Below are 576,716 nucleotides of genomic sequence, written 5' to 3' on the forward strand. Positions count from 1 at the left end.
TTAAACAATGTTATGACAGGTAAGATAGTGTGGTTTTGATTACTCTTTTCCTACATAGAATTTTCTACTGATACCTGACATTTCTTCTCTTCAACAAGGAGAAAGGCTTTGGAACTAGACTGTGTGGAAGACAAGAGGTGGAGAATAATATAGATGAGAAGATAGTAATCATTTGCCAACTTGAGTAATTAATCATTTTATTTTTATTTTAGCTTAAAATTTCCAAGTATATACCAGAGTTGGATAGAAAATTTGTGATGCTAGTTTTAATCAATTGAAAGTTCTTAAGAGCAGAAACTAAAATTTACAGGAGGAGGTAGATATTCTACCTCAAGATTGTAAAACCAGATATTGCCCAAGAGTTTTCAGCCTGCATATACATTTCATAGCCTCCATGATCACATAGCTAATTCCTAGAAATAAATCTCTCTCTCTCTCTGTCTTCCTCTCTCTATATATATAAAATAAAATGTGTATATATATATATATATATATATATGCATCTGCACACACACACATATATGCATCTGCACACACACATATATGTATATGCATACATATACATGTATATACATATATACTAGCTCTGGAGAACCTGACATTGTTACCACAGTTGCTTCATCTAATCTCCCTATAAGTTTTTGTTTGTTTGTTTTTGCTGAGGCATTTAAACAAATCACCACTGATATCTCCTAATTTTATCACCATAATTAAGTATACATCTCTTAAAAATGTGATTTTTTTTTTACTTAATCACAATACTATTTTTATATTTATCAAAATTAAAAATAATTTCTTGGTGTCTTTAACAGTCAGTCCATTCAAATTCAAATTTCCCTAGCTGTCTTTAAGATGACTATTTTAGAGTTGGCTTATTCAAATCTTTATCCAGACAAAGGCCAAGTATTTATTTCATTTAATTGAACTATAGAATACCTGTATTCTAACTGTGTTTAACTTTCTCATGATATTATTTTAATTGCTCTCCTATCTGTATTTTCTAATAAATCTTAATTTGGACCTAACAACTTTATATTTTGCTTCCATATATTTTTGTGATAATATTTCATTGGCAATGATAAAAATGGCTTGACAGTTTCTTAAAACACAGCACATGTACCTCCCATATGACCTGACAACTTGACTCCTAGGCATTTTCATAAAAGAAAAAAGCATAATTCCTAAGCCCTGTACACAGGTGTTCATAGCAGCTTTCTTTGTAATAGATGTAAACGTCCCAAATGTCCATCAACAGATAAATGATTACATATATTCTTGTGTATATATACAATGGGAATTCTAGGAAATAAAATGAAATGAGCTATTGATAAAACAACATAGATGAGACTCTAAATAGTTATGTTGAATGAAGGAAGCCATAGAAAAATGAGCATACACTAATACCAATTATATAAAATTCTAGAAAATAGAAATCAATCTGCAATAACAGATCAGTTGTTGCCTGGAGACAGGGGTCTGGAAGGGTGAGAAAGTTGTATTAAAAAAAGGGCCTGATAAAATTTTTGGTGAAGATAAATATTCTCACTACATCTACTATGGTGGTGGAATCTTGTATACATAAACCTCAAAACTTATCAGATGTACACTTTAAATGTGAACAAGTTGTAAGTTAATTATAACCAATAAAGCTGTTAAAAATAAAAACAGTTGGGTGAAGCTTAAAGAATGCCTGTAAGGAAATTTATAACCCTAAATGCATGTAATGCTTTTAAAGTGTTGGAAAAATCAATGATCTATGCATCTATATTAAAATGTTGGAGAAAACAACAAACAAACTCTAACCAAAATAAAGGAAAAGTAAAATGATGATGGGATTGGAAACCAATGAAAAAGAACAAAAAGAGGAGAATAAGTAACCATACTCAATAGCTGGTATTTTGCAAAGATTAATAAGACTCATAAACCCTAACAATCCTGACAAAGAAAAGTGTGAGGGGAGCAAAAATTGACTAATATAAGGTATGAGAAAGGGACATCACTTCAGATTTTGCAAACATTAAAAATTTTAAAAAATCGTCATGATCAATTTTACAGCAATAGATTCATGAATTTAGTTTATTTTTTCTTTATAGGAATTTGTCCTTTGTTAATCACAACCAGAATATTTACTGAACAATTACATTGTGCCATTCACTGTGCTGAGAATGGGAGATGCACAGATTAGAAGAGACTATTTCTGTTCTTAAGTTGCTTAATGTAGATTTCAGTAATAGCTAGTCATTCTAACTAAAAGTTTTTTATGCTCAGGACTCCTAATATCAAACTAGTTTGTCAAGGATCTTCCCACCCCATACACAGTTGGAGAATTCACTACTTTTATTTCCACTTTCCAAATTAGATAAAAAGGAGGACTCCTCAATGAATTTAGTTTACATGGACTCAAAAGATAATGGAAAATAGGAAACCTCTCTATACAAAGGAAGGACATTGAATCTGATATATTTTCCTCTTCTTTTTCCTTAAAGAAAACCCTAGATTAAGATTGGAGAATTTCTCTAAATTTTTAAGAAAGAAATAATGCCAATCTTACACAAATTCTTCCAGAGAATAAAAAAGCATGTCTACTCTCAAACCTATTTTCTAAGACCAGCATAACCTTGATACCAAAACTTGACAGAAATATTACAAAAAAGGGAAAGTTATGGACATATCTCTTTTATAATCATAAATGCAAAAATCCAAAACACAATCAAGTAAGTGGGGATAAAATGACAGTTTAGCATTGAAAAACTTTCGATACAATTAACAATATTAAGTGAAAGAAGTGGAAAAATGAGATTTTCTTCATAGATACAAAACAATCATTTGATTATATTCAACACATTATAAAACAAAAATTAAAAACTCTTTTTGATGCTCAATTCATGAATCATTAAAAGGAGGCAAATTAGAACCATAATGAGACAACACTACACATCTATTCAAATGAAAAATATATATTAAATATATAAAATTACAAAATGAAGACTTGTAATAAAAATGAGTCTAACAACAACAACAAAAAAAAAATATATATATATATATATATATAATACATTAAAAATACAGTTCCAAGTGCTAACGAGGAGGCAAAGCAATTGGAACTTTCCTTCATTGCTGGTGGGAACACAAAATGGTACAGTCACTCTCTTTGTCACTTTCATATTAAATTATATATACACTTACCATATAACCGAACAATTTCACTGCTTGGTTTTTGCCCTGGAAAAATGACATCTTTTATTCACATGAATGTTCATAGTGGCTCTATTCATAATTGACCAGAATTGGAGACAGCCCATTGTCCATGAACAGATAAACAAGTTATGCATAGCCATAAAATTTAATACTACTAAGTAAGAATAAACTACTGATATTCACAATATAGCTGAATTTCAAATGCATTACACTGAAAGAAAGAAACCATTCTTAAAAAGTTAAATGCTGTATGATTCCATTTACATGACATTCTAGAAAATGCAAAACTATAGGAAACAAGAACAGATTAGTTGTTGCCAGGTTTGGGGATGGGAGAAAGTGCTGACTACAAACAAGACAGCATAATAAAGAATTTTCTGATTCTGTATTCTGACTGTGGTGGTTGTTATACAAAGGTACACAAATGCTAAAATCCGTGGAAACATACACTAAAATATGTAAATTGTATGGTATGTATATAAAAATTAATACCAATCATAAATAATAAACTGCATATAGAAAATTAAAGAATCTTCTGTAATCTAGTAAAGGACAAAAAAGAAAAACAGGGGGCTTCCCTTGTGGTGCAGTGGTTGAGAATCTACCTGCTAATGCAGGGGACACGGGTTCGAGCCCTGGTCTGGGAAGATACCACATGCCACGGAGCAACTACGCCTGTGAGCCACAACTACTGAACCTGTGCGTCTGGAGCCTGTGCTCCACAAGAGAGACTGCGATAGTGAGAGGCCCGCACACCGCGATGAAGAGTGGCCCCCACTTGCCACAACTAGAGAAAGCCCTCACACAGAAACGAAGACCCAACACAGCAAAAATAAATAAATTAATTAATAAACTCCTACCCCCAACATCTTCTTTAAAAAAAAATAAAAACATGATATTTAATTAAGAATTAATGAAAACCTACCCTGCCAATAAGAGAAGAGGATCTTCTGGTACTACTTCCGTAAAACATTGTCCTAACAAGTCTAACAAGTATAAATATTGGAAATGAAATAAAACTCTTATTTTTGCAGATGACATGACTGTATATATAGAAAATCCAAGGAAATACTGAAAAAAATTGTACCTCTTAAATATTAATATACCTTGTATGTTTAATAAAATGTTGAAAGAAAGAGAGGGAGAGAGATAAAAGAAACAAATTTAAAGCAGTACCTTGCAGAGAGATCTGAAATAGGCTAAACTATAATATTATGTAACAAGGAAATTCCAATCTTGAGTAAATGAAATTCATATCTGGATATCCACCCAGGATGAAGCATGAAGTTAGAAGGAACAGGAAGTTTCTCCTTGAGGGAAAATGCAGTGATGAAAGATTGTAATCTTATTTATCACATCATAGCTTATTTCCAAATCTATTTTATTAAAGTTAAAATCCTAGGCTTCCCTGGTGGTGCAGTGGTTGAGAGTCCGCCTGCCGATGCAGGGGACGCGGGTTAGTGCCCTGGTCCAGGAGGATCCCACATGCCGCGGAGCGGCTGGGCCCGTGGCCGCTGAGCCTGCGCGTCCGGAGCCTGTGCTCCGCAACGGGAGAGGCCACAACAGTGAGAGGCCCGCGTACCACACACACACACACACAAAGCTAAAATCCTATGTGAAATGAACAAAACTTTGAGTGGACTAGAGAAAAATTTTCACTTAACAATAGTCTCTAGAAATAGTGGGCTACCATGTGATAGTTAGAGCTAAGAACAATATTCTTGTTGATATTGGACAGAACTGAAAGTTTGTTCAAGTCAGAGACTGCTTTTATAAAAAGGCTTCTCTCTAAAACTCGGAGCTTAAAAGACAGAATGTAAGAAATAAGACAAAAATCATTAAGGTAAATAAAGAATAGTATGAATAGATTTAGCTAGGATTATTTGACAGAGCTTAGTAAAATATATTTACATTATGATTTTTTAATTCTTCAAATTTAGCTATATGTTTCACCTTCTTTGCAGTTAAATCATAACACTATGAAAGACATGTGTTAATAGATGGAATATCAGCTTATTCTTGATGTTCTTATTGAAAAAATCTTACTTTTATTCACAATACTTTTTGACCATCTAATATGAGCCTGAAAACATTTGATAGCATAAAAATCACTTAATGGATTAACATGTGGAATCACACAAACATACAATATTTTTATAATAAAATGATATCTAAATAAATACATTTGTATATAGTCAAAGAAAACGTATTCTAAATTACACTTTATCCCATTTCTTTCTTTCATAAATCAAAGGTTTGAGATCTTGAGTCCTTTAACACAGGGGGTAGAAAACTATGACCCATGGACCAAATCTGACCTGCTACTGATTGCACAGCCCACAAACTAAGAATAGTTTTTACATTTTTAAATGGTCGGGGAAAAAAATTTAAAAAATGAATATATTCCATGACTTGTGAAAAATATACAAAATTCAAATTCCATTGCCTATAAATAAAGTTTTTTTGGAACCAAACAATACACATTTCTTTCTATGTTGTTATGGCTTCTTTCATGCTGCTCAGCAGAGTGGAGTAGTTGAGACAGAGACTAAATGGCCTGCAGTTCTGAAAGTATTTACTATCTGACCCTTTACAGAAAAAGTTTCCTGACCTGGGTTTTACAACAGTATGTGGCAGAGGAAATGCCATTTCTTGTCTAGGCATATTCTTCTGACAAGGACTGATGCAGCAGAGAGACTCAAATATTATGAGTGCCCTATTACATATTTCTGCTCTTCTACCTTAAATAAAAGTGTGACAAGCCTATCCTGAGGTTCTTCCTAGTGGTTTTAAACACAATCTCCTATGCAGAAAAACTGACAATATCAGGAGGATAATTCTTTTACTGCATTTTAAATGTGTTTGGGGTCAATGCACATTTTGCAGGCAGAATGGAATTCTCATGGCTCTAATAATTTTTGCAAACTTATTTCAGGGCTGTGCTAATTGACAAATTTAAATCATAGTTTGCAGCCACAACACATTTTGTTTTATGCAAGCATATCTCTTGTCTTCCCAGCAGCCTTTATTTAGAGATCCATGATTCCCCTATTCCATGCAAATGATCATTGATTGTTAGGCCAAATGGAGTCAGTGTGTTGGAAACATACACCAGAAAATTTTTTTTTTTTTCTCTAAGACCTTAAGTTCTGAGAAGACTAAAAGGTTGTCCATGTACCAATACTCCCCATAAATACATGCTAAGCTGTGTCAGTAGGAGAGAATGAGCCCCATACTCAGAGAGAAGTGCTCGGAGCAGGAAAATAAAGGGTGAAAAACTAAAAGAGTTGTTTAAATGCCTTTTAGTTTTTGAGAAGTGCTTGGAATAGGCAAATATCTGGATGTCTAAGTGATATGAACCCAATTAATTATTTTTTTCTTAATCTAACCTTGTTGCAATTCAGATTTTTGATTTTTATAAACAATATATTCTTGCTAAAAAAAAGACTAAATTTGAATTAACTTCCTTAGGACTTTTCCCCTCTCACAATTTTCTGGATTGAAAAAAATATACTCTTTAAAGTATTTTTAAACAAAAAAACTCCTCCCATCTATTTCTCAAAACTGTTTCCTTAAAATTTAGTTAAAGCCTCCTCAGCCTCTAATAAAATGAACAGCCAGAGGAAGAACTAGATTTAGTTAACCATCAGCTAGTTTCTATGCTAAACAGTTTTATACAAGTTTATCATATGGCACTAATAGCAGTACATCAAAGGGGGAAAACATGTAATTAAATTAGTACAAAAATATGAAAATGTATGTAATTGCCTTATAAGATGAATTAGTGGTTTCTTTAAATCTATCCCTACCTCACACATGGTTTCCCCAAATGACAGACATATTCACACTGATACTATTACTGTGTCCATCATATAAATGCTACACTAAATGTAAATGCACAAACAAATATGATCATTTGGCTCTAAGAGAGCCTTGGCTAAATACCAGGAAGTAGCCTGTATAGTGAAGAATTAAACTTACCTGAAGAGAGGTCTGGTCTTTGCTGCAGCTACTGGGAGGTGATCTCTAGGCTCTTGGAATATCATGTCAAATAGAATTATCTTTGACTGGGGCCTTTGGCCACCAGACAGACTAACAGTGTAATTTATGATGGATGTATTGATAATTTATTTGGGTCATGCAGTATCAGTTTTACCTCCAGAAGGGAATGGAAAAAAAAAGTATCATTCCCAACCACAGGAAAGGGCTGGTGACTAAAGGTCAGTCAAGCAGGTAGTATGTGAATGAGCTCCCCGTCAAATTCTGGAAACCAAATGCTCAGGTGAGCTTCCTTGATTGGCAATACTCCATGTGTATTATTAGACATGAATTGTAGAAAAGTAATGCTGTCTTAATTCCACAGAAGAGGACTGAAGCTCTGCATTTGATATTTCTCCTAATATTTTCAACATGTGCTTCTTCTCCTAGCTGATTTTAATCTGTACCCTTTCAACGTAATAAATTGTAACTGTAAATAGAATAGAAAAAAAAAAAAACACCTGTTTCCCTAGACTCAAAATTTATTTTAATAATGAATATAGTTCACATATAAAGTTCTTCCTTTATTTCTGTCATTTCTAATATAATGAAAATATATTTCAACTAGTTTCAAAAAAAATTAAATATTGTTGTGGGCCTCTAGTCAAAAAACCAATGTGAACACATTTAGAAAAATAGACCAGAATGTCTCAGTGGTTTGCCCTGAGGAGCAATTCTTGGCCACGGGGGATGTGAGACATAGGATAAAAGCCCAAGAGTTGCAAGGCATGCTCAGTAAAACCATACAAATATGAGTATGTGCCTATAACAGATGAAAGAAGGACAATCGCCAACCTTCTGGGATATGGGATTTCAGATCCAAGGGTATGATTTCAAAGCTCATGTGGAATGAAGACTGCCCCAACTGAAAGCAATCCACCTGACTAAAAAGAAGAAGAAAGAAACAGGGCAGAATGCAATTGAAGCCCCCAATTTGGGATTTCTAGGATGAGGAGACAAATCTAGGGAGACCTTCAAGATGGAGGAGGAGTAAGACGGGGAGATCCCTTCCTCCCCACAAATACATCAAAAACACATCTACATGTGGAAAACTCCTATAGAACACCTACTGAACACTGGCAGAAGTCCCAAAAGGCAAGAAAATCCCCCACCTAACTGGGTAGGGCAAAAGAAAAAAGAAAAAAAAAACAAAGACAAAAGAATAAGGACAGGGCCTGTACCTCTGGGAGGGAGCTGTGAAGGAGGAAAAGTTTCCACACACTAGGAAGCCCCTTCACTGGTAGAAATGAGTGGGGGGCAGGGGCGGGGGAAGCTTCAGAGTCACAGAGGACAGCACAGCAACTGGGGTGCAGAGGGAAAAGTGAAGAGATTCCCGCACAGAGGATTGGTGCTGACCAACACTCACCAGCCAGAGAGGCTTGTCTGCTCACCTGATGGGGTGGATGGGGGATGGGAGCTGAGGCTCAGGCTTCAGAGGTCTGAGCCCAGGGAGAGGACTGGGGTTGGCTGTGTGAACACAGCTTGAGGGGACTAGTGTGTCACAGTTAGCTGGGAAAGAGTCAGGGAAAATAACTGGACCTGCCTAAGAAGCAAGAGACTATTGTTTTGGAGTGCACGAGGAGAGGAGATTCCTTCCCCATCTGTCCACAGAAGGCAGAGCACCACCTAATGAGCTCCAGTGATAGGTGTGAGCTGCAGCTATCAGCTCGGACCCCAGAGACAGGCATGAAACATTAACACTGCTGCTGCAGGCACCAAGAATCCTGTGTGCAAGCACAGGTCACTATCCACACCCTCCCGGGAGCCTGTGCAGCCTGCCACTGCCAGGGTCCTGTGATCCAGGAACAAATTCCCCGGGACAACACATGGCACGTCTCAGGCTGTTGCAATGTCATGCTGGCCTCTGCCGCTGCAGGCTCGCCCTGCATTCCAAATATAACTACCGTACCCTGCTCCCTCCCAAGCCTGAGTGAGCCAGAACCCCTAATCAGTCACCCTGTCCGGGTTGGAACAGATGCCTGAGGGTGACCTACATGCAGAGGTGGGGCCAAAACCAAAGCTGAACCCCAGGAGCTGTGCGAACAAAGAAGAGAAAGGGAAATTTCGCCATGTAGCCTCAGGAGCAACAGATTTAATCACCACAACCAACTTGATGTACCTTGCATCTGTGGAATACCTAAACAGAAAATGAATCAAACCAAAACTGAGTCAGTGGACTTTGAGAGGAACTGTAGACTTGGGGTTTGCTGTCTGTGACTGACTTGTTTCTGATTTTTATTATTATCTTAGTATAATTTTTAGCACTTATCATTGGTGGATTTGTTTATTGGTTTGGTTGCTCTCTTCTTTTTTTTATTATTATTATTTTATTTTACTAATGGATTTAATTTATTTTTTTATTATTCTTTCTTTTTTTCTCACTTTTCTTCTGAGCTGTGTGGCTGACAGGGTATTCACGCTCCAGCCTGGTGTCAGGCCTGAACCTCTGAGGTGGGAGAGGCAACTTCAGGACATTGGACCACCAGAGACGTCCTGGCCCTATGTAAAAATCAGTTGGCGAGAGCTCTCCCAGAGATCTCTGTCTCAGCACTAAGAGCCAGCTCCACCCAGCAGGCAGCAAGCTCCAGTGCTGGACACCACATGCCAAACAACTAGCAAGACAGGAACACAACCTTATCCATTAGCAGAGAGGCTGCCTAAAATCAAAATAAGTTCACAGACACCGCAAAACACACCACCAAATGCAGCCTGCCCACCAGAAAGACAAGATGCAGCCCCACCCACCAGTACACAGGCACCAGTTCCCTCCACCAGGAAGCTGACACAAGCCAATAAAACAACTTTACCCACTGGGGGCAGACACACACACAAAAAAGGAACTATGAACCCGCAGTCTGAGAAAAGGAGACCCCAAACAGAGTAAGTTAAACAAAATGAGAAAACAGAGAAATATGCAGCAGATGAAGGAGCAAGATAAAAACCCACCAGACCAAATAAATGAAGAGGAAAGAGGCAGCTGACTGGAAAAAGAATTCAGAGTAATGAGTGTAAACGTGATCCAAAATCTTGGAAATAGAATGGAGAAAATACAAGAAACGTTTAACAAGGACCTAGAAGAACTAAAGAGCAAACAAACAATCATGAACAATGCAATAAATGAAATTAAAAATTCTCTAGAAGTAATCAATAGCAGAATAATGGAGGCAGAAGAATGGATAAGTGACCTGGAAGGTAAAATAGTAGAAATAACTACCACAGAGCAGAATAAAGAAAAAACAATGTAAAGAATTGAGGACAGTCTCAGAGACCTCTGGGACAACATTAAACACACGAACATTCGAATTATAGGGGTCCCAGAAGAAGAAGAGAGGCACTGAGAAAATATTTGAAGAGATTATAGTTGAAAACTTCCCTAACATGGGAAAGGAAATAGTCAATCAAGTTCAGGAAGCACAGAGAGTCCCATACAGGATAAATCCAAGGAGAAACACGCCAAGACACATATTAATCAAACTATCAAAAATTAAATACAAAGAAAATATATTAAAAGTAGCAAGGGAAAAGCAACAAATAACATATAACGGAATACCCATAAGGTTAACAGCTGATCTTCCAGCAGAAAATCTGCAAGCCAGAAGAGTGTGGCAGGGCCCATTTAAAGGGATGAAAGGGAAAAACCTACAACCAAGATTACCCACCAAGGATCTCGTTCAGATTCAACGGAGAAATTAAAACCTTTACAACAAGCAAAAGTTAAGAGAATTCACCACCACCAAACCAGCTTTACAACAAATGCCAAAGGAATATCTCTAGGCAGGAGACACAAGAGAAGGAAAATATCCACAAAAAAGTCCCTGAAATAATTAAGAAAATGGTAATAGGTACGTACATATAGATAATTACCCGAAATGTAAATGGATTAAATGCTCCAACGAAAAGACATAAACTGACTGAATGGATACAAAAATAAGACCCATATATATGCTATCTACAAGAGACCCACTTCAAAACTAGGGACACATACAGACTGAAAGTGAAGGGTTGGAAAAATTATTCCATGCAAATTCAAATCAAAAGGAAGCTGGAGTAGCAATTCTCATATCAGATAAAATAGACTTTAAAATAAAGATTACTACAGGAGACATAGAGGATATTGCATAATGATCAAGGGATCAATCCAAGAAGAAGATAGAACAATTGTAAATATTTATGCACCCAACATAGGTGCACCTCAATACATAAGGCAAATGTTAACAGCCATAAAAGGGGAAATCAACAGTAACACAATAATAGTAGGGGATTTTAACAGCACACTTTTACCAATGGACAGATCATCCAAAATGAAAATAATTAAGGAAACCAAAGCATTAAATGACACATTAAACAACATGGAGTTAACTGATATTTATAGGACATTCCATCCAAAACCAACAGAATACACATTTTTCTCTAGTGCTCATGGAACATTCTCCAGGATAGTCATATCTTGGGTCACAAATCAAGCCCTAGTCAAGTTAAGAAAACTGAAATGATATTAAGTATCTTTTCTGACCACAATGCTATGAGAATAGATATCAATTACAGGAAAACAATTGTAAAAAATACAAAACATGGAGGCTAAACCATACGCTGCTAAATAACCCAGATATCACTGAAGAAATCAAAGAGGAAATCAAAAAATACCTAGAAAGAAATGAAAATGAAAACAGGAGGACCCAATACCTATGGGATGCAGCAAAAGCAGTTCTAAGAGGGAAGTTTATAGCAATGCAATTCTACCTGGAGAAACAAGAAACATCTCAAATAAACAACCTAACCTTATACCTAAAGCAATTAGGGAAAGAAGAACAAAACAACGCAAAGTTAGCAGAAGGAAAGAAATCATAAAGATCAGGTCAGAGATAAATGAAAAAGAAAAGAAGGAAACAATAGCAAAGATCAATTAAACTAAAAGCTGGTTCTTTGAGAAGATAAAATTGATAAACCATTAGCCTGACTAATCAAGAAAAAAAGAGAGAAGACTAAAATCAACAGAATTAGAAATGAAAAAGGAGAAGTAAGAACTGACACTGAAAATTAGAAAGACACATGAGAGATTACTACAAGCAACTATAGGCCAAGAAAATGGACAACCAGGAAGAAATGGACAAATTCTTAGAATAGTACAACCTCCCAAGACTGAACAGAAAGAAATAGAAAATATAAACAGACAAATCACAAGCACTGAAATAAAAACTGTGATTAAAAATCTTCCACCAGAAGAAAGCAAAGGACTAGATGGCTTCACAGGCGAATTCTATCAAACATTTAGAGAAGAGCTAACACCTATCCTCCCAAAACTCTTCCAAAATATAGCAGAGTGAAGAACACTTCCAAACTCATTCTACAAGGCCACCATCACCCTGATACCAAAACCAGACAAAGATGTCACAAAAATAGAAAAGTACAGACCAATATCACTGATGAACATAGATGCAAATATCTTCAACAAAATACTAGCAAACAGAATCCATAAGCATATTAAAAGTATCATACACCATGATCAAGTGGGGTTTATTCCAGGAATGCAAGGATTCTTCAATATACGCAAATCAATCAATGTGATACACCATATTAACAAATTGAAGGATAAAAACCCTATGATCATCTCAATAGATGTAAAAAAAGCTTTCCACAAAATTCAACACCCATTTATGATTAAAAACTCTCCAGAAAGTAGGCATAAAGGGAACTTACCTCAACATAATAAAGGCCATATATGACAAACTCACAGACAACGTCATTTTCAATGGTGAAAAACTGAAACCATTTCCTCTAAAACCAGGAGTAAGACAAGGTTGCCCACTCTCACCTCTATTATTCAACATAGTTTTGGAAGTTTTAGCCCCAGCAATCAAAAAAAAAAAAAAAAAAAAAAAAAAAAAAGAAAGAAAAAAGATAAAAAGAAATGAAAGGAATCCAAATTGGAAAAGAAGAAGTAAAACGGTCACTGTTTGCAGATGACATGTCACTATACATAGAGAATCCTAAAATGTTACCAGAAAACTACTAGAGCTAATCAATGAATTTGGTAAAGTAGCAGGTTACAAAATTAATGCAGACATCTCTTTCATTCCTATACACTAATGATGAAAAATCTGAAAGAGAAATTAAGGAAACACTCCTGTTTACCATTGCAACAAAAATAATAAAATACCTAGGAATAAACCTACCTAAGGAGACAAAAGACCTGTATGCAGAAAACTTTAAGACACTGATGAAAGAAATTAAAGATGATACAAACAGATGGAGAGGTATACCATGTTCTTGGATTGGAAGAATCAACATTGTGAAAATAACTAAGCTACACAAAGCAATCTACAGATTCAGTGCAATCCCTACCAAGCTACCAATTGCAGTTTTCACAGAACTGGAACAAAAATTTTCACAATTTGTATGGAAACACAAAAGACCCTGAATAGCCAAAGAAATCTTGAGAAAGAAAAACAGAGCTGGAGGAATCAGGCTCCCTGACTTCAGACTACACTACAAAGCTACAGTAAGTAAGACAGTATGGTACTGACACAAAAACAGAAATATAGATCAATGGAACAGGATAGAAAGCCCAGAGATTAACCCACGCATATATGGTCACCTTATCTTTGATAAAGGAGGCAAGCATATACAATGGAGAAAATGTCTTTTCTTCAATAAGTGATGCTGGGAAAACTGGACAGCTACATTTAAAACAATGAAATTAGTACACTTCCTAACACCATACAGACAAAAAACCCTCAAAATGGATTAAACACCCAAAATTAAGGGCAGACTCTATAAAATTCTTAGAGGAAAACATAGACAGAGCACTCTATGATATAAATCACAGTAAGATCCTCTTGACCCACCTCCTAGAGAAATGGAAATAAAATAAAAAATAAACAAATGGGACCTAATGAAACTTCAAAGCTTTTGCACAGCGAAGGAAACCATAAACAAGATGAAAAGGCAACCCTCAGATTGGGAGAATATATTTACAAATGAAGCAACTGACAAACGATTAATCTCCAAATATACAAGCAGCTCATGCAGCTCAATATCAAAAAAACAAACAACCCAATCCAAAAATGGACAGAAGACGTAAATAGACATTTCTCCAAGAAGATATACAGATTGCCAACAAGCACTTGAAAGGATGCTCAACATCACTAATCATTAGAGAAATGCAGTATCATTAGAGAAATAAGGTATCACCTCACAGCGTTCAGAATGGCCATCATCAAAAAATCTAGAAACAATAAATGCTGGAGAGAGTGTGGAGAAAAGGGAGCCCTCTTGCACTGTTGGTGGGTATGTAAATTAATACAGCCACTATGGAGAACAGTATGGAGGTTCCTCAAGAAACAAAAAAACCCTACCATTCAACCCAGCAATCCCACTACTGGGCACATACCCTAGAAAACCATAATTTAAAAAGTTTCATGTACCACAGTGTTCATTGCAGCACTATTTACAATAGCCACGACCTGGAAGCAACCTATATGTCCATCGACAGTTGAGTGGATATAGAAGATGTGGCACATATATACAATGTAATATTATTCAGCCATAAATGGAAAGTAAACTGAATTATTTGTAGGTGAGTTAGATAGACCTAGAGTCTGTCATACAGAGTGAAGTCAGTCAGAAAGAGAAAAGCAAATACCGTATGCTAACACATATATATGGAATCAAAAAAAAAAAAAAGATTCTGAGGAACCTAGAGGCAGGATAGGAATAAAGATACAGTCATAGAAAATGGACTTGAGGACATGGGGAGGGGGAAGGGTAAGCTGGGATGAAGTGAGAGAGCAGTATTGACATATATACAGTACCAAATTTAAAATAGATAGCTATTTGAAGCAGCTGCATAGCACAGGGAGATTGGGTGCTTTGTGACCACCTAGAGGGCTTGGATAGGGAGTGTGGGAGGGAGATGCAAGAGGGAAGTGATATGGGGATATATGTATTCATATAGCTGATTCACTTTGCTATACAGCAGAAACTAACACAACTTTGTAAAGCAATTATACTCCAATAAAGATGTTAAAAAAAATTAGACCAATCCAAGGTGTAGCATTGGTTTAGAGAAGTGGCAATTCTTTTACCTTTATTTTGTTACTTATTTCTATTGTGTATTGTTTTCTAATCTGAAAGAGGGCTTAAAGACCATGTTTCATTGATTAGCATTTAGAGAATATGTAACATACAAAAGGCATCATAATGCCATGTCAGCAACCTGGTTTTGTAAGTTCTATCACTTGTGAAGGAAATTTATTTGGACTTTAGAAAGTAAACATGGCTAGTTTACTGGTGAATCAAATTAAGAATATTGAAGACCTTGAGAATAAAAGTTTGAGCTAATTTGACAATTTGGTATATTCATATTCAGTAATGACCTACTCATTTTGATAGTTTATGAGAACTCATGCTTCTTATAGAAAACATAATAAGAAGGCTTGAATTTGTCACTTTATTTAGCATACTAATAATCTCTATTTCACTGACACTTGTTTGTAAAAAAGAAATAACCACTGCTACAGATGATTAATCAAGGTCAATTTTATTATATATACTTGAGAATTTGTCTTCTAGGAAGATAAATAATTATAGGCAAAATTGGAAACGCATTTCCTTTGCATATAGACATTTTTTTATAAAATACAATAACACAATATTTCTTATAGTTTAAATCTTCAGAAAGCTTTAATTATATACAGTATGGAATAAAAGTATAATAATTTGAATATATGAAATAGTTTAGTGGCTAAATCCCTGTAAAATTCTGTGATCAATTTTCAAATCACTTCTCAGACCAACTGGTATTAAAACACAGAATAAATTGCTTGGAAAGTTGATTTAACTAAAATACACACACACACACACACACACACACACACACACAATGATTAAAGATGACAATTTAGGTGATACAAGCGAACTTATTTAACACTTCATGAACTACACAGTCTCTGTTCCCAAGGCTCCAGGGAACTGCAAAATAGTGTAGAAGACAGGAAGTTTGTACAGGATAAAGAATAAAGAACAAGGAAGAGAAAAATAGAAAATATATGACTGACTGGGGCTATGTAGCCAACCTTGTTCGGGGTGAGAAGGTACAAGGAAATAAATATAGAGTCCAGAATTGACTTGGCTTTTGGGGATTAGTTGACTGAATAGACTTTTTTCTGGTCAACCAAAGCATTTATAGGGACAGAAATTTATCTAAGCTTCAGTTTGCTGATGTGACACCCCCAGCAGGAGCAGCTCCACTTTGAGCCTAAGTTATTTCAACAGTCCCCACTCTGGATCATCCTCTTGACCATTCAAGAGGCTTGATATGTTGGTCTTAGAGTGACTCTCTGTTACCATTGTCTCTTCAGGTCTCAGTGTAGTGTTTACAAAAGACCATGTCAAGCTCATATTCTTGGGAGTTGGTTAACTTCTTCTGTTCTTTTTTGTTGATCCAGTCAGAAACATACCATCTGTTGGCTGGTTGGTCAATGGTTGCCCATGTGGATTTAAAACTTTTTTAGAACAAACTATATTAAGGAGACAATAATTATTAGAAACATAATAATGCCCATGGTTTGGTGAGCACTCCTGAGCCAACATCCCCATGACTCAAACCAGCTAAGATTTCCTGTAACTGTATCTCTACTTTCCAAGAAGTGTTTATCGAGCTATCCTGGGGCATTGGAAATCAGGGAGAAGTGAGTGATGAGCAGAAAGAACTACAGCACCACCAGTGTCATAGCAAATCCAACAGTCAATTGGAGGTTGGATGCCCTTCCTTTGCAATGGCTCGAGATATGTGAAACTTGATATTGTTTTCTCAGACCTGGGCAAGGAAAATATGGAAAAAAGAATCATAAAGACTTTCATGGTATAAGAATTAGGAAAAAGATGGTCAGAAAGGGACATAAGAATGGAAAGAAGTGTTCTAGATCAAACATCTTGGGAAGAAGCGGCCACCTTGACATCAGCTACTTTTCCTCCTAGTCAATTTGACTTTGAGGTTTCTGGAGTTTATACAAGACCTGATGTCAAGTGGAGTTTTCTTCAGTTTTGAAATATGCACCCAAGGTTTGATACTTTGTAATTTGACAGTAATGTCAGTGGTCAAGTGTTTAGTAGAGTCTTTTCTACAAATCTCACTTTTGCATCAGAGGAAAACAATAACAGTCCTTAAATTACAGAAGACTTTAAAAATGCCCATTGCTAAAGATCTGATGAGAGTTTATTATAATGGAATTGACAAAGAGATTTGGTTATTTCTTTAATATACAACATCTTAAGATAATAACTGAAATTATGACTGATAATCTTATCCCAGGACATATCAGAATTTTAGGAATTTTATAAAATTTTCAGCACATTTATGTTAATAAAATACACCATATAACCTGAGAAGGCTAAGCATCTATTCTTATAGGACATCTTCCTATGTAATTTAATGTATCAAGTAAGCCTAATTAGTTTAATATTTCTCTTTTCGTATGGAGAGAAAACAAAACTTCTCAAATGTTCCAGGAACCCTCTGAAAAATCCCAAAGTTATTTCAAGGTCCAAAGATTTTATTTAGAATTTAAATTTGGGGAGTTTTCTCAAAAATATTCATTTAACCAAAGTGACAATTAAAGACTTCAAAGGTAAATCCAGAAAAGTATATAGTTGCAAGAAAAATACTTAGCTCTTTAATAATAATAAGACTGGGCTTTCTTAAGTAATCAAAGACCTGATAAAGACAACATGAAGCACAGTAAATTATTTTGTTAAAACACAAAATCTTTGCTTACCAGGCAGATTACTTAAAAGATAAACAAGCATACTTTGTTTATAATTTCTTATTAAGAGCAGGCCAATAATATTAGAAAGTTTTTTCTTTTTTTTTGTGGTACGCGGGCCTCTCACTGCTGTGGCCTCTCCCGTTGCGGAGCACAGGTTCCAAACGCGCAGGCTCAGCGGCCACGGCTCACGGGTCCAGCCGCTCCGCTGCATATGGGATCTTCCTGGACCGGGGCACGAACCCGTGTCCCCTCCATCGGCAGGCGGACTCTCAACCACTGCACCACCAGGGAAGCCCAAAAGTTTTTTCTTTTAACAGAGAGAAAACCAATTCTAATTTTGCACCAGTGTACTTTTCATATTAAAATTTATGTTAAAAATACTCTTAAATATGAGTCCATTTTGATATTTGCCAGCTTGACCACACATAAAATTCCTTTCCCAAGATTTCTTTCACACAAAACTTCTAAACCTTTTTACATTTATTCAGATTTTGTTCAAGATTTTTCCTCTTTCTCATTCTGGAACAACTAATAATTATACTTTAGGACAAAATTACTTTCTTTTTTCTCTTACCGCCCCCTCTATAATAACACGTCCCCCATACATTTTCTTATCCAAAAAACACATTCTATTTTCTTACCTTTCATACACAACTGTTTCTTTCACCCTTATTATTTCTAAATAGTTTCAGTGGATTATAATTATTGACCCTTAGAGTCCTTATTTCCTAATGAAAACTAAGAAGTAAGAAATTGTGGAATGTCCATTACAGTAGCATTCTGTGGAGTGACAAATTTATAAATACATTTTATAATTTCTAGAGGTATATTCTTCCCTATAGTGAAGAAAACATATTTACCTATAGACCCAAATATCTTTAGTTCTTCTGTACAAGGAAGCCAAATGTAGAAAAAACTATGTTCAGTAATTAATGTTTCAGTATTTTATCTTATTTGGAAATCATCAAGATATTCAATGAATATCTATCATTTAACTTATCTCAGTATAACTTTAATGTTTCAAGCTAACAAAAAGATTTTGTAAACTATTTTCAAGGAGACATACCACAAAGCATAATTATTGTTGAAAATTTAACTTATAAACTTTTAACTTTCATCTGTTGAATTTACTTATTTTAGAAATTATGCTTAGATTACTCATGAAAGTTTCATGAGTCGTTAAATGGCTAACCATCATCTTATTTTTTTTGTTGACAAATTCTGTCATAGTGATAACATGAGCCTATTTGACTTTTAGTAAACTTACGTAGGATAAATGCCATATGTCTGAATTATATTTGATATTGATAACTGTAAAAACATGTCTGTTTTAATGAAGGCAGCAAACTTAAACTAATTTATTTTCCCCCCAAAATTACCCTATATTATGTGAACCTGAAAAAAAGTTTGGGTTACTTTCTACATTTCTGAGAGTATACTTGATTTATATAAATGCTTAAATTTCTTTAAGCCAATTAAATAGGACTTTTTACAGATTAATTTTGGTAATACCATTCAAAGGTAGAAAAAAACACATACTTAATAGCATAAATACACAGACGTACACAAACATACAGACAGATGCAGAGATCTTATAGCTTTCCTTTTAAAATTTTAGCCATGTGGTGGGTGCAATAATATGAAACTCACTTACAAAAGAACAATTGGATCCAAATTGTGTTTCTGGCAGATGGAATAAATTAAGGTTACCTTCTCAGATGGCTTAAACTTCCTACTATTTGTGGAGGGAAGTTTAAGATTTCTCATTTGACTAATTTCCTCATGGTGTCCCCTCTCCACTCTTTTTTCCTTTTGATAAGAATTATCTCCCTGAAGTTTGCATTTCAAAGAGATCATCTCCAATTCCTAGAGTAGACTTAGTAGAACATTGACATCTCCTAGGCACAGAGAAAGAATGCAAGTTCCCCCCAGAAAGACTCTTGTGTCCTAAGTCCAGAATTTTTATAATATGTACAAGTCTTTTGAGATAAATAGGAGAGATTTTGAGATTGGCAAGAAGAACAGACAGGCTTTCTCTGTTCTTGAATAAACTCAATTTGTAAGACAAGTTGTCTATACTGTCCTCAATTTGTAGGACAGTTTTTTTTTTTAATTCTCCCTAAAATTGTTGCATCCAAAATGATATGAAGGGAATGACCCACCCATCCAACTACATTATCTTCAATTTACTTCTTTAGATCAGAGAAAAGGACTTTATTTAAGATAGAAGTCAAAAGATTTTTAGATTCTAGATTTAGAGTCCTTTGTCTTTGGAATGTTTTTCTTTCCCTCTATGTACATAGTTTTATTTAGCCAAGGGGAGAAACCTTAAAAACAAAACAAAACAAAACAAAACAAAAAAGTTCCTTTTGGGCTCTGAATATCAGCTTTCAATTTGGGCAAATGATCATAGAGCTACTTAAAAAAAAAAATCATTTAAAATATCTTAGCTTTCAGCCAGGACAAACAGTAAATCTTCCTGTCAGTATTGAAGAACCCCATGACGCAAAAGATACCCCCAAATAGGGTGCAAATATACTCCCCTCCCAAAATTCATAACCACTCCCAAAGATTGTCAAAAGAAAGAAAGACTTAGACAATTTCCCTGAGAGCTGGCACTCATTGATAGGACCCTAGCTGCAAATGGAGCACAACACACATTTTTGTCTAACCTTATCTAGCCACAAATGGGATGCAACCCACATTTCTCTCAGCCATACTTTTGGGCCTCCAATTGGACAGTAGTGCTGTCTGCATACACAAGAACTGACAATCCGCATGCTTCAGGCAGGAAGAAAGCAACGCTGAGTTCTCAAGACACAAAAGGACAAGACAAACAAGAAGACAATAGCTGTCCCTGGGAGACAAAAAGATCAGCAACCAGTAAGCAGCAACATAAACTTTTACTTCCTCTGTTGACTGAGCATTGCAAAGATCCAGGAGAGCTGACTCTGAGAAGAATTCTCATCTTTGGCTGGAGTCTGCCAGTTTTCCTAGGATTCCATCTGCAGGCTTCAGAGCAAGTGGTGTTTAGAGAGTGTAGCTCTGGCATCTACCAACATTTTCCATTAATTTTTTTTTTTCGTAGTTGTTCAAGGAATATTTTATTTACAGCGTATTTGTTATTTTTGTAATTCAAAAGGCCCAGATTAAAACTGTACACTAACTTAAGAAAGACGGTCTTTCATCTGGATTTTGTGCCCATCCACTTTCTATTAGAGAGATCATAAGTGCTCGATGAGGTATATCAAATGGCAAACTTTCTTCATTAGTGTCAGGTCGATGTCCTTGTGACACACTATACATAATCTGCAAAGGATTGGTGACTTCTTCAAAAGGCTGTTTTCTAGATAAGACTTCCCATGTGATAACTGCATAGCTCTGTATATATCATGCTTGATATAGTAGCCCTTGATTTTTGTCCAGGTTCATAGTTTTCAGGTGGCATATAAATAATTGTCCCTCCTTCTGGTGCAGATTTACTACTTCGTGATTGTGAGAGGGACATCATGCGCCATTTTGATAAGCCAAGATCTGCAATCTTAACGTGAAATTCATTATCCAATAAGATATTCTGAGTCTTCAGGTCATGATGAAGTAGAGGAGGATTCATATTGTGCAGGTAATTTACACCTAGTGCAATTTCATGCAGAATACGAAATCTTAATGGCCAAGGAACATCAGGATATTCATTTTTCCTCATATCCTATGTAGGAGCTCATTTAATGACCCATTTGGCATGTATTCAGTAACTATTCCCCAAAATTCAGGCTCATTGCAAACTCCCAAAATTGGAAGACTGTAACTAAATCTAGCTTTGTGTAAAATTTCGGCTTCTCTTAAGACATCATTTCTTTCACTATTCATAAGGCGTTGGGAGATTGCTGGGGAAGGTCCTCTCATGGGCAGAAGTCAGGTTACAGAGAATAATTCACCAATCACTGTCGAGCAGCGGGGTGTGAATGTGCAGGTGTTTCACGGCCACCCGAACGCGCCAGTCTGCGTGGCGGGCAGAAGACACGGTGCCGGACGCGCCGCGGCTCAGGTAGCGCAAGTCGGCGAGCTTGTGGTACGGGATGGTGGGCAGGACGCTGCAGATGGCCTCCTCGTTCATGGTAGCGGGTGGTGCGGGCCTCCATTAATTTTAATTTTAGTTTTCCCTCGGCTGTTTAAGGGACCTGGCAGCAGTTTACCAGAGAATCCCTCAGAGCCCCGTCAACCTTAGGGACGGGACCCTCCTTTGAGGGTGGATATGGGGACATTCCAGCTGGTGTGAAAGGATTTGACAAAACCTTTGAAAACAATCTTTTCCAGTGTCCTGGTTGATGGCAAATGAGACAACTGATATGTGGACGAGTATTTTGATGATGGACTCCCTGGGAGGGTGGAACCAGGGAGGCTCATGTGTTGTCTTAAGTTTCTGGCTTTGGAGGCATTGCAGTTGTAAAGCCAATAACTTGGTGGACTTTTTACTAGTCTGTGGTCTCTTCAGAGTAGAAAGGCAATTCAGATACAGGATAAGCAGATGAGAGTAAAGTAAAGGAGGACAAAGGGGAGTAGTAAGAGTCAGTCTTAGAGTCTTTTGCTTTAGGTACCTCTTGTGTCTTTAATTTTTCATTAGCCTTTTGCAATGAATCTTTCAATAAAACTATATTGGAACCTCGAAGACTTTTGGAGTATTCTGCATACCAATTAAAATAAATATCCTATTCTGTTTGTTTGATTTGGGAACCCTTGCTTTCAAGTGTATGTCTTAAATGGATGATCTTGTCTTATTAGAACATTCCCCATAATGGCCATTGTAATTCTAGTTTCTCTCACTAAGATTTTGCTATTTGTGTAGATATCTACAGCTTCCAGGACCAAGTTGTTAGACATAAAATAAACAGGTGTGTCAAAAGGTGGTGGACTTAATTCTCTGAAACCTGAGGATTCCATTTTTTTAAGCTAAGCCTTGTGTGTTGCAGAACAAAATTAATACCAAAGAGGAATATGCCTCCAGGTTAATGGTTTTGTGGTATTTTAGTGTACCTCATTGCATGAAAACTTTCTTGAGATTGGCAGGTGACCTAGTGTCAACCTAACACATGCTATAACCAACTTATTCTAACCTAGGAGTCTTAGAGTTAGGTAGCAAGCAATCTAACAGCCTTAAGTGCTCAACTCATACCCACAAATTTTTTGGCTTTGGCTTCTGAGATTCCCATTAGCAATAGATCTATTAATCCTTTTAGGAGAAGATTTCTTTATAGTGGCAGACACCTAATGGTTTTTAGTAGTCCCATTTATGCCTGCTTAGATTTTGATGTGCCATTGATCAAAACAGTATGAATTTCTTGTCTTAATTTAGTTTCCTAAATCACCCAGGAGTTTATGCTATAGATTTATATCCAGGCTTTGTGAGTCCCTCTAATGGCCATCACTGATTGTGAACTTCAATATAACTAGCCCAGGACCTTTGGGGACCCGAGAACATTTCCGTGAATATATATATATATTTAAGTAAAGGTTTCTTGGATTGGAAAGCTGCATGCAAAGGAGTGGAGCTCAGATCTGAGAGTGACTTATTCACAGCCCTCGGTAATGAGAAGAGGGAACCCAAAGGATTAGCAGGTGCATTGCCTGCCCATCTTTTTGTCCTCCAGGTCATAGCAGCCAGCTTTGGTGATTCCTCATCACCAAAAACTGTTAAAAATGATTAAAGAGGACAGTTTAGGTGGTACAAACAAACTTTATTTAGCACTTCAAGAAGCAGATAATTTCAGTTTTCAAGGGTCCAGAGAAATGCAAAAAGGGGCAGAAAGCAGAAAGCTTTTACTGGGTAGAGAGTGAAAAAAAAGGAAGATAAAGAGAAAATATCTGATTGGCTAAGGCCATGTAGTCAACCTTGTTTGGGGTGAGAAGGAAGAAGAAAATAAGTGTAGAGCCCAGAGCTGGCTCCAGGTTTAGGGACTGGCTGACTGGATAGACTGTGTTTCTGGTCAAGCGAAACATTTACAAGGACAGAAATTTATCTAAGTTTCAGTTTGCTGATGTGGCACCCCCGGCAGGAGCAGCTCCATCTTGGGCCTAGGAAGTAATTTCAACAAATATGAACACACATGTGCTCACATAGCCTGCTTTTGAAAGAGCAATAAAAGAGTAAGTGAAGAGTTGTGTGTTAATTATAGTCAGTAAGAAATATTTTTTTTTATATTACATGGATCAGGCTATATATCAGGAAAATATAGAAAACCAAAGATTTGCTTTCTATGTATAAAGTTAGGAAAATCAATTCAATATTTTTAGTTAAAATATGACAATATGATCTGAAAACATGTAACCTACATATTGCATGACAGGGATAATCAAAATCATATGACAAGCAGATATAGAGCAAGGCTCAAAACAGAATTTGAAATAGCATATATATATATATATATATATATATATATATATATGTAAGAGAAACAGGGAAATAAGGCACAGTGAAAACTGACAGCTGATTTTTTTTTCCTGGTAACACAATATACGACAGTTAAAATCAGATTTTTCTTTTCAATCTCAGTTTTGGCTAATGCCCCAAAAGTCAAGGACAATTTAATAAATTCAAAGTACCCTCGGATTCTAAACTAAAGTGGTGTTCCACCTACTAAAGGCATATTTAGTGGTGAAATGGGTTCTGCTGCCTCTGGTCTGCATATGAACTGAAAGTTGAAAAATCCATCTGGGAGAGAGGATTTCGGATTCCTGGCTTCAGTACTCTTTTTGGAATGGAGAAAGTTGTTTCTCCCTTTTCTTAAAAAAATGTAGGAAAGTTTTAAGACATCACTTGACAGCTTGCTATGTGTTTCCTGAAGTTCAAGAGACACTGAGATACTATTTGACTCCTGCCTGGAGAAGTCTTAGTATGAAAGTTGTATATGGGGGTTGTTATTTTCTGGCAATGTAGGGAAGAAAAATAGCATGGGGAAGTTATGTCTGCATTCTATAACAAGTATATTTCTTATGAACCATAGAGAATTGAGCAAGAGAATTTCTCTAGGATCAGTCTAAGGGAGATCTAAACGACTGCCTAGAGGTTTAAAGAAGGAGAGATTTCTGGAAGTCTGAGGGCTGAGGAGAGAGCAGAACGTTGCCAGCCACAGGGAGCATTGTAATGTCAGGGAAAATGCAATTCTATCAGAAGTTGAAAAGCACAGCTACAACATTTGCTGTGAAGAGGGTACAACCACCAAAAGACATCTCCTGTCATTCAGATAAGAACTGTTTAGCCTCTTATTGTTCCTCCGTCTCCCTATCCCCATGTTTCAACCCAGAGGGGCCCAAAATAGCAAATGTAGAATAGGATAGGAAAATATGGAAAGAAGGAAAAAGAAACAACTTTTCCCACATGTAAGCTTTCTGACCCGAAGCAGCACTGAATTGGAATTAGGAAGAAACTTTAAACTGAATTTTAAAATAAAGTTCTAATATTAGAAAAAAAGGATTATTTAATAAGTTACTAAAATGAAATTTTACTTGTGATTGACATGAGCTAGAAAAGCAATGATACCTGATCAAAATTTTATTTAAGAGCCCAAGAGAAAAACGTCTAGAACATGGTTTTAACAGATCTTTAAAAAGTAAAAATAAAATTACTCATGCTTAACTATGCCCCACTTATTCAATATGATTAAAAATGTAGTACCCAGGGTGTCACAGTGAGACCCTAGGGACATTCTGGGTATGACACTGAAGAAAGGGGACAATTAGAAGAGCAATCCATGTAAATTGACAACACGTTATGTGAATTCCCATATTTTGAATAGAAATAGTCTTTAATATGAGTTCAAGTTTTATCTCACTCATGACAAGAAACAAGCTAAACATGCTAATACTTGCTGACTCCTTTGACTATCTAGTTATTCATTTCCTGTAGTCTTCTTCTCTCACTGGTGTATGAAGCCACTTGAATATTACCAAAGAGTGTCCTACTCTCTCATCCCCCACTGCTATCCATATGCCTTCTAATATTCTCCCAAAGTATATATTTTTTTCTGATTCATTTACTAACTCTCCTTCCTTTCTTCTTCATGACCTTTTCTTATGACCCCCCATCTTACTTTATAAATGTGGGTATGAGTTAGTTTCTTCTTTTCACTCTTTAAATGATCTTAGTAATATAGTAATCACTTCAACTCCATATACAATGGGCTATCATTCTGGGAAAGATTACAGATAGATAGATAGATGATAGATAGATAGATAGATAGATGCAATAGATAGGCTAATGAACCTCTGAATCTTTTTGACAACTTCATTATAAATAATATTTCTTTTATGGAGACTAACCTGAGCATACTTGAAACAGAGAGATAATTTCTACTGCTAAATTAAAAGATGTTGGAGAGTTTCTCCATCTCATTAATTTATTAAAATGTATTATTGATTACTTTCTCTGTGCCAAATACTGCACTAGGCATAGGGGCTACATGTATGATGCATTAAATGTATAAAACCCATTTATTAATGGTGTTATAGGACGAAAAGGAGACCCAAATAATCTCCATAAAACAACTAAACACACACACACTGCACCATAGTGATAACGGCTATAAATGAAACATCATGGTGCTATGGACAGGATACCCAGAAGACCCAGGAGAGTCTCCTTTGAGGAAGGATAGTTTCTCTTGAAACCTGAAGTATATAAAAGAGTTAGACAGGTCAATAGAAATAGGAACTTTCCAGGAGAATTTATTGTCTGTGTGAAATCACTTAGAGAAAAGAACCAGAAGCTTTAGAAAAATTATGAGGAAATTATTATGGACGAAGCAAGTGTAGAAGGGGTGGAGAAAGTAACACAAGATGATGGGAGATAAAAATGTAAGAAAGGGTCACATCATTAAGGATTTTGTAGGTCAAGATAAAGATTCTGAAATTTATGCTGAGCGCAGTGGATGACAACCATTGAAGGGTGCTGAGTGAAATGATCAATCAATGTCACATTTACTGATTTTAATTCAATAGTATCTCTCAGAGTTGTTCTATATTCTCACTTCCCGTGGCCACTACTTCCATAGTTCTAATAAATCCACTAATCCCAGAACTTATTACTTCTCACCTGAACTATTATGGGAGACTTTTAAAAGACCTCTCAAATTTAGATTCCTGTTAAATTACAACTTTGATCATCTCTATTTCCTATTCAGTGACCCTTTATTAGCTAAAGGATATTTTACCCTATTCCTTAGCTTAGCATTCAAAGCTCTCTGTTTTTGTCTCCTCTCTTATTTTGCATCACAACTTAGTTAGCAATCAACTTGAACTCCTGCACATTTGCTGTACATTCTTGCAACTTTTGCTTCCCGTTCTTTTCCTCAAGCAGTTTCCTGTGCCCTTACTCTATTCTTCTTCGTTATTGGGTCAAATTCTCTCTATGCACAAAAGTGTAACCCTAATACCTCTTCTAGTGTACATAAAATTTTCTTTGACCCACTCAAGCCAGATGCTGTGTCCTTCCCTCTCCTTGTGTTACAACTTAATCAATTAATCAGACAAATATACATACAGAGCTGTCATATGTAAAGCCTTCTGCTAGGCATCCCTTTTTTTTTTAAGTAGAATAAATATGACAAGTTTTCTGGCACTGAGAAACAGAACTTTTCACCCAACTGAAATGTGTATCATGCAATGCAATTTGATAACCTCTGCACTAGAATTTTATACTATCAACATGAGTTCACAAAGCAAACACTAAGTACTTCCTAGAGGGGTCAGAAATGGCTTTACAAAGAAGGTATGCCTAGGCTTTGAAGAAGACAAGAGATTTTAGAACAAATAGGGTCCAGGGCATTCCAGAGAGGAGGAATGTCTGTTTATGCCTTAGCACTTGTGGGATATATACACCCAGACAGTGGAAGCTGGGTCTATCTCTTTATATATTCAGTTTCCCAGGGTTCTGCCTTGCGCAGAGTAAACAGTAATATCTTTCCTGTCCAACTCCTTCAACTATAGGCAATGAAGACTGGAAAGCTCACAGAGCCTTCCCTGCCATGACCTATTATATATCCTTAGGCAATTCTCGCCATAATGGTTCAAAACAAGGTTCATCACTGTCCTCATACAACCACCCCAAACACACGCCTTCCCCAAACAGACAAGATATTGGGGGAAACACTTCCTCTACTCCTGATATTTTTCTCATGAGCAGGGCCACTCATTAACATTGAAGTTCTGACCCCTGTCTGTCACCTCCTTTACTTACTTCATAGGAGGAGTAATTTACTAAAGCTCAGTTTGGGAAAAGAAGTGAGGCAAGTATAACTTTGCCCTTTCATCTCTTCTTTTTCTTGGGAGCTTAGCTAAGCACTGGAAAGGTTAATTCTTCTCTGTTCCTACATATCAGGGGAAGACAAGTGATTGATGCTACAGCAGTCCTAGAAAGCTGCCTGTGAGTGGATGAGAAAGTCTATCTGATTCTGTAATTCTATATTAAGAAGGATATTTATTTCTTTCTCATTTCCTTTCTTCCTTCCTTCCTTCCTTCCTCCCTTCCTTCCTTCCTTCCTTTTTTCTTTCTTTTTTTCACTGATGTAAGCAATATGCTCCAAAGGCAAAAAAAGTTTTTTAACGATTCCTAAACCCTCACTAATACATACAGTGATTGTTTTCATTGAAATAAATAACCATTTCCGTGTGCCAAATTTTAGTCAGATAATATCCCCTAGCCCCAGCAGCAGAAAGTTCCAGCCTTTTCCCCAGTGGCATGCTGTTGTGATCCCAGAATGCCTATGGATAATGCATTGTGGGTCATGACAATAGTGCTATTCAATAAATATTTAAGTGAATGTCTCCTGGCTGTAGGCTATATTTATGATAATTTTATAAAATCAATATTCTTATAGATATTGTCTTATTGTGTGTGTAAACAGAAGATGCCAGGAAACAATTTCTTTTGTGATCTTGCTCTATTAATTTTAGTGTTTATGTTTAAAATTAACTAAGTATCAATGCCTAGCTAAACACAATTTAATGATGAACAATTTCACTAAATTTGTATTTAATGTAAAGAATATGTACATAATTTAATGTTACCACAATACCTATATTTTCATGTAAAATGTAATAATTTTTAAATTTTTAAAGTTGTTACAAAACAATTAATGTTAAATTCCTCTGAATTATTCACACAGTGCCATTGACATTAGTGAAATGTCTCTATTTCAGATGTAGAAATAGTGTGAGGAATTGTTGCATTTTTGAAGAAAAGTATCTGATGAAAATGTATTCCTTTTTATTAGTTGAGATGAACATTTTACATTTTATGTTGTGCTCCTGTCACAAACAAGATTCCAACCTGTGTGATTCTGAGACAGAAATTCTAGAACTGTACCCTACCACATCTTCAACAAAATCAGTTCTGCTTAACACTAAATTTAACTTTTCTTAAGTTAAATTAAAAAAATCAATTCTAATACATCTTGAGAATTTAAACTGTGCAAAATTAAAACATGATAAATGTTTCTAAAGTCTCATAAACAGTCCAACTTCTTTGGTGTAATAAAAGTTAATCATTTTAAATTTATCTTTTCTCTTTTATCTTTTTATAAATTTTCTACACATGTAGATAATACATATGTACCTGGTATTATTTACTTAAAGATATCCCCATGTTAATATATTTATATAGGCACTTGAGAAAATCATGTATTTTCTGTCACTTTTTTTTTTTTTTTTTTTGCCGTACGCGGGCCTCTCACCGCTGTGGCCTCTCCCTTTGCGGAGCACAGGCTCCGGACGCGCAGGCCCAGAGGCCATGGCCCAGCCGCTCCGCGGCATGCGGGATCCTCCTGGACCAGGGCACGAATCCGTGTCTCCCGCATCGGCAGGCAGACTCTCAACCGCTGCGCCACCAGGGAAGCCCTCTGTCACTTTTTTTAATAATAAAAATAGGTACAAATTCTTTCTGGAGATTGAAACTACTTGTCTAATTCTCCTAAAATGTCAAATTTAACTTTCAAAAATCTTGATTAAAAAAATTTAAATTATAAAACAAAAGAAAAAAAGTTAAAGCAAAAAAGAAAGAAGGAAAATAATCAGTCATTAATTTCACTGAAATGTAATACATTCCTATATTTAAAATCAGGATCAGTGACATCTCTGTGTTTGAAACATAAGGAATAATAAATAAGTGATTCAGTTTTGTTCAGATATGTGGACACTGTATATACAGCTACTTCTTTTCTCCTGACTCGAAAGTCATTTAGCCCAATTTTGATCACTCCTGAGCTGTGAGACAGGAATGGCAAGAAGAAAACATTGGGGAAAGTGGCATACGTTATGTCTATATCAGGAACACCAGCTAAGCCAGTAAATGGGGGAAAATTATATTTTCCAACGGATTCAAAATCCTTCACACTTTATCCAGATGTAGAACTAGAAAAAAATTTAAAAATCCAATTAGTCATAGTCATTTCAAATTATATTTCTTTTCTCTAACATTTTGGCATTTCTTCTTAATTTCTTGTCATTTGGAGTTTAATTAGTAAACTCATATTAGTTTTAAAACATTGAATAATATTTTTTTCTAGACATAAAAGTTTTTTGGAAAACAGGTGTCAGTATAACCTCCACATTATTTTGATCCGTTCATTTTCACTCTCTTGGACTCCTTTTGTAGGTACAAAGTAATTCAATTTTATTTGGTAAATCACTGGAAAGACTGTTTCAGAATTAATAAATATGTCTTACTAATATTAAGATAAATCATGTCTATTACTTTTTTTCACAAGGTGTGGCAATTTGACATAGAAAGAATTAGATTAGACAAAAATGTGTGCTCGTGGTTTTAATTTGTTTTATTTTACAAATGTACCTAATAAGAAACAAAACAAAACACAATATATATACTCTATAATAGACTGGCACATTGGTTTTGTGGTTTTTTTATTCTCCACAGTTTTTCAGAAAAACAAAAGGAAATTTGTAGGTTATACTAAGATTTGCAATGTAATCCTTTATAAAATACAGTTATTTGAAGACTACATGATAATATAGTTATTCTAAGACTACATGATTAAAAAATAAGTATGCTTACTTCAAGGAAATGACACTAATTTTAATTCAGGAGAAATAGAAATATGTTTGAGATCACTTTGCAAAGACTGTCTAACCACCTTCCAAATGATTGTGTTGTACTTGGGTTACTTTTCATAATGCATTATTTTCTTTGTAGACCAGAGAGTAATAATGCAATTTCCCTCTAGTAGACATATTTCTTCCAAAATTGTTTTTGTATCTACTAAAGGAATTTCACTGAATATTAAGGATATATTTATTTGTATATATATAAAACAAATGATATTTTTGAAACTCATTGTTACATTTGGACCTTTTGAAAATAAATGTAAAAAAACCAAGAAGTAATGTCAAATGTCCAGAAGTCAATAGTTAATGAATACTTGGTTCTAAAGACACAATAATAAGAGGTTTCAGATACTATATAATTCAGAAAACTTACTCTTAACCATTTATTTCTCAAGGCCAGGCATTCTTTGGCACCAGTATATATTTTGTAATTCAGTATTTATATTTAAGTACATGAAATGGTAAAGAAGACGTTGCCTATTATATAATTGGAAGTGGGATGGATGGGGCAAGAAAATTCATCTGTTTGTACGTAACTATAAAGTACCAAACAGAAAATACTTTCCCTCAGCCAGTCAACCAACTCATTTCATTCTCACATCAGCTTTATACATGAAGCTATTATTTATTATCATCATCATCATCATCATCATCATCTGTAATTTATGAATGAGAAAACAGATGAACAGTTTGCTGGGTAATTTGTTGTGGGTCACTAAGTACCTCCCAGGACTGAGACATGAATCCAGACTGTCTGAATCTATTGTCTATGGCCTTGACCATTACATTACATTGACTGTGAAGTTTCACTGAAAAACATTGAGCAGTTTGACAATAATCAAGTTTTAACTGAAGCATTTTTTTTAAGGAAACACATTCTAATCAAATACTAAAAATAAGACTTTGACATTTAATACTTGAATATGTTATAAATCATGTCAGAGGGAGACCAAAAATTGTTTTAAGGTCATTTATCATTTCTGAGAACAGTTTCCTTTCAATTGCTTTACTTATAAATCTTTTTTTTTCAAATCTATATAAAATTTTTCATGTGTTACTTATACAATATATTGTATTTTAAGTGAAATATGCAGACACGAGAATGTGACTGCAAACAAGGGGTTAAGAAAGAATCTTAAATGTGGTATGAATATATATATGGATATTTTCATAGTTTGAATATCTTGAAACATATCAAATTATACTGTCTGTCTAACCTTTGTTAAAGACGTTGAGGTCATATAAATTATACTTTCATTATCTGTAAATGTAGCTTCAGTTATCTATGCATTTATTTAGGGTTTCTAACTAGGACCAACAGCCTCCCAGTTTACCCGAGACCCTCCTAATTTTAGCACTGAAAGACCTATTACCCAGTAACCTCTAATTCAGACAAATCAGGATAGTTGGTTATCCTTTTTGTTTGATAAAATTATAAAATAGAATTTGGAAAAAAATAATGTAGAACTCCAGTAGCTTTCCCATTTAAATCAAATATTACCTCTATATCAACCTCTATATCAACAATCACTTTGACTTTAATACGTGGAAAGATTCTAATTGTACACATGCTGCAACCATTGGTTTTCTTCAATAATTGCCCATTATGAGAACATTACATTTCAGGCTCTACATCAGGTTATTGGGGATGAAAATAAGTATATATATTGAATCCTCTACTCAGGAGAGAAAGATAAGAAAAATGCTCAACTAGATTGTTATGACACAAAACACAAGCCTTACATACAATGTTATAGAAGTTCACACACACAAAAAAATGATGATATTCAGAGTCACGTTAAGGACCACACAAAGAGAGTGGATTCCTAGGTGACCAATGGACATAAAATAGAATGTAGCCACTGGAAATGTAACCAGATGGAGAAAATTGTACTTCCTAAAGAGCAGTATAAATGTAAGCCACTTTAACAATGGAAAGGGGAAAAGTGAACAGGATAATAAACCAAAGGAATATTTCTGGGTAATAAAAATATGAATACTAAATATTAACATTTACCAAGTTCTTATTTTTGCCAGGGACTGTATTATGTACTTCACCTGAAAAGTCCCATTTTATCTCCACAATACCACTCTGGGCCTATTTTATTTCCTTACGAGAACCTGTGGAGGCATAGAATCAAATGACCTAATCTTTTAATTTACATCAAAATTTGCTATACATAAAGACAGAATTTGTGAACAAGAATTATTTTAATCTTTCAATATATCATTAAGTTTAAAAGGCAGCTATTATGTATTCATGTCAACATACTATGTAAAGTAACTAATTTTAAGTACTATCAAATTTAATTAGAAGACTTCTTATACCTAAACATATTTTTAGACATATCAAACAGTTAAAAATAATTTCTGCCATGAAGAATCTTCATAGAATCCCAGACATATATGTATGACATAAATTTACTGCAATACACAGCCCAAAGCGTGTGTGCCTAGAAGAAAAAAGACAGATATGATGTACTGCAAAGCTCTACCCAAATTCTCTATGTCTAGATGTATGTATACATAGGACCTGAGAGGAGGAAATTGGCCACACTTATCCACAAACTCAGTTTAAATTTTCAGGAAGCATACAGCATGAACATTGAAAAATAAAAATAATTCTTAATTTTCACTTGGCTTAAACACAGAACACTGAGATAAGAGAAAAAAGTTTACCATTATTAATTGAATTAAATTCACGACCTAAGCTGTTTCATATTTATTGCTGGTGATTCAAATTCGAAAAGAACATCAAGAGCAATAGGCAAAATCCTCTGGGTGATACCTGAGAGCTGCAACTATTCTAGAGAGAGGGAGAAAGAGGGAGGGAGAGAGAGTGAGAGAGAGAGGGATCATGTTAGAAACTTTAGATTAAGACAAGGAACATTAAAAGCAAGCATGTAAATAGGAAACCAGCATTTAATCTTTCAAATATAAATTATTTTAATTATTATTTCTCAAATTGGTAAATTATCTTTTAAGAGTTAATTAGATATAGTAACATGAAAATCACTCTACATACCCAAAATTACCATACAAATTTATGTGTATTGCAGTCTAGTATCTATTCATTTAGTATTTATTCCCTTTAAAAATGATATCACTCTCTTTTAAAAAGCATAAATTGGAGAGAAAATCTGGTCCAAAGTGTGAATGGACCTTTTCTCCTAAGGGCTTGCTATCTAATTAGTCAACAGAACTGCCTAATGATGATTACCATTACCATGCAGACATAAAGTCATGAAAGTACAAACAAGGTTTGAGGCACACTTTGCCGATTAACTCATGTAAAGTAATAAAAACACCTTTCTATGCAATGGCTAAAGCATGACTCTAATGAGGACATCACAAAGAAAATCTTCCAGATCCTTCTCCCTAAAGGACAGATTTTGAATTCAACAGTATAGAATATTATGACCTTAACCTCCCCTTTAAAGATAAATAACACTGTTAAATGGAAATTTAATGATAAGAACTGTGTAAGAGAAGGTTTTAGCCCAAAGCCCAGTGGACACTCAGCCCCAAGTTATAAACAAATTAATTTACCATAAGATTTTGTCAGATTTCTCCTGCACACACACATACATACTATAAACACACAATCACCTATACTCTGTAGATGGTAAAATACATTAAAAAAAAAGCAACAATACTGCCAAGGTTTTCACTATACGTACACTCTGAAATATTCTATTTGTATACAATGTAATACTTAATAACCAATATTTCCCATAAAAAGAAATCCTTTCCATGAGACTTCTTAACTCCAAGACTTCTGAGCTTCTCTAGTCTCAGTTTAGAGAGTATCTCCTGACAGCGAACTCCTGGAACTGCCCAATCCAAATTAAAAAAATTGGGAGTACTTCTTATCATAATAAGTAAGTGTAATTGTTTTTACACTTACCACACTATGAAATTATTTAAACTTTTTCAAAATTTTTTTCTTCCACTAGATTATAACCTTCATGAGAGAGGAGTGTTTGCCTAATATTTTTATTACTGTATTTCCAACATCTACAGGAATCCTTGGAACAAAATAGGATCTATTTTGGTGAATGAATGAAAACATGGTAACCACTTTTGTATTTGGGGTAGAGTGGGGCAGGGAATAGCAAAACAATATTAAAAGTTAAAAGAGCAATATATACATATGTATAATGATGTATATATATTATAATGTATATATTGGAACATATTATATGTAAAGGTATACTATATATATATATATATATATATATATATATATATATATATATATATAATTTTTTCCAGAATTGGTTAAGACACTATAGTTTTCTTTTTTTTTTTAAGGAACATCACATCCTCTTGTATTTTGAAAAGAATAAGTTCTATACAGTTAAAATAATAGTGTTTCAAAAATAAATTTGAAAGATTAAAATATTTTTCAGTTAAAAATACTTTTCTTACACCAAATATCATTCAAGTAAAAAATATATGGTAAAAGTCTGTAAGGCTGCCACATATAGTTGGGCAAGTTGTACATTACACAACATATAAAAAGGTACCGTTCATACCATTTTTCCAGGAACTAGGTAAGATGATCTGTAAATGCAAAAATAAAGAGCTTAGGGTTTGACAGAGGGACATTTTAGTCATGTAACTTTATTAACAATATAATTTCTAAATGGAGATGATAAGTTCAAAGCACTTGGTATAGAGTTTGTTACGTCAATTCAATTTATGTTTGTATTTAACATGTAGTATTGAATCAGTATCTACTTGACATATATTAATTTTGTCAATTTCTACTACTTTCAGTTCCAAGCAATAATTAGGTATGATATGATCTAAAATATACATTTAAAAAATACTAGGTTTGCAACTCACAGTGTATTTTTTAAAATGTAACTAGCAAAATTAAGCTGTGATTTTACCAATATCATTGCTTAGGAAGAGAGTAATGTAGGTAAAGTGGCAGAGCCCCTGAATTACAGTCAAGTATTCCCATAAGTCTTTCAAACCTTCAATAATTGAATCTTCCACTGTAAGTGTTTGGTATCAATTATATAAATTATTAATAAAAATTCAAAATTTTAGGTTACTTTCAATAAAAAGTTAAAATGTACTTCAATAAGTAACAATTGTTTAGTGTACTAAGGTATATAAGTACACAACATGTAAATTGGTATTGGAATAAGATCTGGGTTATTTCTATTTACCTTCCACTCTCCTCTCCCACTCTTGAACTCATAATAATTTTTTAAATATTTAAATAGTGAGTGATTAATTAACTTTTTAAATATTTAAATAGTGAGTATTCTCATTGACTGAAAAAAGTTGCCAAATATTTGTGCCTGTTGTGTTTATTGATGAATCACTAACACTTAGAACTATGCCTGGACACTCAATAAATATTTTCTGAATGAATGAATATCATTATGTAGGTTTACAGGACCCATGTTAAAAACAAATTACCTTTTAAAGTTGCAAAATTTCCAGCTTCAAATGAAAATAATCACACAAACATGATGAAAACAAGTTAAACAAATTAAATTTAGACATAATGGCTTGATGATGAGTGTGAACTTGGATCTGATCACATATTCTGGATCAGAACCATCCAATCTGAAACATCAATTTAAAGCACAACAAACAACCTGGTTAAACTTACTGAATTGTCAGAGCAAAGTGGAAAATTTTAATAGTCCTAAAAACCATGTAGTGTAACAGGTAGACTCTGCAAAAGTTAAGGTAGTTATTTTGTAATATTTAGTTGCAAATGTCACAGCTATTGAGCTAATTCTCAGGGCCCTCATTAAACCTGCTTCAAAACAAATAATGAATATTCCAGTCCTGGGACAGAAAAAGCAATATCACTGAAGAGGCACTTCTTCATTTTAGAATTAGAAATATGTTTGGAAAATGTAAATCATCCAGAGTAGCACAAATTCAAAACAATTTTCTACAAATAGACAAATTTTGATTATGTCTATTCACCTAATCTTTTCTAGTTTGTCAAATACAAGATAAATTAAAAAATCCAGGGCTTCCCTGGTGACACAGTGGTTGAGAGTCCGCCTGCCGTTGCAGGGGACACGGGTTCGTGCCCTGGTCAGGGAAGATCCCACATGCCGCGGAGTGGCTGGGCCCATGAGCCATGGCCACTGAGCCTGCACGTCCGGAGCCTGTGCTCCGCAACAGGAGAGACCACAACAGTGAGATGCCTGCATACTGCCAAAAAAAAAAAAAAAAAAAAAAAGTCCATTTAGCTTTGACAAACTAAAAGGACCCATATGAATGAAAAAAAAATCTTTAAAAATATACCAGGGACTTCATAACAAATAATAGCATTGAGTACAATTAATGTACTGGAATAAGCTGAACCAATAAGAGATGTTTCATACAGACACACTGTGCCTTCTCATGCAATATCTAGTCATGATTGTGGCACTTGACCCTGGAAATACATAAGCATTAAGCTAGATATTAAAAATGCATCTGCTGAACATTTTAATTGCATTAGGAGAGATCCACTGAATTCCAAATATTTTTGATCAGATTTTTAAAGAAATTGGCCAGTGAATACTAAATATTAATGTTTTATACTGACTGACATTGCTAGTTATTATGTGAGAAATGTTCTGGGTATTCTAAATTTATAAGAACTGCAAGTTTTTCTTGATGAATTCTTCAAGCTACGAGGAACTATGCATGATTGACAGTGGATTTGCAGATTAGCAGATCTCTCTAATATATTATACCTTTTTTGACAATGACCACATCTCAAATGGGATCCTGCTTCTAGCTGACATCATTACTAGACACTAAGATCCTCTTAGTGATATGGAACAACACCCTTGTCTTAATCAGAGCAAAATCTAGTCAAATAATCTTGTGGTTCTGGTTTTTAAAATAGTTCTATTGTTCTCACAGACACATATTTGTACATTGATGTAAATTTAAATGATTCTATTTTGTTACCTTGAATTGAATAATATGGTTTGTTTTAGTTAAGCATAGTTTGAAACACTGCTTAACATTAAGGTTGGTTGCAAGTAAAAGAAACACTCAAAATAACTGTGGTTTGAGAAAAATAAAACTATCTCTTCCTGACAATAGAAGTCTACAGGTAGAAGGTCTAGGGCTGCAAGGGCTCTTGTCTGTGGTCTTAATGATTCCTTAATATGAAGAGATTAGAGAAAAGAAAGAACTAGAATGATAACATTTGTCTTAGGAAAATGAGTAGCATGAATGTTTTTAAGTGAAAGAGTAAAGAAATAATGGGTTGAAATTTGGATATGATGTGGTGAAGCTATAGATGTAAAGAATTTAAAATTTGTATCTGGGTGTTGGAAGACTGTTTTTAAAAGAAATGTAATATTTGAGAGTCATCTGTTTATCCTTTGTAGTTTTGTTTGCTTTGTTTTGCTTTTCAGATAATTGATTCAATTTTGTCTTGCATTATATATCTAGGTAGTCACTGTAAATTTATTATAAAAATATAAGTGGCAGAAAAGTCTTAACAGTAGGACACCCATGAGAATAACCAAGATGATTTTGTCCTGGATTATGTATCATGTAATTTTTACATAGTAGTGCATATAAAAATCATGTTATTAAGAGTGGGGTATGGAAGGGAAAAAATGCTCAATATTGGTAATTAAAATATTGGTTGACACTGGGAATAGAGTTGTTGACATTATCACAATTTACCTGGCAGATTAAGCCATGGGAATGAACAGTTTTATGCAAAAAGAGGGTGTAGAGTAAGAAGCTGAAATCACAAGGAGAGAACCATTTAAGTAAAAGACACAGTAATTAATGAGAAGAACATTAACCATGTAGCCAGTAAGATAGGAAGAAGACTCTGATGTCATAAAAACAAAATTAAGGGTTTATAAAAGAAGTAGGGAAATAGTATTGGCAAACCTGAAACAAAGACCTGATGTGTTACATAGGATCATGGAAAGGGAGTGCCAAGTTCTTCCCTCTGGACCCTTGCAACCTCTACTGAAGTACTGATTTATGTTGAATTTCCGAGTACTCAAAAGAGAATAAAGGAGAGATCAGACAAAGGAAAGGAGAATGAGCAAGAGTGGATTGTGTGGACCTGCAGCCTCTGTTTGTTCCCTAGTCTATGCTCCTTTCTATAAAGACCAGCTGTTGGCCACAAAGAGACGTGTGCCCAATTCTGTACCTGCCTGTGAGAGTCCGGACCTTCAAAGATCATCTTCCCCATGGGGCTGAGACATCAGTATTCCCTTCTTTGATCAGCTGGCTATCACTCCTGAACACACATATCTTTTTTTTTAATGTGTTACCCAGTTTTCCTCCACATAAGAAAAATATTGAGGTTGCTTTTCTTTTATGAAAGGTGAGAAAAAATGACATTTCTTAACTATACTTTGTTCAGTAATTTCAAATAGAACAAAGGTTTAAAAAGTAATTAAAGGGATTAGAAGTTCACTGGTTTCCTAAATGAATGAAGATTTAACACATGGTTTGTAAAGAAACCAGATTGCAATGCTTTGGGGAGTAAATTTTATTACTGTAAGTTACCTAACAAATGTGGAGTTTCGGAAGACATTAGGTACCAAAGGAAGGAAAAAATAGTACATTGACTTAAACAACAAGTAAAACTGAGGAGTATTATTTATTATTGAGATGATAAATAGAGGGAAAGAAAAGGCTATACTGGGAGAGATTGAAAAAAGAGAAGGGAACACTACTAGAGTATTTTCTGTGAAGTAAGATGTGGAGTTGCTCTAATATAGTAAGGAAGACAGACTATGTGGCTATAAAGAAATAGTTACCATGAAGAGGTTTTTCAATCCTTAATTTCTCCTTTGATCCCTAACTATATCTTCTACGTTTTACAGAATGCACATAGTCAGGTAATCTGGATAGCTGACAGCCACGAATTACTCATATGTTGCTCCTTTCTAATGTATAAGTTTTGTTATTAAATTGTACACCCAAATGGAAATAATTCTGGTACTTAGTTCATTCTCTTCTCTTTTTAAATGTCAGACAAAAGAAAAATGTTGTTGTTGCTATTCTGCAAATATCTAGAACAGCGAAAAAATCAGCCAGATTTACCCTGAGTCCAATGAATAAAATGTGATCTCACCTCAAACCCTAATTTGTTTTATTTTAAAAAAGATATTAACTTTCAAATTTGTTCTTTGCTTCTCTTTAACAAAAATCTCTATTAGGCCTGACATACAAAGCACCACAAACTGGGTGGCTTAAAAATGATAATTTTATTATCTTTTAGTTATGGAGGCTAGCTGCCCAGAATCAAAGTGTTAGCATGGCCATGCTTCTTCCTAAAACTCTAGGTGAGGAAACTTCCTTGCCTCTTCCAGCTTCTGATAGTTTAGATGTCCCTTGGTTTATGGCAGCATCACTTAAATCTCTGCCTCCATTTTCAGATGGCCATCTTCCCTCCCCGTATGTGTCTATCTTTCCATGGCTCTCTATCTTTCCATGGCTTTCTCTTTCTTGTGTCTCTGTTTTCTCTTCTCACAAGGCCACCAGTCATATTGGACTGGGACTTACCCTAATTACATATGACATCATCTTTACTTGATTATCTGCAAAGACCCTATTTCCAAGTAATGTCACATTCCCAGGAACTGAGGGTTAGGACTTCAACATATCTTTTTGGGAGACACAATTTAAACTATAACATCTATAACAAAATATCCAAGACTTACAATTTTGCAACTTATACTCCTTCCTTCTATTTCTAAAACGTCCTTAAACTACATATCCCATCGCTTTTGGAGTGAGGCACAGCTAGGCAACTGAGTGAGCCTCAGCTAGTTCAGTGGAATGATAGTCAAAGAGCTAAATACCAATCCCAGCCCTGGCTGTGGAGATTTTAGAGGTCTGAATATGTGGCTTCCACACAAGGGATTCCACTTGGGTTACTGAGTCACATTTAGGGGAGAGCTTCCATAAATCTCAACACTGGAATTTGCACACATAAGAAACAAACTTTTATTGTTAAGCAGATGATATGCAGAGAGACTACCTTAACTAATATGTACATATATATTAAGAAAACGTTCTATTTTCAAATGTTATTATTGAATCCTTTAATATTATGTCTAAAAATAAAGGACAAAAATATATAATGTGTGTAAAAACCTCTTAATCCACAATGTAATGTTTGTGTTATATTCATACAGTTCAATTTCTCTCAAGATTTAGTATACACTATCGATCTCATTGGACAATATTTTTAAGATGAAAAGACTCATGATTAATGATTATACCCCAATTATTTTCAATGCAGTATTAAAGTGACCAAATTTACAGATTTCTTAAGATGAATGATATTTAAATATCCAAAAAGCAAAAGCATTACAAGACATTGTTTCTGACAATGGTCAATTATCACTCTACATCTTATTAGTTAGGAACTCTTATGTATATATGTGTTGTAGAAACATGTTTAGACCAGTGTACCTGTATTCACTTGTTCATTCATTTATGCATTCACACAATGATTTGGTGCCTATGTTTAATATTCTCTGCCTGGAGTTAGGTGTAGCATAGTGAAGCAAATAGACAGGTTTCAGCTTGCACTGAGTTTACAGAAGATGAGAGTGACAGGAAATAATAAATGATGATACAGTTGTATAATTACACACTGCCAAAGTATTATGGATGAAATGCAGAGGCAGATATAAAAACATAGAGTAAGGAATGTGATCTAGCCTGCATTGAGCTGAGAATGTGTCCATAAGAAAGTGATATTTTTCACTGAGCATCTAATGCTGAAAAAGAATTAACTGAACCAAGAGGTGACAGGTGGAAAGTGGTTTATGCAGAGGAAATAGGTAGTCCAAAAAAATAGCAGGATTAATTCTAGGAGCATAGAGATTTGGTGAAAAATGTGTGAAATGAGACTGAAGAAAAGTAGGACCAGAAGTGGCAGGAAGCTGCAGACCATGTTAGGGATTTTCTCTATACTAAAAAGGATAAATAATGTAGTCATATTTGCAATTTGAAAATATAATTCCACCTGCAATTTGAAGAGGGAAATATTGATCCAGGAAAATAATTTGGGAAATTACACTGTAATACTACTACTACACTGTAGTATTTCAGGTTAGAAATGTTTGTATCTTAGACTAAGGGGTTTGGAAAATGACAGAAGTAAATAACTTGAGAAACATTTAGGATGTGCAGTATGCATACCGTATGATATAGACATACAAAAACATTTCACTATTTCCTATACTATATATTGCCTTTCCTTAGAACGCTACTCCTGCTTGTTGCATATCTATGCCTGTGCAAACTTTTACACATGTATTGGGAGAGCAAGGAATGATACAGATGAGAGATAAGAAAAAACTTGCCAATGACAAAAGTTTTTTGCCAATGACTAAACCTCTGTGTCACAACCATATTATTTGGTGGATATTCAGTCAATTCAATGTTAAACTCCCAATAAATGCTATATCTCCTCTGTCAGTATGCATTCTCTTCCCTTCCTCTCTCCATATTTGAAATGCAAAGTCTAGATCAACCTTCTCTGGTGGAGGAAGGACCATTTGTGCGCATTGCTGTCTTCTCTATGCCTTCAATTAAGTTGTCCTTCACTCTGCCCGGTCACTGAAATCCCAAGACTGTATGCTGAGGTGAAGTCTGTTCTACTATTGGGGAAGTAGAACACTTGCTGTCAGTAGTCTTAGGTTATCCCAGATCTATCGAGGCCTTTTCCCTCCCTACACCCTCTGAGGTTTGGATTGCAAATAGGAAGCCAGAATGCTTATTCTTAAGCATTTTTGCTTCTACATATCAGTTGCCCATCTCTCCCCCAACTCACACCTATCCTCAGTATCTCAATAATCTTTCCTATTTTTTGTGAGAAGGGACTTTCCCTGCATCATACCATGCATTTCTATATTATACATCAATGCTGCAAAAGGCTTTATCGGAATAAAGTTTATACTTTTTTCCTCCAAGAATACTTTATTCTCCCCAAGCCTTATTCTTGGTATGTAAATAAAAACTTTTGGTACTCAAAGGTCTTTGCTTATTTCTGTAAAATCTGGATTTCAACATTAACATTTTGACATACACACAAACTAAATTCTAATTTGAAAGTCAAAGTTGAGCAAAGACCTATTTGTTCCTGATTTTATCTGCCCCATATGGTATGTAATCACTCAAAGCTAGGAAAAGTGGGAGTCTATTATAGAGTTAGAATTATGTGTAATAAAAAAAGGAAACCTATTTAGTATCTTGGCATTCACATCTGGTTGTATCTTTTTCCCTTTAAGAATATCTTTATCTTTCTTCACAAAATGGTATCTGGGTACTTAGTGAAGTTTAGATATCTTCAGGTAAACTGGGAGGAAATCCATGGTCCATACAGAGAACTTAAGTGCTTACTTATTTAAATGTACCCTTTTAACCTTCTAGATCTAATCACTGCTCATGAGTCAATGAATATGTGGTTAATCCATTGTATCTTCCTTTTATTTTTTTTTTCATCAAGCAGGCACCAATGATCTTGCACCTTGCCATTATACATGAGCATGATATCTTGATGTTCTTACTTCGTTCCAAGCTTGATTCTGACCCACTCTATTCTCAGCACTTCAATATACAATATACACACTAGTGTGTATACAATATACACACTAGTCTGGGAATTTTGGCATTGATGGGTGGTTGCAAAAGTACCATGATTAAAGTGAAAATAAAATTCCAGGAAAGACATAAAGGGACACATAGAAAATATTTTCTCAATCTAAATATATGGTTAAAGTAATTCTAATAATTAGAACATTCTAAATGTAGTATCAAACACCTTTAGATGCTATTAACTTATAAAATATTACATATAATTATAGATTTTCCTCAGGTAAAGGAATTTGAAAAAGTTAAATCCTATCAATTAAAAAAATATATTCCATTAACTTATATTAGATACACTTAGTAAAAGAAATAATCATCTTGGGTATATATGTGTAGAGGAAATAGTATCAGAAAGAAAAATCCTATTGTACCCAAGAGAAAAACATTGACAAGTTTCCTGGTTTAGTGAAAGTAAACTGCACACACACACACACACACACACACACACACACACACACAGCCGTTCATACGCACAAAGTAAATCACAAGCATTAATTTTATTTATTTAGTTTTTTTTGCTTTTTTTTTTTTTTTTTTTTGCGGTACTCAGGCCTCTCACTGTTGTGGCCTCTCCCGTTGTGGAGCACAGGCTCCAGACGTACAGGCTCAGCGGCCATGGCTCAGCTCTAATACATTTAAAATAAATAACTATAATACATGACAATTATATTGGCATATCCATTACATTAGGCTTTCTAAAACATAATGCCCTGATTCAGGGAAAAGAATAATCTAAATATGTCTAAGAAGTGTTTTAGGGAGGAAAATCTACCATTTTAGAGCAATATTTCATACATAAATACCTTAGATATGTGAATATATATGTGTGTGTATATATATATATAAACATAAGGACATAAAGGGCATTGGGAAAGAAAATCTTAATAGTACAGTGAAGAAACAATACTCACAAGAGTGAACTTTTGCATCATGGAAAATTATATACCACTTGGTAACATTTGTTATATTGTATAAATGTTAACCCTTTGAGTTATAAATTACTATTGAATAAATAGTTCTGAAACTGAAATTTATTACTAACATTTTTTTTTAATATTCAAGTTAATACAGACTCAATGGGCCCAATAAATCTTAATGTTACTTCTAAAGTGAGTTGTTTCTCCTCCCTACAACTACCAGCTACACTATCCTCCTTAGTATAAACACTCAGTATAAAGCTTAAGCCTTTTTATTCCTTCAACAGAGTCAAGTGAAAGAAGCAAGTGAATTACATCGTAAAAGACAGTTATGGAGCACTAATGTTCAGAGAGAACAGTGGGTGTGAACGTCATGTAGCTTTCCAACTGCTAAAAAGAATCTTGATAAAGTGGACCCCAGCTGTGTTATTCCAGATGTCGGTGTTCACTTAATGACCATTAGAACAGGCAACAAAGCAATTAATGGATCTATCTATTGAAAGAAAAACTGTCAGATAAATCAAATTTTAAATATTGTGTTTGCTAGGTGATATAAATAAAAATAGGATAAAAGGCAATTTCTCAATTAATATAAATCTTATGTAAACATTTTTAATACAAACTTTCCTCTAGCATAATTTATATGAAATTTCATAAATTATAACCCTATGAAAGCAAGATCTTAAAGCAGGAAGGGCTATTAATGACAACTACCATATATCTTCCTAAATCTAGAATTCTATCTACAATTACACAAAACAGGTAACTATTTAGCCTCCACTTGGATAATTCTAAAACCCAAAATTCACACTTAATAAAAAAAATTCCTTATTAAACAGTACTGAGTTTTATTTATTTTTTAAATTAAAAAAAATTTTATTGGAGTAAAGTTGCTTTACAATGTTGTGTTAGTTTCTGCTATACAGCAAAGTGAATCATTTATACGTATACATATATCCCCTCTTTATGGATTTCTTTCCCATTTAGGTCACTACAGAGCACTGAGTAGCGTACCCCGTGCTTTACAGTAGATTCTCATTAGTTATCTATTTTATACATAGTAGTGTATATATGTCAATCCCAATCTCCCAGATCATCCCACCGCCCCTGCCCTCCTTGATATCCATAAGTTTGTTCTCTACATCTGTGTCTTTCTTTCTCCTTTGCAAATAAGTTCATTTTTACCATTTTTCTAGATTCCACATATAAGTGATATTATACGATATTTGTTTTTCTCTTTCTGACTTACTTCACTCCGTATTGTTTTTTAATAAGTTCTTGTTATTAATGACTTGAGGTGTGCACTCTTTAAACACTTCCACAAAAATTTAACTTACTCTTTGAGGCAGGGCAAAATTCACATTGATTTTTATATGGCAGGATTTAGATATTTAGTGCAAGCATGTGTTTGGGGGAGATGACATCAGAGCTTTCTCTTTTTCATCTGTTTGCTAATTCAATATTTTCAGTGTATTTAAAGTATTCCTTTTATGAAATGATTATAGAAATCATGCTCATAAATCTTAATGTCCATATACTTCTGTTTGTAAGTTTATTTCCAGAATGCAAAGCTAATTTATTTTGACTATTTACACTCATAATTCTATGTACTTTTGTCCATTATATTTAATAATTAAGACTGGATTGAAGGATAATATCAATATTTTACCATGACCTGAAACCTTCACATTGAGTTTAGTTTTGACCTCACTTATTAAAGAGCAGCTAACAATCCTCTCTCTTAAATGACAAAGTTAATAGGATCTATATCTCCTACCTTGAACAATTTTTGTCTCATTAGATCATCACTATTTTAAGGGTTGATACATATCTAATTGATAGAAAGAATTAAATGATATAAAAGGAACTAAATGATTAAATTATTATTCAATTTAAATTAATTTTTCTTTCTAATTTCAGTTTTGAATCTTAAACTTGCTTTCTCTATAGATATAGGTTATAGATATTTAGATTATATAGATGTGTATTTATATATTTAGTGTAACAATACAGTTTAAGGTTGGAAATATAAGAGCAATATATTGAATTAACAGATCAGATTAAGCACTCTGTCTACCTTTGGTCCTACCAAGAATAGGAAGGAATGTATGTGTGTAGCCAATTCATTAATTGGTCCTACCAAGAATAGGAAGGAATGTATGTGTGTAGCCAATTCATTAATTGGTCATGAAATTTGGGTGATAGGTACATGAAACCTTAGTTTTGTATCTACTTTAATCAGAAGAAAAGCAGAGGAAAATAAGTTAAGGAACAATTTAATGAGTTAGAAAGACAGTTTGAGAAAATTAGGGTAATTTGGCACTTTATCCCTAACAGTTTAGTTGTGAATGAAGCATCCATAATTTACGCCTTTCTCTAATTGATGTTCAAGCAGAAGGGAATAAAATATATGTGAAAACAAATACAGCACAGTGCTGAAGAAAAACTCAAAATTTCAGAACAGTTGAATGTAAATGTAAAATGAATGCAAAAAAAAAAAAGCCTGAAAAAGTCCAATTATTCCATTGTGGAAGAATATTACATCGCAGAGCATAAATAAGAAAGTAAAAAATATTTTAAAGGAAATAAAATAGATTATCAGCTGTGAAAATAAAAATGTGTGTGTGTGTGTGTGTGTGTGTGTGTGTGTATAAATATATGAACTTGTTTTATCATCAACCGCACTGCATGGTAAAAACAGAGTAACAAGAACTTAAGTCAACATTGTTTTAAAGTTAGACCATCATTAGCATAGGATGGTAAATGGCAACTATATAGTTTCAACCCAACAATGGTAGTAAAGCCTGAATGAGATAGTGAGCCTTGGGGAAAGGCAAATTTAGGGGGAAAACAACAACAACAACAAAAACAAACAAACCAAGGAGACTGAGTGTTGCTGAGATTTTCTCACTTGGGGCAACAGTTAATTGAGTCATCAATTTAATTATTCTGCCCCATTTATTGTTGCTCTAACATGCCAAACATATGCTCCAGAGCCATTTCACTTTTTCTCTGTGCCAATGACTATTGTCCTGGTAACTGCAAGACTCCCTTTCACCCTCCCATTGCTTTATTCATGCCTCCTCTCAAATGTCATTTTATCAGAGAGAATTTCTCTAACCATATTATCAAAAATAATTGTTGTAGCTCCCTCAGAATTCTCTAGTTCTCCATTTTTTTACATGATAATTAAAACCCCATGCCATTATTTACTTATTTATTTTCTTGTTTGTCTTCTCCACTAGGATGTAAGCGCCACTGAAGCATCTAGAACAGGGTTTGACACTAGTATGAAACAAGAAACATTATTAATTATTTAATGTCTTGGAAAAGCAAGAGCTGAGACACCCCACCAATGCTTCTTTGGGAAATGATGGTCACTTGCTAATGTGCAAAAGCAGAAAATCATACAAGAAAAATATATTACTTATATCTTCTCTAAATGCTAAAGGAAGAATATGAACAAAAATGACATATGAAATTCAATAACAAATGCTTTCCACTGGATTTAACATTGTGTCTCTAAATATAATTCTTATAAAGTAAATAAACAAAATAAATTCAATTCTGTTTGTATTTTTATCAAAGGAAATCTCATTTTCAAAAAGCCTACATCTTGTCTTTAACATACTCAGATGATATTTCAGCAATTTAACCACAAATTATGAATAACACAAATTAAATATCCTTTATATATTATGATCTTAAATAAATACAAGAATTCAATAAAGTGACATCTTTGGTGACATCTTGAGGCACTGAGTAAAATATTTATTGTGAGAAGGATTTTCTAAGTGCAAATAACTACTTTCTCTGTAGGTTCCTTTTTTGATATATATTTCCCATTACTTAATGATAAACTCTTATTGGTTTAACATACTATATTTGAAATCTTTTCCATTACCCAGTGGTTGCCACTTGCTTCCTGATGATAGACCTTGGGGATGGTACCAATCAGTGACATCTTTAGACTTCCCCTAGTATGAGAAAGTGACATTCGTATGAGGCTTCACAATCAGGCCACTGCCTTCCCTGGGTGATTCTATATGGTCTGGTCATGTAAACAGAATATAGGGCTGCTTCATTAAAAATTGATAATATTTTTAATGGTAAATGGAACTTTGAATATTCCTCACAATCACTCTCAAGACTCACTCTGTTAGCTATGATCAGTGAATGAAAAATTTGATAATGTAAATCTCGTCACACTTCACCATTAATCAATGTAATAATCTGAAATTGCTATCAAAGAACTTACTGTTGAAGTACATGGTTATATTTCAAAGTCAACTTCAAAAAGTCCTATTTTTTTCCTTTCCAATTTATGGACATCAATGCATTATTTTAATATTTAAACATCAGTAATGTTTTCTACCTATAATATCTTATTTTCATAACATTTATTAACTAAGAGTTCCATAATTTGCATACTAATAGTGCATTTATCATAAACCATTTCAATTTAGAGACAGGATATAGAAAGACAGAGATCAATGTATATTGAGTTGGGGCCGCCCTGGTGGCTCAGTGGTTAAGAATCTGCCTGCCAATGTAGGGAACACAGGTTCGAGCCCTGGTCCGAGAGGATCCCACATGCCACAGAGCAACTAAGACTGTGTGCCACACCTACTGATCCTGCGTTCTAGAGCCCACGATCCACAACTACTGAGCCCGCCTGCCACAGCTACTGAAGCCCATGCGCCTAGAGCCCACGCTCCACAACAAGAGAAGCCACTGCAATAAGAAGCCCGTGCACCGCAACAAAAAGTAGCCCCACTCACCGCAACTAGAGAAAGCCCACGCACAGCAACAAAGACCCAAAGCAGCTATAAATAAGTAAATAAATAAATATTTTATATATATATATATATATAAACTTCTATATGCTGGCCCCTATGATGAAAGATATAATTAATTTATTTTCCTCAAAACCTTTTGAGGGCTTCCCTGGTGGCGCAGTGGTTGACAGTCTGCCTGCCGATGCAGGGCACACGGGTTCGTGCCCCGGTCCGGGAGGATCCCACATGCCGCGGAGCGGCTGGGCCCGTGAGCCATGGCCGCTGGGCCTGCGCGTCCGGAGCCTGTGCTCCGCAACGGGAGAGGCCACAACGGTGAGAGGCCTGCGTACCGCAAAAAAAAAAAAAAAAACAAAACCTTTTGAAACATTATTTCCTCTGTTTTATGGATTAGCAAACAAAGTCTCTGAGAAGTTTTGAAAATATTTCAAGTTAACACAGTTAATTACCAGAGCTAGAATTCAAAGCCAAGTTGTAGGGCCAAGAGTAAGCCTTACCTGTATCATTTTAAAATTTTGGTAGATTTTGATAATGCTCCTCTCATTTAGTTAAGTTTGAAGACTCATCAATATAATTCTCCTCTTGATGCCTCTCCTTTCATTTTTATTGTTTCAGTTTCTTCTTTCTGTACTTTCTACACAATTATTTCTTTCAATTCTATTATTTTTTTCTATATATTATTTCTAAAGAATCTCAAATCATAGATACCACAGTTTTATAAAAATGTACAAGTATTTTTTTTCATTATGCACATTAAAAATGTCATTTTTGACTTACATACCATTTCTATTTCTTTATGAATTCTTTTTCTTTTAGATAATATTGAGGTAGATCCCTGTCTAAGAAAAGGAGTAGAGAGCAGATGACAATAAATGTTTTATTCAGTTAATTTTCAAGAATCCGTGGGTATTTACAATCATGTTTTACTCAGAACTAACTCTCTGAAGTTAAATCATAGAATAAAATGGACTACTAAGACTTCAGTGCTAGAAAAATTGAAACTGCATTCAGGAAGTTCAAATTGCAGGCTAAATGCAGAATACTAAATGAGCAGAAGATAAGAAAATTGAGTTAATCTTTAGAGTAATTGGAGATAGACTGGAGGAAGACTAAAATTTAGAGATTATCCAGATGAAATTTCTGGGCTGTATGTCAATTGACAACATACATTGATAATGCAGGTTAAAATATGCAAATTTACTTGGGATATGGTATTGTTGGTTATAAACATTTTACATCAATGTTTGCAGGAAGGGATCAGTGTGGTATGGTACTTACAGAAGATCTAGATCAATAATTCTGAAAATGCTGAAAAGTAATAAAAAATTTGTATGGTTTACATCATTGTTTTGATCTTTAGGTTAATAATCTAGAAAAGAACAATAACGACCTCTCCTGTTTTTCAAAATTATTTCTCCCCACAATATTCATTACACCAAGCTCTTTCCTGACCCAGGGTCTTTGCACATAACATTTCTTTTTTCTTCTTGCTTTTCTCATGGCTTGCTTCTCCTCATCCATCAGGATTCTGCTTTGCTATCAGTCTGCAGAGTCCTGATTTCCTCTTGAGAATCAAAACAATTTATAAAGCGAGATAACATATAGCAAAGTGCTTTAAAAAAATACAAACCTAGCACTGTAATTTATACCCATTTACTAAATGCCAATTCTGATGTTAAATTCCTAAATTAAATTAAGATAACACCTCTATATGAAAGCAAGTATTAATACTACCCAGCTTATTTCTGAAACTTATTATGGAATGATCCTTGGCTATATTATCGAGTTTTCTGATGGAGAAAAAAATATCCCTGATGATGTATTTCTTTCTTTGGTCCTTGCAATTTTCCAATCTAATCAAGCTAACTTTTAAAAAAATCTTCAGTGTTTCATTATTTCACTACTTAAACCCTTCACTAATTTTCCAATTTAGGTACAATTTTAAAAAAGAACTCTGTGGCTTCCCTGGTGACGCAGAGGCTAAGAATCTGCCTGCCAATGCAGGGGATACAGGTTCGGGCCCTGGTCCAGGAAGATCCCACATGCCACGGAACAACTAAGCCCGTGTGCCACAAATTCTGAAGCCCGCACACCACAACTACTGAAGTCTGTGCACCTACAGCCCGGACTCTGCAACAAGAGAAGCCACGCAATGAGAAGCCCGTGTGCCGTAACAAGGCGTAGCCCCCACTCGACGTAACTGGAGAAAGCTTGCGCGCAGCAATGAAGAACAAACACAGCCAAAAATAAATAAATAAATTAAAAAAACAAAAACAAACAAACAAAAAACTCCATACTGTGAATTATAGGATAACGTCATCTCAGCCTTCTCTACCTTACATGTTCAATAAGAGTGACTTTTATATTCCTCCAATGTCCCATGCTCTTTGCTAAGTGGCTTTCAGCTGCTATTCTCTTCCTGGTTTTCTCTTTCTCCTGCTCTTGTGTTGATTGGGTTTTCCACTTTTTCATTTTATCTTTCTTCTGATCTCTTCATCCATTTTATATATATATAATATATATATATATATATACACACACATACATACACACACATATGTATATTTCTATCATTCAGATGGGTTCTAAGGTCAACTTTATAGGAACACTTCCCTAAGGATTCTACATAAAATAGAGAACTGTCTGTGCAATGTCTTTTGCTATTTTACCCTCTTGATCACTTCATAACACTTACCAAAATGTTTGGGTTTGTTTTTTGTTTGTTTAGTTGTTTATAGCTTTTGTCTCCAAATAAAGTGTAAGTTCTGTGTGGACAGCGAGAAGCCCCCTTCACTATGCATGTTATAGGCACATAACTAGTGCTCAATAAATATTTGTTCCCTGACTGAATAGATTCCAACAGTTTGATGACACTAAATCCAATAGTTAATCATTTCTATCTAACAGCCTAAATTATTATTAGGAAGTTAGATATTTCAGTATTGGACAGTCTTTGTCTACCTGAATGGCAGATTAGTCAAATCACTTATTTTATTGAAGATCATGAGTAGATCTTTCCTTATTGATAAATTCATTTTCTTAACTCTAATTCTCCTGGACCTTCTGACATCATTGAAACCAGCTGCCAACATCATCTTAAAATTTCCTTCTCCACTGTCTTCTCTTGGAATACCCTATTGAAAGGGGACGTAGTAGAGGTTGTATGTGTCAATGACACCCCCAAAAATGTCACAATCTCAGTAGCAATAATAAAACAATGACAATTAAAGTATTACAGCTGTGCAGAATTCAGTATCTTCTGTGAATTGACTCCATTTAAAGTTTTGAAACTTTTTTTAATATCTAGCAAGTGATATCTACCCCATAAGCTGACCTAATCTCTGTCAAAAAGAAATAAATGTCAAATTATTTGTTTCTACTTTCATGTTGTTGGCTATATTGTTCTTTATGATTTGATTCCCTTTCAAACTTTGTGTGTTCATGCACCTATAAATTTACATATACACACATATGTATACAAATGTGTCTGAATAGAAAATAATAAATTCATACTGTGATAACTGCTTTACTCTATGGCTTTATTGAAGAACAATACTCCCAGCAAAGGAAAAGAGGCTTTCAAATGTATTATGAAACACAATCTTTTGTAAAGGAAGTAGACAATATTAGAAGTTACGTTCCATATGAAAATTAAAATTTTACAATTCTCGATTACCTATAAAATTCTCTTGTTAATCAAAGAAATAGACTCAGCAGTGGCTGATTAGAGTCTGTAGTACTTTGTGATTATTAATTTGGTTTCTCCATGCTTTATATTTGCATGTTTGGGAAACAGGCATGTGAAATAATTATGAAAAATAAGCTGCAAAATCTGTATGTACATTATAAGAATTAGAAAACTATACGAAATATCATATGTTGTGAGTTAGTCATAATTTAAAATCTTTGTGTGTGTGTGTGTTTTCTACCAAAATGGGTCCCTATTTCCTTCATATCACAGGACTAAGGACACAGCCAATTCTCAATACTAATTGATTGATTTATTAAAATCTCCTGTGGTTTCAATTAGCTCTGCATGGCTAGACATTTTTGTGAGTCAGAAATCCATAGTCTGGGTTTTCAATGCTTATATGGAAGTATAGATTTGTAGCAGTAGGTCCAAAATGATGAATGAATCTTCTAGTAAGCTTGTTCTATTGGATGTAAGTGTCAATCTTAGATTCTCCAGTCAGTAATCTAGAAAGTCAGAAAATTTGAAGTCTATCCTGTGATATAAATTGTTGTAGTAGTCTATTATATTCACAAAAACAGCATTAGTAAATGAAGAAATATTCAATTGTTGAAAGTTTGTTTCTTCAAAGCAAATTAAATTTTTAATTTTTTTAGGAAATATAGCTAACATTCCTATGCAAGACCAGCAGTTTGACTAGCAAACACACTTGACTAAATTTTTACTACAAATAAAAACACGATGATGCCTTTTAATACATCATATCTGGTGGTTAATATACATAAATTCTATGTTTCCTCAGTAAAATTGTTTCACTCACACTATTAGGAATTCATGTATTGCACCAGAATTCCCCTTAATTCATCACAGTCCAATGCCTATAATATTTTTGTAATCTCTAAATCACTTTATTCATTAACTTCTCACCATCTTTCCCACTCATGTGAGAGTAAAATTAACTTAAGTGATTTGTCAACTGAAACAAGTATTTTTTAGTACATTTTTCCTACTTGATTTTAGATTATAACATTTATACAGACATTTATGATACTGGCTATTACAATAAAATTATGTAAAAAAGAAAAAAGATTTTCAATTGCTGTCATTCACTTGCAAAACCCCTAGGTCACCGAGAAAAGCAATGTTGTGATTAATCAGGAATCCATATATTGTGAATACTCAAGTGTACAGTAAGTTCTATTTTTTACAAAATATTTGTGAATGTTACAAGACCAAATTATTGAAAGTTTTATTTCCAAAATTCTGTCTACACCAAGATGGTTTATTAAATTCACACATAATTTCAAAATAAATATAGATAGGTACAATTACCTAAGCACCAGCAAAGTTCTAGTTGGTTGGCAGGTTTTATTTTCTTTGATCCACACAAAAATCTAACGAAGTAGCCCTCCCTTAACATCCATTTTGCAGATGAGGAAGCTGAGACTCAAAGAAGTTAAGAGTGTTGCTCAAAGCCATACAGCTAATAAGTAGCAGAGAAGCCTTTGGATCATAATTTGATTTCAAAGCCTGTGAAGTTTCCAATCTGCAATATTGCTTCTTAATCAAAATGCAAACAGGAGGAATAGTGCACATAAACCTTTGCAAGTATTTAATAAAACTGTAATAAATTTCTTGCTAGATATTCTATTTTCTCAATCAATAATATACTTATGCTCCCATGGCATACTGCATATGTCTGTATTATGCTATTAATATTATTATTTATTATATTATTATTATTTTGTTATTAATTATTGTAATACTTAATGGTTTAGAATCATTCTCTTACAATTCTATCTCTTTATTAGGCTATATGTATTTGTATTTGTATTTTCATTACCTGCCACTGTACTGCCATTTTAACAGTGCTCAATAAGCATTTATCAATGGATGAAATAACAGAAAGATAGATCAATGGAACAGGATAGAAAGCCCAGAGTTAAACCCATGCACATATGGACACCTTATCTTTGATAAAGGTGGCAGGAATGTACAGTGGAGAAAGGACAGCCTCTTCAATAAGTGGTGCTGGGAGAACTGGAAACATACATGTAAAAGTATGAGATTAGATCACTCCCTAACACCATACACAAAAATAAGCTCAAAATGGATTAAAGACCTAAATGTGAGGCCAGAAACTATCAAACTCTTAGAAGACAACATAGGCAGAACACTCTATGACATAAATCACAGCAAGATCCTTTCTGACCCACCTCCTAGAGTAATGGAAATAAAAACAAAAATAAACAAATGGGACCTAATGAAACTTCAAAGCTTTTGCACAGCAAAGGAAACCATAAACAAGACCAAAAGACAACCCTCAGAATGGGAGAAAATATTTGCAAATGAAGCAACTGACAAAGGATTAATCTCCAAAATTTACAAGCAGCTCATGCAGCTCAATAACAAAAAAACAAACAACTCAATCCAAAAATGGGCAGAAGACCTAAATAGACATTTCCCCAAAGAAGATATACAGACTGCCAACAAACACATGAAAGAATGCTCAACATCACTAATCATTAGAGAAATGCAAATCAAAACTACAATGAGATATCATCTCACACCAGTCAGAATGGCCATCATCAAAAAATCTAGAAACAATAAATGCTGGAGAGGGTGTGGAGAAAAGGGAACACTCTTGCACTGCTGGTGGGAATGTGAATTGGTTCAGCCACTATGGAGAACAGTATGGAGGTTCCTTAAAAACCTACAAATAGAACTACCATATGATCCAGCAATCCCACTACTGGGCATATACCCTGAGAAAACCAAAATTCAAAAAGAGTCATGTACCAAAATGTTCATTGCAGCTCTATTTACAATAGCCCGGAGATGGAAACAACCTAAGTGCCCATCATCGGATGAATGGATAAAGAAGAAGTGGCACATATATACAATGGAATATTACTCAGCCATAAAAAGAAACGAAATTCAGCTATTTGTAATGAGGTGGATGGACCTAGAGTCTGTCATACAGAGTGAAGTAAGTCAGAAAGAAAAAGACAAATACCGTATGCTAACACATATATATGGAATAAGAAAAAAAAATGTCATGAAGTACCTAGGGGTAAGACAGGAATAAAGACGCAGACCTACTGGAGAACAGAATTGAGGATATGGGGAGGGGGAAGGGTGAGCTGTGACAGGGCGAGAGAGAGTCATGGACATATACACACTAACAAACGTAGTAAGGTAGATAGCTAGTGGGAAGCAGCCGCATGGCACAGGGATATTGGCTCGGTGCTTTGTGACAGCCTGGAGGGGTGGGATAGGCAGGGTGGGAGGGAGGAAGACGCAAGAGGGAAGACATATGGGAGCATATGTATATGTATAACTGATTCACTTTGTTATAAAGCAGAAACTAACACACCATTGTAAAGCAATTATACCCCAATAAAGATGTTAAAAAAAAAACTTTCAACTTTTTTTAAATTAAACTTCCTTTTCCTTTAGAATCTAAATCATAAACTCATCAGAAACCATCCCTCAAAAGGGTATGGTGCAATATTAATATGTGTTAGTCCTATGCCCTTAGGATAAACTTAATCATATACACAATAACCTATGTGTAGTAACATTGGGTAACGTGGTGAAAGGGATTAAAAAATATAGAAAAGGATCCATTCACTCAGCAATAATCCATATTTTGTTCTGCCAACATGCCTGTAATTTTCTAAATTACGTTCAACCTGAGAGTATGATAGTAGTTTTAAAAAAAATTTTAACAGTAGAAACTCTTCAGATATCTAAACTCATGCAGAACCCTATTTATAAAACAGATAAAAGCAAGATTATCTTTATTCAAACTGGAGAGCCCACCCTAGGCTGTGACTGCTTGTGCTGCCCCTAATATTTCTAGCAATCCCTAAAGAATGATAAAGAATTTTGAGTATCTCTTGGGTCAAATTTTTAAAACCTGGGGAAAAGCATGGTTATTTACTAAATCTTGATGAAATACAAATTATTTTATCCGGTTGAAACTGCCCATTAATACCTGAGGATGACCTTAGTTATGTGAGCATCCAACATCAATGAACAAGACCAGAAAAAATGGAGGAAGAGATTATCTTTGGGCAGCAAAAATAGGATTAGACATTATAAAACAGAATCTAGAAGAAAAAAAAAGGACTGTGAGCTTTTAGAAAACTCTATGTCCTAGAAATGCAAGACGTTCCCAGAACTCCTGGTGCACACTTCTATCCTCTCTTATCTCCTTTATTGCCATAGCATCCTAATGTCTCTTTTCCCTACTTTGCTTTCTTCTGTTTATTCTAAACATGGCTGCCAGGGTGTTCTTAGGAAATAAAAGCCAGATGCCATCACACCAATGCTCCACATCTTCCAATGGCTTCCCATCTCTTTCAGAATAAAAACGAACCTTCCTGGACTGGCCTGTAGGATCCTACAAGCAACCTGGTGCTTGCTGCCTCCATGAGCTCATCTCCAACTTGGTTCCCCTTTGCTGACTCAGCTCCAGGTTGTATGGTCCCTCAAATATTCCAAATGTACTGTATCTCAGGGCTCTGGCTTTTCTATTCCCTTTGCCTAGGGTACTGTCCAATGTACATGAACAACATATGCTTTCACTTCCTTCTGGACACTGCTGAAGTGTTCACCTTCCAGTGGGGTTTGGCCTTTCAGACTACTTAAATTTCAACCCCCCTCACTTTAAAACTTTCTACCTCCCGTGTGTGATACTATCTTCATAGATGTCTTCATCATCTGATATACTTATTTACTTGTTGAATTTTAATTTATATCCCTCACTTCAAAAATTTAAGTTAAGTGGCGGCACGGATTTTAGTTTACATTTTTATTTTAATTGTCACATCCCTATCACTTTGAATAGGGCCTGGCACATAGTAGATGCTCAATTAAAATATATATATATATATATATATATATGTTTGTAAATGAAGCAATGCATGGGTGGATGATTTTTTTGTTTCTAATGTAACTATAGTTTATAAATTTAAATGTAAAGACTTTTAAAATAAATTTTAATAATTACAATGAAAATTTGTCTAAATATATTGCACATTGCCCTGCCTCTTTCTTAAAATGAATATGCAGAATATATGCTGAAATAGTTTAGTATTTTAGAATCATTTAGTAATATGGCTGATATTCCAGAAACCACTCTTTTTTTTTTTTTTTATTGCGGTACATGGGCCTCTCACTGTTGTGGCCTCTCCCGTTGTGGAGCACAGGCTCTGGACGCGCAGGCTCAGCGGCTATGGCTCATGGGCACAGCCGCTCCGTGACATGTGGGATCCTCCCAGACCGGGGCACTAACCCGTGTCCCCTGCATCTCTCCCCTATTGAGAGGTGGACTCTCAACCACTGCACCACCAGGGGAGCCCCAGAAACCACTCTTATAATTCTATTTGCTCTTACATAAAATAACTCCAGACACAATTTTATAGTACCTTTGTTTAAATATGTTTTTTTCTCTCTCCTTCACTAGTGCTATTTTTTCCCCATTCCCCAAATTTGTCATTATTATTAATTCAAAAAGTGTATATTAATTTCCCATGCCATGATTGGCACTGTGTTAGGTACTGTGAATTCAATATTAAATAAGATATGTTCTCTGCCCTCTAGAACCATTCTAGCCTAGTAAAATAATCTCTATTTTTCCATAAATTATTGTCTCAAAGGAGACATTATTTTTGTTTTCAAGTCTAGACACACACACACACACACACACACACACACACACAGACAAATACACACTAGTATTAAAAAGTTCACCTTTGAGAATGCTAGAAATTTCTCTTTTATTAGAGCAGAGCAAATGTATAGATAATTATGAACCTCCAAACTCTGAATCACACAATTCATGAAAGGATATTGAGAATACCAACCCATAATGAGTGTATCCTTTTTTAAAATGTATTCTTGTACATAACAGGAGAAAGTATATATAGCTCTGGAAAAGTGTCTGAGATAGATAATAAAAGAAAATACCTGTGACAAGTAAAGTTTTAAATTTATTTTTCTTATATTAAGTCTTTTATAATGCCTACCTAATAAGATTTTTATAAGGATTAAATGAAAAAGTTGTCTGGCATTTAATAAAATGTTACAAAATTACAGTTCTTATCTTAGTTTCCCAGATCATTATTTAAGAAGAAAATAATGATAACATTAAAAATTCTATATTTTTATCAATTTGAGAAAATATTCAATATTTAATCTGAGTCTATCTAGAATGAATAGATTTAAAGAATCTAGTATAATCTACAATTGTATCTTTTGTTTTCTCACTGTCATCTTTATAATTTTGTCCTAAAAGTATACACAAAAACTTAATTAGACTCTATGTAGTAGTATGATTTCCAGATTTATCTAACCTAATATTTTTCAGACTTTACAGTATGCCTATATTCAACACATGTCAAATTTCCCCCATTCTATAAGAAAGTGAGATTTTCCATCTTTCATGATGGCTAACAACCAGTGTAGCATAGGAAGAGAGAGGTCCCTGTAGACACAGGAGATAGGTTCTAGGGCAGGGATCCCTTGGCTAGCTCCCTACAAGGTTGACAAGTAATGTTCTTTTGGACTGGGGACCAAAAGACATCTTGATTGGTAGTAAGAGTCATGAAAATATACCAAATACTTAGTGTTATGATATTCAAATTAGAAACTTATTTACTCGTAGTTAATGTTCAGAAGGAATCTGATTTCTCAGAATAAACTTCTTGAATCTCTTTGAATACGTAATTTACTTGAAATAAAGTCACAGTATTATTTCTAAAACAGAGTTTGTATAAAATGTTGTTCTCAGCTGTTACACGTTCACATGTTACTCCTGGGAAAAGGAGCATTTGTAAACTATGTGTAATTTATGTTGTATACCTACTCAAAACTGTGATAAGGCATATGGAATCTCAGTTTCTTAAGCCATGCTTTTTTGACCCTAGATTTTTAAAAGATCTGGTAATAATGCAGATGAAAGCAAATATAAAAGTTTGGCAGATGTGTCTCCAGATAGAAAGAGAGACTGAAGTATAGACACCTGACATAAGAAAATCTTTTACAGTTTTCAAAAACCCACGTCCAAATGAGACATGAGACAATAAAATATCATCCACAAAGTTCATTCAGGGTTGGCTTAAAAGAAGAGGGAATTTTCAGGTCTCCTAACCAGGAAAAAAAATAATTGCAACTGTGTTGAAACTAATATTTAATTTTTTTGTTATTTTATTCATTTTTACATGGACATGATAAAGTCTATAACTTTCAAGTCTGTATTGTATACACTATAATCTTACTATTTTATTTTGTTCTTAATGGTTAAAACTTCAGAGGTCACTCAGATTACCTCACAATGATAATGGAAAATTTAAATAAAACATGCAAAATAATGAAATTACTTTATACTATGTAAATAACATTTTTGGAAATATAAAGTATTAGTTAAGCAGTTTTCTCTTTAAAAGATTTCAGTTTTATACAAATGAGTATTATGATATCCCCAAATGTTTTTTACAGTAGAAAACATTCTTGAAAAATAATTACATGTATTAAATATTTCTATTTCTATATTAAATATACCTATCTTTACCTATATATTTATATTTATATAGTTATAGAAATATTTCCATAAAAGAAGTAGGCTTTCTTTAATCATATCATATTGCCCTGAGCAGTGCAATTAACCAGAGGACCTAGTTCAAATGTCAAAATAGTGAATTTTCACTTTTGATATTCTGCACACAATTTTGGGAATAAAAAGATACTTAAATGAAACCTGGGTCATCATTAATATGAATGCATCCTTTTAGTGCCATTTTGAATTCCTACATTCAAGCAATTAACTCAGAAATTTATGTATGAGAAGTTCTCAAGTATATACATTTATTACCTGATTCAAATCAAAAGGTCAAATAAGCCAAAGAGGTAGAGTGGATTAAAATGGTCCCTGAGGATCAATTAACACCTACGAATGTTTAGTAAGCAGTCAATTGCTACTGAACTAAACTATACACACGGTAATGAAGATTAATAGACTTTGAACAGGTTATGTTTATTTGCTTTAAGAAGTAGAAGTTCTTGATATTATACATTGATATTATACATGAGCTCACTTAATATTAGTGCTATATGGTATTGTTTCATTCATTTTCAGAAAGAAAGTGTCATTAAAGAACTACCTTAATTTCCACATCCACAACCATTCATTTTAAATAATATTTTCTAGTAATGTACATAGAAATGTTTCACTAAAATAGAACAAAGATGAACAAAAAAAATCAAAAATATAGGAGACTTTGAGGCCTGAACATTCTAATTGGATAATACTTAGCCATTCAAATGCTTTTGTTGAGTATTATTATGTAGAGGCAACTTACTAGACATTGTAGAAGTACTGTCAAGATTTAGGAGGATCACAATTTACTTTACCTGGGGTAAACACACATCTAATTGAGTGTGTTTAGAAAATGATTGGTAAAAGAGAAAATTTTCCACCAAGAAAATGCTTGGATCCACATCCAATTTTGTTTATTGGTTAAATGCTTGAGTTGTAGGAACTTTCAGTTCCTACAGTTTCATATTTAACATTCATGTTGAATTTAATTATGTGAAGAGTTTTATCTATGTGTATAGTAGTAAATGTTTGAGCATCCTCTGGATTTTCAGGATCCTGATTAATCTTTTTTGATAAGATTTTGTCAGGAAACTATGGCAATTAGGGTCATTTGAAAGACCCTAATTGACTGAAATGACAGTTCAATTTAATTAAACAGGATTAGAAAAATTGAATTGATTTTGTCTTTAAAGGAAAGTGTAATGTGATTGTTAGAATACTTAAAAAGTGAAATTTATTATGTCTATGCCCTGTTCCTTATAATCTTGGTTATCTTAAATCATAATTTAATCGACTCAGAAGTAGATTACAAATTATAACTGGCTAAAATATCATCCTTTGTTAGCTGTTACAGCCAGCTGCAAGGAACCTAATTCTTCCATATTTGCTACTACTTGGCATTAGACCTAATGTGCTGTAAGTGCTAAGTTAAATTTTTTTAGTTTGAGTAGTGGATAAATAAATGAATGAGTGCATATCTGACAAGGCATATTTTTTTCAAGGAGCTTTCTAACAATATGTAAATGTTAGTCATGCTATCTTAGTAAATTATTTTTTCTTTTCCTTCCTTCTTCCTTCTCTCTCTCTCTCTTTCTCCTTCATTTTCCTTCCTTCCCTCCTTCCTTCCTTTATTACTTCATCTTTCCTTTCTTCCTTCCTTCCATCTCAATAATAGAATATAACACTAAAATTAAAAAAATATATATATAATCAATATATAATCACCATCTGTTAAAAATGACAATATTTTAATTCATGTTCCTTTATACTAAAACTCAATATTACATTTCTTTTGGGTCATAGAAGTTACTGACCTTTGAACAGATAACTTTTAAACTGTATGATAATAATATCAGAATTGCAAAGTAAAAGGGAATACAAAATGGAATTTTAGAATAACAACAAAAATGAATTTTATATTACAGTTTTTAAAGTTATAGGTACTAATTAAGGAAGAAACTATAGATATAACAGACATATCACTTATGCTATATTATATTATATTTATAAAATATAAATATATTTGTATTATACATTTTATATTACTTAAGTTAAATTACATCAATTTAGAAAATCCATGAAGCCTCAATTTCTACAAAAGTCAGTTAATTATATACACTTCATATTTCTATATTACCTCTGATGGAAAGTTTTCTCTGCCCTGCTTGTGATGTGTAATTTCATACACTGTTTTCTTCCCTAAGGGAAATACTTACTTGATTCAGTTCTTGGATAAAAATGATCTGTCACCATTGTTTGCTTTAAAGGGCTTTTTACTTTTTTTTATTTAAACACTGAATACTGAAAGAAAAAATCAAGGCACAGGGGATTGCAGTCCAGCTGTTGTGGCATAAATCAATATTTAAAATGCACAATAGTGATTTTTCTTCCTCTAAAGTAGGGATTTTGTGTGCTTAATTTCTTGTTTTATTAAAATGTCCAACTTTGTCTAGGAAGGACTGAAAATTTAGCTTCAGTTTCTGTTTAAATTTACTGCTCAACAATGGGGTAACAGAACAGGAATATAACTGCACTTTAATATTTGATTTCTGTCTTTCCGTGCCCTGTTGGGGGTTGCTGAAGCTTTGGATTTCATAAATTTCTGTGAATTTCATTTCATTAAACAACCATATTCCTTGTTGAGTTAAGGAAACTACTATTTCTTTGACCCCAGTTTAGCTTTAGCAAAGGTGCCTGGGTTCTATTTTAATTGCTCATTAAAGGAAAAGCTGAAAAATTTCTAAGTAGTCATAGCTAGAAAGGGATCATAATCCTCATCATTCTAAATATAAGGAAAAACACATCTTTCCTTCTTCAAACAAGAGATTTTTGCAGAATAGTAGCCTTTGGATATACTCATTTATTGCCTAAATTCTTCCATACATTTTATATCATGATTTATGTACCAGAAGGTTATGCCTTGAAATTTCATTTTATTTTATTACACTTCTTGGTTTACAGAACAGCTTTCATTCTAAGGCGACGCACCAAATACACTGATTTTGCAAAACTCGTCCCCTGCGCTAAGATGCCCATCTTCAGATTTCTACTGCGTGCCTCTGGCCCCCAGGGTGAAGCACTGCCTGAGTGCATTAATGGCAGAATCACAATGTAATTGTCAGAATGGTGGCATCATCACACTTTGACGCCAACATCCTCCTTTCTTTCTTCTCACTACGGAGAAACTAAGGCTAAAGGTTAAAGGATGTGGCTTATTAAATAATTCAAGCCATTAACCTGCAACCTGAAAACCGATGGCAGCCTGTTAAGTTTACGCTGCCATGATTCATGTTTGGTGTCTACTGATGCTAAAGCATATTGCCTGTTTGCTTTACTTTTATTGCTACGTAGTAATGTAGTGAGGAAAGAGAATGAACAAAGGTGACAGGACCCACGCAAGGGGACAATAAGAGCAGCAGACACACTTGCATAAAGAAGATTGAAGCCTTCCCTCCCTCCCTCCATCTCTCCGTATAGGCCCCAGTGCACATCTGCGTCACTGACGCTGGAGGAGGAGGCGCTGAGGCAGAGAGAAAATTGTACTGTGAGGACCTTGACAGCTTTACCGGCGCGGGCTTTTCTTTTTGCCTTCCTATATTTTCTGGAATAGATTTTTTTTTTTCTCTTTTACAAACTGACTAGATAAAACCACCCCTTCTCGCCTTGCAGAAGGCATTTGACTTTCTCAGAGGTACCCGCAAGCTCTCAGAGCATCCTCCGAGAGACCAGTGACAGGAGCGCAGGTGCAACGAGAAGGCGGAGGGGAGGGGGGTGCGCTTCTTCGCGACTTGGGGATCTTTCTTTCTGCGCTCCCCAGGCACTGAACTCTAAGCTGCAAGGATAGGGGAGCCGACAGCTTCTCCACTGAGGCTCTGCCACCGGTGCTTGCCAGGGAGGTGTATTCAGCTGTCGCTGCCTCCGAAGCTTCGGAGCGCGCAGACCTCTCTCCCTCGCCCATCTCCAGCATCAGGGTCGTCCCTCCCCGCGCGGTAACCACGGGGACCCCGCAAGGAGATCGGGAATTCTCAGCCCTCTGCATCCAGCTCCTTCCTCTGCTCCCGGCCGTTGAGCTCACCACGCGCGGGTCCTGCGGACCTGACCGCCGCTGAGCCGCGCGGCTCTGCTGTCCGCGCTCCGCTCGTCGCCTGGCAGGGCGCGCAGCCGCCTGGTCCCGTCTGTTGCCAGGGTGCAGAGGGCGCCTCCCTCCCCCTCCTCCAACCCCAGGCTCCGTTGGCCTCCCTCACCCGCTGACCCGTCTACTCCTGCATCCGCTGAATCCCCTTTGCCTTCCTTGCGTCAAGCATGTCAGGCTCTGGGCGAAAAGATTTTGATGTGAAGCACATCCTGCGACTCCGCTGGAAACTCTTCAGCCACCCGTCGCAGTCCCCCGGCGCTCCGGCCGGGGGCAGCTGCCTGCAAGAAGACAGCAGCAGCAGCTTCGAGCACTGGGGACCCAGCCAGAGCCGCCTGCTCAAAAGCCAAGAGAAGGGCAGCGTGAGCACTTTCTGGAAGAAGCCTTCCTCTTCTTCCTCCTCTTCTTCTTCTGCCTCCCCGTCCTCTTCCTCCTCTTCCTTCGACCCACTGAATGGCACCCTGCTGCCAGTGGCCACGAGGCTGCAGCAAGGGGCGCCCGGGCAGGGCACCCACCAGCCGGCCAGGACTCTCTTCTACGTGGAGTCCCTAGAAGAGGAGGAGGTGCCAGGCATGGACTTTCCTGGACCACACGAAAAAGGGCTTGTCTTGCAAGAGCTCAAAGTGGAACCGGCCAACTCGAGCCAGGCAACAGGTGAAGGATGTGGACACAGGTACAGTAAGTCCCCATGGGACATCCAAGCATTCCTCAATTTCCACTCGTTTCCCCCGACCCTGTGCACTCTGGGTAGTTACTAAGTCTAAAACGTTTCAAGTTGAAAATTTTGGTTAAGAGATGCCAACCCGGTTTTTATTACTCAAATTGCAACCTCATTAAAAGTTTCCTCCTTAGTTTCTATTGGCTCATGCATATTGCTTTTCTTTCCCCAAGTTTTCGGAGCTTAATCACATATTGAATATATATGCATTTTGATAACTCTCCATGTAGAGTGGTTCTCATATTTCTGAGGTTGTAGTATTCTTCTGTCATCTTCTGTCATTAAATTACATACATCAGTCTCCCAGTTATTTGATATGAGGAGGAACTTCCTTTAAACACCATTCAAATGCATCTCATATACTGGCCTAGAAACTGACTTGTCAGGTTACCTAGGATCCCTGTGGCTTGAATCTATATTCCAGGAGTAATGAGGTGGACAGTAGGCCACCAGACAGCAAGATTATCTTCTCTCTTTTTTTCCCCATGAAGGACAGTGTTACTATTCTCTATCCTAACTTCCCTTTTTATCCTACTTCATGAACACCTTTGCTTTGTTTAAAGTCTTAGAATTAAACTCTTGCTAATGCCCTTTTCACTTTTCTGTCCTGATTCATTGTCTCGGTATGGAACTGTGTATTCTTAGTGAGCAGGTCAACATTTATTTCTTGTTTATATCTAATATTACACTTCTTTGAGCACAGTTCTTCTACTTTCAAGACTTATAGAAAACATTCGCACACATAACCTCCTTCTGAGTTTGACATTTTCAAAGAATTGATTCATTCTACACTAGATCATTACTACTTTTGGCGTATAGTGATGATACGAAAAGATTTGCATTTAAATTCATATATCAGAATATATTATTGAAGAAGAAATACAGGAGAGATATAGGAAAATAATAATGAAATTTTAATAAAATTTACCTTTCAGTAAAAATAAAAATTAGAAACAGAAGCAATGTTTTAAACTTTTGCTTGATTGAATCAACTTTTTATAAAGTTAAGTCACAAAAAGAACACATAAAACAAAATAATACCATAGGTGGTCTCCAATTATGTTGACAAATGTGAAGTTAAAGATACAAAAATTATACTTAAAAAATTTCAATTATATGGATTATGTGGATTTGAATTTTAAGAGCCTTGAACATAATCTAATATGTGATGACAATATGTAACATTATGATTTTAAAGACAAAGAAATTTAATTTGCAATTTTCGAGTATGAGAAAGTTTTTTCAATATATAGGCGATTAAATATAAATTTATCGATTATTCAATCAATTAAGATAATTTACCAAAATGATTATAATTTGGGGTACTATTAATACTACGAAGTTATTTGATTTATGTATTCACTAGTGACCTATAGTTTTAGATCGTTTTTAAAAATAAAATATGTTGGGCTTTACCTCCTTTAGTTGAGGAAATGTAATTTTTTAGTTTTAGGAAATCATTCATAAACATTTAGCAATTCACCTTATATATTTAAAAGAAAACCAGTTAGGTTAAAGATTTACTAATTACTATTTTATTGAAATTGATATTTTTGTGTCTCAGACAGTTCAGGGAATAAATAGATTTGTTTTTCAGTCTTGAGTCTTTTTTTTTCAGTTTCAGTTTTAGTTTCAGTTTTGAGTCTTTTTCTTTCAGTTTTGAGTCTTCAAATCAGCTCAAATATCTGATTTCTGGGAATATTAATGTTTAATAATGTTTAATAATTAAAAAATTTTTCTTTATAAAACTACAGTTTTAAGTAAATAAGGCATACTTGGCATGAGTAATTTCAGAAGACTTTCATGTAAATTGGACAATTTGGAAATAGAAAATATAATAAATTTAAAAATAAAACTAATAACTAATAACCTCAGTTAGGGATGAAATATCCATCAGATTTAACTTCCAATCCCTTACTTTTGAATATACATCAGTGTTTATACACACAAAGGGTTGTAAATGGAAAGAATTCTGAAAATAAGCCAAGTGCCACCCCAAGTCATATTTACTTTTGGAATGAGGGTTTCCAATGAGGGCTTGCATGTGTAAAATATTGAAAATCAGGTCTAATTTTATTTTAAAATTCTTATTCATGCTTAAATCCTTTAGTTAAATTTTAATTTCTCACTGGACAAATCAGTCAACACTGATAGTATTCTCACGGACTTTATATGTTCCTAAACATTCATAGACTACTGGTTCTGTGCTCATGATTGATTGACAACATGCTACTAAACTAAGCAATAAGCTATTATCAATATATATTATTATAATACGCAGTAAGAATAATGTTCATTTCCCAGAAAGAACAGCATTTCCAAGGTTAAGTATGGAATGGAAAACAATATGTAAAATAATTCAGTAATGTGGATTTACTTTGGTTTCTATCATAATCCATGCAGGAAATCTACATATCGTTCATAATGACCAATGAACACATGAAGTATATAAACCTGCATGATCATTTTGATTACTTGGGTCATTACTGTATCACCGTTCTGTGATATCACATTTGATATTTAACATTTTGTTCCATCAATTCTGACCATTATGCTAAATTAATCTTCACATATAAAAAAGAATTGGCTCTTTTTCTCTTCCTTCATTTTCTGATCTTCTCTTTATTCATTTGGTCTCATACTAGTTAAGAACATTGTTTTAGATAAGCATAAGTAGCTCAGTTGGTTTTATTTGTTGTTCAAACAGCAGATGGAAGTTGCTCAGCAGAAAGCTGCTCTTAATCTCAGAATTCTGGAAAGGTCAAATTATCATGGAGTTGAAACATAAAGGTAGCAATAAGACAGTAGTAAACTGAATTACTGCTGAAACCCAGCCTTTATCTTATCCCACTCCACCAGACACACATAAACAAATCTCAGTATTCTACTACCTTAACCATGACATCATTAAGAATCCTAACTCTTACAGTAATAGGCTCTTGCCCTATGCTATTAATCATCTATTTTTTCTACTTTACTGTCTGAATGTAATTTTTAGAGTATATCATTTCCTAGCCATTCAGATCACTATATATTTTTGATATGCATATTTTTTGTCCAAAATTCTATATGTAGTAAACTAAGAAACCAAAGAGAAATATTTCTATTCTTGCAGTTTATAGTGATGTGAGTAGGAGAAAAGATGTCGTGTTTAACTACTTGCTTTTTTAGTTTTCTCAGTTCTCACAGAGTGCAGGCATCTATTTCCATGGTTTCAGTTACCACCCATAAACTGTATTTCAGAGCTGCATCTCAAAACCTAGACTCTGCCTCCCCACACCCACAACCCCCTCTCCCCCCACTTCCCCCATGAACTCAGGTCTCACACATCCACTTGACCTTTCTGGTAGATATCACAGATACAATATAAATACAGCACACATAAAATTGAGCTCATAATCTCCCTTCTCTCTTGCTCAATTTTCTTCTTCTCTATCTCAGAGAATAGCTCGCCATACATTAGGTTGTACGAGCCAGAAATCCAGGATCATATTTACCAGAATTCTCTTTCCCCTGATTTTCAATATTCCACCAAGCCCTGTCACTTTTCCTTCAAAAATGTCCTCCCCTGTGTCTGCCTCACATCTCTCCATATCCATTGTCCACACCTAATTTTAAAATACTGTCATCTTTCAACTCAACTTCTGCAACTGCCATCTGCATCCTCTTTCCTCATTGATTTTGCCACCTGTAATCCTTTCTCCACACCAGAGTCAATGAAAATTTATAAGATAAAAATCTAAAGTTTTTCCCCATATCCTGGCTCTCCTTTTATTTTTCAAAGCATTTCCACCACTCTGACCACACTCTATCTCCTGGTCAGTTAGGCCCTGAAAGAGCTGACTCTTGTCTGCCATCCAGGCCCTTCACTCATCACAACCCCACCATTCTCCCCTGTCTTCCACAGGCAACATTCTTCTTTACCATTTTTCTCTGCCTTTAGGCCTCACAAAATTAATTCCTTTCCTTATTACATAGTGGTTCTCCTTCCCTCAATCCACCCTTTTCTGTATTCATTCTTATTCATTACTGAGATGTTGTGAATAAAAGTTCTGTACCTTTCTTAAAGAAGTGTTCATTGATCCCCCAGGAAAAATCATTTAAAATTTTTTAAATTTATTTTATCCCCTTATTTTATGTTCTTAGAGTAAGTGTTCTCTGTCTTCAATTTCTTATTGTAGCCATATATTAATATCCATGTTTCCTTTTCTGTTTGTCTTTAACTACAATTGCCCAGTGGACAAGATGTTTCTGTTTTGCTCATTATTTTATCCCTATCATAGAGCATGTAGTTACTCAATAAATATCACTGAGTGAATACATATTTGTCATAATCATAATGGGTGACATTGATTAAGAGCTTGCTGTCTTCCAGATATCAAGCTGAATATTTATATTGTGGAATTTAATATTCAGAACAGCCCTATGATTCTGGTACAATTATGGATCCCTTTGTTAAAATGATTACATAATCATTTTATGATTATGAGAAAACTGAGATATAGACAGGTAATTAAGTTGCCCCAAACCACAGGATTGTAAGTAGTACAGCTAGATTTTTAATCCTTGCACTCTGACTCCTGACACCATATTCCAGGTGATTTTGCCAACTCTTCTTTACCTCTGTTTAAACAAACAAAACAGAAGAAAAGAGGCTCCAACCAAGATTATGCTGAGGCAGTTCTCTTGTTCCTCTGGTGGAAATTATGCTTGTGTCTGAATGTTTAAATACATTCTTTAAAATGATAGTGATGGACAATGCCTGAGAAGGATCAGTCAAGGAGGACTTGGCCCAAGTTAAAAAACATTCAGTTATTTCCTGAATTATGGTTCATTCAGTGTATTTTACTTTTTAATTAAACAAAAGTATGAGGAAATAACCTAGATAGGGAAAAATTATTTAAATTTGGAATCCAAAAGAGAGCATCATGATAGAAACTCTCCTTCTGAAGTTCAGAACAATTGATAAAGAGAAGTGTCACAGACAGAGAGCATATACCATTAGAATCACATGGTCGTATTTGTTTAGAATAAAAAGAAAGCAGCCTTGCTTCAGTCAAAAGAAAAAAGAAAAATTTAAAAAATGGCAAAGGGCTATTTCTTCAGGAAAGTAGTTCTCAAACTATTCTTCTATGGACACTAAATTAAAATAATATTCATATTTTCCCTATGACCTCAATTTCTTAGTGAAAAAGTGTATAGAGTGATTTTACTCAATTTTACATCTTCCTTACTAATTTATTCTAGGCTTGGGTATTATATAGCCTATTAGCATTTAAGTCAGAACTAGCAAAAGACAATAGCTTGTTTGGTGAAAGTTTTTTTTTTTTTTACTTAATTTAGGATGGGTTTACCAATATTATATATTGTTTGCAAAGAGGTCCACAATTTCCAGGTGCCCTCCCGTCTGAGCAAATTTGCTTCAGGCAAACTAAGAAGATCATAAAAGAAAAGGTAATAAGATCACTAGGTTGGATTTTCAGGTACACAAAACTCCACAGCTATCTGAGAGAAAGATGTGAGTATATTGGGTTAGCCAAGAAGTTCATTCTAGTTTTTCTGTAACATCTTGTGGAAAAACCTAAACAGACCCTTTGGCCAACCCAATAAATGCAAGATGAAATAAATAGAACTCTTAATTATAACAAACAATAAAACCTCTACACTAATTGAAGAACCATATTCTGGCTTTCTTTGATAAATTGCTAATGAATACTTTGTAAACTATATCATTAACCACTTTAAGGTACTACTTTAAATAATTTAAAAATAATAAAGAAATCCTCCCTATCCAAAATTTGGTTAATACAGAATATACTATTGATCAGATATTTATTTCATTAGTTTATTTTTCCTAAGTCTCAAAAGATAATTTGTGTATCTGGAGGATGATATGCTTCTAACAAGTACATGTTAATTCAAATTTCATTGTTTTTGACCAAGAGCTCTTATAGAATTTACAGAAAACTTAGACCTGCAGGGTATTTTAGAGTTATGTCAAGTTTCTGAACATGAAAATGACAACATTTTAAACAGAGTCTTATAGTAATGAGTCTCTTTTGATTTATTTTAACATCCAAAATAACTGTAGGTATTTTTGTAGTAGCTGTAAAATCAAATGCTCTGGAATTTACATATTAGATTAGACCAGATAATAATTAATTTACCTTTCTGCATTTAAGATAAGGTTATTCAAAACTTTGAAGAAAACATCCTATATAGACACAGATAATCTGAGCAGAATTAAATATTTCAAAATCTTATAAGTCAAGTATAGATTAAAAAAAGAAGGGCTTCCCTGGTGGCACAGTGGGTGAGAGTCCGCCTGTTGTTGCAGGGGACATGGGTTTGTTGCCCGGTCCGGGAAGATCACACATGCCACAGAGCGGCTAGGCCCGTGAGCCATGGCTGCTGAGCCTGCACGTGCGGAGCCTGTGCTCCACAACGGGAGAGGTCACAACAGTGAGAGGCCCGCATACAGCAAAAAAAAAGAAAAGAAAAGAAAAGAAAATCTATTGAACAATATAGGTTTGATGCTAACTACCTTTGCTGACTTTTCTGGCCAGGACTTGAAAACAGATTGATCTAAGTACTTATAAAAGCATAACAAAGTTTAACTTGACCAGAGAAAATGTGTACTATGATTTTAGTATCCCAGGAAAATGTCATTTTGAATGGTAAGCAAATGAGACAGATCATTTTGGCTGAAGATCATGTCACAGAAATGGTACTTAAAAGTAATCTGAGGGTCATCAATAATAGTAAAGAGTGGAATCAGTTGATGTTAATTCTAAATTCAGCTTTTCCCATCGCCTAGGCAGCCTTAGTCCAACTCTGATAATTTCTCATAGAAAATCATTCAGTTTATTTTCCTATCATACTTGTTTGTGACACTGTATCTTGGTAGATCATTTGGACTCCTTTTTTCTTACTGATATTGCTAGATGTTTACCCATGTAAATCAGCATTTTCATCTTGACTGAAATATGACAGAAAAACTTTAAAAATGGGATCAGAAAATTGCGAGAGTTTATACTACAAAGGAAGGGAGAATACAATACAACTATTTTATAGTTCTTCAAGAGGTGAATGCCAAAATCTATTTGTATCTACAATAAAGTATGTGATTTGGTTTGGTTTATTTCTTTAGTAGATTCTGATTATACTGAGCTTGGCCCACCAGAGCAACACCCAGCTCTACTCACCACCAATCCCTCCAATTAGGAAGCTTGCACAAGCCTCTTAGATAGCTTCATCCACCAGAGGCCAGACAGAAGAAGCAAGAAAAACTACAATCCTGCAGCCTGTGGAATGAAAACCACATTCACAGAACGATAGGTAAAATGAAAAGGCAAAGAACTATGTACCAGATGAAGGAACAAGATAAACCCCAAAAAAGCAATTAAATGAATTGGAGATAGGCAACCATCCAGAAAAAGAATTCAGAATAATGCTAGTGAAGATGATCCAGGACCTCAGAGAAAGAATGGAGACAAAGATCAAGAAGATGCAAGAAATGTTTAACAAAGATCTAGAAGAATTACAGAACAAAAAAACTGAGATGAACAATACAGTAACTGCAAAGAAAAATACACTAGAAGCAATCAATAGCAGAAAAACTGAGGCAGAAGGATGGATAACTGACCTGGAAAACAAAAAGGTGGAATTCACTGCTGCAGAACAGAATAAAGAAAAAAGAATGAAAACAAAGGAAGACAGCTTAAGAGACCACTGGGACAACATTAAACACAACACCATTCACCTTATAGGGGTCCCAGAAGGAGAAGAGAGAGAGAAAGGACCTGAGAAAATATTTGAAGAGATTATAGTCAAAAACTTCCCTAACATGGGAAAGGAAATTGCTACCTAAGTCCAGGAAGTGCAGAGAGTCCCAGGCAGGATAAACCCAAGGATAAAAATGCTGAGACACATAGTAATCAAACTGACAAAAATTAAAGAAAAAGAAAAATTATTAAAAGCAAGAAGGGAAAAATGACAAATAACATACAAGGTAACTCCCATAAGGTTAACAGCTGATTTCTCAGCAGAAACTCTACAAGCCAGAAGGGAGTGACATGATATATTTAAAGTGATGAAAGGGAAGAAACTGTAACCAAGATTACTCTACCCAGCAAGTATCTCATTCAGATTAGGTGGAGAAATCAAAAGCTTTACAGACCAGCAAAAGCTAAGAGAATTCAGCACCACCAAACCAGCTCTACAACAAAGACGAAAGGAACTTCTCTAAGTGGAAAACACAAGAGAAGAAAAGGACCTACAAAAACAAACACAAAATAATATAAGAAAATGGTAATCGGAACATACATATTGATAATCACCTTAAATGTGAATGGATTAAATGCTCCAACCAAAAGACCCAGGCTCATTGAATGGATACAAAAATAAGACCCATATATATGCTGTCTACAAGAAACCCACTTCAGACCTAGGGACACATACAGACTGAAAGTGAGGGGATGGAAAAAGTTATTCCATGCAAATTCAAATCAAAAGAAAGCTGGAGTAACAATTCTCATATCAGATAAAATAGACCTTAAAATAAAGATTATTACAGGAGACAAAGAGGACAAGGATTCTTCAATATATACAATCAATGTGATACACCATATTAACAAACTGAAGGATAAAAACCATATGATAGTTTCAATAGATGCAGAAAAAGCTTTAGACAAAATTCTACATCATTTTTGATGAAAACTCTCCAGAAAGTGGGCATAGAGGGAACCTACCTCAACATAATAAAGGCCATATACAACAAACCCACAGCAAACATCATTCTCAATGGTGAAAAACTGAAACTATTTCCTCTAAGATCAGGAACAAGACAAGGATGTCCACTCTTGCCACTCTTATTCAACATGGTTCTGGAAGTCCTAGCCACTGCAATCAGAGAAGAAAAAGAAAGAAAATGAATACAAATTGGAAAAGAAGAAGTAAAACTGTCACTGTTTGCAGATGACATGATACTATACAGAGAGAGTCCTAACGATGCCACCAGAAAATTACTAGAGCTAATCAATGAATTTGGTAAAGTTGCAGGATACAAAACTAATGCACAGAAATCTCTTGCATTCCTATACACTAACAATGAAAGATCAGAAGGAAAAATTAGTTAAACAATCCCATTCACCATTGCAACACAAAGAATAAAATACCTAGGAATAAACCTACCTAAGGAGGTAAAAGGCCTGTACTCAGAAAACTATAAAACACTGATGAAAGAAATCAAAGATGACGCAAACAAATGGAGAGATATAGCATGGTCTTGCATTGGAAAAGTCAATATTGTGAAAATGACTATACTAGCCAAAGCAGTTTACAGATTTAACGCAATCCCTATCAAATTACCAATGGCATTTTTTGCAGAACTAGAACAAAAAAATCTTAAAATTTGTATGGAGACACAAAAGACCCCAGAAAGCCAAACAATCTTGATGGAAAAAAAAACGGAGCTGGAGGAATCAGACCCCCTGACTTTAGACTACAGTACAAAGCTACAGTAATCAAGACAATATGGTACTGGCACAAAAACAGAAATATAGATCAATGGAACTGGATAGAAAGCCCAGAGATAAATCCATGCACGTATGGTCAACTAATATATGACAAAAGAGGCAAGGATATACATTGGAGAAAAGACAGTCTTTTCAATAAGTGGTGCTGGGAAAACTGGACAGCTACCTGTAAAAGAATGAAATTAGAACACTCCCTAACACCATACACAAAAATAAACTCAAATAGATTAAAGACCTAAAGGTATGACCGCGCACTATAAAACTCTTCGAGGAAAACACAGGAAGAACAGCCTTTGACATAAATCACAGCAAGGTCTTTTTTTGATCCACCTCCTAGAGTAATGGAAATAAAAATAAACAAATGGGACCTATAGAAACTTAAAAGCTTTTGCACAACAAAGGGAACTATAAACAAGATAAAAAGACAACACTCAGAGTGGGAGAAAATATTTGCAAATGAATCAACAGACAAAGGGTTAATCTCCAAAATATATAAACCACTCATGCAGCTCAATATTAAAACAACAAGCAACCCGATCAAAAAATGGGCTGAAGACCTAAATAGACATTTCTCCAGAGAAGATATACAGATGGCCAAGAGGCACATGAAAAGATGCTCAACATCACTAATATTAGAGAAATGCAAATCAAAACTACAATGAGGTATCATCTCATACCAGTTAGAATGGGCATCATCAGAAAATGTACAAACAACAAATGCTGGAGATGGTGTGGAGAAAAGGGAACCCTCTTGCACTGTTGGTGGGAATGTAAATTGATACAGCCACTATGGAGAACAGTATGGGCGTTCCTTAAGAAACTAGAAATAGAATTACTATATGACCCAGCAATCTCGCTACTGGACATATACCCAGAGAAAACCATAATTCAAAAAGACACATGCCCCCCAATGTTCACTGCAGCACTATTTACAATAGCCAGGTCATGGAGGCATCTAAATTCCCATCAACAGACGAATGGATAAAGAAGGTGTAGTATATATATTCAATGGAATATTTTTCAGCCATAAAAAGAAACGAAATTAGGTCATTTGTAGAGATATGTATGGACCTAGAGACTGTCATGCATAGTGGAGTAAGTCAGAAAGAGAAAAACAAATATCGTATACTAACTCATATATGTGGAATCTAGAAAAATGGTACAGATGAACAAGTTTGCAGCAGAAATATAGACACAGAGGTAGAGGAAAAATATATGGACACCGAGGGGGGAAGTGGGGGGAGGGGTGGTGGTGATGGGATGAATTGGGAGATTGGGATGGACATATATACACTCATATGTATAAAATAGATAACTGATAAGAACCTGCTGTATAAGAAATAAAAATAAATTAAAAATGAAATAATGGCAGAAAGATTTCAAATTTTATGAAAAGTATAAACCCATAGATTCAATAATCTTAATGAATTCTAAACACAAGAAACATGAAAACTACCATAAGTCACATTTTAATCAAATTCTCAACGATAAATAGAACGATAAATAGAAAAAATATCAGAGTTTCCAGAGAAAACACATGTTATGCAGAGAGGGATAAAAATAAGAATAATGGATCATTTTTCATTGAAAAAGATGCAAGTGATAGGTGGAACAACATCTTTTTAGCACTATAAAAAAACCCTGCCCATATGAAGTCCTTTATATACCCAAAATGTTTTTCAAAGTGAGAGTGATATTACAAACTTTTTCTGGCATAGAATAGTTGCAACAATTCGTCAGCAGGAGACATGCTCTATAAGAAATTTTAAAGTCCTTCAGGCACAAGGAAAATGACACCAGTTGTCAGAAAGGAATGAAAACCACCTGAAATGGTAACTACATGTGTAAACATTTAAGGTTATTCTTGATTATATAAATCTGGAACATTTGGAAGGCAAATGGTGGTTAAACAAACAAACAAAAAACACTATAATTTGAGGTTTTTATCACATGCATAAGATATACGCATGACTCCTACAGCATTAAGACTCAAGGGAAGAAATGAAAGCATTGTTTTTCAAGGTTCTTATACTAAATGTGAAGTGGTATATCATTTGAAGGTAGTCTCAGAAGTATGTTAGAAATCCTAAAGCAACCACTAAATTAACAAAACAATGATAAGTAGCTAGTAATACAACAAAAATTAAATGCTGTCATAAAAAATATTCAATTAATCTAAAAAAAAAGAAAACAGGAGCAAAGATGGGACAAATAGAAAACGCACAGCACAATTATAATCTGAAACCTTACTATATCAAGAATTATATTAAAGTAGCAGCTCTATACATCCATAATTTAAAGACAAAGATTATCAACTTGTATAAAAAGCCAGACCCAAGTGTATTTTGCTTACAATAAATACTTTAAATATTTAAAAAATGATTAAAAAGAAAAAGATGGAAAAGATACATAGCATGCTAAGACTAAACAAAAGAAAGCTGAATGGATGTATCAATATTAGATAAAGTATATCTCAGAGAAAAGAATATAAATCTGATAAAGAGAGCCTATAAAAAACCTAGAGCCAACATCATAATGTTGAAAGATTAAATGTGTTTCCTCTAAGATCTGGAACAAAATAAGGATGTCTTCTCTCACCACTTTTGTTCAACGTGGTATTGGAGATGCCAGTCAGTTCAATAGAAGAAAAAAAAAGAAATAAAAGGCATCTATATTGGAAAGGAAAAAGAAAATTTTTCATTTGTACAGGAATTGATCATCTATATAGAAATAAACAATATGGTTTTTGTTTGCAGACAGAATTGTTTATTAGAAAAAAATTATGGAATCTATAAAAAAGAGTTTTTCACAATGCAGGATATAGAATCAATATACAATATTCAATTGTATTTTTATATACCATCAAGGAACAATTAGTAATTGAAATTACAAAAATAATGTATTCATAGTAACATCAATAAAGTATGAAATACTTATGAATACCTATGACAAAAGATGTGAAAAACTCATAAGCTCAAAACAATAAAATCAGGCTGATAGTAATTAAAGACCTAAATAATGGAAAGATATATTATGTTCATGGGTCAGAAAACTTACTATTATTGAGATGTCAGTTCTTCCCAAATTGATCTATTGATAGTACACATCCCCCAAGAAAATATATGTATGCTTTTTTTTTGTACAAATTGACAGGCTTATTCTAAAATCCATTAAAAAATTCAAAGGAACTAGAAAGAGACAAAACAACTTTGAGAAAAGCTAAGAAATTTGAGTACTAACATTTACTGATTCCAGATGTATTATGAAGCTACTTTAATCAAAATAGTGTGCTATCAAGGTCACAATATATAGATTAATGGGAAATAGATAAAACATTTTTACAATAGCCATATTGAGTAATACTTTATGCCATAAAAAAGGAATAAACAACTGGTCATTGAATACTTATGACTGAATGAAAAAATATGTTATGATGAGTCAAAGAAACTCAACTGTATGGTATATTTCTTTTTAACATTTAAGTACTATAAGTCAGATAAACATCCATTTTGTTGATTATTCATATTTTGAATAGAAATTTGCTTCTAATTTGCCTTGAATCATGTATTGAAGTAACACATCTCTTGAATTTGATACATGGTTCAAGGAATCATCTATTGATATTTGCCTTGCAGAACATGATAATGAAATATTCACATTAAGTTTTTTGCTGTCTTCTTCTTAGCAGCAGATGAGAAGCCTGAATAATTTTTGTTTGTTTGTTTGTTTGCGGTACGCGGGCCTCTCACTGTTGTGGCCTCTCCTGTTGCGGAGCACAGGCTCCGGACGCGTAGGCTCAGCGGCCATGGCTCACGGGCCTAGCCGCTCCACGGCATGTGGGATCCTCCCTGACCGGGGCACGAATTCGCGTCCCCTGCATCGGCAGGCAGACTCTCAACTACTGCGCCACCAGGGAAGCCCAGAGAAACATGAATAGTTTTATACAAGCGTTTCTGCAAAGAAAGCTCAGAAGTTCTTGCTGTGTGGCCACAAGGACTTTTATCTTGAGACAGTGGGAACCATCTCCATTGTTAATACTAGAGGAACAGCAGTACAATTCACAGCTTTACCTTAAGGACACAGAAAGGAAATGCTATGCTGTTCTCATCTCTGATTCTTCTTTGTATTTTACCAGATGGTTTGGAAGCACCACTAAACATATTCTCCCACAGAGAAAAGAGAGCTCATTCTTCACTTTATTTCTTGTCCTAACATATATAAAATATTTACCTGTAATTATTCTCCTTAATAATGGCCTGTGACTTTTAAATATATTTCTTATTAGAAGAATACTTTTTCAATTGTAAAATTAAATATGTATTATTAAAGAGCCTATCAAAGAGCACAACTTAAAATTATTTCTTTTTTTTAAATTGAAGTGTAGTTGATTTACAATGTTGTGTCAACTTCTGCTCTACAGCAAAGTGATTCACTTATACACACACACATGCACACACACACACACATATATATATATTCTTTTTTATATTCTTTTCACTATGATTTATCACAGGATATTGAATATAGTTCCCTGTGTTATAGAGTAGGACCTTGTTGTTTATCCATTCTATATATAATAGTTTGCATGTGCTAACCCCAAACTCCCACTCAATCCCTCCCCTACCCATCTCCCCCTTGGCAACCACAAGTTGTTCTCTATGTCTGTGAGTCTGTTTCTGTTTCATAGATAGTTTCATTTGTGTCATATTTTAGATTCCACATATAAGTGGTATCATATGATATTTGTCTTTCTCTTTCTGACTTACTTCACTTAGTATGATAATCTCTACTTACATCCCATGCTGCTGCAAGTGGCATTATTTCATTCTTTTTTATGGCTGAGTAATATTCCATTGTATATATCTACCACACCTTTATCAATTCCTCTCTCAATGGACATCTAGGTTGTTTCCATATCTTGGCTATTGTGAATGATGGTGCTATGAACATAGGGGTGCATGTATCTTTTTGAATTATAAGTTTGTCTGGATATAAGCCCAATAGTGTGATTGCTGGATCATATGGTGGCTCTATTTTTAGTTTTGTGGGGAACCTCCATACTGTTTTCCATAGTGGCTACACCAAGTTATATTCCCACCAACAGTGTACAAGTGTTCCCTTTTCTCCACTCCCTCTCCAGCATTTGTTATTTGTATATTTTTAATCATAACCATTCTGACTGGCGTGAGGTGATACATCATTGTAATTTTGATTTGCATTTCTCTAATAATTACTGATGTTAAGCATATTTTCACATGTCTTTTGGCCATCTGTATTTCTTTTTTTGGAGAAATGTCTATTTAGATCTTCTACCCATTATTCAATTGCACTATTTTTTTTTGTTGTTGAGTTGTGTGTTTGTATATTTTGGAAATTAAGCCCTTGTCAGTTACATGGTTTGCAAATATTTTCTCCCAGTCTGTAGGTTGTCTTTTTGTTTCTTTTATGGTTTCCTTTGCTGTGCAAACACTTGTAATTTTGATTAAGTCCCATTTGTTTATTTTTGTTTTTATTTCTATTGCCTTAGGACACTGACCTAATAAAACATTAGTACAATTTCAGAGAATATTTTGCCCATGATCTCTTCTGTGTTCTCTTCCATGTTTTCTTTTATGGTGTCGTGTCTTATGTTTAAGTCTTTAAGCTATTTCAAGTTTATTTTTGTGTATAGTGTGAGGGTGTGTTCGAACTTCATTGATTTACATGTGGCTGTGTAACTTTTCTGACACCACTTGATGAAGAGACTATCTTTTTACCATTGTATATTCTTGCCTTCTTTTTCAAAGATTAATTGACCACAGATGTGTGGGCTTATTTCTGGGCTTTCTATTCTGTACCATTGATTCATATGTCTGTTTTTGTGCCAATACCTTACCATATAGATTACTGTAGCTTTGTAGTAATGTCGGAAGTCTAGGAGGTTATGCCTTCTGCTTTGTTCTTTTTCCTCAGGCTTGCTTTGGCAATTCTGGGTCTTTTATTGTTCCATGTAAATTTTAGGATTATTTGTTCTAGTTCTGTGAAAAATGTCATGGGTAGTTTAAAATTATTTCTGAATGTAATTTTTTCTTTCTTAAAATTGACACATCTGTTTGAAATCTTCTCTAAAGTTGAAGACTCACTTGTATCTGTTCTTACTCCTATATTTTCACATTATTTTATTTGCCTTATACCAAATTTTCTCCAAGTATGGTAAACATTTGGATTCTTATTCATGAATGAACTCCAGAAAAAATTTTGGCCTTTATAATGCTACACACTGAAAATATGTATGATCTATAAATACTGATAATTTTGTACAGCACGTATTTCTCTAAATTAATATTGTTTGCCTTATTCTAATATGTTGACACCCACAGTTTCATGTTACAGTGGGAAGAAAACTGAATATGGCATTTGAAAACTTAAGTTCTAGAGTAAACTATAGGAAAATGTCACCATTGTCACTTAAATTGCTGCTTATCTCAGTTTTTCATTGGAATATGATTAGAGAGGGCAAGAAATACATTATATCTAAAGTCATCTAGCCTCTCTTCCATAAGACAACAGACTCAGCTTGACCCCTAGCAGCAGTGTCAATTAGGTTGCCCTTAAGATATAAATTAATCTCTATTTTGAACACTTAAGGTATATACTCTGAGCCAAATGTACCTTAAGAAGAAACTAAATAGTCTCTCACTCAATGAAGACTATTTTGAATTAGTTATTCTTTTCCAGATGATATGCCAGCTTCTTGATATACAAAGATGTATAGAAAACTCCTTTTTTCCACAGAGTAAAAACTAGTAATAAAAAATTAACAGATAAGTAATTATAGAAATTTAACTAGTGCTATACTAAATATATATATTGAAAAGGATTTTTAAAGGTACAGAAAAAGAAAGCTTCAAAAGGGTTTTAATATAAGTTCAGACCAGCATCAGTGTGTACAATTGTTAATTAGAAGAAAAAATATCAAGTAAATTAGCATGACTATGCCTGAGTAGACTGGTCAGGTGATCTGACCAGAGCTATAGACCATGACCAGACAGCCAGAATTCTTCTAGATTATATTAAAAACTTTGGATTTAACTTATGGTGACTTTGAAGCAATGAATCTAGCTGACAAGATTCAAACTTTAGAAAATTTTTCTGTTACAGTATGTAAGATGGATTAGAGAAAAGGTGGATGAAACTAAAAATAGATAGCCATCTTAAAAGGCTAAAACAGTAGTTCTACTGAAGAACTATTACTAAGAAAAGGGGCAGAAGGAAAAGAAAGTACATGGAAAATAAAATGTCACAATTGTCCATTAATTGAAGTTTTAATTGTAAAAGAGAGAGAGGCAAGAAGATTCCTACAATTCTGGGTGGGCAAATGAATGGATTTTTTTGTTGTTGTTCTACAAAGTGGACAATGCAGGAAACTAGAGGGAAGAAAATAATTTTTGTTTTGAACAATCTGAGTCCAATAAGTAGCTGACATAAATATTTTAATTATTTTTTAGTCCTTTTGGAAGAGTTGTAGTGAGGTAAAGGAACTATAGGAATTAAAATTTAGAAAATTCTAGTTGAAGAATATGTTGGGACTTCAGATGTCACATGAAGCATAGACCTGGATAGTGACAACATGAAATATGTGGCCATGAGAATAATTTAGTAATTTGGATGAAGATGCGGAATTCAAGGCAGGAGCTACATTGCTTGATGAATCATCTATGGAAGACTGAATATGTCCAGGAATAAAGTTAGATTTGAGGGATCTCAATGTTATCAATGAATAGAGGGCATAAGAAAATCAGTATGAGGTATACTAATGGAAACAACTCACTTGAGTCTATATATATCAATAAATCATTTTTGGTGAAACATTAATATTGTAATTGTTTAATTTATTGATAAATTTATGGGTATATACATTACATGTAAAATTTAGATATAAACTTTAATTTATAGATAAATTAACTAATTTATATATTTACATATAAATGTATATGTAATATGTATATAACTTAATATATATAATATATTATATAATATATTATATAATATAATTATATGATATAATATATTAACATAATATAATATATAATATGTATATAAATTAACTAATTTATACATTTATATACATATATACATATATATACATTTATACATTTATATATAAATTAGTACATTTATATAAAAATATATATGGCCATATATAATATACAATAAAATTTATAAATGGTCATATATAAATGGACAAATACTAAAATGTTTCTTTTTTAATTTATTAATTTAAGGTGGTAAATAACTTCTCCAAAGAGTAAATTGTAAAAAAACTAAAATAACTTGTCCAACAATGCTTCTGAAATACCCAACACATTATTTCATTTGAGAGAAAAGCTATTGGAACCAAAGAGATAATACCAAATGCTTGGGCTTCCAGGACTTTAAAACTACTTCAAAAGTTTTTCAGTATTCACACAGATGCCTATAATTTTCTAGGCTAAATTCAATGAATAAAAATTCTATGTTGAGTTTTTAATGAATAAAAATAATTCCTACATTCTTTAGAAAAACGAAGTTATGAGCAGCTTTATATTTCACAAAGCTTTATCCAATATTCTACGAGGTGGGAGAATTGCATTGGTCTAGGAATCAGCACAAAGAGACGAGTACCAGAGTGAGCTGATGCAATATCAACAACCTATACACATAACGATGTCAAAGTAATACAATCACTTCTGAAAAATCAATAATTGCCACAATCTCAAGAAGCATCCTTATTAATATTTCTTATTGACTAAAATTATCTCACAGTATGATGTTAAATATAACTCCTCTTTTTTAATATTATATTTTATTTAAAAGTGCAGATACATTTAATTTAGTGTATGAAAGTAAATTGGCAATTATTTTGGACTTTGCTTTCTTTTTTTTTTTTAACATCTTTATTGGGGTATAATTGCTTTACAATGGTGTGTTAGTTTCTGCTTTATAACAAAGTGAATCAGTTATACATAAACATATGTTCCCATATGTCTTCCCTCTTGCGTCTCCCTCCCTCCCACCCTCCTTATCCCACCCCTCCAGGCTGTCACAAAGCACCGAGCCAATATCCCTGTGCCATGCGGCTGCTTCCCACTAGCTATCTACCTTACTACATTTGTTAGTGTGTATATGTCCATGACTCTCTCTCGCCCTGTCACAGCTCACCCTTTCCCCTCCCCATAACCTCAAGTCCGTTCTCTAGTAGGTCTGCATCTTTATTCCTGCCTTACCCCTAGGTTCTTCATGACATTTTTTTTCTTAAATTCCATATATATGTGTTAGCATACAGTATTTGTCTTTTTCTTTCTGACTTACTTCACTCTGTATGACAGACTCTAGGTCTATCCACCTCATTACAAATAGCTCAATTTCGTTTCTTTTTATGGCTGAGTAATATTCCATTGTATATATGTGCCACTTCTTCTTTATCCATTCATCCGATGATGGGCACTTAGGTTGTTTCCATCTCCGGGCTATTGTAAATAGAGCTGCAATGAACATTTTGGTACATGACTATTTTTGAATTTTGGTTTTCTCAGGGTATATGCCCAGTAGTGGGATTGCTGGATCATATGGTAGTTCTATTTGTAGTTTTTTAAGGAACCTCCAAACTGTTCTCCATAGTGGCTGAACCAATTCACATTCCCACCAGCAGTGCAAGAGTGTTCCCTTTTCTCCACACCCTCTCCAGCATTTATTGTTTCTAGATTTTTTGATGATGGCCATTCTGACTGGTGTGAGATGATATCTCATTGTAGTTTTGATTTGCATTTCTCTAATGATTAGTGATGTTGAGCATTCTTTCATGTGTTTGTTGGCAGTCTGTATATCTTCTTTGGGGAAATGTCTATTTAGGTCTTCTGCCCATTTTTGGATTGGGTTGTTTGTTTTTTTGTTATTGAGCTGCATGAGCTGCTTGTAAATTTTGGAGATTAATCCTTTGTCAGTTGCTTCATTTGCAAATATTTTCTCCCATTCTGAGGGTTGTCTTTTGGTCTTGTTTATGGTTTCCTTTGCTGTGCAAAAGCTTTTAACTTTCACTACATCCCATTTGTTTATTTTTGTTTTTATTTCCATTACTCTAGGAGGTGGGTCAGAAAGGATCTTGCTGTGATTTATGCCATAGAGTGTTCTGCCTATGTTTTCCTCTAAGAGTTTGATCATTTCTGGCCTTACATTTAGGTCTTTAATCCATTTTGAGCTTACTTTTGTGTATGATGTTAGAGAGTGATCTAATCTCATACTTTTACATGTACCTGTCCAGTTTTCCCAGCACCACTTATTGAAGAGGCTGTCCTTTTTCCACTGTACATTCCTGCCACCTTTATCAAAGATAAGGTGTCCATATGTGCGTGGGTTTATCTCTGGGCTTTCTATCGTGTTCCATTGATCTATCTTTCTGTTTTTGTGCCAGTACCATACTGTCTTGATTACTGTAGCTTTGTAGTATAGTCTGAAGTCAGGGAGCCTGTTTCCTCCAGCTCCTTTTTTCGTTCTCAAGATTGCTTTGGCTATTCGGGGTCTTTTGTGTTTCCGTACAAATTGCGAAATTTTTTATTCTAGTTCTGTGAAAAATGCCAGTGGTAGTTTGATAGGGATTGCATTGAATCTATAGATTGCTTTGGGTAGTAGAGTCATTTTCACAATGTTGATTCTTCCAATCCAAGAACATGGTATATCTCTCCATCTATCTGTATCATCTTTAATTTCTTTCATCAGCATCTTATAATTTTCTGCATACAGGTCTTTTGTCTCCTTAGGTAGGTTTATTCCTAGATATTTTATTCTTTTTGTTGCAATGGTAAATGGGAGTGTTTTCTTGATTTCACTTTCAGATTTTTCATCATTAGTATATAGGAATGCCAGAGATTTCTGTGCATTAATTTTGTATCCTGCCACTTTACCAAATTCATTGATTAGCTCTAGTAGTTTTCTGGTAGCATCTTTAGGATTCTCTATGTGTAGGACCATGTCATCTGCAAACAGTGACAGCTTTACTTCTTCTTTTCCGATTTGGATTCCTTTTGTTTCCTTTTCTTCTCTGATTGCTGTGGCTAAAACTTCCAAAACTATGTTGAATAAGAGTGGTGACAGTGGGAAACCTTGTGTTTTTCCTGATTTTAGTGGAAATGCTTTCAGTTTTTCACCATTGAGGATAATGTTGGCTGTGGGCTTGTCATATATGACCTTTATTATGTTGAGGAAAGTTCCCTCTATGCCTACTTTCTGCAGGGTTTTTATCACAAATGGATGTTGAATTTTGTCAAAAGCTTTCTCAGCATCTATTGAGATGATCATATGGTTTTTCTCCTTCAATTTGTTAATATGGTTTATCACATTGATAGATTTGCATATATTGAAGAATCCTTGCATTTCTGGAATAATCCCACTTGATCATGATGTATGATCCTTTTAATGTGCTGTTGGATTCTGTTTGCTAGTATTTTGTTGAGGATTTTTGCATCTATGTTCATCAGTGATATTGGCTTGTAGTTTTCTTTCTTTGTGACATCCTTGTCTGGTTTTGGTATCAAGGTGATGGTGGCCTCGTAGAAGGAATTTGGGAGTGTTCCTTCCTCTGCTATATTTTGGAAGAGTTTGAGAAGGATAGGTGTTAGCTCTTCTCTAAATGTTTGATAGAATTCGCCTGTGAAGCCATCTGGTCCTGGGCTTTTGTTTGTTGGAAGATTTTTAATCACAGTTTCAATTTCAGTGCTTGTGATTGGTCTGTTCATATTTTCTATTTATTCCTGATTCAGTCTTGGCAGGTTGTGAATTTCTAAGAATTTGTCCATTTCTTCCAGATTGTCCATTTTATTGACATAGAGTTGCTTGTAGTAATCTCTCATGATTTTTTTTATTTCTGCAGTGTCAGTTGTTACCTCTCCTTTTTCATTTCTAATTCTATTGATTTGGGTCTTCTCCCTTTTTTTCTTGATGAGTCTGGCTAGTGGTTTATCTATTTTGTTTATCTTCTCAAAGAACCAGATTTTAGTTTTATTGATCTTTGCTATTGTTTCATTCATTTATTTTTCATTTATTTCTGATCTGATTTTTATGATTTCTTTCCTTCTGCTAGCTTTGGGTTTTTTTTTTTTTCTTCTTTCTCTAATTGCTTGAGGTGCAAGGTTAGGTTGTTTATTCGAGATGTTTCCTGCTTCCTAAGGTGGGCTTGTATTGCTATAAACTTCCCCCTTAGAACTGCTTTTGCTGCATCCCATAGGTTTTGGGTCGTTGTGTCTCCATTGTCATTTGTTTCTAGGTATTTTTTTACTTCATCTTTGATTTCTTCAGTGATCACTTCATTATTAAGTAGTGTATTGTTTAGCCTCCATGTGTTTGTATTTTTTACAGATCTTTTCCTGTAATTGATATCTACTCTCATGGCTTTGTGGTCAGAAAAGATACTTGATACAATTTCAATTTTCTTAAATTTACCAAGGCTTGATTTGTGACCCAAGATATGATCTATCCTGGAGAATGTTCCATGAGCACTTGAGAAAAATGTGTATTCTGTTGTTTTGGGATGGAGTGTCCTATAAATATCAATTAAGTCCATCGTGTTTAATGTATCATTTAAAGCTTGTGTTTCCTTATTTATTTTCACTTTGGATGATCTGTCCATGGGTGAAAGTGGGGTGTTTAAGTCTGGACTTTTCTTTTTTTAGATAGAGAAACTTTGACAGTTAAAAATTTAGAAGGAAGGAAGGATGCTGCACCTGAAAATACAATTCCTTGAAATTATAATTATGGAAACTTTATGATGAAATAGGTTAATCTTTTTCAAATAACAAATATATCTGAAGTAGAAATTATATCGTAATTCTCAAGTCACTATTAAACAAGTAAATGGCTTAAGTTTATATACTTGTGATATACAGGTTAGAAATAATCAGAAATATTTTAGTGCTGGTGGGAATATAATTTGCTGTATTTTTTGGTGGGGTAGAGAGCAATGGGACAAAATTTTTAGTGACAAAAACATAAAAGCCTTTTTTTCAGTAATACAAATTTTGAGAATATATCCTTCAGAAATAAAAGAACTAGAAGTTAAGGAAGACTCATATCCCATACTTGCTCATTGATAGAAAAATGACAAGAAATCATTTTGTATCCTTCATGTAAAATATACCATATAAAATATATCATGTAAATATATGTCAAAATATGTCATGTAAAATATATAGAATTTGAAAAAGAATGAATAAATTTAGAATGTCTTGGAAAACACTAGTATTTGGTGCATAGAGCAATTTGTAAAAATTTGTGTGAGATGTGTGTAAAAATAACGTGTGAGATATGATCAAATTATATTAAACCTAAAAACAAAACATCCCCACATGCATGTTTATATGTGTAAATGCCTTTGTAAGACAGAATAGCATGGTAAGTTAAATACCACATTTTTACATTTGTTTCCTGAAGATTATAAGATTCTTTTCTATGTTCTTGATGTGATACATTGAACTTGATTACAGTTATATTTTTAAATTAATAAGCTAAGAAAGGTTGCAAAAAATTTAATTTATTAAATATTTACTTTAAGAATAATGCATATTATTATTGCATATTATAATGCATATTATAATATACATATTATTATTACCCAAGCAGTTAAAACTATAGATATATATGTAGCTAATAAATAAGGACATTAAAATATTCTAAGATACCAAAACACTCACCAAGGGATTATTTTTTTCTTATTCATTGTATTTAGTTTTCATTATACTATCAGGGTGGTGCTGGCCTCATAAAATGAATTTGGGTGTGTTCTCTCCCCTTTATTTTTTGATGGTTTCTTTATCTTTGTTGAATTTCTCATTTTCTTCATACACTGCTTTACTAATTTAGTTTAGTTGTCTATTTATATGCTGTTATAGTTTACTGAACTCCTTTTAAAATAATTATTCTGATTTCTTTGTCAGACAGTTCAAAGATCTCCATTTCTTTAAGGCCAGTTATTGAAACTTTATTAGTTTCCTTTGGTGGTGTCACGTTTATCTGATTCTTTGTGCTCCTTGTATCTTTGTGTTGGCATCTTCATTTGAGTAAATGATCTCCTCTTTCAGACTTTACACATTCCCTTTGGCAGAGAAAGACCATCACTAGTCCAACCAGCTTGGGCACTGGACCAATCAGCTGGTATTACTTGCAGACAGGCAGGGCTTACTATCAAGGATCTTAGTTGGGCAAGACCACTGCCAATGCTCTGAGGTTGAGAGTGAGGGGTCCCCAGCAGAGCTCCAAAATTGGGTTAGCCTAGTGGTTGGGCTCTGCATTCAAGTGGAGCTGCTGGGAGGCCTCCTGGTTTGTTGGGGCTGCTGACTGTACTCTGTGGTCAAGTGGGATCACTAGCTGGAGTCTGTAGTCACCTCTGGGTGGGTGAGGTTGCAAGTTATGTTCACTGACAGATGAGGCTACTAATTAGACTCTGCAATTACATAAGTCTGCAGGCTGGGATCCATAATTGCTCCTGATGAGGTGGCGGTGCCACTGGCTATGCCCTAAAATTGGGCAGGTCCACAGGCCGGGCTTGAAGATTGGGTAGGCCACTGGCTATGCTCCTCTGTTGTGTGAGGTCACCGTCTGGGCTCTCTCTTTGGCTAGGGCCTCCAGCTACTTGATGCAATTTTGTGGGATTGCAGACTGTGTCCCATGATGCGGCAGGGTCACTGTCTGTGTTCTGGGCTCCTGGTTGTGTGTGGCCGCAGTCTGTGTTTTATGATTTAGTGGGGCCACTAGCTGGCTCCCTTCTTGGGCAAGGCCACTGTCTGTGTTCAACAATTGAACGGGGCCATAGGCTGGGCAGTGTTGCTGGGTGGGTTGTAGGCTAGGTGGCACTGTTGGCTGGGCTCTGAGGCTGCCCAGAGTCACTGTTCAAGCTCCCTGTCTATGCTCAAGAGTTGGACTTCTGGCTTGTTTCCCTGCCCAAGCAGGTCTGTAGGGTGCCTGGATTCTCTGGCCAGGCTTCTTGATGGGGTGGGACTAGAGCCTATGTTCAGTAGTTGGTGGGACTGCAAATTTGTTCTTCTACCCTGGTGGGCTATGGGATGCTTTAGCAATTAGGTAGAGCTTTGAGCTTGTTTACCTGTCCAGTGGGGTCATAAAATGGCTTTAAGGCCAGTATAGCCTGTTGGCTGGGGACTCAAATCTGCCAGAAAATGGCTTTAAGGCCAGTATAGCCTGTTGGCTGGGGCCTCAAATCTGCCAACTGAGCTCCCTGACCAGTGGGGCCACTGACTCATCTCTGAAGATGGGCAGATCCATTGGCTGGATCCTTGTTTGGGAACTGCTGTAAGCAGGAACTCAGTCAGCCAAGATCTGATCACTGGTTGCTGGTAGACCTGCCCCCTTCTCTATCTGATCCCCAGTGGTTGAACCCGCAGATTTCCCCTTGTGACCCTTGGGAAGGCAGATGTGGATATCTACCTTGGCCTTCCTTTTCCCACTGGAGAATCCATAATCCCAGGAGGGCCTTCCTGGTGAGCTGCTATGCCAGCCTGAGGGAGAGAGATGGTATCAAAGTGAAACTACTCATTACCCATCTAATGAGGTCCGTCTCAGTCCTTGTGATTCAGGAAGACGCATCAGCCTTACCCCCAGTTTCTGGGATTTTCACAATGGTGTTTTTCTATGGAAAGTTGATAGTTGGTCTTCTTGTTATGGGGACTAAAGTTGGGAACAACATATGTCACCATCTTGATGAGCTCACTCTCCAACTTTTCAAATATTATCAAAATTTGCTTAGATTTCTTTTCTAAAATAATGGAAAGAGAATTAAGTGTGCCTACTCATAAACTATAACAATTTCAACTATTTAATATTATATATAAGTATAACATTAAAAGAGTATTATCTAAATTTCAGGTGAAATTTTCTATTTTAAAATGACAACACTTTCAAATCATACAAGCCAAATTTATGGAGTCTAGATTATTAGAATTAAAAAATAGCTGGCTACCCTAAGTCTGTGTCTTCCTGAGTTGCATGAGGTTTCCACGTCTGCCTTATCCACCTCACATGCGTATTTATTGAGGAAATCACAGCCGAGCATCTAAAAGCACTTGGAGACTAACACATTACTTACATCATGGCGATTGAGCTAGCAATGTCGGTAGTGGTGTCCATAATACCAGAGTTAATGAAACTAGATTGAAAATACTTACAGTGTGTCACTTTTTCCCATGAGACAGAGCTTTGTCTAGGCTTTAATATTGTCATATGTAATTTGCTAGAGAATGTTTATATAGAACTTCATTAGTAAAGCATGTAACCTTGCACTAAATATTATATAATAACCTGACAATGTTGTCCACAATGATTCATTGGCTATTATTTTTTTAAAAAGAAAGAAGAAAAAGAGAGAAGGAAGGAAGGGAGGAAGGGAGGAAAAGAAAAACAACCCAAACAGCACACAAATAATAGTCCCTCTTTAATTCTCTGAATGTTTCTCCAAGTTTTTGAAATATATTATCAGGACAATGCTTCAGTCTTTCTCTTTCAGAGAAGCAACATGTTTGCAAGTCTAACTCTGGCTGTCTTTCAAAATGTCATCTTGTCCTGAAGCTAGTAATAACAACTAGTGTATTCTCATTTAGCTAATTGTTGCTTTAATAATTTGAATTGCAACTGATTCTCTTTATCCCACTTCCTTGAGAAGAGACTCTACCCTGGTAAGTCTACTCTGCTAATCACATCTCTCTCCTACCTGGAATGTGAGGTCAAGTTATATTACACAAAGCAAGGAAATTTTCTTCTGATTTGAAGTTTTGCTTCTGTTGTTTTGTTTTTGCTTTCAAGTCTATTCTCATAGCAATTGCTTTTCAGGGCCCATATTTGGAAATATAAACCCTTGTTTCTATTTGTTAAATAGAAACCCTTACCAATTCCCCAAATGGAGTTGTTCTGAGGTCTTTTTGAATTTTCTCCTAAGGACACTGGTAGAAAGTTCTCAAAATTCCCATAATGTATGATAATTACACTAGAACTGAATCACCGTATTGGGAGTGTCTTTAAAGTTCCCACCTTGGGATTACAGAAGAGTATCCCTTCCCCCCTCCTCAATAAAAAGCATGGCATTGGAATCAGGGACATTTTGTATACAGCATTAAGAAAAATAACCATTTAAAATATTCCTGATAGAGCCAACTTCATGGCATGCATTCTGCCCAGTCTCACAAGGCTGTGCCTAGAAGGATCCCATGGTTGGTTTAATGCTCTGCTGTCTCTCTCTTGAAACTCTTAATAATTTTGCGTGAGGGACCCTACACTTTCATTTTGCATCGAGTCGCACAATTATGTCATTAGTTCTTGATAATCCTGAGAATGCAAGTAGAACAAGTCCTTCTCTTTCTTGGGTCCTACATACCTTTAACTTTCCACTGGACAAATCTGCCAATCACTGTAAAACTTTTTATTTTAAGATTATTGCAATAAGCTTTTTCAAAAAGAGTCCCAAAGTCCCAGGACCTTACCAAATTTCACTTAGATCCTATCACTGATACCACTGATTATGTTGAGTAGATCAATGACTGAAGCAATACTTATTATTTGGAAGAAAAATTAGGTTTTTAATCACTCTTTGAACTGCCCATATCAATGCTATATCAGGGTCAGTGAAACAGAAGCTTGAAAAGCAAGATATCTAGGCCTAGACATAAAGAGGAGACTATTTTTAGTAGCAGTGGGGATTAGGTAGAGGGCATGGTCCTTGAGATTTATTCGACTCTTTTCCCACATCTCTTATCATTAATTCTCTTGGCTGGGTCAGAATTCAAGGGAGATAAACACAGATATAATTCCTTACTTGGTTTATTTGGAGCAGTATGAGAGGAAACCAAGTAGGCAGGTAGAAAAAAGTTGGCAGTTGTGGGTTTGCAATGGAGAAAGCAGAGGAAGGAGTAATAGGGCTCAAAAGGATGTCCTCAACTTACCTGCCCAACTAAGGAAGCCACTCAAGTTTCTATGTAAAAATGGCAATTCTCTAGTGATTTCCCAGATAAGTCAAAGTACACTTGGAGTAAAATGGCCCCTTCTGCTTTAGACAGATAACTGTAATGTAGTGTCTTACAACTTAATTCTAAACCTTTCTAAGCACAATCTACTCAAAAGTTTTCTGACATGAAAGAATGGGAATTTTCTATTTTAGTTTACATGAGTCTAATAATTGTACCAGGTGAACTTTTGCCTTTTTTCCAAACAGCTCCATTTTCCCAAATTCAATCCAGTCAGCAATAATTAATATATTCTTACATTAAAAAATTTTAGAGGAATGCATTATATTTCTTTTACATAAATCTTAGAGAAGTTTCTAGATGCTCTTTGGCAACCTTTCAGCCTCCTGTAAGAGGGCTCATTTCCACAAAATATCTTGCTTAAAGAATCCAATTTTCTCACATTAAAAAGAACCATGGGTAATTTAAAATAAAATTAGTTCTCATGACTGGTACAATTGAATATAGCCTTTTACCATGTTTTAGTAAAATATATAATTCCATAATCAGATATGAATGTTAGACACAAATAATGTCACAAGAGAAATTCTGTTTATTTAGTTAATTAATCAAGCATATTAAATAACTTTATACATATAAATATGATCTTGATAAAATGTATATGTCAGTTTGCAGTATGAACTGCAGTTCTGATTGTCACTTAGCTTTTATAACTTAGCCTTCATGCTCCACTCTTTGATCGCCCAAGTGTGATCCTTCCATTTGTGGCAAAGCTCTTTGTGTATGATATAATTGGTTCAAAATTCCATGAGAAAACAAATACTTTGTCAAAATCAGACTAATGTCAAGTACAAACTTCAATTTGGAAATTAAAAAATTATTTTAAAATCTACTAAACTAAATAATACCTTCCTACACACACTTTCTGTGTCAAAATATTTTTCTTACAATGAGGCAGATATTTTGGGAGAAAAAATTAGAAAAATAGGATATTGCTGCTCTATTTGGGGGGATACAACTATAGTGCTTAGGGATACCTAGATTCTACTCCCCCCGTTTCATTATCTATCTGAAGGTAAGAGCCTTTGGTTATCAAATCGACTTAGGACTTCAGAGCCAGTCTACTTCACTTGGTCTTTGGAGATATGATGGCAGAGGATGTGTTCAGTCTTGTGGATGAGCCTCTCTGAGGCTGACAGACATAATTTATTTACTCCATCACAATTATGGGATCAGAAGTGTCCTCTATTAGTCCCTACCTCTTTCCCTTCTTTCATCTCTCCCTCGCTGCCTACTCTCTGTTGACTCTCTGTCTGTATTTCTTCCTCTCTATTTCCCCAATCTTATTTTCAACTCATCTAAGATATTCAATTCTAGATAATGATAAAATTCTTTAAAAGAAGTATCATATAGTTTATTTTCATTTTATTCTATTATGCGGCTTTCTTGGAGTCATATGCAACTTGATACAACTTTCTTAAGAAGTTCCTATGAGGAAAAATATTTATAGTGTTGTCCTATAAGGGGATTTTCCTAATTTTATCCAATGGCACTGAAAAATAAAATCATATTTCATGATTTCAAAATTATATTTAAAATGTATTAATGTATTTTGGGTATAAATCTCATAACTATTGTTCTACAGTATAGAACTTCTGTAATGATTAAACGGATGCACAGTCCAATACTACGGATGTACAGTCCAATACTATAGACGCTATCTACATGTGATAACTGAGCACTTAAAATGTGGTTAGTCTAACTGAAAAACTGATTTAAAAAACTGATTAAAGTTATTTAATTTGAATTATTCTAAATATAAATGTAAACAATCACATATAGCTAGTTGCTACCATATTGGACTAGTGCCGTCTTATAATGAACAATATGAGCAACTTCTCTATATTTTTAGTGTGCTACAATACCATGGTGGAATTAAGAAAGGGATAATTCAGCACATAAAAATAAAGTTGTGATTGTAAAGTTTTGTATTTATAATCCATTGGATGCTTTACATTCCACAAGTCATTATTTTAATTACTAATACTACTTTTCATTAATTAAAACTAAAATTATATAAGCTGTATGGTACAAAATATAAACAAAATTACTCATTATTTTATGAAATACATGCTTACAGTTTTGACTATTATGCATAAATAAAGATAAGAATAGGGCTTCCCTGGTTGCACAGTGGTTGAGAGTCTGCCTGCTGATGCAGGGGATGAGGGTTCAAGCACCGGTCTGGGAGGATCCCACATGACGTGGGGCGGCTGGGCCCGTGAGCCATGGTCGCTGAGCCTGCGCCATCTGGGGCCTGTGCTCTGCAGCGGGAGAGGCCACAGCAGTGAGAGGCCCGCGTACCACAAAAAAATAAATAAATAAAATAAAGATAAGAATGGTTACTATTTCATCTTAAATAGGAAGTAAGGTTTTAGGCAAATATATGGTGGGTAAGCAAAGATTCTAAATACAGGAAACAATCTGAACTAAGTCATATAGGTAGAATTAAGTATAGAAGTAATAAATGATAGTTGATCAGAAAAATAATAGATTTGGACTGAAGAATAAATTAGAAAGTTGCATTCATTTTTGATTTGTTTTTATTTCTTTGTAACCAGTTACCACAAAATTAGTGGCTTGAAACAACAAATAATTATCTCTATTTCCATGAATGAGGAGTGGGGGTATGACTTAGTTGTATCCTCTGTTGAGCCTCATAAGCCTGAAATCAAAGTGCCAGCTGGGATTCATTCTCATCCAAAGGTTTGACTGGGGAAGACTGTTCCCAGGCTCACTCGGGTTATTGTCACAATTCTTTTTGTTGTGGCTGTATGACTGAGGGTCCTGGCTTCTTATTGGCTGTCAGCTGGAAGCTGCCCTCAGGTTCTCAAGGACACCCACTGTTCCCTACCACACTGCCTTCTCCATAGGCAGTTCACACATTGGCTATTAGCTTCTTCAAGGCCAGAAGAAAAGTTTATCTCTGCAGACTCATGCAATGGAGTCTCATATAATGTAAATTAAGATAGTTGCATCCTATCACCTAAGCCACATACTGGTTAAAAGTAAATCACAGATTCCACCTGCACTGAAGGGAAAGAGGTTATATTAGGATATGAGATCTCATTAAGGACCACCTTAGGTTGAGTCAAGTATAAAAAGCTATTTGGGATTTAGTTGTGGAGTGTATAGATTTACCATTTGAACATCATACGTTTTTGAGTAGATATACATTTAAAAGAAGTGCTTTGAAGGCTGAAGTTGCAGTGTACAATGGAGAGGGACTCAAGTCATTTAGATAAAGTCTTCATTTAATTGAGGAAATAAAATCAGAGGTTTTGTTTGTTTGTTTGTTTTGCTTTGTTTTGTTTTGATAGAACTAAAGTCAAAGGATCAATCTTTTAAAACACCTTGCATTACTCTAGACAGTTATCAGGTAGTAAAGCCCTATATTTGAGTGACAACTTCTGTAGTATAAAAAAGCCAATGCAGTAATTAAGGAAACTAAGGAGAATTAAGTGTGCTGATTCCATCTTCCCTAGAAGTGTGATCAGGAGCACAGGTGTCAGGCATGTCAACCATGCATCTGTAACTGGAGAGAGAAAAGTAAATTTAACAAAGAAAACAGGAGTAACAAAGAAAATGAGGGCTTCCCTGGTGGCGCAGTGGTTGAGAGTCTGCCTGCCAATGCATGGGACACGGGTTCGTGCCCCAGTCAGGGAAGATCCCACATGCCGCGGCATGGCTGGGCCCGTGAGCCATGGCTGCTGAGCCTGCGTGTCCGGAGACTGTGCTCCGCAACGGGAGAGGCTACAACAGTGAGAGGCCTGCATACCGCAAAAAAAAAAAAAAAAAAAAAAAAGAAAATGAGAAGGAATGTATTCCCTGAGGTAATAGGTGAAAATACCTATGATACAATATCCTTCAAGATTAAAATTTTTTTTTAAAGAGGGAATTTTATCAGTAGTTCCAAGTGTCTAAAAGTAAGAAACAGAATAGTGATTACCTAGATCTGGGGGTTTGAGGAGAATGGGGAATGATTGCTAATGGGTACAGGGTTTCTTTTGAGGGTGATAAAAATTTTCAAAACCTGAATATGGTGATATTTGAACAACTTTGAATACAAAGAAAAACATTTATTTGTACTCTTTAAGTAGGTAAATTGTATGATATGTGATTTATATCTTAAACTATTATGTAAAAATTAAGAAACTATTTTTAATGAAAGATAATTGTTATTTGTAAAATCTTCTCATGTATAGATATTTTGAATATTCCTGAAATTTTAGGTATAAGGATGTTTGGACACAATGAAAGAATATATTGAAGCCTAGAATATATAATTACAAGTTTTTCAGTATAATAGTCAATTTATAGTAGTAGATGGAATAGGAGATAAAATTGTATTGATCCTGTATGTCCAATTGACAAGAACATCTGTTTAAAACTACATAGGACAAAACCAAGGAAAGACTGTAAAGCCATATTAAAATCAATAATAAAAAGTACTGTAGGCCAGGCCTGGGTATGTCCCACATGCACACATTCTGGGAAGGTGCCCCCTTAGCAGCCATTTTGCCTTATGGACTCCTCTGTAGAGGAGGTTTTTCTACCTGAGTGGTGGATGTAGAACTTGGCAGTTGTATTGCCAACATTTTCTTTGGCAGGTAGCAGGACAGAGAGTAGCAACCGCCCAAAGAAAGCATCATAATTTCAACCATGCAATTGTTGTTTGAGTTAATGGGCTGGTACCAAAACCTGGTCCCAGAAAATAAGCACAACTATGTGCAGTAGGACCACAAGAGAATTTGTAAATATTTTCTCTGTAGTTTTTGACCTGTGGAATTGTGCACAAATACTCTTTCTGATCTTGCTGTAGGTGGAAGAGGAGATATAATTTCAGATATCAATAAATTTTTGAAAGATAATAAGTGGATGGAGGAGTAGCAGTAAACTCAATGAACAAGTGAAACACCTGCTCTAAGAGCCTGCAGATGGGAATACTAAAGAGAATTGAGTGTTTGATGAGTAGAACTCAGGACAGGCTCAGGATTTGGAGGTGCCAGAAAGATACAGCTAGATTTCTTTTTCTTCCCAGACAGAAGACTTTTCTCTAGAGAAAATGATTTTCAGGGAAGTAATCTATAAGTCCATGTGAGAAAAATTTATGATGAGAAGCCACAAAAATAGTATGAGTCCTCATTTTATGAAAGTTGGTTGTAAGAGATTTTTTTGCAATACTTACAGAGTTCACTTGTAGAAGTGTCATGTAGAATTAGGTAAGGCCATATTTGTTTGGCCTTCTCTCAAAATCAGTGGTCCTCTGAAGCAACTGGTCCTATGGGCAAAATTTTTTTAAAAATTAAAAATTCAGGTTCTAACAAAAATAATTGATGTACTCATGGAGCAGATTGAATAATTAGGATCTGAAAACAAGATAAAGGAATCCTAAGGAAATGTGAAATTATACAGTTAAAAGAAGAGAAGAGTTGCTTATATCTACAACATTGATGATTTAAATCTTTGCTGCCCAGTTTAAACAATTGGAAGTTTGTGAAGTGGGTGGAGCTCTTTTGATAGTAGAAGATGCTCAGTCTGGACAGATGACCATTTTGTAAGAAAACAACATACGGACTCTGAAAATATTAAAGCTCTTGTGGATTTTTTTTAATGAATGAAAGAAAAGGAACTTAAGAATCTGATCATAATGAGTGATTGAAAAGAGGGAAGCAAGAACAAGGAGAAAGAAAATGAATGGGTGAGAAAAAATAAAGAAAGAGTATAGAAAGGAAGATAAGAGGAAGAAAGAGAAAAAGAAAGGGCTTGTGGTGGAGAAATAAGAAAGATAAGTTGCTTACAAAATATGCACATAAGCTGAACTTATGAATGAAGATGCAGCCGATCTCAGAATCACAAAAAATCATGAAGTGGAGGAGAGTGAAGATGAAGCAGATAGTGGAAGAAGCAGCCACCAGGATAGTTGGGAAAAAATGAATATAGATCTTGTAGTCATGATTAAAGAAGATCAACAAGCCAATATAGAAAGTCATGTAAGCACAGAAGTAAAAGTTGGAACAGAGAGCAAGATATAAAGCCCAAGGATAAAGAAAAGAAGAGATCTGATGATTTTTAAAAAAAAGAAAAGAAAAGAAAACTAAATTAAAAATGTGCATTTGGGATTCAATGAGTTGAAGGAAAGTGATACTAAGAATGAGGTCAATGGGACTAGTGACGACATTAAATCTGAAGGTGACGCTCAATCCAGTGAAAACTAATATGGTAAGAACTCAGACCAAACAGAGGATTATTGTTTGAAGATTTTTAGAATACTACTGAAAGTGGCATAAAGTGAAGAATGACATTAAAATGAGATGAAAGAAAGCTATAGTGGAATAGAAAAAGTATAAAGCTCAGTTAATTCTTTTTAGTTAGCAATTAATTCAGGACTGATGACACCTACCAGATTTCAGAAAATGTGTTAATAGCATATATGCCACTGATATCATTGGTCTTGTGTCAAATATTTTTTTTAGGTTTTTAAAGAAATATTACCTAAATATGTGGCTTGCTCTGTCTTTAATTGCAAGTTTTCTTTCTTGAACTTTGAAAGGAGAATTAAACATTAGTATTCATGTGAGTAAGATTAAGTGGGATTCCATTTTTACAACTCTTCTATTCTTAACCTTTGGCTTTCTGTTATCAAGAAAAAAAGTAACTTTATATTGAATTCAATTGGTTTCACTAGTGGTGGAAGAAACCACATGGCCTATATTTTCCAATTTTTATATTTTTAAAATTTTGAATTGGAAGTAAGATATATTTGTACTAGTCAGTGTTCTTGCTCATATGCCCTGTTATAATTAGACATTACCAAAAATTATAACTCAATCACATATGGTCTGTAATAAAAATAGGTATAATATGTCAAATGCTCACCATATGCCAGACACTATACCAAGAATTTTATATGTTTCGTTTTATTTGATCCTCAACTAACCTCTATGGGAATGGATAATATTGTTATTTTCATTTTTCAGATGAGAAAATAGAGGGACAGCTATATCACAAAGCCTAATATTGGCACAGATAAGATTATAAATCATATATTCACATTAGTATATATATATATTTGTATAACTATTTAACTTAACAAACTTTTGCTTTCTACTTTATTATAACACAAGAGAATTTATATATCCAATCAATAATAACCTTTTGAATTTTGGCTTATTGAGAAAATAGCCCCAGTCACAATTTGGTGAGTGAAGAATGAATAATCTATCTCCTTTAAATGCATCAGCAGTCTGAGCAATACATATTTCTATGAAAAAAAGGAAAAGGGACCATCTGGGAAAGCTATTGAACTTACTGTATTTCTAAATTTCCCTCTCTAAGTAGGTCTTTCTATACTTGCTTATACTCGTTGACCAGGTAGTATGTAGCCACATGAGTAGCTCTTAGAGATTCTGAATTCTTTATGAATTATAGCAAGTATTGAATCTTACAGGACCTAACTGAAAACAGAATCAAAAGATCTGGGTTCCAATTCTGTCTTTATCATTCTATATAATTTAAATTAATCAGGATCAGGATGGCAGAGTAGAAAGACCCAGAGCTCATTGTCTCCAACAGTAAAACCAAAATTACAACTACATATAGAAACACTCTCTTTGAGAAAGACCTAAAGACTACCACAATAGCTCCTCTGCAACTAAGTATATAAAGAAAAAAATATTCCATCAAGGTGGAATGGAGGGAGAGAGACATGACCTAGTCAGGACCTACACCTCTGGAGGGCAAACCAAAAATGGAAAGGTATATCACAAACTCCAAGGTCCTTGCAAAAGGGGCAAGGAGTTTGAGTCCTACATTAGGCACCCCAGCCCTGGATGTTGGCACAAAGTGGTTGAACCCCATTAATGGATTTAAAAACCAACAGGGCACAAGACCAGAAGAGCTGAAGGATTGTAGGAAACCAAGATTCCACTGTTAAAGGGCACATACACAAACTTACTCCCTTTGAGTTCCAGAGCAGAGGTAGCAAATTAAAATACTCCAGGCCCTTTAGCCAGGCTGCCAAGACTGCCCCAACACACCACCTCAAGCCAGTGCCAGGCTCTGGCCTCAGACTCCCACTTGACCAAGGTGGCAACACTTGGCAAGCCCCAGGAGAAGCCAGGGTGGGATTTGACTACAGATCCATCCACCAAGGCAGTGGACCTCAGTCTATCCTGGGAGAAGCTGTGAGCTGCACCAGGCTGTGGCACCAGCCAGCCTTGCCAAGGCAGTGGCCCCTGGTCCACCCTGGCAAAAGCCCCAACCCAGGCCAACTTTGACTCCAGTCCTCCTGTCACAGCCACTAGGCACAGACGGCCTGATTTGCTTATACAAAAGGACACACTTTCAAGACCGGGAGAAGTAACTGTTTTGCCTAACTCATAGAGACCAACACAGAAAGTAAAACAACATAATATGACAGAGAAATATGGTCCAAATTAAAGAACAAGATGAAACCTCAGGGAAAAAACTAATCAAATGGAGATAAATAATTTATCCTATAAAGAATTCAAAGTAACAGTCATAAAATTCTCACTGAACTTGGGAAAAGAAGAGGAATAAAATGTGAACCTCAACAAAGAACTAGAAAGTATACAAAAGAAATAGAGCTGAAGAATACAATGACTGAAATGAAGAATATACTCACTACAAGGATTCAATAGCAGATTAGGTGATACAGAAGAGTGCATAAGTGACCTGAAAGACAGAATAGTGGAAATCACCCTATCAGAACAGCAAAACAAAAAGAATATTAAAATATGAAGATAGTTATCATAAGATAATACTATGAACATCAACAAATTGGACAACCTGGAAGAAATGGGTAAATTCCTAGAAACATATAATCTTCCAAGACTGAATCAAGAATAAATGGAAAATCTGAACATAATAATTACTGGTAATGAAATTGAATCAATAACAAAAAAAAGTCCCAACAAATAAAAGCCCAAGACCATAAGGCTTCACAGGGGAAGTCTATCAAATATATTTTTTTAAATAGTTATTATCTATTCTTCTCAAACGATTCCAAGAATTTAAAGAAAAGGGACTGCTTCCAAACTCATTCTACAAGGCCAGCATTACTGTGATGCCAAAACCAGGCAAAGACAACACACACAAATATGATTACAGGCCAATATCACTAATGAGCATAAATGCAAAAATCCTCAACAAAATACTAACAAACTGAATTCAATAATAAATTAAAGGGATCATATATCATGATGAAGTGGGATATATTCCAAGGATGCAAGAATGGTTCAATATCCACAAATCAATCAATATGATACACCAGATTAACAAAACAAAGTATAAAAAAATCACATGATCATATCAATAGATGCAGAAAAACATTTGACAAAATTCATCATTTATTTGTGATAACAATTCCCAACAAAGTGGGTATGGAGGGAACATACCTAAAAAATAATAAGGTCATTTATTTTTAAAAATAAGGACAAACCCACAGCTAACATCATACTTGATGGTGAATAACTGAAAGCTTTTCTTCTAAGATCAGGAATAAGAAAAGGATGACTGCTCTCACCACTTCTATTCAACATAGTATTGGAAATCCTAGAAAAAAGTAATAAGACAAGAAAAAGAAATAAAATGAATCCAAATTAAAAAGCAAGAAGTAAAACAGTCACTATTTATAGATGACATGATACTATATATAGAAAACCCTAAAGACTACATCAAAAAACTTTTACAACTAATGAGTAAAGTTGTGGGATACAAAATTAATATACAGAAATTTGTTGTGTTTCTAAATACTAATAATGAATTATCAGAGAAATCAAGAAAAAAGTCCCATTTACAATTATAACAAAAAGAATAAAATATCCAGCATAAGTTTGACCAAGGAAGAGAAAGAGTATGCTCTTAAATCTATAACACATTCATGAAAGAAACTGAAGATGACACATAAAATGGAAAGATATACTGTGCTCATGGGGAGGATGAATAATATTTTTAAAATGTCTATATACTACCCAAAGCAATCTACAGATTCAGTGAAATTCCTATTAAAATACACATGGCATTTTTCATAGCACCAGAACAAATAATCCTCAAATATGTATGGAACCACAAAAGACCCTGAATAGCCAAAGCAATCTTGAGAAAAAAAGAACAAAGCTGAAGGTATCATGCTCTCTGACTTCAAATTATATTACAAAGCTATGGTAATCAGAATGGTATGGTACCTACACAAAAACAGATACACAGATCAGTGGAGCAGAATGGTGATCTCAGAGATAAACCCATGCACATACAGTCAATTAATCTACAACAAAGGAGAAAAGACTATAAAATGGGGGAAAAACCGCCTCTTCAACAAGTGCTATTGGGAAACTGGATAAGCTACATGTAAAAAATAAAACTAGACCATTTTCTCACACTATATACAAAAATAAACTCAAAGTGGATTAAAAACTTAAACGTAAGACCTGAAGCCATAAAAGTTGTAAAAAAAAAAATAGGCAGTATACTCTTTGATATTAGCAATATTTTTTGAATGTTTCTTCAGGCAAAGGCAACAAAAGCAAAAATAAATAAATGGGACCAAATCAAACTAGAAACCTTTTTCATAGCCAAGGAAACTATCAACAAAACAAAACAGCAGACTATTGAATATGAGAGGATATTTGCAAATTATATCTCCAATAAGGGGTTAATATCCAAAATATATGAAGAACTCCTACAACTCAATATCAATACCAAATAAATAAATAAACAAAAAATTCAGTTAAAAATGGGCAGGAGGAGATGAAAGACATTTTCCCAAATAAGATAAATAGATGGCCAACAGGCACATGAAACAAAGTTCAACATCACTAATCATCAGGGAAATGCAAATCGAAACAACAATGAGCTATCACCTCATACCTGTCAGAATGACTATCACCAAAAAGACAAGGAATAACAAGTGTTGGCAAGGATGTGAAGAAAAGGGAACCCTTGTAAACTTTTGAAAGAATGTAAATTGGTACAGCCAGTATGGAAAATAGTATTGAGGTTCTTCAAAAAATTAAAAATAAAAGTATCAGATGGTTCAGCAATTCCACTCTTGGATATTTATCTAAAGAAAATGAAAACACAAATTTGAAAAGGTATGTGAACCTCAATATTCATTGCAGAATCATTAGCAATAACTAAGATATGGAAGCTACCTAAGTGTCTATCAACAAGTGAATGGATAAGGAAGATGTGGTATATATATACACACAGGTATGTATGTGTGTGTGTGTGTGTGTGTGTGTGTGTGTGTGTGTGTGTGTGTGTGTGTGTGTGTGTATATATATATATATATATATATAAAAATTACTCAGCCATAAAAAGGAATTAAATTTTGTCATTTGTGAAAACATGAATAGACCTAGAGAAGATTATGCTAAGTTAAATAAGACAGGCAGAAAAAGACAAATGTTGTATATTTTCACATCTATGTAAAATCTAAAAAACAAAATAAATGAACAAATATAACAAAACAGAAATAGACTCACAGATACAGAGAACAAACTAGTGTTTGGCAGAGGGGAGGTGGTGAGAGGATGGACAAAATAGATGAAGGGAATTAAGAGGTGCAAACTATCAGTTATAAAATAAGTATGCCTCAGAGATGTAAAGTACAGCACATAAAATATTGTCAATAATATTATAATAATTTTGTATGGTACGTAATCTATAAAAATATCAAGTTGCCATGGTATACACCTAAAACTCATATAATATTGTAAGTCAACTCTACTTCAATTTAAAAATCCCAGAAATTTATGTTTCAGAAATCATGAGCTGAATCTGTAAATGTTAAATTTATGTGAACAATTTAGCATAATTGATAGAGCTATACACTTAGATTTTATATATGTATAAAATATATATTATAATGTACATTATATATGATTTTATATATTTTTATTCACTATATTTTATGAAGAATAAATAAAATGCAAATTTAACTTAGAACTGCTTTATCCAAGGAGGTCAAGCTATTTTAATAACCAGGAGGTATGTATTTTATGTCTTTGCCAATAAGATCAAAGTCAAATTGGACGGGTTGGTAGAGCAGTTAGCCAACATTATTTAAGTTTTATATTTCTCTTATAAACTTTTTCTCAGATATGTTTTCTTGTCTTAAAATGCTGTGTGTTCTGTGGAGAACTTCTGGTGATACATTAAAAATAACAAAGCAATAACAAAAAGAAAACTACTGACAATAACAACAGCAAAACCACTGTCACTTAAGTAGAGCATCCAGAATTAGTATTAGAATGTGAGCATAGCTAAAATTCAAGAAGCAATTCTGGCCAAAAAGTTCAGGACAAACCAGGGTGTAATAGCAGCAGGCAGGCAGAATTAAGGAGATAGACTAAAGTATTGCCATGAACCAGTGATTCTTTTGTACTTTCCATTTTCTCCCTTTTTGAGCAGGAATGTATATAACTGCTCTCCTATGCTTGTCCCACTATTAAATGCAGGGAACATTTGTGGCAGATATTTTGTCTCTACTTGCACAGATCCACAGATGAAAAGGAATACTGCAGTAGTAGTTGTACTTAATGGACTACACACTGGAGTCTCATCTACACATGAACTTAATTTAAATGACGGTATTTTGGGACTTTGAAGTGACAGTATAACAGGATGAGACTCTGGGGAATTTGGGGAGAGGAGTAAATGTATTTTGAATTGGAAGGGACATGAGTCATGGGGGTCAAAAGAGGGCTGTTACAGATAGACCTTAGAACATGGCCATTGATGTCCACACCCTGTATAATATCCTTTGCTTGAGTGTGAATGAGGCATGTGACTTTCTTCTAACAGAATACCTCAAAGATGATGGTATTTTACTCCCATGATTAAGTTACTTTATACTTCAAAGGAAATAAGATGATAGTTCTTGATCTAGATCTGACTATATCCACAGCATACACAAAACTCTCAAGGGCTTCCCTGATACCATTAATGCAAGCAAATATGTTTTTAGGCAGGAAGCAAAAAGCACTGAATTTGAAAGAAGAAAAGTGATAAATTAGAGTTAACCAAAACTTAAAATATCTGCTAATCAAAAGACACTATTAAGAAATGAAAATATAAGCCACAGAATGGAAAAATTATTTGTTAAAGGACTATTTTGGTTAATAGAAATGTTCTCTATTTCATATTGGGATATGAGTTATACTATATATAACTGTCAAAAGAAAAATAATCTACAAGTGGGAAATATATTAATTAAGACATGCAACTCAGAAGTAAGAAGATAGACATATTTGACTAAATGAAATATACATTTTAGTAGTCAAAAATATCTCATCAACATATTTAACTAAATGAAATATACAACATTTTAGTGGCCAAAAATATCCCATCAAAAGGCAATTGAAAACATTGATCTGTAAAAATCATTTGAAATGATAATTGTAGAAAAACAGGCATGTAGTATACAGGCATATAATAATAATAGGCAAATTAAAATGGTGTTCAAGTAAGAATTTTGCTCAAACCTAGTAGCAATTTAGGAAAACAAAAAGAAATCTCATTCACACCCTGGCAAAAAACTTAAAAGAGCTGTCACACAGATTAGGATTGGAACTTTGAAAAAAGTAACAAAAGGATTACTCTTTAATATTTTTGGCAGAATCATGAAGTGTTATATCATTGGGGGAATATTCTGAAGACAGCTATAAATATTAAAAATACAGATATTTTTTAAATGAGCGCTTCTCAGTCTTGGCACAGTTGATGTTCTGGCCAGACCTTTGTAGGAGAATGTGTCCTGTGCACTGTAGGATATTTACAGCATCCCTGGCCTGCACCCACCCTCCTCAGTGTGACAACTTAAATTGTCTCTGGATGTTGTTCAAGGTCCTCTGAAGGACAAAAATGCCTCTGATTAGAACCACAGTTTTAAGTTAACCTCTCAAAAGATTTTTGTTGCGTTGTTATAGTAGCAATTTTGATAAAGAATATGAAAGACCATCAAAAGCATAAATAGCCTGGTGACACTGTGGAATATTACAAGGCCACAGATATAATGAGTTAGCAATATACTGGTTGATTAGAGGGACTTCCATAAGGTACTATTGAGTAGGAAGAAAGAAAGGGAAACAACCTAGAAAAAAAGGTTGTTCCAAAATATAAAGAGTATTTATGATTTTCAAAGGATTCTATTTGTACGTTTGAATTAAACTTGTGTCACTATGCACATAATAAAATAAATAAATAAAATGGTTGAACATTAAAAAACTAAATTTTAACATGGTTGTGACTGGCCAATATATCAGTCTGTCAGCATATTTATAAAAATATGAGCAGATGTTCTAGTGAGAAGAGGAGATACAACAAAGTAAAGAAGTAATATTAGTCTCTAGGTTTATGTGGAAGATACAGAATGACTTTGTTTTAACAATGTATTATAAACGATTTAATTTTAAAACCCTTTCATCCAATTATCATACCTCTTTCTGCATTTATGATTTCCTTTTGAGAAGTAAAAATGATTCTGTGGTCACTTAATTGTTGCAGTCTTGGAGCACTTGCCAAGTATTGATGGGTGTTTGAAATAAGAGTCAAGCTGTGTTGGCACACTCCTCAGATTCATTCCCTGGTCCAATCGGACAGCTCTCAGACTAGCAGACACACAAAGGCAGTCTGAGACCCATGCCAACATGTGTCCTTTCAGACTATGCCAGACTTTGACAAGGCTGCATGTTGAGTAATGAACAGCCTACCATATTAGTGGCAGTATCTTGGTACCTGTCCACAAATCCCTTTTTTCACCTACTGAACCAGAGATAGAATGATGAGCTATCAAGAATTATGGAATACACCATCACGTCCTGCTGTGTACGTGCACTGGAGATCTGCTATGGAACCATTCTAAAAACATTCTAAAAGAGTGAAATAAAGTAACCATATAGGGTATAAATTAAGAGTTCAATATCCTGAGTTCAAATCCCAGTTCTAACACTTACCTAGAGGTGCAACCATGGACATATTACTTAGCTTCTCTAAGCCTTTTTTCTTCTCTAAACCATTTGTAAAATGAGAAATAATATTACCTACCCCGTTGTGTTGTTATAAAGAGTTAATAATATTCTTAAAGCAGTTAGAACAGCACTTATATAATAATTATATAAATGGTTGCTATTACTATTATTCCGTTGTTGAAAATATTGACACTATAAGGTATGTAAGTCATCATAAAATGTATTTCTCTGTTCTTACTGTGCTGATGAAACTAAAATAAGAGATTTTGTGCTGATCCTTGATTAGGTGGGACATTAACAAAGTGAAGTAATTTTTTAGACATGATGAAGTAAGAGTGAAATAGCACAGGTTACACAGACAACAGAAGAGTTAGAAAGCTATGGTCTTGGGACTTTACTGAGTATCTAACATAGCATATATGAAATGGACCGTAAACATCAGTGCACCTGGGAGTCTTTGAACAATAGACATTGTTAAGCTCCACCCATTCTGGGAGATTTTGATTCAGTGAATGTGGTATGGGTTCTGGTTATAGGAATAGTTAAGAAGCTTATAAGTGGTTATTAAAGTCAACTGGCATGGATACCACAGATACAGAACAGATTTAGCGAAGTGATTGACCCTGCCTTGCCCTAGGTCTACATTCTACGAAGCCTTGGAGAGCCTATATCAACTGTAATATGTATGGCATGGTTAATAACTGCCAAGTTTGTATTTCTATCATATGCTCATGAGCATTCTGTCTTTAATTATTTGGGTTGAATATCATAAAACTGTTCCATTTCCCTGCTGGCCATCAAACTGTGCATCTTGTCAAGTGGAAGAGCTGACAACTTGATGCTAATGAGAAAACCAATGTGCATATTTTGAGATAGGTCATTTTAGAGAATTGATTGTTTAAATTGATTCATTTCCACATAAATGTGTTTCCTGAGTTTGATATTTAATGAAGTATGTTATTTTGTATACATATGTATTTATTTTTATTTTTGGTGAAATCATTCCTGTTGAAATGCATTTATAATTTCAAAAAGCACATTTGTACCAATACACTGAATAGAGTGGTGAACTTAAAAGAACCGTAGAACTGGCAGTGATCTTGATAAGCTGGACTCACATTCTCATTTTATAAATGAGAAGGCAAGGAGGCTAAGGCTCTCAAATATTAATTGACCTTTACATGGTCTCAGATCTCATTAGTGGCTTTCCAAGTTCTAGAAGACTATTTGTCTGACTGCAAAGCCAATATCCTTCACTAAGCTTTCTGGCTTTCAAATCTGAGTTTGTATTTTTGTTTTTGTTGTCACATTTTTATTAATATTTGGGGAGAAGATTTGGAAGTTATACAGATGAAACTTTTCTATGATTAAATTTGTTATTAAAAATTTAATGGGGTATTTAAATAACTCTTCAAACGTCATTAATTTGCTAATCCCAAACACTTTTTTGTCTATGAATGAGGAGCCTATTTAATATAACCTTTTAAATATAAGCAGATGAAATTGAATCCTTTCCTCACTGTGAATGTGGTAGCAATAAGATTGTTGGCTGGTGCTTAAGTGGTCTAAAAATCTTCTGTGATACTTTTTTCTCCTTTACCCAGATTGAGTTAATTCACTTCACTAGAGCATGCTCGGCAAACATACAGAGCTGAGCTGTGCCAGCTCTGTAAATCTTTCCCATCTCAGTTTAGACCAGGCAGAGCAGATGCAGACTCTGCTAGGTAAAGAATGGCCCCCTAGAAGGGCACCTGTAAAGAACGGATTAATAGAATCTTTTCCAGTACAGGATTTTTAAAAGAATAATAAATATGGGCTAAATTCTGCTTGACCTTTTATTTAATGAGAGGAAAGTCTTTGAAAAAAACACACAAAACCTATCAAGGTAAATATCACAGAAAGGGCACTGAACATGTGCAGAGGTTTTGCATGGCTTCTATTTCATTGGATACAATACTATTTTCCCTTAACATTTGATGCTTATAATGTAGTTCCTAATATTTTTAGCTTAATATAATTTTTAATTATTGAATTTATTTTAGAGCAGTTTAAGTTTTATAGGAAAATTGAGCATGAAGTACAGAGACTTCCCATAAACTTCCCTCTGCCTACCCACCCCCCATTTTCCCTATTATTAACAGTTTGCATCAGTGAGAAACATTTGATACAACAGATGAACAAACGTTGATACATTATTTTTAACAGAATTCCATTGTTTACATTAGGATACACTCTTTTTCTTCTTTGGTTCTATGGATTTTGCCAAATGGATAAAGTTATACACATACCCCATTCTAATACTATACAAAATATTTTCACTACCCTGAAAATTCCCTGTCTTCCACATAGTTATTTCCACGAGTAAACCATTAAAAATTAATTTTTTTAGTCTCTGTAGTTTTCACTTTTTCAGAATGTCATAAGCTGGAATCTTACAATGTGTAGCCTTTTCAGATTGGTTTCATTCACCTAGTAATGTGCATTTAAAGTTCTTCCATACTTTCCTGTAACTTGATAGTTGTTTTTTCTAATTGCTGAACAATATTTTATTTTATGGATGTACATGCCACTGTTTGTTTATCCATTCAACTATTGAAGGGCATCTTGGTTGCTTCTATTTTTTGGAAATTATGAATAAAGTTTCTATAAATATTTATGTGCAGGATATTGTGTGCGCATAAGTTTTCAGTACATTTGGTTAAAGACCTAGGAGCACAATTGTTGTATTACATGGTAAGAATATGGTTAGCTTTTTAAAAAACTGCTGCACAATTTTGTACTCCAACCAACAATGAATGATGGTACCTGTTTCTCCACATCTCCACCAGTATTTTGTGTTGTCAGTATTTTGGATTTTGGCATTTCTAATAGGTGTGCAGTGATATATCATTATTATTTTAATATGCAATTTCTTAATGACATGTTATTGACATCTCTTTCTATGTTTGTTTGACATATGTATATACATATATATATATATATATTTTTAGGGAGGTGTCGGTTCAAAGCTTTAGCCTCCTTTTTTTTTTTCTGATTTTTGTATTTTGAGTGTTCTTGTATATTTTGAATACTGTTCTTCTATTAGCTATGTATTTTGCAAAATTTTCTCCCAGTCTGTGACTTGTCTTTTCATTCCCTTAAGAGAAAATTTTGCAGAGCAGAAGTGTTTAATTTTAATGAAGTTCAACTTATGAATTTTTTCTTTCATGGATCAGGCTTTTTGTGTTAGTCTAAAAAATCCTTGTCAATCCTGAGGTCACATAGATTTTCTTCTCTGTTATCTTCTTAAAGTTTTATAGTTTCATATTTCACTTTAGGTGTATGGTCCATTTTGGTTATTTTTTGTAGAAGTATAAGGTCAATATCTAAATACACTTTTTTTTTTTTGTATGTGGCAAGTTGTTCCAGCATCACTTTTTGAAAAGGCTATTTATTCTGTCTCTAGTGGATTGCCTTTGCCCCTCGTGAAAGACTGATTGACTATATTCATGTGGGTCTATTTCTGACTCTATTATGTTTCATTGATCTATGTGCCTATTCTTTCACTAATATCACACTATCGTGACTACTGTAGCTTTATAACCTGTCTTGAAGTAGGTAGTGTCAGTCCTCTGATTTTGCTCTTCTTTAATATTACATTGGCTATTCTGGGTCTTTTGACTTTCTTTATAAACTTTAGAGTTTGTTCGCCAATTTCCACAAAGTAACTTGCTGAGATTTTTGGTTGGGATTGCATTGATTCTATAGATCAATTTGGGAAGAACTGACATTTTAACAATATTGCATCTTCCTATCTATGAATATAGACTATCTCTGCCTTTATTTAGAGCTTTGATTTCTTTCATCAGGTTTTATAGTTTTCCTCATATAGACCTCATATACATTTTGTTAGATTTTTACCTAAGCATTTTTTGATGCTAATGTAAATGGTGTTGTGCTTTAAACTTCAGATTCCAATTGTTCATTGCTGGTATACAAGAAATCCATTGACCAGTGAGAACATCTGGACATTGTGCTTTCTGTTTTGGAATGTTATTTATTTGATTCAATATCTTTAAAGTTTATTCAGATTATCTGCTTCTCCTTGCATGAGTTTTGATAGATTGTGTCTTTCAACAAATTGATTCATTTCATCTGTTACCAAATTTGTGAGCATATAGTTGTTCATAATATTCCTTAATTAAATGTTCATGGATTCAGTAGCAATAGTCCCTCTTTTATTTTCGATATTAGTAATTTTTGTCTTCTCTCTTTTTTTCTTGGTTAGTCCGAGTAGGGGTTTATCAATCTTTTCAAAGAATCAGATTTTGATTTCTTAGATATTCTCTATTTTTTTCTTCATTTCAGTTATATTGATTTCTGTTCTGATTTTTATTATCTTTCTTCTTTTGCTTACTTTGGAATGAATTTGCTCTTATTTCCTAGTTTCTGAGGGCAGAAGCATAGATTATTAATTTTAGATCTCTTCTAATATATGCTTTGAATGCTATTAATTTCACTGTACTGTTTTTGATGCATCCCACATACATTGATAGGTTGTGGTTTCATTTTCATTTATTTTAAACTATTTTAAAATTTCTCTTGAAACCTTTTATTGATCTACATATTATTGAGAAGTCTCAAAGTCTGCAAATATTTTGGAATTTTCCAGGTGTCCTTCTGTTATTGATTTCTAGTTTAATTCCACTGCGGTCTGAGAGCATACTTTATATGATGTCTGTACTTTCAAATGTATTAAGGTGAGTTTTATGGCCCAGAATGTCATGTACCTTGGTGAATGTACCATGTGAGCTTGAGAAGAAGGTGTATTCTGCTGTTGTTTGATGAAGTATTCTATAAATGTCAATTAGACCCAGTTGACTGATTGTCCCGTTTAGTTCAGCCACATTCTTACTGATTTTCTGCCTCCTGTATGTGTCCACTACTGATAGAGGAGTGTTGAACTCTCCAAATGTAATAGTAGATTTATCTAGTTCTCTCTGCAATCCTATCAGTTTTGCCTCACATATTTTGACACTCTGTTATTAGGCACATAGATATTAAGGAATGTTATGTCTTCTTGAAAAATTGATCCTTTTACCTTTATGTCATGCATCTTTTTATAATTCTTATTGCTCTGAAGTCAGCTCTGCCTGAAAGTAATATAGCTATTCCCATTTTCTTTTGAAGAATGGTAGTCTAGCATATATTTCTCTGTCTTTATATTTAAAGTGGGTTTCTTCTAGACAACATATAGATGAGTCTTTTTCTTTTTACTGCTCTGAGATTCTCTGTCTTTTAATTGTTTTATTTAGACTATTCACATTTAAAGCGATTATTAATAGTTGCTATTATATCTCCTATACTTTAACTGTTTTCTATGTGTTGTCTTTGTTCTTTGTTTCTTTTTTATCTCCCACTCTTTCTACTTTCTTTGGTTTTGAGAAATTTATATGATTCAATATTCTTTCCTCTCTTAGCATATCAGTTACGCTTTTTTTAAGTGCTTAGTGATTGCCTTTGAGTTTTAAATATATGAGTAATACGAATCCCCTTCTAAATAACACTACAGATTTATAGGTACCTTATAAGAGTACCTTATAAAAGTACCTTATAACAGAGTATCTTGAATTCCTCTCTCCATTTGCTTTTCATATGACTATCGTTTATTTCAATTATCCACAAGCTATAACCACCAAATACATCATTGCTATTGTTTTGAACAAATTGTTAAATTAAGAAAAGAAAATTTTATATATTACCTTTGTTTATTCTGTCCCCAATATTCTTCCTTTCTTTATGTAGATCCAAGTTTCTGACCTATATAGTTTTCCTTCTCTTTGAATAACTTCTTTAACCTTTCTTACAAGGTAAGCCTATTTGTGGTAAAGTCTATTTTTCTTGTCTGAGAGGGTCTTTATTTTTCCTTCAGGTTTGAGGAGTAATTTCACTCTAAACAGAATATTAGTTTGGTGTTTTCTTGCTTTTTTTCTTTCAACACTTTAAATATTTACTCCACTCTTCTTGCTTGCATAGAGGAAATATTTCAGAAGATAAGTTTGATGTAATTCTCATCTTGCTCCTCTATAGGCATGGTGTTTCCCTCTTCCCCCTGGATTATTTCAAGATTTTCTCTTTGCCTTTGATTTTCTTCAGTGTAAATATAATACATCTAAATAATTTTTGGTATTTATCCTGTTTAGTGTTATCTGAGAATTCTGGATCTGCAGTTTGGTGTCTCTCATTAGTTTTGGAAAATTCTCAGCCACTATTATTACCTCAATTATTTTCTCTGTTTCTTTTTTCCATTCTTCTCCTTCTGGTATGTCCATTACACATAAGACTACACTTTTTGCAATTGGCCTACAGTTCTTGGATATTCTGTTTCATAGTTGTTGTTTTTTTCTCTTTGCATTTTAATTTTGGAAGTTTTTATTGACATATCTTCAAACTCACTGATTATTTTCTCAACTGTGTGTGGTCTACTGATGAGCTCATCAAAGTCATTCATTTCTGTTAGAGTGTTTTTGAATTCTAGCATTTCCTTTTGTTTCTTAGAGTTTCTACATCTTTGCTAATATTTCTATCTGTTTTTGCATGTTGTCTACTTTTCCTATTAGAGCCTTTAACATGCTATATTTAACATATTAATTTTCCCATTACAGTCCTTAGCAAAGTTATTTCAAATTCCCAATTTGAAAATTTCAAAATATATGCCATATCTGAGTCTGGTTCCGATGCTTGATCTGTTTCTTCAGACTATATATTTTACTCCTTTAGCAAGCCTTGCAATTTTTTTGTTGAAAGCCATACATGATGTATCAGGCAAAAAGAACCTGAGGCTTTATGGTTGTCTGGCTAGAAGTTAGACTTTGTTTATGTTTTGCTAAAGCTGTGATGTCAGAGGCTAAACTTTGCTCTGGTCTTCTTATTTGTGCCCCCTGTGTTTTATCTGGTTATCCCTAAACACTCTTTAAAAAGCACTGGAGTCTTTCAGTTCTTTTAGTATAATTCCCTTGTATTATACAGGAGAATTATTGATGTGGTGGTAGAGGTGGGTTTGTGGAAGCACTGTATAGTGTCCTATGATTAGGTCACAGTCCTTTTTTTAAAACTTTTTATTTTATATTGGAGTATAGCCAATTAACAATGTTGTGATAATTTCAGGTGCACAGCAGAGCAACTCAGTTATACATATACATGTATACTTTCTCCCCCAAACTCCCCTCCTATCCAGGCTGCCACATAACATTAAGCAGAGATCCCTGTGCTATACAGCAGATCCTTGTTTGTTACCCATTTTAAATATAGCAGTGTGTACATGTCACTCCCAAACTCCCTAACTATCCGTTTCCCCCACACTTTCCCCCTGGTAACCATAAGTTCGTTCTCTAAGTCTGTGAGTCTGTTTCTGTTTTGTAAATAAGTTCATTTGTATCATTTCTTTTTAGGTTCCACATATAAGGGATATCATACAATATTTCTCTTTCTCTGTCTGACTTACTTCACTAAGTATGACAATCTCTAGGTCCATCCATGTTGCTACAAATGGCATTATTTCATTCTTTTTAATGGCTGAGCAATATTCCATTGTATATATGTACCATATCTTCTTTATCCATTCCTCTGTCACAGAACATTTAGGTTGCTTCCATGTCTTGGCTATTGTAAACAGTGGGAATATTTCCAGAGAAAAACATAGCCCAAAAGGATACATGCACCCCAATGGTCAATCTTTTAGTGAGCCTGGGTTGGCTGTTTCCTTTCTCTCAGATGGATTAAGTTTTGATAAAATTCCAATAGGTTACATTCTGGTATGACAGTGTAATAGATCCCTTGAGGTTAGGTGTTATTAAAAAGAACAGAGAACCCTGAGGGTATTTCAAAAGAATTTCATCTTTTTCCCTTTTCCTACTGGAAATAAGAAAGGATTTTTCTCAGATCTTCACATTAAGACTCTGGTAGAAGGCCCCTGGAATTAAAACTCACAAAAACATGAACCTCCCTCCCCTAAAACTGGGCCTCTGGAACATTTAACTCTTGGACTAACTTCCTCATAGTTTAAACTGAATTTTAGTTATTTTTATGGGAAGAAAAAAACTGATATTATTAAAAATTAATCTATTCAACTATTTACATAAATTTATTATCAAACATTTACATCAAAATTTACATTAAGCTATAACTATTTAGTTATTTCATAGGTGAGCAAGTGCATCTTCTTTATTTCTACTCACAAAATAGGCACATTTTTATACACTACAGCATATGCACACCCACTGTATGTAATAACTTTAAAAGCAATATTGGAAGTTGCTTGTAAGTGAGGTGACATTTGTGAAACTTAAACTGGGGTCCAAAACTCAGATATATATCCCTGTATAAAAGATAAAATATTTAAAAACAATTAGCAACATCCAATACAATGTACCTTGCTCTAGAAGACCTTAAAGTTCTTAATAAAATCATCATAATTTAATGATTTTATGTCAATGTAAAGAAAATGAAAAATAATGTTACTTTCATTTATACTTTTGATGAATCTAATGGTCAAAACTTTAGTGAAGAACATATGGTTTACCATGACCAAAGAAAACTTTGAAAATTAACAGCATATTCTGCTGAAGGTATAACTCTGTGACAGATATAGTTTGTCAATACAAAGCACATACAAAAGTTATTTATACTTTATGTGTTGTATTAACTTTAGAAAAATTGATACTCATTTATGTTACTCTTAAAACAAATTCTAATGTTAATCAAAATAATGTTAACTAGAGCTTCCCTGGTGGCGCAGTGGTTGAGAGTCTGCCTGCCGATGCAGGGGATGCGGGTTCGTGCCCCAGTTCGGGAAGATCCCACACGCCGCAGAGCGGCTGCGCCCGTGAGCCATGGCCGCTGGGCCTGTGCGTCCAGAGCCTGTGCTCCACAACGGGAGAGGCCACAGCAGTGAGAGGCCCGCGTACCGCAAAAAAAAAAAAAAAAAAAAAAAAAAATCCTCCAGGGTTGGGACACATAGTTTTTAAAAATAAATAAATTAATAATAATAATAATAATGTTAACTAAATAAATACTTAGAAACACATATTATTCTCATAAATAATAACTAACAAAGTATCAATGACAATATTTAAAATAAGTAAAACAAGCCAGAGAGAGAAAGGCAAACACTGCATGGTACCATTTAAATGCAGAATCTAAGAAAAAAAGTCAAACTCACAGAAACAGAGAGTAGAAAAGTGGTTGCCAGGGGTTAGAGGGTGGGAGAAATAGGGAGGGGTAAAGATACAAACTTTCAGCTGTAAGATGAATAAGGTCTGAGGATCTAATTTAAAATATGATGACTATAGTTGATAGCACTATATTACAATAATTGAAATTTGATAATAAAGTAGAACTTAAATGTTCTTACCAAAAAAAGAGATAAATATGTGGAATTTTTACTAACTAGATTTGGGGAATCCTTTCACAGTGTATACCTATATCAAATCACCACAATGTACAACTTAAATATGTTACAATTTTATTTGCTAATTATATCTTAATAAAGCTGAAAAATATTAAAAAGAGAAAAAAGAAATAACATGTTAAAGCCATGTGAAATAAAATAAATTTGTATCTATATAAAAAATTAAATTAAAATTAATTTTAAATTACCTTGGTTTTCATATGACAATTGGGTATCTTCACATATACCCAATTAACCTTAGGGAAACAAACCCAAGCATTTTTATTTACACTAAAAATAGTCTTTGGAGTTAACAGAGTAATTAAAGTGTCTCCCACTTCCCCAAAAAGGTCAATGGAGAGTGTTGATCAATGTGTCTGAGATGGTCTGAATATTCAAGAGGATTTGTATATTTGGAATAGTCACTATCAAGCTTGTCAGTCAGTATTTCTGGAGTTTTCTTTCTTACCAGATGTCTTGGTGTGGCAATTGTAGCTTTCTATTTCTTCTATACCACGTTTTAGTTTTGGAAAAAATTTTGCTCCACTTGTTGGTAGAACCATTACCTGAGGACAGCAATGGTTATGGCAGAGGTAATGATGAAGGATGGTGGGTCTCAGTGACTCCTATGGCCATAGATTCCATGCTCCTTGAAAAGTACCACTGTTTGCATATTTCAGCAACCAGAGCCTCCCCCAAAACATTTGTGCAGGACTCTGTCATTCCTATTGCTTGCACTAGCACTGTCCCTCCTTTTCAATCCTGTAAAAAGGAGTTCCATTTGAATGACTTGCCCATGTTGGACCACAGCCTGAGCAGCAGGTGGTCTGAATGGCAGTTTATCCCAAACAGTGTTTAAGTCCCTGGGTAACCACTTGGTGGCTGTGTGACATTGAGCAAGTCTGTCACCTTAAAGTCATAATATTCTACCAAAAAAATAGAGAGTAAGTTAAAATAAACATAATGTAGGAATGGGAAAAAATGATACCTACCTCACAGGGTGTTTTGAAAATCTAATGAGATAATTCTATTACTTCAGTGTATTACAGTGTATTCAGTGTATTACAATATTACATTGTATTATTACAATGTTATAATAGAATAACATTGAAAAGAGGACACTTTTTACATATTACTTATTTCTTTCTAAAGTATAATATGAAAATGCTTAGGTATTACCAGGTTTGATTAGTGTATTTTTTTTTTTTTGCGGTACGCAGGCCTCTCACTGTTGTGGCCTCTCCCGTTGCAGAGCACAGGCTCCGGACGCGCAGGCTCACGGGCCCAGCCACTCCGCCATCATATGCCATGCAAATTATTCATTATAATTCCAGCCCTGACAGGGACAAGGACTCCTTTGCAGCTGAGTTGTGAGGCCTATCTCTAATGACAAAGAGAAGCAAATAAAACCTGCCCAGCATTATCAGGCTCTAGAATAAATTTTTCTCACTACCCAGGAAGGATTAGGAATCTGAGGCCAAAATCGAGGTAGTACATTAAGTTTCTTTTTCCCAAACCTATTTTTTTTTCCCAAACCTATTTTTAATGTAGCTCTAAAGAGGAATTTTGCTCATTTCCCTAATTTACTAAGTCATTAACCTGGAGTTAAATTATTCATCAAAATGTTTTTGATAATGCTTCTATATTGTTTTATACTATTTACACCCTAAATGTCTTATTTAAGTCTATATCCTCATGCTTCACACAACTGTCATGGAGAGGGTGTCCAATAAAGGCTTGCTAATCTTGCTTCATAAAGATCTTTTTAAAAAATAAATCTCTCATTTCCAGATGATTTAGACTGACTAAATTGGTAATTTTACCCTTACTTAATATGCTTCTAAAACATGCTTAAATTTTCTACCACCTCTTGAGAACACAAAGCTTGAGTATAAATTCACAGAACAGACAGTAAAAAGCACAGCTGGTAAACCACAATGCAAATTTGCAAACCCTTGTGTTGCTTGATTTAGTTCAGTTAATTACTGTTTATTTTGAATAATTATGCTATAGTCTGTAGTTTAAAAAACATTTTTGTCTGAGTAAATTGATAGAAATATTTATCAATGTCTCTAGTTAATGCTTTAATTTCCCCCGGATAATCACTGTGGAATGCAAAATTTATCACACTGGTCTTCATAATAGGAGCTGATATATGCTTAGCCTTCTCTTTTAAATATTTTTTGCTTTATCTTGGTTTTGATGAAGTGATGAATGTTAGTGGTAAACCTGGGAATTCAGACTACCATCTGTTTGATCCACCTGCTAAACCCTTACGTCAACTGATGCTTAGATGCCATTGAATAAAACAAAGGCATTGCTTCTGGCATTAATGTAAATCTAAAAAATGTTCTGGTTATAATGGGTTTACATTACTTGCCTTTGCACAGTTTATTTCCCCCCAAACACATAGATTTAAAGAATAAAATCCAAGGGAAAATGTTATGGTCTCTAAAACCTTCCACTGTTCTTAAAGTTTTATTTTAAACAGTAGTTGCTGCTGGAAAGTGTATTTGTTTCCCAGTGTTAATGAACAATAACTTAAATAAAAGATGTCTGCTTTCTTGTTACTGACTGTGGTAGAAATAGGCAAGCACCTCAGCATTCAGCCTTTCATTCTTAATCAGATACTTCCTACCTCTTCCCAATCTATTATTCTCTCCTTAATATGGTTCAAGGTGTAGGGAAGGTTGGCTAGCATGCCATAGTCTAGTGAGATTTGACTACAAAGCTGGTGCTGGCAATGGTCATCTCTTACAAGCAAAGTGCTTGGTCTGAAAAACCCAAGGACGTGAAATCCTGCATAAAAGTACCAACAAATTTTAATAACTTGAGTGGTATTTAATTTGTCCTGGACTTATAGTCAATAAACAGCATTAGAGTATCAAGTCAACATCATTTGATCATGACTTAGGTGTTTGCCAAAATCACCCTCTCCATCCTTTTAAACCTTGATTCATTTTTCTAAAATGTAATTTTCCTAACTGTAATTAAATAACAGCTGTGCTTTAGTTTTTACATAATATCTATATTGTAGAACATAAATCTCTTACAGGTAAGAAACATGAAGTCATAGGAAAGCCTGTCTCAGATTTTTAGTACTTTTGAAACAATATTAAATAAGCTAATGACAATTTTAAAGAAATATCAAAAGTGCAGCAATAAAGAAGATTGTAATCAATGCTTATTTTCTCCTTACTTTTCCTAATTTGCTTCCTTGTTCCCTCATAACATATTTGTGTTAAGGGAGTATTTCTACTTTAGAATGAAGAGCTGATATAGTGAGAATTGATGCTAGGCCAGGAATTGACAATTGAGCCGGTGAGCAGACAGTGCCCCAAGACAATTTGTGATGTGTTTTAGAACAAAAGAAGCAAACAGGGTCAACAGCTTTCATTTATTTTGGGCCAACTGTCTTTGAGAATAAAAATTATGAACTATTTTGCCCTATCCCCTTTGCATATAGGCACACACAGGAAATTTTTCAGAGATTCAGACATCAATGACAACATAGATTTGATAATTTGTGGTTAAAATTCAAAGGGATATAAACCAGAATCAGGAAACCAGCAAATTTATTCAAAATAGTTAAAATCTGGAAGTAATCCAACAAGGGAATAAATATTTTTTAAAAAATTTAGGATATATTTATGCAATGGAATACTACTGAGCTATTAAAAAAAGGTGAATCTCAATAAATTTCTGAGCACAGGAAGCTGGTTACAAAGAGTATGTACTTTATGTGAAATCCTATGTGAAATCCTATGACAGGCCAAAGTTATCCATGGTGATAAAAATTAGATGTCTTGGCCTGATCAAAATGTTTGATGGGGATTTGACTGCTCAGAGTTATAATGAAACTTTCCTGAATGAGAGAAATAAAATGTAATTAAGATGGGATCGTGCTTTCATACATGTATATGTTGGTGAAAACTAGACAAACTGTATACTTCATATGTGTGCATTTTGTAGTACTGAAATTACATCTAAAAATTAATTAAAAGAAAATAGATAATCAGGGGACTTGAAGAGCTGAAAGCTCCAGGTAACAATGTCAAGGAGACCATGCATGGGAGTCAGTTTCTCTCACCCTGCTTTAGACTTAAGTCTAGGATAGTGGCACAAGTCTGTTGTGCACTAGCATTGGCAGGTGACCAGGTTATTTATTATATTTCTTCATTTCTTCCAGATATCTCATCAACACAGTATTAGGCACTACATATACAATGGTGGGCAATGGTCACTAACCTTGTAAGCTTACAGTTAAGAGAATATTAACCGAACAACTGAAAATATGAAACAAGACAGTCATGGCAAGGACTCTCACAACAGATGTGTGGACAAAGTCTGAGCATCAGCTTCTGAATGACAAGTTATAACACCCCCGTACATATTGACATGAAACACACTATAGCATTCCTATGTATTTAATGTTCATCTAGCAAATTTTGGGTGCCAACTGACCAAAATAAATATTGCTGCTTTGTTCATTCTCTTTGCATGCTGATTAACTAGTTCTCATAAATAACTGTTGCTTTGTTCAGTATGTACTCATGTCCCTTAGTCTTCTACCTAGAGCTTGATAGTCAATCAGTTCTCAGGATAGGTATTTTTATAACCTGAGATTATCAAATTAATATTTCGATGGATATTTTCCTGAAGAAAACAACATTTCATAGTATTGATGTTCTGGTAGATTTTTTTTTTATTAAGAATTATTTCTTTTTCTTTTTTTAAATTTATTTATTTATGGCTGTGTTGGGTCTTCGTTTCTGTGTGAGGGCTTTCTCTAGTTGTGGCAAGTGGGAGCCACTCTTCATCTCAGTGCTCGGGTCTCTCACTATCGTGGCCTCTCTTGTTGCGGAGCACAGGTTCCAGACGTGCAGGCTCAGTAATTGTGGCTCACGGGCCTAGTTGCTCCGCGGCACGTGGGATCTTCCCAGACCAGGGCTCGAACCCGTGTCCCCTGCATTGGCAGGCAGATTCTCAACCATTGCGCCACCAGGGAAGCCCAATGTTCTGGTAGTTTTGAGTTAACCCTGCTGAGTTTAAGAATTACTCAGACTCTAGGTAGAAAAAGAAACCATAGAGTTACATAAGCCCACCTATAAATAAAATCTAAGCCAAAACACAATATTTTCAAAATTTATTCTCCAAGGCAGAACATCTCACATACAAGAAAGCAAGGCATTCATACAAAACAGGCAATTGTGAGGTAGCTTTCCAGGCTGTGTTACTAGCAACAGAGAAGTGAATATTTTCATATTCTTTTTTTTCCAAAATTAAGTATATTAAAAAATATCTCAATAGTTGTCCTCTTTCTTATTTTGGATTTTTTTTGGAGTGAAAAGATGAGGTTACATTTTTTAAAATAAGGAATTTTACAAAGCCCCAATCCTATTTTACTTACATTGAAGTTTCTGATTAAGTATGCTATTAAGTGGATGGAATATCATCATGCTTGTTAGGTTGTGATTTTGTTTTCTTTTCCTTTCACACTTATATTTTCTTTTTTAATTAAATTTTTATCAATGGATACATTTTTAATGACAAAATGGCAAGGGGAAATGAGAGTATGAGTGAAAGTGACAATATAAACATTACTGTACATAACAGTTCATTAGTTATAAAGATCAAATCAGAAATCATTTCATGATGCCAGTGAAGTGTTACTAAATACATTACATGTTTAAATCCATAAAAGCTATGACTGTGGCTTTAAAAAAGACTGTATCCTTCTTAGATTTAAAAACTGTGCACTTATTATTAATGCTGTCTGTGGAGTGGCTGCTTCAAAAAATAAAACCTTGATTCTTAGAAAAATATAATATTGGAATAAAGAAGACACTTGTATCTCTCAAGAGCTTTAGGTATCCCACTGACAAAAGTCTACATAAAGAAAAGTAACCAGAGATGGACCTGGATGCTTAGAGTTTTAGGTGAAGGCTTGGAATGAATGATGAATTACAACTGAGTTGTCTTCGGAGGCAACTGAATTGCCATTAAGAAAGATTAGAATCTGTGGCCTAATTTAACAGTACTAAGTATCTCCAGGAAGCAACCATGATGTGATTGGGAAAGCTAAAATGAAAAAGGAGTTTTAGAAGAGAAAATAAAATTCTTTATTAAGGTAAAAAGATCAAGGACAACATCACATACCTTTGAACAGAAGAAAAAATTGATAACTGAGAATGTACATTCATTTAATTTTTTTCAAATTCATTTTATTTTTTAAGTTATTTTTTCTTTCTAGTAAACTTTGTGCTTGTATAACTAGATTATAATTCTGTTATGCAAATGTGAATGGGGATGAAATTACTGAACTAATAAGAATAGTATGGTTTTCACAAATGCATGTTCAAAACATTAAAAAAATAAACTAAACAAATAAAAGTAACTATAAGACAGGCATGGATAGATGCTATATTCACTTACTCATCAATTAATTTACTTATACTCAATTTAATGAGTATTTTTATGTTGCGCTGATTTAAGTGAACTAATTCAGTTTTACTTAAACAGAATAGGGAAAAAGTTATCTTACACTGAGAAGTTTTGATCTAGATTTCTATTTCAATATCTTCATGCACCCTAAATAATTAATTTATGGTTCATGGAATACAAATATATTTAGAAAGCACGCCATTTACTTTTACATCTAAATGATTCAAATGGTTTATATTGATAAATTTTGGTGAATAAATCTCAAATTTAAATTGTTCATTTGTACCTCAAAATTTCTCATCAGTTCAAGATAGTTTTATATGGATATGGATTTTCTGCTTCTCATATTTATTATATTTAAAAGAACACAAGATTTATACTTCTGGCTGTGTCACAGACAACAATTAGATACTCCTGCTGAGAATTTTAAAAAGTGGATTAAAAATAAATAAACACACAAACAAAAACAGCAGGCAGCAAGGATTTGGGGATGCAAAATCTTGATATACAGAGAAGGGAATTGGGATAAACCCCGTATTTGCAGCTACTTTTACCTTCAAAACCTTTGCCAATTCACAGGGCAGGTTATGGACGCTATGCAAAAAGCCATGTAATATATATTTCCAAAAATGAACCAACTTTAAAAAAAAATAGCCAACTTTTTCAAAAAAGAAAACTTGAACTGGCCACTTTACAAAAGCAGGCACCAAAATGGGTACCATTACAATGCAAATTAAAAACACAGTGAAATGGAAGTAAGTACCAATCAGAAGGGCTAAGCTTTTTAAAAAGAAAAGAATATTCAATATCTACTCTTTTCAAAGAATCAGTACAATTACTGGTGTGAGTGTAAATTTGTCAACTGGAATTGAAAAGTGTTTGGCAATATAATGCTAAAAATGAACACACATATTTTATGAACCACTAATTTCACTCCTAAATATGCACACCTTCCATGTATAAACCCAAACATATGTAAACATATTTACAAATGTGAATATTACATTATTTGTAATAACTCAAACTGGAAACAACCAAATATCCATCAACAATACAGTGTATAAAATGTGGCATATTCATACATTGGACTATTTTATTTTTTTAGTGAATACTACTTATTTTAATTGGAGTAAGATGCACATTAAATTTTACATTGGACTATTTTAAAGCAATAAAAATTGACCTACTGCAACATACCATAGTGTGAATCTCACAGACATAACTTTGAGAAAAATCCAAACACAAAATAGCAGATATTGTACAACGACATCATTAAAATTCAAAGAAAACATGGGTTTATTTAATTTGCAAAAATTCTATTTTTATCAGTTAAAGTTGTACAATGATAGGTAAATTACTTTCCCTGACATGCTTTTTCTTCTACAAAAAATGGAGAGATAATAATGTCTATCTCATTACTTTCTCACAGAAAGTGACATGATGTGTGTAGAGTACCTAGTACAGTTTGTGACATATAGTAAATAAATGTCAATAAAAGCTTTTTCCCAACTCTTTCACTTGAACCTGCTCAGAACCAGCCCATTTCCCAGGTATCTTGTATTTTAGAATAGAAACTTTAGAGGTATCTTTATTCAGTTCCCTTTTTCTGTCTTTCATACTAAATTAGTCATTAATCCCTTTTATCCCTCAAATATGTCTCCCCTTTTTTCTTCTTTTCTCCATTGCATCTATTTTAAGTACACTTTCACAATAGTATCATAATTCATTTCCCTGTCTTTAACCTCTTTCCTGCTAATGTGCACCCTTCACAAAATTCTCTGAATTAAACTTCTAAAAAACGTATTGTCACTTTCTCACAGAGCTTTCTGTCTCCCATTGCTTATACCATAAAGAATAAAATTAGTGCTGAGTATAATGCGCTCCCAACTCTGGCCCTCATCTAACTTTTACATCTTCTAGTACACTTAGATATTTCAGTCACCACCATTCTAACTGTGACACCTCTGGAAAAATTCTTGTAGTTAATTATCTGTCTATATTTTATTCATAGAACCTGTAATACTTTTTATCCTTTTGATTTCATATCGTAGTTTTTGAAATTCTATATTTTTCTTCAAGACTACAGTCAAATTTTATCGTTTACATATAGATTTTCTGTCTTCTCAATCTAAGTTAACAGTCTATTTTTTTTGTGTGCTTGTAACAGTTTGTTTAGTATATTTATTGCAATAATCACTTTCTGCCATTCTGCCCTGTATTTGTTTCTGTAAACTGTGTACTTTTGTTTTTATCACTCAAGCATATGTCCATGAAGATCAAGCAGCATGTGTAATTCATTGTTTTATTTCTCCATATTCAAGAACAGGACCTAACGCCCAACTTGTTCCTCCCCCCACCCTAATGATTGAACTGAATTTAAGGTATGTGCATGGGAGAGAGAGGAGAGCCTGTTTCAGAGGAAACAGAAAAATGCAAGTTAGATTTTTTTTTTCTTTTTTAAAGGGAAATACAAAAATAAGTTGTTTTTAATAACTCTTTTAATAGTTTGTGTTACTCAATATTGGTACAAAATTAGTTATTAAAATATATTGAAGAATAACATATCAAAATATGTTATGTCTAGGATGCTTATTTTTAGCAAAAATATTTTTATTAAATTCAAATTTTAAGTACTGGCTTCAAATATGGAAAAGCCTCTGTTAGATAATGCCTTCTAAATTTGGGAGATAAAAGATATTAAGGGTTTTTTTTGTTTGTTTTGTTTTTACAGTTTAGCTACCATCACAGAAAAGATCTCTTTATTTAGAATATAGCTACATCAGGATATTTCTCACAATTACTAGAGAAGTGTGAGAAATAATGTAAACATTCTTCAGCACTGTTCCTTACCTTTCTCACAAGTTCCCATAGAGCAAGTGTATTGATTTTGTTTTTATGTCTCCTGGTTAATGGGATAATATGTAGCCTTAAAAGAGTGATACTAAATATACTACATTAAAAAGAAACATAAATCATATTTCATTATGGCTTCATTAACTTTGAATTCCACTGCTGACTGAGCAAACATATTTTCTGTGCATCAAAATTTTTGCTACTTACTGGGAATTTGGATTGCAGTATGAACTGAATTGAATTCAATGCCCTATGCAGCTGCAAAGAAAGTAGAGATCAATGATAAATAATATAAAATCTGTGTCTGAAATGTTGGAAATATTTGTCATATTTAAGAATAAAAATGTAGCTTAACAGAATTTGACAAATCAAAATAACTCTCGATAAAACCAAAACTAAAAAAAAATACCTTTATTTACATTCTTTAAGTTAGGATTTTTATTTTGGAATCCACAAAAACACAGATGTAGATTTTCTTAGCAATTTACCTCCATCTCTGAAATGTTAGTAGAACTGGCAGATAATTAATAATGTTGCCAAGGGCAGATAGAATCATAAATCACAGGTGGAAAGGACCCTTAAAAATCAGTGATATATCCCCTAATCTAGTCCAAGAAACTCTTTAACAATATCTTTATCAGGTGCCTCATTGCTGTACATTTAAATGTTGTCAGTGTTGGAATTTCTTCCATTTATTGAGTTAAATTTGATTCATGGAGTGTCTGCATAAAATACTTGCCTTTTAAAGGAAATGTCTATGTGTTCTTTCCAGTGACTGTCAAGTATCTGCTGCACTGGTTTTTCCCAAAGTAAACAGTAATGGCTAATTCTACATAGAAAGAACTCTAGGCTAATGCTAATATTTTATAACCAAAAGTAAAACCTGATGAGCTGAAGGCAACTATCAATAAAGGATGTAACCATCTGTTATTCATTTTCATTTGCTAAATAAGGACAGAAGTCTTCAGATGCTCATCTTGTGAGATTCTGATTTTAGGAGCATGGTATTACTAATTAAATAAATGCTATAAAATTTCTACATGACATAGTTATACAATATTAATAAAAACTTCTTAAGTCCAAGATTCTTACATGAGAAAATATCTTAATGATTATTTTATAGAACACCCTAACACACCATGCCACACATCTATTTTTAAAGAAATCTGTGACCTAGACATGTCTAATATCTTTCCCAATAACATGTTATATTCCTACTAAACTTGAGAATATAACGAACCTCCTTATATTAACCAGCATTGATTTCCATTTAAAATTCTATTCTAAGTATAATGTTAGACAAAGATTTATTTATCTGCTATCACTAGTTATGGAAAATACAAGATTCCTTTTCCTAGGGATAATAATTATTACCACAAAACTAGTTAATGCATATAAAAACACTTTCAAAATGGTAAAATGCCACAAAGATGTTGATGATAATATGTTGAAGATTATTATGAAATTGCTCTCATAAAAAAAGCTATGTTTAGGGCTTGATATTTATCAACTACCAGGTTAATGTTTGTCTTTTGTCATGATTAAATATTTTTATAATGTTCCATAGGCTGGAGAAATAGAAGTTTGTATCACCAACTAAATAAACTCAGAAGAAAAAATAAATTAGTAATTCAAATCAGTGTAGTAACTGGCCTGGTTAATATTTATTTTAACTAAGCCTTAGAATACAAGTCATGACACATAAAAGGGGAATCAATCAATCACCATTGTCCTTTAGGGAATTTCTGAAGTGCACTGCATTTCAGTTTCTATGCTCTTTATAAAGAAAAGATTAAGAGTTTAAAAAAAAAAAAAAGCCAAAGCTCACTTGCTTTAGCTGAACATATCAGAACCTCAACTTTCATTTTAATATTTTATAATCTTAAACCTTATGAAATTTTAACTCTCTAGATAAAAGTTTAATACAGAGGTAGAGGCTGGCTTCTGAAGAAGAATTTTATAGAAAGGTTTCATTTTTTTATATATATAAATTTACTTATTTATTTATTTATTTTTGGCTGCATTGGGTCTTTGTTGCTGTGTGCGGCCTTTCTCTAGCTGTGGCGAGCGGGGACTACTCTTCATTGCAGTGTGCGGGCTTCTCATTGTGGTGGCTTCTCTTGTTGCAGAGCACGGGCTCTAGGCACATGGGCTTCATTAGTTGTGGCACGTGGGCTCGGTAGTTGTGGCTTGCAGGCTCTAGAGCGCAGATTCAGTAGTTGTGGCCCACAGGTTTTGTTGCTCTGTGGCATGTGGGATCTTCCCGGACCAGGGCTCAAACCCATGTCCCCTGCCCTGGTAGGCAGATTCTTAACCACTGTGCCACCAGGGAAGCCCTGGAAAGGTTTCTTAAGAAAGAAGAAGGCTCCAGAATCATGTGTGAATATTTCATGTAATGCAAGTCAGTTTGCATCAAAAGGTTTCCTTTTGATGACATACAGAGCATCAAAAATTGATTTTCAAACTTTAGATGGATTCTGTTACTAATACTAAAGTGATAAAATTACAATTTTTAATAATTTCACCTGATCCATCCATTTAAATGATCAATTAAAGGAAGCAGTATACTCACAGTAAAGAGTTAAGGCAGGAAATGATCATCTACAGTTTTATTTTATATTTCACAGTCTGAAAAAGTATTTGTTAAACTGTCACTCTCAAAAAAATTATCTATTAGTCTGCTTTATTCTTAATTTTTTTCTCCCATTTTGATATTTTGCAGTTTTAGACACTTTGATTTGTTGTATTAATGTTGTATCAGAAGACAACAGGTAAAATAATTTTGTTTTGTTCTGGGGTTAGCCAGAACAGATTTGAACAATACTAAATTTGTATTTCTAACTCTGTATTTTGGGAAAACATAATTTATCTTGGCCTCATTTTCCTTATATATAAAAATACCTTCTTTTCTCACTTTGAAGTTTGTTATGAAGTTAACATGAGATAATATACTGTATATAAAAGCACATTGTAAATCATAATATCCCATGTAAATAAACTATTAAAAGTTTACAGACCTTAAATTAGTGCCATTGGTGTGTAATAAATTACAAATGCTTATGTTGATGGCAATGATGATGACACTCCAGCAGATGGTGAGAGCACAAGTGGAGAAGCTGCAGTTCATTTGTGTGCTGATTTAGGAACTCATTAAGGTTTTCATTAGTAATTCAGACCAAGGTCAAGTAGTGATTGCTAGAAGAACTTTGAAATCTGATAAACTGTTGCCTAAGTATTTCAAAATGTAGATAGAGGAATTTTAAAAAGGAAAAATGTAGCTTTTTCAAGAACTAATAATATTTCTTCAACTTAGTTTTTTTTTTTTTGAAGGAAACAACATTTTTGTTTTTATTTGTTTGTTTGTTTGTTTTATTTTTTTGCCATGCTGCACGGCTTGTGGGATCTTAGTTCCCTGACCAGGGATTGAACCCAGGCCCCCTGCATTGGGAGTGTGGAGTCTTAACCACTGGACCACCAAGGAAGTCCCTTCAACTTAGATTTAGAGACAAAAAGACATAAAAGAATGGAGTTCAGTTATAGATAGGAGAGTTGGTTTTGTCACTTAGCTCTACAACAGATCCTCATCTAAACTATTGAATATTTTGGCCTCTATTTTCCATATCTATAAACTGGGTTTTAGTATTCCCCCACTGGAAGAAAATATTACAGAAAATATAAAATTAAATAATGAGTACTTCCTAAACTATAAATTGCTAATCAAACGTTTATTAGTATTACCAAAGATATTGCATTCAATAAAACATGTCCAAGTGGTAACAAATGAATTTCTATTTAAGAGAAAGTATTTACCCCAATAATATAGACCAATTTTAAAATGAAAGTAGATAAAATGATTTTTATAGCCTTACCTTTACACATAGATTTATTTTGTCAGTGTTTTCCCCCTTTTAAATACCATCCTTAGGTTTCAAAATCTTTCTAGTTGGTTGCCTTGCCATATAAAATTGATGTAATAATATCCACCTATAGTTATTTAATAACTTCCTTGCTTACCAAAGAATGTGAATTGAAGCAATCTTTTATCATTCAAATATACTTAAAGATAAATCTAGAGATAATCACAAAATTAAAACTGAACCTTAAATTGTATTCTGAAATATACACAGAATTTAGGTAATTATTCATTCTAAGTAACAACATTTGCGATAGGAGGATAATCATACATCATGAAGTTCTGAGTTTTTGAAGTGCCTATTTCTTGTCAGGCCAGTCAGCCTTACTGAAACTCTAGGGAGTATATATTTTTCTAAATTCCTGGAAAATGTAATTGTGCAGTAGTCTCATTTTTCTTTTCCTAAGGTCTTCCTCGAGACAGTGTGCCAAATTGCAGAGCGATGTATGCCAGTGATAAAAGAGCTGAAGTCTCCCCGCAAAAAGGAATGAAAACTTGTCTAAGACTCTGAAGAGATCTCATCAAAAATTTATCTGAGCACTTCCATTATGACCTTGTGGGGGGAGCTCTAGTCCAGAGATACAAAGGGCCATGTCTAAGGTTTTAAAACTGGTTACTGGAACCACCAAGACTGGCTCCCAGCTTCACATGAGGTGTTTTTCCATGCTCCTTTTGAATATTGTTCTGCTTCTGCCTGGAAATCTAGAAGCAGCCGTAGAAGAAGTAGGATATATTTATAAAACCCATGGGAGATGAAACCTTACATTTTGAAGATAAGAATTTAATTTTGTTTCTAATATATTTCAATTCATATATTTAGCTTTGTTTTTTTATTTTCTTTTTCTTTTGCTGTACGCGGGCCTCTCACTGCTGTGACCTCTCCCGTTGTGGAGCACAGGCTCCGGACGTGCAGGCTCAGCGGCCATGGCCCACGGGCCCAGCCATTCCGCGGCATGTGAGATCTTCCCGGACCGGGGCATGAACCCGCGTCCCCCACGTCAGCAGGTGGACTCTCAACCACTGCGTCACCAGGGAAGCCCTTTAGCTTTGTTTTTAAAGCAGTGTGTCCAGAATTTATTTTGCTAAATTGAAATCACTAAAACATGACATGCAGACTACTGCCTAGAGGTAAGAAGAATTTTCCTTTTCAATAGATCAGATTTTTATGTTTAATGAATGAATTCTCTGTATTATTATTCAGAAACAATGAATGGTGAAATAATCTGTCTCTAAAGAACATGGCCTTCATAAACTCTACTACATGGAGCCAAATTAATTCCTGTATGATTTTATATACATTAGATATATATAATATATATACTATACTATATATATACTATATATTATATATATTAATTTCCTTTTTAAGCTAATTTATGTAATATGGATATTTGTGCACAATGAACTAATCTCTAGATTGGAATATAATCTTCATTTTCTAAGTTAATCAAACCTTTGTCATCATTGTTTTCTTCTTTTAAAATCAAACTGGTCAATCTAAGTTTTTTATTATTTTTTCTTATGTTTTATATCTATGATACTGCGTTTTTTGAAAAGATTTACTGTTGCACAAACATCTCAGATCCTGAGCTATTCCTGTTTTCTGCACTGGTCAGTCCACATAGATACTCTTGTGTACATGTTTAGATGGTTTGGTTGCAAGCTCCATAAGAAGATAAGCATTTACTGACTGAACTATTCATAATCTCTAACACAGGATAACTATTCGTTGAATGAGTTTATTAAAAGCAGTCAATGTAACCTAAGTTTGTAACTATGAAGGGAAAACCTAATGTTAATAATCTGTAGAAAAACAAATGCCTTAATACATTGGATGAGAGAAGATAAAGATAATCAAGAATTGTTGCTTCAATGCTTGCTGTGGTAAGCTAGAAAAACATGGGCTGTGAAGACAGATGAACCTGGATCCAAGTCTAGAAACTGTCACTCTATACCTGTGGGATCTTAGTGTGTGATTTATTTTCTCTGAGAGGCATGTTCTTTGTTTGTAAAATGGGGACAATTTTCCTTACTTTCCAAAAGTTGCATGAGGATTAAATGTAATAATTAATGTAAAACATCTCTCAAAGTCTGCCACTGTGTCCTCCTGACTATGTTTCCCACCTTATTCTTTGTGACCTTTTCTCTCACACTCAAGCTCCCAGTGACAAAAACAAGAAATATTTTCAGTCCTTTGTATGTCTTTTCATTGGCTGTCTCCTCTGTCTAGAATCTTCCAGTCTGCTGGCTTGTTGGCCAAATCAAATCTTTCTATAGCAAGCTTGCTCTGCTACCAAAAAGAGATTCAACATAGGTCCCCTCTTCATCTTAAACAAAGAGAGCAGAAAAAGTACAAAAGGACAGCTTAACTAGAAAATATTTCCTTAAAGAGGTCAGTTGAAGGTTTGATTGAACGAAAGAAAGCTTTACTGGGATGAGGCAGTTTTCAGAGAAAGGGTTTAAATTTGATTAAAAGTTTTGACAAAACTAGTATAGGAAAATCTCTCTGCTAATCTGGAAACTAAACATCAGCTCTTGTCCTTATGAATGAGTGCAGGTAGAGCAGCACCACCTGACTTGATAGAACTAACATGAAGCATTTTATTTTGCCAAATAAGGAGATATGTTATGGGCTGTCCAATTGTCATTTAGAGAAAATATTTTCTTTAACCCAGATCTGTATTTATAAGAGCAAATCCAAAGATATTTCAAACATTTAAACATATATTGTGCTCAGTTACCTTTAGAAGTCTAAAGGGGATTTCTTGTGTTCTGTTTTTTGGTTTTTAACTTTTTAATGGAGTTCAAGTCATTATATTTCTTAATTAGCTCTTTTCCCCACTCTATTGCTTGCCAAGTATAAGACAGTCATGTATGTACACCCCCACTTCTTGCAATTTATCTAACAGATGGTAAATATTCCACAAATGTGTCATCAATTAAATGTGGTTTTACTTTTAGAACACAATAAGAAAAAAACACTGTTTTTAGAGTATATTTGCTAAAGGTTAAGAGAATGCTTGCAATTGAGGAATTGTAACTGACAAAACTAAGGATTTGAAAATAGATAAAGCATAAAAGGGCATTTGTGTGTTTGTTTTATTAGATTTATTTTGCTCCTGATTGCAATATATTTGATTTAATGATTTTAGAAAGTAATCCAAGTTTTCTTGTGGAAAGATCACCTTAGAGAAAGAACTCCCAGACTTTTAGATGATAGATTGAGGAATCAAGGTTTCATTCTTTGAGTTGTGTATTGACTTTGAGATTGTAGTTAAAATAGCAATTTGTGCTCTGTGTGTGTAAAAATCATCAAAATGATTTCAAATATGAATTGCTGTACATAACACTCATGAGAGTTAAGTGTTGCTGTTTCTTTTTTATACCAACAAAACCTTCTGGTCTCAGAAGGTTATATGACTTCCCCAAGGTTCCTCAATGAGTCATAATCAAGACTGGAAACAGAGCCCAGGAGGCCAGTTCAGTTCTGTGACTCCTGTATCCTGACTATTTGAAAATTGACAAATTGACTATGCTGTCAAGAGGCTCAGAGATTTAGTAACATTTCTTTCTAAATTATTAGAAAGGTAAAATGTCTACATTAGAGATAAAGTGTCTACTCTTCCTTTAATCCTCAAATAAGATTCCAGATTGAGAATTAAGTGAAGTTTTATAATTTTTAAAATAATACCAACAATCTCATTTAAATTAGTGTATTGAAGGGACTTAGATTTTTTTCCATGCAGACCAATCCAAAGATGATGTATTTATACATTTGGAAATGTGAATGCTATTTGTTAAAAAGGAAAATATTGTAGCTTACACCTAGTCATATATCTTGCTACCAGGTATTTAAAAATAAATTTATATATATATAATTATTTAAATTGATAGACAAATTCACAATAAAAAACATAAATCTAGATTTTACATATATATTTATATATTTACAAAGATCTAGATTTATGTTTTTTTATTGTGAATTTGTCTATTTATTCAATATAAATAATTTAATTTAATTCAACTAATATTTATTTCAGACCTACTATTATATCATATATATATATATATATTTTTTTTTTTTTCAGTACACGGGCCTCTCACTGCTGTGGCCTCTCCCGTTGTGGAGCACAGGCTCCGGACACACAGGCTCAGAGGCCATGGCTCACGGGCCCAGCTGCTCCGCGGCATGTAGGATCTTCCCAGACCGGGGCATGAACCCGTGTCCTCTGCCTCGGCAGGTGGACTCTCAACCACTGCACCACCAGGGAAGTCCTATTATAACATTTTTATTTTAAAAAATTAAAGAAGGTAAAGAGGCAGGAAGTGACCAACATGATGGTAGTATTCTAGACAAACTGATAAGAAGCCTCTCCAGAACATTTCATCTGAGCAGAGATCTAAATGCAATGAGGGAATGAATGAACCATCTCAACAACTGAGGTAGTTGTACTGTAGGGCAGAGAAAAGCAAGTGAAATGCTTTTAGGAGGGAGCAAATGTGGAATGTCCTAGGAATATAAACAGACTCCAAAATACCAATGAGTAACTGAGCCTTGGGGAAAAGTTGTAAGAGGAGAAATAAGTGGGGAAGAAGAGAGTATGCTACATAGAGATTTATGGGTCATAGTAAGGAATTAGAATTTAGTTCTGAGTATAATGGGAAGCTGCTGTAGAGTGTTGCACAGATGATGTCAGGGACTTACTTTTTATAGATTGCTGCTGCTATAAGACAAGTGCGTATATGAGGGTGAGTAAGAATTGCAGAAAGATACCAACTAGCAAGCAGTTGCAGAAGTGCAGGTGAGAGATGATGGATCAGGGCGGAATTGGTAGAGGCACTGAGAAACTCATTGTATTTTAAAACTTTTGCTTTTAGGAAGATGGAGTAGACAGACTCTTCCCAATTCCTCTGGCTAAGTAAATGATATATATAAGTAAAAAATAAATATAAGTAAAAGAGATATAGTTATGGATATCTTGGGATTTTCATTTACTTAGCCAGAGAAATGGGGAAGATATATACATATATATATATATACACACACACACACACACATACACACATGACATACATAAGAAGATAGAACGTATAGAGAAGAAGTCATACTGTTTAGGTACCCAAGGAATGACAGAGTGGTGAGTTCTTCTGGTTTTATTTTCATCTTATATAACCCAGTTTGAATTATGGAGAAGTCAGCAACCTGGAAATACCAATAGAAAGAGAAAAAAGTCCTAAGAAAATCTGCTGTTTAGGCAAATACTAGGAATGGGAAGTCTAAAATGATAGAAGGTTTTAGACAGTAATCTTTTAGATAACATATTATCTACTTCAGCAAGATACAAGAGGAAAAAAAACAAACAAACTACAACCTCATCCTCACTCCCACCAGCATATGCTGACTAGGGAACCCAGACATCCACCCTGGCCAGGGCATAAGGAGGGCCCACTGTAGTGACCTCAGAGAAGGTTCAACATGGAAATAATGAGGCAGTGCTCCCTGCACTCATCAGAGCAGTGTCAGAGAAGACGTGCTGAAGCACAAGATTTAAATAACATCCAGAGTCTGGTGTTTTATCCTCACGTGGCAATAAAAAGGCCCTCTTCCCAACCCCTCTCTCCAACTGCATCAGTAGAGACCATGTGGGGGCCCTGGATTTCTAGCCCTACTAACTGGTAACAAGACAATTCTCCTCCCTACTAAGATGGTGTTAGAGGAGGGGAGGAGTACTAGTGAGGAGAGGAGTACTAGTAGACTCAGGGTTTTCACCACCACTCATTATCACCAAGGCCACTTCTCCACAGTGTCAGTGGAAGCCAAGTGGGAAGCAGTAATAATGTGTTTCTACCCCTCCCAGTCAGGGTGATGTCAGTAGAGACCTAATGGGGAGCCTGACCTCCCACTTGACCCCTACACAGTAGTAACTGAGAGCATTTTGTAGCCCCAACCCACAGAAGCTAAGTAGAGAACTTAGACTTAAATATCAACACATAAATAATGAGGCTGTGCCCCACTTCACTATCAGAGCAGTGCCAGAAAAGACATGCTAAAGCACAAGATTTAAATAAGACCCGTAGTACTATAATAGAAAATCCAAAATGTCCAGTTACAATTGACAATCTATAATTATACTCCAATCAGGAGGATCCAAATAGAATGTAAAAAGGCAACAACAAAGGCCAACACTGAGATGACTCAGGGGTTAAGTTATTTCCCAAGGATTTTAAAGCAGCCAACATAAAAAATATTTCAAGGAGCATTATAATCATGCTGGATACAAGTAAAAAATAGAAAGCTTCAGCAAATTCACAGAAGATATAATGAAGAACCAGGTTGAAATTACAGAACTAAAGAAATATAATGATTAAAATAAAACTCAGTTGATGACTTCCATAACAGAATGAAGAGGAAGTCAGAAGAAAGAATTTTTTAACTTGATGATAGATTCATAGAAATTCTTCAAACTAAACAATGAGAAAAAAGACTGAAAAAAAAAGAAAAGAAAAGAACATAGCTTCAGAGACATGTGAACTACAACAAAATATCAATTATTTGTGTCATTAGAGTTCCATAAAGAAAGGAAAAGAGGGTGAGACTTAAATGTATTCACAGAAATAACGGCTGAAAACTCCCTAAATCTGACAGACAAAACAAAACAAAAAATGACAATACCAAATGTAAACTCACAGACTGGAGATGAATGAACCTAAAACAGAATAAACCCCCCCCCAAATCCATATCACATCATAATGAAATTTTGAAAACTAAAGACAAATAAAAAATTTTGGAAACTGAGAAAAACAAAGCATTTCCTATAAGGGAAAAATAATTTGAATGACTGTGAATTGCTCATCAAAAATCATGGAGGTCAGAAGGAAGTGGTGCAGTATTTTTTAAGTGCTGAAAGAAAAGAACTGTCAACCAAGGATTCTATATTGAGTGAAAATATTCTTCCAAAATAAAGAGAAAACCAAGGCATTCTCAGATAAAGGAAAGGGAATTAGTCACCAGTAGACCCAGAGAAGTCAAATGAATTAGACACTCTAAAATAAAACTAAAAGGGGTTCTTTAAACATGTGAGAAATGATAAAAGAAGAAACTTTGAATATGAGGAAGAAAAAAAGAGAGCAAAAAGAGTAAAATTATTGGTAAATACAACAGGCATTCTTTTGACTCTTGAGTTTTCTAATTATGTTTGATGGTTAAGGCAAAAATTATAACACTGTCCAATGTGTGTAGTAAATGCAGGAGGGTAAAGGAATATGAAGTGATGTTTTGACACTTTAATCCAACTGATAAAATGTTGCCACATATAGAATTTAAGTTATGTATATATAATGGAACATTTGGGCAACCGCTAAAAAAAAGTATACAAAGAGATACTATAAAAACACTAATTAAAAATAAAAATAAAAATTTTTAAATTGTTTAAGAAACCCAAACAAAAGCAGTAAAAAACAAAACAAAACAAAAAATCAGAGAGAAAAACATAAAAAATAAATAAAATGACAACTAAAAACTTTCACTTATAGATAGCTGTTATTAAAAAGATGAAAAATAAAACAAACTAAATATGGGATAAAATCTTTATTAACAACATATCTGCCAAAAGATTCATATCTAGAATATTTAAATAACTTCAAAACTCAATCATAAAAATACTCAAACAATCCAATTAGAAAACATGCAAAGAAATGAAGTAATATTTAACATAATATACTAATGGCAATCACATGAAAATATGTTCAACCTCACTATCCATTAGAGAAATAGAAATTAAGACCATAATGAGATATCACTACACATTATTAAAACAACCCACATTAACAAAAAAAGATAGTATTAAATAAACTAGCAAGGATGTAGAGAAACTTGATCTCTCCTACACTGCAGTTGGGAATGTAAAATCATACAACGACTACAGAAATTAATTTGGAAGTTTCACTAAAAAACAAAACAAACAGAAACAACAAAATCCAGTATAACACAAAAATTTTACTCTTGGGCATTTATTGAAGACAAATGAATATGCATTGCCACACAAAAATCTATACAAGATTTTTCATAGCTGGGTTGTTTGTAATAGCTCAAAACTGAGAAGAATCCAAATACCTTTCAACAGATTAATGGTTATGCAAAGTGTGGAACATCCACACCATGGACTACTATTCAGTAAAAAAGAAGAAACTATTGACATATGCACAATTTGGATGGATCTCAAGGGCATAAAAATGAAAAAAAAAGTCACTGCATGATTAAATTTATCTAACATCCTCAAAAATAGCATAATTATAAAGATGGAAAACACATTAGTGTTTGTCATGGGTTAGTTATGGAGGGGAGGGGGAGAAAGGCAGGTGTGACTATAAATAGGTAGCACAAGGAAATTTTCTGTAATAAAATGGAGGTACAGTGAAATTAAACTCACATGACAGTTCTTAGAATGATCACATTAAATATATAAAATGTATGTTCAAAATATCTAAAGAAATAAAATGGGATTGTTAATACAATGAATGAGTCCATCAAAAAAGATCAAACATGTTGACAAAAAACAAAATAGAATTATAAGAAGTGAAGAAAATAGTAAATGAATTTAGAAAACCCAATTACTGCATTAAATAGCATTTAGTAATGAAGAGAAAACTCATGAACTGGAAATAGTTATAAATCTATTACATGGATCATAGCACGGGAAGACAGATGATATTAAAGAAACACTAAAGAAAAGTTAAGATAATGAGAAAGGAGGGATAAGTTCTAACTTTATATTGAATTGACATATCAGAGAGAATAAGGGGATGATACAAAGATTTACATGTAAAGAATTATTTAGAAATAATAAAAGACACATTCTTAGCTTTTAGACACTAAATTACAAATAATATACATAAAAAGAAACCCAAACAAAGCATAGTTATACGGCAGAACACCAAAGACAGAGAAAATCCAAATTTATACAACAGAATTGCAACAGTGATACTGAATTCTCAAAAACAACAGTAAAATCCAAAACACTGTGGAGTTACATCTTCAAAGTGCTTGTTGGATAGAAAAATAAATACATCTAGGGGTATATCCAGTGATACTATCTTTCAATAAAGATGATAAAAATAAAGCCCTTTTTACAAATTTCCTATATCCACCTAGATGCAGCTTGTATATTCACAGTCAGTTCAGTACATTATTCCCAGATAAAGTAAAAATTATAAAACAAAATAAATGGCAACTATAACTATTTTAGAAACATGACTAGTATTTCCGAATGTAAGAACTTTGTAATCACTGGAATTATTCAATACATTGATATTCATTGTTGAAACATTTATGCTTTGAAGCATTATTAAATGATATTTTATTGCATAATTGCTAAAGCAGTAACATTATAAAATTAACTATTTCATGAACCTTTCTTTTTGACATATTTTTTCTCTGTGCTCTAATCTACAGACTATAAATGGTCCTAGTTAATGTATTAGACACATTTATTCCTTTAGCATTATCCATCATTTAATTCCATACCAGACTTGATAAAGTTCTTATCACCTCACTTGATTCCCCTAAAATGATGATTTAACATCAGAGTTTTTGCCCTTCCTTCACTAAACTCAGGTTGCTCATGAGCTCCTGCTTTCTAGATTCCCAAAACTGTACCAACCTCCTTTTCCTAATTTTATAAACCTCTCATTTGATTTAGAGGGAAACAGTGGCTAGGCCTCAGTCTCCAAATCTTCATAAACAGACCTGCTTGTAAACAAAGGACTATTCTCTTAATATTTACCAAGACTGATTCTCTTTAATGACTTATTGATAAAGTGATTTTTTTCTTTGTATAATGTATAATCTTAACTCAAATTACTATCACCAACAAATGTTATTTTACTTAGTTACTATGCTATTTTAAGGAAATATACCTATACATTATTTTTCTGGTAAAGATGACTGCAAAATTTTACTCTCATATGTTCCTGTTTCTGACAAGGGAACTTTTTTCTGTCCTGCTCCTGATCCCATACAAGCAGAGATGCATAGAAATGCAGTTTCCATGACAACTCTTCCACAAACTTAAGGCAAACCCATATCATAGTATCTGCCAAGTCCCTGTTTAACAGACAGATGGAGATCCTAGGTTCATACCATTCATTTTTTTCTGACTCTCCTGGTCTGAAGAATCCGTTTTAGCACAGAGAACAGAGATTTTTTTCTTTTTAAACTCAAAGTCAGTAGTAGCTTGCTTTCTCTATTCAACATTCTTTAGCTTCTTATGTGTGAAAGATTTTGTAATAAAGCATTTGTTTAAATGTTCAATAAGATAGCAACAATAACTCATTTAGAATCCATGTATATTCATGACAGAACATGTATATTCATTACTGACAGAACAGTAAAATTATGCATGATTTAAAAATTAACAATACATAAGTTCTAGAAAGTTTTCTAAAACAAGTTGCATATATTATTGGAGCACTTGAGGTGATTCTTAATTCTTAAATAACTAAAGCACTGTTATTTTTTGCCTGTCTTTTAAGGAAGTGCTATGGTTCTCAAAAATGCCCTAGGATGTATCTGAGTAAGGAGAAAATGAATGAGAGCAGAATTTCATCCCCAAAACATTTCTCTGTGTCATATAGATTATTTTAGGATGATTATTTTTAAAAGACAGTAAACATAAGAAAAGCTCTGAAAATCAAGTAGAAGTTATTCTTTTGTAAAAGAAATTTACATTTATAATGGAAATCTTCATTTCTAAGCACGTCTCCCTTGCTGTATCAGGAAGATGAGGATGATTAAATCTCTAGAAACTCTTATCAAAGGAAAAGGCAGCAGGCTTATATCTGCATAACAACCATCCCCTTTTTTGTGCTTTGCCTGATAACCTCCCATAACTTCCCCTCCTCCCCCATTATCTTTTGTCTTTAACTGGAGATGGTATTTAAGGTGAGAGCTTGGGCCATTTCAGGGAGTTACTCAGCTTTCCTGGGTCTCTCTCATGAGTACAGGAAATATATATGATATTAAACTTCTGTTTTTCTCCCGTTAATCAGTCTTTTATTTTAGGGGGCTTTCAGCCACAAAACCTAGAAGGGTAGAGAAAAAATTATTTTCCTCCCCTATAAAAGTATACCTGAGCATTTGATATTTAGTCTGTATTAGGACTTAATGGTTGGGTTTTAATTAAGCAACATTCATTAGTGGTTTAAGGGCAGCCCCTATATGGGGTTTAAGAGTGACTTTTCCCTCATCACTTACCTAAAGTGAGTAAAACTTTTTCTTCCAACACAGGTCAGTGGAAAACAGAGTGACTCAAGGAACACAAAAAAATATGTAAACAATTAGTTCAAAAGGAAAATATTTGAGGAAAATGAAGATAATTAAAATATAGTGAAGTATGCATTTTAATACGTATCAGGATACAAAATTACATTTGTAGATTCAGATTGAGAAGTACTAATAGAAAGCAACTTCACTGAACTCCAGAGGTAGTATCTATGCTCAAAAACTAAAAGCTACAAAAGATAATTAAGGAAATTAAAGGTTCTCATGGCATTTAATGATCATAAAAAAGAAATACTAGTTATCTGAAAAAAAATCTAAAATTTAAATTATATTTGAAAAATGATACATTTTACTCAGTGTTTTTTTAGTGGAATTCACCTCAACATAGATTATTTTTATGTGCATATTTGATGCATATTCAAATGCATATAAACAATATTTAAGAACTATTTTTAAATTCATTTAATCTTTTGAAGAATTTTTGAAAATTATGTTTTTAAAATGAAAAACACACTCAACTATTTAATGGTCATGGAGCTTTAAGATTTTTTAAAATTAAAGCTATATATAAGAACAAGGTATTGAAATTTCACAGGGCAATGTTATATAAGTTATTTGACCCAGAAACATACAATTTTGCATGGCATTATACTTGTTTCATTTCTATGAAATTGGAGCCCACTATCCTTATTTCTTTAACTTCCTCTGTCGTTGTATTTTCTACCATTTTTTACTGAAATAAGATATAATAAAATGTTATCAGATTCTATTAGTTAATACTTAAGCACATTGGATTCAATCTTTTTTCCTTTGGTAGTGAAGTAATCACTTATCCTACTCATGGTTTCACACTTTAGAAATCTTGTATATTTTGCAAGTCATTATGGTAATTACTACTTTCTCCCATCCATCCCTTTCTTACCTTCTTGCCCCACTCTGCCACTCCATAATCATAGCATCTATTAGTATGCTACATCCTATGCTTAGCACTAGACATGTGATTCATTGACAAATGTTTACAATAAACCTTTAGGTAAGCATACATAGCTACACTTTATAGACTGTGATATTGAATTTCACATGGGTTAAATTGATTTTCCCAAAGTGTATATTATATGTTAGTGGTATAATAAGGATTCTAGCCTGGTCTTTCATATTCTAAATCTTGTCCTCTTCCTCTCTATCCCATATCTTTCTGTCCTTTGAAATTCTGTGATACTTTTGACTCTTCTAGATTCACTTAACATTTTCCATCTTATTGTTGTCATTCATATTTATTTGTGTTTCACTAACACATTCTAGATGGTACAGGAGAACATTCATATTTATTTATTTTTATTTTTTTCATTGCCTAGGGTCATACCTTTCCTGTATTATAGTGTACTAAGACTCTAGAAAAACTGAAGAATATATAGCTTCTAAGTAAATAGTCTTGTATTCTTTCCTCTCTGGGAGGATGTGGGTGGTGGTTAGGTATCTGCTATTCAGAGCAGCCAGTTCATATCTAGCTCAGGATCCTGATTGATCATCCACCATCAATTTGCAAAAAGTACAGAGGACTACAACCTTTCTGTAGCTGATATTCAGGAACCAGTATGTTCGGTGTCATTTATTGTTTAACAGTGTCTTAGACCATGCCTAAGGGAAAGAGAAAAAAGTATTTTTTTCTAGGCACTTTGGTTATATATGAATTAACTTCTGCAACTAATTTTGAGTAACAGACAACCCCCAAATACCAGTTCTTTTCATACTTTTTTTTTTTCTCATCCAGAGACGCAGGCACCTGGTAAAACTGGTTCTGTCTGGGATGTAGGTTAGGTTCAGGTCAACTCCATGTGTCTTCAGGTTCTGGATTCCAAGCTTAAAGAGCACATTCTACCTGACTTGCAATGTACTCCTGGTTGGAGGGCAACAGCTTAGGGGAACTGGATCATATTTATAATGCTTCTTAAAGCTCTTTGCATAGAATTTCAACACTGTCACTTGTGCTTTCATTCTATAAGCAAAATAAATTTACTGGATAAACCCAACATCTAAAATTTCAAGTACTGGGCTTTATTCCATCAAATTGGAGTATAAAGTAGAGAGTCAACATTTGCTGATTAATAATATATTTCACTATGGTCTGATTTTTTGGTTACAGAAAGTCACTATTTATATCCCTTTCTTCTGCACACAACATATATTCAGCCCTCCCCAAGGAAGACACCCTGAAATTCTCATCCCAACATGGTGTCAGGATCAAAACATAAGATCTCATGATAGTATCCAGATCAGTCCAGATTTGAGTCATCAGCAGCCCTCTTCTCTTACACACATTCAAACATAAAACATATAATAGTGACAGAAAGACAAAATAATGGCAGTAAACACTCCCATTCAAAAAAGGGCAGGAATGGGTGATTCACACCATTGTTTATCATGGCAATCCTAAAATACTGTTCATCAAATATTGCAAGGACCCCCACCCAAGATGGCAGAGTTCCATGATTAGGCCCATTATTGCTCCCAGGAAGTTGTTCCTTCAACTATGATTCTTGAAACCAGGTGGGACCCTGTGGGGCTGCTGGGCACAGAAGCCTTTCTGTGTCCGCAGTTTCTTGTTTGTAGGGAATAGACAACACCCTCCATGACCTTCCCTGGGTTCCAAAGGGCAGATTTGAATAGTTTCTAATCAGGGAAGGGAGGGGATGCAGAGACTACCTGAGGCCACATTAATGGAACCACAGAAACTCATCAGGAGACCACCTGAGGCCACAGTAAAGGAGTGCACACCCTGATCCTTATCAGCAATCCTGCCCTTGAACCATTGTAAAACTCCTCACCAAATCCCCAGAGTTGGGACACACAGTTCTTGAGGCACTAGCCTGCTGTGTCCCCCTTTGCCTGGCAAAACTATAAAGCTATTCTTTTCTACTTTACCTAAAACTCTGTCTCAGATTTGATTCAGCACCAGTGCACAGAGGCCAAATTTTCAGCATCATCTTTGGCCATCTTTAATTATAGAACTGAGAAATATGCATTTCTTTTCACCTGAATAGAGTACTCAGACTGCTTCCTTCTCATAAAATGTTAAGAAACATTTTACATTTTGAATTGTCATTGTCTCCTTTAATTCAGATTTCCTCCCAAAAGGGAAAAAAAGAAAAGTAAATAATCCAATCCAGTCAGTTCCCTGTGCTCATAATCATACCATTTTTTTTCAAGAACTGTATTTCTATTTATAAGCTCAATCACAAGTACTTTGAGGTTATCAATCTTCCATGGACCTCATCCTTGTCCCTTGTTATTGAATTATTTGGTCCAACTGAAAGGATTTGCTGGACCCATTAATCCAATCAGGATTCTTAACAAATATCTTATGATGGTTTATGACTCAAAGTATATCTGAATTTTACCTTTGACTGGTAAGATGGGCAATGGTTTCCTTTCATATCAGTCCAAATCCTGTATTCTTTCCTTCCCTTTTCACAAATTTCACTGGGATAATTTGTTTTTCTGACCTCACCTACTCTTTTTAGTACCTTATCCAATGCAGTTAATAAAACACAAGTCCTTCTAGTAACTTTCTTCTAGGAATTTCTTTGGCCAGAGACATAAATTCATTAAGTATATGTTCTGCCTCTCAAATATATTCTTGGTCAGTAGGTTTACCAATTGTTTCACCACTATTATAACAGGTCACTATTCCAATCTCTATAAAAAGATTCCTCACTGTCTGCCACCTGACTCCAAAACCAATCCCAAATACTTTATCTTTAATCAGCTGTTGCAGTGATAAAGCTATTTAACAACATAAAAAACTTTTTATGTTGTGCACTTTGAAAATGTTCCCTCTTAGGTAACATTAAGGGGCCTTTGAGAGAGTAGTAACTGTCATGGTAGAATTGCAATATTGCTTTTTAGTATAGTTTCCCCCCTTTCTGCTCTATGAAATGCAATCACTTCAGACTGCTACAGTAGAGAACTTATATTTGTATTCATATCTTGCCTTGGTTTTGTAACTGCAAAGTTCTATCCTGAAGAAATGTGGGCTTTGTTGGGAGCCATGGAGGAAAAGAAAAGAGCAACATTTACTTTGAACTGATTCTAAGAGGGATTTATGCTCCATCATTCTCCTTAGGCTTTTTTTTTTTTTTTTTTTTTTTCGCTGAAGCAGTCCCTGTATCTCTGTGCCTTCTTACTTTGTCTCTGTTTTTCCAGATCGGATTTCAGTCATATAATGTTTGTAAATGAGAAGTAATTTTGTTTTTTATTTTACCTTTTAAAAACATTATATTTTTATAAATAGTCAAAATGCTACAGTAGTCTTTTTAAATGTAAACAAGGATCCTATGCCACGTGGTTCTCTTTCTCCATTTAATCTTTCATATTCACTCTTGTATTTGAGAATATTCTTTCATTACAATCACTCTAAGCTACCAGTTTTATTCACATTATGAGGTACTTGATACATGCACAACCAACAGCATGAACTCAATAATGATTGTTATTTAGATCTCTTTTATTTAGATAACACATTTCACAATATTGACAAATCTAGTCCAAGTACATGATTTTCCAACAACGCCACATTCTAATTCTCCCATATCTTTATGTTTCCTTTTTAAATTTGTAGTTTACTTCCTTCTTTTTAATAACTAATCCCTCAATGCACAACTCACATGGTGTTTCATTCTCATCATTTGTGCTCTCTCTCTTTCTCTCTCTCTCTCTGTCTCTCTCTGTCTCTGTCTCTCTCTCTCTCTCTCACACACACACACACACACACACACACACACACACTCTAAGTTCTTAAATGATAGCAACTCTTTTAAAATCATCTTTAAATTTCTATCAACTGCACAATTCTTGGGCTGTATTAGGTGCCTTATATATATGTGTTGTATTATTTTTACCCATGGAAAAAAAGGCACTCAACCTGGCTAAGTGACTTATTCAATATGATAGTCAACAATCAGCAATAGTAGGATAAGAATCCAAATACACTAACTCTCAATTTAATGTTCCTTTAAATGTAATATACATGAATAACTATAGTACATATTATATAAATTAGAACATTGTAAACTCTGTATTTCTGGATCCCTAAAACTGAATTTCTGAAAAAAAATGCCCTACCTTTTAAAACTTAGCTATATGTAGTACAATTTTATTGTTCAAATAGTCATGTCTAGAAACAATCTATACAATTCTGTCAACTTTACATCATCCAAGGAGGTTTTTTGTTGTTGTTGTTTTAGTTTCAGTTATACATGTATCTCATAACATGTTCAAACAATAATGATTTGTGGCTATCTTAAATTATGTGTAAATTCTTTTTGTGACTATCAAATATTCATTTATCTAGATTGTTTATTTATTTCTGATCCTGTTGTGCTTTAACAGAGGAGTTCTTTTAACATAAAAATAACAGCCAAAAGGATATCCTTTTTCCTCTAACTTCAGGATGTTCCTGCAGTGAGCAGGTCCTTTTTGGATGACTTCAAGAGGAAGGTCAATGTGAGGAGACTTCGCTGACTTTCTCTCTTTGCTGAACTTCCAAAATGTTTTACCTGAGTCAGTGCTTTTGAGACTGATGCTTTATTAGCTTTAGAGCTTCTGCTGAGAATGTTCTGTCTCTGTTATTTTAATATACCTGGCAGTCTGTGGGTAGCATGAAGACGATCAGAGACAGTTTACATATGTAAGGCATTTAAGCACTCTAAAATACTTTTGATTAAAAAAAGTCTTTAAAATGGTTTGGGAAGTTCACATGTTTATAATGGGGTTGTTGATCTGAATTCAATGGCATCTTTCCAGTCCATGTTTTCTTAACTTATACATATACAGGAGTTGGCTGTTCAGATATAGTGTGAGTAACTTTCTCAAGATACATAATCATTTACTCCAGAGCCTACTACTTAAATATCCCATGCATGTTCTTTTCCAGATGTTCTGTTCAGTAGTAAGATCATTAAAAAATAAGAAACAAAAGAAGACTAAAGTCCACTACACAGCATGTACTAGAATTCTTAAAGATAAGAAATAAATGATATATCAACTTGAGCATATATATTGATGCATAAAATAATTCCACCTCACAATAAACTAAAGAAGGTAACCACTTAGAGTCATGATACATGCTTTGAATAAGTAAATAGTGGTCTATATCCTCATTAGCACATCATACTCATAGATTATATTTAAAATATCAATGAAAACATCCTTGTTTACCATTGTATAATATTCTGGGCATTGTTTAGGAAAATAGTCAAAAGATCTTGACTATGATTTATGTGAGCGGCAGCTTAAATAGTGGAGATATGGAAACTTTGGTGCCACCTGGCCTGGTTAGTTTCCTGCAGGGTCACATGAAATTCAGGTGTATGCAAATATCAAATGCTACATTAGAATATGTAGCTTTCTTCATGGGACTGTCGTGAGGTTTATAAATAAAATATTGTAAGGGTCTGGCCAATATTAGGAACTTATAAACTATTACCTACTATAATATTATCCCTGTGATTGTCCTTTAGACTAGAGGTTTTCACACTGTAATATACATACTTTTAGGGGCACACAAAGACTCTTTCAGAACTAAAAGGGTTAGACTATGGTTAAGGAAATCAACTTGCATATCCTCAACTTTTATAAGCACCCCTTCCTAAACTCTATCCTTATAAGAGAACTGGAACAGCCAATGGTGTAAATCCCTGTCTGAGATGATATGTCCCAATTCAGCTGTGAGGCAGAGAAAAGAGGCAACTTCAGTCATTTGTTCTATTCAGCTCTTCATCTGATTGGATAATGCTTACCCACGATGGCGAGATAAATTTACTTTTCTTCATCTAACAGTTCAAATGCTAATCCCATCCAGAAACACCCTCACAACACTTAGAAATAATGCCTAATCTTGGCACTCGATGGTCAGTCAAGTTTAAACAAACAAACAAACAAATTAAATATTTTGAAAGATTTCAACAATGTCTAAAGAGTTAGGTCATGTATTCTTTGCAACTAATTAAACTTATGAAAAACATTTTTGATTATCAAAATAAAAATGTGTGGCAGGTTAACTCCAAAGGGAAAATATGTACTTTTATAATGGTGGCATCTGGTAATCACATTCTAAGCAGTTATCAAAAACTTACTGTAACAAAGAACAGACAATGTGACATATTGTGGTATCTTATTGAGACAAGGCAACACCTATACTTGCCACAAATGTTTAACTTTTAGACCTAAATTTCCATTTACTGGCAACATAAAGGGTACATAAATAAGTTGGACAACACTATGAGAAAGCAATTAAACAGTCATATTGTGAGTTTTTCTATGGAGAATTGTCCTGGTTGCTTCAACAAAGTTAATGTCATGAAAAGAAAAAAAAGAAAGAAAGAAATTTTGAAAGATATAAAGTAGCTCTAGGTTAAATGTTTGCAAACAAACACAACAAATGCAATCTGTGGACTTGACTGGATCCTAGATTAAAATAATAACACAGTAAAAGATATTTAGGGTAATTAAGGAAATATGAATATAAACTAAAATGATGTTATGGAATTATTGCTAATTTTCTAGGTCATGACATGGTATTAAATTTGTTACAGAATGCCTTTATTCTTATGAAATTCATAATTATTTTGGGGTGAAGTGTATTGATGTCCTCGATACACTATCAAATGTTTCGGGGAATTACAAGTGTGTGTGTGTGTGTGTGTGTGTGTGTGTGTGCGTGCGCACTGAGGGTGAGGGCACACAGCACATGTGTATAGGAGAGCTGTAGAGTGATAGCCTATGTGAAAGAATTTTAACAATAAATCTGATGAAGGGTATATGAGTATAGCTTTTCAACTTTTTGATAGGCTTGATAGATCTGATAGGTTTGACCATTTCCTAAATAAAAAGGTGGCTAAAATGTTATATGTAACCCTTCTAACATTCTAAAGGTATAGTGAACAAAGATATGTAAACAAAAATCATTGATGAGCACTCTTTAAACAAAGGAACCCTTTAAGAAGATGTAGATGTATTATCCATATGGAAAACATAATCCAAGCTTCAACATAAATAAACCATCATGTAGTTCTGGGCTTTGTGATGTACTTTTATTCAGTATAGATTTTATCTTACTTGAGAACTCAATACAGTTACAGTTTGCCAGATTGCTTGCTTTGTAAACTATGCATCAAGGAAAGCATGAAAGTAAAGCATAAAAAGGCTTAAGCTTCAACATATGCTCAGAGAATAACTTCACATCTGTCCACTTCAGATGGTACCATATAAAATAACTAGATCTGTGTTTTTCTAAATTCATCTAACCTCACTGTCAAGTCTGCTAATTTGCATACATAAAAATGAAGGATTTTTGCTTCTATTCTATTCTATTCTTCTATTTGCTGTATTATACCTTAAAATCAGGTAAATACTAATTTTAAGATAAATATAAATAATAACTATCTTATAGTTTTTATATGAATTTTTTCATAATATGTCTGCTTTTCCATGATATTTTATTAGAGATAAATTCCTTTTCTTTTTTTTTTTTTTTGTGTGTGTGGGCCTCTCACTGTTGTGGCCTCTCCCTTTGCGGAGCACAGGCTCCGGACGCGCAGGCTCAGCAGCCATGGCTCACGGGTCCAGCCGCTCCGCGGCATGTGGGATCTTCCCGGACTAGGGCATGAGCCCATGTCCCCTGCATTGGCAGGCGGACTCTCAACCACTGCGCCACCAAGGAAGCCCCCTTTCATTTTTTTAACTTGAGTAATATTGGGGGTGCAATAAAGACAATGACACAGAATATTTTGATGTGTTCTGTGTATGAAGCTACATTTTTGACCCCATCCCAATAAGCAGGTGTCATTAGTCATAGTGGTGACAAGAAAAAAAAAAAAAAAAAATATATATATATATATATATATATATATATATATATATATATATATATATGAATAAGATCAATAGAACAGAATAGAGGCCCCCAAAATAAACCTACATAAATATAGTCAGCTGATCTTTGAGAAAGCAGCAAAGACAGTCCAATGGGAAAAAGATAATATTTCAACAAATGATGCTGGAACAACTAGACAACCACATGGCAAAAAATCAATCAAGACACAACCTTACCTTTCATGAAAATTAACTCAGATTGGATCACAAACCTAAATGTAAAATGCAAAACTATAAAACTCCTAGAAGAAAACATAGGAGAAAAATCTAGGTGACCTTTGGTATGGAGATGACTTTTTAGATACAACACTATAGGCATGGCCTTAAAAGAAAGAATTGATAAGCTGGACTTCATTAAAACCAAACATTCCTGTTCTGCTTATGATACTGCCAAGAAAATGAAAAGACAAGCCACACGTTGGAAGTATATACTTGCAAATGACATATCCAGTAAAGGACTATTATCTAAAATATATAGAGAACTTTTAAAACTCAATAGTAAGGAAACAAACAACACGAGCTTAAAAAAAAAAAAAGGGCCAAAGATACCTTAACAGATATCTTAACAGATACCTCACCAAAGAGAATACACAGATGGCAAATAAGCCTATGAAAAGATGCTCTACAACACATGTCATCATAGAAATGCAAATTTCCCCAGGGCACAGCAAGAGGCATAAGACCCAGGAGCTAGGACTTTCTGTGAAGGAGGCCTATTAGCTAATCATCATGATTGCAGCCTGAGAGGCAGGCTTCTAATTAAACATGCATCTAAAGGCTGACTGTAATTCTTTCCAGAGACATCTGGGGCATTCTTCTTCTCCTGTGCTCCAGAACATGAGTGCCTTCTGGAGGGGAGCATTACAGGTGGCTGGTACCTTGGTTTTTATAACTGGTGTTGCAGTTTTTGAAGCTGCCACCCAGATGATACCATTGATTACCTGACTCTTGTGGTGTGGAAGGCTTACATTCCTGGGTCCCATAGCACAGCAGCAATCAGGGAGACCATTCTTGGTAGGCTGCCACCAACAGGGCACTGTCCAGACAGAAGACTGAGGTACACTCCCAGTCTTCCTGTAAAGGAAGCCTCTTGCCTTATTCTGGAGCTACAGACTAAGGGATAGGCTTCAGGTTCGGCACACATTGAGTGGACTATGAAGCTGTTCTCAAAAAGGTAGGCTGTAGACACCATCTTGGGACTCCATCCCTCTGTCTTGTTCCAGCTTGCCAGTATCTCCCATACAAGAGCTTATACACTTGTTTGGAGCTTTCATTTTTATGATTACCACACAGGGAACACTACCAGATTGCCTGGAGGGGTGGTGGTATGCCTGTAGTCCCAAGGGTCAGTATATATTTGCATACAATTTCTTGAATTTTATTTTATTTATTTATTTTTATACAACAGGTTCTTATTAGTTATCTATTTTATACATACTGGTGTATATATGTCAATCCCAATCTCCCAATTCATCCCACCATCATCACTCCCCACCCCTGACTTTCCCCCCTTGGTGTCCATACATCTGTTCTCTGCATCTGTGTCTCTATTTCTGCCTTGCAAACAGGTTCATCTGTACCATTTTTCTAGATTCCACATATATGCATTAATATATGATATTTGCATACTTTTAAAAGCTACTGCCTGAGGGTCTGGCTTCCAAACAGTTTGAATTTAGGTGCTGAGATACTCCCACGAGTGACACTGACTAGTCTTGGCACATCCTCAATTATTGGGAATCTGCCAAAAGTATAATAGGTTGCTTGGAAAGCAAAAATATTTGAGAGATACCAGAGAGTTGGGGCAGGGTTGGACTACAAGTTTTATCTCTTACACAAGGCCACTCCTTCAAGACTGGGAGAGGTGGTTGTTTTATCTACTGTATAGATAAATCAACACAGAGAGTCAAGCAAAATAAAAAAAAACAAACAAACAGAGGAATACATTACAAATGAAAGAACAAAGTAAAACCTTAGAGAAAAACCTTAATGAAATGGAGAGATGTAATTTACCTGATAAAGAGTCCAAAGTAATGGTCATAATCATGCTCATCAAGCTGGGATGAACACAGTGAGAACTTTAACAAATAATAGAAAATATAAGAAAGTACCAAATAAACATCACAAAGCTGAAGAATTTAATAACTGAACTGAAAAAAATACATGAGAGGGGTTCAAAAATGTACTAGGTGAAGCAAGGAAAGGATTCATCAATTCAAAGGCAAGGCAGTGGAACTCACCCTATCAGAGCAGCAAAAAGAAAAATGAATGAAAAAAAGTGAAAGAAAGCTTAAGGGGCACATAAGACAACATCAAATGAAGTAACATTTATTTATAGGGATTGCAGAAGGAGAAGAGAGAGAAAAGGGGGAAGAAATACTGTTTGAAGTAATGGCTGAAAATGTCTTTAACCTGGGGAAAGAAACAGACACCCAGATACAGAAAGCCCAGAGAGTGGCAAATAAGATGAACACAAAGCAACTCACACTAAGATACATTGTAATTAAAATGTCAAAATTTAAAGACAAGGAGCAACAAGAGAAAAACAAGTTGTTATGGACAAGGGAACTATCAGCATATGACTATCAGCAGATTTTCCAGCAGGAAATTTGCAGGCCTGAAAGGAGTGGCACAATATGGTCAAAGTGCTGAAAGCAAAAAATTCAAACCAAGAATATTCTACCTGGCAAAGTTATCACTTAGAATTGAAGAAGAGTTTAAAGAGGTTTCCAGACAAAGAAAAGCTAAAAGAGTTCATCACCACTAAACTAGCCTTATAAAGAAATGTTAAAGGGATTTCTTTAAGCTGAAAAGAAAGGGTGCTAATTAGAAACAAGAAAACATGAGAGAATACATCTCACTGGAAAGGTAAATATATAGTAAAAGTATTGGATTAATCAGTTATAAAGCTAGTATGAATGTTAAAAGACAAAAGTTAGTAAAAATAACCGTGATTGCAATATTTAGTTAAGGGACACACAAGTGAAGTGTGACATCAAAAATAAAATGTGAAGGGGGAAGAGTAGAAGTGTTAAACTTTAGAATATGATCGCTTAAGTTATCAACTTAAAATACACTCTTATAGATATAAGTTGTTATATATAAACCTCACTGAAATCAAAAAGCAAAAACCTATAGTAAATATATGAAAGATAAAGGATTCTAATTGAAGAACTACAAAACAGCCAAAAAACAATTAACAAAATGGAACAAGTACATACCTATCATAATTTAAATGTAAATGAGCTAAGTCTCCAATCAAAAGACACAGAGTAGCTGAATGGATTAAAAAAAAAAAGACATCTATCTGCTGCCTACAAAAGATTCACTTTAGATGTAGGGATACATGCCAGCTACAAGTGAAAAAATGGAAAAAGGATATTCCATGCAAATGAAAAGCAAAAGAAAGCTGGAGTAGCTATACTTACATCTGACAAAATAGACTTTAAGACAAAGACTGTAATATGAGACAAAGATGGGTTTTACATAAATAAAAATAGGCCAATCCAAGGAGAGGATGTAACATTGTAATTATTTATGCACCCAACATAGGACCACTTAATTATATAAAGCAAATGCTAACAAATGTAAAGGGAGAAATAGACAGAAATACAGTATTAGTAGGGGATTTTAATACCCCATCTACATCAATGGATAGAGCATCTAGACAGAAAAATCAAAAAGGACACATTGGCCTTAAATATCAATTAGATCAAATGAACTTAAGAGATATATACAGAATAATACAAACAAAAGAATACACATTCCTGTCCTCAAATGCACATGCAACATTTTTGAGGCTAGACCATGTTAGGCCACAAAACAAGTCACAATGAATTTAAGAGGACAGAAATTATATCAAGCATCTTTTTTGACCACAATGGTATAAAACTAGAAATTAATTACATGAAGTAAACTGGAAAATTCACAAATACTGGAGATTAAACCACATGCTATGAAACAACCAATGGGTCAAAGAAGAAATCAAAAGAGAAATTAAAAATTACATCAAAACAAATGAAAATGGAAATGTAACATAGCAAAATTTGTGGGATGCAGCAAAATCAGTTATAAGAGGGAAGTTCATAGCCAAAATATCTACCTCAACAAACAAGAAAAGTCTCAAATAAATAACCTAACTTTACACCTCGAGGAACAAAAAAAGAATGCACAAAGCCCAAAATTAGTAGAAGGAAGGAAATAGCAAAGATTAGAGGAGAAATGAATGAAAAAGAGATTAAAAAGACAATAGAGAAGATCAATGAAATTAAGTGATTGTTTTTGAAAAGATAAACAAAATTAATAAGACTTTAGTTATACTCACCAAGAAAAAAAAAAGAGTGAGGTCTCAAATAATAAAATTAGAAATAAAAAAGGAGATCTTACAATTGTACCCACAGAAATTAAAAGGATCATAAATGACTACTCTGAACAATTACACACCAAAAAATTGGACAAGCTAGAAGAAATGGATAAATTCCTAGAAACATACAACCTACCAAGATTAAATCATGATGAAATAGAAAATATCAACAGAATGATTACTAGTAAGGAGATTGAATCAGTAGTCAAAAACTTCCAACAAATAAAAGGCCAGGACCAGACAGATTCACTGATAAATTCTACCAAACATTCAAGGAAGAATTAATACCAATCCTTTTCAAACTCTTCCAAGAAAATAGGGAAGGTACCTTCAGAACTCATTTTATGTTGCCAAAATTATCCTGATATGAAAACCAGACAAAGATGCCAAAAGAAAAGAAAATTACAGGCCAATATCTCTAATAAATAAATATGCAAAAATCCTCAATAAAATATTACCAAGCAGAATGCAAAAATACATCAAAAGAATAATACACCATGATCAAGTGGAATTTATTCCAGGGATACCAGGCTGGTTCAACATCCACAATTTTGTCAATGTGATACACCACATTAACAAATTGAACAGCAAAAATTATATGATCATCTTGATAGGTACAGAAAAAGCATTTGATAAAATTTAAAATCTATTTGGGATAAAAACCCTCAACAAAGTGCATATAGAGAAAATGTACCTCAAATTAATATAAGCCATATATGATAAACCCACTGCTAACATTATACTCAATGTGAAAAACTGAAAGCCTTTCCTCTAAGATCAGTAACAAAAAAAGAATGGCCACTTGCCACTTCTATTCAAAATAATATTAGAATTCCTAGTCAGAGCAGTTAGGCAACAAATAGAAACAAAAGGAATCTAAACTGGAAAGGGAGAAGTAAAACTGTCACTATTTGCAGGTGAAATGATATATTATATAGAAAATCCTTAAGACTCCAGTGAAAACTGCTATAACTAATAAATAAATTCAGTAGAGTTGCAGAATACAAAATCAATACACAGAGATATGTTACAAGAACAAAGTAAAAGAAGATAAATTAATAAAAATATTCATTTAAAATTGCATCTAAAATAATAAAATATCTAGAAATAAATTTAACCAAAGTGGTGAAAGATCTGTGTATCAAAACCTACAAGACATTAGTGAAAGAAATTGAAGCAGACATAATTAAATGGAAAGATATTTGGTTTTCATGGATTGGAAGAATGAATACTGTTAAAGTGTTCATACTACCTAAAGCAATATATAGATTCAATACAATTCCTATCAAACTTCTGTCACATTTTTCAAAGAAATAGAACAAAAAATCCTAAAATTTGTTTGGAACCACACATACACACAAAATAGCCAAAACAATCTTAAGAAAGAAGAACAAAGCTGGAGGCATCACATTCCCTGGTTTCAAGCTATATTACAAAACTATAATAATTAAAACAGTGTGGCATTGACACTGAACACATTGATCAAAAAAACAGAACCCTTCCCCACCAAAACACACCTATATGGTCAATTCACTTATGACAAAGAGGCTAATGAAGAAAACTCAGTCTCTTCAATAAATGATGTTGGGAAAACTAGGCAGTCACATGCAAAAGAATGAAACTTGACCACTGTCTTTTACCACAGACAAAAATTAACTCAAAATGGGCTAAAAACTTGATCATAAACCTGAAAACATAAAACTCCTAGAGGAAAACCAAGGAAAGAAGATCCTTGACATTGGTGTTGGTAATGATTTTTTTTTAATATGACACCAAAAGCACAAACAATAAAACCAAAAATAAATAAGTGAAACTACATTATACTAAAAAGCTTCTGCACAGCAAAGAAAACTATCAACAAAATAAAAAAGCTACCTACCAAGTGGGAGAAAATATTTGCATATCACTTATTGGATAAGGGGTTCATATCCAAAATATATAAAGAGCTCATACAACTCAACAGCAAAAAAAAATATATTAAAAAGTGGGCAGGAGATCTGAATAGAGATTGTCCCAAAAAAGACATGGCCAATAGGTACATGAAAAGATTCTCAACATCACTAATCAGCAAGAAATACAATTCAAAACCACAGTGAGATACCACCTCACACCTGTGAGAATAGCTGGTATCAAAGAGACAAGAAATAATGTGTCAGTGAGGATGCAGAGAAAGGGAATACCTAGTACACTGTTGGCAGAAATATAAATTGGTTGCAGCCTCTGTGAAAAAAGAGTATGGAGGTTCTTAAAAAGTTACATATAGAACTACCACATGATCCAGCTATTCCACTTTTGGAAATTTAACTGAAGAAAATAAAAACACTAACTTGAAAAGATATATGCACCCCTATGTTTGTTGCTGCATTATTTACAATAGCCAAGATATGAAACTACACGTGTCCATGGAAGGATGAGTAGATAAAGAAGTGGTATATATATACATATATATATATATATATATATATATATATATATATATATATATACATACATATAAAACGGAATATTATTCGCCCACACAAAAAGAATGAAATCTTGCTATTTACAGCAACATGTGTGGATCTTGATGGTATTATGTTAAGTGAAATAAGTCAGAGAAAGACAAATACCATATGATCTCTCTTATATTTGGAATCTAAAAATTAAACAAAAACAGAAACAAAACCAAGCCCATACATACAGAGAACAGATTCGTGGTTGCCAGAGACAGGGTGTAGGGGGTGGGAGAAGTGGTGAAGGGTGTATAAAAAGAAAAAAATAGAGAATAAATGGAAATTAAAACAGTAAGATACCACTACACATCTATTAGAATGGTCGAAAATAGGAACATTGACAACACCACATGCTGTTGGGAATATGGAGCATCAGGAACTCTGATTCATTGTTGATAGGCGTGAAAGATGATACAGTCACTTTGGAAAACAGTTGGCAGTTTCTTACAAAACTAAACATATTCTTAGATATGATCCAGCAATTATGCTACTTGGTATTTACCCAAAGGATTTCAAAATGGATGCCTGCTCAAAAAACTGCACACAGATGTTTATAGCAGTTTTATTCATAATTGCCAAAACTTGGAAGCAACTAAGAATTCTTAGGAGGTGATGTTATTCAGTAGGTGAATAGATAAACTGTGGTACATCCAGACAATGGAATATTATTCAGTATTAAAAAGAAATGAGCTTTCAAGCCAATAAGAGACCTGGAGGATACTTAAGTGCATATTACTAAGTGAAAGAAGCCAATATGAAAAGGCTATGTACTTATATGATTCCAAATATATGACATCCTGAAAAAGACCAAACTATGGAAAGAGTAAAAAGATCAGTGGTTGCCAGGAACTGGGGAGAGGAAGGAATGAATAGGCAGAGCACAGAGGTGTTTTTTAGGTCAGTGAAACTACTCTGCATGTTACTGTAGTGGCAGATATATGTCATTATGCATTTATCCAAACACACAGAATGTACACCAGCAAGAGTGAACCCTAATGTAAAGGATGGAATTTGAGTGATGATGATGTATCAATGTAGATTTATCAGTTGTAACAAATGTACCACTCTTGGTGGGGGATGTTGATAATGGAGGAGACTATGTATGTATGGGGGCAGGGGTATACAGGAAATCTTTGTACCTTCAGTTCAATTTTGCTGTGAACCTAAAACTGTTGTAAAAACAAAGTCAATTAATATACATACATAGATAGATGCACAGATAGATAGAGATGATAGATAGGTAGATAGATGATAGAGAAATAGATGATAGATATAGATGATAGACAGATATAGATGATAGACAGTAGATAGATAGGTAGATAGATGATAGATAGATAAATAGATGGTATATACATGATAGATAAATAGGTGATAGATAGGTAGATAGATATAGATGACAGTAGATATGTAGACAGATGATAGATAAATAGATGATAGATAGATAGATAGATGATAGAGATAGAGAGAGATGAATCACCTTAATCCATTATCATGATAAAACAATAACAAAATATACAAATAAATGCTTTTAACTAATAGTCTGTTGATGTATCAATAACATCATTTTAGTATATATATATATATAATATATATATATATATATATATATATATATATATATATATATATATATATATATATACTCCCATTTAATGCATTCAGCAGACTTGTGTCTTGTGTTGAGTGCCATTTTGTAACTTGATTACTTCTGCACTAGAATCCAGAGATAAAAGGTACAGTTCCTGCTCTCCAGGTAGTCTCAGGATAGAGTGGAAAGAGTTAAGTTAGCCAAAGATGAGAACACAGGTAAGTATGATAAATACATCCATGGTTCTACACACTAAGAAAAATGCTTAATCTTTAATTTAAGGGCAAGGCAAGGGGGATCACAAAAAAAGCAGAGTGGTTATGTGAGTTTTGAAGGACTAAAGTGAAAACACTGAAGTAGAGGAAGAAGGGCAGAAAAAACTAGTGTTCCTTTAAGCCACCTCAGCTAGTGAAGCATTCTGGAGAAGTCACACCATTTTGCATATTGGTGCCATTACAGTTATTTGTCTTATACCTTAGTTTAGCTACTGATGGTGCTGAGAAATAATTTGTTTTCCTTAAACAGATCTTTTTCTCCATTTAAATTATTAAAGAATTTTAATATTCAATAGACAGTATAATATAATAGTTGAAGGCAGGAGGTCAAATTGCCCAGATTCACTCCAGCATCATATAAAAACTGTTTATCTTTGGGCAAGTTATTTATCTCTCTGTCTCAATTCCATCATTTGTAAAACAGAAGTAATAATAGCACCTTCTTCTGAAAATAGTTGTGAAATTTAAAAACATAATATTTGTAAAATATTTAGCACATCATCTAACATGGAGTTAGTAGTCAATGTATTAGTTTATTATTGTTCTTTCACCAAATCCAATGCCCCTCCACTAGTCCCTGCTCCTTGAACATAACAGTACCTGTTACTTCACTGAGATAAGTGAAGCCAGCAGGTAAGGAAATTCTCTTCTTATGTCCTAGGTGCTAAATGCCTGAGTTTGGATCCTTCTTTAACTCTCAATGGCATCCTCAATTCTGTGAACCTCTTTCCTCCAGGGTTCTGGATACCATGTCTTCCTTTGTGTTCCTGTCTCCAACCTTACTCCATTTTTTTCTTTTTAGATTTTCAACATGTTCCTTTCCTACTGGTTCTATTCTATGGACTTTTAAACACCTCTTGTTTCTTCTGTCTCAAAACACTAAAACGAATAACCTTCCCTGGATTTGATGCTTCTCTCTGGCTAGCCCTCAGGGCATTTCTTCATGGTTTAAGTTAAGCAGGAATTTTTCATTCTCAAATATCATTTTATGGAATCGGACTTCAGGTCATCACATTCCATTGAAAAATTGCCTTTAATCTATTAATGACATAAAACATTCTAGTGAATATTTTATTTTCAAGTGTTCCATCAAATTTATAGCATTTAACCAACTGTTATCTTCATTTTTTTATTGTTTGAAATTCTCTCATCCGTTTGCTTTAGTGGCACCAATCTCTTCTGTTTCTCTCCTGTCTTTCTGGCTTCAATGCTTTCTCATCCTTTTATTATTGGTAACCCCAAAGTCCTTCCTTTTTTTTCACTTTACAATATATCCTGACATGACCATATTCTAACTATTCATTTCAACTCCTAACTGTGTACTACTGAGTCTTAAGTATCTATTTTTCTATTCAGACCTCCCTTTAAATCATCAGAAACTTTATTCTGTTTGAATTACCTATATGTACCTCCAACTCCACAATTCAACAACTGAACTAAGTATATTTTTCCAATCTGCTTCTTTTTCCTTTCTTCCAGTTTCATGAAATGGCACAGTCATCCCACAAGTCACCTAAGCTCTAAACTTCAAAATCACTTGAAAATACTCTGTCACTCTCTAAAACTTGACACCAATCCCCATGGAGTTCACTTCTCCATCTGCTTAGATGAAGTCTTCATTACTTTTGGTTTGTACTGCTGCAGCAGCTACTTAATTAGTCTTGAGAAATAGGACATGTCGCAGTCTCTACAACCCCACCGTCTGAGTTCAACTCTTGCCTCTTCCACTTTATAGCTGTGTGACATTGGCAATTTATTTATCTCCTATTCCTCAACCTCTGAATTTATAAAGTGGGGATAGTCATAACATCTATACCCTGGGGTTATTGTGATAATTATATTAACATGTGCAAACATGACATAAAGTAAATGCTGTATCAGGGTTAGTTGCTATGTTAGCTCCCCATAAAATGTTTACTCATAGCTTTCAAGACAAATTTTAAACGTTTAAAAAACTTTGCACATAAATAACTTTATGATTTCAGCCCCATCTTTAATTTATTACAGTTATCTCTTGCCCCTACCCAGAAAGCACTCTGAGATTCAGCCACAATGTTATACTTCAGCCTTACATAATGTTGTTTTTTATTTCCATACCTTTAATCCTGTTTACTTTGCTTTTTTAACATTAGGATTTAGTAGTCATAGGGGTGTGTGTGTGTGTGTGTGTGTGTGTGTGTGTTGTCATAGATGGCTAGAGTAATTTCAGAGGACTGTAAGAGATTTTTCTGGGGTGAAGTTGTACAGCACTTTTAGAAGACAGAGAAGTGTCAGTACTGACCTGCATTTTTTAGGGTGCTCTTACTTGTATAAAGGTCAGTGCATTTCCTTAGAAAATTTCTGAGTTCTGAAACTAATATCTTCATCAAAACATGCAAGAAATCATTTAACATTTCTGTACCATATTTTTATTCATCTCTAAAATTAAAGCATTTAACACTTAAGGGTCTACCAAACAGGGGTGACATAAAAGTGAAATGATGCCATGTATGAGATAGTGTTTTTTCAAGGAATAAAAATATTTTCAAGAAGATTATGGTAATATTATATTTCAATTCTATAATAAATATATAATATATGTATATGTATGTATGTGTATGTATATATCCTACTGCTTCCAGTTCAATGATGAATTCAGATCATGTTTGTGAATCACTTCTTATTAGTGTAATTAGTATAAATTACTTTAAACTAAATTTTTAAAAATATTTTTTGTTTTTCTTAATTTTTTATGAGTAATTCAGTATGTATTATAATCCTATGTATATTGCTCTAAAATTGTTTAAAATACTGTGAAACAACAATACATACTTCTAGAAACTACTCCAAATAAAGGGGAAAATAAGCTAAAATGTCATGTTTACCAGCATATTGTTTCCCATGAAAATGAATGTTTTGACTATCTGTTCATTTTCTTTAGCTCTTCTATATTTTAGCCCTGCAAGCTAACTGAAAATTTATAAATACCCAACATTATCATTATCATTATTCATACTACATTTTTGTATGTCTTCATAATGTTTTAAACACACTGTTTTTTATAAAGTTTCCATAGTAATTGGAATAACATTTTGAATCGTAGAGATTCTCATTATAAATGCATGAATGATGCTATAAAAAGTATGAAAAACACCTAGACTTTACTTTACATTTCCTTCTCTGACTTTACTTTACATTTTCTTCTCTTTCACTAGCTTTCCATTTGACAGAACCAGCGATGATTTTCTTAGCTGTCATTCTCAGAATATAACATTTCTATACTTTTCCTCTTAACCTTTTTTTTTTTTTTTTTTTTTTTTTTTTTGCGGTACGCAGGCCTCTCACTGTTGTGGCCTCTCCCGTTGTGGAGCACAGGCTCCGGACACACAGGCTCAGTGGCCACGGCTCACGGGCCCAGCCGCTCCGCGGCATGTGGGATCTTCCCAGAGTGGGGCACGAACCCGTGTCCCCTGCATCGGTAGGCGGAATCTCAACCACTGCGCCACCAGGGAAGCCCTCCTCTTAACCCTTTATCATCTAATAAATGTTATTAGAATTCTTATTAGGACTGCACCAGAGTATTCTGACATTCTTCAAACAAAAAACAATGAATATTAGGACTTCCCTGGTGGCGCAGTGGTTAAGAATCTGCCTGCCAATGCAGGGAACACAGGTTCGATCCCTGGTCCGCGAAGATCCCACATGTTGCAGAGCAACTAAGCCTGTGCACCACAACTACTGACCTTGCACTCTAGAGCCTGTAGGCTACAACTAATGAGCCAACGTGCTACAACTACTGAAGCCTGTGTGCCTAGAGCCCATGCTCCCCAAGAAAGACAAACCACAGAAATGAGAAGCCTGCACACCACAAGGAAGAGTAGCCCCTGCTCACCACAACTAGAGAAAGCCCGTGTGCAGTAACGAAGACCCAACACAGCCAAAAATAAATAAATAAATAAATTTATTTTAAAAAAAGACAATGAATATTACAGCAACATACAATGATCGATTTTTTATAAAGTTGCTCATTCATTTTAACTTCAGTATTCACTCTCCTTTTTCCTCATAGAGTTTTTTTAATTAACTTTGATTATTATGAAACTGGATTATATCTTATTATTTAAACAGAAAATTAATATTAACACTAGAAATATCAATCCTTTTCAGCTCATTTTTTGTCTCAGTTCTTCAGGATAAAATCATTAATTTTTCTCATTCAAACATATGGATTCACATAAGCATCTGAAAAATGGAGGCATATTTTATTATTTGATATTCTTTACCAATACTTTTTATTAGCATTTTACTTTTGGAATATATATCCCTAGAGACAACCTAATATTTAATATATTTTCTCTCCTCAAATTTGATTTCTAGCTCTCCATATATTAGCCACCAAGTAAATGCAAGCTATTATGCAGAGAATTGTTTTGTTGCAGTTATAAACCTTAGGTTATATACCATAAACTAATTGTAAATCACAGCTTTTGGTGTCTATAACAAGTAGAGATAAAATGGCTTGTTTTATTAAATCTGGAATTTACCACATGCAGAAGCCTATATTTTACAGGTATGGAATCTATTTTATATTTATAGTTCAAACTTCATTATAGGCATCTGTGATATAGCAAGCTTCTACCCTACTAGTGCAAAATTAATACATCCTAGAAATTTGTTATTTACCAGTTTTCAAATATTTTATAATATTATAATGCAAATATGATACTGAATTCCTATAGGAAACTATGTAACATGATTCATTTTGTACACCAATTTGGAAGAAAACCCAAATTATTAGAGATGAGAAAACAGTTATAAGCTTTTCAAATGCAGAGAGCAATGCTTCAAATCGGTGAGGTAACTTCCATTCTGATAAAATAAAGATAAGAATACTGCGCTATTGTTACACTACCATCTGGCCCTTCCCCCAAGTTACCAACAAGGAAAACCTTGTGGTGGGAGACCAAAGCTTTATTATGCCCCAGACTAATTAAAAGACTTGTGAGAAACCCCTCTACAGTCAAGCAGAGTAACAATCTAACGTGTAATCACAAGTGGCATTTTTGATGGGTTCTCCAACTTCCTTTCTTCTCTTTTTGTCAAAAAATATTTTTAAAATGTTTAGAATTCTTTTCAGTGTTGTACATTGAAGTGGTATTTTGTCTTTAAGGATGTTTTTGACTATTTATATTTATTCTTCATTTACTTACAAATTAATAGGACACCAGAATTTGGTGTTCTTGATCTTCATTTCCTAATATTTTTAAGTGTTATGTTTCCATATCTAGTCTAAGAATCATCATAGAAGTGAATTATAAACAATATACCAGAATTTACGTGCAAATAATATTTAAATGAGGAATAAAAAGGCAAATGGTAAGTTGTCATATGTCAAAAATATAAAAAGTATGGTATAGAGAGGAGTTTTTAAAATCTCTAGGAGTTTCTAGCACAATCACAGGTTTCATAATACCTACTACCATACAAATTATATCTTTGTGCCTACATTCCTCCTTCCAAAGGCCACCAAACCAGCCCTCTGAAATGACATTCCTGGAATTTATGGGCAGGAGAATGTTCTTAAGCAAAATCTGCCTTGAGAACCAACAAACTTAAATTTCTGTCAATAAATTAAAGTAGAAATCCATCAATATGTTAATAAAATGGAGAGTGAAAGATGTAGGTAACTACAAGTTCAAGACTCCACTTTAAAAGGTAGATATTAGAGGGTGAAAATAGCTAAGAGAATATGAACTTAAAGCAATAAACATGGAAAATAATGAAAATACAAACTGTTGGGAAAGAAGACAAATGCTAAACAGAAACAAACCTTTTGCTCCTAAATGGCAAAGGAAAATGTGGGGAATTATACAAAATAGGACAACTAAACACAAAATAAAACAAAATGTGGAAGGCTTCATAACCATTAAATTTTTCTGGAAAAATGGGCTATTTATGAAATTTTCAAGTTTAATAGAATTTTTAAAATATAATTCTAGACCCAGTATTAATAAATTCATAGTGACTCTACCACTATTACACATAGTATATGATTATTGAGAACAAATATTTGCTCTCTACATTTGGAAGAATATAGACAGCCTTCAAAGAACGCTATAGACAATTTGAATAATAAAAAGTAACAAAATTTAATTAAATTTTGCCTGAATAGAGTAACAAATATTTGAAGGGGAAAGTGAGTTCTAAGCCTGAACTTTTTCAAGAGCTGGATTATCTTACCTAAAAAGATTTATGCAACATTATTTATCTGGTCTTCTCTTTCAAGTGGGGATCTGCACTTGTAAAAATAATAATCAGAACAGTAACATTTACAGCAAAACTCTCAAGATAGGGCTTGACCCATCTCTTGGAACCACCAGCCAATGTTAATGACTGATGGCAGAAACCTAACTCCTCGTTTCCTCTTTTTTTTTTTTTTTCCTTCTTCACTGTCAGAAAAGATGCTTTTCAAGATGGAAAAGGTAGAAAAGCCATTGGCTAGAGCAAATAAAATATCAGCAAGGAAGGAAAGTGTATAAATACTCAAAATATGTTTAGTATCTGGTCTAGACATTTTATACTAAAATTCTAAGCCTTCAAATGAGGTTGTCTCCGTATTTTTTGAAGCATATTAACAATCAGGAAAGAATCCATAAGGCTAAAGAAAAACAAGTATGCTGCTTTCCAAAAGGGAGGAAAATGTTTTCAGACTATATTACAATAAGCTTGACATTAAGATGGAAAAATGGAATAAAGAATTTTAAGGTTTTGTGAACTCTAAGAATCAGTGGTCATTATTCATGATTTGCTAGATTAATTTGAACAACCAAATAAATGTGATAGAGCATGTATCTTTATTTCATGAAGATATTTTATTTTTCCACAGAGATAAAGTAAAACAATAAGTGCATATGAAAGAATATTTGTTATTAGTTGAATAATTTTATAAAAAACTGTTGAAGAAGAGAATGATAGGAGGTTTTAAACTGTTCTTTCCTTGGGTTTGATTATTCAATAGTTTTATCTATTAGTCTGCCAAAGTTTAGAAATCACACTCATCAAGTTTGTGTAATTGCAAACTGGAAAATATTGCAAAATTTTATGTGACATAATCCAAAAGAATGCTGGCAGGCTGTATTGATCAAGGGGATGTTTAGTAAACATGTAAACTCTGCACTGGCTCCAAAAATAAATGAATGAAAAATACATGAGTGGTGTCTTCGTAGGGCTGTATGTTGTGCATAATTCAGGGTTTCAGTTGACAGTGGCAGTCCTGCCCTCTTTTTTTACTGTCATTATCCAGATTTAGTTGTGGGCCTATGACTTTAGTATGAAAAATAGACAAACATTAATTCATTCTATGAGGACTACAGTTAAAGATGGTATAGCCAAGATAACAATTAATCAATTAGTACTTATCTATTAATGGAAAAACAAAGAAAAACATGACCTCAAAGTGTATTGCCTAGTTCAATGCTATCGTTGAGATATGTCATATGCAAAGCTAAGAAAAATCATTTGACTCTCAATAGAAAAGAATTTTCACAAATCACCTATATTTTCACTGCATGTAAGCATCATCTAAGATACCATTTCTACTAGTTTAATAAAAAAAAGATAAATTATTTGGCACTCCAAACACATTTTGACTTAAAAGATTTATACAAAATTAACTTTTAAGTTAAGCTATATTCTAGGTAACATTTGACTTATTTGTACTTTCTATGCATATAGAAAATGATAGCCTAAAATAAATGTTTTGGTTTAATTTTACACTAAATTGTTCAATTAAATCATCAGTATAGAGTGACGGAAACAAAAATGAACTCTATTTTCCAATTATCCCTCCCCATTTTCTTCAATGAGTACATCAAATTTGAAAAAATAGAAATAACTCTAGGATTAGAAAACTTGTTGATTTTACATTCATATGCTGTATATTTCAGCTGGATACTACAGGAAAATAAGATAGTCTTAATTTTTTGGAAGGAAATAAATAGGACATGGAAAATTAACAAAAAGTGAAGAATTTTTAAAAATTTTATTTATTTCCAAAATGAATTTCAAATATTTTGGTTCATAAATATTTTAAGAGCCTAGAAATTAATGATATTACAAGGTCTACAATTGGGTTAATTTCTGTCTTTAACTTTGAATTTTTCTGCATGCTTAGCATAAATAATCTGTAAGTCTTCATTTTCTTTTGTAAGGACTGCTTTGCAACTCTGTGTCTGTAATTCCATTACGAGGATTTCAGTTGTACTTTTGTTTTCACATTATGGCATGCAGACTAGCCAGTGAAGGGGTTACGGCAGAATATCTTTTGACACTCAGACTCATAGACACATTGCTGAAAAAATTACAAATTAATGAATATTTAAGACACATTGTTTAGTTTTCATACCTGTTGCTGAAAGGACTATAAATTAATAATATAAATATTATGATTAAGAGAAGTATTTAAAAGGGAAACATAAAAAGAATAATTTAGAAATTTTGAGAAACAAGCTTTTAACATTAGAAATTACCTATTTTTTTTTTTTTGTCAATGAAGATGTCTCTGGGAAGTCAGTGAAAAAAATAATAGAGACAGTGAAAGGAAAAGTTTGACTGGAACTCACCATTGGGCATTTGCCTGAAGGAGTTCATTTTATTTATTTGTTTATTTGGTGCATACAATCCAAAATATTGCCAGATTCCATGGTGATGTCTCCATCCTTATCTTAATGGATCTATCAAAATATTTAATGAACTTCATCTTATCAAACTTTCTTTCTTTGGCCCTTTGAGACACCAATATCTCACAGTTGTTTTTGTTTGTTTTGTTTCTGTCTTTAACTTTTCTCTGGCAAGTTCTTCTTAGCTTCATTTGCTGGTTCTTCTCAGGACTCCGTTCTTGGACATTTTACCTTTGCTACATGTGTTCTCTATCTATGTGATCTGCCCCAGTGGCATGGTTTTAAATACTGTCAATAAAAATTATGGTACCCAAGTATATTACTCAAACTCTTAACTCCCCCAGAACTCAACAATGTATATCCAATAGCCTAATTGACATTGCCACTTGGCTATATTCTGACACTGAACTCTTGTTTATATTCATTTCTCCTGTCTTTTTTTCAACTAGGTATGGTTCAAAATCATTCCACAAGTTGCTAAGGTCAAAAACCTTTAAATAATCCTGTATTTCTTTTTTTACCCTCATACTTCACATCCAATCTAACCACATACTCTCTCAGTAGTACCTTTGGAAAATATCCCAAACACTTATCTTCTTTGATACCACCCAAATTCAAACTGCTATTCTTACTTGTAGTGGTCTCTTGTAACAGGCTTCTAATTGGTCACCTTGATTCCACCTTTGTCCAAGGAATCTCTTCTATACATAGCAGCTAGTGAACTTTCTAAAGCATGGACTTGTAATAGCTTTCCATCTTACCAAAAATCTTACTAGGCCTACAGAACTTATGGAATCAAGATTCTTGCTATCTTTCTGATTTCATCTCCCACAACAATCTCCCTTGTTCTTCCACTCCAGCTACACAGGCTTCCTTGTTATTTCTAAACCATCAAGCATTCTCCTGACTCATTTTTTTCTCTTCTGGGCAACCACTCTTCCCAGATATATACATATTCTGCTTACTCTCTTCCTTAAGTTACTCTTAAATCATCAGTTTACCAGAAAATGGTAACTTTCTTTCTCTTTTCCAGCTTTATTCTTCTACTTGATATTTTTCCCAACTTGGCTTGTCTTCCTTTCATCTCAAAGGTAAGCAACATGAGAACAGGAACTTTACTTCTTTTGTTTACTGCTGTAAATACATAAAATCACATAATGTGCATTTTCTGAATAAATAAATGAGTATCTGAAAAAATAAACAGCAACAAAATATGCATATTGATTTCACATTACAGATGAGAAAATTGAAGTTCAGATGAAGAGAGGTTTAATAGATGACAATTACATTGTAGTAAGATGCAGCAACCCTGTCTCACCTTAGTTACTCTTCTCCAATGCTGCCTCACTACTCAAGAGCTAGAGGCAGCCCATAGCCAAGTTGTTGGAAGGTAGTAGAATTTCGGTCATTATTTCAGTATTGTGAGCCCTTCATCTCCTGCCTTTCTATCACAAAAGCCACTTTCTTAAGTCAAAGGAAAATAATTCAGGTTCCCCCAATATTTCATCTAACTTCTGAGCTTTTAAATGTGCTCTTCTTGTTGAGAAGCCTATCACATCACTTCCTTACCCTTTACTTATGCAACTCTTAGTGATTTCTTAAAACACGATTTATGAATTTTCTCTTCCATGAACACTTGATTGATATTCCCTAATCCTCACCCCCAGAGACTGAATCAAATTAAATTCCACACTTCTGATGTCATGGCACATTGTATATTTGTCATTAAAAGCACTGTTGCCTTGGATTATTTGTCTTCCCACCAACTTCTTAATGGTAGAAGCTGTATCTTGCATATATTTTTTAATGTTTTTATTTTCAGTATCTAAAATTTCACATGCTTATGGAATAAATAGATAGGATTTTTCAAAATCCTGAAAATAGGGTTATTTTAAGAAAGACAGTGAATGTTATCTCAGTTTTTTTAGATAAAGCATCATATAATCATGAAAATTAACGACAAATTAAAAATCTAAGAGAGTGAATGAAGTACATTGTACTGTGAGAGTGATTGTTATAACATTGATCCACTTTTGAGGCTGCTTTCTATTGTAGGTATACATTTTTTTAAATCAATAAGAACTAATTAATTTGATTACATCAAAATGGCAGACATACTAATGAAAAATTAAATTTCTATCTCTTTTGGCATATATATTTAGTGCAATTCAAATACTTGATAGAGTTTTTTCTTCAAGTCACTAAAACGATAAATAATCAATCGTTATTATCAACATCTGTGTAAGAGAAAAGAGGAAAGTAGTGTGAGGAGAATAATTGTCAATGTAAATGAGAGCCATACAATTATGGGTGAGAGAACTCTGGAAGATACTGGGGAGGTATTAGGATAAATGATCAATTTTTCTGTCCTCAGTAGATTTTTAATGTATATGGTTATGTACATGCTTATTTGAGTGAATAGCCAGCTGTGCACATGAGTGTACCCAAATATGGGAGCCATATCATCAGACACAGAAAATATACACATATTTATATGTCCACAAAAATTACAAAAATCTTTAAGACGTTGTAAATATAGGACCCTAGGTGTGAAAGCTAACTATGAGACACAAGTGCATGTTCTCAAGTGAATTAAACATCTTGACGTTTCTCATAACCTTTATTCCTAAAAGGATGAGGATTCCCTCTATGAGTCAAAGAAGCCCCAAAATATTTACTTTTGAATAAACATTCAAAATGAAACCTATGAAACAATCATGACTACCTGCCTTTCAATGCAATAAATTGAGAATATGATTAAGCTGTGTAATAGGCACTTCAGAAAATGATACCTAAAATAAATACTTCTGAAGACTTTGAAGTTGGAAAATTTAAAGCTAGAACTCTTACAAGAAGAGTACACCATGATACTCAGGAAAACAGAATAACAAAGCCCCCATATCAGAATAAACCAATATCTATTAATGCCACACTACATTCATTTTCAACATGGAGTCATAAACATCATACATTTTATATGTCATCTGACACTTCAGAAAATGATACTCTAAAATAAATACTTCTGAAGATTTTGAAGTTGGAAATGTGACAAGAAATACAAGAATTAGACATCATGCCTCATTAAAAAAATTTTATGGTTCCTTAACATTTTGTTTTAATGAGTGAAGAAAGTTGCAACTTGTATAGGGATAGGTTTTAAATGTAACTAGTAATGTAAACATTAAAAACTGTACCATTAAAAATATGTTTCAACACCTCCTAAGAAAGCATCACACTTTTCTCAATGAGTCTGAAACTATCTGATTTTTCTTCAAAAAGAAAACTTACCTTTGTTGTTGAGGCTGTTTTTTTCAACATCAGATTTCTTACCTAGTCTGTAGTTAGGAGTCAGGTGGCACAAAAATATGTATCTTAGCTTATGTAAAATATTCTCTCCCTGAGAGAAACATGTGGAACTAAGACCATCAGAGGGACCAGGATGTTTATTCCTGCCAACTCCTGCTCAGAGCTTGAGCATGCACTCTCTGAGTGGAAATCTACACTTGCTTGTTTTATTCAACTTTATTCAAATGAATAAAATTCAAATTTTATTTATTTTTCCATCTTTCACACTGTCTTTTCTCTTATTCAGCTCATTATTTGAATTGCCACATGTTCAGAGTATAAGCTTTCTTTTTCATAGCTAGAAATACATTCTTATAGTTTATAAGCAGCTGAATAAACTAATAAGATGTTGCACTATATACAATAATAAAAATAAAATTTTTAAGGGAAGCAAAGATCTCTTCACTGTCCTCGTGATGAGTGGATACATCTGTATCTGTGTTTTTTTTCTTGTTCTGTGTTCTAATAAATGATTATGATCTGTAAATATTATTTTTTAAAATTACTTTAATGTGTAAAGTTAGGAAGTACTAGACAAGTTGAGATTCTTTGCTATTTAATGGCTCATCAACAAAGTTTAAATAAATTACAGGCAAAAGTCGATCCCATATCCACACTCCTAGATGAATTATAAAAAGATGCAAGTGCCTATTTTTGGTATTTCCCTTCATATTACTCAAAAATACATCAACTTAAGTCCCATCATCATCTATTCTAGGTTATACTGTTTTTAAAGTAGATATTTCCCATATATATGTCAGAAACTCAGAATGTAGGATTCACTTAAATAATGTGTACTTACATAGATATATATGTGCCTCTGTGTGTGATTTCCAGGAAAAGTTATTTTTTGAGCAGAATAGTATTAGAAGAAACATAATGAAGTCTAACTTCTATAAGTTTATTGTGAATCTTAGAAGTAGATATTTTTCAAATCTAATGCACATGCTTATTTACCACAATATGACAAGTTTCAAATATATTTTTTCCCATTCTAATTAATATCAGGGTTTGTTGATAGATGCTTATATTATTTATAGATTAAATTATCATCAGCAACACCTGTGAAATCTGAGAAAACACTGGATTCTTAATTGCAATCAGGTAATTTTCCTAAAACTACATTTTAACAATAGTGTCATAGCTCTTATGCTTATCATTCATAATGGTATCAATTTTTATTAACCATAATCAAATATGGTAATGTATTCTGATTTAAAAGTAATAAGAAGAGGAATTTGGGCATATGTAAGATTAACTTGGAAATATCTTATGATTGTTCAGATCATTCTAATTAAGAAAATAAATACAATTTATCTTCAATCACTTCTTATAGTTCTAAATTTCATGATTATAAAAGATATTTTCTTCTAACAAATCTTTTAAGAGAATAATTTATTATTTTCCATTCAGATTTTCTGTCAGAATTTCTTATTTTTCTTCTAATAAGAAATATGATGATTCAAATTATTGCAGAATCCTATAATATGAGACTTTTATACAATAAACTGTGAAATTTGGCAACATATTATAAATATTAACATGTGACTACATGTCAACTTTATTATATTTGCAGAAAAATTTGTAATTTAAGCTACTTTATTTAATAATTACTGTTCTTTTGTTATAAACATAAATGTATATCAAAATAAAAAAAGGGTACAAATTATGCTTTAAAAAATTTAAGTATGGTGACCCTTTCATGGAACACCTATTATTTTTCTTTAAAATAAATGTATAATTTTATAAGAAACACTAAATTGTAATTAACACATTCTAGGCCTAAACAGCCAGGATCTTCTAAAACCCAAGTGATACACTATTTGAAACTAGATATTTATGCATTTTGAGTTCACACTATTAAGCTATAAAAGTATCAAATTAGTAAATAATAACTATAGTTTATTACTGGTTATTAATCTAATTATTAATGTAAATAATTAATGAAACATAGAATAAGAAACATTTCTTAGGCATGGAATCTAGATTTTTCATATCTAAATTATTTGAAAATAATTTTTTGCTCTAATTACATTTTAAATATGAGCTTGTCAGTGTCTCAACTCTAACAAACTGTAAGAAAGCAAAATTTTCCCTGGTATGTAGTGTAAAAGAAATGGGGTTTTGTGTAGGATACATCAAAAATAATTAACATCCTCTAGAGTATTGCTATAGAAATAGTACAATCATTTTCCAAAATACTGCCATTTAGATTATCTCTTAGTAAAAACTAATACTGTAAACTTAAAATTCAATTTAATAAAATAAATATTAAGTGGAATGAAATAAATTAATTGAAACAGAAGTTCCTACATATACATTATTCAATTAAAATGTTGCCAGTAAAAATATTGATTTATTCAAAATATTAAGCACAAGCTACATATTGTTTTCTTTGAATAACTAATTGCTCAGTGTACTATGATGAGTAAAAGACAAACCTTGACTCTCAAAGTTGAAAAAGTCAGATCTAAAACAACTAAGTAAAATAAAATGTTACATGGTATTATTTATATCAATAAATTGAGAATATGAAGTAGAACCATGTAAATGGAACAACAGAAAGTGAATGCAAAAACAAAACTCAAAGTATTTTGCAGTTTCTGTTTTCTACACTTATGGCTCTTGAGCTACACGCACTGCAGAATGGGCAACAGATCCAGGACTCAGAATCCACTCATTGTCACAGAGTTTTCAGATATTTAGGATGGTTTTAAAATGAAAGTTGAAAGAGTTAAATTCTGAATGGCTCAGGTTCATCCACAGAATAAATACAGAAGCAAACTAAAAATTTTCATGATTTGAACCCTGCTTATCTCTCAGAACTTACCATTTGCTTCTGTTTCCCATCAGTTAATTACAATTTCTCCTGCAGAATTTCATGGTATTAATACTTCCTTACTCCTGCTTATGGGTATTCCTTTCCCTGAAATAGCCCATCTTCCCATCCCTTCTATCATATACATTTGCATATCTTTTGAGCCTTAGTTCAAGGCTAATCATTTTCTTGAAGACTCTCCTGAATCTCCAAAACATTGTAGACTATGTCTTAGGTGTTTCCCCTAGATTATGTACAAACATCTAATATTGAACTTCAGTTATTTTGTTCACACATTTTAAGAAAATATAAGTTTTCATATGTTTAACACTGATCTAATTCTGGTATAAATGATGTTAAATCAAAGCTGACTCTCAAATGTTATGTTATTATAGCAAACTATTCTGTTTTTCTAACTTTTAATGTAAACAATATGTTTGTCTTAATATCTAACGGCTGATAGTTTTATAGAGATGTGAGGTTTCACAATTAGAATTACATTTGAGATCGGAAATTATCCACACTAATTTTTACATTGCCACAGAATTTTAATATAGAAAATTCAGTGGAGACCAATAAGTCTTGATAATTCACAAGAGTGAGTGGAAGAAGCCACTAAGAAAGTTATTACATGTGGATGTAATTGATTTAATTTGATTTAATGTTTAACCTTGGAGAATACTAATGCATAAATAAATTTTTATTTAGTCAGGTTAATACTGCGTTTAAAGTATAATGAAAGAAATGGACATCTTGTAGATACATAATGCTTGAAGGAATATTTATGCCTGTTAAGTAACTGAAAAAAAATTTATTATAGCCATAAAATCAAAGATGTTTTAGGAATACGTGATAAAAAATAATTTATTCTAATGTACTTAAATTTAATCCTTATCCATGTTACCAGTTTTCCATTTTTGTTCTCATAAATTTTCTTCAAATAAGATAAATGCCCACAAAATATTACAAATATGTTTATTTTACTTCATGTTAACTGACACATTGAATTCATCAATACATTTAAAATATTTATTTTATAACTAGTACCCATAGAAAATGTTTTATTGAGAAATTTAAAAAATGCACACTTTTTTGTTATGACCAATGATTAATTCATTTTAACCAAGAAAATTACATTTAATCATTGAGGAAATATTTATCAATAAAATATCTGATACTGAAATTGTGACATCCTTCTCTTCAGACGTTTCACATACCCCTTCTCCCTCTATCTTATTTCTTGGCCCATATCCACACCCCAATACTATGAATATATTTGTTTAGTGTCTGTTGCCTTCACCACACTGTAAGTTCTAAGAATGTATGTTCTTCTATAACCACAGAACATTTTAATGTAATTTGAATAAATAAAAATTGATTAAATGACTGATAAGATTTTTTTAATGAACAATAATAATTTCATACTCTGCTGTGTCTTAAATGAGGTGGAGAGAAGTGGATAACGTGTGTTTAGATTAGTATACCAGGTATTTAGCCCAATGTCCTGAAGTCTGTAAGAACTCCAGAAATGTTTGAATTAACCCAACCTGAAGAATGTCACAAGTTTGCTCTACTTAATCAGGGGACACTGACCCTAACTACATTCATTAGTTTCAATGAATACCTTTATTGCTTTACCTTTTAATACTTCTATATTTGTAACTCTCCTCTGGAGATAGTGACTTTAGTCAATCTCTCCATCTACATCTGTTTCTTGAGGTAGACGCTTTCTTGTCCCTTATCTCACCCTAAATAAGCCCTCATTGCCTGCTGTTGTTGGGGAAAGGGACTCTTTCCCTCCCTAGGTCAATTATTTTCCTGGAGGCTGAGCTGAATATGTGCAAGTAATTCTAAAAAAAGAATAATTCTATTGAAGGTTTGTAGTAGTGAATCTAAACAATATATATGGAATGAGAAGGTTTGATTTAGTTGTTTTTGTTTTAACTTACACTTTATGAGTATATGAACCTTAATGCCAAAGAATCAGGTTTTCAACCCGTTCAAGTTTAATAGGCCGGATAACAGCGTCTCAAGTGAGTGCCCTCTCCTTTCTTCTTCTTCTTCCCTTTTCTCACAACGACCCCACAAAGGACCCTCTGTCTTTTCAAAAACGTTTTTTTCTCCTGAAGTCCCAATCCATGTTGTTTTCTTGTCCCCTTATCCTCCTTTCAAAATTTAGCAAGTGCAAGTCTCTTCCTGTATCTTACCATTATTATTGCCTTTATTGTCACTTATGAGTAAAGATATTCCTCTCCTGCTTTCTCTGCTTCTGAGAAGAGAAGAACTGAAGATTTCTTTCTTTGATTGAAGTACAGGGGGAATCGGAATCCCTATTTAGGGAGGGCGGGTTAGGTTTATTACTATTGTTTTTTGTCTTCCTTCTTCTGTCCCTAAGTCTGTTATTTCTTTATATAACTGAAGACAAAAGGAGAAAAAGGATAACTATATTCTGAATTTGACAGTCACCCTATGTTTTCTGCCTCACTTCCAGTTTTGAACAAAAATCTTCTGCTGCCTTTAGCCAGCACAAATGCATTATTCATAATGGGAAAACTGAGATTCTATTGTTTAAAAAGAGGAGTAAAGATTCTAGAAAAAATGCTGAAGGTAGATCTTGGTGACTGGAGGTCAGGGAGTTAAAAGGATGTGTCTGGAAGAAGTGAGAATGTTCAGTATATTAAAGATTAAAAAAAAAATTCAAGTGAGACCATTCTCAAAGATTAAAAAATGTCTATAAGTGGATAGGTTAAATCTTGTCTTAAAGGTTAGATTGTGAAGTTCCATCTTTTATGTATTTACTTTTTAATATAATGCAACTTGTTTGCTTACTAAAAGTCCAACTATGTTAAAGTCTTTAAAACTTCTCCCCTTTGTAAAATAAATTTGGATTTATTAAATTAATTCTCTAGAGAAGAGATTGAAACTACCACATGATCCTCAATGGTTTTGCATATTAATGTTTTGTTTGGGCTGCTCAAAGTGGTAATGAGCATACACATAGAATAGTAGTGCCTTATTCACCCACCGATGACAGATAATATTGTCCAGTCATATAAGCATTACTTGAACGTCATCCACCTGAAGACGATAGTCAAGCTAAGGGAATAATAAAGTTGATAGGCTTTCCAAGCTTTCTCTTTTCCAACAAGAGGAGAAACAGACTCTATGTATCATAATGGTGGAATTTTGGTATCTACCTGGACTGGTGAAAATAAGCACAGCTGCCAATCAAAGTTAAAATTAAATCATCAGGGAGGAATAAAGCATAACTTTACAATAAAGAAACACTTCCTCAGCCAGCTGGTCCTGGTTGATATCAAGAGTAATGCCATGTTTTTGGTATTTACCTTTGATTTTATGTAACTTTACCTCTGTGATCTTTCTCCCCAAACTGATAATCCTAGTCTATCCATGAGAAAATAATCAAATTCCAATATATGGCATCTTACAAAATACTTGAGGAGCACTCCTCAAAACTGTCAAGCTATCCAAAACAAGGAAAGTCTGAAACACTGTCAACCAGAAGTAGCCTAAAAAGAAGCATTGACTAAATGTGATGGGGTATCATGGATAGGATCCTGGAGCAGAAGAAGAACATTAGTAAAAAACTAAGTATATCTGAATAAAGTATGGACTTATTGGTATAATGTATTACTACTGGTTCATTGATTGTAACTAATAAACCAAAATATTGAGAGATTAACAAAAGGGAAAACTGGGTGTGGGATATATGGGAACTATTAAAATTATCTTCATAACTTTTTTTTTCCTGTCAGTCATAGAATGTTTGATTTTAAACTTGCTGTTCTAACATTCAAATATAACACATGTTTCAAAGAAAGAACAGCTAACACACATCTGTCACAATTCTTTTTTTTTTTTAGCACAGGGAACTATACTCAATATTATATATTAATCTATAATGGAAAATAATATATATATATATATATATATAACTGAATCACTAGAACAAAAACAAACAAAAAACAGCAAAAATTTATGTCTTTGAATACATTTTCTGTATTATGTTAGATGTTAAAATTTCTTTCTTAAGTTATGGTATTCTCAAAGACAGCAATTCAGTCCTTCTGCTTTGAAAACAGAACCATTAATGTTCTGAAATTGATTAAAAACAATGCATAGAAATGATCTTCCTCTTTTGTGCTTTCAGTCTTGATGAAGATTTCCCAAATCCTAAATTGTTGATATTGTTTTATCAATTTTTTAAGTAATTTTTTTTTCTTTAAATTTAACTCATCAAGACACTATGAGTACCTTTCTTTAGGTCTTCCAGTTACAGTCATTAGTGCCTGAGTAATTAATGTGTAATCCTTTTATTTCCCAATTTTCTAATATATTAGTAAATACTGGCATATATTTATGGATTTCTATTATTTCTTACTAACATATGTCAATACTATGTTGATTTCATAGTATTGAGAGACTATTCTGATACCAATAAAGCAATACCCCTTTAATTATTATTCTTTTGTATAAATTTCCTTGCTACTCTCAGGTATTTTTTCATATAAAATGTAAAATATTTTAATCAAATTATAATAAGCAAAACATTTGTTTTTAATCACTAAAACATATAATTTGTTTAAATTTTACATATGATTAATAGTAGACTAATAAACTTTTATCTAAATATTTTAAAAATATGTTAATTTTAATAAATTTAACTTTAGTAAAACAATCTCTGTACTTTTTATTACTGCTCATGCAAAGTCTCTAATTCTCAAATTCTCTTTAGAATTTGTACTTCTAAAATAAACCAAATCGGGCTTCCCTGGTGGTGCAGTGGTTGAGAGTCCACCTGCCGATGCAGGGGACACGGGTTTGTGCCCCGGTCTGGGAAGATCCCACATGTCACGGAGCGGCTGGGCCCGTGAGCCATGGCCATTGAGCCTGCGCGTCCAGAGCCTCTGCTCTGCAACGGAAGAGACCACAACAGTGAGAGGCCCACATACCGCAAAAAAAATTTTTTAAATAATAAAATAAAATTGACCAAATCATTTTGGTTATTTATTTTGGAAATAAATATTTACTTTGCCCTAAGTCTGTTTAGGAACCATCTAATTTAAATTTATATACATATGTAGATATAGATATAGAGAGTATTCGTTTATTTTGCACTATCTGGAGAATAGACACATACATTTTTTAATAATATAGACATTAACAATTTTATTTGCCATGTCTGAAAAAAAATGAGCTCAGTTGAATTTCTAGCTTCAGTTACCTAGTAAATTTGTATGTAGAATATTTCTCTGGATTTATTTTCTCAAAAACATTGAAAATATACATAGGACACCATATGATATATTGATTTAGTAATTAATTTTATGACTTCTTAAGGAAGAGATATTGCAGATACATTAAGGCATAGATATGCCTCTTAATTTCAAAGCCTTTTGCAATCACATTATCATTCTAAAAACCTGCATAACAGGAAATTATTTTCTAAGTAAGACATTACATTAACTGTCCTTTCTTCCCACTTGAAAATATTTGGAATATGTATTGATGCAAAAGTAATGAAATAAAATGTATTTGCAGCAATTTTAATTATAAATGTAAGTATCAAAGTGATTATCAAATTTAGTGTTTCTTAGTTAACAGTATTTTTAGCTAATATACTAACTTTGATTTTGTTTACCCCAGCATATCATTTTATTTCATATAATAAAATTATTTGAGAAATGAAAAGTGGAAAACAATTATAACATTTGAATAGAGACATTATCACTATGATTTTTTTTTCTTTAAGAACAATTGGATAGTTTTGAATATGCCTTGTAACATCTTGGTGCACATAGAAATGTTATGCTGAAATAGATAGATAATATTAAAGTTATTAATTACATTAAATCACCAGAAAAGAGAATAATAAAACAAAGAAAACATGAACTTGACAAGAAGGTTGAAAAGCTAAAAACTAGTAATTTTAATATCCTCAAATGAGGACACAATTACATACAGTCAAGATGTAACCCTCTAAAAGCTTTTCTATGACCAAAGAGAGGTCCAGGACAAAACTTAAAGCAACATAATTTTGGATGTCTACCATTTCATGGGTTAGTCAAAAGTTTTCATGTTACCATTTGTCTGTGAGTCTTTATTTTCTGGTCCTACATTTTCCTATCTGTCAGCTCTACACAGTAATAGTTTCACCATTCCTGTACTTTGGCTATCATTGGGTAATAAATTTCTATTTAGAATAATGGTTTAAAACTTATAACATACACCACATATTGGCCATTATTCGACCTTAAAGGTGGATCCCAGGTCAAAGTTATAATAAGTATATATGAACTAGTATCCATGTATAAAAGCTATTGAATATTATTTAATACCTAAAAATGGGTTTTCCCAAATGCATGTATTGACCTTCAGGTTTTGTAGGATTTTACCTCCATTATATCTCCTCAGTCCATGTCCTTTCTCTTAACACTCTCTGTATTAAATCTTATCTAGTTCAGGTCTGCATAACTTTTCCCCTTGATTACTACAATAGTCTCCCTGTCTGCAATCCCCCCTCTTTCTAATCTATATATACAATTATCTCACTCCCCAGATTTTAAATGGCTAATTACTTGAAATAGCTCTTTTCAAAATGTTCTGTGGTGCTCAAGTTTCATGAAATATTAATATGGCTTAAACTTTGTGCCACTCTCCTTCTTGAAAAATAAACAAATATAACAGAAATTAAATATTATCTCAAAGATAAATGTATTTGGGAGAATAGAGCTAAAAAAAATAAGCTCATTTTATTTCTTTTCATATCCTTTCTTATTTTTAAGTGTAATATGAATCTCTAAATGGAGGCAGTGAATGCAGCATTGTCTTCAAATTGATCACCTTTATTTTGATCTCATGATAAAGTATTTCATGAAACACATCTCATTAGATGCAGCTTAAAAGATAGTTTCTAATCTCTTTAATATGTCATTTGAAAGATTTTCAACCTCTACTCTCAACATACTTCCATGGACATCTAAGTGCACTGGATCGCTTCCTTCTATCTGAACATAGCATCCACTTTTCTCTGACTCTTTCATTTTTTCCCCTTGAAATTTTATTAGTCCCCTTATTCATCAAAAAATGCTCTTATCATGCTTCCAGGCAAAGCTTACATATTACTTGATTGTCATAAAATGTTTCCAGTACTATGTATAAAACATTTTATTAGAATTTTGGTGTTGATAATTGCTATTTCTCTTTGAGTTTATTTTCACATATATTTTCTATTTGTGATTTTTTTCTCTCTTGAATTGAATAAAAATATGTTTTGTCTATTTTTCTTTTTTATTGTTCTTTTTAAGAAGTGCTTTGAAAATTGGTTATCATTCCTTTGTATGTTATACAAGTTAAATAATTCCTTTGTATGTTATACAAGTTAAATAATTTCTCCAAGTGTGTGGCTAGTACTTAAATATGTTTATGGAATTTTCCCTCATAAAGATCATTAAAATATTTCTGTTGTTCTTTTCCCTTTAAGACATCTGGAACTCATGGCTTGCTTAAGAATGCAACCCCTCAAACCATATAAAAGTTAATATATAAGTACATATATAGAAGTCCTCCACTAATTTTTCTTGTTAATAGTTTTGCTTTTCATGCTTAGCATTTTAACGTATCTGAATTTTATGACATCAGGTAGTGACCTGAGTTATTTTATTTTGTTTTATTTTTTAATTTTTCAATACTTTTTTAAAATTAAAAAAAAATTATTGAAGTATAGTTTATTTACAATATTACATTAGTTTCAGATGTATAGCATAGTAATCAGTATTTTTACAGATTATACTCCATTAAAAGATATAAATCATGTACTATACAATATACTGAGTTATTTTTAATGTAAAGCAAGTTGTTCCAAGATTATTTGTTGAATAATCTGAACTTTTGTCACTGATTTGATGTGGCTACTTGGGATTTATTTTATATTTATCCTTCTTGGGGTTCATTGAGATAATTTGGATCTCTAGATTAAGTATTTGTCAAATTTGGGAACATTTTAACCACTGTTTCTTTAATTAGTTTCTCTGTCTCATTCTCTCTCACATTGTCTTCTGAGATTCCAATTTCAGTAAGGTAGATTACTTGATATTTTCCTACATGTTATTGAGCTCTCTTTAATTTTTCAAAATTATTTTCCTTTCTGATTGTCACTGATGCTTTCTTTTGCCAACTCCAATCACCTGCCTCACTTATTTTAGATATTGTGCTTTTTATTTCTAGAATTTTTTTTTCTGTTAGATTACATTTCTCAAATCTCTTCATGCATTGAGATTATAATTTACTTTAATTCCCTAAACATATTATAATAGCTTATTTAAAGCCATTCTCTCCTATTCAAACATCTGGGTCACTTTATAGCCCTTTTCTACTGACTGCTTTTTTTCATGACTTCTTGGCATATTTTTCTTCTTTGCATATTTACAAATATTTAAATGTATGATGGACATTGTATTTGTATAACAAGGAGTATACATTATGTTGCCTTCTTTTAAAGAGTGTTCTGTCAATCAGTTATTTTACTGGTAGCCTGTCTTTATATCATTGGGTGTAGAGTATCTCTTACTCTATTGTGGTTCTTACTCCTAAGATGTGATCTTTCTGGTGCCTCAGAGGAATGCCAGGTACTACAATCAATCCTGCTCTGGTTGAACCAAAACTCCAGTGGCAGTGCTCCCAGTCCTATGTGACCACAAGAATCTCTGCTCTTAGCCCTGAGACAGCCATTCTCTGCTAGGCCTCCTGAAGTCTCACCCTGCTCATGTGCAGCCCAAATTTGAGCCAAGGGTCTATAGAGAATCATCCCACATACTTCTCAACGCAACACTTCCCACCTAAACCTCTGGATTAAGCCCTCCTTTCCAGTGCCCTAGCCCATAAATTTTACTGTTTTACTAGCCCAAACTCCAGTTTATATCCCCTCAGCTTAATGGGGCCAAAGTGCTTAAGCTCCACCTTAAACTTCACAGTTGAAAAATTACCTTTAGGTAGAGAGCTAGAGCACAGTTCATCTTGTATGTTTTCCTTCCAAAAGAGATTGCAGTCCAGCACTGTCTGTTCTCCACATCTGAAAATTGTTACTTTGAGCATTTGGTCTGATTTTATACCTGTTTAAGAGGTCAAGTCTGATAACATCTCCTTTGCCCTGACTACAGACTGTCACTGATTTGAACAGCCAACTTATTATGATTGGGTTCACTTGTATACATAACTCCATCATTTTCTTTCTATTCTAGCTTCTTGTCTGACTATGCCTGGGACTATTTTAATTACTTTACTCTCACAGCATTTTATATATATATATTGGTGTATGTATCACTTTATTCTTTTTCAAAATTACTTTGGCTAACTTCAGATGAACTGGAAAATCAGCTTAACTCTATAATAAAGTATGGTGGCATACTGAAATTGACATCAGTATACTATTAAACTTTTTATTCAGGAAAATGGTGTAATTCTCTTTATATTCAGTTATTCTCATAATTGTGTGTGTTGTATGTGTGTGTATTTAAATATACATTTTTATATTTTTTAAGTAGGCTAATTCCTAATTATTTTATATATTTGTAGTATTTTAAGACCATATTAAATATATTTTATTTTATCTTAAGAATTTAATTTTTGGATGTTTTGAATTGTCCATAACGTTGTCTAGACCAGGAACATTTGTTGGAAATAGTTTTGGAGAAAATATCTCTATACCTACTATGTAAATTGGTTTTCTAGGATTAGCATTATCAAATTATATCATCCTTGAAAATTGTTATTTTCATCCAAGTTATCAGATATATTTACCTAGAGTTGGTTAAAATTTTAATTTATGAGTATTTTGATTTTCTGTGATTCTGCTGTTATTTCTGGCTTGTTATTTCTCTCAGATAGCACACGCCTTTCCTTTGTTGCTGACTTTAACTGTATTTTCAGATGTTTTTAAAACTTAAGTATAAAGCATGCTCTAGTTTTCTGGTAGATATTAATTAAACAAATTTAATGAGTAGTACATTTTATCAAATAGTTTTTGTTTTCAGGATCTACTTAGGTGGTTTTGTGATACGTTTGTTTTAAAATCTACCAATGTGATCTGTTACATATACGGACTTCCTAATGATTAAACATTCATGCAATCTTGTTATAATCCAAACTTAGCATGATATATTCTTTTCCAAATACAAAGTTGCATAAATGAGATTTAGCTTATACTTGCCTTCTCTTGTTCTGCCCTTTGTAGTTGGAATCCAATTATATTAAACTCAAAATGAAATACAAGGTTTTCCATGTTTGTTTTTCCTGAAAGAGAAAAATTTGTATAACGTTTGACCTCTATGGTCCTTAAATGGTTGCAGAATTCATAAGTTAAATTACCTAGGATTGGTATGTTCATATAAGGTAAATATTTAAGAAAATTTTTTCTTTTATTCAATTATTTTTTGATTAATTGGGTGTTCTTTTAAGTAATACTTCCTGCATACTAATTTCTTAGATTATTAGCCATTTCTATTAAACTTTAAAATTTATCTGAATTATTTTGTAACTTTCTCCAAAATAAATGGCTAAACAAATGATTAAATGTGCCTCTTCCCACTGGTCTTCATGTAACATTTATTCTTTTTTCTCTTTTATGTTTTCTATTTCTATCTTCTCTGATAACATATTTTTTTTCTTCACCACACTTGCCAATTGTTTTTCTGTTTTTATCCATCTTATTAAGATACTGGCTTCTATTTTTTATTGATTTTTTTTTTTTTTTTTTTTGCACTATGCGGGCCTCTCACTGTTGTGACCTCCTGTTGCGGAGCACAGGCTCCAGATGTGCAGGCTTAGCAGCCATGGCTCACGGACCCAGCCGCCCCGCGGCATGTGGAATCCACCTGGACAGGGGTGCAAACCTGTGTCCCCTGCATCAGCAAGCAGACTCTCAACAACTATGCCACCAGGGAAGCCCTACTGATTTTTAAAATTTGTTTCTGTAAGCTGTTTTTATCTTTACTGATTATTTTTTTTCAATTTTATTTTGTTTTATTTTCTCATTCTTTTTCCAATTATTTAATATTAGAACTTAAAATTTGTTAATATTGCAATTATCATTATCTTATTTTTAATAAATATATGCAAGACTACATTTACCTCAAATTTTAAAGGTACATTTACATTTACCTTTAAAATGTATGAGATTTTAAATTCCATATATAAGCATTCTAAATGCAATTTACTTGTATTTATTTTTAAATAATTTTTACTGTCATCTTTGATTTCTTCTTAGTTCAATAATTATTTAAACTATACATTTAAATTTTTTAGGGGATGAACATTTTAGCTATATTTTCTTCTTAATTTCTAGTGTTTTCACACTGTGATAAGAGAATGTGTTTAGTGTCATTTATTTGTTATGTAATACAAAGCAGTTCTTAATGAAATTGTAAACTTGAGTGAGAAGACATAATTTTGGTTGGCTCAAAGTTCTTTATATATTTATTAAATCAATCTCACTAAATATATGATGCAACTTGTCTATATATTCTTTTTTCTTCTTATTTTATTAGTTTTGGGAGAAATATTTTTAAACATCCCACTTTGTGGTCTTAATGTTTTTAAAATTCTAGAAATTTTGGTGTTATCTGTTTTAAATTATTTTAGCTGCTTTCATGTTTATGATTTTCCTGGAGAGATTGTTTTTATTCCTCTTTTTCTTCATTAATGGTTCTTGCCATAAATTCTGTGCGTCTGATAGTAGAGATACTAGCATCTCTTTATTTTGTTACTATTTGCCTCATAAATGCTTTTCCATTTCTGTAACTTCAACTTTTTAATGTCCTTTTGCTTTACATGTATCTCAGTAACTACATTAATCAACAATTGGCATAGCCATGTGTTTGTGTATGTGTAGATATTGGTCTAGGTATAGATGTAGGTTAAGTTTTGGGTGTAGTTGCAAGTGCATGTCTAGTTCTATTTTTAGGTCTATGTCTATACCCATATTTGTTCTAATTTACTCTGTTGAATATAATATTTTTAATTATTCTTGATGTTCTATTTTGTGTTTTTTATTTACCATGACTTTTGTAATTAACAATAAAAATTTTCCTTCCTTCTGTTGAATGGATCAAATTCCTTTGTTTTTTTTTTTTTTTTGGTGTGGAATGGGAGAAGGCTAAGTTCTTTACTTGTTAGGAAGCTATATATATCTATTCTAGTGATTTTAGATTTAATTTTAGCATTTCACCACATATCTTTAACTTTTTATATCATTGTATGCATTTATAATTTTTTATATTTTCTACCAAGATATGATAACAATATTTGCGTAATTTCATTTTTATTGCCCAAATTCAATTTCTAAGTCTTCCAAGGGATTTTATGTGCTATTATTTATTGTAAAAGGTATACTATTATTTAATAATTATTTATGTTGTCACAATTTATCTTTTTTTTTTTTTTTTTTTTTTTGCGGTACGCGGGCCTCTCACTGTTGTGGCCTCTCCCGTTGCGGAGCACAGGCTCCGGACGCGCAGGCTCAGCGGCCATGGCTCACGGGCCCAGCCGCTCCACGGCATGTGGGATCTTCTCAGACCGGGGCACGAACCCGTGTCCCCTGCATTGGCAGGCAGACTCTCAACCACTGCGCCACCAGGGAAGCCCCAATTTATCATTTTTACTGGTATTTTGATGATCATTTTGTATAATCTTTTGTAATCTAGGTTATTTAAGCTTCTACTTGAGTACATCCTAGAGAAATTCTTTCAGAATGGGTCTCTCATATAGTTTTTGAAAGCTTTCATGTCTAACTCCTTGTATAAGATACTTTAGTTCTCTTTGTAGTAGTTTTCAAACCTATAAGATGGGAATAAAACAGTTGTAGATCAAATATGTAGATCACTTTAAAAAATACCTGGTACATTATACATGCTTAATATAGGTTAGCTGTTATTATCATTACTATTTTAAGATTTTAATGATTATTACAAATATAGTCAGAGCCTGATAACTGGAGGAAAATTTTGTTTGGAAACATTTACCATTTAGAAAAAGAAAAAATATATATTCTGGGCTGAAATATTTTCAATGGATTTTATATTTTAGGAATAATTTTTCCTAAAACCTGAATATTTAAAGCATACTGAATTACCACTAAAGATTTAACTGTTATTTAAACATAAATTTCTTTTTTCTAGAAGAAGTTTCACTTTGGAATTTTATACCATCATAAATAACATTGATCAATACGATTATATTTAGCTTAGTTATATATGCATTTTGATGTTTGATAAGGGCCAAAACAGAATTTGTTTCCAATCATTAATGATAACGTGTGAATATCTTCAATGTGATCAATGTCCTACCAAACCTGTGACATACCTAACCATTGTATCTTCACAATGTCCTTACAAGGAAAGTGAAAGAAGGTGAATTCTGTAGCTGGTAAATGACCTAGGTTATTGATCCTAACTTCTTGTGTCTCCCCATCTGTTCCATATACATCTTATCTTCTGAATACCAATTTTGTCAGAGTTATTTACCTCGTGGTGTAAGCCAAAGCTTTGTTGCTGAAGGTTTTGAGTCCTTAATGCTCCTGTATTGAATGGGTTGTCACAATTCTCCACTGATCTTTATTCCTGGATATGAGATTGCTAAGTGGCACCTCAGTCAGTCTCCTTGTTTCCAGAAATAGTTCTCGTTAGCCACATTTTACAAGCAACCCAGTTTTTCCTTAATAACTGGGACTAACCATCCTGACCAATAGAGTAACCTCTTGCCTTTTGATTCAGTGGCATTAGAAGCCTTAATTGGTCAGGGGAAAATTTACATTTGAAAATAAGATTTCCAAACTTTTATTGTCCAAAGTTTTAATAATTGTAAGCAAAAATTCCACGTATTATTAGCGTAATAAATGCAGCGACCACACATGTCAAGCTCATCCATAAAACAGATCTATGATTTTACCTTTCCTGGCCATAGGCTCCTCCTCATGAGGTCTGTGGCACATATAGACTGAGACAATCATCAATGATCCCTGCCTTCTGATAACTATACTCTTGTATATCATCCTCCCCTTGAGTATGGAAATGACTTATGACTTGATTCTAACCAATACAATATAGCAAAGATTATGCATTAACACGCCAGTATTTATGTTATGTTATATAAGATGTCATCTTCCAATTCAAATTTAGAATTCTTCTGTGGTGACTTGATGAAGAAAGCAGCCATAGTGAGGAGGCCCATGTGGGAAAGAACTGAAATGACCTATAAAACTTGTGGGTGGCCTTTAAGAGTTGATGGTGTTCTCTAAGACTTGAGGACCTGGGAGATGAGGGCATCATCCAGATGAAATTTACCAAGAAGCCACAGTTCTACAAACACATGGAAGTGAATTTTGGCAACACCCTGAGTGGACTTGAATGCAGATTCTTCCCTAGTTGAGCCTTGAGACAATAAGGCAGCCTAACCAACACCTTGACTGCAATTTTCTAAGACCCTGATCAGAGGACCCAAGCCATATCTTGACTCTTGATATGTGGGAATTGGATTGTTTAAAGCTTATACATTTGTGGTTGTTACTAGCAAAAGAAAATTAATATAAGTTCCTAGGTACTAGTTGAGGTAGAAGTGATAAAACAGTAGAAATAGTTACCAGGGAGTGTGAGCCACATGTGTATGCAATTTCCTTCTGAAACTACTGAGGCCCATTCTCATATATACCATTTCTATATAATAATAGAATGTTAATAAACACACCACCTATTATGATTTTGTAAATCATAATGGGCTAGTAAGATCATAGTTGTCTCCTAGTCAGCATTCAGTCTCTTCTATGACCCAATAGTAAACCAAGTGATGATTCTCAAATAGAGAATGTTTCTTGAAAGAAGAATTATGTTTTTGCTCACAAAGTATTTCTGGGCTATAATTCTCTGATTGTGCTGGCCACAGGCTCCCTGTAGTATTCCTATCAGCCACAGACACTTCTACCACTATTGGATCTTCTGAGTAATATGATTCTCAGAGCAGAACAGCTTGTTCAACAGCTTGAACCAGCAGCAGACCTCTCTCTTGCCCTGGGTTTCAGCCAAAGCTGGTAAACTTGTGAGATTATTAGCAAATTCATGGGTAAAGAGCACTTAAATTTTGTGTTATCTCTCCAACAAAAGGGAAAATCAAACTTTGTGCCTTTTTCTTAGTGACAGGTGGTACAAGGTAAATTATTTAAGGTCTTTCACTTTAAAGGTAATTTCTTAACATGCTCCAACTACTGTACCCCCGTAGAATTTCATCAATGTGACATACCCCTTAAATTTTGCAGGATTTTTCTCCTATCCTCTGGCAAGAAAGACATCTAGCACACTTACTATTATCTACCCACCCGATCCAATGACCATAATATCACAGATGTTGTGGAAATATGCAATGTTTTATGGGATATCAAGGTGATCAAAGTTCTTACAAACTAAAGGGAAGAGAATTGTCATTTGTCTGTGGTAAGACATTGAGGTGATGTTGATGCTTCTGTTAGGAGAAGGTAAACAAGTTCCGCTTTCCCTAATAATGTTCATTGAGAAAAAATGTTATGCCATATTGATAGCTGCATACTAAGTGTCAGGAGCTTTGTTGGTTCTCCTTCTGTAAAAATATCACACCTGGAATGTCAGGTACAATTATCATCATTACCTGATTGTGTTGGTGGTCATCTAGTTATTATTCAAGATCCATCTGGAATTTGTACCTATCAAATGAATTAATTAATTTGGAATATAATAGAATCTTTATTCTTTCATATTTTAAGTTTTTAATATGGCATTAATATCTGCAAATTCTTTCTCAATACAGTACAGCCTTAGCTTTACTAAAATGGCAGGTGTGTGATGGTAGTCCAGTTGACACATTCTTCCTTATAGACCTGACTTTGTGGGTCAGGAAACCAGTAGGAAATTTGTGAATTGGGACAGTTTCTGAATACAGCTTTTTCAACTATTCTTTCTGGGACTGAGGAAAAAACTGCAGGTTGAATCCATCAGCCCATTAAACACACCAGGATATGGACTTTGGCAAGTACACAATTTATTATCTGGTTTTCAGAGGCTTCCTTTCTTTCTCGTGGATATGGTAGTTTTTAAGTGTTGTGAGGTGCTTGCTTAAATTCAGGGAGAACATTTAAAAACTACTTAAATATTTTGATATTTTTCATTTTCTAGTGTCTAGGGCCTAATGTCTGGGGAAAACATGGATAAAAATTTCCATTTCAGATTTGTAGCAGTTTTTCAGAGTCATTTCTAAAAAAACAGTCTTATAATCTGTGAAAAAGCTCTGAATGTGAAATAACTTAAATAAAGTAACTTCAGGAGAGAGCATAAAAATCCCACCATGATGATTAAACTCAAATTGCTCACAAAAGAAATCACTCTTTCTGATTAAATAGACCAAATAATAACTTAGTGGACTATCTAATTCACACCTTATAATAAACTTGTTTCTTCCAGAGATGTTTTTAGGTAACTAAAATCTACTGATCACTCCTCCATTCCCATGATCATAATAGGGACCAGCAAATTTTTTGTATAAAGGGCAAGATAGTAAACATTTTTTTGGCTCCAGGAGGCAAAATACTTGACTTTGTTGTGGTGGCAAGAAAGTAGCCATAGACATACATAATCTAACAGGTGTGGCTGTGTTCCAATAAAACCTTACTTACCAAAACAAGTGGCAAGCTTGATTGGACAACTGTCAGTGGTATATGACAATAGAACCATATTGTCTTGGATTCTTAGGTACCATCATCTAGTACACTATTGCCATTGACTTCAAAGAGCTCAATTTTTGTCATCAGAACCTATAGTTTACTTACCAGAGAATTTTAAAAGTATGCTATTTGTCTCCTTGTCAGTAAATTTCTTGATGGTGAAAAGAATGTTCCCTAGGCCATCCAATAGTTATGGTTAAACAGGTTGGCCATGATAGATGGGCTGTATCATTCCATATAAGCATTTATATGAAATGATATAAATAATATGGAAAGATATATTCATAAGCAATTTTCTTTCTTCTACAATATGACTGGGAAATGTTGGCATTACAGATTCTAGGATTTCTATTAATTCAGACTTCCATTAGCCCATAACAGATGTTACAGCCACTCCTTTGAATCCTCTGAAACCACATAAATTCATTTTACCCAGGTCAACCTTAATCTGATACCTTCTGAATCTTTTGCTACTGTTTTATTTCCCAGTACCTGTCTATAAAAATTAGCACATTATTGTAATATTTTTGGTGTGTGGTATATCTTCTCAAAGCAGAACTTGCATTATTTAATCATTAATATGTCAATTTCCAACTGAATTTCATATTAGAAGCACTTTCAGAATTTTATAGCATTTCATACTGCATGAATCTTTCTCTCTAAGTTGCCTTTCTTCCTAGATTTTCCCTTTTTTTTGTGTTGAGGATTTTCAGGATCTAAATGTGGTTTATTTGTCAACCATTATCATCAAGACCTCAAACACAATTTTTCTTATTCTGAATTTAATGTTTTTTAAAATATTTTACTTTTGTCATTTCAAACATTTTAAAAATACTTTTAATTTAAAATAGATATATGTATGAATTAGGCATTTAAAATTTTAACAGAAAAACCACAAATGTATTATTTGTTTTGTTTATATTTTATATATCTATTTATTATTTAAAGTAGGTATACTTTTTCAAGCAACATGTTGCACTGTACTGATATGCATCTAGTTCATAAAAGTTCTCTTTTTATTTCACAAATACTATTGGTTACATTTCCACATTTAGTAATTTTTTTGGAAATTGACTTAAGAGTTTAAGTGACAAAGCAAATTTAAATGTATGTTTTATTTATTTCCACAAACCATAATATGAGAAACTTTATTAATTGTAATTCTGTTTTACAGGCAAATTAATTGAGATTCAGAATTCACTGATGGATGGAGTCTTGAATATATATACTTTTCCCTTGGCTCATAATTTATTTCTCTTTTTTTATTGTTCTGTCTTACCAATGTGTGTGTGTGTGTGTGTGTGTGTGTGTGTGTGTGTGTGTGTGTGTGTTTCAATACTTCTGATAAAAAGCCTTACTTAAAATTCCAGTTACCTTATAAAAGAAAATTGTACCCAGAAGCAACATTAATAACTATATTCATTTTTCTTGTTTCTAAATAGTAGCATATGGTTCTTGAACTTTATCCATTATGTTTCCTGCATCTGAGCCTCTCTTTTGAGGATAATTGGAAGATTTGAAAATTAGTGTGTTTAAAATAACCAGACATTTATTTTGAACACTAGTTTATTCTTTCATACCAATATATGATGATGATGTTTCATTCTCTAGTGTTATAATAATACAAAGTTGATTTTTAAAATTAATTAATTTATTTAAATGTTTTCCCTTTTCTTTTCTTTCTTTCTTTCTTTCTTTTTTTTTAAATAATAAAACATTAACTGTGAGTGGAGGACTTTTGAGATTAAATACATATGTAGTATTGTATTTTATTTTCTGAGAATTTTTGGTCAGTTTTTGATCTTTGATATTGTTTGTAATAATGAATTTATGGTTTTAAAATTGAAATAAATGTGCTTCATATAAAATACTTAAGCAATGTGCAAAAGGAGGAAAATAACAAATTTTTAAATTTTCACTAAGAAATATTTTTAAAAGTTAAAATAAATATTTCCCTAATGAAAACATAATATAAAGTGATACACATTTTCTGCAGTGTATACTAAATTTGGAGGGCTAAAACAGTTTTTTTTTTTCACTTAAATAAAAGCATCTTTCACTACTTTCAGGTCTTGCCCAAGAACTATGCATAGGTAATTATTTCATTTGATATTGTAGAAATGTTTTTAAAATTATTCTCTCAAAACAAAAACTAACTCATCTCTCAAGAGAAACAAAACATTTCTTGCAAATATATCTTGCCATTTTAGTTCTACTCTTAGTCACTGACATTAAAGAAATAATAATAATGCTGGGATCTAGTCTTAGCGTCCCTTGATTGAAATAAATGTATCAAAATATCTGTTTAAAGTATTTTTAAAGTATTTACTGCAGTATATTTAGTTTACTCTTTAGTATTTTCACAATGTACATAAATGCACTGTGAGAGAATGCCTGAGAGTATCTATTCTGGTTATAGTAATTATGTATGCTTTTTTTCTTCTGAGCTCTGGAAGCTATTCAAAATTCAACAATAGCAAATCACAAACATTTACCAACTACCTTTTGTGTGCCAGGCACTCTGTTAGGTTTTGAGATATAAATTCCTTTACTAAAAATATATTCTTGTGTTCTGTGAAAAAAATTAAATTAAATTAAATAACTAATTTATTCCACAAATAGTTATTGGACTCCTAAAATATTCTGTATGCCAGAGATACATTTAAATCATACTAGGGAGTTAACATATCAGGGTAAACCACAACCCTCCAAGCTATGAAGAGTAAAAGACATATTTCTGAAAGAAGTGATATTTAAACTGATCTCTGAAGGAGTAAAGTTGTTCAAGGGAATGTCAATGTGTTGTGAAAGTTTCAGGTAAAGAAAAAATATGTATGTGAAAGTGTAGAGGAAAGAAGTGTGATATATTGTAGGATGTGGAATTAATTGGTATGCCTAGAATTAAAGATTGAGTTGAAGGGTATTAAAAGTTGAAGAAAGTATCAGATTAGATAGGAACTTATAACACATGATATGTTATTTGAACCAGGGAGGCAGTGAAGCCTGGGGGCTGGTTGGCAATGTGTAGAATTTATGATGTAATAGCTTTGGATTGGCACATAGATAGGCATCTTAAAGTGAAAACAGATGGGTAACTTGGGGGGTTTTAGGTTTTTTAAAGTTAATTCACAGTCTAATCTTCCAGAAGTAACTATGTCCTAGTCCACGAGCTGTTATTTCTGCCCAATCCCAATATTGTTTACCACAAAAATAGGAAAATATGCTTTGTTTCAGGTTGTTTGGAGCAGGGAAAGTAAATGATGTTTAGGCCAGAATTGTTTAGCACAGGGATAGGAATGCATGTTGGTCACTTCTCTGCAGTTAAAAAATGAAAATGCAAGCTAAATAAAGCCACAAGAAAAGACACTAATGCCTTGGCAAAAGCAGTTTCTTTAGATGGGTGGTTGGAGAAGTAAAACTGCAATGGATTGAGGAGCATTCGGGGTCAGGGATTAAGATGAGTTCAGACAATACCTTCAAGACATATGGTTGTGAAAAGAAGTAGAGAGGAATAGCTATGGCTTTAGTAATTCATGAGGTTTTTAACTGAAAGGACCACAAACTGTAAAGAAGTAAAAAGGCAATTTATTTGGGATCTTAGAATTGCAAATCGAGAATCACAGATTCTGGAGGGAACCAGAATAATGTACCACCACGGAGCACATCACCTGGGGGCAGTATTCCAACCACAAATAAAGACATAGCCAGGTAGAGCATAGGGAAAGGAGGTGTCAAAGGTGAAATTAAATCATGGGTCTGTTTTATTTGAGTAACCTAGAAGACGTCCTTGTTGGAATACAAAAGGCTTATCATAAGAATATGTTTTGCTGTTACATAGTGAGGTAAAGGTAGGTGTTTCGAAGCTGAAGCCAATGTTTCCAGGTAATTGCAGGGTCACTTGAAACAAATATTTCTAGAGAATTGTTGCAAGGGTGGGGGATGGGTGTGTTTCTGGTTCTATTGATCAAACAAGGAAAGGAGGCTGTGTATTTGAGTAAATTAACAGGGTATGCTGGGAGAGCAGATGAATTCTGAATAAGCCATAGTGGAGGTATGCCAGCAAGATTGAAGGCAGCCAAGGATCCCAGTATTCAGTGAGTGATCTTGGGTACTGATGGGGTATCCAACCATCTGTTAGATTTCCTCCAGTGACTAGGCTTCAGGAAATGCAGAAAAAGGCATTATTTTTCCCAGGTATATGGGGTCTGGATGGATACTAAGAGAGATAATAATAACATAACTCTAGTGAAAGAACTATCCTAAGGAAATTCAACCATTTTAATATAAAGGGGAGTAATGATGGCTCCTGCCCTTCGTTAGTGAAATAATTCCAAGCTGAGCAGATCAATTAAATGGCCAAGAATTGGAGCCAGGGACTTATTCACAGCAGAGTTAAGGCAATATCAATGGTTTTCATAGAATTACCACCAAAAGTGGATACCCACTGTATGTCGTAGGGCAAGGAGCGTCAATAAACCCGTAGCTACAAGGAGGAGTCCCCAAACTTCAATTATCCAGTCTCTTATAGGTAAAATCAAAGGGCTAAAAGACCAGAGTCACTTCCTCTAAACTTTCGTTCCAGGCATAAATCCATTCACAAAAATTTTCACTCTTTGAAAATTTTGTCTATGAAAAAGAGTATAAGAAGGAGAGTGGCAAGTTGATGTATCATCAGTTATTATATAATGAAGAAGATATAGCAGTCCATGATGACAGCAATTAGAACAAAGGTTATGAGAGAGATTTAATCAGTGGGGATCATGCAGAGTACTGGCCTGGTCCAGAGTCTTGGAAGAGCTGTCTGCATCAGGTGCCATCTGCTTCACTTCTTGCTCAAATTCAGCTTTAAGTCTCTAGCTGTTTCAGAGGCCCACTCAGGTAGGGAAGCCTTTATTTTAATGGGAAATGTCTAAGATGCAATTCTTTTATGTTTAACAGCACAGAGGTTCATTGAAAGTACCTGATAAGGTCTCTTCCATCTGGGCTGTAAGTAGTCCTTTACAAGATATAGTTTACAATACACATAGTCCCCCAGTTGTAAATTGTGGTGTTTTATACGAAGGTCTCCTGGGACCCCACTGTGGAAAGATTTTTCAGCCAAGTGCTCATTTTTCTTTACAGCCTTAATGAGACTTTAAAAATAAAGTAAAGATCTCCATTGACTAAAAGGAGCTCATTTAACCCTCAGTCAAAAATCATGGGTTTCTAGTAATTTTTTTAAAGGTGACAGTTTGTTTTCCAAAATGTGTAGATCTTAAACTTAATAGAACTATGAGTAGCAATTTAGGCCAAGAATGACTGAAAGACTCAGAGAGTTTTGCTAATTGAGTTTTGATAATGACATTGGTTCTTTCCACTAGACCAGAAGATTGAGGCTGATAGGCACAGTGGAAATATTGTAGAATAGGCCAGATTTCACAAACAGCATTTGAAATTTGTCCAGTGAAATGGATACCTTTAACATTATGTAACTCCAAGGGAATTCCCCAAGTAGGGATAATCCTTTCCAACCATATTTTGGTCACTGCAAGGGCAGTGGCTCATCTTCAAGGAAAGGATTCTGGGAATACATGCAAACCATCATCAGAACATATTTGTATCCTTGAAAGGAAGACAGCTGGATAAAATCCAGTTTCCAGATAGCAAAGGGACCTGGAAGCCAAGGAAAGTGGCCTTGAGGAGCATGAATAAGCTTTCCTGGGTTATACTTAGGTCAGATCTGACAACTCTGACATATTTTGGCTGTTACTGTGGGAGAAGGTTTCTAAAAGTATTGTTTTCCCCAGCTATCATTTTATCAGTACCCTCAATATGGTTTCTTGAGTGACTGCAGAAAGAGCAGAATGGCTCTTTTGTCCCTATGAAAACCTAATATCTTACCTTGGTTTGAACAATTGGAGCTTATCCCTTGAGACTTTATGTCTATTGTGTGCTAGTAAGTGAGGAGGTATAGGCTATCCCTGAGGCATAACAAAAGTTTATCAATATATTGGAGTAAAGTAGAGCTGTGGGCAAAATTTACATTGGCCAAGTCTTGTTTCAATATCTGTGAAAAATAAGTGGGACTTTCCATGTAGCCCTGAGGCATAAAGTAAAGTGACATCCTACTCCCATAAAGGCAAACAAGCAAATACAGATTATATGGATGTATAGAAATGCTGAAGAAAGTACTACATAAATGTTTGACTGTAAAGGACTATGTGTTTCGAGGGATTAACTTGAAAATGGTATGATGGTTGGGGACCACAGGGAGAGGTGGTATTGTTTATGTTTATGTTTATACCATATTGTTTATGGTTCAAAAATCTTGAACAAAATTCCAAACTCGATCATGAAGCTTGTGTATGGGAAGGACTGATGTGTTACAGGGACTGGGTCATGGAATTATGAGGCCCTTTTGGAGGTGTGCCTTGGCAACAGGACAAATTTCTTCTAGGGCCTCAGGTCTGAGAAGTGAGGCAAAGGTTTATTAGGATCCACCTGGATCTTAATTGGTGGGGCTGAATAAATGTGTCCTATGTCATTTGAAAAGGTGAACCATAAGTTAGGAGGAACTGAATCTAGGAAATCCTTGTGATTGGGAATTGACAAGACAGCAGCTAGGATGAGGATCTCAATATTAGGACTAGATTTAGAAGTAGACCTGGAGGGGTCAAGGACTTGTAAGTGTATTTCCCCTTTTGGGGAAAAGGAAATAGTAGCTTGTAATATTTGCAGGAGGTCTCAGCCCAAAAAGTACAGAAAGAAAAAGAAGAAACTGGTGAGTTCCCTGAAAAGACCCTATCTCAGAAAGCAAAGGAGCTTTTCTTACCTTCATATCTGTGTTGGAAACTCCCACCATTTTTACCTTTTCTATACTCTGAGGAAGGGGGGTCTTGAAGCTGGTGGGGTTCAAGACAGACAAAGTTACTCCTGTGTCTACAAGAACAGTAATAGCATTGGGTCCTATAAAAAAAGTCCTATTCTCCCCATGGTGTTAGTGGGAGTATTGGTAAGACCCCAATACTTTCCTCAGAGCATCCCTATTCATGAGTATGTATGAAAGGGAGACACTTTTCGGTGTTTCAGTGTCAGACACTTTTCAGATATCCTAAAAAGGGTCAGAACAAGGGGCTTTGGGCTGATGATAAGGCCTTCTTTTTAACTTTGGTTAATTCCTCTTCCTGGCAGCTTATAATAGTGGCAGGGACTTGGATCCCAGAAGGGGCCCTTGAGAATTTCAGTCTTTCCATTTGCTGCAGCTGTAAATCAATATTAGTGGTCTTAAGTTTTTCTGTACATTTGATTGTTATAGATAGCTGATTACCCAGATCAGGAGAGGCCATTGTTTTCCAATTTAATTGTGCCCATTTCATCAGCAATCCAAATTTCTCATCTAATCCCCCAGCAAAGATTGAATTAAAGAGGATTTGAGCATTGTTTTCTCTAGCAAATAGCAGAGTTTTCCCAGAGTACTATCTCTAGGCATGAGTGATAAGCACGAACAGTTTCCTCAGGTGTTTGTGTAGAGTCTGAATTTTTCCTCAGTCAATGGGACGAGAAAAGCCCAAGGAATTTCTTCATGAAGGGCTCAAGCTAACTAAGAAGCTTGTCTTACTGCACTGATGTTCTTTCTATGGATATCATCTAAAGGGTGAAACCAGGCAGCAGTAGTTTGCCAGTGTCTGGCTTGGTTTTCTCTGATTAAAATGCTCAGTAGGTGATACAAGTCAGAGAATCCTGGATCATAGGTTTGTATCACAAGGTTAAGTCCTTCTGAAAAGCAGAAGGGGTCCTCAGTGGCCTTGGGAAATTCCTTAACTATGGCCCATAATTCTGCAGGAGATCAAGGCCTATATTCTACCAGATAGCCGGTACCATCAGGGTTCTAAGTAGTGAAAAAGGGAAAGGTTTTTCCGGAAACTATAAAGTAGGGAGATTTTGGAGGAGGAAGAGGAGAATAAGAAAGATAAAATGGCATTGGGAATTCCCTGGTGGTCCAGTGGCTAAGACTCTGTGTTTCCACTGCAGGGGGCACAGGTTTGATCCCTGGTTGGTGAACTAAGTTCACGCATGCCGAATGGCACGGTCAAAAGAAAAAGGATAAAAGAAACATAAAATGGTAGCTTAGCAAGTTCTGGGTAAGTAGGGGCCCAAGGAGAAGGAAGGGAGGAAGTGGCCTCTTGACCCATTCCCATGGTGTCTAGATGAGAGCATAGATCGTTATTTGCAGTAATAAGCTTAGAAACAGTATCCTGAAGTGAAGCAGTTTTATGTATTTAACTTATTTTTTTCTCATCTTTATTGGAGTATAATTGCTTTACAATGTTGTGTTACTTTCTGCTGTACAACAAAGTGAATCAGCTATATGTATACGTATATCCCCATATCTCCTCCCTCTTGAGCCTCCCTCCCACCCTCCCTATGCCACCCCTCTAGGTGGTCACAAAGCACAGAGCTGATCTCCCTGTGCAATGCAGCAGCTTCACACAAGCCATCCATTTGACATTTGGTACTGTATATATGTCAGTGCTACTCTCTCACATCATTCAAGCTTCCCCTTCCCACCCTGTGCCCTCAAGTCTGTTCTCTACATCTGTGTCTTTATTCCTGCCTGGCCACTAGGTTCATCAGTACCATTTTTTTTTTAGATTCCATATATATGCGTTAGCATATGGTATATGTTTTTCTCTTTCTGACTTACTTCACAATGTATGACAGACTCTAGGTCCAACCACCTCACTATAAATAACTCAACTGTGTTACTCTTTATGGCTGAGTAATATTCCATGTATATATGTGCCACCTCTTCTTTATTCATTCATCAGTCAATGGACATTTAGGTTGCTTCCATGTCCTGGCTATTGTAAATAGTGCTGCAATGAACATTGTGGTACATGTATCTTTTTGAATTACGGTGTTCTCAGGGTATATGCCCAGTAGTGGGATTGCTCAGTCATATGGTAGCTCTGTTTTTACTTTTTTAAGGAACCTCCATACTGTTCTCCATAGTGGCATTCCCACCAACAGTGCAGGAGTGTTCCCTTTTCTCCAAACACTCTCCAGCATTTACTGTTTCTAGATTTTTTCATGATGGCCATTTTAACTGGTGTGAGCTGATACCTCATTGTGGTTTTGATTTGCATATCTCTAATGATTAATGATGTTGAGCATCTTTTCATGGGTTTGTTGGCAATCTGTATGTCTTCTTTGGTGAAATGTCTGTTTAGGTCTTCCACCCATTTTTAGATTCAGTTGTTTCCTTTTTTGATATTGAGCTGCATGACCTGCTTGTATATTTTGGAGATTAATCCTTTGTCAGTTGCTTCATTTGCAAATATTTTCTCCCATTGTCTTTTCATCTTGTTTATGTTTTCCTTTGCTGTGCAAAAGCTTTTGTTTCATTTGATTATTTTTATTTCCATTACTCTAGGAGGTAGGTCAAAAAAGATCTTTCTGTGATTTATGTCAAAGAGTGTTCTGCCTATATTTTTCTGTGAGAGATTTACAGTGTCTGTCCTTATATTTACATCTTCAATGCATTTTGAGCATTTTGAGCTTACTTTTGTGTGTGGTGTTAGGAAGTGTTCTAATTTCATTCTTTTACATGTAGTTGTCCAGTTTTCCCAGCACCACTTATTGAAGAGGCTGTCTTTTCGCCACTGTATATTCTTGCCTCCTTTGTCAAAGATAAGGTACCCATATGTGCATCAGTTTATCTCTGGACTTTCTACCCTGTTCCACTGATCTGTATTTCTGTTTTTGTGCCAGTACCATACTACCTTGATTACTGTAGCTTTGTAGTATAGTCTGAAGTCAGGGAGCCTGATTCCTGAGCTCCAATTTTCTTTCTCAAGATTGTTTTGTCTACTTGGGGTCTTTTGTGTTTCCATACAAATTGTGAAATTTTTTGTTCTAGTTCTGTGAAAAATGCCATTGGTTGTTTGATAGGGATTGCAATGAATCTGTAGATTGCTTTGGGTAGTATAGTTATTTTCACAATGTTGATTCTTCCAATCCAAGAACATGGCACATCTCTCCATCTATTTCTATCATCTTCAATGTCTCATAGTTTTCTGTATACAGGCATTTTGCCTCCTTAAGTAGGTTTATTCTTATGTATTTTATTCTTTTTGTTGCAGTGATACATGGGAATGTTTCCTTAATTTCTCTTTCAGATTTTTCATCATTAGTGTATAGGAATGCAAGAGATTTCTGTGCATTGATTTTGTAACTTGCTACTTTACCAAATTCATTGATTAGCCCTAATAGTTTTCTGGTGACATCTTCAGGATTTTCTATGTACAGTATCATGTCATCTGCAAACAGTAACAGTTTAACTTCTTTTCCAATTTATATTCCTGTTATTTCTTTTTCTTCCCTGAGTGCCACTGCTAAAAATTCCAAAACTATGTTGAATAGTAGAGGTGAGAGTGGGCACCCTTGTCTTCTTCCTGATCATAGAGGAAATGCTTTCAGTTTTTCACCATTGAGAATGATGTTGGCTATGTTTTGTTATATATGGCTTTTATTATTTTGAAATAACTTCCTTCTATGCCCACTTTCTGGAGAGTTTTTTATCATAAATGTGTGTTGAATTTTGTCAAAATTTTTTTCTGCATCTATTGAAATGATCACATGATTTTTATCCTTCAATTTGTTAATATGGTGGATCACATTGATTGATTTGCTCTACTGAAGAATCCTTGCATTACTGAGATAAACCCCACTTGATCATGGTGTATGATCCTTTTAATGTGCTCTTGGATTCTGTTTGCTTGTATTTTGTTGAGGATTTTTGCATCTATGTTCATCAGTGATATTGGCCTGTAATTTTCTTTTTGTGACATCTTTTTCTGGTTTTGGTATCAGTGTGATGGTGGCCTCATAGAATGAGTTTGAGAATGTTCCTCCCTCTGCTATATTTTGGAAGAGTTTGAGAGCGATAGGTGTTAGCTCTTCTGTAAGTGTTTGATAGAATTCACCTGTGATGCTATCTGACCCTGGGCTTTTGTTTGTTGGAGGATTTTTAATCACAGTTTCAATTTCAGTGTTTGTGGTTGGTCTGTTCATATTTTCTATTGTGTCCTGGTTCAGTCTTGGAAGGTTGTACTTTTCTAAGAATTTGTCCATTTCCTCCAGGTTGTCCATTTAATTGGCATATAGTTTCTTGTAGTAGTCTCTCATGATCCTTTGTATTTCTGCAGTGTCCATTGTTACTTCTCCTTTTTCATGTCTAATTCTGTAGATTTGAGTATTCTTCCTTATTTTCTTGATAAATCTTGAAAATGGTTTTTCAATTTTCTTTATCTTCTAAAGAACGAGCTTTCAATTTTATTAATCTTTGCTATTGTTTTCTTCATTTGTTTTTCATTTATTTCTGGTCTGATCTTTATGATTTCTTTCTTTCTGCTAATTTTTTTAAATTCTTCTTTCTCTAATTGCTTTAAGTGTAAAGTTAGGCTGTTTATTTGAGATTTTTCTTGTTTTTTGAGGTAGTGTTGTATTGCTATAAACTTCCCTCTTAGAACTGCTTTTGCTGCAGCCCATAGATTTTGGGTCACTGTGTTTTCATTGTCACTTATTTCTAGGTATTTTTTGATTTCCTCTTTGATTTCTTCAGGGATCTCTTGGTTGTTTAGTAGCACCTTGTTTAGCCTCCATGTGTTTGTATTTTTGACAATTTTTTTTTCCTGTAATTGATATGTAGTTTCATAGCATTGTGGTCAGAAAAAATTCTTGATACCATTTCAGTTTTCTTGAACTTACCAAAACTTGATTTGTGATCCAAGATGTGATTTATTTTGGAGAATGTTCCGTGGGCACTAGAGAGAAAAGTGTATTCTGTTGTTTTTGCATGGAATGTCCTATAAATGTCGATTAAGTTCATCTGTTCTAATGTTTAATTTAAAGCTTTTGTTTCTTTATATATTTTCAGTTTGGAGACCTGTCCTTTGGTAGAAATGGGGTGTTAAAATTCCCCACTATTTTTGTGTTACTGTCGATTTCCACTTTTATGGCTGTTGGCATTTGCTTTATGTATTGAGGTACTCCTATGTTGGGTGCCTAGTTATTTATAATTGTTATATATTCTTCTTGGATTGATCCCTTGATTGTTATGTAGTGTCCTTCCTTGTCTTTTGTAATAGTCTTTATTTTAAAGTCTATTTTGTCTTATATGAGTATTGCTACTCCAGCTTTCTTTTGGTTTCCATTTGCTTGGAATATCTTTTTCCATCCCCTCACTTTCAGTCTATATGTGTTCCTAAGTCTGATGTGGGTTTCTTGAAAACAGCATATATCTGGGTCTTGTTTCTGTGTCAACCAGTCTGTGTCTTTTGGTTGGAGCATTTACATTTAGGGTAATTATTGGCATGTATGTCGCTATTAACATTTTCTTAATTATTTTGGGTTTGTTTTTGTAGATCTTTTACTTCTCTTGTGCTTCCTGCCTAGAGAAATTCCCTTATCATTTGTTGTAAAGCTGATTTGGTGGTGTTGAATTCTCTTAACTTTTGCTTGTGTGTAAAGCTTTTGATTTCTCCATCAAATCTGAATGAGATCCTTGCTGGGTACAGTAATCTTCGGTGTGGATTTTTCCCTTTCATCACTTTAAATATATGCTGCCATTCTCTTCTGTCCTGTAGTGTTTCAGCTGAAATATGAGCTCTTAACCTTATAGGGATACCCTTGTATGTTATTTGTTGCTTTTCCCTTGCTGCTTTTAATATTTTTTCTTTGTGTTTAATTTTTGTTAGTTTGATTAATATGTGTCTCTGTGTGTTTCTCCTTGGGATGCCTATAATTTGATTGTTGGTGCACTTATGTTGTCCCAGAGGTCTTTGAGACAGTCCTCCCTTCTTTTCATTCTTTTTTCTTTATTCTGCTATGCAGCAGTTATTTCCACCATTCTATTGTCCAGCTCACTTATCCGTTCTTCTGTATCGTTATTCTGCTATTGATTCCTTCTAGACTAGTTTTAATTTCAGTTGTTATGTTGTTCATTACTGTTTTTCTGTTCTTCTAGTTCCTCATTAAACATTTCTTGTACTTTCTCTATTCTATTTTCAAGATTTTGGATCACCTTTACTATCATTACTCTGAAATCTTTCAAGCAGTTTGCCTATTTCCTCTTCATTTATTTGGTCTTGTGCATTTTTTTCTTGCTCTTTTGCCTGCAAGATATTTCTCTGTCTACTCATTTTGACTTATGTACAGTATTTTAGTTCTTTTTTTCCCTAGGCTGCAGAGTCATAGCTCCTCTTGCTTTTGTTTTCTGCCCCTGGTGGTGCAGTTTATCCAATGTTTTGTGTAGGCTTCCTGATTGGAGGAACTGGTTTCTGCATTCTGATGGGTGGAGCTGAGTCATTTCCTTCTGATGAGCAGGGCCATGTCACGTTGTGTGTTTTGGGGTGTCTGTGATCTTAGTATGACTTTATGCCCTCTGTGTCTTCATGGGTGGGTTTGTGTTCCTGTCTTGTTTGTTGTTTGGTGTGAGGCGTCCAGCACTGGGGGTTGCAGGCAGTTGGGTGGAACTGGGTCTTAGATTCAAGTAGAAACTCTGTGAGAGCTCTTGGTGATTAATCTTCCCTGGGGCCAGGAATTCTCTAGTGGTACAGTGTCCTGGACTCTGCGCTCCCACTCCAGAGCCTCAGGTCCCACTTCTTGTCAAGGAACCAAGGCCCTGCAAGTTGCTCATCCTGGCAATAAAGGAAATTAAAAAAAAAAAAAAAAACTAATGAAACCGCAGACAAATGGTAAAAATAAAATCAAACACACAAAAACAGAAACAGGGAAACACACACACACAAAAAACAAAAACAAAAGCAAATGAAACAAAAAGCAAGAGAACAACAGATAAACAAAAGAACCCAAGAACGAAATCAAAGAATTAAAAAGAAAACTAACAAAAACCCAAAACCCATAAAAACAAACCAAAGTAGAGTGCCAGCTGAAGAATGAAGCAAAGAAACAAAACAGATTGACAAAAATGATAGAAAAAAGAAAAAGGAGAAAGGGAAAAAAAGACAGAACAACATAAAAGGAAAGTAGAAATATAAATATAAATGAATAAATATATAAATATATAAATATATATATATATATATACTAAAGAAGGAAAAAAAAAGACAAACAAAACCCCAGAGAAATGGTAAAGACAATATCAAACAAACAAGGACTTCCCTGGTGACGCAGTGGTTAAGTATCCTCCTGCCAATTCAGGGGACACATGTTTGAGCCCTGGTCTGGGAAGATCCCACATGTCTCAGAGCAATTAAGCCCATGCACCACAGCTACTGAGCCTGTGCTCTAGAGCCCATGAGCCACAACTACTGAGCCCTCATGCCACAACAACTGAAGCCTGCATGCCTAGAGCATGCGCTCTGCAACAAGGGAAACCACCCTAATGAGAAGCACACCACAATGAAGAGTAGCCCCCACTTGCCACAACTAGAGAGCTTGCATGCAGCAATGAAGACCCAATACAATGAAAAATAAATAAATAAACTTGATTTGAAAAGAAAAATCAATCAAACAAAAAAAGAAACAAGGAAACATGCACATACAAAAGAAACAAAAACAGAACCAAATAAAACAAAAAGCAAGAGAACAACCAGACAAACAGAAGAACCCAAAAGTGAAATCAGACAACTAGAATCAGAACTAAGAAAAACAGAAAACCTAAAAACAAACCAAAGCAGTGTGCCAACTGAAGAATAAAGCAAGGAAACAGAACAAACTGATAAAAATGACTAAAATAAAATGGGAAAAGACACAGAGCAACAGAAAAGTAAAGTAGAAATAGAAATATTAAAAATTAAAAATATATTAAAGAAAAAGAAGAAGAAAAAAGATAAAGGAAAATAACACAGAACAACAGAAAAGCAAAGTAAAAATATAAATTAAAAAATAAATACGTTATAAAACATGAAGATCCCAAAAGACTAAATAAAAGAAAAACTACTAAAACAACAAAAACAACAAACAAAAAATGCCAGAACCAAAAACAGAATGAGACAAAACATAATCAAATTAATAGTAATAATTATGTTTCCCTGGGTTCTCAGCTGTAAGAGTTCTTGCACATGCCATGAGCCACAGCCCACCTCCACCTTGGCAAGAGGCCCTCTTCTGCCTCTGGGCTGGTCTCTGGACCTGCTGAGGGCCCTGTGGGCCCCACTCAGAGTCCAATCATGCCCAATTCCTGCCTGTGCTTGTCCCCAAAGTCCACAGCTGCCAGACCTAGACCATTTTCATTTGTAGGAACATTCATTGTCTACTCAGATATTCCATAGATGCAGAGTCTACCTAACTGATCATGGGGATTTAATCCATAGCTTGTACAGCTGATGTAAAGATTTTTGATCTTCTTCCTTAGTCACACCATTCCTGAGGTTCAGCTTTGGTTTTATCCCCACCTCTGTGTGTGGTCTACCCATAGGAGTCTTTTCCTGAGGCTGACTTGGAGCTCTTGGGTCTGCCCCAGTGAGGACAGGACACAGAGGTGGTATGACTACTTGGATCGCTGGAGCCCCGGTGGTGCCAAATGCAGTGAAGCAATTGTAGATTCACAGACCTTTTGGGTTTCATGAGTTCATTGGGAGACTTCAGTATTCCAATTGTAATAGGTTTCCCACTCTATTTGTTTAGTTTCAGACCTTTAGCCTCTAATTATGCACACACACAGAAAAGACCAATTTTTGAATTTCAAATGTTCCCTATTGTAGCCAGTTCAATTTTGTGTCATCTCTGTTATACCGTTGCCATTTACCTAGGTAAGCACAAGAGGCAGCCCCATACTTTTTGTACCTGTACCCAGCAGGAGTCCCAGATAGGAGATAATCCTCCCTCATAACAGTCTTAGACTGTAAACGTCCCATTATAGTGCACTCACTAAAAGAGAGCAATCCCTCATGTGATCGATCAAATAAAAGACACCAAGGATAATGATCTAAACCTCAACCAAGGAAGGAGGTTCTGGACCAAGGGGACTTATGACCCAGGTCCAGAGCAGCAAAGGATGTGACAGAGCACAAAGGACTCACACAGGTACCTTGCTCAGATCTACATCAGCTTCAGAGATGGGGGGAAGAGCATTTTGCATCCCACTTCTGACACCAAAAATGTCAGCTGAAATGACCGCAAACTATAAAAAGGCAAAGAGGTAGTTTATATGGGGGTCTTAGAATTGCAATTCAAGGATCAAAGTTTCTGGAGAAAATCAGAATGGTGTCCCATCAGAAGAAAATGGGCAAGGGTTTTTAATAGGAAAAAGTGGGAAGTTAATGCAGGCTTACACAAGTTGTTCACCAAGAATTTGGATTGGAGGGAAAATCTTTCTTTACATATGATTGATTTATGGAATGCATCTCATTTGTTACTAGGGAAAGTTATGTTTTGTTAGGCTAGACAAAGTCTAGTTCTCAGCAATTACTTATCAGCTTTAATTTACAGGGTTCAGCAGAAGCCTCACATGAGCAGCAAATGTGCAGGCTCTCAGGTCACATCTCAGTCATCCTGACATATTTCTTTTCACAAGGTCAAGAAAAATTTTTCTTCGTTTTACTGCTTTACATATCTTAGGTTGGGGAAATCTTTAGTATCTTTAAATTCTGATGGGAAGAAGTCATATTGGACTTTTAAAACTGTCTTTATTAAAACTAGAAGCTTTATATTGTTGGGTCACAATAAGGATAAAAGTTACAATGTCAGGGCTTCCTGGGTGATGCAGTGGTTGAGAGTCCACCTGCCAATGCAGGGGACACAGGTTTGTGCCCCGGTCTGGGAAGATCCCACATGCCATGGAGCAGCTGGGCCCATGAGTCATGGTTGCTGAGCCTGCATGTCTGGAGCCTGTGCTCCACAACGGGAGAGGCCACAATGGTGAAAGGCCCGCATACCGCAAAAAAAAAAAAAAAAAAAAAAAAGTTACAATGTGAGACCGAAACATCTGAGAGACTCTCATATTGGAAAGAGACTATAAAGTTTATTTAAGCTGAAGAAATAAAAGTTAGACAATAACAGAAATAATCCAATGTCAGGTTCTTTCTTAATACTTATAGGAAACATTATAAAGATATGATCTCTATTTCCTAAAATTTTAAACATTTGTTAAAATAATAAGCCTAGATATATGATGAGTCTTAATTACACAATGAACTTTAACTTTAAAATCATACACATCCTGAAACATCTTTTTAGATCCTGAACAAAAGTTCAAGAGCAACAAACCCTACTCAGTTCTGAGATCAGGAAATTATTTATAAGGAAACATGTAAGCACTGTGACAGTGACTTTATAAGGAGAAAATAGAGACAAACCAACAAAACTATTACCCTGGCAGATTAACTAACTTTCAAGAGAAGTGAATCGTTTTCATATATAATATGAAGAAACAAAACATGAGAAATTTTAGGTACAAAATCTAGGCATGAGCATGAACTCTAAAAAGAATTATTTTTGAGGCTAGTTTCCAGCTCTCTGTTCTTTTAAGACTTATTCTCAAATTATTTTCAAATTCTTCAGAAAAAGACCATGTCTATGTCATAATCAAGATTTGTTAATGTACCTAGATTATGTAAAAGAAGGCTATCTTGACAGCAATTAGCTTTTTGACTTTGAATAAATCCTGTCAAATTCTATGCCCTGTTTCATCTGATGTCTTGGTCTCACCAAGCTCTAAAATTGAAAGTGAAAGATATTCTATTTTTCACTATTTGCTCTAATATTGCACCCATCATAACTTGAGTGACTTGAAAATAAAGTATACTAAATTTTTTTCCCAATAAAATTTCCCAAGCTACAACATTCTTAATAAGGTATTTGGTTACTAATATTTTGCCTATGATTTTTATAAATATATTTAGGAGACACAATGGCCATTAATTTTCCTTCCTTGTAACATCCTTTTTAGGTTTTGTATCAATGTTATATTTGCCTCATTAAAAGAATTGGGAGAATGATCACTTTTTCTGTTCTCTGGTGGAAGTCTTTTTATTTTCTTTTTAGTTTTTCATTGACTTTACTGTGGTGTGTAGTTTTCTTTGTTTTATCATGGGGTGTATAGTGAATCTTGAATCTGTGTCTTGATGTCTTTAACACATTTTCAAAAACTCTTGGCCATTATTTCTTCAGATGGCCTTTGCCCCATCATGTCTCTCCCCTTCTTTTTAGACTACAATTGCATGAATCTTATAATTTCTTACCATGTTTCATTTGTTTTCCAAACTATTGTTTTTTATCTTTTTATCTCAATATTTTAGTTTAAATGTTTTCTACTTATTTTTCAAATCACTATGTTCTTCATTTGCATTCAATCTACCAGCTCAGTGCATTTACCAAAATCATTAATTCAATTTCCTTATTTATTTCCATTTTATCTTTATAGAGACTAATATGCTGTGAAATCCTCCAGCTTGTCATATATATTAAAACATATTAATGACAATTATTTTTACACCTACTGAATAACCAACTATGGATCCATCCATTTAAAGATATCTGAAGCACCTGGGACCATGTTTCTAATATCTGTTTTTCTCCCTATGTCTTCTTTCTCTATAGGCCTGCTATTTTTTTCTTTAATGTCAAGTATTTATATATATATATGAATGAAATAATAGAGTCTGGATGAAGTTAACTCTTTCTAAAGAGGGTTTATTTTGACTGCTGGCATTTACATTAGATCAATTTAATGCAATTAGAGATCTCATTGATTTAAATCTAGGTTTCACCCTTTGTATTATCTTGTCTATTTCCACTTTCCCTGATCTCTAAGATATAGTTCTTCAGGGAGTTCAGTTGAAAGCCCATTTTTATACCACAGTCCCCTGTCTTTGCTGGTCCTTAAATTCAAATTTTTATCTTTCAAACTCTGTTTAACTTCTCAACTTCACCTAAACTATTTTCTGCTTGTCTAGCATGTTTAGGAATAAGCAAATACCACTAGGGGAAAAGTGGCACAAAATAGCGGCCTTACTTGAACTTTCCTTCTTTATGTCCCCTCATTTGCCCTCAAGTTCTGGCTATATTTGAGGCCTATAATTCCAATATCCATTCCTCCCCCAAGCCCCATGGTACCACCAGAAGTTCTTCTTAGTTGCCACATTATTAGCTTCTGAGCTTCTCAGAATATGCTGCTTACAGTTGGTAGAAACCTTGAGGAGGAAAGAAAAAGCTGTGTAGAATTTTGAGCTGACTTCCATGAGTTTAGCTTATTTCTGGGATCTTGTTCTTTCAGGTCCTTAGTAACTATAAGTATATTCCAATAGTTATTTTGATATTATATGTAATTTTTTCTGGTGTCCTTGGTGAGGGGTTTAGTCAGCAGTATGTTATTGCATTGTAATTGGAAGCAAAATTCTCCATGTTACTACTTATCTTGAAATAAGTCATTTACTTCATTATTATTGTTATGTACTTAATAAATTTTCATTTGTAAGTTGTTTTAAGGATTTATTATCAGAGCACTTGATTGGGTCTGCTGAGCCTATCATGCATTTAAGTATATTGAGAGTCTTCTTGATATGAAATATGGTATCTTAAAGTCTTCATTGTGAAACAGTCTATGATATTAATATATGTAGTAGCCAAACTTAAGTATCATGGACATTGTGAAATCCTAAAGTATTTTACATATATATACATATGTATGTATATATATATATATATATATATGATTAAGTATATATTAATACTGAGCTAATACATTCTGTATGTTTTTGTTTAATCAGTTGGATATAGAATGTGAAACAACTTACTTTAAAATTTTTGTCAATCTTTTTTACAAACCATGTTTTATAATTCCTCACAATGAAAATTGCCTACTTCTGTAAGGCAACATTTACTACAACCTCACAAGAATAGTAATTTAGAATAATATAATTAGATGGTCTACCTCAATGTCAAATTGATTAAATTAACATTTTATTAGTAATAAATTTTAGAATAGGCATGTTTGTAATTTACCATTTCTGTGATGTTTTTCAAGTTTACTAATTTACTGTCTTAATAAATACAAATAACTTATCTTTTAAATCTCTTTAGGATGAGAAAAAAATTACAATTCATTTACTGCTTCTTAGAACAAATCATTTAACACCGAATGCATTTTTCTGATATATTAATAATGAACATAAGGAGAGATGTATTGATTTTTCCTATAAAATTCTAAAATTCTGTATATAGTTCTGGACAGTTGGTGGCACTTTCTAAACCTCTTCTTTTTGTGTATGGTTTTCAGGCTCTCAGCAACTAGCCATTCTCTGACACCTCAAAGTGATGTGGACTCCAGTAGCTCTGAAGAATTCTATCAGGCTGTGCATCATGCTGAGCAAACCTTCAGAAAAATGGAAAGTTACTTGAAACAACAGCAACTCTGTGATGTTATCCTGATTGTTGGGAACCGAAAGATACCTGCACATAGGTATAGTAATCTGTCTTTTTTGGAAATATGCATTCATATGTTTAGAATGATTGTCTGTTATGTAGATTGCAAAATATTCTGCAACTAGAAAATTAAGAATCCACATTTCTAAGAAAGCTTGGGTATTTTTCTTTTACTCTTGTTTATTTCCTTTTGTGGAGAGTTATAATGCCATTTTAAGTCATCTTTTTAAGAAGTAAAGCAAATATAAATAATTCAAAAATAAAAGTTCTAATAAGGGTTGAAAAATACTTCATTTTATTGATTCACAATCATACTAATTGGAAATCAATTTTAACTTAGGAGGATGTACCTAAAGTCTGAAATGAGATATGCTTTTCTGTCAAAATTGAAAGGAAGGCAGGTTATCTTGGGCATACATTATTTATTTCAAACAGGAAAGTCAACCTATTTCATAGTGACATCTTTATTTTACATTGATTAAAAATTCTTTAATTTGTGACATACTAATATTATTCATAAGGCCCAATATATTTAAAGGTTAATATACTTTCAAACATCCCTTATGTATTTATGATTGATAATTCTAAGATACATGAACTAGATATCTGATTATTTTGTATCATATTGATATGATATCAGTTTACTTCTGAAACTTCATTAAGCTTGATGTTGATTTTTTATTCAGCTTTTCTATTTAATTTTTGAAATTTTAGGTAAAAAAATTTTAATTTAATTTTTTGATACTTATTATTTTAAATAGTTGAACATATGGGCAAATTACCTTAGACTACCTTGTTGTATGCCATTTAATAAATTGTATAACAAATGTTTTCAATGTACCCATTTCCCCTATATTTTTTAAATTAAATTATATTATCTAGATAATATATATGGACCTAAATGTGGATTCTAGAAAATAAGGATTCCAGAAAAATAAGGCTATATTTTTATTACGATAGCAATGTTAAAATGTGGACATTAACTTTAAAGCAATACACTAGAAATGCATAGGAAAGAACATTTGACATTAACTAACTCATGTAAGTCATATGGGGTTCAATCTGTCAGCTAACTATGGCAAAAATTCTAATGATATAATATTTGCACTTATTTTTCAAGCACTTTTGTGAAATTGCATTATCATTAGCAAGAGAGCAGTTACATTGTCATTATTATGGAGACATTCAATATTGTAATATATATGGCAAATATGCAAATTATTCTGAGCTATCATCAAAATAGCATCTAGATAAAAATTCTATAGTAAGAGATATTTTAATTTGAGAATGTAGTTAAGTTTATTTCATTTAAATTGCACATTAGTTAAATAATTATATTTTATTTAACTTATATATAATTATATATTTGTTTAAGAAGATAGAGGGACTCAACTCAAAAGTATGTTAACACATCAAATGCTTATTAATTTTTTTTTAAAGAACAAAACTTTATATAATTTGTATAATCTTATTTTATTGGCTTTATTGGTAATAACTTAGTATTTCTCATTTGAATTCCCCCATATTAATTATATTCTACATTGTTTATTACTCTTATCTAGATTGTTAATATTATTTTGTAAATAATGTATTTAATTATGCATTTATTTTGCAATAACCCATATGACTAAGACATAAATTTGTTTCTTGGTTTAGATTACTCTAAAATACCTGAGCAATGTATTATTTATATACATATTATTCTAAACATTTAAATATTTTGTATATTTAGCAGATATTAAATTAAATATCATCAATTAAATATTAATTATGTTTTTCTTAATATAAGAAAAATTGTACTCTCCACTAAATTTATTTAAATAAGGATTCATATTTTCTTACCCCATGGTTTAAAACTTAAGTACTATCTTTTTAACAAGTAAATTACATACTTATATTTCTAAGTTAAACATATTTTAACAAATATGTGAGAAAATATTTATGGGACACCTGAAAAAAGCAAGCACTGTTTTCAATAATTGGAAATATGTTGCACCTCCTTATTTATACTTTTGCAAAATGAAATAACTGTAATTAATGCAAAATTAGATCTTTGTTTTAAACAAATAATCATCTTAGTAATAGTAATGAATGGATTTTTAAGTCATGCTGTTACATTTTGATTAACACAGTTGAGTATCGTCCTTGGGCAAAATATATATGATGTTGCACTCATTAGCAGTGAAAAATATAGGACTGTTAAAATAAGTTCAAATAATGAAAAAAGAAATAATTTGCATTAAGATCTCCTGCTCTTCCAGTAAATACACTGCAAGCTAATGTCATAAACAGTCATTCATAAAGATCATGTATATTTATTTTCATATTAATTATCTTGTCATTTGAAACTCTCAAATCAATTCTTATTTAATTTAACAGATTATGACCATTAAAGGGCTCTCCATAAAACCTTTAGTTTATGTGATGACTATATTGTATATATATTTTTAACGTGATGTAGGTCACAACTATCAATTTATTTATGAAATGCCATTTCTGTATAGGTACCTTAAGTTATTATTAGGCATATTTTTAAGTAGGTTAATTCTGAAAGGCTAACAATACTTAAGATGACACATTAATACATTTTCACCATGAAAAATAATGAAACTTTTGATTTTATCTGTGTTTCAGTTTCTCAGAGAAATTCGAAAATAAATATAGACTTCTCATAAATGGCCCAGAATAACTGATTAGCAATAAGTGAACCAAAACACTTGAATATAAAACCGTGAATACTAAATACAGGAATTTTGATAGGTAGGCTGCCTGTAATAAAGGATGTCAGATGCTGAAAATTAGACTGGCAAGATCAATATTAATAATTTGGACAGTCAAATCTTCAATAGTAAAAAATTAAGGAGTTTTCATGGCTTACTCTCTCATAATGCACAGATATATAATGAAACATGGTTAAGCTATTGAAAGTTTTTTCTCCCTTTAGCCATTATTAAGAGTAAGTGCAGTGGATAGAAATAAATGACAAAATCTCAAATAGCTAACATCCTCTGAGTTGGAAATAATGTTACTTATAATTTTATGTGCATAGAAACAGTGTAGAAGCATATACAACCTACAGTCAATAAAGTTTTTTTTTTTCCTGGGAGCAGTGTTGCTGGGCAGGATAAAAGAGGTGTTGGAATTATTTTTAATGTATAAACATATAAAGTCTTTGAACTTCTTATTATGAACATTTCATGATCAAATAAATACTTAATGAAAATTAAAATGATATGTGATGGGGACAAAACAGATTTTCTCTTTAGACCAAAATACTGGGCATTTCAGGAGGCATCATATTCCGTTTTCATTTTTGTGCATGTTTGACAATGAATTTAATTATTTCAAAATACATTTATTATTTTAATGTTCTTTACTGAGCACAAGTATCAAGGAAATAGGTGAGGCTAAAAGTGGGAATTGATGTATTTAGAAACATATTTAATAGAGTAAAAAGAAATTACTTTAGAAGTAACTTAGATGTTAATACTCAGGAGTAGGAAAGTAGTAGTGTTTCTCTCTACTGGTGGAAAGTTTATTTATAGATATTCTTTGATGGGAGAGGAATAATTCATTTTTCCATTATATTAAATCCAACATCCACCTAAATCTCTCAATCAGCTTCGTAGTTTATAACAGTTCTGTACAAGCTTCAGGAAAAAAAAAAAAAAACATGTCCCAGTGCCTGTTGGTTTCAGTAACTCCAGGCAACTCCCACAGCTCCAGGCATCACCCATGGCACTAGGCTCTAGAAGGGCTCCTATGGACACAGGATGCCAATCTGCCATTCACCCCAGATTACAAGGGGGTTCCTTGAACCTAGGCTTCTGGCTGGGCCCAACCAAACCAACTACTAGAGACCCAGGGTTTGATCCATTCTAGTGTCAGGCCAGGCCCCATATCTCCACTTTCTCAGTTCACCCCAGTTCCAGACCTGCCCCTGTGGACACAAAGTCTTGGTTGGTTCCCATGGATCCAGACTCTCTGCTTTCTCAGCACCAGACTTGCTTTGTCAGAACAAACCCTCAGACTGGCCCCCAAGTTCCCAGTTTACAGGCTGACTCTGGTGGTCTCTGCTCCAGGCTTACCCTAGTGCTAAGCCAGCCACAAGAATAATCTAATACTGTAATGTGGTTGTGTGTTAATCACTTTAGTACAGAGGTTAGAGGACAAAAGTGTTAAAAATAAAAATAGTAATTTGTTAATGGATACACAGTATAGCAATAGGTAAATTGTGACATCAAAACAAAATACTGGGAGGAGTGGAAGTAAAAGGTTAAAGTTTTTGTATGCAATTGAAATTGTTATCAGCATAAAATAGATTTATTTTTTTATAGGATGTTTTATGTAAGTCTCATGGTAACCACAAAAGGAAAAAAGAGGGGAATGAAAGCATAACACTATAGAAAATTATCTGCTCCCAAAGAAAGATAGCAAAACTGGAAGAAAGGAACAAGGGACCTGCAAAACAGCCAGAAAACAATAAGATGACATCACAAGTCCTTACCTATCGATAACTACTCTAAATGTAATTGGAATAAATTCTTCAATCAAAAGACATAGCGTTGGCTGAACAGCTTAAAAAATAAGACCCAACTACATTCTGCCTACAAGAGACTCACTTCGGCTTTAAGGACGCACATCATGTCAAAGTGGAGGGATGGAAAAAGTTATTCCAAGCAAATGGAAACAAAAAGAGAGCAGGGGTAACTATAGTTATCTCAGAAAAAGTAAACTTTAAGTCAAAAATGGTAACAAGAGACAAACATGGTCATTATATAATATAAAACAATCAATCCATCAATAGGATATAACAATCATAAAAATATTGCTGTAATCATTTCACTATATATATGTATCAAATTCACATGTTATGTGTTAATAATATCTCAATAAAACTGGGCTGGGGAGGAGAAAAGAGAATCTGAAATATTTTGCTTTGCTTTTTTCCCCATCAATTCGACATCATTTTAATATCCTCTTTATACCCACTATGAATATTCAGCAGTCATGAAGCATCTTTCCTTGCATTAATTAAAATAAATGTTTATAAAGCGTATTGTAGCATTGGTCTATGCTCTATTGGTGATGCAAGAGGATTATAAAGCATGATAATTTTCCTCATGAAGCTTCCAATTATCTTGAGGAGGAAAAAAGAACCCATATGACAATTATGGAAATTATTATACTGTAAGTAACTATAACTGAAATTTATAGTTTTGATTCCAAGTGCAAGAGATAATCAAACAAGGAAACAAATAATATATGACAGAGTATTATGAAAATATTTTTAGAGAAATTGTGTTTGAGTTCAACCTAGTGAAAAAGAACAAGTATACTATTTTAGATAGTAAGAATTGTATGGGAAAGAGAGAAATAAAGAATTTTTGGCTGTGGAAATTATAAGGTACCAGCTTAGTGAAAGTGGAGCAATTTGTATTGTAAATACTAGGAAATTAAGCCATAAAAGTAGGACAAAAGTGGTTATGATAGATAGTGGTTGAAATCCCATAGAGAAGTTTGTATTTGAAATGATGTGTATAATTAAAAGTTCATGTAGGTTCTTGGAGAGAGGAGTAACATAATCAATTCAATAGTAATAATAAAAATAATAATAATTAATAATACTAGTTAACACTCACTATGTTGACTATGTGCCAAGCCATGTCTGAAGTGTTTTGTGTATATTGATCCATTTTGCCCTGAAAAGGAATAAAATTGTTTTCCCCACTTTTTTCTTATAGAATACAATATGGAGAAATTAAGACATTCACCCAAATTATACATTTAATAAGTGGTGGAAATAAATTCAAACCCAGGCAGTCTGGCTACAGAAGTAATGCATTAACAACTATGATAGACTGCTTGTCATAATTTACAAAGACAGCTCTGAAAAATGGTACAGCTTTAAAATGTACAAAAGATGGGCACAGCAAAAACTAGTTAATGATCTAAGAAGCTGTTATAGTTAACCCAGGCATGAAATGAGAGCTATATAAACATAGAAAAAGAGATGAACTGAGAAATATTTTGAACAGTGACATAAATCAGGATCCCTGGACATAGAGCTGGAGACCAGAGTTCAGGTATGCAGGATTTATTTAAAGAGTGTTTTCAGAAGAAGAGCAGGATAGGGCAGAGGAAGGAGCAAATCAAGGATGTGGTCTCAGCAGCAGCTTTGTTTTATCTTGAACTCCTGAGATGCTCTGGAGCAAGACTTGTTTCAGAGTTAGTCATACCCTGAGGAAAAGGGACAGTATTTTATACCTTGGTTCTATTAGTCATCATCATTGGGCCCACCCACAGGTTGAGAGTAGGGGGAGGTTGTGGAAGTTGGGGGATGAGATAAGAGGATCAGGAAGCACATGAAGTGAGCTCTTGTTGGAGCAAGTACAATTCTACAGAGAAGGGGCAACAGGGAGCAGTTAGGTGCCAACATCACTGGTGCTGGGGGCATTGGTGTGCCTCATAAAAGGGGTCTGGCCACCAAAACCACAAAGTCCAATAGAAAAGGAAAGATGGATTTTTTGTCATATTTGATTATAGGCAACAAAGCAGAAGACATAAGTGATGACAATATCTCCTGTGAAAATTCAATATGTTGGTGATGCATCAATTAGAATCAGGAAGTAAAAATAAAAGAGACCTCACAGGGAAGACTTTGAGTTTAGTTGAGGGTATACTGGTATGCTCCTGAGCTATCTGGTCAGCAGTTTCTATGAGCATTTGAGATAAGATGTTAGATTAAAACCACCATAAAATTATAATTAAGACCATGCTCAAAGATGATTCTGATAGTGAGTGTTAAGGCAAAAATTTAGAGGCTGAGAAAAAAACCTGGAGGCAATGAAAGGGTCAATAAGTAAGACTGTGAGAGTCAACGAATCCGAGGAGAGCCTGGGTATAAGAAAGTCTGCACTGCCTTAGCTAAAATGGGATTTAAAGAAGGTGTGGGGGGGCTTCCCTGGTGGTGCAGTGGTTGAGGGTCCGCCTGCCAATGCAGAGGACATGGGTTCGTGCCCCTGGGCTCCACAATGGGAGAGGCACAGCGGTGATGAAGCCCGCGCACCGCTAAAAAAAAAAAAAAAGAAGGTGTGGGAAGCCCACAGGGTCAAACTCCACAACAAACTGGAGTAGGACTTAGAAAAGTTTAATAACTTTGAAAGGAAATAAATTTGTAGTGACTTTAATAAGATATTTTTCCAGAGAGGTTGCACGCATTCACTTATGCAGTTTTCACTCCTGCTTCTCTTGCATTAATAGAAGTTATATATAGGTACCTATAAAGATATTACTTTCTGTTATGCATTACATCCCTCTTTTAACATCTAATTCAAATGTTGTGTCACCAAATCTAAAAGCAGTATAAACTCTTCTGTACTTCTCTTATTGAGTTAGCAGTATTTTGTATTTTATAGCCGATGGAGAAGATTTCATGTAATTATTTAAGATTGAATTCTATAGGTCTCATAATACTTTCCTCTACATGGATGTAACCTGGTTCTAAATAAAGCCCTTATATGATTAAAATTAAACTGGTTAACTTTATGTCAATATATTATTTCTTATGCTCTAGAAAAGATACATGTGTATGTATATATATATATATATATATATCTGGTTTATGATAGTTTACTTTCATATCATACAATGTTATATTTAGTTCTTTTGATAAAACTGATTTGACATTGATTTATCTAGTCAGTATGTAATAAATATTTAAAGATACCTGTATCAATTATTTTGTCAAACTTTGAGAATATAAAGAGTTAACATGTTTAGGTACTAATTGTCCATTTAAATGTGTAGCAAACAAGTAATTTTAAATATTTCTAACATGTTACCACCCTAGGCATTAATAGTTAAAATCATGAATCCCATTCTTAAATTCATGAAGTATATACTGAGGGTTTTTTTTTTCCAGTTAAAAAAGGATTGTCTCTCTTTGCTGAAGTTAACATTGAGCATGCCCTCTACTTATGTAGAAATAAAATATATAGCAGATAAAATTGCAGAATAAAATATAAAAATATTGACTTGAAAATTACGAAAACCATGCCTTGTATTGATCTTTCCTCCTCTTCTTTGCCTTACATTTTTCTTAGAAAGAAAAGTGCATCCAAAGTTTACTATTAAGTTGTTTAGCTTACAGATGTAAGCATCGCATTATTTCTTTTAATGTGTCTCTGTTATTTGAACATTTCCTTAAATTCTGGAACAGAAGATGGTCTAAGCTCATCTTATACTTCCTCAGTTACAGATCTGTGGTTTGTTCTTTTTCCAAGGAACCTTAAATATACATACACATGTACATACATATGCATATGCACAAAAAACACAAGTATTTCTATTTTAAAAAATATTATGAATCATAAACTTATACTGATACTTCTAATTTGAATCCACTTTAAATAGAAAGAAGTTTCAGGATTAATTCAAACAACTGTTTAAAACACACCTCTTAACTACAGTTCAGTTCTGTTTTTTTTTTTTTTTTTACAATTCTCTATGTATTTAGAATAAGAACATATTGTCAAGTATTTCACTCATTCATTTTAAAGCATATTTCCACCTAGGATTTTAAAGTATATAAAAATCTTCATTGTCATTGAAATAACAATAAATCATAGAAAATTGAAATATGTACACTTTTTTAAAGCTATCAAATAGCTGTGGCATAAAAAATAAAAATAACTAAAAACTAGAGTAATGTTCCCTTCTTAGATTCTACTTTTTTGGGGGGCAGGGGTGGGCACAATGTCCATTTCACAACTGAAATTTACAACACATGGGAGATAGGCAGAAGAGTGTAATCCATGGTCAAGAGAAAAATCAGTCAATGAAAATCAACCTGGAAACAAGGCCATTAAAGCAACTATGAAAAATAATTTAAAATTTCTATAGAAAAAGATGAATATAATAAATAAAGCAAGGGAAAATTAAGAGAGATTTGGAAAAATTCAACTCACTAGAAATCATCTGCAATAAAACACAGAGTAAAAGAAAAATTGAGTATAAATTGAACTCACTCTACAACCTGTAAGGCGCTCTCAATTATTGAAATACATATGTATTTAGTGTCCAAGAAAGAGTTAGAGAGTGAATTGGATGAAAAAATGAGGAATTATTGGCAGATAATTTTCTAATTTGATGAAAAAATCCATCCACCTCTCCAGGAAGCTCAGAAAATGGTAAGAAGAGTAAATACTAAGTAACCACATTTATGTAACTTAAGGCGTAATAGTCTAACTGCTAAAATCCTAAAATAAAGAGAAAAAAATAAAATAATTAGAGATAAAGGACATAGTAAATCAGGGAAAGAATTATAAGAATGAAAACTGATTTCTATTAGAAACAATGGAGTCTTGACCATAATAGAATATTAGTTTTCTAGTTCCAAAAGAAAAAAGTTATCTCAATCTAAAATTCTCTATCAAGTGAAACTAACTTTATATTATCAATGTAGCTAAATAAAGACATTTTCAGGTAAATGAAAGCTGGGAGAGTTTATTGCCATCAGACCTGCACTACAAAAAATACTAAAGACGTTTCTTCCTCTTGAAGGGTATTGATACTAGATTGATGCCTGCTTCTATAGAAATAAATAAAGAGCCTCATAAATGGTGAAGAAAGGGGTATATATAAAATAATTTTTTACTTTCACATGTATATTCTTCATTAAAAAGATTCTTGACTGAGCAAGAAGGAGTAAAAGAAATTATGCTGCTGTAAGGTTCTTACAGTGTTCACAAAGTAGGATAATTTTACTTGATGGTAGACTGTTACTAGTTAAAAAATTAATGTTGTAATCTCTAGACAGAATTAGCAAGCTTCAGTGCAGGGGCCACATCTGGCATGCAGGTAGGTTTTGTAGGGACCATGAGCTAAAATTCCTTTTCACATTTTCCATTGACTGAATTTTCTTAAAAGGAAAACGTGATAGAGAGGATATGTATGACTTTTAATACCTAAAATACTTAATATCTGGCTCTTTATAGAAAAAATTCTGGTCCCTACGTAAGAGCAACCACCTTAAAAAATACAAACATACATGTAAGAAAAAGAGGTAGTTAAAATATAAATGAATGAGATGAAATAAAGACAATAAAACCAAAAGAATAAATGGAGCAGATAAAAAATATATAAATGAGTAGAATGATAGAATTAAACCTAAACATAATTTTATTAATAATAAACATTTAAAAATTTCAGAACATGGATCAAATGGGCTAATTCTTGAGAAATGTGAAATGTAAAAATTGATGAAGAAAAAGAGTATATAAACAAGCCTTTTGGCTTATTCAAAAATTGAAATTGGATTGATATGTCACCTTTTCCCAAAATAGCCCAACTAAGATTTTCTTCAAGTAAGCTCTAGAACATCTTGAAGGAAAAATTATTTACTTTCTTCTGTAAGTTGTTACACAAAATTATAAAGAGTTTAAGCTGCCAGCTCATTTTATGAGACTAGTATAATCTTGATTAAAGAGGCAACTAAGAAAATACAAGAAAAGAAAATAGCAGGTTCATTTCTCTTATGATTTAAATAGAAAAATCCTAAAAATAATTTTGATTCAGAAGAAAGGCATTTTATGAATTTTAGCATCCACATGTTTTAATCTGTTTAGCAAAGCTAAAAATTAAAGGAGTCTTCCTGACTTGGTAAAGCTTATACACCAATACTTTCAGCAAGCATACTGCTGAAAGGAGACCCTAGATGTGACTCGTTTAGGGTAGAGAATAACACAAACTTTTTCCCCTGGCACAGCTGCCATTTAACATAACACTGAGGTCCTGGATGAAGTTTAAAGAAAAGCAAAAGAAAAGGAGTTATAGAGAATTAACAGGAATTGGTCAAAATGAGATTGTTTGCAGATGATATAATAATCTACCTAGAGGACAAAGCAGTTGAATCAAAAGGACTAATAAGATAATTCAGTACATGTGCTAGATAAAAGATGGATACATGAAAGTTCCAGCTAATGAATTCTAAACCAACAAAAATCAACAAGAATTTTTTAGAATTTTTTAAAAAATTACTGTACATAATACCAACAAAATTCTAAAGTAAATAAGAATCAAAAAAGAATAAACAAGACAATTTTAGAACAAAAAGTTAAAATTTGAATAAAAAGCAGACAAGATATTCTGAATATGTGGAGAGATAGTTTATATTTTTGTATTGGATGACTTTATATAATAAATATACCAACTATCCTCAATTAAATCAGAAATTCAGTGTATTTTTAATTAAAATTCCACTTAATTTATTTGAAGAGCTTACTGTAAATTTTATATGAAGAATAAAACTCCACTAATAATTAAATGAAAAAAATAAAAAGGGAGGATTTGTTTAATTGGTTATAGACTATTTAGAATCATAGTATTACAAAAGTATTGTACTGGCACAAGAATAGGCAAATAAGCAAAAAAAGAAAAAAGTCAGTGACAGATCACTGTACATTCAGGACACAAATTTGCAATATAGTTGGCTCTATTAATTCACTGGGACAAATCAAATTCTTTAGTAGTTTCATGAAATATGGATGAGTATGTAGAGAGAAATAAAATTGGAATCCTATGCAAAAGGATGAAAGATCTAGATGTGAAAGAAAAAAATGTATTAAAAATTATAGAAGAAAATGTAAGACAATGCTCTGTGACCAAAAGTTGGAGCAGAATTTCCTAAATCAGATTTTAAAAGTACAATTCATAAGGCGATAAACAGATAGATGGATAGAGGATACATATACACATAATGGATGATAGATAGATAGGCAGCTAGATAGATAGATAGATAGATGATAGATAGATTGATTGATAGACAGATAGATAGATAGATAGAGTCCTCTGCACTGCATTCTTGTTGACACTTACATTCGTGGCCTAAATTAGATCCTGTGACTCTTTCAGGCTTGTTCTGAGCTCAGTCTCCGACTATTTTGCTGCCATGTTTACAAGTGATGTTTGCGAAGCCAAGCAAGAGGAGATCAAGATGGAAGGCATAGACCCAAATGCTCTCTGGGACCTTGTTCAATTTGCATATACAGGTACAGTAAAAGAATTATAGCTTCATGTTAATGTCTTGTGAATGTTAGAATTTGAACACAGGTTTTAAAGCTTAAAAAAAAACTGTTGAGCATGTATCTTTCATTTCTTTTAGTTGAGAAAAATCAGACTACCTTTTCATTTATCACTGAAATCATCAATGTCCATATGTATACATATGCTCTACACTCTTCCACAAAGAATTTAAACTGGTTTATAATAATAGTCAATGGAATGAGCTTGGGAGAGGAGAAGAGAGGTTATTAATTATTAACTATGAATTTGTTTATGGTCAAACTTAGAGCATTAAGAAAGAAAATTTTCATTTTCTTTCTTTAAGGAAATGATGGGTTCAAATAACTATTTTTTTTCTTGTAATGTGTTTATTTCAATATTAAATCCTTCACAAAATGGACTTGGCAAACTTAGTTAAAAAGGAAAATGAAGATAACTAGAGTTGTGAAAATGGCTATTTTGGAAGCTTTTTCTCCTGATCTACTATGATCTTCTTTCTATTGGTCTTTGCACCATATTAGCACAAATTAGCACAAATAATTTTGCCAATTTAGCAAACATTTGTTGAATGTTGCTCAATGTGCAAGTATTAGCTGTATCTCTGGAGAACAAACTAGTGAATAAACCATGTCTGCCCTCCAGAAGCTCACAGTCCAAGTGGAGAAAACAGTTAGACAAGGGATAAATATGATAGAATACGAAATGTTAAGAGGGAGTTAGAGGGCATAAAACCTGCTATTCAGAGCATTATTATGGCTCACATTCATTTAAAACATTTTAATAACTTTCCAGATTAATAACAGAAGGGGACATATTATACTAAAATCTTGTGACAGAAGCAAAGGCAAATAGTATGGATTGAAGTAATATTTTTTAGAAGTGGTATATAGTTCATTTTGCCTGAAATGAGGAAAGAAAGAGAAGCTAGAGCCTGATTACCAAACTAGCAGAACGCTAATTTAAGGAGATGTGTTTTTGCAGCATTTCTGGTTATGGGGAAACGAGAGATGTCATTGTGAAGATCAGCCACTAGAACCAAAATTTGTGGAACTAGTGTTTATCTGTCCTCTTGGAGGATTTAGCTTCTCACAGAGAGGAGTTTGTTACACTAATGTTACACTTAGTAAATGAAACCTCTTTGGAAAGAAAAATGCACATGTTCTGGATGCTTGAATCACAAAGCAGCAATGTAATGGAAAGACTTAGACATTTTCCAGCCTCAGTAATTTTTAAATTATAGTTTGTCAAAGCAAATATTGTATGGACAAAGTTAAACAGGTAAGCAAGTTTTTCTTCAAGTCTGTTGCAATAGGGGAGAGAGACCAGAACTCAGTCTTTACCTAATAATGCTGAAACAAAGGTGGGGGGGCGGGATTTTTAAGTGCTGGGGTAAAAGAGAGAACACAGGCCATTGCTGATTGGCTTTACTTAAAGGAAAAGTAAACTTTGTCCCATCTTTTTGAAAGAAGGTAGTTTTACAAATTGAAGCAAAGTGCCCACTTAAATTATGCTCCCAACCACCCCCTCCAAAAAAAACCCTGAGAGATAAGAGTGCTATTTCCCTTGAGGCTGGCATTTCAAACAGATGGCTTCCAGGTCCTTGATGAAAACATTCCTGGGTTGTAAAACTGGCAAGAGGCCAGTTTTTTGTTTTTGTTTTTTAATTTTTTTAAATAATTTACATCTCAAAGAGGTAGAGAAAGGTTTATAATTACAAGTTTTCTAAAGTAAATGCTCTAAGAAAAGGGAGATCAAAGGCCTATAGTCAGGAAGTAGACTGTCTAAATTTTAGTAAAGCTGAGGGGACTTTAAGACCACCTTGTTCAATTTCAATTTGCATGCAACCTGAAATAATAGTATAAAAGATCATTGGCCTCCCAGGCAAGAGAGAGAAAACATAACCACATTACTGTTTCCTGGAAAGAGAAGAATCACAAAGCTAACACTTTAGGAATCCTTCTAGCAACATAAAAGCACAGATCCAACACTTACAGCCTCCATGGCCTGGCAGCCTTGCATTTCTCAAGTGCAAAACTAGGTCAAAAGACACTTATCATCGCGTAGCAAAAAGTTGGAAGGTGTTTCAAAGCTCCCTGCTGAATGTAATGACCCAGATTTTTCTCTGCTTTGTAGAGGGCAGACCAGATACAAAGCTGCTGTTAAGTTACCACTGCCACTCTGGTCTTTGCTCCCATAACCATTCCTCCCTGGTAGTTGATAAATTTCCAATTGTTAGTTTATAGAAATGTGCTTGATGAGCAAATCATTTACATCTTAATATGGGGGGGGCTAGCCACAATATAAAGTATGTACCTTGTCTTTTGCTATATGCAATGTAAGAAATTATAACAATAGAAGAGATCAAGTGAGCAATGGTATAGCAAGGAAAAAATAGGAAGTATCTCTATGTGTCTATTTAGCTCACCTGCTAGCTGATCTCTAAGCTTTCCTTTGTAGAAAGCTAAAAATAAATGCATCACAGAAAAGGGAAAGAATGAATGAACAGTGAGTTCCTTAAAGGGTCATCCAGTTGGGAATATTTTCTTGAATTCTGAAGTTTGAGAGGCCTTGGAGAAACTAAGGAGGCTTAACTATGTCAAGAATTGACAGTTAACTACTAGCTGTAGAAGTATTGCACCCGTAGAGATGGGTAAGAGACTTTGAAATGATTTAAACAGATAAAATTTTCCATGAGATCTGGAAAGTCTTTTAGGTTTGAAAGAATCATATGTAACTAATTTTTATCTCAGAAATTAAAGAAAATAATGAATGGGTAAAGTAGCTTGGAATAACTTGCTAACAGAGGTAAGCTTCAATGATTATAGAGTTTAATAATCTTTGATTTGAAGAAAGAGGAAGCATTCTTTAAAGACTTCATAAGGTAAAATTTGTACATGTAAGATGTGGGAGACATTCTCTCTATTTCCCTTTCTTTTTTCCTACTCCATCAAATTAGAATGAGAAAGGATGGGACCAGGGGCCTTGCTGAGCTTCAATAAGAACCAAAGCAAATATTTAGAAATTTTTTTTTCTGGTAATTGGGAAGAATGACCTGGGTAAAAAGGGATGACTGCTGGGTAATAGCTCAAACAAAATTAGATTTTTTTCTAAAGGAAAATATATATAATAATAAACAGGTTAATACTAGCAACATGTAAGGTAGAATAAAGAAAACCAACAAGGTCTTTGTGTTGACAACATTAAAGAAAACATTCTTGACAGTATGGAGTTTAAAGATACAATTATAAAAATGATGACTAATTATCACAGTATCAAAACTACTTAAAATAAAAGTACTATAAGGTCAATTTTTTCACACACTATAATAGCTCAGGAATGAAAAGGAAATGAACATTTCCACTGGTGTTAGAAAGAATTGTATGTCTAACAGGAGAGTTCATATCGCTTTTCTAAATTCTTTAACTTTAATTTCTTCTTTTTAAAACTTTCCATTGGGCTTTCTTTATAGTTTATTTATTAGGAAATCTGAGTGAGATCTTAGGCATTTATATGAACAAAGGACTATTTAGCAACTGTGTATGTTATAAAATAGTGTCCTTTTACCATTGGTGTCTTAAATTTAAAGTTTGAATACTTAGTTTTAATCCAGAGAATATGTAATTATAAGATAGTATATCAGTCTTTCAAAATCAAACCATAATTTAATTAAAAAATATGTGAGCACTTGTTGGGGGTTACACTAGGGATTACAAAATAAAATATAAATTGAAACAGATTAAAATGACATAAACCTTTAAACAAATTTGGTAATGAATAGACTTATTGGAGTGAAATGGCTCTTTACTTTTGTTTTCAAAACTGGTAAGATCTATGTATCAATATCCACTTAATGGCATTCTCAACTGTATAGAGTCAAACATACTTAAAAACAGCTTTTTAAACATTTTCCTACATGCAACAGTGTTTCAATTCTGTAATTGTACTCATCTAGAATAAAGATCTGGAGTATTATTTGTTTAATCTACAATAAAGCCTGTGGATTGGGATAATGAAGTCAAGGTTGTTCTGGAATTATTCTACAGAACATCTTCAGAAGGATGGAATCAGAGAAGAAAAGAAAAAAATATGTTTACATTTTCTCATCATTCAACTTCCAAATTACTTAAAATGTTAGAGATGTATAGAACTTTAGAAATTCTATCCTGAGCATTATAAATGTTACAAATGAACATTTTTTCTATGGCTAAGTATGTGACACAAAGCAGAGGCACCAAAACTACTTTTTATTGAGAATTACATATTTGCTATCTCAGATAAGTATTGACAAAATCATCATAGCATAAATCAGAACTTTGTTGGTCTCCTTTGAATTAATATGAAGGGACAGATTTTTTTTTCAATGTTTAAGAGACTCTGAAGTTCTTGATGCAACCCATTCAGTGAGCTAAAGTAACCTGACAAAGATCAGTAGTAAGATCTATTACTATTACTAGAGTAATCTATTACTAGAGTAAAATGTCAGAGCACAAATTGAATGGTATTATCTCTACTGAATCAATGTCCTTTTGTAGAGTATTAGTTACAATGGAGTTCCTTGGAGTGGCTTATGACTATCTTGCCCTCATAACACTTTGGGTAGCTTAAATCGACTCCCCTATTGCTAGATAGTGGCTCACTGCAGATTTGATTCATACTTCCTCCCAGTCTAGTGCTTCTAGTGGTTCTCTGCAGGAGCCAGTGATACCTGACAACCTCAGCACATGAATGCCTGATAGTTCTTGCTGCGTGATTACACTGAATGCCTCTCAAGTTTTACTGCATGCCCACTATGTGCCGGGCCCTATGATGGGCTCTGGAAGACAATATGCTGAATTATACACATTCTCTTCCTTTAAGGGACTTTCCAATACAGGGTTTCAAATAATTAATTTTTGCTATCTTCTCTTGGTATAAACATCCTTTTAGATATACACAGCCTAGTGTTTCCTCATTAGAGAATGTCGTAAAGCCAATTTTGAAGGCTACTATATTGATTGTGTGAATATCAATTCTAGCCAAAACTTGATGATCACATTGTGAAAATGAAACAGGAAGTTTAATATATTTGAAAAGGATGCTCTGGGATTCACTGTATTTTAAAGTTGCTTCAGGCTGATAGAAATTTCCTTCCAGTTTATCTCTTACATAGTCCCTATTATCCTGACATACTTAAAAATACACTGTGTTCACTGATGCATAAGGAAATAGAGTTTGAACAAAGATGGAAGATGGGATTGCAGGGTTAGTAGCAAAGTGTCAGGTCCTGTAGGGAACTGATAAGGACAAGGTTTAAATAAAAGAGGCTGTCCATCTAGCAGTGGTATTAAAAAGAGGGGTAGAAAATTAAACTGCCAAGTGGCAAAAAAATCATACTGAAGAGTTAACATCTTTAAAAAAAAAAAAGGTTTATGTGTCACTGAAGTAAATTAAAGTCTTAGTACATGCTAAGGAATGGTAAAATACTTTCTACTTACTGCCAAACATTTGAACAAAATAAATACACACACACGTGGAGCTGAGATATTTAATGTTCTCCTTTAGTATTGAAAATTATACATCGATATGTTCTGCCTGGACTGAATACTCTAAATTCCCTCATAATTTTTATTGTAATTAAAAGTAAATTATTGTTTTATTTTTATTACTGGTTTAATTCAAGTGGCATGAATATGCAAGCACATTAGCAGAATATTAGTTTTAAACTTAGGGCTTTTACTAGTTGAGAAAATTCTGTTCTCCATTTAAGAAATTGAGCCTTTAAAGATTGGTTTTACATATTACTGTTATCAAATAATTAAAAAATATTGACTTAATAATTTTCACAGGATGTTGAAATAACCTATATTAATGAACAAGAAAAAAATAAAAATAATAAAACAAAATAAAATAACTCAGTTGTATATTGCCATTATTTTACCAGGGAACCTTGTGTGTATGTGTGTGTGTGTGTGTGTGTGTGTGTGTGTGCATGCACAACACTGAATAATATAAAATTAATTGAGGGAATATTATTTTGTAAAATAATTTAAAATGATGTATATTTTGTGAATATTGTGTAATTTTTGTTGTTATTATTGAACTGCAGTTTTGCTTTTTGCTATGGGATTCCATAGACAGACTGATAAATGAAATAGCTGTGTGAAACTTAATAATTAGTCAATTATTAGTTAATGTTGAATTTAACATTGGAAATATCTGAGAGCTTCTTTGGCCAGAAGTAATTCAACTAGAATTCATCATGATGTAGGCAGCCCTATGTTCATTCTGATTGTTGGGCATTTATTCTAATCAGTGCTACTATTTGTTACTTCTCATTAAGAATTTTGATTATAGCCCTTGGCCTCCCCCTTTTTACAGTTTGGGATATTAGTTAAATTACTTAGCTTTATGAAGTCTTAAAATAACTCAACTATAAGAAAGGGAAAATAATAATGGCTGAGAGGACTCTTTTAAGGAGTAAATGAACTAATAAAATTAAATGGGTTTAGCATAATACTTAGCATATTGTAAGCACTCAATTATAATGATTATTCATGACAGGTATTTTTATAAGTCTTTTCAAGTCCTTTGTATAATCTGTTATAAAAACTGAATATAAAGACTGAGAACTGGGGAGGGAATAATCACTTTGTTCAACAAACATAACTTTTGAATCCAATTTATTATATTCTTCAGTATTACAATATGATTTCACATTCATATGTATGATTCATGTACATTTTTAGTGGTACATGTTTTGTTTAAACCACCGACTTATAATTTTGCTACCTTATATGTTTGAGGTGCATTTTTATCATGTATTACTTTTATTATTTTGTCTTATCTTATCTCAGCTGATCCACACAGCAACATTCTGAGATGGATAGTTAAATCTTATTGTCAGATACAGAAATGAAAACACACTAACACAGAGGTCAGCAAAGTAACATAGATGTGAAACCACAGTCTAGTTTTCCCAGTGACATATCAAGGTTCTTTCTACTAGCTGTAAAGTTACTCAACATTTTGTCCAATTAATATGAAAGGGAATGCTGCTTATATGTACTTATGCTATGCCACACTGTGTGACAAATTTGGCCTTACATTGACCTAGTATCAACTGTCATCAAATATAATTTTTCTTTATAATTAATTTCCTTTTACATAAAATCCTGTATAATCTGAGGAAATTATGTAGATGTTACCTAAATGGAGAATTGTTTGTGATTGTTTATAGCATTATTTAAAAAGTCCTCAGTCTTGGACATTCACAATTTCAGAATTTTGCAATTTTGTTTTATTATTTTAATCTAAATAAGAAGTTATAAAAAGAAAACACTACACATGTTTAACATTTGTATTTTAGCACGTTTCACACACATCTCAGTTATGCCTCACAATATTCAGCTTTATCTTGCAATTAGGAAAACTGAAGCACCAAATTCATATGTTTCTAAGTAATATGTACCTTTTAAAATACTCCTTTAGTTGAATTTTAACTACTTCTCAATACTTTTCATTTAAAATTTGATAGAGCTGATACTTTTTGTAGATTGTATCTAAATTCAACTAAACACAACTAAAAACAATAAAGAAACAAAAACAAGGAAACAAAACAACCTCAGTCACTACACCCCTCTTAAGATTTCCATAAATTATCCTTTGCCTGGTTTGCCATCTTTAGTGAGGAGTTACTTCCTCTTCATGTTTGAGAAAAGAATTTATAATGAGAACCCCAAACATTTTAATTTTAAATGTTTTCTCTCCCTCAGATAAAAGATGATAAGGGCTACCCAACAAGGAAAGCAAGTTTCAGCCAGAAGTAGATTTCATGCTCAAGATATCTTAAAGGAATATCCTATCCCTGACCCTTTAGACTGTGTGCTTGAAGATGCTTAGGCAACATTGTAGCTATGACTGCACTCCCCTCATATTCCTCAACCAGAGAAAACACTCTACTCAAATGGCATTCATGCCAGTCTGATGTCTGATGCATGTTTCCCACCCCGTCTTTTCTTCTTTGGAGAAATGTTTATAAGTAGGTAGAGAAGGGGATAATGCAGAATAAAAAAATCAATAAAGAAAATCTAGACTAGTAATGGAAATTCACTCCTGTGAGAAGAATTGTAAAAGTCACTTAACATGTATTTAATATATAACATTTTTATTCCTGATACATTCATGTCTACAAAATGTACCAATACTTTGAAATATATGTCATTAATTATTGTCAAGAGTTTTCCTGGGTTATGTAGTCTACTTTATGACAAATGGGCATTTTTTATATAATATGATGTGTTTTAAATTTTTTGACAGATTATTTTATTTATCAAATTAAGTTACAGACCTGAAGTACAAACTTCATTCTACATATTTGTTTAATTTAAATTTGCCATTTTACAAAATGGCTTCAAAATAAAATACATAAGTGAGGCCATCTGTATGTCTTCTTTGGAGAAATGTCTATTTAGATCTTCCACCCATTATCTGACTGGGTTGTTTGTTTTTTTCATATTGAGCTGCAGAAGCTGTTTGTATATTTTAGATTAATCCCCTGTTGGTTGCTTTGTTTGCAAAGATTTTCTCCTGTTGTGAAGGTTGTCTTTTGTTTGTTTATGGTTTCCTTTGCTGTGCAAAAGCTTTTAAGTTTAATTAGATCCCATTTGTTTATTTTTGTTTTATTTTCATTACTGTATGAGGTAGATCATAAAAGATCTTGCTTTGATTTATGTCAAAGAGTGTTCTGCCTATGTTTTCCTCTAAGAGTTTTATGGTGTCTGGCCTTACATTTAGGCCTTTAACCCATTTTGAGTTTATTTTTGTGTATGGTGTTAGGGAGTGTTCTAATCTCATTCTTTTACATGTAGCTGTCCAGTTTTCCCAGCACCACTTATTGAAGAGACTGTCTTTTTTTTTTTTTAACTTTTTATTTTATATTGGAGTATAGTTGATTAACAATGCTGTGATAGTTTCAGGTGTATAGCAAAGTGATTTAGTTATACATAGACATTTATCTATTCTTTTTCAAATTCCTTTTCCATTTAGGTTGTTACATAATATTGCACAGAGTTCCCTGTGCTATACAGTAGGTCCTTGTTTATTATCCATTTTAAATATAGCAGTGTGTACATGTCAACCCCAAACTCCCTAACTATCCCATTCCCTCACCTTTCCCCCCGGTTACCATAAGTTCATTCTCTAAGTCTGTGAGTCTGTTTCTGCTTTGTAAATAAGTGCATTTGTATCATTTATTTTTAGATTCTGCATATAAGCGATATCTTATGATATTTATCTTTCTCTGTCTGACTTACTTCATTCGGTATGACAGTCTCTAAGTCCATCCATGTTGCTGCAAATGGCATTATTTCTTTCTTTTTAATGGCTGAATAATATTCTATTGTATAAATGTACCACAACTTCTTTATCCATTCCTCTGTTGATGGACATTTAGGTTGCTTCCATGTCTTGGCTATTGTAAACAGTACTGCAATAAGCATTGGGGTGCATTTATCCTTTCAGACCATGATTTTCTCTGAATATATGTCCAGGAGTGGGATTGCAGGATCATATGGTAGCTCTTTTTTTTAGTTTTTTAAGGAACCTCCATACTGTTCTCCAGAGTGGCTGTACCAGTTTACATTCCCACCAACAGTATAGAAGGGTTCCCTTCTCTGCACACCCTCTCCAGCATTTATTGTTTGTGGATTTTCTGATGATAGCCATTTTGCTGGTGTGAGATGATATCTCATTGTAGTTTTGATTTGCATTTCTCTAATAATTAGTAAGGTTGAACAACTTTTCTTGTGCCTCTTGGCAATCTGTATGTCTTCTTAGGAGAAATGTCTATTTAGGTATTCTACTCATTTTTTGATTGGGTTGTTTGTTTTGATCATATTAAGCTGCATGTGCTGCTTGTAAATTTTGGAGACTACTCCCTTGTTGGTCACATCAGTTGCAAATACTTTCTCCCAATCTGCGGGTTGTCTTTTTGTTTTGTTTATGGTTTCCTTTGCTGTGCAAAAGCTTGTGAGTTTCATTAGGTCTCATTTGTTTATTTTTGTTTTTATTTTCATTACTTTAGGAGGTGGGTCAAAAAGGATCTTGCTGTGCTTTGTGGCAAAGAGTGTTCTGCCTATGTTTTCCTCTAAGAGTTTTATAGTGTCTGGTCTTACATTTAGGTCTTTAATCCATTTTGAGTTTATTTTTGTGTGTGGTCTTAGGGAGTGCTGTAATTTCATTCTTTTACATGTAGCTGTCCAGTTTTCTCAACACCACTTACTGAAGAGACTATCTTTTCTCCATTGTATATTCTTGCCTCCTTTGTCTTAGATTAGTTGACCACAGGTGCATGGGTTTATCTCTGGGCTTTCTATCCTGCTTCATTTATCTATATTTCTGTTTTCGTTCCAGTACCATACTGTCTTAATTACTGTAGCTTTGTAGTATAGTCTGAAGTTAGGGAGGCTGATTCCTCCAGCATCATTTTTCTTTCTTAAGGTTCCTTTGGCTATTTGTTGTTTCCTGTGTTTCCATACAAATTGTGAAATTTTTTGTTCTAATTCTATGAAAAATGCATTGGTAATTTCATAGGGATTACACTGAATCTGTAGATTGCATTGGGTAGTATAGTCATTTTGACAATATTGATTCTTCCAATCCAAGAACATGGTATATCTTTCCATTTGTTTGTGTAGTCTTTGATTTCTTTCATTAGTACCTTATAGTTTTCTGAGTACAGTGCTTTTGCCTGCTTAGGTAGGTTTATTCCTAGGTATTTTATTCTTTTTGTTGCAATGGTAAATGGGATTGTTTCTTTAATTTCTCTCTCTGATCTTTCATTGTTAGTGTATAGAAATGCAGAAGATTTCTGTGCATTAATTTTGTCTCCTGCAACTTTACCAAATTCATCGATTAGCTCTAGTAGTTTTCTGGTGGCATCTTTTAGGATTTTCTATGTATAGTATCATGTCATCTGCAAACAGTGACAATTTAATTTCTTCTTTTCCAATTTGGATTCCTTTTATTTATTTTTATTCTCTGATTGCTGTAGTAGGACTTCCAAAACTATGTTGAATAAAAATGGAGAGAGTGGGCATCCTTGTCTTGTTCCTAATCTTAGAGGAAATGCTTTCAGCTTTTCACTGTTGAGTATGATGCTAGCTATAAGTTTGTTATATATGACCTTTGTTATGTTGAGGTATGTTCCCTCTATGTCCGCTTTCTAGAGAGTTATTTTCATAAATCTGTGTTGAATTTTGTCAAAAGCTTTTTCTGCATATATTAAGATGATCATATGGTTTTTATTCTTCAATTTGTTGATGTGGTGTATCACACTGATTGATTTCTGGATATTGAAAAATCCTTGCATCCCTGGGATAAATCCCACTTGATCATGGTGTATGATCTTTTTGATGTATTATTGAGTTCAGATTGCTAGTGTTTTGTTGAAGATTTTTGCATCTATGCTCATCAGTTGTTATTGGCCTGTAATTTTCTTTTTTGTGGTATCTTTGTCCGGTTTTGGTATCAGGGTAATGGGGCCTCATAAAATGAGTTTGGGAGTTTTCCTTCCTCTGCAATTTTTTGGATCAGTTTCAGAATGATGGGTGTTAGCTTTTCTCTAAATGTTTGATAAAATTCCCCTGTGCAGCCATCTGGTCCTGGACTTTTGTTTCTTGGAAGATTTTTATTCACAATTTCAATTTCATTACTTGTGATTTGTCTGTTCATACTTTCAGTTTCTTCCTGGTTCAGTCTTGGGAGATTGTATCTCTCTAAGAATTTGTCCATTTCTTCCAGGTTGTCCATTTTGTTGGCATACAGTTTCTTGTAGTAGTCTCTTATGATCCTTTGTATTTGTATGGTGTAAGTTGTAACTTCTCCTTTTTCATTTCTAATTTTATTGCTTTGAGTCCTCTCCCTTTTTTTTCTTGATGAGTCTGGCTAAAAATTTATCAATTTTGTTTATCCTTCCGAAGAATCAGGTTTTAGTTTCATTGATCTTTGCTATTGTTTTCTTTGTCTCTATTTCATATATTTTCTGCTCTGATCTTTATGATTTCTTTCCTTCCACTAACTTTCGGTTTTATTTGTTCTTCTTTCTCTAGTTGTTTTAGGTGTAAGGTTAGGTTGTTTATTTGAAATTTTTTTTTTCCCAAGGTAAGATTTTATTGCTATAAACTTCCCTCTTAGAACTGTTTTGCTGCATCCCATAGGTTTTGGATCATTGTGCTTTCATTATCATTTGTCTCTAGGTAATTTTTGATTTACTCTTTGATTTCTTCAGTGATCCATTGCTTGCTTAGTAGCATATTGTTTCACCTCCATGTGTTTGTGTTTTTTACAGTTCTTTACTTGTAGTTTATTTCTAATCTCACAGAAAAGATTAAATTTAATTAAAAGATTAAATTTATTAAATTTATGGAGTCTTGCTTTTTGGCCCAGCTTTTGGTCGCTCCTGCAGAATGTTCCGTGTGCACTTGAGAAGAATGTGTACATTGCTGCTTTTGGATGGCATGCTCTATAAATATCAATTAAGTCCATCTGCACTAATTTAAGGCCTGTTTTTCCTTATTGATTTTCTCTCTGGATGATTTGTCCTTTGAAGAAAATGGGTTGTTAAAGTTCCCCACTATTATTGTGTTATTGTCGATTTCTCCCTTTATGGCTGTTAGTATTTGCCTTATATTACTGAGGTGCTCCTATGATGGGTGCATATATATTTCCAATTATTATATCTTCTTCATGGATTGATCCCTTGATCATTTTGCAGTATCCTTCTTTGTCACTTATAAGAGTCTTTATTTTAATGTCTATTTTGTCTGATATGAGCATTGCTACTCCAGCTTTCTTTTGATTTCTATTTGCATGGAATATCTTTTCTGATCCTCTCACTTTCAGTCTGTTTGTGTCCCTAGGTCTGAAGTGGGTCTCCTGTAGACAGGATATACAGTGTCTTGTTTTTGTATCCATTCAGCCAATCTATGTCTATTGGTTGGAACATTTAATCTATTTATCAGTAAATTTAAGGTAATTATCAATATGTACATTCTTATCGACTTTTTCTTAATAGTTTTGTTTTTGTTTCTATAGGTCTTTTTTCTTCCCTTCTTCTTTTGTTCTCTTCTCTTGTGGTTTGATGACAATCTTTAGTGTTTGTGTTTGGGTTGCTTTTTCTTTTTTTGTGTGTGTATCTATTGTAGATTTTTGGTTTGCTGGTCTGGCAAGGTTTTGATATAGCAATCTATTTAAGTACAAGTTTGTTTTAAGTTTCTGGTCTCTTTCCCACCTAGAGAAGTTTCTTAAGCATTTGTTGAAAACCTGGTCTTGTGGTGCTGAATTCTTAGCTTTTGCTTGTCTGTAAAGCTCTTGATTTCTCTATCAAATCTGAATGAATGCCTTGCTGGGTAGAGTATTCTTGGTTGTAGGTTCTTCTCTTTCATCCCTTGCAATATATCATGCCAATCCCTTCTGTTCTGCAGATTTGCTGCTGAGAAATCAACTGATAACTTTATGGGAGTTCCCTTGCATGTTATTTGTTGTTTTCCCTTGGTGCTTTAAATTATTTTTCTTTGTCTTTAAATTTTGTCAGTTTGATTACTATGTGTCTCAGCATGTTCCTCCTTGGGTTTATCCTACCTGGGACTCTCTGCACTTCCTGGACTAGTGGGGCTAAGTTGACTGCTTCTTTTCCCATGTTAGGGAAGTTTTCAGCTATTATCTTTTCAAATATTTTCTCAGGTGCTTTCTCTCTCTTCTCCTTCACGGACCCCTGTAATGTGACTGTTGGTGGGTTTAATGTTGTCCAAAAATACTGTCTTCATTTCTTTTCATTCCTTTTTTCTTTATTTTGTTCCATGGTGGTGATTTCCACCATTCACTCTTTAACATTACTCACCTGTTCTTCTGCCTCAGTTATTCCACTATTGATTCCTTCTAGTGTATTTTTCATTTCAGTTATCAAGGGTTCATTTCAGCTTGCTTTTTCTTTAGTTCTTCTAGGTTTTGTTAAACATTTCTTTCATCTTCTCGAACTCCATTATTTATCTGACAACCTAGATCATCTTCACTAACATTATTCTGAATTCTTTTTCTGGAATGTTGCCTATCTCCACTTCACTTAGGTGTTTTTCTGGGGTTTTATCTTGTTCCTTCACCTGGGGCATAATCCTCTGCCATTTCATTTTGTCTAACTTTCTGTGATTGTGGTTTTCATTCTGTAGACTGCAGGACTTTGGTTCTTCATGCGGCTTCTGTCTACCCTCTGGTGGATGAGGCTATCTAAGAGGCTTGTGCATGCTTCCTGATGGGAGGGACTGGTGGTGGGCAGGTCAGTCCTCAGTAAAACTTTTATCCACTTGTCTGCTGATGGGTGGTGCCATGTTCTCTCCTTGCTGGTTGTTTGGCCTGAGGGGACCTAGCACTGGAGTCTACAGTCTGTTTGGTGGGGCTAATGGCAGTCTCTGGGAAGGCTCACACCAATAAGTACTTCCCAGAACTGCTGCTGCCAATGTCTTTGTACCCTCAGTGAGCCACAGCAGCCTCTCACCTCTGCAGGAGACCCTCCAATACTAGCAGGTAGGTCTGGCCCAGTCTCTTATGGGGTCACCGCTTTTTTCCCCTGGGTCCTGGTATGCACAAGACTTGTGTGTACCTCCCAAAGGCATAATTTCTGTTTCTCTCAGTCCTGTGGAGGTCCTGCAATCAAGTCTGCTGACCTTCAAAGCCAGATTCTCTGGGGATGCCTCCTCCCATTGCTGGACCCACAGGCTGGGAAGCCTGATGTGGGGCTCAGAACTTTCACTCCAGTGAGAGAACTTCTGTCATACGGTATGTCCCCTACATACGAATGGGTTCTGTTCTGAGACCGTGTCCATAAGTTCAATTTATTCATACATCCAGCAAAGTTAGCCTAGGTACCCAACTAACAATTTGCTATATAGTACTGTACTATAATAGGTTTATAATACTTTTCACACAAATAATGCATAAAAAACAAATACAAAAATAAAGAAAACATTTTTAATCTTATAGTACAGTACCTTGAAAAGTACAGTAGTACAGTACAACAACTGGCATACAGGTGCTGGCATCGAGTGAACAGGCAAGAAGAGTTATTGACTGAAGGAGGGAGAGGAGCCGGGAGATGGTAGAGCTGAAGGATCATAAGCAATAGGAAATGGAGGGCAAGCTGCAATTTCACTCATGCCTTACACTGATGGCATAGGTTCTGGTTCTTTGCTGGATTCAATTCTATCTACCCTCTTGAAAAAACAATCCAGTGATGTCTGGGAAGTAGCTCTTTTTTTTCTTGTCATAGATGACATGGTAGCACTGGACTGCATTCTAAATGTCTGCTGCAACCTTTGTGTTCCATTCTACATTCGGGTCCCGTGCCTCAAAAACTAACAGTACCTCCTCAAATAAAGAAAATTCCCTTGCCATTTCCTGTATTGTGAATCTCTTCCATTCTTCAGTTACTTCTTCTTCCTCTGTCTCTCTTCATCCTTTCTCTGGGCCTCCAATTCCTGGCTCTTCTTATCAGTACCAGCTACATCACTGCTGCTTTTATGCTTGCTTCTGGACATCCTGGCCTTGAAATAAAGATACTGCACTACTGTATTCTATGAAGTACTGTGCAACAAAGTACACAAAAGCACAACCACTTGCAGAGGATGCATGAACATGACAATGTAATCCAGACGTGTGAACTAACTTATGTGACTGGACATGTTAATGAACGTTTGCATCTTTGAAAGTTTGCCCCCTGAACGTTCATATATAGGATACTTACTCTACGATTGCTTTCCAGTTTGTGGGCCATCCACCTGGCATATTGTGATTGTGCCCCTCCTACCATCTCATTTTGGCTTCTCGTTTGTCTTTGGATGTAGGATATCTTTTTTGTTGGGTTCCAAGGTTTTTTGTCAATGGTTGTTCAGCAGTTAGTTGTGATTATGGTGTTCTCATAAGAAGGGGTGGGTGCACGTCCTTCTACTCCGCCATCTTAAGCTAATTCAAGAGACTGTATTTTCTCCATTGTATATTCTTGCCTCCTTTGTTATGGATTAGGTGACCATAGGTGCGTGGGTTTCTCTCTAGACTTTCTATCCTGTTCCATTGATCTATATTTCTGTTTTAGTGCCAGTACCATAGTGTTTTGATTACTGTAGCCTTGTAGTATAATCTGAAGTCAGGGAGCCTGATTCCTCCAGCTCCATTTTTTTTTCTCAAGATTACTTTTACTATTCAGGGTCTTTTCCATTTCTATACAAATTGTAAAATTTTTTGCTCTAATTCTGTGAAAAAGGGCATTGGTAATTTGATAAGGATTGCATTGAATCTGTAGATTTCTTTGGGTAGTATAGTCATTTTCATAAGGAAAACATACAGATGGCTAAAAAGAAGATGAAAAGATGCTCAACATCACTAATTATTAGAGAAATGCAAATCAAAGTACAATGAGATATCACCTCACACCGGTGAGAATGGCCATCATCAAAAATCTACAAATGATAAATGCTGGAGAAGGTGTGGAGAAAAGGGAACCCTCCTACATTGTTGGTGGGAATGTAACTTGGCATAACCACTATAGAGAACTCTATGGAGGTTCCTTAAAAAGCTAAAAATAAAACTATTATATGACCCAGCAATCCCACTCCTAGGCATATACCCAGAGAAAAGTATAATTCAAAAAGATACATGTGCCCAAATGTTCATTGCAACATTATTTACAATAGCCAGGACTTGGAAGCAACCTAAGTGTCCATCAGCAGAGGAATGGATAAAAAAAATGTGGTACATATATACAATGGAATATTACTCAACCATAAAAAAGAATAAAATAATGCCATTTGCAGCAGCATCTATGAACCTCTACATTGTCATATTGGGTGAAGTAAGTCACACAAAGACAAATATCATATGATATCACTTATATGTGGAATCTAAAAATGGGTAGAAATGAAGTTATTTACAAAACAGAAGTAGAGTCACAGATGTATAAAACAAACTTAAGGTTACCAGGGAATTATAGGGGGAGGGATAAATTGGGAGATTGGGATTGGCATATACATACTACTATATATAAAACAGATAACTAATTAGGACCTACAGTATAGCAAAAGGAACTCTACTCAATACTCTGTAATGACCAATACATGAAAAGAATGTAAAAAAGAGTGGATGTATGTATATGGATAACTGATTCACTTTGTTGTACACCTGAAACTAACACAACATGTTAAATCAACTGTACTTCAACAAAAATTAAAAAAAAATACATAAGTGGGGGAAATTAACATGTTAGTAATATATGGTAATGCTTTGGGAAAGGATTTCATGCTTATTTGAGAATCAACTGTGTACTTGCTGAGGAACACTTTGTAGCTTTGCACTTCTCATTCATTGGGCTAAGAAATATTGATTATGAATATGGATTGTTAGATGTGATGATTTAAAGAAAAACATGAATGCTTATAGTCAGAAAATGAAAATAGTAATATCTGAAACTGATCTATACTGATAACAAAAAGGGAATTACATAATAACATATTAAGCATATTTTGAGAGCCAAGATAGAACTCCAAAGAAAATTGTATGTTAAACAAACAAACAGAAACAATCTGGCAACTCAGAAGCCCGGGAGTGCAGAGGAAGTGAGTAGGATGGGCTCATGCACAGACAGGATGATAGAACTCCCAATCTGGGCAGATGGTCAGAGAATAAAATATCAAAACTGCAGACTTTTTAATTTCCACTACACAGCCATCCATGTGAGTGCTTAAAATATTTACTCACCCAAGATGAAGCAACTTTGTAGTTAACTTCAATTCAACCTTGTTGTTTGAGAACATACTGTAGCAACTTGTAAGTACTGTTGCTGCAAAATCTGTCTAATGAGAAGTTATATTCTCTTATATGTATCCCTTTCAATCTCCCCTCTATTTTCTTGATTGAAGTAGAGCAATAAAGGAAGAAAACAATCCAAAAGTCATTTACAGAAGCCACAGGATTATAACTTTCATCACAGTTTCATTCCTAAGTATCCATGGAGCATAAGACTTTGAAGTTCAAATACAAAAGACCTTAAAACAAAAGGCAATCAAACTCAAATATGCAACACCAAGGTATAATTTGCATCCTAACTGTTTTTTATTTTTGTATTCATAGAAATTATATATCAATCTTTTGTTTTAGCTTCTCAGTCACCAAGGCAAAGAAAGAAGCCTAACAGTTATGCTATAAAATAGAAACTAATATTTTCTCAAGTTAAGCACAGTTTACTGATATTAACATTTGAGAGGAATATTTTTGAGTATTTGAATACTTGTAAGACACAATGATGTACTTCAGACATCCTCACTAATGTACCAAAAGTAGATATAATAATGAACCACAGAGCTCTTTCTTCTGTTGGCTGGTTCAAGTTCAAAAGATAATGTCCAAAAACATATTATTAATAATTTCATGTATTAAACAATAGAATAATAAAATCCTTGGATCAAACTCTTTTGGGTTCAGCGTACATTTAATTTGAAGAGATTGTTATCTATGCTGAACTCAAGAGTACATGCTCCATGTAAAGTTGTTCTAAAGTATTAAATTCTGTAGTGGCCAAATGAACATATTTGTGATTGGTCTGATATACAGGTTGCCAAATTATGTTACCTAGAGTAGATGTTTTGATAACTTGTATAACTATGAGTTGATTCTTTTTGACTTTTTTTTCTCATAACCAAAATTTGCTTGAGTATTGAGTGACAGTCTGCTTTAGATTAAACTCTATAGCAAGTACTGGAAGTGGGAAAAAATTCTATGTAGTTGATTAGGGACGGAATTACAAACTATGATACACTGAAAATAAGGGGTGACACTCTATCTTTAAAGTCAAGGAATTTAAACACCTGTGCATGGATGTGGGTCAAGGGAATATTCAGAAAAAGTCAAGATTTTTACTCAGCAAGCAATTCCTTGTTCTTCCAAATGATGGATATGTAAGGACAGTAGATTTAAAACAATTTAAGTAAATGAGAACTATTGACATTTTTGGTTCTGGTCTGACTCCCAGTGGACTTTCCTAAAGAAAATGAGGTACAGATATAATGGGAAAATGATGATCGTTGCTTTCACAACTACTTTCTTACTGACCCACAGATATTTCCTTAACTTTTCTGACAATGAGCCCAAGAACTCTGAGGTATGCTTAGTACTCAAAAAGCATAATCATTGCTTTTCTTGTGGCTAGAATGCATGTAAGACATTGCTTATTAATTAATAAGCTCTAAGATTATAGAATTTCCCAAGTATATATTATTTTTTTCTAAAATTGGTTTGCTATAATTTTCACATGACAATCAGGATTTCCCTACAGATGAGAGTGAGAGAGAAAAGAGAGAGACAGACAGAGAGAGAGAGAGGGAGTATACCAAAGTGCCAGTAATGTGGTGCATATTAGATTAAGGAATAATTTGATAGCAGCAAAAGTCTAAATTACAGTAAAAGTCAATTTCTTTTGGTAATTGTTAGAAAGATATGTAAATCTATTAAATTTAATAAAATGATGTAAACCAAAATTTCCTTAACTCTCCTGCCTTTTGTGAAGCACTGAAAAAACCCTAGGAATGTATTTATATAAATAAATTATTGAGGAAATAAATAAATTCCAAATCATTTATGTAATTAATCTGCTCTCAAAGAGAGCATAACTCCCTGCTCCTTAAGTGTGGCTGTTCATAGGGCCTTCCTTCCAGAGAGCATGGTATGGGAAAGTGGGTGAAAGAGTTATGTTATAGTCAGAAACCTGACAAAAAATACTTTTACCAAGTAATCAAAATTGACATAAACAGTGATGTCATGTTGATAATTTGCACCCTTGATATGATGTGATGAGACCAAAAGCCCTTATTCCCAGTGTAATCATAATTAGACAAATCCCAGTTGGGGGCAGTCTACAAAATACTTAACTAATACTTTCAAAACTGTCAAAGTCGTTAAAAACAAGAAAAGTCTGAGAAAATGTCACAGCCAAGTGTTGCCTAAGGAGATATAATGATTAAATGAAATGTTGTATTCTACATGGGATCTTGGAACAGAAAAAAGAATAATAGGTAAAAAAGTAAGGGTATATGAGTAAAGTTTGAACTTTGGTTAATAATAATATAACAATGTTGGTTCATTAATTTAACATGTGGATCATACGTTGTTAACTAGGAAAAACAGGTATGTGCTATATGAAAAATCTCTCGGCTATCTTTGCAGGTTTTCTGTAAATCTAAAGTATTTTATTTCAATCTTTTTATGTGCATATATATAAAACGTGTATAAATAAATAATATTTTATAAAATTTTGATCGTATTACCTATGTTTTATCTTTTTTAATACACTGTGAACATTTTTCAACTTGAGTCAGTATTCTTTGAAAACATTTTTTTTCATAGAAAGGCATTTTATTTTAAATATAGCAGTGTGTACTTGTCAATATAATATACTAATATTTTAATAGTGATTATACTAGGTGGTGACATTATAGGTAATTTAATTTCTCTTTTATACTTGTACCTAGTACTAAGCTAAGTGCTAGGGATTTAGAGTTGATCAAAACTTAATACCTGCTCTCCAAGTGCTCATGGTAAGAAGCAGTGTAGTAAGATACAGGTTTTGAAGCTAGCTTTAGATTTGAGTTCTATGCTATCATTTACCAGCTCTTTAATTCTACAAGGGTCTCATTTTCTGTAAAATGGAGATTTTACACATTTAATATCATTTCAATAAACTCAATGTCAACAAATAAATAAATAAAATATTTTAAGAAAAAGTTTATTTTTAAACCCCTACAAATTACTAAAATATCATTTTTTTACTTTGTTTTAATTCTAATGTATCATATTATTTCTCTTTATTTCCATTAAAGATAGAGATAGATATATAGGTAGACACATAAATATATAGAGAGAGTATTTAATTTACTTTATGGGTTTTATGGGCAGTTCTTGCACTTATCTGGTAAAATGCATTATCTTTTCAATATAACTGAATTTATACATAAAATATGGTTATACAGCATAGTTTTTAATAGAATACAACTTATCTATTAAAACATGAACAGCACAGATTTATATTCCTCTATAATCTTTGTGATTTTCTTCCAATTATATTTTACATATTTTCATTCTAATATAGTGTAAATTTAACTATATTCTCTTGTAGGAAATCAGAGTTTGAGTCCACTGATACATGTTTGGAATGCTCAGTAGCTTTGTCATTTACTTAAGGTGAGACTGCAGATAATGTAGCACACATTAGAGGTCCCATATTCAAAAGTCAGTCTCTTCTTATTCCCCCAGTTAACTTAAGGGAGAGTGACTCATTTCTATCAATGTAATTTGTGTAAGGTCAAAATCAGTTATTGGGGTTTTACCCCATTGCTAATTATTGGGTTAAGGCATGGTCATGTCATAAATATTTTTGCCAAGGCAACATAAAGAAAGAGTTCTGGGGAACTTTTAGTAAAGATTTCTTCACTGATGCAACAGAAATGTATCAATGCATTAAGGAATACTCTCTCTTCTGATGGGTGTTTTCCTGTCTGAATTTGAAGCTTGCAACTATGGCAACCATGAGGGAAACAGTAAGGCTCTTGAAAGGATGGCTGTTTCCTAAAGATGTGTTGAGCCCTTCAATTAATCAGTTCTGGGGACAACCAGCCTCATCCTCTGGACTTGTCAAGAAACATTATAAATATTTTCTTATTATTTTAGAAAAATTTCTCAGGGTTTTCTTTTACTATACTTATAGCTCCTTAGTTATCTAAAATGTCATTGGATATTTTAAAGCCAATTTTCAATGTCACCTAAAGTAAAATCATAGATTTTCCCTCTCAGTAAGTCTAAAGCCATTTGTGAACATTAATGCCTTGAAAGTTAACTTTGAGTGGATGTATAGAATTACTTTTTTTTTTCCATTAACAGTAGTCATATATTTTTTTAGGATTATTTTAAGTCAAATACTTCACAGATTTTTGCCTTTTTACCATCTAAATCTGCCAGAGAAATAACCAGGTTATAGTTACAAAGAATATATCATGCATGAGGTAGCTCAATTTGTGTGTATTCAAGCTCAACACTAACTAATATTCCATTTGTGCCTTCTGATTTTCTACAAATGGATCCTTTCATTGGATATATTCCAAGTTGAAAAAAATAGCACAAACAATGCTCATATCCTCCAAATTCACATCCAAAATTACCACTAAGTAACTTTTAAAAATTAGCCTATAGATAACCTGTGAAAATTTAGTTTTTCTCTCTCTCTCTCTCTCTCTTTTTTTTTTTTAACAGGAAAGGATGGTGAGATGCCCTGCTGACATTTTACCTAAATTATTATAAAGTACAATATTAGATCCAGTATTTGAATTTGGACTGAATAATTATTTGTTCTTATATATCCTATAGCTTATTTCACTGCATAATATATATGAATCATAATATCTATGAGCCATTGCATAATATCTATGAATCACTTTGATTGGGAAAGTAAATATACTAACATGCACACACACACACACACACACACACACACCATTTTACATGTTAGGTTTACACTTATAAGATTATTTTTAAAATACTTCGGTCAAGTATTTTAAATTGGTAATAGTATATATGAAGTTTCCATGACTATAATAATGTGTCCTGTACATTGTAAGCTTAAGACAAATTGTACACATAACCACAATTTCTCTAAATTATAATATTCTATCTTTGTGATTTTGTTAGTAAAGTTTGAATTAAAGCCCTCAGAAAATATTTACAGGCACTAGTCAATTCAAATCATCTTTGTTAACATTTGAGTATTTTTTAAAAGCTTCATTGATGAATATTTACATTCGATGAGCTATACATATATAAGATATACAATTTGATGTTTTGACATGTTTATACATACATAAAATCATTACCATAGTCAGGATAATTAATATATCTGTCATCTCTTTTTATGATTCATCTTGTTGCCTCGCCTCACCCCTAACCCATGCTCAGGTACTGATGATCTGATTTATGTCACTCACAATAGATAAGTTTGGCTGTTTAAAAATTTTAATTAAATTGGATGGTAGCGTTATCTTCATCTGATTTCTTATATTCAGCATAATTTTACACTCAGCATAAGTAACCATGATGTTGCACATATCAATAGTTCTTTCTAATTTATTCCAGTAAATGGATAGGCTACAAGTTTTTCATCCATTCACTTGCTGATGAATGTCTGGGTTGTTTTCAGGGTTTTGGTCATTACAAAATAAATCTGCTATAAGCATTCATGTAGAAGGATTTATATTGACACATTCTTTTATTTCTCTTGGGTAAATACTTAGGAGTGAAATGGCTGAGTCATTTGAAAGATGAAATTGTAAAAATGTTTTCCAAAATGGTTATACCATTTCACATTTCCACCAGCTGTTCTAATGTATATGTAGTGGTATATCATTGTGCTTTTTATCTTGCATTCTCCTAAACAGTAATGTTGTTGAGCACTTTACATTCATGTATCTTCTTTTGTGGAATGTCTGTTTAGATCACTTGCCCATTAAATTTTTTTTTATTACTGAGTTTGAGTGTTCTTTATGTATTTTGGATACAAGTACTTTATCAGATATATGATTTTGCACACATTTTTTCCCATTCATGGTTCATCTTTTTGTTCCTTTACTATTGTCACTTGTAGTGATTTTTATAAAGTCCAATTTACCATGTTTTCTTGTGGATTATGCTTTTTGATGTTTAACTAAGAAATCATTAACTAACTTAAAGTCACAGTATTTCTCCCATGTTTTCTTAGAGAAGATATGTAGTTTTAAGTTTTAAATTTAGGACTATGATCAATTTTGAGTAAATTTTATATATTTTGTGGGGTACAGATTAAAACACAAGTTTTTGTACATGCCTACCTGCTTGTACCCATTATTCAAAGACTATCCTTTCTCAGTTGAATTTTTTTGAGCCTTTGAAAATCTTTCTAGAATCTATTCTTTTCCATTGATCTATTGTCTATACTTAGACCAATAGCAATCAATTTTAATTACCATATCTTTGTAAAAAGTCTTAAAATCTGGTAGTGACATTACTCCCACTTTGTTCTTTCTCAAAATTGTTTTGGTTTTTCTAGGTCATTGCATTTACATAGGAACTTTAGATCAGTTTTGCAATTTCTACAAAAAGTCTGCTGGGATTTTAAATATGATTATAATAAATCTATAGATTAATTTGGGGTCAGTTGAAATCTTAGCAATGTTGTATCTTCCAACACATGGGCACAGTATATCTCAAACATCACCCACCACCCCAACTATTCTAATTAGAATGCTGTGTTGAGACATCCCCAAGACTAACCCTCCAGGTTGGATGATTCATGAGAGGGTGGCTCACAAGTCTCAGCATACAGACAAACCAATGGCTCTGATTTGTTATATCAAAAGGGTTCAAAGAATAATGAGGAAAGGGAAATGGTACACAGGGCATAGTCCTTGGGAAACCAGGAGCAAACTTCCAAGGTCAGCATTCCAAGTGGAATAGCACAGGAGGCATTTAATTTCCTTTGCAAAGAGTTATGACGAAACCTGTCAGTTGCTGCCAACAGGGAGATTCATTAGAGACTTGGAGTCCCAGGTTTTTGTTGAGGGCTAATCACATAGGCAACCTCTGCTTAGTATATACCAAAATTCAAGACTCCCAGAAGGAAAGCAGTTGTTAAGCATAAACCATAATGCTTACACAAACAGTTTAGGCACAGTGAGCCATTTATATTACTTAATGGTGGGAACCCTCTTGAAATCTAAGTTTTCAGGCACTAGTCAAGGGCAAATCTTGCAAGTAGGACTTTTCAAGGAGAGCAGTTCAGGCTTGCTGTGTTAATTCTTTTCTGAACAGATGTTATTGAGAATAACTAATCAATTAAAATTAAAGAAAATCACTCTCCCACTGTTCTGAAATCACAACAAAAATAGAATCTATAAAAACCATGCCAACTGAAACCATATCCTTTTTAAGCTGATTTTCATATAATCTATGCTAAAAAGCATACAAATATCTTCTTGATAATCTTACTGAAAACTTTTAGGTAAAATTCCTCCAAAGGTCTTAAATCATGACATTTTAAATATATATATATATATATATATATATGTATATAATTATTATGCTTATAATCAATTGTAAATAATAACAGATTTTATAGTATTCATGTTAGCTCCTCTATATTTTATATTTTTTTATTTTTATAAGTATAGGTATACATTTTGTAAATCAGCTAAAGTTTATATAAAATATAGGTTTCCATAATTTGTAGAATACTTTATTTTGATGTTTACTATAATATTTATAAACTTTAACATATATATCTATAATTGCACTAATATAATTAGTCTTAAAATCATTTAAACTGGTATGAATCCTTCAACTGCAGATGAAGATTTTGTTTGACATTATTATTGAATGAAAAAGTTATTGATAATGTGAAACATAAACACCTTAGATAATTTTATTACTATTGGCAAATGTCTCCTCTGTCAAATTGATCATGATACTCAATGTTCTACTAGTTGATATCTGAACAGGGTCCTTGTGCATTTTTTAGAATCTTGAAAGTTTAATAACTTTTATTATTGATAGTGTCTCTCTTTTATACCAAACTAAACTTTAGATAGCTAATTTAATTGGAAATTTATATGTAATAAAAAGAGTTTTAATTTCCTTTCAATTTATTGCATCCACTTTACCTTTCTTTTTTCTTCATCACATCCCTTGTGATACTTTGAAATATGCATTAGATTCCTTGCTCTCTTATTCTTTCAATGAAACTCATAAATAAAACATAATGCTCTTCATCTGTTAAACATGTTAAGTTATGGGTAAAATGTCATGTTTGAAAGCAAAGTTGTCCCTCACCCAACAGATTACTTATTAAGTATAAATGGAAGAGTTTCTTTAAAATGAAGATATCTGGCAGACAGTATTTTAAACAAGGTACCAAATTTAACACCATCAACAGTGGGATATACTGACATTATGGACCTCTCTATATATAAGCACTGAAAAGGGTACAACATCACCTGTACAGTCTTCCTGCCAAAAAGTTTTCAGTTAAATCTAATCATGGGGAAAAAATATGACTAACCTAAATTGAGGAATTCTACAAAGCATTTAGTCTGAACCCTTCAGTAATGTAAATGTGAATGACAAAATAGTTGGGAAACTGTTCTAGATTAAAGAAAACTAAAGGGACATAACAAGTTAATGTAATGAGACTTAATTAGATTCTGAATTTAAAAATAAAATCTTTAAAGCATCTTATTTGAACATTTGGGGAAATTTGCATTATAGCAAATACTATTGTATCAATTTCGTGAGTGTAAAGAATTACATTCATGAGTGGCTATGTAGGAGAAAGCTCTGTTCTTAGAGACACATTGAAGTATTCAGGGGTGAAATACAGGTTGATTAGAAGTACCATCAAATTATTCAGCAACTACAGTATAAACACACACACATATAGATAAATATAGCAAAATGTTAACACTTGGTGAAGTTAAGTGAGAGGTTTTTAACTGCTTATTGTATTATTCTTGCAAATTATTGTAAGTTTTAAAAAATCCAGAACAAAAACTTTGGTGTGGGAAAAAATAAAGGCATTCTGTTTATGAGACTTTTCTTAATAAATATTCTGTCCTTGAAAGTTGAATTTTTGAAAGTAGACAACTTCTCTTACATGTCATAAAAATAAATGCTAATGATGGAAAAAGGAGATATCTAAGAAAAAATTACAGTAGCATCACAAAGTTAGAAAATATATTTCAGCTGGCAAGAATATCCTTCTAATTTAGATGACAACATATTAATAATAAAGGTTAATCAATTATTTTTCCCTATGGTTTTGCACTTGAGTTTCAAACTTAGACACTTGGGATTGCATTCAAGTACATACACAAGTATAAACTTGAGTTTATTTTGGGAGTATTATTAGTTTAAACATTGCATATTGCTGTTTGAAGCTCATAGCACTGGGCATGGATTCAGAGCTCAGGCTCCTTGCTCCCGTGTAGCCTCTATCCACGAGGGTTTTTTTCTGTCTTCAGTTAGCTGGTAGAAGAGCAAGAGTAGGGATGAAGCACACTCACATCATAAATGCCTCAGTGTGGTAGCAACACACATCCACTGACATGTGTCATGGCAGTATGTGGCCTGACCCTGTGTTCAGGAAAAATGAGTGGAGATATTTCTAGTGAAGAGTAGCCATCTGTGTCACAAAAATTAAGATGAAATCAACCATTTCTGAGAATGTATGACCTAGAAAACCTCACCCAATAGTGATAGAAAATCTGAATGGAACTATACCTATTAAAGATGTGTTGAATTGCTAAATGAAATATAACCTAAATAGTTCAGCCTAGAAGTTTTCACAGATGAGATTTATAAACAGTCCAGGAATAGCTCCATTATTTAATAAGTTATTCCAATAGTTAGAAAAAAGGGGAAACGCTAAAGAGCTTAATTTTTGAAGTTAACTGACCAAAAAGAAAGAAAAAATATAGGAAATTATAATCATAGGCACAATGAGTTAAATACAATATTAGCAACATACAACACAGGTATTTATAGATACATATACATATGTTCATTATCCATACATAGGTATTTCATATTCTTATACACATATATTGTCAGAAAATGTTAGTGCATCTTTGCTCTCCTAAGCTTGTAGTCATGTGTTGTGAAATATTTCTATTTTTTTTCTTTCCTAATCCACAACCAAAGGAACAACCATAATTCCTGTTCAATAGGATACAGATATTTTAGTTGAAGCTGCATTTGTATGTACTACATGATTCTGAACATTACACAAACTAAGAAATGCAAGATGTTGAAAACAATTGCTGGCTTTTCATGAGTTATATTTATTTGGATTATCAATTTAGGTTCAGATCATTTCTAGAAGACTGGACTAATGTTTTGAGTAATAGAATGGTACATGTTATTTCATGTTTTGAACAGTTTCATAATTCTTTTCACTTAATGTTTAGGTTGCTTGGAATTAAAGGAAGAAACCATTGAAAACCTTCTTGCTGCAGCTTCTCTTCTTCAGCTTCCTCAAGTAGTAGAAGTGTGCTGCCATTTCCTCATGAAGCTCTTGCATCCATCTAACTGTTTAGGAATCCGAGCATTTGCAGATGCTCAAGGATGTATTGAATTAATGAAAGTGGCCCACAGCTACACAATGGTAAGGAAATTTAATTTTTAAATAAAAGAGATATAGCTGTTTTGTCAGAGGTTAAAATAATTACTGTTGTTGTGTTAAAAATCTTTTTAAAGTTTAAAATTAGTTTTGCATCTTTGGCACATTTTTATCATGGGGCACAATGTACCATATAATATTTAATAATCTCAAAGTAAAAAATGACATCACACAATGGACTTTATTATTGTTATAGTTTTATTTACATTTTATAGGCAATATAGATATAGATATTGATACTCGGGATGTTAAATAGTGCTTAAAAGATTTTTTTCTTAATTGCTCCTGGCATATCTATCTTTTTGCATCCACTTCCACAGCTGCCCTATTTTTTCCCTTTTCTTTCTAGTTAAGAGCTAGAAGTTTATGCCACAAAAGTTTTTCTTTTGAATTTTTCTAACAACCTCTCTGCCATGGACTGAGTTCTATCAACCAAAATTCAATGTTGAAGTCCTACTGCAAATGTGATGTTATTTGGAGATGGGGACTTTGGGGGTAATTAGGTTTAGGTGAAGTCATCATGGTTGGCCCCTCATGATGAGATTAGTGCCCTTATAAGAGGAGACACTGGAGAGTCTGCTTCCTTTCTTCCACTACCATGTGAGGACACAGTGAGAAGATAGCCATCTGCCAGTTAAGAATAGAGCCTTCACCAGGGAACCCAATCAGCCTATACCTTAAATGTTGTACTTCTCAGCCTTCAGCACTATGAGAAATAAACTCCTGTTGTCTAAGCCACCCAGTCTATGGTATTTTGTAATGGCACTCCAGATATTTAATACACTTTTTATCATAGCATGATATGTTAGGTATGGATTTGCCTGTATGATTTGTGGAGAAAAAAATCATATCTATACTGTATATTTAAAGTATTTATTGTTATAGTGAATATTGGATTTCAGAACTCCTGGGAACTAGTATACTAAGGGAAAATATTTAGATATATAGATCAACTGATCTATTTTTTTTTAAAATTTGACTTTCTGTACTATTTTCATAAAGAGTTTAAACTGATTGAATATCAGTCAGTTAATAGTCCTAAAATACTATAAGCCTATTTCGTATTTTTCTCTTTAATTTTTTGCTATATATACAAACTATGTATATGTGTAGGTATTTTAACAGCTTTATAAGAGATATTAAAAGTCATTTGAATTTTAGACTTTAAGTATGTGTACTTCGTAGTGTGTTTCTTTTAATGTTATCTCCATTATAGAATTGAGTAATCAGTTACAACAATTTCACACCCATCATTTCATACCCTAGATATAATCATTCTAAAATTATTTAATACAGTACCTAGAATGTAGCAATCTCTATATAAAATGTTAGCCATTTTTGCTATTGTTATTATTATTAACATTATTAATGATTTGATTTTTATTATTGAAACAACCAATTGTAAAGTATAGAAATTTCTCTTTTCACCTCAAGGGAAGAATTTATATGAAATAAATCTCATTAAGCTTTATAGTTGCTATTTATTTAAAAGTTCTTATTTTGAGCTTTAACACCTTTTCAAATTACTAAAGACAGTCAGCCATTTAAAAGTCTTCTCATTGTTATTCTTAGACAGAATCTCAATATTATTTTAATTTTCTTCTTTAATCTGTTAAGCAGATTAGTAAATTAAATGAAAATGTAGAAATAAAAGGAAGGAGATACATGCTTTGTAATTCTATTTTCAAATTCTTTTTTCAAAATATTCCATGACAGGGTACAGTACTACTATTGAAATTATATGAACCGTATAAAATCAATGTAAACAAATACTTCATCAACCAAAATATCAAAGTCTAACTGCAGTCATTTAATTATGCACATTTCATTACTCTTAGGAGTTCCTGGCTTAGCTAAGCCAAAGAACAATATGCCTCCATATCCAGAGGGATAGTGGTTCCTTCTGGTCTAGTTTGAAATTATTAATTTAGTAATAAAAATGTTTTTCTTGCAGCTGCTTGGACTGATCTGCAATTTATCACACAATAGTAACAATATATTTTTAAACACATTAAAATTTATATTCTGTAGTAAAATATGTGTAAAACAGAAACATATAAGAGTTCTAGCTAAGACACTCAACATTCTAAATAACTATTTTAATTTATTTTTGAGACTATGAATTGATCACATGTTGTGTCATGTCTGTTGAAATTAAAAAGATTTCAAATTCTTTTGGAAACATGAAGCTCCAGTGTTCTCCCAATGTTCCTGGGTTACTATTTTAATGAAAAAAATTTACTGACCAGTTGTCTTCCTAGATCGTTATTTTCTCTCAGTTCTAACACTTTACAGTGAGTGTTTGTATCTGGTATTATAATTTCTCACCACATATTTGCTTCTGATCTGTGTTTAATCCTGCATATCTCCTCATCTAATCTACTTAATTTGTGCTTTTTGAACAAATTTATTATGTTATTTTTTTCTTCTTCTTAACTACTTCAGTAACAAATCATCTCAGATTTCCTACTACCTCTGGTACTGAATTAATTTATTTATTGCATCTAAATATGCATTCTTTGCTTATTTCATAAGTAACATTCTTTTCTAATTTTCAATTTCCTTGTCAAAATATTTTAGATATGAACTTGATCTTCAACATCCAGATCTTAACTTGCTGTCTGTATGTCTTTGCTTTTTATATGTTTTGCTATGTTTCCTTTGGAAATTTCACTTATTTATTTGGCTTCAGCTATTGATTTTGTGTGATGATTCCAAAATTGATTCAGGGAAGGTGACCCTGCTTGGCAGTGGTTCATGTGCAAAATACTGGAAAATTCTGATTGCAAGCTCAATATTAGGCAGAAGTGTGAAATATATTCTAAAACATTAATTTAAACTTTGGCTGTGTGAATATACAGATAGCAACAAAATAATTGAAGGAAATAGTTCTCTATTAGACAGAGTTCATTATGAGACCTGTTCTTAGTTCTGGACATCACATTTTAAAAATATTAGAGAGTGACAAACAGAAATAGATGAGAATAACAAGAATAATAAACATTTTATAACCATGTCATATGAAGAAAAGTTGAAACAAATTTGGTTCATGTGGCTGAATAATATGAAAATAGGTATGAAATAATATGAAAATAGGCATGAAAATAGGTATCTTCATGTATGTGATAGAATGAGCTTTCATTTAAAACAGTAGTGTTTAAGTGCTTTTTCATTCTGTTTTTCATTTTAGTAGTACAAACTTCTACTTCAGTCTTCTGATTTTTCTTTCTATGCTGGTTTATCTATTTCTACTGATCATCAGCCTTACTTCCTTCCAAGGTCAGCTTTACCTTTAAAGGAGACTCCTGGATCTTCATTTTTTAAGAAATCCTCTCTCCATACAGTTCTGGGTTAGAGTTTGCCATAAGAGGCATTCAGGTAAGGTATAGAAGGTGGAAGAGAAAATGCCATTATTTCTCCACACGCAGATTCAGGCAGATATGTGGACAACGGAAACTTGAAGTAACTTCTAAGTGAGCCCTTAAAAGCAATTGGCTTCACTGCTGTAGACTGAGACAGTTGATGGAAGACTGTAGACAGTTGATGGAAGGTTCTTGAGGAACTCAGTGCCTTTGCATAGTACTTTTCAGAACGTTTCACATTGAACTGAAGGTTGAGATCATTAGCAGAAAGTTCCCTGACCTTCACTTCCACGGCCCTTTCAAAGACCATTTAGGTCTCAAATTCCCTATCCAAAATCTGTCTTACTTAGAACACAGAGTGGCTTGCTTTCCTAGTTCAACAATGTCTTAAACACATACCCACAAATAGCAGGTTTAAACTCCATATTTTGATAGGCATGTTTCTGCATACCTAACTTCTGAACAACTATCTGGGCATTTTTTCTAAAAATGCATTGAATTAATTTCACCTCTTCTAAATATGTGCTGTAAATTCCCTTGTACTTTACTCACAATAGTTCGCTTCTCTGGAATCTCTGGTATCTAATTCTAAATAACCCCTCAGTTTCCAGGTAAGTTCATCCATGCGTAAGAAATATTTAAAAACTTTTCATGACATTCTCTCCTTCATTTAAATTCTTAGTTTTCCTTTCCTTAGGATTATATGATGTCACCATAAATTTTCTTATGCAATTATCTTTTATGTCTTTATGGCTGGTCTTCCCAACTATATTGCAACTTTTGTGACAGAGAACAATTCTTTCCACTGAGATTCATTTTGTCCCAACAAATTATCAGCACCTGTAAATTATCAGCACCTATCAGAAATTAATATATTAATTAATTTCTTCAGTTCTCATAGATATTTAGAATTGTGATTCTCAGTACTCCTGAATTCAGTCATTCAATGAGACTACCCATGGTCTTTTTCTAACTTTCTTTCCAATCATATTTCCTATCATTGTTTTCCCTGTTCACACAATTCCAGCCACACTGATCTTCTTGCTGTTTTGTGACTATAACAAGCATAATATCACCAGATAACCTTTGTGCTGTTCTTTCTTCCTTCTGCTGGAAACACTCTTCTACCAAATATTTATATCCTTTCTCTGCCTCATTCAGCTTTCTGCTCAAACGTCACTTCCACAAAGATCTCATATCTGAATATTCTACTGAAAGTGACCTGGCCTTCAAAACTCTCTATTTCCTCATATCTTATATCTTGTAGAGTACTTATATCTTGTAGAGTACTTCCTTATATCTTGTAGAGTACTTTAATTTCCACCTTTATATCATATATTTGTTGTTAAGTGTTGTTATTACCTACTTCCACCATTAATGTGGTAGCATTTGTTTAACTTTCTATAACCTGGAAACCTAGACAGATGTCTGTACATAGCATTCATTGTTGAAGGGGGTAGTGATTGCTGATTGCTATGTACCAGGAGCTGTAGAAGGTGGCCTGGGGATACAATGGTGACCAAAATAGGCATAAGTTGCCCTTACAGTCAAGATGAATATGTTGGAGCAAAGAAATTATAACCATGAATGATAATTATATGTATGGTAAATACTACAAAGGAAAATTATAGGATGCTATAGGAGAGTGAAACAGGGAAAGCCTCTTTAAATATGTGATGCAAAAACTGAGTTGTAAAAGATGAAGCAGATATTAGTCAAATGAAGACTTAAAGAATATTCATGACATAGGTAAGTGCATGTACCAATGATCTGAGGTGGGAAGGTGCTTTGTTCTGTTTAAGGAAATTCAAGTGTGATGGGATGGTGGGAAAGGCAAAGAAGAGGTGGAGACAATGAGCTTGAGATTTTGGCAGAACAAAATTTTGTAGGGTTAAGGAGACTTTGTTATATATTTGTGTTTTTATTTTAAAATAATGGTATAACATTGAAAGTTTTTGAGCAAGTATAAGCCAAGATTTAATTTTGACTAATCACCAGATTAGCATTAGAAGAAATCAAGAAGAAAGAATAAGAATAATGTTAGTACTTCATTAGAGGTCTACATGGATATTTACACACACGTACTGGGTGAGTGAGAAAGAAAAAGAGAAAATGAGGTAGCTTTAGCTTCTGCCATTTGGTTTGATGTCAATGCTTAGCACTACTGGTGCTGGTGATGCACAAGTTAAGTATATAGTATATATCAGGCATTGCTCTACATGTTAAACAAACTTTTGAAATTTAATCCTTTCACAACTCCTGCAAGGTATGTTATATCCATTCTAAAAATGGCAAAGCTAAGGCTTAGGAAGTTAAATAATCTACTCAGGAGTAATAGATTGAACATGCTAGAATGGGGATTTAAGCCTGATACTATCTTACCACAAATTTCAAGCTCTATCTAATATGCTAATAAATTTACATTTTATCCAGTATATCAAATTAGATTTCTGATATCCAGGATATTTCAAAACATGGATTACTTGAGACAAGTGGACACTATAAACCTGAAACATAGATGAGACCAAAGAATTCCGTGAATATTTTGCTCCTCAGTTTTTTCATTCCCCTGTTCACTTCACCTTCACTTTCTGCTCAGTGCTACCAGCATGACTTGGAACATTCCACAGTGTTTGTGCTAGAGGCAGAAGCAGTGGCAATAAGACTAATTAGAGTTTGCTATGTTCAATCAGTAGCTTTGAAAAGTAGGCATTTCGGAGCTGGAGAATACAGCCTTCCAGACTCAGGATAAGAGCAGTGACCCTTCCAGAGTCCAGACTCTAAAATCTCCTGTACATGGCTTACTTGTCTTTCATAGCCCTTAAAGCAATGCCAGAGAAAATGGACAAACTTTATTTATGTGGTTTCTGTTTATGGTTTTGAAATACCTGACATTTCTCATGGTTTCTAGCCAGCAGCATGGTTTTTAAAAAATCTTTACCAATAACCCTTCTAATAAGCCATAAATTAGAGTTTGCTCTGGTAGAACAAATGAAATTTAAATGTCTTTGCTTTTCTACATCGTCAAAATAAAGTTCACTTCATCCATATTTTACTCAGGACTACTATGTGATATATTAGTACTAAAAATTGCTTTGAATATTCATTTTTTCCTTTCATTCATTTCTTTGTGTTAGTCCTTTGAGTATCTCATATACATACATGGTGTGAGTAATGATTTTAAGTCAGTATATAAATGTGTCACATTGAAAATTAGCCAAATTTGATTTTCAGAATTTCTTTGTAAATTGATAAGAAATGAAGGTTCTGGGTGAGTACAATGAGTGGCTCGGAGGACAACTACCACCAATACTTAATCCTCACAAGCAGTAAGGAAGTATGTGGAGGCCTGCGTAGAAAGGAATTTCCTCTTGTCCTATTTTTGTGTATGATTTTCTTTACTTGTTTTGCTGCTAAATTAGACTGACAACTCTGCAAAGACAGTTTTCATTTGTGTTCTAACTCACAAATGGTAAAATTGTGAGTTTTTTTCTGAATTGGTAAAATTCTAGTCTATTGTCTAAGATTGGAAGTTGATTTGAGTGGAGGAGTTTTTAAAAATTGGCAATTTAAAAATTGCCTTTAAATTGTTTAGTGTTGTACACAAAGAGGATATTCAGATTACACCAGATAAACTGATAGAGATGTATAATAAATAGTGATATTATAACAAGTAATTATTCACTCATGTAATTGCAGTTTGACTATATAGAACTTTGTAATTGTTAGGATTCTAGAAAATAACCACAATGAAATGTGCATTTATGACAGTTTTGAAGACTAATTAAGCATAATCACAGAGGATCCTATGAAAATTATAAGCTTTTTAAGGGATCATTTTAGGCACAGTCCATTTCTTCTATTCAGATGCTCTTCAAATATGTTTCCATTTTAGGCTTTCATATTCAAATCAAAGACAGTCTATTTTAAGAAATGTATCCTTCTGCTTTGTTGTTGTTGATAATGGTGAAGAAGATAATATTCATCTACTTGAAAAACATTCCATTCGTTGTAAGAATTCTTTCATTTTCATACTTTAATTTTATTTTTATTTCTTCTACTGAGCTACTTCTAAAACACAAAGATTCAGCACACAGTTGTATTATAAAGTCACACCACACACACACATGTACACAAAATCTACTATTAAAATTATTAAAAAGTATTAGTTATTTTTTATTGTAGCAGATTTAAATTTTTATAGAGTTACTATATGTCTTGAATTGATTCTGCAGCAACAATATAACCAACAAAATTCCAAGAAGGAACAATAGTGTTAAAAAATATCCTATAAACCCACATCTAAAGGATTTTCATAGTAACTCATAAGTGTTCCTTAGCATTTATTTCAATCATTTAATGTAAAGAATTTCCTTCTGTGATAAATAATATTTCTACTTCGCCACCAGGGAAGTCCCAATATTTCTACTTTATTAAAATAGTTCAAAAAGGGCTTCCTAGGTGATGTCAGAAGAAGGAAAAGCCAGAAATTTTTGGCTACAGTGTCTTTTCATTTTGCAAATCACAGTTCTTCAACAATGAAATCAATAATTTGCTTTTGTTCTGATTTTTTAAACGCCTGTGAAAAAGTCTGATTTTGTATGTATATGAAAGTGTCACTTTATTACAAAAATTTGCACATCATGAACTAATCTTATAAAGTATTTATACTTATTTGCTGAGGTAATGAATCACATAACATGGAACTAATTTTTTTTTATGTTTCCCTTTTCAATTTTTCTCTCAGTGTCATTTCTGTTAAGGACTATACTTGTGCTTAAAGATCTTTAATAGTATTTTTTTAAAAGAGGAATAAAAGGAAGAGGGATCGATTACTGTTCACAAGAAATATGCTAAAATCAATCCTTGCCTAAAGGGAAGCCCAGTTTGCCCTTTGTACACAGGGCTGTATAGAGATGCGGCAGATCATTTCCTTAAAAAAAAAATATTTTCAGAAATGTATTGTACAACTAAACACAATTCAAGGGAAAAATAACTTCTAATAGAGTATCAGATGTTCCTCCCAGATCCCAAGTTACTCTAATGTATTAAATTTTCTGCACAGAGCTAGACTGCATGTTCCATAAGTTCCACAAACTTCATCTTACTTGTTCACTGTTATACTCTTAGTTCTTAGGATAGCACCTTACTCATTGTAGACACATGATAAATGATATTTGAAAGAAAGAGTAAATGAATAGTTTTACACATTAATAATTTGAAATACTGTCAAAAATTTACCAACTTAAATGAAATTTTTTGAATATTAATAATTTAAAGTGATGTATATTATCTCTATTCTGTGATAATTAAAAATATTTATATGGTGCCTAAACTTACTTTTCATACCTCTTTATTAAAATGTATGTACAAATAAATAAATACATACAGGATGTACCATGATCTTTAGAGTTCATTAGCTTTTTTTATCAGCTATTTCAAAACTGTTTAACAGGTAACATTATTCCACCTACTGTGTATGTATATTTTTAAATTAAGTTTTCCCTGGACCTATTTCATATTCAAGGTCTATATTTAATATTTTTAGTATTTCTAATAAAAGCTATTCATATTTAAATTTCATTTTCATTGAAGGTCACTATGCTATCCAGGAATAAATATTAAACCTGGTGGTTTAACAGAAAAGGCACATACTACAAAGAATTAATAGTGGGCCAAATGTATCCTATTGTTGTATATGATTTCAGATTATATAAAATAATACATCATCATTAAAAATTTCTGGATAATAGCACATTATTGACCGGAGATGTATTAATACTTCTTTTGTTACCCAAACGTTATTGACCGGAGACGTATCAATATGTTTTTAGAGAGTGATACAATTAACATCACCTTGTGAAGTTGTTAGAGCTTAAAATTGATCAAGCGTTCATTATACAACTAATGATTGTCATTATCATTCACATTTTGCTTCGTTAGGTTTTTGTTCCAATCTTATGTGTATTATAAATGTAAGATTTTCAAAAATGACGCATTGTGAAATTTTGAGTGAAGAAGAATTTTTCAGTGAATTTTATGCAGATACTCTCTCTGATTGTCCAAGCAACATATATACTAGTGTCTCAGAAGATGATAGTTCTTCAGAATATAGTTCTGATTCAGACGATGTTAATATTAGACCAACAAAAAGACAAAAATACTTAGTGATTGATTCTGATAGGGAAAGTGAAAATGAAACTCACGGTGCTGGAGAATGTTCTTTTGCTTCTATGGAAGAGTGGATTCAAGACAACATTTCACAAAAATTAGAAGACTGTACAGGTGTGTCAGGTGTAACTATTGAATGTAATGACCCACAAAGTATTAGTGAAATAACAGAATTAATTTTTTTGGCTGACCAAAATAAAAATCGCCAGCCACAGGCATTAGTTTCTTGAAAAATCCCCTGGTCAATAATGATACTGTAAGCAGAAATTGGCAAAGGTTTGATAAACGAAATTCAGATCCTGATCTAAGTAAATTCAATAAATGGTATACTTAGGTGGTGGGCTTTATTACAATAAGTATTTATAATTATTCTTATTGTATTTTTTTATATAAGACAATCTTTACTTGAACAACATAAAAAATATATTTTAGTTTTGTTAGAGCTATATAATTTATAATTAGTAAAAGACTTTCTGGAAAACAATGAAGATTAACATATTTTAAACAAAATGGACTATTTCATCAATAATAAATCTAAGTAGATTTATTTAAGACTGATATTATTCAAGCCAGATATACTACTCTAAGCATTTGTTAAAGAAAATTTTCATGTTAATTGGTTCTACAGTTAAAAGAACATGAAGAGATTTGCAAATATATGGATAGAGATGGAATTCGGTTTCTTCTCCAGTTCTATTTGAAAGGAGAATAACCTAATTATCAATTTATTAAATAGTGTTTCTATTGTTACTTCTGGTATATGGATAAGAATAAATAAAGATAACTAAGTGATGAAGAGACAGGATAACAGGAAATGTAGAAAAAGTACATTCTTTTCAAAAAAAATGTATTGCAGTTGAACTAGAAGAAAATTGATGAAGTTAAAATTAGAGTTTATTATATGTAGTCACTGATTAAGACATATATGCATACATTTACATATACAAGTAGACATATTTATCAGCATTGACTGCATATATTAATCAGAAGAAAGACTGTATTTTAAGTAGCAAACTCTGTAATAACCCTAGTTTATGTGGTTTCAAAAATTGACATTTTCCACGTATGTATACTTGTATTATGTTCATCATTATCATATTAACTTTTATATCGTAAAAATTTACAAGTTTGACACAGAACTAGAAAAAGCATAAAGAAAATATAGAAAACATTTAGGATATCATCTTCATTAGTTAGGTTTGCCTTGTCATATGCGCTAACAGATGTCATTTGAGGATGCAATAATGTACTTTCTTTTTCTTTGGACTAAGAATGTGGCAAGTTGTATATTCTTAGCTTTTCAGAAAGATTATAGCAAAAGATGTCATTAAATATAAAAAATTTGAAAATTGCAAGTGTTGTCAAAGACTCTAAAGCTTGGTTCGTAGGTGGCCAACGATGTGGTATACATTTGAACAGCTTGCTTCAATAGGTGAAAAGCCTTTAGTGATTTGTGATGGTTTAGTTGTCGGTAGATTGAAACATCACTTGGCATAGGAAAGAATATTATTTTACTAGAGCATTTAGAATAAAATATGGACAGTTTGATGAACTCACTTGAAATCCATCATAGTAAATGGACACATTTTTATTTTACTTTTAAAATCATAAAATGCTCTGCCTTATTTCATTTCAAGAAGGCAGAAATATGAGTAATGTATTCCAGCTTAGTACAAATAAAACTTGGCAATAACCATAACTTAAGCTAAACAACACCAAAATCTGTAAGCTTCCAATAGTAAATTCATCCTTTGGGGGCCAAGGCCATAGAGATGGGAATCAATGAAGCTTCAGGCTCCAGGCCAAAATAAAAGAAATTTTCTGAAAGATCAACAGATGAAAAACTTACTAACTCCAAGATTCAGTTTGGGTGAACAGTATAATATAGGTTAACCATCAACTCTTCATTCAATGGTATTCCTCTATATCAAAGATTAGTAGAAAATAGATGTATCCTATTGGCCAAAAAACCAAAAACCGCTATAGTAATCTAGAGTTCCCTTTATTTACTTTAAAAAGCCAATATAACATATCAGAATTAGATTATGAAACACACATAATTCTCTGCAAATATTAGTTTCTGTTGTTTTAACTCAAAGCTACGACTAAGATTTTGTAACAATAAGATATTATATATATTATATTCTTAACATTAACCATTGTAACCTAAAATTTTAATTAATAATGTCTTACAATGCGTGACATTCCTTGAAGTTTATTTTTTAAACTATTTGTGAAAGGATAGATTGAGATGTCAGAAACAAAGTGGTCAAATTCTTGGCACGGACACTGTGGAAGTAACTCCAACCAGGTGGATAAACTAGATATTTTCTCAAGCCCTTCTTTAAAACATGACCTGAAAGTCTAGGCTTCTTTAATTTTGGCCAACAATCCCACACTTTTAACTAGCTTCAAAATTTTCTGTGATCACTTGATAGCTGACAATTGAGACATTTGAGAGTTTCAATACCTCTAGGGCAAAAAAAGAAGGTAAAGTACAGGAAAAAATTGCATTGAAAATTATAAGACTTAGTTTAAACTATGTTTAATGAAACTATGTGTCTTTGAACAATTCACTGGAGAGCTCTCTCATTCACTGTAAAATGATCAAGTTTGTTTGAGACCATACTGATCCCTTGTAGTCTTTTGCAGCCTTATGATTTTCCAGATACCTTGTTAAATCTGAAATTCCATGAAATGTAAATGAATTTCTAGATAATATAGATAAGTGCCATTTTTTTTTTTTTTTTTTTTTTTTTTTGGTACGCGGGCCTCTCACGGTTGTGGCCTCTCCCGTTGCGGAGCACAGGCTCCGGACGCGCAGGCTCAGCGGCCATGGCTCACGGGCCTAGCCGCTCCGCGGCATGTGGGATCCTCCCAGACCGGGGCACGAACTTGTGTCCCCTGAATTGGCAGGCGGGCCCTCAACCACTGCGCCACCAGGGAAGCCCCGATAAGTGCCATTTTTATCATTAAGTATTTAAACCTTAATGTATCCACAAGTAGAACATTATCTGATAATAGTATGGGATTAATAAATGATTGTGGAAGAATGAAAAAAATATTTTACTTTCTTGTTTCCAAATGTTTTATGTTTTATACAAAGAGCATTATTATTATATGATTCACCTACCAAATGATTCACCAATTTTAAGTGTGAATTCAATTCAATACTTTCTTGTATATTCCCAGAATTGTGTATCCATCACCAGAATCAGTTTTAGAACATCTCCATCCCTTCAAAAAGAAACTCCATGCTTATTAACAGTCATTTTCCAACCCCCATGCCAAACTTCCGAGTCTTAAGCAGCCAATAATCTACTTTCTGTCTATATTGATTTTCAAGTTATGGACATTTCATAGGAATTAAATTAAACAATACATTGTCTTTTAAGAGTGGCTTCCTTCACTTCATCTAATGTTTTCAAGAATTGTTTATGTTATAGCACATGCCAGTACTTCATTTATTTTTGTTGCCAAATAGTATTGAATTGTATGGATCTATCTCATTTTACTTATCCATTCAACAGTATATGGAAATTTTGGTTGTTTACACATTAAGACCATTATCAATAATACTGCTATGAACATTCAAATACAAGTTTCTGTGTGGACATAATATTTTTATTTCTTTTGGGTTTGTAAGGAATGAAATGGTTATATGATAATTCTATGTTAGAGATTCTGAGATCCTGCCAGATTGTTTTTCAGATTAGCTGTACCATTTCACATTCCCTACAGGAGTGTGTAAGGGTTCCATTTTTCTATATCCTTGCCAATGATTTTTTATTAACTTTCTTATTGACTATAGCCATCCTAGTGAGAAATGATGTCTTGTGGTTTTGATTTGCATTTCCATAATGCCTAATGAAATTGAGAATATTTTCATGTACTTCTTGAATATTTGTATATCTTCTTTGAAGAAATATCTGTTCAGCCCTTTTGTCCATTTTTAATTGCTATTTTTCTTTTTGAGTTGTAAAAGTTTTTTTTTTTATGTACTCTAGATACGGGTCCCTTATCAACTATAGGATTTGCAAATATTTACTACCATTCTGTGGGTTGTCTTTTCAATTTCTTAATGGTATTCTTTGAGGACAAAAGTTTTTCATTTTGACAATGTCCAGCTTATCTATTTTTTTCTTTTGTTGTTTGTGGTCTTTTATCATCTTTTTAGCCAAATACAGCATAATTATTAGTCTCTTGACAGCAGTATATATATATAATATATAATATTTTAATACACACATGTGTATACAAGATTTTTAACATGATGCATTCAATAAAATTAGACATTTTCTTTAATTATATGCTTAATTTATATTTATAGTATTCAACATCTTCAGCTATTAATCTACCATGGAGAAAGGAAGTATTAAAACAATTTCTGAAATGCCAAGGACCGAACACAGAATAATGCTAGCTAAAAGTTCTTGAGGACACTCCCTGGATTTGGCATAAATGGTTTTACATATTAGCACAACATCCCTGTGAAATAAGTAAAATTATTGTTCTTATTTTACAGATGAGAAAACCAAGACACAACAAGATTAAATGTCTTGCCCAAAGTCACCCAGTTAATGAATTGTAGACCTTGAATTTTGAATCTAGAAAACAAGTATGAACCGCTTTGTATCACTGCTCTAGATTATACTTATAAGACTATGGTCATAATATTACTTTATTGAAAAAATGTATTATCCAAAACTGAAGGTAACTTTTCAAAAGTTATTTTTTAAAAAAGGAATGGAGAAAGCAGATATTTGGGCCTTAGTTTAAGGATAAATAATATGGAAAGATGCAATAAATGTCAAATATGAACCAAATATGTGAAGTGCAAGGCTAATGAAAAGCATTATTATATTTTTATCAACACACCTAAGTTTATTTCTAAACTTGGAAGAATAGGTGTCCCTTCTACTATTCAAGACTAATTCTTCCGCTTGTCTTTTTAATCTCAACCATCCTCTAGCATTATGATTATTTTTTCTATTAAATGTCTTTTGCCTAAATTGTCATGTCTTTCTTTGTATTGTCACATTCTAACCAACATGTTATTCTCTCTCTTCACTTCTCTATCTCCATCCACTCTACAGCACACTTTTCAGGTCACTGTAATGATTAACAATGAGAAAAGGCTGAAAGGAGATGGCTCAGCTTAGTTGTCTGGGAAGCCTTTTAATAGTGACATGAAGATCAAGTTTTCTTGGAGATTAACTTCCAAAGGATTTGGGGGTAATCAAGAATTAAGTAATATTTGTTTATTCTCTACCCACTTGCTCCACATTCTTCCTCCCACCATGCACTCACAACTTAAGACATACTGTTTAATGAAGAACAGGCAGTCCACAAAGTAAGCCCAAAAAGAAATTGAGTAAGCTTGTTTGATCTGAGTCTCAGCTAATATCTTCATTCAAAAATATCCTACCTGGAGGGAGAAAGACAAGCCTGTGCGGAGTCCAAAACAAAACCTTTGCTGCATATCACCAGTACTAAACAATTTCATAGTAGTAGAATTCCTTTTGATCTAAACTGAAAAAATGAGAGCTCTCAAATTTTTCAATAGGCATAAAGAGGGAGTAGGCTGCAGAATGATGTTGAAGTTTAGGGCACAGTAAATCCCCCAGGCCTTCATATTCTGGAATAAAATATAGAAGCAATGATTCCCTGAGGGTCAAAGGACAACTTGACTGCTCTTAGGGGATTAGGAAATAAGCTTCCCAAATATTATAATAATATGTCCATATCCAGAAAAGGATTGCCTAATTTCCAACACTACTAAATTTGTTATTGAGATTTATTTTATATTTGCATTTTTGGGGGTTATTACTTTTGCTTATTACTACTATACAAGATGGGAAAGTGCCAAAAGTGACTTATAAATAATTAGGTATACATTTTGAAAAAGTTAAAACATGGCTTTAATATAGACAAAATAAAAACCATGACTCTGACAAATATATACTGAGCAAATGACAAAAAATGTATTTATCTCATGAATGAGAACATAAGCAGGATGGTAAAACTAGTTTAAGGATGACAAAATCACTAAGAAAAAGAACACTGAAATAAATTTGCAGTGTTAAAGACAAACCTGATTAATGTCATACAAGGCAATAAAATGTTAAGCATTAAGGTTTATCTTTTCCATAAGGCAGAAATAACTTGGTCTATCATTACCCTTCAAGTTAATATGTAATTTCACAGAGTTTAAGCCCTAATCAACTTAGAAATGGTGAGTCAAATGAAGGTATATTCTCCTAGTAAATTAAATAATTCTTCAATGGTGACTATTATACAATGTTCTGATATGACATTAAAATGATATACAGACATACATGAAACTTATTTTACAAGTGAAGCATAATATTCCTTAGCAGTATAGAAAACAGAAAAGAAGTGCAAGGAATTAAAATTTCTTCACAATTTCACCAAAATAATATTAACAATCAGATGACTATAAGCTAGACAATGCTTTAAGTATATAACATACATTAACTATTTTAATCCTAACAATGCTATAAGATAGGTAGTATCTTTACAAAGAAACTGAGGCAAAGAAAATTTCATTAACTCACTGTACCTCACTCAGTGAGTGATGGAGCCAGAATTCAAATTAGGGAGGTTAGTTTCAAAGTCTGTAATTTTAATTATTGCACTGTACTGTCTCTCACTAACACCCTTCCCTATATCTTGATTCTTCCTCAACTGTTTTAGTGCCATATGATTGTCTTCCTTTCCATCAGCAACTCCTAAGATCACCTCAAAGAGTAGTATAATAGTAATAATAATTCTGATTGGCATTTTAAAAAATAATAAAATGTAAATAAGAACATCTCAAGCATGTAATTTTTGATTGACTTGAAATAGACACTTAAAATTTCTCTACAATCACAACATCAGTACAAGAAATCTAGCACCTGTCCAAATCAGATCACCATCCCCACAATGTGGGATTTCTTGAACCCCCATTGCAGTATGGCTTCCTCAAAATCCTTTCTACCTGCTGTTCCCTCAGTGGTCAACACTGTCCTTTGAGAACAGCAAGCATGTTGTGTTTAATACATGTGCTCTTTATAACATATTTACCACATATGTACATATCCCAAAAATTTACATTATTTATTTTGCTTGTTCTTTTTTGTGTGAGAATAGTAATTATAATTGACATTTTCTAAAAGAAAAGACATATGTAATAGTACATAGTGGGGTAACAATTTAACTTGTCTTTTCTTTTTTTTTTTTTTTTTGCTTTTTACTCAAAGCATAAAGCAGAGGTAATACTTTATACCAGGTTAACATACAACTTAAAAAAAAAAAGGTAATATACATATTAAACATGGAAATTCACCAGTAAAATCATGTTTGTCATTCTTGAGCCTTATAAGAATTGTAATACATCATAGTTTACAGTGGAGGTAAAAAAGCATTTTATTATTTACCTTTCTTAAGTTAGGTGGTTAATTTTCTTAAGTCTAAATCTGATTAAATCTGTTCCCAGCTAGATTCCTTAGTGGTTTCCCGCAAACTACATTAAGTATAAACTATTAGCATACAGTGTTTTTATAATCTGGTATCTAACTAGCCTCTCCCAAACTTTTTTATTATTCTTTCATGTAACTTTGTTCTTACATCTATTGCAGAACTTATTACATTTTGTGTGTATTGTTTATTCCTAATTTCCATTAGACATTAATTTTAAAAAACTAGAGTCTATTGATCTACTTCACCTAAAACTTAACGTTGTTTTGGTTAAATGATTGAACAAATGAATGAATAATAGAGTGAAAACATGAATGAAGGAAAAGGGGAAATAAAATTCCCACCCAATATTGAGGAAAGGAGAGAATGGGGACAAGGTTAGGATTTGAAAGCTTGTCTTCAAATTGAGTTTGAAATGACCAAGTTTCAACAAATAGGGAGGAAAGAAATTTAAGACAGATTTGTCACATGGATTTGGAACACTGTAAAATAGTTTCAGAAATAATTATAAACCTGGATTTGTTAAACTATGCCAACTCTCAGTCCATATGCAGCAGCATTTATCTCACTTGAAACACCTAAGACATTGCAGTGCACGACTGAGATTAGCTGACTAGAAGTGCATTATTTCCCTCTCTTTGAAGGACAGGGATTACATCTGTATCAATAGAAACACGTATTACAAATCGTCTTGCAGACAACACAGGTGACTTATCCTGCTATGTACCTTACATTATCAGATTTCTAGTAAGATGTTTGATAAGGTTTCTTTTTACTGAAGAAAGAGGTTTTTAGTTTCTTCCAAAGAAAATGTTATTGCAATTGCAACCCTGTTTTAGTTCTTTATTGGCTAGATTTTCTTATGGAAAAGAAATATATGTCCCTTTTTATTTGGTCAGTAAGATCATTTACATTTTAACATACAGAAGCTTTCTAGTTATCTGCCAAGTTGATGCTGAAACAGCATTAGTCATTAATTGTTATGCAGAAATAGACTTTATGAATATGCTAAAATGAGATAGGGGTTAACACTTATGACTTTTTATATATTTGTATTTTTAGTGTTTCTGTTAATTTCCTGTACAACCTTTACTTTATGAGTGCATAGAGAGGAGAATTAATATTTGTGAGGTGTTTTGTGTCAGAGATAATATGTGAACAAACAAGTGTTTGCTGACCTCTCTCTTTTTCTCTTAAGAACATTTGAGAATGATAAATTTAAATGAACAGGAATCTTTTACATTTATTGTTACCTTTTTTCTGTGACTAATTTTAGTATGAAAGGGCATATCTGTATACATCTCCTTAATATAAAGAGCTCAAGGTTGTCATAAATTCATGTAAAAGCTAATATTTTTAAGGACATGTCCAGACAAGCACAAATAAATACCCAAGAAAGCCCATTTGTGTCTTACTATATTATTCATCAATTTAGACATCTTACTTTTTATCAATCCAATGATATTTTTAGTCTAATTTTTACCCTCTTTTACCTTCTGATATGTGTGAAATAACATTGTATGTAGGATTCTACATGGTGACATTGATTTAGAAATGTCACTTTTATTATAATCGTTTCATAGGTACTGCCTATCTGTTAAAAATAACACTGTGAACTACAAATGGACTAATGCTTTATAACTTTTAACATTTATTTAACTTTTCTAATTCTCTTTTAAAATGATGTTAACCTAGGAATCACATATTGTCTTCTAAAATTGGGCAGGTGACCATCTCACATATATTTTAAATGAATGGGAATTCTGATAAAGATGGTAAGCACTGTTTTCACAGCTTCTTTTATGAAACTTCAAAATGAATGGAAAAAGAACAGAAATAAAGAAGAAAATGTATCTACTTTTGAGTTAGAGTATTGTAACTCAATAATGTAAATTGTGAAGGATGAAAGCTGCCAAATAAGTAAATTTAGGCCAAATGTAAAAGGGAAGCACCAATTTGACATATATCTTCTTTCATTTGTATCGTGATACAAGCAGGGGAATTATGTCAGAAGGTAGATTATACTTTGAAGACATGAAAGGACATTGCTGGATCATAAGAGAAATGAGGATACTCCATTTATGCTCTATCAGCTAAACTGGAATAATGGAAGAAGCACAGCTGAAAGATACATATTCAACTTCTTTTTTAGCCAATTATAACCTAAACATGAGGATGAGGCAGGGCCAAATAGAGAACAGAAAGTCAAATAGACTGAGTAGATTGTCTTGGGTGCTGCACGGTGATGGTTGCTTCAGGCTTCCCTGGCTTCTCACCCAGACACTGGGCAAGGTTGAAGTCTCAGGATACTCTCCTTAACTTACTACTAGACCTCCCTGGAGGGCTGATCTTGCCTATGTGGTAGGGGATTCCATCTGTTTCTAGAAAAAAATCTGCGGCATTAACATACCCAGCATGCATTTTTCTACCACCTGCCTTATGTTTCTTTTCCACTCAAGAAAGTTTGCAGCCAAACAACAACAAAAAGAAAAAATGAAACAAACAAACACGCATAAAAAACACAAATTAACCATCTAAGCAACAAGTTTAAACTCTATGGAAAAAATTCACACTATGTCAGGTGGAAAAGACCATCCAGTTTCGGAAAATTTACAGCATCCATCCTGGGCACCTATGAGTCCCAGATACAAAAGTTTCCATTTAATAGTAGCCATCAAACTCATCATCATAATCTTTAACAATTAGCATATATTCTACAGATAAATTGAGGAAATACATATTGCTTGTAAAATATGTAGATGCTTTGAAAGAATATCCTACTTATTATAGGAAAGGGAATATAATTTCTAGAGCTCTTCTCATTGAACAAAACATTTAAAGTAAAATAGCCAGCCCTCAAATAGTTGCTACTCCTGAGTCAAAATGCCAAATTAGTCCATGATGGTGCAAGACAAGCTTGTTCATGTCTTCAGATTTCATATTTCACACACATGCTACTATGACTTGTAAGCTGTATTTCCAAAAATTCATAAGAGGTACAAAATATTGTTGAAATTGTGAATAGTTTATATGTTTGCAGGACATATGAGAAATCGTGTCTGAATAAATAGCTGGAAAAGTAGGACATAATCAACTGTGAAGGGACTATTATCATAATAAATTATTTGGATTTTTTTTCTATAATTGAATGGGAATCTTGAAAAGCTTTTAGGTAGGAGAATGACACAAACAGTGTTTTACAAAGATGATGGAGAGGAGAATATAGTTAATTGATTAAAGAAAGGACACACAGAAACCAGGAGAACTGCTATAGGCCATTGTGATAATCTCCTTTATGAGATGGCTGCACCTAGACTCAGAAAGGAGAAGGATTTGGGAAAGGTTACAGAGGCAAAAATCACCTGATGAAGATTGGAAACTAAATCCCATTGAGCCTGACCTTTAAGAGCATTGTACTGTTGTAGTTGACTTTAAACTATATTACGTTTGTGGTTTGATGAAGCATGGCCAGTTATCAAAAACATCTGCAATTGGCTCACATAAACTGACTCTATGAGATATCATTTCATGAAATTCTAGCAAAGAAAAGGAGGTAAACAAGGGTGGGAGAGAAATCATCCACTTTGTTTCTTTCTCATACAACATTCAATTTCATGATCAGGCAAAAATAAACAGTGCATTTCTAAAAATACATGGATACAAGATAAAATGTAAGTGGCATTTCGGGAGAAAATGTTTAAAGCTTTTAATTTAAAAGAAATACTCTTAATAATATAAGCCATATTTACAAATTATTTTTTAAAAATAAGTCAGCAAATTAAAAAACATGGCAAAGCCATATTGAAAAACAAAACTGAATAAAGCGACAGATCTGGAGCACATTCTTGGCTCACTTTCCCTTCCTAAGGCACACCATCCCTTCCCACCTGAGGCAGAGGGCTCCTCTATATCCCCAGAGTTTCCCAGGGGAAACCCAACCCAGCCCCACACCCTCCCCAGGCCCTCAGGGTGCCCTGCATGCGGGTACTGATGGACTCGGCGAGTCCTCCACCCTTGCACCTGGAGAAGCACATTGGTTTCCTTACCCTTGAGCAGTACTGAGCCCAGTCGGGGGACCTGGCTGAAAAAGTGGCTGTGTAAGAAACACCAGGATTTTCCCAGATTTGGAGGGCAACTTGGAGAGAGGGGAAAGAGAGATCTCAAAATCATGAAGAAGTTAAAGAGCAACATGAAGGTTGGAAAGGTCTTCATCTGAACCAGACCTTGGATGGGGTATGAAAACTGTGTGATCCGGAAGTGCAGTGGGGTGAAGAAGCACCTGAGCTCCAGCTTGTAAGGTGCATTATCCCCATGCTGGAGTAGCTGCTGGTCTTAGGGGACCTGATCTCTGATGACAAGAACACTGAGGCCAAGAGGCCCCACACTTGGGGCACATCTTGTTCACCTGCTGCCGCAATCAGCACCTGGTCCTGTCCCCTACAAGGATAAGGCTGCTTCCTTGGAGAGATAACTGGAGGGAGATTATACAGAAAGTGGATAGCCTCATAACAGCACTGAAGGGGCTTGGAGTTCCTCCAGGAACAAGCCAGTGGGCAGCCACAGTGAGTAGTAGCTGAAGGAAAGGAGGACAGGAAGACAGGAGATCCTAGCAGACTCAGTGACTTAGCACAGTGGAACAGGGAGATATGATATCCCTGTGCTTTTCCAGACCCAGCCATCTATTACTTCCCAAGATGGTGGCACCTTGTGCATGGCTGGCATGGAAATACCATGTGAAAATCAGTCAGGAAGCTTTTAACTTAAAAAAAAAGTTTAAAAAAAACCCTGAAACTAACATTTCAAAGCTATATACCTCACTCATAGAAAAGTTGATGCCAGTCACATTATTTGCCAAGGAGTTTATAAAAACAACTTCAAATGTGTTGAGAGACAGTGAAATAACATCTCAGGGAAAAAGTGGAGTGAGATAGCAAAATTTCTATTCTAAAAGAAGCAGGTCATTCTTTGGTGACAAGAGAGAAATTCCAAATTGAAAGTTCATTCACATAACTCAAAAGGCCAAGGGTGGGGGTGAGTTTTAGGCATGGCCAAATGTTGTATTCAGTAAATGAAATTAAGTTCTTTCATATTTGCATCCTTTGGGTTGACTCCAATCCCAAATTCTGCATGATTCACATTGCTGTTCTTCACTGATATCAAATCATTATTTTTCACCTACTCTTTTAAGTGTTATATTTCATTTTTATCTAAGTTGTTACATGGATCTTTTAATTTTTTTTAACTTAGAAAATTATTTATCTGTGGTGTATTGACCATTCACCACATGTTTTGCAAAAACACTGAAAAATTTCCAAACTGGTCTTAAATTTTGGAGGTCAGGGTGGTGCAATAAATATACTTTAAGACCTTGTCATCCAGGCCCCTTGTTATAGATTGTGATACAATGTTGAATATGACAATATTTATCTACTGCAAAAAGTTTTCAGTGCTGTGGAATTTGCCAGACTATTTGGGGCCCACAAAGGAAGGGACCTGTAACTCTGAGGAATTTAAGGAAGACCACAGATGATTTCATGCCAGATCGGAGACTTGGGGAAGGGAAGGGAAGGGAAGAGAAGGAAAAGGAAAGGAAGATGAAAATAAGAACAATAGCAATGAATAAAGAATATAGTAAGATATTAATTACTGATAATTTCTAGGTTTAATATGTTGCTTTTACTAGCTTCATAATATGCCATTAATAAACTCAGAATGTTTAAAAATATAGTTTTGTGAGTTATCCTCATCACTTAGCTGTATCCTAAACTGTAAAGATTTATCTTTCATTTAAAAAAATCTAAAAATTATTTCTGAGACCCAAAAAAGTCATTCATGCAGTGAACAGGATAATTTTATTGATACATATCATTGTTATTTGATCAACTAACTATTGAGAAAGTATTTTGGAGGTAATGAGAAAACATCTGGACATTAAGCTAAGATTTTCTTTTTGATTCTCTCCATCAGAAAAACAATAATGACTGCAAAGTCTGAATATGTTTTGCTTTGGATTGCTCAATAGTGGTGTATTAATTTATTGATATTTTGTGGACTTTAGGTATTCACTGTTTTAGCCTCCCTTACACTGTAATTTTTAAAGAAAATTCTATGGAATAATATTATGTGAAATATTTTACAACAGGGTGATATTTTCACTCTAGAAACAGTATTTATGTAGATGTAGATTCATTTGGAATAAATTCTCTCTGCATGTAAAAGTATGCTTATTCTGCACAAGTTTCACCAAAAAGCAGAGGCAGTTAATATTTCTTCTGGGCTAAAATATGACAAGTAAGCACCTAACTTGCAATTTTATTTCCTTTTCTTTTCTTTCTCCCTCTATCTTGAACATCCACTGAATTATTCCCCTATTCTATTACATAATAGAATTTTATATATATATATATGTGTGTGTGTGTGTATACATAGAATTCTATTATTTAATATAAGTAAATAATTAGAAGTTGCCATAACTTAGATGAAGCCACATTCAGGAACTTAATACAGAATAAATATTTAAATAGAATAAATACTTTTAAATTAGCAATATGTATCATGTATAGTACATTAATATTGAAGATTATTTTTTAATATTTTTAATATATATGGAAAATACCATAGTGTAAAAAAGGGCAAACACTCTATTTTAACACTGTAAAATGATAGGTAAAATTCTGTAATCAACTCTGTATTAGTTGATGAATTCAGAAGAAATATTGATAAATAAAAGTTCTTTTATTATACAGCTTAACCTTTATTTACCAAAGGAAACAAAAATAATATAAACCAACATCCCCTATAGCTTCAGAAATTGATGTCTAAATCAGGTAGTATAATGAATAGGTATTATTTTTAGTTCACATGTAATTGTACAAGTTATACATATTTCATTTTGTCAACAAAGGGATCTTTTATTTTAGTGAAAATGTTTTTCACGATTTCCTCCTCAAATTCTTCACATCATAAATTTAGGGACTAAACAAACTGTGTAATTGTTATACTTCCCAGTATATAGATTGACTGTTTGAAATGCTGACTCAGATCTTAGGAAGAAAGGATAACTAGCCAAGGAACAAATTCTTATGTCCACTCTTCTCTCACACCATTCCCTCACCCTATTCAGACTTAAATTACAACACTAATAACTTATCCCTATACTTTCGTCTGCAGCTTCTAATTCTCCTTGCTCTTTGAAAATGTTTCTCTGTGTACTTCCTTGGCTACTCTATCTTCCCACTCCTAAGTTTCTGGCCTTTCTCCTCTTCTCTTACTAATCTATACTCTCTTTCAGTATATCCATGGCCTATGGCTTCAATAATTATTCTTAAACTGAGACCTCACTTCTGAGCTCCAGAGCTCACTTCTCAATCTCTGTGTATAACTACTGATAGTTTGTATGTGCTAATTGAACTAATAGTGTTCTCTAACAAATTCTCTCCAACTCTTAGCATTTCATATAAAGGTTTCACCATCTGCAAGGTAACAGTTTAATAAGCTCATGGCAGAAATAGATTCCTCCCTCTTCTTCATTCCTACTGTTTAAATAATTTCCATGTATGAAAATTCTTATTCTGAAATGCCTTAAAAAGTTCTCCATCTCCATGTTGCTTCATTCTAATATATCCTGCATCCTACTAATAGAATCTTCTTTTATGTAGAAACCTTGTATTGTCTGAATTGATTTCCATTCTTTACAGTTTAAAGCTCCAAATCCTTACAAGGCCCCCAAAGCACTCTTTAACAATGCTGTATTTCATTTAATTTCATTTTTTCTGGTTATATCTACGTCCTCCATCCTCTCCAATTTTTCCCACAGAATATGCTATCTAAATTGCAATTAACTATCTTACTACATTGCTAGTCCTGCACAATGAGGAATTGCCCATTTCTACCCATGACTTTCAAATACCTAGTCAAGCATTAATGTAAGTAAAACAGATATTCAGAATTATCTGAAACTAACAGTAAAATTTATGTATAAACACAAAATGTTATTAATATTTTATATGAATTAAATGTTTCTAGGAATTTTTCAAATGTGGCAATTGCCATGTAAATAGAAGGAAGACTGTAAATATCTTCTGCTCAGAACATTGCCATAGATGTTTGCCGTATTAGAAACTTGCAGTGCCCTTGTCAATGCTGTTCATGGTATTTTAGTCACCAATATAGCACAATATAGCTTTAGTAGCCAAGGTGAATCTATGTGTAATGTATACTTAATGTATACTTATTTACATGTTCAAATAAACGAATAGTTTTAAAATTGTGTTTTAGAGCTTTACCCACAAATGTCAGCCACCAATGGACCAACTCTAAAAATCTATCAACTGTTTTTTTTTTAATGAGGTAAAGATTATGGCAGCACTTTGTGAAGAAATATGTGATAGAAATTGCAAAGATATTTTATCTTTCTGAGATTTAAAGGAAAGTTTGAAAATCATAGAATTATAAATGTGAAAATAAATATTTAAATCAGAACAATAAAAACTAATTTCTTGCAAAATAGCACAGATGATATCAAAATATGGTAATAAAGTAATACTTTTAACAGTTGAGGAAGTTTGCTAGTATAACCTGAAATCCAAATGAAATATATTTTTTCCAGTCCCTTGAGAATTAAACTGATTTAAGTAGACTTGATAAGATGGAACAGAATGGTGGTAGTATGTGTAATAATTGCAGTCAAATGAATTTTCATTACAAATGAAGAAAGTGTCATGTATGAAAATCAGGATAGAAATTTTGGTATTAACATTCTATTCTAGTACCAAAGAGAATAAATGAATGAGAATTAAACCATATTTATAAAGACTTTGTATCCAAGATAAAATAAAGATTAAAAAATATAATTCTGAGATTATAATTTTTTCTCATTATCAAAAAATGCTAATTTTCCAGGAAATTTGGAAAATCCAAAACCAAGAAAAAAGTATGAAAGAAAAACACTCAAAATATCACCACTACAAGACAACTTTAATATTAAAGTGTTTTGTTCCAGCCCTGTTTTCCTGCATATTAATTTACAAATACAGCCCATACCTTGATCAAGTGGGCCTTGAAGGGAAAATAAAAAGAGAGTTTTCTCACAAATGCCCCTGTAAACCTACTTTGTGAGTCCACTTTTCCTTAACCCACTGAATAAAAACAAAGACAGTCTCCATGACTCTTCTGATGGTTTTTAGCTAATGAAAGTTCTCTCAGGAATCTTTGAGTCACAGAAATAGCCTCATTACTGTAATTAAAATGTCCAGTCTTAGAAAAAGAAAAACAAATACCATATGCTAACACATATATATGGAATCTCAAAAAAAAAAGGAAAAAAAATCATCTGAAGAACCTTGGGGCAAGACAGGAATAAAGATGCAGACCTACTAGAGAATGGACTTGAGGATACGGGGAGGGGGAAGGGTAAGCTGGGACAAAGTTAGAGAGTGGCATGGACATATATACACTATCAAATGTAAAATAGATAGCTAGTGGGAAGCAGCCACATAGCACAGGGAGATCAGCTCGGTGCTTTGTGACCACCTAGAGGGGTGGGATAGGGAGATGCAAGAGGGAAGAGATATGGGGACATATGTATATGTATAACTGATTCACTTTCTTATAAAGCAGAAACTAAACTAACACACCATTGTAAAGCAATTATACTCCAATAAAGATGTTAAAAAAGAAAAAATAATGTCCAGTCTTGTCAAACACTCATTAACTGAATCCTGTGAAACCTCAGTGACTGTTTAATAAGTGGCAATTCTCTTAGGATGTTAAGAAGGAAAGAAAACATGTAGTGTATTTACCTGCTAAAAATCCACCATGTGAGGCTACTTTGTTAATCAAGATTCTTATGCCAGTTATTTTAGTTCCTTGGGAAATTCGGTACACTGGGTTAATCTGGGGGCATCAGTTGATTAGTGTGGCAATCTCATTAAATAATTTCCTGGGGCACTGTGATGGTGTAAATTTCTAAAACTCAGGGATTATTTTGGCAAGAAGATAGTGTGACATGGGATTAAGACAGGATTTTGGAAGCAGAATGCTTGGATTTTTAATATGACCACTTTGGAAAGTTATTCAAGGCAAGAAACCTCATTGTGACTCACTTTACCTATCTTTAAAAGGGCAAGATCATGCTATCTACCTTGCCAATATATTAATGAGTATTAATATATTTAATATTTTAGAAATTTAAAGGATGAAGTTAAAAATTTATTATAGTTACAAACCATTTCAAATGATATGAAGTTGGCAGGAATTCAAGATTTTGTATAGCCTAGGCTAATTGAAGCCAAAGGCTTACTTCCTTTTTAATGTGCAGAATTTGATATATAGGCTTGTCACAGAGTGGATAATCAATAAATGTTTTAAAATTGATGAAAAGGAGAAATCATCATGTCCACATTTCAATATTAATAGCTGTAAATGATATCTAACCAGTCCCAGAATTTGGTCAATTTAGAACATAAAGAGGAAGGGTCAGTCCCAAGCTACAGCGCATGGTGTCCCTCTTCTCACGTAATTTTAAAAATTGAGTTCAGAATTAAAAGGTAGTAGTTAAAATTTATCAAAGTCAAACAGCACTGCCATATCATCAGCATTGTTACTGCATGTAAACACATGATTTGCCCACCACACTTGAGAATCTACATTCTTTTGAATTAGTCAAGGCCATTGCTTGGAGACTTATGATGAATGTAATCTATACACACTTGCAATTGAACCAATCTAGATAAGTGTTTCTGTGTGTTCTACGTGGTTTAGAGGTAGGAAACAAATTGAATTTACTTGAAGTGGAAGGAAGGTAAGGAAAGCAGTTTTAATTGCCTTGTCAATTTATTTTTTCAGGATAGCCATGATATAGTCAGTTTTATTTTCTCTAGCTATTTCAGTAAGGCATTCCATTATTGTAGAAAGTACAGTTATGGGAGCCAACACAAAGAACAGATTAACTACAAACCATTGGTTGTAAATCTTCCAAAAATTTCAAAAAATTCATATTATGATAATTGATCATGATCATATCAAGCCCAATATATTTCAGCAGCATTTTATTTAAGCCATAGTGAGAGACAATATAACTTAATGATTAGGTGTAAATCCTGTAGCCAGAATTAAAATCCTCAGATGTTTTTCTCAACCACATACAAGCTGTGTAAACTGTGTAGACTATTTGCTTAAACTCTCTCTCCAATGCTTGAGTTTTTTTCAAATGGCAAACATGGATGGCCAAACAGGTTTCTACTTTTTAGAGCTATTGTGAGACTAACATGTGTAAATTATGGGTTGCTTAATTATTATATGGAGTTATGTCCTCAAATGGTACCAGAGCCAATGGGAATAAGATGCAAGAAGAATGATTTGAATTGAGTATAAAGATTTTTTTAATAGTGTCAGCTCTGTCAGTTGGTAGAAAGTTCCCAATGATGGGAAGAATGACTATGTTGAAGATCTATAAGAATGTTGAAGAGAGGTTTGCACAACAGAAATCCAGCTGAAATACATGTACATTTCTTCTAAAATTCATATCCTATTATTCTCAAGGTGAGAATCTTCACAATGATACTTTCAGCTGTACCTAAAAATACCCGAGTTGAGACTCATAACTTTAAACAAGAATTGTCAAGAATTCTTCAACTTTCATATTTCTTGACTTCAGCAAAGTTTAAACCTCTAAACTTAATGCACTTTTCTCATGAAATGATGATGATAACAATTATTTTTCATAAATCTTTTTAAAGATTTTTTTAGTGTTCAATTTAAAAAATAAAAAATCTCTCTGTTCTGTATATCAAAGTGTAAAACTATATAGCATTACATTTCTTTTATTAAATCTAAACTAAAAATGGTATTTGCTGATAATTTTGAGTATTTCTCTTTAAATACATGGGCATGTAGTAAACATTCCTTTAAATGAACAAGAAAAACTGAAGACGTAGTATCATGATCATTGATACAAGACCACTATGTTTCAGCAGCATGTTTTCATATGCGATCTGTACTTTCTTTATACTGTGTTCCCTGGATTATAGCTGTTCTCTCAATTTTATTTCTGTGTTGGTCTGTGTACTTTCATATTTCTTTACCCTCCATCCTTTGGAATTCTATATGTGTTCAGTAATAAATTCTGAGAACTAAAGTCCAGGGAACTGTTTTAAAATATTGACTACTTTTTTGAAGTTTTGGTTAAAGTTATCACTATTACTCTTTCTTGTGTAGGAAGCATTTTATTTTACAATCTCTCATTTGCCTCTGCCTTTTCCTTACCCCCATTTGAGTTCTTTTCTCATGATTGTATTCAGTTTCTCCTCAAAGGCTCTCTGTTTGCTTTGCAAAAGGCTCAGAATATGCATTTATTCTAAGAAATATTTTGAGCACCTAAGTTGTTTCAGGCTTTGAGATAATTATTGAGGATTTAGTCAAGTAGATGGGCCTTATCTTTACAAAAAATAAATACCATTGTAAAACTATTGTATTGAATTCTCTCTTTTAAGTGCTATAGTTCTCCAAAGTGTATTTTGCTTCTGCTAGCACTGTATTCACCATTCAGGCTTTCATTTCCTACAGCCAGGCTTTTATTAACACCAATTGACTGGAAATGCTCTTTAAGGATACTAATGGCAAATCTATGGGTTTTTCTGTTTTCATTCCCTTTGAACTTACAATAATTTGCAGTTTTGTTAATTAAACTCTCCTTAAAATTTTCTTTTGCTTGCCTTTTCTGTATCATGGATATCTCTTTTTCTTCTTTATCCTTAGATCAGCAATGTTAGCCAAACCATAAAAGGAATTCAACTCCCCAATTAAAATTACTCCAGATCCTGTCTATCCAAGACTTAACTTTTCATGAACTTACACTTCTAGCTTCCTGCCACATATTTCCCATATATTGTGTCTTATCACTTCTATAGCAACAAGTGTTGTAAGAACTTATTGTGCTTTACCAGATGTTCTGCCAAAGGTATTATCAATATATTTGGCTACCAAACTGCAAACTAGTGTCAAAATTTATGTTGGCATTCAAAGTCACTTGTACCTTATCTCACTCTGCTTAGTCTACTTTGTTTTCTTTTGCTCTTCCAAAATATGTCATCTGTTTACCCCTGACCAGAATTGTCATTATCTCCCAAGCATACCATACACATTTCCATCTTTCCAATTTGCTACAGTTCTTCTTTCATTATTATGTTTAATTCATTAGCCAACTCATTCATGGAAATTTGTCTACCTACCCTAGTCCTTGATAATTTAATGACATTCCAAGAAACAAAGTTAAGTGCAAAGAGGAATGGCTTAAAAATATACAATTCTAGGTTTAAATTAGCTGCTTATCTAGATATGTGTCCTTGGATACATTTCCTAATCTCTATGAACCTCATTACTTATGTGCATAAAGAAGATCAAATAAGAAAATATGAGTAAAGTGCCTGACTTAAGATAAATATTAATAGCACTTATTTTTATTACTTTAGACAATTTTTTAATGATGTATTTTTAAATTTATTTTCTTATGTCTTCACAGTCAGGTATTCAAATATGTGAACAAAAACACCATAATATAAAGCAACTAAAGAAGCCTCCACATATAATTAATACTTTGTAAATGTTATTTCCGTTCTACTCACCTGCTTGCATGCACAGTATCTTACAAATGTAAATGCTCCATGAGTTTATTATTTGTTTTTGTGGTCATAATGGGCCAAGGCTTTACTGGGATATGCAATCACAGGGTTACAAAATTGAGAAGAAAAGAAAAAGTAGGCTAGGAAGCAGGGAAAGAAAATTCAAGGTAGTGCATTTCTAAGTTGTTAACAGACTAATAATAAAACACAGTTTGTAGTTGAACTATGAGAATGTCTTCCAAACAATCACTGTGTCTCAGATCTGTTCATTCAGGAGATAAAAGGAAAGGAATTATCTTCCAACGCATCTCGTCTTCTGTTTCTCAGAGGTCCGAGTTTGCACTAATGTACATTATTTCTCTGTCACTCCAAAATTCTGTTAACCAATTCTGCTTGTCCTTTTAGTAACCCCAGACTCTAGTTCAGTGGAACTGTAACAACGTCTACTGGCAAAAGTGCCCCTCTACTAGAACCTAGTATCTCTTGCTCAAGAAATCCTTTAGTTGTAGAGAAGTAAAGCACTCCTTCATAAGTGAGTAATGCTGAGAAAGGCTAATCCTAAATCTACCTTTTATTTCCTTAGCTCATGAATTCTAATAATTGGGGATGTGGGATTAAATACCAGCATTGAATCAATGTATATACTATACCTTGGAGGAACGTGCTCCACCATGCATGGTGCTGTGTCCAAAGCTGGTGCTTTATCCAAACCCATAACATGTTTTACTATTCTTAAGGCCAGATGTTTACAGGTGATATTATAAGACCAATGAATCTCGTATTCTAAAGCCCATTGTAATACTTGTCTTACCATAAAAGAGGTTCCTTTTACCAAGGAAATTTTTTCAGTCATAATTTTGTCAATCATACTATATCAATGGATTAGGAATTCCCTAAACCATTAGATGATATTGAGGGACAAAGAAGGTAAACCTAAGTCCAGAGTATGTGTCTATTTCAGAAAAGATGAATGTCAGTCTCCTGCAACATAGGAGGGAACTTATGTAATCCACTCTCACCAGCTGGTTAGCTTGTCTTCCCCAATTAATTGTGCCATATTAGGAATTCACAGTGATTTATCTAGATCAGCCTTATTGAGAGAGGACTCATATTTTCAGGCTTGGGCATAGCTTTCTTCCTTGCTACCTTGGTGATCTCTTTGTGGGCCCATTGTAGGAACATTGGGATAGCTGTTGTCCATGGTACAAGTAACTCTGTCTACCTGATTGTTGAGATCCTCCTCTGTAATGGATGCTATCTGCTGAACATTCAAGAAAGATCCTTAGTTTATGATCACTCCAATGGCTCTACTGACATAAGATTACTCCAGATCTCTTTGACACTGATCTTTTGCTATTGTTCCTTTTAGGCTTCTCCCCAGCCAGCAAAGCTATTTGCCTGTTCTCAGAAGTCCATGTATAATTTAGACTGAGCATCCAAGTGTACTGTTCAAAGCTTTGCCTATGAGAAAGATTTTCTTGCATCACTATCTTGGTTAACACCAGTGTACCATGCCAACCCTTTCCTAAACTGGGAATGAATTCTTTCTTTTTCATAAATTTATTGTGAGGAACCCCATTTGAGTTGAGGAATGTACTTACTAGTGCCTTTTAGACCTATTTGAGCCTGTTCTGAAGGCAGTGTTTCCTTTTAAAAATTGCATTCTATGATAGCTGGGTGCTATGCCTACTTCACATTACTATCCAATGGATTTAATAACACCAAAACAGTTTTCAATCTCTGGATGTTCCACGGTAATATCCTCAGTTACCACGTGAACCCAATAGTGTTACAAGAGCTATCTTTTCAAACAGAGAGCAAATCTTATTTGCAGACTGTAGCCTTGCTACAGAACTTTAGAAGTCTGAGCCATGGTTTTACCACTGAGACTTGCTAGTTCTCTTCTCCACATTCTTATCCCCCATGGATATTCCCAGAACTAATTTTCAGTCATATGGCACAAATGGCAGGGAAACTTACCCAACAACTAGGACTTGCATACACTAACCCCATTAGAAACCAATAGCCTTATGAACCAAGCAACAAATAGATTTGAATCATATTCTTATGTACCTTAAAAATCCAAAGGAACCTAATAAATTCTGTGCCTCATTTTCACTGGTTGGTTGTGTGAGGGGCAGTGACTTTCCCTCTATATGGAGAAGTTCCCCCACTATACTCTAGACCATGAGATTATTGAAAAGTCTACAGATACAGCAGATCCTTGAAACCTTATAGGGATTTATTTCTCAGCTTCTGGCATACATGTGTTTTAGTAGGTTATCTAGAATACTCATCACTTCTTACTCACTGAATCCAGTTAGCATGACGATATATATTATCAATAGAATGGATAGCTTTGATGCCTTGTGGAATGTCAGGACAATCAAGGTTTTTGCAGACTATATCAGGACAGAGAATATAGTTTAATTATAACTAGAGCTCTGAGATTATGAAAGTGTACTTCCACCTTTGTCATAAAAAGAAAAACTCCTTTTGTTCTTTCTTGATAATTTCCTGATAATGAGAATTGAGGAAAAAGCATTTGTCAAGTCAATAGCTGGATATTAATGCCCCAAGCAACTGTGAGAGTCTTCCCATACATGGGAGCACCACCTCAGGCTGGTTCCATGCCTGAGGGGATACAATCTTTCTCCTTCCAAACTTTCAAGCTTCTGTTTCTTCTGGCCAACTCTGGTCACCCTTCAGAGATGAACCACAAAATACAAATTGTGTACTTTTGGTGCTTCTGCATGTGACTTAAACTCTCTGCTACTGACGTTTAAAACTAACATTGCACAAAATAAAGATCAGGAGTAAAATTCATGCTAGTAGTTTAAAGTTTTATTTTTTCTTTATTTAGAATGACTTTAAATAACAAATAAAATGCACCATGACAAGTCAAAGTTCTATGGAAGAAAATAAAAAGCTTTATGTGTACCTTTTATAGCCCTTTTTCCTGCTCTTTGAGCAAGAGGCTCTGCATCTTCACTTTGCATTGTGCTTCACAAACTGTTTAGACAGCCCTGCCTCCAGGAGATTCTGATACATGCAACAATTTGAGAACCACTGTTCTAGTACATTAAAGAATCAGAGAGAGCTTTGCCAGCTGTTAGTATATCTCAATTATATATTTATATTAGATAAATATAGATATTAATATATATAGTAATATATATATATTACTATATAAATATATAAACACTGTATACAAAAATAAACTCAAAATGGATTAAAGAACTAAATGTAAGACCAGACACTATAAAATTCTTAGAAGAAAACTTAGGCATACCATTCTATGACATAAATCACTGCAAGATACTTTTCGACCCACCTCCTAAAGAAATGGAAATAAAAAACAAATTAAACAAATGGGACCTAATGAAACTTAAAAGATTTTGCACAACAAAGGGAACTATAAACAAGATGAAAAGACAATCCTCAGAATGGGAGAAAGTATTTGCAAATGAAGCAACTGACAAAGGATTAATCTCCAAAATATAAAAGCAGCTCATGCAGCTCAATATTAAAAAAAAACAAAAAATCCAATCCAGAAATGGGCAGAAGACCTAAACAGAAAATTTCTCCAAAGAAGGCATACAGATTACCAACAAACACATGAAAGGATGCACAACATCACTAATCATTAGAGAAATGTAAATCAAAACTACAATGCGTTATCACCTCACAGCAGTCAGAATGGCAATTACAAAAAAATGTACAAACCATAAATGCTGGAGAGGGTGTGGAGAAAAGGGAACCCTCTTGCACTGTTGGTGAGAATGTAACTTGATACAGCAAATATGGAGAACAGTATGGAGGTTCCTTAAAAACCTAAAAATAGAGCTACCATATGACCCAGCAATCCCACTGCTGGGCATATACCCTGAGAAAACCATAATTCAAAGAGTTTTGTACCACAATGTTCATTGCAGCTCTATTTACAATAACCAGGACAAGGAAGCAACCTAAGTGTCCACTGACAGATGAATGGATAAAGAAGATGTGGCACATATGTACAATGGAATATTACTCAACTTAAAAAGAAACGAAATTGAGTTATTTGTAGTGAGGTGGATGTACCTAGAGTCTGTCATACAGAGTGAAGTAAGTCAGAAAGAGAAAAGCAAATACCATATGCTAACATATATATGGAATAAAAAATTGGTTCTGAAGAACCTAGGGGCAGGACAGGAATAAAGATGCAGATAGAGAATGGACTTGACACGGGGAGGGGGAAGGGTAAGATGGGACAAAGTGAGAGAGTGACACGGACATATATACACTACCAAATGTATATCTATCTCATTAGATAGCTAGTGGGAAGGAGCTGCATAGCACAGGGAGCTCAGCTCGATGCTTTGTGTCCACGTAGAGTTATGGGATAAGGAGGGTGGGAGGGAGACACAAGAGGGAGGGAATATGGGGATATATGTATAGATATAGCTGACTCACTTTGTTATACAGCAGAAACTAACACAACACTGTAAAGCAATTATACTCCAATAAAGATGTTTAAAAAAAGAATTAATAAAACTGGCAACCATTCACTTTAGTCTGGCAGATTTGGATCTGAGAAGTCTTAAAGAAATTCAATTTTATGTCATTTCCTAAGCACTGATAACAAAATTGACAAGAAAAAGAAGAGTTGAACACACTGACAACTCTTTGAAAACATTTCTTTTCTTTTCTGAATTATATATATATATATATATATATATATATAAAATATGTATATGAGTGTATATATGTTATATATATACACAGAGATAAATTGAATTATTGAAATGTGTTTTTAGACAGTGATTGCTTCATATTTGTTTTCCTGCCTTTAGAAAATGTCTTGGGAAAGATAAAAAGATGTATGTAAATAAGCAATATAGTCTGTGAAAAACATTTTTTTTAATTTGTTTTTATTTCTGAAGGAGTACGGAAAAGAAAGCCGGTAGTTCAGGGGAAATTCAGTGAAAATTGTACTTTCTACTTAGCATTCTTTCCTGATTTTGAGGATTCAGATCCTTTATTTAGTACTCTCCAAATCTATGATTCTATGAGAAACATTTCCTTGTCTTGGGAATTGTTATTCCAGAGAGAAAAAAGTGTGTATCTCCTAATTCAAACTCCTCTTTGGCCTCCTTTATTCTATTTGCATTTTCAACTGTTGGATTCCATTAAATCTTTCATATTTTTCTCTCGCCATAAAAAGTATATATTTCTCTTTTAACATCATATTGTCCTCCTTATTGGAAAATAAGTTTCTTAGAAGCCAGAACTTTTCTTTTTCTTTTTTTTTGGCTCTGTATTCCTAGTATTAAGAACATATGAGGCATAGAAAAAGCACTTAATAAAAGTTTGTTGACTGAATAATCAGTAAAGAAAATAGAGGAGATAAAGAGATATGAACATGAATACAACTACCAATAGGAGCCTGAAAGGAAGGGAAATTCTGATGCAGAATAGTTAATGACTAATGATTATATAATATTTACTATGTGTTAGTTACTTTTCTAAGAACAGTAAATGTATTTAATCTTCACAGTTAATCCTCACAACAGTGCTTTAAGGTGAATACTATTTTTATCCACATTTACAGATAAGGAACCAAATTCCTAACACACAGCCAGTGGGTAGCAGCGTTGGGATCTAAATCTTGGCCAACTCTCCAAGTCAATGCTAATCTATTGACTCTCCATTGTCACCAAGCCATATCATCGAACCCAGTTATACCAAGAAAGAATTGGAAATAAGATCTAAGTTAGCACTCAGGAATCAGTGTGCAAGCATGTTGCATAGATCAAAGTAAACCAGTAAGTCCAAACTATATGGGCAGAGGAGAACCAGAAGGGGAAATTAATGGAAGGATGGATAGCCCAGGTAATATAATAGGATGAAAGACTGAATTCCTACTCTCAGCCATATCTTGACTAATGGTATGACTATGTATGAGCCCCTCTGAGCCTCAGCCTATCTGTAAAATAACAAGGTGTTATTATCTCCTAATGAATCCCTTCCTTTTGAACTCTCAGGTAGTGCTCAAGAGCTCAGGCAGCAACTTTGACACAGGCATTAAAAATTCACAGAAGCCAAATAACCAAAAGCCCAAGAAAATTGGTTTTAACCTGAAAGGGTCTTGACAGCAAAATCTGTGTAGCAACATTAAAGTAAGTGTTATTCTTAGCCATTGATAATTGGGAGACGTGCCTCTCCCTGCCACGTATTTTTAGAAAGTTTAAATCATAGAGGCAGTGGAAAAAGTATATATAAAGAGAAGTTGATTCTGAGGGTAGACCACTTTTTCCTGTCCCCGATGCTCCTTGGCTCATGGGAAACCTAATATTTCTTAAAGGAATCATTCTATAAAATAAAGAGCCTAGAATTGATCACTTAAAAGATTGGGAATAATTACCATGTTTTCTTAGGTTTATGTGAGAGTTTTTAACATAACTATTTTAAATTTTCTCTTATGATATGTGTCATTTTCCTAGGGCTGCCATAAAAAGTACCCAAAACCGGGTATCTTCTAACAATAGAAATTTATTCTCTTGCAGTTCTACAGGCTAAAAGTCTGAAGTCAAGATATTGGCAGGGCCAGGCTCTCTCTGAAGTTTAGGGAAGAATCTTTCCTTGGCTTTTTCAGCTCCTGGTGGTTCCTGGCCATCCTTGGCTTATGGCAGCATTACTTTTTTTTTTTCCTCACTTTAAAAAATATTTATTAACATAATTTTATATGGTTGTATAAAGTTAAGTACAGTGGATATACCATAATTTGCATAAGCATTCACCAATTGTACAATTATCCCATTTTCTATTGTTCACTGTTGTTTTTTTTTCTGATAACTCTTTCTTTTTTTTTAAACACCTTTATTGGAGTATAATTGTTTTACAATGTTGTGTTAGTTGCTTCTGTATAACAAAGTGAATCAGCTATGTGTATACATATATCCCCATATTTCCTCCCTTTTGCGTCTCCCTCGGACCCTCCTTATCCCATCCTTCTAGGTGGATAGAAAGCACCCAGCTGATATCCCTGTGCTATATGACTGCTTCCCACTAGCTATCTATTTTACATTTGTTAGTGTATATTTGTCCGTGCCACTCTCTCACTTCGTCCCAGTTTACCCTTCCCCCTCCTGTGTCCTCAAGTCCATTCTCTACACCTGTGTCTTTATCCCTCTCCTGCCCCTAGGTTCTTCAGAACCTTTTTTTTTTCTTTTTAAGTTCCATATATATGTATTAGCATACGGTACTTGTTTTTCTCTTTCTGACTTACTTTGTATGACAGAGTCTAAGTACATCCATCTCACAACAAATAACTCAGTTTCATTTCTTTTTATGACTGAGTAATAGTCCATTGTGTATATGTGCCACATCTTCTTTATCCATTCATCTGTCAGTGAATACTTAGGTTGCTTCCATGTCCTGGCTATTGTAAATAGAACTACAATGAACATTGTGGTACATGACTCGTTTTGAATTATGGTTTTCTCAGGGTATATGTACAGTAGAGGGATTGCTGGATCATATGGTAGTTCTATTTTTATTTTTTTAAGGAACACCCATACTGTTCTCCACAGTGGCTGTATCAATTTACATTCCCACCAACAGTGCAAGAGGGTTTCCTTTTCTCCACACCCTCTCCAGCATTTATGGTTTGTACATTTTTTTGTAATTGCCATTCTGACTGCTGTGAAGTGATACCTCATTGTAGTTTTGATTTGCATTTCTCTAATGATTAATGATGTTGAGCATTCTTTCATGTGTTTGTTGGCAATCTGTATGCCTTCTTTGGAGAAATTGTCTATTTAGGTCTTCTGCCCATTTCTGGATTGGATTTTTTGTTTTTTTAATATTGAGCTGCGTGAGCTGCTTTTATATTTTGGAGATTAATCCTTTGTCAGTTGCTTCATTTGCAAATATTTTCTCCCATTCTGAGGGTTGTCTTTTCATCTTGTTTATGGTTTCCTTTGCTGTGAAAAAACTTTTAACTTTCACTACATCCCATTTGTTTATTTTTGTTTTTATTTCCATTTCTCTAGGAGGTGGGTGAAAAAGGATCTTGCTGTAATTTATGTCATAGAGTGTTCTGCTTCTTTTTTCCTCTAAGAGTTTTACAGTGTCTGGTCTTACATTTAGGTCTTTTATCCATTTTGAGTTTATTTTTGTGTATGGTGTTTGGGAATGTTCTAATTTCATTCTTTTACATGTACCTCTCCAGTTTTCTCAGCATCACTTATTGAAGAGGCTGTCTTTTCTCCATTGTATATTCTTGCCTCCTTTATCAAAGATAAGGTGACCATATGTGCGTAGGTTTACAAATGGGCTTTCTATACTGTTTCATTGATCTATATTTCTGTTTTTGTGCCAGTACCATACTGTCTTTTTTTTTTTTTTTGTGGTACACAGGCCTCTCACTGCTGTGGCCTCTCCCATTGCAGAGCACAGGGTCCAGGCACGCAGGCTCAGCAGCCATGGCTCACGGGCCTAGCCACTCCGCGGCATGTGGGATCCTCTCAGACTGGGGCACGAACCCATATCCCCTGCAATGGCAGGTGGACCCTCAACCACTGTGCCACCAGGGAAGCCCCTACCATACTGTCTTGATTACTGTAACTTTGTAGTATAGTCGGAAGTCAGGTAACCTGATACTTCCAGTTCCATATTTCTTTCTTTTTTTTTTTTTTATTTTTAACATCTTTATTGGGGTATAATTGCTTTACAATGGTGTGTTAGTTTCTGCTTTATAACAAAGTGAATCAGTTATACATATACATATGTTCCCATATGTCTTCCCTCTTGCATCTCCCTCCCTCCCATCCTCCGTATCCCACCCTCCAGGCTGTCACAAAGCACCGAGCCAATATCCCTGTGCCATTCGGCTGCTTCCCACTAGCTATCTACCTTACGTTTGTTAGTGTGTATATGTCCATGACTCTCTCTCGCCCTGTCAGAGCTCACCCTTCCCCCCCCCATATCCTCAAGACTGTTCTTCAGTAGGTCTGCGTCTTTATTCCTGTCTTACCCCTAGGTTCTTCATGACATTTTTTTTTTCTTAAATTCCATATATATGTGTTAGCATACAGTATTTGTCTTTTTCTTTCTGACTTACTTCACTCTGTATGATAGACTCTAGGTCTATCCACCTCGTTACAAATAGCTCAATTTCGTTTGTTTTTATGGCTGAGTAATATTCCATTGTATATATGTGCCACATCTTCTTTATCCATTCATCCGATGATGGGCACTTAGGTTGTTTCCATCTCCAGGCTATTGTAAATAGAGCTGCAATGAACATTTTGGTATATGACTCTTTCTGAATTTTGGTTTTCTCAGGGTATATGCCCAGTAGTGGGATTGCTGGGTCATATGGTATTTCTATTTGTAGTTTTTTAAGGAACCTCCATATTGTTCTCCATAGTGGCTGAACCAATTCACTTTCCCACCAGCAGTGAAAGAGTGTTCCCTTTTCTCCACACCCTCTCCAGAATTTATTGTTTCTAGATTTTTTGATGATGGTCATTCTGACTGGTGTGAGATGATATCTCATTGCAGTTTTGATTTGCATTTCTCTAATGATTAATGAGGTTGAGCATTTTTTCACGTGTTTGTTGGCAGTCTGCATATCTTCTTTGGAGAAATGTCTATTTAGGTCTTCTGCCCATTTTTGGATTGGGTAGTTCGTTTTTTTGTTATTGAGCTGCATGAGCTGCTTGTAAATTTTGGAGATTAATCCTTTGTTGGTTGCTTCATTTGCAAATATTTTCTCCCATTCTGAGGGTTGTCTTTTGGTCTTGTTTATGCTTTCCTTTGCTGTGCAAAAGCTTTTAAGTTTCATTAGGTCCCATTTGTTCATTTCTGTTTTTATTTCCATTACTCTAGGAGGTGGGTCAGAAAGGATCTTGCTGTGATTTATGTCATAGAGTGTTCTGCCTATGTTTTCCTCTAAGAGTTTGATAGTTTCTGGCCTTACATTTAGGTCTTTAATCCATTCTGAGCTTATTTTTGTGTATGGTGTTAGGGAGTGATCTAATCTCATACTTTTATATGTACCTGTCCAGTTTTCCCAGCACCACTTATTGAAGAGGCTGTCCTTTCTCCACTGTATATTCCTGCCACCTTTATCAAAGATAAGGTGTCCATATGTGCGTGGGTTTATCTCTGGGCTTTCTATCCTGTTCCATTGATCTATCTTTCTGTTTTTGTGCCAGTGCCATACTGTCTTGATTACTGTAGCTTTGTAGTATAGTCTGAAGTCAGGGAGCCTGATTCCTCCAGCTCCGTTTTTTGTTCTCAAGATTGCTTTGGCTATTGGGGGTCTTTTGTGTTTCCATACAAATTGTGAAATTTTTTGTTCTAGTTCTGTGAAAAATGCCAGTGGTTGTTTGATAGGGATTGCATTGAATCTATAGATTTCTTTGGACAGTAGAGTCATTTTCACAATGTTGATTCTTCCAATCCAAGAACATGGTATATCTCTCCATCTATTTTATCATCGTTAATTTCTTTCATCAGTGTCTTATAATTTTCTGCATAAATGTCTTTTGTCTCCTTAGGTAGGTTTATTCCTAGATATTTTATTCTTTTTGTTGCGATGGTAAATGGGAGTGTTTTCTTGATTTCACTTTCAGATTTTTCATCATTACTATATAGGAATGCCAGAGATTTCTGTGCATTAATTTTGTATCCTGCTACTTTACCAAATTCATTGATTAACTCTAGTAATTTTCTGGTATCATCTTTACGATTCTCTATGTATAGTATCATGTCATCTGCAAACAGTGACAGCTTTACTTCTTCTTTACGATTTGGATTCCTTTTATTTCCTTTTCTTCTCTGATTGCTGTGGCTAAAACTTCCAAAACTATGTTTAATAAGAGTGGTGAGAGTGGGCAACCTTGTCTTGTTCCTGATCTTAGTGGAAATGCTTTCAGTTTTTCACCATTGAGGATGATGTTGGCTGTGGGCTTGTCATATATGGCCTTTATTATGTTGAGGAAAGTTCCCTCTATGCCTACTTTCTGCAGGGTTTTTATCATAAATCGGTGTTGAATTTTGTCAAAAGCTTTCTCTGCATCTATTGAGATGATCATATGGTTTTTCTCCTTCAATTTGTTAATATGGTTTATCACATTGATAGATTTGCGTATATTGAAGAATCCTTGCATTCCTGGAATAAACCCCACTTGATCATGGTGTATGATCCTTTTAATGTGCTGTTGGATTCTGTTTGCTAGTATTTTGTTGAGGATTTTTGCATCTCTGTTCATCAGTGATATTGGCCTGTAGTTTTCTTTCTTTGTGACATCCTTGTCTGGTTTTGGTATCAAGGTGATGGTGGCCTCGTAGAAGGAAATTGGGAGTGTTCCTTCCTCTGCTATATTTTGGAAGAGTTTGAGAAGGATAGGTGTTAGCTCTTCTCTAAATGTTTGATAGAATTCGCCTGTGAAGCCATCTGGTCCTGGGCTTTTGTTTGTTGGAAGATTTTTAATCACAGTTTCAATTTCAGTGCTTGTGATTGGTCTGTTCATATTTTCTATTTCTTCCTGATTCAGTCTTGGCAGGTTGTGCATTTCTAAGAATTTGTCCATTTCTTCCAGATTGTCCATTTTATTGGCATAGAGTTGCTTGTAGTAATCTCTCATGATCTTTTTTATTTCTGCAGTGTCAGTTGTTACTTCTCCTTTTTCATTTCTAATTCTATTGACTTGAGTCTTCTCCCTTTTTATCTTGATGAATCTGCCTAATGGTTTACCTATTTTGTTTATCTTCTCAAAGAACCAGCTTTTATTTTTAATGATTTTTGCTATTGTTTCTTTCATTCTTTTTCATTTATTTCTGATCTGATTTTTATGATTTCTTTCCTTCTGCTAACTTTGGGGTTTTTTTGTTCTTCTTTCTCTAATTGCTTGTGGTGCAAGGTTAGGTTGTTTATTCTAGATGTTTCCTGCTTCTTAAGGTGGGCTTGCATTGCTATAAACTTCCCCCTTAGAACTGCTTTTGCTGCATCCCATAGGTTTTGGGTCATTGTGTCTCCATTGTCATTTGTTTCTAGGTATTTTTTTATTTCCTCTTTGATTTCTTCAGTGATCACTTCATTATTAAGTAGTGTATTGTTTAGCCACCATGTGTTTGTATTTTTTACAGATCTTTTCCTGTAATTGATATCTAGTCTGAGGGCATTGTGGTCAGAAAAGATACTTGATACAATTTCAATTTTCTTAAATTTAACAAGGCTTGATTTGTGACCCAAGATATGATCTATCCTGGAGAATGTTCCATGAGCACTTGAGAAAAATGTGTATTCTGTTGTTTTGGGATGGAGTGTCCTATAAATATCAATTAAGTCCATCTTGTTTAATGTATCATTTAAAGCTTGTGTTTCCTTATTTATTTTCATTTTGGAAGATCTGTCCGTGGGTGAAAGTGGGGTGTTAAAGTCCCCTACTATGAATGTGTTACTGTCGATTTACCCTGTTTTGGCTGTTAGTATTTGCCTTATGTATTGATGTGCTCCTATGTTGGGTGCATAAATATTTACAGTTGTTATATTTTCTTCTTGGATCGATCCCTTGATCATTATGTAGTGTCCTTCTTTGTCTCTTCTAATAGTCTTTATTTTAAAGTCTATTTTGTCTGATATGAGAATTGCTACTCCAGCTTTCTTTTGGTTTCCATTTGCATGGAATATCTTTTTCCATCCCCTTACTTTCAGTCTGTATGTGTCTCTAGGTCTGAAGTGGGTCTCTTGTAGACAGCATATATAAGGGCCTTGTTTTTGTATCCATTCAGCCAATCTGTGTCTTTTTGTGGGAGCATTTAGTCCATTTACATTTAAGGTAATTATCTATATGTATGTTCCTATTCCCATTTTCTTAATTGTTTTTGGTTTTTTATTATAGGTCTTTTCCTTCTCTTGTGTTTCTTGTCTAGAGAAGTTCCTTTAGCATTTGTTGTAAAGCTGGTTTGGTGGTGCTGAACTCTCTCAGCTTTTGATTTTCTGTAAAGGTTTTAATTTCTCCATCAAATCTGAATGAGATTCTTGCTGGGTAGAGTAGTCTTGGTTGCAGGTTTTTCTCCTGCATCACTTTCAGTATGTCCTGCCACTCCCTTCTGGCTTGCAGGATTTCTGCTGAGAGATCAGCTGTTAACCTTATGGGGATTCCCTTGTGTGTTATTTGTTGTTTTTCCCTTGCTGCTTTTGATATGCTTTCTTTGCATTTAATTTTTGACAGTTTGATTAATATGTGTCTTGGCATATTTCTCTTTGGATTTATGCTGTATGGGACTCTTTGTGCTTCCTAGACTTGATTAACTATTTCCTTTCCCTTATTAGGGAAGTTTTCAACTATAATCTCTTCAAATATTTTCTCAGTCCCTTACTTTTTCTCTTCTTCTTCTGGAACCCCTATAATTCGAATGTTGGTGCATTTAATGTTGTCCCAGAAGTCTCTGAGACTGTCCTCAGTTCTTTTCATTCTTTTTTCTTTATTCTGCTCTGCAGTAGTTATTTCCACTATTTTATCTTCCAGGTCATTTATCCGTTCTTCTGCCTCGGTTATTCTGCTATTGATCCCATCTAGAGTACTTTTAATTTCATTTATTGTGTTGTTCATCATTGCTTGTTTCATCTTCATTTCTTCTAGGTCCTTGTTAACTGTTTCTTGCCTTTTGTCCATTCTATTTCCTAGATTTTGGATCATCCTTACTATCATTATTCTGAATTCTTTTTCAGGTAGACTGCCTATTTCCTCTTCATTTGTTAGGTCTGGTGCATTTTTATCTTACTCTTTTATCTCCTGTGTGTTTTTCTGTCTTCTCATTTTGCTCATCTTACTGTGTTTGGGGTCTCCTTTTTGCAGGCTGCAGGTTCGTAGTTCCCGCTGTTTTTGATGTCTGTCTCCATTTGCTAAGGTTGGTTCAGTGGGTTGTGTAGGCTTCCTGGTGGAGGGGACTAGTGCCTGTGTTGTGGTGGATGAGGCTGGATCTTGTCTCTCTAGTGGGCAGGTTCACGTCTGGTGGTGTGTTTTGGGGTGTCTGTGACCTTATTATGATTTTAGGCAGCCTCTCTGCTAATGGGTGGGGTTGTGTTCCTGTTTTGCTAGTTGTTTGGCATAGGTTGTCCAGCACTGTAGCTTGCTGGTTGTTGAGTGAAGCTGGGTGCTGGTGTTAAGATGGAGGTCTCTGGGAGATTTTCACCATTTGATATTATGTGGAGCTGGGAGGTCTCTTGTTGATCAGTGTCCTGAAGTTGGCTCTCCTACCTCAGAGGCAGAGCCCTGACTCCTGGCTGGAGCACCAAGAGCCTTTCATCCACACGGCTCAGAATAAAAGGGAGAAAAAGTAGAGAGAATTAGTAGAAGTATGAGGAAAGAAATAGGGAAAGGAGGGAAGGAAGGAAGGAAGGAAGGAAGGAAGAAAGAAAGAAAGAAAGAAAGAAAGAAAGAAAGAAAGAAGGAAGGAAGGAAGGAAGGAAGGAAGGAAAGAAGGCAAGAAGGAAAGAGAGGTGGGAGGGAGGGAGGGAGGGAGGGAGGGAGGAAGGAAGGAGGGAAAGAAGGAAAAAAGACAGAAAGAAAGAAGATACAGTAAAAATAAAATAAAGTATAATAAAGTTATTGAATTAAAAAAATACTTATTTAGAAAAAAAAAAAAGGGACGGATAGAACCTTAGGACAAATTTTGGAAGCAAAGCTATACAGACAAAATTTTACACAGAAGCATATACATACACCCTCACAAAAAGAGATAAAAGGGGAAAAATCATAAATCTTGCTCCGAAAGTCCACCTCCTCAATTTGGGATGATTTGTTGTCTATTCAGGTATTCCACAGATGCAGGGTACATCTAGTTGATTGTGGAGCTTTAATCCGCTGCTTCTGAGGCTACTGGGAGAGATTTCCCTTTCTCTTCTTTGTTCTCACAGCTCACAAGGACTCAGCTTTGGATTTGGCCCTGCCTCTGTGTGTAGGTCGCCGGAGGGCGTCTGTTTTTTGCTCAGACAGGACGGGGTTAAAGGAGCCGCTGATTCGGGGGCTCTGGCGCACTCAGGCCGGGGGGAGGGAGGGGCTTGCGTGCGGGGTGGGCCTGCGGCGGTAGAGGCCGGCGTGACGTTGCACCAGCCTGAGGCCCGCCGTGTGTTCTCCTGGGGAAGTTGTCCCTGGATCCCGGGAACCTGGCAGTGGCGGGCTGCACAGGCTCCGCGGAAGAGGGGTGTGGAGAGTGACCTGTGCTCGCACACAGGCCCCTTGGTGGCGGCAGCGGCAGCCTTAGCGTCTCCCGCCTGTCTCTGGTGTTCGCGCTTTCAGCCGCGGCTCGCGCCCGTCTCTGGGGTCCGCGCTTTTAGCCGCGGCTCGCGCCCGTCTCTGGAGTTCCTTTAAGCAGCGCTCTTAAACCCTTCTCGCGCACCAGGAAACAAAGAGGGAAGAAAAAGTCTCTTGCCTCTTCGGCAGGTGCAGACTTTTCCCCGGACTCCCTCCCGGCTAGCTGTGGTGCACTAACCCCTTCAGGCTATGTTCAAGCCGCCAACCCCAGTCCTCTCCCTGCGCTCCGTCCGAAACCGAAACCCGAGCCTCAGCTCGCAGCTCCGCCCGCCCCGGCGGGTGAGCAGACAAGCCTCTCGGGCTGGTGAGTGCCGGTCGGCACCGATCCTCTGTGCGGGAATCTCCCCGCTTTGCCCTCCGCACCCGTTGCTGTGCACTCCTCCGTGGACCGAAGCTCCCCCCTCCGCCTCCCGCAGTCTCCGCCCGCGAAGGGGCTTCCTAGTGTGTGGAAACTTTTCCTCCTTCACAGCTCCTTCCCACTGGTGCAGGTGCCGTCCCTATTCTTTTGTCTCTGTTTTTTCTTTTTTTCTTTTGCCCTACCCAGGTACGTGGGGAGTTTCTTGCCTTTTGGGAGGTCTGAGGTCTTCTGCCAGCGTTCAGTAGGTGTTCTGTAGGAGTTGTTCCACGTGTAGATGTATTTCTGGTGTATCTGTGGGGAGGAAGGTGATCTCCACGTCTTACTCTTCCGCCATCTTCAAGGTCCCCCCTCCATATTTCTTTCTTAAGATTGATTTTGCTATTCGGGGTCTTTTGTGTTTTCATACAAATTGTGAAATTTTTTATTATATTTCTGTGAAAATTTGTTCACTGTGTTATTTTATTTTTCACTTAATTTTTGGGATGGGAAAATTTATTTATTAGCTTTTTATATTTTTTACTATTTTAAGTAATGCTGTATTGAATAATTGAGCATATATATATATATACATATATACACATGTGTATATATGTGTGTGTGTTTATATATATATATATATATATATCTTTTTCTTCATATATGTATGGCAAGATTCCTAGAACTGGAGTTCTTGGGTTAAATTGTCATGATGCACAATGACAATCACTTTTCAAAGGTAGCATATCAACTCATGCTTTCAGAAGTACTGTTCATAATTGTTTTGAAATCACTGCAACCTTAATAGGCTAAAGTGCTATATTATTTTCATTTTGATTTTCAGTTTTTGATTACTAATGAAACTTTCTCTACACTAGAAGTTTGTCCTTTAAAGAATTACTATGAAAATCTTATAGTAAAGTAGAAAAAGTGAACAAACAACTCCTATTTGGTCTGCCTTATGAAAATGAGTTTCCATTTGGCTTAATACATATATACAGGTAAAAGACCAGTTTCAGTCATCAAAGAGATGATGGTACAGGTAGGAGGAAATGTAGCCACTATACAAGGGTTGCAATCTAGCTCTTTTTTGAAGAAAGATTTTATTCTAACCTTCACGTACACTAATGACATTGATATTCAATATAATTTGACTAGATTTTATGAAGAATCTCTGTCCAGGAAGATGATACCATGTGAGTTTGAGGAAGAGGAGGTAAAGCTCTCTTCATTATTTAGTCTTGTGTCAGTATTACTTTTATCTTTGTCTCTCCAATTTCACATGGCCTTCTTCCCCCTGTGTCTCCTCTGTCTTCTCGTGGGGTTCTCCTCACTGTATGACTACATCTCTCCTAGTTTTTTCCTCTAAGCACCCCACCATTGGATTAGGGCCCACTCCAATCCAGTAAGACCTTAAGTAATTACATCTGTAATGATTCCCCATTTCCGAATAAGGTTACATTCTGAGGTTCCAAGTGAACTTGAAGTTTTGGGAAACACTATTCAATCCAGTACCTGTTGTAACAGAAAAGACACTGCTTCAGGAGTCAAGAGATGCATGTTTCAATCTCCTGACAATAGTAGAATGATACATGTATCAGAAACTCTCAAAGCTTTGCTGGCATAGGATGCTGATGGAATTATAACTTTATAATCCTATAACTTTAGACCAAAAATTTACATTTTTCATACTTAGATAATATGCCTCAACCAGAAGATGTAACCAATTCCTAGGCTTGCCTTTCAGTTTTCCATTTATTTGACGTATGAGCTTCCTAAGTATTCATCTTCTTAACCAATAACTTTTTAAATGACAATTAAATAAATTCCACACCCTCTGGTGATTTGAAATCAAGCCAGAGATTCTATACTCGTCTGTCAAAGGATTAACCTTCCCACCATAATGCTTAAAACAGTGATTGGGAGGTTCCTCTAACTGACCACTAGTTGCAAAGTGCAAGATGGTGAGACATAGGTTTTATCTCAGTAGACTTTCACAGCAGTGAGTTTTCCTTGAGTTAACCATAATAAGTAGATAATGTGTTGTGAACAACAGTAAAGTTTATGTTAAACTTACTTGATCATTAATACATTTTAATATCCATAGTTTAAACTAAACCAATAACTAAAATGTGACAATTGAAGGAATTTACTTACATCTTCCTTGACTTGATGTTACCATTAATTGTTATCTAACTTTTTAAATGGTATAAAAAAATGAATTTCTAATGGAATATCAAATGAATTACTGCTATTTGATATATTAGCAACAATAAGATGAGGGAAAAACAATAATAGAATTAAGAGACAGAGGGAAATGAATATTAGAAAATACATTTATGTCAAATTCAGGAAATAATAATTAAAAATGGTAATATCTGTCTACTTAGAATAAAACAAAACTATGAATTTTTATAGCTAGAAAAATTATTTAAAATATTATGAAGTAGCAAAAATAGTATACTTTAGTCTTTATTTATGTAATTAATATGGATTATTGTCTTATGTTGTATCTTATGCAATGGCAACTTAAATTTGGTGGTAAAATCTTTAAAATGAATATTTCAAGCTATATGTAAAAGATGTATGTAAAAAAAAAAGATGTATGTACACAGATATTCCCATTTAATGGAGAGACTGTTAAAGTTTTACAATAAACTTATTCCATTATATGGTCTAAATTACACTTTCAATATTAATTTCTATGACTTTTTCTGCGTTCATTGTCAATCAAGTTGACATACCCAACATGGCACTTCATACCATATTATGTGCCTTTGTTCATATGGTCTCCCCGGTCAGAATACATTTCTTTCTGTTTCTTATTTTCTAATTTATACTCCTACCTAATATTCTAGGTCCATTTGAAAAACAAGCTTTTACAGACTTGATGACAGTCATTTTCTAGGCTTTGCACATTGTCTAGGTGCATGTGTGGTAAGATTTTTGATGCACATCCATTTTGTTCTCCTCACTACAATTATACAGGACCAAATATTAGGTGTTCAATAAGTCTGTGTAGAATGAATGATTGAATAAACTTAAAATAAAGGTATTGTACAAAAAGTAAACAGGCCAAAGAGTTTTGATGCTTCTCATTACTTGATCTTCTCAGACAACAAGGAATTAGCTATGTATAAGGAAACTAGTGTGAATTGGTATTTTTTATTCTTCAGTGAATAAAATATAATGAAAATAAAATAGTTTCCAGAAGCTAGATTGCAAATAACACAGGAATATTAGGCAAGATATCATTCAAAGGAGACTTGATGGAGAAAAAAAGAAAAAAGAGCTAAGGGACCTTTAGAACTCCAACGTATATAAAGAAAAAAAAGGCAATATAATCTATGCATCAGTGCGATAGATTCAGTAATATCTGATACTGTCTTCTAATGCCCAGTTTATTTATAGCAATATCTACAAACAACATTGCTTGTTTCCAAAAGATGTAGTATAATTTATAAAGATACAAAATTATAAGAATATAATCTAAATTAGGTGCAAGAATAAAAGAAGAAAAAAGAAAATCTGCTGTAGTGATATTAAATGAAGCTATTGTCAGAACTGTCTGAAAAAGAAATCAAATTATAAAAGGCTATAGCCTTCCTATCAGCTAGATTTCAATTTGACTCTAAGTTTTCTAGAGGCCAAATAAAAAGAGAAATCTGATCAATTTCATAATTTACAACATCCATGATAAAAGCAAACCAATTTACTCAGGAGAAGTGCAATTATTCCTGCTACTAAAACCTAAAAGAAATTTCTCCCAAGGGTCATCATAAAGAGAACACTGTAAAATATAATGAAATATGCCTCGAACAATATCTTTATGATAGACACTGTTGACAGTTTCATAGAGCTGCTTTTTTATGGTACCCCTTGCTATATACTGATGGTCTAGCTATATAATTCTGTGTGTAGTTTAATAGACACATAGATTTTTGAATAACTGGAAAAATAGATGGACAAAAAGTCCTTTAAAGATTCTTCAAAAACTTCTTTATCTTATTGTAGCTCTTTAGAGAAATTTGGTGGCACTAAATCTCAGGGCACACAGTTCATTCATTAAGTAAATAGCTATTGGACATCTATAATTTACACAGCACTGTATTAGACACAGAAGAAACACAGGGGGTGAAAAAAAATTCATGAAATCAGCTATTATGTGATGTCATTTAAAGGTAAAGAAAATAACCAATGACCTAAAAGTAAAGTTGACTGCTTTTGTGAAAGCTGAAGGCACTTCAGGCCTTGGATTCATTTCTAAGGATACAGTCATAACATAGGTCAAGTGTCTCTTCAGAAAACGGGTTTGAATCTGCTCTGACATACAGATTAATGGGCACTTGCTGACTCTTCTGCTATGTTTTAGCATAGTCACAATGCCCTTTGGGGAAGAGATCTAGTCCCACTCTACTTCAGGTTTACCCTAAAATAACCATCCTACTGAGATTTCTGCCACAACTGTGGCTTTAAAGCTACCATCTGAGAAGCCTTAGTTATATATTCCTTGGAGTTGTCTCAGGCGACACAGAAGAAGGTGGAACACAAGTGAAGGCCAACAGTCAAATCTCTGTCTCCTCTAACCATTTATCAGACACAGAAAACTTTGTGATGAAATGTAAGAAGATTTTTGACAAGTAGTTTTTTAAAAGTGTTTGAAAAACACTGCACTGCTCTGTACTATTTCCAAAATCTATTCTTCTCTACAAGGATCAATATATCTATTCAACAAGTACTGTTCACCTGCTATGTCCAGAATCTAGATATGAAAGGTTAAATGTCAAAGTCTTTGTCTCAAGGAGCTTAAAGCTTGTGATAAGATTCCTAAGTGCACCAAAGATTAGGTAGCAGTTTGGTAACTGCTGTGTCATAGATGTAAACAGCATGCACTGTGCATGAATAGAAGGTGAGGCAGCCAAATCAAATGGGAGTGAACAGAGAACACCGGATATATATATATATACATATATATATATACATATATATATATATGTATATATATATGTATATATATATATCCTATCCATATTTAATTTTTGAATTGAATCTTGAAAAATGACACAAATTAGGAAAACAAGGTGGCTAATAGTCATTTTAAGCAATGGAGTGAGGATAAGGCAAAATGAAGGTAGAGTAATTTTGTGGCTGATGTGCCAGTAAGTTTGGAAATGAAGTGTTAGAATAAGGAAGAGGTCAGTTTGTGAAGAACCAGTGTGTTTAACCAAAAGATTTGAACAAAAAAAAAAGCAAGATGAAACAAAAACTTTAGAGTAGTGCCATGGGCACATTGAAGTAGAGAAGCTAAGGGTAGAATCAGGCAGAGTAACTAGGTGAGTATGGCAGCAATCTGCAAGAAAACAAATGGGACTCTGAATTAAGCCAGAAAAACTGTCATGCGAGGAGGGAGGTTTGAGAGATAATAAAAGGGTGAAACATATGGGATTTTGTGATACCTATGGCCTACCTCTTCTCTTTTTCCCTTTCTGAATAAACAATGATGCATCTTACAGTGTTACTTCTGTGTAATTTTATTCCCACTTTCTGATTGATGTATATGTAGTCAAGTTTTTTAAAAGTTGAAATTCTATTCTTTTAATATTCACCAAATTTTACCTAGCAGTCCTCTTGAAACTTGAACGTTTAATCACTTTATATTCTGCCTGCAAAACAAAGCTCAACATTATAATCCTCCAGTTATTACAAGATCTGTGCTGTCTTGGATACATTTACACTTCAATTACAATTACAATGCTTTCATCTTAACAGCTTTTAGTTTCTGAAGGATTAAGTCTCAAGGATTATGGTATAATGAGAACAAAGGTTGATGACTACTTTTCTCATTTCTTTCTGAGGTGCTGTGCTAGCTAAATAAAACCAAGGTCGAATTTATGCCAAGCTCTTTTCTCCCTGTAGGAAAACATAATGGAAGTTATGAGAAATCAAGAGTTTTTACTGCTTCCAGCTGAGGAGCTCCATAAACTCCTGGCCAGTGATGATGTCAATGTCCCCGATGAAGAAACCATCTTCCATGCATTAATGATGTGGGTCAAATATGACATGCAGAGGAGATGCAATGACTTGAGTATGCTTCTGGCCTTTATAAGACTGCCCCTGCTTCCACCTCAGGTAATTACATGGGATGCTGTTTTCGTACCTACAATTGACTGAAAAATTCTGTGTTAAAATTAAACATTACAACCCATGTTTTACTACTTATTCACATTTTTGTTTGTTTGTTTTAATCAAACACTCTTTTTAAGGTAAATTTGCTGGTGGAAAATGCTGAGTCATGGGTCATGGTCTGAATTCCATTTCCACCACTTACTGAGTCATGTTTATATGACTATAAGAATGTCAATTTCTCTGAAATTAAATTTCTTCATCTATCAAATCAAATTGTACTACCACGCAAAATTTTATGAGGATCAAATTAGATAATATATATAAAATACTTAATCTTAATAGAATATTTAAGAGATTTTTAGGGCTTCCCTGGTGGCGCAGTGGTTGAGAGTCCGCCTGCCGATGCAGGGGATGCAGGTTCGTACCCCGGTCCGGGAAGAGCCCACAAGCCGCGGATTGGCTGGGCCCGTGAGCCATGGCCGCTGAGCCTGTGCGTCCGGAGCCTGTGCTACGCAACGGGAGAGTCCACAACAGTGAGAGGCCCGCATACCACAAAAAAAAAAAAAAAGATTTTAGAACATTGCAATTATTAATTCACTGCTTCCCTGTTTTGATGATTGATCTATCTACATATCTGTCTATCTACTTAATTAGCTAGCTAGCTAGCCAGCTAGTTATCTATCAAGCTATCATCTATCTGACCTAAGATACAATAATATGATCATTCTCTGATGAATATACATATTCTGTGGCCATCCCTACGGTATTCTTAAAAGTTCAAAGCATGGAATTTCAAATGTCTATAGAAGGATAAGATATATTACTGAATAGTACAGAGTTATGAATTAATACCATTTAGCAATTGGAATTATGGAACCTTTAATAATTGGAGCTAAGAAGAATACACACACCAAGTGAAAATATCACCTCATTTTATTGATGAGGTATGTAGGACACAGGTCATTTGATAAAACACCAAGTTCTCAACTTAGAAGAAGAGTAATTAATTTTCCCTGATTCAGAGTCTTCTGTCTTTAAAATAACTTGTAATGTTGCAAAATTATCCATGCACAACATTGTTAACCCAGGGCGTCTGGCATCTCAGGGTATCCAAACATAAGCTTGAAGGTGGCTCTGACCTCTGAAGTGATAGATAAAATTGTGTATGTGTACCTTTCTTATGAGGGATATTAAGAGCCTGTTCATTTGAATTAAAATCACTATCAACATTTTCAATAATCCACATATTACTAAGAATGTAAGATAGGGAATTAGGAAATCGGGAAACAACAATAGGCAAGTATAACATGTTAGCAACAAGAGAAGAGAGAGGGAGCTGGGTCACATATTAAGATTGGAAAGTTAAAAAAAAAACTTTGCCAAAATTGGGAAACAAATGAAGTTTTATGAATAAATTAAGAATTGTGTTTCATTTGGCTACTAAAATAAATAAAGAAGTAATAGTAGAAAATTTATGGAAATCCTGCCTAAACAAATTATATTCAATAAAAGTTTGTCCTAACACCAGGCTCTTATAAAAGGAAGGGAAGCATCTATTTTGGTAATGGGACAAAGAATGAATTGGAAAGCCATGCACTGGATTTTTCTGAATCTTCCAACATAGGTTCTGATACCACATATTCTCAGAGCTTGGGCATCCTCTCTCAAGATGGAAATAGCCAATGATCACTATTAGCCAATAATAGGTAGATAGCCATTAACCAATGATAGATGATGTGGCAATTGGTCCCTTTGATCCTGCCCACCCATTTCACCTGTCTGCTGAAATGTTGGGAGTTTGGAGTTAAATTGGTACTGAAAAATCGTCATATATAATATGACACATACGAGAGGAGGCCAAGAATGTGGCCAGGGCTCCATTTTTTTCATAATATGCCTTTTCTTCATACCCTCCTTGCCCACTCTTTTGTCAATAAAAATGGGAGCTGCTCCTACATGTGTATCTCATCTAAACGATTACATCAGAATAGAGATGTACATTCTATTGACTCATTTGTTCCTAAGGCTACACATTACACATAGGGTTTTAATTCTGATTGGTAAAGGTGCTTTTTCTTGATTAGTGAAACAATATTTATTAATATTAGAAAATAAATTATTAGTATGTTTTGGTGAAACTAACTAGTAAAAGACTCTTAAGTTTAACTCATCACAGTGTCCAATAGGCATAAACATAGCATATATTTATTTTCCATTTCTCATCTCTTAAGCTGGGTACATTACAAACATAACTTTATATACACTTTCAAGCAACATAGGTGCAGGGGGAAAAATAAAGCACATTTTCTTTTCATAAAAATGTCTTTAGATATAGGAGGGGCTATTGCTTCCATAACTATTATTAATGAATTACATGTCATTATAAGCACTTTTCATACAGTATTTCTAATCTTAAAAAATACAATTGCAAGGTAGGGGTTATTAATTATATTATGCAGAGGGATAAACAGGTTCAAAGAAGTTAAGTGATTTTTCAAAGGTCATAGAGCTAGTGAAAAATCCAGTTTTCCTGCAAATCTAGGCTAGTCAGATATGCACATACACAGGGATATTACTACTGTGAATGTATGTTGTTTCCTTATTTGCTGTCTAAACTTGAAGATCATTAAAATGTTCTGAATACAGCAATTCTCAAGATTCCTATTAAAAGCCTGAGAAAGGAAGAAGAGTGGCAGAATTGGAATTAACATGCATTTATTTCTTTCTTCAGTCACCAAACATATATTTTATCTCATTTAATTTCTATAATATCCTTATGCAGTAAATATCATTATTATTTTTTGACAAATGAATAAATTGAGAATTGACATGATAATCATTTTTCTAGTGAACTGTAGAGCTCAGACTACTCTAATTGTGTTTGATACTGTGTTTCCTCTCCTACTGATGAGAAATAAGTGCAAAGTTTATTTCTGCAGATGGTTTCCTATTTACCTCAATGTCCAGCCAGAGTTTTAAAAAGTTTAATTAAATCTAGAATTTTCCAGCCTTTGCATGAATTTTCAAAGCTACTAAACATCTCAAGGTTCTTAAGAAAAGCCATATGATGACCAGAAAACACTTTTTTCTTGGGTTTGGGAGCCAGTAAATATGGGTTTTGTCCTTAATTCTGACAGTGCTTAATGTGTAGTGTTTTTTTTTTTTAACTTTCAAGTGATTTGTGTGTATATACTGTGTGTCTTATTACATTACCTATGTAATTATATTACATATTATATATATTATATATATATTTATATATAATATATAATTACAAAATGTTTTTGTTATATAACAAAACAATATTATATTTTAAAATACTAGCAATATTTAAATGAAGAAGAGCCTACATTTTTCTAGTGTGGTAGGGGTTTATTTTCAAAAAGAGATAGTCCTTGGACTAATTTTTGAAGGAGACTTGAGAGAAGAATTTGGCTTATCTTTTTACAAGGTAATTGCTATAGAGATGTGAATGATATGTTTCAGGTGAGTGACAGAACAATATTTGGAAGACCAGGTATGAACTTCTTATGTGTATTGTTAAGCAAAACATAGTAAATTACTGACCAAGGAGAGAGTGGAAAGGCAAAAAAATTTAGAGATGTTTAAAACAAACAAACAAAAAAAGGAGAAAATGAAAGCTTCTAGGATTAAGTTACTAAATAACTTACAAGTTTTTATATAGCTAGGAGTTTCTATTTCTATTTAGTGAGTGCATGAAAAAATTTCTAGAGTAAAAAAAGTGAAAATAAAGACAATGACAGAAATTTTAGCAACAAAGAAAACATGTTAAAGGATTGATTAGAGCCAAAGAATAAATGTAGATTATAGTGAGAGTCTGCTCTTATAATCATGAGGCAACTAACCCACTTCACTTAAGCAGATTTCCGTTCCTTCATGTCCTACAATCTGCATTCTCATGTTTTTTGTTACTAAGCCCATTATGTTATAGAAGTTATTTCTTAAGTTCTGATATTCTCTATTATTCAAAAATCAACGTATGTTATTATGAAGTATAAATTATTCTAATTTGGTATAGAAAAACAAAGTGAAGATGTAAATTTTAGTAGAGAATATGGATTTTATTTGAGAACACTAGTAGACAAAATGAGCTTCAGAAAAGAATGAAAGAAAAGACATTTTAAAAACTCAGAAGCAATAATGCCTATTTTATTTTCTATTGAAATAGAATAGCTAATACTGAAATAAATTCAATTGACTTTGCAATAGAAAGGACCAGAGGAAAAGGCAAAATCAAAGAAATATATAATTGAGATATACTCTAAGAAGTGGTGAATGATTTCTATTAGCTTTTTAAATAAGTAAGGAACAGAATTTTGCATAATAGTTTTCATGTTTTTCTTGGATACCAAGGAGGTTTATAATTTCAAAAGAATTGGAAAAAATATGGAAATTTCATTTAAAAGAACGGGTGATTATGTATACAAATATACATATCACAAGAAGGCTACTCAATTTGATTCACTTATTTTTCTATATTTCCTTTTTCAAAGATGCAATAAAAGAACATGTCGCTATGCAATAAACAACACATTTTAACATTTTGTAACTATTGTTTCCACTGGTTTTAACTCATTTCATAAAATGGATCTTTGTAATAGGTACATATATATTTATTTGTTAGATACATATTTTAAAAGTATACATAAGTATCCATTTTGTTGTGCACTTTTCTAATGAGTGATTTAGAGAGTAGAAGCATGGTGCTCTCAAAAAGTACAGTTCCATGTATGATCAAGTCAAAAGTCTTCAGGGAAATTCAGTTTTATCACAGAAATTATTTAAAAGGTTGGAGATATACAGATAAATTTTGCTTCATGTCTTAGAACTGGTGTTGTTTATCTCTTTAGAGACAACAAGGAGAACCCTTTCTCACAACGTTCTAATAAGTATACCTACTGACTCTTAAGATAAATAAATAGTAGTGTCTGTTTATGTGTATAAACATTTACTTTTATTTTCTGTAGCAAAATGTGAAAGGAAAAAATAAGTTGCAATGGATAATAAAATATTGCCTAGGTTTAGAGGAATATTATTTATAATCAAATAATAAAAAAATTAAAAAATAACCAGGAGACTAAAGAGTTTAAATTAAGGAAACAGATGCTACCTCTATCTTACAGGAATTAATTATTTTTATGAATATCTGTAATAAATTTATTCCAAAAGGTTCTTTATGGCAGTTACAGCAATTCAAGAGGGGAGAGGTCTTCAATCATTTACCCCATTGGAAATGTGACAGTTGATTAGATACCAGAGACATAAAAACTCTGTTGTCTATAAAAATTACAGCCACAACTAAAAAACCTAATGAAAAGCAAGCAAAATGACAAAGAGTGAATAAATAGAAAAAAAGCAGTCATAAATCACAGCATAAGTTATACAGAATAGATTATACTTCTGAGCAATTTATGTTTTATTTGATTTTACTTCCCCAAAGCAAACATAGATAAACTACTCCTTGATAAATCCAACAGTTCTCTACCTTTGTCAGTATAACATCCACTGTTTAGCATATTATATATCTTATCTTTAAGAAGGAAAAAACTCTTAACTTCTTTAAAAAAGAAAAACTCTTAACTCTTACAAATGAGTAATGCAAAAAGAATCAATCAAACACATTAACATAATCCATTACCAGTCTTTGTTACTTTTTCATTTTTTTTCTTTTTTTTCTCTCTCTGATCTGCTCGCTGTCTGATTTGTTAATTATTATACCAGGCCATCATCAAAGAAATAGTCTCCTCCATAAAATTAGAGTATAAGAGTTTTAAAAAATTGTGGAATAATGTTATTCTTCTCCAAAAGAGACCTTGAAAACTGTGTCTTTAAAACAGAAACACAAACAATGTATACTTCTAAAATCTTATATATTTTTCTTAAATACTATTTAGATTCATGATCTTTTAACCCACTATGACATTCACAGTTCAAGTTACAACATTAAGAAAGTACAAAACCTTTTTATTTCAGTAAGTTTTAAGTCAACAGATTGTTAATGTAAAAAACGATTTGCACACGCATAAACTCATACATTCACATTACACCCTTTGGTCAAGTAAAGCGAGTGGAGGAGAGTTGTAACCTATTCTGAAAGCCTTTATTTTTGCTACAGTATATCAAGTGTTTCTGCCTTTATCAAGGGCTGATCACACTGTTTCTGGTTTTTATCCCATCTTTCTTCATACTGAAATTTCCCTATTGCTATGACTCCTTCTATATTTTCTATTATGAATTTTACTCTATATTGGATCATTCCAAGTAACTTACAAAGATGTGTTGCTTCAGACATATTAAAACAAGACAAAATTTCTCATATTCCTTTCCACCAACTACTCCAATTCCCTGTTCCCTTTTCCAGCAAAATATGTAGTTATCGTTTATAGTTATTAAATCTACTTACTTGTAATCATCATTTTTCTCTTCAATTCACTATAACAGTTCTTTGAACTAGTCAAGATCACCCAAAACCTCCATGTTGTCATTTTTCCCACATCTCACTTGTTTTCATCTTACTTGGCTTCTCAGCAGCCTTTGACACAATCAATCTGGCCATTCTTACTCAATGATAATTGTTAATTCTTTCTGCTTTCTGATGTTGAAATGACCTAGGACACCATATTTTCTGTCAAGAATAGCATTTACTTCCATACTTTTAAATACTATCTGGGAGTCAATTATAAATTCTGATCATATATTTCTAGCTCTAAACTTTCCCTGAAAGATAGATTCAAATACCCAATTAACTACTTGATATCTCCCATTGGATATCCAACAACTATTCAAATCTTCACATGTCCAAAATGGAAGATTTCAAAGTCCCAAGACTCCATCCACCCCCACTTTCTCAGTAAATATCATTACCAAACATTTAGTTGTTCAGACCTAAATCCTGGAATCATTTTTAATTCTCTACTTTGCATTGCATTTAGCCTTCATTTCCTTAGGAAGTCCTTTTGACTGCACTCCTCCAAACCATATCCTGAATCCTGAATCTGTTCTGTTTTTTTTTTTTCTACATCTCTACAACCACATGCTAAAACAAGACACCAGTATCTTTCTCCTGTACAGTTGAAATAGCCTGCTATTTATTATTCTAACTTTTATACTTAACCACTGCCATAACTTTCATTTAGCAAGCAAACAGAATTTTTACAGTATGAATCAATTCATCTCAAACTTAAGCTTTAGATACTTAGAACAGAATTCTAATATCCCTGTCCTACAAGGCCCTACATCAACAGTCCCATGACCACTCCTCTGATCTCATTTCTTACCAGTTCTCAAGACCCTACAGGCACCGATATTCTTTCTGTTTCTTGAACAAATCAGGTTTATTTCTTCTCTAGTACATTTGTACCAGCTGATTCTGGGGACTAGAAACCCTGGCACCCAAAAGAAGAGGGTGGTGGTGATACAGTTTTCTAAGGGGTAACCAATGAAAGGGGGGACATGGTCTAGAGATAATTAAAGACAGCAATAAAACTGACTAAACATCGGCGAGCTTTTATCACTACCATATCTTGGTAATTCTAAACAATGCCAGGGATAACACATTCCTACCTGCTGGGTAGAATGGCCCATCACACCCCTTTTCTGGTCCCTCCCTGCCAAAAGGTGTTCACCCCATCATGGCATGACTGACTCTTTCTTATTAAATACATCTCACCTTAAATGTGTCTTCTTAGCACTTTCATCTACTGTTTTCTTGCTTAGTCATAGTTTGTTTTCATCTCTTTCCTTATAACTATATTTTTCAGAAAATCAGACTTGAAGTTCTTGTTCACAAAGTTCCTGGCATAGTTGATACTCAATAAGTATTTGTTGAATCAACAAATGGAAAGTTTATGTTAAGTCTTAGGAATTTTAGCTTCATTTATTCTAACTCTCTGTTGATGTATGATTTGTCTGTAATGTGAGAGAAAGCTCTGCATTTGTGTGTTATCATGGAGCTAACAGTGGATACTAGGAACATGGTCATAAAGAGGGATCATAGCACATTGATTTAGACTTTACTAAAAATCCATTATTCAATGGACAATGGAAGGTCAATCTTGAATAAGATATAACCTCTAATCTCTTTGTTCTATTAGACATAATAATAAAATAAATTTATCAGAATGACATAAATAAGTCAGTGGTGTATTTAAAGATAAAATGGCTATAAGAAAACTTGGTTTCATTTTCACATCTAGCGTAATAAACCAGAAAGTGAAAGTCCATTTAATGAGGAAAGGAAAACTGAACTTAAAAATTATACTAGCTCATAAACATTTTAAATAATATAAGCATATTAAATAATATACACAAAATTTGTCAAGAGGCCACACAGTGCAAGAACAATTATTTTTCTCAATTAAACATTAAAAAGAGAATTTCATTTCTTGTTCATGCTTACTGTATAAGAATGATAAAATTTAAATGGAATATATTAATTTGTAAGAGGACTAAGAAAAATTGTGGAACATTTGTAATAAGGCAAAAGCCATTTAAATCATTCAGATTTTGATGTGATTTTAATTTAGGATTTAGGAAAATTTTAATGAACTATTAAAGACATTTTAATATTTTAGTAAGTGGAGTTTATAGAGATGAAATCTGGAGATTAAAATCAGATCCTTAGACTTATGAACACTGAGTCTTTTGGCAAATCTCAAGGCTAAAGCCTCAGAAGAGAAAATTTACATTGATCCAATTATAGAATTATTCTTTTATTTTGTTAAGTGATTTGTTTGAAATATACATAAAATACATACATTCCTGCATCTTCTTGTCCACATTGCTATTTTTAGAAAATATTTTTGCTTGTTACTCTTTGAGGAACAATAAGGTAGCTTTCGGGACTGAAGCAGAGTGATGCAAGGGATGAGTTGCTAGAATTCAGAGAAGGTGAAAAAGCAAATCATTAAATGTTTAGGAAACTATTCTAAGAACTTTGGCATTTCCTTGGAGTGTAATGGAAGCTGTTGCAGGGTTTTGAGTAGAGGAGAGTCTGATCTAATGTATACAAGTCAATGGACTCTCTCTTGTTGCTGTGTTGAGAGCATACTGGAGGAAAACAAGAGTGGAAAATGGAAATCAGTTAATAGGTGATAGCAATTTAGAAGTGAGAGGCTTTTGAAGTGGTCAGATGATGGTAATAAGTTACTAGCAATGAAGATAGTGAGAAGTGTTTTCATCCTAGATATATTTTAAAGTAGAGCTGGTTAGATGGGGGAATGAGAAAGAGAGGAATCAGAGAGATTCCAGGGTTTTTTGACTTGAGCCCCAATGAGGAAGGATGTACTTTTAAGATTTCTATGAGACCCCTAAGTGGATGTGTTGAGTAGGCATTGAATGCATCATTCAGGAGTTGTGGAGAAATGGTCAGGAGATATAAACTAGGAAACTGTTGGCAAAGATAAAGACATGATGTGGGGTGGTCTCACCATAGAAGTGAGTATAGATAAATAAAAGAAGAGGACTAAGAATGATGTTCTAGGACATCAAAACATTACAAAACTAGAGATAAAAAGAAGAAAGAACCTAGTGACTGAAATGGAGTAACTAATCAAATAGAATAAAAACCAAGGGAACTTAATGTCCTGGAATTTCAGGTAATAAACCAACATAAAGGAGTGTGGATGCTGCTTAGAGGTCAAATAGACTGATGCCCAATACTCGATTTTTGAACTTAATAAATTGAAGGCCATTGATGACTTTGACAAGATTTGTTTCTGTGGAATAGAGCTAAGCAAACATGGGAAAACTAGAATTTAAAAGAGTAACTATATAGAATCTTTAAAACTGCAAAACTGAACTGAAAAATTAGCTTAAAGGTGGCTGGTTTTGTCAGCCTGGATCCACTGGTGAGAAACAAACATTGAAATTTCAGCATGAAAAATTTAAATAAAGAATCATTAATTCTTATATTTAGAGTAAAGAAGGATTGGAAAGTAAGAAATTAAGAGAACTCTAAATAATACAGAAATATCAGATATAAAGAGTAGCTACTACCTATAAGGCTAATACCAACCCCCAGAGCTGAGATCTGGACATCCTTGAAGAGGGAACAATCATGGCTTCCTGGATGGAAGAGGAGTCACTGTGGTAAAGCAAATGGCAAGACTTGATAGAAACCTGTTCTCCAGAACTTACTAGAAATCTTCCCCCTACATGTCTCAAAAGAGACACCCTACTGTACTGGGGAACTTGCAGATAAGTGGGCTCATACCAGGAAACAAAATCTTTCCTCCTGCTATATCTCTTCAGCGTCCTCTACTGATAATGCTTACCATAGTGCCAGTTGGCAAAGAAAAATTATTTAAAGGACCCATTTTCACAAAACAACCTAAAAGGATGATTTTGGAAGTGAGAGTTAATAAACTGACAAATGTGAAGCTGGGGGAGTGGAGCCAAGCATTTTTGTATACTTACAGTTGTGATTCAGAAGAGAGGGAAATTTGATGATGTAAGAGAGAGGGACGAATTGTTGGAAAATTTTCTTTGAATGTACTAGAGTAGGTAGGATTTCATGCACGAATGGATAGATTGGCTTTAGAAAAGACAATTGGAAAATTATCTATGTCAACAAGTGAAAAAGATATCTGTGTGCAGATATGTGTAGGTGAGCAGATGCAATGGTGGATCCTACATTTGACTCTGACATTAATTCAGTGTTTGATCATGGAAAGTATATCTCATTTAATTAGACCTTGGTTTCCACATCAGGGCAAGGAGAAGATGGAAATATCTCTTCTGAGAGTGACATTGTATGATTGAAAATAGGTTTTAATTTCCTAAGAATTGATGCCTGCTCAAAATTCTGTGACATAGATAATTTTATAGAGAATTAGGATATTCATGCCTCCCTATGTGAAAAAAAATTCATAATGTTTCAAAGCTCTCATGAACTTTTCATTTTTTCAAAATATACTAATGTAAAGCAAAAAGCAACTTGAAGAATGCCTTTTGCTCACCAAATAAATGGTCTTTCATGAAATATAGATTCCTTCCATTGTAGTAATTTTTTCCTCTCATCATTTACAACTTTTAAATGCCAAAGAAAAAAAAACTTAAAAAATAAACTGTTAAGATTACTTTGCAAACTTCTATAATTTAAAGTATTCCTAAGAGGAAAGGAAGCAAAGTATAATCTATGGGAAGAAAACACAAGTGAACTGAATTTTATCAAACGTGTACTGAAATAACTACTACTGTGATTTCAATTTACAAGAGTATCAGACAAATTAAACAGTTTATTATTTTAATGATTATGAAAATGGAAAAAAAATACCCCCTAGAGAAGAGCAATTCAACATTGATGACTACCCAGAGAATTAGGCACATATACTCTTTTCCATTCTAATTAAATGGAAAATGCCCATAGGTCACCCAAAATAAAAGCTGTTCTTTAATAATATTTAAAAAAATAACAGTACCTGCTAATGTTAAAAAGTGATAATACTAATATATTATTTTGCATAAATATTAAAAATTTATTTATCCAAAAATTTATTATGAAATTTCAATATTCTAACCATTAAGCAAATGGCACACATGTTAATTTAATATTTCCTAAATATACATCAAATTTTCCAATTCAAATCCTGAAAAATTGGAGGAAATTTTATTTACTTTCTATATGATCAATTTAAATTAATGAAAACAATTCAGAAATTTCTATTATCAGAATTATTTGTTAGTCTTTTGTCACTTAACCTCATCAAGTGGAATTCATCAGGTGAGTACATTACTTTCTGTCTTTTTTGAACCAAACAATAGTTTATGAAATATTAGTGAGCTTTTTTTTAACCTTTGTTAATTTGAAGTTGTGTTTACTCTAACATTTTCTACCCACTGTTAGCTTCCTTACCAGACCAATACAAATCAACTTAGAATTAATTTTTTCACAATTTCCAAAGATGATAGTGAATGATCACATGATGCAATACTAAAATGTGTATGTACCTTACTTTCTCAGATTTGTATTGCCTAAAAGACTTTCAAGACCAGCACTCTAATATTTTGCCCGTGGAATCTGAGGTTCTGAGAATTAAAGACTATTTTATGTAATATTTTTATTTTAATAACTTATAGATACATTTAAAATGGAATTTAGGAATCCTAACTCTCAAATGACAGTTTTTCCATCTATGAGAACAAGCTTTCCAACAAAAATATTATCTTTTGACTCTCATTTAGCACAAGTTGAAATATAAACTGTCATCATGACACCAGAGCAGAAATGACAACACAGATACTGAATATGTCAATTTTTTTGTGTTATAGTTCAAGTGTAATGCTAAATAATTTAAACCACAAAGACTAGTTTTATTGTAATTCAAAGAAAAAGTTTTCCTGACCAATTAAGTAATATTTTATTATCTATAAATGTTTTCCTTGAAATTTATGATCATATAATTATTTACTGAGTTTTTCAATGTTCATTACAACCATCTTAATAAATATATTCATATAATTTACTTCTGTATATAAATACTGTCTTTAAATGTATTTTATTGCACAATTAATGAAATTAATACAATCATGTTTATATTTTTAAACTACCAATTGTACTTTTTAAATATATAATCTGTGTATGTCTATATTGATTAACATTTTCAGTAGTCATGACGTCTATTTTATGATTTATTTAGTAGTAAGATACACTGGTATAACACTAAATGCTTTAGGCATATTATCTCCTTAAATGTTTTACTACATACATATTGTTATACTGTAGATATTTAGTTTATACCTGAGGAAATTGAAACTTAGTTAAATTACCCAAAGTCAAGTATAGTAGAAAAGGTATGAAATAGAATACTACATGCAAAATATTTAATAATTTTTTTCAAAATGCATTTAAATTTTGATCATTAAAATTCTAACAGTCTTCTTATCATTGTTTCACATGCTCTTTTTTTCTTTGGTCATAAATTAATTAAAGAACAGTATTCTGAGAATGTTATTGTGATATTTTAAATATTTCAGGTATACTTCTGAGGACTCATTTTTTCACTAAAAACCTACCTTTATTTGGCGTGGAATAATAAATTGATAAATAGATGTTTAAATAATCAAATTTAATTATTAATTTTAAAGCAAAATATTTCTTTTTTTTCTAAAGAACTTAAAATAAATAAATAAATATAATGGCACCTGACTGAAAAACAGCTTTTAAAAATAGATACCATATACATCTTAGTCTATCACTAAAGTCTTCTGGTGTGGTTTCAAGGACATGGCTACATATATGTTTCCCATTTCCCTGGTGTAAATAGGTGTTGAAATTACACTTAATTTCAACACCTGTGGCGGGGGGGTGGTTGGGGAGAGTTAATCAGTGACAAACAAAAAGTGAAAATAGAAGAGAAGATAGATTAAAAGTTAATATTTTCATTATTTATTTTAAAATTGTCATATATTGTACTATAGAATTCCTGACCAGTACATCTACATTTAAAGGTATATTTATTTCCTTAAAATATTTTAAATATTATTTCACATAAAAGTTATTTAATAGACTATGTTAAGGAGATCATCAATTGCTTGTTTTTTATTTCCACATGGCTATTAATAAAATACAGTTACTGAGGTTATACATTATTATTGTGGTAGTTTTGAAAAAATCAAATCCTTCACAATTCCATGGTTAACACTTTTATTTTTCTTCTAGTACTTCAGGCAGCCTAGAGTTATATATTATTCAATACTTAGGCAGATTAAATACACATTAAACATATGTAAAAGGATGAAACATGTGATCTTGAAGACTAAAATAGCCCATATTTCCCACAGGATAAAGTGGCAAATGTTGAGGCTGAAATTATAAAATTACTAAAACAACAACAAAAACATGGTGTGTTTTCTATGATTAAGCCTTCTTATTACCTCTACATTTGGTTTCTGAAATATTTTCAAAGATTTGCTCTAGACTAGCATTTCCCAGCATTTTGTCCTGTATAGTATTAATAGTATTTAAAGGTATTTATCACAAAAGTGTTTCATGTTAAAAAAAAATTATAAACCCATCTTACCTTGTGCCCCTTTTAAAATTTTGCAATGCAGATTGTCACAGTAATTTCTTAATAAAGAAATTCACTTAATTCTAACTCATGGAATCACTGATTTTTCTGAAGAGCACTTATCTCAAGTAAAGGCTATTGATGTCTCATGGAAAGAATAGTCTACTGAACACAGTAGGGAAGCACTGTTCTGGGTGGTTTTATTTTCTAAAGTTTTGGAATTCTTAATGGTAAAGGTTAATAAACACTGGATTTTCATTTAGAGTAAATTATCCTTAATTAAAGGTGTTCTAAGGTGTGCTTATATTTAAAGAAATTGGCTTTCTTCCACTTCTATGAGTCTGTCTACCACAAAGTAACCTGCAAAACTGGCTTTGCTGAACTGGAAAAGCAGCATATTCAGTGAATTCAATAAGTTGACTTATAAAGACCTGGAAATAGAGTCATAAGTAATAATGAGTGTGTTATTCTCGACTCAGTCAGCTGTGGGGATTTTTCAAACCATTAAACAACTTCCCAATTTGCTACAAATTCAGCATAAGTGCTGCACTGTTTTCAAAAGGAGGCTAAGAATAAGAGATGGCAAATATATGGTAAGAATTTAAGGAGTGATGAATATTTAATCACAATGAACACCTGATATCTGGTTTCAGGGAGTAGTCACTCATAATATTCATCTATTATAACAGTAAAAGATGTAACTTGATTCTGACCATGAGTTTTCACCTCATGCTAATATACATTCGTGTTAATGTTTATCTCAGAATATCCCAAATATATATATATATATATATATATATATATATAATTAGTCAGATAAATAGGCTATGTCTGAAATATAAAGATCTGTTTAAATGATAAATGTCCATTTCATCTGATTGATCAATATTTTAGGAGAATGGAATGGCATTTTGTTCTGATCTCATGTACAGAAATGAAGCCTAGACATGTGTTTTCTTTTTAAATAACGTCTCAACCGCTATTGCCTTCTTACTCCATGTGTCCCCAAGCTTTTTTTTTTTTTTTTTGTAAATATACGTTTTCTTTAAAAAGTTCTCAGTCTCCTTTCCCTGTTTATTATCATTGTCTTTAGATTATGCCATATCATTTTTGAAAGGACTCTATGTTAATTACATAACTCCAGTGACATCTTTCCCCACCTGTATCTATTCCTCACAATGCTTTCAGAGTGAATTTTTTTAAACACAAATTTAGTTATAATGTTCATTGGCTTTGGAACACACACATCAGATACTTATACACTATACAATATTCATAGCATTACATTCTTTGTTACAATCTTCTTTCCTATAGTTATTAATCTACTTGTAGAAAGCAATGGGATTTTTAAAAATTGTTTTCTAGTTTAGCACATGACAAGACTTCTAACCTCTACATCCATAACCTGAACTTCATACTCAGACATGCATGTGTTTGACTAACTACCTGCTTTACCATTAAAAAGTCAACTTGGGGTTGACTCTCCTATGAGGCACTTCCTTGACCATTTCTATCCATTTTTGGAGATGGGTGCTCCTCTTATTGTTCTTTGTTTTGTTTTGTTTTTAAAGGAGGGCACTCAGGCTTTATTTTTTTAATAAATTTATTTATTTATTGGCTGTGTTGGGTCTTTTTTTTTTTTTTTGCTTCCACAGGCTTTTTCTAGTTGTGGTGAGCAGGGGCTACTCTTCATTGCAGTGCGTGGGCTACTAATTGCAGGGGCTTCTCGTTGCAGAGCACGGGTTCTAGGCACGTGGCTTCAGTAGCTGTGGAACGTGGGCTGAATAGTTGTGGCTCATGGGCTCTAGAGTGCAGGATCAGTAGTTGTTGTGCATGGGCTTAGTTGCTCCGTGGCATGTGGGATCCGCCCAGACCAGGGCTGGAACTCATGTCCCCTGGACAGAATGGCAGGCGGATTCTTAACCACTGTGCCACCAGGGAAGTCCCTATTTTAACTCCTGTTTAACCCTGTTTTAACTCCATTCCTAGCACTGGTAAAATTTTATTTATTTTATTTTTTAAAATATTTATTTAATTTATTTTTTTGGCTGCATTGGATCTTAGTTGCAGCATATGGGATCTTTCATTGTGGTGCACGAGCTTCTCTCTAGTTGTGGTGTACAGATTTTCTCTCTCTAGTTGTGGCATGAGGGCTCCAGGGTGCATGGACTCAGTAGTTGTGGCATGCGGGCTTGTCCTGCAGCATGTGGGATCTTAGTTTCCCGACCAGTGATGGAACCCATGTCCCGTGGATTGGAAGGCAGATTCTTTACCACTGGACCACCAGGGAAATCCCGGTAAAATTTTATTCAGATTATTTAGAGGTATGTGTTTACATGGCCTAATCTACTATAAGTTCCTTAAGATCTTATCCTCAATATTTGACACACGTTGGGTACCTAATAACTGTCTCTTGCAATGTAAAGGATTTAAAAAAAAATAGTTGTTCATCAATGTCTATTATAGTCAAATTTTAAACAGACTACTCAGAACTTTACTAGTCTTTATCTTCTGGGTGTGACATTTTTCTTGAAACAATAAATTTATCTGAAAAATTAAACTTAAACTTTTATGTTAAACTATGATAAAATATTGGAAAACATACAAAACACAAATGAAGTATGAAAATTCACCATGATGAATGCTAAAGTGAACTAAAATTTTGTCAGTTTGAAATTATTTTGGTATATTGTGCAGGAATTTCAGTTTTTATTTTTTATTTTTTTGTGTGTATATATATATGTATATGTATACATTTATGTACAAATATATATAAATCAATGCATATATTCATATATATTTACATATGAAAAGAACATATATATTTAATATTTTCTTATTAATCTAACATTTTCTTTTAGAGTATTTTGTCAGTTGAATACTTTAATAACACAGCATATCATGCTCTACAATTCCTCTTAGAAGAATAGAAGTGAAGCCTTTTTCTCCTTGCTGTGACTGGACAGTTTTCACATCCTCAACAAGGCTATGTTCTTTGCATGTGTAAAGTTCCCAGAGTAACAAAAAAATGTCAGAAAAAGAATGCTATTGTTTCAGAAAAAGAATGCTTTTTTAAAAAAATAACATTGACTCAAGATGAGTTATTGATGATTGAGTCAATAACATTGACTCAAGATGGGTGTTTCATGACTCTGTCCTTTGATTGAAACAAATATAAATGTAAATAACTGTATTGTTCATTAAGTCGTTTTGACTATTAAGTTGAGGTGAATGCAAAATATCAAATAAAGATGTCCTGAGAGGAATCGGCATGGAAAGGCAATTCCAATGCTGTAAGAACAAATGAATGTGGGTGTTTGTTTGCATCATTCAACAGATGTGGAATGTGGGTATTTGCATTGTCAAAGTGACGGCTGAAACAAAATCAGATAATTCATTCATTCAGGACTTCCTCAATGATAAAGATTATTTTATTTAGGAATCACGAAATGTGATAAACATCATAACTTCAAATATAAAAGCAGTCTTGCAAGTTGAAGTAGTTTTTTTACCAACATGAAAAATGCAAAATTTGTCACCTCTTAGGGCTTTTTCATGAACTTTCTTTATAGAATTCATTCAAACCCAAATTTTCCCAACAGAGAATAATGAGGTAAATGAAATATGTTTTCAGTACTTAACATTTTGCTTGCATCTGTCTATCCTTCTTCTAATACTCTCTTCTTCCTCTATTCTGCAGCACTCAGCATCCCTCATATTTATAGTTTTCTACCCTTCTGTTTGCTTTCTAGGCTGAGCCTTGGGTTTGGATTTTTCCTAAAGTTTTGTTTTCCCTAGTTAAATGTAATCACGAAATCCCATTCTTTCAGTTTTTCTGAGGATTGGTTGCAATATATGATAGAAAAATAAAACACAAATAAAAAGAAAAATTACAGTATGAAGAAAATTGCAACACAATTGCATAAGAGCAATTAATAAGTGCCATGTACCTGATAGCAAGTTCTTAAGAAATTCCACAATAATAGAATAAAACATTTTATCAATTAAATTGCAAAACTGGAAATAATCTTTAAAGGTAGCTGACAATATATATAGAATAAAACAAGTAAAATATGACAATAATTTGCTTAGATTTTTGTTATCCAAGTACATTAGTTGGCTTGGTCTGCCATAACAAAATACTGTGGACTATGTGGCTTAAATAGCAGAAATTTATTTTCTCACAGTTCTGGAAGCTATAAATACAAGATCAAGGTACCAGAAAATGTAATTCCTAGTGATGTCTCTTCCTGGCTTGCAGACAGTCAGTCTTCTTCCTGCTGTGTTCCCCCATGGCCTTTTCTCTGGTGGGAGGTGGTGGGGTGGAGGGAGGGTGCACGTGCTCTGCTCTGGTGTATCTTCCTCTCTTATATGGACATAAGGACAACAGATATCTCTGGTTAGGGCCCCAACATTATGACTTCATTTAACCTTAATTATCTTCTTAAAGGCCCTGCCTTCAACTGCAGTCATTTAGAGGTTTAGGGCTTCAACATATGAATTTCGATAAGACACAATTTATTCCATAACACCAAGTATAAAAACTCACTTTGTATTGAGTTTATGCTTATACTTACCTTAATGAGTTGTGATAACCTGATGCTCATAAGGAATATTTAATGACAACAAAATTAACTTTAACACATGCCAACTCAACTGTCAAAATAGCAACTGTTAAAAGATTAACTCATTTGTGAAAATCTACATTTGAATGAAAGGACCTTGAAGCATTTTTTATATATCTTAAGTGTAAGCATTAAAGAATATGCTCTACCACCTAATGATGCCCTGAGCATTTTGGTAAAATGGAACCTTGGAATCCCAAATTCAAGATTTTATTCTTGGGTCTACCTCTTTTCTAATATTTGGCTTCCTTTTTTGTGAAAACATTGAAATTTTATATACATATATATTATATAATTCATATATATAAATACCAAATTTCCTCTGTCCACCTCAATTTTTCCCCTCCATTCACAACTTGTATGTAATTTGTTTCTCTATCAAGTTACCTAGAAATATTTATTATCTTCTTACATGATATATGTTCAAAGATTATGTATGGCCCTGTAGGAGAGCAAACTTTGCCACCCCAATGAGGTTTCTCTTTGGCATGAAGATTAACGTAGGCTGATTTTTTTTTTTTTGTGGTATGTGGTCCTCTCGCTGCTGTGGCCTCTCCCTTTGAGGAGCACAGGCTCTGGACGTGCAGGCTCAGCGGCCATGGCTCATGGGCCTAGCTGCTCCGTGGCATGAGGGATCTTTCCGGACTGGGGCACGAACTTGTGTCCCCTGCATTGGCAGGTGGACACTCAACCACTGTGCCACCAGGGAAGCCCCTAGGCTGATTATTTTTAAGGTCCAAAAGAATCTTTGACCTTCCCACTAACTGCCTAAAGAATGTACTAGAAAGAGGATCTGTTCCAGGAAGGGAGTCACCACCACATATAACTATAGTATGAACTAGGTGTGTAGACAGGGAAGCACCTAGCAAAGACTGTTAAAATTTCTCTCTGTGTCCCATAGTCTCTGCATAGCTCAGAAAACATTTATTTACCAAACATTTGCTTTTCTATCTCTATGTGAATTGCCTGCCTCCTCCTTGAAACACCAAACCACAACCTCAAACATCTTCTTCTGTCTTTAGCTGAAGGTGGTGTTTAAGGTGAGGGCTTCAGCCATTTTGGTGAGCTAGTTTTCCTGGGTTTCTCCCATGTATGTATGTTACTAAACTTTTGTTTGATTTTCTCCTGTTAATCTAAGTTTAATTCTTAGACCAGCCAGAAGAACCTAGTAGGGTAGAGGAAAATTTCTTCTTCCCCAATAGCTCCTTCTTTTGAATCAAATATGTGATAGTTTGTATGAAAAAATAATAATATTCATTGCTTACTCCTTCAGTTATTTGTTCTCTTCTTTATCTTCTCTTTTAAGGCAAGATAAGAAGTTATGTTGACCAAATATGAAATCATAAACTTCTTTGTAACATGCTGAATAGATATGTATTAGGAGAAAACCATTGAAGCTATTTTCAAACTGATAAAATTTATCAACAGATAAATTGAAACATTAGCAAAATGTGGGTAGATATAAAAAGCATTCATCTATAAGAATTTAGAAACAATACCATAAGAAGGTAGAGAGATTAAAGCAGGGAAACTTAAACTTCCCTAGAAGATAATCTGGACACTAAAACTTGAAAACAATTTATTCCATCTTGGCTCATGAGGTGATTTCACTTATTTGTCAAGATACAATAAAGCAATGTAGAGAGTAGTACATAGAATAATATTTAATGGCTTGTATTACTTGAGACCTTTCAGAAATAGTTTAGAACTGCTATTAAGAAACATCTTTTCTCTCCCCGGAATTTTAGTATTCTCTATGTATTTTTATTAGAATTCTCTATATGGATGAGATTACCCACAAGGTATAAGAAACTGACTAGAATTTATAAACTATGCACCCCCCCATGAATATCATAGAAGAAAAGCTAGCTTATACTTTGCTAAATTTCACTACTTCCTTTCAATTAAGAATTCTATTAGTAAGTTTTTTTCAAACAATGTAATTCTGAATGACAATATAATTCTGAAACAATGTAATTATCCAATTAGAATCATATAGGAATTAATATATTTCAAAAATCTGATAAAAATGAATTTGTTTTACATTATATATCTTGTTTTAGGTTCTCTTTAAATTTTAAAATTAGCAAAACTTGAATAATAATTTTAAATAATGTTATGTGATTTAAATATATATGAAATATTTTCACATACTTGATCACATATAATGCTTTGAGGAATGTAAAAAAGACATTATCCACATTTTATATATGAAGGATTAAAATTCATGAAATTTTGCTCATTTTTCACCCTTGGCAATGAGGTATCTATCTTTATCAATTCAGTTTAAGGAAGAATTACTATTGTAAATATTTCTTTACCACATAACAATTGGTTAATCACATCTTCCTGTTTCCTAGAGCACTTTGTTTATGTATTTATTAGTAACACTTTACTAATAGTAGAAGAGTTTTAGTTATATTCTTACAGCTACATCTCTTTTTCTTTGCAATTTATGATGCCTTGCAATCAGAAATTGCCTTTGCAATTTATGATTTATTTATGATTAATTTATGATTATGTTCCTAAGACAGTGCCTCTAAAACAGTATGAACATGATGAGTGTTTATTGCATCAGTTAATTAATTGTATTCTCCTGGAGGTCAGAAGTAATCATTTTAACTCATATTTCTACAAAGAAAGAAGTTATTTAATTTTTATAACTGATTTTTTTTTTGTTTTTAAGCTTTAAGCTTGTTTTTAAGCTTCTATTCCTCCTGATGGCAGAATAATTTATACTTAATAGTTAGAAAAAATAGAAAGTTAGAAAAAAATTGTATGGTTCACAACTATGACTTTCAGGTGACTACTCAGTAAATTCGGAATCCAAAGTCCTTATTAGGGTTGTCTCTTCCTTCTCAAGGGTCTCACACCAATCTTCCTCCTCCCTCAGATGGTGCCTTTTGAAGGAGGACACTCAAATGTGTTTACAATGACAGAGATGCTTCTCTTCCCCACACTGTCATCTGGGTCCTGAGATTCTCAACTTTCAAATATACAGTACAGGATTAACTACAGTCACCATGCTGTACATTACATCCCCAGGACTTACTTATTTCACAACTGGAAGTTTGTAGCTTTGACCATCTTCATCCATTTCTCCCACCTCCCCCGCTTGCCTCTGGCAACCACCTACGTGTTATATAGATCTACATGTTCATTTTTTGTTTGTTTTTTGGTTTTTTTTATATCCCACATATAAGTGAGATCATACAGTATTTCTCTTTTTTCTCTGTCTGATTTATTTAACATAATGCTCTCAAGATCTGTCCATGTTGTCACAAACGGCAGGGTTTTTTTCTTTTGTAAGGCTGAATTAAATATATATATATATATATATATATATATATATATATATATATATATATATATATTCATTCGAGTTAGTGCTTTCACTTCCTTTGGACAAATGCCCAGAAATGGAATTTCTCTGAATCTGGTGAATATCACTTTAAACAACTCTCTTCCAGTATGTATCTATACATTAAACTGATTAATGTAACTTCTTGCAATGACTTGCTACTGTTATGCAAGTCCAAGAGGGTTATCTGTAAAGAACAGAAAGGTAAGTAGTTTAATGATTCCTGTTTTGAAAAAGTTAACCAACTGAAAACTGGACTGTTGGATAAAAATCTATCAGTCTTCTCAACACAGCTTAATACACTTCTGCTTAACTGTAAGTACTAGAAAATACTGTAATGACCATATGCTCCATTCTATTATACATTCTATTATAAATTATATTATAGGTTACTCCATTCTAATACAAATTCTGTTATAAATTATTTAAGTTAGGAATTGATGTATTACTTTCTACATACCCTAAAATGTCTGGCATTGGGTTTGACACATTTCAATTATTTTAATGCCTTTAGTACTAAGATTAATAAGCTTCTATTTTCCCTTGTCCCTGAAGTTTGTTCAGTCAGGATGTTTGAACAACTCATTTCATATCCAAACTTTAGAAATTTTACAGAGTGTATGCCCAGTGGAATTAGCTTTACTTGGGAGAATTATTTTAATCCCTTATTGACTGACTTGCAAGATGCATCCACCTTGATGTTTTCACAGGAACTTATTTCACTGATGATGATCAAAGGACGTATGTTGGGCTTTGATCAGAGTAAGTCTAAAGAAACCTGGAAATCTGCAAATATGCGGTGATTAAAATTCTCTCTCCGTCTTCTCTTAGTGAAATGAGGAAAGTAAAATACTGACTGATATAATTAGTGTGAGAGAAAAGAGAATGTTTTTATTTAAAGGTAATTGAGATAGGGCTAAACAAAAATTTAATACCAGGTTCACATTATTATTGAAATTGGGAAAGCCAGTTTTCCAAATAATAAATGAATGCAATCTCTTCAGTTACTTAAGGTATTTACCTCTTCTGGATATAGTGTCTGGCCACTTGGAGATATACCTCTCTCAAGGAAGGTGTACTTGAGGATGACCCTTATACTTAGTGCGTTGCACTTCTTATTCCTGGTTAGTCTGGGGGTGTTGTGTTACCTCTTAACTCAGAGAAATTTCTTATAAGAGAGCTTACAGAAATACAGGATAACACTGGATATCACAATTAATTTTAATCTTTCGGTAGCATTTTACTTATCACAGAATGGTTTGAATTGATATTATGATTTGAGAACCCCATTTGGCTATAATACAGTTCACCAAATTCAGAAAATAATAGCTAGTATTGAAATGTAATTAATGTTATATTAGTAAAACTATCCAACTAGTAACAATTAAATATTTAAAGATTATCTTTTCTTTAGGAGATTGCTCTTTTTAGTCCTGGTATTGATGTTTTTAGTCCTGGTAACTAGCAGATACATGAGTTTTGCAAGAAAAGGTGATCCACAAATTTCATGTAAATTATTACTTGGAAGATGGTCCACACCAGGGAAGGTTTATAATAGAGACTAGGCACATAGGAACATGCTAGACATCTTTAGAAAGGAAGGGGGAGTTTAGAAAAAGGAAGCATCAAGACAAATACAAATATCTATTTATGATTTTGTTCTAAGAAAATATAAATATTATTGGTGTACCAAAATATTTATTAAAAACTTTGATAATGTTCTCAGATATAATATCTCTGAAAATAAATGCTGGGGCTTATGCATCTCTCTGTCATGAAGGCTATAACACACATAGCCCGATACATATTTAACATATTGAAAGTTATTACTACATGCAGCTCAAAGGTTAAGAATGCCTTCAGTTAATCCAGTGCTACAGATTATGCAAATCTCTTTCATAGGTGTCATGGTGTCCTCAAAAAGCACAAATGTACAATTTCCATTCTTCTCAATATGAGTCTGATTCCTCACTGAGATGGCAAAGATGGCTTACCAATTACTGTGATCTGTGTTTCTCAGTCAGAAATGTTTTTGTGGAAAATCTAAAAGAAGCATAAATACAAACAATGGCTTCCCATGATGAATCTGCACACATTTGAACACATTCATTTTCAATTATCCTCCTGCAAAATATGATCACAAATAACAGAATTTTATAAAGATATATTCCTATTAATTTCACCTTTAAAATTCAAATAAATGCAGTTAATATTTAAGAATGAGATACATATGAAACCATACAAGCAAGATAAAAGCAGTATATTTTTTCTACTGGTGACTACAAAGTGTAAACAATACAGTACTAAATCATGAATTAAGGAAATTAGAGATCAAGTTTAAGTCCTAAGGATATTGATTTATATACAAAAAGACATAAACTTTTTACACAGGGTAAAGCAACTATTCTCACCTAAGAGTCAGATAGTACAAAGATTTAAAATCACATTAAAGATGCAATAAAGAAATTGTTCACACGGGGGATAGTAAATAGAATAGCCTTGTCAAAGTAGAAAATTGGTCTGGAGGTACAAAGAAATGAGCCTGAACTAGGTGCTTAAAGTTACATTAGGAAATACTTTCAATTGTAATGCAAGACATTAAAACAAGATATCAAGGCAGTAAATTTTGAATGTATATGTTTCAGGACAGTATGTGGGAGTAGTATTAATTCTGTATGTGATTGCTTGTACCACATATAAGAATTCAAATTATGAATCTTTCTCAAAAACTCAGAAAAGAGCTAATAAGACTGTCAACCAGAGAAGTGGCTTTTGGAAAGGAAAGGGAATAGTGGAATGGAAGAGTCTTAGGCAATATTATAATAATCAATAATATTTGTTGATGCTTTGGATGTAGAGTTGAATGAAAAGATAAGAAACTTTGCTAAATAGAATTTTCAATGGATCAGTATTTCAGGAAGGAAGACAAATTTGAGGACTAATTATTTATTGATACCATATTTTCCAAAATATTTTGAATCAGCTTAAACAGAAATATCTTATAATAGAAGTACAGGTAAAGAAATACCCTAAACAATCAATAAAAAGTAGAAGGCTTAAGCCAATACAGAAAGAAGAGTGATAATGGGAAAGTTCAGATTTAAATATGTGAATTTGAATTGTCAGTGGAACATTCAAGTTTAATGCTTCTTAGTTAAGTGTCAAAATCACCTTACCATAATGTCCAAGATCCCAAATTATTTGTGTAATGGAATTTTGCTATTGACCATGACTGAAAATTAGCAAACCATCAGCTGGGTCTGAGATAAATCATTTAGAAATACAGATATTTGGTTGGTTGTTAAGCAAAGATAATTTTGAAGCACCATAAATATTTGTGAATATTTTTAATTTATATAAGTTCGGATGTGATATTCAATATATTTCTGCCTATACATTGTATATTTTCAAATTTCAATACTGAATATATTATTTAAAATAAATTAATAGATATTCTAATCATAGTAAATGATCAATAACTTAAATAGTTATTAAACAATTCCTAGGAAACCCTCTTAGTTGTTTTCAAGAAGAAGTGCCAGACATGTTCCCTGATTTCCTATAAGTTTATGACTTAGCATGACTATGAATCCCTTAAGTGCCTATACAGATGGCAATTGATTAAAGTCTGATATGACCAATAAAAAAAAATTATGCCAACTGTGGCCTGAGTAATAGGTAAGTCCTCCTGGAAGTATTGATAATAGGACTTAAACTGGACTCTGAAGATTGGATCATATTTTAATTGAAGCCCCAGAGGGAAAGGCATTATGAATATCACTTTCTTTAAAGGCATAATCTGTTCAGATGAGAGGAAAGAGATCAGAAGAGCTAAATTATGAAATACAGAATAATGTGCACTAAGGTATTGGGGAAAGTGACTGAATAGCTAAAATGAAGTTATAGAATTTATGGCGTGCTAGTCTGAGGCTGTTGAATAATGTCGTGCAAACAATAAGGAAATAATACATGGTTTTGAATATAGCCTAGACAAAGTAAATTAACGAAGGTGTTCTAAGAAGGGAGAGGAGGGTGGGTTTGAGTAGAATAGATTAGTGGTAAGAGAGATTGCAGGTATCCAGGATCTATTATAGCACCCAGTACAAAATAGGTGCTAACTAAATATTTGCTAAATGAATGAATGAATCCATGCATGCATGCAAGGTCCAGAGCCTACTTAGGATGCAATAAAATTTGTCAGGTTGGAGGTGATGTTCATGCAGGGCACAGGATCACTTATTTCAGTATTAGAAATTCTGAGCTTTCAAACCACCTACAGAACTCCAAACCCATATTAAATAAATATAAGTTAATCATAAATTATAAATGCATGAAACCCATTTCACTTATCGGTAATAAGAACTGTCATTTGAGTTAATATTATGAGCTCTACTTGTTTTGATTATGCCATTATTCTTCTCTATTTGTACCGTCAGCTTAGCCAATTATTTTTCTTCTCAAGGCAATCAAATATTTCTGTATTCAGAATAAAATTAATGAACCTGCTCCTCACTTCATAGATGGTTTCTTCCAAATAACTGGAGAAGGAATCTTTCTGCTGTATCATTCATATGTATCAGATGTAAGCTTTAGCATGTCAGTAATTTGTGTTTCCCTTTTGACATGATAGGGTTGAAAGAGAACATAAAAAGCTCTGTTTGTCTACTTTTCTAACGTATTTAAAAATAAAAATAATGTCCTCACACACTTTAGCCAGAATCGTTAGTATGCCAGCAAAAAGAACAAGAAGATATTTCAGTCTCTTAAAATTTCATGATTCTATTCTTTGTCAAAATTCTTTTCAACTGATGTTAATGGGATTTTAGGGGTAAGATGCAGGTCTATCTATTCATATAGATGAGTATTTTTCAGGGTGCAGACAGATGTTCTGGCCACGGTTGAGCTACTTACTGTTGCATAAACTTAGACCATTCCAGTTGCAAGCAGATACTGAAATAATAACTGATGAAGGACTACAAAAAATCGGTGAATCAACTAATTTGCATGGCAAACTTTTGAGCATAATCGTCCAATTCCCTCTCTATAGTCTTTGTTTTTCTTTTTGTTTTTGTTTTTGCGGTATGTGGGGCTCTCACCGCTGTGGCCTCTCCCGTTGCGGAGCACAGGCTCCGGACGCGCAGGCCCAGCGGCCACGGCTCACGGGCCCAGCCGCTCCGCGGCACGCGGGAACCTCCCGGACCGGGTCACGAACCCGCGTCCCCCGCATCGGCAGGCGGACTCTCAACCACTGCGCCACCAGGGAAGCCCCTAATTCCCTCTCTGTAGTCTTTGAAAGTCTATCAGAAAAGGTAGAAATATATAGAAAACCTCCCTAGGCATAAGACAACTTATGTTTTCCCTTGAGAAGTGGGACAGCCCTACCTATGAGTTTATTTATTGTGTTGCCACAAAGTTCTGTCATAACTGAACTCTCTCCTTTGACCAGCACCTCCACTGACTTAAATAGGCTCAAGTTTCAAGGTCACACTCAGTGTGACTACTAAGTATTTGTTTCCCTGTAGAATGTCTTAGAAACTGCTTAATAAAAACAACTGAAAATATTTTATGTGTATCCCCTATTTATAAGACATTGAAGTAGAAAATCACTTTTCCTGGTGTTTACAGTATATGATAATATTCATCTTATTCATTTTTTCAAGCAGAAAACTTGAAAGACTATGTATGAAACTGTCACTTCTTTTCTAAGGACTGTCACTTCTAATAGTAAACAATTTTGTTTTATAGATTCAAATTCTGTGAGTCGATTATTTTAGCACAACACCCAATAGCAAAACAACAGTTTCAAATATTATGAAATAATATGAGGTATATGAAATTTTGTCACTCTCTTATGAATGTGAGAATGTTTTCATAACTTTGATTGCCCAAGGATATAGTCTTAGAAGACTCAATACATTCTTTGGTCCATAATAAGTTTAGACATCTTTCTTTAACTGTTTATTCAATATTGCATTCCATTTTCCAATGGACACTTTAACCAGATAAAAGGTACAGAAAGATGTGTTTGCAATGCTTCGTACATATTCTGTTAGTTACCGTGCCTTTCAGCTTATGTCTTCATTCAGGCAATATTACTCTTACTTAAGGAATACCTTAGAATATAGTTTATTTTCTTCTCAGCCACTAACATTATATATAATGTAGATTTTTTTGACTCTTACTGCAAAATTAGAGTTGTGTGCCCTCTTTGTAATAAGAGTAGGTTGTGCAGCACAAATTTGTGCATTTGATTTTGTTTACTTATAAAAGAAATGTTACAGTGTTACAATTTAAGGTAGTATTTATACATGCAAGTTGCTGCAGAGAATCATGACAGATTCTAGCCAAGAGAGTATTGTCTTTGACACATTAAGGTAATTATAGAGAAAGGAGACAATTATTTGAATGTTTTCTTATTTGGAGGTTGGAAAACCAATGCAAAATCTGGATACTTGAATAGTACATTTTATTTTAATGAAGCAATATTTTCAGAATCATAATTTCCAATTTATAGCAAGCATTTGAAATAAATTCATATAAATATTCTTGGAAAATGAAGTTTGAGTAGTGTCTAGATGTAAGCACACAGGATTAAAAAACATTAAATATATTTTTAACACCTTTATTGGAGTATAATTGCTTTACAGTGGTGTGTTAGTTTCTGCTTTATAACAAAGTGAATCAACTATATATATATACATATATCCCCATATCCCCTCCCTCTTGTGTCTCCCTCCTGCCCTCCCTATCCCATCCCTCTAGGTGGTCACAAAGCTCTGAGTTGATTTCCCTGTGCTATGTGGCTGCTTCCCACTACCTATCTACTTTATATTTGGTAGTGTATATATGTTCATGCCACTCTCTCACTTCATCGCAGCTTAAATTTCCTCCTCCCCGTGTCAAGTCCATTCTCTACATCTGCGTCTTTATTCCTGTTCTGCCCATAAGTTCTTCAGAACCATTTTTTTTCTAGGTTCCATATATATGTGTTAGCATACAGTATTTGTTTTTCTCCTTCTGACTTAATTCACTCTGTATGACAGACTCCAGGACCATCCACCTCACTACAAATATCTCCATTTCATTTCTTTTTATGGTAATGTAATATTCTATTGTATATATGTGCCACATCTTCTTAATCCATTCACCTGTCGATGGACATTTAGGTTGCTTCCTTGTCCTGGCTATTGTAAATAGAGCTGCCATGAACATTGTGGTACATGACCCTTTGAATTATGGTTTTCTCAGGGTACATGCCCAGTAGTGGAATAGCTGGGTCATATGGTGATTCTATTTTTAGTTTTTTAAGGAACTTCCATATTGTTCTCCATAGTGGCTGTATCAATTTACATTCCCACCAAAGGTGCAAGAGGGTTCCCTTTTCTGCACACCCTCTCCAGCATTTATTGTTTGTAGATTTTTGATGATGGCCATTCTCCGGTGTGAGGTGATACCACATTGCAGTTTTGATTTGCATTTCTCTAATGATTAGTGATGTTGAGCATCCTTTCAAGTGTTTGTTGGCAATCTGTGAATCTTCTTGGGAAAAATGTCTATTTAGGTCTTCTGCCAATTTTTGGATTGGTTGGTTGTTTTTTTGATATTGAGCTGCATGAGCTGCTTGTATATTTTGGAGATTAATCCTTTGTCAGTTGCTTCATTTGCAAATATTTTCTCCCATTCTGAGAGTTGTCTTTTCACCTTGTTTATGGTTTCCTTTGCTGTGCAAAAGATTTGAAGTTTCATTAGGTCCCATTTTTCTTTTTTTTTTTTTAATTTCCATTTCTCTAGGAGGTGGGTCAAAAAGGATCTTGTTGTGATGTATGTCATAGAGTGTTCTGCCTATGTTTTCCTCTAAGAGTTTTATAGACTCTGGTCTTACATTTAGGTCTTTAATCCATTTTGAGTTTATATTTTTGTATGGTCATAGGAAGTGGAGTGTTCTAATTTCATTCTTTTACATGTAGCTGTCCAGTTTTCCCAGCACCACTTATTGAAGAGGCTGTCTTTTCTCCACTGTATATTCTTGCCTCCTTTATCAAAGATAAGGTGACTATATGTGCATGGGTTTATCTTTGTGCTTTCTCTCCTGTTCCATTGATCTATATGTCTGTTTTTGTGCCACTACTATACTGTCTTGATTACTGTAGCTTTGTAGTATAATCTGAAGTCAGGGTGTATGAGTCCTCCAGCTCCATTTTTTTTTCTCAAGACTGCTTTGGCTATTCAGGGTCTTTTTTGTGTCCATAAATATTGTGAAATATTTAGTTCTGGTTCTGTGAAAAATGTCATTGGTAGTTTGACAGGGATTGAATTGAATCTGTAGATAGTTTTGGGTAGTATAGTCATTTCCAAAATACTTATTCTTCCAACCCAAGAACATGGTATATATCTCTCTCTGTTTGTATCATCTTTAATTCCTTCCTCAGTGTTTTATAGTTTTCTGCATTCAGGTCTTTTGTCTCCTTAGGTAGGTTTATTCCTAGGTATATTATTCTTTTTGTTGCAGTGGTAAATAGGAGTGTTTCCTTAATTTCTCTTTCAGATTTTTCATTATTAGTGTTTAGGAATGCAACAGATTTCTGTGCATTAATTTTGTATCCTGCTACTCTACCAAATTCATTGATTAGCTCTAGCAGTTTTCTGGTAGCATCTTTAGGATTCTCTATGTATAGTATCATGTCATCTGCAAACAGTGACAGTTTTAGTTCTTCTTTTCTGATTTGGATTCCTTTTCTTTCTTTTTCTCCTCTGATTACTGTGGCTATAACATCCAAAACTATGCTGAATAATAGTGGTGAGAGTGGACAACCTTGTTTTGTTCCTGATCTTAGTGGAAATGTTTTCAGTTTTTCACCACTCAGAATGATGTTGGCTGTGCGTTTGACATATATGGCCTTTATTATTTTGAGGTTAGTTCTCTCTATGCCTACTTTCTGGAGAGTTCTTTTCATAAATGGGTGCTGAATTTTGTCAAAAGCTTTTTCTGCATCTATTGAGATTATCATCTGGTTTTTACCCTTCAATTTGTCAATATAGAGTATCACATTGATTGATTTGAGTATATTGAAGAATCCTTGCACTTTTGGGATAAACCTCATTTGATCATGGTGTATGAGCCTTTTAATGTGCTGTTGGATTCTGCTTGCTAGTATTTTGTGGAGGATATTTCCATCTATGTTCATCTGTGATGTTGGCCGGTAACTTTCTTTGTTTGTGACATCTTTGTCTGGTGTTGGTATCAGGGTGATGGTGGCCTTGTAGAATGAATATGGGAGTGTTCCTTCCTCTGCTATATTTTGGAATCGTTTGAGAAGGATAAGTGTTACCTCTTCTCTAAATGATAGAATTCTCCTGTGAAGCCATCTGGTCCTGGGGTTTTGTTTGTCGGAGGAGTTTTAATCACAGTTTCAATTTCATTCCTTGTGATTGGTCTGTTCATATTTTCTATTTCTTCCTGGTTCAGTCTTGGAAGGTTGTGCTTTTCTAAGAATTTGTTTATTTGTCATTTATTTGTCATTGTTGTTTATTTGTCATTTATTCCAGGTTGTCCATTTTTTTGGCATATAGTTGCTTATAGTAATCTCTCATGATCCTTTGTATATTTGCATGTCAGTTGTTACTTCTCTTTTTTCATTTCTGTTTCTATTGATTTGAGTCTTCTCCCTTTTTTTCTTGATGAGTGTGACTAATGGTTTAGCAATTTTGTTTATCTTCTCACAGAACCAACTTTTAGTTTTATTGATCTGTGCTATTGTTTGCTTCATTTCTTTGTCATTTATTTCTGATCTGATCTTTATGATTTCTTTCCATCTGGTAACTTTGAGGGGTTTTTTGTTCTTCTTTCTCTGACTGCTTTAGGTATACAGTTAGGGTTTTTACTTGAGATTATTCTTATTTCTTGAGGTAGGATTGTATTGCTATAAACTTCCCTCTTAGAATTGTTTTTGCTGCATCCCATAGGTTTTAGGTCATCGTGTTTTCACTCTCATTTGTTTCTAGGTATTCTTTGATTTCCTCTTTAATTTCTTCAACAATCTCTTGGCTATTTAGTAGTATATTGTTTAGACTCCATGTGTTTGTATTTTTTATAGATTTTTCCCTGCTACTGTTATCTTGTCTCATAGCACTGCGGTCAGAAAAGATACTTGATACAATTTCAATTTTCTTAAATTAACCAAGGTTTAATTTGTGGCCCAAGGTATGATGTTCCCTGGAGAATGTTCTATGAGCACTAGAGAAGAATGTGTATTCTGTTGTTTTTGGATGGAATGTCCTATAAATATCAATTAAGTCCATCTTGCTTAATGTATCATTTAAAACTTGTGTTTCCTTATTTATTTTCATTTTGGATGATCTTTCCATTGGTGAAAGTGGAGTGTTAAACTCCCCTACTATGATTGTGTTACTGTCGATTTCCCCTTTTATGGCTGTTAGCATCTGCCTTATGTATTGAGGTGCTCCTATGTTGGGTGCATAAATATTTACAATTGTTATATCTTCTTCTGGATTGATCCCTTGATCATTATGTAGTGCCCTTCTTTGTCTCTTGTAATGATCTTTATTTTAAAGTCTATTTTGTCTACAGTTTACAGTTGCTCCCAAAGTCCACTACCTCAATTTTAGGATGATTCATTTTCTATTCAGGTATTCCACAGATTCAGGTACATCAAGTTGATTGTGGAGATTTAATCCACTGCTCCTGAGGGATTTAATCCACTGCTCCTGAGGCTGCTGGGAGTAAGTTCCTTTTCTCTTCTTTGTTCACACAACTCCTGGAGTTCAGCTTTGGATTTGGCTCTCTGCTACATGTGGGTTGCCCTCTGGCATCTGTTCTTTGCCCAGACAGGAGGAGGGTTAAAGGAGCAGCTGATTAGAGGGCTCTGGCTCACTCAGATCGGGGTGTGGGAGTGGTATGGAATGCGGGGTAAGCCTGCACAGCAGAGGCCCGCATGATGTTACACCAGCCTGAGGTGTGCCATGTGTCCTCCTGGGGATATTGTCCATGCATCACAGGACCCTGGCAGTGGCAGGCTGCACAGGCTCCTGGGTGGGGAGGTGTGGATGGTGACCTGTACTTGCACACAGGCTTCTTGGTGGCTGCAACAGCAGCCTTAGCATTTCACGCCTGTCTCTGGTGTCCATGCTGATAGCCGTGGCTTGCACCCATCTCTGGAGCTCGTTTAGGCAGTGCTCTGAATGTCCTCTCCTCGTGCACCCTGAAACAATGGTCATTTGCCTCTTAGGCAGTTCCAGACTTTTTCCCAGACTCCCTCCCGGCTAGCTGTGGCCCACTAGGCCCCTTCAGACTGTCTTCGCGCAGCCAACACTAGTCCTCTCCCTTGGACCTGACCTCCAAATCCTGAGCCTCAGCTCCCAGCCCCCACCCACCCCAGCAGGTGAGCAGAAAAACCTCTCAGGATGGTGAGTTCTGGTTGGCACTGATCCTCTTTGTGGGAATCTCTCCACTTTGTCCACTGCATCCCTGTTGCTGCTCTCTCCTCCGTCAGTACGAAGCACCGCCTCCTGCCCTAATCCCCATCTCCGCCAGTGAAGGGGCTTCCTGGTGTGTGGAAAAATTTCCTCCTTCACAGCTCCCTCTAAGAGATGCAGGTACCATCCCTATTCTTTTGTCTCTGTTTTTTCTTTTTCCCTACCCAGGTATGTGAGGAGTTTCTTGCCTTTTGGGAAGTCTGAGGTCTTTTGCCAGCGTTTAGTAGGTGTTCTGTAGGAGTTGTTCCACATATAGATGCATTTTTAATATATTTGTGGTGAGGAATTTGATCTCCACATCTTAGTGCTCTGCCATCTTAAAGGTCCTCCGCATTAAATATTTTTATGGTGCTAATATGTGGTTCAACTCCTCAAACCATTAACAATCAAAATTATTTGTATTTTAATAACAAATGTAATGGTCATTTGAAAGAAGTATTGTTTAAATAATTGTATTTCTTTTCATTTTTTCCTAATTAAAGTGAAGTTAGTGATAAAGCCAGTAAACTTTAAGAAGAATGTACAAAAATAAAGTAATAATGTTTAATATAAACAATTTCAAAGAACATCCTTACTCTAATTAAAAATTTATAACATTTCTGGCAACTGGAACTAACAAAGTTACTATTGAGTATTCTAGCTATTAAGGGATATATTATTCTAGTATTTTATGTTAGTCATTTCTGAATATCATACACAAGATTTGCATATATGTTTATTGACCCAGTTCTCTTCTGCCACTATAGGTTTACCCTACAACTTGATGGTCATTATTTACTCACAAAGATAAACTACCAATGTTATAGAGAGGTAGATCATATTTGCAAAGTGACTGCCTAGCTGACATGGATCCTCGGATGGATCAGCTTCCTAGAATTTTACAGTCTTAATCGTTAATACACCCTATGCTGTCCTTCATATTAAGTCTAAGGATATTCTTATTTCTGACATATTTTCTACATGACAAAATATTCTGAAACATTATTTTGCACATAGTGAGATCTTTTCTTGAGGTTTAATGCACAATTAACTCATAGGGACATAGTCAATTTTTATCCCAAGCATAAGAACATATCTAACAGTGAAGATATTGACAAACTTCCAAGGACATTTTTCTTGTAAACTAAGTTATACTATAATTATCTTTGACTGGAAAGGGTATTAGTATATAATATCCTAAGAATAAAATCTGATTTATAGACAATTACTGTACAAATTCTTGTACATAAACATGACTATGTTTCAAAGTAGTATACCATTATTGAAACATATTGATATTTTTTCTAAGTGGAACAAGCAGAGGAACTGTTACAGTAGTTTAATTTTATTCAAAAATTTAAGAATGTAAAAAACAAAACTAACTTCCATTGTATAGTGAGGAGAAAAATTTGTGTTAATCTTGGATCATTGCAGAAAATCTAAAGATAGTCCAAGTTTAAAGGACAACTTAACCATCTTATTATTCCGAACTTGTGCCTGAATTTGGGATGGAATAATCCTAAAAAGTGTCAGGGGAGATGAAATACAGACACAAGTCATATAGTACTCATAAGTGAGAAATAGTTACAAGTAATAGTTTGAAAACACACAGTAATAAGTACAGAGATTATGAAGAATTCAATTTTTTTCAAAATAAATAACTTTTTCAAATGATTGGGTACACTAAAGTTAAGAAATTTTACAAAATGATTTGTTAATAAAATGGAAAATATAATTTAAGTACAGAATATCTGTCATTTTACAGAAATAAAGTATAAGTTTTAATTTTATATTGTATATCTTCCAGATCTTTTTTTTTTTTTTTTTTTTTTTTTTTTTGGCTTGCTATGAGCTGATTTTTATTGGGAGAAACAAGAAAAACAGGGCCACTGTCTTCAGAAGGCTCGAGTTAAATAAACCATGTGTTTCCTGAGTAAGGCATTCTCACATTTAGAAACTGTTCATCAGATTAGACAGTTGACATTTGGGGATGGCGGAACAGAGATACTAAACAGGGAGAAGTTGGTGGGTGTGGTTCCTGCCAGAGCAAACTTGGCAGCCTCCTGATGGGATGAAGGGGACCCAGGGGAGGAGTGCCAGCCCACCTTACTCATGAGCCCCAGGAAGTGTGGTTTGGATAGTTGGAGAGAGAATGAAGCAGAGATGCTTTAAAATCATTCAAAACCAACTTCACTGTCTTTCTAACGGTTGATCCTTCTGCTGACCTCTCTATGTAAAAGTTTGTGATCTGTTGGCTTCTTCTCTGTTTCTTAACCATTTATAATACGTGCAGACATGTGAGGTCCAGGTGGGCTTTGAAGAGGCCTAGAGAGGAGGTGTTTGCCCATAAATGGAGATTTTGAAACTTAAGACAAGCCTTACTCAAGACCAAGTGGACTGCCACACATGCAGTGAGGTCTAGGGAGTCTGAGATCTAAGTTCTAGGTCTAAGGAGTTCTTTTTTTTTTTCTTTTTTTGAATTTGCATCTTTTTAAAATTTTTATTTTAAATTGGAGTATAACTGATTAACAATGTTGTGTTAGTTTCAGGTATACAGCAAAGTGATTCAGTTATAAATATATATGTATGTATTCTTTTTCAAGTTCTAGGATATACTTTAAAATAAATAATATGTAATATATTTTTATGCATACATCTATCAACATTGAGAAATTCATTTCCTTTTAGAAATTATTACTTGAAAGTATTTTAAACCTAGGCACTCAGAGTTGACTCTGCTCTGATACTTTATTTTTACAGGATTCCATACATTTCTTTATAACTGTATATTATCCATAAACATTTTGAAATAGTCCTTATATACATTGTATGAGTGTTTAGAAATATATAAATATTTAGCTATCCAAAAAGATGATAAAATCAATGTTTTTAGCTTCAGCTTTATCATCAATGTATATATCATCTTACTGAATTTTAAAAACTATAATAGTTCCCTTAAGCAAACAAATGAGTTCGTTCCTGGCTTTTCATGGGTTGAGTCCTTGCCATGAAAGAAGGCAAGTCTTTCTTCTTTTTGTTGGCTCTACTATTGTCTCATAGTATGAGAGCTCCCCCTCTGAGCCCCCAACTCTATTTCATTAAGGTCTCTATTCATTAATATCTTACAAGTAAAATAGTAGTCCCTTAAAAAAGAAAGAAATGGGTAGGAAGGCAACTAAAGTTTTAATATATAAGAAGAGAAGCATAAGCAAGACTTTAACTAAACATCTTCCCTTCTATATTCCAAAGTATCTGGTAATTCTAATATGTTATACTCCTTATTCAGCCTCAGAGCCATTCTGTTATCTTTCCCACCTCTTATATATATGAGTATCTTATGTGTTTTTATATTCTTTCTGACATCTCCACCAGTAATTTATTTATTACAATGGTTAAATAACTTTATTTAATTAAGATTCAAATTATAGTGTTAAAATCAATTAATTATATGCTGCTATCATTTATTAATTTATTCACTCAATATATTTGTGTACCAGTGTGGTACAGAGTCTTATCAATGTAGACGAAAAGGTCAGTGAGTCAATGTTAAATTTTCTACTTATTAATTTTGTAAATCCATATGATAGATTTAACTCACTTGAAGTAAAACAGGATTCATGAACAAAAGAAGAGAATGTGATACTGAAACAGTCAAGGAAAAAGAAAATCTAAAGAGGGACAGAGAGAGGAAAATTAAAGATACTTTGGTTACATTCAAAGAAATGTACAGAAAATAATTTGTGGAGATGATAACCTTCTGTAGTAAAAGGGAGACATAATAGAACTTAAAACTCTGGTCTCACTCTATTATTCCCTCAGGTGCTGCATTTTTGGTAAATTTTTTTTTAGTTTCATGGCTGGAAACTATTACTTTGCCTGATGTACAGCTTTTCAACTGCTTGCATAATTAAAAAGATGTTACGAGCATAAATTTTTATTTTTATTGAGATTTTTTTCGGTTTGAAAGGGATTTAAACTATACTTGGAACATCTTAAAGTAAATATGTGAATATTTATGATAGGCTTGTTAGGACTTAATTTGTTGAACTTTATTTTTTAATTTACTTCACCAGACATGTTTATGGCCAAATAGGCAACTATATTTGACTTGTGAACAGCTTTCTTAAAAAGGAAAGGGAATTGAAAATGTGATCTTTAGAAGTACCTTTATACTCTGTGTGGTAAAATGATAATAAATAATATGGAATCAAAAATAATATCCGTTCTGTTTCTCTTGGAAGCCATGCATTTTACTCATATTTATTTGTTAGTGTAATTAATTCTTATTATATTTTACATCCCTCTTCTACTTTTCATTTGATAGCTTATGCTCATCTCTATAAAAATCATTATTAACAGTGATTGTGCATTATTCACAGATATTGGCTGACCTAGAAAACCATACATTATTTAAGAATGATCTGGAATGTCAAAAGCTGATTCTGGAAGCAATGAAATACCATCTATTGCCAGAAAGAAGAACTTTAATGCAAAGTCCAAGAACTAAACCTAGAAAATCTACAGTTGGAACTCTGTATGCAGTGGGAGGAATGGATAACAACAAAGGTATTTAGTTCTAGATCTTTAGTAATACACACACTGTATCACACCATGACGTGATTTTACGGTTGTAACCTGTGTAATACCAACAAACTTCACAGAATCACAGCTTTATTCATTAAGATTTAAGATTTAGGGAAAAGTTAAGACACCTCTCAGTTTTCCATTTTTTCAATCTGTAGTTGCTGCTTCTGCTTCTTACTCATCTTTAAATGTTTTATCTCATGCATTATGTACAAGACTTCATATGAAATGAAAAAGAGATTAAAAGTACCTAGAAAACACGGGCCAAATAATTTGTTGGATATATTGAAACATGTATTTCTATTCTAAGTAAAGGAAATGTAATCTGCCAGCCACATGCTCGCTGAGAGTAATATTATGAAGGAGCGAGTCTCTGCTTTTGAGGGGTTTAGAATCTCATACAGAAGCCAGAAAAAGAAGTAGACAATTATAAATGGGTGTACTGACTATGGCAGGTATCATTTACAAATTTAAATTTTTTTTTACCATTTTTACTCTTACAAGGAAGTGAATGATTTAAGACCAAATACATACATTCGAAGGTTTTGTTCTTACTTTTCTATAGTTAGTGGGAAAATCTCCATGAATGTTTGTTCTCTTTAGCCTTTTTTATGTGTCTTAATTTTCCTGAACAAGTACACAAGACAAATAATGTAAGTGTCCTATGTTTGCATCTAATAGGTGACATAATTATCCATAATACATTTATTATACATGTACAAAATACAGTTGGCAAACATAGAGTATGACCACATATTCAAGCTCTGTTAAAGGAACTCTGTTGTTAAAGAATCAGGAGGAAGCAACAGAACTTACCTCAACTACTGTGAAGTGAGATCCCAAAATAGGAGGCAAAGGGAAACAATTCAGGTAATCAATAGAGAACAACACACGTTTCCCATTTTTTATTTGCCAAGAAGATATCTGTGGCTATAAAATGATTTTCACCAGTTTAATTTTTTGAAGATTTACTCCTATTTGCTGGGCTATGGATTTCTAGTGATTATCACATTAAACGAGCATTAAAATATTAACATATATATTCAAGAGCTTAACTATTAGTTAAAAAGGGTAAATGACTTGACACTTTAAAAACTAAGGAAATGGCATCAATCTCCCTCCTTCCCTGTCTCTCTCCACTTCTAACTCTTTCTTTAATGTTATTATTTAAGAGACCAAGTCAAAAATTTCCCCCCTAAATGATATAGTGCTTAACACCCTCTTTTATAAAGTGGTGAAACAAAATATCTTAGATACAAATCTCTCTCAAAAATAGCCAGAAATTATATTGAAATGTCCCCAAAAATGTTTTTCAAGCTTAGAAAACAAATCTATTAACCTGTATCCATGTAGTCCTTAAGAGAGCAATAAATACTAAATAACACACAGCACGTGATATAATTTGCCATCTCTTGGAGCAGAAGCATGCAAACTTTATTGTAACATTTTTGCAGTACGCGGGTCTCTCACTGTTGTGGCCTCTCCCATTGCGGAGCACAGGCTCCAGACGCTCAGGTCCAGCAGCCATGGCTCACTGGCCCAGCCACTCCACGGCATGTGGGATCCTCCGGGACTGGGGCACAAACCCGTGTCCCCTGCATCGGTGGGCAGACTCTCAAGCACTGCACCACCAGGGAAGCCCTATTGTAACATCTTAATAAGTTCATTTTACCTATAAAAGTAAATATCAATAAAAGGACAATGATGTTATATATGTTTATCAAATTTTAAGGTCTAATAAATGACATTTACTTTTCAAGAATACTGCATTCTACAGAATGAATGCCTGTATAAGATAAATTCCATTTGTAAATATGCACATATCATTGAAAAAATAAAGAAAGAACATTGATGAAATCAGGCCAGCCAGTGACTAGGACTGAGCAATAAACAACAAATTAACATTAGTATAAAAATCACTATGCTATGAAGAGCCAAAAGACATGACTAATTTAAATTTTTAAATGTAACGACTTTAAATACAATTACCATAGCATAAAATAATACGAGTATGGGGGGGGGGGTCTTTTGAGTTAAGCTCTTTGTCAGCATTTGAATTTGTCTAATTTTACACAGCAGTCTTTTGAGGCTGAAGAAATTCTTAAGAAATTGAACTTTCTTAGGGATTTTGAATCTTTCATTTTATAATTGAACACTACTAATCATTTAGCTATTGTTCCACTTATCCAGTAGTCCAGAAGATTAAAAGCATGTGACAAAACAAGGGATTTAAAAAGATATTCCTGATTAAATCAGCAATAAAATAGAAAAAAAATTGAAGGAAATTTTAGGAATTCTTACCATATCCTCTGCACTCTACGAATTGGATATTAAATATATCCCATAACTTAGACAAAAATCTGACATTACCAAACCTCAGAGAACCTACTTTTCCTGCTGCAGCAGAAACTTTACCAGTTTCAAGAGATTTAAAGAACAACTAGGACATTTTCAAGTTAATCCCTTGTATTTGCATTGTGCTTTTATTGCTTAAAAGCTGTTTTCTACATCTTATTAACTTGTGCTCTCTCTAAATAGGCATTAAGATTTTATCTTAAAATTGTGTTTTCTTTTCTTTAAAGGTAATGAGGAAAATTAAAATGTAAAAAGAGGCAGGGAAATCAAAAGAAAAAATATAGCAAAACATTGGAATTTACTTTGCATGACTAATTTGAAAAATAACGCAATACAATATAATACAGTATGTTACAATACAATACAATGATATGCAATATTTAGTGTGCTTTTTGGAATTATTTACATATTCATATTGTGCCTCATAAGGCTATGTAAACATTTTATTGAATTCCTCTTCAGCTCCACAGTTACTGGGATTTGTATGATATTTTATGGGATTGATAAACTATGAGTACAACTCTTGCAGATTTTCTGTAAATATTAAGAAAATTCAGAGCATTTTTCTCTCCTTTCCCCTCCTTTCTTCTTATATCCACACATACATGCATCCTATAATGATGCACTTTTTGCACATCTATTTTGTGCCGGCTCTGTGTTAAGAACTTGTGAACATTATGAATATTACCCCTACCTCACAAAGCTTCCAAGTTACTCTAGGAAAGCAAAGAGTAAACAAAATATTTGTGAATAAAATGAGTGTTACAGGAATGGAATTGCGAGTGAAATCAGTATAATGCTTGGGAGCCAACCTAGTCTAGTCTAGAAGAGTAAAGAAGTACAAAGAAAGTGTTTGTTGTTGTTGCTGTTTTTAGTTGAAATCTAAAGAATTATTAGGCATTAGTTTAGCACATTACTGGAGCAGCAGAGTAGGTGTGGTGGTGAATTCCAGACTAGAGATAAATCAAATGTGAGGGTTTACAGCTAAAGAAGAGTGATATCTTTAAAAATGGAGAGAAATCCTTTATGGCTGAAATATAGCCAGTGGAGAAATGAAAGCCACATGGTAGTAGAGGAAAGACACAGCAGATTTCAGGGAAAGGATAAGAATGATAGATTCTGAATTGAAATCTAGACATCATAGAAAGCAGGTGATGTTCCGAGTGAAGAAAGTAGTCTTTGCGATCAGAGAGATGCCTGTTCAAATCCACGAATGTCACTTAAAATCTCTAGTCTAATTTATCTTTTCTCAATACTGTATTGTGTTTCTGTAACAATTACAGTGATTAAATGTAAAGAGGCTAAACTAATACACAGCATTCCAACATGCTTGTTCAGTGCCAAAGAAACCATCAGAGAACTCAGCAGCAACCTGGGCTGACTTTCCTTATCACATTATGGACTAAGGCCAAGACATCTAGGAACTTTGGAGGCATGGACTATAGTGGTTCTATGACATAATAGTAATGTGACATAGGGAAGAAGATAGGACAACAAGATATTCATATCAGTGGAATTTATATGATTAGCATTATGTAGAAATTAAATGCCTTTTATACCAATACAAACAACATTTAAGAGTTGGGAATCACATGAATTGTATGAGAGAAAAGAATCAAGTCATAAATGAAGTTAGCAGTATCTCTTGGAAAGTATGATTTAATTCGCTGCCATACTGGAAAATACTGAAAAATAAGTTTTTAACGATGTAGTAATTTATAGCATATTTAAGGACAATTAAAATGATTAATATATTTATTAATGTTTGTTCTACTATGAATGAAAAATGAGGGGACATAAAATTAAATACGGAAAAAGTCAATGAATTTTTAAAAACTATTTTTATTAGGAGGACAAATTTTTTAAATGTTTTCAACTGAAATCAAATGCAGATTTAAAACAATGCAGTAAATTGTACCAATAAATATGCTTTCATTTTGGTAAGAATTTTATTACAAATCACATAGGAATCATCATAAATCCTTTAGAAGGTTGAGTTAAAAGTAAAACACTAATTGCTTATTCTCAAGTGCTTGAAATGTCTCACACTAATGTATGATTCATGTAAGCTATGAAATAAAATTTGGTGCTATTGGTTACTGGAAAATATTTGTATCAAAAAGTCTATTGAATTTATTTTCTGATGTTGGTTGATTATTAGAAAATTCCATGCAAGTAAAAATAATTTGGTTTTGTACTCATAGAAATTGTATTTTTTGAAGATTCATTTTATTTCATTCTAATTATGAACATATATTGAAAACCTGGTAAATATACAGTAGTATAGATAAGAAAAGGAAAACCAACTGTGAGCTTATAACTTAAATATAATCATTGTTACCATTGTTAACAGAGTGGCATATTTTCTTTTCCAAATTTCTCTGTAAATGTGCATGTGTGTGTGTGTGTGTGTGTGTGTGTGTGTGTATATACATGTTTGTATACAGACATAACTCTATATCTACATTTATACAGAGATTACCTATTTACAATTGTCTTCATCTCTCTCACTCTGGTATCTAAATATAGGCATATTTAGATTTATTAACATACCTAAGAATTATTATTTTGTTGCTTTTATTTATTAATTATATTATATGTGTAAATTTATATTTCATTAAATTTTTTAAATACATCATTTCAAGTACCTTACTAATTCTTATTCACATTAAAAATGCCACGGTTTACTTGAGCTTAATCCTATTATAAAACACTTTGGTGGAATAATCCATTTTATTTTCTATAAATAACACTATCACTAGTATCTGCATACGTTAAGAGTTTTTCCTAAGCTTTGAGTGTTTATACAGATAACTGGCTGAAAAATTACTGGGTGGGAAGGTAAAGCTTTTGTGACATATGAGCTGATTTCTTTCTTGAAAATTTTTAAGAATTTATAGTAGCACTAAATTATGGAAATAGTGCCATTTTTAGGGCCTTGTCAACAAATTTTCTGTCTAAAAACCCTTTTTATTATTAAAAATTTTAGCATAATAGTAGAAAAAATAATATAATGAACCCTGTATTCTTGTCATTACATTTATATTTCTCCTTTTCGTAATGAAATTGAATATTTTTGTAATTTCAATTTTTTATGTATTTAATCATCAAATATACTGCTGAAGAGTGACATATTAGTTTGCTATTTTTCCAATTATTACATATTTTATTTCAGTTTCTTGAACTAATTGCCTACAGTATTTGGCATAAAGTTCAATAGAAATGGCTTCTGAGGTGTTTTTCTCATTTTGTCTATTTTATAAGGAATAATTTAAATATTTTACAAGTTTGCTGTAAACATCTAGTATGTAGCATAGCATACCTGGCAGTTTTGGAGAGAATGATGAATACTGTGTATGAGAATATATAGAGGCTATGGACAACCTTAAATTCTCTCAGAGATAACTTTCCTTTTGACAGACACTTAAGTAAGAGCAAAACACCTTCTTCCAAACAAGCATTAGATCATTTGAGGCTAAGATGTAGTATCTGTGAGGGTCGCCCTACTCCTTGTTTGCTTTCTGTATGTATACCAAGGTCATTGGTCTTTACTGGGCCCTGAATGCCATTTTATTTTCACCTCAGAAGAACCAGTTCTAATTTTTTAGCATCTTAGCTTCCATTTTCTGCCTGGATTTCTGTCTCTCCTTGTATATGTCTTACAAATTAGTAAGTGCCCAGAAGACAAGCAATAATGCCTTCTCATTCTTTTTTCTGAGTCTAAAGTCCTGACTACCTTGGTTGCCCTGAACTACAGTTAGTGTCTCCCCAGCTGCATAAGGCTACCAACAAGCCTGGGCCAACAAGTGCTTCAAGGACTCTCAGCCTAGTGCTGCCTGTGAATCAGCCATTTCCCAAGGGGAAAATGGCAAAGGATGTTGGCCTCATTTCAATTCTCATCCCTTCTATCTGGGATTTGTCTTCCTAAGTGTTTGATATCATTTTTTTTAATCTCTAATGTCTTTAAACAGCTAAATTTTGTATTCTAAGACTATCACTTTATAGTTATTCTTATGGAGATAGCTTATTTGATACAAGCTAATCCATACTTAACAGCAGAGGCCCCTGCAAATTTGTAATTTCAACATTGTCCATTTATGAAACTTCTCTTCGAATTTTTTTGAGATATATATGATAATGTTGCTGATGTTCTCATCTTACATGCTTTTTGAAAAATTTAATCTATTATTTCTTTAAATATTTCACAGGTTTATTTTATATTCTGCAGCTAATAACTCCAACATCTAAAAGCTTGAGAGTCTAAGTCTATTGTTTGTTGTTTCTGACACCAGGAATAGCAGAGGAATTGCAATTCTGGAGATGCAATCTCTAGCAAGCTACAGGCTCATCCACTGAGGGTTTGGGGCAGGCTGTATTTATGGGCAAGGAATGCAAAGAGGGCAGACTCCAGCCAGAGTCCAAGAAGTTAGTTTATTGGCTTGAGGATGGGGAGAGATTCTTGGCAGACGGTCATTGGTAAATTTTGGTCTTTAAATCAGGCATTTGTGGGAAATCAGTTTCTCGGTTCTTGTGTTATCTCCCTCAGGGAGCATGCGTGAGATTATCTATTTCATATTTTTGGGTTCCATTTTACATTAAAATCTTTTCACACTTTCCTCTAGCAAGCATAAGTCAGTTTTAACAAAGAACCAGGGCCACCAGTGACATACAGCTTTATCAGTCCTCTTCAATGCTCCAGGCTTAATGCAAAGTCTCTGGATCATTCTCCCACCTCATGTTAGGCCCAAAGCAGATGCTCTAGATCTTACTGTAGGTGTGGACATCCACTCCAAGGAAATGCTATCTTTTGTACTCGGGTAGCAAACTCTATCCCAGGTTTCACCTCACTGTTCTTCAGCTATTTGGCTGAAGTTTTTTTCTTGGAGTTTTTCCTTACTTTCAAGTCCAGCAATGCAAAAAATTAATTTTATTATTGCAATTTGCCCAGATTTACTGGTATTTTAATTAGAGGGCACTTTGGAGTGTCTTCCATTCTCTATCAAGCAGAAGCCTCCTTTTTCTTTTGTATCCTGATTTTTTCCTCCATAGATTATTTTACTTGTTTTATGCCCTATACTTTTTGGAGAGTACGGATTTTGTTTAGAATTAAACTATTAGCAAACCTGACATTTCCCCACTTTTTACATATTTATAAAGTATACCATTGATGTTTCCATGGTTTGACAGTGTTTGAATATTCACAAATTTGGTAATACTATATTCACATGTAACTTCCACATCTCTACAATGAAGATAATAATTCTACCTCAAAGTATTATATTATATCATGTAATAAGTTAGAGCAGTTCTGATTACAATGTAGATGATAACTCACTAACAATTTGATTGAATCTTTACATATTCTTCCCATAGCAAATACAATTCAAATTCATGCCTGAGCTTAAATAGAAATCAATACATATCTTGGATCTGAGGCATTGTTAACAAATATTCAGAACTACAAGTATAAATTCATGAGCATATTTGTTCTAATATAATAGATTAATTCCCTTTTCTAAATTATAAGCAACTTGGAGACAGGAACTTTACATTCTTAACATCAGAAAGCATTGTTATTTAGAGTAGGCTTTCAGTAAATATCTGCCATACTTAAATTACAACCTATTTAGCTAATTTTAGTAAATATCCAAAATGAAAAATCACATGTATGTGTGTGTATATATACTATTTATCAATATAAACTTTGTATAACTATGAAATTCTCCTTTATTTATAATCTTTGGAAGATTTTAAAGGGAAACTGTAAACAAAAGATTGCCATTACCTGAATAACTTTCCCAGAAGTACTCCTCAAGAAAAAAGAATTATTGTGAATCTGTTATTTATCCTTAGTAATTGATCATTTGGGAATGATAAAATTATTTCATCAATGATTTATACACATATTTTGATTGAAGTATAGTTGATGTACAATATTATATTAATTTCAGGTGTACAACATAGTGATTTCACATTTAAACACATTATGAAATGATGACAGCAGTTAACTCTAGTAACCATATATAACCATAAAATATTATTATAGTATTATTGACTAAAGTCCTTATATAGTATATTACATCCCTGTGATGTTTATTTTACCTTGAAGTTTTTTCCTTTTAATTCTCTTCACCTATGTTGCCCAACCCTCCACTTCCCTCCCCTCTGGCAAACAGCTATTTGTTCTCTGTATCTATGAGCCTGTTTTTGTTTTGTTTGTTCATTTGATTTTTTCCTTAGAGTAAACATATAAGTGAATATTTGTCTTCCTCTGTCTGACTTACTTCACTTAGGCTGTTATCCTCTAGATTCATCAATGCTTTTGAAATGGCAAGGTTTCATTTTTTTATGGATGAGTATTATTTGGTTGTATATGTATACTGCATCTTCTTTATTCATTCATCTACCTGTGGACACTTAAGTTGTTTCCATATCTTGGCTATTGTAAATAATGCTGCAATGAACATAGGGATGCATATATCTTTTTGATTTAGTGTTTTTATTTTCCTCAGGTAAATACCAAGAAGTGAAATTGCTGAGTAATATGGAAGTTCTATTTTTAATTTTTTGAGGAAATTCCATATTGTTTTTCATAGTAGCTGCACCAATTTACATTCCTCAAAACAGTATACAAGGGTTCCCTTTTCCCCACATCCTCACCAATATGTGTTATTTGTTGTATTTTAGATGAGAGCCATTCTGACAAGTGTAAGATCTCAAAATCTCATGAGTTTCATTTGCATTTCCCTGATGATTAGTGATATGAACATTGTTTCATGTGTCTTCTGGTCATTCATATGTTTTCTTTGGAAAAATGTCTGTTCAGGTCCTCTGCACATTATTTAATCAGGCTGTGTGTTTTTTTTTTTTTTTTTTTTTTTGTGGTACGTGAGCCTCTTACTGTTGTGGCCTCTCCTGTTGGGGAGCACAGGCTCCGGACGCTCAGGCTCAGCAGCCATGGCTCATGGGCCCAGCCGCTCCGCGGCTTGTGGGATCTTCCCGGACCGGGGCACAAACCCGTGTCCCCTGCATCGGCAGGCGGACTCTCAACCACTGCACCACCAGGGAAGCCCAGGCTGTGTTTTTGATATTCAATTCTATGATTTGGATTCATGTAGGTTGGATTTTAACTCCTTATTGAATATATCATTTGCAAGTATCATCTCTCATTCAGTAGGTTGTCTTTCTTTTTGTTGATAGTTTCCTTCCCTGTGCAAAAGCTTTTCACTTTGACGTGGTCCCTTTTGTTTATTTTTACTGTTGTTTCCCTTGCCTGAGGAGACATATACAAAAAAAAAATATTGCTAAGATTGATGTCAAAAAGCATACTGCTCACATTTTCTTCTAGGATTTTATGGTTTCAGGTTTCACACTTTAGTCTGTAATACATTTTGAGTTTATTTTTGTATATGGTGTAAGAAAATGATCCAGTTTGATTCTTTTGCATATGGCTGCCCAGTTTCCCAAGACATTTATTGAAGAAGCTGTCTTTTCCCCATGGTATATTCTTGTTTACTTTGTCATAGACTAATTGAGCATATAAGTGTAAGTTTATATCTGAGCTCTCTATCCAGTTCCATTGATCTATGTTTCTGTTTTTATGCCACTGCCATGCTGTTTTGATGACTATAACTTTGTAGTATACTTTGAAATCAGGGAGCATAATACCTCCAGTCTTTTTCTTCTTTCTTAGGATTATTTTGGCTATTTGGGTCTTTTGTGATTCCCTACAAACTTTAGGATTATTTGTTCTAGTTCTGTGAAAAAATGCCATTGGTATTTTGGTAAGGATTTCATTGAATCCATAGATTGCTTTGGGTAGTATGGACATTTTAACAATATTAATTATTCCAATTCATGAGCACATTATATCTTTCAATTTTTTTGTATTGTCTTCAATTTCATCAGTGTCTTATAGATTTCATAGTACAGATCTTTCATGTTTTAGCTTAAATTTTTCTAGGTATTTTATTCTTTTTGATTCTGTTGTAATGACATTGTTTTCTTCATTTATCTTTCTGATAGAACATTATTAGTGTATGAAAATACTACATATCTCTGTACTTTAATTTTATATCTTGCTACTTCACTGAATTCATAAGCTCCAATATTTTTGGTGGAGTCTTTAGGGTTTTCTAAATATAGTATCATGTCATCTGTAAACAGTGACAGTTTTACTTCCTTTCAATTTGAATGCCTTTTACTTCTTTTTTCTTGTGTGACTGCTGTGGCTAGGACTTTCAATAATATTTTGAATAGAACTGGAAAGAGTGGGCATCCTTATCTTCTTCCTGATCTTAGAGTAAATACTTTTGGCTTTTCACCATTGAGTATGATGCTTCTGTGGGATTGTCATATATAACTTTTATTATGTTGAGGTATGTTCCCTTTACACTCACTTTGTTGAGAGTTTTTGTATCTTAAATGAATGTTGAATTTTGTCAAAAGCTTTTTCTGCATCTATTGAGATGATTATATAATTTTGTTATGGTATAGGTTCATCTGTGAGACTCTCTGTGCTTCCTGGACTTGAATGTCTCTTTCTTGCACCAGTTTAGGGATGTTTTCACCATTATTTCTTCTAATAGTTTTTCTGTCCCTTTTTCTCTCTCTTCTTCTGGGAAGCTTATAATGCTAATGTTAGTATGCTTGGTTTTGTCTCAGAGCTCCCTTAAACTGTCCTCATCTTTTGGTTTCTTTTTTCTTTTTACTATCCTGATTGGGTCTTTTACACTGATCCATTCTTCTGCAACATCTAATCTGCTGTTGACTCCCTCTAGTATAGTTTTTTTTTATATATATTTTTATCTCTTTATTGAAGTTCTCACTGTGTTCCTTCATCTTTTCCTGAGCTCAGTGAACATTTTTATGACCATTACTTTGAACCCTTTTTCCTGGAAGATCGTTTATCTCCATTTTATTTAGCTATTTTTTCTTTCTGAGGCTTTGTCTTGTTTTTTCATTTTCAACATATTCCTTTGTCTAATTTTTCCTAACTCTTTGTGTTTGTTCTTATGCATTAGGTAGATCAGCTACATCTCTTGGTCTTGAAAGAGTGGTTTTGAGTAGAGGTGTCCTATCAGACCAAGTAGCACTGTCCTGCCTGGTTGCCAGAACCAGGTGACCCAGGATTTTCTCCTGTGTGGGCTGCATGTGCTCTCATGTTGTGGTTGGGCTGTGCTTGCTGTAGATATACCTAGTGTGTGGGACTGGCCTGCCATGCATCTGGCTGAAAGGCCTAGTCACAAATGTTGCATGCACTCTGTTGTGTGTGACTGGCTCCTGGTGTGAGATCACCTTCAGGGAAATATCAGTGCTGGTCAAGGGCACCTGCCAAGTTTGTCAGGTTGGAGAGCCACCTTGGATAGGCTGTACTGCCAATCAAGTGTGCCTGCCAGGACTGGTGGTGAAAGGAGCTGCTTTGGATGGTCTCTGCTGCCAGCTGAAAGTGGTTATTGGGTCTGGTAGGTGGCCACTTTGGAGGAGCACTGCCTTTGTCAGGTCCACAGGTGAACCTGGGGTGGGTTGAATTGTGCAAGTAAGTTACGTGGGGAGAGTCAGAAATGACACCTACCAGCACAGGGTCAGCTAGGTAGAGGATGATGGAAAAACAAACAAACAAAAATGACTGGCCCTTGCCAGTTCCTCTATACCCAGAGAAAGTTCTAACAGCTCCCAGTCCCTCGGAAACACACCTTAAAATTAATCAATAAATCCCCTCAGTATGACTCAGGTGCTTTTTTCTGTGTTGGGTCTCAGAGCAAGTGAGTTTTGCATGCACCTTTAAGAGCAAATTTTGGTTTTCTATACCCCTCTGCCTCTCCTGGACATAAGCTTGCTTGTTTTCAAAGTCTAACATTGTGGGAGCTTGTCTTCCCAGTGCAAGTCCCCAGGGTTCAGGAGATTCATGTAGGGTTTCGAGGCTTTGTTTCTCAGGGAGGACCACCACAAATGTGATATCATTCCTGTCCCTGGTTTCCAGTGTTGCGGGTGTGGGTCCCAGGCAGACTGCATCTGCACCCTTCCTGACCATCTCAATGTGGCTTACTCTTTTTATCTTTAGTTGTGGAAAATCTTTTCTGATAGCTTTCAGGTCATTCTCAGAAATAGTTGCTGTATGTGTTGTTGTAATTTTGGTGTGTCTGTGGAAGGAGGGGAGTCCAGGATCTTCCCATTCTGCCATCTTGTCCCAACACCCCCCCAATAACATGTACTTTACTAACTTCCAAGCACCATTATATACAAAATTTCATTTACATTTTACAGCAAATTTAGGTTGAGAGTATATTCTTGATCATTCTGATTTTGACAGAGGTTAAGAAACTTCTTATTTTTACCTTTCAGTAAGTAGTTAAAATTAAGGTAGACTTTAAATCTAGGGATCTGTGTAATTCCAAAATTGGTGATCTTTCTTCTACCCTTTTTTCCCACCTTTAACCTGTTAATGATGAGATGTGCTCAAAGTGACTTTTTAAAATATCAGCATAAAATTCCGACATACTTTTAATTCTTAATATGTGATTTTTATTTATAATTTTACTGAAGTTTGGAACTAGTTCTGTAGTGTACAGGATAAAGAAAAAATCCCAGGACAGGTAAATAAACCTTATTTTATTATTTTAAGAAATACAAAAGAAAGTAATTGAAAAAATTAAATATGCTCTAAAATACCCATTTTTTTAAATTTAACTTTTATATGTATATTATTTCCTCAAAGAAAAATTATCCATATGAAAAAAGCAACTTTTAGATATGAAATATAAAAATCCTATTTTTCTGGGATTAAATATTTCTAGGCTGAAATACATGGTATACTTATTAAATAAAAAGTTCTATAATTCAACACAGGTAATTATATTTCCTACTATAAAAAAAACCTGTTAATATCTAGACTATACCCTACTATTAGTACTTCCATCTAACTTGGCTTCAAATTTTAGTTGTCAGAATTACTCTGCTCTCTATAGTTAATCAGCTATCAGGGACTGTCTGAGTTACATCAGCATTTCTACTACTTTAGTTGAAGCTTTGTCATCTTATGCCTGCAAACCTGGGGTATTTCATGTGTTTATCAAATGGACCATTTTTCCTGACAACACATTACTAAACTAGATAATGATCTCCCTACCTCCAGTCTCTCTCCAATCGTCCTCATCCAGCTCATTATTTCCAAAGTAACTTATCACAGCTTTTAGCATGATCATTAAAACACAAAGATATAAATAAAATAATAAAATAAAAACCTTCATTAGGCCCCCTTCCCCCAGGAAGAGCCCAATATTCTTTACCAGTGCAACATCTATCCTTCACCAGCTATCATTACAAATTTAACCAGCAGTTTTTTCCTATTTTTCTCTCCACCATAAATGTCTTGAAGGATACTTTTAATCTTTACCAAATTTCACAACTCACTTCCTCAGATCTGAAGCACCACACTGGTTGCAGTACTACCCACACATATATATATTATCTGATGCTTCAGTGTCTTTTTCCTTTTATCCCTCTTTCTTTGCTTGTCTAACCCTATTGTAATATTCTCTCACCCATGGCTTCTCAGTTAGCCTTATTTATCCCTCATCTATATCTTAGCATTGTGTTCTTGCCACTTTTATTATACCAATCCAGTTATATTTAATACATCTGTTTTCATTTTCCCAAAATAATATAAAATTTTTGAACATATATAAAACTTAAAAGAATCATTCAGTTAACTTCCACATACTCAGCTAGATTTTACAGTTAAAATTATGCTACATTTGCTTTAACACATATTTATCCAACTATTATTCCTCTACTCATCTATCATATTTTTAATACATTTCAAGGTTGTAGACATAAGTACACTTCATACTGGACACATCATCATATTATTAACTAGATTTCAATATTATTTTAGAGCTTTTGGACAATATTAACATACAATGAAATGCACAAATCTTAAATGTACTTTTAAATGAATTTTGACAAATACATATATTTATGTAATTCAAAGTCCTTACAAGATAGAAAACATTGCCATTACCTCAGCAAGCTCCCTCATATCCCTTCCTAGTTAGTCCCCAGCTTCCACATCTCCAAGACAACCACTTCTCTGAATTTCTTTCTGCTTAAAATAGTTTGGTCTATTCTTAAACTTCATATGAATGCAATCACACATTTCATATGCCTTTATCTAAATGTTGTCAACTAGCATACTTTGGTGACTCTACCATGGTGTTATGTGTATCAATAATTTATTCTTTCCTTTGAATTCCTTAATAGTAATCTGGTTATCCAGTTTCCTGCTGATGAACACCTGGGATATTTCCAGTTTTAGCTATTATAGGTAAAACTGCTGTGAGCAGTCATGTACAAGTAACATTTTGTGACCACTGCACTTTCATGAATAAGAGATACATTAACCAATGTTATAGACATTATAACATGACTTGCAAAAAATATGCGTGGAAAAGAAATCATGAAAAAAATCTTCTTGCTTCTTGAAAACCATACAAATATATGAGTAAATAAATCACAAAAATATGCTGTTTTCTCTATGGCTATTCATTACTAAACCTATTTGCTTTTTCATGTTTTTTGTTCTACTAGTAATAACATTTCACATGTTGGATAACAACCTGGGCTTTTGGGGATTTTTTAATGCATATGAAATATTCTTTGATATACTGGAATTATCAGATGTATTTTTATTTAATGTCAAAGCTTTTGAAGAATTTTATGTTATTTCTGTTTCACACTCAGGTAGTCTTGACGCCTGACTTTTAAAATTTCCTTTTAAGATCATGCAGCACTAATGTGGTTCAGAAATGCTCATGTAGACTTGTAGATAATGATCTATACACATAATGATATACCCATCAAGAGATGATTTAATACCAAGAGCAAAATTCATGAATAAATATCACAGGGAATAAGCACATTTAATTTACTCTGTTACACTTGAGTCATATTAACTATACATATTACTCAAGGAATCCAACCATACCTGCTGAGAGAGATAGAGATAATCATTTCAATGATGAGGTGTGATGTCAACCTTAATTTCTCTGGAGTAAGCAAGAGATGGGAGAAGTGAAAATGCTGATGCCTCAGAAAGTTCCAGTATCTGTGTTGTGCTGGGAGTACCATTATGCATTTAATTACTTACTTTTACTTTTATATAAGAACAAACTATACAAAAGAAAACTAGGTATTTTATTTTGTATCAACAACAAAGAAATACCCAACAAAGAATGTTTCCATACTAAATTTAAACTTTTCAAAGTACAGCTATATATCTGTGTGTATATTTGTCTAAGTCCATATTAATGTGCATTTAGTAGAAATGTAAGGGATTTTAATGAAAACAATTTTAGTTATTTTAGGACTTTTGGCTGGTGTACAGACTTTAAAGCCTAATTCCTCACTAACAACCCCAAATACCACTTGATGAGTGATGTTTACTTATTTTAGTAAAATTATAACAGAGCTGTGTGAGCCTTGTATTCTTTAGCAACATAATTAAGTATTCCATACGTTGGTGTTCCTCATATATATAATGACAATAATATCACATACCTCTTTGAGATACCATGACAAATATCAAGACAAGGACACATGTAAAAAACTTAACTGAATGCTGACTCAATAAATAATGGTGGAGGTAATCTTTTGAAATGTTACATATTATTCAGTGCTGGCAAATTTTTTCACATTTAAAACTCTAGTTTTCAGGATTAAGACTTTTACAGTTCACAGAACAAATCCAGCCAAGAAAGGTCTCATTAGTAAGCTTTTGACTTTTAGACTTTTAGTTCCTTTTGAAAGGAAGTTAATGAACAACATGTGTATACCTATAAAAAATATAGTTATGCTTTTGCACATCTGATTTGCACATATATATTTTAACCCTATATATTAGCCATTGTTGTCTACATTTTATATATATCAAAATTTCAATGTCAGTATCAATTTAATATTTATCAGATTAAAAGAATTTTAAAACAGCTATTATTCTTTACTATAATCAAATACATATGTTTTATACCAATTATATAAATAAATTATGTTCACATATTATACTATTCTTAATCTTTACTTGATCTATTGTCATTACATTCTAGTCAGAGGTATTTTTTGTTGTACATAATTACAATTTCCTTTTAAGTGGTTTCTTTACAGGAATCTGTAAGGGTGACCATTGCCTAGGTCTACCTTTGAAGCATGGGCATGAATAATAATGGTTTCATATGTTTAGCAGTCTAATTATAATTCTATTAAATTAAACTAATTTTTATAGGTACTCACGTGTTGAACAGAAAATATGACTTTCTGATTGTTCTGTTAATATTACTTTTTTTCCCAAAATTAGGAAAATAAGATTTTGTTGATTTTTTAAATCTCTGCCCCCCAAATTGGAAAGTACTAATTATGAAATTGGGTTACAATTGTATCCATTCTACTTCCAGTTCCCCAGCATGTCTTGGGTTCCCAGGTTATTAATTCATCCTTTTTGGATTATCTAATTCTGCTACAAATATTCACTGAACACCTACTAATCTCCAGTCACTGTTCTCAGTGCTGGTAAACCAAACAGCAAAAGTCCCTGGTCTGTTGCAGTTTAAATTATATTCAGCAGATTAAGAACAAATATACAAGTTAGTTTAGTTTATGCAATGACTAGTTATCAAGAAATATAACTAAAAGTAAAAAAAAGGGGATGGGAAGAACAGGATAAGGGAACAGTGCTGCTGTTTTTATGAAGGTTGGCTGAGAAAGGCCACTCTGATTAGTTAAATCTTATATACAAATTGCTATATGAAAATTTAATAAATGTTTTTCTAAAAGGAAGAGTTCTTTGATTTATTATGACCAATAAACATTTGTTGGGTGTCTTTTTCTCCAAATATTTATATTTTATTGGTACTTTAAGAGTAAGGACTGGCAAACAATGGACTAAAAGCCAAAGCTAACCCACTGGTTGTTCTGTATGGCTTTGGTTTATACATTATAAGAGTTGAAAATAATCAAACAAAGAATAATACTTCATGGTGAATTTAGTGAATATTAGCATTTTGTGAAATTCAAATTTCAATGACCATAAAATTTAATTGTGACTCACTCATTTGTTTGCCTATTGTCTACAGTTGCTTTCACTCTATAATGCCCATATGGTTGCAACAAAGAGACCCATAAGGAAACCCACAAAGGCTCTGTTTTTTACTATCTGGCCCTTCATGGAAAAAAAAAATTTCCAACCTCTGTTACTGCAGAAAATAAATCTCCATATCATATTTCTAGGAAACTTGTGGTGCCAAATGTATATTCCCTTGACCCAACTCTAATTTATTGGCAGCTGGAGTGGACAGTTTCTGTACATGTTTACAATGTCCCACCATAAGCAGCCTTCTGGTCTACCTGTTTATCCTCTTAGGAGCATTCTTTGAGGTGCTGGGAGCAAGCTCAGACTGCATGACCCTTACACAGGAAGCCCAACTGTGCAAACAAAGCTCCAGGAGCCATCCTCAACCAACTGGGTATGGAAGTATGTGTATCTACTGTAATATCACTTTCAGTGTTCTCACCTTTTTCTTTATATGATCCACTTAACTTCTTTGTTGGCAAATACTTTCTTCAATTATCTTTTTTTATTTTTAAATGACAGTGAGTTTATCATAGGAGACAAAAAAGCAACACCAGGGTCTGTGCATGAACTCAGCAACAGAAGTGCAATGACCAATCACCTGCAGACTTTGGAAAAAGTGAGGTGATTCGTTACTGATCATGAGGCACATCTGTTGTTTAAGTAGTGATTTGTGGACTGAAGAGCTAGTAGCAAAGTTTGTATTGTATGCAGTGATTCACAGTTAATATGTTGTGGTAACTAAAATTGGGAGGGGCTGTTTTATTTAACTAAGCCATGGTAAATGAAATTTATTCACACCAGAACCATGCAAAGCTAGGACCGTCTATATTTGAGGAGATATTGTACAATCATACTGCAGAGAAAGAGGACTAGAATGTTAGGGTAGAAGACTGACAGGCACAAGTGTATGAATAAGAAGCCCTCCTTTGCTTTGGTTAAAGGGGAATCAAGATTCTGAGAGGTACTGATCTCTTCTTGACACAAGGCTGTCCCACTGTGCTGTCCTGCATCCAGCATGGCAGCAGGCAAGCAGGGGTCCCTCAAGCTTAGACTAAGGCATTTATAAGAGACTATTTAGTTCCAAAGAAAGAGTCAACAAAGAGTTAAAAGGTGAGAATCTTTCAAATTGATATATTTTAGAGGTAAAAGAGAAAAAAAATAAGAAAACTGTATCATTACATCGTTCTGTTTACCTTATGCGTGCTAACTGTGAACACCAATTGGAGCCTAGTTAAAGATATATGTCAAACATGCTGATGGCATGTCAAGACAACAATAGCAGTGACTCTTCCCTTAGATTGTGATTGACTGAATGGACAGGAGAAAGAATTAAAACCATCCTTTATTCTACATGTTTGCATTGCCTCCTTGTTAATGGCCTTCTTGCAGCCACATGTCAGTTACTGATTTTCATTAACAACCAGGTGTCTGATCAGACAGCTCTACATCTTTCATGTGAACTCAAAGCAAATTTTAATATAGCTAACAATAACAGGAATCTTGGTGAAAAAAAAATGTAAAAGGAGAGAAAGCATTAATTCTTAACTATGAAGTAAAAATTTCCTTGAAATTATTTTATTGAATCATTTTATTATTGAGCATATTATTGAGCATATTATGATGTTTGACTATTTAATGGGTACCTTGGATTTTCATAAATGTAAAATTTTAAAATTATCTAACTGTAGGGATGAACTGATATTTCTCTCTTTCTATTCAAAGGACTTGGCCAGATCATTTTATCCTGAATTTTTCTCATCACACTTTCCATCATTGCCTGTACTGTTGAAAGGCAAAAATGGAAATTGAAATAGATAGGTGGAATTAACGATCTTGACCTGATTTTTACTCCTTGGCTTGAACTGAACAAACTGCACTATCAAGAACTTTTAAAAAACAGCTTTTCATACTGCAGTTCTACAACTGGATAATTTCTAAAGCATTTAGCTCAATAGTGATCATCATATGGCTTTAATAAAATGATTCACTTACAATACTGTGCCAGAGAAATCTAAGCATTTGCAGTTAGGTGGGGGAAATAACTTTAAAATACTGTATGACTTTTTCTGAAGAAGAGCAATATAATAAAAGAAAACTTATTCTTTCATATTTGCCCTTTTGAGGACTACTATTTAATGTTTGCCTCAGTAACTCCATTCAGTCACTTTAGTTCCACTTCAGTACATTTTCATTGAACTTGAAATATATCATTGGAGATTACCATTTCAAGGTCATCAGTTTGCACCAAGCTGTAGAAACAACTCAAAATTACGAATAACGTCATGTCAGCCTAAACCCAGTTTGTTTTACAGACACAAAGAGTTTTCTTCTGGAATAGGTGTTGACTTATCAGGCTGCTAAGAGATATTTTAGGGAAGAACCATACTTCTTCCCCAAGGGTCTCAGGGGAAGAACAAAGTAAAGTCAAGGTAACTGCTTCCTTGACAGTCTTTAGAATCAGGAAAGATGCTCATGTGTTAAATTAAATTCTGGTTGTTTACATTGTTCTCAATGAGTCTGCAGACAAAGGACTTTCAGCTCCTAGAAGCTATGTTCTGTAATAAAGAGTGAAGGAAGGTTCTCTCAGTTAAAAATTGAATCGCTTGTCAGTGAAGTTTTCTTTCATGGGCTCATCTTCACTAGAAAGACACAAAGCTTAGTGACTATCTTGGCTGTAACCATTTCCAGTGTCTCTTCTGAGGATGGATCAGGGTTAAAATTATAAGTTAAATTCTTCAAAATTTAGTCTAGTAAAAACTTTATTTTGCCTTTTAGTGGTCAGAGGATTTGCACCACTTAACTGTACCTTGTGTACATCTTTCAATGAATGCGGATTGAGTAATAAATTAGTGTATTATGATAAAATGCCGTCATAATTATAAATTCTTTTTAGTGAGTACATTCTTTTTGATCAATCTCCCAGTGAATGTTCAATACATAAGTACATTCTTTTTCTAAATCAAGTCTCCTTTTACAAACCCACAGGGAAAAAAGCCTGTGTGTGTTTATGCATGTTTCATAAGTACTAGATCTTAATCCTCCAATGCGTGGTTTTTCTCTGTCAAAGAAAGAGAGAGTTCGTAGGGCTACCTCAGATTACTTCCATGATAGAAACTCACAGAGAAGGAGAAGTAAAAGATTTAGACATGGGCTTCCCTGGTGGTCCAGTGGTTGAGAGTCCGCCTCCCGATGCAGGGGACACGGGTTCGTGCCCCGGTCCGGGAAGATCCCACATGCCGCGGAACGGCTGGGCACGTGAGCCATGGCCGCTGAGCCTGCGTGTCCCGAGCCTGTGCTCCGCAGCAGGAGAGGCCACAACAGTGAGAGGCCCGAGTACCGCAAAAACAAACGAAATATTTAGACATAAGTAGAAGTCACTGCATTTTCACCTAATGTGGTACTAATATAAACCCTCAATTTTAATAAACATTAGTAGGTCATAGAGAGCCTTCAATTAATATATCTTTGTAAGGGTGGGTGCTCATTTATGAAAAAGACAAAAATGTACTTTCCAAGAGTTTATAGTTTAGGTGGAGATCAATGAGCGCTCATGTTTTTTTACTATACTGATGAAAAGGCATTTGAGTGACTTTTGTTTGTGTCATACACTCAGTAATACTACAACTAGAACTCAGTTGTCATAATAGTCATTTTTCCTTTCATTCACAAGTGCTGACATTTTCTTTCATTCAAAAAGGGTAGAAAAATTCTAATAAATATTATATGGAAAGTGTTTTGAAAAGTTTTTAAACTTTTCAAAAGGTTTTTAAGAAGTATCTTAAAAGAGTATTTTAATAATAATATAAATAACAAGGGCTTGGTTTAATTTATGCTAATGTTAGTTATAAAAATAAATAATTGGAAAATTTCAAGTAGTATGAGTTTATGTTCAGTGAACAGTTATTAAGAAAATGAAAAAATAAAGTATACTTGTAATAATGTTTTAATATGTGTTCTTTTGCTATAAAGTTATTTTAATACATGAGCTTTTTACTGTAAAAAAGGTGGCTTAGTAATAATGATAGAAATAATAACTACAAGCTTTGAGTTACTTTTTTAAAGTCTCTTTCCTATGACATCTTTAGCAACACCAAAAACTGCTTTTAAAAATAATGAATTAGTATTTTAATAACAGAACTAAGATGTATTTATGGCAAACTCTTTAAAATAGGAAGTTACAAATCAAAAATTCAACTTCCTCCATTTCCTAAATGCTCCATGTATTTTATTACACACACACGCACACACTCCACACCTCCCATAATAGTTGCATTGATTTAATATCAACCAGTTGGTTTTGATGTGAATATCAAAATTATACATTTTCTAAATTTTTTGTAAATTTAATGATTATTAAGATTATTAATAAATTATTAAGATTATTTAATAAAATTATTATTTAATTTTAGGAAAGCTTAAGTAAATCTTTCAACATTTACATGGTATTCATATTGATTTTCTATTAATTACCTGCTAATTTCATTAGTGTATTCCTATTTTAATGTTTCTAATTTACTTCTTGATTTATACAAGCTTTTTACATATCAAGGAAATTCACTCCTTGTTATATTTATAAAACAGTTTTGTTGTTAATGTTCTCAGTCTTTGGGTTTTTTAAATTGGTTTATTTTTGATGTAACTATATTTTATATTGAGGTGGTTAGTGATCATATATATATATATACTTTAAAATTTCTGGGTCTCATGCTTTCCCTCATGGACTTTTGATCCTAGGCCCACCTAGAAGTGAAAGTTCATCAACTACGTTTTCATCTTCTAGGATGTTTAAGGTTGTAGTAGAGTGTGACCGAAGGCAGGTTACTTAAAATTCCCGTCCCTGTTAATGCATGTGGAGCCCTGAGAAAAGAACCACACATATGCTATTTCTGTGGCACTGTGTGCTGTGCTCTAGCCCTGTCTCATCTAAACCTCATTCTGGTGTAACGAGTAAGGCAGGACTCTAAGTTATTTATTTTTCTCCAGAGGACAACTGGTTATCTTAACACTATTTATTTGAATAATAAAATGTTTTTTCACTGATTTGAACAGCCATTTTTACTATATTACACTCACATATTAGAGTTATTTCTGGCTTTCTTTTCATATTTATTAATATAGCCATTTTCATTCATAATAAAGCCATCTTTTTAAAATCTCTAGTTACAGAATACTTTTTAATATCTGGTAGGCCATTATTTCCTCAAGATTCCTTTGTATTGGAGATTGTCTGGCTTTTAAAAATGTATATCCTAATATTTGACTTTCAAATTTCCAGAGAAACACGAGTATAATTTTATAAATACCTTGTACAAATATTATTATATAAATTGTGATTATAAGATAATAATTATCATTCGCACAATAACAAACCATCTCATTCAAAATTAGTATGATTCTTTGTATTCATTCAAACATATTATTCAACAGAGTTTTACTTTTTTTCTTTATCTATTTGTAACCTATTTTGCTGATTTTATTTTTAAATAATTTACTTTTAGTGGTGCTATTTAAATAGGTTCTTCTGTTCTGTACACAATCTGGTTATTTTCATTTTTAAAAATTGCATGGATTTTTGTATTTTACTTATTTGCCAACTTCCAGAAATTTTAATTTTTTTCTAAGATTTTAAAGATAATAATTTTTAATTATTAAGGTGGACTGTTACATGAAATACAAATAATTAAAATGATATTCCATACTTTTGTTTCCCTTGGTTATGAGCCAAGAAGTTGGCATCCTTTTTTATTTCTTGATTTTAGTGAAATTAGTATAAACTAAACAAAATGCTTGGGTTTTGAGATGTATATACATACTTCAAAATCTAGCATTAAGCTTAATGATATATATACATTTATGTCTCTATACAAATCTTCAGCTTACAACGGGATTACATGTTGATAACCCCATTGCAAGTTTAAAGTATAGTAAGTTGAAAATTCATTTAATACACCTAACTTACAGAACATCAGAGCTTAGCCAAGCCCACCGTAAACATTCTCAGAACACTTACATTAGCCTACAGTTGGGCAGAATCATCTAACACAAAGCCTATTTTATAGTATAGTGTTGGAAATCTTATGTAGTTTTTTGAATACTGTCTGAAAGTGAAAAACAGAATGGCTGTAAGAGTTATCAGTTGTTTACTCTCGTGATCACATGGCTGACTGGAAGCTGCGGCTCACTGTCCTGCCCACCTTCACAAGAGAGTATTGTACTGCATATTGCTGGCCCGGGAAAAGATTAAAATTCGAAATTCGACTTACAATTTCGATCAAATACATATCACTTCCACACCATCATAAGTCAGAGAATTCATAAGTCAAACCATTGAAAGTCTGGGAGTGTCTGTACATAGCTATTTATCAGTTTATTATCATTGTACAAATATTTATACTGGGGGGATGTAGAATTTCATTGGTTGTTTATTTGGTGCACATGAAAGTATTTTGATGATTATGAAATGCTACAATGCCATCCTAATAAAATATAACGAATTATCTAAAAAGTAAAGACTTTTATTTGTGCTTGAAAAATATTTTCTCTGCAATAATACTTTTTTATATAAGTGTAAGAATGTTATCTCGAAGTTATATTTTTCATAAGTATGCAGATACATGAAAGACAATGAAAATTTTATTCTATGAAAAATTCAAGAAATAAGTAATTTTTATAATAATACCTTCTTTAAAGCTTGATGTCTTATGTTAAGTATCATGAAACATATCTTTTGCTTTAAAAAATTTTCAGAATCCTTCTCAATATTTACTGTTTTTTAAAAAGAATACATCTGACTAATTTAACTTTTTCCAAATGATTTGATGGCACCAGGATCACCATTATTATTGGGCCAAAATGTTCTTTAGTCATTATATAATTTGTTTTTTTTTTAACAGCTATAAATGATTGTTCTATTTGAGTTAAAACAATATTTCTTTTTTCTGGTTATTCCTCCACTATCAGCTATTGCTACTTTCAACTCCCCCAGATCATTTTGACTTGTAGGTTTGTAAAAAGTCTTGAAAATCAAGTAACTAAGCTTATTAACATTGTGTTAAAATTATAGTAAAAAGGCTCTGTGAGAATACCTGAGGTCCTTTCTGTTAAGTTGAATAAGAGTTTTACCTTCTTTACTGGATATTTTTGTGGCATCTGTTGTGTCTGTTCAGAAAACTCCTATCATTTTATTCTGTGTTGTGTTCAAGATAAGTAAGATTGTTAATTATTTGAATTATAGATATGGAATAAGTCCTGCTGTCTGTAATGCCAAAATAGAATGTGCAAGTATTAATTCCTATTTTTCTTCTCCAAATAATCACATTTGGCTCTATGAATGAACAACTCCAAAGAGACCCAGAACCACACTTGAATAACATCTTGAGCACTTATTCTCCATTTTATATTTTGAGAAAGGAGCCTGCTATTTGTTTTGTCATGAGGAAATCATTTTTGTAGTCATATTGTATCAATACTTTCTAGTTATGTTATTGAACTTGGAAAACAGATACTTTATAAATTTTTAAAATGCAAATTAAAGTAAACTCTATTTCTGCTATAACACATTGCCATAAAGACCTTTTTAAAACAAGTGCCATCTTTTAGCGCACAGTAAGTCAGAAGTCCAGGAAAGCACATCTGGATTCTCTGCTCAAGATTTCAAAAGGCTGAAAACAAGGGGTTGGCGAGGCTGTGTTCTCATCTGCAGCTGGAGGCCATCTTCCAAGGTCATTCAGATTATTGACAGAGAGTTTATGAAAGCAATCTGGATACTATTGTGCCTGCAGTCACACATTTTAGAGTTGTGCCTCTGCTTTGCAGGCATTTGAGATAACTAGAGATGGTTTCATGAACCCGAGAGTAACTATGTCTTAAAATAAACTTTCCTTATTTATTTCTTTCAACTGTATTACTTACCAGCACAGTAGCCCACTCTTGTTCATATTCTGTTTTTAATTTTTGTGATGACAAATATTGCCTTTACTTTAAGGAACAGCTCAGAGTAACATTGCTCAGAGAGAATGGCTTTGTCCTTCCTCTAACTCAGGAAACCACCAAGGGGATACATACACTCTTATAAGCAAAAGAAAACAACAGAACTCACAAACAAACTGATACATTTTTAAAAGTATAATACAGTTGGGAAGTTTATACAGTCAACTAATGAAGTATGCTGGTGAGAAAATACCTTAAAGAATATTATCACTAATAACTTGCATTAGAAAAAGAGCAAGCATATTTTTAAGTTTGTGATCATTAAAAACTAGACAAAACATTTATATTACAGTCTGAATAAGAAAATAATCAACTTATTGATTAGTATAAGTAAGCTCTACAAATCAAGAAATCTTTGTTTTGTATTATGAAACTTTTTTTGACTAAGCAAAATTGAAGACTGGAGTGAAAATAGATCTTCTCTAGAGCCTCCTGAAAGAAAAGAAAGCCCTGCCAACACCCTGATTTTAGCACAAAACGTAATTTGAACTTCTGACCTCCAGAACTGTAAGATAATAAATGCATGTTTGTTAAACTGCTAAATTTGAGATAATTTTTCTCAGCAGCCATAGTAAATTAACACAGCTTCTAAATTAAAAAAAAAAAAAAAAAAAAGGAAAGCAGGAATGCACTCCTATTTCTGATGTAGCAACTTTAGGATAAAATGTATAGTTCACCTCTGAAAACTGCAGCTAGAGGAAAAACACTGTAAAAGTAAAAAATCCTGCCATGTGTTGAGGTTGAAAACACATCTAGCTTGTTTCAATGAAACTTTGAAACTCAAATCAAGTCCTCACTTTCTCCTTTGAATACCAACACCTTTTATTGTTCAGAGGCCCTTAACCTCACACATTCTCAATGATTTTCTCTGAGAAGGATGAATGTACCTTAAACACCATGCAAAGAATTTGACCAAGGTTTTGGAGAAGAAAGTAGTGGAAGACATTTAATTCCAGACCTGCAAATACGTGCCTCTTGGGATTGTGTTAATTAGTATTAGGTTACCCTATTTCTTCTGCCATGATTTGTCAAGAGTTAGTCATAAGAGAGAGGTATTTGCATACAACTCTTAATTTTTAGTTAGGCATTCATGGAATCCCAATGCTATCAAGCTTTGAGAATTCACATGACTTTGAAATTATTTAACACTTTAGTTCACCTTGGAATTTCAATTTGTACATATTTGAATAAAACATTTAACATATCAATAAAACATAATAAATACATTTAAGCATAAAAGAAGCACTTTTGTTTAAATAATTTATCTTATGTTACTAAACAGTATCAAATGACTTTTATGAATATTCCAGTTTATTTTTACTCTAAAAATAATAATAGTCTTATAATACTTAATGTTTAGTTGTATGAAAATTAGCTCATATATTTAATAACTTCAAAAAAACAGATTTAATTCATTCTAACTCAGCATTTATATTAGTACAGCTTTGTCACTTTTGAATAAAAATTGAGCATAAATTATACCATTTTACTTCAATTAGCAAAACTTTTCCTGCCAAGTTGTTTATATTTATTTAGTTCATTGCTGGTTATGTTCTACAAAGTAAATGAGTCCCCTGAGGAATGTCTTCCCTAGTTTGCAAACTTGTAATACATTACAAGTAAAATGATCTTTAGTGCATAAGTGAAAGTACCCAAGAATGTTGACTTGTAAATGTAGGGATATTTAATCACTGAAAATGAAACATAACTGAATGTGAGTGTAAACATTAAGATCAAACACTGAAGCAAGATCAGTGTTTGCTGGTTTATATTTTATCATATAAACAGTTGTGAACTAGTTCAAGGTAAATGTTTTTAATGTGAAATGTTTAACTGAATCCCTTAAAACACACCTCATCAGCAATTTAGCTTATTCTTTCGATTTCTATTTTATTAGTCAGATTTACTACATTTCTCAAATTTATACATAAAAAGCTTTTAGGAAAGATAAGCTATTTTGTTTAGAGATTCTAAGAGTTGATAAGGACAGAAGATCATTTTATGTCTCTAAATTCTATTGTTATTCCCCGAATGCATTTTTTAAAAATAAGGTTTAAAAAAAAGCACAGCTGACATTTGTTTACATATCTTAAAATTGACTTTTAAACCCTTCTGCTATTTAAGGCATAAGACAAATTTAAAGAGAAATTTGGTAAAGAATTTATTAACTTCTCTTCACTTTAAGAAATTATACAGATAACATACATAGCTTAGCTATTTAAAAGGGCTTTAATAAATGTCTTTTCAAGCTAGGATTATGTTGCATTTTTCATAGCAAACAGTGATAAAGGGAAGTTGTAAAATCTACTCACAGAACTGTGTCATGCCCAACAATGATTCTATTGAATCAATAGTTTAGCATGAGACCATTATGTAATTCAAACAAGCTGAACATATGTGTCTACTTTAATCATTAGTGTCTGCCAAGAAGAGAAAATAAAGTACTTACATTACTTCTTTTTTCTGCCATTTTTTTTTTCTTCAAGAAAAATGAACATGACAAGAATGTTTTCGCATCCTAGTTTGTACAGTGTCTTGGGAAGATTCTTTGTTGGATTAGTAGTAAATGGTGACTATGTGATTTTATGTTTTATCAGGAGCTACAACCATAGAGAAATATGACCTCAGAACAAATTTGTGGATCCAGGCAGGCATGATGAACGGCAGGAGACTGCAGTTTGGTGTGGCTGTTATTGATGACAAACTCTTTGTAATTGGAGGTCGAGATGGTTTAAAGACACTGAACAGTGTTGAATGTTACAACCCCAAAACCAAGACTTGGACTGTCTTACCACCAATGTCAACACATAGGCATGGTCTAGGTAAGATTCTTACTTTATTGATATTATTTTTAGAAAATATTTTATTGATAGTAAAAGTGTATGCTAAAATATAGTATTACTGTCATCAATTATCATTAACTTTAGGTAAATTGTGGGCTTATTTGGAGCATATATATATTTTTAATTCTTGATATTTTCCTGTGTTGACCAATATGCAATAAACTGTTGAGAGTGATGTTAAATATACCAAGATGAGTAGATATCAAGTTATTCTCAAAGTTTTCACAGTCTGATATTCATACAACATGTAAAATTCATTTGGTATGAAGAACAATGCAGAACTATCATGGAGAGACCAGAGTAATGCAGCCTAGAGGAAGAAACAGTTAATGTGAATTGAGGAAAACTTAATTAAGGTGGCTCGCTCCCACATTACTGGACAGACAAATCTAGCTATATCTTTGCACTTAATTGATTCCACCTTGAAAGGTCCATGGAGAGCGGGCAACACAGGTTTAGAAAAAGAGTGACACATCAATAGGCACCAGGGGTCAATATGATAGGATTTAATCGATCTCTATTATGGAGTAACTTGGAGATGGGGAGAACTATATTTGGATTCAGAAGTTCTGGGTGTGAGTTTTGAATCTACCATTTGATATTGTCATGATTGGGCCCAGCAGTTAAACTATGAGCCTCTGTTTCCTGATTTGCCACCATTTCCTGATGATGATAATGAATATGAAATCACTTGTAAAGTCCTATACAAATATTTGAAAAAAAGAGCAATTTAATAAAGATAGTTCCTGAATTTGTACTTCTTATTATATGGATTGTAAGAAGTGCTAATTAGTTTCTTTGAAGACCTGAAATAGGCCAGATAGTTGACCAAGTACCTTTCATATATGTAGAAATACACATTAGAAAGATATTGAAGTTTAATTACAAATGTACTGATTTAGACATTCATAGGTAAGCAAAATCATAGAGCATTTCAAAAACAAATATTGATACTTCAACTTTGAGGTCTTCAGCACTGCATTTCTTATTCTTGGCTGCCATCATCTAAGAAAACTTTTTAAATGAAAATAAATAAAATAGCTCTGAACTAAAGCAACTTACCTTTTTGTTCTTCTGGTTTACCTCCTCTTTCTTCAGTTTGCTCATTAGCAAAATTAAGGAATAGTAATAAATATTTGGGAACTTTTTCAAGCTCTAAAAGTTTGTGTTTTAAATAAAAATTGTATAAATACTTTAAATCATATAGTCCCCAATTATAATATGGAAAATATGAACAGCAAATCATTTTTCCCAGGTAATATTATATAAAAGTTTTCTTATATATTTTTTTAAATATATTGAAGAATTTTGGCTTTTGTGTCCATGTAAAAGCTCTATGTATTGCTTTTATTAGCAAGCTATCTAACTACTTATGTTCCTATTTGGGGGAAATATAGAGAATAAACACACTGGATTGGAATTTTTGGAATTTAATGTCTTTCTTCCTTTTTTAGACAATTCAGTTCCTTTCTATTAAGGAATTCTAAAGTCCAATTACGTAGGATATTTGTATATCAAGAGAACATACTTGAAAACATTTCACTAAAAATACACCTTAAGTGGTATAATTTTAGATGTTTAAAGTATATAAGGTTATGGTGTGCCTCAAATCCTATCACACAGGCTGCTGACCCTTTAGGAACAAGTGCTGAGCAAGATGGTAATCTTAGATACTGTCTTTTAGTCTGTCTTATTTGGTAAAGAATCCATTGTGGAAGTAAGGCTGTATAGAAAATTATACGACCCAAGTATCAAACACATCTGATATATAATACAACATTTCTCACAAATTTTAGTGACCCAATACCAACTCTAATAGTCCACTATTTTCATGCTTAAGCCTCTCTTGTTTATCTTCTGCTTCAGTTCCATTATCAAATAGCTCACCTCTTCTCCATATCTCATGCCATTGACTTCCTCTGTGATTTACTTCCTAATGGTTATTGCTTCCGGTCAGTATTTTTTAAATTCTCTACTACAGTACTCCCCAAGGTCATACCTGATTGAATTAATAGGTAAAATTATGGCATAGGGCATCATTTCTTGGGACAATTCTCAGCTCAAAGTGCCTCATAGATTGCTAGCAATACCCAGTACGTAGAAAACTGCCTTTGACTAGGATGCCAATCCAAGGTCCAATTAGTTGAAGCCAGACTGACAGCAAAGTCTTGTTATCAACAAATTATGACAAGATCTGCATGGACACAGCTGATTCACTGCCTGGCAGTATGCAAGATACAATAGCTCTTTTGAAGAGAACAATATGGCATAGGAAAAAGAACACAAATCAAAATTTCCTCCAAGTTATTCTCCCAAGGCAGTGCCATGAATTTTTGTCTCACTCAGGAAGTAACAACTGACTCTGTTTCTCTAATCACTATACGATGACTCTTCCTTCAGTGTAATAACCAATATTGGGTTTGAGTGTAAACCAACAGCCATCAGTACTAGTCTTTTATTTGTTCAGAAACTAGAATGTACCTTTTTTATTTGCCATAGTTAAAAAATACCTACCTTGTGGTATGCAGTGAGATTGCAATATTGTCTATGTATCCCATATTATACATTCAAGTGACAAGGAGCTAGAGTCTAAAGTAAGATTTTAAAATATAAAATAAAAACTCAAAATAATTTCTTTGACCTATATAGCTTTCCCCCAACTTGATTTCTTTGAAAAAAAAAAAAATCCTGGGCTTCCCTGGTGGTGCAGTGGTTGAGAGTCCACCTGTCATTGCAGGGGACACGGGTTCGTGCCCTGGTCCGGGAAGATCCCACATGCCGTGGAGCGGCTGGGCCCATGAGCCATGGCCGCTGAGCCTGTGCATCCAGAGCCTGTGCTCCGCAAGGGAGAGGCCACAACAGTGAGAGGCCCTCATATCGCAAAAAAAAAATAATAATAATAATAAATCTTTACGTGATTATGCGAGAAAGCCACGTGAGTTCTTCTGTTGCTAAGGGTGAATATGTGCCCAAAAATTTTTCATAGCAACCAGTAAATGAAGAACACTTCTTGTGCTGGATAAAATAGCATATAAAATTGTATTCATGTTAAGTCTGTGACATCAGGGAGTAATGCATTTATCTAGAGAATGAAGATAATTAAGACTACAGTTGTCTCAATATGCTGAGTTTTTATTTTAGCATTATGTCTTTGGAACACATAATTCTATATATCATGTCTTCTTTCCCACCACACTTTATAGTGTATAAAATTGAAAAAAAGGCATTACTACAATCCATTGTTTGCAATTGTCATTTTAAGACAAATTGATAAAACAGTTATATAGCTAGTGTATATTATGGGTTTTCTATATGCCATGCTCCATGTTGTATGATAAATATATGGTAGGGGTTGTTTTACTTTTGTTTGTTTAATTTTTAATTGAGATAAAATTAAGTGTTAAAGTATAGAATTGAGTACTTTTGAGTCTATTCACAGAATTGTGCAGCCATCACCACTATCAAATTCCAAAACATTTTTATCATCCTGAAAAACAACCTTGTAACCAATAGTAGTCGTTTGTCATTGCCCCATCTCCCTACACCCCTTAGCAAAAATTAATTTATTTTCTGTCTCTATGGAATTGCCAATTTTGGACATTTCATATAAACAGAATCATATTTTGTGGCTTTTTGTGTATGGTTTCTCTCACATAACGTAAGGTTTTTCAAGGTTCATCCTTTTCATATCATGTATCAGTACTTCATTATTTTTCTGATTGAATAATATTCCACTGTAAGGATTTGCCACATTTTTTTAAACATCTTTATTGGAGTATAATTGCTTTAAAATGGTGTGTTAATTTCTGCTTTATAACAAAGTAATTCAACTATATATATACATATATCTCCATATCTCCTCCCTCTTGCACCAGCCTCTCACCTTCCCTATCTCACCCTTTTAGGTAGTCACAAAGCACCGAGCTGATCTACCTGTACTATGCAGCTGCTTCCCACTAGTTATCTATTTTACATTTGGTAGTATATATAAGTCCATGCCACTCTTTCACTTTGTCCCAGTTTACACTTCCTCCTCTCTGTGTCCTCAAGCCCATTATATATATCTGCGTATTTATTCCTGTCCTGCCCCTAGGTTCTTCAGAACCTTTTTTTTTTTTTTTAAGATACCATATATATGTGTTAGCATGCAATACTTGTTTTTCTCTTTCTGATTTACTTCATTCTGTATGACAGACTCTAGGTCCATCCACCTCACTACAAATAACTCAATATCATTTCTTTTTATGGCTGAGTAATATTCCATTGTTTATATGTGCCACATCTTCTTTATCCATTCGTCTGTCAATGGACACTTAGGTTACTTCCATGTCCTGGCTATTGTAAATAGAGCTGCAATGAACATTGTGGTACATGGCTCTTTTTGAATTATGGTTTTCTCAGGGTATATGCCCAGTAGTGGGGTTGTTGGGTTATATGGTAGTTCTATTTTTAGGTTTTTAAGGTCTCTATACTGTTCTCCAGAGTAGTGGTATCAATTTACATTCCCACCAACAGTGCAAGAGGGTTCCCTTTTCTCCACACCTTCTCCAGCATTTATTGTTTGTAGATGTTTTGGTGATGGCCATTCTGACTGGTGTGAGGTGATACCTCATTGTAGTTTTGATTTTCATTTCTCTAATGATTAATGATGTTGAACATCCTGTCATGTGTTTGTTGGCAATCTGTATATCTTCTTTGGAGAAATGTCTATTTAAGTCTTCTGCTCACTTTTGGATTGGGTTGTTTGTTTTTTTGATATTGAGCTGCATGTGTTGCTTGTATATTTTGGAGATTAAGCCTTTGTCAGTTGCTTCATTTGCAAATATTTTCTCCCATTCTGAGGGTTGTCTTTTCATCTTGTTTATAGTTTCCTTTGCTGTGCAAAAGCTTTTAACTTTCACTACATATCATTTGTTTATTTTTGTTTTTATTTCCATTTCTCTAGGAGGTGGGTCAAAAAGGATCTTGCTGTGATTTATGTCGTAGAGTGTTCTGCTTCTTTTTTCCTCTAAGAGTTTTACAGTGTCTGGTCTTACATTTAGGTCTTTTATCCATTTTGAGTTTATTTTTGTGTATGATGTTAGAGAGTGTTCTAATTTCATTTTTTTACATGTAGCTGTCCAGTTTTCCCAGCATCACTTATTGAAGAGGTTGTCTTTTCTCCATTGTTTATTCTTGCCTCCTTTATCAAAAATAAGGTGACCATATGTGCATGGGTTTGACTCTGGGCTTTCTATCCTGTTCCATTGATCTATATTTCTGTAATGTGCCAGTACCATGCTGTCTTGATTACTGTAGTTTGTAGTATAGTCTGAAGTCAGAGAGCCTGACTTCTCCAGCTTCACTTTCCTTTCTCAAGATTGCTTTGGCTATTCGGGGTCTTTTGAGATTCCATACAAATTTTGAAAGTTTTTGTTCTAGTTCTGTGAAAAATGCCATTTGTAGTTTGACAGGGCTTGCATTGAATCTGTAGATAGTTTTGAGTAGTATAGTCATTTTCACAATGTTGATTTTTTCAATCCATGAACATGGTATATCTGTCCAGCTCTTTGTATCATCTTTAATTTTTTCATCAGTGTCTTATAGTTTTCTGCATACAGGTCTTTTGTCTCCTTAGGTAAGTTTGTTCCTAGGTATTTTATTCTTTTTGTTGCAATGGTAAATGGGAGTGTTTTCTTAATTCCTCTTTCAGATTTTTCATTATTAGTGTATAGGAATGCAAGAGATTTCTGTGCATTAATTTTGCATCTTGCTACTTTACCAAATTTATTGATTAACTCAAGTAGTTTTCTGGTACCATCTTCAGGAATCTCTATGTGTAGTATCATGGCATCTGCAAACAGTGACAGCTTTACTTCTTTTCTGATTTGGATTCCTTTTATTTCTTTTTCTCCTCTGATTGCTGTGGCTATAACTTCCAAACTATGTTGAATAATAGTGGTGAGAGTGGGCAACCTTGTCTTGTTCCTGATATCAGTAGAAATGGTTTCAGTTTTTCACCTTTGAGAATGAGTTTGGCTGTGGGTTTCTTATATATGGCCTTTATCATGTTGAGGACAGTTCCCTCTATGCCTACTTTCTGGAGGGTTTTTATCATAAATCGGTGTTTAATTCTGTCAAAAACTTTGTCTGCACCTATTGAGATGATCATATGGTTTTTATCTTTCAATTTGTTAATATGGTGTATCACATTGATTGATTTGAGTATATTGAAGGATCCTTGCATTCCTGGGTTAAACTCCAGTTGATCATGGTGTATGATCCTTTTAATGTGCTCTTGGATTATGTTTGCTAGTATTTTGTTGAGGATTTTTGCATGTATGTTCATCAGTGATATTGGCCTGTAGTTTTCTTTCCTTGGGACATCTTTGTCTGGTTTTGGTATCAGGGTGATGGTGGCCTCGTAGAATGAGTTTGGGAGTGTTTCTTCTTATGCTAAATTTTGGAAGAGTTTGAGAAAGATAGGTGTTAGCTCTTTGCTAAATGTTTGACAGAATTCGCCTGGGAAGCCATCTTGTCCTTGGCATTTGATTGTTGGAAGATTTTTAAACACAGTCTCAATTTCAGTGTTTGTGAACAGTCTGTTTATATTTTCTATTTCTTCCTGGTTCAGTCTCGGAGGGTTGTGCTCTTCTAAGAATGTGTCCATTTCTTCCAGGTTGTCCATTTTATCGGCATATAGTTGCTTGTAGTAATCGCTCATGATCCTTTGTATTTCTGCAGTGTCAGTTGTTACTTCTCCTTTTTCAGTTCTAAATCTGTTGATTTGAGTCTTCTTTTTTTTTTGATGAGTCTGACTAATGGTTTATCAATTTTGTTTATCTTCTCACAGAACCATCTTTTAGTTTTATTGATCTTTGCTATTGTTTCCTTCATTTTTTTTTCTCATTTATTTCTGATCTGATCTTTATGATTTCTTTCCTTCTGCTAAGTTTGGGAAATTTTTGTTCTTTTTTCTCTAATCCTTTTAGGTGTAAGGTTGGGTTATTTATTTGAGATGTTTCTTCTTTCTTGAGGTAGGATTGTATTGCTATAAACTTCCCTCTTAGAACTGTTTTTGATGAATCCCATAGGCTTTGGGTCATCATGTTTTCATTGTCATTTGTTTCTAGGTAGTTTTTGATTTCCTCTTTGATTTCTTCAGTGATCTCTTGATTATTAAGTAGTGTATTGTTTTGCCTCCATGTGTTTGTATTTTTTACAAATATTTTCCCATAATTGATATCTAGTCTCATAGTGTTTTGGTCGGAAAAAATACTTGATAAAATTTCAGTTTTCTTAAGTTTACCAAGGCTTGATTTGTGACCCAATATATGATCTGTCCTGGAGGATGTTCCATGAGCCCTTGAGAAGAAAGTGTATTCTGTTGTTTTTGGATGGAATGTCCTATAAATATCAATTAAGTACATCTTGTTTAATGTATCATTTAAAGCTTGTGTTTCCTTATTTATTTTTATTTTGGATGATCTGCCCATTGGTGAAACTGGAGTGTTAACATCCCCTACTCTGAATGTGTTACTGTTGATTTCCCCTTTTATGGCTGTTAGCATTTGCCTTATGTATTGAGGTGCTCCTATGTTGGGTATATAAATATTCACAATTGTTATATGTTCTTCTTGGATTGATCCCTTTGTCTTTATGTAGTGTCCGTCTTTGTCTCTTGTAGTAGTCTTTATTTTAAAGTCTATTTTTTCTGATATGAGAATTGCTACTCCAGCTTTCTTTTGATTTCCATTTGGAATATATTTTCCATCCCCTCACTTTCAGTCTTTATGTGTTCCTGTGTCTGAAGTGGGTCTCTTGTAGACAGCATATATATGGGTCTTGTTTTTTTTTCCCATTCAGTCAGTCCATGTCTTTTGGTTGGAGCATTAATCCATTTACATGTGAGGTAATTGGTATTATTGATATGTATGTTCCTATTACCGTTTTCTTAATTGTTTTGGGTTTGTTATTGTAGGTCTTTTCCTTTTCTTGTGTTTCTTGCCTAGAGAAGTTCCTTTAGAATTTGTTGTAAAGCTGGTTTAGTTGTGCTGAATTCTCTTAGCTTTTGCTTGTCTGTAAAGGTTTTAATTTCTCCATCAAATCTGAATGAGATCTTTGCTGGGTAGAGTAAACTTGTAGGTTTTTCCCTATCATCATTTTAAATATGTCCTGTCACTCCCATCTGGCTTGCACAGTTTCTGCTGAAAGATCAGTTGTTAACCTCATGGGGATTCTCTTGTATGTTATTTGTTGTTTTTTTCCTTGCTGCTTTTAATATTTTTTTCTTTGCATTTAATATGTGATAGTTTCATTAATATGTGTCTTGGCATGTTTCTCCTTGGATTTATCCTGTGTGGGACTTCTGCACTTACTCATCTTGACTAATTATTTCCTTTCCCATATTAGGGAAGTTTTCAACTAAAACCTCTTGAAATATTTTCTCAGTCCCTTTCTTTTTCTCTTTCTCTTCTGTGACCCCTATAATTCAAATGTTGTTGCATTTAATGTCCCAGAAGTATCTGAGACGGTCCTCAATTCTTTTCATTCTTTTTTCTTTATTCTGCTCTGCAGTAGTTATTTCTACTATTTTATCTTACAGGTCACTTATCCATTCTTCTGCCTCAGTTTTTCTGCTATTGAGTCCTCTAGAGAATTCTTAATTTCATTTATTGTGTTGTTCATCATTATTTGTTTGCTGTTTAGTTCTTCCCGGTCCTTGTTAAAGGTTTCTTTTATTTTCTCCATTCTATTTCCAAGATTTTGTAACATCTTTATTATCATACTCTGAATCCTTTTTCAGGTAGACTGCCTATTTCCTCTTTGTTTGTTTGGTCTGTTGGGTTTTTATCTTGCTGCTTCGTCTGCTGTGTGTTTCTCTGTCTTCTCATTTTGCTTAACTTACTGGGTTTATGGTCTCCTTTTTGCAGGCTGCAGGTTTGCAGTTCCTGTTGTTTTAGGGGTCTGCCAGAGTGTCTAAGGTTCTTTCAGTGAGCTGTGTAGGCTTCCTTGTGGAGGGGACCAGTGCTTGCTTTCTGGTGGATGACGTTGGATCTTGTCTTTCTGGTGGCAAGTCTGTGTCTGGTGGTTTGTTTTGAGGTGTCTGTGACCTTATTATGATTTTAGGCAGCCATCTGCTAATGGGTGGGGTTGTGTTCCTGTCTTGCTAGTTGTTTGGCATAGGGTGTCGAGTGCTGTAGCTTACTCGTCGCTGAGTGGAGCGGGGTCTTCGTGTTGAGATGGATATCTCTGGGAGAGCTTTCACCATTTGATATTACGTGAACCTGGGACATCCCTGGTGGACTCATGTCCTGAACTCAGCTCTCCCACCTCAGAGGCACAGGCCTGACACCCACCTGGAGCACCAAGACTGTCAGCCACAATGCTCAGAAGTAAAGGGAGAAAAACTGAAGAAAGAAAGAAAAAAGAAAATAAAAGTTATTAAAATAAAAATAATTATTAATTTTTTAAAAAAAATTAAAAAGTAACAAAAAACAAAGAAAAAAAAAGTAAGAATGAAAGAAGAGAGCAACTAAACCAAAAAACAAGTCCACCAATTATAACAAGCACTAAAATGTACACTAAAAATAAAAAGAAAAAAGAAAAAAACTGATAGAACCCTAAGACAAATGGTAAAAGCAAAGTTATACAGACAAAATAACACAGAGAAGCATACACATACACACCCACAAAAAGAGAAGAAGGGGAAAAAAAATGTATGTCATTGCTCCCAACGTCCACTGCCTTGATTTTGGTATGATTTGTTGTCTATTCAGATATTCCACAGATGCAGGGTACATCAAGCTGCTTGTGGAGATTTAATCCAGTGCTCCTGAGGTTGCTGGGAGAGATTTCCCTTTGTCTTCTTTGTTCTCACAGCTCACAGGGGCTCAGCTTTGGATTTGGCCCTGCGTCTCTGTGTAGATCGCCTGAGAGCGTCTGTTCTTCGCTCAGACAGGATAGGGTTAAAGTAGCAGCTGAGTAGGGGCCCTTGTTCACTCAGGCCAGGGGGAGGAAGGGGTATGGATGTGGGGCAAACCTGCGGTGGCAGAGGCCAGTGTGACATTGCAGCAGCCTGAGGCTCCGTGTGTTCTCCTGGGGAAGTTGTCCCTGAGCCACGGGACCCTGGCAGTGGTGGGCTGCACAGGCTCCCGGGAGGGGAGGTGTGGATAGTGACCTGTACTTGCACACTGGCTTCTTGGTGGTTGCAGCAGCGGCCTTAGAATCTCGTGCCTGTCTCTGGTGGCTGCACTGATAGCCATGGCTCGCGCCTGTCTCTGGAGCTCGTTTAAGCAGTGTTCTGAATCCCCTCTCCTCGTGCCATAACCCAAAACAATGGTCTCTTGCCTTTTAGGCAGGTCCAGACTTTGTCCAAGACTACCTCTCAGCCAGCTGTGACACATTAGCCCCCTTCAGGCTGTGTTCACGCAGACAACCCCAGTCCTCTCCCTGGGATCTGACCTCCGAAGCTGGAGGTTCAGGTCCCAGCCCCCACTCACCCAGGAAGGTGAGCAATCAAGCCTCTCAGGCTGGTGAGTGCTGGTCGGCATGATCCTTTGTGTAGGGATCTCTCTGCTTTGCCCTCTGCACCCCTGTTGCTGTGCTCTGCTCCGTGGCTCCAAAGCTTCCCCCCAGCCACCCCCTGTCTCTGCCAGTGAAGGGGATTCCTAGTGTGTGGAAACTTTTCCTCCTTCACAGCTCCCTCCCACTGGTGCAGGTCCCGTCCCTATTCTTTTGTCTCTGTTTTCTTCTTTTTTCTTTTGCCTTACCCAGATACGTGGGGGAGTTTCTTACCTTTTGGGAAGTCTGAGGTCTTCTGCCAGCATTCAGGAGGTGTTCTGTAGTAGTTGTTGCACATGTGAATGTAGTTCTGATGTATTTGTGGGAAGGAAGTTGATCTCCACGTCTTACTCTTCTGCCATCTTGAAGGTCTCCCTGCCACATTTTATTTATACATCATCAATAGAAGGACATTTTGGTTGTTTTCACTTTGGGGTTATTATGAATAAAACTGCTCTGAACATTCACATATGTATTTTTTGTGTGAATATATATCTTCAGTTCTCTTGGATATATACATATGAGTAAAATTGTTGAATTATATGGTAGCTCCAACTTTAACTTTTGGAAGAATTGCCAAGCTTTTTCCAGAATGGCTGCTCCATTTTCCATCTCCTCAGCAATTATGAAGGTGCCGATTTTTCCACATCCTTGACACATGTTACTATTCGTTCTTCTTTTATTATAATGATTCTAGTGTACATGAAGTGGTGTTTCATGGTTTTATAGACATTTCTCTAATGAATAATTTTGAGAAACTTTTCATGTGCTTATTGGCCATTTGTATCTTTGGATAAATTTTTATTCAAATATTTTAGCTAGTCTTTGTTTAGATTATTTTTTATTTTATTGTTGATTTGTAATTGTTCATTTTATATTCTATATATGTGTCCTCTGTCAGACATAACATCAGCAAATACTTTATGCCATTCTATGGGTTCTAATTTAACTTTCTTGATAGTGTCCTTTGATAGCTACTGATGGACAAAGGTTTTCAACTTATGTCAAGTCAAACTATTACTCAAGTATGAAGGGAGAAAAGAAGGGCATCTTCAGACATTTTGGTTCTGTTGATTTCAGCAAGGATGTGAACCTCAAAATCTATTCTCACAAACTTGAGAGTGAAAAAAGAAAGGAGTGTCTTAAGACAAATTAATATTCTAATGTTAGGATTCGAGGGTCTCCTTCACTGTCAGGAAAGGTAGAGAATAAACTGTTGTACGCTCACAGAGTTCTTGACCTCATGGGAAAAAATAAGTAATTAGATTGTCTCTTTGCAAAGAGCAAACACAGGACTGTTTCCCACATGCAAAGATTTGGGCCATCCTTATATGGTACTGGATTGTCCTCCTTCTTGTTTCTAAGAAGTTCAATTCCACTTCTGGCTTGTTATACTTGACTAAAGGAAAATTACTAAAGCAGTCTGAGGATACTGCAGTCAGAACTGAGGATGGTGTGGGAAGTGGCAGGGGAAATCTGTTTATAGGCATCCAGAAATGCTCACCTGCCAGGGAAACAAAAAAAATGAGGTTCATAAACCAACCAGGAGAAATATGATGTTAAAATTAAAATATTAAGGAACATTTTCAAAACAATATCAAGCATTTAACTTAATAAAATTCTTGAATGTATGTATGAAGAAAGAGAACCAAAAGTGACATTTATTATCAGTCTTTTCCCTGGCTTTTAGGACTTATACTTATAACAACAAGTAATGAATGGACTGAAGAAAATATCAGCCAAATAAAACCTTCCATTTATTTGTGATATAACCCATTAGACTAGAAAATCTCATTTGAAACTGTCAGCTTTCATTGTCTTAGAAGGAACACTTGCTTCAACTTAGCCTCTGTTTCTTTAATTATATCAGTATGTTTGTCTTATTTATGTCTCTTTTACTTAAAAAAAATAGCTTTCATCACAAGACCAGGAAGGCTTAGGTTACTTTAAAAGTTATACAATATTCACAAGTCGACAAAATTCAAAACTGCCCATTCAGTTTTATGTATCAGATTTAAAAAAAGGTATTGTGAGAGGAAAAATTATAATGGAGTAAGTTGGGGATACAAATAAAATATTTAACTCTTTTGATAATATATACTCACATACACAAATATATACACAGACCCACAATTTTAAATACTTTTGCATGTCTGATTGAAAAAATAGGGAAATTCTGAACAAGATATAGGACATAACAAGAAGTTTTTAGAGCAGATAGCTACCATTTTCATTTGAAAGTTTAATATTTGAGTAAACAGAAAGTCATAAGGACAACTTTCTTATTACTTAGGCACATATGGTATAGACATAGACATGTGTATACAGTTTTAAAGAATATTTTTGAACTTTTATTCCTTTACTTTCATTTTATCAGTTCCTCTTGGAAATATCATATACAAAACATTAGTAATGCCAGCAAAAAAGAAAGAAAGGAAGGGAGAAAAGAAGGAAGGAAAGATGAAGGAAGAGAAAAGAAACAACAAATTCTAAGACTTGTCTCAACAGAATATGACCCTATATATTGTGATTTATGAACTCTAAGTATCAGTGAAATATCCTCATTATACATTTAGTCTTCTATGGTCCTATCACTTGTTGAATTCTAAGCTTAGCTATCCCCTGGTGTCTTTCCAATGAAATATGTTTCTGTTTGAATAAACACTTACTGAAGACTTTTTAGTGCTAAGAATCCCATTTGTGCTGAGGAAAAAGAGATGAGTAAGAAAGAAGACCTACCTTCAGTATTATACATACAAGTTATATTAATAGTTGCAGATGTTCTCTTACAAATAAAAATTATCTATCCAATCACAGTGATTCTGTGCTTTGTTTGTTAGGTAATAATCTTTTACTTTATTACTCATTTCTGAAAGTAAAATTTTATATCACAAAATGTGTGACTGATCTTCAACATAACTCCTCTGTTATTTGTGGATATCCTGTCTCTTAGATAGTCAAGAATCATAGATTATCCTTCTACGTGGTATTGTATTTGGCAATGGTGTCAAAATTTGCTGACTGAGTAGCAAGAATTCCCTTTAATACACTGTACTTTGATAAATGCTAAAGGCTAATAGAAGATCTTCTAGAACACTGATTCTTGAAACTAGAATCTGAATACTAAGTTTCCTCTTTATTGAGAAAACTTGAAAAATATACCTGTTTGATTTGAGTCAGAGTATTAATTTTCTCTTCCTGAGCAATTGGTCAGTTTTTATCCCAAGAATATTGTAGATAATGTAACTAGGTTTTCCTCTGTGAATTAAACGTTATAAAGTCTAGAATTAAATTTGCAGTCTAATATAACAAACATGTATGCACTTTTTGTAGTAATCTCACATTTGCCTCTATTTTATCTTTCTTTGCTTGTTTTGCTATCTTTTTTAGCACCTAGTTTTAGTAAAATATCTCCCTCTATTTCATATAATTTTGGAATCATCTTAATTTTTCAATAGTAAGTTGAGGTATTAAGTTAAATATAAGGCTATCAGAATTAGTCTAGTTAAATACAAGAAGAGTTTTGTGACAATGTTCATTGGTTAAATTATTCCAACATTCAAGGAGCATTAAAATTGTACTACTACATACTACAATACTCATGTTAGAATAAAAAGATGAATGAGATATTGTACTGAAGGATCCTACACCTCAGTAGGGAGACCAAAAAAGTTAAAAGACAATTAAAAAGAAGTGTTATAAGTAAAATAAGTAAGAGTGTTATGATCAAACTCTTTTAAGTCAGAAAGGTAGTTAGGAAAGGATTCTAAATAGAGATGATGTCAAAACTGAACCATAATTAATAGTCAGTCAAACTGAAGAAGAAAAAATACATTTCAGGCAACAAGGTAAAATATGTAAAAACACAAATGTGAAAAGGAAGCATAGAATATTTGAGTAGCAAACCACAAAATTATTTGAAAACAAATTGGTTTCAATGATGTTGGATTATCTCATGGATATATTTTACAATATAACAAATATCCTTTAAGTTTAAGCTGAAGTATAAGAGATGCAGGAGAATACATTATATGACCTCTACAATCCCACACTGTAATGATGTTTTAATTGGAATTTTAAATGTAATAATGAAATATTTATTTTGAGTAATTTCTCATTCATGATTGGCCTGGTATATTTGAATTTAGCTCAACTTTCAAATAATAAAGGTATAAATTCACTTTATATCTTTTTCATATTGAATAGAAAATTAATAAGATCGGACTTTTAGAGAGGGCAATTTGGTCACTCAGGTGAATCACACAGAAAGAGCTAATAACTGAGAAGGAAAAATATTAAATCAACTACAGAAAATATACCAGTTCAGTTCCTATTATTTTGGTTATGACTGCTAATTTATTGCTTGCTTTTTCTTTTGTAGGTTTGTCTGGAGAGGTTATTTTAGTTTATGTTTTATCTTTCTTTATCTATGTCTTCAACCTGAATGATCACACTAATCTTCCATGTTCCAATTTAAAACTCACGTTAAAATCACATTTAATAGAAAAATGTCTTCAGTTTTAATAATTTCCATCTCAATGTGCTGGTGGTAATGGGACACTAAAGCAATCAAAACAAAAAATTATATAGACTAATAGATATTTAAACCTACAGAGTAGTTAAGAGACTCCAGAATCTTAATTTTACAGATGAGAAAACCAAGGACCAGAAAGATTAACTAGCTTGCTGAAGTTTATTCAACTTACTAGTAGTAAAGGTTGCTTTGGAATTCTCCACAGATTTGGGGTTTGTTTTGTTTTGTTTTGCTTTGCTTTTTGCACTGATTTTCTACCCCATTCTGATTATTTGTATATTACTATTTCTAGAATAAATCAACTTTATTTTTCACAGTAAGTATGATGAGTCTCGGGGTGAACCACGTTTGTGAGGCTTAAAGATGAGACTTTCCTTAAGAAAGAAAAATGTAATCACCACCTGAATACATTGTTAGAACCCCTTCCTGGACCACAGAAGGAAGGGCCCTGAGCCTTAAGCTTCAACAGCCTCACTGGAATTCCTTTCTCAATGAGAATTATCAACATTTACTCTAAGGTCATATTTTGCTTTAGTAAACAAATGCTGTAAATTGATTTTTTATTGGAATTACTAATGGGATTATATTACATATAAATTCATTTCACATTCAAGAATGTACACAGATTATAATTTTATAAAAATTGTTTTCTTTTTTCATGTAATGTAGAAAAGACTATACATTCCAGCCATAAATTTACTAAGGCTTAAAATATTTTAAATGAACACATAAGTATCCAGCTGAAATTCTGTGGATATGCATGCGTATGATATTTGTTAGATAATTTAATAGAATATTCCTAAATCAATAGAACCATTGTTCATATAAGTCCAGAGATTGTGAATTATTTGCTGCTACTCTAAGACCAAATATTTATCAAAAAAAATGTTATATGGCCAATGTTTTGACACTAAGAACATGCTCTTATTTGTTATTTTATTAAAGGGACATTTTGAGTTTTTGGCCTGTAATCTTTAGGTATACAAAAAAATATATTTCATTTAAATGACCTTTTTTTATGGCAATTGACCAACAGTGTAGACTCACTCTGCCTCTTTTGATGTCATTTGTGTAATACACCAAACATTTTAAGACACCAAATACTAAGGCTTGAGTGCATTAGCAATGCCAAGTACAAGGAGCTACTTGTGCACTTAGTTTTGAATTATCTATTAGTTTCATGAGATTATTTCATCATTCAACACTACCAGGAAAACATTTAAATACAAATCCTTTGTGTATTTTTTTTTCTTTGCTTAAGACAGAGAATAGATTGTCAGATTTAATACAGAAAAAAGTGCGTTCCAAAAACATTTTACCTTTTCACAGGACATGAACCCACTGCTCAAAGAAACAATAAAGATGAAAAATGATGTCCCAGCAACTTTCTCTTCCTTGATTGTTTCAGCTAAAAGGTAGTTTTAAATGTAGAAATTCAAATAGTGTTTGGAAGTGACTTTAATGCTAAGATGGCTTTTACAATGAAAGATAATTCAACGGTCCTCAGTTAAATGATTCCTGAGAGATAGCAGGTTCAAAAGTCAATATGTGAGAAAATATTATAGCATTAATATGTTACAATCAAATGGAATGAGTTAGGCTAGTATATATATTTTTAATCAGTTAGAGTCACATTGTACTTTAAACTTTGTGATAAAAGAAGGGGCAATGCAAAAAATAACTCATACTACATTTTATGCTTGGAAGAAGGGAGAAAATAAGGCAAAAGTTATTTCCATTATTTTGCCAGATTGAGCTATTTAGCGCTGTGTGGCTTGTGGGATCTTAGTTCCCCCACCAGGGACTGAACCTGGGCCCTCAGCTGTGAGTGCAGGGAGTTCTAACCACTGGACCGCCAGGGAATCCCCCCTATTTAACATTCTTAAAGAATGACAAAAATACAGAATAATTAACAGTTTAATGTACTACTCAAAAAACACAATATCTTGAATTTTAAGAAGGTGGATCACTATATATATATATATAATATATATATATATATATATGTAAGTATATCTTAACGGATTAAGATATCTCCATAAGTATACTTGTGTAACTGTATATTTGTACTCTCATGTCAAAATTTGATTAAAGGTCTCTTAATTAGACATTTTGATACATCTTGCAACCATATATATCTAAAAGTTTTATATATTTTTACCAAAAAATAGTACATTATGATTAATCCTTATCCTTAGCCTGAAGGGTCCTAATTATTAGGACTCCAAGTATCTAAAAAGAATAAGGCTGTATTGTTACTATTCTTTTGAGTGCTCAACAAGCTTTTCCTTTATTTGATAGAGACTCCTTTATGAAAGTTAACATTTTTATTATTTTTGCAATAAAAATATTTGCCTCACTTGTACTTTTGGAAAACAATTAGCTATTAATATTGAGTCTATTACATCATTTACAGATAAATTAAGTTCAATTTGATGTTTTATTATATTAGATGTAAACTTTCAGACTAAATTTTATTCATTCAACAAATGTACTCCCAAAGACTTTCTTGAGTGCCAGAGAGAAAACTGTGAAGAAACACTATCCTGCTTTCGTATTGCTTTGGGTTTAGCAAGGTAACAGAAAACCATTTATCTAGTAGTTGTTAACCTTTGATTCTAGGACAATTTCTCTTTGGGTTTGCTTAAATAAGGGAAATACTATATTTATAAATTAAATGTGTGCATTATTATTATAGGTACACCACACTATTGAGGTTTTTAAAACTTTTCTATAAAAAATATGCTTATTTTTATGCTATCGAATTTAAAAAGAAGTAACAAATTTACTATAAAAACTGTGTCACATAATATGTATGTTTGTCCATAGCACAAAATGATGTCTGTCTCTAGGGGAATACAAATTAATTTATATATAAATGGTTTCTATAAGTATCCTAACTTTAGAATATAAATATTGGAGTTTCTTTTTTTTTTTTTTTTTTTTTGCGGTACGCGGGCCTCTCACTGTTGTGGCCTCTCCCGTTGCGGAGCACAGGCTCCGGATGCACAGGCTCAGCGGCCATGGCTCACGGGCCCAGCCGCTCCGCGGCATGTGGGATCTTCCCGGACCGGGGCATGAACCCGCGTCCCCTGCATCGGCAGGCGGACTCTCAACCACTGCGCCACCAGGGAAGCCCTGGAGTTTCTTTACTAGCTATCTGTAGGCTTCAGTAGTTGTAGGTAGCTGTGGAATGTAATTTTTGTCACCACAGACTTTCTGTGTCAATAGAAAAACAACGTGTTAAATCAAATTCTTACAAATCAGGCAGAAACAAACAAACACACACCACTTAACAAAAACACACCACTTAATTTATAAGCTAAGCAAAGTACAGCTCTTTGTAGTGGAATACAGCTAAAACTGGTTTAAACTAAGCGATCAAATCCCCATATTTGGCCATACTTGAAAAAGCCTTTGACCTTGAACAGGCTACTGAACAATGTATTATAATTATAATTTATAACCTTCTATAATCATATAACATGTTGACATGAGGGCAGAAGTATTTGCAAAGTATTTCTTCTTAGTCCACATATCTTAAAGGCCACTCATTTTACTAAGTGACAGAAAATTTCTATTATCAATTATGTGAAAAAATAGTATAGGATTAAAATAGATGATGTGCTTGTAATAGTCCACACCTGCATCTGAACTTCTGATTAGAGTTGTTTAAATGCTAACTAATCACTCTTCTTTGCCACCCCTTCTCCAACCCTTATTTTAGATAAGAATAATTCAAATATTAACTAGTGGGTCTCAATAAAGATTAAAGCAAAACCATATGAAAAATTCATTTATTCAATATGTTGACATATTCTACAATAGGGACAATATAATTAGAACTTTTATATTTTTATGAATAAAACTTTACATTGTTGCTAATACATTATCTCATGTTAAATGTATATATTCTCTCACTGTCAATTAAAAGATAAATGCTTTGATCTATAATTTTGGTTTTATTCTTCAAGGTTTTTATCTTTATTTAAACAATAGTAGCCATTATTTTTTTCCCTAAAATACAGCCTATCATTTTGTTTTATCTATATGATAAAATTTTTATGTTTCATTAAGACTGTTAATTATATACAGTACAATCAAAATCAATTTTCCTATTTTGTTTGTGACATATATAAATAGTTGCATATTCCATAAATCAGTATGAATAAAAACATAGTGACTATTCAACATCTTAAAGCACTAACTTGATGTTGAATCGAAATAATTGCTAAACATTAGAAATAAGTGTAAAATATCAATATTTTAGGTAGAATTTATAACTAAGAATAATAAAGGGAGAACTATCAGAAAAATGGTGTAAAAAGCGATTGGACTGATATGAATCCAGACCATGTCTATGTTTGTTCTTAGACAAAGTTTTGACCTTGACCCTGTGTTTTGATCCTCGGTACATGAAATCACATTAAACTAAAAGTTACTTTTTATTTTTAAAAAAAGTGCTAAAAACCCTCCCAAGAATTTTAAGTACATTTTCTCGTTTAATTCCCACAACAGCTCCTTGAGATGAGTAGTATTATTATCACTATTTTTACAGATTAGAAAACAAGAGCTCAAAGAGATGAAGCAATTGACTTACTCTTACAAAGATACTCAAAACTTTTTGCACCTAATTCCATGCTCTAACAGTGACTTTTTATTAATATTGTGCTCAGGTTATGGCTTGGAAATCACCTTCATGTCAGTCACCTACAGTGGACCCTCCATATCCACAGGTTCTGCATCAGCAGATTCAACCAACCAAGGACTGAAAAATATGTGAAAAAAATTCTAGAAAGTTCCAAAAAGCAAAACTTGAATTTGTGTGAACAGGCAACTATTTACACAGCATTTACATCATATTTACAGCTATTTACATAGCATTTACATTGTATTAGGTATTAGAAGCAATCTAGAGATGGTTTAAAGTATATGGGATGATGTACGTAGGTTATTGCAAATACTATGCCATTTTATATAAGGAACTTGAGTATCCTCTGATTTTGGTATGAGAAGGGGCAGTCCTGGAACCAATCCCTTGCAAATACGGAGGAGAACTGTTTTCCCAGGCAATGGGTAAATTCCTAAGCCTTTTTTTTTTTTTTTTTTTTGTGGTACGCGGGCCTCTCACTGTTGTGGCTTCTCCCATTGCAGAGCATAGGCTCCGTACGCGCAGGCTCAGCAGCCATGGCTCACGGGCCCAGCCGCTCCACGGCATGTGGGATCTTCCCAGACTGGGGCACGAACCCGTGTCCCCTACATCGGCAGGCAGACTCTCAACCACTGAGCCACCAGGGAAGCCCCAATAAATAATATATATTTTAAGCTTAAGTGATTTTGTAGGATTGCATGAAAAATATTCCTAGTAACTTATTCCATTTTGTACTACCTGTGGTCAACATTTTAAAAACATATTTGTATTAATCCATTTATATTTTACATCATAATTATATATATAGATTCATATAGAAGATATTGTATATATTGTATATTACATACATTTATAATATTGGGGAAATTTTCACAAGGTCTTTCTCCTCTTTCTCTCTCTCTCTCTATATATAGAGAAAGAGTGAGTGAGAGAGAGAGAGAAAGATGTATTTAATATACATCTCTCTATATATATATATGATTTTGTAGGATTGCAAAAATCTACATATATATGTCTGTATATATATAGAGAGAGAGAGAAAGAGAGAGAGAGATGTATTTAATATCTTTGGGAAAATTTTATGGAGTAATGTGTATAAAACATATATAATTTTACTTATCTATTTCCCCATTCCCACTATGAAAGTTATTTTTGCTTATTTCTTTGCACAGAACAACTGTAAAATATTCATTTTTATGAACTATTACTTGGTGATTCATTGCTTCTGAAGTAAAACTATTTGATGGCGGTGGAAATGTCATCCTAATCATTAGTTATAAATATTTACTTGGTGCTACTATTTCCTTGATGATGACTTTAATAAATGATTTAAGAAAGGAAATCAAAAATAAGTTATGGGGGCTTCCCTGGTGGTGCAGTGGTTGGGAGTCCGCCTGCCGATGCAGGGGACACGGGTTCGTGCCCCGGTCCGGGGGCATCCCGCGTGCCGCGGAGCGGCTGGGTCTGTGAGCCATGGCCGCTGAGTCTGCGCGTCCGGAGCCTGTGCTCCGCAACGGAAGAGGCCGCAGCAGTGAGAGGTCCGCGTACCGCAAAAAAAAAAAAAAAAAAAAAAAAAAAAAAAGTTATGTCCAGAAGGTCATATGCATATTGTGAAGCCATTGATGATTTAGATATATTTTGTGACTTCCATAACATAATTAGCAATATTATAGTAATTTATTCAACATAATGATTAAGTCAAAATAAATTTAAATGCATTACTATTCATTTAAAACTAAATATTCTCCGACTAGGCAAAAGGAAATCTGATATTTCACAGGCTTGTGCTTCTTAAATTATGTAATTAATGGTAAATATGTAAACAGTAAAGCAATACTAAAAATTAGTTCCATGATTTACTTATTTTGCATAATTACAACATGTATTCTCTATAAATCAGAAGGACTGAGAGTTTAGAATAAATTTAGCAATAGTTTGAATGGATAATATTAATGAGGATAGAGAAAAAGGATAATTTCTTTCTCAGGAGAACAAATTAAGATTCTGATTATATTAATACAGAAATAGTAAAACAAATATTTTGGGGTAAATTATGTAAGCAATAAATTTTGCTTTTAAGTAAAAATATTTGGGGGAATGACTTGTACAAATGACCATTCCCAAGATTACTCTCTATATTCAAAGGCCTTAATGTCCATTGTATTTATTTGTGCTCTAAAACCCACATGGATAATGTTCAGCTTTAACTGTGCTATCTTACTTGAAAATTAAGAATGGTTTTCTACTTTCATTGAACTATCTTGAAGAAAAATTACATAAAAATTCTAATATTTGACTGCAGAATTTTCAAAAGGAATAATATGTGCAAGAGCTAGACTTTAACATATATAAATTATTATATGTATGGGAAAAGAACATTTTGGTAACAGTAAACATCAAAAAGATATTTAAAATTTTTTATTAGAAGTAATCATGCAATTATTTGGCTTGAGACACAAAAAATAACATTAAATATTTCCATTGCTTCTATTAGATTATTATTTTCTTAATGCAGGTTTAATATTGTTACTGAAAAATATTTTTGCATTGTTAATCTTGTTTTACTGTATTTGCAAAGATATTTTTAGTAAACATGAAGAAATTGAAAGTATCATTTTGAAATTATTCTGGCCTAATTATTCACTCTGCTTAATAAGATCCTTCTGCAAGGGAAAAAAATCACACAATCCTGGGTATACAGTACTTGCTCAACTGTTAAGTTATAAGTAGAGATGTTTGGGATATGAATTTAAGTTTTGAGGCTGATGATACACCTTACAACTACTCCGTCATCCCGCTTGCAGTTCTTAACGTCTCAGCTTTAATGACTTATACTAAGGGAGACCATAGTGTCCATTCTATTTATATAACAACTAAAATTATTAAGAGCTTGTTATTTGCTGAGCACCGCAAATAATTGAGGTAGGTACTCTTGGGGAATGAGGGTACTGAGATACAAGAAACTTAAGGTATTTTTTTCCCAGTATCACATAGCTGGTAGAAATAGACTGAGATTTGAGCCCAGGCAATTACACTCCAGTGGCAGAGATGCCAACACTCTTCTGCCTTTTTTACTGCCCCTGGCCCTGATATTCTCACCCAAAATACCTTGATTACTTAAAGAATATTAATATATAAAATCGTTCAATTATGTCTGTGTTCCTATTTTCTATATTCCACATTAGAATGTAAGCTCTATTTTATCTCCAGCAGCAGATATGGATACATTCTAATATTTTTTTAGAGAAAGTTAATAGATTAATTGCTTATCTAAATCTTTCTTGACTTATTGTAAGAAATATTTACTAGTTCTTATACCTAAATTACTATATTTTATTTTCTCTCATAATCACAACTTTAAATTATAAAATATTTCAAATTTTTGTAAAGGCTAGATCATAATACTTTCACTAAGCATTGTTAAATTTCCCTCCAAAGTGGTATTCCTAAATGACAATTTCATGATAAAAATATAAGTTCCCAATATTCTTAACAGTGTTTGATATTGAAACACTTTTAAATTAAAAAAAAAATTAAAGTATGGTTGTCAAAAACTTTCTCTCAAACATGTTTTATTTTTATATCCTGATTATTCTGATTGCCACTTATATCAAACATATATGCTTATAGGACTTTTATATATCCTTTTCTATAAGTTTCCTTTTATATCTTCCTAAGACTTGAATATGAGGATAATGATAGCAATTAAAATAGCTTACAAAAGTTGAATGGCAATAATGTATCAGATTCTGTTCTAAGTGCTTTATATACATTAATGCATATAATTCTTACCAAAACACAATAAAATCATTATTATAACTATTCTCACTTTAGAGATGAGAAAATTGCAGTATAGAGAGATTAAGAAATTTACCTATGTAAGTGGTAGAGCTTGAGGAAAATCTTAAAAACACATGTATAAACCAAGGCCAAAATATTAATGACAGATTAATATATTTGATTATATTATTTTATTAAATTTGTGCACTAAAAATAAAGTTAGAAGTCTTAAACATACACATTGAATTTCTGGCCTTGAAGGAGTATCTAGTGTCTGTGTAAGCTTTCTAGACATGTACAACTGTGAATGATGAATAAAATACATATATCAAATTATTGAAGACATCAGAGATAAACCAAGGCAGCCAGGACTTGAGAAGCAGATATCAAAACTAGAGACAATACTAATTTCTATCAGAAATGAAATGGACCTATAAAAGTTGCTTATTCCTACAATGTAATAGTATATGCAATGGAAAATAATAAATGATTGCCTTACCTAACAACCTGAATCAATGTCATAGACATAACTTGAAAGGAGGAAGACACAATGTCTAAGTTTGAGCTGCTATAACAGAATGCCATAGACAGAGCATAAACAACAGAAATTTATTTCTCACAGTCCGGAGGTTGGGAAATCCAAGATCAAGGTGCTGTCAGATTCTGTGTTTGGTGAGAACCTGCTCTTGGTTCACAGACAGCCATCTTCTAACTGTGTCCTCACATGGCAAAAGGAGTGAGGGAGCTCTCAGGGATCTCTTTCAGAAGGGCACTAATTCCATTCATGAGGGCCTCTCCCTCATGATCTCATCACCCTTACCAAAGGGCCCACCTCTTAATACCTCACATTGGAGGTTAGGATTTCAACATGTGAATTTTGAGGGGACATGAGCTTTCAGTCTTTGACACACAAAAAAAGAATATATTAAAATATGTTAATTTGTAAATTTAAAATAGGGGGAAAAACTTACTATAGGCGGAAAGAAATCAGAAAAATTATTACCTTTTAATGGAGGTTAGTGACTGGAAGTTGGTATTCTCGTATGGAAACAATGTAGATGATGGGTATGTGGTGTTGTTTGTGTGAAAAAATATCTTATAAATTTTGTATTTTGTATATGTTATACTTTATGAGTAAATGATTTTTATGAAATCAAATAACCTCAAAAAAATTTTAAAATAAGTCACAAATCAAATATATTTTAGAATTATAACTGAATAAGTAGTTACCAGAATGGATTAAAACTTGTACAGTACTGGTCCAGAACCTACTTTCAAAGTCAGCAGTAACTTTTATCTCTCCAGATACAATAGAAGTTTGTAGTTGGCCAGAAATATGCAGGTAAATAATTGACCCACCCTCCTGGAATCACTCTTCATGCTTAGTTTCCAGATACCAAAAGTTTCTGGAAAACCCTCCGACCTACCTGACCATTTCTTTTCTGTCTCCTTTGTTCTTTCTTCTTGTATTGATTTGGAATTGATATTGGAAACACTCTAAGTAAGGTCTTTTGTGAGTAATGTACTTAATCCATTTTAGCTAAATATTCATTGACAAATATATATAAGCTCAGTGGGGGTAGGGACTTTGTCTTGTTCACCTATGTGCTCTTGGCATTGTGTCTTTGGTGGTAAGAAAAATTCCTGAGACATAATAGACATTCAATAAATAGCAGTTAAATGAATGAATTAAATAACTAAAAAGCATCATTTTACTTTCACATCAGTGTTGAGACATAATTCTCCATGGATCTTTCATATTTCTGCACAGCTTTTGAGCAAAGCAGTGACCACCCCTCCACCAAATTATTAACAGAAATACTAGGAAGATAAAGATAGTTCCTATCTCCAAAGAGAAAGTCAGGCATACTTAAAAGCATGAAGATAATGTCTCCTTCCGGAGTAATGGGCATGTAAGTTTATTGCCCATTATAAATTAATTTACTTTCAACTTACAACTTTCAACTTCAACTTTACTTACAACCCATTGCATGTACAGGTTTCACCTGATGCTTTTCAAAGCAAAAATTTTATTAGACAAACTTAAACAGACAAGAAAGACTTTATTCAAGGTTATTGCAAGAAGGAAGAAAGGCCAGAATTGAGGCTAAATTCACCTCCAGTAAAACAAAGGTGGGAGAGCTTTTGAGACCTGGAGTGAGTGGGGGAATCATAGGCAATCTATGTTTGCTAATTGACCTTACCTAAAGGTAAAATAAACTTTCTATATTCCAGACAAGAGGTAGACTTACAACTTGAAGCAAGGTGTCAGATGAAGTTAAGCCCTTACTCTCCCACAGAAACTGGGAGATAAGGATGCTATCTTTCTTGAAGATTATATTCCCAGGTCCTTGAGAAAAAGCGTCTGTGGCTGTAACACTGGCAAGAGGTTTTTTTAAAAGATTTACATCTCAAAGGGACAGAGAACTTATAATTTTCAATTACAAGTTGTTCAAAGTAAATTCTCTAAGGAAAGTGAGGTCAGGACTCTAGAGGCAGGAGAAACCTGTCTAAAGTTTGGTCAAGCTGAAGGAAATGTTAAAGCCCTCTTGGCATCACCCTGTGGGAATTGGGGCTTGAAGAACCAGTCAAAAAAATTGGTGATTCTCTGACTATTGCTGTTGCTATGAGTAATAACTACCTTTCCTCTTTGACTCAGGAGTCTTGTGTCTTCTCTCAATATACATACATTTGTGACAGTTTACCTTGTCAGCTAGCAAATAGGATAAAGTCACAGATGCTTCAGAGTTCTTAACAATCTGACATTAGATTTTGAACTTTGGGGAAAATTCACTAGAATTTCCCTACACTGAATGAGACTGAATGAGATCACTTCCATCAATATTAACATAATATGTAAATATTTAGCAACTGTTTAAGATCTAAGAAAACCCATCTAATGAAGAAGTGAATTGACTGGAAAAACAGTATATAAAAGTTGTATATATTGTCCCATTGATGACTCATAATTAATTTAATTGCTAGTTTTTAATGATTTCAGGTTATAAGAGGCATCATATTTTCTAAGCTTTAGATAAGTTTATTATGAAGTGATGGGGAGCCAAAGCACAGAGAACCCTAACCTCAAATTCAAACTGATAATGTTACGTTGCTTAATGCAGCATTGCTTAAAGCGATAAAGTACTTTAAACATCAGTGTAGAAATAATCTTCAAAACGTGAGGCACAAGATGCATCACCTCTGATTTTTAGATTTTGCTACTTCACATGGTCATAAATAAGGAAATGTATTATCTTTCATAAAGCATTTAGGTCATAATATTTAGTTGGATTCCATTTTTTTCACTTGAATGAAAAAATTCAATTAATAGTGAAGAGTTTCTACCTCATTGCAATTGTGTTTTTTTTGAATTTTATTTTATTTATTCTTTTTATACAGCAGGTTCTTATTAGTTATCTATTTTATACATATTAGTATATATATGTCAATCCCAATCTCCTAGTTCATCCCAACGCCAACACCAATTCCCCCTTCCCCCCTTGGTATCCATACATTTGTTCTCTACATCTGCATTTCTATTTCTGCCTTGCAAACCAGTTCATCTGTACCATTTTTCTAGATTTCACATATATGCTTTAATATACAATATTTATTTTCATCTTTTTGACTTACTTAACTCTGTATGACAGTCTCTAGGGCCAACCACATCTCTGCAGATGACCCAATTTCATTCCTTTTTATGGCTGAGTAATATCCTATTCTATATATGTGCCACATCTTCTTTACCCATTTGTATGTCGATGGGCATTTAGGGTGTTTCATGGCTTGGCTATTGTAAATAGTGCTGAAATGAACATTGGGGTGCATGTGTCTTTTTGAATTATGGCTTTCTCTGGATATATGTCCAGTAGTGGGATTGCTGGGTCATATGATAATTCTTTCTTTAGTATTTTAAGGAACCTGCACACTATTCTCCACAGTGGCTGTATCAATATACATTCCCACCAACAGTGCAAGAGGGTTCCCTTTTCTCCACACCCTCTCCAACATTTGTTGTTTGTAGATTTTCTGATGATGCCCATTCTGAACGGTGTGATATAATACCTCATTGTACTTTTAATTTGCATTTCTCTATAATTATTGATGTTGAGCAGATTTTCATGTTCCTCTTGGCCATCTGTATGTCTTCCTTGGAGCAATGTCTATTTAGGTCTTCTGCCCATTTTTTGATTGGGTTGTTTATTTTTTTAATATTGAGCTGCATGAGCTGTTTATATATTTTGGAGATTAACCCTTTGTCCATTGATTTGTTTGCAAATATTTTCTCCCATTCTGAGGGTTGTCATTTTGTTTTGTTTATATTTTCCATTGCTGTGCACAAGCTTTTAAATCTTATTTCCATTATTCTAGGAGGTGGGTCAAAAAAGATCTTGCTGTGATTTTTGTCAAAGAGTGTTCTTCCTGTGTTTTCCTCTAAGAGTTTTATAGTGTCCACTCTTACATTTAGGTTGTTAATCCATTTTGAGTTTATTTTTGTGTATGGTGTTAGGGAGTGTTCTAATTTCTTTCTTTTACATGTAGCTGTCCAGTTTTCCCAGCACCACTTATTGAAGAGACTGTCTTTTCTCCATTGGATATCCTTGCCTTCTTTGTCATAGATTAGTTGACCAGAGGTGTGTGGGTTTATCTCTGGGCTTTCTATCCTGTTCCATTGATCTATATTTCTCTTTTTTGGGCCAGTACCATATTGTCTTGATTACTGTAGTTTTGTAGTGTAGTCTGAAGTTAGGGAGTGTGATTCCTCCAGCTCATAATTTTTTCCCTCAAGATTGCCTTGGCTATTTGGGGTCTTTTGTGCCTCCATACAAATTTTAAGATATTTTGCTCTTGTTCTGTAAAAAATGCCATTGGTAATTTGATAGGAATTGCATTGAATCTGTAGATTGCTTTGGATAGTATAGTCATTTTCACAATATTGATTCTTCCAATCCAAGAACATGGTATATCTCTCCATCTGTTTGTGTCATCTTTGATTTCTTTCATCAGTGTCTTATAGTTTTCTGAGTACAGGTCTTTTACCTCCTTAGGTAGGTTTATTCCTAGGTATTTTATTCTTTGTGTTGCAAGGGTGAATGGGATTGTTTCCTTAATTTCTTTTTGATCTTTAGTTGTTAGTGTATAGGAATGCGAGAGATTTCTATGCATTAATTTTTTATCCTGCTACTTTTCCAAATTCATTGATTAGCTCTAGTAGCTTTCTGGTGGCATCTTTAGGATTATCTAGTATATATCATGTCATCTGCAAACAGTGAGAGTTTTACTTCCTTTCCAATTTGTATTCCTTTAATTTTTTTGTCTTCTCTAATTGCCGTGACTAGAACTTTCAAAACTATGTTGAATAAAAGTGGCGAGAGCAGATATCCTTGTCTTCGTCCTCATCTTTGAGGAAATGCTTTTGGTTTTTCACCATTGAGAATGATGTTTGCTGTGGGTTTGTTTTATATTACCTTTATTCTGTTGAAGTATTTTCTTTCTTTGCCCATTTCTGGAGAGTTTTTATCATAAGTGGTGTTCAATTTTGTCAAAAGCTTTTTCTGCATCTATTGAGGTGATCATATGGTTTTTATTCTTTAATTTGTTAATATAGTGTATCACATTGATTGATTTGTGTATATTGAAGAATTCTTGCATCCCTGGGATAAATCCCACTTGATCATGGTGTATGATCCTTTTAATGTGCTGTTGGATTCTGTCTGCTATTATTTTGTTGAGGATTTTTGCAACTATATTCATCAGAGATATTGGTCTGTAATTTTCTTTTCGTAGTATCTTTGTCTGATGTTGGTATCAGTGTGATGGTGGCCTTGTAGAATGAGTTTGGGAGTGTTCTTTCCTCTGCAATATTTTGGAAGAGTTTGAGAAGCATGGGTGTTAGCTCTCCTCTAAATATTTTATAGAATTCACTTGTGAAGCCATCTGGTCCTGAACTTTGTTTGTTGGAAGATTTTTAATCAGAGTTTCAATTTCATTACTTGTGATTGGTATGCTCATATTTTCTATTTCTTCCTGGTACAGCCTTGGAAAGTTATACCTTTCTAAGAATTTGTCCATTTCCTCCTGGTTGTCCATTTTATTGGCATAGAGTTGTTTTTAGTAGTCTCTTAGGATGCTTTGTATTTCTGCAGTTTCCATTGTAACTTCTCCTTTTTCATTTCTAATTTTATTGATTTGAGTCCTCTCCCTCTTTTTCTTGATGAGTTTGGCTAAAAGTTTATCAATTTTATTTATCTTCTCAAAGAACCAGCTTTTAGTTTTATTGATATTTGCTATTGTTTTGTTAATTTCTATTTCATTTATTTCTGCTCTGATCTTTATGATTTCTTTCCTTGTACTAACTTTGGGTTTTGTTTGTTCTTTCTCTAGTTCCTTTAGGTGTAAGGTTAGATTGTTAATTTGAGATTATTCTTGTTTCTTGAGGTAGGATTATATTGTTGTAAACATCCCTCTTAAACTGCTTTTACTGCATCCCATAGGTTTTGGGTAGTCATATTCTCATTGTCATTTGTTTCTAGGTATTTTTTTATTTTATTTTTGATTTCTACAGTGATTTCTTGGTTATTTAGTAACATATTGTTTAGCTTCCATGTGTTTGTGTTTTTTCCTTTTTTTCCCCTGTAATTTATTTCTAATCTCATAACATTGTGGTTGCAAATGATGCTTGATATGATTTCAATTTTCTTAAATTTACTGAGGCTTGATTTATGACCCAAGATGTCATTGTTCCGTGTGCACTTGAGAAGAAAGTGTAATCTGCTGTTTTCAAATGGAATGTCCTATAAATATCAATTAAATCTATTTGGTCTATTGTGTCATTTAAAGCTTGTGTTTCCTTGTTAATTTTCTGACTGGTTGATCTGTCCATTGGTGAAAGGAAGGTTTTAAAGTCCCACACGATTACTGTGTTACTGTCAATTTCCTCTTTTATAGCTGTTAGCATTTGCCTTATACATTGAGGTGCTCCTATGTTGGGTGCATACATATTTATAATTATTATATCTTCTTCAGTTGATCCCTTGATCATTATGTAGTGTCCTTCCTTGTCTTTGGTAACATTCTTTATTTTAAAGTCTATTTTATCTGATATGAGTAGTGCTATTCAAGCTTTCTTTTGATTTCCATTTGCATGGAATATCTTTTTCCATCCCCTCACTTTCAGTCTGTATGTGTCCCTAGGTCTGAAGTGGGTCTCTTGTAGACAGCATATATACGGGTTTTGTTTTTGTATCCATTCAACAAGCCTGTTTCTTTTGGTTGGAACATTTAATTCATTCACATCATTCACATTTGAGGTAATTATTGATATATATGTTCCCATTACCATTTTCTTAATTGTTTTGGGTTTGTTTTTGTAGGTCCTTTTCTTCCCTTGTGTTTCCCACTTGGAGAAATTCCTTCATCATTTGTTGTAGAGCTGGTCTGGTGGTGCTGAATTCTCTTAGTATTTGCTTGTCTTAAAGCTTTTGATTTCTCCATCGAATCTGAATGAGATCCTTGCTGGGTACAGTAATCTTGGTTGTAGTTTCTTCCCTTTCATCACTTTAAATATTTCATGCCACTCCCTTCTGGCTTGTAGAGTTTCTTCTGAGAAGTCAGCTGTTATGAGAATTCCCTTGTATGTTATTTGTCATTTTTCCCTTGTTAGTTTTAATAATTTTTCTTTGTCTTTAATTTTTGTCAATTTGATTACTCTGTGTCTTAGTGTGTTTCTCCTTGGGTTTATCCTGCCTGGACTTTTGTGGCTATTTCCTTCCCTATGTTAGGGAAGTTTTCAACTCTAATCTCTTCAAATATTTCCTTTGACCCTTTCTCTTTCTCTTCTCCTGGGACCCCTATAATGCAAATATTGGTGCATTTAATGTTGTCTCAGAGGTCTCTTAGGCTGTCTTCATTGGTTTTCATTCTTTTTTCTTTATTCTGTTCCACAGCAGTGAATTCCACCATTCTGTCTTCCAGATCACTTACTGGTTCTTCTGCCTCAGTTATTCTGCTATTGATTCCTTCTAGTGTATTTTTCATTTCAGTTATTGTATTGTTTATCTCTGTTTGTTTGTTCTTTAATTCTTCTAGGTCTTTGTTAAACATTTCTTGCATCTTCTTGATCTTTTCCTCCATTTTTTTTCTGGGGTCCTGGATCATCTTCACTATCATTATTCTGAATTCTTTTTCTGAAATGTTGCCTATCTCCACTTCATTTATTTGTTTTTTGGGGTTTTATCTTGTTGCTTCATCTGGTACCTAGTCCTCTGCCTTTTCATTTTGTCTTTCTGTGAATGTGGTTTTTGTTCCACAGGCTGCAGGTTTGTAGCTCTTCTTGCTTCTGCTGTCTGCCCTCTGGTGGATGAGGTTATCTAAGAGGCTTGTGCAAGCTTCCTGATAGGAGAGACTGGTGGTGGGTAGAGTTGGGTGTTGCTCTGTTGGGCAGAGCTCAGTAAAACTTTAATCCACTTGTCTGCCGATAGGTGGGGCTGAGTTCCCTCCATGTTGTTTGTTTGGCCTGGGACCACCCAGCACTGGTGCCTACAGGCTTTTTGGCAGGGTTAGTGGTTGACTCCAGTAGAACTCACACCAAGGAATACTTCCCAGAACTTCTGCTGCCAGTGTCCTTGTCCCCACGGTGAGCCACAGCCACCCCCTGACTCTGCAGGAGACCCTCTAACACTAGGAGGTAGGTCTGTTTCAGTCTCCTATGGAGTCACTGCCCCTTCCTCTTGGGTCCTGATGTGCACACTACTTTGTGTGTGCCCTCCAAGAGTGGAGTCTCTGTTTCCCCCAGTACTGTTGAAGCCCTGCAGTCAAATCCTGCTAGCTTTCAAAATCTGACTCTCTGTGAATTCCTCCTCCTGTTGCCAGATTCCCAAGTTGGGAAGCCTGACATGTGCCTCAGAACCTTCACTCCAGTGGGTGGACTTCTGTGGTATAATTGTTCTCCAGTTTGTGGGTCACCAACCCAGGAATTTTGAGATTTGATTTTATTGTGATTGCACCCCTCCTTCTGTCTCAGTGTGGCTTTTCCTTTGTCTTTGGATGTAGGGTATCTTTTTTGGTGAGTTCCAGTGACTTCCTGTCAATGATTGTTCAGCAGTTAGCTGTGATTCTGGTGCTCTCACAAGAGGGAGTTGCAAATGTTTCTTCACTGCTAGAACCTATTCTGAATGGCATCATAATTTTTACTATTAATTTGATTTTAGAACCTCACTGTGGAATAAATCCATTCGGTTTTCATTTCTTCCATGTTTTAGGTGTGACGGTACTAGAAGGCCCTATCTATGCCGTGGGAGGCCATGATGGCTGGAGCTATCTGAACACAGTGGAGAGGTGGGATCCTCAGAGTCAGCAGTGGACATTTGTAGCTAGTATGTCAATTGCCCGAAGCACAGTTGGTGTGGCAGCATTGAATGGCAAGTGAGTAGACTTTCCTTTTTTTTTGAAAAAAAAAAGTTTTTGATTGAATATTGTTTTAATAACATTTAGTAAACTGTTTTGATAAAATATTTAAATCTTTGGTTTTTGATTTTTTTTTAAGTTTAGTCTTCATGGATCATTGACAGATCAAGACTGCATATTTTTCTGATTGCCCCTTCTTATAAAATAAAACCCAAAACTTCTTTACAATAACTTTTTTTTTAAGTATCACATATATTTCATGAGAATTATGTGAACTAAAGATCTGCATATTTATATCCTTTCTGGTAAAATAGTCTGAGGAGCCTGCAAAATACTACTAAAAATTTGGTACTTAATATATTTTTTTGCATGATTGTATGTCTCTTCACTTTTCTCCTTTTCCATTCCTATCACCCTAAATGGGGAATTTTCAAACACAACACTGTTGATATTTTGAATCAGATAAATCTTTGTTTGGTGCAGGGCTCTGTCCTGTGCATTGTACAGTGTTTAGCAGCAGACTGGCTTTTATCTACTAGATACCAACTGCAACAACCTGCCCAATGTGGTAATCAAAAAAGTCTCCAGACATTGCCTAATATACCCTCTGGGATGGCAAAATACACTCCCTCTCACTGCCATGAGAAACTCTGCCCTAAAAAAGCTAATAACACCCCTGGTTTGAACAACAGCAAAAGCTTCCAATCTGTTTACTTCTCTTTCCCCTAAAGTCCATTTGCTAAAGCTGCCACAGCTGCTTAACAAATGCAAGTAATATTTCAGTCCTCTTCAAGAACTTCTCTTTACAATTAGAACACAATGCCTATCTTTACCTAAAGGGACCTACTGGATCTTATTTCTGCCTATTCTACATTTTTTCTCTGTACGTCAGCCAAATTGCCCTTTTATCTTTGCTTCAAATATAGCAGCTCTAACCAAACTCAGTCCCTTTGAATGTGCTCTTTTCTTTGTCTGAGATGCTGTTCCTACTCACCATCACGTGCTTGGGGTTTTCTAATTTTTCAGGTTTCATCTCAAAATTTGTCCACAAAGAAAGTTATTTACTATTAATCCTATTAAATTAAACCACTCTGCACACTATCCCAAACTGCTTACTGTTCTTAAAATTACATACATTACTGTTTTCTCTTTGCACTAGATATACATGTTTAATGAATGTTGGGCTTCAATTTTCATTTAGGTTTATTTGATGCCTAAAATTATATTCTTAGTGTCATGTATACTTCCTGAGAATTCATTTAGGATTTTTCCTGGAAGTAAATGTTTACATATTAATTAGGGAAAATGTTAGATCTATACATTTGAAATCTTTTCATCTGAAAATGTGATCTTACTTTTATCTCTTAAAATTAGTCGCTATGTATTTTAGTGGTTTTAATTTAGGTATAGGTTTAGTATTTTCTTTCTGAGTTTTATTCACACTTATTTGTATTTTTGAAAAATTTAGATATTATATTTTGGTTTATATATTTGTATGTATTAATAATTATACATTTATAGTACACTGGAGAAGAAAGTTTAAGTATCTATATTTATGATAACCATTTTACTAAATGCATGTATCAGGGTTTTTTTTTTTTTTTTTTTTTTTGTGGTATGTGGGCCTCTCACTGCTGTGGCCTCTCCCGTTGTGGAGCACAGGCTCTGGACGCACAGGTCCAGCAGCCATGGCTCACCGGCCCAGCCGCTCCGTGGCATGTGGGATCATCCCGGACCGGGGCACGAACCTGCGTCCCCTGCATCGGCAGGCAGACTCCCAACCACTGCGTCACCAGGGAAGCCCCATGTATCAGTTTTTTTGATTTATAATAATAGATTTTCTAGGAAGATAAATATGGTAAACTAATAAAAAAACTTTGTCTCTTCCTTCTTAATGTTTATGTTTATTTCCTTTTTATTGTATTGCTTTTATTTTTAGAATAGTGACATAAATAGTAGTGATATTGGGTGACCTCGTTTATGTCCTTTAATTGGAAAAACTTTAATGCTTTATAGTCTGTGTGATATTAGTTGCTATTTGAGATACTTATACCATGTGGTGTCAAGGGCAAGATCTTGTCATTACCTGTAGTTTCACTAATGGATATTTTATTTTAAAAAATCAACCTTGGTATAATGTTTTATTAAATTCTTTCTAAAAATGTATAAAATTATATTTTTTCTTATTTGATCTATTAATATGGTGATTTACATAAGTATTATAATTGTAAATCATTGTACATTTAAAATAAAACCAACTTATCCATGTTGCATTATTCATTTAGTAATTTGTTGCATTCTATAGTCTATGAGTTTTCATCTATGATCTACGTATCTTTTGAAAAACATTTCATAATATTTTCCATTATGATATGAAGCGTTTCTTATCATAATAAAATCATAACATGAATTGAGAAGATTTCTACAATTTATCTGCTATAAGTATCTACAAATATGGGAAGTATATATTCTTGAACATGACAAATGATAGAAAAAATTATATGTATATTATCATATATATTCCCTTTAAAAGTTATATTTTACTGAGATTTTAAAATTTAGCAGAAGATAGTTGTACCTTACTTCTAACCCTATGACTATTAATAATAATCTATCTTGTATTGTTATATCTTCTTTTGTACTGTTATTAACCTCCTAATTTGTTATTTTTAGGTGTTAGCATTATTACTAATTTTGCCTTATCTTAGGTTTTGTCTGTATCATTATTTGGTTTTGTTTTTATCTTTAATCAAATGTGGGCATAGAGTGAAGTTATACTTGTTTTCCCTCTTCTTTTCTTATTCATTAATTTATACTTGGCTCAGTTTTATTTAATATGCCTTGAAATTCAGAATTTAACAAAATATAGTATTAATAATTGTCTTCGCAGTTTATTCTTCTTTAATATATCAAAATTATCATTTTAATTGTTTCCATTTCTTGCTTATTAAGAATAGTTTGGCTGTGAACATCCTCACTTATATATGTCCTTTGTGAGCATGCGTACAAATTTTAGCTGAGTGTAGACCTGGAACTGCAATTGCCAGGCTGTACGGTATTCTTGTGCTCAGCCTTAAGGGATAATTCCCAGAAGATTTTGAAAGTGTTTTCCTAATTTATGTACATATTCACACTGTACTAGAGATCTAGATACTATGCATCTACTGATTTGGTAACGTCAGTTTTTATCTTTTATGGTTTTATCTATTCTGGTGGATAATGCTATCACATTCAGTTAATGACTGAGATTGTGCTCCTTTTATATACTTATTAACAATTTTATATATTCTGGCTGAAGTATATATTAAAGTCTTTTTCCTGTTTCCATTTGGGTTTCCGTCTTTTTCATTTTGCCTTGTAGAGTTCTTCTTATGTTCTAGAAATTATTTCTAGGTAAATGTATCTCACTTTATTATTAGTAGTATATTACTATTACTACTACTATTATTTTCTAGGAAGGATATGTTGATTATATAATTTATGAAACTTTATGTCTAAAAGGAATTTTCCTATATTTTCACACATTTATTGTAAATTGGCTTGAGTAATTTAATGTCACAGCCTTGTATCATTATAGTTAAGTAGATATTATATACTTACTTATCTTCTGTCTTTTTTTTTTTAGGGAGATGTGTGGTAAGTCCAGTAGTTTTTCATCTTTAATATGTTTTTATATCTCATTCTTATAGATGTTTTGACTATATTTCTATCAGTTAGGGTACAGTCAAGAGACAGAAACCACTCCAGCTATTTATTAGTGATTCTCTATAAAGATAATCTAATATAAAGATTTGTTAAGTAGATATAAAAATTAACTAGTTAACCAAAAGTCAACAAGAGAACACTATATCATAAATGTATCAACTAAAGGAAAGAGCTACCACCCCTAGTGTTGGAAAACAAAAGAAGGGATTGTAGTTATTAAGATTTAGAAAATCAGAGGAGAGCCCCTATGCAGATGAAATCCAGATATTTGTGATTGGACCTCTGCTTAGCCAGAGTTGGCATCTCTGACATGAAAGAGGGGACCCTTGGCCTGGGACCCGAAGCTCTGAGGAAGTGGTGCCAGTCTGCTAGTGTTGATGGCTCTGAGTGGTCTCAATAAGGCCAATTTTGCAAGTTCTGCAAAATGGCAATTGGATGCAACTGAATGCAGGAAAAAAAGATGGGGTGACACAGGAACAGGAAATGAGCAGAAAGGAGCAAGACCCTTCCTCCTCTAGTCTTTCAGTCTCCCTCTGGCATCCATTAATGTCACATCCTAAAAGAAGGAACCAGGTGGCAAAGCAGAAACGTGGTTTTCAGAGTTCCAGCCCCCATATCAAAAATCAGAGTACAGGAGAGAGAATGTGGGGCTGCGAGATAAGAGCTTAACTACTGGAATGTTCTCCAATTTCAAAATGTTTACCAGGGTATAACCTGATGGCTGCTTTTCATTCTTTTAACTTACTATTTGGAGATTCATTTGAACAATCTCAATCATGTCTTTATTTTACTAAGGAAAGTTTTTACCTACTGAGGATTGGTTTTTGTTTGATTCCTTTTCCATTATTCTAGTTCTTTGGTTTTGGGATATATATTTTAGTATGTATTTATGTTAATGATTGTGTGTCTTTGAGCACTGATTTCTTTCCCATAAACAGTTTTTCTCCTCAGTCATTTTATTTCTTTTCCATTTAACTTGGGAAATTTTTTCTATATTTTATTGTTAATCATTGCCATTTTGCTTATGAATTTTACTGTTTCCAGTGAAGACATAATCTTTATTTTAATTTTCCATATATGATATACTTATTTGACAGCTCACTTTCCTATCTGCCTCATATTCATCTTATTTCAATTGAGGATACTCTCTTATTGTTTTACCTTAAAAATCTCTTGTATCACTAAATGTATATTTTCTTAAATTGCTTTTTTAAGAGTACATTTAGTGACTTTTCCTCACCACTTACACTGATGCTAATATATAGATTCATCTCTTATATCCTTTAGGAAATGGGTATCTCATTGACATAACAAATTTGCTCAACAAAGATGAGAAATATCTTTACCCTTTCCTTATATTATTCATTTGTTACATTATTCTGTAATGAGAAGGCATACATACACACACAACACACCCAAGACACACACACTTATTTTAAAGTTTTAATATATTACTTATTTTATTCTAGATTTTTTATAATTACTTTGCATTATATTTTTGTGACCTTTCCTTAATATTTTACTGTGAAATATCTTTATATATATGTGTGTGTGTGTGTGTGTGTGTGTGTGTGTGTGTTTTGTTACAAATCTCCAAACTTAATCAGAAATAAATGGGATAAAAAATTTAATAAATATAATATTTAATGGATAGTCTTGTAGCAAATTTTCACATGTTATTATAACAGAATTTTTTAATTCAGTTTCTTCCCTTTTAAATTAGCTTTATATGGAATTCATCATTTGTATCATTTTGTGGTCCTTGTATCTTTTTGGTCAGCTAGGATATTTAATATCCTAAGAAATCATGTTTTACTCTAACAACATTCTTCATACCAAATATCAGAGTGTGAGAGTATTTAAAGTTTTTGTTCTTAAAATTATTTACATTTTAATTAAGTACATTTTCCCAAATTTTAACCCTATTTTATGAAAATGTTTGGAATTATTTCATTTTTACTTCAAATAATCTTTCTCCTTTAAATCAGAATAGTATAGACCTCATTTGGGTTATTTTTTAATTCCCTTAAGTGTGATTTAATGGCCTCTAAATTCTGTGGTTTAATGACTTTCTCTTAATGTCTGGTTGCTTTTCCTGTTTTACTCAGAGAAAAACATAATCACTAGAAAGTGACCTTTCACTTCAGACCCACATCAGAAAATTGTTTCAACATTCAATAAACAATTGTTTATTTTTCTCTCACCTGTACTGACATGACTTTATTTACCTCTACTGACATGACTTTTTTTACCTCTTGTTTAATTTTCACCTCTCACTAATGTGTCATTCTAACCTGACTGTTGCTTCTCTGAATATTATTTTGAATAATTTTCCCAATTAAGGCTAATAAAAGCCAGTGAACAGCCTTCTTGAGTTTAGATCATTCATGATACCTTTATTGTGGAAAAACAAGGCATTGGTTCATGGCTTAAAATTAATGAGCGTATTCTGGTGTATTCAAGAGCAAAATTATATCAATTTTATGAAACATTTTGGTCAGTCATCCAATGAGACAGATTAATCTAAGTCGTAGATATATCATCTTAGGCCAGCATAGCCACAGACTTACTCGATGCATAAAGGGAATACAACAAAACAGTAAATAGACATTCTGGTGTGGAGAGTGACCATATAAAACCTCAGACTCTCCAAATAATATCTACACTAGTAACTATTTTTGTTTCTTATTTGCTCTGTGCCTTAGCTTTGTTCTTTCAAGCTTTACTTTGTAACTAAAAGGTCTTTCCAGTTTGTTTCCCTTTATTTCCTGAGTAAGCTCAAAAAGCAGATACTCATACTGCCTGAGCACATCCATAAATAGTCCTGAATTTTAATAAATGTATGCTCTGGTCCTTGGAGAATCTGCAAAACAGATTTAAAAAACTGTGTTTGTTTCATGATTCACCATGGCAAAACTGATTTACTCAGTCATTCAAAACCTCATGTTAATAATACACATGAAGAAGCTGCTATTTCTGTGCAGACTGAAGTTTATACAGTTTGAAATATCATGAGAACAGGAGTCATGTCTGTTGTTTTCTCCAGTACATCCCAATATCTAGCACTGTATCTTATTATGCCTCAAGCTCTGCCACTTACGTGGTACTCTCTAAGACCATTTCTATTTTTGTATCCAAACTTTGACATTCTTTTTCTTAAAAATGAACCCCAAATTGTAAAAGATTTCCTATGATAAACATGTCACCAAATGCAAGTTCATGTGCCTGAGGCAGTGAGGCCAAACAAACCAAAACATCAGAGTTAAGAGCAGAGAAACGTTTATTGCAGGGCTATGCAAGGAGATGGGTAGTTAATGCCCCCCAAAACCCCAAAATCCCTGAAGGATATCAGCAATGAATTTTTAAAGGCAAGGTGAAGAAGGGGCATGGTTGGTTGTTGCACACTTCTTGGTACAGGAATCCTTTGTTCTTGCAGTTTTCCACATAGGTCAGGCCAAGATGCTCCTGTAAACCACAAGCAAGACAAATGTTAATCTCTGTTCTGCAACATTTTATCTCTATATGAATGGAAAAGTGTCATACCCTTAAAGGTCAGAGCTTTGAAAATGGGCCGATTCATATATTTCAAGCTATAGGCAACATTCTTAACTCAAGCAAAAGCAATAGAATACAAAGGTTAAAGTAATAGAAACAGATTTAATATGGAGTCAGATTTGTTCTTCCCTATTACAAGCAGTTTGTATTAAAATTGTATTATTTTAGAGTCACACATTTAAAAAAAATCACTTGTTTGCTGAGTCTCACTGAGAGCTGTTAATAGGCTTAGGAGATTTGTAATTTGCCTTCTGGAAGAAATGATTTCTAAGCTGGAACTTGATTGATTTACCAGATTTGCAGAAAGTGAGAAAGAACTGCAATGAGAAGGAACAAGCTGTGTTCAGTTCCTGAGTGTGAATTGCAAATAAAAGGTGGAAAAGTTGAGTTTAGCTGAAATATAATGAGGAATAGTGGCCCCAATAGATTGGATAGAAAGCCAGCCTCTAGGTCATAGCAACTTGGCTAAGGTAAAAATATTATAAAAGGTTTAAAAAAGGGCAGCAACATGGATGTATTTCAATTTTGTAAAAATCACTCTGGCTGAAGAATAATTTATAATTGCTCAAGGAAACTAAAAAATTATTAGAATCTCATCACAAAATTAGATTGGCTGAGATGCAGTCCAGTGGTTCATAGGGATTACTTGATAAATCATGCCTCAGAATTAAAATGTATAGCAACAGAATGTTACTGACCAGGGTTCTTGGCCCCCTCAATCAATAGAAATTGATAAGAGGCCAGGCAAGAAATTCAGGCAAGGCTTTATTGGGGTTCTTGCTGCAGCAGGAGGGAGTGAAGACAAGTAACAATTTTCCTTGCTTGCTCCATGAGGCAGGGCAAGCTGCTTCTTTATATGGGATATGGGTGGGTCAAGGATTGGGCCGGAGAGGTGGCTTGGGTGGTCTGCCCACCCCCATGGTGGTGCTGTGTGCAAGGTGCATATGCAGTACCCTGCTTTTTCTCCCAACACCCTGTTTTTTTTGTTTTTTTGTATCTTTTTATTCATAATTTGCCCCAACTGTACATGTATGCAGCTATTTTTAGTCCCTTATACTTTCTTTGTATTTTGCTGCTAAAGGAGACATTTGTCCAGGTGCAAGCACTGCAGCAATGGTCTCAAGACCCAGCCTATCTCAAGAAAACAATTCATTTTGGCTCCCTACTTGAGCATAACTACTGCCAAACTCCTTAATTTAGAATTCAGTGGTTTTATGAAACGACCTCTCTTTCCTTCTCCAGTCTTCTCTCTTAACCACCTGCCTTACAGACACCTTATGTCCCAAACATAAAGAACGGCTTGATGTTCACACTCTTCTGCATTTTTACATACTCATCTCTCTCCCCAGATTTCCCTTCCATTTTTTTCTTAATAACTTGTGACTGTCCACTGTCCATTTAGTTTCTCTACCCAGATTTTCATCTGGTCTTTGGATACATTTGAAAACTCTCTGGAGTGACAGCCTAACACAACTCTAGATCTCTATGTGTGTTAAATTCCATGTGGCAAGATTGGTACAAACACAATTCAGTTTATTGTACTTGAGAACAATAGTGTAAAAAAACATTAAAAATATATTAAGATGTGCCTTTAAATAAAACCTAAATGAAATTATTTGTAATATTTCCATCACCCAAAGCCTAGTTTAATCTGTACCTTTTCTATTAACCCTTTTAAAATTCACCAATTTAAAAATAATCGTTCCGTCTTTTGCGTTCCCAAGACACAGGATTGATACTTTTCTCTGCAATATGTCAATATCTTATTTCAGCGGAACTTAAACAGGTGCCTTTTCTTTGACAACTTCCATTCATACATCATTCTTTTTCAAGAATTGGATATGAGTGCTTGCTTCATTCATTTTTTAAAAATTCACAAATAGGTACTTGCTATGATGATATATCAGAGAAAATAAATCAAATCTGCCCTCAGAGACCTTACATTATATTAATAAGGGAAATAAGAAACATCAAAAGAAAGAAATTCAGAATTGTAATAGGTGTAGAGTGGGAGTTGGCAAGGAAACATGGAGGGATTAAAATTGAAGTGACCATTTCTACCAGGTTTTGGGTTAGTAAATCCTACTAAGTTGGGTGGGATGCAATTCATTAACCTAAATTAATTTCTGTATTTATAATTGTCAGAGATTTCTTAGGAAATATAGGCACATTCTAATAAATAAAGGTAAGTGGGTTCTGTTAACCATATGCTATAATGACAGCAAGTCCCTCTTGTTTGGGGCAGCAAATTATGCTCAGGGACTGAGATTGTCTTTGCCAGTAGTTTAAACACAGCTTCACTGTAGGAATTTCACAAACCAATAGCATACAGGGTCATGTCTCTTAATAAGCTAATAAAGAAATAACACACCCATGATAGATTAAATACACTATTGTTCCAGGCAAGGGGAGAAGATAGAAATAAAGTCCAAACTTACTTGAAGTGTACTCTTTCTATGAGTTTTGGTTTCTGGAAGAGGCGGTTTGGTTTTGCCAACAAAGAGCTGATGTGCAGCTGCCAGTGGAAAATTAAAAGTCCCTCAGTTGCTAGAGCATGTTGCTAGGGAACGATGGCAGTGGTGTTGACAGACAGGCTGATAATCCTGGGGATCACCACTGGCTGATAAAGAAGTCTCATTTATCATAGCAGAAACTAATGCCCAAGATCTTCCGAGAGCTAAATTAGCAAAGGGTAGCTTTGTCCAGACTGAAACTCTGGGATAGCCTTCGCGAACTCTCTGTGTTTATAGTCTAAATGTTCCCTTTGCCAGAGTTACTTCTCCACAAGTTTTTATTGAAAAGCCCCCAGCTGGGCCCCTCAGCAGCTGAGCTACTAAGTGCTTATCAATCAAGGGCAGATGAGATGATGACATCCAGACACAAGTTACTTCATTCTTATATCAAAACAACTTTACTTCTAAAAACAACTTCATTTTTTTTTTGGTCATAAATAAGTGAATTTGAAATCATAGCAAACCAATACACAATAACAGAGTCTCAGACTGAGTTTGCTACATGTACCAACATTTCTTAGTAAGTGGGAACAAAAGCAGCCTGATGTGTAAGCTTACTGAAATCCCACTCACTGTACTCTCAGGCACTCAACTAGTACCTCTCATGGAAATTATTCACTGAAAGGTACATGCAGGAGTATTTTGATAGCAGGAATGACAAGCCTTATCATGGGATCAGATGAAAGAGTTCTCCATCAATTAGGAAACAAAGGATCAAACAAAGTTCTGGATCTAGAGATTTGCATCAAATGTGTTATACTGCACTTTCTATAGCCATTCCTGAAGTTATGTACCAATGATAAGATATGCCACATATTAAATAAATTTCCCTAGTGTACCGATTATAAATAACATTAAATTTCTGGGGAAAAGACAAAGTGGGATCAAAAAGACTTTCTAGTTGAGACATACCTGAATTGATTAATGAGCGATGAATGAACAGTAACCCACCCTATATAGTAACAAGGTACTTAGGACAGAATGCACAGTGGCACACAGGGCTGGAAAAGATCTAGTGCTGTGGCAGAAGGTTATAATTGGCTCTTAATAGTCATTCATTCCTTTTTATATGACAGCATGCACAGCACTGTTAGCTAGGCAAGTGGCCACCTAAAATAAAGATAACATTTCCCAGCACCTGATCAGTCGGGTATTGTCATGTAACTAAGTTCTGGCCAACTGGATGTAAAAAGTGAGTAGTGAAACTTAAAAGATTGATTCTTAAAGGGAGAGGATGCACTCCTTCTTCCACTTTTCCTTCATCCTTCTGTTTGAACTGTGACTGTGATAGCTAGGACTCCACCTTCAGGACCAGAGGGTTTGTAGACAATTCTCCATGGACTTTTAACATTCCTGCACATTTTCCAAGCAAAAATATTGGCAACTTTTTTCACCATCTTTTCAAGGATATTTGTAAATCGAACAGCTTTGGAAGGTAGAGATAGTGTCTTTCTTTTGGGCAGAGAGCAGGTTTGTTCCTTGAGAGAGCAGGAACACAATAATAAAGATAATATCTACCTTCAGAGCAATGATTGGACAGGTTTGCTGGCAGCCCCTTTAAGGATTAGCAGTTCCTAAACTCCAGATGTGAGAAAAGTCCTCTATGTAAATAAGCATTCACATGAATCTCTCTGTATCACCCTGGTGGGATTTAGAGGGACAGGGGAAACCCATGTGAACATAGAGCTCATTCTATCTGTTGTGCATGAGAAACAAAGTCATTTCTTTCTGATCCCAGAATCTTGTGTCTTTTACCAGCATCTATGAAACTGTGGTAGGCTAATTTGTTAGCTTTCAGGCCTGGGAAAATTTCACTCTTCACAGTTCTTGATAAAGAGTCTTATCCTACAGATGATAGGTTGAAAGTTGGAAGCAGCCTGGGTCTCAGCTCCTACCTGTAAAGCCACTTTACATACATTTGAACCCATATCTTAACTAATACAGAATTTATTTCTTCCTACTGCCATATTGTATGGACAGGCATCCCCGAAGACATTGAATGTTTGATTCCAGACCACCACAATAAAGTATATATTGCAATAAAGGGAGTCACATGGAGTTTTTGGTTTCCCAGTGCATATAAAAGATATGTTTACACTATATCATAGTTCATTGTGTGCAATAGCATTATGTTTTTAAAAACAATCTGCATACCTTAATTTAAAAAATACTTTATTGCCAAAAAGTGCTAACCATCATCTGACAATGCAGGATTACCATAAAACTTCGATTTGTTAAAAAAAGAAAAAGGCAATACCTGCAAAACTCAATAAGGTGAAGCACAATCAAATTCAATAAATGCATAAATCATGCATAAATAAAATGAAGTATACCTGTACTAGAATATAAAATACATGGTGCTGAGATGGGCACCTGGCAACTAGATCTCAAAACAGGAAGACTTTGTTGCTAAACTTTATATAAAACCTTTCTGTAGACTGAATAAACACATAAGTTAATGAAAGGGGTAAGGAAGACTCATTCATTCTCAGCAAAATTCTAGAAGCATTTACTTAAGTCAGGGGTATTTCTGACCTCCTGCCAATTTTTGGCATGCAAGGAAGGATATACAGGTCAATGTTCACAGCAACCTGACCTATGATAGTGATGTCTCCTAAGAATGTTATTTTTCTGCCCTTTTCTCATTGTCTCTGAATGAAATTCCAGCTCCATAGCATGGCATACAATCCCCTTCATTCTCAGTCTAACCTTTTCATCCTACCAGCCATCTCTCTTCTTCCCCTCCTTTACTACCACCTGTTCCACCAATATGACATACTTGCCACTCACCGGCTATGACCTTTCATGTCCCTTGTCTTTACACATAATGCTTTCCCTGTATGTAATGCTTTCCCCTATTTCTTCATCTTACAAATTTCTACTCATCTTTCAACTCTAAGTTAAAATATCATGGCTCCTTTCTTGCCATGAAACTGTCAGCTGTCACTTCTTATGTTGTCAGTGCATTTACTTCTAGTAACAGATCCTTCTCTGCTCTTCATATTCTCAACATCTAATTTGTCATTGTAGTAAAACAAAACAGGGAATCAGTCTAAACTATGATTAAATAGATATTAAGAGGAGATCTGAGAAGATAACCTTGGATAATTGTCCATGAATTTTTGTGTGTACATTGCAACATTTATTCTAGCTGCAAAATATTTTCAAGTATTGAAATGCATCTGTTGGTTTTAATAATTACTCCATAAAGCAGCCTCAAAGGACACTATTATCTATTCTATACAATTACAATTTTCTCATTTCTTTTGCAAAGCTTTTTTTGAGGAAAAAATTGTAGTGTATTTATTATTTTCAACCAATTTTGCTCTAGTATTAATAATTTATATTACATTATCAAAATTACAATAATTTCATTGTTAATCTGTAGACTATATAATAGGAAGAACATTAAAAGGGACATTTACCAAATGAAATAAAACCCTGATAACCTAGCTTAGGCTTTAGTAAATAATTTATAAAATAAGAGCTATGATGTATCAAACATTTATTTTACAAAAAAACTGTCAGATATTATATCATTTTTATAGAGGTGTTACATAAATTTCTTTTATATAAACCCATGTGTTACTGAGTTTTATTAGGAGAGGGTTCACACAAAAGGCAGAGAGATTGAATAAATAGTGGTTTATTATATATATATATAATTATATTAAAAAGTCAATGATGTTGTAACTTGTGAAATTTAAGTTACATTTTCTTTTCAAATACAAGGCTATGCTAATAGGCTCGACATTTGACTTCTATAATGTGAGCAATATGTTTAATTAATTATCATTATTTTAATACACATTTAGCTATATATTTGTATATGTAAGGATTCTTTAATAATTTCAAAAAAGTGTGATAAAGTATTGTATAGAATTATTTTAGTATCAGCAATGCTGGGTTCAGATAAAGCAACAGTATAATTTGTCACTATAATGTGTATGAATAAACACAGTAGCTTGAAGTCAACCATTCCATTAAAACAATAGAAAATAAAAAGGGGAATACCTTTCTTATATGTAACCTATGTACCAGGGACTGTGCTAGGTGCCCTTCATGAAGATACTTAACCAATAAATAAAATCTCTGCAAAAAGTTATTTTGCTAAGTTTTAATAACAATATCTCAATATTATAGCATACTTCTTTTGAGTTAGATCTTCAATTTAAATGAAACACAAATAAAGTTCAGATTTCGTGAAGCATGAACAAGTTTTTAGGATGATAATAACTTCCGAGTGAATAATCATTTTACTTCTGGGTGACTTTGCAAGCTAAATTGTCCAATACTTGTCCTTTAAATTGCTCCTATTGGTTAATTTCAGCATATTGCAAGACTGAGAGCCAGCCAGACAACTTGTGAGTAATCAAGCAAAGAAACATTACATCCATAATGGGAACACTTGGGCAATCAAAAGTATTTTTTCATGGCAGGCATTGAGAGAAACATAAACATCTTAAAAATATCTCCAGGATTTGAAGTCAGTTTAAACATCATATTTTAGACTTACTAAAGAATATTAGAGGAGGAATTTTTAAATCTAAGGCCTAAACTATTTTATATACTAAGTAATAATGTCTTCCTATGCATTTACTTAGTTAGAATTAAGTCTGTTTACCAATATATTAAGCATAATGTCCACTAGTAAAGCAAAAATTTCATGACATCTAATCTTATTAAACCATAAACAAGTTATAACATTGCTCTACTCAAAATCCTCCCATGGCTTCCTGTTTCACTTAGGGAAAATGTCTACATTTGCTTTAGACATTAGAGAAATATCTAAACACCTGTGTGAGGCCTACCCTTTACCCTCCACCCATCATCTCCTCTGCTACCCCGTCCACTATCTCTGCTCTTGCTGTTCTGGCTTCCTTGCTGCCCCTGGAACTTTGCACTAACCTGTTCAATCGACTTCAAATCTTCTCCCCCAGAGAAATTCCTGAACTCACCTCCAAACACTACCATCTTCTTCAAGATTTGGGGCAAACATCACCTTCTCAATGAGACCTTTTTTGATCATATATTTAAATTTGTAACTACAACTCCCACTCCCACCATTTGCACTCCTGACCCCACTTCCCTGCTCTATGTGACTACAGCCCTTAGTAGTATATAATACATGTGTTTACTGTGTGTATTATGTCTATATCGCTCCTAGTAGAATTGAGTGCAAGGAATTGTTTAATGTTTTGTTCATGGATATATTCACAAAATTTGGGATGGTGTGTGACATATACTAGGCATTCAAAGTTATGTGTTGAATAAATGAGTAAATAAATAAATTCAACTCTGTACCTTTCTGTGATACAATCTTCATGGCTATTATTAAATAAGCAAGAATGTTTTTACTAGGAATAGATGATGTATTTCTGCTTTTGTATTCTATGAATGTATTTTAAGTACCATGTGTGCTGTAATATGTCTTTTCCTGGGTTCCTATCATACTTCTCAGTAATGAAACAGCAAAATAAGTGTATCAAGTAAGTTTTAGCGATATTCAATCAGGCTAATATCATTGTACTCTTGTTTCCTATAAAGTTTTGTCTATCCAGATAACACATTAGCTATAGTATAGGTGCTGATTATGAAAGCTAGTGTTATGACAGTATGTGTTTAAATTATTCTATTTATTTAGTGTTCTAAACTGTGAATACAGAACACAAGAAGTAGGCATGTTTTACCTACTGGCAAAATCAATAGCAAAATCAATTGCTGAACAACAAGTAAGATAATCAATTTTCTTCTGATTATGCTCATTTTTAAGAAAAATTGAAGATAAATATATCTTATTTTAAAATAGGCATTCCTCGATATTTATTAAAATAATGTATTAGATGATTTAATTATTTACACAAAAATAGTTTTAATCTAACATTCTAGAAATAAAGAGGTTAGAAAATTATCATTTTAATTTCATCTAGTATATAGCTTATTAAAATCATGGGATTCAGGTATACTTAATTAGTTATAATGTTCCTTTAACAAAAACTTCCATGTGAAGTAATATATTTTGAACACATTTGAGGATCATGCTGTGATTGAAAATTTATTTGTAAAGGACTTTTCCTTTCCTTCATTGGTCATACAGACTGTAATACTAAATCATGTTTGTCCAATTGTGTTTTTAGGTTGTATTCAGTTGGAGGTCGTGATGGAAGTTCCTGTTTGAGTTCAATGGAATATTATGATCCTCACACAAATAAGTGGAACATGTGTGCTCCAATGTGTAAACGAAGAGGGGGTGTTGGAGTGGCCACATGTGATGGTTTTCTTTATGCAGTAGGAGGTCATGATGCTCCTGCTTCAAACCACTGTTCTCGGCTGCTAGATTACGTAGAAAGGTAAGACCCCAAGGCACGGTTATAGTGAAAGAAAGAATGCGAATTACATTGATACCTAATGCAAGCGATTATAAAATCTGCATAATTTAGGAAAGTAAATTCAACTCCTAGAGCTGCTTTATTAGTCTCTCTCTTTCTCTCACTCGTGCGCGTGCCCACGTGCATGCGCGCACACACACACACACCACTTTATGCCTTACCTTATTTTTTCTTTCCTCATCCTCCCTCCCTCCTTCCTTCTTTCTTTTTTTCCATCCTTTTCAACTAATATTTTTTAAAACCCTACAATTTATTTTCACATAATTCTAAAGTTATCTTTAAACTTCCCATTAATATGTTTTAAAAGGTCAATTAAAATACAGTTTTAAATAATTTTTAAAATGAATGAATGTCTGATAATTCTTTTGTTTAAAAATTGGATATATTATTTATCTGTTCTATTCATCCTGTCTTATTTGTTCTACTACTCTCTTCAAATTCATAAAGGTGAATTATGAACTTTGTTTTATGCCATACCTTTCTTAATGTAAGACAAGCGTATTAGAACTATATTGCCTATTATCCTGGTGTATAGAAGAAGTATAGATTTTCTTTTAATTCCTTCCTAAAAATGTCAGGTGCACAGAGGCTGGAGCGAAAATTTACCTTGGCTTCAGTCTTGGTCCAACTATCCACACACCTCCTGGTATGGTTATGGCTGAATTCTCTTTAGTGGATGTGGATCTCTTAGCACTTTTATGTCATGTGAATTAAGGATTAGAGAGTTAGAGAAACTTATAGTGATATTTTCTATTACATAAGGAAACATGCTGATACATGAGGAAGTGAGATTAGGAAGTATTGAGGATAATTTTTTTTATCACCTGGGATAGGATAAGTAATTCTACCTTAATGAATAACTTCAAAAGTTTTAGTGACTTAATACTATAATGCTCTTTTTTCTCATGCTGTGTGTCCATGTGATATTATTACTCTAGTACCGAAAAGGACATATAAGCTAAAATATGGACATCGCTGGTCTCCATGTCAGAAGGGAAAAGCCAGAGAATAGTACTACATTGTTTATGCATTCTTAAAGATTCAACCTTCAAGTAATATAATTCTCCTTTGTTGATACTTTGATGACAACTCAGTCACATGGCCACAGAAAACTTCAGAGTGTGGAAAGACAGTATCTGACCTGGTACCTGGGAGAGGAACAGGTGTCTGGAGGATCACACTGATGACCACAGCAATTTTCCTCTTAATATCAAGAAACCAAATCCTTTATATCCATGCTTGATAGTGGAAGAGTCATTGGAAGAAAGGGGCTGTCTCTCATTTATGATAATTTATTCTCAGGATACGTGAACATTTTTACTGAGAATAAGGCCATTGGCAAGAGATAGCTTTTAGTGAACAGGCTCTGTTCAAACTGAAGCCACTTCTAGGATAAAATACAGAAATGTTTAACCATATTGCTACTCTGTGAAATGGACTGTAGATTTATGGCTATATATACATAGAGGATGGCATTAAGCTTACCACAGTTGCAATTCAATGTTCTCTTGTCCATTGAAATTAGGAACTATAGGTGCTATAGTGAGGACAGTGGTCAGAGTCCAAATTAATAAGTGTATACTTTTATAAACACAAACATGCAACCGTTTATTTAAAAAATACTGTTACTAGAATGGCAGGTTATTCACATTTTCCTTTGCTAAATTCTTGGGAAACAATGACAAAGAAAATGAATATGATGAGGCTGCTACTTTTATGGCAAATATATAAATGCCACTAATAAAATGATATTTCATACACATTATTTTCTAAGTTTACTCTCTAATGCATTAAAATGTTGTTTATGAACAGAGGCATAAAGAATTCAGTCTAGGAATACATTTATGGTGCAAAATTGTATTTACTTAAGCATAACTATTTTAAGTTATAGGAGTGCAGTGGGGATGAACAACTTAGGTAATGCAGAAGCACAGCATCATCATGATTCTTATCTGAGCTCATACCATGTGTCAGATAACAGCATTTTTTACAATTTCTATAAGATATATTCTATATTGATGATTTTACATAATGGTACCCCTGTAGAATTACCTTGCATGTGTAATGTAAGGAATGTTTCTTAGTATATAATCATAGGCAAACAAATCATTAGGAATAGCAGGTAGTGTACAATGTTATGTTTTATAGACAGATAAGTAGATAGACAAATGTTGTTATATGACAATGATTTCTTATAGAAGTATAAAGGTATTATAAAGTAGCAAAGTACAGTTATATAGCACCTATCAAAAATTGTAAAGTCAGGCTTTCTTAAATGCAAGGAACATTGGTACTTCATATCAGAACAGATAAGAAAGCAGAGACTGAGTAAGAACATGAAGTTTAGAATAGTTGCTGGAACAGTAAAAGCTAATTTTGTAACCAAGCCTCACCCTAGTGAGAGCATCTTAGTGGACAAAAGCAGTGTGCAAAAATGCAGTAAGTTCTAGCAGAATTTAGACCCAGAAGGTGCAATTCATTAGAAAAAGCACATTCATCTATTCACTTACTCAATACTGTTCTGTGTGTGCTTTCACCGTACTAAATAGAGCTTAAAATGTATTAGAAAAAAAGAGATAAAGAAATAAATAATTAGAACTTTGAGATCACAAAGCTGGAAATCATGCAATGGATCAGAAAATATGCTCAAAGCCATCAGTACCACTGCTGGCTAATAAGAGATCAGGACCACCTTTGCCCTTGAATCTACATCCCAGTAATGAGACCTGATAGGAAAGAGATGTCAACATTAAAGGAAACTCCTAAACCTGCCTTTGTAATATCCACTCTTGCTTCCTCCAATCTTTTCCCCTTAGAGTAGCCTGAGGAAACTTTTCATAATACAGATTTGACCTGAAAGTGCAATGGAGTTTTCCTTTGTACGAATTATCAACATAATGAAAAAATTATTTGTTTTACATCAATTTTTCCACTAAACTAGATTCTATGTGCTGGCCAAGATTGTCTTATCTATGCCTATACACCTCCACTTGGCTCAATTCCTGGCACTGAGTAAGCACTTAACAAGCATTTATTAAATCAGTCAGACACCAAGAAAAAGAGGTGTCAAATTTCTCACAAGGAAAACATTATGAGGTATACTGTAAATAGGTAGGTAGGTAGATAGATAGATAGATAGATAGATAGATAAATAGATAGATAGATAGATAGAGATTTTAAGAGGAATAATAGAGGGATGGATGAATGTTCAGATGGATTGAAGGAAAGATAGACAGGTTTTAAAAGGGATAAATGGAGAGATGGATGGATGGATGGATGTTTGGATGGACTGATGGATAGATAGATATTGATTTATTTCTTCTCTATTTGCATGTGAACACCCATTTCCATCATCATTGGCTGAGGATTCATGATTTACATATACTTCAGGCATATCTTCAACAGACAGAAAATTTTTGATTGAGACTAAAATATTAAGCAATTAATCATATATTTGTTGAAAATTATATCATCATATCTTATCAACCAAACACTATTAACAATAATCACAATTTTGATATATAACTTATAATAAATGTACAACTTTTGTTCAAAGTCTACCAAAATATACTCCAGTCATAACAGAAAAAGTCATCTAAAATAACAGTATTTAACTTATTACTGTCAGGGTATGGCTCTATTTCTATCATCTTTAGACCTTTGTTAAAAATGAAATAATTTAAGATATGCTGTCTGACATACAGGGATAACTACATTATCTACTTTAATAATTCTTTTCAGATTACCATAAACATTAATATATAGAGCAAGTATGGAATTTTGGATTCTTTCATTTCTCTTAATTTCTCATTTCATCCTTTTGGTTTAGACATAATCCAAGAATTTCTGAACACTGAAGAGAGATGATAAAGGAGAGACTTACTTTTTATTTAAATTATGGATGCTATCCTAGGCCTTAAGTAGCACATTAATATATTAATTCACATTTTTGATACGTGAGATCCTAAATTTTCTACAAAAATGTAATTCCTTGAATTGTTTAAAGTTAAAATGTTAGGTAGGCACTATTTTACTTTATAATAAATATTTCTTTTTATTCTTCTTAAGATCTTACTGTTGGAACCAGCCAAATGAGTGCAGCATGAAAATATTTTTTTTTGCCTTTGTTTTTCTATTATTGTGCATGCATAATCTTTGCTACTTCTTTGATAACAAATTATGTTCAAATTTCTGGTAGAAATATATACAACAGATGGAGATCCAGTCTATGTATATAAAGCCCTTGTTTTATAAGTAGATGCAAAAATTATTGACCTATACCATAGCCACACTAATTTATATTTGTGATTAATATTTGCCTCAGTAGCTTATGAGGCAAGTGTTATCTTTGAAGTGGTCAGCTGGACACAGGGAGTGACAGAGTAATCTGTTGTTCTTGGATATTCTGTCTGGAATGCTGACATCATGGTAATTTATCTGCAAATTTTGGAGGAAGGAGAACAATTCTGTGGAAGGTAGATGTACATGAAAAGATGAAACATGTGATGGCGTATGTAGATGGAAGGTTATCAACGCTGGTATCGAACTCTGAAATTCATTTTCACATTGAGAAAGGTATTTAAAAATACATAATTTGGACTCACAGCACTAGTAAATTTTTCTATTATATGAGTAGAGAAAATAATTACATAAAGAATCTATTTTCCTTAGTTTTGAACTGTTAAAGATATATATTTTAAAAGTGAGTTTTTACTAGCATTAAGATCTTCTGTGTATGCTCCATGTTCTGTTGATTGACAATAGCTTAAATAATTTTTAAAACTTTAATGAGAAAGCTACACCTGAGAGGAGTCGGAGTTGCTTAGTGGGTCCTTGCTTTCTCCGGTTCTGTCACCAGCTCATCTCTCCTCCCCTCAACCTTGAAGAGTAGATGTAATGGAATATGACCTAATCAAAATAGAGTTTTTCATACACCTTCATAGAAAAGTTTAAATCAAATTAACTTTTAAAAATATGTTTGTATAAAAATAAGCAAAAACTGTTGAAAGGGGGAGCAGAAATCTAGTTATATTGTCCATTAAACATAAGATAAATTTTTATCTTCTAATTGTGGAAATAACAATACTTGAAAAAGTAATGGTACCTCAAAAATTTCAAGCGGGAGTGTCAATGAGAAACTAACTTTGTTCTGTGGTTGTCATATGCCTTTGGCAAGTTTTCATTTTACAGCCAATTTTAGCCACTATATACGGATGCGTCTCTTTCCTGAGGGCTGGAAACTTTAATAGAGTCCCTGATGCAGAGCTCACATTCTGACCATGAAGGCCAAGGTGAGATGTAGGAAAGGCAGACAGCCTAAATGCAGAAAGACAGCAGCCACCCCGCACCTGCTTTTTCTTTTCTTTCTTTCTTTTTATAAACAGGCAACCTGAGGCAAAAAAGAATGCTTAGAACAAAATTTTGTCAAAAACATGAACAGATAATGATAAAGTTCGCTGTTAGTAATTGTTTGGAAAGAGCTTATACATCTGTGGATCTTTCCCTAAGCTAAAAAATGCTGTTTATTTCATTTGGGGGGTAACAATTATGTGTATCCCCAAGCTGAGAGGTAAATCCACGGAGTTCTAAATACAGAAAAATCAATTTAGATTCATTAATGTGAGGACAAGGATAACCATTACTGGGTAATTTTGAATTAGTGTGATTACTGCATAAATATCTGAGAGAGAGAGAGAGAGAGAGAGAGAGAGAGAGTGTGTGTGAGTGTGTGTGTAGGAGGGGGTAGTTTGGACTCAGTTTTTCTTTTGGTTTGGTTTGATTTGATTTTCTAGCAATATATATGTTTAAATATCATCACCATTGCCAGATATAAATTAAAAGATTGCTATTAAACACATGAAATATGTTACTTACCACTGAAAACAGGTATATTTAATTCAAAGATTTGGATCTTCTAGGAGAATGCACTAAATTTTTTAACTTTTCTTCAGGAATTTTGTAAAATGTGAAAAGAATGATATCTATTTCAAAGTGTAGGATATTATTTTAAATGTGTACCTAGATATAGGACATACTAGTGTTTTCTTAATTTTCCCTGAAGTATGAGTATATGAGAATATCTTCATTATATGAGCTTCATTTAAAATTTCAGAAGCCTTCAGAAATGCATTTATTATTCTTTAGTGCTGTTACTGTTAGCTTTTTTCTCAGTTCTTCTGCCTTTTTGCAAAGTGATAAAGTCTGCTATGTAGACAATAGTTGAAAAAAATCCTATAGAACTCAATAATAATTACATGGGGACTAAAATAGGACTTCAGGAAGAGCTATTTAAGTGAAGTGATTGTGACAAAAGGCAGACTAGCTTCTATTGGAAAATGAATAAAATATAAAGAACGTTCATGTTTCACTGAAATTAGGAGTATTATACATTCTTCCTTTTAAAGTTATTTTTATGACAAAAATTTCCTGACAGAAAAGTAAAAAACAACTCCCCGCATTCATTACCCAGATTCAACAACCATCACCAAATTGCTTCATCCATTCACCTTTACAGTATTTTTTTTCCTGAAGTGTTTTAAAGTAATTCTTTACTTTAGCTCAAAACCCTTATGAATTCATCCCAGAAACAAACAATGGAAAATGATCAGAACTTTACATTTTTAGCATAATCACAACGTCATTATCACAAGTAATAAAAATTTTAAAAATCTCTTATTTTAATCTGATACCCAGAATTAAAATTTCCAAAATGCCTTAAACATCTTTTAATAGTTGGTCTATAAATTGGTATCCAAGTAAGTTTCATTCACTTCATTTTGTTACATTTTAAAGTCACATTTAATTTAGAACAGCTACTTCTTCTTAGTAATTCATTTTATTACTGAGCTTTTTTTACCTGAAAACTTCAGTCAGGTATCTTACAAAATGTTCCACTTTGTGGATTGTACAATATGATTCCTTGTGGTGTCTTTTCTTTTCTCATCTTTCCTTTTTTTTGTCCTCTGTTTTTATGTTTATACATTTCAAAATATTCATTGTAGAAGTTTAAATATCTTAAAGATTTGATAGCATGGATTGCATATTTGCATTTGTGTCTATGTGTGCCTGTACCTATTTGTGATGTTTTACACTTATTAACTATAGCATATAAAATTACTTTTTTATTTGCCTGACAGCCTGTGCTTTAAGGTGGTCCTGATTTTCAGGCATTCAACCAATCTCTCATCTCACATATATCATCTTGACTGTCACAACTCCTCCAGACATGGTGTGTAAATGCATGTAATGTCCTTGGAGAAATATTCTCTCCAAAATATAAATTCCAGATCCTTGGGGTCCTTCCAGTCATTTTTTTTGTAACAACCTTCTTTATTTTCAATAAACTGTATGTGGGTTTTTTGGCTTGTTTGTGTTTGTTTATTTTTTTCATTAAAATTTCATAACAAGATTGGAGTAGAAAAAAGAACTAGGAATAAATTTGCTGTCATCTAGTCTTCTTTTATATTTCCTCTACTGGGCTCTTACTAGATGTTTTCGTATCTGAACCTGCAGTTGTAGGTTAAAGGCAAAGAGGTGGCTTAATCATTCCTTCTTAGCTGAAGTAAAGCACACTCACCAAGGAATTCTTTGGTGTCTTACCATCCAACACATAAAATATCTGTATGTAATGTATGGTAATCAGACTTTCTGGAAATTTAATTATTTTTGGTTAAAATTCAATAATAATACTTGGACCCTCTGCTTCAATCTCTTGATTTACCAATCTCTCTCTTCCAGTGAATCCTGAGTAATAATCACTAAAAGATAGCTCTGTTCATGTTGTACCTATTTCCTCAAGTTTCAGTGGTTCCCTATTTTCCTATTGAGTAAGCACAAAATACTTTCTTACTCTGGGAATCAAGCAATTCATGAGCTGATCAAAAACCACCTTTTTTTTTTTTGCGGTACACGGGCCTCTCACCGCTGTGGCCTCTCCCGTTGCAGAGCACAGCCTCCGGACGCGCAGGTTCAGCGGCCATGGCTCACGGGCCCAGCCGCTCCGCGGCATGTGGGATGTTCCTGGACCGGGGCACGAACCCATGTCCCCTGCATCGGCAGGTGGACTCTCAACCACTCCGCCACCAGGGAAGCCCAAAAACCACCTTTTTAAGCATTGCTTCTTCTCATACCCTTGAACCTGGCCACACTGCACACCTACTTTCCACAAAGCTGGCCATGCAGTTTTATTAACACTTGTGTTCCTTTGTAAAAATATCTCTTTCTTTCTAGCAAATTTAGGATAGATTTTCAGATCTCATTTAAAGGAGACTTCAAATGTGAAGTATTTCATAATTGTCCCAGATTTTTAACCATTACTTCTGTTTCATGACCATAACACTTTCTTCTACCTGTTTTAAAGAACCTCATTCTACTGTGGAACAATAGTTATTTACATATCTGACTTCCTTGTGGAAAGAAATCATGATATTCATTTTTGTAAGATGACTCAGCATCCATCCAATTAAGAGTCTAGGTATGTTTTTAAAATACCTTAAACTATAGAAAGCCAGACATTGTGGATATTGGTTCCTGAAAACCTGCTTAAATATTGAGTTTTTAGGAAAAAAAGTTAAGTTTTCTTTTCCATGGCTTGTTTTGAAAGGGCATCATTAATATAGTAAAAGTTCAATGTGACTAGAGTATGTTATGTCCTTTATCCTTACATTTTAGATATGATCCTAAAACAGATACATGGACCATGGTGGCTCCTTTGAGTATGCCCAGAGATGCTGTTGGTGTCTGTCTCCTTGGTGACAGACTATACGCTGTTGGTGGCTATGATGGGCAGACTTACCTCAACACTATGGAATCCTATGATCCACAAACTAATGAATGGACCCAGGTAAGATTGTTGCCAGCATAAGTTACTTCGCATATAAGAACTTATTTCACTTACTTCCTTTGGAGGAGAGGGGTACATACAGCAATGTATCTAGTCAAATTACTCTGAACTCAAAATGATTGATTTTGTCCATTTTCATTTTGTAAAAATTTTATTAAATCATATGTTTTTGTGTACTTTTCTCTTGTGTATTCTATACTTCAATAAAATTTATATTAGAAAGTTACATTCATGCTTCAGTGAGATTTCCACTTTATTATGTTATAACAAGAGACAGGAACTGAATTTTAATTAGCTGAAGCAAAAAATGAAAGTGGAATACATTGGTTCACAAAAACTCATCTTTAAAATATTTGGTTTTAGAGATAACAAAAATAAGAGAATGGAAACCTGCAGAAATCAACTTTCTGCCTCCCATTTTTGCTTGACTATCTTTGTTAGGTTGATTGTTACTCACTGCAGAGAGAATTTTCCATGGGGTGGTGCTGCTGGAAACTCTAAGTGGGAATCCTCACAGCCATAATCAGAAAATAAAAGAATTCTTTGTTCAAAAGAAACCCAAAAACAAACAGCAAAGAGCTCTGAATGGTCTGTCGTATAAAGCACTCATTCCTGGACAAACACTTTGGCCAAGAAGATGAAGTGAAATAATTGGCTGATCTTAGGTTAGCCTTTAAACATACACTGTAGTTAGAGATTTAGGATCATGCTCAGAGAAGCTCCCAATCTGGTCGAAGATCTGGACTATTTGTGTTGAGGTGTGTGTGAGTGGTGGGGAAAGATGAGAGGAGGACAACTTAATTATGGTAGAAAATAACTTATGCTGTACAGTTACTGTAGCCTTGCTTGTAATGAAGAGAATGGGTATATTTTCAGACTTTTGTCATTATATTCAATTTCTCCTTTCTTTCTTTCTTTGCCAAATCTTTCAATATTTCTTATTTCACTCCTTTATCAGAAACTTAAAAATGAGAAACAATTTAAACAAACAAACAGACCAATTTTCCATCAATGGATGCAGTTAAATTCCAAAGTCTTACTTAGTTGAAGCAGGATAATAACCTCATCTCCTCTTATTCCTTAATGTATAGAAGGCTTTATTTTTGGTCATAGAAATTAACTAAAATTTGATTGAAGTAAATTTCTTGGAAAAAATGTTTACTTTTAAAGATACATAACTTCCTTGATTGTGCCAGTTTTGGTGATATGTGTTCAACTACAATATTAAATAGGCTGACTTTGAAGTACAAAACCAGACTCCACATGATCAGACTAAGGTATCTGCCTTATGAACCTTACTCTTCCCCAAGGGAAAATCCTTTGATTCCAATGAAGAGGCATTTGGCTAAGAAGGAAGAAAAAAGGTGGAATGGAGGAACAAACAGCAAGAATTTAGAGAACTAGGTCCTGTGATATTCTATGTTTTACTTTAATTGTGAGAAAGAAGCATTCCTTATCCAGAGAGCAGCAAATATAAAATAAGCTGTAATTATTGCACTGAGATTTTAGAAGATATATTTTAATTCCTTACCTTCCTAGGTCCCTAGTGTTTACAAAAGGAGCACTGCTATGACTGTTGACTTGCTAAGGAAATGTACCAGTTCAGTGATATATATTTTAAATGTGCTACTTTTACAAATGAACATTAAATAAAGGAAGTTTATGGGCATATAAATGATATAATATCTTCATTACATATTTATAGAAATGAGCCATTATGCTTATAATTCCTCTAAAATTGAAAGTAAAATAATGAATGTAGTAGTAATGGGTAAAACCGTCCTAAAGGCCATTTTCCCTCACCTGTATTTTATTACACTCTTTTGGATCATAAATTATCTTACAAAGAGCAAAGTGGTATTTAAAATGTTTTATAACGTTCACCCACCAGAAGGCAGACAGCAGAAACAAGAAGAAATACAATCCTGTAGCCTGTGGAACAAAAAAACACATTCACAGAAACATAGAAAAGATGAAAAGGCAGAGGGGTATGTACCACATGAAGGAACAAGATAAAATGTCAGAAAAACAACTAAATGAAGTGGAGATAGGCAACCTTCCAGAAAAAGAATTCAGAATAATGATAGTGAAGATGATCCAGGACCTCGGAAAAACAATGGATGCAAAGATGGAGAAGATGTAAGGAATGTTTAACAAAGACCTAAAGAATTAAAGAACAAACAAACAGAGATGAACAATACAATAACTGAAATGAAAACTACACAAGAAGGAATCAATAGCAGAATAACTGAGGCAGAAGAACAGATAAGTGACCTGAAAGACAGAATGGTGAATTCACTGCTGTGAAACAGAATGAAGAAAAAAGAATGAAAAGAAATGAAGACAGACTAAGAGACCTCTGGGACAACATTAAACACAACAACATTTGCATTATAGGGGTCCCAGAAGGAGAAGAGAGAGAGAAAGGACCGAGAAAATATTTGAAGAGACTACAGTTGAAAACTTCCCTAACATGGGAAAGGAAATAGCCACCCAAGTCCAGGAAGGGCAGCGAGTCCCAGGCAGGATAAACCCAAGGAGAAACATGCCGAGACACATAGTAATCAAATTGGCAAAAATTAAAGAAAAAGAAAAATTATTGAAAGCAGCAAGTGAAAAATGACAAATAACATACAAGGGAACTCCCATAAGGTTAACAGCTGATTTCTCAACGGAAACTCTACAAGAAGGAAGTGGCATGATATACTTAAAGTGGTGAACGGGAAAAACCTACAACCAAGATTACTCTCCTGGGCAAGGATCTCATTCAGATTAGATGGAGAAATCAAAAGCTTTACAGACAAGCAAAAGCTAAGAAAATTCAGCACCACCAAACCAGCTCTACAGCAAATACTAAAGGAACTTCTCTAAGTGTGAAACAAAAGAGAAGAAAAGGACCTAGAGAAACAAACCCAAAACAATTAAGAAAATGGTCATAGGAACATACATAATGATAATTACCTTAAATGTGAATGGATTAAATGCTCCAACCAAAAGACACAGGCTTACTGAATGGATACAAAAACAAGACCCATACAGATGCTGTCTACAAGAGACCCACTTCAGACCTAATGACACATACAGACTGAAAGTGAGGGGATGGAAAAAGATATTCCATGCAAATGGAAATCAAAAGAAAGCTGGAGTAGGAATATTCATAGCAGATAAAATAAATTTTAAAATAAAGAATGTTACAGGAGACAAGGAAGGACACTACATAATGATCAAGGGATCGATCCAAGAAGAAGTTACAACAATTATAAATATATATGCACCCAACATAGGAGCACCTCAATACACAAGGCAACTGCTAACAGCAATAAAAGAGGAAAACGACAGTAACACAATCATAGTGGGGGACTTTAACACCTCACTTACACCAATGGACAGATCACCCAAAACGAAAATAAATAAGAAACAGAAGCTTTAAATGACACAATAGACCACATAGATTTAACGGATATTTATAGGACATTCCATCCAAAAACAGCAGATTACACTTTCTTCTCAAGTGTGCACGGAAGATTCTCCAGGATAGATCACACCTTGGGTCACAAATCAAGCCTCAGTAAATTTAAGAAAATTGAAATCATATCAAACATCTTTTCTGACCACAATGCTATGAGATTAGAAATAAATTACAGGAGAAAAAAAATGTAAAAAACACAAACACATGGAAGCTAAACAATACCTTACTAAGTAACCAAGAGATCACTGAAGAACTCAAAGAGGAAATAAAGAAACACCTAGAGACAAATGACAAAGAAAACACAATGATCCATAACCTATGGGATGCAGCAAAAGCAGTTCTAAGAGGGAAGTTTATAGCTATACAAGCCTACCTCAAGAAACAAGAAAAATCTCAAATAAACAATTTAACCTTACACCTAAAGAAACTAGAGAAAGAAGAACAAACAAAACCCAAAGTTAGCAGAAGGAAATAAATCATAAAGATCAGAGCAGAAATAAATGAGATAGAAATTAACAAAACAATAGTAAACAACAATAAAACTAAAAGCTGGTTCTTTGAGAAGATAAATAAAATTGATAAACCTTTAGTCAGACTCATCAAGAAAAAGAGGGATAGGACTCAACTCAATAAAATTAGAAATGCAAAAGGAGAAGTTACAATGGACACTGCAGAAATGCAAAGCATCCTAAAAGACTACTACAGGCAACTCTATGCCAGAAAAATGGACAACCTGGAAGAAATGGACAAGTTCTTAGAAAGGTATAACCTTCCAAGACTGAACCAGGAAGAAATAGAAAATATGAACATACCAATCACAAGTAATGAAATTGAAGCTGTGATTAAAAATCTTCCAACAAACAAAAGTCCAGGACCAGATGGCTTCACAGGTGAATTGTATCAAACATTAAGAGAAGAGCTAACACCCATCCTTCTCAAACTCTTCCAAAAAATTGCAGGGGAAGGAACACTACCAAACTCATTCTATCAGGCCACCATCACCCTGAAAACAAAACCAGACAAAGATACTAAAAAAAAAAGAAAATTACAGACCAATATCACTGATGAATATAGATGCAAAAATCCTCAACCAAATACTAGCAAACAGACTCCAACAGCACATTAAAGGATCATATACCATAATCAAGTGTGATTTATCCCAGGGATCCAAGGATTCTTCATTATATGCAAATCAATTAATGTGATACACCATATTAACAAATTGAAGAATAAAAACCATATGATCATCTCAATAGATGCAGAAAAAGCTTTTGACAAAATTCAACACCCATTTATGATAAAAAACTCTACAGAAAGTGGGCATAGAGGGAACCTACCTCAACATAATAAAGGCCACATACGACAAACCCACAGCAAACATCATTCTCAATGGTGAAAAAGTGAAAGCATTTCCTCTAAGATCAGGAACAAGACAAGGATGTCCACTCTCACCATTATTATTCAACATAATTTTGGAAGTCCTAGCCATGGCAATCAGAGAAGAAAAAGAAATAAAAGGAATATAAATTGGAAAAGAAGAAGTAAAACTGTCACTGTTTTCAGATGACATAATACTATACATAGAGAATGCTAAAAATGGCACCAGAAAACTATTAGAGCTAATCAATGAATTTGGTAGAGTTGCAGGATACAAACTTAATGCACATAAATCTCTTGCATTCCTATACACTAATGATGAAAAATCTGAAAGAGAAATTAAGAAAGCACTCCCATTTACCATTGCAACAAAAAGAATAAAATACCTAGGAATAAACCTACCTAGGGAGACAAAAGACCTCTATGCAGAAAACTATAAGACACTGAAGAAAGAAATTAAATATGATACCAACAGATGGAGAGATATACCACATTCTTGAATTGGAAGAATCAATATTGTGAAAATGACTCTACTACCCAAAGCAATCTATAGATTCAATGCAATCCCTATCAAATTACCAATGTCATTTTTTGTGGAACTAGAACAAAAAATCTTAAAATTTGTATGGAGACACAAAAAATCCCGAATAGCCAAAGCAGTCTTGAGGGAAAAAAAAACGGAGCAGGAAGAATCAGACTCCCTGACTTCAGACTATACTACAAAGCTACAGTAATCAAGACAGTATGGTACTGGCACAAAAACAGAAATATTGATCAATGGAACAAGATAGAAAGCCCAGAGATAAACCCACACACCTATGGACAACTAATCCCTGACACAGGAGGCAAGAATATACAATGGAGAAAAGACAGTCTCTTCAATAAGTGGTTTTGGGAAAACTGGACTGCTACATGTAAAAAAATGAAATTAGAACACTCCCTAACACCATACTCAAAAATAAACTGAAAATGGATTAGAGACCTAAAGTAAGACCAGACACTATAAAACTCTTAGAGGAAAACCTAGGAAGAACACTCTTTGACATAAATCACAGCAAGATCTTTTTTGATCCACCTCCTTGAGTATTGGAAATAAAAACAAAAATAAACAAATGGGACCTAATGAAACTTCTAAGCTTTTGCACAGCAAAGGAAACCATAACCAAGATGAAGAGACACCCCTTAGAATGGGAGAAAATATTTGCAAATGAATCAATGGACAAATGATTAATTTCCAAAATATATAAACAGCTCATGCAGGTCAATATTAAAGAAACAATCAACCCAATCCAAAAATAGTCAGAAGACTTAAATAGACATTTCTCCAAAGAAGACATACTGATGGCCAAGAAGCACATGAAAAGCTGCTCAATATCACTAATTATTAGAGAAATGCAAATCAAAACTACAATGAGGTATTACCTCACACCAGTTAGAATGAGCACCATCAGAAAATCTACAAACAGCAAATGCTGTAGAGGGTGTGTAGAAAGGGGAACCCTCTTACACTGTTGGTGGGAATGTAAATTGATACAGCCACTATGGAGAACAGTATGGACGTTCCTTAAAATACTAAAAATAGAATTACCATATGATCCAGCAATCCCACTACTGGGTATATACCCAGAGAACACCATAATTCAAAAAGACACATGCACCCCAATGTTCATTGCAGCACTATTTGTAATAGCCAAGTCATGAAAGCAAACTAAATGCCCATCAACAGATGAATGGATAAAGAAGTTGTGGTACATATATACAATGCGATATTACTCCACCATAAAAAGGAACAAAATTGGGTCATTTGTTGAGACGTGGATGGATCTATGACTGTCATACAGAGTGAAGTAAGTCAGAAAGAGGAAAACAAATATCGTATGTTAATGCGTGTATATGGAACCTACAAAAATGGAACAGATGGACCAGTTTGCCGGGCAGAAGTTGAGACACAGATGTAGAGAACAAAAGTATGGACACTAAGGGGAGAAAGCTGTGGGGTGGTGGGAATGGTGGTGTGATGAACTGGGCGATTGGAATTGACATGTATACACTGATGTATGTAAAATTGATGACTAATAGTAACCTGCTGCATTAAAAAAAAAATATATATATATAAAATGTTTTATAATAACTTTATTTTAGTACAATAAACATTAATTTTAAAGCTCTTAATTACTTTAAGATTTTACATCCATATCTTATCATTATTTGTATTTTTAAGACTCTCAAGGGACCATCAGCAAACCCACACAAAATCCCTTTGAAATTCCAGGCCACTAGAGAAAGTTCTGGTATTTGCTGGATAATGCCTGTCACCTTCCCTTCACATACCCCATAAATGGACAATATCATCTGGTTATTTCATTTACTACTGGCACCATAAAATGTCCAAGCATTAGAATGAATAAGCAAATATATTAAAATATATAACAATGTATGTTTGGAAAATTTCCCAAGCTAGCTAGAATTGGAAATAATGTAAATAGATTAGAGAGTATTTGTCAGATTCATGTCTTAATAGTTACACAGAGAACAAACCCATGCATGCTTGCAGGTGTGTGTGTTTGTTTGTGTTTTAAATAAATTTGACTTTGTCATTTAACATTGTTATTTTGTGTTTTTGCATTTGATTTGAAAAAAGAATATGTGTGCTTCAAGACATAGAAAGAAAAATTTACTTCCATTTCCCCTAGCCTGGCTAAAATCACCCTTTCACAATGTTGTAGTGCTGTCTTGTTGCATCGACCTGCAGCTGTAAAGAAACAGTGATAGTGTGTCATTTACTGTCATATCTCCAAAACCTGACATAGTTGCTGGCATGGGGTGAGAGATATGTGAATGTTTCTTAAATAAATTTATTGTGAATTATTTTTGCAATTCAGTTTACTCTGTTGTGTGTGGATTTAGTTTATTTGCATATAATAGAGATGTAAGATGCTTAGAATGAGTTTCAGAGAAGCCTGGTGAGATATTTAAATTTTCAGTTGCTGTTTAATAATTGGTTTCATGCCAACCTTTTTAGGTTATCATACTAAGGCTGAAAGGTATAACCCTGGAGAGAGAACAGGACAGATTGTTTAAAATATGTATTAAATAAGATAAAACTGGACCAAGGGGGAAAAGGGGAAGAGGTCTCAAATATTTAAAATATATTTTTGTAGAATATATCAAATGTTTAAAATAGAATGATAAATGCTGGGGTAAGGGGAATACTTAATACTATGATAGAACTTAAGTGTGTTGGATAGAGAAATCTTTCAGAAAATGATATGTAGAGTGAAGCATAGAAAATGAGTAATAGTTAAACAGATAAAAATATAGGGAGTGGTTTGGTTTAAGGAAGAGAATTTTTAAAGAGCCGCAGGAAGGAGAACACATAGCATGTTTCATTCGGCAATAAATAAAGAGGTGAGCAGTAAGTTTGGAGAGGTAAATTGTGTCTATATCATATAGGACCAGAAACCATGTTATAGAATCTTGACTTTACCATAAACCTAAAGGAGAGCTAATGAAGGATTTTAGACAGGGAAAGTAAGTCATCAGAATTGTGCTTTAAAATGATTGCACTTGATGAGAAGTGAAAAACGATTAGGAGAAAGCAAGATCAGAGTCAGAAATTTATTAGGACATATTTTATTAATCCACTGTAGGGGTGGAAAATTTTTCCTTCTTTCCTTCTTGTTTCTTCAGCTAATGAAATAATTAAATTGACATAAAACAGATTAACGGGAGAAAAACAAATTTAATTTTGTACATATGGAAACCCCATAAATACATGAGACTCAAAGAAGTGACCAAAGCAGGAAGTTTTGATACTTTTTAGACAAAGAAACAGTAAATTCATGAAGAACTGAGTAGAAAAAGTGGTTTGAGACTGAGGTAGGAAATTGGTGAAGTTACAAGGTTTGTTTACACAGCCTTCTTGGCCCTAAATTCCCTATGTCTGGTGATCAATATGCCTCTACCCTCCTGGTAGATGAGGGTACCATTTCACATGGGAGATTTATCTCCTACTTTAAGGGATCAAAGGAGGGTCAGAGTGTCCCTCCTGTGCCCGGCATCTCTCAAGTACCTTTAGTTCAAAATAATCAATATGCCAAAGTGGGATACCCTAGAGTGGCATATTCTGCTCCCCTTTACACTCAAGGTGAAACTGTAACCTGAACTAGGTTGAAGACAGTACGAATGGGTATAATTAAGTTTGTTGGAGAGATACTTATAGGACTTGATGGTTATTTACCTGCAAGGTTGAGGGAGGTAAAAATAAGGGTCATGGATGTGCTCTAGGTTCCTGTCTTGAGCAACTGGGTAGAAAGTGGTGGCATTCACTGGTAAAAGAAATACAGGAGGAATAGTAAACTCAGGGGAAAAAAGCAGACATTCATTTTTACACACACATACAAGCATGTATAGAATTATAGATGCAAATGTAGATACAGACATAAAGTGAAAGTATGTACATTGTACTTCACCTAGAAACTATGCATAGTAGTTTTCAGTACTGAATGAACGTCAGAGAGTATTTGGGAAACTTCAAAAATACATCTACCCAATACTCATCCCATTCCTATTGAATGGTGGGCCTTGAGTACTTATACTTTGTAAAAGTCCCTTAGATGACTCTGATGTGAAACAATGTTTCAAAATCATTGGAAACTAAAAGAGCGGCAATGGAAACTGTGCATTTTGGAGTCAGAAATATTTCAGATTGTAGACATTGATGTTACCAGATTTACATATTGTCTCTTGACACTCCATTCACATGTCTGTCATACAGAGAAGACAACATATGATGGGATTATAAAGGTGACAGTGATATATAAAAATTATTCTTAACACACAATATGCTATCAATATATCACATGCCCCTTTTAACTACTCATTTTGAGCAAATATCTATGAAAAAGACAAGAGATGTTATATTAGCTTTTTAAAAAATAGGATATTAAATGAAAGGAATAAAAAAAAGTCACATGGGAAGGTGTTTTGGTTTTGTTTCTGTTTTTATTTTTAACCTGCAAGGGGGATGGCAGGTAACAATAAGCACAGTTAAAAGAACTAACAGATAATTAGATAATGATGGTAATTTTCATATTTAGAGAGTGAGACCATGTCCTTTCTCAATCAATAAGATAATGTATGTGATCTGAGGTTATCTTGCTCATAGCTATTTTATTTGTTACATTTTATTCCTTTCTCTTTGAAATAATATCCTGTAATTTCTCATCTACTTAATATTTTTATGTGCATAAATTATTCTTAGAAAACTAATAAAAATCATTGATATGAAAAAGTTCAAATTACTAAAATCTTAGTTTACCTCTATGGAATAAATTTTCATTACAAACTTTGTAAAAATTATTGTTTTAATATATTTCTAACCAATTTCATATTCAGGATTATTTTAAAAATCTCAGTTCTCATTTCAATGACAAGCATAATGTAGACTTTTAAAAAAATAGACCCTGTAGCAATTGTAATTATGGCCTATTAATAACAAAATATTGAAGCTATATCACTGTATGTCTCTGTTTAGAATGAATGCATAACACATTTAATTCAGTATAAAATCTTGGGAAATAACTTCACAATGACTTCAATAGTGAAATAGCTATTTCATCTAAAATATACTCCAAGCTGTCACTATGAAATATCATCATAAATGTGTCCATGCAAGCTCTAGAATAAATCTTTGCTGGAAACTTTTCTTAAACAGCTTCATTTCACTAAAAATCATTAAAGAATTTACTAGTTTCATTAAAAATTCTGTAAATGATTGCAGGTTTAAAAAAATTCAATATATATATTATTCGTTTATGTAAATGTCATTTTCATTGTTTCCATTTATATTGTACTACTTGTGGATAAATTGGGAAAAGATAAGCACATTTATTAATGATTTTCATGCATATGAATGAGTGGTTTAAATACATTATAATTTGTATATTTTAAGACAGTAAAATTTGTCTTAAATTGTGTTTCATCTTTTTCAACAGATGGCTTCCTTGAATATTGGGAGAGCAGGTGCCTGTGTAGTAGTCATCAAGCAACCTTGATTTATTTTTATTTGGATGTATTTTAATTGCTGGAGTGGTTATTTTTATATCAGAGGGCAAGAATGAGAACTTCCTGAGATGAAAATTCTTCAAGAAGAAAGATTTTGGTAGATTTACCTACTGATGTCAAAAGAAATAAAAGATCAAACAGAATTATGGGAAACAAGAAAACAAACTGCTCTGGGAACACTATCTGGTCATGTATTAGTTCAGGAATGGTTATTGGTAATTTGTTTTGTATTGTAGCATACAGTAACTAGAGTTACCAAAGGCTTGTTTTTCTTGAGCAATTAAAAGGAGAAACCGAGATTTGTGACATGGATAATTTCATGACCACAGTTCATTCAATTGTTTTATAATCTGTGGAGATACCAAGAGGTTGCCAAGAGTAGAAGACATGATATTTCATCTGACAGAATTTGATCAATTTACTATTTTCCTACTCAGATGTGATCATACCAGGAGGTGGAATGATGTTTATTAAAACAAACATGCTTCTTCCTAATTTTCCTAAACTATGAACTAGAGAAACAGATTCATGCTTGTCTCTTGCATTCAGAAAACAAATCAGAGCTGCATATATAATCTGAGAGGATGGTTGGATTTTATTGCAACTGTATAAGCAATTTGAAGCTGGAAAACACAAAGGATCTTTTTCATTAAGCTTACCACATTGCTTTGCTTTTTGAACACACTGAGCCAAAGAATTAGTACAATTATAGGCTTTTGCCTTATGACGAGTTCAGTGTAAGCATGGAAGTTAGTTATTCTGAATGTTATATATATATATATATATATATATATATATATATATATCTCCATTGCATGTTGAAGTCCTTTAGAATTTTGTTCATAAAGAATCTTAGAAATTTGAGAGAGAAATCTATGATCCATTCATTTGGAGTGTTAATCATCATTGTTAGAAGGAAGGCAGACTTCAGATTCTCATTCCCCACTTTTCAAACTTGTTACATTGATATGCACATTATTTTATGCCAATATTTGTAATTGTTTAAAGCATATAGTAGAAACATTACACAATGTCCTTAATAGTCCATGTAAATTTTAAATATAATTAATAAATAATAGAAAATTTACTTTTATCAGTGTATTTTTTTCAATAAATTTTAATTCAGAACTGAGTAAAAAATTGACAAGAAATAGTCGTTTTATTGCTCGACTTTTCAAAAATCAAGAAGTATATATTTTCATCAAAACACAAGTTTATTTCTTCCTAAATACTATGCTGACAGCAAATGCAATCTTTTTTTTTTTTTTTTCGGTACGTGGGTCTCTCACTGTTGTGGCCTCTCCTGTTGCGGAGCACAGGCTCCGGATGCGCAGGCTCAGCGGCCATGGCTCACGGGCCCAGCCGCTCCGCGGCATGTGGGATCTTCCCGGACCGGGGCACGAACCCGTGCCCGCTGCATCGACAGGCGGACTCTCAACCACTGCACCACCAGGGAAGCCCGCAAATGTGATCTTTAATTATTGTTTTCTTTTATAGTCACTCACTTGAGACAGCTAACAATAGTGCTTAGAAAATGCCCATCCCATAATGAAAGTGCTGATAATCATGCAGGGGCTAGAAAAATCAAGAAAATCCCTCTTTTTGAGTCAATGTAAAACATGAAATTGAGTTTTATTACTGGGTAGTGGAAAAATATTTGAAATTAATATCCATGGAAAATATTGATAGTTTATGTCAAGGAAATATTAGGAAATCTAAAATTTCCCAACATGTATATGTGATCAAATTTATTAGTCACATTTCAGAAAAATGATATAAGATATTAAGGAAGTATCAGTGATTTTTTAATCATAGTTAAAAGATGAATAGCATGAAATTTATCATTTTAGCCATTTCTAATTGTACAGTTTAGAATTGTTAAGTATATTCAACTTCTTTGCCCACATATTTACTTCAATGCATAGAACATACGGATAATATTATTTAACTGAGGTGGACAATTTATTTCTGAAATGTTAAATAGAGGGAAAGATAAAATGGTGTATATCTATTTTTTAATCAGTAAAGCTTTGTGGTGGTCATACTTAAAACTTGTTTAATAAATTTATCAATATTTTTACAAACTTTTTTTTTCCTTAGAAGGAATTTTCCCCAAATTTGCTGCATTCAACCAACTATTTTCTATATGTTTATCATATTAGCCTGCTACCTCTTATATTTCATACCATGAGTGTACACACCCAATTTACCATACAAGGACATTGAAAAGCAGTTTGGGCAATAAACTCTAAGCTTATATGAGATAGGAAGAAGGGATATTACCGTACCATTTACTGAAAAGTATATTGTCCACCAAGTTCACATGAGTTCCAGGACTTACCATTTACCCTGCCGTGACTCCAATCCAGGATTCTTGAAACTTTGTCAACTGTTAAGGTTTTAAGGAAGTATCAGTGATTTTTTAAATGTAGTTAAAAGATGCATAGCATGAAATTTATGCAGGTCCTTATTCAGCTATGCTAAAGACTGCCCTTTGGGGTAAAATTTCTGCTAAAGACAGGATTTACTATTTGGCTGTTTAATTAATAAGGCATACTTAAATAAAAGACTTATAGAAAATACCATCAATGAGGATAGTTTTTCTAAGTTACTGTTCAGGTTTTTTCCTGCATTGATATCTCTAGAATATAACTTATTTTTATAAATACTTCTATATAATCTTAGAATAATCTACAAATATTTTCAATGTTAAAGATGACTATTAATGATAATAGGAATATATAATATACAATTGCCCCTCCGTATCCATGGGGATTTGGTTCCAGGACCTGCCCTGGATACCAAAGTCTGTAGATGTTCAAGTCGCATAGTCAGTGCTTCACATCTGTGTGTGCCACCAACCTCAGACTGTGTAGTACTGTATTTATTGAAGTGATAGTGAACCAGTAGTATTGCAGTAGATGGGTGACAATGTTGGGAAAATAAATTAAAAACAAACAAAAAAACTTCTACAATCCAGAAAACCTCTCCACAAAAGTACTAGAAAAAACTTTTTTTTATTATTGAATAAGCATGAAACCAGAATCTAATACACATCACAGGCAACATACTAAGAGATTGCAAAGATAGAGAGAAATCTCACCCTTCCATGCAGCCAAGCAGATACAACTCATTAGACATATTTTTTCCAGGTAATCAATATCTACTTCTTAAGTAAGAGGACTGAACAGCACTATTTGTCACACAAGTTCATCCTTACTTTACCCAGTAGTTGGCGTGACCATCTGAGTTAACTAATTAGTTTTATCCAGAGGGGGGAAAAGCACACTTCTCAAAACTTTGTGACAGTAGGTAATTTTGCAACTTGGATTAAGGTCCCACTAGATAGACTCCTCCCCTCCCACAGGAGCTGTGCAATAAGGGTGCTGTCTTCCTTGAGGATTACATTTCAAAGAAATGGCTTCCAGGCTCTTGAGAAAGACATCCTTAAGTCATAATGCTGACAAAAGTCCTATCTAGTTTTTAAGAGGATTTATAAACATTTCAAAGAGAGGAGAAAGTACTCAGAATTACAAGTTTTCTAAAGTAAATGCTCTGAGAAAAAAAAAGGGAAGAAAATCTCTTTCCTTATTTCAACAGGGAGAATTAAGCTTCTTAGTTTTCATTGTATTTGTCCTAATGATTGATATTAGTGTATTTTCCCTCCAGTTTTTTCTATCTAACATTAGGAGACATAGTATATTTCCCGGATAAGCAACTTTACTATCACTTAGGAGTTTGTTAGAAAAGCTAAATCTGAAACCCATCCAGAGCTGCTAAATGAGATCCTGTTTTTTAACAAAATACCTAATGTGACTTGTTAAACCTTGAGAAACACCAACTTCAGTCACTATTTCTCTGCAAACTCTATTTCCCTCTCTGGTTTTCTCAATAAGGGCACCAACTAGGGAGTTAGCAATCCTATCTAGTTCTCATATTTAATCCATGTACTCCAGGATAAATTTTATCAGGAATAGAAGTAATGTTTTAGTTCTCATCTGCTTTCACTTTGTCTAATTTTTTAATGGGTTCAGAAACTAGATGAGGAGGAGGGTGCTACTCATTCGATTCCCTCCAAGCCCCAGCAGAAAAACAGTTAGCTAGGTGAAATGCATATATGATAAGCAGAGAGTTCCAATTACGAAGACCTACAATTTTTAAAAAGGAAGATGCGAGGGAAAGTATATGTTCATACTATGCCCATTATTTTGTAATCTGTTTCAGTCTTACTGAGACTGGAGAGAAGAGAAGTAATTCCTGGACTCAAGTAGCAGCCAAATTTCTGGCTTACAATCAATCAGTGATTCTTATTCACCTCAATTCTCTTGAGATGACAAATTCAAGTTTGCTTGGGAAGTAACCCCCAGCTAGCTGGCCCTCAGAATGGGAGAAAATATTTTCAAATGAAGAAACTGACAAAGGATTAATCTCCAAAATTTATAAGCAGCTCATGCAGCTTAATAACAGAAAAACAAACAACCCAATCCAAAAATGGGCAGAAGACCTAAATAGACATTTCTCCAAAGAAGATATACAGACTGCAAACAAACACATGAAAGAATGCTCAACATCATTAATCATTAGAGAAATGCAAATCAAAACTACAATGAGATATCATCTCACACCAGTCAGAATGACCATCATCAAAACATTTAGAAACAATAATGCTGGAGAGGGTGTGGAGAAAAGGGAGCTCTCTTGCACTGTTGGTGGGAATGTAAATTGATACAGCCACTGTGGAGAACAGTATGGAGGTTCCTTAAAAAACTACAAATAGAACTACCATATGACCCAGCAATCCCACTACTGGGCATATACCCTGAGAAAACCATAATTCAAAAGGAAAAAAAAAAAAAAAAAAAAGGAGTCATGTACCAAAATATTCATTGCAGCTCTATTTACAATAGCCCAGAGATGGAAACAACCTAAGTGTCCATCATCGGATGAATGGATAAAGAAGATGTGGCACATATATACAATGGAATATTACTCAGCCATAAAAAGAAACAAAATTGAGCTATTTGTAATGAGGTGGATAGACCTAGAGTCTATCATACAGAGTGAAGTAAGTCAGAAAGAGAGAGACAAATACCATATGCTAACACATATATATGGAATTTAAGAAAAAAAAAAATGTCATGAAGAACCTAGGGGTAAGACAGGAATAAAGACACAGACCTACTAGAGAATGGACTTGAGGATATGGGGAGGGGGAAGGGTAAGCTGTGACAGAGTGAGAGAGGGGTATGGACATATATACACTACCAAATGCAAGGTAGATAGCTAGTGGGAAGCAGCTGCATAGCACAGGGAGATCAGCTCGGTGCTTTGTGACCGCCTGGAGGGGTGGGATAGGGAGGGTGGGAGGGAGGGAGATGCAAGAGGGAACAGATATGGGAACATCTGTATATATATAACTGATTCATTTTGTTGTAAAGCAGAAACTAACACACTATTGTAAAGCAATTATACTCCAATAGAGATGTTAAAAAAAAATGTGTCACATATATACAATGGAATATTACTCAACCATAAAAAGAAACGAAATTGAGCTATTTGTAATGAGGTGGATGAACCTAGAGTCTGTCATACAGAGTGAAGTAAGTCAGAAAGAGAAAGTCTAGTACCGTATGCTAAAACATATATATGGAATTTAAGAAAAAAAATGTCATAAAGAACCTAGGGGTAAGACAGGAATAAAGACACAGACCTACTAGAGCATGGACTTGAGGATATGGGGAGGAGGAAGGGTGAGCTGTGACAAAGCGAGAGAGTGGCATGGACATATGTACACTACGAAACATAAAATAGATAGCTGGTGGGAAGAAACCACATAACACAGGGAGATCAACTCGGTGCTTTGTGACCACCTAGAGGGGTGGGATAGGGAGGGTTGGAGGGAGGGAGATGCAAGAGGGAACAGATATGGGAACATATGTATATATATAAACGATTCACTTTGTTATAAAGCAGAAACTAACACACCATTGTAAAGCAATTATACTCCAATAAAGCTGTAAAAAAAATACAAAATAAATTTTTTTAAAAATTAAAGAAAATAAAAAAGTAAATAAACAGCATTGCTCTAGTAACATCTTCCCCGAAAAAAAACAAACAAACAAAACAAAGTCAACCTAGTAAATTTGAAGATCTAATTGACTTTATTCAATGATTCATGAATTGGGCAGCACCCCATTTATCAACTAGAGGGGAGTTCAGAATGGGTTTGTACAAAATGGAAGGGCTTTATAGGAAGAAGGTAGGGCAAGGGAGATATTAACAAAAGAAGGGAAATAATTATTTTTAATCCAGGATGTCTTGTTTTTTGGGGAAGGGAACAGCGCAGGTTTTATCATGCAGATTGCCTCTTCTTTCCCTGGGAGATGATGTAAAGGCTTACCTGACAGATTACCTCATTTGTGATGACCAGAAAATTCCAAACTGTTTGATTAAAATTACATTTCTGAAGAAGGTGAATATGACAGTTAGGTTAGGTATTAAGTCTAGGTTTGGTATCATGGGCTTTAGCACAAATGATGCCATTTTGGGCCTATGGTTTTCTTTTTAACACTTAGAAGGTCAAACCTCTTCCCCTGCTTACTGAGAAACTTAAATTTTCAAAATGAGTTAGATTTAGAATTGGTATATAAATGATGGAGAAAATCAAACCCACAGCATCAACACCTTTTGTATTAAACTGAGGGATACAATTAAAATGTTTGTGTAGTTAATAGATAAATTGAGGCATAATAAAAACTTTAAGAAATTATTTCAGCAAAAATTGATTCCAAGCAAGCAGGCCCAAACTGGAAGTAGTTAGGAGTGCTCAGCCAATAGGAGCTAAGAGAAAGACATATAGAGGAGGTGCAGAAGCAAAGAAAGGGAATTATTTGATTGGCTATAGCTTAAAGCTTAGTTGGCTGTGATTGATTGTTTTTAGCGGTTTGATTTTGTACCTTTGAGGCATTTACTGGTTTAGATTTTTGTTTGCTTTCATAAGCTATCCTTGCATTAGAGCCACCTCAGTCTAACGGCTTCTTTGTTTAATTAATTTAACAGCATTAATATATTTTGATATGCTAGAAGCTCAATCATAAATGACTTATTCTAAAGCAGTAATATTAATTTTAGATTTAAGAAAATGTTATGTGGAAGAGTAAGAGAAAGTTACAACGTTTGAATATTAAAAACTTTTACCATTGAATTTATAATTTTAATGCTATATTTGTTAGTGTTGACTAATGTTTTGAAAAGTTTTCTTAGGATAAGTACTACACAAGCTTAGAACACAAGCATATTATATTTATGAGTGTAGATTAAAATGTGGGAGGAAGTTTAAATAAGCTATAAGTGAGACTGATTGTTTAAGAAAATTTAATGTCCTTAAATTCATATGAGTACATATTAATCAAGGGGCCCTTTAAAAGGATTATTAATATTTCATAGATTTATAACTAAAATCCCAAGACTCTGAAAGTTCCATTTAGAAACTTAAGGAAAATATGGTTTGTTTATATAATTAGTTTTAAAAGTTGATTTTATTGTATGAAGAAAATAACTACTAATAGTTTTCCTCCTACATAAAATGCACTCAGTCAAAAACAAAAATATTAATATTTATAAAGTACTTCCCTACCTATTATTAATTCATCATTACCTCCAATTCAAACTAACAGCTTCTTCAGAGCTATACTCTATCCATCATAGAATGAAAAATAGAATTTTATGGTATAGATCTGATAATCCATTTTATTAAATATGCTAAATTAAATATAAATTTATGAGAAAATGTTTCATATTGCCTCAAAAATTAAACAAACTTATGGATATTAGACTACCTCCAGTAAAAAATGTAAAGATTTTTATTGTATTTAGATAATGTTTTAGTCATTATATCTTGATATTTGTACCTAATATAAGTGTATTTGTATTCTACCTCATTTTTTCCCCACCTTAGGACAGCTCATCTCTGTTAGATATTTGAAGATAATTTTAAATAAGTCTATTTCTGCTTAGTAATAATTCAGAAAGATGAGATATATCTGTTTGGAAATGCATAATTGTTATATCCCTTACCCCCCATGCCCACTCACAAAAATGTTGAAATTCTTTTAAAAATAATATGTATTTGAATGCCTATGTTTTCCTAAATGTCCCAAATCTCTTCCTTTCCATCACCTCTATTGCCAGAAATAAATGATGTGCAATAATTAGCTAATACAAATAACATTTAGATGTTAACTGGTATCAAAGATGCTTACAGGGAATTTATTTTTATTTTAAATATTTGAAAAGGAAAATTAGATTAAAGGTAATTTGATATCAGTTAAAAAATTAAGAGAATTCCTAAAGGAGTCTAAGAAACAGACCATGAAGTGTACACATTAGGGAGACTAGCTAAATTGCATGTCCAAGCACTGACTTGATTGATTTTTATTCTGATCCTTTCACCAAATTAACATTTGCAAAAGTAACCATGGAGACTAAAAGCTTGACTACGGGAATTGAACTAGCAAAGTAATACCAAAGAATATAGTAAAAGAAAGGCTAAGGTGATTTCACAGTCAAATAAGTATCTTATTTTTACATATAAATATGCTACATTGAGTTTTCTAAATCCTAACAAATCAACAGCCCCTACTTACTATCAGAAAGAGTAGAAACAGGATAGTAGATTAACCAGTGAACAAAATGTTTGTTTTGATGGCTAATCTCAATTTTCTATGTGTTTATTGATTATCAAGTGGTTTAGCACATATAAAATATTCTTTAATAATAATGTCACATTCTTAGATGTACATTCTCAACTGGAATAAATCAGCTCTATGGTCATAAAAAACACTATTTTAGTGACATTATATTTTGGACTAATTCTATTATTCACATATTATGCTATTATTTTGAACTGAATAAAAATTCAGGAACTTGCAGAAAAATCTCAATTCTTCAGTTGGCTTCAAATTATGTAAGCATATACAAATTACAGATCCATAACAAAATAATAAATAATTATCTATAATTTATATGACAAAGATAAATTAAATGTAATATATTCATAATGCAACATATGTCAAATATTAACTGAAAACCTTCTATAATGCTAGGAATCAAAATTGGTGTTGGAGGCATAGTTTTAAGCAACAAGTTAGTTATTTATTTCCAGAACAGTGAGAAGAACACACTTATAAGCAAATAATTCCTGTATGCTGAATAAACTTTGGGGTAGATTTAAGTGCCAGAGGTAAAAGAAGTTGATGAGGTAATATCAAGTTGAAACTGAATCTGGCCTGTGTACCTCAACACTGAATTAATTCTCAGAGACAGAGTTTTGGGTAAAGTAGAAAAGAATAGCTTTATTGCTTTGCCAGGCAAAGGGGGCCACAGCAGGCTAATGCCCTCAAAACTCTGTGTCCCACCCTGCAGGGGATAGTGAGGAGTTTTATAGTAATGGTTTAGATAGGGCATTATCAGCTCTTGGACAATCATCTGATTGGTTGGTGGTGAGGTAAGTGGGAGTCAGCATCATCAACCTTCTGGTTTCAAGCAGTCTGGGGTCTATGTGCTTGTGGGCAGTACACGGTTAACTTCTCCCACCTGGTGGGATTTCAGTATCTGCCAAACAGCTCAAAGATACTGTTATATATATCCCTTGAGGGGGAACCAGGACCCTGCCCCAAGGCTACATTATTGTTTCTTTTGACTATTCCTCCCTTGTCTCCATATCCCCTCCCTTCCTTAATCAGCAACTGTTTGAATCTGCTCATTGAAACTCAGGGAAGGTCATGGAGGCTGAATGAAACCTATTTCCTGTAATCAAGAAATGGGGGACACAGAAAGGCTTTTGTGCCCAGGAGCCCCATAGAGTCCTGCTTGATATCAAAATTGTTTGGGGAGAAGATGCATTTAACAAAGAAGCTCTTATTTCTAAGGATAGAAAAATCTGGAGAAGGGTCTTGATCTTGGGTGGCCTCGGCCTGCAGCAGCTTGAAGCAGGATTTTGGTTCCCTGGCCAGAGATTGAAGTCAGGCCATGGAAGTGACAGTGCTGAATCCTACCCACTAGACCAGGGGCCAGTGACAAGGCCCTGGACTGTCAGCTTTGTAGAAAGGAATTTTCACAAAGAGATGGAAAGTAGTGAAACAAGTAAAGTGTTTATTTGGAGGAAAAAGGATACGTGTGGATAGACACATGGGAAGGCTCAGAGAAAGAGTTGAACTCTCATGGTAGTTTGAATCACTTATATGGGGCATTTCCTGTGGGTTTCCTCTGGCCAATCAGCTTGCTTTGCCTGGCTCTGAGTCTGTATTTGGTTTATCTTAGCCAAGATGGATTCTAGTGAAGAGGCCTATGGGTAGGTTGACATCACCTACTATGGGGTGGCGCCCCCTCCCTTTTTGGCCCCTGAAGAGCCTTTTTTCACAGGTGTAGTCAGGAAGGTCTCCTTGACATGGAGAATGAGAAATATGTGGTCTCTATCTTTTATCTGGGCAGGGCTTAGCTTCTGACTCCTGCTATTATCTTCATCTTGGAATATCTGTCCGCAGGGGACAAATTCCAGCTACTCAGCCCCATCTATCACCTACCTCTTCTGAAGTAGACTTGAAGATGTAGAAAAAATTATGTCCTTCTTTCTCTAACCACATTTTGCTCATCTCCCACATGACTACCACTGCTAAATCTTGGCAGGAGGAAGGTATTTTTGCTAGGCCCTTTCTTTATAGGCTCAGAAATAATTCTCAGATGGTTTACTGATGAATCCTTAGGTAATGCAGACAAATTAATATTTGTGAATTCTTATGTTAAAAGTGCTAAGTAGCTCTGATTTGGAAAATTGTAGGGTGCCTTTCTCTCTTCTGTAAGGCCTCCAGAAAAAGAAACATTATATGCATTTAGTAATCTACTTTTCTTCAACTATAAATTATGAATAAGGATCCAAGTGGCAAGAAGTACTGAATGAACTTTCATTTCACCATTTTACTTCAGGTATATATTTTTATCTGACATTTATAGCAAGTTTGATAATATGTATTACTGATTCCCAATGGGTTGGTCACCCCTCAGTGGGTCCTATGACCAGAGTCACAAATGCCAATCCAAGGAAACCAGGTTCAGTATAGCAGAGCAGAAACTTTATTCATTGATCAAGGAATGGAGATGGGAGAGCTAAGAAATAAATTAAGGCAAGAATCCTTTAGCCCTCAGGGGCTGGTTTAGGTGACAAAATATAGAACAGTTCTCTATACATTCAGGAAGTATTCTTAGGTGTTAAGAGGTTATAATTTTGTTTCAGATCACACATCTTGTATCTGAGTTATACATTTTTCCAGATATGTGACTAAGGCAAATTACTTAAACTCTTTATTTCTGAGTTTCCTCACTCTAAGTTTATTGGGAGGATTAAATGTGAAAAGTATTTAAGCCACTTAGAACAGTGCCTATCCTTGAGAAAATCCTTGATAAGTGTTAATAAAGTAAACCAAACAGTCTTCTTGAACTATGATAACAGCTATGCATGGTGATTTTTCATACAGAAATGCAAAAAGTGTCACAGTTTAAGAAATTGTTTACTACTATGCCATCATTTTTAGAGAAGCAATTGTACAAATACTTTTTTCATGAAGTTTATTTTTCTGAGAAACATATGCCTATTAACAGAACCAAGGTTAGTACTAGCACTAGGACCGATACAGAAAAAAAAAATTAATATAAACTAAGCAAATACCTAGATCAAGTAATTTCATAAGTTATGAAAGCAATTTTGTTTGTAGCAGAGTCAGGGAAAATTGAATGATGGCAAAAGCTCAGCTTCTCTGTACACTGGTGCCGATTCGAATCTCAGAGACAGAGTTTTGGGTGAAGTAGAAAAGGATAGTTTTGTTGCTTTGACAGGCAAAGGGGACACAGCAGCCTCCTGCCCTTGAAAACTATGTGTCCCAACCAGGGAGAATTTGATGAGTTTTATAGCATTAGTCCAAGGGTAGGGTTGCTGACAAGATTAGGGTGTGTGCAGGGTCTCAGGTGGTTGGTCTCCTAATCTTGATGAACTTCTCTGGTCCCTTTAATCTTGCCTTAGGTCGTTTCTTGGCTGCTTCTCCCATAATTAACAACTGTTAAGATCTGTCCTTTGGAACTCAGGGAAGGTAATGGAGTCTGGAGTCTTGCCTACAAGAAACAGGGGATAAAAAAACTCTGTGCCCAGGAACCCCACAGGGTTCCACTCGGTTTCATTAATAATTGACAGTTGAAAAAAAGAAAAATTTCCTAACACAAAAGAGTAAAAGTAAATTGGCAACAATTAAAATAGTTATAAATATATAAAAATTATCTCTTGTCATACTCAAACACTACCTGATGTCTGACCATTTACCAAATTCTATTCACTTTATTAATAAACAAGTTTTGTAAAATACAAAATTCACTGAACAGTTACAAAGATTACTTTATTCAGGCTATTGTAATAGGGGAAACTTTCATTAAAGATGTTGTAAGACTAGGGAGGAAAAGTAAGGTTCACAGAGTCAGGCAAACAAGGGAGTCATGAAGGGTGAGCGAGAGTCTTATTTGAAGGATGGAGGTGCTTAGGTCTTGGTAGAGGCAAGGATGATACAATTCTCAGAACACAAGAGGGGAGGGGAGTGTTTCTCAAACTGCTTTCCAGGAAGATCATACTCAGATAAACTCAACATCATTAGTCCTGAGTTTGCTCAAGATTAATATCATTCAATGCTGAACAATCCAAAACCTCCTGAATAGAGTGAATCAGAGTGAATCAGGATCTAAGAAATGGTTTTATGAAGATTCTTGTTGACTTAGCTCCAATAAAACCAACTGACCCCTCTGTTCATAGTTGGTGGTATAGGTCGGTTATTTTAGGGTCCTCTATGTCAGACATCTTAAAAGAGGAATGCCTAAAAAGAATGTGTGTGGGGGCTTCCCTGGTGACGCAGTGGTTGAGAATCCACCTGCCGATGCAGGGGACACGAGTTAGGGCCCCGGTCCGGGAACATCCCACATGCCGCGGAGCGGCTGGGCTCGTGAGCCATGGCCGCTGAGCCTGGGCGTCCAGAGCCTGTGCGCCGCAATGGGAGAGGCCATAACAGTGAGAGGCCCTCATACCGCAACAAAAAAAAGAATGTGTGTGTGTGTGTGTGTGTGTGTGTGCATGCATGTGTGTACGTGTGTAGTTAAACTCCTATTGAACACTAAGCAATTAAACCCCAAGCATCACCAATCCTGTGGATTCTAAGAGGTTGTTATAGGAAAATCTTAAACTGGAGGAGTCAGAACAATTGTAGATATTCTGTGAATTTCTTCATTGGCATTTCAAATGTGATTGTTGACCACAGAGATGTCAGAGAAGTTTCAGGAAACAAATCTACAGCAGTTGTTTCTGACCCTTTCTGGAGGCCAGGATCAACTGGTTGTTTAGCAAAGTCTTTCAAGTTTCTTGAAGCTCTAGAGCTAGAATGTTGATGCTCTTGCACAGTCATTGTTACCTCTTGTACAAGGGCATGAATATAGGACCCAAACATTTTGTCAGTCTTCCTTAGTCACCCAACAGAGACTTATCCTGGGATAAATTTGGCCTAGGCAAGGCCTGCTGTAAATGGTGAATCTTAAGAGGGTTTTATCAGGTTGTCAGTGTTTAGCTCACAGGATTTCATATATTATTATAGGGATGTGAAAACAGGTTTTAGTTCTTAGCGACACTGAGTCAAGTGGGAAGGAGAAAACTGCAAACAATAATTTGGGTGGTTTTAGACAGATATTGAAAGAAACTTAGAAGAACTAAAAGTTTGAGCAAGTTAACAAGATACACTCAAATTTTCAAATAGATACTCAAACTGGGTTTTCATAGGGTGAAATCAAATCTTCTTTGTAAACCCACTAGTTATCTGAAATTTACAAAGTGGTACAAACTAGCTTAAGGCAGTGAACTGACAGAGTCTGACAACCTGGGAGGATTTTTTTCCATTGAAACATAAAAATTTCCTCTACTATCTCCCCTCTATCTTTTGATAAAAAGTAATTTTAAAGAAAGGTTATTCTTGCTTGTAAAATAAGGCTGATGTCATTAGGTTTGGCCTGATTACTTTCATAGGTACCGTAACTATGATAATTTACCACATGGCCTTTTAAATTTTGCTCTGCTGGAATCTCACATAGGAGATTCTCAGTTTGGATTTATAAAATCCTTGTGAGCGTAGAAACTCAAAGTCAGACCAAGAACTTGACATCAGATTTGTTGTAGTACCTATTAATTTGGTTGAATTCCTCTCTTTTCAAGGCTGCCAAAATATCTTCATGTTCCTGGGCCTATTTTCTTAATAGCATGTCAGAGTAGGAACACTGTAACACAGATACCAAACCAGTTTTTCCAAGAGAACTTTGTAAGCATTGGATCTATAAAGTCAGTTTTAGTTTCTTAAAAGTATCTGGTCATAGCTGAATCAGTGAGCATTTTGCTCAAATATGATGAAACCAAGCAATGGGCTTGTGTGCCTGAAGCACAGAAAGCCAAACTCTGACCACAAGTGTTTGCAGCAAAGTAGGGTTTATTGCAGGGTACCAAGCAAGGGAATGGGATACAAGCCTCAGGTCCACTCCAACTGGTCTTTGAATTAGGGAGTTTTTACAAGTCTCTGGTCTGGTGGTCCATGACCCAGGGGGTCTGTTGGCTCATCTTACTCTGGAGAAACAACCTGAGTCTGTACCTTAACAATGTTGTCAACAATAACAATTTTAGTACACTAATGATGTTATAGACAACAGCAATCTTAGTCATCTGACTCATTGATTATTGCTCAGTTGGCACAGGATTGAGGCCAGAGGGGACAAGAAAGAGAATAAAGCTTTGAATAGAAAGGTTGATCATAAACTTGGCAAGGGGTAGTCAGTTTTACGGGGACTCAATTTTGATGACATTCCAGGCAAGGCCTTGGTTACATACCAGTGCTTCTAATCCTGATAAAATGGAGAACAGATTCTTATTGTACCTGTCATAAATGAAGACCATCCATACAAGAGTGAGAAAAGCCTATTTATTTAGAGTTTGCTAAAACAATGGAGTCAACCACCGTCACTTGAGTTTGGAAGAACTAAAATATAAGCAGGGGAGTGGGAAATCTTTATAGTTAAAGAAAAGTGTTGAGGTATGCTGTGATTGGAGTTTGTGGACATGGGATAAGATGGAAGTGGGCTAACTAGAAGTGATACATCTCATGTTTGGAAAGCATATTTTTCTTCCTCTAGTTAGTCCTGAATTGTAAGAGGCAGGAATAAAAATAATAAAATATGACAAGGCCAGTTCTCATATATTTCGATGCTGCGTTTATACTTAGCTATGTTCTCGTGGTTTTCTAGTTAAAACTATAAATCGAAAAACAAGTAAAAGATTTAAATTGGAATCCTGGGAACTACCCTATGTCAACTTGATGATGCATAATACTTAGGAGATTTTTTGGGTAGATAATGATAGCCAAATAAAAATTTGAGTTAGGTGAGTATTGATTAGTCAGCCATAATTTTGCATTATTCTGTTAAAAAAGAAGGAAATTTCAAAATGAATTCTTCCATACCCTACACATTTCTTAAGGAAACATTGACATCTACACAGACACAAAACAATTCACCCAACAATTTATGCAGTGTTAAAAGATAACTGAGGCATATTAAAATATTTAAAGAGTTTATCTGAGCAAAAATCAATTGAATTGGGCAGTTTCCAATCTAGCAGATATAAAGGAGCTCCCAGGAGCTGTACAAAATGAAAGACTTTTACAGGCAGAAGGGAGTGGGCAGAGAAAGTTACACTAGGCAAGAAAGTGGGTAGTTTATTGCAACATAACTTTCCTTTAGGGGATGGTATGGGTCTGTCAGATAGATTATCTAGCTAGTGCTGATCAGGTGATTTCCTATTGACCGGTTTAAGAGTGCATTCCTGGAAGAGCCAGGAATGTATTGTAATTAAACTTAAACTGTAATTAAGCCTTGTTTCGATGATGGGAGCTTAACACAAGTGACTCCGCTTGGGGCCTGTTGTCCTGGTTTTTTTAACAGTAAGCTCAATGAAGTCCAGTGACCTGATCTGCCCTTTCAGTGAGTGCAACCACCCCCTTGAATGAAAACTGGAACAGATAAAAGATAAGCTTCTGGAGGCAGAAATGCAGTACATTTATAGTTAGTATTGGAAAAGCAGAACTATTTCTCTAGCAATGGATAAACACAAGATCATAAAAATCAAACCACAGTTAGTATCTTTACCGTACAGTCTCTAGGTCTTGGCAGATTCTTTACTATTTCTTTTGCAAGTGTAGGCATTGTTTCTAAAATATTTTGGCTAACCCACTGTGGTTTTGCAAATTGGCCCCCTTACACATAGAGCAGGGACAGACCAAAGAAAGAGGCAGGCCACTCCAGATTGGTAAGTGGCAATTTTAATAAGCAAGGAAACTTAATTATGAGGCTTGTCTTGGGCAGAAACAAGTTGAGTAGACCTCCATACCCACCAACCAAATCTTAAAACTGTATATAGAGGACTTAACTGGGTTTGGTCAACTATTTAGTCCAGATGGCCTCATCTTACACCCTCAAGATTATGTCCTTGGAACAGCTCCCACTGTGGGAAAGGTAGGCAGAGTATACATTCCAGAGACAGGGGAGGAGGGGAGGAGCCTCTATTGCCTGGGTCCAGCTCAAGGGGCAACAGGAGGTGATGTCCTGTCCTCTAGGTCTGTGGTCCCCAGCCATTTTGTCACCAGGGACCAGTTTCATGGAAGACAACTTTTCCACGGACTGGGGAGGATGGATGTTTCAGGCAGTAATGTGAGCAATGGGGAACGATGGCGAGTGGCAGATGAAGCTTTTCTTGCTCACTGGCCACTCACCTGCTGTGAAGCCGGGTTCCTAACAGTAGGGTCCAAGGCCTGGGGGTTTGGGACCCACCCCTTCCCCTCCCCCCTCTAGATTACTTCCTCCAACATCCACAAAATTTAAACACGTTGAATTTGGCCAGTGAAAGCCCATTTCCAACATTCACTTGTTAATTACTGCTAATTAACAAACAAATTAAATTCTTTCCTTTGCGGTGTTTCTTCCATCATTAAACTCACAATAAGATTTCTTCTATTCAAATCTTCTTTTTAATACAGTAGAGGTAAAAGAGAAGAAACAGTCAAGATCATTGTCCAAAATTATTAAGGCATTAAACATGATCTTATATTTTAAACTCCAATAGCAGTCTTATGAAATAGCTATAATATTTACAGGCTGGATATAATAGTATTTTCCAAATTTTCTTTTTTTAATACCATAGATTTTCCAAGTTCTTTTCTTACTTCCAATTTTGTCATGATGTTTCTGAAAGGTCATCTTTAAAAGGAGTAGCAAACTTGATATCCTTGTTACAACTGCGATGCTGGCATTTAAGGAGGTGCATTAACATTTTCAGTTTTCTAAAATATAAATTAGTGGTATAATGTTTATTTGGAACTCTGATAATCCTTTCAAATCCCTAGTTTTTTTTATTAGTTTTGTTTTTTATAAAAAGGTATAGTAATTGCCTGGAAGAGTAATTGAAGTTTCAGTGCCTGCCAACATTATAGCTGCATTTCAGTTAAAAAAAAAAACCTCCCTGTTACATTTCCCAGTATTCAATATCTACTTAACACTAGGAAAAAACATAGTTTTCGAAAGGGTTCAAGGCACATTCCCCTAAGATATGGCACCTTGGCATATTGAATATTTTATGCTCAAGGAGTTTGAGAAAAGAGCAGAAAGAGGAAGGTTACTCTGACCTCCTCTTCCAGCTCCTCACCATTCTTTCCTGAAACAGGCTATAAAACCTTCAAGTGAGAGGTGCTTTCCCTATACCCAGAGGAAAGGAGTAGCCTTATCTCTGAAAGCAAAGGGAGGTCAGGAAGAACCCTAACAAACAGGCCTTGCTAAGTTTCTCCCAGTTTACTACAATTACCTTGTACTCCTTACCTTATCGTATTCCTCCACAACTGTCCACTCTTCATCAAACCTTAGCTAAAAATACATAGGTCTGTTTCTTTGCATCTTCATTTCCTGTGTCACATAAAACTTATATTAAATCAATTAGTATGATTTTCCCCTGTTAATGTCTTTGTCAGTTTAAGTTTCATATCTAACCAGGGACCCTAAGAGAGTTGAGAAAAATCTTTTCTCCCCTACATTTTCATTTCTGGCTCCTTCAAATGTTTTTCTTGTTATTGTTGCTTTTGTTATTATTTTTTTTATAATTTGTTCTATTTCCTTTCCTTTTTTTCATCTTCTAACATAAACTTGTTTACTTGAAAGTTACTGGAACAAAGTATATAATAAAGAATAGTCTTTACCTGTATTAGATCTATTCAGTAGGCACAATAAATATATTATTTAATTTCTAATTACATTTGATTTATTTTTACTCCTTCTAAAAATATCTCAGCTACACATCACTGCTGTTTCAATAGGTCTATTTTGTATATAAGAGAAACATCACTGTTTTGTTTGAGAACTGGAGTTTAATTATGTTTATACCTTTTTCTTAGTTAACTGTTATTTACCCTCAAGCATTACATTCTCTCCATATCTGATTGGAAAAGACATCCAATTCCCCCTAATAACAGAGCCATTGTTTATCTTTACGTGGCAGTAGGTAATAACAAAGCTGTTTCTCTCTTGTTCTCTCTTTTTTTCCTGCATTGTTCAGGGTTGGCAGTAAAAAGAGGGGCTGGAGTACTCAATAAGTTGTATATTTGATAGACTTTATAAAGCAATCTTCAATAGCAAATAAAAAAGAAGCAAAATTGAGCAATAAATAAAGCAACAAAATCGAAATGAATTGCACATTGCTTGGAAAATCATAAAGGCAAGGGAGAAGAAAATTCTTTCTTGTGAAGCATGCATCACTTGCTTTTCTTTTCGTTTTTTTGTTTTTTAAAGGCTATTTGGGAGAAATAATATCTATATATATATTTGTAGAAGAACAATGATTATCATTTTCAAGTTTTATTTCCCTTTCTGCTAAAGTGCAATGCAAAAAATTAATAAATTAACCATTGCCCTGTTGAAACTTCTTCCTGTCTGACACCCAGGACACCCAACAGATACAGAAATGGTAGGAAACAACAAATTTCCTTCCCTCCTCCCTTCTTTTTTTCCCTCCCTCCTTCCATTCCTCCTAATGGAAAAGTGAAAGCATTGAAAGCATCCTCCTCTCTTTACTCTTCAGCAATGGCACTCAACTTATTCTAGAAAAATGTTTTACCTTTAACCCATCCAGTTCTGGATTATTCCAGAACGGTCATTTGATTGATCTTTTTCTTGGCCAACTTAACTCATTCAGTTGTAGGTATTTCTCATAGTTGGGCCTATCATTATATACTCACATCCTGAACTTGGATGATCCTAGGACCATGGTTTCAGCATAGAGATACTCTCAACATCTCTTTTAGAGTCTAAAGACTCACATAGATGCTTAGCCCTCTTCTCATATCTGGGTTTTGGAATATATTTGGGGCAAGAAATATAATTCCAAGAGTAGCTAATGTGGGTTCCTGATTATCTTTCAGGGCCATCAAACACTCAGAGCTGACACAGAATGATTTCATATCTGTTTAACAATTTTAGGCTCTCTCCAGGTAAAGTCTGTACTTTATCAGACATTCATTCATAAATGGAAATAATGATCACACACACACACACACACACACACACGTACACAGTACATGTTGCCTAAACAGTTTCAAATTATCTGTAATAAGGAGCCCTATTAAATCTTTTTCAGTCTATTGCAGATGAGTATCTTTGCAAAATACCATAAAGGCATCATGTCACTAAAGTTTTTAAATGTTTATTTCAGTTTCTATACTTATTTTGTCAAAGACCTGTGACAAAAAATGTATAGCATATTGCACTGACCTGAATATCTTTATTCCCATGAAAATGTCACTATATCTATTGGGATTAGATTTTGTAGGGGCACCAATATCAAAGTGTCATAAATAAAAGATGATAAAAGTATATTTCTGTTTCATATAAAGTCTGAAGGTATGCAGGCCAGGGCTGGTATGGCAACTCTCCTTTTTGGAGTCCCCAGATACCTAAGCTTTTCCCATTTCATTTTTGATGTACTTAGACACTGTTGGTTTTCCCTTTAGGGCACATAACGGCACCAGCCCTTGTCATCACATTTGTATAAAGGTAGCAGGAGCCAGGAAAGAACAAATAAAAATAGGAAAACACTCATGTCAACTGTCTATTGAAGAAATTCCAAGCATCTGACATATAGCACTTCTGTTTTTATCCTATTAGCCAAAATTTAGATACATGGCTATACTTAACTACATGAGAGTGTTTGAAATGAAATCTTTATCCTGGGGAGTTTGATTGATTCAAAAAAGGGAAAGAGGAAATTGTAAGCCATACCTGCTACATTATTGCATATATGCAATTTATTGTTTAAAAGAGTTCCCAGCAATTATGCACTTGTTCATTACTTTAAAAATTCTATCTAAAGTTTATTTGACCTTCAAAACTTATTGAGAAGTAACTATTTTTCCCCAAAATTGGAATTACCTGAGTTTCTGCTCTTATTTTGTCTATTTCAAAAAAAAAAATGAATGTAGATTTAATTTTAATACAATTAAATGACTTCCTATTAGATATGAGTGAGAAAGTTCATTTCACTGCCTCAGTAACTTTGACATAACTGGACAATCATTTCCTCAATAGTGCCATTTATTGAAGAGACAAAAAGAGGATACACTGTTATTATTTTAACTTGACAAAAGTATATGACTTCTGGGAGGGATTAAGTACTGCTATGGCAAATTTCATGGTCACTTTTTATATTTCAGATTGAACTTTGATAACATATGCCCTTTGCAAAACTAATATAAAAGGATATTGCTTAAACACACCTGGAGGACTTTTTTTCCTAATAAAATTTATGAGGTTGCATTTGCCTAAAGTCATTATCAATGGAATTTACTAATCCAAATGGGCCACTGTGAAGAAGAGAGTACTCACATTAATTTTAAAACATGTGAAAATTAAAAGTATTGAAAAAAGAGAGGTTTAAACTTTTGGGACTTTTGCTAAGAAATCACACAGTCATTTCTGCTTCCCTCCTAAAACTTCTCTTTCTTCCCCAGTGACCAGATCAAGAACAAAAAAAGAAAGAACGAAAGAATCACAGCTTGGCTTAGGATATGTTAGAGGACACTATTTAGATTACATTTTTGAGGATTAAACTTTGGAGATATAAAAATGCCTATACTAAAAGAAATGAGTCTTTATACTCTGATTATTTTTCTGAGATTGGCATTAGTGCTCTAAATATATATTAATATTTTCTCACATTGTGACCTTGATGTCTAAGTCACGTTTGGAATTCAGATAGAAGTAATTCTGTAGCCTAGGTAAGAGATGATTATTTCTTGTGTAAGGTTAGTGATGGTGAAAATGAACAGGTATGAATGAATTAGGGTTATTTTTTGAGCATTCATTAAAAGGGCTCAGTGATGGATGCTATACATAGTGGAGAGGTAAAAAGAATGATGCCTGGGTATCTAAGCTGGTGAACTGAATAGATATCATTGTCACTCATTGAAAATAGAAAGAACTGAAAGTTAACCATATTTTGAAATCAGTGTTGTACACAATTTCAGAATGGATGCAATACACAGCATTATTATGTCCCCAAATCACAAAATAATGTGTTCTTAAGAGTAGAAAAATACTTTAGAATTTATCTAGTCTACCATCCTACTGATGATAGCTATACTGTTTCTCCTTAGATGTTTCAAGTGTTGATATTTTCTTGGATTTATAAATGCAGAATAATACTTTTTAAAATAGGCATCATTATTTTGGTATTCTTCTTATGATAGGATGACCCCTGTTTCTTTACAGAAGATAATAACAGCTTTGGAAGTAAGGACAGAACTGTCTTATAGGACTTGCTCTATCTTTTTAAGAAGATCTTGACATTTCTTAATGAAACAGTTATTAAATGTAGACTACTAAATATATTTATCCTACATGCTTATTTTTTATTAGTAATATACATAGTATAGTAAAAAAGTCAGTTGGCCTTTTTCCTCAGTTCCTGGGAGCTCTTCTCTAAATCCTTGACATTTCCCACGTGATATGACTATCTCTGCTGTTCATGGTGAACCTTTCAGACAATTTTGCTAATGATATGTGACTCATGGTGGCCCCTACATAGTTAGTGATAACCAGATGACTCAGGAAGGAGGTCATTTCAGAAAGATCAGTCAAGTAATGAGAGGGCCTATTTGATCTTTTAGGAAGGGAGATGGCTGGAGATTGAGTTTAATCCCTTGGTCAATGATTTAATTAATTATTCCTGCTTAATGAAGTCCCCATAAACATTCTGAACACTGAAGCTTGGATGTGCTTTCCTAGTTGGGAATACTCTACATGTTGTCACATATCAATGTGCCGAGTGGATAATTTGGCACTGTTGCAAGCTTTCCATCTGGTTTCCTCCCAGTCCTCTCCCAGGGAATCTCTCCTTTTGGCTGCTTGTGACTTGTTCCCTTTTGCTAAAGTAAAACTGAAGTTGTAAGTATATAATTTTCCTAAATCCTGTGAGCCATTCCAGAAAAGTATCTCACCTGAAGGGTTAGTGAATACTCCTAAATTTGTAGTCAGCAGGTCATTATTGAAGGTAGCCTGATTCCCCAGATTTGTGGCAGAAGTCATTGCATATACACATAATTATTATATACATGTCATATTTTAAGCTCTTTCAAGTTAGTTGCATTTTCTGATTTTTACACCAGCCACAGATGATTGCTGGTTTTTTAGATAGTATCATGAACTAAAAGCCATGGACTCTAAGACCTTAGAAAAAAAGAAAAAAAACTTATCTAAACACTCTGTATATTATTCAGAGTGATGGTATAAATTCTGTTTTGGTACAGGTACTTCTTGTTTGTTTCTGTAGAATATTTTATGTAATATATGTTAAATCAGAAATTGTGGATGAAAATATTTTATGTAGTATATATTAAGTCATAAAAAGTCTAAGAGTTTTCCATACTTGAAAGTTAAGTTAGTCTATACAGTTTCATATATATTTTGACAGAAATATCAGATTGCTGGATCTGAGAAACAGAACAGGTATTACACCAAAAACACCAAAGTAGCATCTTAACGCCTGTTCTTTGACCCCCACACCTCATTGGGTGACACACTGACTTGGTCTGTTCAGGCTACTATAACAAAATATCATAGACTGGGTGGCTTATAAAAAATAAAAATTTATTTCTCACACTTCTGGAGGCTAGGAAGTCCAAGATCAAGGTGATAGCAGATTAGGTGTCTTTTAAGAGTCTACTTCCTGGTTCACAGACAACTGTCTCCTTGCTGTGTCTTCACACAGGGAGGAAGCTCTCCACAGCTTCTTTTTCTTTTGAATTTTTGAATTTTATTTTATTTATTTATTTTATACAGCAGGTTCCTATTAGTCATCAGTTTTATACACATTAGTGTATACATGTCAATCCCAATCGCCCAATTCATCACAACCCCCCACCACCCCCAGCTGCTTTCACCCCTTGGTGTCCATACATTTATTCTCTACATCTGTGTCTCAATTTCTGCCACCCAAACCAGTTCATCTGTACCATTTTTCTAGAGTCCACATATATGCGTTAATATACGATATTTGTTTTTCTCTTTCTGACTTACTTCACTCTGTATGACAGTCTATAGATCCTTCCACGTCTCAACAAATGACCCAATTTTGTTCCTTTTTATGCCTGAGCAATATTCCACTGTATATATGTACCATATCTTCTTTATCCCTTTGTCTGTCGATGGGCATTTAGGTTGCTTCCATGACCTGGCTATTGTAAATAGTGCTGCAATGAATATGTGGATACATGTGTCTTCTTTTTTTTTTTTTTTTTTTTGTGGTACGCGGGCCTCTCACTGTTGTGGCTTCTCCCATTGTGGAGCACAGGCTCTGGACACACAGGCTCAGTGGCCATGGTTCACAGGCCTAGCCACTCTGTAGCACGTGGGATATTCCCGAACCAGGGCACGAACCATGTCCCCTGCATCAGCAGGCGGACTCTCAACCACTGCACCACCAGGGAAGCCCCCATTTGTCTTTTTGAATTATGGTTTTCTCTGGGTATATATCCAGTAGCTGGATTGCTGGATCATATAGTAATTCTATATTTAGGTTTTTAAGGAACGTCCATACTGTTCTCCATAGTGGCTGTATCAATTTACATTCCCACCAACAGTGCAAGAGGGTTCCCTTTTCTCCACAGCATTTGTTGTTTGTAGATTTTCTGATGATGCCCATTCTAACTGGTGTGAGGTGATACCTCATTGTAGTTTTGATTTGCATTTCTCTAATAATTAGTGATGTTGAGCAGCTTTTCATGTGCTTCTTGGCCATCTGTATGTCTTCTTTGGAGAAATGTCTATTTAGGTGTTCTGCCCATTTTTGGATTGGGTTCTTTGTGTCTTTAATATTGAGCTGCATGAGCTGTTTGTATATTTTGGAGATTAATCCTTTGTCCGTTGATTCATTTGCAAATATTTTTTCCCATTCTGAGGGTTGTCTTTTCATCCAGTTTATGGTTTCCTTTGCTGTGCAAGTTTGAAGTTTCATTAGGACCCATTTGTTTATTTTTGTTTTTATTTCCATTACTCTAGGAGGTAGATCAAAACAGATCTTGCTGTGATTTATTTCAAAGAGTGTTTTTCCTATGTTTTCCTCTAAGAGTTTTATAGTGTCTGGTCTTACATTTAGGTGGCTAATCCATTTTCAGTTTATTTTTGTGTATGGTGTTAGGGAGTGTTCTAATTTCATTCTTTTACATGTAGCAGTCCAGTTTTCCCAACACTATTTATTGAAGAGACTGTCATTTCTCCATTGTATATCCTTGCCTCCTTTGTCATAGATTAGCTGACCATAGGCGCATGGGTTTATCTCTGAGTTTTTATCTTGTTCCAATTATCTATATTTCTGTTTTTGTGCCAGTACCATATTGTCTTGATTACTGTAGCTTTGTAGTATAATCTGAAGTCAGGGAGTCTGATTCCTCCAGCTCTGCTTTTTTTCCCTTAAGAATGCCTTGGCTATTCGGACTCTTTTGTGTCTCCATACACATTTTAAGATTTTTTGTTCTAGTTCTGTAAAAACTGCCATTGGTGATTTGATAGGGATTGCATTGAATCTGTAGATTGCTTTGGGTAGTAGAGTCATTTCCAAAATATTGATTCTTCCAATCCAAGAACGTGGTATATCTCTCCATCTGTTGGTATCATCTTTAATTTCTTTCTTCAGTGTCTTATAGTTTTCTGCATAGAGGTCTTTTGTCTCCCTAGGTAGGTTTATTCCTAGGTATTTTATTCTTTTTGTTGCAATGGTAAATGGGAGTGTTTTCTTAATTTCTCTTTTAGATTTTTCATCATTAGTGTATAGGAATGCAAGAGATTTCTGTGCATTAATTTTGTATCCTGCAACTTTACCAAATTCACTGATTTGCTCTAGTAGTTTTCTGGTGGCATCTTTTGGATTCTCCATGTATAGTGTCATGTCATCTGCAAATGGTGACAGCTTTACTTCTTCTTTTCCAATTTGTATTCCTTTTATTTATTTTTTTTCTCTTTTTGCCCTGATTAGGACTTCCAGACTATGTTGAATAATAGTGATGAGAGTGGACATCCTTGTTTTGTTCCTGATCTTAGAGGAGATACTTTCACTTTTTCACCATTGAGAATGATGTTTGCTGTGGGTTTGTCATATATGGCCTTTATTATGTTGAGGTAGGTTCCCTCTATGCCCACTTTCTGGAGAGTTTTTGTCATAAATGTGTGTTGAAGCTTGTCAAAAGCTTTTTCTGCATCAATTGAGATGATCATATGGTTTTTATTCTTCAATTTGTTAATATGGTGTATCACATTGATTGATTTGTGTATATTGAAGAATCCTTGGATCCTTGGGATAAATCCCACTTGATCATGGTGTATGATCCTTTTAATGTGTTGTTGGATTCTGTTTGTTAGTACTTTGTTGAGGATTTTTGCATCTATATTCATCAGTGATATTGGTCTGTAATTTTCTTTTTTTGTAGTATCTATGTCTGGTTTTGATATCAGGGCGATGGTGGCCTGATAGAATGAGATTAGGAGTGTTCCTTCCTCTGAAATTATTTGGAAGAGTTTGACAAGGATGGGTGTTAGCTCTTCTCTAAATGGTTGATAGACTTCACCTGTGAAGCCATCTGGTCCTGGACCTTTGTTTGTTGGAAGATTTAATCACAGTTTCAATTTCATTCCTTGTGATTGGTCTGTTCATATTTTCTATTTCTTCCTGGTTCAGTCTTGGGAGGTTATATCTTTCTAAGAATTTGTCCATTTCTTCCAGGTTGTCCATTTTATTGGCATAGAGTTTCTTGTAGTAGTCTCTTAGGATGCTTTGTATTTCTGTGGTGTCTGTTTTAACTTCTCCTTTTTCATTTCTAATTTTTTTGATTTGAGTCCTATCCCTCTTTTTCTTGTTTAGTCTTCCTAATGGGTTATCATTTTTTTTAAACTTCTAAAAGAGGCAGCCTTTAGTTTTATTGATCCTTGCTATTGTTTTCTTTGTTTCTATTTCATTTATTTCTGCTCTGATCTTTATGATTTCTTTCCTTCTGTTAACTTTGGGTTTTGTTTGTTCTTTTTTCTCTAGTTCCCTTACGAGTAAGGTTAGATGGTTTCTTTGAGATTTTTCTTGTTTCTTGAGGTAGGCTTTTATAGCTATAAACTTCCCTCTTAGAATTGCTTTTCCTGCATCCCATAGGTTTTGGATCATCGTGTTTTCATTGTCATTTGTCTCTAGGTATTTTTTGATTTCCTGTTTGATTTCTTCAGTGATCTGTTGGTTATTTAGTAACGTATTGTTTCCCTCCATGTGTTTGTGTTTTTTATGTTTTTTTTCCCTGTAATTCATTTCCCTGTAATTTCATAGTGTGGTCAGAAAAGATGCTTGATAAGGTTTCAGTTTTCTTAAATGTACATAGGCTTGATTTGTGACCCAAGATGTCATCTATCCTGGAGGACATTCCGTGCGCACTTGAGAAGAAAGTGGAATCTGCTGTTTTTGGATGGAATGTTCTATAAATATCAGTTAAATCTATGTGGTCTATTGTGTCATTTAAAGCTTCTGTTTCTTATTTATTTTCGTTTTGGGTGATCTGTCCATTGGTGTAAGTGAGGTGTTAAAGTCCCCCACTATGATTGTGTTACTGTCGTTTTCCTCTTTTATTGCTGTTAGCAGTTGCCTTGTGTATTGAGGTGCTCCTATGTTGGGTGCATATATATTTATAATTGTTGTATCTTCTTCTTGGATCGATCCCTTGATCATTATGTAGTGTCCTTCCTTGTCTCTTGTAACATTCTTTATTTTAATGTCTATTTTATCTGATATGAGTATTGCTACTCCAGCTTTGTTTTGATTTCCATTTGCATGGAATATCTTTTTCCTTTTTCTCACTTTCAGTCTGTATGTGTCTCTAGGTCTGAAGTTGATCTTTTGTAGACAGTATTTATGGGTCTTGTTTTTGTATCCATTCAGCAATCCTATGTCCTTTGGCTGGAGCATTTAATCCATTCACATTTAAGGTAATTATCATTATGTATGTTCCTATGACCATTTTCTTAATTGTTTTGGGTTTGTTTCTCTACGTCCTTTTCTTGTCTTGTGTTTCCTACTTAGAGAAGTTCCTTTAACATTTGTTGTAGAGCTGGTTTGGTGGTGCTGAATTCTATTAGCTTTTGCTTGTTTGTAAAGCTTTTGATTTCTCCATCGAATCTGAATGAGATCCTTGCCGGGTAGAGTAATCTTGGTTGTAGGTTCTTCCCTTTCATCATTTTAAGTATATCATGCCACTCTCTTCTGGCTTGTAGAGTCTCTGATGAGAAATCAGCTGTTAATCTTACAGTTTAACAAGGGAATGGGGGTTCCGTTGTATGTTATTTGTCATTTTTCCCTTGCTGCTTTCAATAATTTTTCTTTTTCTTTAATTTTTGCCAATTTGACTATTATGTGTCTCAACGTGTTTCTCCTTTGGTTTATCCTCTAGGGGACTCTCTGCACTTCCTGGATTTGGGTGGCTATTTCTTTTCCCATGTTAGGGAAATTTTCATCTGTAATCTCTTCAAATATTTTCTCGGGTCCTTTCTCTCTTTTCTCCTTTTGGAACCCCTATAATGCAAATGTTGTTGTGTTTAATGTTGTCCCAGAGGTCTCTTAGTCTGTCTTCATTTCTTTTCATTATTTTTTCTTCATTCTGTTCCACAACAGTGAATTCCACCATTCTATCTTCCAGGTCACTTATCCATTCTTCTGCCTCAGTTATTCTGCTATTGATTCCTTCTAGTGTACTTTTCATTTCAGTTATTGTATTGTTTATCTCTGTTTGTTTGTTCTTGAATTCTTCTAGTTCTTTGTTAAACATTTCTTTCATCTTCTCCATCCTTACCTCCATTCTTTTTCCAAGATCCTGGATCATCTTCATTGTCATTATTCTGAATTCTTTTTCTGGAAGGTTGCCTATCTCCATTTCATTTAGTTGTTTTTCTGGGGTGTTATTTTGTTTCTTCATCTGGTACATAGTTCTCTGCCTTTCCATCTTGTCTATCTTTCTGTGAATGTGTTTTTCATTCCACAGGCTGCAGGATTGTAGTTCTTCTTGCCTCTGCTAAGGCTTCTTTTTTAAGAGCACTAATCCCATTCATGAGGGTTCCACCCTCATGATCTAATCACCTCGCAGAGGCCCCACCTCCTAATAGTGTTACATTGGGTTTAAGAGTTTAACATGAATTTAAGGGGGATACAAAAATTCTTTCCATTGCACACAGTATATGTTATTAAGTCATCATGCAGTGGGTTCACATCACAAGAGTGGAAGCCCAAAATTAAAACACTTAGTGCTTATATAGAGAAGCTCGTACATCTACCCAATTTTCCTGCTAGAAAAAGAAAGACTTCATTCTTAATCTGAAATATAAAAGAATCTCTTCATACGAGGATTGGAAAGTCTTCATGTTTATTACCCTGAAATTTAATCAAATGTCTCTCAAAAGAAGGAGTGTCTAAGTTTATTATTACTGTGGGACACAACAAATCTTCAGGAAGAGGAGGGAATTTTTACTATCTTGAAATGTGTCCAGTGAATAATATGTTCTCTACATTTATTATAGCTTATAATTCTTTTCCTACAGAAGGCCTGAAATGTGCAGAAAAACAGAAATCCAGGGAGAATTATCTCTTGGCATTATCTTTATACTGTAATTAATTAAGAAATATTTAAAATTATAAACTTAAAGTTTTCCAGGGAAGATTTTTTCAGTTTTGAGACTCTAAGGTTTCTTAATTTTCTATGTTATTTTATTTATTTAAAATATTATTAAGCTCTAATAAAGTAATAATACACATAGTCCTACAAGGCCACTTCCCTCTTGGAAATCACAATCTAGTGTTGAAAACAATGTATACATTGTATACACATAAATGGACAGAAGATTGCCATTTGAACAGGTCTACTAATAGAATTTGACAGTTACAGAGATCAGAGAAAGATTCTCTGAGATACTGATGCTGCTTAATAAAGAATGGATATAATTTACTTAGGTGAACACTCCAAGGAGAGAGATTTGCATGTACCATCCTCCATGGTGGAAGCATACATAGCCTATTCCTAGTCCAGAGCAAATGGAAGTGTAAGAGCAAGTGGGTCCTGGGGTTACAAGGTGCTGCTGTGATAAGGACTTCTCAATCTTTTAGGGCCAATGGGCCTTACATGTCTTAAAAAATAAATAGGCATGGAGGTGTTTTTAGTGGGAGAAAAAGTATGGTCATTTGATGTACATTTTCAAAATATTACTATGGCTGCTGTTTATCAAAACAGAAGAAGACCTGACTGCCAATATAAATGTGTCTCCCAGTATGAATTCCAGCAAAGTATAGCCCACAATAAAGTAAAAAGCAGGTTGCAGACTTCATCTGTAACTAGTATTTCATGACCTATAATATCACATGAATATTATGTTGGGCAGAATTCTAAGATGGCCTTAAGATACCTGCCTGATCCTACTGTGGGGCTCTGTAATATACTCTTCTCTTGGAGTAAGGAATAATTTGTGAATATGATGGGGTATGATTCCCCTGATTAATTACTAGTTAGTTGATTTAAAAGGAAATTGTTGAGATGGGCATTTACTAATCAAGTGTGCCTTTCAAAGGGTCTGTGTGTTCCTGAAGTCAGGGAGATTTTAATGTGAGAAAACAATGGAGGGGCCACATATCGAGGACCTGAGAGTGCCACCTGGGAATGAGAACAGCCCTGGTTTGACAGCCAGTGGGAAAGTGGGGCTGCAGTCATACAAGTTACTAAATTCTTCCAATACCCTGAGTGAGTTTGGGAGAAAACTCAAGTTCACAAGATCATCTCAGTGCCAGCCAGTACATTAATTTCAGCCTGGTGGGAACTGAGAGGAGTATATAGTTATTCTGTGCTCAGATTCTTGACTCATGAAAACAGTAAGATAATTCATGGGTGTTGTTGAAAGCACCTAAATTTTGGATAACATGGTATTTAATGGTAGAAAACTGTATGTGTGTGTGTCATACACACATTTAAAGACTTTTTCTTGAATTGCTCTTAAAAAGCCATTATTCCTGTGTCACTGAATTCCTAACTTTGTTACTAAATTAGGATAAGATTTTAGTCAAAGCTTTGATGAGAATGGCCATTCATAGCTAAACAAAAATGCACTGATATGAAACTAATTGCTCATGGGTCATTAATATTAATTTTGGAAATATGACAGAATTAAATTAAAAAAATTGTTGAGGATACTTTCCAATCAGGTGGATTTGAACAGGCTCAAACACGTACTTTGAATTGGGGGTGGATGTAGTTGTTCAGTCATAGGTTAAATTAATGTTCTCATCACAGTATCATCCTCTGTATATTAATCTTAGGTCAGTACAGTGCATGACACCTCACCTGAATGGTTTCTAAGCAGTCTTACATATTTTCTAAGCTGAAATTAAGTGGCTTAAAAACTCTAGATCTAATATATTAAAACACAGAGAAATCTTGGTGCTTGACAATTAAATTAGTCTGCATGGTCAATCATTTTGTTACCAATTGTATTCTGAATCGAATATGCAATATAACTTTTTATCAGATGTCTGTAGGCTTTACTTAAATTTTTAAATATCAAAATGAAGTTTTAATTACTGAATATAGAATATAAAATATAATTTTGAAATTTAAATAAATGTTATTTATTTTACAAGCTTGTAGAAGAGAAAAATGGTTAACTATATTATATATGTATAAAAACATTCATATGTTTATATTATAATTAGTAAAACCAACTAGTAAAAAGCTATTTCCCCAGTGATTTCTGAATATATATATATATATATATATATACACACACACACACTAAGCTGAACAATTCATGTGTTTGATAAACCTGTATGTATATATACATATGTGTGTATAGACCTATGAAAACTTATATATATATAAACCTTTGTGTGTATATATATGTACATTCATATATATCCATATATATCCGTGTATATAGACACCTGTGTGTGTAAGTGTATATGTGTATATATGTACCTGTATATATATAAGCTCACATTTATACACACCTACATTCACATAAGTGAATGAATAAGAATTCATTTATTTATGGTTAGGAATATATATATGTATAGTTAGAAAATCTGTATATGCACACACATATACATGTACATATATATGCAAAAAATTTTAATCCCTTTCATCTACCCACAAGATTGAGAATAGTGTACATTTAGTGTACAACAAATATTAGTTGACTGAATGAAATAATACATTTATGAATACTATATGATTAAATACCTATATGTCTCTTTATAGTTAAATGTATTTGTTACATTCCATATAAATATTAATATTATATCAGAAGGAAATATTATTTTTAATAGTATTAAAATTTTTACTATTCCTCTCAGAGGAAGAAAAATGTCTCCAGCTCAATCTTTTCAGTTTTTGTAAAAAGTAAGTTGGAAGTTTTCTCATTGATGAAGAAAGCAATAACGTTTGCTCCCTTTTGAGTGACACACTAGACAAATACAGAACATTTTGTTACTACAATGTACAGGGAGATGCATTTCCCAAAGATGTCAAAAGCTTGACAATTATATGTTAATGATTATGTCTGTCCTTTGATGAACTATAGCATAAAAACAATCCATGAAAGGTAAGTATGAAGCAGGATGAGCCAAAATATTATACTCTTTTGAAATTATAATTTCTAATCATTATAATTACCCAATATTTTAACATATTTCAAAATATGTTATTCAACTTTCAGTGGTTTAATTAGCAATACCTTCACACTAATTGAAAGATGTTGAATTAAAAATATGAAGTACAAAGAAAGGAGGTTTCTAAAAATGAGGTGTTGATATATCTATATAAGGAAAGGGGGAAGGGATAAATTGGGAGATTGGGATTGACATATACACACTACTATATACAAAATAGATAACTAATAAGAACCTACTGTACAGCACAGGGAATTCTACTAAATACTCTGTAATGCCCTACATGAGAATAGAATCTAAAAAAAATGGATATATGTATATGAGTAACTGATTCATTTTGCTGTACAGCAAAACTAACGAAACATTATAAATCAACTACAAAAAAATCGCTAACCTGAAACATTACCTAGGTCTAATATTTTGACATTGTGTGTTCAGTATTTAGATATGGTTACTTAAATTGTCAAATGAGGATAATATTTGAGCTAAGGGAGTTAAAACTAAAAGTGTTTTTCAGTGAATTGTCTTAATGATATTATTGTAAATTGGCTTCTATACTGAGATGCAGAAATGGATGTACAATAATTGGTTAGGTTGTATACTATGTGTTATATGATAGGAAATATTGGTATAACTCCCTTCTCCTAGTATGCCACACATTATATATTGTAGCTATAATGCTTAAGAGAATCAATGAAGGATATGACTTAATGGTAGAGACAAATAAATTGGTTGGTATCATTAATTTATTATATTAATTGTGCTATCAATATATTATAATTTAAAAACCCATTTTATTAATAGAATAAATATTTATATTTATTCTATTATCCAGAATATATAGAATGTAAACTATTGAAGTTCTGTCATAAAAGCCTGTTTTAAACACACAAACACACACACACACACACACACACACACACACACACACACACACACACAGAGGTTAAATTAGCATAATCTATTTAGCCAGTAAAATTTTAATGTTCCCATTTCTGTTGGCAAAACTAGACTTGAGGATTAAATATTCTGAGAAAGATCATGCAGTCAGTAAGCAGCTAAATCTGTTCATATTCAAGACTTATTCTTGTAACCATCCTACTTATAATGCAGCTCACATAATTAGTTGAACTTTTGACATATAAAAAAATTATTGATAAATTATTGAGGAAAAATTTTTTATTTAAAAAATAATTTTGATTGACTTTGAAATCTTTGAATGAATTGCTGGAGTAAAACCTTGACTTCTAACTGTGCTTATTCCTCTCATTACTGTTTTCTTTTTTTTTGTTTGTTTGTTTGTTTTTTGCTGTATGCTGGCCTCTCACTGTTGTGGCCTCTCCTGTTGCAGAGCACAGACTCCGGACACGCAGGCTCAGCGGCCATGGCTCACGGGCCTAGCCGCTCCGTGGCATGTGGGATCTTCCCGGACCGGGGCACGAACCCATGAGCCCTGCATCGGCAGTCGGACTCTCAACCACTGCGCCACCAGGGAATCCCTCATTGCTGTTTTTAATAAGAAATCAAGTAAAAGGAAAACAAACGCAGAGAATAGAATAAAGAAGGCATTACTTACTTAATTTGTCAATGTACAAATCTTTTTATACAGTAAAGTGCTTACAAAGTAGTTGTTCAATATTGTCTTCTTTCAGAATAAAATGAAGGTTTGACTGACAAACAATACAACTTTAATTTTTTAAGTGAATTGGATTTTCTGAGTCCTAGATGTTTTGTCCCTGTAGGATCAATGAATTCACTTCTTTTTCTAGATGGAAACAGTTGCATTGGAGATTGTGCCTCCCTTTTGCTGTCCATTATAAAGCCTAACAGATTAGCCAGACAATGTCAATTTGTGTGTTACATTTCCAGTTTGGTTCCCAGGAATCAGAAAAAAAGAACAGCAGGGCTTCCCTGGTGGCGCAGTGGTTGAGCGCCCACCTGCCGATGCAGGGGTCACGGGTTCGTGCCCCGGTCCAGGAGGATCCCACGTGCCGTGGAGCGGCTGGGCCCGTGAGCCATGGCCGCTGGGCCTGTGCATCCGGAGCCTGTGCTCCGCAGCAGGAGAGGCTACAATGATGAGAGGCCCACATACAGCAAAAAAAAAAAAGAAAAAAGAAAAAAGAATAAAGAAAAAAAGAACAGCAATGGGAACTAGGAGCCCGGTCCTGCTCTTTAAATGATGTTTCAAAAGAAAAGATTCATGTGCCTGTTACTAGCTCTTCTGAGGAGGCTAAGCAGACAAGAAGTCCTATTAATGACTCTTTTTGTGAAAATGGAAACATTTCATGAAAAGGAAACAACCAGGAAACTAATTCTAGATAAGTAAGTTGGGATCAGAAAGGAAGACATTCAGACTAGCTTGTTAGTTTAAAGTAAGGATGACAGGAAAGCAGTCAGGGAGAAACAAATCATTTCATCCATCTAAAATATTGATTTTTCAGGATGATAAACTATCACTATTGAATTTATCTATATTAAGATTGAAATTTGACATTCTAAATGACAAAAACAAAATTAATAGTATATTTAAAAAATAAATTTTAGCCAATTTGATGACCTTATGTAAATTGAATTGTGTAAACAATTTGGTTTTCCAAAATATACTCATTAGAACTTATATTCCAATTGATTTTTACAGGTGTTGAAAGGGTTCTGTAGGAAATTGAGTATAAAAATTTATATAAACTGTTTTATGTGATACAAAATCCCTCATAGCCTTTAATATATTAATATGCACTGTGAATCTCTAAGATTAGAATAATTTTCAGTATTTCCTCAGCAATTTCCCATTTTTTCTCATTCATTCATTCATTTACTCACTCACTCAGTAAAATTTGTTTTCAGTATCTTCCAAATAAAAGGCACTGTAGAACAGCCTAGAAGGCCCTAGCAATATACCAATGAACAAAAAGAGACAAAACTTCTTACCTTCATAGAATTTGCATTCTAATTGAGCATCTTGTGGGTCTAATGTTCTCTGTAGCAGTCTTTGAAAACTACTGACCAGATATATACACACTGTCTCAGAATTTAAATCGGGTAATAGGTAACCCTTGTCTGAAGTGGGATAGTACGGTGTCTTTGGATATTTTGTTAGCAGAGATCTTGAGACTATTTATTTGATGCCACTTTTAGAATATGTATTCCAGTAATAATGCCATTCAATATAAAAAGTTGATAAATTAGAAGATAAAAGGACAATAATCATAAATATCATTTGAGAAGTCAGACACATAAGCTAAACAGTAGATTAAAAAATCATACAATTTCATAGTAAGTGTTGTAAATATAAATTAAAAGAAATGATTCACTGAAAATTTCAAAATTTTCAGGCACAAGTGGCAGGATTTTGATTATTCTCTAACAGAATACAGTCTAAATGCAAAGTGATATTCTTTTCAATTTAGCCAGAGACCACCACACAGCTTTTGGTAGCCTGAGGATCCCCATAATTGACATTACTAGCTGAAAAATTATTTATGAAAAGTGAAGCAGTTGTTCTGTGGTATCATTTCAAGTAGTGGTCAAGCCAACCTAATGCAGTGATACTCAATGGAAGCAACAAGGATGTCCCCCAAGTGTGACAGTTGCCTGAACATGAGGCTATTGACGTTCGATTACCAGTGGCTGTGCCCAGATGTTATCAAAGGGAATCTCATGAACACGTGAGACAGGACATATACACTTTTTAGGAATGTTGCATGTGGCTCATGTTCTTCACTGAAATGAGATAAGAACCACTGAAGGTGGATCTTCACATAAATTGATCACTTGAAATCTCAATCACCAAAAATTTTTTGTTAATGCTCACAATGGTTTACAACTATTACTTATTATTTATAGTAAGCTGTCATCTGTTGAGTTCTATAATGTACCTGCACATTTCATATCATTTCACTTAGCCCTTTCAGTCCAGCAAATTAGTTATAATCATCTTAATGTTGCAGAAGAAGAAACAGAGACACACCAAAATTAAATAACAGACGGAGTTCACACAGTGGCCCTGATATTTAAAATTTGATCTATGAGAGGCGAAGGATAGCACTGGTTCCACCATTCTCCATTTTTTACTCAAACTCGAATTACTTTTTTAAGACAATGATAAACACAGGGTCCTCAACATGTTAGAACAGTGCTTAGCACATAGGGAGTACTCAAAAAATATTTGTAGGTAAAATTAGCAATATAAATATAATTAAAAGTTTTTACTCTCATTTACAAATGAATAAATTCCATAGTAAGATTGAACATAAAGGTGATCATTATCTAGCATGAGGAAGTGACCTGTTTTTCATTACCATCCAAAATTATGTTTAAAATTTGCTTTCTATTTTGAGATACCACTTTTCAAGCATATTTTTCCCACTCTACTCCTCTAAACTCATTTGAATATATAAATTGACTCTTGGGTATTCAAATATACATCACAATTTGAATTAAATTAAATTCCATATGAAATAAGACCAGTAGTTAAATTAGTTTCTTTTTATTGTATGTTTACTTTATTTTTGCTAGCAGAATGTATTACTTAAAGGAAGACAGTTTTTGGTGTTTACAAATGTGTCCTAGTGTGCAAGCTCGGAAGAAATTGCAACCAACTCAGTTCTATTAGTCAATACTTATTGACCACAATCAGAGTTAGTTTTTCAGGTATAATGATCATAAATTATAGCAATAACATTTATTTTTATAATATTAAATTATAACTTTAATTAGAAACTCTCTCATGTGATGTTGTCCATTTGTGATAACCTCTTTATTGGTATTTAGAGCCCTCATATACAATAAATATTCTATTAAGGCTTCAAGCTAATAGTTTGTATGAATCAAAAATTCAAAAGCTGACCTCAATGAAAAAATCGTTATCATTATTATCATGTTGTTTAATATTTATTGTGGACCACATTTCTTCACTGAGCTTTGACATTATTTTTATTGGTTTTAAAGGTCTCAGTAAAATACCTATAAAAAATGAAAACAATTTTCTGTTTCCCAAACTTGGATAGCTATTATTTTAAACTTGAGGTTACCTATATTTCAAATTAACTAAAATTTGTTTGAGGAAAGGAGACCAAAAAAGTTGAGCTAAATAACTTTAAGGATGTCTAAAATATGAAAAATGTTCTTACATCCTTTTTTACATTTTATTTTGATATTATTCCAAATCATTCAATAATCAAACCAATTAGCAGTAGATATTGTTTTCCATTCTCCCATGCTAAGTTTTATATTTTGGTTTCACTTTTTAGAATGATATGTTGCAAAGACAATCCCATATTCACAAACCTCTGCATTCTCTAATATAGTACCCCCACACACACACAAAAAGAAATACTAGAAATTCTGCTCAATTTTGAAATATAGATGTTATTAAAAGAGATAATCATTCAAGAAAATATTACTTGAGAGTAAATTTTGCGGTAGTTACCATGTTATTCTTTAAGAGGTGCACAAAATATAAGATATAGCTTTGAATTAAGTTGGGAACGTAAAATATAATAAATTAAAATAGAGGGTAAACAAATGTAGGAATGTTGAGGTAAAAAGCATTTATTTGTGTTGGTGAAGGTGAGAGAAGTTATTTTGGAATCTGGTAGAATTCATTGCAATTCAACAACCAAGCAGTAAAAGTTAGGATCATGTTCAGCTGAGAGTAAGAGAGATCAAAATTCCCCAGTGGTTTAATCACTCAGAGTATATAGAGGTGTGCATCTATGGTTGATGCAGAATCTCTGCTCCATCACAAAGTGCTCACAGATGCAGAGTCTCTTCAATCCATTGTTGTGCTATCCCTAAAGTATCGTCCATATCTGCAGAGTCCAAAGAACAGCTTACATTTCAGATATCAGCATGGAGAAAGGAATGAATAAGGGGCAAAAGTCACATATAATTTTTGTGCTTATTAAAGGATAACCAGGACTGCCTTAAAGTTCTTCTCAGCTTGACCAAAATTTCTAGAGGTTTCTTCCTAACTATAGGTCCCTGATCTCTCTTTTGTTAAAGCATTTAATTTAGAAAACTTGTAATTTTTTAATTACAAGTTTTCTACCCTCTACTCTCCTTTTTTAATGTGAGGTTGTTATGGTTTTTCTGGGGGGTCATATATGGACCTTTATTCTGCAACTTTGCTAAATTCACTTATTAGCTCTTGTAAATATTTCTATAGACTCCTTAAAATTTTCTACAGGTACACAATCATGTCACCTATGAATAAAAGCAGTTTACTTCTTGCTTTCCAATTTTTACACTATTAATTTCTTTTACTTGCCTAATTGCACCAGTTAGGACCCCCAGTAATATGTGGAATAGACATGGAAAGAGCAGATATCCTCACCATGTGCCCATTCATAGGGGGAAAAACATTTAGTCTTTCATCATGAAGTATGATGTTGGCTGTAGGTTCTTTTTTTGTTTTTGTTTCTTTCAAACCCACATATGCAGAGCTCTGTTCTTTATTGTACAGATGTTTGTGTGTTTGTGTGTGTGTGTCTTTTAATAAGGTAACAAATGAAATCTTTCTGCTATCTATGATGATTTAGATAAGAAGTAAGTGTCCTTCCTCCGTATAATCCTCCCTCTACCACTGGCTTCATGTAAAGGATTTTAAGACCCTAAGAGTTGATGGAGTCACAGACTGGAAGAGCCTGGTCCCCAAATTACCCTATATAGGAAAGTCATCTGCCCGTCCACCAGGAAAAAACAGTGTTCAGCAACTAAACTTTTGTGGTTTATTTGTTGCAGCAACTTTTACTCTAACAAATACAAAAGTTAAATTCCTAATGTAAATACACACAATTACAAATCTTTCCCTAATGTAGCTACACTTTAGAACAAAATGTAAGGTAATGGTACTCAAGGAAGAATGTTGTTAGAAAGGCAGGTATATTGAATAATATCCCCCAAACTGAGAAAGAACTTTGAGACCAAAAAACAAAGCAGGCAACTCCATAAAGTACAATTGTGAAGTTTATTGCAGGTAAATTACAGGCAGGTAGACAGTGATCTGGAAGCATTTGTAGCTACACTCTGCACCCTGAAAGGGGCATAGGGGAATTTAATGGGCTCAAAGCTAATGTAGAATCTGACTACTAAGGAGGAAGTATACCCAAGCAAATGGGAACCAGGGGTTTTTCCTCCCCTGGTGGTCTCATGTCCATCATTCCTCATGGACCATTAAACGTCTGCGTAAGCAAAGGCATTCTTCCACTTTTCATAACAGATGAAGGCAAGGGTAAAGTTGATAGGAAACTTATCTGACTTGGGCGCATTCCTTGTGAGTAGGCTAGAGTGCAGCCATGCAGAAACGGGAGGGGTTAGGACTGGGAACCTAAAATGGAGCTGACAAAGTGGAGTCAGTGTGGTCCAGCCACACAAATGTTAAGACTTTCCTGAGCCAGCATCATATATGATTATACGATCTGCTGACCCCAATATTGTGATTTTCTTTACCTTTTAACCCCCTTCACCTATTTCTTTAATCCCTCACCCCACTTCTGACAACCATCAATCTGTTCTCTGTATCTTGTTTGTTTATTTTGTTCTGTTTAGATTCCACATACAAGGGACTCTGAAAATAATATTGCATATTGAAAGACTTGCCAAAATTATGGTAATATTCAAGTCTCATTATTTTGGCACTTGGAGAATTAGTAACTAAATTGTTGCATGGAAATATTATTAGTTGCCTCTAAATGTTGGTTATCTTTTTCTTTCATAAAAGTAGAAATTTTTACTCAACATATGGCTACTCAGAAGGAAGACTACATTTCCCAGTGGCCTTGCAACAAAATTCTGTTCAAGCTGATTGGGTGGAAATTAATATGATTAATAAAGAACATATCTCTCATATCTGTCATTAAATAATTACTACATGAAATCCCACCATTCCAAAGTAGTCACTGTCAAAAATATTTTTCCATTTGTTTTCCCAAGCCAGATTAGCATTCAGTAAACAAAATTAACATTGCACTCAGGATTAGGCATACATTGATAAACTACATTGTTTCCTCTCTCAAAAAGATCACAATTTAGCTGTATATGCTTGGAAAACATTCAAACTAATGTTAAAGGGGTTTATTTTGTATTCTTGTATTTGAAATGCAGAGGTAAAACAGAGAAACTGTCCTTAGCACACATTAAAACACTTTATTAAACCTTGAATATTCCAGAAGTGAAGTTCAGTTGTAAATAACTAAAGAGATGTCAAAGGAACAAATAAAGAATACTAAAACAGACTTTAACATTAACAACCAGTTTCAAATGGAAGAAATAATAACAGTAATGAAGAAATTAACTCTTAAAGACAAATCTCCAGTAAAATCCCTTTCAACATGATAAATTATTTTTTATGGTAAACAATTACATCATGCTTGTTTAACAATGACTCTAGATCAGAATAAATTTGACTAAATACTATACTACTCAAGGAGCACGGACTTGTCAAACTACTGTAAATGATATGAATGCTCTTTTGAACAAATAATAATAGCCAAAAATCTAAGCTAATTAGTCAAGGCCTAAAAGCACTTACAAAATTAGAGTGTGTCAGCTTCTCTGACCCTCCATCTTGAGAGTCTTTACACTTAACATGTCTACAGAGCTTTACAATTTAATTTTTATCCCACAATGTATTTCTTGTCCTACAATGCTGGCTTACATGTTACTGCTTCGAAATAGATTATAATCTTGGTGTTATATTTTTTGGTAGCTTTAAAAAATTTTCATTTCTTCTCCTACGTACTTCTTATCAACACATTACCTTAACTTTCTCTCTTGGTCTCACTCATACACTGCTACTTTCCTAGTTTTGCTTATTTGTTTGTTTATGTCTCTAGTTTGTCCTAGAGTCTATTTTAACACACTACAAAATGTGTATAAAACAGCTGAAGGAATATAAATAAAAAACAATGAATATAATTGAAACTTTAGAAGGAGTATTGGAAATTGCTTCATATCAAGAATAGGAAGGACCCTAGAGGAGAAGAGAATGCATAGAAAACTAACAAGGAAATCAAAAGCTATCATTTAGTGAAGAATAACCAAATGAAAACATAACAAAAAGGAATGAAGGATGAGTAAAAGGAATTAATGGGATCTAAATGTTGATTAGAAGTTCTGAGATTTGATTCAAACAGTTATAGGCCATCCTTTTAAATCCCCAAACAAAATGTACTACATGGTTTATTCAATTAACAAATAACATATTTATTCTTTGAACAAATACATTGCAAATGCCCAATCAACATACTATTTCGTAGAAAGCTTTTTTCTCTCTTTATCTTCCTTTCTTTTCTTTTTTTTTCTTTTCCTCTTTTCCTATTTATTTTCCTTTCTCTTTTTTTTCTTTCTGTTCTTTTCCTTTTTTAAGAAGAGACCTATTCAAGAACAATATGAGTTATACTACCTAAGAGTTAAAAACTCAGTAACACTTGACAGTCACTTAATCTATGGGTGTTCTTGGACAAATTTCTATACTTTAAACAACTATGCAATTCATTAATAGGATTATTAAGAGGATTTAATGAGATAATATCTATTGTTTTTTAACTTCACTTTTCTTAATAGCCTGCTATTAACTTTGTGGCTGAGGACATGTCTCTGACATATAAATCACCATCACTTCACATATAGCCAAATCAAGCAGTATCTTTTGAGGCTCCTTCTACTCTTCCTCACATACTAATATTGCACTGTCCCAGGATACCTTTTCTATCTACCCTCACTCTCTAGATAATTACTTCCAGTCATATGTCTTTAAATACTATCAACATATTGAAAACATCATCATTTATATATTCAGCTCATTATTGCCAACTTTCTCCACAATGCTTCTAATTGAATGACAAATCAATATCTTAAACTTGAAGTCTATAATCAAACTCCTGAAACTGCTCAAAATCTTCTCCAGCCTCAGCCTGTCATAACATAGTTTATGGCAGCCCAAACTTCTAATTGCTCAGGCCAAATATCTTAGTGCTATCCTTGAATTCTCCCCTTCTCCCTCTGCTCTCATTCAGTATATCTGAAAATTTTGTCAGTACTTTTAAAATATATGCAAAAGTTAAGCACCTTTCATCATCCTTATACACTCTGTCCAAAGCCATCACTAAAATTTCTCTTGTGGTAACCCAGCCTCCAAAATGGAAATGTGGCTTCCACACTTGTCCTTCTTCAGTTTATTCTCTGAAGAGTTACTGGAATATATCTCTCAAAATACAACTCATAACCTGTCACTCCTCTGCTCAAACTCAGAGTAAAAGCCAATTATCATTATCTCACTGATCTCATCCCTTGCTACACTCCACTGGGTTGATGCACTTTCAAAATGCCTTACTTACTCTACTTTATAGCATTTATCATATTCTGAAATATTTAACGATTTATAATTATATAATTGTTTATAATTATATGTGTGTGTGTGTGTGTGTGTATTATTTATTTTATCCCCTCTCCCCCAACTAGGGAAGAGAAGGAAAACTCCTCAAGGGAGGGATCTGTGACTAATTTCTTCACTGGTGTGTACTAGGAGCCTAGGATTGTGCCTGGCATGCAGAGGGGCACAACCAATATTAGTCAAATAAGTAATTTCTGCTCAGTGTCTCAGTTGTACGTGACAGGATTAACTACTCCCTTCTTACAAAACTTTCCTCTCTGGTTTCTGTTTCATGAAGCATTTGTGCTTTATATCCTGCCTCACTTTCACTCCTCTACCTCCACCTCTTATCCCCATGTTGACATTCATTCCTGATCTTTCTTCTTTTTTTCTCTCTGCACTATTTTTGTAGGTACTATCAACCAGTTCATGGGTTTCAATGCCAAATATATGGTGACACATTTATACAAGTTTCTCCATCAAAAACCTAAATATTTTGTGCCAGACACATGAATCCAACTTTCTACTTGACATATTGATTTGGTTAGCTCACCATCATTTCCAGCTGAACAGAATGTGCCAATCGTCATATTTCTCCTAAAAACCTATTCATACTGATTTCAACAAATTTGCATCATTTGCAAATTAAAGTTAGAAACTCAGAATTCTATTAAATATATTTACTTCTATTTTGTTAAATTATAATTGTGTTTTCATATACTATATGTGTTTACCTGTTTATTATTAATTTTCTCCCAGTTTACTAAACCCCATGAGACCAAGGAAAATGTCTGGTTTTATCACCACTGTAAATATAATTTGTGTTGTTTGTGTGTGCATCTATATTGCTGTTTGATAAATATTCTGAATGTACTATTATTATTTTGATGACATCTATATTTATTATTATAAAACATGATTATTGATTCTTCTAAGAAGATTACTACACAGTTAAGAAAAAAATAATGCACAACAATAATAATTTTTAATGTCATAACATTTTAGTGGTTGAGAGGAACTCTGGGGAAATTAAATTAGCTTTCTCCTTTCACAGATAATTTAAAGCCTTTAGAAGTTAGACAAATTAACAGTGCTTATACATAAGCAGTGACAGAATACATCTAGAGCCCAATTATTCCTTTTAGACTTTTCATTATCACTTTTTTAAGACTTTTGATTCAGCCACATTATTGAGTTTATATCATTATATTCTAGTAGTTACATTTTATTTGTCCAACTAGCCTACTGTTACAATATAAGAAACATGAATGCAGGGAATATATTTACCTTATTAAATATGGTCTAGTGCAATCTAGTACAATGTCAATCTTATTAGAGCATTCAATAAATGTTTTTGGATGACTATGAAAATGTTGAGTCCTTGAAACAACAATATTGTCTCTTCATGAATAAAGCATACAAATTAAAAATTTCAGGTTTTAGAAGAATGTAATGAATAATAACAATTTAATCTACCCATAAGCTTAATATTTTGAAACTCTGGGTTCTCTTTGTATTATTTGAAAATAAAATAATGTGAGAATGCCTATATTTTTGCCCTTAATTTCAGATGCTTAATCATTTTTTTGCATTTAATATATGAATAAATTATCTTTTTATTCTAGTACATATAGCAGCATTTTCATGAGTTAATAAAAAATATATAAAATACAATTTTGTACTTTTATAAAGGTGATTCTCTTTTCCACGTAGTATTTTAAGCATTGCAAGCTATATATTATTACTATAATGAAGGAAGCCTTAGTATTATTAAGAATATTATAGTATTTCAGGGACTTTCCTGGTGGCGCAGTGGTTGAGAATCTGCCTGCAAATGCAGGGGACACGGGTTTGAGCCCTGGTCTGGGAAGATCTGACATGCCGCGGAGCAACTGGGCCCATGAGCCACAACTACTGAGCCTGCGCATCTGGAGCTTGTGCTCCACAAGAAGAGAGGCCACAACAGTGAGAGGCCCAACACTGCAATGAAGAGTGACCGCCACTCGCCACAACTAGAAAAGCCCTCACACAGAAACGAAGACCCAACAGAGCCAAAAATAAATAAATTAATTAATTAACTTAAAAAATATATATACTACAGTGTTTCAAACACAAATTAAAGTGTATCAGCATTACTTTTTACTTTAATGATTCTGGATTTTTCACTTCATAACCCTGTTTATTCCTTCAGTATTTTTATACAAAATAAACAGAATTTTCTTTTAAAAATATTTCTATTAAAAATCAGAGTTATCGAGGAGACAGGAGAAGATGGCAGAAGAGTAGAACGTGGAGATCAACTTCCTCCCCACAGATACATCAGAAATACATCTACACATGGAACTGCTCCTATAGAACACCCACTGAACGCTGGCAGAAGACCTCAGACCTCCCAAAAGGCAAGAAACTCCCCACGTACCTGGGTAGGGCAAAAGAAAAAAGAAAAAACAGAGACAAAAGAATAGGGACGGGACCACACCAGTGGGGGGGAGCTGTGAAGGACGAAAGGTTTCCACACTCTAGGAAGCCCCTTCATGGGTGGAGACTGCGGGTGGCAGAGGGGGGAAGATTCAGAGCCATGGAGGAGATCGCAGCAACAGGGGTGCAGAGGGCAAAGCAGAGAGATTCTTGCATGGAGGATAGGTGCCGACCAGCACTCACAAGCCTGAGGGGCTTGTCTGCTCAACTGCTGGGAGGGGTGGGGGCTGGGAGCTGAGGCTTGGGCTTCAGAGCTTATATCCCAGGGAGAGGACTGGGGTTGGTGGCGTGAACACAGCCTGAAGGGGTTAGTGCACCACGGCTAGCCTGGAGGGAGTCTGGGAAAAGTCTGGAGCTGTCGAAGAGACAAGAGACTTTTTCTTGCCTCTTTGTTTCCTGGTGCACAAGGAGAGTGGATTAAGAGTGCAGCTTAAAGGAGCTCCAGAGATGGGTGTGAGCCACGGCTATCAGCCCGGACCCCAGAGACAAGCATGAGATGCTAAGGCTGCTGCTGCCACCACCAAGAATCCTGTGTGCAAGAACAGGTCACAATCCCCAACTCTGCTCCCAGGAGCCTGTGCAGCCTGCCACTTCCAGGGTCCCATGACCCAGAGACAACTTCCCTGGGAGAACGCACAGTGCACCTCAGTATGGTGCAACGTCACGCCAGCCTCTGGCGCCGCAGGCTCGCCCCACATCAGTATCCCTCCCTCACCCCGGCCTGAGTGAGCCAGAGCACCCAAAGCAGATGCTCCTTTAACCCTGTCCTGTCTGAGCGAAGAACAGACACCCTCAGGTGACCTACATGCAGAGGCAGGGCCAAATCCAAAGCTGAACCCTGGGAGCTGTGCAAACAAAGAAGAGAAAGGGAAATCTCTCCCAGCAGCCTCAGGAGCAGCAGATTAAATCTCCACATTCAACTTGATGTATCCTGCATCCGTGGAATATCTGAATAGACAACAAATCATCCCAAATTAAGGAGGTCGACTTCGGGAGCAAGATAGAATATTTTCCCCCTTTCCTCTTTTTGCGAGTGTGTATGTGTATGCTTCTGTGTGAGATTTTGTCTGTATAGCTTTGCTTTCACCATTTGTTCTGTCTATACTTTTTAATTTTTTTCTTTACTTTTTAAATTTTTTTCTTAGTGATTATTTTTTATTTTAATAACTTTATTTTATTTTATCTTACTTTATTTTATTTTATCCTCTTTTTTGTTTGTTTGTTTGTTTCTTTCTTTCTATTTTTTCTCCCTTTAATTCTGAGCCATGTGAAGGACAATCTCTTGGTGCTTCAGTCAGGTGTCAGGGCTGTGCCGCTGAGGTGGGAGAGGCAAATTCAGGACACTGGTCCACAAGAGACCTCCCAGCTCACATAATATCAAACGGTGAAAATTTCCAAGAGATCTCCATCTCAACACCAACACCCAGCTTCACTCAATGATAAGCAAGCTACAGTGCTGGACACCCTATGCCAAACAACTAACAAGATAGGAACACAGCCCCATCCATTAGCAGAGAGGCTGCCTAAAATCATAATAAGGCCACAGACACCCAAAACACACCACCAGATGTGGACCGGCCCACCAGAAAGATAAGATCCAGACCCATCAACCAGAACACAGGCACTAGTCCCCTCAACCAGAAAACATACACAACCCACTGAACCAACCATAGCTACTAGGGACAGACACCAAAAACAACAGGAAATACAAACCTGCAATATGCAAAAAGGAGACCCCAAACACACTAAGATAAGCAAAATGAGAAGACAGAAAAAAACACAGCAGATGAAGGAGCAAGGTAAAAACCCAACAGACCTAACAAATGAAGAGGAAATAGGCAGTCTACCTGAAAAAGAATTCATAATAATGATAGGAAAGATGATCCAAAATCTTGGAAAGAGAATAGACAAAATGCAAGAAACATTTAACAAGGACCTAGAAGAACTAATGAGGAAATAAGCAATGATGAACAACACAATAAATGAAATTAAAAATACTCTAGAAGAGATCAATAGCAGAAGAGGCAGAAGAATGGATAAGTGACCGCCAACATAAAATAGTGGAAATAACTACTGCAGAGCAGAATAAAGAAAAATAATGAAAAGAACTGAAGACAGTCTCAGAGACCACTGTGACAACATGAAATGCAGCAACATTCGAATTATAGGGATCCCAGAAGAAGAAGACAAAAAGAAAGGGACTGAGAAAATATTTGAAGAGATTATAGTTGAAAACTTCCCTATTATGGGAAAGGAAATAGTTAATCAAGTCCAGGAAGCACAGAGAGTCACATACAGGATAAATGCAAGGAGAAACATGCCCGGACACATATTAATCAAACTGTCAAAAATTAAATACAAAGAAAACATATTAAAAGCAGCAAGGGAAAAACAACAAATAACACAGAAGGGAATCCCCAAAAGGTTAACAGCCAATCTTTCAGCAGAAACTCTGCAAGCCAGAAGGGACTGGCAAGACATATTTAAAGTGATGAAGGAGAAAAACCTGCAACCAAGATTACTCTACACAGCAAGGATCTCATTCAGATTTGATGGAGAATTAAAACCTTAACAGACAAGCAAAAGCTGAGAAAGTTCAGCACCACCAAACCAGCTTTACAACAAATGCTAAAGGAACTTCTCTAGGCAAGAACCATAAGAGAAGGAAAAGACCTACAATAACAAACCCAAAACAATTAAGAAAATGAGAATAGGAACATATATATTGATAATTACCTTAAATGTAAGTGGATTAAATACTCCAACCAAAGGTCACAGACTGGCTGAATGGATACAAAAACACGATCTGGATATACACTGTTTACAAGAGACCTACTTCAGACGTAGGGACACATACAGACTGAAAGTGAGGTGATGGAAAAAGATATTCCATGCATATGGAAATCAGAAGAAAGCTGGAGTAGCAATTCTCATATCAGACAAAATAGACTTTAAAATAAAGACTATTAGAAGAGACAAAGAAGGACACTACATAATGATCACGGGATCGATCCAAGAAGAAGAAATAACGATTGTAAATATTTATGCACCCAACATAGGAGCACCTTAATTCATAAGGCAAATACTAACAGCCATAAAATTGACAGAAATCAACAGAAACACAATCATAATAGGGGACTTTAATACCCCACTTTTACCAATGGACAGATCATCGAAAATGAAAATAAATAGGAAACACAAGCTTTAAATAATACATTAAACAAGATGGACTTAATTGATATTTATAGGACATTTCATCCATAAACAACAGAATACACATTTTTCTCAAGTGCTCATGGAACATTCTCCAGGATAGATTGTATCTTGGGTTACAAATGAAGCCTTGGTAAATTTAAGAAAATTGAAATTGTATCAAGTACCTTTTCCAACCACAATGATATGAGACTAGATATCAATTACAGGAAAGATCTGTAAAAAATACAAACACATGGAGGCTAAACAATACAACACTTAATAATGAAGTGATGATTGAAGAAATCAAAGAGGAAATCAAAAAATACCTAGAAACAAATGACGATGGAGATACGATAAACCAAAACCAATGGGATGCAGCAAAAGCAGTTCTAAGAGGGAAGTTTACAGCAACACAGTCCTACCTTAAGAAACAGGAAACATCTCAAATAAACAACCTAACCTTGCACCTAAAACAATTAGAGAATGAAGAATAAAAACTCCCCAAAGTTACAAGAAGGAAAGAAATCATAAAAATCAGATCAGAAATAAATGAAAAAGAAATGAAGAAAATTATAGCAAAGATCAATAAAACTAAAAGCTGATTCTTTGAGATAAACAAAATTGATAAACCATTAGCCAGACTCCTGAAGAAAAAATGGGAGAAGAATCAAATCAATAGAATTAGAAATGAAAAAGGAGAAGTAACAACTGACACTGAAGAAATACAAAGGATCATGAGAGATTACCAGAAGCAACTCTATGCCAATAAAATGGACAACCTGGAAGAAGTGGAAAATTCTTAGAAATGCACAACCTGCTGAGACTAAACCAGGAAGAAATATGAACAGACCAATCACAAACACTGAAATTGAAACTGTGATTAAAAATCTTCGAACAAACAAAAGCCCAGGACAAGATGGCTTCACAGGAGAATTCTGTCAAACACTGCGAGAAGAGCTAACACCTATCTTTCTCAAACTCTTCCAAAATGTAGCAGAGGTAGGAACACTCCCAAACTCATTATACAAGGTCGCCATAACCCTGATACCAAAACCAGACAAAGATGTCACAAAGAAAGAAAACTACAGGCCAATATCACTGATGAACATAGATGCAAAAGTCCTCAACAAAATACTAGCAAACAGAATCCAAGAGCACATTAAAAGGATCATACACCATTATCAAGTGGGGTTTATTCCAGGAATGCAAGGATTCTTCAATATACGCAAATCTATCAATGTGATACATCATATTAAAAAATTGAAGGAGAAAAAACCGTATGATCATCTCAATAGATGCAGAGAAAGCTTTTGGCAAAATTCAACACCGATTTATGATAAAAACCCTGAAGAAAGTAGGCATAGAGGGAACTGTTCTCAAACTAATAAAGGCCATATATGACAAACCCACAGCCAACATCATCCTCAATGGTGAACAACTGAAACCATTTCCTCTAAGATGAGGAACAGGACAAAGTTGCCCACTCTCACCACTCTTATTCAATATAGTTTTGTAAGTTTTAGCCACAGCAATCAGAGAAGAAAAAGAAATAAAAGGAATCCAAATCAGAAAAGAAGAAGTAAAGCTGTCACTATTTGCAGATGACATGATACTATACATAGAGAATTCTAAAGATGCTACCAGAAAACTACTAGAACTAAACATTGAATTTGTTAAAGTAGCAGGATACAAAATTAATGCACAGAAATCTGTGGCATTCTTATACACTAGTGATGAAAAATCTTAAAGTGAAATTAAGAAAACACTCTCATTTACCATTGCAACAAAAAGAATAAAATATCTAGGAATAACCCTACCTAAGGAGACTAAAGACCTGTATGCAGAATATTATAAGACACTTATGAAAGCAATTAAAGATTATACAAAAAGATAGAGAGATATACCATGTTCTTGGATTGGAAGAATCAACATTGTGAAAATGATTCTACTACCCAAAGCAATCTACAGATTCAATGCAATCCCTATCAAACCACCACTGGCATTTTTCACAGAACTAGGGCAAAAAATTTCACAATTTGTATGGAAACACCAAAGACCCCAAATAGAGAAAGCAATCTTGAGAACAAAAAAAGGAGCTGGAGGAATAAGGCTCCCTGATTTCAGACTATACTACAAAGCTACAGTAATCAAGACAGTATGGTACTGGCACAAAAACAGAAAGATAGTTCAATGGAACAGGACAGAAAGCCCAGAGATAAACCTACGCACATATGGTCACCTTATCTTTGATAAAGGAGGCCAGAATACACAGGGAGATAAGACAGCCTCTTCAATAAGTGATGCTAGGAAAACTGGACAAGTACATGTAAAAGTATGAAATTAGAGCACTCCCTAACCCCATACAGAAAAATAAACTCAAAATGGATTAAAGACCTAAATGTACAGCCAGACACTATGAAACTCTTAGAGGAAAACATAGGCAGAACACTCTATGACATAAATCATAACAAGATCCTTTTTGTCCCTCCTCCTAGAGAAATGGAAATAAAAACAAAAATAAACAAAGGGACCTAATGAAACTTCAAAGCTTTTGCACAGCAAAGGAAACCATAAGCAAGACCAAAAGACAACCCTTAGAATGGGAGAAAATATTTGCAAATGAAGCAACTGACAAGGGATTAATCTCCAAAATTTATAAGCAGCTCAATAACAAAACAACAAACAATCCAATCCAAAAATGGGTAGAAGACTTAAATAGACATTTCTCCAAAGAAGATATACAGATTGCAAACAAACACATGAAAGAATGCTCAACATCATTAATCGTTAGATTAATGCAAATCAAAACTACAATGAGATATCATTTCACACCTGTCAGAATGGTCATCATCAAAAAATCTAGAAACAATAAACGCTAAGAGGGTGTGGAGAAAAGGGAACACTCTTGCACTGTTGGTGGGAATGTAAATTCATACAGCCACTATGTAGAACAGTTTGGAGGTTACTTAAAAAACTACAAATAGAGCTACCATGTGACCTAGCAATCCCACTACTGGACATATACCCTGAGAAAACCATAATTCAAAAAGAGTCATGTACCAAAATGTTCATTGCAACACTGTTTACAATAGCCCAGAGATGGATGCAACTTAAGTGTCCATCATCGGATGAATGGATAAAGAAGATGTGGCACATAAATACAATGGAATATTACTCAGCCATAAAAAGAAATGAAATTGAGTTATTTGTAGTGAGGTGGATGGACCTAAAGTCTGTCATACAGAGTGAAGTAAGTCAGAAAGAGAAAGACAAATACTGTATGCTAACACATATATATGGAATCTAAGAAAAAAAAAAAAGGTCATGTATAACCTAGGGGTAAGATGGGAATAAAGACACAGACCTACTAGAGCATGGACTTGAAGATATGGGGAGGCGGAAGGGTAAGCTGTGACAAAGTGAGAGAGTGGCATGCACATATATACACTACCAAACGTAAAATAGATAGCTAGTGGGAAGTAGCCGCATAGCACAGGGAGATCAGCTAGGTGGTTTGTGACCACCTAGAGGGGTGGGATAGGGAGGGGGGGAGGGAGGGAAACACAAGAGGGAAGAGATATGGGAACATATTTATATGTATAACTGATTCACTTTGTTATAAAGTAGAAACTAACACACCATTGTAAAGCAATTATACTCCAATAAAGATGTTAAAAAAAATCAGAGTTATCTGTAATGTATTTGCAACATTAGGTTTTAATTTAGTAGAAGTGTCTAATTCTGTTCAGGCTGCTATAACAGAATAGTACAGACTAGGTACCTTATATGCAGCAGATATTTTTTGCTCACAATTCTGGAGGCTGGAAATCCTAAATTAGGGATCAGCATGATAGGATGAGGGCATTCTTCTGAGTCACAGATGTGTCATTGTAACCTCACAGGGAAAGGGGAGGGATTTCTTTTGTCAGAGCACCAATTCCATTCATGAGGGCTCTACCATCATGACCTAATCACTTCCCAAAGGCCCTATCTTCTAATACCATCAACTTTGGAGGTTAGGATTTCAACATACAAATTTGGGTGATGAGGTACACACATACAGATCTTAGCAAGAGATGTTTTTATTCTTTTCTGCCTACTGCTAAATATGTGTTATGTTGTCCTGATCAATGGTGAAAAACTGCAAGTTCTCCCTCCTCCACATTATATATATTCATTCCTCCACTTCTTCATGGACAGCCAGTTACATCACGACAACTTCCAAAAAAGTGGAGATGCATACTAGTAGTTCAGGTGGTTACATGAAAGAAAAATACATTATATTATTCAAGAATTTGCATTAAGTAATTGAAGGCCAAACTAACAGACAAGTTCACATCACTGGAAATTTTGGGATCTCCCTAGGGTTCATGTTGAACTCACCTCTAAATTTCCAGGGATAATGACCTCTCTTGGTGAACATAATTTGATTTCAATTTCACTGTTCTCTCTTGAAACTGAATACAAACAGGAAAATACTTGTTTTCTTTTTTCTTCTTTTTATCTTTTTTTAAAAAAAAATATTGGGGTATGATTGATTTACAATGTTGCATTAGTTTCAGGTGTACAGCAAAGAGAATCAATTTTACATATACATATATCCACTTTTTTTAGATTGTTTACCCATATAGGCCATTACAGAGTATTGCGTAGAGTTCCCACTGCTATACAGTAGGTCCTTATTAGTTATCCATTTTATATATAGAAGTATATATATGTCAATCCCAATCTTCCAATATATGCCTACCCCTTTACCACCCAGGAATAATAAGTTTATTTTCTTCACCTGTAATTCTATTTCTGTTTTGTAGATAAGTTGATTTGTAACCTTTTTTAGATTCCACAAATAACTGATATCAAATGATATTTGTCATTCTCTATTGGTTATTTCACTCAGTATGAGAACCTCTAGGTCCATCCATGATGCTGCAAATGGCATTATTTTGTTCTTTTTCAGGCCACGTAATATTCCATTGTATATATGTACCATATCTTCTTCATTCCTCTGTTGATGGACATTTAGGTTGTTTCCATGTCGTGGCTATTGTAAATGGTGCTGCAGCGAACACTGGGGTGCATATATATTTTTTGAACTATGATTTTCTCTGGATATATGCCTACGAGTGGTATTGCTAGATCATATGGTAGATCTGTTTTCAGTGTTTTAAGGAACCTCCATAATGTTCTCCATAGTGGCTGTACCAGTTTGCATTCCCACCAACAGTGTAGGAGGGTTCCCTTCTCTCCACACCCTCTCCAGCATTTACTGTTTGTAGATTTTTTGATGATGGTCATTCTGACTGGAGTAAGGTGATACTACATTGTACTTTTGACTTGCATATCTCTAATAATTAATGATGTTGAGCATCTTTTCATGCGTTTGTAAGCCATCTGTATGTCTTCTTTAGAAAAATGTTTATTTAATCTTCCACCCATTTTTTGACTGGGTTATTTGTTTTTTTGATATTGAGCTGAATGAGCTGTTTGTATAATTTGGAGATTAATCCCTTCTCAGTTTCTTCATTTGCAAATATTTTCTACCATTCTCAGTATTGTCTTTTCTGAGTATTTTGTTTATAGTTTCCTTTGCTGTACAAAACTTTTAAGTTTAATTAGGTCCCATTTGTTTATTTTTGTTTTTATTTTCATTACTCTAGAAGGTGGATCAAAAAAAATCTTGTTGCAATTTATGTCAGAGACTGACCTCCCAATGTTTTCCTCTAAAATTTTTATAATATTCGACCTTACATTTAGGTCTTTAATCAATATGAAGTTTATTTTTGTGTATGGTATTAGAGTGTTTTCTAATTTCATTCTTTTACATGTAACTGTCCAGTTTTCCTAGCACTTATTGAAGAGACTGTCTTTTCTCCATTGTATATTCTTGTTTTCTTTGTCATAGATTAGATTACCATAAGGGTTTATCTCTGGATTCTACCCTGTTCCATTGATGTATACTTCTGTTTTGGTGTCAGTACTATAATGTTTTGATGACTATAACTTTGTAGTATAGTCTGAAGTCAGGGAGTCTGATTCTTCCAGCTCCGTTTTTCTTTCTCAAGATTGCTTTGGCTATTCATGGTCTTTTCGGTTTTTGTACAAATTGTAATCTTTTTTGTGCTAATTCTGTGAAAAATGCCATTGGTAATTTGATAGATGTTGCATTGAATCTGGTCACTGCTTTGAGTAATATAGTCATTTTCACAAAGTTAATTCTTCCAATCCAAGAACATGGTATATCTCTCCATCTATATGAGTCATCTTTTATTTCTTTCATAAGTATCTTAAAATTTTCTGAGTACAGGTTTTTTGCCTCGTTAGGTAGGTTTATTCCTAGGTATTTTACTCTTTTTGATGCAGTGGTAATTGGGATTGTTTCCTTATCTCTCTTTCTGATCTTTCTTTGTTAGTGTATAGGAATGCAAGAGATGTCTGTGTATTAACTTTGTATCCTGCAACTTACCACATTCACTGATGAGCTCTAGTACTTTTCTGGTAGCATCTTTAGGATTCTCTATGTATAGTACTATGTCATCTGCAAACAGTGACAGTTTTAATTCTTCTTTTCCAATTTGTATTCTTTTTATTCCTTTTTATTCTCTAATTGCTGCAGCTAGGACTTCCAAAACAATGTTGAATAAAAGTGGTGAGAGTGGACATCCATGTCTTGTTCCTGATCTTAGAGGAAATGACTTCAGGTTTTCTCCACTGACAATAATATTTGTCTGTTTTTGGCCTCATAGAATGAGCTTGTGAGTGTTTTTTCCTCTGTAAATTTTTGGAAGAATTTCAGAAGGGTATGTGTTAAGTCTTCTCTAAATGTTTCATGGAGTTCGTCTTTGAAGCCGTCTGGTCCTGGACTTTGGTTTGTTGGAAGATTTTTAAACATAGTTTCCATTTCAGTACTTATGATTGGTCTGTTCATATTTTCTATTTCTTCCTTGTTCAGTCTTGGAAGGTTGTTTCTTTCTAAGAATTTGTCCATTTCTTCTAGGTTGTCCATTTTATTGGCATATAGTTGTTTGTACTAATCTCATATGATCCTTTGTATTTCTGTGGTGTCCATTGTAACATCTTTTTCATTTCTAATTGTATTCATTTGAATATTCTACCTCTTTTTTCTTGATGAGTCTGGCTGAAGTTTATCAACTTTATCTTCTCAATGAACCAGCTTTTAGTTTCATTAATTTTTGCTATTGTTTTCTTCATCTCTGTTTCATTTTTTTCTGCTCTGATCTTTATGATTTCTTTCCTTCTACTAACGGAGTTTTGTTTGTTCTTCTTTCTCTAGTTGCTTTAGGTGTAAGGATAAGTTGCTTATTTCAGATATTTTTGTTTCTTGAGGTAAGATTGTATTGCTATAAATTTCTCTCTTAGAACTGCTTTTGGGCATCTCATAGGTTTTGGATCTGCTTTCATTTTCATATTTCTCTAGGTTTTTCATAACTTCTGCTTTGATTTCTTTAGTGATTCACAGGTTTAATAGCATATTATTTTATTTATTTTTTTATTTTACATCTTTATTGGAGTATAATTGCTTTACAATGGTGTGTTAGTTTCTGCTTTATAACAAAGTGAATCAGTTATACATATACATATGTTCCCATATCTCTTCCCTGTTGCATCTCCCTCCCTCCCACCCTCCCTATCCCACCCCTCTAGGTAGTCACAAACCACCTAGCTGATCTCCATGTGTTATGCAGCTGCCTCCCACTAGTTATCTATTTTACGTTTGGTAGTGTATATATGTCCATACCACTCTCTCACTTTGTCACAGCTTACTCTTCCCCCTCCCCATATCCTCAAGTCCATTGTCTAGTAAGTCTGTGTCTTTATTCCTGTCTTACCCCTCGGTTATTCATGAATTTTTTTTCTTCAATTCCATATATATGTGATAGCATATGGTATTTGTCTTTCTCTTTCTGACTTACTTCACTCTGTATGACAGACTCTAGGTCCATCCACCTCACTACAAATAACTCAATTTTGTTTCTTTTTATGGCAGAGTAATATTACATTATATATATGTGCCACATCTTTTTATCCATTCATCTCTTGTTGGACATTTAGGTTGTTTCCATATCCTGGCGAATGTAAATAGAGTTGCAGTGAACACTGTGGTACGTGACTCTTTTTGAATTATGGTTTTCTCAGGGTATATACCCAGCAGTGGGATTGCTGGGTTGTATGGTAGTTCTATTTTTAGTTTTGTAAGGAACCTCCATACTGTTCTTCATAGTGGCTGTACCAATTTACATTTCCACCAACAGTGCAAGAGTGTTTCCTTTTCTCCACACCCTTTCCAGCATTTATTGTTTCTAGATTTTTTTATGATGGCCATTCTAACCGGTGTGAGATGATATCTCATTGTAGTTTTGATTTGCATTTCTCTAAGGATTAATGATGTTGAGTATTCTTCCATGTGTTTGTTTGCAATCTGTATATCTTCTTTGGAGAAATGTCTATTTAAGTCTTCTACCTATTTTTGGATTGGATTGTTTGTTGTTTTGTTATTGAGCTGCTTATAAATTTTGGAGATTAATCCCTTGTCAGTTGCTTCATTTGCAAATATTTTCTCCCATTCTGAGGGTTGTCTTTTGGTCTTGTTTATGGTTTCCTTTGCTGTGAAAAAGCTTTTAAGTTTCATTAGGTCCCATTTGTTTATTTTTGTTTTTATTTCCATTTCTCTAGGAGGTGGGTCAAAAAGGATCTTGCTGTGATTTATGTCATAGAGTGTTCTGCCTATGTTTTCCTCTAAGATTTGGATAGTGTCTGGCTGTACATTTAGGTCTTTAATCCATTTTGAGTTTATTTTTCTGTATGGTGTTAGGGAGTGTTCTAATCTCATACTTTTACATGTACCTGTCCAGTTTTCTCAGCACCACTTATTGAAGAGGCTGTCTTTTCTCCACTGTACATTCTGGCCTCCTTTATCAAAGATAAGGTGACCATATGTGTGTGGGTTTATCTCTGGGCTTTCTATCCTGTTCCATTGATCTATATTTCTGTTTTTGTGCCACTACCATACTGTCTTGATTACTATAGCTTTGTAGTATACTCTGAAGTCAGGGAGCCTGGTTCTCCCAGCTCCGTTTTTCGTTCTCAAGATTGCTTTCTCTATTTGGGGTCTTTGGTGTTTCCATACAAATTGTGAAATTTTTTGTTCTATTTCTGTGAAAAATGCCAGTGGTAGTTTGATAGGGATTGCATTGAATCTGTAGATTGCCTTGGGTAGTAGAATCATTTTCACAATGTTGATTCTTCCAATCCAAGAACATGGTATATCTCTCCATCTATTTGTATCATCTTTAATTTCTTTCATCAGTGTCTTATAATTTTCTGCATACAGGTCTTTTTTCTCTTTAGGTAGGGTTATTCCTAGATATTTTATTCTTTTTGTTGCAATGGTAAATGGGAGTGTTTTTTTGAAGTCACTTTCAGATTTTTCATCATTAGTGCATAGGAATGTCAGAGATTTCTGTGCATTAATATTGTATCCTGCTACTTTAACAAATTCATTGATTAGCTCTAGTAGTTTTCTGATAGCATCATTAGGATTCTCTATGTATAGGATCATGTCATCTGCAAACAGTGACAGCTTTACTCCTTCTTTTCTGATTTGGATTCCTTTAATTTATTTTTCTTCTCTGATTGCTGTGACTAAAACTTCCAAAACTATGTTGAATAAGAGTGGTGAGAGTGGGCAACCTTGTCTTGTTCCTGATCTTAGTGGAAATGCTTTCAGTTTTTCACCATTGAGGACGATATTGACTGTGGGTTTGTCATTTATGGCCTTTATTATGTTGAGGACAGTTCCCTTTATGCCTAGTTTCTGCAGGGTTTTTATCATAAATGGGTGTTGAATTTTGTCAAAAGCTTTCTCAGCATCTATTGAGATGATCATATTTTTTTTCCTTCAATTTGTTAATATGGTGTCTCACGTTGATTGATTTGTGTATATTGAAGAATCCTTGCATTCCTGGAATAAACCCCACTTGATAATGGTGTATGATCCTTTTAATGTGCTCTTGGATTCTGTTTGGTAGTATTTTGTTGAGGACTTTTGCATCTGTGTTCATCAGTGATATTGGTCTGCATTTTTTTTTTCTTTTCGACATCCTTGTCTGGTTTTGGTATCAAGGTGATGGTGGCTTGTAGAAGGAATTTGGGAGTGTTCCTCCCTCTGATATATTTTGGAAGAGTTTGAGAAGGATAGGTGTTAGCTCTTCTCTCAGTGTTTGACAGAATTCTGCCATGAAGCCATCTGGTCCTGGGCTTTGTTTGTTGGAAGATTTTTAATCACAGTTTGAATTTCAGTGCTTGTAATTGGTCTGTTCATATTTTCTATTTCTTCCTGATTCAGTCTTGGCAAGTTGTGCATTTCTAAGAATGTGTCCATTTCTTCCAGGTTGTGCATTTTATTGGCATACATTTGCTTGTAGTAATCTCTCATGATCTTTTGTATTTCTGCAGTGTCAGTTGTTACTTCTCCTTTTTCATTTCTAATTCTATTCATTTGAGTCTTCTCCCTTTCTTTCCTGATGAGTCTGGGTAATGATTTATCAATTTTCTTTATCTTCTCAAAGAACCAGCTATTAGTTTTATTGATCTTTGCTATTGTTTCCTTCATTTATTTCTGATCTTATTTTTATGATTTCTTTCCTTCTGGTAACTTTGGGACTTTTTTGTTCTTTCTCTAATTGCTTTATGTGCAATGTTAGGTTGTTTATTTGAGATGTTTCCTGTTTCTTAAGGTAGGATTGTATTGCTATAAACTTCCCTCTTACAACTGCTTTTGCTGCATCCCTTAGGATTTGGCTCATCGTGTCTCCATTGTCATTTGTTTCTAGGTATTTTTTGATTTCCTCTTTGATTTCTTCAATGATCCCTTCATTATTAAGTAGTGCATTTTTTAGTCTCCATGTGTTTGTATTTTTTACAGATCTTTCCTGTAATTGATATCTAGTCTCATATCATTGTGGTTGGAAATGGTACTTGATACAATTTCAATTTCCTTAAATTTACCAAGGCTTGATTTTTGACCCAAGATACAATCTATCCTGGAGAATGTTCCATGAGCACTTGAGAAAAAATGTGTATTCTGTTGTTTTCAGATGGAATGTCCTATAAATATCAATTAAGTCCTTCTTGTTTAATGTATCATTTAAAGCTTGTCTTTCCTTATTTATTTTCATTTTGGATGATCTGTCTATGGGTGGAAGTGGGGTGTTAAAGTCCCCTAGTCTGAATGTGTTACTGTCGATTTCCCCTTTTATGGCTGTTAGAATTTGCCTTGTTTCTTGGGGTGCTCCTATGTTGGGTGCATAAATATTTACAATTGGTATATCTTCTTCTTGGATTGATCCCTTGATCATTATGTAGTGTCCTTCTTTGTCTCTTCTAATAGTCTTTATTTTAAAGTCTATTTTGTCTGATATAAAATTTGCTACTCCTGCTTTACTTGATTTCCATTTGCATGGAATATCTTTTTCCATCCCCTTACTTTCAGTCTGTATGTGTCTCTAGGTCTGAAGTGGGTCTCTTGTAGACAGCATATATATGGGTCTTGTTTTTGTATCCATTCAGCCAATCTGTGACTTTTGGTGGGAGCATTTAGTCCATGAACATTTAAGGTAATTGTCAATATTTATGTTCCTATTCACATTTTCTTTATTGTTTTGGGTTTGTTATTGTAGGTCTTTTCTTTCTCTTGTGTTTCTTGCCTAGAGAAGTTCCTTTAGCATTTGTGTAAAGCTGGTTTGGTGATGCTGAACTCTCTCAGCTTTTGCTTGTCTGTTAAGTTTTTAGTTCTCCATCAAATCTGAATGAGATCCTTGCTGGGTAGAGTAATCATGTTCACAGGTTTTTCTCCTTCATCACTTTTAATATGTCCTGCTACTCCCTTCTGGCTTGCAGAGTTTCTGCTGAAAGATGAGTTGTTAACCTTATGGGGATTCCCTTGTGTGTTATTTGTTGTTTTTCCCTTGCTGCTTTTAATATGTTTTCTTTGTATTTAATTTTTGACAGTTTGATTAATATGTGTCTTGGCGTATTTCTCCTTGATTTATTCTGTATGAGACTCTCTTCACCTCCTGAACTTAATTAACTATTTCCTTTCCCATATTAGGGAAGTTTTCAACTATAATCTCTTCAAATATTTTCTCAGTCCCTTTCTTTTTCTATTATTCTTTTGAAACCCCTATAATTCGAATGTTGGTGCATTACATGTTGTCCCAGAGGTCTCTGAGACTGTCCTCAGTTCTTTACATTCTTTTTTCTTTTTTCTGCTCTGCAGTGCTTATTTCCACTCTTTTATCTTCCAGGTCATTTATACATTTTTCTGCCTTAGTTATTCTGCTATTGATCCCATCTAGAGTATTTTTAATTGCATTTATTGTGTTGTTCATCATTGCTTGTTTCATTTTTAGTTCTTCTAGGTCCTTGTTAAATGTTTCTTGCATTTTATCTATTCTATTTCCAAGATTTTGGATCATCTTCCCAATCATTATTCTGAATTATTTTTCAGGTAGACTGCCTATTTCCTCTTCATTTGTTAGGTCTGGTGGGTTTTTTTCTTGCTCTTTCATCTGCTGTGTGCCTTTCTGTCTTCTCATTTTGCTTATCTTAGTGTGTTTGGGGTCTCCTTTTTGCAGTCTGCAGGTTTGTAGTTCCCGTTGTTTTTGGTGTCTGTCCCCAGTGATTAAAGTTGGTTCGGTGGGTTGTGTAGGCTTCCTAGTGGAAGGGACAAGTGCCTGTATTCTGGTGGATGAGGCTGGATCTTGTCTTTTTGGTGGGCAGTTCCACGTCTGGTGGTGAGTTTTGGGGTGTCTGTGGACCTATTATGATTTAGGCAGCCTCTCAGCTAATGGGTGGGGTTGTGTTCCTGTCTTGCTTGTTGTTTGTCATAGGGTGTCCAACACTGTAGCTTGATGGTTGTTGAGTGAAGCTTGGTGCTGGTGTTGAGATGGACATCTCTGGGAGATTTTCGCCATTTGATATTATGTGGAGCTGGGAGGCCTCTTGTGGACCAGTGAGCTGAAGTTGGCTCTACCACCTCAGAGGCACAGCAGTGACTTCTGGCTGCAGCACCAAGAGTCTTTCATCCACACAGCTCAGAATAAAAGGGAGAAAAAGTAGAAAGAAATAAAGAAAGAAAGAAAGAAAGAAAAAAGAAAGAAAGAACAAAAGAAAGAAAGCAAGAAAGAGAGAGAGAAAGAAAGAAAGAAAGTAGGGAGGAAGGGAGGGAGGGAAGGAGGGATGGAGGGAAGAAGGAATGAACGACAGAAAGAGTGAAGGAAGGAAAGAAAGTAAGAAGGTAAAACAAAATAAGATAAAATAAAATAAATTTATTAAAATAAAAAATATTAAGAAAAAAAAATTTAAACAGAAAAAAAAAAAAAACAGATGGATAGAACCATAGGACAAATGGTGCAATCAAAGCTATACAGACAAAATATCCCACAGAAGCATACACATACACACTCACAAAAAGAGGAAAAGCAGAAAAAATCATAAATCTTTCTCTCAAAGTCCACCTCCTCAATTTGGGATGATTTTTTGTCTGTTCATGTATTCCACATATGCAGGGTACATCAAGTTGATTGTGTAGCTTTAATCCGCTGCTTCTTAGGCTGCTGGGAGGGATTTCCCTTTCTCTTCTTTGTTCTCACAGCTCACAGGGGCTCAGGTTTGGATTTGGCCCTACCTCTGGATGTAGGTCTCTGGAGGGCGTCTGTTCTTCGCACAGACAGGATGGGGTTAAAGGAGCAGCTGCTTCGGGTACTCTGGTTCACTCAGGCCGGGGGAAGGGAGCGGTACAGAGTGCAGGACGAACCTTCAGTGGCAGAGTTTGGCGTGACGTTGCACCAGCCTGAGGCACTCCGTGCCTTCTCCCGGGGAAGTTTTCCCTGGATCCCGGGACCCTGGCTGTGGCGGGCTGCACAGGCTCCCCGGAAGGGGGGTGTGGATAGTGACCTGTGCTCACACACAGACTTCTTGGCGGCAGCAGCAGCAGCCTTAGTGTCTCATGCCTGTCTCTGTGTTCCGCGCTTTTAGCCGCGGCTCGTGCCTGTCTTTGGAGCTCCTTTAAGCAGCGTTCTTAATCTCCTCTCCTTGCACACCAGGAAACAAAGAGGGAAGAAAAAGTCTCTTTCCTCTTTGACATGTCCAGACTTTTCCCCGGACTCCCTCCTGGCTAGCCGTGGTGCACTAAGCCCCTGCATGCTGTGTTCACGCCACTAACCCCAGTCCTCTCCCTGTGCTCCGACAGAAGCCCCAAGCCTCAGCTCCCAGCCCCTCCCGCCCCTGCAGGTAAAGAGACAAGCCTCTCGGGTTGGTGAGTGCCAGTTGGCACCGATCTTCTGTGCGGGAATGTCTCCACTTTGCCCTCTGCACCCCTGTGACTGTGCTCTCCTCTGGGGCCCGATGCTTTCCCCCTCTGCCACCCACAGTCTCTGCCCACAAAGCAGCTTCCTAGTGTGTGGAAACCTTTCCTCTTTCACAGCTCCCTCCCACTGGTGCAGGTCCCATCCCTATCCTTTTGTCTCTGTTTATTCTTTTTTCTTTTGCCCTACCCAGATATGTGGGGACTTTCTTGCCTTTTGGGAGGTCTGAGGTCTTTTGCCAGCGTTCAGTAAGTGTTCTGTAGGAGTTGTTCCACATGTAGATGTATTTTTGGTGTATCTGTGGGGAGGAAGGTTATCTCCATGTCTTACTCTTCCACTATCTTCCCCTTGTCCTCAGTAGCATATTGTTTAACCTCCATGTGTCTGTGATTTTTATAGTTTTTTTTTTTCCTGTAATTGATCTCTAATCTCATAGCATTGTGGTGGGCAAAGATGTTTGATATGATTTCAGTTTTCTTAAATTTATTAAAGCTTTATTTGTGGCCCAAGATGTTATCCATCCTGGAGAATGTTTCATGCGCACTTGAGAAGAAAGTGTATTCTGCTGCTTTCAGATGGAATGTCCTATAAATGTCAATTAAGATGATCTGGTCTAATGTTCATTTAAGGCTTGTGTTTCCTTATTAATTTTTCTGTTTGGATGATCTTTCCAATTGTGTACATGGCATGTTAAAGTCCTCCAGTATTATTGGGTTACTGTCATTTTCCCCTTTTATGGCTGTTAGCATTTTCCTTATATATTGAGGTGCTTCTACGTTGGGTGCATCTATATTTGCAACTGTTATATCTTCTTCTTGGATTGATCCCTTGATCATTATGTAGTGTCCTTCCTTGTCTCTTGTAATAGGCTTTATTTTAAAGTGTATTTTGTCTGATATGAATATTGTTACTCCAGGTTTTTTTGATTTCCCTTTGCATTGAACATCTTTTTCTATACCCTCATTTTCAGTCTGTATGCGTCCCTAGGTCTCATGTGGGTCTCTTGCAGACAACATATATACAGGTCTGTGTCTTTTGGTTGGAACATTTAATCCGTTCACATTTAAGGCAATTATAGATATGTATGCTCCTATTGACATTTTCTTAATTGTTTTGAGTTTGTTTTTGTAGGTCTCTTTCTTCTCTTGTGTTTCCCACCTAGAGAAGTTCCTTTAGCATTTGTTGTAAAGCTGGTTCAGTGGTGCTCCATTCTTTTAGCTTTTGCTTGTCTGTAAAGCTTTTAATTTCTCTGTCGAGTCTATATGAGAGCCTTGCTGTGTAGGGTATTCCTGGTTGTAGGTTTTTCCCTTTCATCACTTGAAATATATCCTGCCACTTCCTTCTGGCCTGCAGAGTTTCTGCTGAAAAATCCACTCATAAACTTATAGGGATCCCCTTGTATGTTATTTGTTGCTTTTCCCTTGCTGCTTTTAATATTTTTTTCTTTGCATTTAGTTTTTGATAGTTTGATTAATATGTGTTTTGGGATGTTTCTCCTAGGATTTATCTTGTATGGGACTCTCTGTGCTTCCAGGAATTTGGAGACTATTTCTTTTCCCATTTAGGGAAGTTTTTGACTATAATCTCTTCAAATATTTCCTCCAACCCTTTCTCTTTCTCTTCTTCTTCTGGGACCCCTATAATTTGAATGTCAGTGCATTCAATGTTGTCCCAGAGGGCTTTGAGACTGTCTTTAATTCTTTTCCTTCTTCTTCCTTTATTCTGTTCCATGAGAGTGATTTCCACCATTCTATCTTACAGCTCACTTATCCATTCTTCTACCTCAGTTATTCTGCTATTGGTTCCTTCTAGTGTATTTTTCATTTCAGTTATTGTATCGTTCATTGCTGTTTGTTCTTTAGTTATTCAAGTGCCTTGTTAAACATTTCTTGTATCTTCTTGGTCCATGCCTCCATTCTATTTCAGGATCTGGATCATCTTTATTATCATTCCTTTGAGTTATTTTCAGGTAGATTGCCTATTTCCTCTTCATTTATTTGGTCTTGTAGGTTTTTACCTTACACTTCTGTTTGCGTCATATTTCTCTGTAGTCTCATTTTGTTGAATTTACTGTGTTTGTGGTCTCCTCTCTGTAGGCTGCAGGGTCGTAGTTCCTCTTGCTTCTGATGTCTGCCCCCTGGTGGGTGAGTTTGGCCCAGGTGATTGTGTAGGCTTCCTGGTGGGAGGGACTTGTGCTTTGCACTCTGGTGGGTGAAACTGGGTCTTGTCCCTCTGATGGACAGGGCCATGTCAGGGGGTGTGTTTTGAGGTGTCTGTGAGCTTAGTATGACTTTAGATAACCTGTCTGCTGATGGAAGAGACTCTGTTCCTGTCTTGCTGGTTGTTTGGCCTGAGGAGTCCAGTGCTGGAGTTTGCAAGATGTTGGGTGGAGCTAGGTCTTGGTCCCAAGATGGAGACCTCTTGGAGAGCTCATGCTGATTAATATTCCCTAGGGCCAGAGGATTCTCTGGCAGTCAAGTGGTCAGGACTCGGCCCTCCCACCATGGGGACTCAGGTTCAACCCCTGGCTGGGAAACCAAGTCCCCACAAGCCCAAGGCCATAAAAAAGACAAACAGAAACCAAGACAAACAATAAAAACAAAACCAATCAAAAAACAAAACAAATGAAAAACAAAGAAAACAACCATCCAAACAAACAAAAAAAAAACCCAAACCAAAATAAACAATAAAACAAAACTAACAAAAACAAAAAACACCAAATGAAAACAAAAACAACAGAAAAACAAAGCAAAGGAAAAAAGACAATAAAACAAGAAGAGAAAAACAAAAAATAAAAAACAAACAAAAATAAAAAATACATTACAAATGTAAAAGATAAGTAAAAAATAAAACTACAACAAAACAAAACAAACAAACAATAAAATTCCCTGGGACCTCCACTATCAGTGTCCTTGCCCCCTCAGTGAACCACAGCCAAACCTTACCTCCCCAGGAGGCCCTCTAAGACCCCTAGTTAAGTCTCTGGACCTGCTGTGGACACTGTGGGGGCAGCTTACTCTGAACTGACCCAACTCCTGTGTGTATGTTCCCCCAAAGTCCACAGCTGCTAGACCCGTCTCATTTTGGGGAGTACTCATCAATTCAGACGCTCTGCAGTTGCTGGGTTTACTAAGCTGGTCACAGGGCTTTAATCCACAGCTTGTGCAACTGCACAGAAAGATTTCAGTTCCTCTTCCATAACCACCCAGCCCCTGCGGCTCAGCTTTAGTTTTGGACCCACCCCTGCATGTGGGACCCCCCTCAGGCCTCTGCGCCCCACCCAGGCCAGAAGGGGCAAAGGCAGCAACTGACTGGAGCACACTTGCTCCATTAGGTGAGAGGGGCAAGAGGTGGCAACTGACCTGGGCATGTGTGCTCGCTCAGGTGGGAGAGGAATAAGGTGGAAACAAATGGTGCACACATGCTTGCTCCAATGGGATCCCCTTCCAGTGTCCATGGAGTCAGGGGGCAGCAGGAGGTGGCAACAGACTGGGGCTCATGTGCACTCTCTCTGGTGGGAATCCCCCCCAGTGCTCACAGATTCAGGGGTTGGTGTGTGGGGACAGAGGTTGTGATGGCAGCCCCACCACTTGCACACTACTCAACAATGGCTCCTCACTTCCAAGGCAGTCCACTCTTCCTCCAGGAGCATTCCTGTGTTCAGAGCTCCTCACTCCTGTCCCCTCAGGCTGTCTCCAAACAGCTGAGCTCCTCACTTTTATCCTTTCAGGCCATCTCCACACAGCCAACAGCAGTCCTCTCCCCAGGTCTGCTCTCCTAACCCCATGCTTCAGCACCCAACCCCTGCCAGCATTGATGGACACTTGTCTCAGGCAGGGGTGCACAGGGCTGTGGCACAGGCCATCTGTTCAAGTCTCTCTCTATCCTGCCTGCCACAGACCCACAACTGCACTTTCTTCTGCTAGGCCCCAAAGACCCCCCTCTATTTCAGTGTATTTTGCCACCCTTCAGGGGGGCTCCCCAGGTATGGTAATCCCTCCTCTCCCTCAGCTCCCCTCCAGGGATGTGGGTCCCATCCCATTTCCTCTTTTCTTTTTCTTCCCTTTCTCTCCTTTGTCCTACCTGGCTACACAGGATTCTTTTCTTGTCCTTTTAGGTTTCTGAGGTCTTCTGCTAGTGTTCAGCAGGTGCTCTGTGTGAATTGTTCCACTTGTAGATGCATTCTTGATGTACTTGTGGGGAGAATCTTTCTCCATTTTGATCTCACTACTCCTTATCTTTTTGATGATGAGCATTTTAACTGGTGTGAGGTCATATCTTATTGTGGTTTTAATTTTCATTTCCCTGATGACTCCTGATGTCCAGCATCTTTTCAGGTACCTGTTGACCATTGGATAGTTTCCTTAAAAAATGTCTATTCATTTCTTCTGTCCATGTTTTAATTGGATTATTTTGTGTTATTGAGTTGTTTGAATTCTTAATACATTTTTGATATTACCCCCTTATCTGATATATGGTCACAAATATTTTCTCCCATTTTAGAGGTTGCATTTTCATTTTGTTGTTTGTTTCTTTCACTGTGCAGAAGCTTTTTAGTTTGATGCAGTCCTACTTGTTGATTTTTGCTTTTTTTGCTTGTGCTTTTGGGTCGTATCCAAAAAAATCATTGCCAAGACAAATGTCAAGGTGCTTCTCTCCTATGTTTTCTTCTAGGAGTTTTAAGGTACCAGGTCTTATGTTTAAGTTTTTTCTTCAATTCAAGTTAACTTTTGTGAGTGGTATTAGATAGTGTTTGATTTTATTTTACTCTGTGTGGTTATCCAGCTTTCCAAAACCATTTATTGAAGGAAATATCTGTTCTCCATTAACTATTCTTGACTCCCTTGTCAAACATTAGTTAACCATATATGTGTGGGTTATTTTGGGACTCTCTATCCTGTTCCATTGGCTTATTTGTGTTTTTTTATGCCAGTACCACACTGTTTTAATTACTATAGCTATGTAGTATAGTTTGAAATCAGGAAGAGTGGTGCCTCAAATTCGTTTCTCTTTCTCAATATTGCTTTGACTATTCAGGGTCCTATACAACAAACCAACAGTAGATATCATATACTCAACAGTGAAAGGTTGAAAGCTTTTCTTCTAACACCAGGAACAAGACAAGGAAAAATGTGCCCACTCTCACTACTCTTATTCAGCATAGTACTGGAAGTATCATTTAGAGGAATTAAGCAAGATAAATAAATAAAAGACATCCAAATTGGAAGGGAAGAAGTAAAATTGTCATTTTTTCAGTTGTTATAATCATATATAAAAATTCGTAAAGACTCAACCATACAACTGTTGAAACTAATCAAAGATTTCAGTAAAGATTCAGGATATAAAATCAACATACAGATTCAGTTACATTTCTAAATGCCAACAACAAAATATCTGAAAAAGAAATAAAGAAAACTATCCCACTGACAATAGCATCAAAAATAATACAATATATAGTAATAAATTTAACCAAGGAAGTGAAATGTCCATACAAAAAAAACCCTAAAAATTTTGATGAAAGAAATTAAAGAAGACAAGCAAATGGAAAGATACCCTGTGTTCATAGACTGGAAGAATTAATGTTGTTAAAATGTCCATATTACCCAAAACTATCTATACATTCAATGCAATCTTTTTCTAAATTCCAATGGCATTTTTTCACATTAAAAAAATATCCTAAACTTTTTATGCATGCACAAAAGACTCCAAATAGGCAAAATTCTCCTAATTTTTAACAAATATTAACAAATGAAATGAAATATAGGAAAAAATTGTCAAATCATGAAATTTAAAATAAGTTAAGTAAAAATGTTCCTGATTGTTAGAGATATAATAATCATGTAGGTAACAAGGGTATAGAAGGCCACCAAAATTTTGTAATAATCCCTAGTATTGCTGAAGTTAAGTAAGATATATATTTTCAGCAATCCCCAAATATCTACTCCACATATGTTGAATTTTCATTTGGAGAAGAAGATGAAATGATGTGTGAATTCCCAGTTTCAGTGGAGAATGAAAAGTTGTAAACACAAAACTAAGGGTTACAATGTAGATAAAATATTAAGAACAACTGGTACATAATACAGATTTTATTTTAGCCACATTCTTCATTCAACTTTTTAATAATACATTTTATACCATAAGGGGCAATTAGTGAGAAAATATTTAGATATACATAAATTTTATTCTGCCTGAGTAATTTTCCTAATGACTTTGTCCCTCTACCTCTTTTGGTAATAGAAGTAAAATAAATATAAGAAAATAAGAAATCTGAACTGGTTACATAGAAGTGGGACTAATAAATATGTTAGTATTTGACAATGGTGAATATAGTGTATATTATTTTTATTTCATGGAAAAATATTTTAAGTGTTAAGATAAAGATATGTGGCTGATAAAATAGAATATGAGGATATGAGTACTATAAAAGCATTAATAAACACTAATTAATTTGTGCTTTTCCTAATAAACTTCTGAGGCTTATACATAAATCTTACAGGTGTTAGACAACATGATAAATTCTGAAATTCTGCCAGATATCAATGACAATACCTACTTGACAGTGATAAGTATAAAATGTTAGCAGAGAAAATCACTTCAAGTAGATTATTCCTGACAAGCTTCAGCTGGCTGTAACTAAGAGTGAATATAGGAGTTGCTTTGAAGTCCCCTAGGGTATGCTCTGGGAGAAAATGTGGGTAGCTGGTGGAAATTTTTCCTCTAATTTCTATGAAATCTGTGTTCTGTGCTAAAAAGAAAATTGAGGACAACATAATACATTACTACATTCCATTATTTTGAAATAACATAGAGACTGTTAGTGTCTTATACTTTTCTTGACACTAGCAGCTCCACAAAATAAGTTTTTCTATGCATCCCTCAATGTGAAAGTTTGCTAAATTTTCAAATATTTACTATTCTCATCTTCAAGGTACTAGAAAAATATAATCATTGTACTAATATTATACTTTTCGGTCTGTAATTACATTGAAAAAAATATAGTCAAGTATTTGAGAAAACCTCAACTAATACAATGCTGTTTGTCAAATATATCTCAATAAAACCAGAAGAAAATAATTTTGAGGAAGGCTTGTCCAGCACATTAAATGAAAATATATATATATATATATTTTTTTTTTCTGAAAGGATTGTTTTCCATACTCCTTCTTTCTCCTGCAGAAAGTAGCTGTTTTAAACTCAGTTTTATACTAAGATATGTTTTAGGAAGTTAATAGTTGGAATTAGATTGTTGTCCAAATTGTTGGCAAAGAGAGCAAGTAAAATGTTAAAAATAAAATAGTATACTATCATTCTTCAATTCCAATATACTTTAAAATGTCATAAAGAGAAAAAAATGTAACTTGTCTAGACTCAATTATTATTTTCATTGTCCAAATCATAGGGAACAAAAGTGTCACTCAATAGTTTTGCCAATAATATCTAAAGTCTTTAAGCAATTTTTTTCTTATATATCTTAATAGAGCTCTTAAATACTATTTGTCTAGAACAATTCTCCACCACCCAGTATAGAAGGTCTCAGTTTTATTTTTTCCTACTTTTACATTCTTGTGGATAGATTTTGCAATTTTATAGATATTAAAACAACAGACAACACAGTGAGGACCATAAAAACTTGGCAAGTTTCACTCTTTGGCAGTAATTCTCATTTTTTCCATCAGAGCAAAACAATATAAACCCAGAGAAAAATCTTAATAGAATATATGGCAACTTCTAGCCCTGAAGGCTGTTTTTATCTTTTCTATAAACTGAATCTGCAGTTACTATATTCTTCTGAGTGGTAAAGCCTCGTGTGTGTGTGTGTGTGTGTGTGTGTGTGTGTGTGTGTGTGTGTGTGTGTGTGTGTGTGTGTATGTGTATGAAAGAGTGAGAGAGATTCATAGACCTCCAAGATCATCAGTAAAGTTTTGGCTTTCTTTTATAAAATATTTCTTATATAAAATAACTACAAAATAATCCCTTGATTAAGATACTTAATGTACAATAAAGAGACTATGGGATCAAGATTAGTGTGTAGTTGAATATTGCATTTATAGCTCAAGAGTAGAAGGAACTCTACTCTCTTAGATTTATTTAGTACATGAAATATTCAAAACTTACTGAGAAATCTGAATGCAATAAAAAATATTACTCAGGGCTTACATTGGATAAAATATTTTAGCATTTAGAAATCACTATTAAAAAAGCAAACCCGTGGAATACTCTTTCAAGGATTTTGTTTAGTCTCCCTCTTCAGCTTTCCTATTTATAGTTTTTGCCCACCTCATCTAGTAAAGTGATGTCTAGCTGGTCTTAAGATTTATCCTATGGTATTCTTTGTGGCTCTGTGTTTGGAGCAGTGGGTCCTCTAAAGGAGAGGAACTTTGTAGACCTTTGTTTTTTGAGCACTCTCTTCTACTTCCTGTGGATCCACAGAAAAGCAGTTGTAACTGAGCTTTATGCTTTGTTTCTTTTCATACTCAAAACCGAGCATCCATTGTTCAAAAAATATGAACAACAAGATACTTTCTATTTACCATTATCAAATATTCCTGTGCTCATTATAGCTTTTCAGGTTTTATTAATTACCATTTCAAATACATTACTAGTATTAATATTATTTTATACGTCCATACATACAGCTTCTCTGATTGACCATTTATAGGTCTCCACAATCTACCAGAAATGGAATTAAATTCTTCATATGTTAGTTTAGAAAAATCATTGATAACTCATAATAATTAATTTAATTTTTTAATAATACATGTATTACATACAATGTGCTTGCTATAAAACATAATAAAATGAATACTCCTAATCCAACCACCTAATCTAACAACTAGGACCTTGCCAATAACTTTACTGTGCAATCTTCCCCATCTCTTCTCTTTTCTTCTCCCCAGAGGTCACCACTATTGGAAATTTTGGCTCTGTTGTGCTTTTCTGAAACTTTATATTAAAGGTTTGTGTGTATTATTTTACAATTTACTTTTTCACACAATATTATATTTCTACAAGTAACCCATGTAGTTCCCTCAAGTTCTCGTACACATCTTGTAAAATTGAATATATATATATATATATATATATTACCTATGTCTCAGTAATTTTACTCTTAGATATATGCCAAAAAAACAAACTTGTTCATTTTCACTAGTAGACATGTACAGAATTCTTTATTGCAGCATTGGACACAACAGCAAAAGGCAAACCAACAAACTAGAAGTAAGTCAAATGCCTATAAAATTGAGAAAATTTGGATTTAGATAAACTGTGGTATCTTCACACCTAACATATCATGCAGCAGTACTTTATTTTTGAAATACAGAAATAATTAGTCTTAAAAATGTCTTTTTAGCTAGAATAATTTTCTATCTGATAAATACAGAGCTGTATTCAGGGAATTCTGAAGGTATCATTTAGAAATTTACAATCTTCGATTGGAACTACCATTGTTTTTTAAGCCTGCTTTGTTAAAATCAGCCTTTCTCTAGTCTCTTCTCTCCCTTTCCTTTGTTAACATGGTTAGAGATCTGAATGAGCCTACTTTGATCCGGAGCTTCTTTTCCCCAGGTACTTCTATTTGCAGACAAAAATCTTTCACAGTGTCCATATGGCACTATCAATTATTGATATAATATAGATCCTACAGCTGCTCTGTTTTTACAAGTGCTCTAAACCAACAACAATAAAAATGATATAAATAAATAAATACCTACCAGGAATTTTGCTTGTTGAAGAATATGCTGAAGAAAGGAAGTCTAAAATTTTTTTTTGGCAGTTGAATTACTTCTCCTTGAGTCAATGATTGTTCCCTATGAGGTGTATGAATGAACTGTGGAACAGGCCAGAGTTTTGCAGAAAAAGAATATTGTCTATGATAGCAGAAAATAGTCTCTTATGATTATAAAATAGATCCACAATAAGAATGAAATACACATGCATTAAGATGAGGTTTTTAAGATGATCATCTTGAAAATGAAAAGATTAAATGTTATGAGCAGTGGTTTCTTTCTATTGAAATAAATTTAAGACTGTTGAACAGAATGCTTATAATATAATACTTCTACTGCCATCTTGGAAATCTGGCAACAGTCAGAGACTTGGCTAAATGGATGGAGGGGGAAGAATAGAAGGACACAGGCATATGTGATGCTTTGGAGAATTAGACTTTCTTTGTTTTTTCTCCTTTTATTGATGCTAAATTTCTCAATATAACCCATCAATTCAGAGGACAATAGTTCATTTTGCTTACTGAATAAATAGTTACTGTGTTTAGTACTGCAGTGGACACTAAAATTATAGTGGTGAAGAAAAGAGAAGGTACCATCCCTCATGAAGTATATATGCTGCTATTTTCTATACTTTCCCATCCTTTGAATGACTAAAGACAAATATTAGTAAATGGTTAAAGATGTTGGTCTTAGAGATTACAGAGTTGAAAATTAAATTATAATTTCAGTTTGACTATCTTGGCTATACTTATTGTAAAACATAAAAAGAAACTGGTTGAAGTCTAAATATGAATCAAAAGAGTGATGGAATTGCAAAGAGTAAACTTCCAGTAAAAAGGAAAATCTACCTATTTATTGATCAATCTACCTCTCTACACACATGCACACACACACACATGGCACATACATATAGATATATATACACATATATACTTACATTTATATATACCTCTGTACATATTGTATTACTGAAAGTTTCAACCTGATTCCTCAGAGCTTTATCAAGTTATTTAAGTAATTCTCTTTGCTTTAATTCAGTTTTTCAGGGAAATAAGTGTGAGAATGCAGAACAAATAAATAGAAGTGACTGGAGAATACATTTCCTATTACTTGAATTTAGATTCATTGAATAAACCCTTCTAGAGTGTAATTTGACTTGGCAAGGCAAGAAATCAGAACAACAAAAAAAGAAAAAAAAATTGTATTAAGAAGACAGTTGGTAACACCAATAAAATGTGACTTATTTTTTGTTCATTTTTTGGATGTACTTATATGCTATATCAGAAAATATGAGAAGTAAAAGTAGTTGTGACTGTCTTTTGTTGAATATTCCACAATAAAGAAGAAAAACTGCATTATAATATTGACATGGGAATAAATCCCCATGAAAACACCATAACTATGGAATGGAATACATATTGTGAATGAAGTAGATTCAGTATACTATGGTGAACTCACTAGTGGCACATAGAATCAATGACACATAATATCTTCAGAAAACATGACTATGATACAACATGGTAAGTCTGAGGCAAAATGTAAAGCCATTGTACATTATTATATCTTTCAGGCAGAATTGATTAAGTAGATTTAATTTTAACTTGATTTTCTGATTACATTTTAATTTTTTCTGTTTACATTAATAATTTACATTTGGAAAGGATGATCAACAAGGAGATATCATTGCCATGCCACACTAAAAACATACTGAATCACTCTAAACTTATATATTCTCACCAAATATAAATTATAAAATATTAATTTTTATTCTTTAAATTTCATAATATTCACAGATTTTGTGATTTTCCACATCAGTGCTTACTATAGACAACTCTAATAATTTATTCAACTAAATAGCTAGCTGAACTTTTTCTTAATTTGAAAGTTGTATTACATTCCTTAATCTTCTTCACAGTAGAAATATGACCTGAATCAAAGGATATGAATAGACAATCCTGTAAAAAATAAAATGCTTAGAGATAGTAACAGATGAAAAATAAAAAGTTCTACCACCTTTAGAAGTCCAATAAATTAAATTATAACTACAGGGGTAATAAGAGTTGACATACCCCCAAAATTAGCTAAATTAAGAATGAAAATATGTAATAATCAATATTTGTAATGCTCTTATATATTAAAAGAGATACAAATTGGTAAAATATTTTTAGGAATAATTTTGGGAATATATATCAATCTTAAAATTGTTTATACCTTTGACTATGGCATTTTATTTATTAGAATATATCAGGTATAATCTGAAAACTAAATATTTATCCATTTTGATAAAATTCAGAAAAAAATAATTTCATTATTATTAAAAAATACTTAACACAATGCCATATAAAGTAGAGATATTTAAATTCAATAAATATTTTTTGCATCCTTTCTTTTTTTCCAAGCTCCATGTGGCAAAGATGGACAAACACAGCATTTATTTTCAATGAACTTAAGGGGGTGTGTGTATCTCCTCATTTACTCCTAACTCTTTGCTCATGAATTTTTCTCCTTTATTATTTTTTCTTCAGCCTGTAGTTTAAATTTAGTATTCCTTAATGCTCAGTGGGTATTCTCTTTATATAGATTCTTTATGGCATATATAATTTGTTGGTTTGAAATCTCCTCGGGAGCTTCCCAGGTATAATCCGAAAAAAAGTCCCTTATGCAGAGGGCAGGGAGAAATGGAAGAAAGAGGCAAACCACTACAAATTGGTAGGTGGCAGGTTTAATAAGCAAGGGAACTTACAAGATTTGTCTTGGGTGGCCACAAGATGATGGGTAGTTTTCCACACTCACCACCTTAATCTTAAAAATTTATCTAGAGGATTTAACTGGATTCAGTCACACATAACATCCAGATAGTCTCAATACCACATATCTATCTCAAGGCTGTATCCTTGAGACAACTTCTGGTGATGGGAAAGGCAAGTGTGGAATGCACATTCCAAAGATAAGGGAGGGGATGTGGAGTCTCCAACTGCCTGGGTTCAGCTTTCAGCTCAACTAGTGGTCACATCTGCAGGGTGACCTACCTCAACTTCACTGAATAGCCTCCTGATATGATAATAACTTCAACATTATGTTTCTATCTCAGACCTCTTGCCTGAGTTCTGAAGTTACATTTCCATTCCAAATCAGCTATCTAAATGTCTTCCAGGAAACACAAGGTTAACACCCCTAAATCAATTTTTATCATTTCTCTGAAAACTCTTTCCCCCCTTGATATTTCTTTGTTTGGTAAATTGCTCCACATGTTTACAGTAGCAAAGAGGGACCACATCCTCCTGCAACATCCTATCCAGTCATCTTGAATTTCTGTATAATATTACTCTTCATTAACACCATAATCCAATTCTGTGTCCAAGAGGACCCATTTTTTAAACAGTGACATATCTTCATGGGTTAGACTAGTAACTAGTATAGCATTGTATTAGATCAATAAATGTTTGCTGAAGTGAGAGTGGCATGGACATATATACACTACCAAATGTAAAATAGATAGCTAGTGGGAAGCAACCTTATAGCACAGGAAGATCAGCTCGGTGCTTTGTGACCACCTAGAGGGGTGGGATAGGGAGGGTGGGAGGGAGACTCAAGAAGTAGAGGATATGTGAATATATGTATACATATAACTAATTCACTTTCTTATACAGCAGAAACTACCACAACATTGTAAAGCAATTATACTCCAATAAAGATGTTTAAAAATAAATAAATAATAAAATAAATAAATAAAACTAGAGTTCCCAGTCATAAGTCTTAGGTCTAATGGCTGATTGATGAGTAATAGTAACAATAATTTTAATTAACTTAAATACAAAATTTTTCTATTTTCAAAAATAATGTTTGCTGAAGATTTGTTGAATGAATGAATGAAATACTTTGGAAATATCTTTAGAGATATTTCTATTTAGGTTAGGTTAATTAGTGTTTTGGGATGATTTACGTTCTACCAGAAGAATGTTATGACTAAAAATTGACATACAAAGTGCAGTGGATTCCTACTTATATAGTTATTGATGAAAATTGATTTTGTTTCCACAGCTATACCTTCTTTTTAAAACAAAAATATCTTTCTTTCTCAAAATGGAATGACACATCATAAAGGCTTCTTTATATTCTGGTTATTACAATGTCTATCACTTACTTAAACTGTTGACAAAATAACGTGGAAATACAAGCCATTCTGAGTATACTACATTTTGGAAATGTAAATTTTTGGAAAAATTAAGTCTATTGCTAATAAAGTTAATATGGATGCCTGTGTTTTTCACTGAAACTCTAGTTCACGAAGATTGTCTTAGATCTTATATATTATAAGATTATATTATAAAGAAAAAAGGAAAAAAGGAATTATAAAGAAAAAAGGAATAAAGTAATTTTGAAGTATATATGAAAATTCCAATACAGGAAATTCATTCATTTACTCATTTTTTACTTCAATTAATATTTATTGAGAACTAATCATATGCCAAATATTGTTCTTGTCACTAGGATACATTAGTGAACAATAGCAATAAAGTTTTCTGCATACAAAAGGCTTACATTTTAGTGATACGCAACAAATACACCATAAATAATACATTATTTTCTTATAGTAACTAAATTATATTTTACATTACAAATAAGATGAAATAAAAGAGAAAGTGAAACAGAATTGACAGATTCTTGAAAGTGGGGAGATTGTAATTTAAGATATGAGATTAAGTTAGACATTATTAGGAAGGTAAAGTATGAAAAACATTTTTTTTTCATTTGTATAGATGAAGAACTTTCTTGATGATATAGATCACTGGTGCCAAAACTCTAAAGTGGGAGAGGAAAAGGAGTGTTAGAAAAACATCAAAAGGGAAGGAAACATATGTGTTACAGCAGAGTAAGTGATGGGAAGAAAATAAATATGAAGTCATAATGATAACGGAGAGGCAGGTACTTTTAGAATATAAAAAGATGCTGGCACTTCTTTGAGTAAATCTGGGAGATAATTCAGGTTTTATCTGAATTATGGGTGGATGATTGACATGATCTGGCCAAAATTTCAAAAGTCTCTTTAGTTATTTTCAATATATATGTAACAAAAATAAAAATAAGATAAAAATAACTCTCTATTTAAAAGACCTAGCATGGTTTCTGGTTCCTTGACTAGATCTTGTCTGATCATGGTGAATTAGGTAAAGAAAGGCTTCTGAGCACTGGAGGGATAGAGTTTTCATCAATAGAGATAGGAAAGTCCATGAGTAGAGTAGGATGAAAATTAACTGGGCATAATAATTTATCTATATGTAAAAGTTGAAATACTTTAGTGGACAGTTTGAAAAAAATAATTGATCAGTGGGAAGAGAGTTCACAATTAGATAGATTAATTGAGAGCTAATGACATAGAGAATTTGAGTAGAAATTGCTAATCATCTAACAAAAATTTTTCTTCTTCCATTATAATAAAAATTTGCTTGGACAAGGCTATTTAACTACCTATTGTCAAACCTTCTCATCACTAGTGAGTTAAGTTCTGATCAGCATTGGACTCTGAGCAGAAATAATGTATACTAATTAGGGATCTAGGACTTAAGACATAAGACATGCTTCCTCGAAGCAATTTTTCTTTTCCCCAGTGACTGGAACCCAGGTATGGGTTTGAACCATAGAGACAACAAAAGCATTATAGGGGACTCTGAAGTAATTACCTGGATGACATTTTTGTCCCTGAGGAACAAAGATGAATCATTGACTCCAAAACTGTAATGTGAGGAGACATTAAATTTTATCTTGTGTAAACCACTGTATCTCAGGGTCTCTTTGACATAGCAACTCTGTTTGACCCTAAAATATATAGACGTTAAAGCCACAAAAGTGTGACAAAATTATTTCAATTTTTTTTAAAGTTCTGGGTTAAGCGTATTTTAAAGAGCTGTAAAAACATGCAGATGTGAACACAGGGAAACTGTCAGTTATTTTCTGGAAACTGAAAAATAACTTTCATCAGGGTCTTGGAAGTAAACAATCATTATCTTTCCTTTTATTAACACTTCCTTTAAATTTTTGGCCAATTTTGTCTAGAGTTTTCCTCTACTAAAATTAGCAAACATTGCATTAGCAAACATTGCGACTTCATCTGCTTTTGAACACTAAAGTAAATTTAGTTGAATGAGCAAAAAGCTTTTAGTGATTATGGTCTTAGAACATAGAATAATATAAAATGCATTTGCAGATTTCAACTTTAATTCTCTCCTTTTCATTTCTTTTAAAAAAATTTTCTCATTATCTGCCATTGAAATATAGGCATTGATGTCCATAAGTACTTTCTCATGTAAGTTAATTTCTCTACTTTTATTCTCTTTTAAATTTTACATCATTATAATAGTATTGGGGGAAAAAAATCATTGACTAGATTTATCTACATGTTGACTTTTCTCTTCCCCAATCATATTAAATTAAAACAAACCAAAAAAAAAAGACTTTTAATTATTTTAGGAATTTTGTTGACAAATATAATCACAACATTCATTGATGCCCATAACTACATTTAGTACATCAAAATTATGGTTGTCTTAATAATGGTCTGAACTCTATGTTCTCTGAAAATACATTGTGAATCCTTGATTTGATGTTAAACATCCCCTATAAATCAGAAGATATGGATAGCAATCACTGAATTGCAAACATGAGAAGGCTACCCATCATCTCCAAGACATATATTTCAAAAAGGAAGTACTAAGTCAAGGGTTTTCAATCACATCAAGAAGGTAAATTCTGTTTTCAGCCACAAAGAGGTAACACAGGATAGGTTTACCCTCTTGAGTCAAGCAGATAAAGAACTAGAAAATATATGAAGCAGCAGTATTCGGATACTAGATAGACAAAAGACAACAGAAGACAATGATTCCTAAGGAAAGAGAGGTTCCATTCTTCAGCACAGGGAGGAGAAATACAAAAAGAGCTAGCCTCGTAGTCAGTTGAGTTGAAAGAACAGTGGTTAGAACCTGGGGAGACCATAGAAGCTAGAACCAACAGGGAAGAGCTCCAGAGAGGAGAGAGTTCCAGAGAGAGATAGCGAGTTCCAGATATATGCAGAGAGATATGATTGAGTCTTACATATCTTGGATGTGTTTTTTTTAATACTTCAGATCCTTGAGTTCTCTTCCCTAGCAATAAAGACTAATTGGGTGTCCTTTATGAACAATACATTCTTCCATATCTTCATCAAAAAGAAGGAAAAATATCAGATGAGAATTCTAGGAAAGTAAGTTGTTGGGTATATTTATAGACAAATATGCCTCAGGCTTCAAATTATATCTATGTATAGCCAATTGAACTATCAATAAACTGACCTTGAAAATAAGTGTAACTTTTTAAGTATAAAATTACTATGTCATAATCAAGATGGTGTAGTGTTGAAGTTGCTAGAATGGTTGTGGAGCTTTGAAAAAGAAAAGCCAGTTGTTGCTAAAGAGCTTTGTTAAATCAATATGTGATTCAATAAGTGAAATTCCAAAACCTTATGCTAATTTACCTTTGAATAAATATATCCAGTGGCAAAACTTGCACATCAATAGAAATTCATTGTATATTGAACTATATACTATGAAATAAAAATACAGTCATCACAGAGTTATTCATTGAATGAATTTATAACTTTGAAAATGAAATTTTTAAAGTTACTATTGAAAACAAATTACAGTCAGTCATGGCTAAGAAGAAGGTATAAGCTAAGAAATTTAACTACCTTCCTTTTCTTTGATATATTTGTTTTAATGGAAAATTCTCTTCTAATGGCAACTTTTAACACTTAATTTATATTTATTAACATCAATCTGAGCTCTAGGTAAAAAGAAATTGCCATGTACTGTATACATCTCTTAAATATGATAAATGTATTTATGCCAAGTTTTTAGATAAGAAATAAAGTATATATTCAGTTAACACAAATCCAATCGTCCTAATTACAGTTCTATAATTATTGAATCACATTTCCCACAATGCTGGAGTAACTTTCTGGTATGGAATTCAGAAATGAGAAAACTCATTCATCTTTCCTAATCAACGTGGACCATATAGTGTTCTAACACTACATTGGCCTTGCACAGCCAGAGTGCACCAAGCTGTATCTACTGAGTCAAAACTCAAGTTGAACTCAGAAGAAAAATAACCATAAACAATGATACTTCCCAATTAAAATGTATGGTCTCTCCCTTGGACAATTGCCATAGGCTCCAAACTCTGCCCCCACTTTCTCATATGCTTTCTTCAATGCACTGTGAACAAGAGAGAGGGTTCCTAAAACATAAACTGTGTCATGTTATCTACTTGCTTACACTTATAATCCTTACCTATAAGGCCCTGTATCTTCTAGATCCTGTAGGCCACTCTAACCTGATCTCTAGTACAATGGCTACTTTCATGGTTATTCCAAGCTCCCTGCAATATGAGTCTTTGCACAGCATTATCTTTCTGCCTGAAACTCTTTCCTTCCTGCCGTTTCATCCTTCTATTCCATCAGGTCTATGAAGAAATGTAATTTCTAAAAGGTCCTCCCTGAACTATTCCTCTAAGATTGGTTGGCTTTGAATATCTCTAGTCTATTTGAATATCTATCATCTGAATCACTGGAATTTCTTCCTTTTTTGGTGGCACTTGTCATACGGTTAATTATTTCATTGTTGGCTAATTGTATTTCTCTTTTCCCTTCCTTCCTGTCAACTCCATAATGACAAAGGCTATACTTGTTTGTCTTTATCTATCCAACACTCAGTAGAATGTTGATGCAAAGTAGGTAAACAGTAAATGTTTTAACAAATAAATCATTTATACCAAATATCTGGATGATTATACTTTTTTACATCTTCTACTTACTGTAAACTTGATATTTTATTGGTAGAAAAAAATGTCACCTTGTTTCTCTAATAGCTTTGGTGAATATGAAAGCAGTCTCCCTCATGGCCTATCTCTCGTGTGACTAAGAGCATTCACTATCAATTTGGCTTTCAAGACTTATGAGCACATTTGGAGTTGATATAATAACCACATTTATGTCATTAATATAATTCCTCCTAATAGCCCTTGGTAAGAAGACCTAGAATGTCACTGTGGAGGGATAGACAAATTTGTGCAAACCCAAGGGACTTCCTGAGAGCAAAGGAATAGAAATTATTCCTCTCTTTAAGTATTAATGTCATTAGGACATGCATGATGAAAAAAAGTTTATGTATTCCAATTGAGACATTGGAACTGTATAATGGAGATGACCATGAGGGAGCAGGGACTCTGAGCAGGTAATCCAGCTCAGCACCAGGGTCAAAGGGAAATTAGAGAAGACTGGCTCTGGCACAATATGTGGCTGTTCTGGAACACTCTGATGAGATCATTGCTCTGGCATAGAGGGAACGTTTGGTCAATATGGTTGTTCAAAAAGTGTAAACTAAACAGCCACCATCTGTTTGGAGGAGAGTGTCTGTATATAACCTAGGAGGTATGGTATTGTCTTCTATTGAAAGACCACTGAGGTCTGTGAGAAAATCAAAAGAATATTGAGCAAAGATCTCTTTAATTGTAGAGGATTAGTTTTCTAGAAGGCACATAACAAAAGCAACTGCAGCCAAAAGTCTGGCCTACTAAAGGATTACTCAGAGTGCACCAACTGAGCTCAGAAGTTCTGGGAAGTTTGGTGACAAAAAATCTACATGAGGATGGTCCATGTAGTTTGAATGTTAATAAAAAACATGGGTTTATTTTAATATCTCTAGGAGACACTTAGTGTCTCATCTATATCCCACTGATCCTTACCATTTCCACACACATAGGCTCTAATTCCAACTACCAGTCTTTGTGTCTTCTTGACTGAGTACTCTGACCATCAGAGCCTGCTCTGCTCAAGTGCTTAGCTGGTCAGAAGTGTTGCAAAATTAAAGAAACCCTCTGAAAATAGCACTCAACCAATGGGAATTGATAGCTAATTACTCCAACTCCTGTCCCATTTAAGAGGAATAACTGAGGAATGCATTCTATACTGGTACTCAGATTTCCTCGGTGGAATTAAGTTCCAGTGGCTCAGAGCTTGATAACATATCCTTTCTTGGCTTCCTTCCTTTCCCTGATTATATTATTTCCTAGGGCTACTGTAACAAACAAAGGAACTGAATGACTTAAAACAACAGAAATTTATTCTCTCACAGTTATAGATGCTAAAAATCTGAAGTCAAGGAGTAGGCAGAGCTGTGTTTTCTCTGAAGGCTCTAGAGAAGAATCTTTCTTTGATTCTTCCTTGCTTCTGATGGTTGCCAGAAATCCTTGGTGTCCTTTGTCTTACAGTTCCATCGCTCAAATCTCTGTTTCCATTATCACATGGGCTTCTCCCCTGTGTTCCTTTTGTATCAATATCTCTATATCCAATTCTCCCTTCCTTTCTCTTATAAAGTTATCAGTTATTGAATTGAGGGCTCACTTTAATCCAGTATGACTTCATCTTGATTAAATATGCAAAGGTCCAATTTCCAAAGATGGAAATTCCTGGTGGACATGAATTTTGGAATACCCTAATTGTGTTAATGGTGGCAAGGCTTATATGACACACATGACCTCCAGGGATATGGCTAACTATGTCCTTAAGACCTTGTCCTTAAAACTATGGTCTTAAGGTAGCTGAGCAGCCATTGGGTGTATTTCTCGACTCATAATAAAGAAATTTAAAGAGTGGGGAAACAGAAGACTGATGACAATTCTCACAATACAAATAACAATTCTTAATCTAGTTTCCAGACCTGAGCCATTCCTCAGAACAAAGACCCTTTGATTGAAGGAGAGGCACAGGCTCCTTGAGAAATAAAGATTTAATGCTATAGTGTGTGCATAGTAATAATTACTCTAATATATCTCAGAGAAAGCTATGGTCATTCACCAGAGTAATTGTACACTGAAGAAAGAGGAATACATAAATATCTCAAGGATTGCTGAATATACTTTGGGCTGCCATTGATATTAGGGACCCCTAGTTAGAGTGGAAGTTTCAAATTCCAGATGATAAGTGAAGTACTACTCCAAGTCCATCTCACAGTGTGTAAAATGAGTCATAGTACCATATTCTACATCACTAGTAAAACAGCTAATCTTAAGGAACTTTGGAATACACACTTAAAGGCATAGTTAATGACTCAGATATGATATCCTTGTCATCTGGGCAATGTTCTTTGAAATGAAAACTGTACTAGGGATCAAAAACCAGTACATGCTGATTTATCCTATTATGTAAAATAAATGGGTTTGGGTATCCAAGAGTTGGAAGTAGAAGGAACATTTTACAATCATTCTTGGAAATTCTGCTTCTTCTTTCAGTAAATGTATACTCTGCTTGACTTTATGTCCTGATCCCTGATAGACACTTTTCTCCAAAGGGACACAGTAAGCTAAAGCTGTAGCTAAGGCCTTGTCACTTTGAGATCCTTATGCCAGAAAACCAGAGTACAAAGTGTCACTATACTAGCAGAAGGAATTGATCATTCTGCTATATAAAATATAGAGAAAACAATGTCTAGAACTCATTTGGGATTTGTGTTCTCATGCCTCATGACAACTGCAAATTAAATTATATCAGTTATGGCCTGACTTGGGCAGAGGTTCCAATCCTATGATGGAAGTAACTGAGACCAGCAAAACTGCTTGTTGTGGATAAGAGGAGTCTAGGAATGGTGTGATGGATATTGCTGCCTTTGGACCAAGTTAAGCAGTGGGTATTGTGGACATCCCAGTAACCCTCTTAAAAGTGTTCTGTTTTGTTTTGTTTTAAGAAATTTGACCAGTAAAAACTTTGAAGAATTGTAGGAAGAGAGAGTAAACTTACCTTGGTATACAAATAGATATGGGTGATGCATTTCTCATTTTTTTATTTGTGCATTTCCTAAGGTATGAAATTACTGCTAATGTGATGTAAAGAGGGAAAACTCACTATAACTTTGCCATTATCTACTAGAGTTTGGCAACATATGGAGATACAGAAACTTGTGCTAAATCTTTGAATATTTCTGAAAGCAGAAGGCATGCTAGAGAAGCTTGCAAGCACACAATGAGTAGAGACTACAGAATGGTGTATTCTAGGGAAAAAAAAGGATCAGAGAAATATGCTCCCAAGTTCCCACAGTTGTCAGAGTCTTCAAAAAAAATGGAGTTCTCTAAGAATACCAGCAGCAATGGAGGCTTGATGAGGTCAAAATTGACCTGCATCTCTTCAGAATACCATTTCAGAGGTAGTGATGAGTGACAAAGACAGCCAGAAAAAATCAAACCTATACCCAGACCATTCAGCCACTGATATGGCCTAGTTTTTCAGAAGACCTTTGTCATGCCCTTTTCTCCTTGCCAGCTCACAACAGAGGAGGTGGACCCAGAAGAGGGAGAGAGAAGAACAGAAATACCCCGAAAGACATAGCTCCAAAGCACTCATCTCCATTGTAAAGAGATGAAAGAGTGAAAGAACAGATCCTGCCTCCTCTCTACTCCAAATTACTGAGACTGAAACAATCATTCAGATGTTTCTTGTAGAAAGCTGATATATGACAAATTGAATTTTAATTGGAGGTTTAAACACAGGGCTATCTGGAGATGAATGATAGAAAGCTCATAGAAGGTGTCATATAATCTTATAATTAAGGAATTTACTAATCATTATAAAAGAGAGATTACATATTATCCAGTTGAGGCTAAATGAAAAAATGAAGAAACAAAAAAGTAAATCACGTTCAAACTTACTCATATTTATACCCACTGAATTTGCATTGTTCAATCAGCCAGTCACATATCTGAAAACCAAAAGAAAGTAAAACAGATCACAGAAGACACTATATCCATATTTTTAGAAGTAAAAATAGCAAGACATATTTACCCAACCAGTATAACCTGCATCACTGGTTAAAGGTTGTCATTGTTAGGATTCTCTCAAGACAATACAGTTGGCCCTCCCTATCCCAGGTTACACATTTGTGGATTCAGCCAAGCATGGGTGAGAATATATTTTAAAAAGAACAATTTCCAGAAAGTTTCAAAGTGTAAAACTTGAATTTATCATTATTTGCATAGCATTTACACTAAATTTACAAATATTTGCATAGCATATACATTGTATTAGGTATTATAAGAAACCTAGAGATGGTTTAAAATATATGAGACAATGTGTGTAGGCTATATGAATATACTACACCATTTTATATAAAGACTTGAGCCTCCTCATATTTGGGTATCTCCAGGAGTCCTGGAACCAATCACCCACAGATACTGAGGGAAAACTGTAGTTTAATTGCAAGTAAGTTATTGAGGGTTAATCCTGTAACACTTGTAGAGGAGTTGAGCCATGAGACATAAAAGGGAAAGAAACATATTCTTCTACATTATCCTCCAACCTTTACTTAACACCCAGAGAATTATGGTCAGTTATTTACAACTCTGAGAGCACATTTTCCCTAGTCTTTTTTTTTTCTCCAAGTACAGAGTAGAGAGGTGCTAGAGTTATGGTAGGGGTAGCAGAGTCAGACTACCTCTTAACAAGCTGTTCTGGTTTTGTATTATTGGTAACAGTACATCCCCCCAAATTATTGGTTTACAACAAGAAGAGTCATTTCTTTTGCTCATGCATCTGAAATTTGATCAGGGTTATGTGGGGAAATCTGTCTCTGTTCTATGTCTCATCAGCTAGAGTGCCTGGGCTGGGGCTGGAAGATCCACTTCCAAAGAGGCTCAATCAACACAGCTAGAAGGTTGGTGCTGGTCACTAGCTAGGTGTTCCACTGAAGCATTGGCATGAGTTCCCTGGCATAAGCCTTTCCATGTACCTGCCTGGTTTCCTCACATCATGGCAGCTTAGGCTGGCACAACATCACTTCCTTCATATTCCACTGGTCAAAATATTAACATAATTCTGGGATATTCCGGAAGAAGGGACATAGAACTTCCTTTTTTTATAGAAGGAGTGAGAGAGACTCTTGATACTGCAATAAGCCCTGGGGTAAATGTCCAGTTTTTTGTGCTCTTTTTAAAATGAAGGGTGGGAGCCTAATCTCCCTTAGTCCTCAGTGGTGTGACATATCAGAACCCCTAACCAACACTTGGTTTTCAACCATTTAAATGCATTTGCCCTAGTTTAAAGAAGACAGATCCATTTCATGAGCAGTGTTGAGAATACTTTCAATTTTATTTGTATGTTTTACCCTTTACAAATCTTTTTTGCCTACATTAGATTCATTGTTTTAAGAAATCAATAATCCTCAGAATCCTATTATGTATAGGAAAAATAAAAGAAATGGAAATATCTTTAAGCTAAGTTCTCAATATACCACTTTAACAAATCAAAATAGTGCTTCCCGATGCAGCTATCAGCTAAATCAGGCCTATCACTTTGAATTTCTCCATGCCTTGTTCTTTTTCCCTTGCTTGCCCTGTCTTATTGTGTTTTCAAATCATGACTGATCTGTTCCCCCTTGCTGACAGTTTCCTTTGTCACTAGTAAAGCTTGAATCTGACACTGAACATAGATATGACCAGGGGGACACTCAGTTGGCAAGAAAATCACCCTAAATAGGAATGTTCTTGTCTGTGTGCTTAAATATCTGTTTCATGAGATGGTTTTTCCTCAACAAATCTGTTTTCTTCCAAGGGAGAGAAATGGCCTTGTGGAGGCAAGTCTCTGTGCATGAATAAAAACAGAATTAGCTATAGGTGAAATCATTCGTGTGCTGAAATGAATTCTTCAACATGGCTTTATTTTGAGCTATATTACCAATATTCTTCACAAATACAAAATTGAACAACCAAATTTCATATCATTTTGATGAAATAAATAAACTCTGCGGGGACTACCACTGGTGCTGAGGGTCTCCAAGATGGGAAAGCTTGTGCTTATTTTGAAGAGTTATCAGATAAGAACAAAACACAATATAAGCTCCAAACAGGCAAGCTGATATCATGCTGGCCTCAGGCAAACCAAATGTTCACTGTTGATTTACTGTTGAATTGTGAAAGCAAAGGCTATAAAAGCAAAAACAATCTTTGTTTTTCTTTTTTTTTCTCCATCGTGCTTTCTTGATACTCTAAAGTAAATATGATTTGCTATGGATGATGTGAAGCAGAGTTGGTTATACTTATGGTTCTGGAAACTTTCAACCATTTTAACATTGTGAACGCAAGTGTTAAAAAAAAAATCAAACAATTTCTGTGACAAAGGTTAGAAATATTATTACAAAGACAGGGGAATTGAGTTTCAGTGACCTCTTTACACTTTAGTGTCATTGTAAAAGCTGCAAAGTTGAGGTAAAACAATAACCCCACAAAATGTTAGTGCTGGTGCCCTGGCATTTCTTTAGAAGGGCATAGTTTTATGAAACATTAGCTATAATGACCAGAGAAGTCAATAATGTTCAAACGCTACTTCCTATGTAAACAAGAGTCTTTGTTGTTGAAAAAATCTTGCTGAGCATGAAGCATCTTTTCTCATTTGAGTGAAATATACCAATCAATTAACATAAATTACAACAAATGAAAACTTTAAAGTAGCATGTTTTCCCCTCAACATGAAGAATAAAGGTGTTTACTTTCCCAACTTTATTTTTAAAAATGAAGAGAAAAATCATAATACTTTTATAGGAATTTTACTAACCTGATATTGCAATAGGGAAGAACAAATTTGACTCCGTTTTACATCTGTTTCTTTTACTTTAATCTTTGTATTCTATTGCTTTTGCTTCAAGTTAAGAATGTTGCCTATAGCCTGAGATATACAGGATAACCCATTCTCATGGCTCTGATATTTAAAGGTATTATAATACTTTTCCATTCATATGGAAATAAGTAGCTGCAGAACAGAGAATAACATGTGTCTTGTTGGAAGTATACAGGAACATCGTGACCTGGCCTACTAGGACAGCTGCAAGAGCAAAGGATTCCTGCACCAAGAAGTTTGCAACAACCAACCAATGCCACTCCCCTTTCAATATAAAAGAAGGTTAATTCTGACTGGGGTCAGAATCCTCTAGGACATTAGTCCTCCATCTTCTTGGACTCCTGGCTTTCCGAATAAAGTCATTATTCCTTGTCCCAACAGCTCCTCTCCCAATTTATTGGCCTGTCATGCAAGCAAGCAGAATGAGGTTGGACTCAGTTACAATATGATTTATCCTATCAACAGTATCATGAGTCAGATGAGGGACTGGAAACACAGAAAGATTTACCTAAATGAACAGAAGAAAAAGAAAAGGCCAAATATAGATTCAGATTCAGATTCAAAATCTGATGCATTCTTTACATATTATAGCTCCTACTGTTTCTAAAACTATCAGAATCATTTACTTGATGTTCTCCTCATGAGGAGAAAGTTTTAGAATATATTCTTCTGATTAAGTAAAAAGAAGAAATTCTAAATAATTTTTACATTATGTTAAACATGTGATACCTACATATTCAAGTAAATAATATATAAGAAAAACAGATTCGTTGTTGTATCAGATTTAATAGCAATAGCCATGGAAATTTCTGGAATTTTAATATGTCCAGTGTTACACATTGTAATAGTTTCCAGGGCTGCTATAATAGCTACCACAAATTTGGTGTCTAAAAAAAAACAGCAATGTACTGTTTCACAGTTCTAGAGGATAGAAATCTGAAATCAAGAGATTGGCAGTGTTGCTTCTTTCTAAGGGCTCTGATGGAGAATCTGTCCCCTGACTTCTTTCTAGCATCTGGTGACAGCTGGCAATCCTTGCCATTCCCTGGCTTACAGATGCATCACTCTAGTGTCTGCCTCAATATTCACATGGTGTTTTCCCCGTGTGTCTCTTCTCCAACACTTATGAGGATACTGGTTGTATTGGATTAAAGATTCACTCAATCCCTGTATAACCTCATTTTAATTACATCTGCAGAGATCTTATCTCCAAATAAAGTCACATACACAAGTATCAGGGATTAGGACTTCCTCATATCATTAGGGTGGAGAGAACACAATTCAACCCATAATATGTAGAAATCATGCAGCAGAGATCAGCTAAAAACGATCAAGCAGAAAACTATAAAGCCTGAAAGAGCTCAATAGTTGTGGGAATATAGATATCTATGTGCATATGTATATGCATGTGTTTGTGTATATGTTTATGCATTCAAATTTTCAGGTCATGTCACAGTTCATACACTGCTTTTAGATTAATCGATCCTCCATATCTAAGCCTTCTCAATCCACAGTTTTAACTGACTGTGAATTGAAAATATTTTTTTTTTAAATTGCAGAAAGTTCCAAAAAATAAAACTTGAGTTTGCCACAAGCTGGCAAATATTTACATTGTACTTATAACAATTTACATAGCATTTACATTATAAAGGTATTGTATGTAATGTATAGATGATTTAAAATATACAGAAGGATGTACATAAGTTTCATTTAAATACTACACCATTTTATATGACAGACTTGAGCATCTTCAGATTTTGGTATCTGAGGGGGATCCTGGAACCAGTCCCCTGCAGATACTGAAGGATGACCATGGTTCCTATTTTTGGTAGGGGTATTGTGTAGGAGCAGAATTTGCTACCCCCAAATATGTCTCTTTGGCATATTAATAATCTTAAACTGGTTATTTTCTAAAAAACAACAGACATGGGAAAAACTGAAAACCAAGTAGGAATTATTCTTTTGTAAGAGACATTTGCACTTTTAAGGGAAATCTCCATTTGTAAGTGTGTCTCTCTGGATGTACTGGGAAGAAGAGAGTGATAAAATCTCTAGAAACTCTTATCAGTGGAGAAGGCAATGACTTAAATCTGTATAACAACCTTACCCTGGTTTACTGTGTTTTCCTGGTAATTCCCATATCTGATTCTCCCAACATCCCCTTTTGTCTTCAGCTGAAATGATATTTAAGGTAAATTACTCAATTTTCCTGGGTCTCTCCCAGGTATACATATTATAAAATTTGTGTTTGTTTTTCTCCTGTTAATCTGTCTTGTGCCAATTTAATTCTCAGACCAGCCAGAAGAACCTAGAAGGGTAAAAGAAAGTTTCTTTCTCCCTGAGAATATAAAGCTGTAGAAAGCTAGGAATTTGAACAGACTGTTTCAATGATCTGGTATTCATTTCCTTCCTCTTCTCTGTCTACAAATAATTTACCAACTTTAAGATTTCCTAGCTGGAGATTTATCTTCAAGAAATCTTTCTAGACCTTGCCTTTGGGACTTTACTCTCCAAGAAGTTTCTAAGAATGCTCCAATATTTTAATTAAAAAAAATTTTGTTTTGGGAACTTGTAAATTTGTTATCTTTTTCATACAAGTAGGAGTTTATCAATAATTTCTCGAGGAATTTTTATCATGAATAGTCATTATACTCATGGTCCTATATTTTAATTTTCTAGTATTTAGATAATTTTTGTAAATATTTTCCTAATAGCTAAAATTAAACCTTTGTAATTATGAGGGTATAGTTAATATAGAGTATAGAATGTACAATATAAATCTGAAAGCAGCTCCATAGAACACTAAAGACCCTTATTTTACAGTTTTTTTGGCACAGAGAGTTAAGAAGCAATTCATCTGGAAAGCTGGAATAAGATTCTTTAAGTCAAGAGTAATTCAATTTTTTTTAAAGTGAAGCACGTCCCTCATATTTTACAAAGATCCTTTGCCTAATATGCACAAATCAGCAGTCCATTTGGAGCATAACATATAGGTTAAACTGTTTAGAATTCAAGTCTTCCTGTTTTGTGTAGGTGTTTTTATTTGTGTATCCCTGTTCACTTTCTATGGGTCTGATATACACTTGCCTATAGAGTTTAAAAGCAATTTTGAAACCTGATAGAGTTATTTTATTTTAATTATATAGTTTTTTCTGTAATGATATTCTCATAATCCACTAATGCTCATACGTCTTAAAAATGTGTTGTTTGCTTTCCGTTTAGAAAATAAATTAGAGTAGTAAAAAGTACCCATGGTATATTTCTCTCTTATTTTGGTGTGCTGCCTCTGGCTTTCATGTGACACAGATTCCAAAGAAAGCATAGAGGTAGACAACACTTATTAATTTTTATTTTCCCCTTCTTTCTCAGAAGGTAGTAAGCTAAATGCTATACTAAATTTGGAGAAAATAATATTATCTCTGTGACCCATATTCTTCCTCTAATCTCCTGAAGTAGGCTTAGTGACCAATGAACTAGTGAACACAACCATGTGAAAGCAGCCATGGAGCACACATCATGAACATGTTATCAAATCAGATCCCACTGCTTGCGGCTTACAAAATCAATACTCACAACTGTTGGTAGAAAGGAACAGTGCCTTTAATCTGGATGCTGGCAATCTGGGGAGATAGTGGACTCAGCATCCCCAAAAACCACCTCCAAAGATTCTGCCTGGACATGAAAACTTTTAAAGGGAGACAGGGAAGTAATCTCAATTAATCATTGAGATAGGGGTTCAGAATCATTCCCATCCCCCACTGTGTGCAGGCTTGTGGACTCCTCATGATCTTGTTCACACAGCTTGATTGCAAGATTACTTGAGAAGCTAAGAAACAGATCTGCTCATCAATTAATTACTTATTCTTCATCTATACTTCTTCAATCTATGGAAAAAACCAACATGCTAGGCAAAGTATTATGTGATCAAAAGATTTGAAAGGTGTCCCAAGGCTGGAGATGAGTAGAACATGTGGGTACCTGGTTTAAGGTCAGTGACAAGACCAAAGGGTGCCATCTACAAAGGGTTCTTTCCTACAAAGAGCTTTTTCCTGCCAAAAGCTGCTTACAAACATTGCAATGAAGGGTGGAAACAGGAGTCATCCAGTTCTTCTCCAAACCCAGATTCTGGCTTGTGAAGTCAAGGGTTTGGAAGATGTAATTAACTTTTGGGTGCATGAAATTCATAAAGAGTGACATATGGAGGGAAGTTTACAACCAAATTCTAAAGTATAGTCCATAGTTAAGAGCTCTGTGCGACGTTACTGGGTGATACGAAGGGGAAAAATGTATTTCAGGAACAAATAATTTTGGGAAATTGTGAGTTAAACAGAATAAAATAGGTTTACCTAGTTCAGAATATCTTAGATCCCTGAACATGATAATGTGCACTGTAAACCACTAAAATTTGGGATACACTGTGTAATTAATTGGTTCTGTCCCTAATTCCTATGTGAGGGTGTGGGGCTTTTCCCCACACCTACCTGGATATAACAACAGATTCAAAGGTAAAGGGCTCAATCTCAAAAGACTGCCCTCCACTTCAGATGCCAATCACAAGCCTAGGTTACCTATACTTCTAACACACTAGCTACAGATTGGAGGTTCCAACAACCCCCTCCAACTCAGGATGCCAATAACAAGTCCAGGTTGTTAGCTGTATTCCTGATAACTGTCTGTAAATCAGAGGTGCCCATTGAAAAGGAGGTAACTCAGCAGCAGCCAGATGGAAGAGATGAATAGTCAAGGTGTGTGGAAAACTTTCATGCTCCCTGAGAATGCCACTCTCCCCAAATCCCTACATGTTCATGAACCTAGAAGCTCTGGGAACCCCCTCTTTTTGAGATTTTATGGAGGCTTTATTACTACATAAGCATGATTGATTAAATTATTAGCCGAACAATGGGCTTGTGTGCTTGAGGCACACAAAGTCAAATTCTGAGAGTGAGTGTTAGGAACAAAGTAAGGGTTTATTGCAGGGCACCAAGCAAGCTAGTGGAAAACAAGCCTCAGATCCACTCCAACTTGGTCTGTGGGTTGGGGGTATTTTTAAAGAGGAAGAACAAAGAAGCTGAAATTAATCACTGCCTTGTGACTTTTTTTTTTTTTTTAGGTAAGAAGTAGATTTATTTTGAGAGATACACAATCCATAGGCTGAATGTCCATCTCAGAAAGTGAGAGCTGCTTGTAACATTTCTTAAGTGTAGTTTCTGGAGTCAGGATGTCTACTTTACAAGTCTCTGGTCTGATGGTCCATGACCTCGGGGTCTGTTAACTCATCTTGCCCTGGAGAAACAACCCAAGTCTGTACATTAATGATATTATCAACAACAGCAATGTTAGCACATTAATGATGTTTTTGACTACAGCAATTTTAGTCATCTGGCTCTGGTTGATTACTGTGTTCAGTTAACACAGAGGACAAGAAATGGAATAAAGTTTTGGATAGAGTAGTTGATTATAAACTCAGGAGGGGAAATTGGTTTTATGGGGGCTTGGTTTCACTAGTAGCCTATCTTCTCTGTTAGCCCCAATTTTGCCAGAAGGGGTGAAGGCACATCTTGCCTTATCAGGACCTTAGAAATTATGACATAAAAGTTAAAAACACAGTTCCTTGATTAAGAATCATCACACCGCTTCCAGCCCTGGTAGTTGCAGCCCTGATCCTATGACCACCTTATCAATTAGGGGGAAAAAAATGCTGAGGTGATGTGTGAAAGAAAGAGCACCACCATCCTTCCCCACCACTCTTCCCCACATCTGCCAGAAAAACAGAGAAATCTATCCAGTGGGGACATCACTTCACCCCACTCATGCTTATTTTGAATGTGAGCACATATTTGTGAAGGCATGTAAGCCAGCCCTTCATGTTCTAATCTCCCCCTTTTAGACAACCAATGTTTTCATTGTCCATTCTAATTTTCTGTTAAAACTATTACTCTGAGAAGGATATCTCTCTTTCCATTGTTGGACACTAGGGGCTGTAAAGTGTGTTCCTTCATCTGAAGAAATGACTGTGAGCCATTCAAATTGGTGCAATATCTTCACTTCCAGTTCTTCCATAACACTGTGAGTATTTGTATCTACCATTGGGTAAGCAAAGCCCAGCCCAGAGTCGGTGTCTATTCTTGTCAAAACCAACTGATGAACTTATTTACAAAACAGAAATAGACTCACAGACATAGAGCACAAATTTATGGTTACCAAAAGGGAAGGGGGGAGGGATAAATTAAGAGATTGGGATTATCAGATATACACTACTATATATAAAATAGAAAAACAACAAGGTTCTACTATATAGCACAGGGAAATATATTCAATTACCTTGTAATAACTTGTAAGGAAAAGAATCTGTAAAATAACATACGTGTATGAGTGTGTGTGTGTGTGTGTGTGTGTGTGTGTGTGTGTGTACTGAATCACTTACTGTACACCTGAAACTAACATAACACTGTAAATCAACTATACTTCAATTTTTTTAAAAATGAGAAAAAAGACCCATTGGCAGCTCCCAAGCATTAGTCTCACTTGCCAGCTGTGATCAAGGCTTTCCCATCAGGGAATCTGCCATATAGCCATTTACAGTTTTTGTCTCTCTTGTTAGACAGAAGAGTCATTGGCATTTTGTGCATCAGAGAGTACAAGGGGGCTATGTTTAGATTCATCCCACCTCTGAATCACTACAGTACCACCATATCCACTCATTTCATGGACACCATAAATGAGCACACAGAGATATCTGCTTGTAAATTCTAATCACCTTCTGAACCTGAAAGTGTTTATTCTGATGAGTATCAACCTGTTCTACTTTAATGCAACCCTCAGATTCCCATAGTCATTTCCACAGGGCTGTGCCCCATATGGACATCTGTTTAGTAGGCTATGTTTCCATTGCCCTCCTGCCTGAATATTTGACCAGGCCAATGGCCACCATCCATAAGTCAGTAAAAACTGAAACATAGGAGATTTTTACTGCTGTTCATTTCTTCCATAACTGCTAAGAAAGTAACATGTGATTCAGCTCACTGAGCTGATTTGTTTTTACCTTCTTCAGTCAGAGCAGTGGCCTTCCAAATAGGATATTGTCCATTCATCTTGGAACTGCCATACAAAAACCAAGCAGCTTCTTTTGGTCAGTAAAGACTGTTTATAAGGCACTGCTCATGTGACGATAGAAGCTGTTCCTCACACAGTTCCAGAGTCAGTCTTAGGGGAAAAAATCTCTCTGCTTGTAAGTACCTCTTCATGGCAGTCTCCAGGCAACATGATCCTGTATAAACCTTTTGCATTTTATTATGAAACTCTTCTGGGCACTGCCATCCCCATTAGAGTGTTTCTGTGGCATCATCCTAGACATTATAACTGTTTCATATTTTAAGATCATTTTATGTCCTGCAGTCATAGGGGTAGCTTCAATTAAGAATGTACAACAGCAAGGTAGGAAATGCCCCTCAAATGGAAATTTTCTAGTCCAAAGTCCTAGTAGTCGTTGCTGGGAAGTGATCACAGGTTTTTGCCATAAGCTGCAGTCTGTGCTCCACATAGGTCTATCACACAAAGAATTTGTTCCTTCCCCCACTCCAGTTTCTATTTTATACTGTGTGGGTTCAGGGAACCTTGCTGGTTTCAGTTTAGAATGTCCAATTAACATTGCCTAAAGGATAGATTTACATGCCTTCTGTTTACAGTATAGTCAGCCCTCCTTATCTTTGGTTTTCATATCTGCAGATTCAACCAACTTCAGATCAAAAATATTAAAGAAAAAAAGTTCCAGGAAGTTACAAAAAACAAAACTTGAATTTGTCACACTGGCAACTATTACACAGCATTTACCTTGCACTAGGTATCATAAATAATCTAGAGATGATTTAAAGTGTATGGGAGGATAGAGACCAGCCTCACCTACCAGCAGGCAGACACCAGAAGCAAGAAAACTATAATCCCACAACCTGCAGAACTGAGTCTGCAGGCACAGGTTGGGACCTTCCCTGGGGCCAGCTAGCTGGTCTCTGGACCTTGGGTGATAAAAGGGGAGTGCACTGCTGGGACACATAGGACATCCCCTACAGAGGACCACTTATCCAAGGTAGAGAAACATAAGTAACCTTCCACATACATAAAAATAAAAATAGGTATTTAGACAAAATGAGATGGCAGAGGAATATGTTCCAGATGAAGGAGCATAATAAAACCCCATAAGAACAACTAAGTGAAGTGGAGATAGGTCAGATAGATCCTGCTCCTGATTTCAAGGAGTTTATATGCTAGATGGATACAGAAGACACTAAGTAGCATGTTTACATAATTATATATTTGATTATAATTTTAGTAAGGGCCAAGGGTAGAAATACAGGAAGATAAAATGATATGGCACAAGTGTCCCAGGCTTGACTCCAAGGATCAACTGAGAAGAGCTTTCTTAATCAATGGTAGAGGATCAAATTGCCCCTCCCTCCAATTATCTTCTAAAACGTTAGAGATTAGTCATGATTCCAGGAAGGATTTGAAACCCAATGACTGTAATTGAATTCCTGTCATTTTGGCAGAATGAGGCATAAAAGTAGATATCATTTTGGCTTATTAGAAAATAAAGTTACATTTCTTACATACAAGAGGTTTTGGACTCTGATTTACACCTACTATACTTGCATACACTAAGGTGTTGAAAATGATTATGTCAGATACATTTATTTCCTTTGTAGAAATATGTGTGCTTTTACAGGGAATTAGCCATCTGAAAACAACTGAAGAAACTGCTTGAAAACTCTGGCTTTTGTTTCTGCAAAACACAGGTCACACTCTTTAGTAGAGTCATTAAAAATACTTTTCATAATTTTCCCACAAACCTGTCTTTCTCTACTTTCCTAGGACTATTGAACATTCTTCTTGACACCCTTGGTGTTTTCAACTTGCCAAGTTTCTTTTCCATATGAAACCTATTTTCATAGTTTCATTTCTCCATTCATGTGTTTTAGCCAACTTGAATTGCTTTGTTTGCTTTCTCTTACTTGTATGTTCATTATATATTCCAAGGCTAAATATGACCTTTGTGAGGCTTTTCCCATCCAACCCATCTCAAATAAATGCTATCAATTTCCTACTTTACTGTTACAATGTAGCACATTTTCCTATCACTAATTTAGTATTCTGAAGTATTTGGAGACAAAAAGCATACACTTTAGTTGTCTTCATTAACAACATTGATTATACGATTGTTCAAATTTCTACTTGACTTTTCTTTTACCTATATATAACTATTATGAAACTAATTTAACTTGAAACAGTATAATGCTTCATACAACTAAAGTGTGGTCTCAAAGATATAATTATTTCAATTATATTTGCAATTTTAGAAAACCATTTACTTTGAGAAGTTATAAGCAGCAATTTGTAGTGGTTATGAGACGAGACTCTAAACCAGACTATCTCACCTTGACTTTTGGTTCTGCTACTTACTACCTGTATGACCATGAGCAAATGATTCCAACATTTTGTACCTTCAGTTCCTGTTCTGTTAAATGGGGACATTCATAGTACCTGACAGAGTCTTGTAATGAGATATAAATGGATGTAATGAGGTTAGAACAATGCCTGGCACATGGTAATCTCTTAGCACATTTTACCTATTAATACTGTAAATCATGATTATAGTGGTAGGAAGAGAAGACAGGGGTCAGTGTTGGTGATAGTATGTGCCAGACAATATGCTTGTTATTTCTTCCATCAAGGAGTTGTAGTCTACTTAGGGGACAAAAACACAAGCAGATCAATGCACACCAATGTGTTTGGTGCCACAATAGAGGAAAGCACATGGGAGATTGGAAACATTCTCAGAGACACACTAGAGAAGAGGAACCATTTTGGGTGAGTTATGGAGTTCTACTAGAAGTTAGCAACAAAGAAATAGAGAAGCAGTGTCCCAGGTACATACAGGCACACATGAATGCAGGGGGGGCCTGGGACACCAGGGCACATTGAACCTCTGTCTGTAATATATCAGTGGTAGTCTATACTGTGGTCAACAGAGGAAAATACATTTTAGATTGTGAAAGGGTTTATGTTCCATGGGAAGATGTTTGGATTTTACATAGAATACACTGGAAAAAAATTAACCATTAGAATTTTATTATTGGGTAATTAGTCTAAAGCTATTACTTGACTGAGTATGGACAATGGCTTAGGAGGCAATGAGGTAGGAATAGGTAAGACAACTAGAAAGTTACTGCACTAATTCAGCAATAACCAGCAAAGCCCTGGATAGAACTAGGAGCAATATATAGAGTACAGAGTTATCCTTTGAATAATATCAAGAGGGCTGAGAAGAGTAGAGAATCTAGAGGTGGAAATTGGAGATTATGAGGTTTGGGAATGTCTGCATAAATAACATGCTAAGGGGAAGTTTAACTTGAGAAAAGATAAGAGAAAATATATAGCTGGCTACATGATTCTAAAAGTTAAATATTTTCTGGCTTAAAGTAGTTTTGGTTAGTCAAACAGTGTCCTGAATTTGGAGACCACACTAAATGAGTAAACTTAGAGCTAAATAATTATTTGTTACTGAAACTATGAGGATACTGAGGATACAACTTATAATATATTATAACTTACATAACATATTTTGGGAAACAAAATAGAAAGTAAACAGATGAGTAAACTCATTATGCCCCTGGAATCATGCTGATTATTTTACAACACAAAAAATAATCCTATGGAATGCATATTAATATCCCACTTAAATATGAAGAATATGACATTAAAGCCATTTAAATCATTTGTTTAAGGTCTTATAACTAAGAAATATCACAGCCAGGATTCAAATTCTAATCAAACTCCACATATTTTATTCCTAACAAACACATTTCACTCCTGATAAAGTAAAACAACATTAAAAAACATGCAGCAACTACAGTTTGTACAGGAAACTCACATTTCTTCTCCTATATGAGAAGAAGAGAGGCTACTTTAGTATTAACACATTAATAAATATTGTACTCCTAATAATGTGCTGACGCTTGATAGAGGTCCGACTTTAAAATATGGAAAGTATTGTCTTTGCATGTAAGAAACATATACACTTTTGGACTTTGACCTCAAAGAACATTTAGAAAATGCAACTAAAATTAGAAGGCAGAAAATAGAGCTAAAATGGCAACACAATAATTAATCAATAGTACAATTTTGTGGCTGATTTCCAAGATGGCAGAGTAGGAAGACCCTGAGCTCACCTCCTCCCATGAACACACAAAAATTAAAAATATTTTCAAAGGAACTATCTATGAGAACTACCTGGAGACTAGCAGAAAAGATTTTCCACAAAAGAATACATAAAAAAGGAACCACAACACAAAACATAAGAGGGGCGGAGATGCAGTATAGCTAGGACCCACACACCAGAGTTAGCAACTTGCAATTGGGAGGAATATCACAACTGTAAATGTCCTCCTCAAAGAGTGAGAGCTCCAAGCCCCACATTAGAGTCCCCAGCCTGGAAATCCTGCACTGAGAAGATGAGCCACCAGAATATCTGCTTTCAAAACCAGCTGGAATTGTGTTTGGGAGAGCCACAGGATTATGGAAATCAAGACTCTGGTCTCAAAGGGTCCACCCAAAATCTATCACACCCCAAGTCCCAGCACAGAGGCTGTAATTTGAAAGAAGCCTGGTTCAGACCCACTTGATATCTTAGAGAACCTCCTAAAGAGACAGGAGGCAACTGAGATTTTCCCTGAGGATGGAGGTGCTAGTGCTATGCATTTTGGTGAGCTAGTTCTACTGCAATAACACTGACATTGGCAAGCACCATTTTGGAATGCCCCCTCTGTGCTATTAGCACTGGGGACATGGTCCACAAACCAGCAAACTGGCATCAGCCCCAACCCTCCCTCCACCCACCAAGACACACAGACAGCTACATGGGGATCTGTATCCACTGTGCACTGGGCCAGCACAAGACCCATGCCGCAAACTGCTGGGCCTCACATCCAACTGCGTGGGAAGAGTTCAAGGTAATGATCATAAAGATACTATCTGAACTCAGGAGAAGAATGAATGAATGCAATGAAAATTACAACGAAGAGTTAGAAAATATAAAGGAGATTCAAACAGAGCTGAATAATACAATAACTAAAATGAATAATACACTAGAAGGAATCAACAGTAGATTAGATGATACAGAGAAACAGATCAGCAATCTGGAAGAGAGAGTAGTGGAAATCATCTAAGCTGAACAGAAAAGAGAAAAAAAATATTTAATGGTAGTTTAAGAGACCTCTGGAACAATATCAAGCATAATAACATTTACATTATAGGGACCCCAGAAGGAAAAGAGAGAGAAAGGGCAGAGAAGTTATTTGAAAAATAATAGCTGAAAAACTCCCTAATCTGAGAAAGGAAACACACATTCAGGTCCAGGAAGCACAGTGAGTCTCAAACAAGATGAACCTAAAGAGGCCCACAGTAAGGCACATTATAATTAAAATGTCAAAAATTAAAGAAAAATAAAGAAACTTAAAGCAGTAATAAAAGCAACTAGTTACACAGAAGGGAACCCCATGAAGCCATCAGCTGACTTTTCAACAGAAACTTTGCAGGCAAGAGAGGTGACACAATGTATTCAAAGTGATGAAAGGAAAAAAGCCTACAACCAAGAGTACTCTCCCTTGTAAGGCTATCATTCACGTTTGAAGGAGAGATAAAAAATTACAGACAGTAAAAGCTAAGAGTTCATTACTAATCTGGTATTACAAAAAATGTTAAAGAGACTTCTTTAAGCAGAAAAGAAAAGGCCACAACTAGAAATATGAAATTTAAGAAAAGAAAAATATCATGGGTAAAGGCAAACATACAGTAAATATAGTAATCAACCTCTTATTAAGCTAGTAGAAAGCTTAAAATACAAAAGTAGTAAAATCATCTATTTCCATAATAAGCAGTTCGGGGATACACAAAATCAAAAGATGTAAAATATGACATCAAAACCATAAATATTTGGGGTAGGGAAGTAAAAATGTAGGGTCATTAGAATGAATTCAAACTTAGAACATCAACATAAAAAATCATATATACGTGTACATGTTGTTATATGTGAAATTCACAGTAAACACAAACCAAAAATCTATAAAAGAAACACAAACACAAAAAGTGAGGGGAATCCAAATGTAACACTAAAGATAGTTATCAGATCACAAGGGAAGAGAGCAAAAGAAAATAAAAGGAAGAAAAAACAACTACAAAACAACAGAAAACAATGAATAAAATGGCAATAATCATATACCTATCAATAATTACATGTAAATGGACTAAATCCTCCAATCAAAAGACATAGAGTGGCTGAACAGACAATAAAACAAGACCCTAGTATATACTGCTTACAAGAGACTCACTTCAGATCTAAAGACACTTACAGACTGAAAGTGAGGGGATGGGAAGTGAGTGGATGGAAAAATGTATTCCATTAAAATGGCAACAAAAAGAAAGCTGAGGTAGCTTATAAAAGACTAAATAGACATTAAAACAAAGACTGTGACAAGAGACTTAGAAGGACATTACATAAAGATAAAGGGATCAATCCAAGAAGATATAACAATTATAAATACATATGCTCACAACATAGGAGCATATAAATACATAAAGCAAATATTGTCAAACATGAAGAGAGAAATTGGCAGTAATGCAATAATAGTAGAACTTTTAACACCCAATTTACATCAATGGACAAATCATCCAGACTGAAAATCAGTAAGGAAACACTTGCTTTAAATGACATATTAATCACCTAGATCTAATAAATATATACAGTACATTCCTTCCAAAAACAGCACAATGCACATTATTTTCACATGGACATGGACAATTCTTCAGAATAGATTACACTCTAGGCCACCCTAGGCCACAAAACAAGTATCAGTAAATTTAAGAAGGTTGAAATCATGCCAAGCATTTTATCCAACCACAATGCTATGAGACTAGAAATCAACTATAAGAAAGCAACTACAAAAAATACAAACATGGGGGCTTCCCTGGTGGCGCAGTGGTTGAGAGTCTGCCTGCTGATGCACGGGACATGGGTTCGTGCCCCAGTCTGGGAAGATTTCACATGCCGTGGAGTGACTGGGCCCATGAGCCATGGCCCCTGAGCCTGTGCATCCAGAGCCTGTGCTCCGCAACTAGAGGCCACAACAGTGAGAGGCCCCCGAACCACAAAACACACATAAAAACAAACAAACATGTGGAGGCCAAACAACATGCTACTGAACAACAAATGGGTCACTGAATAAATCAAAGAGGAAATTAAAAAATACCTGGTGACAACAGAAAACAAAAATACAATAATCCAAATCTATGGGATGCAGTAAAAGCAGTTCTAAGAGCAAAGTTTATAGCAATACAAGCCTACCTTATGAAATAATAATAATCTAAAACAATCGAATTTTACACCTAAATGAACTAGAGAAAGAAGGACAAACAAAACCAAAAATTAGTAGAAGAAAATAAATCATAAAGATCAGAGCAGAAATGCATGAAACAGATACTAAAAAAAATTAGGAAAAATCAATGAAATAAGAGCTACTTCTTTAAAAGGATAAATAAGACTGATAAACTTTTAGCAAGACTCACCAGGAAAAAAAGAGAAGGCACAAATAAATAAAATCAGAAATGAAAGAAGACAAGTTACAACCCACACCACAGAACGACTAAGGATCATAAAAGATTACTACAAACAATTATACACCAATAAAATAGACAACCTAAGAAATTCCTAGAAGTATGCAATCTCTCACAACTGAATCTGGAAAAAATATAACATATGTGTAGGTCAATTACCAGTAATAAAATTGAATTGATAATAAAATACCTCCAAAAAAATTCAGGATCAGACAGTTTCACAGATGAATTCTACCAAACACTTAAAGAAGAATTAACTACTCCAAAAAATTGCAGAGGGTAGAATGTTTCCAAATTCATTCTATGAGGCCAGCATCACCCTGATACCAAAACAGAAAATATCACAAAAAAAAAGCAAATTCCAGGTCAATATCACTAATGAACATAGTTGAAAAAATCTTCAACAAAATATTAGTAAACTGAATTCAACAATACATTAAAAGGATTATACAGCATGATCAAGTAGGATTTATCTCAGGGATGCAAGGATAGATCAATATTCAAAAATCAGTCAATATGATAAACTACATAACAAATTTAGAATAAGAATCATATGATCATCTCAATAGATGTAGAAAAAGCTTTTGACAAAATTCAACATTCATTTATGGTATAAACTCTTAACAAAGTAAGTATAGAGGGAATACAAATCAACATAATAAAGGCCATGTATGATAAACCTACAGCCAACATCATACTCAATGGTGAAAAGCTGAAAGCATTTCCTCTAAGATCAGGAACAAAACAAGGATGTCCAACTTCACTACTTTTATTCAACATAAGTATTAGAAGCCCTCATCACAACAATAAGACAAGATATGGAAATAAAAAGAATCCAAATTGAAAAGGAAGAAGTAAAACTGTCACTGCTTTCAGATACAATAATACTATAAGTAGAAAATCTTAAAGATGCCACCAAAAACTATTTGGGCTAATAAATGAATTCAGTAAAGTTGCTGGATACAAAATTAACACACAGAAATCTGTCATATTTCTATACAATAACAACAAACTTTCAGCAAAGAAATGAAGAAAAATATCCCATTTACAACTGCATCAAAAAAGAATAAAATCCTTCAGAAAAAAATGTAACTAAGGAGATAAAAAGCCTGTACTCAGAAAATTATAAGGCACTGATCAAAGAAATTGAAGACAATACAAACAAATGGAAAGATATACCATACTCATGGATTAGAAGAATTAATTGTTAAAATGACCATACTAACCTAAACAATCTCCAGATTTAATACAATCCCTATCAAAATAACAATGGCACTTTTCACAGAAATAGAACAGATAATTTAAAATGTGTATGGAAACACAAAAGACCCTGAATAGCCAAAACAATGTTGAGAAAAAAGAACAAACCTGGGAGTATCACACTTTCTGATTTCAAACTACACTACATAACCACTGTAATCCAAACAGTATGGTTCTGGCACAAAAACAGACACATAGATCAGTAGAAGAATAGAGAGCACAGAAATGAATGCACACTTCTATGGTCAAATATCTATGACAAAGTGGCAAGAATATAAAATGGGGAGAAAAAAGCCTCTTAAATAAATGATGTAAGGAAAAATGGACAGCTACATGCAAAAGAATCAAATGCCTACTTTCTCACACCATATACAAAAAAAATAAAACTAAAAAAGATGTAAATATAAAACCTGCAATCATAAACTTCCTAGAAGAAAACCTAGGCAACAGAGTCTTTAACATAGACCTTAGCAACATTTTTTGGATCTGTCTCCTCAGGCAAGGGAACCAAATGCAAAAATAAACAAAAGGGACCACATTAAACTAAAAAGCTTTTGAACAGTGAAGGAAACTATCAACAAAAAGAAAAGGCAGCCTACTGAATGGGAGAAGATATTTGCAAATGATATATTTCATAAGGGTTTATTATCCATAACATACAAAAATCTCACACAAAAAAAGCAAACAATCCAGTTACAAAGTGGGCAAGGAACCTGAATTGACATTTTTCCAAAGAAGGCATAAAGATGGTCAGCAGACACATGAAAAATTGCTCAACATCACTTATCATCAAGGAAATGCAATTCAAAACCACAAAGGTATATGCTCTCACATCTGTCATAATGGCTATCATCAAAAAGAAAACAAATAACAAGTGCTGGTGAGGATGTGGAGAAAAGCAAACCTATTGATGGGATTGTAAACTGGTACAGCCAATATGGAAAACAGTATGCAGATTCATCAAAAATTAAAAATAGAGCTACCATACCATCCAGGAATTCCACTTCTATACATTTTTCCAAAGGGGAAAAAAAATAATTCAAAAAGATATTTGTACTCCTAAGCTCATTGTACCATTACTCACAATATCTAAGATATAGAAGCAACCTAAGTGCCCATCAATAGATGAATGGATAAAGAAATTTTGGTATTTATACATACAATGGTATATTACTTAGTCATAAGAAGAATGAAATCTTTCCATTTGCGACAACATGGATGGACCTAGAGTATTATGCTAAGTGAAATAAGTCAGAAAGAGAAAGACAAATATAGTATAACCTCACTTATATGTGGAATCTAAAAAACAAAAACAAAATTTATACATACAATGGTACATTACTTAGTCATAAGAAGAATGAAATCTTTCCATTTGCGACAACATGGATGGACCTAGAGGGTATTATGCTAAGTGAAATAAGTCAGAAAGAGAAAGACAAATACAGTATAACCTCACTTATATGTGGAATCTAAAAAACAAAACAAACAAAGAAAACAGACTCATAGATAAGAACAAACTAGTGTTTGCAAGAACCGGGGGTGGGGGGAGTTGGGGGCAAAATAGGTGAAGGGTATTAAAAGGTATTAATCTCCAGTTACAAAAAAAATAGCCATGTGGATGTAATATGCAGTACAAGGAATATCTTCAACAATATTATAATAATTTTGTATGAGGACAGATGGTTATGAGACTTATTGTGGTGATCATTTCTTAATTTATGCAAATGGAAACTCACTATGTAATACCCCTGAAACTAACATAATACTGTATCTCAAACGTATTTTAATTTACAAAGGCACAATTTTGCCATAGTCTGAACTTATTTTCACCTGTATAAGGATAAATAGAATGTATCTAAGGTTTCATCTTTGGAAGATTTAGAGTATTATGAAGAAATCAAAGAGATCTTAATGGCTTTCCCACCTGATATCCATTAGTTAAAAAACTTTGTGCTTTTCTTTTCATATCAGAGAAAAGGAAATAAAGTCAAACATTTCCTGTACCCACCCCTTAAACATGGAATGAAAGAGGGACTGGTCCCAGTCTCCCATTAAATCCACCCTTCACCCAACTCTCCCTTCCCTCAAAGTTGCAAGGTTAGAAAAAAATTATGTTGTTTCTCCCCTGGCAGTAGTCCCAGACCCCTTTGCAGCCAAGAAAGAAGGGGAGGGGCAGATGAGGGAGAAGGAGTTCTCTCCCACACAGAAGCCCCACTCCCAGGCAGAGAAGCTACCCTGGCAGGCTGCTGGAGGGGTGGAGGTAGGTTTTGTGGCAGGGATTAGAGAAGAACCCTGAAATCTTTTCTTTAAACCTGATATATGTATGTATTTATAGTTATAAAGGAAGGGAGGAGTTTGGGGTAACATTAGTCCCTGAAAAGCAGGAAATGAAAGTCATATAACACCCCTGTCTTGGTCACATTTTCCTAACTCTTAGCTCCTAAAACCTTTGGTGGGAAAAGGGGAAACAGGAAGTGGGGAATGGAGGAAGGAAGGGAATGTTTGAGGATCTAAACCCACAGCTCACTCTGAAAGAAGGTGAGACAGCAGCGGCGGGGCTACTGGGTACCCCCATGAAAATAGCACTCAGAAAGACATATGAGAAGCAGACACTCATACCCTGTCTCTCCACCACTCCCCACATTATCACCCAGCCAGGCAGGGGCTCTTCCTAACCCATCTTCTCCAGCATACTTCAAGGCTTCTCATCCTCCTCCTGCAGCTCGTCATCCACCTGCAGTCTTCATCACACTCTTCTTGGAGCTGTCCTGGACATCACCCTTCATCAAAAATGCATCTGAGATGAAACAGGCCTTCTCAAAGTTGAAGATGATGTCCAGCTTGAAGTATTTGTCCAGGAGCTCCACATATTGGTCAGTCAGTTCCAGAGTTGAAACCGTGTACAAACCCCTGTGTCCTTGTCTTTTGAAATAAAAGGCTGAACCAAGAGTTAATGATGGGGAAATGTGAAGATTGTGGAACAAACAATAGCTGTTGGGCTGGGGAACTGGTAACAATTTAGACTATAAATCTGCCACATAGCAGTTCCCTGAAAGATGTAGATAAAGGCTTGACACACATTCCTAAGTAGTTTGTACAGGAAGCAGACCCCCACCAGATGAAAACTGCTGACTGCAAGAACATAGAACCTAGACTGGTGAACCAGAAAGTTGATGATGCTGACTCCCCATTACCTCATTACCAAGCAATCAGAAGAATGGACACAAGCTGATCACACCCTGCTCCTTGAATCATTACTATAAGACTCCTCACTACCCCCTCCAGGACAGGACACACAGTCTTGAGGGCAATAGCCTGCTGTGGCCCCCTTTGCCTGGTAAAGCAATAAAGCTATTCTTTTCTGCTTCACCCAAAACTCTGTCTCTGAGATTCAATTCGGTGCCGGTGTAGAGAGGGCAGGTCTCAGCAACAGTGTGACGGGCTCATTGTCTTGACCCTTGATGGCACAGTAGAAATAGAGGCTGTCATGTTTCTTATAGACGACTTTGACATTTCTTCACTCTAGGAAGTTGCATATCCTGAGCTTGCAAGCTAGAATAACCACACACGCTCCTGAACCATCTTCTTTTGCTTCATGTCTGACATGGCCAGATACCATTTTTTGCAGCCACAGCTTTCCCAGCAGGCTGAACATCAGCTTAAATCACATCATTTCACAGCTTCCAGGTCTGCACGTCCCTCTTAACACCATAGATGCCAGCTCCACTCCCTTACTTAACCTTTACTTATCTTGTTTTCTCCCTCTCACTTGAAGCCTAGCCTGCTCTGGAACCTTCTAAACAGTCTAACTCAAAGTAATAAAAGGTCAGAAGCGTATCTCCTTATTATGAGTGCCTTAGGGGCCAACAGTCTTTTGACAAGGCTAACTGCTCTCCTGATGCCTTTAACTGGAACCCATACGTCAGACTTGCTTGGGGCTTTCACATTCAGGGATCAGCTCCTACTGCCACAGCTGACATTTCTGTTTTGTCCATGAGCTGAACTTTGATGAACTTGGGAAATAATTTTTATTTTACAGTAAAGTATATATAAGGAAATTTCAGAGCAGCCAGTCTTATGATGTAGATGTCTTATGAATAAGCAAATACATCTTTTATCCAGTTTTCCAAAACATTTTTAGAGCTGACTTAATAGTAATTTAACTTGAATTGCTTTTGAAAGCAATACAAAGTCATTCTTTTCTCATGATTGCTTGATTCTAGATTTCAAATTTGTCTTTGTGTATAATTATAATCTCTCGAGTTTCCTTCACAAATGAAATAGCAGATGGATTCTGTAAAGCTTGTGTTATATACAGATGAATAATTTACACTATCAAGTATCTATTTCTCCAGCTAATCAAGGTTTTAAATAGTGAACAAAACTTTGTGTTATTGCAATAGCTGTGAATAAAACCTTGTGTTATTGCTACAAGAATGGAAACCATGTAATAATGTTCAGCATGTGACTTTTGGTACTAGAATGCTTGGGTTTTATCATGCTAAGTGAAGTAAGCCAGACAGAGAAAGACAAATATCATATGATATCAGTTTTATGTGAAATCTAAAATAAAAAAGATACAAATGAACTTATATACAAAACAGAAATAGACCCACAGACATAGAAAACAAACTTATGGTTATCAAAAGGGAAAGAGAGGGAAAGGGATAAATTAGAAGTTTGGGATTAACATATATCCAATACTATATATAAAATGGATAATCAACAAGTACCTACTGTTTAGAACAGAGGACTATACTTAATATTTTTTAATAAGCTATGAGGGAAAAGAATCTGGAAAAAGTAGATATACATGTATGTATAAGTGAATCACTTTACTGTACACCTGAAAACTAACACAACATTGTAAATAAACTATACTTCAATTTAAAAAAAGGCAAAAAATAAACTGGAAAACAAAACAACAAAAAACAAAAGTAAAAATACTTGCTCCACAATTTACTAGGTGTGAGGCTATGAGAAAGTATTTCATTTAATTTTACCTCAGTTTCTTCATCAAAATGTACTTTATATTGCATCTGAAGCAGTTAGCATATTACTTGGCATGTAGTGTGTATTCATTAAACATTATTATTTACTTATTCCATTCCCACAGAGAGGTTTGGAGAGGGGTTAGGCTAAATAATTTGTGAGTTGCCTAGCTTTATTTTTCCTGTTACCAAAAATAAAATGATAGGTCCAGTGGGGTACTGAGTTGACTTCTATTGGGAAAACCGATTGTGAAATTTTCAGGAGTATGGGGAGTTTGTTGGTATTATGTTGGTAGCTTAAAATTGGCTATGATAGGAGTATTTAACCAATCATTCCCAAAAGGCAGTTGCTAAACATTTACCAGGATAATATTGAAGTTAGCTTTGTTATCCAAATCAGTAGTTTTCTCCTGCTCTGATCTAAAAGATCTTTAGACTGGTTATAGAAAATATTACATTCATTTAACAAAAAAGAAGAATTTGGAAATTTGGCAGTTTTCTTCAGTTTATAGAAACAATTTTCTATACTGTTAAATGTTTGTTTATAAAAGGACTCAGACATTTACTCCAAGTTATTCATCCAAGAGAAATGAAGGCATCTGTACACAAAAAGAATTGTTCAAGAATTCCCTAGCAACATTATTCATTATGGCCAAAAACAGAGTTCTTTTAAAAGGAGACTATATTTAAAAATTGTTTTATACTCATACAAATGAATACTACACAATAATAAAAAGAAATGAATCACTGATTCTTAAAACAAAGTGAAAGAATCTAACAAAATTAGAGTTGATTGAAAGAAGCCAGACAAAAAAATGTGTAGCATATGACTTTATTTATATAAAGATTAAGACCAGACAAAAGTAATCTATAATGAGAGAAATTAAAACTGTTGTTGCTTTTGGTGGGTTGGAGTGGTGGTGGTAGTGATTGAGCAGAAGGAGAATGATAGAAATTTGTGGGATGATAGAAACATTCTATATCTTAAAATGGTTGTTGGCTGCATGGATACACACATTTATCATATGTTATCAAATGTACACTAAAGATCTGTACATTTGTACATTTTATTCTATATAAATTTTATCTCAATAAAGAAAAATAAAGCAATATATTTCAATAGAAACACTGATTAACAATAGAAATGGGTGATGACCAAATTTGACAATTATAAAATAAAGTTTGGAGGAATATATAACACATATATAGAAAAAAGAAAGAACAAGATAACAATTAAGTGTACAATTTATCTAATCCTTCTTTCAGTCACTGGAAGTTTTTAAATTGTGTGATCTTGGGTAACTTACTTAACCTTATAAATATTTTGGTTTCTAATCTTCTAAAATTGGTTTAAATATAATATTTACCTCATAAGGCAGTTTGCTGGTAAATGAAATAATTCATCAAAAGAATTTAAGGTGCTTGTTTTTTAGTAAATGCTTAATAAATTATTTTATAGCTGTTTTTATTATTAAGATATAATTATAAAACTCAAAGAAAATATGTCCTGAATTTCCAGCTCCATCTCATGAAAATGCCAGAAAAAATGGAGCAGTAAAATGAACTAATAGATTAAATTTCCCTTGAGATGAATATTTGTAATCTTCTGATTAAAACAATCCAGGAAGTGTCAAATAAGAAAGAGGAAGCAAGCCTAATCAATCTTGCTGCAGTTTTAATTTTCAATTAAAAAGAGAAAGTATTATGCAAAAAAAAAAAAAAAGGGAAAGTGATATGGTAGCTTTCGAATGGGTGAGAGCCAGATTGTCATTTTCCTTCTAACCAGCAATAATGTATATTCTAGAAAACAATGGATCAGTGCCTTCTAATGCACATGGAAAATAATTTTAAAGCTTGACTTCAATGTAGGAATAGAATAAAAATTTACAGTCATGCAAGTATCCAGAAATTTACTTCTGACATATTTTCCTTTTCTAGGAAAAAAAAATTTACCATTTTATACTGAGCATTAGTAGTAAACAATGAAGATGAGATGGGGGTTAATTTATTTCACTGTATATTTCTCTATACTTCTAAAAGAAAACTTTTTTACTATGGTTACATATTACTTTTATAATTACAAATAGATATTTAGAATGGTTAAATGTAGGTATCATATATTATTAAATATCATCTCTTTTCATCTGTTTTCCTAAATTAAGTATGTAGTCTAATTTATCCCTTGTGCCTTGAGGAACATGAATTATGATGGATGCTGCCACTATATTTTACATTCATATTTTTATAGAGGTAAAGTTAACATATTGATAAATTGCATTGTTCTTAGATGGTCAGTTTTATATGTACTGACTGTTGTATACAACCCTGTAGCTATCACATTCAATAAGATATAGAAAATTTCTATCACCCTCCAAAACTCTTTAATGTTTCCTATAACCTACTCCTCCATACCTCACTCCCTGCAGCCCCTGATCTGACTTCTATCACTAAAGACGACTTTTGTCTGTTACTTGAATTTCAAATATCTTACACGTTTGACTCTTGAACAAAGGGAGGGGGTTAGGGAAGCCAAAACACCAGGAGGTCGAAAATCTGCGTATAACTTTACAGTCGGCCCTCCATATCCACCACCCCCTGTTCTACATCTGTGAATTCAACCAACTGTGGATCCTGTAGTACAGAAATACATATTTATTGGAAAAATTCCGTGTATAAGTGGACCCATGCAGTTAAAACCCCTGTTGTTCAAAGTTCAACTATATATAATATTTATTCCTTTGTGTCTGATTTCTTAGGCTGTATTTTTAATAAAATATTTGTCCATGTTGTTTTGAATACCTGTAGTTTATTCTTTTTTATGGCTAAGTAGTAATCCATAATTTGAGTATATCACAAGTTTTTATCCAATTTGTCCATTTCTCTGTTAATGAGCATTAGGGTTGTTTCAAGTTTTTGTCTATTATGAATAAGAATGGTCTAAAAATGCTTGTGTGAGTATTTTTGAGAACATATACTTTCATTGCTTTTTGGGTAAATGTGTAAGAGTGGAATTTCTGGCTCATAAGATATATATACATCTCTGACTCGTAAGATACATATTTATGTACATATGTATATATGTATATATATGTATTTTATAAGCCATATATAGATAGAAAACTGTATGTTTATGTAACAGCATATGTTATTTTGTTATACTGTTAAGAAATGCCAAACAATTCTTCAAAATGTTTGTACCACTTATCACTCCCACCAGCAGTGTGTGAGTTCCAGTTGCTCCACAACTTCACCAACCCTTTGTTAGACTTTTTAACTCTATGCATTCTAGTGGGTGGAAAATGGTAGTTCATTGTGATTTCAATTAGCACTATCATGATGATCAAAGATGTTGAGCACTTTTTCATGAATTTATCAGTCATTTGTATGTCTTGCTTGGTGGTGTTTCAGTTCAAGTTTTTGCCCATATTTATTGCATATTTTTGCTGTTGATTTGTAAGAGTCTTTTATATAGTATGGATATATATTCAGAATATGAGACATTTGTCAAACATATGTAAGGCAAATTGTATCTATTTTTCTTTTCTGTGGCTTATATCCTCCTTTTCTTAGCAGTATTTTTTAATTAACTGAAATTTTAGTTTGAGTGAAGTTCAATTCTTATTTTTTTCTTATATCAGTCCTTTTTGTGACTTGTCTAATAAATCTTCATCTACCTAGCAAAGATGTATTTCTTAAACTTCTGGATTTCAGGTGGAAATATTTTACCATCCTAATTACTTTTCACTTCTCAATGATTGTCCACATCCACCTTTTCATTCAAAGAATGGGATACAGCAAATTGAAATAATCAATGACAGCACCTTTCTACTAGAAGTTGCTAAATAAGTGTGGTTTCTCCAAAAGATTATTAAAATTCCAAAGCACCTTCACAATGTTTTAGTAGGTTACGTTTTTGTGGAGGACATTATATTTGAAATATTTCCCTCAGAAAAGGAGAGAAGAAATATTACATTTTAAGGCAAATTTTTTACAAAGCATTTTATGTGGATATAAAACCCCAAATACACATTTGGTTGGCTGGGAAACTCTTTCAACTTCACAGGCTAATGATGTAATTAAAAGTTACAAAAAATTTAATCTGTAAAGTATTTTAAGGCTATGATTATACAAATGCAAACTCATGTCTATTTTGCAGAATACATAGAGTAGCTACAGATAGATTTAAATTCATACTAAAATAGGAAAGCACAAACCTTCTTGGCAATGCTGTTTTTTTCCCTAAGAACCAAAGAGATTTGGTTCTGTATAGTCAAAAGCAATTTTATAAGGCAACATCCTACAATTTCAAAGTGCCGCTTAATTGTGTAACACAAGTAAAACAACATTTGAATTCCTAATTGGAAGTGGCATTGCTTTTTAGCACATCTTAATACTTTCATCTGCTGGCCAGATGATGTGAAAAGATTTTTAAAAAGTAATCGGTGCCCCCAAACCAAAGAAAATCTTTGTCCAAATGCTTATCTTTCCTGAAATTCAAAACTCTGAAAGCAAAATATCATTCTTTTACTCTTTTATCATATGTATTTTTAATATATATAAACCCACACACTGTATATAAGCTTACTATATTTTAGGGTATATATGAATAAACAGAACACTGATGGATGATCATGCTTTATTGTTCTGTCCCTGATTTCTGAAAAACAACCAAGGAATTTTTCATCTCAAGGTCAGGATTATTAAACTACTATTTTTTTCCCAAAATGAACTAAAATCTGTAATGACTGATGTGCCTGAAGTTGTCTCATAAGGCTCCCAAGTGGGATGTGTGATCCTTGGTTTCTGTTTTTAGTTGATCCTGAAATTCAGAATCTTAATTTTTTTCTTCTCACTTTATCTGTAATAATTGCTTTTTACAGTTACTTATTAAAAATTTCTAAGTGTAGGTATTTAGAAATCTAAGCAGATTCAAGATCTTATATGTGTTCAGTAAACCATTTCAGGCTTTCCAAAGCTTGGATTATTAATAGTGATAGTCCTTGATCAAGGACTTCTATGTGATTTCCAACAAGAGTAGAGAAAGCAAAGGCAGTTGCTGAAATGACATTTTTGTTTGTGAGCTGGTTGAAATCATTAAGTTTTTTAATCTCTTATATTGTACCCAGAATGTTCATATTCTGAGACATGGTCCAGAGATACCACATAACCTTGTATAATTTACTCTTGGCTCTGGAAGTATCAGTTTTTATATCTTTTACCCTTTGAGTATGAAATGCTCAAATTTTAAAAGTATTTTCAGAAGCACCATATTTAACCAATTTTGCACATCCCAGAGCAAGAAAGAATGTCAGCAACCACCTTAATTTTGAGGAAGGTATATCATGTAGCCTAGTGTGTAAATTACTTGGTTAGAATGTTGTCATAGTTACACTAGAAATAAGAATTTGTACCAGAAACATAGACCAATTATTAACTTTATATTATCAAATAATACAATAGTAAAGATGATATGGCAAGATTTAATTTTATTTGCCAGGTTCAAAAAATATATTCCACATATCTTGATTTTAGTTACTTATTTTGCCACATCTCATTCTTTTTCATCTCCTAGAGCATAACGGGGAAATAGGAGGCACTATATAAAGTGAATACACATGCAAGGAAAAAGCAAAGAGTGCCTAGGGAAATTAGGGAAGACTTCTGAGAGCCCTGGGTTGTGACCAGGACAATAGGCTTTTTCCAGGTGGACAATGCACTTATAATTATTCTTTATACTCTCCCCATCCAGCTGTTTTGTTTGTGAGTTTTGTTTAATGTGTTGATTTTTATACTTGTAATATTTTTTCCTCCCTGTATATTGCGCATTGGGGAAAATTGTTACTGCAACAGTTCCACACTGGTTACTTCAGATGCCCAAAGGGTATAAGGGTGAAGAATTTGTGGAGGCTTTTCTTCCATGACACAGGAAAGTTTATTCCTATAAACTTTCTCAAATCCCATTTGTCAAAACATCTCTTTCTCTCTTATAATTGTTAAATCTCTAGTGAGCATTTATTATACATGAAACAGTGTAAGGAAATAATCATCTTTCATGTGCTTTTTTGTAAGCAAGTTGTTCTAATTAATCTTATGTCTAAAAAATAGCTTCTTATATTCTTTCTACAACTACAAACATATAGAAAAAAATTCCTGGAAATATCAACTCAAGAATTTTCATGAGGCATATTAGTAAGTATCATCATCCCATCACTACTATTTTGCACTTACTCAGCTTCTAGTGTAATCTGATTTAATTCTTCTTCAGACTTAGTTATCATCCCTTTTTTCAATGGTTAAGTTATGTATTAAGATTTGTGAAATTCTAATCAACTGCACAGAAAGAGAACTGTTATATATTTCACATTAAGACTACAAAAATAATAACATTTCCTGAATCTAATATGGAGAAAAAGTGATATGAAATATTTGTTTTAATGTATTTTAAATATCACCTTTCCATAAGATGTGACTGAATTTCAGCAAATCGTGTTCATGGAAAAAGCAATGTGAGATTTAAAAGATGAAATTAGACTATTAAATTGCAATAATTTATTTGTTATATTTCATGTGCTTTTTTGTAAGAAAGTTGAATCACAGATCATATAAAATTATTTTTAACCAAATGACAAAGAATCTAGAATTTAAAGTAGAAGAAAGAATTTTTACTTAATGAATTTGCTATTAAGATCGCTGTGCTTCCTAAGGAAGGCATTATATCTAATCATCTGATTTTCATGCTAATTTTGCAGACAAGATGCATGTTTTTGCAAATTGTTTGTAGAACAACAACTAAGAAAAGCTTTAAACTGAAAAAAATTTCCATTTTGAGACTTATGGTAAGTATTTAATATAATAATTACTTGATTGCATGGAATGCAATTCACCTTCTGAAATATATGACTTGGTTTGAGCATCCAATGACTAAGGGTTTAGTTAAGAGTACAGATGAACTTATTTTTTAATGTATTAGTTGACTCTCCATTTCTGTTCATTTAGCTTTCCCCTGACAATGTTGAACTTTATCTGAGCCAAATGTTCCTGGAAAATAGCAACAGTTAAGAAACACCCTTCCACAGCCCCTACCTATCTTGTGTTCTAGGAAATGGCTTACTGCAAAAAAATACCCCAATGTGACTTAGATAAGGTTCATGGGTGACTCTCCTGTTTACATATGACAAGGCTAGACACAGACCTTTCAAATGCCTATTCTTTGGCATTTGTAGCTAAATGAGTAGCTACACTCTCACTGACCAATATGGACAAAATGCCTGGTAAACTGAATTGACTGAAATTTTGTCAGTTTTCCCCAAGCCTCTGAACTTTGATCTCTCCTCTGTGATTCCCTCCTGAGAATCAGCTGACTTCGAAAACACTTTGCTGATCAACTGTCTGAACACAACACTTGCTTGTCTCATGCCCCCACAACACTTGCTTGTCTCATGCCCTCACAATGGGTTCTTTCTAGTTTTGTTTACTCATCCCTATAAGTAAACTTCATTTCTGCCTGATCTTTAACAGGCTTATAGATCTCAAAATTTCAGAGTGTTTCTATTGTCATAGTCTCCCTTCCCCTTTTAGTCGGGACTAAATAGTCTTTTTTTCCTTACCTAAGCCTGGATTTGATTTTAATTGATAATCCCCTTCTTAAATTGTGATCGTGTTTTGACTTAGCATTAAGAAAAATGGTTACAGACAATAATTCATGCAAATCCATCTGCATAAATTAGAAATAGAATCACTCTCAAATTTTGAAAGTTTAACCTATGTATTTTTAGGAAGAAGGATAATCAGAATAATATAATCTTCATTTTAATTCTGACCTAGGTTTCAAAACACTCAATTATATCAATTTGCTATTATAATTATATGAAAAAGTGATCAGTATCATAAAATTGCAATAGAAAAGGAAGCAAACTCTTTATTTTGCATGTTAGGGTAGAGTTCTGATTTAAATGTGTAGATTGGGAAAGCTAACCTGCCTTTGAGGGGAAAGCTTTAACTGTAATCAGAGGCCCTTCTGTGTATAGGGTGTGACAAGTCAGGAAAGAAGACAGGAAGCCATCAAGTATACAGTTTATTATATTATATCCCAAGTACCTAGCCCAAAACATGGCACATAGTGTATACTAATGCAATATTTACAGAATAAATTTGTAATATCTCTTTGATACAAGCATACTTTATTTATTATTTTATTTCACTCAAAAAACATGATGTCAGTTCTTAGGATAAGATCGACAAAAGGGAAAACATGCATATTTATTTACTGAAGAAAGGAAAAGGGATGTTAAGGAAATGGGAAAATCACAGGTATGTCTATATCATTAATTTTCAAGTCCAATAAACAACTCTAAATTTTATGTTTGGTCATGTTGAGATGAAGTCTTACATGACATTATGTATTTTTCTGGTCATTTTTATTTTGAATTTACAAACTGAAGTCATTGCATAATTTAATGAATAAATAAGCTGATGTTATGATGGTGTTTTGTGAATTAGTAAATGATTAAAAAGTTCAATCCAATATGAGTAACAATTTCAAAATTAGAGTCAAAACCAATTTGTTAAGAACCACAATCTGGACCCTTAAAAAATTGTCCCAAAATGTAGGATGACAAGTTTATTGTCATCTGTAGCACTGGCCACTGCTGGTGTCCTCCCCATCTCAAAGTGTACCCTTTATTTGCACTTCCAAATTATAAAAGTAGGCAACTTTTATGATATTGTTTATTTATGGAAATTTATTATGAATGTTATGCACATACTTATCCTACAAAAGACCTGTCCCTCTAACCTTCTTCTTATTCCCTCCCACACTGTACTATGTTGATAGCATTGCCTCAAAATTTATTTCCATTGGGAACCTCAGAATGTTAGGAAATAACGTCTTTGCATAAGTAATCAAGTTCCATGAGATCATACTGAATTAGGGTGAGCCCTAAATTTAATGTGACTGGTGTCTTTATAAGAACAGAGACATTTGGATATAGAAACACAGACATGCATCAGGAAAAGCAAGGGTTGCCAGCAACCACCAGAAGCTAGAACAGACAAGGAAGGATTATTTTCTTGAGATTTAGGAGGGAACATGACACCTTGATCTGGAATTCTAGTCTCCAGAACTGCTAGGGAATAAATATCTGTTATTTTAAGCCACCCAGTTTGTCGTACTTTGCAATGGCAGCCATTGGAAACTAACATAACCCATACAGAAAAGAACCCTTATGTAGGGTGTTCAGGAAAGGGATTTTGTAAAGATGAGTAAAATGAGAGAATTCTAGGAACTCTCATCACTCACAGAGTGTCATATGCTTCTAAGGGCTGACAGTGAGTGTTTTTTGACTGTGAAGGATGGCCTTCTGTTGACTGATTCCTTCTGTTAAAAGGGAATAGAACTACTGTACCACCCAGCAATTCCACTCTTGGGTATATATCTGAAGGTAACAAAAACAGTAATTTGAAAAGATACATACATCCCAATGTTCATAACTGCACTATTTACAGTAACCAAGATATGGAAAAAACCTAAGTGGGAAAGAGGGGGAAGATGGCGGAAGAGTAATATGTGGAGATCACCTTCCTCCCCACAGATACATCAAAAATACATCTACACGTGGAACAACTACAGAACACCTACTGAATGCTGGCAGAAGACCTCAGACCTCACAAAAGGTAAGAAACTCCCCACGTACCTGGGTAGGGCAAAAGAGAAAAGAATAAACAGAGACAAAAGAATAGGGATGGGACCTGCATCAGTGGGAGGGAGCTGTGAAGGAGGAAAGGTTTCCACAAACTAGGAAGCCCCTTTATGGGTGGAGACTGCGGGTGGTGGAGGGGGAAAGCTTCAGAGCCAAGGAGGAGAGCGCAGCCACAGGGGTGCAGAGGGCAAAGCAGAGAGACTCCCTCTCAGAGGATAGGTGCCGACTGGCACTCACCAGCCCAAGAGGCTTGTCTGCTCACCCGCTGGGGCGGGCGGAGCTGGGAGCTGAGGCTGCGGCTTCCATCAGATCACAGGGAGAGGACTGGGGTTGGCGGCGTGAGCACAGCCTGCAAGGGTTAGTGCGCCACGGTGAGCCGGGAGGGAATCCGGGGAAAAATCTGGACCTGCTGAAGAGGTAAGAGACTTTTTCTTCCCTCTTTGTTTCCTGGTGCGTGAGGTGAGGGGATTAAGAGCGCTGCGTAAAGGAGCTCCAGAGACAGGCGCGAGCACTGGCTAACAACGAGGACCCCAGAGATGGGCATGAGATGTTAAGACTGTGGCTGCCACCACCTAACAACGAGGACCCCAGAGATGGGCATGAGATGTTAAGACTGTGGCTGCCACCTGTGTGAGAGCACAGGTCACTCTCCACACTTTCACTTCCAGGATCCTGTGCAGCCTGCCACTGCCAGGGTCCCGTGATCCAGGGACAACATCCCCGGAAGAACACATGGTGCACCTCAGGTGCAACGTCCCGCTGGCCTCTGTTGCCGCAGGCTCGCCCCACATCTGCACCGCTCCCTCCCACCGGCATCAGTGAGCCAGAGCCCCCGAGTTAGCTGCTCCTTTAACCCCATCCTGTCTGAGCGAAGAACAGACACCCTCAGGCAACCTACACACAGAGGCGGAACCAATTCCAAAGCTGAGTCCCAGGAGCTGTGCAAACAAAGAAGAGAAAGGGAAATCTCTCCCAGCAGCCTCAGGAGCAGCGGATTAAATCTCCACACTCAACTTGATGTACACTGCATCTGTGGAATAACTGAATAGAAAACGAATCATCCCAAATTGAGGAGGAGGACTCTGAGAGCAAGATTTATTATTTTTTCCCCTTTCCTCTTTTTGTGAGTGTGTATGTGTATGCTTCTCTGTGGGATATTGTCAGTATAGCTTTGCTTTCACCAGTTGTCCTAGGGTTCTATCTGTCCATATTTTTGTGTGGGTGTTTGTTTTTTTCTATTTTAAAAAAATATATTTTCTTAATATTTATTTTTATTTTAATAACTTTATTTTATCTTAATTTATTTTATTTTCTCTTCTTTCTTTCTTTCTTTCTTTCTTTCTTTCTTTCTTTCTTTCTTTCTTTCTTTCTTTTCTCCCTTTTATTCTGACACATGTGGATGAAAGGCTCTTGGTGCTTCAGCCAGGAGTCACTGCTGTGCCTCTGACGTGGGAGAACCAACTTCAGGACACTGGTCCACAAGAGACTTCACAGCTCCATGTAATATCAAACAGCGAAAATCTCCTAGAGATCTCCATCTCAACACCAACACCCAGCTTCACTCAACGACCAGCAAGCAACAGTGCTGGACACCCTATACCAAACAAGTAGCAAGACAGGAACACAACCCCACCCATTAGCAGAGAGGCTGCCTAAAATCATAAAAAGTCCACAGACACCCCAAAACACACCACCAGACAAGGACCTGACCACCAGAAAGACAAGATCCAGCTTCATCCACCAGAACACAGGCACTAGTCCCCTCCACCAGGAAGCCTACACAACCCACTGAACCAACCTTAGCCACTGGGGACAGACACCAAAAACAACAGGAACTATGAACCTGCAGCCTGCAAAAAGGAGACCTCAAACACACTAAGATAAGCAAAATGAGAAGACAGAAAAACACACAGCAGATGAGGAAACAAGATAAAAATGCACCAGACCTAACAAATGAAGAGGAAATAGGCAGTCTACCTGAAAAATAATTCAGAATAATGATAGTAAAGATGATCCAAAATCTTGGAAATAGAATAGAAAAAATGCAAGAAACATTTAACAAGGACCTAGAAGAACTAAAGATGAAACAAGCAATGATGAACAACACAATAAATAAAATGAAAAATACTCTAGAAGGGTTCAATAGCAGAATAAAAGAGACAGAAGAATGGATAAGTGACCTGGAAGATAAAGTAGTGGAAATAACTACTGCAGAGCAGAATAAAGAAAAAAGAATGAAAAGAAATGAGGACAGTCTCAGAGACCTCTGGGACAACATTAATCGCACCAACATTCGAATAATAGGGGTTCCAGAAGAGGAAGAGAAAAAGAAAGGGACTGAGAAAATATTTGAAGAGATTATAGTTGAAAACTTCCCTAATATGGGAAAGGAAATAGTTAATAAAGTCCAGGAAGCACAGAGTCCCATACAGGATAAATCCAAGGAGAAAGAGGCCGAGACACATATTAATCAAACTGTCAAATATTAAATACAAAGAAAACATATTAAAAGCAGCAAGGGAAAAACAACAAATAACACACAAGGGAATCCCCAAAAGGTCAACAGCTGATCTTTCAGCAGAAACTCTGCAAGCCAGAAGGGACTGGCAGGACATATTTAAAGTGATGAAGGAGAAAAACCTACATCCAAGATTACTCTACCCAGCAAGGACCTTATTCAGATTTGATGGAGAAATTAAAACCTTTACAGACAAGCAAAAGCTGAGAGAGTTCAGCACCAACAAACCAGCTTTACAACAAATGCTAAAGGAACTTCTCTAGGCAAGAAACACAAGAGAAGGAAAAGACCTACAATAACAAGCCCAAAACAATTAAGAAAATGGGAATAGGAACATACATATCGATAATTACCTTAAATGTAAATGGATTAAATGCTCCCACCAAAAGACACAGACTGGCTGAATGGATACAAAAACAAGACCCATATATATGCTGTGTACAAGAGACCCACTTCAGACCTAGGGACACATACAGACTGAAAGTAAGGGGATGGAAAAAGATATTCCATGCAAATGGAAACCAAAAGAAAGCTGGAGTAGTAATTCTCCTATCAGACAAAATAGACTTTAAAATAAAGACTCTTAGAAGAGGCAAAGAAGGACAGTACATAATGATCAAGGGATCAATCCAAGAAAAAGATATAATAATTGTAAATATTTATGCACCCAACATAGGAGCACCTCAATACATAAGGCAAATACTAACAGCCTAAACTGTTAAACTAACAGCCTAACTAAAGGGGAAATCGACAGTAACACATTCATAGTAGGGTACTTTAACACCCCACTTTCACCTATGGACAGATCATCCAAAATGAATATAAGTAAGGAAACACCAGCTTTAAGTGATACATTAAAAAAGATGGACTTGATATTTATAGGACATTCCACCCAAAAACAACAGAATACACATTTTTCTCTAGTGCTCATGGAACATTCTCCAGGATAGATCATACCTTGGGGCACAAATCAAGCCTTGGTAAATTTAAGGAAATTGAAATTGTATCAAGTACCATTTCCAACCACAACACTCTGAGACTAGATATCAGTTACAGGAAAAGATCTGTAAAAAATACAAACATATGGAGGCTGAACAATACACTACTTAATAATGAAGTGATCACTGAAGAGATCAAAGAGGAAATCAAAAAATACCTAGAAATAAATGACAATGGAGAAACGATGACCCAAAACCTATAGGATGCAGCAAAAGCAGTTTTAAGAGGGAAGGTTATAGCAATACAAGCCCACCTTAAGAAACAGGAAACGTCTTGAATAAACAACCTAATATTGCACCTAAAGCAATTAGAGAAATAAGAACAAAAAAACCCAAAGTAGGCAGAAGGAAAGAAATCATAAATATCAGATCAGAAATAAATGAAAGAGAAATGAAGGAAAATATAGCAAAGATCCATAAAACTAAAAGCTTGTTCTTTGAGAAGATAAACAAAATTGATAAACCATTAGCCAGACTCATCAAGAAAAATAGGGAGAAGGCACAAACCAATAGAATTAGAAATGTAAAAGAAGTAACAACTGACACTGCAGAAATAAAGATCATGAGAGATTACTACAAGCAACTCTATGCCAATAAAATGGACAATGTGGAAGAAATGGACAAATTCTTAGAAATGCACAACCTGCCAAGACTGAACCAGGAAGAAATAGAAAATATGAACAGACCAATCACAAGCACTGAAGTTTAAACTGTGATTAAAATCTTCCAGCAAACAAATGCCCAGGATCAGATGGCTTCACAGGAGAATTCTACCAAACATTTAGAGAAGAACTAAGACGTATCCTTCTCAAACTCTTCCAAAACATAGCAGAGGGAAGAACACTCCCAAACTCATTCTACGAGGCCACCATCACCCTGCTACCAAAACCAGGCAAGGATGTCACAAAGAAAGAAAACTACAGGCCAATATCACTGATGAACATAGATGCAAAAATCCTCAACAAAGTAACTAGCAAACAGAATCCAATAGCACATTAAAAGGATCATACACCATGATCAAGTGGGGTTTATCCCAGGAATGCAAGGATTCTTCAATATATGCAAATCAGTCATGGTGATACACCATATTAACAAATTGAAGGAGAAAAACCATATTATCATCTCAATAGATGCAGAGAAAGCTTTCGACAAAATTCAACACCAATTTATGATAAAAACCCTCCAGAAAGTAGGCATACAGGGAAATTTCCCAAACATAATAAAGGCCATATATGACAAACCCACAGCCAACATCGTCTTCAATGGTGAAAAACTGAAAGCATTTCCACTGAGATCAGGAACAAGAAAAGGTTGCCCACTCTCACCACTCTTCTTATTCAACATAGTTTTGGAAGTTCTAGCAACAGCAATCAGAGAAGAAAAGGAAATAAAAGGAATCCAAATCAGAAAAGAAGAAGTAAAGCGGTCACTGTTTGCAAATGACATGATACTATACATAGAGAATCCTAAACATGCTACCAGAAAACTACTAGAGCTAATCAATGAATTTGGTAAAGTAGCAGGATACAAAATTAATGCACAGTAATCTCTTGCATTCCTATACATTAATGATGAAAAACCTGAAAGTGAAATCAAAAAATCACTGTCATTTACCATTGCAACAAAAAGAATAAAATATCTAGGAATAAACCTACCTAAGGAGACAAAAGACCTGTATGCAGAAAATTATAAGACACTGATGAAAGCAATTAAAGATGATAGAAATAGATGGAGAGATATACCATGTTCTTGGATTGGAAGAATCAACACTGTGGAAATGACTCTACTACCCAAAGCAATCTACACATTCAATGCACACCCTATCAAACTACCAGTGGCATTTTTCACAGAACTAGAAGAAAAAAATTCACAATTTGTATGGAAACACAAAAGACCCTGAATATCCAAAGCAATCTTGAGAACAAAAAACTGAGCTCAAGGAATCAGGCTCCCTGACTTCAGACTATACTGCAGAGCTACAGTAATCAAGACAGTATGGTACTGACACAAAAACAGAAAGATAGATCAATGGAACAGGATAGAAAGCCCAGAGATAAACCCACGCACATATGGTCACCTTATCTTTGATAAAGGAGGCCAGAATATACAGTGGAGAAAAGACAGCCTCTTCAATAAGTGGTGCTGGGAAAACTGGACAGGTACATATAAAAGTGTGAAATTAGAGCACTTCCTAACCTCATACAAAAAAACAAGCTCAAAATGGATTAAAGACCTAAATGTAAGGCCAGAAACTATGAAACTGTTAGAGGAAAACATAGGCAGAACACTCTATGACATAAATCACAGCAAGATCCTTTTTGATCCACATCCTATAGTAATGGAAATTAAAACAGAAATAAACAAATGGGGCCTAATGAAACTTAAAAGCTTATGCACAGGAATGGAAACCATAAACAAGACCAAAAGACAACCCTCAGAATGGGAGAAAATATTTGCAAATGAAGTAACTGATAAAGGATTAATCTCCAAAATTTACAAGCAGCTCATGCAGCTCAATAACAAAAAACCAAACAACCCAATCCAAAAATGAGCAGAAGACCTAAATAGACATTTCTCCAAAGAAGATACACAGATTACCAACAAATACGTGAAAGAATGCTCAACATCATTAATCGTTAGAGAAATGCAAATCAAAACTACAATGATATATCATCTCACACCTGTCAGAATGGTCATCATCAAACAATCTAGAAACAATAAATGCTGTAGAGGGTGTGGAGAAAAGGGAACACTCTTGCACTGCTGGTGGGAATGTGAATTGGTTCAGCCACTATGGAGAACAGTTTGGAGGTTCCTTAAAAAACTACAAATAGAACTACCCTATGACCCAACAATCCCACCACTGGGTATATACCCTGCAAAAACTATAATTCAAAAAGAGTCATGTACCAAAATGTTCATTGCAGTTCTATTTACAATAGTCCGGAGATGGAAACAACCTAAATGCCCATCATCAGATGAATGGATAAAGGAGATGTGGCACATATGTACAATGGAATATTACTCGCCATATAAAGAAATGAAATTGAGTTATTTGTAGTGAGGTGGATGGACCTAGAGTCTGTCATACAGATTGAAGTAAGTCAGAAAGAGAAAGACAAATACCGTATGCTAACACATATATATGGAATCTAAGAAAAAAAATGTCATGAAGAACCTAGGGGTAAGATGAGAATAAAGAGAGAGACCTACTAGAGAATGGACTTGGGGATATGGGGAGGGGGAGTGGTGATCTGTGATGGGGTGAGAGAGTGGCATGGACATGTATACACTACCAAACATAAAATAGGTAGCTAGTGGGAATCAACCGCATAGCACAGGGAGATCAGCTTGGTGCTTTGTGACCACCGAGAGGGGTGGGATAGGGAGGGTGAGAGGGAAGGAGATGCAAGAGGGAACAGATATGGGAACATATGTATATGTATAACTGATTCACTTTGTTATAAAGCAGAAACTAATGCTCCATTGTAAAGCAATTATACTCCAATAAAGGTGTAAAAAAAAAAAACACCTTTGTCCATCAACAGTTGTATGGATAAAGAAGATGTGATATATATGTGTATATATATATATATATATATATATATATATATATATATATATACCCACACACATATACATAGAATGGAATACTACTCAGTCATAAAAAAGAACAAAATTTTGCTATTTGTAGCACCATAGATGCACTTTGAGGGCATTATGTTAGATGGAATAAGTCAGACAGAGAAAGACAAATACTTCATGATATCAATTATATGGTGGATACTAAAAAATACAATAAACTAGTGAATATAACAAAAAAGAAGTAGACTCACAGATTAAGAAAACAAACTAATGAGTACCAGTTGGGGGCGTGGCAATAGAGGAGTGCGTGGAGTGAGAGGTACAAACTATTGGGTGTAAGACAGGTTCAAGGATGCCTTGTACAACACAGGGAATACAACTAATATTTTGCAATAACTGTAAATGGAAAGTAACCTTTCAAAATTGTATAAAAATGAAAAAAAAATAAATAAAATGAAAAAAGGGAACAGGCTTTCCTGTAAAGTCTGATTTATATAAGGTAAAAATAGTTGCTGTAACATATCCAATGATATGTTATAATGACTTAAATATTATGAAAACCATATTTCTTACTGTCTCTGTGCAAAGCAGTTGGTCCTAACTGGAAGTCAATTATCCTCCAAACCCAGGGTCCTTCTCTTGTTTTGCTCCATCTTCATCAACACATAGCTTCAAAATCACCACGGAAGAGGAAAGAATTATAGTGTGGGAAGTTTTTAGCAGGTCAGATCTGAAAGTGATATACATCTTTAGTAACTATATTCCATAGCCGGATCTCAGATTGCATTGCTACACCTGGGGATCCAGTAAGGGCCCTGGAGACTTTTAGTCCATATCTTATAACCAGGAAGTAAAGAAAGTAGGTTTGGTGAAGGGTTAGCTATCTCTGCCACAGGGTCAAATCATTTCAGTAAACAATCGCTGAGTAATTATGATTGGCCAGGAAACTGTGTGGTCAGTCTATAACTGAGGAGCTCTTAGGGAATTGTCTGTAATTCATAATAATTTAAGAAAAGTTTAAATGAATCATTACATTAAATATTAAACATAAGATTGATATATTACATTTTCTATTAGTGTTTTATTTTAAAATTATAATTTATTTCATTGGCATATCTTGATATTTAGTTATTCCATTTTTATTTATTTCTAAATGTTTTTCTATTCTCTACATATAAACTTTCTGAAATTTTTAAAATAAAAATCACCCTAGTACAGATACAGGAGAGAGGTTAAACAATATTTAAATGTATACTCATGACTCATAATCACACCAGTCATATTAAACTGTGATAAAAATTGGAAAGCAGAAGTAAAGGGAATAGGGGATTTTGAATCTCTGAGAGAGCTAAATGAAAGAACCTCAATGTCAGCTGTGACATTGAAAGCATTGTTTTTAAAAGTTACTCTAGATACTATTAAAGAAAGCATCCTTCTGCAGTATCTGGTGACTTTAGCATAGGATTGAATAGTCTTGAACATCAGAAGTATCTTTTTTTCTTTTTTGGTTGAGGGGGAATGCTTTTTGTCCTAATGATGGGATGGAATGATGGACATAGTATTTGTGGACTGAATCATCTCTTGGTTTATGAAAGTTAAAGGTATTGACAATGTTCTCAGTAATTCATACTCTTCCATTTTAACTTATAGGGCTTTGGAGAGGTGTGCTTCCCTCTTCAGCTGAGCCAGGACCAACACGTGCTGAGAAGGGAGCACCAGCAATATTTGGACATAAAATTTGGAGAAAGATCTGCACTCATCTGTGTCCCAATACAGAGTGACACTATTATCATTTCAATCTCTTATACTTAAATTGAATTTAATATAGAGACTATAGAGTTTATTTTCAGCGTTTTGATCAATGGACTTATTTTTGGCTGTCCTGGTACAAAAATGCCTAGAACAAAATATATGTGTGTGTGTGCGTGTGTGTGTGTGTGTGCATGCGTGTGTGTGTGTGTGCCCTTCTCTCTCTGGAAATTGTCTTTCCACCCTTTTTTGTTCAAAAAGTTATATTTTATAAGAAAGTGAAAAGCTGAAGCCTTTATTGTTGCATATTATTATCATACTTACAATAGAAAGTAAAACATCTTTTAATAAAGCTACAATTGAAGGCTGAGTTAAATTTGTGATTAAAAATGAAACCACCCTGAAGTAAATGATAGTTATACACACAAAAAGTTAAAAAAAAAAAGTATGTCTAAGAAATAGGTAGTAAGGTGGTTTAAAAAAATGTTTTCACCATCCTATTTTAGGCTAATTATTAGCTGTCAAAGTCTGTCGTAACTGATGCTGAAATTTGGTATCATGATGTGAACATACAAGTGGCAGAGTCTAAAACTGAAATTGCCCAAGTAGAAGTAGTTTGAGAGACAATGGGAATCACAATAATCCTAAGTAGGGAAGTTCCATTCTTGTTATTTGTTATCAAACAGATGGAAAAAATGTTCTTTGTTGTACTTTACAATATAAATTTACATGATTGTACATTTTGAAATCTGAGAGAGAAAATTCACGTTGTTAGAGTGGGTTGTTAGCTTTTTCCCTTTTTATAATTTCAGTAATATCCTGTAATAAAGATACAGACTGGGCTTGAAACTGACTCATCAGAAAGAAAAGGCATACTTATTGTCTCTGACCAGTCTCTAAGGATGGCTGAGAGTGTAATAACCTGGAGGCTTGTTGGGATGAAAAATCTAAACTATTTAACAAAAAGCTTGTTATTGTTAGAAGAGTTAAGGAATCCAGATCTAAAATTTGCAATAAGATTGAGATATGAGAGAAGTCTGATTCCCACAGGCCCTTTCCATGAATCTCCTGTTATAAAATACCAGGCAGACATAGGAGACACTTATTTTTATGGTATAAGTGCAGATAGCATGGACAAGTGCTGACTAACTACACCTTCCCATTCCTTGTCTCAAATTGTCCAAAGCAGCTGCCTCAGTGGAAGCCATTAAACTGAGGGCTAGGGAAGTGAGAATATAACTGAGAATTGTTGCTATGAAATAGATACTCCAAGGTCCAGCTCTAGAATCAAGGAATGTGGCTCAACATGCTATCTGGTTTCCAGGTAGTTACCTTCTAGTGTCTGGGATTAAGAGATTATGATTGGTTTCCCATTTAGCAATTCCAACACCACTTTCACATTTGCTATCCTCTCACACAATGAAGACACATGTAAACAAACCTGCAGGAAGTAAGATGATAAAGAGAGTCAGCACCCAGAATATACATCCTTTCCAATTCCCATCTCAGATGTGGGCATGGATATCACTGAATAAGGGACTCCTCTCAGAAGCCAGAACCAAGAGTCATGGGTAGAGAGGTAGAAGTAATGGGCGAAGGAGCTCCTTCCAGAAAAACAAAACAAAGCAAACAAACAAACAAACAAAAAAAAAACTAGGAATCATCCCCCTATCAGGGTGAAAAGTTCACACTCTTCTTTGGAATAGGATAAGAACTATGAAGCAATAACCACATTACTTGTTTTCCAATTACTTCCTCTCTCCAATTATTTTTTACTGTTGTATTGTTTTACCTTCCTTTTTATGTTGTATTAATTGAAGGTAATTAACATTTATCCAAAGGTCTCCAGGTCACATGGAGACTAAGTCGACCTGACCACTCCTTACCTGGAGAGGGAGATGGATGCAGTGACAAGAGGAGGGAATTAATGATTTTTGTATTGTCAGGAATATTTTTGGAAACATATGTATGGGAAAGATGATATATATGGATGTCAGTTCTAAAATATTTTCATAAATATTAAATCATAACTCTCTTGTAAATATAAACAAATATTTCAAAGAATGTATTTCACACATCAATTAATTAGGGAAACAGTAAGTCATTAATATAGGTCCAAAGAATATTTCAGATATTTATAGGCAATTAAATATAGGAATATTAGCACAAGATTGCTGAGTTTATTATAAAACTGGCCAATATCCTACAGTCATAAACCATAATCTTTGCTTTTGCCATGAGACAAGTTATATACATCTCTATTGGACAAAATTGCAACTTAGCATGGCTCTTTTACTAAATCTGGGACCTAAGATCAATAGTAAATAGTGAGTTGAAAAAGTACATTTCCAGTTTTTAATATTGTACAATTTATACCTCAATAAATGGAGTGGGAATGAAACAAAAGTATACATTCTCCTAAGACTTAGGTAGGGATCCCTGTATGATGTTGAAAAAACAGGCCGCCTTTTTTTTTGTCTTTATTTCCAGGTTTTAGCTAATTTTATAATCATTAGGTAGATCCAGGATTTTTTATTTTTAGCTAAATTACAGTATTCTATCTTTGTTTTAAAAATGATATCCTATTTTCCTTATGGGAATCAACCCTTATCCACTTTCTATCCATGTGGCTTCAGGGACTGAATCAACCACCAGGACCAGGGTGGATGTAAAACTAAGAGAAAAAAAGCTTTACTTTCCTTCAGCCAAGTGACTTATTCAGGGTTATGGAAAGAGCTGGATTCAATAGTCCATCAACAAGCGGTATAGTTATTATTATTAGTCCTGGAATTTTGAGTTTTGAGAATTTCTGCAAGCATATTGTTACCAAGACAGATGACCGTATCTAATAATGGAGTTAACTCAAGGAAGTGGATCTGAGAATTGTTGGACTAAAACTTCTGGTGAGATTATTGGAGCCTCGTGGAAAACGACACCTGAATTCAGAAATATCTAGACTTTGCAGTTATGTGAAATAAAATATTTCCTTAATTTTCAATAAAAGTAGACTGACTTTTCTTTTAATTAGTATTAAAACTTTCTTAGAATGGATACACACAAATTCTACTTTCTGATCTTTGTGTTTTAGGGAATATCTTAGTTTTGTCTTGACTGAATTGAGAATTTAGAAACATCCTTTGATCAAAATTGTTCTTTCTAAATTTCAAAGACATTTATACTTGGCCTGAAATTCCAGGGAGATGTCTAATTCAAACTTAATTTTTACTTCAGTGTAGAAGACCTGTTTTTAAAAATCTAGATGCCATTTCCCTCTATTTTTCTCTCTCAAAATTCTGAAATAAGGTTCTCAATAATGAGTTGTTTACACTCATCCTGCTTGGCTTTCTGTATGCCATTTGAAATTAAAAACTTGTATCTTCCTTCAGTTTGGAGAAATTCTTGATTAAAAAAATATTTTTTTTCTGGTTTTGGTCTCACTTTCAAGTCATATATTTTAATTTCTGGTTTGATTCTCTCTTGATTTTTCTTTCTTTTTGTCCATGCAATGTATTCTGGGAAATGTCTCCAAATTCACAGCTGAAATCATTGTATCAACTACTGCATTCTTTTTTAGGATGATGGTTAAGTATTTTTGTGTTCCCTTAAACTGCATTTTCTTTTCCAGCCATATGCCCCTGATGGACCACTCACCTTGTTTTTACCGGTACAAGATTTAGCCCATACAACAACCTCTGTATAAAATGCTCTTTCTCCTGTTTTTACATAGTTAATTCCCACTTATCCAGCATATTTCAAATACTATACCGCATACTCAAGGGATTCTTTCTTAATTTTAAGGATGTTTTTCTGTTATTAAATCTGTTACCTTATCTTCATTGCATATATAACTCTTTCTAAATGTGTTCATGTGATTATTTAATGAATTTTCTTCAACTAACTTTGTACTTTAGAAGAAAAATGACATGTCTGGTAACAGACCATTGTGATACCAGTGTGGACTGTTATAAATATATGTGGAATGAATGAATTAATGAATGGGGAAAAAAGTTCCTCTTTTTTTCCAGCCTCTTGTCCAGTTCTTCTTCTCTTTTTCTTAAAATAAGTACTCCTTAGGGATCTCTATCATTATTATGGTAGTGATTAAATTCATAAGCCCCCAGCCCCCAATCACCATTAATGGAATGTTTGTATCAGGTCTTTGCTTAGTAGCTATTGCAATAATTTTATCTGGATCTTCTTTGTATCCCAAACTGTTATCACAGTATTATCCTTGTTAGCATTTTAAATTTCTCTCTTTCCACTGAGCATGGTATGTCTGACTCCATCTTTCCATGACTGCTGCAAGGAATTCTTCATTGAGCATTCTTAAAGTAGCTTTAGCATCGTACAATCAAATTTCAATCTGAGAACAATCTCTTGATCATCTGTTAAGATACTTAGAGTAGCACACCTCCTCATTTGTAGAATGTGCACCTACCATTCACATTTCTGAATTCTGACTGCATCTTGCAATTATCATGTGCTTTTGTTGATTCCATGTATCTTTTGATGTAGTGTATATCTCACTTAAGCCTCTCAGCAGTGAGGAATCTGAAATACGAGAATTTAAGCAAACTTCTCAAAATCCCTCAGTTAATAAGTGGCTGAGCTAGCTTACTCATTCAAGTGTCTTTAGATTGTAAATCTATTTTAAAATCAAAATTTGTCCGTGTAACTCACTTCCCTGATTAAATTCTTCAGTTGCTTCCTATCACCTAAAGATTAAGTCTAAATTCTTTAGCATGATACATAAGTCCTTCCATGATTTGGCCCCTTCTTATAGCTCCTTTTTCATTTCTTGATATTTTACATCACAAACTTCTTACAAAGTACTTCACACAATATATCATTTCACAGTTCTATTCTTTTATTCATACAGGTTCTTTTGACAGAAATGCTGGCTCCATATTTTCTTTAACCTTTGTGTTCTCTTTCTTCAGGTCTCGGCTCATTTCTGCTCTTGATACTTTCTAAGAATACCAGGTGGTTTAACTGTTCCTCTTCTGTGCTCTACAGCACTCTGAATATTTGCCATCTTAAGTATACAGTATTACACAGAAATCAGAGATATTTTGTTTCTATCTCCTCCACCAGGATGTAAACTACCGGAGGAAAGCAGCTTTATTTTTATCATTTCAGCATTACTATTTCACCATGCCTGTAATGTAATCAATGTAAAATTATATATATATATATATATATATATATATATATATATATATGTGTATATATATTGAACTAAATTCTTTCATAAAACCTGAATCACAGAAAAGAAGACTGGATCTATCTAGGGGATTATATTTAACATGAGGATAGTTAATTTATATTTTAATCAGATGTGGAGGGGTCCTACTGGAGAGGGTCCTAGTTTCAATTATTTTGAGAAAACTATTTTAAAGTGACATAATACTTATGATGATAAATTTTACTAAGCGCTTAGTTGTTCCAAGCTAAGCTTTGTAATACTTACTTCTTATAACAGCCATGCCACAGAGGCACAATGCATATTTCAATTATCAAGGGAGGAAGTGGAAGAACAAAAATGTTAAGAAAAGTGAAAAATGATGAACCTTTAATAAATGATGACAACGAAGATCAAAGTACTGCAGTCTGATCCCACACACTGTGAACATAAACACAGAGCTTTGGTGTCAGAGTTTACAGAGTTTAGTGTTCTAGCTAGATTAACTTTAATGAAGATTCATAGCAGGAGGACAATGACTTGGAGAAGTCAGATACGAACTCCCAGTATTTTTGTTTTGTTTTGTTTTCTTGTCGTAAAAAGATATTTATTGGAACTCTTGTACAAAAAGGACAAGATCAAGAAGGAACATGGCAGAATTACAAAATTGTGAAAGCCACAGTCCAGGAAAACCTGGACCAAGGAAGTACTCTTTAAAAATCTTGAGTATGGTAGTACTTTGTATAGCACATAATAAATTTACAGAACTTAATATTTGAAGATGGTAGTAGAAACAATGTTTTGTTTCTTTTTTTAAATGGCACTGTTAATACTTTGAATGTGCGAGATGCACAAAGCTATTAACAAAGTTGAAATATATCTAATCGAATCCTGGAACAGGTGGAGTATCTGAGCATCCATATCCCTAAGATCAAGGTAAAGTTCAGACAAGTGCTCTCAGTGATCAAAGAAAAACTGAAATGAACAGTTCCAGAAGTTCTCAACTATACATTCCAAATTATTACATCAGAGAACTGTATGCTTTCAGAGAATATTGAATGAATTGTTATAACAACATAACCACAAGAGGGCATTTTCATAGTCCAATGGAGCTCTTGTTAGAGTATGGACTTTGTTTTGGAAGTCAGTGGTAAGTAAGAATATTAGAAGTGATTGTGAGTCTTATTTATTATTTGGTTGCATAGCAACTGAACCTTAGAATCAATAAATTTCCATTTTCTAAATCTTTGCTGGTTACAAAAGCTCTTACTATTAAGGCTGAAAATGCCTGCTCTCCTGGAAGCTAACGCATGAGCTCATAGTATTGGCTTGAGAAATCCAATACAGGAAACTAAATGTTTAAATTTGGTGATAGTGGCAGAGGAATCAAGGAGAATGTAGATATTTTTTTTTTTCTAATGGTAGTACCCTTGCATTTAGGGGAAGTAATAGATATCATACCAGCTGTGAACTCTTGGCTGAAGTATCAGCTATAGAAGTGACTTTCAGTAATAGTAACTCACTGGTTGGTTCTGTTGTGTGAATGGAGTTATGATTTTGCTTGCATAATCTCCTTTTCATGTCCATAATCTGAATATGTTTTTCTACTCTACTTTGATATTTTGTGTGCTAACATTATTTTAATTAATTCATTTTCTTCAAAATTTGGTCTACACTTATTACCACTGCTAATGAAGGAAGAACCTTGACTGATGCATACACTGCACCAACAGATTCCTCAGAAAATTGAGGAATCAAGGACTTATTTTCTAGTTTGCATAAGAATAAAGAAAGTAAAAAGAATTCCAGCCAATATTATAGGCTGGGGCTATGGTAGACCATGGCAAAGTACAATATATAAGTAAAATATAACTGTGACTAGGCATAAAATTAAACTTTTGGAGAACTGAGTTGTTGCTGTAATAAAATCTGAATCCAGGATTTTATGATTGTGCTAAAATAATTGTGAGCCTCTTGCAACTAGTTGTCAGAGATAAATGGGGTTAAAAACATAGCAACAGATAGGCGGAGGGGAAGATGGCAGAAGAGTAAGACACGGATATCACCTTCCTCCCCACAGATACACCAGAAATACATCTACACGTGGAGCAACTCCTACAGAACACCTACTGAATGCTGGCAGAAGACCTCATACCTCCCAAAAGGCAAGAAACTCCCCACGTACCTGGGTAGGGCAAAAGAAAAAACAGAGACAAAAAAAAAAGGACGGCACCTGCACCAGTGGGAGGGAGCCATGAAGGAGGAAAGGTTTCCACACACTAGGAAGCCCCTTTGCAGGTGGAGACTGCAGGTGGCGGAGGGGGAATCTTCGGAGCCATGGAGGAGAGCGCAGCCACAGGGGTGCGTAGGGCAAAGCGGAGAGATTCCCGCACAGAGGATAGGTGCCGACCGGCACTCACCAGCCTGAGAGGCTTGTCTGCTCACCCGCTGGGGAGGGCAGGGCTGCGAACTGAGGCTCAGGCTTTGATCCTTTGATCACAGCACCGGGGGAGGACTGGGGTTGGCTGCGTGAACACAGCCTGAAGGGGTTAGTGCACCACGGCTAGCCAGGAGGGAGTCAGGAAAAAAGTCTGGAGTTGCCGAAGAGGCAAGAGACTTTTTCTTCCCTCTTTGTTTCCTGGTGCGCGAGGAGAGGGGTTTAAGAGCACTGCTTAAAGGAACTCCAGAGACGGGCGCGAGCTATGGCTAAAAACACAGACCCCAGAGACGGGCGGGAGACGCTAAGGATGTTGCTGCTGCCACCAAGGGGCCTGTGTGTGAACACAGGTCACTATCCACACCCTTGTTCCGGGGAGCCTGTGCAGCCCGGCACTGCCAGGTTCCCGGGATCCAGGGAGAACACACGGCGGGTCTCAGGCTGGTGCAAAGTCACACCGGCCTCTGGCACCGCAGACCCGCCCTGCACGCCATGCCCCTCCCTCCCACTGGCCTGAGTGAGCCAGAGCCCCCGAATCAGCGGCTCCTTTAACCCCATCCTGTCTGCACAAGAAAGAGATGCCGTCCAGCGATCTACACGTAGAGGCGAGGACAAATCCAAAGCTGAGTCCCTGTGAGCTGTGAGAAGAAGAGAAAGGGAAATCTCTCCCAGCAGCCTCAGAAGCAGCGGAATAAAGCTCCACAATCAACTTGATGTACCCTGCATCTGTGGAATACATGAATAGACAACGAATCATCCCAAATTGACGAGGTGGACTTCGAGAGCAAGATCTATGATTTTTTCCCCTTTTCCTCTTTTTGTGAGTGTGTATGTGTATGCTTCTGTGTGAGATTTTGTCTGTATAGTTTTGCTTCCACCATTTGTCCTAGGGTTCTATCTGTCCGCTTTTTAAAATTTTTTTTCTTAATAATTAATTTCAATTTTAATAAATTTATTATGCTTTACCTTCTTTCTTTCTTTTTTCCTTCCTTCCTTTTTTCTTTCTTTCTTTCCCTTTCTTTCTTTCTTTCTTTCTTTCTTTCTTTCTTTCTTTCTTTCTTTCTTTCCTTCCTTCCTTCCTTCCTTCCTTCCTTCCTTTCTTCCCTCCTTTAGACAACGAATCATCCCAAATTGAGGAGGTGGACTTTGAGAGCAAGATTTATGATTTTTTACCCTTTACCTCTTTTTGTGAGTGTGTACGTGTATGCTTCTGTGTAAGATTTTGTCTGTATAGCTTTACTTCCACCATTGGTCCTAAGGTTCTATCAGTCCCTTTTGTTTTTTTTTCTAAATAATTATTTTTTAATTTAATAACTTTATTATACTTTATTATGTTTTACTGTATCTTCTTTCTTTCTTTCTTTCTTTTTCCTCCCTTCCCTCCTTCCTTCCTTCCTCCCTCTCTCCCTCCCTCCCTCCCTTCTTTCTTTCCTTCTTTCCTTCTTTCCTTTTCTTCTTCCTTCCTTCCTTCCTTCCCTCCTTTCTTTCTTTCTCTTTCTTTCTTTCTTTCTTTCTTTCTTTCTTTCTTTCTTTCTTCCTACTTCAACTAATTCTTTCTCTCTACTTTTCCTCCCTTTTATTCTGAGCCGTGTGGATGAAAGGCTCTTGGTGCTCCAGCCAGGAGTCAGTGCTGTGCCTCTGAGGTGGGAGAGCCAACTTCAGGACACTGGTCCACAAGAGAACTCCCAGCTCCACATAATATCAAATGGTGAAAATCTCCCAGAGATCTCCATCTCAACACCAGTGCCCAGCTTCACTCAACGACCAGCAAGCTACAGTGCTGGACATCCTATGCCAAACAA

General features: G+C 34.2%; 1 protein-coding gene and 1 pseudogene across 3 annotated transcripts; one reads left to right on the top strand and one right to left on the bottom strand.

Annotated features, from left to right (window-relative positions):
* Nucleotides 1-21,038: 21,038 nt before the first annotated feature.
* On the bottom strand, nucleotides 21,039-22,226 carry LOC307176660 (receptor-interacting serine/threonine-protein kinase 2-like; annotated as a pseudogene). The gene has a single exon. The product of its transcript is annotated as a receptor-interacting serine/threonine-protein kinase 2-like (transcript).
* Nucleotides 22,227-64,846: 42,620 nt separating this feature from the next.
* Nucleotides 64,847-439,600, top strand: KLHL1 (kelch like family member 1; the record flags this gene model as incomplete). Of its 2 annotated transcripts, XM_079903211.1 has the most annotated exons (11): nucleotides 64,847-65,551; nucleotides 211,519-211,701; nucleotides 223,578-223,714; nucleotides 251,780-251,976; nucleotides 304,190-304,402; nucleotides 342,267-342,453; nucleotides 370,537-370,761; nucleotides 403,550-403,712; nucleotides 419,605-419,817; nucleotides 428,527-428,698; nucleotides 439,541-439,600. In XM_079903211.1, exons 1-11 carry the CDS (start codon nucleotides 65,049-65,051, stop codon nucleotides 439,598-439,600), a joined length of 2,253 nt encoding a protein of 750 aa, XP_079759337.1. In that variant the 5' UTR covers nucleotides 64,847-65,048. The 2 variants fall into 2 exon arrangements, with proteins under 2 accessions (XP_079759337.1, XP_079759338.1); XM_079903212.1 differs by lacking the exon at nucleotides 211,519-211,701.
* Between the last annotated feature and the right edge of the window lie 137,116 nt (nucleotides 439,601-576,716).

Source organism: Stenella coeruleoalba (assembly GCF_951394435.1).
Source record: "Stenella coeruleoalba genome assembly, chromosome: 18".
NCBI classification, from domain to species: Eukaryota; Metazoa; Chordata; class Mammalia; order Artiodactyla; family Delphinidae; genus Stenella; species Stenella coeruleoalba.